General features: G+C 49.0%; 16 protein-coding genes and 1 pseudogene across 24 annotated transcripts; 4 read left to right on the forward strand and 13 right to left on the reverse strand.

Annotated features, from left to right (window-relative positions):
* Positions 1-693: 693 nt before the first annotated feature.
* On the reverse strand, positions 694-25,956 carry KIF24 (kinesin family member 24). The gene is made up of 12 exons (XM_068423646.1): positions 25,343-25,956; positions 21,836-22,025; positions 19,848-19,945; positions 17,529-17,744; positions 15,917-16,004; positions 12,748-12,869; positions 11,089-11,194; positions 8,332-8,403; positions 7,490-7,599; positions 4,262-6,703; positions 3,233-3,326; positions 694-916 (listed from the first exon to the last, which is right to left on the reverse strand). The coding sequence occupies exons 1-12, from the start codon at positions 25,954-25,956 to the stop codon at positions 776-778; spliced, it is 4,293 nt and encodes a 1,430-aa protein (XP_068279747.1). The 3' UTR covers positions 694-775.
* A 6,314-nt stretch (positions 25,957-32,270) lies between these two features.
* Positions 32,271-39,157, forward strand: NUDT2 (nudix hydrolase 2). 2 transcript variants are annotated; one of them, XM_068423248.1, is made up of 4 exons: positions 32,271-32,304; positions 33,010-33,063; positions 33,684-33,841; positions 38,247-39,157. In XM_068423248.1, the coding sequence occupies exons 3-4, from the start codon at positions 33,709-33,711 to the stop codon at positions 38,558-38,560; spliced, it is 447 nt and encodes a 148-aa protein (XP_068279349.1). In that variant the 5' UTR covers positions 32,271-32,304; positions 33,010-33,063; positions 33,684-33,708; the 3' UTR covers positions 38,561-39,157. The 2 variants fall into 2 exon arrangements, with proteins under 2 accessions (XP_068279349.1, XP_068279350.1); XM_068423249.1 differs by lacking the exon at positions 32,271-32,304 and adding an exon at positions 32,517-32,875.
* A 980-nt stretch (positions 39,158-40,137) lies between these two features.
* LOC137676507 (uncharacterized) lies at positions 40,138-57,681 on the reverse strand. 2 transcript variants are annotated; one of them, XM_068423366.1, is made up of 6 exons: positions 57,271-57,681; positions 47,099-47,566; positions 44,338-44,478; positions 43,847-43,915; positions 43,197-43,287; positions 40,138-42,838 (listed from the first exon to the last, which is right to left on the reverse strand). In XM_068423366.1, the coding sequence occupies exons 1-6, from the start codon at positions 57,323-57,325 to the stop codon at positions 42,631-42,633; spliced, it is 1,032 nt and encodes a 343-aa protein (XP_068279467.1). In that variant the 5' UTR covers positions 57,326-57,681; the 3' UTR covers positions 40,138-42,630. The 2 variants fall into 2 exon arrangements, with proteins under 2 accessions (XP_068279467.1, XP_068279466.1); XM_068423365.1 differs by having other exon boundaries at positions 47,099-47,569; positions 57,271-57,680.
* Positions 57,682-68,564: 10,883 nt separating this feature from the next.
* LOC137676405 (myogenesis-regulating glycosidase-like) lies at positions 68,565-71,093 on the forward strand. The gene has a single exon (XM_068423205.1). It carries the CDS (start codon positions 68,769-68,771, stop codon positions 70,863-70,865), a length of 2,097 nt encoding a protein of 698 aa, XP_068279306.1. The 5' UTR covers positions 68,565-68,768; the 3' UTR covers positions 70,866-71,093.
* A 3,456-nt stretch (positions 71,094-74,549) lies between these two features.
* LOC137675893 (myogenesis-regulating glycosidase-like) lies at positions 74,550-88,218 on the reverse strand. 4 transcript variants are annotated; one of them, XM_068422179.1, is made up of 3 exons: positions 84,691-88,007; positions 83,893-83,975; positions 74,550-80,915 (listed from the first exon to the last, which is right to left on the reverse strand). In XM_068422179.1, the coding sequence occupies exons 1-3, from the start codon at positions 84,696-84,698 to the stop codon at positions 78,742-78,744; spliced, it is 2,265 nt and encodes a 754-aa protein (XP_068278280.1). In that variant the 5' UTR covers positions 84,699-88,007; the 3' UTR covers positions 74,550-78,741. The 4 variants fall into 4 exon arrangements, with proteins under 4 accessions (XP_068278280.1, XP_068278281.1, XP_068278284.1 ...); XM_068422180.1 differs by having other exon boundaries at positions 83,893-84,009; positions 84,691-87,703; XM_068422183.1 differs by lacking the exons at positions 83,893-83,975; positions 84,691-88,007 and adding an exon at positions 88,130-88,218.
* Positions 88,219-89,083: 865 nt separating this feature from the next.
* LOC137676942 (sperm microtubule inner protein 6-like) lies at positions 89,084-93,136 on the reverse strand. Its single transcript, XM_068424102.1, has 7 exons — positions 93,002-93,136; positions 91,755-91,899; positions 91,104-91,216; positions 90,913-90,988; positions 90,611-90,800; positions 90,398-90,487; positions 89,084-89,180 (listed from the first exon to the last, which is right to left on the reverse strand). The coding sequence occupies exons 1-7, from the start codon at positions 93,134-93,136 to the stop codon at positions 89,084-89,086; spliced, it is 846 nt and encodes a 281-aa protein (XP_068280203.1).
* A 10,639-nt stretch (positions 93,137-103,775) lies between these two features.
* On the reverse strand, positions 103,776-107,832 carry LOC137676897 (sperm microtubule inner protein 6-like). Its single transcript, XM_068423994.1, is given in 9 exon segments — positions 103,776-103,872; positions 105,088-105,152; positions 105,154-105,178; positions 105,302-105,491; positions 105,606-105,681; positions 105,798-105,910; positions 106,449-106,593; positions 107,699-107,799; positions 107,802-107,832. Coding segments are annotated over 9 exon segments (843 nt in total).
* Positions 107,833-117,968: 10,136 nt separating this feature from the next.
* LOC137676887 (sperm microtubule inner protein 6-like) lies at positions 117,969-122,090 on the reverse strand (annotated as a pseudogene).
* A 10,056-nt stretch (positions 122,091-132,146) lies between these two features.
* Positions 132,147-136,200, reverse strand: LOC137676093 (sperm microtubule inner protein 6-like). Its single transcript, XM_068422630.1, has 7 exons — positions 136,063-136,200; positions 134,815-134,959; positions 134,164-134,276; positions 133,973-134,048; positions 133,674-133,860; positions 133,461-133,550; positions 132,147-132,243 (listed from the first exon to the last, which is right to left on the reverse strand). Exons 1-7 carry the CDS (start codon positions 136,198-136,200, stop codon positions 132,147-132,149), a joined length of 846 nt encoding a protein of 281 aa, XP_068278731.1.
* A 1,770-nt stretch (positions 136,201-137,970) lies between these two features.
* FAM219A (family with sequence similarity 219 member A) lies at positions 137,971-244,635 on the reverse strand. Of its 2 annotated transcripts, none has more exons than XM_068422633.1 (6): positions 244,445-244,635; positions 186,527-186,626; positions 154,310-154,412; positions 150,023-150,103; positions 149,604-149,658; positions 137,971-148,397 (listed from the first exon to the last, which is right to left on the reverse strand). In XM_068422633.1, the coding sequence occupies exons 1-6, from the start codon at positions 244,502-244,504 to the stop codon at positions 148,242-148,244; spliced, it is 555 nt and encodes a 184-aa protein (XP_068278734.1). In that variant the 5' UTR covers positions 244,505-244,635; the 3' UTR covers positions 137,971-148,241. The 2 variants fall into 2 exon arrangements, with proteins under 2 accessions (XP_068278734.1, XP_068278733.1); XM_068422632.1 differs by having other exon boundaries at positions 137,971-148,400.
* Positions 244,636-245,021: 386 nt separating this feature from the next.
* Positions 245,022-392,512, forward strand: DNAI1 (dynein axonemal intermediate chain 1). Its single transcript, XM_068422106.1, has 20 exons — positions 245,022-245,054; positions 255,904-255,972; positions 257,608-257,706; positions 258,624-258,704; positions 260,268-260,394; positions 262,080-262,159; positions 263,009-263,185; positions 265,017-265,076; positions 267,151-267,285; positions 275,916-276,000; positions 276,744-276,861; positions 278,925-278,968; positions 311,343-311,590; positions 332,804-332,893; positions 337,840-337,927; positions 339,771-339,850; positions 346,471-346,619; positions 347,503-347,602; positions 362,520-362,705; positions 392,246-392,512. Exons 1-20 carry the CDS (start codon positions 245,022-245,024, stop codon positions 392,348-392,350), a joined length of 2,154 nt encoding a protein of 717 aa, XP_068278207.1. The 3' UTR covers positions 392,351-392,512.
* A 1,051-nt stretch (positions 392,513-393,563) lies between these two features.
* ENHO (energy homeostasis associated) lies at positions 393,564-395,952 on the reverse strand. Its single transcript, XM_068423461.1, has 2 exons — positions 395,851-395,952; positions 393,564-395,303 (listed from the first exon to the last, which is right to left on the reverse strand). The coding sequence occupies exon 2, from the start codon at positions 394,986-394,988 to the stop codon at positions 394,803-394,805; it is 186 nt and encodes a 61-aa protein (XP_068279562.1). The 5' UTR covers positions 394,989-395,303; positions 395,851-395,952; the 3' UTR covers positions 393,564-394,802.
* A 2,119-nt stretch (positions 395,953-398,071) lies between these two features.
* On the reverse strand, positions 398,072-400,990 carry RPP25L (ribonuclease P/MRP subunit p25 like). 2 transcript variants are annotated; one of them, XM_068423357.1, is made up of 2 exons: positions 400,939-400,990; positions 398,072-399,426 (listed from the first exon to the last, which is right to left on the reverse strand). In XM_068423357.1, the coding sequence occupies exon 2, from the start codon at positions 399,415-399,417 to the stop codon at positions 398,857-398,859; it is 561 nt and encodes a 186-aa protein (XP_068279458.1). In that variant the 5' UTR covers positions 399,418-399,426; positions 400,939-400,990; the 3' UTR covers positions 398,072-398,856. The 2 variants fall into 2 exon arrangements, with proteins under 2 accessions (XP_068279458.1, XP_068279459.1); XM_068423358.1 differs by lacking the exon at positions 400,939-400,990 and adding an exon at positions 400,348-400,903.
* Positions 400,991-401,997: 1,007 nt separating this feature from the next.
* Positions 401,998-406,873, reverse strand: DCTN3 (dynactin subunit 3). Of its 2 annotated transcripts, none has more exons than XM_068423480.1 (7): positions 406,762-406,873; positions 406,504-406,588; positions 405,293-405,379; positions 404,590-404,673; positions 403,875-403,930; positions 403,075-403,134; positions 401,998-402,408 (listed from the first exon to the last, which is right to left on the reverse strand). In XM_068423480.1, exons 1-7 carry the CDS (start codon positions 406,858-406,860, stop codon positions 402,319-402,321), a joined length of 561 nt encoding a protein of 186 aa, XP_068279581.1. In that variant the 5' UTR covers positions 406,861-406,873; the 3' UTR covers positions 401,998-402,318. The 2 variants fall into 2 exon arrangements, with proteins under 2 accessions (XP_068279581.1, XP_068279580.1); XM_068423479.1 differs by having other exon boundaries at positions 403,875-403,933.
* Positions 406,874-411,701: 4,828 nt separating this feature from the next.
* Positions 411,702-432,070, reverse strand: ARID3C (AT-rich interaction domain 3C). The gene is made up of 8 exons (XM_068423728.1): positions 432,032-432,070; positions 430,904-431,272; positions 417,862-417,940; positions 413,967-414,150; positions 413,496-413,740; positions 412,933-413,202; positions 412,666-412,755; positions 411,702-411,844 (listed from the first exon to the last, which is right to left on the reverse strand). The coding sequence occupies exons 1-8, from the start codon at positions 432,068-432,070 to the stop codon at positions 411,702-411,704; spliced, it is 1,419 nt and encodes a 472-aa protein (XP_068279829.1).
* Positions 432,071-437,603: 5,533 nt separating this feature from the next.
* On the reverse strand, positions 437,604-441,167 carry SIGMAR1 (sigma non-opioid intracellular receptor 1). The gene is made up of 4 exons (XM_068423142.1): positions 441,017-441,167; positions 439,982-440,182; positions 439,361-439,453; positions 437,604-439,051 (listed from the first exon to the last, which is right to left on the reverse strand). The coding sequence occupies exons 1-4, from the start codon at positions 441,165-441,167 to the stop codon at positions 438,825-438,827; spliced, it is 672 nt and encodes a 223-aa protein (XP_068279243.1). The 3' UTR covers positions 437,604-438,824.
* Positions 441,168-441,304: 137 nt separating this feature from the next.
* On the forward strand, positions 441,305-444,911 carry GALT (galactose-1-phosphate uridylyltransferase). The gene is made up of 12 exons (XM_068423237.1): positions 441,305-441,417; positions 441,663-441,832; positions 441,907-441,982; positions 442,113-442,161; positions 442,397-442,526; positions 442,806-442,862; positions 443,163-443,285; positions 443,437-443,569; positions 444,032-444,115; positions 444,201-444,355; positions 444,461-444,557; positions 444,742-444,911. Exons 1-11 carry the CDS (start codon positions 441,366-441,368, stop codon positions 444,524-444,526), a joined length of 1,095 nt encoding a protein of 364 aa, XP_068279338.1. The 5' UTR covers positions 441,305-441,365; the 3' UTR covers positions 444,527-444,557; positions 444,742-444,911.
* Positions 444,912-568,234: the final 123,323 nt, after the last annotated feature.

A 568,234-nucleotide genomic window follows, 5' to 3' on the forward strand; every position in this document is an offset into this window, starting at 1 on the left:
TGAGCGCCCTACAGCTGTGCCACAGGGCAGCAATCAGTCATCGTTTGCAGCGGGTAAGCTGTTGGCCTCTCACTGTTGGCAGCAGTATGAAAGAAGTTAGTTATGCTTATTAACACGCTAGATAAACCTTTGGTACAAAGTCCCTCCTAAACCACTTGTTAAGAGGTCCTTAAGGACCTCTTTCAGGAGCTCTGGAGTGTTAGTCCCAAGCAAAGCACAAGTGTGACAATAGCCTGCCTTCTTCTGAAAGCAACAGCACTTCTTGTCCTGCCTTGACTTCCATTTACCTGTGGTCTAGTTAAATTAGTGTCCTCAGCAAACAGCAGCTCCTCTCTCGTTCCTGGCTTGTGTTTGCAAACACTTTTCTGGGTAGGTTTTGAGCATTTCTGTGCAGACCTGTGTCTGGCTGCAAAGTGTTCGCCTCCCCACCGCCCACCGCCATTTTCTTGGCAACACAGAAGTGCCTTTAACACGTGAGAAGCTGCTCTGAATACTGTGGACAGGGCTGCCTGCTGCTTGGTGAGATATTTAAAGGCTGCTGAGTTGTTATTCTTAGGACGTGGCTTACTGGTATTAATGAAATACAAAAGCTTGTGGTGCCAAGTAGTCATCTCTCATTTACTCAGAATTCTCTCCATCCTCATCTAAAATACACACTAATCACAAACATCAAACCAAAAGCCATCCCCTACCCACCCACACTCTGCAGCACCAAGTGTGGCAAAACACTGACTGTTTCCATAGCTGTTCTTCTGCACTTGTAAGCAAAGAAGGTCTAAACTGGTGGAGGTGTTTGCAGGGACCCGTCAGTGCCAGGAGAGGCTAAGCAGAGCTGAAGCTGGCCTCGCATCGTTTGGATACACTTCGACTTCAGTACCAAGATTTCATCCAACTTGGTCACAAAATTCACAAAATTCTGAAAATCCTGGTGAGGAAGGCAAAAGGAAAGTTTAGGGAACAACAGTAGTAGTAGGTTGGAGAAAAACCAGCAGATTTAATGCACTGCAGCAGTACATAGAAGCATGTTTTCCATTCTGCAGCGTAGTAGATTAAATCAGTGTTCCCTTATTAAAGTCCTGATCCTCACAGACAAAGGTCAATGCCTCTAAATTCTGAGGTTCACTTACTCTGGTAGTTTTATCTGTTGCTGAAATTTCAGCTAATACTATGGTTTAAAAATAAATAAAAATATATAATGCAGCTGTTACCACCCTTCTACACCAGTTAGCTTTTCAAAGATTTGGTGTAGGGACTGGTCATCTAATGTGCAGTTTTACAACATACTGGACTCTGTTCCTGACACCTCTCGTGTTGGATCTAGCAATCATGAAAATAAATGGTGAGTTGGGCCACTCATTGATCAGACATAATAGCCCATTCTTGGGAGACAGAAGGGACTATTTCACGTCAGGTCACAGGGCCAGTACAATTCCTGCATGGCTACAGGTCTGCTAGATCTGACATGAGAAATAGCAGTGTATATAGCCTCAGCTGAGGGGAACTCTACCTTGCATAACAACCTGCTACGCAGATGAAAAGTGATATGAAACTGTGATTAAAACTGAAATGGAGGCAGTTATTTTTAAGTAGCACTTGTATTAATAAGGCAGCACTCAGACTTGCTCTGCTCTCCAGCTGAGAGCAGAGTTTGGTGCCTCTGTTCATAGATCAGTGTCTAAGAAGCTGGGAGGTGTCAGCATCCTCAGGGCTGGGGACTTCTACTGCTACCCCATGAAAATCAATCATCATTCACTAGCTGATTTGGCAGGACTCCAGCTATCTCGTGCACTGCATCTTTGTCTTGCAGGGACATCAGGACTGTAATGAGGACCAGCCTAGCTGCCCTGGCGTATTTTTCTCAAGCACTTTAAATGCTGCTTGGTTCAGTATGTGGCCAGTCTTGGCAGGAGTCTCTCCTGCAGCCAAAGTTTCATGGCTGGAGAAGTTGCAACCATCTGAAAGTGGAAGAAGAGAAACTGATATGGGAAGTCCAATCTGAGTTCATTGTCCAAAGAAAGATCACGCTGTGAAGTAACACTATAAGATCTAAGTTATTCACACACTGCTGGGAGGCCTGGCAAGCTGTCATAATTCTGCTAGCCAGAAAATGATTGAGTGGTGAAAGGGGCAAATATTTGGGGATGGGGAGCTGGTGTCCAATGACTAACAGACTTAAGAACAACAATCTCAAAAGATTTAAAAAACATTAAAAAAATAAAAGATTGTTTGTAACACTGCATTCTCTGCCACAAAACTAACAGTTTATGACTCTTGTGCTGCTTTATGGACTTCTGTTTGTTATCTGGTAGCACATCCCATGCAGCTGGAAATCACAGCAAATAAGCCACGTGGTGGCTCCATTCTGAAACCCCTGAGGCAAGAGTCCCTGTAGCTGCCCTTCAGATCTGAATTGTGAGAGGAATTGAAATGGTTTTATAATGTAATGCAGTAATGGAGCTTGGCTTTATTGATGAGATGAGGGAACTGTGAAGGCAGGAGGTTCTCACTGGGAAACAATAGTCTGGGTGAGAGATGAGACTTCTCACACAGCTGTGACATTCATCTGTCTGGATGCAGGAGAAACAGACAACTGGGATTGCCTGGCTAGCAGTGGGGCCATACAGGTGCCAGTCTTTAGGTCTTGCCCATACTACTGTCATCTGAGACAAGGATGAGCTAAGAAACACTTGAGTGACAAAAGTTAAGAGCCTGTGAGGGTGCAAGTCACAGTGGTTAGAGCATTGGAGCATGTGGGGCCAGGGGTTGGCACATCTGCAGCGTGGTAGGCAAGGGACTCCCAGAAGGAAGAGGCAATGTGGCATTACGCCACCAACTGTGACATCCCAGTGTCATGCTTTAGGGGTGCGCGGTTTTCTGTGGTATTGACTTACTTGCTCCAGCCTGTAAGGAGAAAAACGTCCCATGGAAAGACACCCTGTTTGGTACAGTCTGGTACCCATGACACCAGATAAGCGAGAGATGTCTTATCAGAGACAAGCAGTTCAGAGTTGGCCCATCAGTCTCCTTCTCCCCCACGGACCCGGCAGTGTGAAGACTGGCAAAGACACAACAGGGACTGAAAATGAGCGGCCTCTCCTAGGACTCAGGGGGGCATCAGAGAATGAGAGGAAGAACTGACGAGGAATGTCACATCACTAATTCAAGTTAATAACCTCTAGGATTAATCTATGCAGGTCCAACAGACATGGAAACCATCATCTGAAACACTTACCGTTGCTGACATCTGATTTATCAGGCACTCTTCCTTGAAGCACAGGGATGCCATCTCATCCAGCTGCTGCTGATGGGCCTGCATTACAGCCTGTCTGATTAACATAAAATATACCACTGGTTACACAGCCTGCTGCACTACCTGTGGTTACTGTTGGGCTCAGTAAACCTTTAAGAAGGAGAAATACGCCAGAGGAAGACTTGCTGTCCTGTGTCCCTGGCATTCAGGAAGTGCACACCAGTGCCCCTTGAAGTGCAGTGGACTGCACTGGTTTGGGGTTAAAGATGGCCTTGATGACTGAGCATTGCTCGGAGAGGAGTGACCACAGCCTCCCATTAGCACAGGCAGCACAGGGGCACGTACTGCTTTTTACCATAGGGAAATCTAGGAGCAAAAAAATTGTCTAATTAATTGGTGAAGTGGCTTACAACCATGAGGCTGTAAGTCATTTTGGTGAAAAACGGGCAGAGCGGGAAGGCAGTGCCGCTGCTCGTTCCTCTGAGCAAGCTGCTCTGACCAACAACATATTTTTAGTCACGTGAATGCAGCCCAGGCCTTGAGAGCTGACAGTGGCAGCTCATAGACCTTTGAAGTTGTACATCTACATCTTCAGTGACTGCCCAGCCGCTCTAGCTGTTGTTCTTTCCACAGGGATGGAACGGCTATCGCCGGATTCTTGATGGGAGTTTTTGATATATTTTAGGTACTTTACAGCCTATAGGAAGCCAATTAGTTACTGAGAACTGCAGTTTGTATTATAATATTCATTCCTCTAGCATTATCCTAGGAAGTGCTAATAGAATAATTGGCTTCCTGTGAGATTGTAAAATACCACTAAATAACAAGCCATCATATATTTGTAAGATAATGACTATAATTATTTAATAAGATTAATGATAATTTATTTCATAGATTGATTTCCCATCGGTTTTTAAAGTACATGAGTATGATATACACATAAAGGCAAATGTATCACATGACTAGAGTTTCTAAGCTTCATGACAAACTTCAGCGACAAGCAAGACTTACTGTGCCTTTTCTAGGGCTTCCCTCTGCCATTTTCCCGTCTCTGACGCAGCACTTGGAGAGCTGCTGCTGGACGTGCCTTGGGGGCTCTTTGCATTTGCTAATGGCTTAGTATCTTTGGTTGCAAATCCTGAATCCACAGCAAAAGTCTCTTGTGTAAAAATACTCTGCATTAATTTGGTTTTTAGCAACTCTATTTCCTCATTGCTGAACGATGACTTAGCTGGGTCTTCAGAATGACTGCGGTCCTCATTTCTCAGTCCTGACTTGGGCTGCAACAGCAGGCTGCTTTCTTGAGAGGGGGACTGGACTCCGTAATCCGAATGTTCCACACTGAGAAAGCATGATGCACCTGAAAAATAGCTTTTTTCAGGTATATCAGCATTTATTTCCTGAGCCATGGGCTCAACACTGGGTTCTTGATTCGAGTTAGATTTTCCTGAATTACCAGTAATATCTTTAACATCAGCATCACACTGTCTGCCACCTGAGTATTCTTTGCACGTTGAGTTACTAAGAAACAAACCACCCTCCCTCTCTCCCCTGGAGCCCGTGGATTCAGCTGCAGGTGTTTCTGTCAGGTCACATCCAACAAATAAACTGTGAAGGACTCCTTGCTTTGATGAGCCTGAGCCCAGAAGGCAGCAGCATGCCTTCACATCACAGCAGGGGGGTGAAAGCCACTTGTCCCCTGTTTGTGGGGAACGCAGCAGGGCACAGTGTCTTCCACCACGACAGGTTGGCTCCCCCAGTTCCAGCATGCTGTCCGTCAGAGCTCTGCTTCTCGTGCACTGCCAGTCCTCTTCCTCAAACCTGTTCTGGGAGCCACGTACGTTCCTGTCCGACATCTGCTTCACATGGGGGGACTTCTCTTGGTTAGAGGACACTCTCTCTGTATCAGTTGTTTCCTCATAGTCAAGGAGGCACATTGTGAGAGGGGCCATTAGCTCAGAAGTGAATTCTGAGGAACAACTGGAAGATCCACAATGGTTAACTCCATTTTTTCGAGGTTTCCATTTTACATCTCCTGGAAGGGCAGCCTGTCTATCCAAAGTGGATTCTTCCTTCTCTTCATGCTGGAGGTCAATCTCTTTGCACTCTGGAGTTCCTGGTTTCAATACAGGAGAAACATATGAGTTTGAAGCATCCTTTTCTGGAGGTAAAGTGGCTTCACTGGAGTAAACGAGACATCTGTGTTTGGATTTGTACTGTTTGTGATCAGCTAGGAAATCTTTGCCATTCTTCCAGTTATAAGCAGGACCTTCCTGCAGGCAGTACGGTTTTTCTGCAGTATTGCTTGGAGAGGACTCAATAGGTAAGTCATAGCTCCAGTCTGATGGAGTTTTGCCGCAGCCTGCATTTTTAATGGATTCCTCTGTTTTTGGGCTGCCCTTACTACAATCCCAGCTATCATCTACTTCATGTTCTTGCATGGGTATTGCATATTTAAAAAACAAATCCTGTCGCTTTTGGCCTTTTTGCTCTTCCTCGGTTCCTTGTTCTCTTTGATGAAGGAAAAATGAATGTTGACTGCATTTGTTGGTGTTTCTTCTTTTCACGCTCTTTTGGCTGCAGACAGGTGAGAAAGAATCTTCACTGAAATCACTGTCATCCAGATCTTCCAGCTGCATCCCCCCTTTGTTCTGTACTTCTGTGGGAGTGAGGCTCAGATCCTGCTTCACTTGAATCTCCTGGGGCTTGTATTGCATTAAAAACCTCTCAAGAGGTTGATAGTTCAGTTTTTGCTGTAGAAAAGGTGGCTGCTGAAACTGCTGGTGATAAAGACGTAAATGCTCTTCCCTTTCCTTCTGAGATGCACGCAGATTTGTCCAGGTTTCAACACATTGTTTAGCAAAGGTGTTTCCCCATTCCTGTCTGCCGTTGAAAGGCAGATTTTCGTCTCCAAAGGAAAAATCATCTCTAGAAACAAGCTGTTTCTGAACAGGTTGCACTGTCTGGACTTTCAGGCACTGGACAGGTGGTCTGTCGTGCATATACTTGTCTCCCTGGTCACTCTCTTTTGTTTCTGCCATGGCAGCATTTTTGATGATGAAATCCTTCCCCGTGGGGTTCTTTTCAGAGTGGGGTGTCAGATCAACAGTTTTCTTCTTCAGGGGATGTCCTATCCGTAGGACTCCCTTCACTGGGTTAGTGTGGTGGAACCATGGTGAGCTGGGATTTCCTTTGTAGGCATGTCCTTTGTTGATTTGCCTGGGGGTAGAGGTAAAAGGGACACCTGGCTGCTGGAGTGCTGAAGGACATGCCTTTGTTTTTGTAGCACTTGAGGGATGCTGGAGACCTAGCTTCACTTTCTTTGGAGAGCTCTTTTCCCCAGGGGGCAAAGAAGGAGAGTTTTCGACACGTTTTGGAGATATGTTTCCAGTTGTCCGATGCCTTTTTGTGACAGGGGTAGTATATTTAACCCCTTTCTTCATCTCTTTGACCCTGTAAATGAGGCTGGCTTTAGAAGATGTCATGCTTTCAGATAAATAACAGTGTCTTCAGAACAAACTAATGCAACATAAGATATTAATGCATAAACATACTAGGACTAAACACTGAATTCAATGTTATGATTTCTGTTTTAATTGTCAGTGATCCGTGCAGGCATCAAAACCTCTCTGCCAAAATGCCTGAACTTCTGGAAAGGTCTAGAGCAATATTTTGAAGTGCTTCCTCAAACAGTGCATAACAGGTCAAATGAGTGAAGATGGCTTCTGTCAGTGTAAGGGGGTTGCATTTCCACACTTCATAATGCAGCAGGGCACAGTGCCAGCTCAAGACCAGCTCGCACTCTCCACAGCACATCAGAATCCCTCTTACCTTTAAGCATCTCTTGCCCTCTTAACCTCAGTGTTGCACAGCCTGTAACTTACCTCCTCCTGTGTAGGAGGGAGGGTGAGGGACTCACACACATTCTAGGCAGAACTACAATACAAAACTAAACCGAAACTTTTGGTTGCTGAGGTTAGTAATCCTGCAGTTACAGGGAAGCACAGTGATATTTTCATTACTAAAAGCTGTCACCAGAAAGAATTTACAAGACCCAGAGAATTTTAAGACTAAATATAAGAGTTGGAACAGGTAAGGATTTATTTGCATGGTGAAAGGTGCATTTCTTGCCTAAAACAACATTTCCAATGCAACCAAAATAGAATGTAATCATAAGCATCACACATTACTTTTTTCTTTGTGTTTTTCACCTGGGCAAGATTAAGCTTCGTCACCTACCTGTCAGCATATCGTAAAGTGTTCAGGGTATGCTCTGTAGCCACATGGCTAGGTGATACGTTGGCTATCATACATGTCTTGGAATTGCCAATGAAAGAATCCTTTAGCACCTGGGGTTGGAAGAAAAATATAAGATCTTAGCAATTCATGTATTTATTTTTAAACATGTACTTCGTCTTATCTTATACAAAATATGAGGGAAAGTTACTTAATTATCTCAGAACTTATGAAAAGTTAGGCTAAGTTACCTCACATTTCCTAAAATTAGCAATGTGTACAAAGGCAGTTTAACATGAGTCAGGTGATGTGCAGTTACTGTCTCTTTTTTTTCAAATGTAGTCCTCTTGTCCCAATTTGTCTTGCAATTCTTTGTTTACAATTTAAAATGAATATGAGTCATAACTGAAGCTCTGAACAAGCCCTAGCACCAGGTGCCACAAGGGTGCCCATATGTTTTGAGGGATAAAGCATATGTTACAGCTGGAGTGAAGAAATGTTGATGAAATCTCCCATGACTGTTACTGCACAGAAGATGCAAGACTGGTTGCAGAGTGGGTGGAGATGGATGGTAACTGAATGAGTCTGGAAGGTAGTGTTTGGGGTTTTTGTTTGGTTTCAGGAGTTGGTTTATTTGGTTTTTACAATGCCAGTGCCCAGGACTGACTGGGGGAACTGGCAGTGGGCCTTAATTCTGTGATTTTCTTTAAAAATTCATGTTTGAAAAAGTTATGTATTTCTCTTTTCTTCAATAGTTGATAGCAGTTATTGAATCATGCCTTTTTTTTTTTTTAATTTTGTCCTCATCAGGGAAATCTCTACTGTTGCCTTTCTGCTCATTTTACCTGAGTTAATTTGCTTTGCCGGAAAGGAGTATGTGCGTGTTCCTGATCCAACGCCCGAATGCATTCCTTTAGCTACCAAAAGAAAAAAAAACACAACCAAAAAAAAAACAGAGAGAAGAAAACATATCAGTCACACACTGGAGAGAAACTGAATTGGCATCAACCCTCACCTATGAATTTACTATTTCCCTCATGCACCTTTGACTCCTTACTGTGTGATGTCCCTTGCAAGGGGAGTGTGCTGTTGCCACAGCCATGAACGGCCAGCTGCAGCACAGAGCACAGCTAGCCCTGCCTGGCAGCTCTGTGAGCTACACAAAACCCAGGAAGCTGGGTAAGTACACGTGTTTAGCACACACAGCAATCCACACTACTGTGGACTTGCCTCTGCCTGCACCATAGCTAACAAGTTTGAAGCCGGACTGGGTGTACACCAGACTCTGCTACAGCTTGCAGGGCAGGTGTACCCCAGAGTCATATACCTGTAACACCCTAAGAACAGAGCTCTTTGAGCTCCAACTTTTACAAATTTATTTCTTCTAAAAGAAGTTCCTCCCCTTCTGGAAAAAAAACAATACTTTGGACAACAGCAGTGCAAATTTCTTATGCCACTCTGGCAATATTTTCATACCTTAGTCAGATATAGCATGAGCTAACACGTGCATATTCTACCCCATACGGACTATAATACGCAGTCTAGATGTCCCATCTCTGTGTGGGTACACTGGGCTGTGTTGGAAGGCAGCTGATCTCAAGCCATTTCCTCATCACACCAGTGCAACGCTCCAAACCCAACCAAAGGGGAGAGCATGGACCAGCACCAATTAGCTGTGAGGGGAGCTGGGTTCAAACCCAAGTTCAAGCCCATGCTCAGAAGGTAGTATAGATACAGCCTGTCTGTCGAAACAAACATGTCACTGTGACCTTTGACAGGCTAATAAGAACTATACATAGAACAGTGAGAATGAAGCAACAGACTACCCAGGGAGTGCAGATACGGACACAGAATACCCATTAGAACTAAGAGAACATAAGCAGCTAGCTACACCCATGCCTTTCACAGAACGCACCAGATCTTCTTCTTGTTAATAACCATCAACAGAGGTAGCCTGTAGTCTCCAAAAAACACCCCTTGGTTTATTACCAGCCTTGGAAAAAGATGTCATTTTCAAACTCAAAGATGAGCATTTTTTTGCCATGTTTCCACTGGAATAAGCATTATACTCCATAGCAAGCCTGGATGCTCTCTGAAATTGGCAGAAATGGACTGTATAGCCATGAGACAAGTCATTTAGAGCAAATACTGAAGGAAAAATAAGCAGATCACAGTATTGTCATAGTGATACTAGCATGAAGCAGCCTTTCTACATTTAAAGCCTTTATACATTCTACATACACCCACTTAAAATGACATGTATTTCTCACTTTTACTGCATTTTATTAAAAATCATATCTCTAACAAGTAAGAGATCAAACTATTCTGATTTTTTATTCTGCTTCTTATAATTGCAGTATCTGAATATCTTCTACTTTAAATCAACATGAATATTCAAACCAGCAGCAAACTTCAAACTTTATATGTTTTAAGGCCTGAAGAGAGCGTTATGATCATTGAGGGCAGAGCTAGGTTTTATAGGCTGCAGGTCAGGTAGTCTTACCCAAAGATGCCTTTTACAGTTAATTCAGTCACTGCTTGTGGACTGTCTAGATATTTACTCAGCTTCACACAATACTAAAAACACACACACACTCTGATTTTAAAGTTCCTTTTAACAGAGTTTCGTGAGCTTACATTAAGCCTCACTTCTCAGGAATCCTTTCTATTCAGGTTCTGACTCTCCATGCCACTCAGTTATTCACCAGCAAGTACTCAAGAAAGCGTCAAGTACAGAAACATATTCACTTCACATGCTGTCTCCCAGCATGAATGCTAATATTCCACAGCAGAAAAGCCTCGGTGCAAAAGAACATTCTACATTCTCAAAACAGAGCAAGACACTTCCAATTTACAGCACACTAAGAGGTATGGTTGTGCACACTAACTTCTATGCTGTTGACTCATACTCACTGATCGCGTATCACCTTCAGCCTCACTTGAGAAGCCCTCAGTCATCAGTGACCTTTGTTCATTTGAATTAAAGGAGGTGCAAAGTCTTCTGCACAATTTATACTTAGAGGCACTTCTGCTTTATCTTAGACCGCATTTCTCTGCTCATTGTCCCTCTTTAAGTAATTGTGTACATTTATAAAAGACAGTTTGCATTGAGTGCATTTCTTCCTGTTCCTTTCTCCCCACACACAAACTGCTAGTTTCTATGCTCTTGAGTATTTAAGTCCTCTACTCCTGATTTGAAAGAGAAATCTGAGTTCAAGTGGTGAAAATAAGCAGCAGGAACAGATGTCCTTTTATGAAACCAATATGGCAATTCTAAGCCAATATTCTCTGGAATCAAAAAGGACAAAACTTTCTATATAAAATATGGGATGCTTATTATACTATACCTAGCATTCTCCATGCTGTGTTTACCTGGCTGGCTGTGAGAATGGATTAAAAAGACTTTATTTTCATCAAAAAATCTTTTCGCTCCTAAATTGCCTTTCAGGCATGAGACAAATTAAACTGGACACACTTAGTACTTCGGTTATTTTTTCCGCTCCATGGAATACATACATATATTATTCTGTGGTTCATTTTTATCCCAAAACACATGCTAATAATTAAATACAAAACCTTCCCCAGACATGCTAGTAGCTTACTGCTAAAAGACTTTGGTTTATTTCTGCTCCTTCCATTTTTGTTTGTCGATCTGAGTCTCTGGCATCAGCTGCCCTTTCACTGCCAGCCAAGTCAATGAATGATATCCTAGAAAAAACAAAGTTGCATTTATCTTAGGCGTTTTTTTTCTTTCTCCTTTTTCTTTTTTAAACCAGAGGGCTGCAGCACATGACATCAGAATAATGATTAGAAATACCCACTGGAAATATCTGAGGCACCAAAGTAAGCACAGCAGAAGGAACAGGGTCAGAGCATCCTGGCACTAACACAGTCACAATAGAAAGTATAATTACGTGTGATAAGAGTGCTCCACAGTTTAATGGATAAGCTGTTTAAAGTGCAACACATTCATCTCTCCAGATAATCACTGTGTTTGTAGAACACAGTTAAAGAAATCGTAAATTTCTTGATTCTCCTTTCAGGTAAAACAGACAACTGCCCCCGTCAAATGGGAATTCAGGGCAATACAAACAGAAATTTCCAGTGTAGTAAGTAATACTCTGAATTTTCAGTGTTCCTTTTCCCTTCCTTCCACAAAACTCCGTTACTCCCTCTCGTTCCCTAGCTCTGGGTACCAGCTGCTGTACTGACTGTTGTGCTGTATCTTGGTCTTTGCCCTTCTTTTTCTGGAACAACCCTGACTTCTCTTATAGGCATATCTTGGGATCCTTTCCCCACTCCAGCTCCACCTCGCTTTCAGTAACAAAAAAAATGGCACACATGCCACACCTACATAACCACATAGACTTCTATTTCTAAGCCTGCCTGTTCTGCCTTTTCCTCTCTCCACTATTTGTGGCTGTTCCATTTTGCCTTGTATTTAAAATAAGACCCCAGGAAGCACAACAGCATAGCAGTTGCTGAGAGGGTGTGTCAGCATGTTTTTTTGACACTCAGCCATAATATAGATACCTAGACTTCTCCTCTTTCCTCATACCTATTTCTTGGGGCTGTTTAGTCTGGAGAAAGGATGACTGAGAAGAGGCACAATCACAATCTTCAAATACATAAAATTGCTGTTACAAGAGGAACTGCTCTTTTTGTCTGCTGCAGATAGCATCAGAGTCACGCTGAAATTATCAGGGAGGTTTAGGTGAGGTACTAGGATTCCTCTGACCAAAGACAAATATCTCTAATGGAATCATCTCCACCCAGGCTCCCTTTGTAGTCAATTACAGGACAAAGGTGCTTTGAGGGGCAAATCCATCCGACCTAATTTAGGTGACTGGGCAGAATGGCATGAATTGGATTCCAGAAATGACTATTTCTTTCTGCTGACTTCAAAGGTGATGAGCTCACATGTGGATATGCCCGTTGCAAACATCTACCTTTAGTCAGATTAACGCCAGACAGGAAAAGCTTTCTAACACTGAAGATGAAGGGATGGATTGATTGATTGCCAAACTCCTTCACTGCAAATTTTTACAAACAAGTTTGTCAAAGCTGTCACAGATGTGGCTTAAGTGATCTCCCTGGGAACAGAGAAAGGACTGTGAAACTTCTCAAAGTCCCTTTGAACCCTATCTTCTGATTTAACTCACAGCTGCCCCCTAACTCAATACCTCCTCTTTGTTTGCCTCCTGGACGTCCCTGGGCTTGACTTGCTTACCAGCCCTGAGCACTCCTGCTTCTAGTCTTACCTTCCAGATGTCCTGTTTGCTGTGTCTTTAATTTGGATTTGGATAATAGCATGAGATCGAGAGGAATTTGAGTTGACTCCCGTAGCTCCCGTGCTACGTTCTTTTCCCCCCTTCAAAATCACCTGCAAAATAAGAGGGACAAAATCCAAGCAAATTGTAAATAAAAACACGATCTCTCAGAAAGAGATCTTGTCCTCCTAAGATAAGGTAACATTAGGAGGAATGGTTCATTACAGCTTTAAAATTTTGTGCAAGGCAGATGTTAAGTTAGACTGGATCCCTTCCAATGTTTCTTTCAGAACTCTGTATATGGACTTGCTTGAGGTGACACTATGGTGCTTAGAGAGCATACTGCAGGTGAGAAGTTGTTGCATTGCACATTCACTTAGATTTGCAAAATATCCAAACTATAAAATTAAAACCAAAAGTATGGCAGAAATGAAAGAAAGTACGACTGCAGACATAATCTAAGAGACTCATGGGATTGTCTACTAGTCGTGTTCTTTTAAAATTTCACTTTCTCATGTAATAGATGGGTACTGTTATCCAGAAAGTTACACACAAAATAGAGTGCCAAAACCTTTCTCCATTTCCCTAATTAAAAGAAATTATGCCAGAGTAAGGAACCAAGTTAAAAGATTAGTTATCACAGAATCACAGACTGGTTGGGGTTGGAAGGGACCTCTGGAGATCATCTAGTCCAACCCCCTGCCAAAGCAGGGTCACCCGGAGCACGTTGCACAGGGTCGCGTCCAGGTGGGTTTTGAATATCTCCAGAGAAGAAGACTCCACACCCTCCCTGGGCAGCCTGTTCCAGTGCTCTGGCACTCTCAAAGTAAAGAAGTTTTTCCTCATATTGAGATGGAACTTCCCATGTTTCAGTTTGTGCCCATTGCCCCTTGTCCTGTTGCTGGGCACCGAGAAGAGTCTGGCCCCATCCCCTTGACACCCACCCCTAAGGTATTTGGAAGCATTGATACGATCCCCCCTCAGTCTTCTCTTCTCCAGGCTAAACAGCCCCAGCTCCCCCAGCCTCTCCTTGTAAGAGAGATGCTTCCGCCTCTAATCATCTTTGTAGCCCTCCGCTGGACTCTCTCCAGTAGTTCCTTGTCTTTCTTGAACTGGGGGCCCAGAACTGCACAGTTACTCCAGGTGTGGCCTCACTAGGGCAGTGTAGAGGGGGAGGAGAACCTCTCTCGACCTGCTGGCCACACTCTTCCTAATGCACCCCAGGATACCATTGGCTTTCCTGGCCATGAGGGCACATCGTTGGCTCGTGGCGAACTTGTCCACCAGAACTCCCAGGTCCTTCTCTGCAGAGCTTCTTTCCAGCAGGTCAGACACCAGCCTGTACTCGTGCCTGGGGTTATTCCTCCCTAGGTGCAGGACCCTACACTTGCCTTTGTTGAACTTTATTAGGTTCCTCTTTGCCCAGCCCTCTAGACTCTCCAAGTCTCGCTGAATGGCAGCACAGCATTCTGGGGTATCGGCCACCCCTCCCAGTTTTGTGTCATCAGCAAACTTGCTGAGGGTACACTCCGTCCCTTTGTCCAGGTCACTGGTGAGTAAGTTAAACAGGACTGGACCCAGTACTGATCCCGGGGGAACACCACTAGCTACAGGCCTCCAACTAGACTCAGCACCACTCATCACAACGCTTTGAGCTCTGCCATTCAGCCAGTTCTCAATCCACCTCACTGTCCACTCATCTAACCCACATATACTCAATACAACAATAAAGTAAGAAAACAAGGAAGAGAGGCGAGGCAGAAGGACAAAGGCTCCTTTGAGATACAAATCTGGATAATTCTCTTTTGCACAGAAAAGTCACAGAAAGTCTAGCAGCAACTGCAGCAGGGTATTCATAAAACAGTCATAAATTTTGTTTCTGGTTGTAAGAACAAGTTAAAATATTATCTAGCAAAATCGATACGTTCTTAGTTGACAGATGTGCATCATTCATGCCTTTCAGTGGCCAGTTCTCAGCCAGCAACCTAACGAACTGCTGCAGTTCCTGAGCATTACATTAGTGCTAAATGCAGATAATTTCTGAACCAAAGCCAACATCAATGAATAGTGAATAGCTAGGGGTGCATTCAAGACTCTTCCCATATATCTGTTGCAGACTATTCAGAATCTCTGAGTCAAGCCAGTGACATTTCTGTGTTCAAAAGGGCCTGTGGACAATATAAAATTATTTTTTTCCAAGCTAAGTGTGAGAATAAAGTCATTTAATAGCTCTTCTGTGTATGGAATGTGATAATATTGAGGAATGTGTTAATCAACCATATAGCAAATTTACACTCTAATTTGCAAAAGCACCACCAGCATGTCCCAAAGCTTGGAGTTAATGGGAAGACAAAGAACAAAATTAAATGGAATATAAGCGGGCAACACCATGCCAATTTTAATGAGACAATTACACTATCAGGCACTTGTAATTTACAATTCCTTACTGAGAAAGGAATTAAACTATGCAAAGTCAGGCTAAATAGAAAGCAGATTTAACCAGCTTGCTTGCTGCAGGACAATGAAGAAAATTTGCCAGTGCCCTTTTAGGGCTCAGCCAGGCAGGGAAGGAAAACTGAAGCCTTGCTTGTGCTGAATGTCATCTACCGTCTAAAGATACAAATTTCACTTGTCTGTTATCACCCATCATTATCTAAGCAGTGTCTTAATCCTAATTCTGATCAATATCTCAATCTTAAGTATTTCTAACTTCTAAGTCTATTAATTTTCAAATTTATATCTTTTATCGCACATCCGTGTACCTTTAATACAGAAAATTTAAGTTCATAGAAGCCAAAGAAATCACACTGTGAGAAAATACTTATCCAGCTTTCAGGGTCCCTTGCTGGGATACTATTTAATTTCTGGAATAGTGACAGCAGTCTATTTCTTGGCAAAGACCTTTCCATAAGGAGTGGCAGCTGTAAATCAACAGCTTGCATGTCGCTAACAGAAGTCACAGTGACCCAAGAAGCTTACTGAATAAAGGCACTTTTAATAGTGCTCCTCAGTGGTTTGCTGGGGTTGCTGATTTCAGAACCTTAAACAGGAACATGCACATGTACTACACAACAAATAACAATCTCTGCAAATGACATACCTCACAAATCAGCCAATCAGGCTGTAGAAGACAAAAAATAATCACAAACATAGAGGTTACCTCCAACAATAGATCTACAGAGTCCACCTGAACCTCCCGCAGTCCAACTATTTGAACGACATGCTTGCTATCTTCTCTTGCAAAAAGCCTGAAAATGAAACAGTGCATAAAGGAGAATTATGAACTTCCAAATAGCAGCAATAAAAACACATTTCATTGCTATGTGAATAAGCAATCAACGCTACTGACTAGGGAAAGGCAGCACTGTCATTCATTTATTTTCAGAGCTGAAGAGGTATTTCAATCATAATATGTACCACTGACATTTCACTGTTAAAGAGACATGAGCAATGCATTTCTGCTAGTTCAGGAAAATAACAAAGCAGGGAAGTAAATGATCATGTTTACATTTTAGAGTCCCTGTCTCTCTCTAAACTGCATTTCAGGCTTCTCTAGAAAGTTCAGACTGTAAGTTATGCTCTGTTCAAGTTCTCAAGATTTTTGCACAGGACTTTAAAGCAGCTCCCATAGCCATAGAGTCAGATTTCAGAGCACCTCTGCTATGAATCACACAGAAGCTTTACAGTATACAGAACAGATACAGATATGATACATGTGGGAGGAAGTTTAATTTTCTCCTTCAATAACATGTAAGATAGCTGATGGACATGCAGAGAATAAGGACACTCTTTCTTCCTTAGTAAATCGGCTCCTTACATAGCAGGTTACACTACTTGCTCCTTAATGACTGTTTTGGAGAAAGGTAACACACATGCACAGAAATAGGTGCTTGCTTTGTGAACAGATGCTCACTTCCCCAGGCAGAAAGCCTCCCTCTTGATCCCTCCAGTGTGCTCTAAGAATAGTGCTCTCAAGGCTGCTAAAGACCGCCAGCTGACAGGTAACGTTTCTTCAACATCACTCTGAAAAGATCTCACTGTTGAAATCTTAACTGACTGTTATTTCATTTAGATTTCAGACCACGTGTACCGAGTTGTCCTGATTTCCATTCCGGATGGAGCTCCTGTAGGAGTATACATCCATCCAAACGAGTCTGGGGCTGAGATGCTACTACTGAGGGTGATGGCATCATCACCTGCAGAGGCTTGCTCCTGTTGAGTCACTGGGCTGCCGAGTAAAGGCGCTCAGGGATAAGGTGAGCAGACGCTGCAGTGTCAAGCATGACAAGTGGGAGATTAATGGAATCTTCAGAGACTAGAGTGGCAAGAGCCAAAGCCCCACTGGCACAGTAGGAGGGACAACCAGAGGTTATGTTTTGAGCAGGGGAAGACAGGGACTCCTCAATGTTGGCATAAGAACTTCTGTCCACAAGTAGGTTCTTTCTCTACATATGGGTGTTCAGCTATTATATTATTATAGCATAAGCAAAACAGCATGAGCTCATATCTCAACCACAGGTCCTTATTCTTAGTTATTTCCCCCTCCAAAATAGTAAAAACCAGGAGTCCCTATCAGTGCCTCAGTATTTAGTGTTAGATTCTGCCTTCCTCTCTATGTAGCTCCTAGGAACAACCCTAATTAAATACATAACATTTAATATAAAAGGTAATATGTTAAATGTAATTGCATGAAACAGTAACTGATTTATAAAACAGGAACCAACTGATTCATACCCATAGGTTTATAGTAAAACATATTTTTATTTACATACCTCTTCCTTCCGTTTAGCAGGTCATAAAGCTGTCCACAGTAGATCTCATAAAAACTGATCAAAACAAGGAGATCTTTCCTTGATTGTGATGCTTCCAGGTGTCTAAAGATGTCCTCGGCAGCCAAGGCATAGAGTCCTGGGTTCCGGTGAGTACCTATCATAGTGTAAGTCTTGCCAGCACCAGTCTGCCCATATGCAAAGCAGGTTGCATTGCCTCTGTGAAGATAACTTATATTTTTAGTGTCACATCTGATTTATTCATATCTATTAAAACAGATTCGATATCTATCTATAGCGGACTCTTGGCAATGAGGTGTGGTTTGCTATCCTATCTGGGAAACTGCAAAACACTTAACAGTGATTCCCAAGCATGTCCTATGGAGATCTGGCGTCTCACAGGGTGCTGGCTCTCTTCCTTTCTTCCAGATGCTAAAAATGCATTTAAGGGAACTAAGAATTCATTATTCTTCTTCCAGCTGTTTAGACGCTACAGAAGTATCATAGGATTATGAATGGGAATCCTACTGATTATGAATCACAGAGAAAAATGACGGTGGCATGAAATGCAAAACAGCCACAAGTCAGGTTCTGTATTAACACATGTTGTACTTGATGAAAATTAACACCCCAGCACTGTAATTTACTGAGCAAGGTTACTTTGTCTCAGGCTGCAGTCCTGCATGCAGCTAAGTCAATCTATAGGGTTGTTGTTGCGTAGGTGAAGGTCTTGCTCTTCCTTTCCTCGGCTCCCAGCTGTGTGACCTGCCCCACTGACCCACCTCTCCTTGTGCTGGCCCTGATGTTTGACTTCACTGCAACGAAACAGCTGAAAGCTTTCCACTTTTTTTGCAAGCTAATTTTCTGCTGTTGTGGTGAAGTAAAGTACCTCACAGAGGATCACAAAATATGCCCAAACAGGCTTCATGTAACCTATGGAAATGTGTCTAGTGGGGGGTAAGGAAGAGGATCATCCCCTTTCAGTGGCAGAGCTGTTTGGTTCACTCACTCCAGCTAGTGAAATAACAGTCTTGGCTTATTCCAGATTGCTCCAGCTTTGTCATCATATCACCTTAAGTTTATAATGGCAATCCACATAAAATGCCAAGGAGGTCTCAGGATACAGCTCCACTGCCCTTCGAGCCCATCTAAGTTGAGGTCATTGTGTGCCTACTTCTCCTTCCCCGTGCTTGCTCTTATACAAGCACTGAACCCACAAGTGTGATGTGAACAGATTCAGGAACTGGATCAGCCAAAAAAGAAATACTACAGACAAATTATTTATTCTCCGCTACTTTAAAAAAATACTTTTTAGCTGGCTCATTACCTCCTGGAAGCAGAGAAATGGGTAAAAATGTAGGTCTGCAGTAAGCATAGTGAACAATTTCTTGCCAGTTTAGATTGCAGAACTAGCTCACCATGCTGTCAGATTAGACCAATGCCAGTGAAGGGGATATGCAGCAGGAGGGACAGAAAAGTTAGGGAAAAATGAGAAAAAACAGTGGCTTCTCTTTTGGTGGCATTACTGGATTAGCTGTAATGTGGATTGTGCCTTTAGTGATTATTACACAGCAAGCTACAAGCCTCATTCTCCTTTTCCACTTTCCTTTTCTCAAGAGCATGACACACTCTGTCTCTGCTGATGATACTCAGAGATCTTCAGGAACAGAATGCTCCATTTTGTTAATTTTCAGCATGGATACATAATCCTTTCCTTCAAAGATTCAAAAGTGTAATTATATTCAAGCTTGTAACTTTGTGTGAAAATAAGATCACTCATGTAAAGCCACCATAAATTTCCCATTAATTAGGAAGTGTGTAATTATGATTAAACCTCTAAGCAAATATAAATCAATAAAATACAAATAAATCACAAGGTTGTTAATAATTTCTATTGCTCTGTGAAGTGTACAAATACATGCAAAAATATCTCACAGCAGTTTCGTGAAAGAGGTAACATTATTCCTCTACAGATGAGTGTGCTACACCACACAGAAGCCTTTGTTAGAGTGGAGATGAGACTTCAGAAATCCTGGCACACATTTTTTCATCCTAGGGTGGCCATGGTGTCTTTGTTGCAGTTGAGGTCCAATTTTAACTTCCTCTGTGATTTATATTTTTCACCAAATATGAATAAAGTTTTCCCCAATTTATTTTGTCAAAATTGCAATCAAAGACATTCTAAAAGGGGGAAGGTATGTGACAAAGATGAAATGAATGTATTTTTCAAAAGATGAAAAGAGTAAAAGGAAAAATAAAGCAGTATATGAAACTGGAAAACAAAAAGACAAAAAATAACAAATGTAAGCACTGATGCCATACCCGTTAAAAATATGCTGAATGAGAGGATGAGTTGTCTTCATATACACATCCTGATTGGTACATGATTCCCCAAAGACTTCATCAAAATAAAAAACATGCTGAAAAATAAATATGATCTTTACATGAAAATGAATATGTTTCACTTCCCCTTCACCCCCATTCAAAAGCAAATTTAAATAACAGAAGTATTCCCAATGACTTCAGATGGCTTTGGATCAGGTACAAAGTGATCTAGCACATTTAACATGCAGCATGACTTATGCAAGAACACATCATTATGGCTAATCAAGAGACTGAGGTTAGGGGGGAAAAAAAAAAAGGCGGGGGGGTGTGCAGAGATCCTCAATTTCCCATCATTCTGAAGCAGAACATACCACAACCTTCTGAAAAGGGAAAAAAAATGCTAATTAAAGAAAACCTTCATCTATTCATGAAATTAATCAGCCTACAGATGTATAGTAAGGCTATAACAGTAAAAAGAACTCAGAGTCAACTCTTGACTCTTTCAAAATTAGTCCTCAGTTGTGATTGTCTCTGTTCTGCAGACTTGAAACAATTTTGTGCCAGAGACAACAGAAGCTATTCCTAAGCAAAGCTGGATTGTATTATCTCAGAAGGGGGCAAGAAAACCCAAAGCTTCCCACACTTCAGGTCTGACCCAAAGCAGCAGGGTCTCTGGAATCACTGCAGAGTTCATTGTGGGCTCCATCTAGGTTAAGAATAGTGTTTGTAGGGACAGTCACAAACATCACATTTTCAGAAGAGCCTCTGTGGACTGGTGTCTAACACTGCACTCCAATAATTTACTGCAGTGTAAATTAAGGTGGTAGATCTCTAGGACTGAGAATCATTTCAATGATGCACAAACAAGCCACACAGGCGCACAGGCAGATTAAACCAGAGTCTCAGCAGCTACACTCAGCTCAGAGGGCAGATGTGCTCTGTGGTGGGCCTGCAGTTTGGTCCCCCAGCCATGGAGCTGGAAGTATGCCCCACCTCCCATTTGCTCTGTACCCCTTGCTGTCCTTTCTATAGGAACCAGAGATGGAGGCAAGGCGAGTAGCCAGACTTGGAAGTGGAGAAGTTCTCCTGGCTCCTATAAAATAGACACAGCCTTTGCCATGGCAAACTTTTGTTGGGACTATATTGACTGATAGCAGGATTTCATTTGTCTGTACTGACATAACAAAATTAATTAACTGTTATTTCAGCACTGAGATACTAAGGTGATGAGCACCACATAAATGCCAAATATAGGTAGTCAGATGGAGACAGTGGGGTGGAGTTGCTGCATATGTCGCCCCGTAAAAGGTGGTACATGAACCGGGCCCGACAGAGCTGCAAGCTGAATTTTTACTGGATACTCCGACCAGTTGTTCCTAGGGTCCAGACTGTAAAAATAACACCCAGTAGAGTGAGAATGGCTTGCTGCTCTCTAGAAATCAGTTCTGTTCCTGGTGCTGTCTGTCAAAAGTGAGAATTTGAACTATGACAGCACAAGGTATTTGGGATTAAGAAACAAAGACCAAAAGGGAACTTAATTTTCAAAAGCATTTGAGAACAAAGGAAGGGAGGGGATGTGGGTATATGTGATTCATTGAAACAGACCTCCAGTGCTGAAATAGTGAAAAGGGAACTCCTCACTGAAGCACCCTGGAAAGCTACCAGGAGACTCTTCAGCAGGCAATTCTCCTGCAGCAATGGCATGTAGCAGAGGGTTTTATTTTGCCACACGCAAAGAAAGCTGCAAGAGACGTGCTTTTGAAGCTTAAAATTCTGGGCTCAGGTTTTCTGCCGCAGGCTGGCATAAGTCAGAAGCAATTCAAATATAGTTATGCTGAGCTCACAGAAGGGCTCGCTTATTTCAGTGCAAGAAATGTAGACAGTCCTCTTCTGTGTCCCCTCATTGAAACCTCAAGTACAGTTTGCTTTATCCCACCACAGAAGTGTCTGGCCCATAAACACAACATTCAAGTGGAGCATTTTACCTGCAAAATGTATTGGGTGAGATCAACCGCCTCCTTCTTCTCATGAAGAAGTAGGGTTTCTTTATCTTTCACTGTGATGATATTAACCTCCCCACGTTGCTCCTCTCTCAGGCCTAGAGGACGTTTTCGGACACAGACTCTGATTTTTTCACTCTCTGTCCATGGAGTCTCTTTCTCAGAAGTATTGGATCTACAACAATAGTGTAAGTTTACATTTTAAAATCAGGTTACTACAGAATCTAGACTATGCATAAATTTGTTAGTTTTATCAGGTACGTATTTCTGTCTCTAATGGCTTATCAAAAAAAACCCGAAACACGTGTCATTGTTACACAGTTAAGTTTCTGCTGTTTTTTCCTAAATAGGCTGATGCCTTTTGTGCACTTCTGTTAAAAGAATAGTTGTGTTTATACTGCTACATTCCTGAACTTGTTGCTGGACTGGTATATTTTCAGTTGTCCACAAACATGGGATTGAAGCTGGCATAATATGCAAGTTAACTTAATGAAATTTAATCTTGCTAAAATTATTTGCAGTCATCATTAGTCATTTAATTATGTACAGATAAAAGTATGAACAGATCTTGAAAAGGAGAGGGTATAATATTTAGTTGCTTTTCCTCTTATACGGACTCATTCTTCCTATTATAGGCTGTCAAACAGGTTACAAGTAAACGACTCAAACTGGGAAACAAGACAGTATTACCATGTTCCTATTGAGCTCAAAGAAAATTTGAAATATTGATCTCATCATTGTGTCCCCTTTGGTCTTTTATCATAAAAAATTACGCAGTTTCAGACCACAGGCAAAGTTATGCTCTTGTGTTCTGGCAAGTCTGTTTTAGTTCCCTTCCAGACACCTTAGAAACATGAAGTCATTTCGTGTTTCATTGATTAACCTGCTGCGTAAAGCATTTTGTGATGCATCATAGAGAATATGCTTGGATTCAACCAAAATGTATTCATTCTGCCTTTCCCTTTTTCAAGCTGTCTTCAACCAAATAAGTTAGTGATTTTCAGCCTGGATTTGAATTTCAATTTGTGAGAAAAAAAAAAATTTTAATTGAGCATCAACTTGTGCGAAAATAGTGTTTCTGTCATGCTGTCCAAATGCCCTTTCAAAATCTCTTAATTTAGTTTTCAACAGAAAACTAACATGTACTAGTTGTCTAGTAAATTAAAACCAAACCCACAAGTTACTCAATATCTCATTACAACTACAAGCTTTTAGTATTGTTGCTGTTGTACCGCATGATTCCCCAGAAGCATACAACATGCAGATATAAATCTCAAGATGAGGTCTTCAAAGACTACACATGAGTAATCTTTACTTGTAACTGGAGTCCCTTTAATTTTAGCACAGCTTTCCCATGCAGACCAGGATCAGGCCCTGCGTTTAGATGGAAAATTCTTTCCCCTGAAAAGAAAGGCAATGATACTTGAAATAAGATGCTTCATAAGCTAGTGTGAGCTTATGGATATCACTAGGCACCAAATGTTGTCCAACAAATGATCGGAGGCTCTGAAGTTTAATTCTCATGTCAGAGGCTGGATTTGGTGACCTGTAGAAAGAGCCTGTTGTGCTCTAACAGCTTGAAGGAGGAAGGACTCATTGCAAGATTTGGAGAAAGGAAAAACTGAAGACTTGGAGGCTCCATTTATGAGAGAAAAGGCATAAATTCTTTCTAGTACAGAGGCATGTTTAATTGAATATATTTTATATGGGAACAGAATGTATTTTAATTCTACATGCTGAACCTGTAAGTTTAGATTTTCTATTAACATTTCTTAAATAGAGATTGTATTTTATAACAAAATATATTTTTTTATTACTAGAAAAAACAAAGATCATGACACAGATGACTAGAAACGTGGTTAGACAATAGGTCAGAAGAATCATTATGTCCTGCCTGCTACTTTCAAAATCAAGCCATTTGCTGTGGGCAAGTGCAAAATATATTTAAGCATATAAAAGAGCTCTTCATCTTTATGCCATCTGAAGTCATGCCAGTTTTTTCCAATGTTTCTCATAGATGAGACTAGATTAGCCTTCACAGTGGTCAAATCACAAGGTGACATGGGAATGGATGGATTCAGCGACGGAGTAAGGCACTTGCAAAACAGGAATCACAAACCCCAGTGTCAGCAGACTGGCCCAAGCCTGGAATGCACAGCACGTACTCTGTGGTCAAAACAGGAGAAAGAGAAACTTGGGCATGTCAGGAGGAAGGTGCAGACAGCCCACAAGATGAACCATAATGCCAGACACAGAAGAATGTGCTTAGAAAAAAAGGGAAGAACAAGGAAAGAAAGTGAGAACAACGGAGAACATGGCTCTGTTGCAGGATTAAAAATTGTGAGCTCCTCTCACTTAGCCATTAGGTATATTTTATCATTTTTTGCTTGCCAGCACTATGAATCCAGCCCTTTTTGTTGCACCTTGGCTCAACTTCTCTACTAGAGGAGACAGACAATGGACTAAGATGCATATATATGTAGGAGGTTAGTGCACTTCTCTGGAAGGTGGGAAAGATTTTTTTCCAGCAAATGCGAGTTAAAAACCTGTGTCTTGCATTTCACAGGTTAAGTGCTCTAACTACTATGTCACCTTAGTACTTTTGCACTGTGGCAACAGCATCTATCCCTCCAGGCTAGATGCACACTCAATGGGAGTTGTAACTGACACCCCAACTCCATGGATCCTCCCACACACCAAATCTTTCACCACAGCCTTCCCAGGCCAAGCCCTAACCTCATACAGCTACCTCTCTTCACCACATTTTAAACCAAAACTGCCACGACGGCACTGCAATGAGCTACATACTGGTAGTATGTGTGCAGAGGGGTACGTGCTCTGCTGCTGAATCAGGAAAAAAATATTTTGTGCTTTAAAAATGTTGCCAGTGTAGACTTACCAGTGGCTCAAGATAACCATAGCCCCTCTGTTACCAAACACTGGGAAAAGTATGAAAGTTACAGATCATGGTCTTGGGGAGCAGTTGCAAGGCATCCCTCTTACCACCATGTCTATATCCCATCCCAGTTATATTCATTCTGTTTCTTTTTAAAGCTCCAGCTCAGAAATTTCTTTATAAACAAATATAGCAATCACCACATATCCTTTTTACTGGGAAAGACTTGACAAACTTATCAACAGACAATGCCATATTTTGGAATAATAATGTTTTGCAAGATAGTCTCATAGAAAAAAGGGAAAGAACAGCCAAAATACCAATAAAACAAAGCCTTATATCCTGAAAGACAATAAAGGCTATTCTTAGACAACCTTGGTGAGTAGCAGCTGGTGAAATTCAGATGATTCCTTCTAGAAGACTTGGAGAGTCACAAGTGCTTATTAATATCTCTCTTCTCTATAAGATTTTGCATTGCTCTGTAGTGGTAGGATTGCTTATTTGGAGGTGATGAAGACAGAGTCTCCTCCACTACGAAGAAAGACTTAATTATGACTAACTTGAAATATAGCAAAATAAAAGCGACTGATTATTACCTGATACAGGAATGAGGTAGTCCGTAATTATACCCTGAAACATGAGTTATTCTTTGTATGATAGGAGTTTCAGAAACCCCCAGGAGAGGAGCAATATCATCAGAAACTGTTGGACAGCTCAGGTCCTTTTCTGTGCATATTCCAGGACTACTGAGGTCTCTTCTTGTTAATCTGATCAGCTCTGAATCATGTGGTTCAATGTGTCCCAACGTTTCCCCTACACTGTTCTTCTCTTCATTGGCACTGAAATCAGATGAACCATATGATTCAGATTCAGAGTCTTTAACTGTTCCATTGTTTTCTTCAAAGAAGGACTCAAAACGCAGCTGTCTACGGGGACCTGATCTGGTCACCTGAGGCTGAATGAAAAGGCCACTTTGTTGAAAATCTTGCTTGCTTATGTCTGTAATGTCTTCCTCTTGCATAATTTTGATTATTCGAATGAGCTGAAAGAGTCGTTTGCGGTCATTCATGTCATGGACCCCCAGTTTGGCATAATCTTTCATGGAAACTTTGGCAAGCTCATCAATCTTCTGAAGACCAAAGGCAGAAAAATGGGGATAGTATTTTTCAAGTTCTGCCTCACGAAGGCATTCATAAAGGCATGATGTCATCTTCAAGTTAAAGTCTACAAGAAATCAAACAAAATAAATATTAGAATCATATGAAACATCACATCTGACAAAGTCACCACTGAAGAAAGCACACATTTCCTGATGCTACTACCTGCAGTTAGGCTCAAAGCTTGTTTAACTCCAAGTTTATAATACACTAGACTGCCAAACACTACAGAATATAGTAATAACAACAATAAACTAAACATGAAACAAATATTTTATCTATGCAACTATATTTTAGAATTATAGACAATACACAATAACGTGTAAGAAATGCACAATGCAGTGTTACTTACTGCTGCAGAGTTCCTACACGCCTGATGTCTACTTGATGAATGCCACAGCTACTGAAACCCCGTCCTCAAGCTACAGAATGTAAAATGCCTAATTTTAGACACTCAATTTAGTATCAGGGCATGTGGTCTAATGTGGTTCAGCTATCTCTTGTTAACTAACCAAAGGAGAAGAAATTGCATTTGTCCTCACCTCAAGCTGAATAATTAAGACCATTCATCTTACAGATGAACTACAGCAAAGTTGTAATTTTGTTGCATAACTTTCTCTTGCATGTCATGAATCTCGTGAGCATTTCTAAGTGTCCTTGACAGAACAACTAAAGCATTCTGCAAAATCTGAAACACAAAATTTCTCTAAATCTATATATGCTACTGGAATGCCAAACTTGCATTCTTGGGAAACTCAAAAAAGCAACAAGCATCACTGAAAGGTATGCCAAAAAACCCTCAACTCCTTCACTCATGTCTCCCTAGTGATGCATTGTGCAGCTGTCTGTATCCAGATGGATTAATATCTGCAGATATTTTTACTTGTTCCATAAAATGGAAAAATGATAGCACTTTAAGTATCTGCTGCCCACTGCCTTCTTATCTCTTTGCTCAGTCTAGGACCTTAACAAATACAGCTCTTACTCATGTTTGGAGGTTACAATAACACTCAACAAAAACAAGTTATTTAAGAATAAGTTTTTCCCTTTGACAGGATTTTCAAGCATCTCTACAATAACATTATATAAGAAAATAAGGTCACCAAATATCACCCCCAAATTTGATTCCATATCATTAGTTAACACATTATGTTGAAATAATAATAACAACAAAACAATAAAGATTATATTAAAGTGCTGATTGTACAAGATATTACAGAGACCAAAAGGCACAGTAGAGGACATCTAAAATTACTTAGAAGCTAGAGTCTAAGCTGTAGATAGTAGATAGCCATAATAAAGTTATGAGATTCAGCAGTAACAAGCTGCAAGACAAAAACATTGGTATGTAGGTAGACTTATTTAACGTTTATGTAATGTGATTCTGAACCTTGAGGTAAAGTCAGAGCCACTGCTGAGATTGTTAGATGCAGGGAGAGGGAAATCAAAACTGACAGAGAGGACAGCAAACCCAAAGATCAGAGAGGCTAACAATGACACATGGCAAATTGTGAATGCTTGTGAAAATTCTTGCACAACTCCTCTAACAGATAAAATTCCACAGGAACTTCAGACTTCATTTAAAGAAGGGTCATGTTTTTGAAAAAAATGCCTATCTCACAAAACTAGTACAGGTCCTGTGTGCACTGCCATGGGAAACTTCTTTTGTTTGATGAAAGGAGCAGCTAGAACATAAAGTCAAGACACCAATCTCAAAGTACTGAGAATCTGTTAAAGATTAAAACAATCCAGCAAATTTATTTTGTCTGTTCCTACTCTGTATCCTAGATTACACCTACATCTTCATATATGCTTAAGTTGAATACAGAGTGGCCAAAGACCAGTGCAAGAACTAATTCAGTGTTAACCTCTGTTTGAATTATAACGTTGAACACAGGAGAGAGAAGAAAGGATAAAAAAGAAAAAAAAAATGGAGACGCTTCCCAAAACAAGAGCAGCAGACAAGGGGAGAGAACTGAGAATTTTAAGGTCAAGGTTATAATGAAACAAAATATATTTAAATAGCTAGAAATGACTGTACAGACAGGTTTCCATTATCTGGGGTAACAAGGGACTAGGAGTCTCAAAATACAGAAAATCCAAGTAATATAGGTACTGCAGAACATACAAGAAGCTTAGTACTGAGACATGTAAGCAGCTCTGCACGGCTTATTGGCTAGGGCTCTGTGTGCCATGTGAAAGCAAGTAAATGGCTTCTGAATGAGAGCTGGCCCGTGAAGTAATATAACTGCTTCGGCTTCCCTAGATATAATAAATCTTACTAGATCTAAGTGGTTTCAGGAGATAACTCCAATCTCTCTTCATCCATGGAACAGCAATTTCACAACCTAGGAAAACCGAACATTGACTAATAAAGGAGTAACAGTATTTCTGATTACTTTAAAACTCAAGAGTAGACAATTTTCTAAAAGATTTGGTCTGGTTCATACACGAGAGAATTCAGAGGAAATTGCAGTTGTCAGTGAAACATTTCTGGCCTTTTAATCGGCGATGCTGTAGAAGAAAGGAGTGGCTTTCTCCTCATTAAAAGAATACTTTCATTTGTCCAACACTGTAGAGTTCTCTGTGTCTGAAAACACTGTTTCTAAAACATACATAATTCTTCAAAATAAATTGGCTTTGTAAAGAAATAAGAGGAGCATTTGTAGGTTTTCAAGAATCCTAAACTGTTAATGATAATGCCATCTTCTGGCAAAAAAAGAGAAGACTTTTACTTTCTTACAATAAATAACAGCCAGCATTCCCTCAGTTATTGTCAGGATCTAGTTTTGTTTGTTCACCTGAGAGAACGTTGTGTCCTGGGGCAGAAAAATATAACATTCTTCAGTGTGGTAGTTTCATATCAAAGCCCAGGTCTTGTTCCCTGCAAAGCTATGGGTGGCTTCACTGAAAACAGGATGGAGACAAAAGCCTAAGATTTCTTAAAATAGTTAGACATAACATATTTTAGAGAAGTGAGTCAGGTGTAATTATCCATGAACACCCAGTTATAAGGTCAGATAGTCTCAGGCCTAAGAAAACCTTTTCACTCAATCTCTATTACAACATCCCTTGTAATTCTTCACTGTTCAGTGGTTGCCCTTCTCATTTTAGCTGGCAGAAATACTCAGCTTCACTTTGAAATTTTCACCTTCTTCTCAGGCAAGGGGCCTGCTTTGCCATTGACAAAAAGATGCTGAAGATGGTCAGCAAAACAGTGAAATTAACGAAGTCCGGAGCATCTTTACTTACTAATATACAAGCTAGCAGCAAGGGAGAAACAGTTAATGGTGACATACCTTACTGCTGGAAGATGTGAGATGTCTGAACAAGGGACCAGTCAGCCTATCATCTTTATGTGGCAAATCTGAGTTCTCTACAACTTATTTCTTATGCAAAGAAGTTTTACAAAGATCTTAAAAGGCTGCCAGATGCTGCTAATGGATAAGTACTTGTGGTAAACAAGCATTAGAATTTTATATAAAGGGACCAACTCAAAGCACAGAATAAGGTCACAGCTTGTCATCAGAGAACTCCTCTGCTATTGCAGTCATAGAGGTTTTTTAGAGGTCATAAAGTTCAGGGAAAAAAGAAAAGTCAGGTGTAAATAGCAGAAATGAGCGGTTATATTTTACATATTCTGAAGGAAATTAACTTACCACAAAATTGTGCTCTAGGAGCTGATCCTCCATTTTAAAATGCTTTTAGTTGTTAATTAGCTCTTACACAGATCTTTTCATTCTCAATGCACTTTTCAAAGTGGAGAAAAGGCTGGTCTTCAAAGATACTCAGTGAGTGTCAGTCACTGTGCATAAAATAAATCACATAAAAGCCCTACATAGACTATTTTAAGAATAAAGCAGCCTTAGACCACTATATCTTGATCCTTATTAACCACTGATATATTAAAGATCTCAGTGCACCATTCACTTGAATAACACTCACATGGCCTGTTATCCCACTGTAGCTCACTATCTACCTGACAACTTTAGCTGACTTCCACTGATACTCCTGAGTGTCACCACTGAGACATGACACAAGTACCACTATATCCATATTTTAAACTAAGGAAATTAAGTCATGGCAAAGTGAAGAAATGTTATGTGGGACTCCTACAGATGCCAACTAATGCAACTATACATTTAATCCTGCAAATAATCTACAGTAATCATTCTGAATCATAAACTCTGGTCTAATCATTAAATAATTTTATTAGGCACAATTTTCAAGGGCATCTGATAAATGTAGTAATTGTTAATCAGCATACAAAACCTAAACAGCACCTTGTTTTCTTGCCTATCACTTTGTGTTATGTAAATAATTTTGCTTAACAAGCACCTTATAAAAACAAAAGTTAACTTATAAAATTTGTAAACGCATGTAGCAGGTAGGTATATTTCCTCTTCTGACTGCAACTATAGCAGTGTATTGTACTCATCACTTGTAACCATGTTACCCCAAAGAAGTCTTTAGCACAGGCTCTGTCTGTGCCAAAGTATTTGCTGGGTTTTGAAGTATATAAGCAGAAGAGCAGAACAAAGCCGATCTGGCAATCATACGATAGAGAAAAGGGAGACTTACTAACTCACGTCACTGGTCATTCGTCTTTATTTCTTATTCATCTGAACATTAAGCCCTTTTTTAACTGTGACCCAAAGCCAAATCTGACTTAGCCCTCCAGAAGTGAGTGGCTAATTTGCTTCTACAGAGCACCACACAAAATGCTTTACCTTTAATCATTCTGACCCCATTCCTTGGAAACTAGGGTATTCCTGTGAAGAATGGGGTCAGGGTGTGGTTGCACTTTTATAAACACAAGCCTCATAATAATAGATAATCTGTACTGTAACACGAGTTCATAGTTTTAGTTTAATGCTGTAGGTAGGGAACTATGAAAGTGTTTGACATTGCAGCAGATCGCTTTGTAAGATCATAGGATTATACTATGGAACTCTGTGCATGTACACAACGTGGTATTAAACATTCTGTTGCTCCTTGCAACAAGTGTTGTAGCAGCCTGTTTTGAAGCTAGGAGGAACAAATCTGAATACTAGCAATAGATAACCACTTATAGTTTCAGTATAGTAAAAGTAATTGGAGAGGAGGGAATACTTCCAATGTTAAATGACAACTATTTTACAGCTGGACCACGATGCAGGTCTTCTCCCCACAGCAATACTCCTACTTCCTTTGCTACTGACATACCTAAGCCAGAGTTGGTAACTAAAACTACAATTCATTTCATTGCTCTTTGAAACAGACTTAAAACAACAACTAAATGTTGGGGCTTTTTGTTTTCCAATGGAGTATTTTTCAATTGGCAAGAGACTGCTATTTTTTTTTATAATCATCCCTTCATACTATGAATAGTCTGGTGACTTCAGCAGAAGAGACTCCATCCTACAGCTGATCCTCGACAACTGCTTAAAACAACAGCTGCATGGAAACGGGAAGTGTCTAATATTCAACCACACGCTGAGAAAATTATCTACGAGTTATCTTGGGATGCTGATTATTTGAAAATTGTGCCCAGGCGTCTCCTGCCAGTAAGATTTACCAAATGGCTTTCAATATTTATTTTATAATTGTATCAAAACAAACCGCTGAGCATCTGGAATTACACTGCGTGACTGAGAGAGAGCATGGTCACTGACTTTAGGGATTTATAGCTGCCCTCACTGAATTTAGTCACGGGCTGAGGAACTTTATAGCTTCACCCCCTGGAAGAAGGGGTGAAGGGCTGAGGTGGGCGCCTCGCCCCCAGCCAGCTGCCACCTCACCCCTGCGCCCCACCGTGTGTGGCCCCCGCTCTCACCCTTCCCCGCGCTGTTCCTCCCGGTTTTTTCCTCTCTTCCCCGCACACAGCAGAGCCGGGTAGGGACCGATGGAGGGGGCGGCCCAGCAAACCACACCGCAGCCAGCTCGGGCTCCACGCTGGGACGGGGTGAGGGAAGTCGCGGCACTGCCCCACTGCCCGGGGAGGGTGATGGCCCCAGCACAACTCCCCCGCTCCCTCGCCGCAGCCGTCCCCTTCACCTCACGGCAGGCACCCCGTCGCCAGCCCCTGCAGCCACTCACCGGCCGCGGCGCCGCCCGGCCGCTACTAGGCCGCGTCTCCATAGCGACAACTCTTTTCCCGCTTCAAACGCTCGCGCGCAGCCTCACGCCCGCAGCCAGCGAATAGAGCTAGGGAGAGGCGCGGATGGGGCGAGTCCGGGAGGGGAGAAACCAATCCGAGGTCTCGCCTGCCGGAGGGGGCGGAGCCTAAGGCAAGGTGGGAGGGGGAGGGAGGACGGAACGAGTGGGGAGGAGCTACCGCTGGCGCCTGTGCCGCTGTGATTGGTTGAGGCTGCCTTCAGTCGTGCGCCATGCCCCGCCTACTCTCCGGCCTGGAACCGAAGGTGCGGGCGGGGGTCGCTGGGTGGCTGCGGTCGGGGTGATCTGGGCACGGAGCCTCCTTGTCCGGCACCCCCAGTGTCCCGGCGTGCACCGCGCTGTCCCGCTGCCATGGCAACGCGCGGGGGGGCTCCGCCTCCCCCGGGCCGCCGGGCCTGGTGCCGGTCCCGCCGCCTCAGGCTGGTGCCGGGAGGGCCCTGCCCGCTGGGAGCGGCCCGGCAGGCCCTGAGGGCACGGGAAGGGGAGCGGGGCCCCGGGGTGCTTTGTCCTTCCCGGCTCTGGGCGTCCCAGCGCGGCGTTTGCAGGCGCGGACGGGAGGTGGTGCTGGTCTCCCGCCTCGGGCGGCCTCTTGGCTCCCCGTCAGGCGCGGTTGGTGCCGGCGCTGCCCGGGGCTGTGGTCGGTGGGTTATCTTTGGCCTGGCTGGTCAGAAGCTAATGGTGGCGGTTGCAGAGGGGTTAGCCAAGGGAGCTGAACGCCGTCCGGGGCTTGGTTGGCGGTGAAGGGCTCCGTGCTGTGGTTTCCCAGTCCGGAAACTGGAGGTGTCACGATACCTCGCCGGGCATCCCAGGGAAAAAGTGTGTTGTGTAAATTTATTACTTATTGAAACGCGCGGCTCTGCAAAATGCAAAGCTTTGCCTGGAACCGGGAATTGCTGGATTCTTTAGCAAGGATTTCTCATCTCCATTGCTTTCTCTCTTTTTCTGTGTAGGACCAGTTGTCCTGGCTGCGTAGCTTACTGATTACAAGATTTGTCACTTAAGAGGTGTGTTCCTTTCTATTTACATCAAATTAGTGCTTAACACATATGCCAAGAAGCTTTTAGTTTTGTATAACAGCCTCATGTCTAGACCAGGCAGCAGAGAACCTGTCGTTTGGCATTCATTTTCTCAGCTCTGCCACTGGCATCTCGAGGAGTTCTCTGCTTCAGGGAATCTGTCTTGGGCAATTATTTCTGTACGCCACTTCCAGTAATGTTGAGGTATTACCTTTGCACAGAGTCTTTGGATTTTTGAAGTGGAAAGGCTTCACGGTGTTAATCACTGGCTTTCCTTTTGCTTTATCATTTCTTTTTCGCTCTGCGGTGTGGTCTGTAATATATCGGCAGCAAAGAAATGTCGTGCAGGTCATATTTTGTGCTTCTTGATAACTTATTTTTTTAAAGCTTTTATATAGGTTCCTGTTTCCTTTTTTTAAAAAGGAAAGGACTCTTGTTTATTACAATTCGAAGATAATTAATAAGATGCAGCTTAGTTGTGTAGTAACTAGAAATGGATGGATGACTTTTAGCCCATGCTGAGATATGTTTCCTAGCTAAATATGACTGTTCTGTTTGAGCTCCGTGTTGTATGTTGTTCCTGCTTGATCCTCTCTGCTCTTCCGCAGCTCTCCAAGCAGTTAACAGAGGGACATGGCTGTGAGAGCTTGTGGCTTGATCATCTACAGGAGGCTGCAGTCAGCACAGTCTTCTAAGGTCACTGACGGTATCGAATACCTCCTGCTTCAGACATCTTATGGGACCCATCACTGGACCCCACCCAAAGGTGATGTTTGTTCTGATAAGACACTTCAGGGTCATTTGTGTTGGGAGCAAGTGAGATTACAGACTGAAGTCTGGCTGAACACTGCTAAGGTCAGCTTTGGGGGGCAGTTAATCAGTTGACAGTAGCCCCTGATTATGCTGTTTGTGCAGCAGAGTGGGGCTGTATAAACTATTGGTCACGACTGATTGGGGCTAGAGGCGAGTCACCCAGTCCTGCTCCCCAGATGTCTGATGTTTCTGGCAGACATTGAACAGACAACTGAAATTAGGTAGCTAGAGAAACTTTTACCTTCTCAGTCGTCTCACTCTCTGCCAGATACTGCTGTTGCCAACGCACAGTTGTTTGACCCATGTATAAACAGAAGGGTCACAGTTTGCAGTGCAACATTAGAAGGCAAACTGAAATCAGTGATAATTTACTTTAAAATGCCTTTTTTAGAAGATGCAGGAGTTTGTTTTAAGTTCAGGAGATCATTGATGATGAGCATCTACCTGATGCAGCAGAGATGAGGGGGACAGCTAGGAGAAGTAACCTTATCAGCCATCTTCACCTAAGCCATCCTCACTCATCAGTGAGATCCCAAAGGAGAAGACAAGCCTGGTGCCCCAAGACATATAGCAACACCTCGTCTGTAAAGACACATGGCAGAAGCAGTGTTTGGTAGTATATTGTCGCAGCCCTGGTACCACAAAAAGCAGAGCACAGAAATACTTTAGGTTCCTTGTAGATCATCTTATATGCTGTTTTTTACCCTCTAAGGTTTCTTACTGCTAATTTTTACTACTTGTTTTGTAAAATGCAGTGCTCTTAAAGCATAGTGCAGGAGCAGTTTGTAAACAGGAATTTGCAAATTGGAAAAAAAGCTTGTAACAGTATCAACTATGCCCTTCTGTTAAGGGAAAGAACAAAACTTTTCAAACCTCCGCCTTTGTCCACTTCACCAAAAGCCTAAGGGAGCGGAGTTTGCAGCTACTGGAAAGCTAAAAAACACGTGCTGGGACATGATTGGTTGTTGCAGGAGGAGAGATCCATGTGGAAAGGTTCACTGGGAACACAGTAATTCTGGACAAGCGATTGAAATGACTCGTAGGCATTTTAGTAGGGAGTGAAATGACTCATAGGCATGGATGTCACGCACTCAAAATCAGAATCATCGAACAGTTTGGGTTGGAAGGGACCTTTAAAAGTCATCTAGTCCAACTTCCCAGCAATAAGCAGAGCCGTCTTCAGCTAGATCATGTTGCTGAGACCCCCGTCCAGCCTGACCTTGAAGGACAGGGAACTGCTAGAGAGAGTCCAGCGCAGAGCCACGAAGATGATTAAGGGCGTGGAACATCTCCCTTATGAGGAGAGGCTGAGGGAGCTGGGTCTCTTTAGCTTGGAGAAGAGGAGACTGAGGGGTGACCTCATTAATGTTTATAAATATGTAAAGAGCAAGTGTCATGAGGATGGAGCCAGGCTCTTCTCAGTGACATCCCTTGACAGGACAAGGGGCAATGGGTGCAAGCTGGAACACAGGAGGCTCCACATAAATATGAGGAAAAACTTCTTTACGGTGAGGGTGACCGAACACTGGCACAGGCTGCCCAGAGAGGTTGTGGAGTCTCGTTCTCTGGAGACATTCAAAACCCGCCTGGACACGTTCTTGTGTGACATGATCTAGGTAATCCTGCTCCGGCAGGGGGATTGGACTAGATGATCTTTCGAGGTCCCTTCCAATCCCTAACATTCTGTGATTCTCTTTCCAGGGAGGGGGCATCTACCACCTCTCTGGGCAACCTGTTCCGGTTTTTACCATGCTTATTGTAAAAAATGTCTAAATCTCCCCTCTTTTATTTTAAACCATTACCCCTTGTGCTATGGCTACAGGCCCTGTTCAAAAGTCTGTGCCCATCTTTCTTCTAAGCCCCCTTTAAGTATTAAAAGGCCGCAATAAGGTCTCTCTGGAGCCTTCTCCTCTCAAGGCAGAACAACGCCAACTCTCCCAGCCTGTCTTTAGAGGAAGAGCATTCCATCCCTCTGATCATTTTTGTGGCCCTCCTCTGGACCTTCTCCAACAGGTCAATGTCTTTCCTGTGCTGCGGACTCCAGAGCTGGATGCAGTACTGCAGGTGGGGTCTCACCAGAGCAGAGTAGAGTGGCAGAGTCAGCTCCCTCAAGACATTAAGTTTTTGTAGATCAAAAGCCACATAAAAAAGCCACAATCTGATGACAGCCTTTAATAGTAGCTTGGCACAGATTTGGGGGCAATAAATGAAGGGGAGCTATTACATTATATATTCTCTGCAATATGAGGGGTGTTCAAAGGCAGCCTCAGGTTGTGTGATGCAGTAACATAACTTGTGTATGATGTAGACATAGATTTAATGTGGCAGGAGCCAGAATGAGAAGCTGTAATCATCTCTCCAAGAGCACACAAAAGGCTACAGCTGTACATTGATATTTTAAAAGTTCCCTAAGCAGTTGCAACCCTTATGGGATTAAACTGGACTTGCTTGGATCCCCCCATGAGAGCTTCATCAGCCTCATCTCTGCTCTGGGAACTGTGACTTTGCACTAGCTGATGCTGACGGCAAGGGGATGCAGGGTTCATTTTCCTCCTCAGCATATTGGAATTGCTTTAGTGCAGGAGGATCTGGAAGCTGTGGTGTGAGGTTCTGCCAGCAGTCCTTTCTTCTCCCAGTAGGTAGACTGTATCGCACAAATTTGGAAACTTGCTGAGCTTAGACTTGAGGTTATCATCAACAGCAGGGTGAGGCTGCCTTTCGCTCTGCTGGCGAGCAGGAGATCGCACTGGTGTCCTTTGAGTTGAAACTGAATCTCAGCCCCCCAGCTTTACTGCTGCCTCAACTCATTGCACACTGAGTGACTATGGATCATGACTATCATGAAACATAGTGGTTACTTACTGTTCATGGATGTTCTGTGGGTATTTGCAGTGGGTACTGTAAAAGTAATCCAGCTGTGCCAGGCCAAGTGGATTCTGTTTCTCAACTATTAGTAAAAATCCCAGCTATGGAAACACATACTTTGTCAAAAAGAAGGAGACAGCTTGACTTTCAGTGCTGAGGTTCAGGGGGAAAATATTTTTGCTTAAAGCCTCAGTGGGTTTGATCTCAAATATCCAAGACGTCAAATGCAACATCAGATGCTGTTTTCTGCACAGTTGCCGCTTGAAATAGAAGCGTATTTTACATTTGAGATGATGTCACATTGCAGGAGGTGGTTAAGCTTCTGATACTTGGACAAAGAAGTGAGTGAGCCCTGTTGGGAAAGCAAACTAACCTTCCCACGTACCCCAGTTCTAGTACTGAAGTGTGGCTTTGGGTACCTGGGACCTGAGGAAAGATTCGTCTCTGATGAAATTATGGCTATTTGCAGCCAGCTACATAGAAAATAGAGTGACACCAGGGGCAAAATAAAGCTTAACTTTTTTTTTTCCTTGTGAAGCCTCCCAACTCCTGCTATGTTGCTTTTTTTGGGATCTTGCATGGCTTGTTCTATTTATGTTCTGGTCTGGAGCTTTCATGAGAAAACCAAATCTGACATTTCTCAACAAAAGTACAAACAGCTGGGGATGTGTTATATTTATCCGTTGTTTGTAATGGCACCTCTCGTTCTGAGCAACATAAAATAAATGACGTGTCATAGAAGAACTACGCAGCTGGTGAAAGGACTGGCTTTTAGGCTTGCTGCATTTCAGAGGGGAATATGAGAGAGAAATAAAAATACCCCTAACTGCCTAACTGAAACCCACCTTTTAAATGGCGTTTGTTGGCGCGTGGTCCCGTTGTTTCTGGGCTGTTGGCATGAGGAAGAGTTTTGCAGAATTGAACCTTAAGCTTCTGTGGGAGGGAAGGGTTGAGAGAGGCCTAAGACTCTTGCAGGTGAGCAGTCTCCTCTCTAACTGGATAAAGGAAAAATGTTCATGAGGCATTCAGTCCTCAGTATGATCTAAGGTGGAACAACCCTGGAAACATTCCAGGTCAATCTGGATGGGGTTCTGAGCAACCTGATCTAGTTGGATATGTCCCCGCTCATTGCTGGGGGATTGGACCAGATGATCTTTGGAGGTCCCTTCCAACTCCAACTATTATATGATTCTATGATTATGGGTGCAGAGTGCTGCAGAAGAAAAGAGGAGAGGAGGACTGGGAAGAAAAGATGTCTAGTGCTGACAGGCCACTGAGAGTTTCAGAAGATGTGGTATAAACAACGATCCTAAAAGCCACAAGACAATGACAAATCAAGACATGAGAGGTGGAAAAGCAATCTCTGTTCTCCAATTTCCATTTGATTCTGTATCAACTACAGTGTACTCTCATCTCTTTCTCCCAGTGCTTCCTAGTTGTCAACTGAATCTGAGTTTCCTTCTCAGAGACTTTCTTTTTCACCTTCTTGACAGGCCATGTGGATCCAGGAGAGGATGACCTGCAGACAGCCTTCCGGGAAACGCAGGAAGAGGCTGGTCTTCAGGCCAGTCAGCTCACCCTCATAGAGGGGTACAAGAAAGAACTGCACTATCCTGTCCATGGCAAACCTAAGACTGTCATTTACTGGTTGGCAGAAATGAAGGACTGTAACACGGAAATCAAGCTCTCGGAGGAGCACCAAGCTTTCCAGTGGCTGAAGCTGGAGGATGCTTGCAAATTTGCGGAATATGAAGACATGCAGGCTACACTGAAAGAAGTGCATCAGTTTCTCTGCTCCAAAGAATAAATGCTTTTGTGAAAGATAAGGGGAATTTTTGAAGAAGCATGGCCTGCTTTTTATTTTTGGGGGTTTTTTTAACCAGGAGAAGAACTACATGGCTGCAGAAATGTAGGGTTCTTTTTGTGCTTTTGTTTCCCCTAGCTAATGCAAAAAAGCGTGGTCTGATTGAACCATGAGCCAGAGATGTCTCAACTGAAACCCAGAGCTAACAAAGACTTCCTCTGTCCCGGTCTCCTTTTCTTTTTACTTTTCTTTTTCCCTTAAAGTGCTGAACAATCACAGGTGTTTTTGAAAATCAGCCACTTGATATTTCTTGACTTGCTGATGTAGAATTACAGAGTTGAGAAAATGAGCATATGGAGATTTTTAATAACAAAATGTTTACTGCAGAAGTTGCACCTTGAATTTCAAATGGGGAAGCAGTAGTTCCATTCTCAACTCTTCCACTGATACACTCTGATACCTTGTCAGATCATTTCAGGTCTTGTTTGTATCATGAATTTATGTACATCACTAATGTACTGTTATGAAAACATTTTCCATCCAAAGAGTCTTAGTAAACAGTTGATGTACAGTATTTAAATGATAAACTTGGAAGTTCAACTTTTGCCTCTTTTCCTTTTTGCTTTTTAACAGACTCCTTCACCATCCATTATTCAGCAGGTTGGGAAAGGGAAATCCATCTGCCTAATATAGCATTTACTGCACAGAATATCTAAGCTAATGTGCAATCTTGCGCCTGTTTGATAGCATCTGTGTTTCTGTGGCTGCACCCTGTGCCCATGTGTGGGCAGCAGGGCTGTGTGCACTGCCAGTGCTGTGCTGTGGATACTCATGCTGGATGACTGCAGTAGCCTGCGGTGGTACTGATGAGCTTCACCTGCATCAGGTTTCCTGTGCACCTCTCTTTTGTCATTGACATTGGTGGGAGCTGAGGTTGTTAGCACTCTGTATGATTATGCGTGTTCAGTTCATAATAATGGTTCATAACCTCTTGGATGTTTTGGTACATAAATACCAAAAAAGCATGCTGTCATTATTAAAATTTTTAGGTGAGGAATGAGGTTTTATGAATCCCAGGGAGCTCTGAGAGAGAACAAGTGTCCCTTCTTCCCTACGTCTCCTCTAGGCTCTTCTGCTTAGGCACTTGGACCTCACAAAGCAAATAAGTGTATGAGAACGCGGATTCTACTTCCACTTTGTTTGCCTCCTTGCTACAGGAGTGAGAGGAGGGTCATCAGCATCACAGGCCTGCAGAAGACCTATGATACCAGAGATGCGGCATAACTGGGCTGAGAAATATGGGCGGCAGTTTAACATCGTGTTACTCTCCAATTGTGCAGCACTCATCCTTTGGTGCAGCATACGTCAATAATGTTAGTACCACTGTGAAAGTGGTACTAACTGTTGGTTGCTCATCACTTTGTTATCTTCCTGTAGAGTGATTTATAAAAGCCCCCTTACAGTGCATCCTTTTTTGTGTATGTGTGTGTACATATATGGATACACACACAAAAAAGGATGCACTACAAGGGGGCTTTTAATATGTATATATACACACATAAACAATTTCAGTGCTCCTCCACTTTACAGTCAAGTTTTATTTTGATTATAAGCACTGTTTAAAAGCATTGCATTCGGGTGATGGCAGAGAGTGAACAGCACATAGGTTGTACGATTGCGTCGAGTGTTTCTCAGCTAGCTTTAGAAGCAGAGGATGGGAAGGTGTCTCCCACTGTCACCTGGTCCAGCCCCAAGGCAGAATCAGCTACTTTGGCATCTTTCCTGATGGATGTTTTGCTACCATGCTTTTTAAGACCTCTTGTGATGAAGACTCACACCTTCAGCTCCTCTGTGCATACCTTGGCAAATTTGGTCTCTAGCATCTAATGCAGGTAAACCACTGAGAAATAAATAAAAGGTAACAGCCAGTAAAAGAGAGGGGGAGAAAATAGTTAAAAGCCTGTGCTGCTTCACAGTCTTATCTTTTCATTATTGTTTGAGCTACCTTTTAATCAGTATTATGTAAACAATGGTGTTACTGCCTTCATGTTTTATGAGTAAGATTAGCATATTAAGTATGAATTATAGTCATTAATAAGGCACCTGTTCTGCCCATTCAGCAGTAATGAACACAAGCACTTGCTGCTTTGGAAAGCACAACATTAGGCGAACTCCAGGTAAGTATTTGCATTTTAATGGCACTGCATAGATCGTGTTCCTAAAGTGTGTCAAGGTTTTGGAGAGTAACAAGTGCGAAGCACTGTACGGTGATGTGCTCTTTGAAGGAGATTTGAAAGGCGGGCGTCTTAACTGGGGTAGGAAAATGCACAAGGGATGTAACTGTGATAGTTGGTGAGGCACCGCGTGTGCATTTTGAACAATTTATGTACAGAATGTATTCCCACAAATTTTGTGTGTAAAATGATGCTTACACATTTGGAAACTTGACCCAGAAGTCTTTGGATCTGTTTTAAAGTGGAAACATGGAAAGTCAGAATTTAATTCTATGTTGTTTGTGTTCACTTCTCACTGGTGAAGAAAGAGTTCTTCCTCTGCCCATGTCTAGTACTAAAATATTTTCCCAAGGAGCATGTGGGAAACCCTCCAGTAAATAATTATGAAATAGTCTGCCTAGGGAAGACATTTGTTTCCAACCTCTATGATTTTTATGCCCCAAACCAATAAGGTTTGTACTTTCTTTTTTGATACCAGCTAAGTTCTTGGTCATAATAATATCTCGTGGCAGTTGACTTTTTACCAGGCTGTGGATCTATGTTTAAAAATAAAAATAAATTTAAAAGTCAGAGACTTTAAATTCCCTAGAGACCTTACTTCTGCCTTAGGTTAAATAAAATCAAACTTTAGAGAAGTCCAAGCTCCATTGAAATAGCACAACAACTTAATTTAAGTGAAGGGTTGTTTAAGAGACAGGTTAGGATATGGTTTCCCTTGCTCTACTGAACAAATATACTGATGCAGCTCGTACTTGTAATTTCCTGGTATTAGTACTTTCCAAATAATTCCTGATTTATAGCCATGATTATGGTTTACATCGTCACAAGATCAGAGAGAAGGAAAGCATAAATTCACAAATATTAGGAAAGCACTAAGACATTGCAAGTTTCACTGAGAAAAGATAAGGATTGAGTGTGATGGATCCCACGTAATTATGCTCATACAAGAAGTGTAAAGGCTGAAAACAGTGCCTTACTCCTTTCTAGAAAAAAAAACTATATTCCTGCTCTAGATGGGAGCAGTATTTCTGTTCATTGACTTCCATATGACCATAGGAAATCAGAGACTGAAACTGGTATAAAATGGCTGGATAATGTAATATCCCTGACAAGCATCACCAATTTCGATTGTCATTCTACATAAAGGAAGAGGATGTGTGTTATAATAAGGTCTAATACATCCTAAATATGGAAATATTTTGAGAGACACATACTCTCTCAGCAGGACTCTTGCAGTGATGCAGAGAGGACAATGGAGTGCTACCTTTTAAGTTAGAAAAATGACTTGCTGTTACTTAATTGATAACTTAGTGGGGGGAGTGTTTTGGCAGATATCTGGAGGAGACTTTAATTGTTTGAGTCCTGAAGGCAGTGCTTATTAGTTATGTTCTCACATTGACAAAGTAACTTCTGTGTCTGTTGGGAGCTAGTTTTATCTTAAAAAAGATTTAAGGATCATCAGGACTTCTGTTTTTCACCTCACACCTTGTCTCCAAGGATTTACTTTCTCATATGCTCAGTAACTCTAGAATTTCAGGGCAATGGACAGTTGCAGCTGGTGAGAGTCTCGGCTTCATTAGCTAAATCTGGGTTTTAGTAGAGGTAAATCAGCTCTGGAAGAGCTAAGCAGCGTGTGCCTGTACAAACGAAACACTCATCTGCTTTGCTTGCTTCAACCTCGTGCGGCGCAAGGAAGTTGTTCTCAAGCATTAAAAAAACCAAACAGCGCTTACAACTCCCTGTCAAAACAGCAAGGCTAGGGAGGAGATTGGCTATGGTGGCACTCTTCCTAGTGGGAAGAGTGACACAGGATGGAACAACAGCTCCATTATTTCGGAGCTAGTCCATTTGATAATTGGCATTATCAAAAAGAGGAGTGACAGTCCCGTCTTTCCACTCGATGAGGATCTCTCCACGCCTCAAGGAAGGGGAGCGAGATGGTGGAAGGTATAGCTGGGGACCTCTTCGTAAGGGAGACAACTCCCGTAAGTCAGCTCTGCTGCTGTTGGCTGGAGAGCTCTTCAGAGCAGAAAGGATTTTCTTCTTCCTAGGAGAAGAGAGAAGAGGGTATGTAACTGCATCTGCCTGTCTCTTGGTCGCTTCTCCGTGTGAATTGGATCAGCAACTATAGTGCCCAAATTCCCTAAACCTTCAGGCATGGAGTGAGGTGTGTAGGGGAGAAGCAGCCAACATCAGTGGCTGCATTTGGATGGGACAGTGAGTGGGAGGGAGGAACAGGGTGGCAGAGGGGAGCAATCATCAAGGGTGACCATGGGTGCGCAGAGCTGTCTGCTCAGAGCCAGGCACTTCAGGTGTGGGATTGGGAAGGGTGCCAAGATCAAGACGTTCGTTTTGAAATGCTGGACAGGGAAGTGGCAAACAGAATGAACCTTAATCTCACTTACTTGTTGTAATGGACATTGAGTGTCAGTATTATTAATCCCAGTATAAATGCCAAGGGGCTGAGGACCAGCATGGCTGTCTTCCAGTTGGTGCCTGAAAGGATATAATAGAAAACAATCATGAGTTTGCTGTACCTATCCCCATTCTTACTCAATAGCCACGATTGCCACAAAAAAACACCTGTAATGTCCCTGAAGACTAGCAGATAATGGGAAAAGTGCTTTGTCCATAAGATCAACACCTTACAGCTGCTTTACACTGCACAGCATCCCTCTATTGAAAATGGCCACAAAAAGGTTTTCTTTCTTGCTAGGAAGATAATAAATATTCATACTTCTCCACTCTGCAGCATTCTGATAAGAAATAAGAAGAGCTGGGGGAAGGCACCAGTGCTAGTGGGTATCTGTTTCTCCTGGTGAGCTGGGACAAAGCATTTGCATGTTTTTACTCACTTCTGTACTCCAGGCCTGGGGACATTTGTTTAATCTTTAAAGAGAGTTTTTCTGACAGGGAATTTGGTGCCCTTGTTCCCGACTGAGTATCCTCAGCAGGACCCAGAGGAACGTAACTCTGTATTGATGGGAAGGTCAAGGGCACTGATGAACCTTCGTCTACCTGGTCTCTTCCTCCTCTGGCTGATCCCTGGACCTACCTGCAAACCTGGCCCCAGCATTTTTCCCTCGATTTCCATGGTGCTTTTTAGAGTGATTGTGGGACGCATCTGGGAGAAGAAGCAGAGAGACTCAGATTAGCAGCTTCCACTATTGGACTGGAGGGAGCTCCAGCTTCCTCCTGGGGCTGCACCATAACCGCATAGCCCCTTTGTTTGGAGCAGTCAGGGAAGAGGGAACTTTCTTGTTCCTCAGCATTCCCCAGCCACAGATACATTTTGCTCCTGGAACATTTGATGGCTGTGCTTCCACGTTAAGACTATGGCTGTATCACTGAACCGCTTGCCAAGGCAAACATCTCAACATGTCGTGTGAGAGCAGAGCCTTGAACCACTCAGTGGTACACATGGAAGTTCTTCAGAAGTACTCAGGTACTTACCACCACTGAAAATACCTGAGTAATCTCTAAATGCCACCCACACTTTCCTTCCTGCTGTTCTCACATATGCATTCAGAAAAGAATTGTGCTCACCCTCGTTTGCTGGGAGGTATTCCTGTTTGGTCTTCACTGGAGACACTGTGCTGTTAAATTTGTTAGCCAGAGGTGGGTCAGTCAAGCCCACAGAAGATTCTCTGTCCACAGCATTGATCTTTGATGAATCAATGGTTTTAGCTTGGAAGGAAATAAAGCAAAGATGTGTGTGATTATCATTTACTTTTTGCACAGAAGTCTGGATGAGTTCAGTGCCCAGCAAGGGAAGGGAGCCCAGCCCTGCCGTGTTAGTCCTCTACCCTGCAAGGCAAACAGGACGTGGTGCAATAGTGATCACCTCCTCCTCTGTATCAAGGGCCTTCAATTCTCACAGATTTCAAAGATGAAATGAACCTCTGAAGACTGAATCCACAGCCAAAGCAGAACTTGTTTTCTGGTGGTAAATAAGGTCATTGGTCTAAAAAGTATGAGTGCAACACCAGCTGTTAAAGGATGAGGTGTGAGGAAAAGGGAAGCAGAACTGTAGCTAAGCATCACAGGTATTACCAACACAGAGGATGAAGAAAAGGTGGTAAATAGTCCATGCCTTTTGCAAGGCTCAACATCATCCTTTGCCTTGCCAGTCTTACTGCAGGAGTAGGGTATGTGGGGTAGCAACTACTGCTAGAGGGGAGGCTGTGGGAAATCTTGTGGCAGTGATAGTCATTCCTCTCCTGCACTGATGCATGTGGCAAGATCAAGAAATATCTGCAGGGTTCCCTGCTGCTTATCCCAACCTTATCCCTTCCTGTGGCATGAGCATCCACGACTACAGGGGTGTAATTTATTGAGCAAATAACCCACTGAAGTAAAAGCTGTCTGTCGATGGTCAACTGAAAGTTGGATAAGAAAGGCCTAAGCAAATACACAGGGCTCTGATGTTGTTACTGAGTAGTCGGAGGTTCCCTCTAGTAGACGATGAACGATGGGGTTGATAGGAAAATTATCAGTTTGCACACACTAACTGTCACAACCTGATTCAAAGGCTGCTCTGTGTTTACCCTTGCAGCCTTATTTGGAGAGCCTGGCTCTGAGGCGGCCCTGGGCTGCCAGGAACATTGCCTTGGGGAGTGCAAACGCCTTTTTCACATGCCTTTTTCCCATATCTTAAATGTTCCACACATTTCCTATCCTATATTTAACTAGCTTATTATGATATCTAATTTGTATTGGCTGTATTTACCTTCATGTTAAACAAACACTAACACTTGTGACTACTGGTCTGTGATAATTACATGTAAACCTTCTATTTGACTCATTAAAAACCTCTGTAAAAAAGCCATCTTATCGACACATGGCAGCCAAAAAAGCTATTGCATCTCTTTTTATTACAAATTGGATATAGGCTCTTTGTGTCAAAAGGTTATACTCATAATCCATTTGCTTATGCCAACCAGATTCATCACATTTTCTCTTTACTAATTTCTGCAAAGCAGAAAATCTTATTTGGGCCATCAAGCCTTAAGGTAAGGAATAGCTTCATGTAAGGGAAATAATTTCCCCTAAGGAAGGTTGTGAACCTCTTCACCTACAGAGTGGACAAACACAGAAGAGTTATTATGAACACCAGCTCTTTTCTTGTCCCTGGAGTGGAAGAAGGGAGGGGAGGAGAGGATGGGGGGAGGAACTGAGTGTGATTTTCAGGTCTCAGTTCTGCACACAACTTCACAAGGGAAGTCCTGAAACCACCTTCCTTTGCATAAGGGAGGTGAAGGTGTCATAAGTAACTGAAAGAGGGAAACAGACCGGGCCATGAATTGTCAGTGGTCGGCAATGGGCTTCACTGGCCATCTGACAAATGATGACAGTCACATCTTGGTGCAATGACCATGCCTGATGTCTGTTAGCCTGGTGTCCAACACCTAAAACTATGAGAGGACCAGGGTTTCTGCCATTTTTGTGTCCAATCTCAGCAGATAGTAGTGAACACTCATGAAGGCAGAGAATAAATTCTTTTTAGCAGAGGCCAAGGCCGTAAAGCCAGTAATATAAAACTGAATTTTTATGATGTTTTGATGTCATATTTTGGCTTTTCTTAATGCAAAGGGAGGGCAGCGCTTTAACTACCTCCCACCACTTGCTGTGTTCATCAGTCTCTATGGTTACAACAGGCACCAAGAGGAGTGAGGTTCACTTTTGAGGATCATGAGAGCATGGAACGAAGGTTAGGAATGTGGTTTCATCAGTGATAGGAGCACTGCTGGGGTTTGACAGCAGGTAAGTGTAACATGTTGCTTAGAAACTGAAGCAACAATTTCTCATTTCAAATATAGCAGCTCCTCAATAATTCATAAAGTTTGTAAGAGGTTTTCAGCTGCCTCCAGTTTTCTTGTTAGCAAAAAATGACATCCCAAAGTACAAAGTACCAAAAACTCCTCCAAAGTCTTAAGCGCCTGACTTTATGGGACTTCTTTGGTTGTTTGGGACTTGGGAGGCTCAAGCAATTCCAACTATTCTTAGCTCTGGGCACCAATTCAGATGAACTTTCCAAAATACTTGACTTTAGCCTGTCATCAGAAATGCAGCTGAGGTGTAGAGTCCTGATCCTGTAAGGTGTTACGTGCTTTCTGGAAAACACTGAACAGCAACTACTGGAAACCAGCGGTACCAAGTAGTTGGGCTGACTTGGAGCCATTTGGTATCTCTCCAGATGGGGCCAAATTGACCATGAGTTAGAATGATGGATGCAAGCCTGGTGTTAGGTGGCTTGGATGACACCTAAGGTTAGATGTTATCTGATGCTAAATCTACCTCATCTTACTTTCATAGATCCACACACGTGTGTCTACAGCTTGTTGCGTTGGTTTGCTGGGCCTCGGAGCTGCTGTCCAGGCAGCAGCGCAGATGGTTTCATCCGCTAAAGTCTTCCACCTGCTGAATTTGTCCTTTTCCCTTGAGACAAAGACCTTGTGGCCTCCTTCCTTGGTGCTGAGGTGGAGGCCCAAGCTCTGCAGAGTCAAGTGTCCCTTCTTGCTGCAGGACCATGCTTGGCGTTCCCAGTCCCCACAGGGCTCCAGCTTGACCAGAGCATACTCCCGCGTCTTATGGGCCGACAAGCACTGCTGCGTTTGAAGGTTGACAATGGTCCTGGTGGCAGGGTCCCAGCTCCACTGCTGCTGCTGGAAGTGCGCCTTGCAGTTGGTCAGGCTGATGCTGTTGGTCTCGTGGTGAGAGGCGCGAATGCACTTTTCCAGGCGGGTGTTCCTTATGAGGAAGCCTTGTGCCTCTGCTACTGCGGTACAATCAGAGCACGGTTTAGTACTGTGCATGTGTGAGGCAAATGTGTCCAACGAGCACAGACATTGTAAATGTCCTGGGGAAGGGGACATGTAACCCACCAGTCCTTTCCTGGATGGGCATGCCTAGATAAACAGTTCCCTCAGCTTCCTAATTCCCCAAAATAACATTTCTTTAAAATACGGGGTGTGCAAATAGCCAGGAGCAATACTAGAGAAGAGTAACAATGACATAACTAACCCATGTAACTAATGGGGACAAACTCACCATCCTTGAAAAGTTGTACTGTTGTGAAATATCCGCCTATATGTATTTAATTCAATATTTCAACTGCTTTAAATAGGTACACATCCTTCTCTTCCTCCAAAATAGTTGGATTGTTTGGGGTTTTTTTTTGCCTGTATTGGATCAAATCTTTCTTATAAAAAAGCAATTGAAAGCCCTGAATTCCCCAGGTGCTATTCATCTGGGGCCACTTAGGCCACTTTGGGCTACTGTTTCCATTAAGTGGCTTCTGGTGATATTACAGCAACACTGGGATAAAACCATACCCCATCAGAAGTCTGGAAGTACTTGGCTGACACGGCTCATGTAAGTATTGAAATAAATTTGGCTTTAGCATACCTGACATTGGTCTGTGCTCCCCAGGCACGAAGGTACCATTATTAAGAATCCCTTTGGAAGAGAGAGATGTTACAGCAGCCCCACAACAGACACACAATTTGAAGCAATTTCTGTAATTGCTTGTTGCTTTTAACAGCAACGTGTCCCAGCGTCTCTGGATGGATATCACCCTTTAGCTGGACAATTGCCCCTATTTTTGGTACAAAATCACCAGGTGTGGCCTGTGAACATCCTGAGCAAAATGTTAAATGCTAAACCACCTGCCACAGATGCAGGTGTGCCTTCTGCCTTGTCTTTTATGCCTAAGAGAGAGGGATAGAAATAAAAGTTTCAAGTTTCTGCATATTCTGAGAAATCTTTTAATTTTAATTACAATTAACACATGGTAACTCCCAGCTTTTGCGGTGACTTTTTTTTCCTCTTTTCCCCAGGCGTCAATTATAAAAGCCTAATCAGCATACAGTATTGAGCATAAAAGGTAAGAGGAGACTGAAGAGTGATGTTAGACAAGAACACTGATGTTTATCTAAACAACTATTTCTGCAGAGTTTCCCCTCCCAAAGCAAAGAACAATACTTTTCCCTGGCAGCGAGTATTTGGCTCAGTACCTGAAAAAACTAATGACAGTGTAAACAGAAGCCGGTACACAATACCAAGGGTATGAACAATAGCTTAAAAGAGCTCTTATGTTTTCTCGAAGGAAATTCTAGGGGTCTGCTAGATTAATAGTGCCTGGGGGTCATTAAAACAGAAACAGCTCAAGTCTTTCTGCTCAGCCTGAATGCATGGGGAGAGGCAACCAGAAACCACGGTACGACTCCTGCGCCAGCTCTGAAATGAGGATGGAAGTGTCTGCGCTGAGATACTGAGTTTCATGGACCTGTGATAGCCACCGATCCAGGAAATTCCTGCCAAGTCCATGTGCCTACATGGAAATTAAATTTCTGGGGGATCTGTGAACAGCTTGCGAGTCCTGTCCTCTTTACCCCTTACTGAGGGCTGGATGGAGGGAAGATATTTAATGCACCTTGGGCTTGAGTTTCTGCCAGCTTCCAAAGGCAGAAGAAATGTCTCAAACATAAATTCCCATAAGCTTTAGAAAATCCAAAGGGATGAATACAATCCTCTCAACATGTTTTTTCTAGGACCTGGAATCCAGGTTTCTTGCCTCTTTGCTTCATCTTAACTGGGAGAAATCCATTTCCGAAGTAATGACCTGAGAGCCACACAAAAGCATAATGGGAACATGAGAACTGTGCTGGGTCAGATAACATCTCTGCTGAGCCCAGTATCCTGTCTCCAGCACTGGGCTGGAGCCTTTTAGCATTTGCTAATAGGGGAAGAGGGTAAGACAAGTAAAGAGCTCACTCAAGACAGCAAGGACACCAGTGCCTCCTTCCTAAAATTTATCAGCTAGTTAAGAGAGCATCACTGGGTATGGTTAAAATGTTTTTTTCCCCATGTACGCTACGTTGCTTGCACTCTGAAGTTTAAAAAACATTTTATTGCTCAATTGGTATAACGAGCTCCTTCTGCAGCTCCACCTGGTGAACTTCAGTTTTGGTTACTCTGAATAATTTTGTGCCATCATCAAACTTTATTACTTCGTTATTCACCCCTTTTCCCAAGATCACTGTGTCAAACAGCACTGATGTTCGTCGGACCTGCTGATACCTTCACTCTGCTGTGATCACTGTCAACTTACTCCACCTCTTCATTCCAGCCTGTGGGTGATACCTCTGTCTTACTCCATGAGAATGGAGTTTCTTGAGGGCCTTGGTGGAAGTATCTTACCAAAAGCCTTTTGCAAACGCAAGCACAAAGTCTAGTTCACCACATTTATGTGCTCATTGATGCCATCATGGACGTCAGGCATTCCCACCATGAAAGCTGCATTGACTTTTCTTGTATTTATCTGTCTGTTTGCAAATTCTGTTCTTTGTTTCTACTGACTTGCCTGATGCTGAAATCAAACCTAGTGACCTGTGCTTCCCCAGGGTGTGCCAGGATCACTCTTAAGGCGGAGATAATTGCTGTAATGCAGTCCTTTGGTGCTGAGGCTGCTTTAAGTAATAGTTTACATATTTCTTAGAAGTTTAAAAAAAATATCAATTTTACTTTCCTGTAACTCAGTGTGAATGTCATCTGGGCTCGTCATTTGCCACAGATTATTTAGCTTTTTTTTTCCCCTAAAACCTTCTCTGTTGACAATTTCCTTTGATAACACTCTTCAGGCTGCAGAGAGTGGTTGCCGTGTGAGGACCTCCCTGACCACAACTGAAGTGAGCATCAGTGCCAGTAATCCATTCAGCCTTTCAACCCTGCCCTGCCTTGGTTGTCCTTCTTACCTTTACATCAGTTAGATATTGGCCTCCTTACCCGCCCCACCTTCCTACTTCAGATAAGTTTGAAAATTTCTATTAGTAGTTTTTTATGCTCTCTCTAGATTGCTCCTCTAAATCTCTTTCTCATATGTTTTATTATGAATTTTCTTATTAAACATGCCAGGATCTCTGTGTTTTTTTTTCTTTTCCTTGCTTGGCAAGGACTGTCCATTTGAAAGTTTCATTTTTAAAAAAATTTTGAAGAGCATTGCCATTCAACTCAGCCAGCAGATTTGTGTTTTGTTCTCTGTGTACAGTCCCTGGTGGTATACGTTCCCCTCTAAAGAATTGCTGCGTTACCTTCATGCTAGCAGCAAGCATCGCGTGCCCTCATGTTATCTACCAGCTTTTTGCACTTTTGAGCTGCCCCTTTCTACCAGCTTTCTTGGTTTTACGTAGGTCTCAGTTTGCAGAGACTCACCCCACCGAAGGTCCATGGCAGCCCGCCTGCAACAGGAATACATGTGAGATGAGGAACCTCAACAATGCAACTCAAGTGCTTTCCTTTGAGATTTGTATGGCTCCTCAGAAGTGTACAACACCAAGTTGTTAACAGATTTTTATCTTCACACCATATCTCAGGTCTAAACGTATAGCTACCATTTTACAGCTTGGGAACAGAGGTCTAGCTAAACTTTGCTTGATTCAACATTACACAGGAGGGTGGCAGCAAAGCTGGGGCCATAATCCTTCTCCTTTGAACTGTGGTCTGAGTGTCTTCCCTACCAACAGTTCTGCCTCTCATGACATTGAGCTCTCTGTAAGGCTAGCTATCAGCAGCGGGATTTTCCTTGTGATGTTTTGTGTGATCCTTGCCAAGATGTGAGCCTGTGTCCATCATACAGGTTCACCATCCACTAACCATACATTGCATTCCTGAGGTTGAGGGTTGCTATCTAAGTGAGCAACTTACAATTAGATACAGGTATCTGGCAGCAATCATTGCACATGCTCCACACAGTCATAGAGGGTAGACCCACAAATAAAGCTGGAGCATATTTACCTTGGGATACACATCAGGCACCGAGAGTCCTTACCTTGGAGGTGAAATTGTTTTTTTCCCCAACACTGCCAAGTCCCAATCTCCAGCAGCCCTGCAAATAAGGCCATCACCCCTAACATTTTGGGAATGTTAACGTGTAGCAAGCAGAGCATCCAGCACACTCCCTGGGGATGGGACTCAGCATCACTGGAAAATGCCAACCCTACCCACAGAGCCTGAGTAGATGCCTGCTTTGAGCTGCTGATGCTTGAACATTTTGGCCTCTTCATATTTTTAGGAACAAAATAAACAATTTCTAGCACAGGCGCTTGATGCCAGCTTGTTTGTCCTATGATACTGCCACTCTGTCTGATTACAAGAAAGAAAAGCAAGCAAATATAGTCCCCTGCCTCTCTGCAGCATGGCCACCCTTGGGACATGCTGTTCCTCATAGGATTAGGAGCAAAAACCGTGCAACATTCCTAATTAAGGTAATGCCACCAGGAAAGCCTTGGTTACCAGTGATCCCAGTCTGTCTGGGAAAGTTTCTGCCATTTCTAAGCAGTGCATGTGATGGCGTGATCAAAGCCACTTTGCAAATTATTTGGGGAAGGGGTAAGTCAGAGCTGAGTGAGCACAGGTTCCCAAAACACTCCAGGTCACCTGGGAACCTCAGCATTGAGTTTGGCCTCTTTTGCCCTCCCCAGTGAGGTTCCTAACTCCTTGAAAAATCCTTTAATTAGCTCAATTTCTCTTGCCAAGTTGGTGTTTTCTGTAGGGAGAGGATGACCGCTGAGTCACAGTCAGGAATTTACCTTTTCCTGCCTCTACCTGTCCTCAAAGGCAGCCATCCTTGGGGACATCCCATGGCCCAGGAGAGCTCCCAAACATGGCTCTTCTTGGGTACCACCATATGACAGCAGATCATCCTGAGTCACCCAGGCTATGGCAACAGTGGCTTGGAGAAATGTCTCCAAGCTGTCTCTGCTGCTTCCACCCAAAATGAGCACAGCACTAGCGCTACGTGCGCTGTGGCTGGGAAACCTTGGAGCCAGCAGTGCCATAGCCTGAGTTACAATGAGACAAGCCAAAGAGTTTCTTGCTCAGGTTAATCTGCCTCCACTGTTCCTCACTGCAGTAGATCATATCTTCTCTATGGAGCATGCACCAATGGAGACTGACCCACACTGTTCTCATATACATTACATATGTTTGCCTCCTTGCGTAACTCACCCTGAATATCAGCTGTCCCAGGATTTAGGGTCTCCCTATCTTGTTGGATTGCTGCTGCAGTTCAAGGGGCATCAGGTGGGAAGAGGGTTTAGAAGACTCCCATCCTCTCAAGTTGCCCTGCCAGATATTTTGGTCTCTTCTGTAGCTCTAAAAACAGCTGTGACGGACTCCAGTTCCTACCAGAAATGGCCCTAGCCCAGAAGAAGAAAGAATCAACCAGAGAATGTGGGGAAAGCCACCTTTAGTGGCTGAGGTCCTGTGGTGATGGGGACAACACTGCTTCCTACCCTGGTACTGATTATGGGACCCTCTCCCTTCAGCCAAGCATAGCACCTAACCTCCCCTGCCCTCCTGCCCTCGCTGCTGGGCCTCATGCTTGTAATGTAGAACTACCACATCTTCTATCCAGATCCCCTATTGGGATTCAAGTTCAGGACTAAATGTAGAGTGGGACTTTTGCAGCATATTTACAAAACCATGCAGTCTAGAAAGGCATTGGATGAAGGCAGAAGAGACTTTCATGTGATTAGCCATAGCAGCAGGAGCAATTCGCTGCAGTGGCCTGAAGTTACCACATCCTGTCATGATGCTTCTTCTGAAGAGGAGGGGAAGCTGTTTCTGAGCTGCCCTGGGCCTGGAAGGCTGTTTCCACCTCCAGCTGAGTGTCAGGACCAGACAGAAATGAGAAGATGCAGTGGCAGAAGAGGGAAGCTCACAGTTAAGGCAGGAGGGTTCCCTGTGCAGATGGAGCTCAGTGCAAGACGTTGCCCTGTAAGATGACTTGTAGGAACACTACATGGGATCTAGGTGAAGCAAGCAGCTTGAGATGCTATTGTGTACGGACAAACGAGGCCCTGAATAAGTGAGCAGGATCAGACTTGAATGCAGCCCAGCAATAACTCCTCATGAAAAGATCTCCCTCCATCCAAGGGAGCAATCCTCTCTCTGCTGCCCACACAGGAGACCAGCCCTGGGCCATCCGATGAGGAAATTAAAAACAGCTGGAAGACACTTGCTGTCCTAAGAGGGCTGTGGTGACGCAGATGTGTTTGGTCAAAGGCAGGAAAGCCAGGTGTGCACAGGGAAGCAGTGAGATTGGCACTCTGTTTTCTATTTTGCCTGAATTTATACCCAAGATCAGCACGGCAGGAGGTAAGACTAGGTATTTTTTTGCAAAACAAGCTGTTGACTGAAACCAACATTAGCTTTATTTTACCCCAGTCCTCCCTCAGGCTATGACCGTGCTTACTCGGATGTAAGGTTTAGAGACACAAATGTCCATGACAGGTCAGTGGATGGGGCCAATCTGCCTATGGAGAGGATGATGCTAGATGGAGCCTGGTGAGTCCCTGTTGGTGAGCAAACAGGCGTCTGCCCATCGGGCCCAGCAGAACAGGCAGAACTGCAGCTGGGTGAGCCGCTACCTGGCAACTGGGAGCTCTGGGTTTATGGGAGCACAATTTCCATCACTTTGGGCAGCAGATCAGCTCTTATCAAGCTGTGTCATTTTTATAGAGAAGTCAACAAAGCCTACTGGTAACTGCCAGTGATTAGCTGGCAAATGGCTTGTCAGTGCAAGTACCTGATTGCAAATACTTCTTGGTCTGCACTCAGCTTACTTTCCAGTAACAGGTCTCTAACTAACCACGAGTAGTTCCCAGATGTTGCTTCTAGCAACCACATTCGGCTGTATTTTTTCCCAGCTGTTGCTGCTTTCTTAAGACTATCTTGCTTTTGGTTAACCAACAAGGCTTCATAGCTTTCCATGTTACTGCAAGATCCACTTTTGACCAAGTATCTCAGCAAAGGCCTCCAAGGGAGCAGAGCAGTCATAGGAAAAGAAGGGAGGTTTCGGCATGGAAAAACACATGGATAAATGATGGGAAGCAGGGAAAGTCGGTGAAGTCAACACGAAGCTGATGCATGTGGGGAAAACCAGTCACTTGGGGGGATGCAATGGAGGTATATAAAATCCAGAGAGGCCTGGAGAGGATGGCAGGGGCTGACTGGTCGAGGACTGATGGGACACGGGATGCCAAGGGAAGGTTCACAGCATGGAGGAGGTGGCTCAGCACCCAGCAGCTGTGCATCCTTGCTGCCAGGGAGAGCCTGCACAAGCCAAGGGAGGAGCTCTAGTAGCCACTGAAGAGTTAAACACACCAGGGTCAGGAAATCCCCTGAGCAGAAAATAGTTGGAGGCTGGAAAAGTATATGGGGGAGGAGAAGCATCAGATAAGCTTGGCCTTTCTGCCTCTTCAATGCAAGATGCTTAGGGCTGCCTTAGGTGAGTGGGGTGCGAGGGGTCAGGGAGCAGCCAGCACTGTACCTAGGTTTGGGAGGTAGGAGAGTGGCCCCTGGGATATGGGATCAGGCCAGGCTGCCAAGCAGAGCCACCACCAGTCTCACGCTCAGTGCACGACAATCTAGAGTCAGTGTTAAATGGAGTGTTACTGCAGCAGTTTTCTCTCTGCTTGTACGTGCACAGATCCTGCTGGTGCCTGACTTCCCACCACCCATCGTACCTCACTGGGTTACCGTTAGGCTTGACTTCTTAAGAAAAGACTTCAGCTCCCTCCCTACTTGCAGCGACTTTCCAAAGAAGCCACTGCCAGTACCTGCTTAGGCAATTCCAGGATTTCCAGCAGGAAACTGAACCCTCTCAGGTCTGTCGAGAGCAAGCACCTCTGTCCTGCTGGCAGCCTTAAAACTCAGCAGCCCCAGGCAGGACAGGATGGGGAGAGGCTGCTGCAGGGGGAGTTCAGCCCCAGGTAAGAACATGTTTGCTGACTGCTCTTTGAGCTTGTTTTGGGCATTGCCAGGTATTGGGAAGATAAATTCCCTTCCTGTAAAACAGTTGTGTTTTTATTAGTGGTCTGGCTGAAATGCAGTGGCTGATCGTGCAATTGTACCAAAAGCATTTCACTGGAAAGGAAACGAAATGTCCTGTGATCCTCCTAAATTTACTAATAAAACATAGCCATGGGCTCCTGTCATGTGGCAACAGTAAAGAACCACTTTCTTCTAACACTGGACAAGATCTGTATTAAAGCGAGAGAAAGAGCAAGACTCTGAAGGCTGTTCTGCTCTCCTGGCATCCCACCATGGAGTCACCTCCAGGTCCTAACCAGATCTCCTGTAATTTTTTAAAAGATGCACAAACGTGTCCTCGCCCCTCACTAGCAGAGTGACATACCCTCAGCCTGGGTCTTTAAAAAAAGAAAGATTCAATTCACTGGATTTACTTTAATTGGCAATATTTGGGGTGCAAAAAACAGCAGTAGATGGAGCAAAAGTAAAATGTGTAGGAGCACAAACCTCTCCTTTGAGCTGGCTGCAGAGCAAACTGAGGGCTAGCTCCTCAAAGCAACCCAGGGAACATGCATTTAGAGGTTGTGGAACAGGGAATGGAAAGTAGCTGGTCAGAGCTGCCAGTCTGAGGTTTGTCTTTAAGGAATAAACATCCCAGTTTTGCAGCCCAAATAGTTGTAGTCCTCTAGTCTAGGGAGCTTGAAAAGCTCTGAGCAGGTCACCTGCAAGACTGCCCTCCTTGCAGCTTCAGGGGCTGAATGAGCCTTGAGGTGCTTTAGAGATTTATTTCAATGAGTGCCTTTCAACCTGGCACCTCAGGCATAATGGCAAAATAAAAAGAGAATTACTTATTAGCTCAGGGGTTTTGCCCATTATTAAAGAAAGATGCTGCCCACTGCCCATGATGGGACGGGTGATGCTGCGGGTAGCACAGCTCCCGGGTAGGTGTTCCTGGGTAGCGCTGCTCTGGCTCTGCAGGATGATGCTCGGCAGGACTTCTGCTTTCCTCATCCACCCATGCATGTCAAAAACAAGGCTGCTTGGATTCAAAATCCTACTGTGTACAGGCAGGACACAGGATTTGAGGGACCTCAGCAAACAGCTGAATGTTAACATGAGCCACTACCAAGTTTGCTCCGCAGTGATGAGCGGTGCAGACTCTGCAGCTCCCCAGCACGTCCCGCTCCCAGCCGACCACCACAGGAGCAGGACTAATGCAACGAGGTCCTGCTCCCCTTCCCACCACCCTTTCCCATACTGCCAGCACGCTCTGAGCCACTCACCTCTGTTGGGAAGGAGCAGCTGGGGCAAGGAGCAAACACAGTGGTCGGGAGGTCACTTAGTGCCTGCCTTACCCCCAGAGCAGGTTTATTCATGCGCTCCCCTTAGCAGTTTAAAAGCACTTTATAAAAGCAGCCGGCGTGATGCCATGGTGTCCCTGGCCAAGCCATCCCAGCACCTTGCCAGCCTGTCCCTCACTCTCCTGTACCCCTGCGTTTAATCCCATTTTAAATGCTTCCCTGAAATGCACCCACAGGCATTTCTTTTACTGCTGGTGGGTTCAGAGCTTTGCGGCCCAAGCAACACTTCAGCAGGAAAGCTGATTAAAACCAGGGGGCAATTCACTTCCCACTTTCCAGCTACCCCAAAGGAGGAGAAACTTACCCTCAAGCCAAGGAAGGAGGCAAATACAGCCCAGGCTCAGCCTGAAAAGCTCCATGGTCTGCCAGCACAGCACAGGGAAGGCGCCCCTGAAGCCTCTTGCCTGTGAGGACTGCCAGGCAGCTTGCTTTCCCCCCTTCCTCGGTCATTCACAGCAGAAAAACCTGCTGGGAAGAGAAAAACTCTTTTGTCTTAGAGCTGGAGACTTGGCAGCTGGCTTATCAGCAAAGGATCAGCTTGGAGCCGCGGTCCCACTCAGCGGTTATCCCTCAGGAGAAATCATATGACGAGCCAGGATGGGGGGGACGCTGGACCGAGATGCTCGCAGCCACTGAGCTCGGCTCCTTAGCAGCCACGGTTGCTCCCAGCAATGAGAGCCGAATGCTAAGCAGGCTGGCAGGCTGCCTTCGCCGGGGCTGGGAGCGGAGGAGGATGCAGGGCTGGCCTGGCAAGAAAAGGCAAAGTTCATCAGGAGTGCCCGGAGGGGCGTGGGATGCGTCTGCTGAAACTGTGCTTGGCCATGCCGTCACACGGTTGTTTTCTTTTTAGGGAGAATTACACCTGCCAAGATGAGTTTAAGCACCATTATAGGTCACAGCAGAGATAAAACTTCTCAAGCCAGCTATGGAGGTCCTGGAGCTGGAGGGTGATGGGTGGAGGAGCCCAGCTCCCGGCTGGGGATCAGGGTCCTGCTGCGGATCTGCCCTGATGCTCACCCTGAGGGTCGCTCAGGTTGAGTTTGGCTTTTCATGCATCAGTTTGGGCTCTGTACAGGGGGAAAACCACACATCCCTCCCCAAGGGACAGCAGCAAAGGCTGTGGATGAAACAGCAGCAGGGGAAGCCAGAGATACAGTTTTGCTAGCGAGATGCTCCCATTCAGCCATATCCTCTCTGCACTTGTCTGTCCCACCTTCTCGCTGGGGTTGTTCTCACCCAGATATATCATTAACCCTTTTGTATAAGAACACATAAAAGTGGTGGCTTCACTTTCACTTTTGGGGTCCAGCCCTGGATGGCAGCAATGCCACATCTCCCAGCTCTGTGAATGAGGCAGGAGTCACTTGGGGAGCTGGGAGTTGCTTCGTTTAGTGGCCAAGCTGCCAAATTAAAACAGCACAGCATCGGCATGCATGGAAGGCCATGGGCTCGGGTCAGAGCCTTGCAAAGGTGCAGTTCCCTCTGTGCCCAGCCTAGGGCTGACAGCACCCAGCTCTGCCCCTCTCAGAGCAGGGATATGGCTTCAAACCAGACTGTCTTTTTCCCAGGCGGAATCGGATATGGTGAGGGATATCCTATGGCCAAACAAAAGGGAAGGCGGGGGTAAGTACTTGCCCTGGCAAGGTTGCTCCTGCCTGGCCGTAGCACTGCGCTCAAGAAAAATACCACAGAACTGGTTTCTTTGGGATTACTGGTTTCTTTTCCCCATGGGAACGTGTCACATTGCACTAAATACCAGGCATTTTTAATTTAAAAAAGCACAGATATTAAACTCTCCTCTGCATGGCTGGGATTTAAAATGCAAGTGCTCTGCAGCATGTTTGCCAAATGAGCATGTGTCTTCCACAGGAGGAGGAGGAGAGGGAAGAGCTTGGGGTGGTGCTGTCTCCCCATCGGATGGAGAGCATCACAGTGAATATCCTGGTGAAAAGATTGCTGTGGTCTTCTATCACAGATCCTGCTATTGCTCCAACCCTGGGAGCTGGTACCATGTTTCTCCTTTTGGCCTTCCCATCCGTTTCACACAAGGGAAACTGAGGCACGGAGAGGTCGTGATCTGCTCAAAGCCATGAGGTCTGTCTCTGAGCTCCTGAATCCCAGATATCTCCCAAGCCATGGGATCACAGTTCATTCTAACACCCAGAAAGCCTTTCCCTCTACGTGCCAGGAAGCTGTCCTCCTCCCGCCAGGAGAGGGGCTTTCAGGGATCTTTGCTGCAGTTTTAGAGTGGGAAGGACTGTGTGGGGTCAGCCCACACGTCTACCTCCATGTCTGAATCCAGCAGGAGCCCACAGAGGATGCCAAGGGAAAACTAAGAAAATAGTAAGTGTGTCCCCAACTCTTTTCCTGCCGTTTTCATCTCAGGATTTCCCAGTCCCAGTGTGTTTAGCAGCTCTCCTGCCTCTGCGTGATGGGCAGCTCAGATTTTGCTCTGGGCAAGCCCCTGTTACCTCTGTGGGGAGAACAATCATGTCCTCAGTCCCACCACTTTCCTTCTTCCTGCAGATCTTTAACCTTGCCAGGACCTTCCCTCTTATTCTGAGTCTCCTCTGTTCCTGTTGGGGCCTTTTAAACTCTGTGCAAAGCCTTTAGGAAATCTGGGTGTTTTCTTCTACAGGGTGTGACTCCAGCTTTCTGAAGGGTTTCTTCTTGCTTCAAATAATGTCTCCCATCTGCTATGCAGCCACATTCACTTCCTTGCCCTAAGGAAAGGAAGGAAAGGAAGGCAAAATCTCCAACTTTTCTTCTAGAGGGCATGTGCTGGTGCTCCTCTTCCAGTGTGATGTCCTGAAGCATCTTAGCTAAGCTGTCACCTGGGTTTGGTGCCCTCACCTCCAGCTGGCATCAATGGTGACGAGGGATGCCACAGCACAGAACCCAGCTGCTTTCCTTCCTGCCCACCACCCTGCCCTGGGGCATCTGACCAGAGGTCTGTTCCATCTGAAGACCTACTCCATCTGGAGATCTGCTCCATCAAGAGATGCAACTTAACACTGTATCCAAAGGCAAATCCTTTTTTTCTGGCTTTGGCAATCCCTTAATGAGATAGATACAGGATGTTCAGGCTGCCACTGAGCCCTCCACTAGCACCGGATTGAGGGGACCCCAACCCAGAAACTGATGCCATTTTTAATGCCTGGAGAAGTCGGAAAGTGACATGTCAGCACAGACCAAAATGAATCAGTTAAACATCAGCCACTGAGATTTTCAGGGTTTCAGGACACTTTGGCCTCATTTATTATACATGCAAGAAAATATTTGCATATAAAATTGCTGTATAGCCTTACAGCCCATTCTTTGATGATGCATTGGCTGGTTTACGGCATGGCGTAGCCTCATGCATAGGAATGCTTTCTTCAAATCATTTCCACAGCTTTTTGCAGGCTGCCCCCAGGAGAGAGCAAGCTACTTTCCAGCTGTGGTCTCTCCCACACAGAGTGGAATGGTCCCATAATTGCTGGCTCTCAGTCACGTAATTTCCACATCCAGTTAGTCCTTGCTGATCTGAGTCCCGTGGAGCAGCCTTGTTCTTGGCTCCATCATCGCTTTGATGAGTTCATTGCTTTTTCCTCTTCATTTTGCAGCTCACGGTGAACTTAATCAGAGTGAAGTGATAAGCAAGTGAAACTTCATCTCCTGATAGGGACACAGTGTTACCCACCACATCTTCAAACACAATGATCACTCACCAGCCACCCAAATGCAGCCCTGTCTGGTGTGGGACTGGCGCTGCTTTCTGGCACACAGCAGCTGCGAGAGTAAGCAGAGCCAAATATTTCACTAGCTTAAAACCCCAGGGATGTTCAGGAACAGCGTAGCCATCTGTTAGGCTTTCACCCCAGCCTTGGAGCCAGCAAGACTCTTTACTGAGCTTAAAATCTGAACTCAATCCTGTACCCTCAGCGTTATCCCAGGACAGGGATGGCAAAACTCACACAGGGTCCCTGGGTTGAGGAGAGCTGGGACTCTGGGGAGCTCTCTGGTTGTTCAGCATTTTAGGGATGAAATCTTCCTCTCTCCCTAGGAAACCTCCTTTGGGCAGAGGTGCAAATGCTCATTAGCTTTCTTTTCAGCGGTCTGGCCTTTCGCAGGTTTTTCCATCTGGGTGCCTGGATCAAAGTGCTTGTGAAAGAATCAGCTTCAGCCATGCTGGGTAATTTCTGAAAAACACAGGGAAGTCTCTTTTGCTTATGACCAGGCTGAGTTTTGGTGGTGAAACCCCCATTACATCCCTCTGGCTGCTGGCTGGCACCAATCATGATTCATTCCTCCATCCACATCCACTTTGAACATGGACTTTCTTTGCCCTGATTGAAGCTGGATAAGTGCCAAGGCAAGCTGAGGGGTCTGGCCATTGTGAGGTTGTCTCTGCAGTGAAACGTTTGATCACAGAGAAGCACTTGGCATCAAATGTGTAGGAAAATAACCACCATAAAGGTCCTGTATCTCCAAGAAGGGATGCAGAAGGAAAAGAGATTTTTACATACCAAAACTCTCCCGTGGCGAGGAATTGGAGCTGGTTTGGGATAAAGCAGCATCTCCAGAGATGCCTGGGTTAGATGTGTTCCTCACAACCCTGCTCCCATGTGAGCAGTAGGCTGAGACTGGGGGGAGCTCAGAACAGATGCCCTCAACCTGCCCGAGAGCCTCATCTCCCACTGTGGATGCATCAGTGCTGCAAGAAGTCCCGCAGGGGCAGGTATGAGATAAAATGCCCAGGACATCTCACCCTGGCAGGCAGTCGCCTTAACCCATGCAGAGCCTGAAGCATCCCTCAAGGACCTACCTGGAGCATTTGATGCTCATGATAAGTCTCTGGCTCATTCTCACAAGTAGCAACCAAGAGTGGTTCACCTCCTAGGTGAAAGCCTTCAAGCTATTGAACCTCTTTATCTCACTGCTGTTGCAGGCAACTCCCAAAGGCTCCCTCTCCAAGCAGAGCCTCCAACTGAGCCTGGGTCTAAGTGGGAGAAAGCCCAGCTCAGACCCAGGTCCCTTCCTGGCTTATTCCTTCACCTGGCACGAGCCCAGCTCACTGACTTCATTCAGAGCAGCCTGAGATGAGAGCACCCTTTTTTTCCCCTCTTTTCTTACATTTCCACTGGCCTCCAGCCTGCTCACATTATTGCAGCTATGGCAAATGATGACCCTTTTTCCCCCTCACCTGAACTTCGCTTATCGCTGTCTGCTCGGTTTGCTTCTTCATCAGGGGAAGGCACCTCAAAAACTCCCTGGAGCTCCTCACAAGCGCTGATCCTGATGCAACAAGGTCTGAAGGGCTTGGTGCAGCCCGGGGGATGCCCAGTGACTGGTCAACCTGCAGCCCTGGGATAAGCCTGGCAGCACTCCCTGGGTTTCAGCCTGGGCCACTGGCTCAGCAGATGGAGCTCCTTCCCAAGGATGCAGGCAGAGCGACTCGGCATGCAGCAGGATGCTGTGGCTGCTACTTGCAGCTTGGAGCAGCACATGGACACTGTGTGCAGGCTCAGGAGTCAGGGAGAGCCATGAAATGGGGAAAAAGTTGATGTTGCAGGTTTTGTTCTACCAGCTTGGGAAGGAGGAGTTTGTTTCTGTGAGAGGACGGGAGTGGGACTTTCCACTGCCTGCTCCTATAGCAATTAGGACTGAAAGACTTGTGCATAAACTCCACTTTATTCCCAGTAGTGAGGGACTGGGATCCTCTGGATAAGGAAAAACCCCAGGTAATACTTCTGCTCCAGCCCTGAGCTGGATTTGCATGGCTCCAGGAGGCTTATAGCACAGTCAGGCTTGCACAGGGTTACCAGCTTTGCAGCAGCACTTTGTACAGGCACAAGCCAACAGAGTCTGTGTAGCCACCTGCACGCCGAGATGAGCTAACAACCCCTCCAGGCATCGGGAGCTGTGGGGAGCAGTGCAGAGGCCCCCAGATCAGTGTGGCTGCCAGAAATAAGCCTGCTCTGAGCAGTCCAGTGGGTGTGGGTCTTTCCATGCCACTGGTGCATCCCTTCAGGATACAGCTGCAAGCCTCCCGACGGGTTGGGCTCTGCTGATGGTATGGGGTTAATATGAACAAAACTGCTGTTTGAGCCCAAGGACCGAGAGATCCTCAGGGGCCAAGGGTCAAAGCAGCGAGGCCAGCCATCACTGTTGCCCTTGCTGGAGCTATCAGGAATTGCTCAAAGCCCAGGGCTGGGGTGAAGTGTGCACGCAGCGCTGTGGCTAATATCCTCCCTGCTTTGAGTATTGTCCAGCTCCCAGGAGGAGTAGGAAAATGCACCGCTCCATGGGAGGGACTCTGGCCATGTCCAGGGACGTTGGTGCCCCTACATGCACCACATGGACTGCAGAGTGTCCTTGGCACTGCTACCTGACCCTCTGCATCCATCCCCCAGCCACTTCCCGCTTGCATTAAGCCTTGTTGGCTTTGTAGCTAATCTGTGGCAGCTCATGCGATAACCTTGGCTCTCCCTTGCTCCCCCTCCTTGGCTGCAGCCATAGCAGACACCTCTTTTCTCACGTCACCTATACACACAGAAAAGATGGTGAGCAAACCTCCCCCAGGCCCCTTTTAGCAATAAATCCCCCGTATGATGCCTGCATGTGCCAGGCTGCTATGGGAAATGAGAGCTGATAGAACTGCTTTATGCTTTGGGTGTGTTTTCTGTTAAAAAGGTCTCATTTGAAGCAGTTTAAAAGGGCTCAGTAAATGATTAATCGGTTCCTGCAGAGTTTGACAGGGCAATAGTTTGTTTATGACTATGACTTATAGCTACCTATGGCGCTTTCTGCTAGAACATGTCATATACTCCCCCTACGACTGCCTGATAGCAACCCTTAAGTGTTTGATAACCTGTTATAAAAGGAATCTTAATACAGAAAATGATCCTTTTTATGTAAAGACAGGATTGTTTCCAGATGGGTTGTTTGATGAGAGATGCCCTCCCTGCACCAGCAGGCAGGTAAATGCATTGGAAAGGCAAAAGTCTGAGGATTCATGTGTCACATTGCTGGGACCCAGTTGCTGGGGATAGATTTGGTCTGGAGGAGGCTCTGAGGGTAGGTGTACTAAAGGGTTTAGGTGTGTAGCTGCCCTTCGAGCTGGTTGACTTGCGTTTCATCACTGGAAATTCTTGCTTAGCTCCCATTTAAGAGGGTCTAAAGTCCCAGCTCATTTTCTGCATGTCACAGTGCTGGGTATGTCAATGTTTAATCTGTGCGTGCTAAGGACTGCTTAGATCCTCGGGGTGAGGAATCCCAGCTCCTTTCAGAGGAAGGCCTGGGGGACTGATGGGGCTAGACTTCTGCCAGATCAGCATCTGATAAACCAGCCCAAATGTGATACAACTGTGCCTGCATCCCGGGGGCATCTGGCTTTTGGGGCACTCTGGGAGCATTCGGCCCACCCTCGCTTGGAAGTGGTTGCACTTTACCTAGGTTAATTAAGTATTCACTAGAGTTGAGAGGTTTTGCAAGGACTGATTAAATAGTCATGGGGACGGAACACTGTGGTGCCATAACCCCATGGACAGAGCAAGGAAAAGGCTGGATCTAGGCTCTGAGTCACCAATGAGCACTCCCTGGCAGGATTCCTTCGCATCACTCCCTGGGCAGCACTTAGGCTGCCAGCTTGGCCAGTGGATGTTTAATGATTTCACAGAATCACAGAATCACAGAATGGTTTTGGTTGAAAGGGCCCTTAAAGATCATCTAGTTCCAACCCCCTGCTATGGGCAGGGACACCTTTCACTAGACCAGGTTGCTCAAAGCCCCATCCAGCCTGGCCTTGAACACAGCCAGGGATCCACAACTTCTCTGGGCAACCTATTCCTGTGTCTCACCATCCTCATAGTCAAAAATTTCTTCCTAACATCTAATCTAAATCTACCCTCTTTCAGTTTAAAACCATTACCCCTTGTCCTCTCACTACATGCCCTTGTAAAAAGTCCCTCTCCAGCTTTCCTGTAGCCCCTTCAGGTATTGGAAGGCTGTTAGAAGGTCTCCCCAGAGCCTCCTCCAGGCTGAACAGCCCCAACTCTCTCAGCCTGTCTTCATAGGAGAGGTGCTCCAGACCTCTGACCATCTTCGTGGCCTCCTCTGGACTCACTCCAACAGCTCCGTGTCCTTTTTAATTTGGGCCCCAGCTGGACGCATCACTGCAGGTGGGGTCTGATGAGAGCTGAGTAGAGGGGCAGCATCACCTCCCTCGACCTGCTGGCCATGCTTCTTTTGATGCAGCCCAGGACACGGTTGGCTTTCTGGGCTGCAAGCGCATATTGCCAGCTCATGTTGAGCTTCTCGTCAACCATCACCCCCAAGTCCTTCTCCTCAGGGCTGCTCTCAATCCATTCTGTACCCAGCCTGTATTTGTGCTTGGGATTGCCCCAACCCATGTGCAGGACCTTGCACTTGGCCTTGTTGAACTTCATGCGGTTCGCACAGGCCCACCTCTCCAGCCTGTCAGGGTCCCTCTGGATGGCATCCCTTCCCTCCAGCATGTTGACCACACGCACAGCTTGGTGATGTTGGCAAACTTGCTGAGGGCACACTCAATCCCACTGTCCATGTCGCCACCCAATACCAGCCCCTGAGGAGCGCCACCTGTCACTAGTCTCCACTTGGACATCGAACCGTTGACCACAACTCTTTTGAGTGCGACCATCCAGCCAATTCCTTATCCACCAAGTGGTCCATCCATCAAGTCCATGTCTCTGCAATTTAGAGACAAGGATGTCATGCGGGACAGTGTCAAATGCTTTGCACAAGTCCAGGTAGATGACATCATTTGCTCTTCCCTTATCTGCCAATGCTGTAACCCCGATGTAGAAGGCCACCATGTTTGTCAGGCACAATTTGCCCTTAGTGAAGCCATGTTTGCTGTCACCAGTCACCTCCTTATTTTCCGTGTGCCTTAGCATAGTTTCCAGAAGGATCTGCTCCATGATCTTGCCAGGCACAGACATGAGACTGACTGGCCTGTAGTTCCCCAGGTCTTTCTTTTTTCCCTTTTTAAAAATGGGGGTTACGTTTCCCCTTTTCCAGTCAGTGGGAACTTCACCAGACTGCCACAACTTCTCAAAGTTATGAATAGCGGCTTAGCGACTTCATCTGCCAGTTCCCTCAGGACCCTTGGATGCATCTCATCAGGTCCCATGGACTTGTGCACCTTCAGGTTCCTTGGATGATGGTCTTGAACCTGATCTTCTCCTATGGTGGGCGGTTCTTCATTTTCCCACTCCCTGCCTTTGGGTTCTGTGAATTGGGCAGTGTGGCTTCAGCACTTGCCAGTGAGGACTGAGGCAAAAAAGTCATTGAGTGTCTCAGACATCTCCATATCCTGGGTAACCAGGTCTCCCGTTTCCTCCTGGAGAGGGCCTGCATTTTCCCTAGCTTTTCTGAGACATAAGCCTTGAAGGGCAGGAGTCTGCCGCTTCAGAGACTCCTTCACCCTGGCGGGATCTATCCCAGGAATCCCAATTTCATCCTGCTCTGCCTCCAGATGTGCCAGCACCTGCTCTGCCCACCTACCGACCACAACTCCCAGGTGGTTCCTCTCCTCTGTGAGGGGCAGTGCTGGGCTACCAATGCAGCATCCCACCACATCATAGGAGGGAAGAAAATCCAAAAGGCCCCAGGGACAGGACAACTTGGCCCAGGAGCCCTGACTCCCTTGTATACCATCTTTCTGCCACTTATCTCCTGCCCCTAAGGAAACTGAGGGATTTAAAGCAATTGTCTGGGAGAGAAATCACTGCACAGAAAGCTGAGAAACTTCCCACGCATTCTTTATTCTTGTAGGGATTTTAGAGTCCTGATGTCCCTGTGTTTTTTTTTTTTTTAATGTGTTGTTTAATATTAAAAAAAAAAAAAAGCAGAAGTCCTAAAAAAACTATTTCCCTCTCCCTTTCCCTTCCTTGTTCACCCTGGAAAATGGTGGGGCTCATCTTAAAGGAGAGTCCTGTCTCCAGGCTGGCTGGGAGGGCAAAAGGAGGAAGGAAGAAGAGAAGGAAAGCTCCGAGGGCGGCAACTGAGGACTGACCCAGCACATGAAAACATCTTCAAAGCGAAGAGGTTGTTTTTGAAAAACACCAGGGTTTCAGTGGAAACCACCCGCGCTGGAGCTGCAAAGCTATGTCAGGAGCCGGGCCAGCACCGGGGAAGCTGCCAGGTCTGAGCACTTTGGGGCTGGCAGAGTGCCCCAAGCACATGTGTAACCCCACCTGCTTCCCAAAACTGTCCCTGTCCTGGATGACCATCTCTCTGGGGCAGCAGAGACCTTCCTTCTCTCACCCCCTAACCCTGGCCAGGGCTTGCTCGGGAACACTTCTATCCACTCTGGCTTTTTTTCTCGGCAAAGCCTCACTCACCCCAACAACACATTACAAAAACTAACGGAGCAGCTCATTCAGGTGGTTGAGAGGCTGCTGCGATCGATCCCAAATGTGGTGACCCCTGGTATTTTTAATGGCTCCCTGGGCAGCTTATCCACTCTGTATACTTAGATATTGATGTCATGGCGACGCGGGTAAATACGCCCGGCATGTATTGCTGGGCATGGCTTGGATGAGCAAGCTGGCTCTTTCTCCTCCTCTTCATACAGGCTGCTCCTGCAAATTTTCATCCTGTCAGATCGCACAGACCCCAGGATGGGGCCAGGGAAGCTGGGAGCCCAGTGGCACAAAGTGCCTTGCCTGGAGCCACCTGTCTCAGTTTCCCCCGCCTGTTGTTTTTGTTGGCTGTGGCTGCTCTTTCAGATGCTGCGAGCTGCACTGCACTGGCTGGCTCGGTGATACTTGATGCAACTGGGACGTCTGTTGTCTTCTTGTGCATTTCTCAGCAAAACAAGGTTTTAATATAGTCCTGGTCTTGCAGCCGCTTCAGTTTAACACCCCCATCCCCAAACTCTGTGCCTAAATATCTTCTGCCCCCACTGCACTGTAGCATCTTTCCTGGCATAAGCCTGGGAGTTACAGAAACTGAATCAGGATAAAAACTGGAGAAGCAGATGCAGGGAAACATCCTCTTTTTCCCGTGCCCAGGCAAGAGGGGCTGGCTGTCCCAGGGTGACATCTCCAGGATGGGCAGCTGGGCAGGCAGCTGAAGGGTTCTGCCCAGTCACCCTGGAGCAGGGCACTGCTGGCTGCAAAGTGTGTGTGTCCCCTTGTCACGATGTCCCCATGCAGCTCAGGGAAGGAGCAAAGTGCAGGGAGATAAAACATCACTTGCTGGCTGCAGCCCCGAGGGGTAGCAGGGAATGGCAGGCAGAGGCTGGACACTTCAGCACAGCATTTCTCTGCCTGCATTTGATGCAGAGAAGTTGTGGACAGGTGGTAAAATCCATCAGGGCATACGATTAATGTAAAAACAGATCAGCTTGTGATGTCCAGCTTGTATACTCGGGTACCAGCCCCTTTCCCTGGCCCCATTCTCCCCCAGGCTCTGGTCTGACTTTCCTGCCCTCGCCCTTGCTCTGCAGGACACAGTGAGGCTGCAGCCAAGAGAGGGTCATGGGAATCTTGGCACAACCCCACTCCGAAAAACTCAGCCCAGCTGCCAGTGAACAGTCTGCCACCGCACAGACCAAAGCAAGCCAGAGCCGCAGAGCCAGGAGGAGAGGAGCTATGACCGCTAGCAAGATCAACTGTTTTTTCTGTGTTTATAACCCTCTGTTTAATGAAATAACACTGCAGGTGTGAGTGGCCAGGCTTTGGAAAGGAGACTGACCACCTCCATGCAGCATCTTGGATTTCATGTCCGCTGATTGGAAAAGAATTCAGCAGCGAAGTTTCTAACCAAGCAGTCATGGACAGTTTGATTACCCACCGCGTGGGAAAACACCGAGACGCTCAAAAGGGGGATGACAAACAAACGCATTTGCCTGAAAACATCACACCGGTGAAGCAGAAGCCCTCCAAGAAGCTGAGGCCCATGCTCGGGGCCATCTTGCTGGGCCTCATCCTCCTCATCGCCGTCGTGGTGGCCTGGTGCTACTACACAGTCTCCCTGCGGAAGGTGAAGCGGCTCAAGACGGAGCTCATGGACCTGCGGGCAGACGGCTTCGTCATCAGGAACCAGCACGGGGAGGTGGTCTTCCGGCTGGCCTTCCGCTCGGGCAGCCTGGACCTGGAGTCGTGCTCCAAGGAGGGTGAGATTTTGAGCTGCACGCGGTCAGGCAGGGGGCCGCTCAACTTCTTCATCCAGACGGTGAAGCCCAAGGACACGGTGATGTGCTACCGCGTGCGCTGGGAGGAGCTGGCGGCCGGCCCGGCGGTGGAGCACACCATGTTCTGGGAGGACGCCCATTGGTACGGGGGCTCGGAGATGAGTACCCAGCACTGGCCCATCCGCCTGGCCGGCTACCAGGAGCCCATGCCCTACGTGACGAGCGACGTCTACTCCTTCCGCGACAGCTTTGGCGGCATCCTCGAGCGCTACTGGCTCTCCTCCAAGGCGGCAGCCATCAAGATCAACGACTCCGTGCCCTTCCACCTGGGCTTCAATGCCACCGAGCGCACTCTCTTCTTCCAGGCGCGCTACAAGGACTCACCTTACAAGCCCCCGCTGGGCCAACAGCCCTTCCCCGAGCTCAGCTACCGAGTCTGCGTGGGCTCCGACATCACCTCCATCCACAAGTACATGGTGCGCAGGTACTTCAACAAGCCCTCCAAGATCCCTGCCGAGAACGCCTTCCGATACCCCATCTGGTCCACCTGGGCACTCTACAAGAATGATATCAACCAGGATAAAGTTCTGCATTTTGCAAGGAACATTAAGAAGTATGGTTTTAAGTGCTGCCACGTTGAAATTGATGACATGTACACACAAGCCTATGGGGACTTTGACTTTGACCCTGTCAAGTTCCCCAATGTGACAGAGATGTTTGCAGAACTGAGGGAGGATGGGTTTAAGGTCACCCTGTGGATTCATCCCTTCATACACACAGATTCCTCCAATTTTGGTGTGGGGATCGAGCGTCAACTTTTCATCAAGGAGCCGTCTGGGCGGCTGCCGGCCATGGTGGAGTGGTGGAACGGCATCGGGGCCATCCTGGACTTCACCAACCCGGCGGCCCGAGACTGGTTCCAGAGCCACCTGCGCCAGCTCCACCACAAATACGGCATCTCATCCTTCAAGTTTGACGCGGGCGAGACCAGCTACCTGCCCAAGCAGTTCAGCACCTTCCGCCCGCTCTCAGACCCCAGCATCTGGTCACGGCGCTACACGGAGATGGCCATCCCCTTCTACGAGCTGGCCGAGGTGCGGGTGGGCTACCAGTCGCAGAACATCTCCTGCTTCTTCCGCATCATTGACCGCGACTCTGTCTGGGGCTATGAGCTCGGCCTCAAGTCCCTCATCCCCACAGTGCTCACCATCAGCATGCTGGGGTACCCATTTGTACTGCCAGATATGATTGGAGGAAACTTCCTTCCCAACAAGTCGGACGGGGCAGTGGAGATCCCCGACCGGGAGCTGTATGTGCGATGGCTGGAGCTGTCGGCCTTCATGCCCTCCATGCAGTTCTCCATCCCGCCCTGGCTCTATGACAAGGAGGTGGTGGAGATCGCGCAGAAGTTCACAGAGCTTCACGAGTCGCTGGTGGCCCCGCTGCTGCTGGAGCTGGCCGGGGAGGTCACCGACACGGGCGACCCCATCATCCGTCCCATCTGGTGGATCTCACCCCGCGACGAGGCCACTCACAGGATCGACTCCCAGTTCCTCATTGGTGACACCCTCATGGTGGCCCCTGTCCTGGAGATGGGCAAGCAGGAGCGCGACGTCTACCTGCCAGCGGGCAAGTGGCGCAGCTACAAGGGGGAGTTGTTTGAGAAGACCCCGGTGCTGCTCACAGACTATCCTGTTTACCTGGACGAGGTCGCCTATTTCGTCTGGGTTTCCTAACAAGCTCCTCCATCAGCTATGCAATGGTATCAGGGATTAATGAACCAATGACTTTAATGACCTGGGAATTTTAATAGTTTGTAAAGTAGAAATACTTCAGGATAAAATTTGAAAACACTGTGACCTCTGCTTTGTGTGTCAAGCGGTGTAGAATAACTTACTTATTAAAACATATTTGATGGCTATCTTTGTTATTGCAGTGTGACAAATACAACGTACAGAAACACAGTCTCTGCTCGTAATCTTTTTCCAGCTAGAAATGCCACGCACACTTCTGTTTATAAGGCAAATTACATGGACTCCTTTGTTACCCAGTTTCACAGCCGATCCCTTGAGATATTTATAATTTAATTTACTTAGTGAAGGAGGCGGTTGCGGCACAGTACTTTTTTTTTTACAAAAAGCAGTCTGTGATTATCCTGAAGAGGAAGGCACCCAATTTTCAGCCTGCACCTCAGATGAGTGCTGATGCAGGAGCAAGGGGAGTTTACATTTCCCACGGCCTGAGATATCTGAGCAAGGAGAAAGAAGGTATAACACTTGCTGATGCTGTGGCAACCATTTCCCCCTTTTTATTGGAAGAAATTATTGAGAACCATGTCTGTGGTGTGGATTCAGCCAAGCCTGTAAGCATGTGGTGAAACCTCATGGCAGTCAAGATTAAAACTTAGCACCAAGTCATGCATGGGTTAGGACCTAATAGGCTCCATGTGTGTTTTGGGACCACATCTAGAGACAGAGGGTGCAATCTGTCAGGTCCCAGGAGAGGACTCGGCCATCATCCTTCTGAGAAAGCTCAGACAATTAACAAACCAGCTCAAGTGCCCTTTTGCCTCAGTTTCCCCATGGAAAATGTTCTCCCATGCCACAAGCTGTATTGATGGAGATCCCTGTCCATGAGCCAGCATCCTTCTGCCCATGGAGGGGACTTCTCCTGGGTGAAGGCATCTCAGCAGTACCTGCAGGCTTGGGGCAGGCAGGCTGGCTGTGAAATGCTCTCCACTCTTGGTCCACTCTTCACTGGTTTTAAGCAAAGAGAAGTTTAAAGGTGACATGACTGAGCAGTTTGCAAGAGTCCTGGGGTCTCTGGGCTGCAATGCCCCTTCCCAAAGCGAGAGACTGATTCCTTTGCTGACCCCAGCACACTGCTAGTAGGCACCTGGGAGGTAAAGCTGTGCGTGGCCCCAAAGCAGGAGAAAGCTCCTTTCTTTAGGGGTTTGCCCCAGAGCTGGTCCATATAAAAAGCAAACAGGGGCTGGAGAACATCACAGTCACTCCAGATTTGGCTTGGTGCTCAGGCTAAGCAGCCCCGAAGCCGGCCCAGACTCTGTCGCCCATCAGTGGGGCTGTTACGCCAGAAGGACCATGCATGGTCACACTGGCACAAGAGCAGTGCCAAGTGGGATGAGCCAGAACATCTTCTATAAGCCCGTGAAAGCAGCTCGAGCTGCAGTGATGCTATTGCTGGTGTGGTGATGGGGAGGGAAACCCCCCCTTTAAACTAGAGATGTGAAAGGGAAAGCAATGCTCAGTCTGGCAGTGGTGTTCAGGGTTAACAGACCATCTCTGGGTCCTTACCTTGGGATTTTTCCCACTCCAGGATAGTGGTTTCCACCAACGTATTTCCCCAAAGAATGAGAAAATGTTTCTGAACGCTTTATCTCTCAATTGCTGCTTTGAAGCCCTGAGGGGTCCCTGACAAGCTGGCTTGGGGCAACCGGAGAGTCCCAGGGGGCCCCAGCAAAACTGCTCTGGCTGTTCTTGCAGCAAGAAAAAAGCTTTCTGAAAAGCTGATGCCCACAGCGCTGGGGAGAGGTGGGAAAGCCAGGTTCCAGCCCCCTCATACCACACCTCTGCCCCTACAACCAGTGTGCTCTGTATGTACACACACAGCTCTGCCACCCGCCTGCATCCGCTGGTGGGGAAAAAAACAGCATCACAGAGACTTTCCACGAACTCTGGGGATGATACGAGCTGCCTGGTCCCATCTGGCTGCAAAAAGTCTCTCCCCCAAATCCCGACCCCTTTCCAATCCTTCCCCCAGTGCCTTTCCCTGCTGCCCAGCCAAGCAGGGAAATAATAATAAAATAAATAAAAATCCCTGCTTTTCTCTACTTGGCCTCTGAGATTTTGCATCAGCCCAGACCATCTTTATGGCTCTCCCAGCGCGAGGGATCTGCAGGCTGGCAGCTCCCGATGAACTTCGGTTGAGGAGGTTGTTTTTCTCCCGAGGCTGCCAGCCTGGCCGTGTGCCCGAAGGGACTCGGCTGCTGTCAGCCTGACCTTTCACCACGGCCCTCCCCAGCCTTGGGCTCTGCCTGCCTCCCTGTTGTTTTTTTCTTACTTTCAATAAAAGCTGTGATTTCGGGCAGGGATGGACACGCTCCTGGCCAGGATCGCGTGGGTGAGCAGCCCCGCTGCTGTGACCCATAGGCACCTGCCTGAAATCTGGTTTGAAATGAACTGGGCTTTTGCTGTAGGCCCGCTGGGGCTTGTACTTTGCCATTAACACTCCTCCCTGTGCTGTACACAGCTGCGGATGTGTTTTCAAGCACAGTCACTTAGCTGGGACCCAGCACAGAGCAGACCCTGCTTGCTGTCCCCACATCCGCGGCAAGCCTCACGCACCCTCCCTGCGCACAGCACTAGCTTTTGGGAGGATGCAAATAAAACCAAAACCCACACCCACCGATTCCAGGGAGGACTCTTGCGTTGCTGAGGATTTGCTGCAAGGCTGCAGGTGCTACAAGCTGCCAACCTGCCTCCAGGTCTCCAGCCAGCACCAGCTTCACACCCCCAGGTGAGCATCAGCTGAGTATATGGATGTCGCTTGCACCCAAGTGAGAAGGCAAACCGTTGGGAAAATGTCTTTTATTGCAAAAGGAGCAAGCCAAGCTGCGTGTGTTGGCCAGTGGTGGAGATGCCCAGGTGGCACAAGGTGGGCTGTGGTTTGTACAGGAAGATGGAAAGGGCAGGAAAAACATGGTGTGGGGCAAAGGAGGTGGCGTGGGGCAAGGCAGGCTCCTAAATGAGTTTCGCACGCTCCATTTCTGGCACTCCTATAGCCACAAACATCTACTCCATCCCTCTCCCAGCCATCACCACCATCTGGAAAGGGGGACCCCAGTGGCAGTGGGGACAGCCAAGGCCCAGACAGACCTTCTGGAGTGCCTGAGGGAAGCCAAGAGCAGGCTCCTCTTCTTCAGCACCTGCAAACTGTCCCAAAGCACATGCCCTCTGAGAGCAGTGTGGACCAGCAAACCCCACAGAGTCAGTGTCGATGGGCCCTTTTTGGGTGGGTGTCAGCAGAAAGAGGAGCGCGATGGTCTGGTCCCCACCCCCAGGGGCACATGCAGCATTGGGGTTTGCCTGGACACGGTCTTTGCCAGGCCAGCCCTAAGACACAGCTATTCCCTTTGCCATCAGGACCCGAGGGAGGGTGGATGCCTGACCCCATCAATGGGTTATCTCCATACCCCCATCTCCTGACACCACTGCAAATGGAAGAGCAGAGCGGCTCCAGCTCCTCTCTTCAAAGCACACATTGAAGCTGCAGGCTGCAAGCTTTAAATAAACCAACCGTCTCACCTCTGATTTTGGTGAAGCCTGGATGAAAAAAGCCCCAAATCTGCCTGAACCACTGGCCCCACGTACTTGGTACAGATGGACATAGTTAAAACTTCATTTTGTTTTCCGAAGTTTTATATCAATCAAGGCGATTCATGTTACAGTTCTGTTTTCATAACAATTAAGAATTAGAAAAGTGGTTAAAAACAAACCCACCAGCGTTACAGTCCGACATAGGATGGCATGTGCAAACACAAGCATCCAGAAAACCCAACACATGACTGTCCTGGTTTGGCCTAAACCAGGCCGATTTTCCTTTCAGTGATTTTTACTTTCAGCTAAGTCTCCTCTAAGTAACTGCACTTTCTGAAACTAACTGCATGTTTTTGCAGACAGTGTCTGCTTCCAGGACTGATAACGTTCGAAGTTTGTAGTTATCACTGAGGCACCGGTAGGGATGTTGTGCAGAAAGGCTCTTGCTGTACTTATTCTTGAGAGAAACCAAGGTCACTGCTGAATTCCTCATTGCTTACGAGTGAAGAGCCGAAGGGGGGTCGCAGCTGCAGAGGGGAGCGGACAGGGCAGGTGACCCAAAATTGACCAACGAGGGTATTCCATCCCATACATGTCATTCTCGGTATAAAGTGGGGGGATCACGAGGGTCTCGCTCTCTTTCTGCTATGGCCGGTGTCCAGGGAGGACTCCGTCTGTTTTCCTGCTGCCCCCGATCCCAATCCGTGCGTTCCTGAATCCAGCTCTCGACCGTCGCTAGGCCCAGGCTGGGCCTTCCCGGAGCCTGCCCTGCCGTGCCGGTGGTGACGTGGCTGACTTCAGGGGAGCTCAATCTTGGTTTTGTATATATATTTGTATATATTTGATTATTTCTATTATTATTATTATACCTTTTTTTTCATTATTATAGTTTATTAAAACTGTTTTAATTTTCCAACCCAGAAGTCTCTCTCCCTTTTCCCTTTCCCTTTCCCTCTGGGGGGAGGGGGGGGGGATAACAGAGGGCATCTGCCGCAGGTTTAATCGCCAGCCCAGCTTTAAACCGTGACAGATGCAAGCTTCAAAATTCAATCACACGGGCATCCCATTGACTTGCTGCTCAGCCACTATCTGCCGCGGGCTGGGGTGGAAAAGGCTGAACACAACCCTGAAACTTCTTTTAGGGCTTCTCCTTGGCTGAGTCAAACTAAACCCTGTTTTGGCCAGTGGCCCATGGTGTAAATCTGAAAAATCTCCCCGGATAGCAGTTCTCAAGCATGCACAGAGCATGTCTGTGCACAGAGCGCTTCTGGTCTGCGAGGTTCTAGAGGTCCTCAAGTCCTGCAGGGCTACAGCATAGTGTTAGAAATAGTGTTTTTGGTAAGAAGTTGGATGGAAAGGGCACCTAGAAGCCTTTGAGATAGCTTGAAGCAGCACTGCTGAGCCTGCCCCTGACATGGAGGGAAGGCTTGGTGTCATGGACGCACAGAGAGCTAACCATATGGACCTGCTCTTCAGCACCATCCCTTATGTCCTCCCAACAGCTTTACCTTTCTCCTAGTCAGAGCACTGAGTAGCCACGGCCACTTATGCCCTAACTACAGCATTTATAAAAATAAGGGCACTCTATCATCTTACCCATTTATTCATACAATTAAATAAAAAGAAAATTAATACTTTCATGATAAAATCCTTTCTTTTGAGGGGAGGGAAGGAGGATGGTGTGTCTAACAGGGAACTGGCTCCATGACCTTCCTGACAGCGCCTGAAACCACTGCGAGGGGATTGAAGGCACTCATATGTCTGACCCCACCATTTTCATAATAAAGGGATATGAATGAGAACGCTGGGTTTCTCTTCATGTAGTTTCACCTCTTACTAGTGAGGGATGCAGCAAGTGGCACAGTGGACGCAGGGAGAAGACGACATGCAACACCTCCCAGTCACGCTAGGATCCTTCCCATGAAGTCCTGTGTCCAAGATCCCACATCTTCACCGGCAGCTGAGCCATGCAGTAATGTCTCCTCCACCCAGTGACTTCCATGCCAAGGGAGGACAAGTATTTCACAAGCAAAGGTTGAAAGGGAAGAGCTGGAGCCCCTCAAAGCATGGCCTTTATGCACTTCTGGGGCTGGAGAAGCACTCTCCGCACACTGTCCTCTTTGCAGGCTGTGGTCAGACTCATGTCCGGGAGCTCCTCACCTTCACCTCCACTCTCTAGTCCAAGGGCCAAATCCTACCAGTGCCCTGATGGCCAACTCTGGGGTTCCAGGATTAACTCCTTGCCAGAGCGTATCTGTAACTTGTAACACAACTGATATCTGCACCGGTGGCATGGAACAAACCCGAGTCCTTTGTATCTAGAAGCCACAAGAAACAGGCTTTGGGATGTGCTTGTTCTCCCACTAGGCAGGGACCTATAGGGCTCCCCTGCATCTAGTTTTGAGGCTGAAAACAAGGGATGCTCCAAAGACCCCATCAAACTGGACTTCCTCACTTCCTAACTATAGAAGCACTTCTGATTTCGCCCAACACCTACATTTTCTACTCCTGGACCCAATCACAACCCCCAGGTTACTGCTTCTCCTTTTCTGCCTCCTCCAATACCCAGTGCAGAACGGGCTTTGAGAAAGATCTTCACCGGTACCCAACCCCACCCAAAACACAGCTCCATCTCCACGGGTGGCAGACTTGTGCCAGACCCACAATCAGCCCAGACACAATCCCATGAGAAACCCCACAGATGCTGAGCTCTCCTTGGCTGGCCATAGTCCGGGCTGGGTGCCCCAAACCTTCCCAGCCAACACAGTTCAATTCTGCAGAGGCTCATTAAAAATTGAGGGGCTGAAACACACTCCCAGACAGGGCACAGCCGGGAATGTCCTGCCCTGGGGAGGAGGTCTGCCAGACTTCAATCCTGTTTGCTCTGTCTCAGAGCGGAGATTGCCCACGGCTCTCTGTAAATGCTTCTTCCTGTACAAAACCAAATGGGAAAGCTGGGAAAGAGGCATCTCTGCAGCTCCATCCCGGCTGCCAGGGACTTGGGGTGCAGGACCATATCACCCCATGTCCCCTCCAGAAGCCTCCAACAGCAACCCCACCTCCAGCACCACAAACATTGCCTGAGGAAGGCCCCTAATTCTCCTGGGGAGAGAGGAGGGCTGCTTCAGAAAAACCCTCAACAAAATCATCACCTCTAACTGCGACCTGAGACGGAGATGGAGATTAGCTTCATTTCATGCTAGATGAGAACATTTCCGCGGGTGCAGTGAGAACACCCGCTGGCACAGACCCACCCGTGCAAAAGTCGGTGTTTTCCACCCACCAGCAAGCCGGCTAGCGGCCAACGTCACCATCAATCCAAGACACGTGCCGCTTGTGGGAACCGGCTGTTCCTGGGGAAGCGCTGCACGTGCTTTTTGAGAACAGCTTTGCTCCAGGCAGCCCTTCCGCCAGCAACAAACCTGAAAGCTCATCTGTCCCTAAAAACCCAAAGGGATGATATTGGCAGGATAATTATGTAATGAAGCGGGGCCATAAATGCTTTAAAGAGACTAATGGGGCATGCTGGTACGGACGGCGCTGCTCTGGGAAAGGCAGTGTTGACACTCAAGGCAAACCAAACAGGCAAGTGCCTTGCAGCAGGTGTTAAGTGGGCAAGGAGGTGGGATGCAGCTGCGCCAGCAAGCGATACACAGCCCATACAGTTAAAATACCCAGACGTCACCTGAGTGAACTGGCCTGCCTGGTACCCGGGGAAGTGGAAACATGGGGCAAGTGTTAGTCCAGTGCCACACTAGACCAAAGGGGGAAAAAATATATGTGTGAATATATAGATCTCATTAGTTTGTTTTCTGCTCTCAAAAAAGTCCTTTCAAATATATTTGCCATATTATAAAACTTAAGGCAGGCTGTGCTGTAGCAACTCTCCCACACCACAGGCCCCCATGCCCAGTGCTGGGTGCTCCCACCAGACCAGAGACTCTCCCACTGGCACTAACCAACATCCACCTCTTGAAATCCTTGGGAACTGAAAAGGTATTGGGTTTACCACATATCTGCAAACAGACTGACAACTCCTTCCTGACCTATACAGGGAAAATTCTGCCTACCATAACACAACCGGAGTCTCCCACCTGCCACAAATTAAAAAAAAAATCACCTGCCCTCCAAATAAAAAGCAGGTACCCCAAGGACAGTGAAGTCTATTTAATTCCCTTCCTCAACCCCAGTCTCAAACAAGATGTGCAATTAGAATTATTATTTATTACAAAGTCCTAGGTAAGGCATAGTTATCCCAAAGCTGATGGAAGAGCTGTTAGGAAACCCAGACGAAATAGGCGACCTCGTCCAGGTCAACAGGATAGTCCGTGAGCAGCACCGGGGTCTTCTCAAACAACTCCCCCTTGTAGCTGCGCCACTTGCCCGCTGGCAGGTAGACGTCGCGCTCCTGCTTGCCCATCTCCAGGACAGGGGCCACCATGAGGGTGTCACCAATGAGGAACTGGGAGTCGATCCTGTGAGTGGCCTCGTCGCGGGGTGAGATCCACCAGATGGGACGGATGATGGGGTCGCCCGTGTCGGTGACCTCCCCGGCCAGCTCCAGCAGCAGCGGGGCCACCAGCGACTCGTGAAGCTCTGTGAACTTCTGCGCGATCTCCACCACCTCCTTGTCATAGAGCCAGGGCGGGATGGAGAACTGCATGGAGGGCATGAAGGCCGACAGCTCCAGCCATCGCACATACAGCTCCCGGTCGGGGATCTCCACTGCCCCGTCCGTCTTGTTGGGGAAAAAATTCCCCCCAATCATGTCAGCAGATATGAAGGGGTACCCCAGCATGCTGATGGTGAGCACTGTGGGGATGAGGGACTTGAGGCCGAGCTCATAGCCCCAGACAGAGTCGCGGTCAATGATGCGGAAGAAGCAGGAGATGTTCTGCGACTGGTAGCCCACCCGCACCTCGGCCAGCTCGTAGAAGGGGATGGCCATCTCCGTGTAGCGCCGTGACCAGATGCTGGGGTCTGAGAGCGGGCGGAAGGTGCTGAACTGCTTGGGCAGGTAGCTGGTCTCGCCCGCGTCAAACTTGAAGGATGAGATGCCGTATTTGTGGCGGAGCTGGCGCAGGTGGCTCTGGAACCAGTCTCGGGCCGCCGGGTTGGTGAAGTCCAGGATGGCCCCGATGCCGTTCCACCACTCCACCATGGCCGGCAGCCGCCCAGACGGCTCCTTGATGAAAAGTTGACGCTCGATCCCCACACCAAAATTGGAGGAATTGTAGTTTATGAAAGGGTGAGTCCACAGGGTAACCTTAAACCCATCCTCCCTCAGTTCTGCAAACATCTCTGTCACATTGGGGAACTTGACAGGGTCAAAGTCAAAGTCCCCATAGGCTTGTGTGTACATGTCATCAATTTCAATGTGGCTGCAGTTGAAACGGTACTTCTTGATCTTCTCAGCAAATCGCAAGAGTTTATCCTGATCAATATCATTCTTGTAGAGTGCCCAGGTGGACCAGATGGGGTATCGGAAGGCGTTCTCGGCAGGGATCTTGGAGGGCTTGTTGAAGTACCTGCGCACCATGTACTTGTGGATGGAGGTGATGTCGGAGCCCACGCAGACTCGGTAGCTGAGCTCGGGGAAGGGCTGTTGGCCCAGCGGGGGCTTGTAGGGCGAGTCCTTGTAGCGCGCCTGGAAGAAGAGAGTGCGCTCGGTGGCATTGAAGCCCAGGTGGAAGGGCACGGAGTCGTTGATCTTGATGGCTGCCGCCTTGGAGGAGAGCCAGTAGCGCTCGAGGATGCCGCCAAAGCTGTCGCGGAAGGAGTAGACGTCGCTCGTCACGTAGGGCATGGGCTCCTGGTAGCCGGCCAGGCGGATGGGCCAGTGCTGGGTGCTCATCTCCGAGCCCCCGTACCAATGGGCGTCCTCCCAGAACATGGTGTGCTCCACCGCCGGGCCAGCCGCCAGCTCCTCCCAGCGCACGCGGTAGCACATCACCGTGTCCTTGGGCTTCACCGTCTGGATGAAGAAGTTGAGCGGCCCCCTGCCTGACCGCGTGCAGCTCAAAATCTCACCCTCCTTGGAGCACGACTCCAGGTCCAGGCTGCCCGAGCGGAAGGCCAGCCGGAAGACCACCTCCCCGTGCTGGTTCCTGATGACGAAGCCGTCTGCCTGCAGGTCCATGAGCTCCGTCTTGAGCCGCTCCGCCTTCCGCAGGGACACCGTGTAGTAGCACCAGGCCACCACCGCGGCAATGAAGAGGATGAGGCCCAGCAAGATGGCCCCGAGCATGGGCCTCAGCTCCTTGGAGGGCTTCTGCTTCACCGGCGTGAAGTTCTCAGGCAGGAAGGTGTACATGGTGCTCTGTTTTCTCCAGCGCTTTTTGCAGAGGAGTGGGAATGAAGATGTCTTTGCAGCAAGTCTGGGGCTCTCAGCAGAAGACGACGGACTGTTAGGAGAGTTCCCACCTCCATCAAGTCCCAGAGCACCCGTCTCTGAAAAAGAAGAGGATATAAATAGTCTCAGAAGAATCTCTGAATCAAGAGACCACTTGTCGTCCCTTTGCCGGCTCCATTCCAGCAGCTCCCCCCACCGTGGGCTGCGACGTGCCAGGTGCTGTACACCGAGTACCAGACGCCATCTCCAATTACCCCAGGCAGAGAACACATGCGGAGTACAGCCTGGCCCCACACAGAGAACAACCCCAGGGCGATAAGGGCCAAATCGTTGCCATAATTAATTTTTTGGGGGAGAAAGACTTTCAGCGAGGCAGGAGCATAGACTGGGAGGGGGAGAAAGGTTAATTTTGTTGGGAGTGAGCAGTGCAGGACCTCCAAAGGTTTTTTCCTCCATCCAGCACATCCCTGGGCTGTGTTTTGTCTCCATCCTGCTCCCCACTGCATGGCCCCGGGGAAGAGGGCTGTGCCAAGAGCCTAATGTCTTTTCCTTGGCTGTGGGCTGGCCGGGCTCGGCCAAGCACAATGCCGGGGATCCAGAGGGGAAAAGCAAAGTAAGGACACGGGAGAGGGAGAAACAAACCCAGCCACAGGAGGAGCAGAGGAAGGAGCAGAGCTGAAGAGCCGCAGAGCAGCTGGCTGGTCCCTGCCTCGGGGCATGCCGCCTCCTCCCCAAGCCCTGGGGCCGTAAGCCTGCCAGCTCTGGGCAAACTGGAGGGAAAAAAAAAACAAACTATTTTTGGGCACAAACAAAGCTGGTTGCAGTACCCAAAAAGAGTTGTGTTTTGTTTTTCCTCCAGTTTGCAGTGCCCCTCCAAGGGGGGTGGTATTTTTTTTTCAAAAAAAGGAAGAAAAAGATCCAAAATGAAATACCAAACCCTCTCCCTGCCACAGGAGCGACAAGCCAGAGCACATTTTCCTCTGTACCTTGAACAGATCTTTCTCCCCAGAAAAGAGGACAAATAAAGCAGAAAGGGGTCCTGAGCATCACCCAAACTCTGCTGCTCCACTACGGGGATGCCCAGGTGTAAACCCACAGTGGCATCTGTGCACAGGCTCAACAAAACATACAGCATTTTTATATTCATCTCGAAGTGTGTATGGGGCCAGGCCTTGCAGCTGGGGGAACTTTTTCATTGCCGGACGGGTCATTTTAAGCTTCCCCTGGGAGCCAGTAACTTACTAGGCTGCCAGTTGCTTTACATGGGATTACAGTGGCATTAGGAAGCGATTAGCCCAAATGGGTGATAGGTTTAGCTAAACGACTTGTCCCACGGCCAAGTCCCACGGAGCCCTCGCTCGCTGGTGGGGAGCTCCGGCATGGGATGGGGACAGCTCCCACCACCCCGACTCTGTCACCCAGGGCTGGATCCTGCACCCCGAGAACAGGGCCCTCAGCCACCAGCACTGGCTGAGCCTAGCAAAAACGGGGCAATAAAGGCAGAGAGGAGAGCGGTGGGAAGTTGCTGTGCTCGGGATAAACATTCAGCCCCTCTATCATCCCTCCTTGGCTTTAGGGTGAATCAGAAACAGCGCAGGATTGCACTGGGGATGAGGAGGGGGGTGAGGTTTGCAGAAGGGTCTCAGCCAAAACCAGCACAGCTGAGCAAAGCCACAAGTGGCAGGATGCTTCTGGAAATACAGAAGGGTATGCTGAGCCCGAAAGAGCTCCCTCCTTCTCAGCACTGGGAATTTTTGGGATGCCAGAGAGGGAGATGCAAATACCTGTTGCTACCAGAGGCACGCCTGTGTCTCACGTGTGCCTTATCTGGGGACTGCAAAGCTCAAGGGGGGAAAAAGTAAAATGCAGTCTCCACCGAGCAGGACTTGCAAATTATTTGGGAAAATAATTTTTTTAAAGTTTTCACGTTTTCTGAAAAAAAAAAAGGAGGAAATAAATGGTGTTGTCTTTCCAGCTCTCATTTAAGGTTTTAAGACAAAGAAATGGTCGATACTGCCACTGTGGGTACAGCCACCTCCTCCCTCCCTGTAAAACTGACAGCAGCTCCCAGGGCTTCAGGGAGTTTCTGGATTTTCATCTCCCTTTCAGGAGGCCGGTTTATTATTTATGAACTACTTCGAAGCCGCTCTATTTTTAGGCTGTTTCTTTCCTTTCCCCCCATGGGCTGGAGCTCATGACATACACGAACGAGCCGTCACTGCTGCTGCCAGTAGAGAAATGATGTGTTTTTTAAGAAAGGTTCTGCAGCCTTTTGTGGCCCTTGGACACTGACCTGCCTCAGAGGGATGGGCAAGGGTGTCCGAGCTGGTGGATTTAATCCTGCTCCGGTCGCTCTGGCAGCGCCAGGATCAAACCCCTGTGGCTGCCCTGTGCTGATGGACATCACTCGGGTACGACTCCAACAAAGACACCAAGAAGGGTGTTTGCAGGCATTGCCCAGCACACCAATGGGCCAGGGAGGTCTCCAAAAACAGGATCTCACGCTGTGCCCATACAGCCCCTCTATTTTTTTGCCTTGTTAATAAAATGATGCCTGCCACCTCGCACTCATGAGCTGCAGCCTGCAGAGGTGCCTGCTCAAGCAAAGTCTGTTTCAACATTTTTTTTGGAATGCAAACTTGTTATTTTGCTCCAAGATGACATTGCAGTGACCTTTAACTCCTCAAAAAAAAAAAAAAACCAACGTGAAGGGAGGGTGTTAAAGCCAAACAGCATGTTTGCAGCTTGCTGAGCTGACCCAAAACAAAGCTTTTTCTTCCTGTTCTGGGCAAGCAGAGAACTGTCTTGCCTCAACTCGAGATGAAAGCAAAACATCTGAGCAGGACACACTTTATGGAGTAAAAATAAAAATCCATTTTTTGACCGCTTCTATTTTTACCAACACCGCCGCTAACCATGGGCTGTGAGACCCACAGCACCACTAACCCCAGCAACTTTGCAATTAGGACATTCCTTGAAAGAGGGTCAATAACATTTAACTGGTCCCTATTGCCCCAGCGGGGTCAGGTCTGAACGATGCTGGGGACCAAGCTCATGCTGGGGGCACACACCCACCTCCCACGCCGGGACGCCGGGAAACCCTCCCCTCCGGTGCCAGGTGCTGCCGCCTCCTCCCAAACATCTTGGCAGGAGTTGAGCTAAGGAAAAACCGCAGATTTCACCGGGAGGCATCTCCAACCCCATAAAAGAGCAGAAAATTAGGATGGCAAATTAAGAGGGAAACTACTTCTCTGCAAAACAGCTGGGGGGGTGAAAAAAGCCTCCACGTGGCCACTCCATAATACCCTGTAGGGGACCAGCCCTGACAAAGGGACTTTGCAAACCTGAGGTGGAGAACGAGCAAACCCTTACGAGCAAACCCTTCCCAGGGGTTTAATTTCCCTTGTAGGGGTCTGCAGCCGCACTGGAGTCCTCTGTAGGGCTTTCTGGCATCATAAAGGCTGAGATCACCGTTCCATCCCCGTGGCACTGATGGGAGCGGGTGGGACAGGCAGAAGCATGGCAACTGGGCTGCTCCCTGCACACCCCGGCTCCCCACGGAACACAGGCACAGATTCCTCCCCCAGCCCTGCAAGGATCCCCCTGAATACCACACCGGATCACCCCAGGGCTCTGGGTTTATCCCCGCGGCACACAAGCCACCCCGGGGTGAATGTGGGTAGGACAGACCCCTGGCCCCTACGCCAGGGCAGCGACTCTGCCTTAGCAGGACAGGGGCAGCGGGGGGGACACGGTGCCTCCTTCCCGCAGGGACTGACAGCCGCTTGCTGTTGGGGCTGCTGCCTCCGTGGCAACTAGCAGCCCTGGCCAGGAGGCAGCTCATCCCGCCGGGGGCACGGTGCTGGTACTTACCCATCCATCGCCTCCCAGGGATCCCTGTCTGCCGCCTGGCTCCGGCACAGATGGCTTTTTAAGCACGTAAAACACAAGCGCTGCTATGTCTCCACGTCCCTGGCAGTTCCATCCTCTCCATCAGGCGAGGGTGTTTCGGGGCTACGAGCTGGCTGCGCCCCGAGCAGCGTGTGTCTGCGGGGGGCAGGAGGAGGGGACCCAGCGCGTCACCGGCGTGTTTTCTCAGGCACCGTGGCGGATGCGTGAGCAGCAGCCAACCCTCCGGCCGAGGTGCGCGGAGGCAGCGGCGCCCGGCCAAGAGGCGGCTGCCGCAGGCATGGCGGCGGCACGAAGGGCGCAAGCTTCGCCGAGCCTCGGCTCCCGGAGTCGCGGGATTCGTGCTGGCATCTCCCCTCCCTGCCGGCGAACGCTCGTCCCTTCCTACATTCACAGGATCTCCAGAACCAGAAAGCGAAATAAAAACCAACCCAGGATTTTTATTTTGTTTTCATCCCCAAGTCTTGCGCTTTTAAGCAAAGTCATGATTCAGCAGAGTAATGAGGCTGCCTTGAGTGAAAGGGAACAAGCAGCCCCGCTGCTGCCAGCTGGTTCGTAAGCCAGGATTAAACAGCACCGGGCACCCAGAGGATAAACCCCAAATCCAAGGGGGCCACGTGCATACAGAGCTCATCTGCAAAGTGCAGACACACTGCCAGGACCTCGCTCCGTCTGCAAGAGCAGACAGAAGATTTGAAGCCTCAGCATTAACTCTGCCCAGCCTTAAATACTTTCACCTATACTGTAAGAATCGGCACTTTACAGCCCAGTTATGTCCCTTAAAGCTGCCAGTGTCAAGTGATGCTCCAAATCCATTGAGACGCCTCATCCAGTGTCTGACCATGAATACAAAAAAGCCACTGGGAGTCAATTCTGGCAGCAGATGACTTAATATTTAACACCCCTGACAATTCCTCCTTTACAACATCATCTTTCTTTGTTCTTCACCCTGTGCTAATTCGCAAGAAGTTTTAATAAGCTGGGTTTTCACTTTAACCCTGCACACCGCTTGCAGTGCCACTGGCTCAGGACTAAACAATGACCAAGGCTCTCATTTTCTCCTGCCTGGAGGCACATCACGGCACCAGAATTTGTCTGAGCTGTTAAGATTTGTGGAGGCTTTAAAATCAAGTGAGCTTTCCTGGTCCACCCCTATGAAAGTGCATTGCACATGTGGGAACAAAAGCTCCAGTGCTCTCCCTTCGAGGACATCTCTGTATCCACCTCGGAGATGTCCTACAACCCCTGGGGGAGCAGGAGGCAGCCTGTCCCCGAAGCCACAAACCAGGGCCCAGCAGCCAGCTCCTCAGCAGCTGTGGGACCAGCAGGTCTTGGAGATGCATCCACTAAAACCACCCAAATCGTGCCTGGCGACGGCAAAGGCAAAACACCAAATACAAGCAGTTCCACTCGCCAGCATGCTGGGACGATACAAATCTCTGCCCAAAAAAGAAACGAGAGCAGTAACTCCAATAATTTCATTGCTCCCACCGAAGGAGCCAGCACCAGGCAGGGACGTGGCCCAGTGTGGCTGGTCCAGTGGGCAGGTGTATGAAACCCCGGTGTGAGGCATCAGTGTGCTATTAGCTTATTTAATTTGCCACGACTGCCGTATAAGATACACAGCCATAAAGATTTCGGCATCTTTACTACTGTCTTTTGGTCCCCCAGCCCAGTTCCTGATGGTGCAAGATGTGCTTCACCTATCACCCTACCACTCCAACAGCCTCTCTCCCCAGTGCTCCCATGGGCATTAATCTCACTCCTGCTGAGCTCTATCCTCCAAGACAAACCACCGCACAGCATTCAGTTCTGGGCCCCCCAGTTTGAGAAAGACAAGGAACTGCTGGAGAGAGTCCAGTGGAGGGCTACAAAGATGATCAGAGGATGGGTGCATCTCATCTACAAGGAGAGGCTGATGGAGCTGGGTCTGTTCAGCCTGGAGAAGAGAAGACTGAGGGGGGATCGTATCAATGCTTCCAAATACCTTAGGGGTGGGTGTGAAGAGGAGGGGACCAGACTCTTCTCAGTGGTGCCCAGTGACAGCACGAGGGGCAACGGGCACAAACTGAAACATGGGAAGTTCCATCAGAATATGGGGAAAAACTTCTTTACTGTGAGGATGACAGAGCACTGGCACAGGCTGCCCAGGGAGGGTGTGGAGTCCCCTTGTCTGGAGATATTCAAAACCCGCCTGGATGCGTTCCTGTGCAACATGCTCTGGGTGAACCTGCTTTGGCAGGGGGTTGGACTGGATGATCTCCAGAGGTCCCTTCCAACCCCAACCATTCCGTGATTCTGTGACTCGGTGCTCTGTTTTGCCTCTCCAGATCCTGTCTTAAAAGAGCCAATTCAGCACTTTGGGAGCACTCAGCCTTTTGGATGCTGAGGTAGGCTGAAACCTGAGCCCACCCCAACACCCAAGTGCTACAATGCGATATGGGGAAGAAATGGAAACCTAAGCACATCCCTCTGGCACGGCCCCTGCGATTTTCCAGCCATTGAGTCACCATGAAACTCCAGGTGCTGGCAGCTCCAGAGAGTGTTGGATGGCTCATGGAGCTGGGCTGTCGACTCAGGACCCCACATTTCCACCTGTATTCAACAGCAAATGACGCTCAATGCCCTTGGGGCAAATGCAATCATCAACCCCTTGAAGTGCTCCCTGGCAGCTCTTCCATGGGCGGATCTGGCCATGCAGACACAACATACACACCCCCTCCTCCCCCCCGCCCCTCCTCATCCCAGTGGGGGATGTGGGAGCTGTGCCGGCCACTTGGACTCGGTAATCCTAAAGGTCCCTTCCAACCAAAACCATTCTACGATTTATGAGTATACCAGCCCCTGAGGGCTGTTGAAGAGAGCAAAGAGAAAGGAGGATTCGCGCTTTCTCAAACAGCTTCGGCTGCTCGTCGCCACCAGCGGCACTTGCTGATGGAGGGGCTGTCCCAGAAACCACTCCAACCCAACCCGACCCAACCCTGCACGCTGCACAACACGCTGCGCAAACCCCTTTGCCCAAGTTTCCACTGCCGATCACCTGTCCAGCGGCAAAAGTCGCCGCCGCACCTCGCGAGCGGAGCCGGGGATGTGTCTCCGGGCTCTGTTAATCTCATCAGGAAGAAGACCCCCACCCATCCCGAGAAAACACTTGCGCGGCCCCTACGCAGCGGAACGCCCCAAGGCCGGGGTGCGGGTTCGCACGGACACCCCGCTCCCTGCGGCCCCTGCCCCGAGCGGGCAGGCAGCAGCCGGGGGTCTGCGGGACGGGGCACCCCCCTGCCCGCCCCCCGCCTCCGCACCCGCTCACCCCGCCCCCCTCCGTGCTGGGGCACCGACACCCCAAACCTGCCCCGGGGGCTGGTGCACCCTGCCCCGGCGGGCAGCCCCCGCAATAACTCACCGGCGGCGCCGGGCCATGGCTGGGCTCCGCGGGGCACCGGCGACGGGGCGGGGGGCACCGGGGCTGGGCGGCCCCGCCGCGGTTCCGGGGTTGGGTGCTGCCCGCCGCCCCGCCCCGGCCCCGGCCCCGGCCCGGCCCCCCCCGGCCCGCCCCGGCGCGGCGCTCCCCGCTGGGAGATGTAGTTCGGGGCGCTGCGGGGCTTGGAGCCGCCGGGGGTGGCCGGGGGCAGCTGGGGATCGGGGTACCCCTGGGGCTGGGAGGGCGGCACTTGGGGTTTGGCGCTGGTGGGGCTGCGCTGGGGTGCTCTGGGGGATCCAGAGCCGGCAGATAGGCTTTTTTCATGGGGTTTTCCCCGCCCCAAGAGGGGTTTGGGTGCGGCGGTGCTGCCCCGCGGGGACGTGGAGCCCCGGGTGGCTCCGTGCTGGAGCACCCCTCTCGCGGGGACCGCAGCCCCGTGGCTTTATGATCTGCAGCACACGTGGAAGGCCCCGGGCGGTGTTCCCTGCTGACACTGGTCTCCCAGATCGTAGTCAGAGAAGGGCATTTCATGCCTTCATTAATTATGTGCTGCTTCCAAACCCCCCTCCTTATTTAGCCTGTGTCCGTGCTTGGTATCCCAGACGGATGGCAGCTCTTCCCGGATAACTTGGCAAAAGCAAGCACGTCCTAAGCAGCCCAGCACGAAGCTGACAAACGCGGGTATCAACGACTGCTTCTATTTCTGGCTGTGTTACTGTGCTCTGAGAGCTTTTCCTCGTGTGCTTTCTTGGTCTCAAGCTTGCGGGCGGTGACAGGGTAGCAGCCCCTGAGGGCTGTTGAAGTGCCCACCAAGCCAGCAGTTGCTGAGGTTTCTTCCCCCTCCCCAGGGACTCCCCCAACCTGCAGGAAAGAGTCTGAACAGAACAGCTGCTCCAGACAGTTTTAATGAAAGCTCATCTTTGCTCTTCACCGGCTCTACGGGGCAGAGTAAGCCTCAGAGGAAAACTCAGGGTGGATGATGAAGCTGCCTCTCTGGACTCCTCCTGCCTTGCTGAAGTGGCTCGAGTCCCACCTAGGACAGCAGATAAAGTTATCAGCCATGGGAGGACAAAAGTCTGGTGAAGAAGAACAGCAGAAAACACGCTTTTGGTTGCCAGCATTGCTTAGGGGTGAGCAGCAGACACGCAGCTGCCCCCATCCACTTTGGTGTGTGTCTTTGGGTGCTGAGGCCAAAGTGAAGTCCGGGCAGAAGAGCTGAAGCCATCTCAGTGAGCTGCTTCTAGTGGGTCTCCCACCCTGCCAACGCCCACTCTCTTTTGCACTGTAATTTTCCTAAACCCTTTGTTCCCAGCATCATGCCAGTCGAGGAAAAATCTGCCTGTTTCTCAGTGGAGAAGACCTTGAGAAACATATCGCCAAGGCTTGGGCATAGGAACATCTATGGGGAACCCAGCACTCCCTAGTTGTTCTCGTTGTTTGGTTTTAGTTTCTGGGCTCAGGAATTTAAAGCCAATCACACGTTTTCTGCAAAGCCTGATGCCTGATTTTGGCCCGTGGGGGTGTGATGCAGGAGCAGAATAATGACTGAGCTGGTTGAACAGCTCCCCCTCTCCCCTTGCTGCTTCCCCAGGGCTGAAAAAAGTTGCCTCAGCAATGGAGGCATCCTAAAGGTAAACATGTGGGGATTAAAAGGTGCTGCCAGACCTGCAGGGGGTGAAGGACAGGGCTGAGTACCGCATAACCAACAGCGTGACCAGGGAACAGGTTCTTGCATAAGAAGAGCAAACAATGACAATAGAAAATACAGGAGCAGCACAAGAAACACTCATGTGGCCCCAAAATCTGGGAGATGGTAAGCTACATGCAGCCGGACTCAGGGGTGCGAGCAAGATTTCAGGTGCCATATAGTCCCAAGGACCGCTGGATGAGACCAAGCATAGAAACACCTGTCCTGGGAGTAAATTTGGCAACTGCTTCTCCATGGGTAGCAACAACACGCTCCACAGCCCAGCACCGCAACGGTGTCCTGCCCTCCCTGATCATGTCCACTTAGCCCGCGAGATGGAGGTGCAGCTCCTGCATGGCTGCCTGCATGGGCAGTGTGATGGGACCCGCTACCCCACCACGTCTGCAGTCTGCACCATCATCCCAGGAATAACCCTCTGAGCAATTTTGTGTGAAACCCCAGTGAAAACAGAGCTAGTGGCTGGCTGGCGTTAGGAAAAAATAATAGGCTTTTCTCCCATGGCAACCGGCTTGGAGTGCTCCCCCCACGGAACCAGCCTGTACCTAGGGCTCCTGTATGGGGAGGATGGCTGGAGGCGATGTGTAGACGTACAGAAGATCGCTCTGGGGCTGTAACCGCAGCGCGGGGTACTCCTGCAAGAGGCAGAGGAGGTAGGGTGAGCCGTGGCCCCGAGGACAAGGGAGGTCACGTCCATCCCATCCCAATCCAACCCATCCCAACCCAAGTCAACCCATCCCCTCCCCACCCATCCCAGCCTTACAGCCCTCTCTCGTAGTGCATTGAGATGTCTTCTGATCGCAGGGGTCCCATCAGCGTAGTAGCAGTCAATCTCTCGCAGGCAGTAGTGGCGCCCAGAGCAGGGGCTGTAGTAGTCCTGGAAGGGTCCCCTCCCCATCACGGTGTACATGGGCACCCTGTGCAGCGTGTCAATGACCACTTCCCACTCTGCAAGTGGAGAGATGGCAAGGAGGAGCAGGCAGCCCATCACCCGGATGGACGCCAGCATGGCACAGGCACAGCTACAGCCAGAGTACAGGGACAGGGCAAGGGTAGTTACCAGGTTTATTGAGGCAGGTGCGTTTCGGGAGGTACGGCACGGGTGTTCTGTACAGGAAGGTGTCCATCCTTGTCTCCTGCAAGTAGCGATGGCAGCCCTTGCAGGTTTGCCAGCCTTTCTCTGCAGAGCCTGAGGTGCTGGCAGCACCTGAGGCGGCTCCAGTTTGGGAGGTCTGGGGGGCTGGACTCTACCTTGGGCAGGAGGAGGAGGTAAGAGGAGTGCTTATTCCAGTCTGTGCTGTTGCAGGGACATGTTCTCCAGGTGATGTATTTGCCCTCGTTGACAAGAACGGGGTGGTATCTCTCTGCAAGGCAGAAGCGACAAGCAGGGGTGTCCTGTGGTGCTGAGGACAGGGCGGATGGCCGGGAAGTCCCGACTGTTCCCCCTCTCCCTGAAACACCATGCCGTGGGGCCAGGGGACATGTCAGAGGTGCTGCTTCTAGGGTCCTTGTTAAAGATCTGTGACGGAGGTGACAGCCACCGTTTTCAGCTCATTGGCCACTGGTCCCTGCCCACCCAGCCTTGGTCCCTGGGGGCTGTGGGGTGCCAGGAGGGTGTCCCCCCGGCAGCACCTACCACCAGGGGGTGTTTAGGGGCCACTGAGGGAGAGAACCCTGGGGGCCTGCGGACATCCCTGGGACAGGGATGGGGACGGGCAGCTGCGGCAAAGCAACAAGCGCAGATGCTGAGGGAGGGTCCCTTTGTCACTGTGGGGGGGACACAGGATGCAAAAGGGGGGATGAACAGAGCTGCTGCCAGCACCCTCAACCCCCCGACCCCAGGGGGATGTGCTGACCCCCCCCCCGTGTCACATGGGGGGACAGCAGGGACCTTGGCAGTACCTCTGGACCTGGCCAGGTAGTATTTCTCGGGCCAGCAGACAGCGAGGTTGGAGGTGTTCCTGTAGTACGCCGGTATCAGTGCCTTAATCAGCTGGTCTGTTTGACCTTGGCTCGCTGGATTTTGCACCGGGGGCATCGTTAATCCCTGCAGACAGCGGAGTGTGAGGAGAGACATCCAGGCCACACGGCAGCATCTGCCTTTGCGGCCGTCGGGGCAGCACCGTGATCCCCTCTGCAAGCTTCCTGCTCACCCAAACCCAGGGGCGGAGGATGGCTGGGCATCACTGGCTCCTCTCCCCTTGCACCCAGGGTGTGCATAGGCATCTGGGCACTTTGCAGAGTGGCAGATGGGGTGGGTGCACTGAGACCACCAGGTATGGGGCCAGCAGAGGCTGGGAAGGCAGTTACAGGACCAAACCCATGTCCTACAGCTGGCAAAGCGCAAGAGGGCTGGGGTCTCGTGGGGCAGACGGGTGCCCTGGTTGCACAAGCCATTTCTGTCCCTGCACGGTGGTGACATCCCTCTCCATGCCCTCTGCTGGCTCCCTCATTATAATGCACAGGCTAACGAGGCTGCAGGAGATGAGCCAGTTTGCAGCGTGCTTTGCATCGGAGCCTGCACACTTGTTAGCCCGTGTGGGGAAAGCTGCGTGTCCCACAGACACCTCCCGCAGTGAGGCCACGGCTCAGGGATCCCTCCTCCTCCAGGACCAGGGCTGGGAGGGTTTTTTGGTTCTCAGATCTCTCCCCAGCCCTTAGCACAGTCCCCCTGGCACGGAAGGTCCCCCAGTCAGGACTGAGCTGAGCCTGGGGGCTGTGTGCTGGAACAGCTCTCAGAGCCACCCCAATCCGTCCGCTCCATCGCTACCGTGTCACGCAGCAGCCCTGGCCTGAGCCCTGCCACTGCCTCAGTTTCCCCTTCCTCAGCAGATCCTGCCCTTTGCGCACCCTGAAACCTGCTGATGGACAGGGCTGGCATGTGAGAGCTTGTGCTGGTGACTGCCAGCCCTGAGAGCCCGAAGCCACCGTGGGGTGCAGCTCCAAGAAGCTGCACAAGAAGCCAGCGAGCACAAGCTGTGGGGTGTCAAACGCTTTCCTAACCAGGGAGCACATTCCCCCCCCCGCCCCAGTTACACACATGCAACAAGGCACCCCGTGAGTCCCTGTGCCACCCCCCTGCCCGGCACCGAGCATCCACAGGGGGTAGGGGTAGAAACCCTGAGGTTTATTCCTCCCATGGCATTTACCTGTGTCACAAACTTTTCTTTCCAGGGCAGCTCCAGAGCCTTGTATTGCTTGATCATTCTGACAGAGCATGGTGGGCGGTAGGAGTCGGTGTAAGTGCTGACGGGGGTCTTGTATTTTGTGGAGAAGAGGAACATGGTGCAGCAGCCCACCGGGACCGGAGTTGTTGGAGTCCCAGAGGGTCCCGGGGATGCCCCACTGGCTTGAGCAGCACTGCGTGGGGCTGGGGGCTTGCAGCCCACGCAGAGAAGGGGACAGGGCTGGTGCCACTGCCCTGCCAGCCCAGGATGGTGCTTATGTCATCAGTGATGTCACAGTGTGACGGCAGGGGGATTTGGTGGCTCTCTGTCAGTCCCATAGCCACGCTCTGGTTCTAACCTAGGGCACAGCAGTCGCTGCCCACATCCCCCCATGGGCTGCACCCTCCTGGCTTTGTCCTGGCTCTGGGCTTCCTCCCCTCCTGCAGACAATTACCTTAACAATGGCAGGAAACATTTTCCGCTGGTCCTAGTCAAGATTATTTTTTTGGGGAGGTGCATGAGCAGTGACTGTGGCTTTTCCAGCCCCTCACAGAATCACAGAATCACAGAATGTTAGGGATTGGAAGGGACCTCGAAAGATCATCTAGTCCAATCCCCCTGCCGGGGCAGGATTGCCTAGACCATATCACACAGGAACTCGTCCAGGCGGGTTTTGAATGTCTCCAGAGAACGAGACTCCACAACCTCTCTGGGCAGCCTGTTCCAGTGTTCGGTCACCCTCACCGTAAAGAAGTTTTTCCTCATATTTAAGTGGAACCTCCTGTGTTCCAGCTTGCACCCACTGCCCCTTGTCCTGTCAAGGGATGTCACTGAGAAGAGCCTGGCTCCATCCTCTTGACACTTGCCCTTTACATATTTATAAACATTAATGAGGTCACCCCTCAGTCTCCTCTTCTCTAAGCTAAAGAGACCCAGCTCCCTCAGCCTCTCCTCATAAGGGAGATGTTCCACTCCCTTAATCATCTTCGTGGCTCTGCGCTGGACTCTCTCTAGCAGTTCCCTGTCCTTCTTGAACTGAGGGGCCCAGAACTGGACACCTCGCTCCCATATTTCCTTGGAAATACTGCAGCAACCCAGCTGCCTGCACACAGCACCCCACCACTGCAGCCAATGCCCAGGGCACAGCACCAGGCACCGCTGCCACAGCCTGCTGGGGTAGCCGGGGGATTTATCCCCTGTTCTGCCTCCCCTTTTTAACTAAAAAGCTGGATTTAGGTGATCCTGCGTGGCTTGTTTGCTCTTCTGTCCTGAGTCATGGGCTCTGCAGTCAGAGTGAGTGATCCCCATCCATCTCAGTGCAGAGGCAGCTGGGTTATGCCAGGGAGGGATTTGCATGAACTGGATTTGCTTTTCCCCGAGCTGGGAAGTCGAGCAGAAATCCCTGCCCCTGCAGAAACCCTGCTCACACAGGCTTATCTCACAGTGCCAACTCCTGGCTCCGGCCGCTCTGCTGCCACATTTTTGGAGATGACCAGTGAAGACCCATGTCCATCTTGGCAGGGTGGATGCCAACCCATCCCCTTGAAGGGCTGCAGAGCCCTGCTCTGCTTGCTGCAGGGGACGGCGGGGCTGGGCAGCGGGGGGCACCTGAATGCCTCCAGGCAAACGTGATTAATGAGCTGCTAGGGATGAAATGAAGAAACCAAGCTGCCCTTGATTTTCACACCCCGCTGGTCTCTGCTGAGCCAAGCTTAGGCTCTCCATCAGCCCCATCCCCTCCTGGGAGCCAGCGGGAGGCCGGGAGGGAAGGTTGGATGTGAGCGTGCCAGCGATGCTTACCCCCCCTCCCTTCACTCCCAGTGGCCTCAGAGCACCCCACGGCACAGATCTGGGGAGCACCGCTCTGCAGAGAGGAGCCCCAGCCTCTCAGCTGGGGGAGGAGGACTCATCCTGCACCAGGCTGGCTGCCAGAGTGAGCCAGTGCCCCCCTCCCCGCCACGGTTGTCCCCGGCAGTCCCTGGGGTTTCCAGCTGCTGGCGTTGGGTTCTAACATCAGTGCTCTCGTGCCAGTGGCTTCAAGGGGCAGAAACAGCTGCAAGGCTGGAGAAAAGGTGATTTCACCCATCGGTGTAGCACAGATGCAGGACTTCTTCCTGCTTGTGTCGCAGCGCAGATGCCGGGGCTGGGTTCAGCCCGACGTGCCTTCCTGCTGCTTTAGGGAGAAGCATTTCCTAAACGCTGGCTGGGAGGTGGCTGGCCCCAGCGGCACAGCTCCACACCAGCCACTTCGACTGGGCCCAGTCAGGCTGGTATTGGCCATGGCGTGAAGGCTGGCACCCCCCGATTTCAGTACCTGCAGTTGCTGGGGGCTCAGAGGAGGTGGTGCCGTTGGTACCCTCTCACCCCAGTTCGCTCCAATGAGAAAGGCTGGCAGCCTGGTTTTCATATGTATGCTTTTTAATATCATTAATTCTGTTACACTACACACAACCAGTAACAATGATAAATACTGCAATGGAAATGTTAAAAAAAATATTATACATGTTTCATGTTTTTGAAAAAAAAACCCCACGTTTTTAAATAAATTAATGCATAAAACTGATGGTAGAAAAAAGAAAACCCCAAACAAACCACAACACAACTGATCTGTTTAAGGCAATACTCTACGCGGACAGGAACAGAAATACAACAGTGTGCTACATGTTCTGAACGGGAAAAAAAAGAAAAAGAAACCCATACAAGAAGCAGACTGATGCTTTGGGAGTGAAAAAACTCCCAAAACCAGATAATAAAACCAATGGCCAAGTTAAGTGCAGCATTAATACACTCTGTATGTCAAATGATTAGCAGGTTCCTAACATGGACTAAGGTCAAGCTACAACAAATTTGTCTTCCTAATTAAAAGGTTATTCAGGTCAAACCCTACGTTAAACTCTACTTTGCATTTGGCTGTTTCAGCTATGTTTCACTATAGGCAAGGACAGCTGGAAATTAATCTCCTGCTCTGAGATAGCGCAAAGGTCAGGAGGTCTCTCCTCCTGAAAGATATCTCCATTAAATACATCCAAAAAGGATCTCGCTTTCGGTGGCCCCCAAATGCCTCCCGCCACCCCCTCCCCTGGGGTGCCAGGGGAAAGGAGACCTGGGAAGCATTTGATTGGGTCGAGTTTTTTCCAAGCTGAGGACATGAAATGGAAGTATAGATTTGATCTGGACTCGGAGGAGTGCTGTTCCCCTGCCTGCCAGAAACGTCTGTCTGGAGCCTGCTGAAAGCACTTTGCTAGCTTCAAAGCCGGAGAAACCCGGCCTGTACCCGGGCTCTGGATACGGCCATGGTGTTTGCCATTACGGTTGGTGCAAAGTGCCAAGCAATTAACCCCAATTATTAATGCAGCCCAGAACTTGGCCACTGGAAAGTGGACAATAATCAGAATGCCAAAAAAATCCCCTTCTCCCTCAAAAAAGTAAAGAAAAGGGACAGTAGCCACTTCCTGCCAGCTTATCCCAGTGGATCCCCATCAGTTGCCACCTACGTAAGATCAGCAGCGCCAGATCTCACCAGCATCGACCCAGTACATTCCCAGTAAGGTGCATGTCTGCAAGGTGCTGCCAGGGGGCAAAGAAGCTTCTTGGGACACAGCCAGAGCCTCCTGTACTGCCCTGCTAGAGTGCGTGCGGAGGAAGCTATGGTACACGAGGAAAGAAACCCAAGTGGGTTACTAAAAACTAAGACCTGTGATGGCCAACAACTGTTGGGACCGCCTTGGGTTCGGGTGGGAGAGGGAGATGCAGAACTGGGCTGAGAGTCACTTTGGTGCAACTGCCTCTGATGCTCATCACTAGTGCATGGGGTGGGGGGAGGAAAGACGATGGCTGCTTTGAGAAAAGAGGAGTGGAAGGAGGACGTGTGCAATACAACAAGGTTTGCAATTCTCGGACTAACCACCGGACATGGATACCAAAGATTACCTGTGATAACTAGCTATCCTTCTACTGTTGCTGCTCCTTCCCCCGCTTCCTGGTCGGATTCATCTTCAGTTTGGGAAGCCGTGGCTGTTGGCGTGATGGTCAGCGCTGACTCTCCCACAGAATCACAGACTCTTTGGGGTTGGAAGGGACCTCTGGAGATCATCTAGTCCAACCCCCTGCCAAAGCAGGTTCACCCAGAGCACATTGCACAGGGTCGTGTCCACGTGGGTTTTGAATCTCTCCAGACAAGGGGACTCCACAACCTCCTTGGGCAGCCTGTGCCAGTGCTCTGTCACCCTCACAGTAAAGAATTTTTTCCCCATAGTCAGATGGAACTTCCCATGTTTCAGTTTGTGCCCGTTGCCCCTTGTGCTGTCACTGGGCACCACTGAGAAGAGTCTGGCCCCATCCTCTTGACACCCACCCCTAAGGTATTTGGAAGTATTGACAAGATCCCCCCTCAGTCTTCTCTTCTCCAGGCTAAACAGCCCCAGCTCCCTCAGCCTCTCCTTGTAAGAGAGATGCTCCAGTCCTCTGATCACCTTTATAGCCCTCCACTGGACTCTCTCCAGTAGTTCCTTGTCTTTCTTGAACTGGGGGCCCAGAACTGCACAGTTACTCCAGGTGTGGCCTCACTAGGGCAGTGTAGAGGGGAGGAGAACCTCCCTTGACCAGCTCGCCACACTCTTCCTAATGCACCCCAGGATACCATTGGCTTTCCTGGCCATGAGGGCACATTGTTGGCTCATGGTGAACTTGGTGTCCACCAGAACTCCCAGGTCTTTCTCCACAGAGCTGCTTTCCAGCAGGTCAACCCTCAGCCTGTACTCGTGCCTGGGGTTATTCCTCCCTAGGTGCAGGACCCTACACTTGCCTTTGCTGAATTTCATTAGATTCCTCTTCACCCAGCTCTCCAGCCTGCCCAGGTCTCGCTGAATGGCAGCACAGCATTCTGGGGTATCGGCCACCCCTCCCAGTTTTGTGTCATCAGCAAACTTGCTGAGGGTACACTCCGTCCCTTTGTCCAGGTCACTGGTGAGTAAGTTAAACAGGACTGGACCCAGTACTGATCCCGGGGGAACACCACTAGCTACAGGCCTCCAACTAGACTCAGCACCACTCATCACAACGCTCTGAGCTCTGCCATTCAGCCAGTTCTCAATCCACCTCACTGTCCACTCATCTAACCCACGCTCCCTGAGCTTTCCTATGAGGATGTCATGGGAGACAGTGTCAAAAGCCTTGCTGAAGTCAAGGTAGACAACATCCACTGCTCTCCCCTCATCCACCCAGCTGGTCATGTCCTCACAGAAGGCCATCAGATTAGTCAAGCATGATTTCCCCTTGGTGAATCCATGCTGACTACTCCTGATAACCTCCTTTTCCTCCACGTGCTTAGAGGTGGCATCCAGAACGAGCTGTCCCACCCCAGTCTCTGCACAGCACACAGGGTGACTCAGCTATGTGATGTACCATGAGGTCTGGAAGTTGCACGTTAGGCATAACCAGTTCTGCATTCAAGTGTCGCCTGCTTTCAGACCCTTCAGAAAGCTATTTAATGGTGGCTCGTTTCCTTTATTAAACTGAAGGTTCAATAACCTCTGTGGAAAGAGTTAAAATAGTAAAAAACATGCAAAAAGGGGGGGGAATCAGAATTTTCTTCTCTGTAAAGAGTTCATCCTCTGCAAGAGTCTTTCTCCCTGCAGAACTACAGTCCTACCAGGGTGTCTTACAGTGCCCTGCCCCAGCGGAGCAAGAGCGCAGCCGACAGGCATCCCACCCGTGCCTCTGCTGCAGGTCTCCAGCCCACGCCAGAAGCACGTGGGCTGTCAGGCCTGGGACCTGGGACTTGGGTCCCAGACTTCCTGCAGTGCTGAGCCCAGGACGGTGAGGGCGGACAGCTTGGCTTGCTGGATCACACCACGGTTTTACACTAGCCTGGCTAACCCGCAGCCCCACAGCCTTTAGGCAGGTGAAGAGAAACCCCAGCCTGCTCTCGGGCTCACTCACCATCATGGTTGGATCTCCCACTGGTCTGACATTTGCCTTGGGTTTGTCTCAGGACAGAGGCAGCTACAGGCTGAACACAGCTGCTACTGCAGCTTTTCTGTGCAAAGACACTGAGCAAAGAAATCCGTGAGCTTGTCCAAGTTTTCCAGCTCTCTCCATGGGTCTGTACAACATCTCCCAACAAACTCTGCATCTCCCAAATCATGCAGGCTCAAGGAAGGTGGGTAAAAAATGGAGTCACAGCTTTTTAGGGTGAAGAAGAAAGAAGGCAGCCTGGGTGGAGAGCAGTGATACTAGGGCAGAAATGCTGCTCCAGGAGGGTAAATGTCTCGGCAGCTAACGGGGCTTATCTCAGCACGGCCTTTCAGTGGCCCTTTGTTTTCCTGGTGCCTACTGTGCTGATTTTCAGTGACATGTTTGAGACCGTCACACTTTAATGAGGCTTCTTTTGTACCTTCCACTCCCTGACACAATCCCACCACCTGTATCACCATTTGTTACTATGGAAATGGCTGCACAAACCAGGCACAACCAGCAAGGCGGGCTCCTTCCAGAAGCAAATCCATCTTTTGCTGGAGCAGCTTTTTAGAGAAAGAGAAAGGCTCGGAGCCACCATCAGTGGCAAACGGGTCTGGGAAGCAATGGGAAGAGCTGCTCTCCACAGGCACTACGGAAAGCTGTAACCTGTCCTGCTGGTGTCTGTGCTGCTCTGTGACATGGCTTGCTGCACGGTTCATGGGCCATGGTGCTCTGCTCCATGTAATCTACATTAGTCCCCAACCTTTGCATCCCCAGCAAGCTGCTAGAGCGGTGCTCAGCCAGGCAACACTTAGCTGCTGTGATCCCGGGATTGCCACCAGTGTGGAGGGGGACAAAGGAGGGGATATTGCTGTAATTTTTTGGAAGCAATGCAGCAGCTGCACAATACAGGGAGATAAAATATGGATGCCAGCCCCTGTGAGAAACCTGCACTAATCTTCTGTAGGTAATCCCAGGTCAGAACCTTTTCCTCTGTGTTAAATTGCTGGCCCTTCTGCTTCAGGGCTTGTGCGGCTCTGAAACAGAGGTGAGTTTGTCTGATGAGATGTGGTTCAAGGTTTGGAGCAATCCCTCTCACAGGAAAGGCTTGAAAGGAAGTGACAAGGATGCAATGTTCTCCTAGAGGTGAAAAGCACCTTAAAATGAAGACCTTCCCATGCCTTCCCCTTAGTGATACCAGACGGTTCAATTTAGCAATGGTTTAGCAAGAGCAGGCCTCAGAGTTAGCAACAGTTTAGCAAGAGTAGGCCTCAGAGTAGGCTCTAAAGGCCTGCTCTGTGTTACCTTTATATAGAACAAACTTTCCTGTCAATAATTTTCCTTTTAGCTAGAATAATAGAGAATAATAATAGATTCTGAAGTAAACTACATGCTTTGTAGATAGAGTTTGTTTATGGGATTGATAACAAGGTTCTAGTAAACAAAGATTCATGCTGTTTACGCTTAGTCCTAGAAAAACAAAGGTCTCTGCTAATTATATAAGGCCAAAAGACAAAACAAAACTGCAAAGAACAACTTTGTGATGTCTAAATTAACTTGATTCATAAACTCTTGTGTCAGAGGAGAGATAAGTTCAAAACGATATCTTCTTCTTGGGAACACATGTACTTGTAAACAAGAAGGCCTGGACCACGCTTGCGCACAAGCACGATTTAAGGGGGATTGGGACCACCAGCGACCCCCAGAGACCACCCAAGACCCCTTCCCCAATTTAGTACACATGCGTAAAGACATTACGTAATGCATTACATAACATATTATGCATGAGTGGTCTTTTTTGGAATGCGTGGGCTTTTCTTGGAATTGTGTATATAAGGAGCAAGCTTTTGTTCTTAGGTGTGCATGCTAGGAGGAGAGATCCCCCATGCACCCAGCGCTGCAATAAACCAATGTCGGCTTTCTAAACTATCATTTGGTTTGGAGAGTTTTCTTGGTTACTATTTTCCGGTAACATTAGGGTCAACCTAGCCCAGCGTGCCCTGTGGCACTGCCCATAGACTCATAGAATGGTTTCGGTTGGAAGGGACCCTAAAGATCATCTAGTTCCAATCCCCCCATCTATGCAGGTGTTTCTTTTGAACTTGCAGCCTGTGCTTCCCGAGCCAAGCAGCAGCCAGATGACAAAGCCTACTTCATTCTAGGTAAGAGTGGCCATACTCCATGTGAGCTTGGACAGAGAATGGAAAAGTAAAGGAAAAGCCCAGGCAAACCTGCCAGTTTATACCCTCAGATGATTACATGGATGCTAAAGGTAAGATCATGAAACTGCTGTGGGAATATCCCAAATGAACCCTTCGATGCTCTCTTCCCTCCCATCAGCACTCGCTATCCCAGTTCCACCCATATAAGATACACAGCCATAAAGATTTTGGCATCTTTACTGCTGTCTTTTGGTCCCCCAGCCCAGTTCCTGATGGTGCAAGATGTGCTTCACCTATCACCCTACCACTCCAACAGCCTCTCTCCCCAGTGCTCCCATGGGCATTAATCTCACTCCTGCTGAGCTCTATCCTCCAAGACAAACCACCGCACAGCATTCAGTTCTGGGCCCCCCAGTTTGAGAAAGACAAGGAACTGCTGGAGAGAGTCCAGTGGAGGGCTACAAAGATGATCAGAGGATGGGTGCATCTCATCTACAAGGAGAGGCTGATGGAGCTGGGTCTGTTCAGCCTGGAGAAGAGAAGACTGAGGGGGGATCGTATCAATGCTTCCAAATACCTTAGGGGTGGGTGTGAAGAGGAGGGGACCAGACTCTTCTCAGTGGTGCCCAGTGACAGCACGAGGGGCAACGGGCACAAACTGAAACATGGGAAGTTCCATCAGAATATGGGGAAAAACTTCTTTACTGTGAGGATGACAGAGCACTGGCACAGGCTGCCCAGGGAGGGTGTGGAGTCCCCTTGTCTGGAGATATTCAAAACCCGCCTGGATGCGTTCCTGTGCAACATGCTCTGGGTGAACCTGCTTTGGCAGGGGGTTGGACTGGATGATCTCCAGAGGTCCCTTCCAACCCCAACCATTCCGTGATTCTGTGACTCGGTGCTCTGTTTTGCCTCTCCAGATCCTGTCTTAAAAGAGCCAATTCAGCACTTTGGGAGCACTCAGCCTTTTGGATGCTGAGGTAGGCTGAAACCTGAGCCCACCCCAACACCCAAGTGCTACAATGCGATATGGGGAAGAAATGGAAACCTAAGCACATCCCTCTGGCACGGCCCCTGCGATTTTCCAGCCATTGAGTCACCATGAAACTCCAGGTGCTGGCAGCTCCAGAGAGTGTTGGATGGCTCATGGAGCTGGGCTGTCGACTCAGGACCCCACATTTCCACCTGTATTCAACAGCAAATGACGCTCAATGCCCTTGGGGCAAATGCAATCATCAACCCCTTGAAGTGCTCCCTGGCAGCTCTTCCATGGGCGGATCTGGCCATGCAGACACAACATACACACCCCCTCCCCCCCCCCCCGCCCCTCCTCATCCCAGTGGGGGATGTGGGAGCTGTGCCGGCCACTTGGACTCGGTAATCCTAAAGGTCCCTTCCAACCAAAACCATTCTACGATTTATGAGTATACCAGCCCCTGAGGGCTGTTGAAGAGAGCAAAGAGAAAGGAGGATTCGCGCTTTCTCAAACAGCTTCGGCTGCTCGTCGCCACCAGCGGCACTTGCTGATGGAGGGGCTGTCCCAGAAACCACTCCAACCCAACCCGACCCAACCCTGCACGCTGCACAACACGCTGCGCAAACCCCTTTGCCCAAGTTTCCACTGCCGATCACCTGTCCAGCGGCAAAAGTCGCCGCCGCACCTCGCGAGCGGAGCCGGGGATGTGTCTCCGGGCTCTGTTAATCTCATCAGGAAGAAGACCCCCACCCATCCCGAGAAAACACTTGCGCGGCCCCTACGCAGCGGAACGCCCCAAGGCCGGGGTGCGGGTTCGCACGGACACCCCGCTCCCTGCGGCCCCTGCCCCGAGCGGGCAGGCAGCAGCCGGGGGTCTGCGGGACGGGGCACCCCCCTGCCCGCCCCCCGCCTCCGCACCCGCTCACCCCGCCCCCCTCCGTGCTGGGGGCACCGACACCGCTGGGGGGGGCGGCACTTGGGGTTTGGCGCTGGTGGGGCTGCGCTGGGGTGCTCTGGGGGATCCAGAGCCGGCAGATAGGCTTTTTTCATGGGGTTTTCCCCGCCCCAAGAGGGGTTTGGGTGCGGCGGTGCTGCCCCGCGGGGACGTGGAGCCCCGGGTGGCTCCGTGCTGGAGCACCCCTCTCGCGGGGACCGCAGCCCGTGGCTTTATGATCTGCAGCACACGTGGAAGGCCCCGGGCGGTGTTCCCTGCTGACACTGGTCTCCCAGATCGTAGTCAGAGAAGGGCATTTCATGCCTTCATTAATTATGTGCTGCTTCCAAACCCCCCTCCTTATTTAGCCTGTGTCCGTGCTTGGTATCCCAGACGGATGGCAGCTCTTCCCGGATAACTTGGCAAAAGCAAGCACGTCCTAAGCAGCCCAGCACGAAGCTGACAAACGCGGGTATCAATGACTGCTTCTATTTCTGGCTGTGTACTGTGCTCTGAGAGCTTTTCCTCGTGTGCTTTCTTGGTCTCAAGCTTGCGGGCGGTGACAGGGTAGCAGCCCCTGAGGGCTGTTGAAGTGCCCACCAAGCCAGCAGTTGCTGAGGTTTCTTCCCCCTCCCCAGGGACTCCCCCAACCTGCAGGAAAGAGTCTGAACAGAACAGCTGCTCCAGACAGTTTTAATGAAAGCTCATCTTTGCTCTTCACCGGCTCTACGGGGCAGAGTAAGCCTCAGAGGAAAACTCAGGGTGGATGATGAAGCTGCCTCTCTGGACTCCTCCTGCCTTGCTGAAGTGGCTCGAGTCCCACCTAGGACAGCAGATAAAGTTATCAGGCCATGGGAGGACAAAAGTCTGGTGAAGAAGAACAGCAGAAAACACGCTTTTGGTTGCCAGCATTGCTTAGGGGTGAGCAGCAGACACGCAGCTGCCCCCATCCACTTTGGTGTGTGTCTTTGGGTGCTGAGGCCAAAGTGAAGTCCGGGCAGAAGAGCTGAAGCCATCTCAGTGAGCTGCTTCTAGTGGGTCTCCCACCCTGCCAACGCCCACTCTCTTTTGCACTGTAATTTTCCTAAACCCTTTGTTCCCAGCATCATGCCAGTCGAGGAAAAATCTGCCTGTTTCTCAGTGGAGAAGACCTGAGAAACATATCGCCAAGGCTTGGGCATAGGAACATCTATGGGGAACCCAGCACTCCCTAGTTGTTCTCGTTGTTTGGTTTTAGTTTCTGGGCTCAGGAATTTAAAGCCAATCACACGTTTTCTGCAAAGCCTGATGCTGATTTTGGCCCGTGGGGGTGTGATGCAGGAGCAGAATAATGACTGAGCTGGTTGAACAGCTCCCCCTCTCCCCTTGCTGCTTCCCCAGGGCTGAAAAAAGTTGCCTCAGCAATGGAGGCATCCTAAAGGTAAACATGTGGGGATTAAAAGGTGCTGCCAGACCTGCAGGGGGTGAAGGACAGGGCTGAGTACCGCATAACCAACAGCGTGACCAGGGAACAGGTTCTTGCATAAGAAGAGCAAACAATGACAATAGAAAATACAGGAGCAGCACAAGAAACACTCATGTGGCCCCAAAATCTGGGAGATGGTAAGCTACATGCAGCCGGACTCAGGGGTGCGAGCAAGATTTCAGGTGCCATATAGTCCCAAGGACCGCTGGATGAGACCAAGCATAGAAACACCTGTCCTGGGAGTAAATTTGGCAACTGCTTCTCCATGGGTAGCAACAACACGCTCCACAGCCCAGCACCGCAACGGTGTCCTGCCCTCCCTGATCATGTCCACTTAGCCCGCGAGATGGAGGTGCAGCTCCTGCATGGCTGCCTGCATGGGCAGTGTGATGGGACCCGCTACCCCACCACGTCTGCAGTCTGCACCATCATCCCAGGAATAACCCTCTGAGCAATTTTGTGTGAAACCCCAGTGAAAACAGAGCTAGTGGCTGGCTGGCGTTAGGAAAAATAATAGGCTTTTCTCCCATGGCAACCGGCTTGGAGTGCTCCCCCCACGGAACCAGCCTGTACCTAGGGCTCCTGTATGGGGAGGATGGCTGGAGGCGATGTGTAGACGTACAGAAGATCGCTCTGGGGGCTGTAACCGCAGCGCGGGGTACTCCTGCAAGAGGCAGAGGAGGTAGGGTGAGCCGTGGCCCCGAGGACAAGGGAGGTCACGTCCATCCCATCCCAATCCAACCCATCCCAACCCAAGTCAACCCATCCCCTCCCCACCCATCCCAGCCTTACAGCCCTCTCTCGTAGTGCATTGAGATGTCTTCTGATCGCAGGGGTCCCATCAGCGTAGTAGCAGTCAATCTCTCGCAGGCAGTAGTGGCGCCCAGAGCAGGGGCTGTAGTAGTCCTGGAAGGGTCCCCTCCCCATCACGGTGTACATGGGCACCCTGTGCAGCGTGTCAATGACCACTTCCCACTCTGCAAGTGGAGAGAGATGGCAAGGAGGAGCAGGCAGCCCATCACCCGGATGGACGCCAGCATGGCACAGGCACAGCTACAGCCAGAGTACAGGGACAGGGCAAGGGTAGTTACCAGGTTTATTGAGGCAGGTGCGTTTCGGGAGGTACGGCACGGGTGTTCTGTACAGGAAGGTGTCCATCCTTGTCTCCTGCAAGTAGCGATGGCAGCCCTTGCAGGTTTGCCAGCCTTTCTCTGCAGAGCCTGAGGTGCTGGCAGCACCTGAGGCGGCTCCAGTTTTGGGAGGTCTGGGGGGCTGGACTCTACCTTGGGCAGGAGGAGGAGGTAAGAGGAGTGCTTATTCCAGTCTGTGCTGTTGCAGGGACATGTTCTCCAGGTGATGTATTTGTCCTTGTTGACAAGAACGGGGTGGTATCTCTCTGCAAGGCAGAAGCGACAAGCAGGGGTGTCCTGTGGTGCTGAGGACAGGGCGGATGGCCGGGAAGTCCCGACTGTTCCCCCTCTCCCTGAAACACCATGCCGTGGGGCCAGGGGACATGTCAGAGGTGCTGCTTCTAGGGTCCTTGTTAAAGATCTGTGACGGAGGTGACAGCCACCGTTTCCAGCTCATTGGTCACTGGTCCCTGCCCACCCAGCCTTGGTCCCTGGGGGCTGTGGGGTGCCAGGAGGGTGTCCCCCCGGCAGCACCTACCACCAGGGGGTGTTTAGGGGCCACTGAGGGAGAGAACCCTGGGGGCCTGCGGACATCCCTGGGACAGGGATGGGGACGGGCAGCTGCGGCAAAGCAACAAGCGCAGATGCTGAGGGAGGGTCCCTTTGTCACTGTGGGGGGGACACAGGATGCAAAAGGGGGGATGAACAGAGCCGCTGCCAGCACCCTCAACCCCCGACCCCAGGGGGATGTGCTGACCCCCCCCCCGTGTCACATGGGGGGGACAGCAGGGACCTTGGCAGTACCTCTGGACCTGGCCAGGTAGTATTTCTCGGGCCAGCAGAGAGCGAGGTCGGAGGTGTTCCTGTAGTACGCCGGTATCAGTGCCTTAATCAGCTGGTCTGTTTGACCTTGGCTCGCTGGATTTTGCACCGGGGGCATCGTTAATCCCTGCAGACAGCGGAGAGTGAGGAGAGACATCCAGGCCACACGGCAGCATCTGCCTTTGCGGCCGTCGGGGCAGCACCGTGATCCCCTCTGCAAGCTTCCTGCTCACCCAAACCCAGGGGCGGAGGATGGCTGGGCATCACTGGCTCCTCTCCCCTTGCACCCAGGGTGTGCATAGGCATCTGGGCACTTTGCAGAGTGGCAGATGGGGTGGGTGCACTGGGACCACCAGGTATGGGGCCAGCAGAGGCTGGGAAGGCAGTTACAGGACCAAACCCATGTCCTACAGCTGGCAAAGCGCAAGAGGGCTGGGTCTCGTGGGGCAGAACGGGTGCCCTGGTTGCACAAGCCATTTCTGTCCCTGCACGGTGGTGACATCCCTCTCCATGCCCTCTGCTGGCTCCCTCATTATAATGCACAGGCTAACGAGGCTGCAGGAGATGAGCCAGTTTGCAGCGTGCTTTGCATCGGAGCCTGCACACTTGTTAGCCCGTGTGGGGAAAGCTGCGTGTCCCACAGACACCTCCCGCAGTGAGGCCACGGCTCAGGGATCCCTCCTCCTCCAGAACCAGGGCTGGGAGGGTTTTTTTGGTTCTCAGATCTCTCCCCAGCCCTTAGCACAGTCCCCCTGGCACGGAAGGTCCCCCAGTCAGGACTGAGCTGAGCCTGGGGGCTGTGTGCTGGAACAGCTCTCAGAGCCACCCCAATCCGTCCGCTCCATCGCTACCGGTGTCACGCAGCAGCCCTGGCCTGAGCCCTGCCACTGCCTCAGTTTCCCCTTCCTCAGCAGATCCTGCCCTTTGCGCACCCTGAAACCTGCTGATGGACAGGGCTGGCATGTGAGAGCTTGTGCTGGTGACCGCCAGCCCTGAGAGCCCGAAGCCACCGTGGGGTGCAGCTCCAAGAAGCTGCACAAGAAGCCAGCGAGCACAAGCTGTGGGGTGTCCAAAACGCTTTCCTAACCAGGGAGCACATTCCCCCCCCGCCCCAGTTACACACATGCAACAAGGCACCCCGCGAGTCCCTGTGCCACCCCCCTGCCCGGCACTGAGCATCCACAGGGGGTAGGGGTAGAAACCCTGAGGTTTGCTCCTCCCATGGCATTTACCTGTGTCACAAACTTTTCTTTCCAGGGCAGCTCCAGAGTCCTGTAATGCTTGATCGTTTTGACAGAGCATGGTGGGCGGTAGGCGTCGGTGTAAGTGCTGACGGGGTCTTGTATTTTTTGGAGAAGAGGAACATGGTGCAGCAGCCCACCAGGACCGGAGTTGTTGGAGTCCCAGAGGGTCCCGGGGATGCCCCACTGGCTTGAGCAGCACTGCGTGGGGCTGGGGGCTTGCAGCCCACGCAGAGAAGGGGACAGGGCTGGTGCCACTGCCCTGCCAGCCCAGGATGGTGCTTATGTCATCAGTGATGTCACAGTGTGACGGCAGGGGGATTTGGTGGCTCTCTGTCAGTCCCATAGCCACGCTCTGGTTCTAACCTAGGGCACAGCAGTCGCTGCCTGCATCCCCCCATGGGCTGCACCCTCCTGGCTTTGTCCTGGCTCTGGGCTTCCTCCCCTCCTGCAGACAATTACCTTAACAATGGCAGGAAACACTTTCCGCTGGTCCTAGTCAGGATTATTTTTTTGGGAAGGTGCATGAGCAGTGACTGTGGCTTTTCCAGCCCCTCGCTCCCATATTTCCTTGGAAATACTGCAGCAACCCAGCTGCCTGCACACAGCACCCCACCACTGCAGCCAATGCCCAGGGCACAGCATCAGGCACCGCTGCCACAGCCTGCTGGGGTAGCCGGGGGATTTATCCCCTGTTCTGCCTCCCCTTTTTAACTAAAAAAGCTGGATTTAGGTGATCCTGCGTGGCTTGTTTGCTCTTCTGTCCTGAGTCATGGGCTCTGCAGTCAGAGTGAGTGATCCCATCCATCTCAGTGCAGAGGCAGCTGGGTTATGCCAGGGAGGGATTTGCATGAACTGATTTGCTTTTCCCCGAGCTGGGAAGTCGAGCAGAAATCCCTGCCCCTGCAGAAACCCTGCTCACACAGGCTTATCTCACAGTGCCAACTCCTGGCTCCGGCCGCTCTGCTGCCACATTTTTGGAGATGACCAGTGAAGACCCATGTCCATCTTGGCAGGGTGGATGCCAACCCGTCCCCTTGAAGGGCTGCAGAGCCCTGCTCTGCTTGCTGCAGGGGACGGCGGGGCTGGGCAGCCGGGGGCACCTGAATGCCTCCAGGCAAACGTGATTAATGAGCTGCTAGGGATGAAATGAAGAAACCAAGCTGCCCTTGATTTTCACACCCCGCTGGTCTCTGCTGAGCCAAGCTTAGGCTCTCCATCAGCCCCATCCCCTCCTGGGAGCCAGCGGGAGGCCGGGAGGGAAGGTTGGATGTGAGCGTGCCAGCGATGCTTACCCCCCCCTCCCTTCACTTCCCAGTGGCCTCAGAGCACCCCACGGCACAGATCTGGTGGAGCACCGCTCTGCAGAGAGGAGCCCCAGCCTCTCAGCTGGGGGAGGAGGACTCATCCTGCACCAGGCTGGCTGCCAGAGTGAGCCAGTGCCCCCCTCCCCGCCACGGTTTGTCCCCGGCAGTCCTGGGGTTTCCAGCTGCTGGCGTTGGGTTCTAACATCAGTGCTCTCGTGCCAGTGGCTTCAAGGGGCAGAAACAGCTGCAAGGCTGGAGAAAAGGTGATTTCACCCATCGGTTGTAGTACAGATGCAGGACTTCTTCCTGCTTGTGTCGCAGCGCAGATGCAGGGGCTGGGTTCAGCCCGACGTGCCTTCCTGCTGCTTTAGGGAGAAGCATTTCCTAAACGCTGGCTGGGAGGTGGCTGGCCCCAGCGGCACAGCTCCACACCAGCCACTTCAACTGGGCCCAGTCAGGCTGGTATTGGCCATGGCGTGAAGGCTGGCACCCCCCCGATTTCAGTACCTGCAGTTGCTGGGGGCTCAGAGGAGGTGGTGCCGTTGGTACCCTCTCACCCCAGTTCGCTCCAATGAGAAAGGCTGGCAGCCTGGTTTTCATATGTATGCTTTTTAATATCATTAATTCTGTTACACTACACACAACCAGTAACAATGATAAATACTGCAATGGAAATGTTAAAAAAAATATTATACATGTTTTCATGTTTTTGAAAAAAAAACCCCACGTTTTTAAATAAATTAATGCATAAAACTGATGGTAGAAAAAAGAAAACCCCAAACAAACCACAACACAACTGATCTGTTTAAGGCAATACTCTACGCGGACAGGAACAGAAATACAACAGTGTGCTACATGTTCTGAACGGGAAAAAAAGAAAAAGAAACCCATACAAGAAGCAGACTGATGCTTTGGGAGTGAAAAAACTCCCAAAACCAGATAATAAAACCAATGGCCAAGTTAAGTGCAGCATTAATACACTCTGTATGTCAAATGATTAGCAGGTTCCTAACATGGACTAAGGTCAAGCTACAACAAATTTGTCTTCCTAATTAAAAGGTTATTCAGGTCAAACCCTACGTTAAACTCTACTTTGCATTTGGCTGTTTCAGCTATGTTTCACTATAGGCAAGGACAGCTGGAAATTAATCTCCTGCTCTGAGGATAGCGCAAAGGTCAGGAGGTCTCTCCTCCTGAAGGATATCTCCATTAAATACATCCAAAAGGATCTCGCTTTCGGTGGCCCCCAAATGCCTCCCGCCACCCCCCTCCCCTGGGGTGCCAGGGGAAAGGAGACCTGGGAAGCATTTGATTGGGTCGAGTTTTTTCCAAGCTGAGGACATGAAATGGAAGTATAGATTTGATCTGGACTCGGAGGAGTGCTGTTCCCCTGCCTGCCAGAAACGTCTGTCTGGAGCCTGCTGAAAGCACTTTGCTAGCTTCAAAGCCGGAGAAAACCCGGCCTGTACCCGGGCTCTGGATACGGCCATGGTGTTTGCCATTACGGTTGGTGCAAAGTGCCAAGCCATTAACCCCAATTATTAATGCAGCCCAGAACTTGGCCACTGGAAAGTGGACAATAATCAGAATGCCAAAAAAAATCCCCCTTCTCCCTCAAAAAAGTAAAGAAAAGGGACAGTAGCCACTTCCTGCCAGCTTGTCCCAGTGGATCCCCATCAGTTGCCACCTACGTAAGATCAGCAGCGCCAGATCTCACCAGCATCGACCCAGTACATTCCCAGTAAGGTGCATGTCTGCAAGGTGCTGCCAGGGGGCAAAGAAGCTTCTTGGGACACAGCCAGAGCCTCCTGTACTGCCCTGCTAGAGTGCGTGCGGAGGAAGCTATGGTACACGAGGAAAGAAACCCAAGTGGGTTACTAAAAACTAAGGACCTGTGATGGCCAACAACTGTTGGGACCGCCTTGGGTTCGGGTGGGAGAGGGAGATGCAGAACTGGGCTGAGAGTCACTTTGGTGCAACTGCCTCTGATGCTCATCACTAGTGCATGGGGTGGGGGGAGGAAAGACGAGGGCTGCTTTGAGAAAAGAGGAGTGGAAGGAGGACGTGTGCAATACAACAAGGTTTGCAATTCTCGGACTAACCACCGGACATGGGATACCAAAGATTACCTGTGATACTAGCTATCCTTCTACTGTTGCTGCTCCTTCCCCCGCTTCCTGGTCGGATTCATCTTCAGTTTGGGAAGCCGTGGCTGTTGGCGTGATGGTCAGCGCTGACTCTCCCACAGAATCACAGACTCTTTGGGGTTGGAAGGGACCTCTGGAGATCATCTAGTCCAACCCCCTGCCAAAGCAGGTTCACCCAGAGCACATGCACAGGGTCGTGTCCACGTGGGTTTTGAATCTCTCCAGACAAGGGGACTCCACAACCTCCTTGGGCAGCCTGTGCCAGTGCTCTGTCACCCTCACAGTAAAGAATTTTTTCCCCATAGTCAGATGGAACTTCCCATGTTTCAGTTTGTGCCCGTTGCCCCTTGTGCTGTCACTGGGCACCACTGAGAAGAGTCTGGCCCCATCCTCTTGACACCCACCCCTAAGGTATTTGGAAGTATTGACAAGATCCCCCCTCAGTCTTCTCTTCTCCAGGCTAAACAGCCCCAGCTCCCTCAGCCTCTCCTTGTAAGAGAGATGCTCCAGTCCTCTGATCACCTTTATAGCCCTCCACTGGACTCTCTCCAGTAGTTCCTTGTCTTTCTTGAACTGGGGGCCCAGAACTGCACAGTTACTCCAGGTGTGGCCTCACTAGGGCAGTGTAGAGGGGAGGAGAACCTCCCTTGACCAGCTCGCCACACTCTTCCTAATGCACCCCAGGATACCATTGGCTTTCCTGGCCATGAGGGCACATTGTTGGCTCATGGTGAACTTGGTGTCCACCAGAACTCCCAGGTCTTTCTCCACAGAGCTGCTTTCCAGCAGGTCAACCCTCAGCCTGTACTCGTGCCTGGGGTTATTCCTCCCTAGGTGCAGGACCCTACACTTGCCTTTGCTGAATTTCATTAGATTCCTCTTCACCCAGCTCTCCAGCCTGCCCAGGTCTCGCTGAATGGCAGCACAGCATTCTGGGGTATCGGCCACCCCTCCCAGTTTTGTGTCATCAGCAAACTTGCTGAGGGTACACTCCGTCCCTTTGTCCAGGTCACTGGTGAGTAAGTTAAACAGGACTTGGACCCAGTACTGATCCCGGGGGAACACCACTAGCTACAGGCCTCCAACTAGACTCAGCACCACTCATCACAACGCTCTGAGCTCTGCCATTCAGCCAGTTCTCAATCCACCTCACTGTCCACTCATCTAACCCACGCTCCCTGAGCTTTCCTATGAGGATGTCATGGGAGACAGTGTCAAAGCCTTGCTGAAGTCAAGGTAGACAACATCCACTGCTCTCCCCCTCATCCACCCAGCTGGTCATGTCCTCACAGAAGGCCATCAGATTAGTCAAGCATGATTTCCCCTTGGTGAATCCATGCTGACTACTCCTGATAACCTCCTTTTCCTCCACGTGCTTAGAGGTGGCATCCAGAACGAGCTGTCCCACCCCAGTCTCTGCACAGCACACAGGGTGACTCAGCTATGTGATGTACCATGAGGTCTGGAAGTTGCACGTTAGGCATAACCAGTTCTGCATTCAAGTGTCGCCTGCTTTCAGACCCTTCAGAAAGCTATTTAATGGTGGCTCGTTTCCTTTATTAAACTGAAGGTTCAATAACCTCTGTGGAAAGAGTTAAAATAGTAAAAAACATGCAAAAAGGGGGGGGGAATCAGAATTTTCTTCTCTGTAAAGAGTTCATCCTCTGCAAGAGTCTTTCTCCCTGCAGAACTACAGTCCTACCAGGGTGTCTTACAGTGCCCTGCCCAGCGGAGCAAGAGCGCAGCCGACAGGCATCCCACCCGTGCCTCTGCTGCAGGTCTCCAGCCCACGCCAGAAGCACGTGGGCTGTCAGGCCTGGGACCTTGGGACTTGGGTCCCAGACTTCCTGCAGTGCTGAGCCCAGGACGGTGAGGGCGGACAGCTTGGCTTGCTGGATCACACCACGGTTTTACACTAGCCTGGCTAACCCGCAGCCCCACAGCCTTTAGGCAGGTGAAGAGAAACCCCAGCCTGCTCTCGGGCTCACTCACCATCATGGTTGGATCTCCCACTGGTCTGACATTTGCCTTGGGTTTGTCTCAGGACAGAGGCAGCTACAGGCTGAACACAGCTGCTACTGCAGCTTTTCTGTGCAAAGACACTGAGCAAAGAAATCCGTGAGCTTGTCCAAGTTTTCCAGCTCTCTCCATGGGTCTGTACAACATCTCCCAACAAACTCTGCATCTCCCAAATCATGCAGGCTCAAGGAAGGTGGGTAAAAAATGGAGTCACAGCTTTTAGGGTGAAGAAGAAGAAGGCAGCCTGGGTGGAGAGCAGTGATACTAGGGCAGAAATGCTGCTCCAGGAGGGTAAATGTCTCGGCAGCTAACGGGGCTTATCTCAGCACGGCCTTTCAGTGGCCCTTTGTTTTCCTGGTGCCTACTGTGCTGATTTCAGTGACATGTTTGAGACCGTCACACTTTAATGAGGCTTCTTTTGTACCTTCCACTCCCTGACACAATCCCACCACCTGTATCACCATTTGTTACTATGGAAATGGCTGCACAAACCAGGCACAACCAGCAAGGGCGGGCTCCTTCCAGAAGCAAATCCATCTTTTGCTGGAGCAGCTTTTTAGAGAAAGAGAAAGGCTCGGAGCCACCATCAGTGGCAAACGGGTCTGGGAAGCAATGGGAAGAGCTGCTCTCCACAGGCACTACGGAAAGCTGTAACCTGTCCTGCTGGTGTCTGTGCTGCTCTGTGACATGGCTTGCTGCACGGTTCACGGGCCATGGTGCTCTGCTCCATGTAATCTCCATTAGTCCCCAACCTTTGCATCCCAGCAAGCTGCTAGAGCGGTGCTCAGCCAGGCAACACTTAGCTGCTGTGATCCCGGGATTGCCACCAGTGTGGAGGGGGACAAAGGAGGGGATGTTGCTGTAATTTTTTGGAAGCAATGCAGCAGCTGCACAATACAGGGAGATAAAATATGGATGCCAGCCCCTGTGAGAAACCTGCACTAATCTTCTGTAGGTAATCCCAGGTCAGAACCTTTTCCTCTGTGTTAAATTGCTGGCCCTTCTGCTTCAGGGCTTGTGCGGCTCTGAAACAGAGGTGAGTTTGTCTGATGAGATGTGGTTCAAGGTTTGGAGCAATCCCTCTCACAGGAAAGGCTTGAAAGGAAGTGACAAGGATGCAATGTTCTCCTAGAGGTGAAAAGCACCTTAAAATGAAGACCTTCCCATGCCTTCCCTTAGTGATACCAGACGGTTCAATTTAGCAATGGTTTAGCAAGAGCAGGCCTCAGAGTTAGCAACAGTTTAGCAAGAGTAGGCCTCAGAGTAGGCTCTAAAGGCCTGCTCTGTGTTACCTTTATATAGAACAAACTTTCCTGTCAATAATTTTCCTTTTAGCTAGAATAATAGAAGAATAATAATAGATTCTGAAGTAAACTACATGCTTTGTAGATAGAGTTTGTTTATGGGATTGATAACAAGGTTCTAGTAAACAAAGATTCATGCTGTTTACGCTTAGTCCTAGAAAAACAAAGGTCTCTGCTAATTATATAAGGCCAAAAGACAAAACAAAACTGCAAAGAACAACTTTGTGATGTCTAAATTAACTTGATTCATAAACTCTTGTGTCAGAGGAGAGATAAGTTCAAAACGATATCTTCTTCTTGGGAACACATGTACTTGTAAACAAGAAGGCCTGGACCACGCTTGCGCACAAGCACGATTTAAGGGGGATTGGGACCACCAGCGACCCCCAGAGACCACCCAAGACCCCTTCCCCAATTTAGTACACGCGTAAAGACATTACGTAATGCATTACATAACATATTATGCATGAGTGGTCTTTTTTGGAATGCGTGGGCTTTTCTTGGAATTGTGTATATAAGGAGCAAGCTTTTGTTCTTAGGTGTGCATGCTAGGAGAGAGAGATCCCCCATGCACCCAGCGCTGCAATAAACCAATGTCGGCTTTCTAAACTATCATTTGGTTTGGAGAGTTTTCTTGGTTACTATTTTCCGGTAACATTAGGGTCAACCTAGCCCAGCGTGCCCTGTGGCACTGCCCATAGACTCATAGAATGGTTTCGGTTGGAAGGGACCCTAAAGATCATCTAGTTCCAATCCCCCCATCTATGCAGGTGTTTCTTTTGAACTTGCAGCCTGTGCTTCCCGAGCCAAGCAGCACAGATGACAAAGCCTACTTCATTCTAGGTAAGAGTGGCCATACTCCATGTGAGCTTGGACAGAGAATGGAAAAGTAAAGGAAAAGCCCAGGCAAACCTGCCAGTTTATACCCTCAGATGATTACATGGATGCTAAAGGTAAGATCATGAAACTGCTGTGGGAATATCCCAAATGAACCCTTCGATGCTCTCTTCCCTCCCATCAGCACTCGCTATCCCAGTTCCACCCATATAAGATACACAGCCATAAAGATTTTGGCATCTTTACTGCTGTCTTTTGGTCCCCCAGCCCAGTTCCTGATGGTGCAAGATGTGCTTCACCTATCACCCTACCACTCCAACAGCCTCTCTCCCCAGTGCTCCCATGGGCAATTAATCTCACTCCTGCTGAGCTCTATCCTCCAAGACAAACCACCGCACAGCATTCAGTTCTGGGCCCCCCAGTTTGAGAAAGACAAGGAACTGCTGGAGAGAGTCCAGTGGAGGGCTACAAAGATGATCAGAGGATGGGTGCATCTCATCTACAAGGAGAGGCTGATGGAGCTGGGTCTGTTCAGCCTGGAGAAGAGAAGACTGAGGGGGGATCGTATCAATGCTTCCAAATACCTTAGGGGTGGGTGTGAAGAGGAGGGGACCAGACTCTTCTCAGTGGTGCCCAGTGACAGCACGAGGGGCAACGGGCACAAACTGAAACATGGGAAGTTCCATCAGAATATGGGGAAAAACTTCTTTACTGTGAGGATGACAGAGCACTGGCACAGCTGCCCAGGGAGGGTGTGGAGTCCCCTTGTCTGGAGATATTCAAAACCCGCCTGGATGCGTTCCTGTGCAACATGCTCTGGGTGAACCTGCTTTGGCAGGGGGTTGGACTGGATGATCTCCAGAGGTCCCTTCCAACCCCAACCATTCCGTGATTCTGTGACTCGGTGCTCTGTTTTGCCTCTCCAGATCCTGTCTTAAAAGAGCCAATTCAGCACTTTGGGAGCACTCAGCCCTTTTGGATGCTGAGGTAGGCTGAAACCTGAGCCCACCCCAACACCCAAGTGCTACAATGCGATATGGGGAAGAAATGGAAACCTAAGCACATCCCTCTGGCACGGCCCCTGCGATTTTCCAGCCATTGAGTCACCATGAAACTCCAGGTGCTGGCAGCTCCAGAGAGTGTTGGATGGCTCATGGAGCTGGGCTGTCGACTCAGGACCCCACATTTCCACCTGTATTCAACAGCAAATGACGCTCAATGCCCTTGGGGCAAATGCAATCATCAACCCCTTGAAGTGCTCCCTGGCAGCTCTTCCATGGGCGGATCTGGCCATGCAGACACAACATACACACCCCCTCCCCCCCCCCCGCCCCTCCTCATCCCAGTGGGGGGATGTGGGAGCTGTGCCGGCCACTTGGACTCGGTAATCCTAAAGGTCCCTTCCAACCAAAACCATTCTACGATTTATGAGTATACCAGCCCCTGAGGGCTGTTGAAGAGAGCAAAGAGAAAGGAGGATTCGCGCTTTCTCAAACAGCTTCGGCTGCTCGTCGCACCAGCGGCACTTGCTGATGGAGGGGCTGTCCCAGAAACCACTCCAACCCAACCCGACCCAACCCTGCACGCTGCACAACACGCTGCGCAAACCCCTTTGCCCAAGTTTCCACTGCCGATCACCTGTCCAGCGGCAAAAGTCGCCGCCGCACCTCGCGAGCGGAGCCGGGGATGTGTCTCCGGGCTCTGTTAATCTCATCAGGAAGAAGACCCCCACCCATCCCGAGAAAACACTTGCGCGGCCCCTACGCAGCGGAACGCCCCAAGGCCGGGGGGTGCGGGTTCGCACGGACACCCCGCTCCCTGCGGCCCCTGCCCCCGAGCGGGCAGGCAGCAGCCGGGGGTCTGCGGGACGGGGCACCCCCCTGCCCGCCCCCCGCCTCCGCACCCGCTCACCCCGCCCCCCTCCGTGCTGGGGCACCGACACCGCTGGGGGGGGCGGCACTTGGGGTTTGGCGCTGGTGGGGCTGCGCTGGGGTGCTCTGGGGGATCCAGAGCCGGCAGATAGGCTTTTTTCATGGGGTTTTCCCCGCCCAAGAGGGGTTTGGGTGCGGCGGTGCTGCCCCGCGGGGACGTGGAGCCCCGGGTGGCTCCGTGCTGGAGCACCCCTCTCGCGGGGACCGCAGCCCCGTGGCTTTATGATCTGCAGCACACGTGGAAGGCCCCGGGCGGTGTTCCCTGCTGACACTGGTCTCCCAGATCGTAGTCAGAGAAGGGCATTTCATGCCTTCATTAATTATGTGCTGCTTCCAAACCCCCCTCCTTATTTAGCCTGTGTCCGTGCTTGTATCCCAGACGGATGGCAGCTCTTCCCGGATAACTTGGCAAAAGCAAGCACGTCCTAAGCAGCCCAGCACGAAGCTGACAAAACGCGGGTATCAATGACTGCTTCTATTTCTGGCTGTGTTACTGTGCTCTGAGAGCTTTTCCTCGTGTGCTTTCTTGGTCTCAAGCTTGCGGGCGGGTGACAGGGTAGCAGCCCCTGAGGGCTGTTGAAGTGCCCACCAAGCCAGCAGTTGCTGAGGTTTTCTTCCCCCTCCCCAGGGACTCCCCCAACCTGCAGGAAAGAGTCTGAACAGAACAGCTGCTCCAGACAGTTTTAATGAAAGCTCATCTTTGCTCTTCACCGGCTCTACGGGGCAGAGTAAGCCTCAGAGGAAAACTCAGGGTGGATGATGAAGCTGCCTCTCTGGACTCCTCCTGCCTTGCTGAAGTGGCTCGAGTCCCACCTAGGACAGCAGATAAAGTTATCAGCCATGGGAGGACAAAAGTCTGGTGAAGAAGAACAGCAGAAAACACGCTTTTGGTTGCCAGCATTGCTTAGGGGTGAGCAGCAGACACGCAGCTGCCCCCATCCACTTTGGTGTGTGTCTTTGGGTGCTGAGGCCAAAGTGAAGTCCGGGCAGAAGAGCTGAAGCCATCTCAGTGAGCTGCTTCTAGTGGGTCTCCCACCCTGCCAACGCCCACTCTCTTTTGCACTGTAATTTTCCTAAACCCTTTGTTCCCAGCATCATGCCAGTCGAGGAAAAATCTGCCTGTTTCTCAGTGGAGAAGACCTTGAGAAACATATCGCCAAGGCTTGGGCATAGGAACATCTATGGGGAACCCAGCACTCCCTAGTTGTTCTCGTTGTTTGGTTTTAGTTTCTGGGCTCAGGAATTTAAAGCCAATCACACGTTTTCTGCAAAGCCTGATGCCTGATTTTGGCCCGTGGGGGTGTGATGCAGGAGCAGAATAATGACTGAGCTGGTTGAACAGCTCCCCCTCTCCCCTTGCTGCTTCCCCAGGGCTGAAAAAAAGTTGCCTCAGCAATGGAGGCATCCTAAAGGTAAACATGTGGGGATTAAAAGGTGCTGCCAGACCTGCAGGGGGTGAAGGACAGGGCTGAGTACCGCATAACCAACAGCGTGACCAGGGAACAGGTTCTTGCATAAGAAGAGCAAACAATGACAATAGAAAATACAGGAGCAGCACAAGAAACACTCATGTGGCCCCAAAATCTGGGAGATGGTAAGCTACATGCAGCCGGACTCAGGGGTGCGAGCAAGATTTCAGGTGCCATATAGTCCCAAGGACCGCTGGATGAGACCAAGCATAGAAACACCTGTCCTGGGAGTAAATTTGGCAACTGCTTCTCCATGGGTAGCAACAACACGCTCCACAGCCCAGCACCGCAACGGTGTCCTGCCCTCCCTGATCATGTCCACTTAGCCCGCGAGATGGAGGTGCAGCTCCTGCATGGCTGCCTGCATGGGCAGTGTGATGGGACCCGCTACCCCACCACGTCTGCAGTCTGCACCATCATCCCAGGAATAACCCTCTGAGCAATTTTGTGTGAAACCCCAGTGAAAACAGAGCTAGTGGCTGGCTGGCGTTAGGAAAAAATAATAGGCTTTTCTCCCATGGCAACCGGCTTGGAGTGCTCCCCCCACGGAACCAGCCTGTACCTAGGGCTCCTGTATGGGGAGGATGGCTGGAGGCGATGTGTAGACGTACAGAAGATCGCTCTGGGGCTGTAACCGCAGCGCGGGGTACTCCTGCAAGAGGCAGAGGAGGTAGGGTGAGCCGTGGCCCCGAGGACAAGGGAGGTCACGTCCATCCCATCCCAATCCAACCCATCCCAACCCAAGTCAACCCATCCCCTCCCCACCCATCCCAGCCTTACAGCCCTCTCTCGTAGTGCATTGAGATGTCTTCTGATCGCAGGGGTCCCATCAGCGTAGTAGCGTCAATCTCTCGCAGGCAGTAGTGGCGCCCAGAGCAGGGGCCTGTAGTAGTCCTGGAAGGGTCCCCTCCCCATCACGGTGTACATGGCACCCTGTGCAGCGTGTCAATGACCACTTCCCACTCTGCAAGTGGAGAGAGATGTGCAGGAGGAGCAGGCAGCCCATCACCCGGATGGACGCCAGCATGGCACAGGCACAGCTACAGCCAGAGTACAGGGACAGGGCAAGGGTAGTTACCAGGTTTATTGAGGCAGGTGCGTTTCGGGAGGTACGGCACTGGGTGTTCTGTACAGGAAGGTGTCCATCCTTGTCTCCTGCAAGTAGCGATGGCAGCCCTTGCAGGTTTGCCAGCCTTTCTCTGCAGAGCCTGAGGTGCTGGCAGCACCTGAGGCGGCTCCAGTTTGGGAGGTCTGGGGGGCTGGACTCTACCTTGGGCAGGAGGAGGAGGTAAGAGGAGTGCTTATTCCAGTCTGTGCTGTTGCAGGGACATGTTCTCCAGGTGATGTATTTGTCCTTGTTGACAAGAACGGGGTGGTATCTCTCTGCAAGGCAGAAGCGACAAGCAGGGGTGTCCTGTGGTGCTGAGGACAGGGCGGATGGCCGGGAAGTCCCGACTGTTCCCCCTCTCCCTGAAACACCATGCCGTGGGGCCAGGGGACATGTCAGAGGTGCTGCTTCTAGGGTCCTTGTTAAAGATCTGTGACGGAGGTGACAGCCACCGTTTCCAGCTCATTGGTCACTGGTCCCTGCCCACCCAGCCTTGGTCCCTGGGGGCTGTGGGGTGCCAGGAGGGTGTCCCCCCGGCAGCACCTACCACCAGGGGGTGTTTAGGGGCCACTGAGGGAGAGAACCCTGGGGGCCTGCGGACATCCCTGGGACAGGGATGGGGACGGGCAGCTGCGGCAAAGCAACAAGCGCAGATGCTGAGGGAGGGTCCCTTTGTCACTGTGGGGGGGACACAGGATGCAAAAGGGGGGATGAACAGAGCCGCTGCCAGCACCCTCAACCCCCCGACCCCAGGGGGATGTGCTGACCCCCCCCCCGTGTCACATGGGGGGACAGCAGGGACCTTGGCAGTACCTCTGGACCTGGCCAGGTAGTATTTCTCGGGCCAGCAGAGAGCGAGGTCGGAGGTGTTCCTGTAGTACGCCGGTATCAGTGCCTTAATCAGCTGGTCTGTTTGACCTTGGCTCGCTGGATTTTGCACCGGGGGCATCGTTAATCCCTGCAGACAGCGGAGAGTGAGGAGAGACATCCAGGCCACACGGCAGCATCTGCCTTTGCGGCCGTCGGGGCAGCACCGTGATCCCCTCTGCAAGCTTCCTGCTCACCCAAACCCAGGGGCGGAGGATGGCTGGGCATCACTGGCTCCTCTCCCCTTGCACCCAGGGTGTGCATAGGCATCTGGGCACTTTGCAGAGTGGCAGATGGGGTGGGTGCACTGGGACCACCAGGTATGGGGCCAGCAGAGGCTGGGAAGGCAGTTACAGGACCAAACCCATGTCCTACAGCTGGCAAAGCGCAAGAGGGCTGGGGTCTCGTGGGGCAGACGGGTGCCCTGGTTGCACAAGCCATTTCTGTCCCTGCACGGTGGTGACATCCCTCTCCATGCCCTCTGCTGGCTCCCTCATTATAATGCACAGGCTAACGAGGCTGCAGGAGATGAGCCAGTTTGCAGCGTGCTTTGCATCGGAGCCTGCACACTTGTTAGCCCGTGTGGGGAAAGCTGCGTGTCCCACAGACACCTCCCGCAGTGAGGCCACGGCTCAGGGATCCCTCCTCCTCCAGAACCAGGGCTGGGAGGGTTTTTTGGTTCTCAGATCTCTCCCCAGCCCTTAGCACAGTCCCCCTGGCACGGAAGGTCCCCCAGTCAGGACTGAGCTGAGCCTGGGGGCTGTGTGCTGGAACAGCTCTCAGAGCCACCCCAATCCGTCCGCTCCATCGCTACCGTGTCACGCAGCAGCCCTGGCCTGAGCCCTGCCACTGCCTCAGTTTCCCCTTCCTCAGCAGATCCTGCCCTTTGCGCACCCTGAAACCTGCTGATGGACAGGGCTGGCATGTGAGAGCTTGTGCTGGTGACCGCCAGCCCTGAGAGCCCGAAGCCACCGTGGGGTGCAGCTCCAAGAAGCTGCACAAGAAGCCAGCGAGCACAAGCTGTGGGGTGTCAAACGCTTTCCTAACCAGGGAGCACATTCCCCCCCCCGCCCCAGTTACACACATGCAACAAGGCACCCCGCGAGTCCCTGTGCCACCCCCCTGCCCGGCACTGAGCATCCACAGGGGGTAGGGGTAGAAACCCTGAGGTTTGCTCCTCCCATGGCATTTACCTGTGTCACAAACTTTTCTTTCCAGGGCAGCTCCAGAGTCCTGTAATGCTTGATCGTTTTGACAGAGCATGGTGGGCGGTAGGCGTCGGTGTAAGTGCTGACGGGGGTCTTGTATTTTTTGGAGAAGAGGAACATGGTGCAGCAGCCCACCAGGACCGGAGTTGTTGGAGTCCCAGAGGGTCCCGGGGATGCCCCACTGGCTTGAGCAGCACTGCGTGGGGCTGGGGGCTTGCAGCCCACGCAGAGAAGGGGACAGGGCTGGTGCCACTGCCCTGCCAGCCCAGGATGGTGCTTATGTCATCAGTGATGTCACAGTGTGACGGCAGGGGGATTTGGTGGCTCTCTGTCAGTCCCATAGCCACGCTCTGGTTCTAACCTAGGGCACAGCAGTCGCTGCCTGCATCCCCCCATGGGCTGCACCCTCCTGGCTTTGTCCTGGCTCTGGGCTTCCTCCCCTCCTGCAGACAATTACCTTAACAATGGCAGGAAACACTTTCCGCTGGTCCTAGTCAGGATTATTTTTTTGGGAAGGTGCATGAGCAGTGACTGTGGCTTTTCCAGCCCCTCGCTCCCATATTTCCTTGGAAATACTGCAGCAACCCAGCTGCCTGCACACAGCACCCCACCACTGCAGCCAATGCCCAGGGCACAGCATCAGGCACCGCTGCCACAGCCTGCTGGGGTAGCCGGGGGATTTATCCCCTGTTCTGCCTCCCCTTTTTAACTAAAAAGCTGGATTTAGGTGATCCTGCGTGGCTTGTTTGCTCTTCTGTCCTGAGTCATGGGCTCTGCAGTCAGAGTGAGTGATCCCCATCCATCTCAGTGCAGAGGCAGCTGGGTTATGCCAGGGAGGGATTTGCATGAACTGGATTTGCTTTTCCCCGAGCTGGGAAGTCGAGCAGAAATCCTGCCCCTGCAGAAACCCTGCTCACACAGGCTTATCTCACAGTGCCAACTCCTGGCTCCGGCCGCTCTGCTGCCACATTTTTGGAGATGACCAGTGAAGACCCATGTCCATCTTGGCAGGGTGGATGCCAACCCGTCCCCTTGAAGGGCTGCAGAGCCCTGCTCTGCTTGCTGCAGGGGACGGCGGGGCTGGGCAGCCGGGGGCACCTGAATGCCTCCAGGCAAACGTGATTAATGAGCTGCTAGGGATGAAATGAAGAAACCAAGCTGCCCTTGATTTTCACACCCCGCTGGTCTCTGCTGAGCCAAGCTTAGGCTCTCCATCAGCCCCATCCCCTCCTGGGAGCCAGCGGGAGGCCGGGAGGGAAGGTTGGATGTGAGCGTGCCAGCGATGCTTACCCCCCCTCCCTTCACTCCCAGTGGCCTCAGAGCACCCCACGGCACAGATCTGGGGAGCACCGCTCTGCAGAGAGGAGCCCCAGCCTCTCAGCTGGGGGAGGAGGACTCATCCTGCACCAGGCTGGCTGCCAGAGTGAGCCAGTGCCCCCCTCCCCGCCACGGTTGTCCCCGGCAGTCCCTGGGGTTTCCAGCTGCTGGCGTTGGGTTCTAACATCAGTGCTCTCGTGCCAGTGGCTTCAAGGGGCAGAAACAGCTGCAAGGCTGGAGAAAAGGTGATTTCACCCATCGGTGTAGTACAGATGCAGGACTTCTTCCTGCTTGTGTCGCAGCGCAGATGCAGGGGCTGGGTTCAGCCCGACGTGCCTTCCTGCTGCTTTAGGGAGAAGCATTTCCTAAACGCTGGCTGGGAGGTGGCTGGCCCCAGCGGCACAGCTCCACACCAGCCACTTCAACTGGGCCCAGTCAGGCTGGTATTGGCCATGGCGTGAAGGCTGGCACCCCCCGATTTCAGTACCTGCAGTTGCTGGGGGCTCAGAGGAGGTGGTGCCGTTGGTACCCTCTCACCCCAGTTCGCTCCAATGAGAAAGGCTGGCAGCCTGGTTTTCATATGTATGCTTTTTAATATCATTAATTCTGTTACACTACACACAACCAGTAACAATGATAAATACTGCAATGGAAATGTTAAAAAAAATATTATACATGTTTCATGTTTTTGAAAAAAAAACCCCACGTTTTTAAATAAATTAATGCATAAAACTGATGGTAGAAAAAAGAAAACCCCAAACAAACCACAACACAACTGATCTGTTTAAGGCAATACTCTACGCGGACAGGAACAGAAATACAACAGTGTGCTACATGTTCTGAACGGGAAAAAAAGAAAAAGAAACCCATACAAGAAGCAGACTGATGCTTTGGGAGTGAAAAAACTCCCAAAACCAGATAATAAAACCAATGGCCAAGTTAAGTGCAGCATTAATACACTCTGTATGTCAAATGATTAGCAGGTTCCTAACATGGACTAAGGTCAAGCTACAACAAATTTGTCTTCCTAATTAAAAGGTTATTCAGGTCAAACCCTACGTTAAACTCTACTTTGCATTTGGCTGTTTCAGCTATGTTTCACTATAGGCAAGGACAGCTGGAAATTAATCTCCTGCTCTGAGATAGCGCAAAGGTCAGGAGGTCTCTCCTCCTGAAGGATATCTCCATTAAATACATCCAAAAGGATCTCGCTTTCGGTGGCCCCCAAATGCCTCCCGCCACCCCCTCCCCTGGGGTGCCAGGGGAAAGGAGACCTGGGAAGCATTTGATTGGGTCGAGTTTTTTCCAAGCTGAGGACATGAAATGGAAGTATAGATTTGATCTGGACTCGGAGGAGTGCTGTTCCCCTGCCTGCCAGAAACGTCTGTCTGGAGCCTGCTGAAAGCACTTTGCTAGCTTCAAAGCCGGAGAAACCCGGCCTGTACCCGGGCTCTGGATACGGCCATGGTGTTTGCCATTACGGTTGGTGCAAAGTGCCAAGCAATTAACCCCAATTATTAATGCAGCCCAGAACTTGGCCACTGGAAAGTGGACAATAATCAGAATGCCAAAAAAATCCCCTTCTCCCTCAAAAAAGTAAAGAAAAGGGACAGTAGCCACTTCCTGCCAGCTTGTCCCAGTGGATCCCCATCAGTTGCCACCTACGTAAGATCAGCAGCGCCAGATCTCACCAGCATCGACCCAGTACATTCCCAGTAAGGTGCATGTCTGCAAGGTGCTGCCAGGGGGCAAAGAAGCTTCTTGGGACACAGCCAGAGCCTCCTGTACTGCCCTGCTAGAGTGCGTGCGGAGGAAGCTATGGTACACGAGGAAAGAAACCCAAGTGGGTTACTAAAAACTAAGACCTGTGATGGCCAACAACTGTTGGGACCGCCTTGGGTTCGGGTGGGAGAGGGAGATGCAGAACTGGGCTGAGAGTCACTTTGGTGCAACTGCCTCTGATGCTCATCACTAGTGCATGGGGTGGGGGGAGGAAAGACGATGGCTGCTTTGAGAAAAGAGGAGTGGAAGGAGGACGTGTGCAATACAACAAGGTTTGCAATTCTCGGACTAACCACCGGACATGGATACCAAAGATTACCTGTGATAACTAGCTATCCTTCTACTGTTGCTGCTCCTTCCCCCGCTTCCTGGTCGGATTCATCTTCAGTTTGGGAAGCCGTGGCTGTTGGCGTGATGGTCAGCGCTGACTCTCCCACAGAATCACAGACTCTTTGGGGTTGGAAGGGACCTCTGGAGATCATCTAGTCCAACCCCCTGCCAAAGCAGGTTCACCCAGAGCACATTGCACAGGGTCGTGTCCACGTGGGTTTTGAATCTCTCCAGACAAGGGGACTCCACAACCTCCTTGGGCAGCCTGTGCCAGTGCTCTGTCACCCTCACAGTAAAGAATTTTTTCCCCATAGTCAGATGGAACTTCCCATGTTTCAGTTTGTGCCCGTTGCCCCTTGTGCTGTCACTGGGCACCACTGAGAAGAGTCTGGCCCCATCCTCTTGACACCCACCCCTAAGGTATTTGGAAGTATTGACAAGATCCCCCCTCAGTCTTCTCTTCTCCAGGCTAAACAGCCCCAGCTCCCTCAGCCTCTCCTTGTAAGAGAGATGCTCCAGTCCTCTGATCACCTTTATAGCCCTCCACTGGACTCTCTCCAGTAGTTCCTTGTCTTTCTTGAACTGGGGGCCCAGAACTGCACAGTTACTCCAGGTGTGGCCTCACTAGGGCAGTGTAGAGGGGAGGAGAACCTCCCTTGACCAGCTCGCCACACTCTTCCTAATGCACCCCAGGATACCATTGGCTTTCCTGGCCATGAGGGCACATTGTTGGCTCATGGTGAACTTGGTGTCCACCAGAACTCCCAGGTCTTTCTCCACAGAGCTGCTTTCCAGCAGGTCAACCCTCAGCCTGTACTCGTGCCTGGGGTTATTCCTCCCTAGGTGCAGGACCCTACACTTGCCTTTGCTGAATTTCATTAGATTCCTCTTCACCCAGCTCTCCAGCCTGCCCAGGTCTCGCTGAATGGCAGCACAGCATTCTGGGGTATCGGCCACCCCTCCCAGTTTTGTGTCATCAGCAAACTTGCTGAGGGTACACTCCGTCCCTTTGTCCAGGTCACTGGTGAGTAAGTTAAACAGGACTGGACCCAGTACTGATCCCGGGGGAACACCACTAGCTACAGGCCTCCAACTAGACTCAGCACCACTCATCACAACGCTCTGAGCTCTGCCATTCAGCCAGTTCTCAATCCACCTCACTGTCCACTCATCTAACCCACGCTCCCTGAGCTTTCCTATGAGGATGTCATGGGAGACAGTGTCAAAAGCCTTGCTGAAGTCAAGGTAGACAACATCCACTGCTCTCCCCTCATCCACCCAGCTGGTCATGTCCTCACAGAAGGCCATCAGATTAGTCAAGCATGATTTCCCCTTGGTGAATCCATGCTGACTACTCCTGATAACCTCCTTTTCCTCCACGTGCTTAGAGGTGGCATCCAGAACGAGCTGTCCCACCCCAGTCTCTGCACAGCACACAGGGTGACTCAGCTATGTGATGTACCATGAGGTCTGGAAGTTGCACGTTAGGCATAACCAGTTCTGCATTCAAGTGTCGCCTGCTTTCAGACCCTTCAGAAAGCTATTTAATGGTGGCTCGTTTCCTTTATTAAACTGAAGGTTCAATAACCTCTGTGGAAAGAGTTAAAATAGTAAAAAACATGCAAAAAGGGGGGGGAATCAGAATTTTCTTCTCTGTAAAGAGTTCATCCTCTGCAAGAGTCTTTCTCCCTGCAGAACTACAGTCCTACCAGGGTGTCTTACAGTGCCCTGCCCCAGCGGAGCAAGAGCGCAGCCGACAGGCATCCCACCCGTGCCTCTGCTGCAGGTCTCCAGCCCACGCCAGAAGCACGTGGGCTGTCAGGCCTGGGACCTGGGACTTGGGTCCCAGACTTCCTGCAGTGCTGAGCCCAGGACGGTGAGGGCGGACAGCTTGGCTTGCTGGATCACACCACGGTTTTACACTAGCCTGGCTAACCCGCAGCCCCACAGCCTTTAGGCAGGTGAAGAGAAACCCCAGCCTGCTCTCGGGCTCACTCACCATCATGGTTGGATCTCCCACTGGTCTGACATTTGCCTTGGGTTTGTCTCAGGACAGAGGCAGCTACAGGCTGAACACAGCTGCTACTGCAGCTTTTCTGTGCAAAGACACTGAGCAAAGAAATCCGTGAGCTTGTCCAAGTTTTCCAGCTCTCTCCATGGGTCTGTACAACATCTCCCAACAAACTCTGCATCTCCCAAATCATGCAGGCTCAAGGAAGGTGGGTAAAAAATGGAGTCACAGCTTTTTAGGGTGAAGAAGAAAGAAGGCAGCCTGGGTGGAGAGCAGTGATACTAGGGCAGAAATGCTGCTCCAGGAGGGTAAATGTCTCGGCAGCTAACGGGGCTTATCTCAGCACGGCCTTTCAGTGGCCCTTTGTTTTCCTGGTGCCTACTGTGCTGATTTTCAGTGACATGTTTGAGACCGTCACACTTTAATGAGGCTTCTTTTGTACCTTCCACTCCCTGACACAATCCCACCACCTGTATCACCATTTGTTACTATGGAAATGGCTGCACAAACCAGGCACAACCAGCAAGGCGGGCTCCTTCCAGAAGCAAATCCATCTTTTGCTGGAGCAGCTTTTTAGAGAAAGAGAAAGGCTCGGAGCCACCATCAGTGGCAAACGGGTCTGGGAAGCAATGGGAAGAGCTGCTCTCCACAGGCACTACGGAAAGCTGTAACCTGTCCTGCTGGTGTCTGTGCTGCTCTGTGACATGGCTTGCTGCACGGTTCACGGGCCATGGTGCTCTGCTCCATGTAATCTCCATTAGTCCCCAACCTTTGCATCCCCAGCAAGCTGCTAGAGCGGTGCTCAGCCAGGCAACACTTAGCTGCTGTGATCCCGGGATTGCCACCAGTGTGGAGGGGGACAAAGGAGGGGATGTTGCTGTAATTTTTTGGAAGCAATGCAGCAGCTGCACAATACAGGGAGATAAAATATGGATGCCAGCCCCTGTGAGAAACCTGCACTAATCTTCTGTAGGTAATCCCAGGTCAGAACCTTTTCCTCTGTGTTAAATTGCTGGCCCTTCTGCTTCAGGGCTTGTGCGGCTCTGAAACAGAGGTGAGTTTGTCTGATGAGATGTGGTTCAAGGTTTGGAGCAATCCCTCTCACAGGAAAGGCTTGAAAGGAAGTGACAAGGATGCAATGTTCTCCTAGAGGTGAAAAGCACCTTAAAATGAAGACCTTCCCATGCCTTCCCCTTAGTGATACCAGACGGTTCAATTTAGCAATGGTTTAGCAAGAGCAGGCCTCAGAGTTAGCAACAGTTTAGCAAGAGTAGGCCTCAGAGTAGGCTCTAAAGGCCTGCTCTGTGTTACCTTTATATAGAACAAACTTTCCTGTCAATAATTTTCCTTTTAGCTAGAATAATAGAGAATAATAATAGATTCTGAAGTAAACTACATGCTTTGTAGATAGAGTTTGTTTATGGGATTGATAACAAGGTTCTAGTAAACAAAGATTCATGCTGTTTACGCTTAGTCCTAGAAAAACAAAGGTCTCTGCTAATTATATAAGGCCAAAAGACAAAACAAAACTGCAAAGAACAACTTTGTGATGTCTAAATTAACTTGATTCATAAACTCTTGTGTCAGAGGAGAGATAAGTTCAAAACGATATCTTCTTCTTGGGAACACATGTACTTGTAAACAAGAAGGCCTGGACCACGCTTGCGCACAAGCACGATTTAAGGGGGATTGGGACCACCAGCGACCCCCAGAGACCACCCAAGACCCCTTCCCCAATTTAGTACACACGCGTAAAGACATTACGTAATGCATTACATAACATATTATGCATGAGTGGTCTTTTTTGGAATGCGTGGGCTTTTCTTGGAATTGTGTATATAAGGAGCAAGCTTTTGTTCTTAGGTGTGCATGCTAGGAGGAGAGATCCCCCATGCACCCAGCGCTGCAATAAACCAATGTCGGCTTTCTAAACTATCATTTGGTTTGGAGAGTTTTCTTGGTTACTATTTTCCGGTAACATTAGGGTCAACCTAGCCCAGCGTGCCCTGTGGCACTGCCCATAGACTCATAGAATGGTTTCGGTTGGAAGGGACCCTAAAGATCATCTAGTTCCAATCCCCCCATCTATGCAGGTGTTTCTTTTGAACTTGCAGCCTGTGCTTCCCGAGCCAAGCAGCAGCCAGATGACAAAGCCTACTTCATTCTAGGTAAGAGTGGCCATACTCCATGTGAGCTTGGACAGAGAATGGAAAAGTAAAGGAAAAGCCCAGGCAAACCTGCCAGTTTATACCCTCAGATGATTACATGGATGCTAAAGGTAAGATCATGAAACTGCTGTGGGAATATCCCAAATGAACCCTTCGATGCTCTCTTCCCTCCCATCAGCACTCGCTATCCCAGTTCCACCCATATAAGATACACAGCCATAAAGATTTTGGCATCTTTACTGCTGTCTTTTGGTCCCCCAGCCCAGTTCCTGATGGTGCAAGATGTGTTTCACCTATCACCCTACCACTCCAACAGCCTCTCTCCCCAGTGCTCCCATGGGCATTAATCTCACTCCTGCTGAGCTCTATCCTCCAAGACAAACCACCGCACAGCATTCAGTTCTGGGCCCCCCAGTTTGAGAAAGACAAGGAACTGCTGGAGAGAGTCCAGTGGAGGGCTACAAGATGATCAGAGGATGGGTGCATCTCATCTACAAGGAGAGGCTGATGGAGCTGGGTCTGTTCAGCCTGGAGAAGAGAAGACTGAGGGGGGATCGTATCAATGCTTCCAAATACCTTAGGGGTGGGTGTGAAGAGGAGGGGACCAGACTCTTCTCAGTGGTGCCCAGTGACAGCACGAGGGGCAACGGGCACAAACTGAAACATGGGAAGTTCCATCAGAATATGGGGAAAAACTTCTTTACTGTGAGGATGACAGAGCACTGGCACAGGCTGCCCAGGGAGGGTGTGGAGTCCCCTTGTCTGGAGATATTCAAAACCCGCCTGGATGCGTTCCTGTGCAACATGCTCTGGGTGAACCTGCTTTGGCAGGGGGTTGGACTGGATGATCTCCAGAGGTCCCTTCCAACCCCAACCATTCCGTGATTCTGTGACTCGGTGCTCTGTTTTGCCTCTCCAGATCCTGTCTTAAAAGAGCCAATTCAGCACTTTGGGAGCACTCAGCCTTTTGGATGCTGAGGTAGGCTGAAACCTGAGCCCACCCCAACACCCAAGTGCTACAATGCGATATGGGGAAGAAATGGAAACCTAAGCACATCCCTCTGGCACGGCCCCTGCGATTTTCCAGCCATTGAGTCACCATGAAACTCCAGGTGCTGGCAGCTCCAGAGAGTGTTGGATGGCTCATGGAGCTGGGCTGTCGACTCAGGACCCCACATTTCCACCTGTATTCAACAGCAAATGACGCTCAATGCCCTTGGGGCAAATGCAATCATCAACCCCTTGAAGTGCTCCCTGGCAGCTCTTCCATGGGCGGATCTGGCCATGCAGACACAACATACACACCCCCTCCTCCCCCCCGCCCCTCCTCATCCCAGTGGGGGATGTGGGAGCTGTGCCGGCCACTTGGACTCGGTAATCCTAAAGGTCCCTTCCAACCAAAACCATTCTACGATTTATGAGTATACCAGCCCCTGAGGGCTGTTGAAGAGAGCAAAGAGAAAGGAGGATTCGCGCTTTCTCAAACAGCTTCGGCTGCTCGTCGCCACCAGCGGCACTTGCTGATGGAGGGGCTGTCCCAGAAACCACTCCAACCCAACCCGACCCAACCCTGCACGCTGCACAACACGCTGCGCAAACCCCTTTGCCCAAGTTTCCACTGCCGATCACCTGTCCAGCGGCAAAAGTCGCCGCCGCACCTCGCGAGCGGAGCCGGGGATGTGTCTCCGGGCTCTGTTAATCTCATCAGGAAGAAGACCCCCACCCATCCCGAGAAAACACTTGCGCGGCCCCTACGCAGCGGAACGCCCCAAGGCCGGGGTGCGGGTTCGCACGGACACCCCGCTCCCTGCGGCCCCTGCCCCGAGCGGGCAGGCAGCAGCCGGGGGTCTGCGGGACGGGGCACCCCCCTGCCCGCCCCCCGCCTCCGCACCCGCTCACCCCGCCCCCCTCCGTGCTGGGGCACCGACACCGCTGGGGGGGGCGGCACTTGGGGTTTGGCGCTGGTGGGGCTGCGCTGGGGTGCTCTGGGGGATCCAGAGCCGGCAGATAGGCTTTTTTCATGGGGTTTTCCCCGCCCCAAGAGGGGTTTGGGTGCGGCGGTGCTGCCCCGCGGGGACGTGGAGCCCCGGGTGGCTCCGTGCTGGAGCACCCCTCTCGCGGGGACCGCAGCCCCGTGGCTTTATGATCTGCAGCACACGTGGAAGGCCCCGGGCGGTGTTCCCTGCTGACACTGGTCTCCCAGATCGTAGTCAGAGAAGGGCATTTCATGCCTTCATTAATTATGTGCTGCTTCCAAACCCCCCTCCTTATTTAGCCTGTGTCCGTGCTTGGTATCCCAGACGGATGGCAGCTCTTCCCGGATAACTTGGCAAAAGCAAGCACGTCCTAAGCAGCCCAGCACGAAGCTGACAAACGCGGGTATCAATGACTGCTTCTATTTCTGGCTGTGTTACTGTGCTCTGAGAGCTTTTCCTCGTGTGCTTTCTTGGTCTCAAGCTTGCGGGCGGTGACAGGGTAGCAGCCCCTGAGGGCTGTTGAAGTGCCCACCAAGCCAGCAGTTGCTGAGGTTTCTTCCCCCTCCCCAGGGACTCCCCCAACCTGCAGGAAAGAGTCTGAACAGAACAGCTGCTCCAGACAGTTTTAATGAAAGCTCATCTTTGCTCTTCACCGGCTCTACGGGGCAGAGTAAGCCTCAGAGGAAAACTCAGGGTGGATGATGAAGCTGCCTCTCTGGACTCCTCCTGCCTTGCTGAAGTGGCTCGAGTCCCACCTAGGACAGCAGATAAAGTTATCAGCCATGGGAGGACAAAAGTCTGGTGAAGAAGAACAGCAGAAAACACGCTTTTGGTTGCCAGCATTGCTTAGGGGTGAGCAGCAGACACGCAGCTGCCCCCATCCACTTTGGTGTGTGTCTTTGGGTGCTGAGGCCAAAGTGAAGTCCGGGCAGAAGAGCTGAAGCCATCTCAGTGAGCTGCTTCTAGTGGGTCTCCCACCCTGCCAACGCCCACTCTCTTTTGCACTGTAATTTTCCTAAACCCTTTGTTCCCAGCATCATGCCAGTCGAGGAAAAATCTGCCTGTTTCTCAGTGGAGAAGACCTTGAGAAACATATCGCCAAGGCTTGGGCATAGGAACATCTATGGGGAACCCAGCACTCCCTAGTTGTTCTCGTTGTTTGGTTTTAGTTTCTGGGCTCAGGAATTTAAAGCCAATCACACGTTTTCTGCAAAGCCTGATGCCTGATTTTGGCCCGTGGGGGTGTGATGCAGGAGCAGAATAATGACTGAGCTGGTTGAACAGCTCCCCCTCTCCCCTTGCTGCTTCCCCAGGGCTGAAAAAAGTTGCCTCAGCAATGGAGGCATCCTAAAGGTAAACATGTGGGGATTAAAAGGTGCTGCCAGACCTGCAGGGGGTGAAGGACAGGGCTGAGTACCGCATAACCAACAGCGTGACCAGGGAACAGGTTCTTGCATAAGAAGAGCAAACAATGACAATAGAAAATACAGGAGCAGCACAAGAAACACTCATGTGGCCCCAAAATCTGGGAGATGGTAAGCTACATGCAGCCGGACTCAGGGGTGCGAGCAAGATTTCAGGTGCCATATAGTCCCAAGGACCGCTGGATGAGACCAAGCATAGAAACACCTGTCCTGGGAGTAAATTTGGCAACTGCTTCTCCATGGGTAGCAACAACACGCTCCACAGCCCAGCACCGCAACGGTGTCCTGCCCTCCCTGATCATGTCCACTTAGCCCGCGAGATGGAGGTGCAGCTCCTGCATGGCTGCCTGCATGGGCAGTGTGATGGGACCCGCTACCCCACCACGTCTGCAGTCTGCACCATCATCCCAGGAATAACCCTCTGAGCAATTTTGTGTGAAACCCCAGTGAAAACAGAGCTAGTGGCTGGCTGGCGTTAGGAAAAAATAATAGGCTTTTCTCCCATGGCAACCGGCTTGGAGTGCTCCCCCCACGGAACCAGCCTGTACCTAGGGCTCCTGTATGGGGAGGATGGCTGGAGGCGATGTGTAGATGTACAGAAGATCGCTCTGGGGCTGTAACTGCAGCACGGGGTACTCCTGCAAGAGGCAGAGGAGGTAGGGTGAGCCGTGGCCCCGAGGACAAGGGAGGTCACGTCCATCCCATCCCAATCCAACCCATCCCAACCCAAGTCAACCCATCCCCTCCCCACCCATCCCTACCTTACAGCCCTCTCTCCTAGTGCATGGAGATGTCTTCTGATCACAGGGGTCCCATCAGCGTTGTAGTCCATCTCTCGCAGGCAGTAGTGGCGCCCAGAGCAGGGGCCGTAGTAGTCCTGGAAGGGTCCCCTCCCCGTCATGGTGTATACAGGCACCCTGTGCAGCGTGTCAATGACCACCTCCCGCTCTGCAAGTGGAGAGATGGTGAGGAGGAGCAGGCAGTCCATCACCCGGATGGACGCCAGCATGGCACAGGCACAGCTACAGCCAGAGTACAGGGACAGGGCAAGGGTAGTTACCAGGTTTATTGAGGCAGGCGGGTTTCGGGAGGTACGGCATGGGTGTGCTGTGCAGGAAGGTGTCCATCCTTGTCTCCTGCAAGTAGAGATGGCAGCCCTTGCAGGTTTGCCAGCCTTTCTCTGCAGAGCCTGAGGTGCTGGCAGCACCTGAGGCGGCTCCAGTTTGGGAGGTCTGGGGGGCTGGACTCTACCTTGGGCAGGAGGGGGAGGTAAGAGGAGTGCTTATTCCAGTCTGTGCTGTTGCAGGGACCTGTTCTCCAGGTGATGTATTTGTCCTCGTTGGCAAGAACCGGGTGGTATCTCTCTGCAAGGCAGAAGCGACAAGCAGGGGTGTCCTGTGGTGCTGAGGACAGGGCGGATGGCCGGGAAGTCCTGACTGTTCCCCCTCTCCCTGAAACACCATGCCGTGGGGCCAGGGGACATGTCAGAGGTGCTGCTTCTAGGGTCCTTGTTAAAGATCTGTGACGGAGGTGACAGCCACCGTTTCCAGCTCATTGGTCACTGGTCCCTGCCCACCCAGCCTTGGTCCCTGGGGGCTGTGGGGTGCCAGGAGGGTGTCCCCCCGGCAGCACCTACCACCAGGGGGTGTTTAGGGGCCACTGAGGGAGAGAACCCTGGGGGCCTGCGGACATCCCTGGGACAGGGATGGGGACGGGCAGCTGCGGCAAAGCAACAAGCTCAGATGCTGAGGGAGGGTCCCTTTGTCACTGTGGGGGGGACACAGGATGCAAAAGGGGGGATGAACAGAGCCGCTGCCAGCACCCTCAGCCCCCCGACCCCAGGGGGATGTGCTGACCCCCCCCCCGTGTCACATGGGGGGACAGCAGGGACCTTGGCAGTACCTCTGGACCTGGCCAGGTAGTATTTCTCGGGCCAGCAGACAGCGAGGTCGGAGGTGTTCCTGTAGTACGCTGGCATCACTGCCTTAATCAGCTGCTCCGTTTCACCTTGGCTCGCTGGATTTTGCACCGGGGGCATCGTTAATCCCTGCAGACAGCGGAGAGTGAGGAGAGACATCCAGGCCACACAGCAGCATCTGCCTTTGCGGCCGTCGGGGCAGCACCGTGATCCCCTCTGCAAGCTTCCTGCTCACCCAAACCCAGGGGCGGAGGATGGCTGGGCATCACTGGCTCCTCTCCCCTTGCACCCAGGGTGTGCATAGGCATCTGGGCACTTTGCAGAGTGGCAGATGGGGTGGGTGCACTGGGACCACCAGGTATGGGGCCAGCAGAGGCTGGGAAGGCAGTTACAGGACCAAACCCATGTCCTACAGCTGGCAAAGCGCAAGAGGGCTGGGGTCTCGTGGGGCAGACAGGTGCCCTGGTTGCACAAGCCATTTCTGTCCCTGCACGGTGGTGACATCCCTCTCCATGCCCTCTGCTGGCTCCCTCATTATAATGCACAGGCTAACGAGGCTGCAGGAGATGAGCCAGTTTGCAGCGTGCTTTGCATCGGAGCCTGCACACTTGTTAGCCCATGTGGGGAAAGCTGCGTGTCCCACAGACACCTCCCGCAGTGAGGCCACGGCTCAGGGATCCCTCCTCCTCCAGGACCAGGGCTGGGAGGGTTTTTTGGTTCTCAGATCTCTCCCCAGCCCTTAGCACAGTCCCCCTGGCACGGAAGGTCCCCCAGTCAGGACTGAGCTGAGCCTGGGGGCTGTGTGCTGGAACAGCTCTCAGAGCCACCCCAATCCGTCCGCTCCATCGCTACCGTGTCACGCAGCAGCCCTGGCCTGAGCCCTGCCACTGCCTCAGTTTCCCCTTCCTCAGCAGATCCTGCCCTTTGCGCACCCTGAAACCTGCTGATGGACAGGGCTGGCATGTGAGAGCTTGTGCTGGTGACCGCCAGCCCTGAGAGCCCGAAGCCACCGTGGGGTGCAGCTCCAAGAAGCTGCACAAGAAGCCAGCGAGCACAAGCTGTGGGGTGTCAAACGCTTTCCTAACCAGGGAGCACATTCCCCCCCCCGCCCCAGTTACACACATGCAACAAGGCATCCCGCGAGTCCCCGTGCCACCCCCCTGCCCGGCACTGAGCATCCACAGGGAGGTAGGGGTAGAAACCCTGAGGTTTCCTCCTCCCATGGCATTTACCTGTGTCACAGACTTGTTTTCTTTCCAGGGCAGCTCCAGAGCCTTGTCTTGCTTGATCTTTTTGACAGAGCATGGTGGGCGGTAGGAGTCAGTGTAAGTGCTGACGGGGGTCGTGTATTTTGTGGAGAAGAGGAACATGGTGCAGCAGCCCACCAGGACCGGAGTTGTTGGAGTCCCAGAGGGTCCCGGGGATGCCCCACTGGCTGAGCAGCACTGCGTGGGGCTGGGGGCTTGCAGCCCACGCAGAGAAGGGGACAGGGCTGGTGCCACTGCCCTGCCAGCCCAGGATGGTGCTTATGTCATCAGTGATGTCACAGTGTGACGGCAGGGGGATTTGGTGGCTCTCTGTCAGTCCCATAGCCACGCTCTGGTTCTAACCTAGGGCACAGCAGTCGCTGCCCGCATCCCCCCATGGGCTGCACCCTCCTGGCTTTGTCCTGGCTCTGGGCTTCCTCCCCTCCTGCAGACAATTACCTTAACAATGGCAGGAAACATTTTCCGCTGGTCCTAGTCAAGATTATTTTTTTGGGGAGGTGCATGAGCAGTGACTGTGGCTTTTCCAGCCCCTCGCTCCCATATTTCCTTGGAAATACTGCAGCAACCCAGCTGCCTGCACACAGCACCCCACCACTGCAGCCAATGCCCAGGGCACAGCATCAGGCACCGCTGCCACAGCCTGCTGGGGTAGCCGGGGGATTTATCCCCTGCTCTGCCTCCCCTTTTTAACTAAAAAGCTGGATTTAGGTGATCCTGCGTGGCTTGTTTGCTCTTCTGTCCTGAGTCATGGGCTCTGCAGTCAGAGTGAGTGATCCCCATCCATCTCAGTGCAGAGGCAGCTGGGTTATGCCAGGGAGGGATTTGCATGAACTGGATTTGCTTTTCCCCGAGCTGGGAAGTCGAGCAGAAATCCCTGCCCCTGCAGAAACCCTGCTCACACAGGCTTATCTCACAGTGCCAACTCCTGGCTCCGGCCCCTCTGCTGCCACATTTTTGGAGATGACCAGTGAAGACCCATGTCCATCTTGGCAGGGTGGATGCCAACCCGTCCCCTTGAAGGGCTGCAGAGCCCTGCTCTGCTTGCTGCAGGGGACGGCGGGGCTGGGCAGCCGGGGGCACCTGAATGCCTCCAGGCAAACGTGATTAATGAGCTGCTAGGGATGAAATGAAGAAACCAAGCTGCCCTTGATTTTCACACCCCGCTGGTCTCTGCTGAGCCAAGCTTAGGCTCTCCATCAGCCCCATCCCCTCCTGGGAGCCAGCGGGAGGCCGGGAGGGAAGGTTGGATGTGAGCGTGCCAGCGATGCTTACCCCCCCTCCCTTCACTCCCAGTGGCCTCAGAGCACCCCACGGCACAGATCTGGGGAGCACCGCTCTGCAGAGAGGAGCCCCAGCCTCTCAGCTGGGGGAGGAGGACTCATCCTGCACCAGGCTGGCTGCCAGAGTGAGCCAGTGCCCCCCTCCCCGCCACGGTTGTCCCCGGCAGTCCCTGGGGTTTCCAGCTGCTGGCGTTGGGTTCTAACATCAGTGCTCTCGTGCCAGTGGCTTCAAGGGGCAGAAACAGCTGCAAGGCTGGAGAAAAGGTGATTTCACCCATCGGTGTAGCACAGATGCAGGACTTCTTCCTGCTTGTGTCGCAGCGCAGATGCAGGGGCTGGGTTCAGCCCGACGTGCCTTCCTGCTGCTTTAGGGAGAAGCATTTCCTAAACGCTGGCTGGGAGGTGGCTGGCCCCAGCGGCACAGCTCCACACCAGCCACTTCGACTGGGCCCAGTCAGGCTGGTATTGGCCATGGCGTGAAGGCTGGCACCCCCCGATTTCAGTACCTGCAGTTGCTGGGGGCTCAGAGGAGGTGGTGCCGTTGGTACCCTCTCACCCCAGTTCGCTCCAATGAGAAAGGCTGGCAGCCTGGTTTTCATATGTATGCTTTTTAATATCATTAATTCTGTTACACTACACACAACCAGTAACAATGATAAATACTGCAATGGAAATGTTAAAAAAAATATTATACATGTTTCATGTTTTTGAAAAAAAAACCCCACGTTTTTAAATAAATTAATGCATAAAACTGATGGTAGAAAAAAGAAAACCCCAAACAAACCACAACACAACTGATCTGTTTAAGGCAATACTCTACGCGGACAGGAACAGAAATACAACAGTGTGCTACATGTTCTGAACGGGAAAAAAAGAAAAAGAAACCCATACAAGAAGCAGACTGATGCTTTGGGAGTGAAAAAACTCCCAAAACCAGATAATAAAACCAATGGCCAAGTTAAGTGCAGCATTAATACACTCTGTATGTCAAATGATTAGCAGGTTCCTAACATGGACTAAGGTCAAGCTACAACAAATTTGTCTTCCTAATTAAAAGGTTATTCAGGTCAAACCCTACGTTAAACTCTACTTTGCATTTGGCTGTTTCAGCTATGTTTCACTATAGGCAAGGACAGCTGGAAATTAATCTCCTGCTCTGAGATAGCGCAAAGGTCAGGAGGTCTCTCCTCCTGAAGGATATCTCCATTAAATACATCCAAAAAGGATCTCGCTTTCGGTGGCCCCCAAATGCCTCCCGCCACCCCCTCCCCTGGGGTGCCAGGGGAAAGGAGACCTGGGAAGCATTTGATTGGGTCGAGTTTTTTCCAAGCTGAGGACACGAAATGGAAGTGTAGATTTGATCTGGACTCGGAGGAGTGCTGTTCCCCTGCCTGCCAGAAACGTCTGTCTGGAGCCTGCTGAAAGCACTTTGCTAGCTTCAAAGCCGGAGAAACCCGGCCTGTACCCGGGCTCTGGATACGGCCATGGTGTTTGCCATTACGGTTGGTGCAAAGTGCCAAGCAATTAACCCCAATTATTAATGCAGCCCAGAACTTGGCCACTGGAAAGTGGACAATAATCAGAATGCCAAAAAAATCCCCTTCTCCCTCAAAAAAGTAAAGAAAAGGGACAGTAGCCACTTCCTGCCAGCTTGTCCCAGTGGATCCCCATCAGTTGCCACCTACGTAAGATCAGCAGCGCCAGATCTCACCAGCATCGACCCAGTACATTCCCAGTAAGGTGCATGTCTGCAAGGTGCTGCCAGGGGGCAAAGAAGCTTCTTGGGACACAGCCAGAGCCTCCTGTACTGCCCTGCTAGAGTGCGTGCGGAGGAAGCTATGGTACACGAGGAAAGAAACCCAAGTGGGTTACTAAAAACTAAGACCTGTGATGGCCAACAACTGTTGGGACCGCCTTGGGTTCGGGTGGGAGAGGGAGATGCAGAACTGGGCTGAGAGTCACTTTGGTGCAACTGCCTCTGATGCTCATCACTAGTGCATGGGGTGGGGGGAGGAAAGACGATGGCTGCTTTGAGAAAAGAGGAGTGGAAGGAGGACGTGTGCAATACAACAAGGTTTGCAATTCTCGGACTAACCACCGGACATGGATACCAAAGATTACCTGTGATAACTAGCTATCCTTCTACTGTTGCTGCTCCTTCCCCCGCTTCCTGGTCGGATTCATCTTCAGTTTGGGAAGCCGTGGCTGTTGGCGTGATGGTCAGCGCTGACTCTCCCACAGAATCACAGACTCTTTGGGGTTGGAAGGGACCTCTGGAGATCATCTAGTCCAACCCGCTGCCAAAGCAGGTTCACCCAGAGCACATTGCACAGGGTCGTGTCCACGTGGGTTTTGAATCTCTCCAGACAAGGGGACTCCACAACCTCCTTGGGCAGCCTGTGCCAGTGCTCTGTCACCCTCACAGTAAAGAATTTTTTCCCCATAGTCAGATGGAACTTCCCATGTTTCAGTTTGTGCCCGTTGCCCCTTGTGCTGTCACTGGGCACCACTGAGAAGAGTCTGGCCCCATCCTCTTGACACCCACCCCTAAGGTATTTGGAAGTATTGACAAGATCCCCCCTCAGTCTTCTCTTCTCCAGGCTAAACAGCCCCAGCTCCCTCAGCCTCTCCTTGTAAGAGAGATGCTCCAGTCCTCTGATCACCTTTATAGCCCTCCACTGGACTCTCTCCAGTAGTTCCTTGTCTTTCTTGAACTGGGGGCCCAGAACTGCACAGTTACTCCAGGTGTGGCCTCACTAGGGCAGTGTAGAGGGGAGGAGAACCTCCCTTGACCAGCTCGCCACACTCTTCCTAATGCACCCCAGGATACCATTGGCTTTCCTGGCCATGAGGGCACATTGTTGGCTCATGGTGAACTTGGTGTCCACCAGAACTCCCAGGTCTTTCTCCACAGAGCTGCTTTCCAGCAGGTCAACCCTCAGCCTGTACTCGTGCCTGGGGTTATTCCTCCCTAGGTGCAGGACCCTACACTTGCCTTTGCTGAATTTCATTAGATTCCTCTTCACCCAGCTCTCCAGCCTGCCCAGGTCTCGCTGAATGGCAGCACAGCATTCTGGGGTATCGGCCACCCCTCCCAGTTTTGTGTCATCAGCAAACTTGCTGAGGGTACACTCCGTCCCTTTGTCCAGGTCACTGGTGAGTAAGTTAAACAGGACTGGACCCAGTACTGATCCCGGGGGAACACCACTAGCTACAGGCCTCCAACTAGACTCAGCACCACTCATCACAACGCTCTGAGCTCTGCCATTCAGCCAGTTCTCAATCCACCTCACTGTCCACTCATCTAACCCACGCTCCCTGAGCTTTCCTATGAGGATGTCATGGGAGACAGTGTCAAAAGCCTTGCTGAAGTCAAGGTAGACAACATCCACTGCTCTCCCCTCATCCACCCAGCTGGTCATGTCCTCACAGAAGGCCATCAGATTAGTCAAGCATGATTTCCCCTTGGTGAATCCATGCTGACTACTCCTGATAACCTCCTTTTCCTCCACGTGCTTAGAGGTGGCATCCAGAACGAGCTGTCCCACCCCAGTCTCTGCACAGCACACAGGGTGACTCAGCTATGTGATGTACCATGAGGTCTGGAAGTTGCACGTTAGGCATAACCAGTTCTGCATTCAAGTGTCGCCTGCTTTCAGACCCTTCAGAAAGCTATTTAATGGTGGCTCGTTTCCTTTATTAAACTGAAGGTTTAATAACCTCTGTGGAAAGAGTTAAAATAGTAAAAAACATGCAAAAAGGGGGGGGAATCAGAATTTTCTTCTCTGTAAAGAGTTCATCCTCTGCAAGAGTCTTTCTCCCTGCAGAACTACAGTCCTACCAGGGTGTCTTACAGTGCCCTGCCCCAGCGGAGCAAGAGCGCAGCCGACAGGCATCCCACCCGTGCCTCTGCTGCAGGTCTCCAGCCCACGCCAGAAGCACGTGGGCTGTCAGGCCTGGGACCTGGGACTTGGGTCCCAGACTTCCTGCAGTGCTGAGCCCAGGACGGTGAGGGCGGACAGCTTGGCTTGCTGGATCACACCACGGTTTTACACTAGCCTGGCTAACCCGCAGCCCCACAGCCTTTAGGCAGGTGAAGAGAAACCCCAGCCTGCTCTCGGGCTCACTCACCATCATGGTTGGATCTCCCACTGGTCTGACATTTGCCTTGGGTTTGTCTCAGGACAGAGGCAGCTACAGGCTGAACACAGCTGCTACTGCAGCTTTTCTGTGCAAAGACACTGAGCAAAGAAATCCGTGAGCTTGTCCAAGTTTTCCAGCTCTCTCCATGGGTCTGTACAACATCTCCCAACAAACTCTGCATCTCCCAAATCATGCAGGCTCAAGGAAGGTGGGTAAAAAATGGAGTCACAGCTTTTTAGGGTGAAGAAGAAAGAAGGCAGCCTGGGTGGAGAGCAGTGATACTAGGGCAGAAATGCTGCTCCAGGAGGGTAAATGTCTCGGCAGCTAACGGGGCTTATCTCAGCACGGCCTTTCAGTGGCCCTTTGTTTTCCTGGTGCCTACTGTGCTGATTTTCAGTGACATGTTTGAGACCGTCACACTTTAATGAGGCTTCTTTTGTACCTTCCACTCCCTGACACAATCCCACCACCTGTATCACCATTTGTTACTATGGAAATGGCTGCACAAACCAGGCACAACCAGCAAGGCGGGCTCCTTCCAGAAGCAAATCCATCTTTTGCTGGAGCAGCTTTTTAGAGAAAGAGAAAGGCTCGGAGCCACCATCAGTGGCAAACGGGTCTGGGAAGCAATGGGAAGAGCTGCTCTCCACAGGCACTACGGAAAGCTGTAACCTGTCCTGCTGGTGTCTGTGCTGCTCTGTGACATGGCTTGCTGCACGGTTCACGGGCCATGGTGCTCTGCTCCATGTAATCTCCATTAGTCCCCAACCTTTGCATCCCCAGCAAGCTGCTAGAGCGGTGCTCAGCCAGGCAACACTTAGCTGCTGTGATCCCGGGATTGCCACCAGTGTGGAGGGGGACAAAGGAGGGGATGTTGCTGTAATTTTTTGGAAGCAATGCAGCAGCTGCACAATACAGGGAGATAAAATATGGATGCCAGCCCCTGTGAGAAACCTGCACTAATCTTCTGTAGGTAATCCCAGGTCAGAACCTTTTCCTCTGTGTTAAATTGCTGGCCCTTCTGCTTCAGGGCTTGTGCGGCTCTGAAACAGAGGTGAGTTTGTCTGATGAGATGTGGTTCAAGGTTTGGAGCAATCCCTCTCACAGGAAAGGCTTGAAAGGAAGTGACAAGGATGCAATGTTCTCCTAGAGGTGAAAAGCACCTTAAAATGAAGACCTTCCCATGCCTTCCCCTTAGGGTCAACCTAGTCCAGCGTGCCCTGTGGCACTGCCCATAGACTCATAGAATGGTTTCGGTTGGAAGGGACCCTAAAGATCATCTAGTTCCAATCCCCCCATCTATGCAGATGTTTCTTTTGAACATGCAGCCTGTGCTTCCCGAGCCAAGCAGCAGCCAGATGACAAAGCCTACTTCATTCTTGGTAAGAGTGGCCATACTCCATGTGAGCTTGGACAGAGAATGGAAAAGTAAAGGAAAAGCCCAGGCAAACCTGCCAGTTTATACCCTCAGATGATTACATGGATGATAAAGGTAAGATCATGAAACTGCTGTGGGAATATCCCAAATGAACCCTTTGATGCTCTCTTCCCTCCCATCAGCACTCGCTATCCCAGTTGCACTCCTAAGTTCCTTAATTCTACCAGCAGGGGATGGTGCTGTTGGGCCACCAAATTTTCTTACATGTTCCCTGTGGCAGCATGCAGATTGAGAAGTCACTTGTGTGAGAGCCAGCTGCCAAAGAACTAGGAAACACATCCTTGACAAACACCCTCCCCCAAAGCTGTTTGATCTCTCTACTAACCTCCACCCCGCAGCCTTCTGGCATATGTAAGCAACATCAGAAGCTGGTAAACAGAGGGAAAGCAGAGTAGTACTTCGAAAAAATGCACAAAATTTCCATAGCATGCTTTTTGCATCTTTCTTGCAGAGCTATCCTATCAATGGTGCCTGTCACACACTTGACAACACCCATGCAGGGCGGTGGTATCATCTTGGGAAGGCAGGTTTCTCCCCTGTGCTGCAGAAAGGAATGGACATCAAGAGGGGATGTGATATGCCTGACGTTAGAGCAAATGCATACCATGTGCCAACAGCAGCAAGGGACCCCAGGTCTCATTTGTGTGCTCTAACAGTCCTGCAGACTCTCTGCAGTAGTATTTGGCTGCGGTGCCAGCTCGGGGCCATGGTGTTTCTGGTATGTGCACCTGAAAGCAAGCTTTGCTCCCTGCTGGTATCAGCACTGCACTGAGATACAATTAACTCGGACAACTGGGATCTGCCCTAGGCCAAGAAGCACTTGGCAACCTTTCTAGTTACTGCTTGTTTCCCCTTTCCTGTCGTTCCATCTGGTGCCCAGCTGGGTCCTTCCTTTCTTCAAAAGCATCTTCATATTTCTGTTGAGTCACATACAGGGCTCTGTACTTTTCAAGCCTCCTGTGTGCTGTTGTACAGCTTGCAGGCCAGCCCGAGGACAGGCTCTGCACGGAGAGGAAAGGATTCTGCTCAGGATTTGCAGACCAGTGTGTCAGCCAGCACACAGCTGAGCAGAGCAGGTGCCTCCTTTTTGGAAAGGAGCTGGAGAGACAAACCAGCAGCATCTGAGTCCATCCTGTCCATGGGGGAGCGTCCTGAAGTCCCTTTCGAAGCCCATGCAGCAGGCTTTGTCACCTGCTTTTGCAGTCGCAAGGCATCTGCAGGCAAGACAGCCAGAACAGCATAGCAGACCCAATGGCCAAGAGTACGTGTTGAGGGTAGACATCCGATGCAGCAACATCGGATATGATCCAGTGGCTCTTCAAGGGTTGGCTTCAAGATATGTCCAATAAGATATCAAATGAGCCTTCGGGGTGGCCGCCTAGACATCAGGTTCCTTTCAGCCAAAGTTTATTTACAACCACCAGAAAAGCAGACTAAACCATGCTATCTAAAGACCTTCCCCAACACTAGGAAGATGTTGCTCCTCACACAGACATCTGGAAATGGGGAATTTGCAGACTGGAGAGAGCGAGTCGAGTGCTGAGACCCTGAAGTTCAAAGCCAGCTCACATTAAAGGGCAAAATTAACATCTGATAAAAGGAAAGGACTTGCTTAAACTCAGGTAATTTGGTGACTGAAATGACATAAAATCTTAACAAAAAGCCAGTCTGGCTTTAGGAGGCATCAAATGCAAATTCCTTTGTGGAGGCACCAGCATCAATATCCTTAAATCCTATTTGCATGGTAATTTAGACAGACAGCGATGCAGCCTTTCATACTCCATAGTGCTCCTTCCCTCGGTATTTTGTACAACTTTGGACTGAAAATGGGGCCTGAGAAGACCACCTGGTTTGATGCAAAGACTGGAACAAGGCATGATTTGCTTTCTTGCATGCAATCTGCATCTAGGAGAGTGCCCAGCAGCTCTGCAGATTTTAGGGCTTTATAATGCCGTGACAGAGAGTCAAGAGTCCACACTCTTTGCTTTTGCCTTCTTCAGGCCATGGCGGCAGAGACTGGTCTAAGGAGAGCAGTATCAGAACAGCCATGTATCTATACACCTTCCCGGGAAGTCACCACCGCGTGACCTCCAATGAAGGCACAAGGAAAACCTTCTGGCTGAAGCAAATGTCTGAACACCAGACCAGATAGGGAGAGCCAGCTCAGACTGTGGTTAATACATGCTCACAGGCTGTCCACCATATTCCATAACGAGCCAACAAACATGCCCCATGGTCATAACCTGCTTAAGGGGCTGCAGTTCAGCAGGGTTAGCGTTCAATTTTCTATGATAGCCACATGTGCATTGCCTTAATCCATTCAGCCTTCCTGATAATGACAGGTAACTACTTTTCCCCACCCTTTCTACTTTATCCCCCTAGTAAAATACATGAACACAAAGCATAGACAGGAGAAGCCAAAAAATTGCCATTTTATGGTCCTGTACTGCCATGCCAAACCAGCTACTTGTGCAACCAACTCGTTCTGTGCACAGGGAAAAACACTTGGCTTGTGCTTTGGTCTGTATTTGGAGGAAGCACTGGGTCTAACCTTTAAATTCATCTCCCTCCCTCCCTCCCTAAAGGGTTGTTCTAGAAGCAGATGCACCATCACACAATGCAAAGGGCTGAGGGCAGTTGCAGGGTTGAGGAATGCCTCAGGGCACATGGCAGGCAAAAACCAGCAATAGGGGCAATAAAAGGACTTGTCATGGTGCCATGGGGCAGTGGTTATCAGGGAAGATCTGTCCTTCAGAGGGGAGGCGTTAACCCTGGGAGATACAGTGTCAGCAAGCCTCATTCTATCTTAGACTGAACACGATGGCAGCATGATGGAGACCTGTGGGACCTGCAGCTCTCCAAGGCTGACCCATGTAAACAGACGCCTTGTTGCTCTAGCATGCAGACTGAAACGCTCCAAGCTCCTGAGCAAGGGCTGTGGGAAAGGCTGAGCGTGTGCAGCCCAGCTGGAAGGCACAGAGACTGACCCAGGAGGATAAATGCGATGAAGACATTGCATGGTACCAATACTGAACACAAAATCCCTCTTTAGAAGAGTAAAGATTTAAAGAGAATTGGTCACGTCTTACAGGATTTGGTTTGAACATGGTATTTCTGTTAGGTTTTGACTACGCTCCCCATTAAAAAAAGACTCCTTAAGAAATGTTTTTCCCTTCTATCTTTTCTCTCTACACAGCGTTGTTAGAGCTCTTCCCCCACCTCCAGACAACTTGCTAACCTCAACCTGAGCTAGCACTGGAGAGGAAAGCATGCACACGAAGGAAGAAGTGAAGAATTGGAGACCTGATGCTTTGTGCTTCTTTAGAAATATTTTGGAAATATTCCCCCTCAGCATTACCAGGTGCTGAGAAAGGGCGAGGAATTCACTTGAGGAACACTCTTCCTAGAGGAGCTGGCAAGTTAACCAGCGCTTCTGCACGAGGAGGCAGAGATGCTCAATACACAGCACCACTCAGCTCTCTTTCTATGGTCTGGAGACAGGGTGGCAGCGTGCTCTTTTGGGGAGGGGAGGCAAACATAGCTTTAAGAGTTGCCCATACCAGCTAGTGAATAATAAAGCCCAGGAATCTTGTGTGCCTGCTCTTTTGCTCACACTGCATATGGTATCATGCTTTGTACTTCACAGAGTGAAACCCCAGGATGTTAAATAAATCTCATCCTAACCATGAAGAGGACTTCTTAAAGACTTAGCTCACTTCATGCAGATTTCAGATGGGGGACCTGTCTGTCAGAGTGGAGCCCAGGCTCTGCCTTGTGACTTGGGAATTCTGATGGAAAGCTCAGAGTTGCCCTTGCTTTCTCCCTTCTCCAGGCTATAAAGCCAGTGATGATCCAAGGCAGGTGGTCCTTCCTCCTGGCAGGGCAATAAAATACACAGTCATACTGGTGGCAAAAGATTTCAACACTGAGAAAAATGCCAGCCCATCCCTCGCCAGAGCCCTGCATATGCTGAACCCAGCAGTGTAAGACCAGCCAGGGAGAGGATATTTCCTAATTCCAGAAATGACGTTGCATTCAAAACAATTTGCTGGTGAACTGGCAGCGCAGTCCAGCAACCTAATGTAACGCCACATTTCCTGACTATTCCAGCACTGAATAAGCACAATTTCTCCTAAGGTGGCACAGCTCTAACAGATCAAGCCTGGTTCACAAGTGGGCAGAGATGGGATCAACAATAGTTTCCTCTCAAGGGTTTTTTTTTCAGCTGAAGCTGTTCATAATCTTGCTGTTGCTGAAAACTCCCCTAAAGTCTGATACCACCGCACAGATGCCTTCAGTGTTAACAAATCTCTCCCACAGGCACCAAGAGACACAGTGTCAAGAGAATATCAACAGTTGAGCACTGTAAAAATGTGCTTTCTTCAACTAGCTTTTCCAGCACTGACCTTCAGACTGCACAGCTCTAGTCCTGTCTCATGCAGGACTCATTTTTAGTTAGTTGAACAGAGTTTAAGATTTTTGGAAGCAGATGGGTCTCACGGGAATTAAGTATAAGCTGAAGGCAGCACCCATGACTGGACTGAACTCAGGAGTATGGTATTCTTAGGCAAGGACTGAATCCCTGAAGAGCACGGATGGATTGCAGATCTCATCTGATGTGTTTGGTGATAATCCGGAGCTAAGGGTAGATTGCACGGGATATGTGACATGACAGCTCTAGCTAGTACTGACTCACCATGAAATGCCACCTATTTGTTCTCTTCACAAGTACCTGAATTGTGTCGTGCTAGTCCTGGCTAGCCTTGCCATAAGAAAGGGTGCCCTGCTCCATCCCCATTCCTGTGCCCCAGTTACAGCATCATTTTGGTTATGCAAATGAAACAGGTTTAGTGAATGAATTAAGGACTGACCTCCTCTCACTGGTAAAACCCCCTGACACCTCAGACTCACCCCTGATCTCACAGATGGATTGGTTTTGGTGGGCAGGATTACCTGCAGCCCCATCTGACCCTTCCCGTTCTGGAACAGACAGGTTACAAAACATCCCCAGTGCTTACACAAACCAAGGAGGTATCTCTGGACCCCTCTGCATTCACTCTCCAGACCAGTCAGTTCTGCCAGGCACTGCCTGGCACTTTGAGCAACTTCTCTTTTGTTTAACCATAGTTTAAAATAACTTATCAACCAATCATAAAATGAATTTTTTGGTTTCTCCTGGCTCCATGAACACAAAGAGGTGCACGTCCTACCATAGGAGGAAGCAATGGCTGTTAAGTTTTACAGTTATAGTGGAAAGCACTGATCACAGCCTGCTGGCCTCACTACTGGATGTGACAGGCGGTGGAGGAGGTGGCTTGGCAACACATGCAGGTAGGGTTGACCGATTTAGGGGGGATTAGGTCGAGGTCCTCGTCATCTGGGATCTCATCTAACCGGTACCCATCCTTTAGCAGCTGGATGTTCAAGTCTTGGTTGATCTGCTACAGACAAAGAGACAAACAGTCAAACACCTGAGACTTCTTACTTCTGATGGTCAGAAGATAAAGGAGGTCCCTTATTCTGCAATATACTTCTGCATCATTAGCAGCTGCCCCATCAATGAAAGAGGCCCAGTTTTTGACCACAGGTGAGGGCTGCCTTCTGTTCTAGCTTCTTCCACAACAGGAATATCTGGAGTGATATATTGCAGAGTAGCAAGTCGATACACTGTTTTATTCTGGAATAACCTTCCCATGAAGACAAGCCCTCATTTAAAGTAATGTAATAATAATAATAAAACCAATTGGCAGCTGGGCAGTCCCTCCTCTCAGTCTGGGACACACTAGAGCAGCTGAAAGGTGGCAAAGCCTTTTGGCTCTTTGTAATCTCAGATTCAAGTGCTGTCAAACCAGATCGGGGTGCACAACATTTCATCAGGGCCCAGAGATGGCCCAGGTCATTTGATCTGGTCCCTGCTCTTGGCTGTTTCTCTGTGTTTCAGATGTTTTTTCCCAAGGAAGGGATACAAGAGGGAAGAGTTCCCTTCAGCTTGTGTGCAGAACAGCTGCTCAGCACCCTGGATGTAAAATCAGATCCCGCAGAAGCAGTAGCCCGAGGCTGAGCAAGTAATTCAGGGGAGATCTTGGGAATATATTCAGAAACAATGCAGAGGGATTAACCAGCCTGAGCTTCCTGCCTTTTCTCTTTGAAAGGGCAAGAGTTCATATCTGTAAGTCCTCCCTGGAATTTCTGCCTGCTCCAAGTAAACATGCACTGGCTGACCCTGACTGCCCCAAGAACTGGAAACCACAGCACACCCTCAGATCCTTTATTTGTGTCCTTGGCAAGCATACGGTTGCTGAGCTGGCACAACAGACAAGTTGATGCTTTTGCATCACATGGGCCAACACTGCAGGACTAAGCAGAACTGGGAAAAGCTTGAGTGAAGCCAAAGGCAGCAGTGAAAACAGACGATGGGCAGATCTCTGTGCCATGGCAGTGCAGGGATGGAGCCAACTGGATCACCAGGGAAGAATGAAACATGACACAGTTTCTGCCATGGCCCCTTCCAGACTCTCAGAGTCTACAGCACTGGTAAATTTGTTGTGCAGCCATTTCTGGCAGTACAAGGCCACTCTAAGCCATTTCTGGCTGCTCTACTATTAGCATTCATGGCAAGGATGGCAGGAGAGAGTGTAACTCACCTCAGCTGATGAGTATCCCGAGGAGGAATATCTGGACATGTCGAAGTCATCATCACTGCAGGGAAGGACAAGATACAGCAAAGAAGAAAACAGTTAGAGAGACCTGTATTCCCTCATCAGCCCTACTTTCTCGTGCCATGAAGCTGTCCTTGAGGCACAGAGAAGTTACATCAAGGGAGCCTGGAGACCAGCTTTCATCTGTGGCCCTCAGATCTTTCCATCACTGTGCTCTTTACTCACGTCTCTTCCTCCTTGTTTACACACACAGACCAGTGACGGCATATGCCAAAGGGCACAGTGAGGAAGAGTGTGAGCGGTCCGCAAGAGCGGTTTCAGCAGTAGTTAGCTTCAGTGCTGCACTCTGGCATGAAAACTCGCTTGCACTCTAATGTATATCATCTTATTAACAATTTGCATACCTGTCAGTATCCAGGGCTACCAGTGGCTTTTCATCTGGACTCTGGTCTAATGACGAATAGCCCTTATTGGGAACGACGAGCCTGAAATAATTAAATGTTGTCCGTTAACCACTCAGTAAAGCTCAGTACCACGATAGTCTAGGGCAAAGCTATATGATAGTTAGGCTTTCCCCATTTCACTTCCTTGCAAGCCCTCATTTATCGGTGAAGGTGTTTAAATGGGTGCAATTCAGAGGAAGTGAGCTGTGTCTCTGGGTAGCTTAGAGCAGTTTCACAAGGATGAATGCTGGACATGCTTGGGAACACTGGAAGAAAAAAATGTTGGGACATGCTGCGCTTCATTGTAGTGAACTTGTTTGTCTAGGACTGCTTGTCGTATCAGATTGCTAATTTTTGTGTTGCCTTTTTTTTTTCCTAGCAATGAGTACACGACACTAGCAATAAGTAAATAGGAGAAGGAGGCTAGGGGAAGGCAGAGGGTCAGTGCTCCTACTATTCTACTATTGGAAATCAGGGATGTGGTCTTTCTGCCTGAGTTCCTACTCAACCGTCCTCAACACAACACTTCTGAGGTCTCAATCCTAAATTTAGTAATATGAGCAACATGAGCTGGTGGGTGCAGTTTACGAGCCAGTCAGAGTAGCACTTTTTAAATCCCATTATTTTATAATGACTTCCACTTCATCAGAAGTGTTACAAAGGCTGATGATGGCTTTGCACCTTTAATTGCCTGAGAGTTTGTGAAACAGAATACACGCTTACAGAGCTTCTACAATAAAAAAAATGCATTAATACAATGGTATCTAGCTCACAACATAGTTCTTTCATGCACTTACATTAATTCATATTAAGTATATTCAGGTCCATACTTAAAATGAGATCAACCAAACTAAGCAAATGGAATAAGATTCTATATTAAGCATGTGGGAACTGTAAGAGTGATGAAAATCTCCTCGTTCAGTGGGTTATCTCAGGTTTCCTCCCAAATGAAGAACTGGTCCTTAACAACAAACAATGATGCACAATGATGCTTCACTAAGAGTTTGGGAACTATAAATCTAAAGACGATAATCCGTCTCATCCATGCTCCAGCTGCTCTCTAACTACCTGATATGTTTTTCCGCTTCTGCTCAGAAAATTTCAGGAAGCCATTACAATTTTAGCAATACAAAGGCCTGCCAGGCACTGAAGATGGGCAGGCTCAGGGAGAGTAAAGTATATAAAAAGTTATCACAAAGCAGATATATAGGTTCATGAGTAGTTGTAATCTTCTTACTGTGTTCATTGAAGTGCCAGATTAAAGAAATCAATTTTAAAACTGATGCAGAATTTCCAACCTGCTGCAGCAGGGGACTGGAGAAAATGGGATCCACTTGCAAAGTTCAATATCCCCTCTCATAGCACTCGGATGGTCCTTCTGCTCCTAAAGCATGTAGGAGAGAAGTCAAGAAGCAAAGATGTCTGGAACTGAAGCTGTGATCTGGCAGTAGCAGCTTGCGCACACAAATATCAGAAGTACTGACTTCCATTCTCACTCTCCAGTTTTCCGGTCACTGCTCCATATATACTCACTGACAGCTGTTATATATCATGAGTGAACAAAGCACTATCAGGGGATCTAGGAGAAGAACCCTTTGTGGTGCTATTTACTTGATTAAAAAAAAATCACTACATCTTTTTTTGAGAAATGTCTTTTTTCTTAGTAACACAGAACTTCAATTATTCTGCAACGGACAAGAACTGTGACAATGTCTCTGCCCCGAGCTAAGTCCTTCCCTCGCATCCTGATTGTCCTTATTCTCACTTCCCACTGTCCTTGGAACAATGCCGGGTAGCAGTCGTAGCTGCTTTCATCCACAGCTGGCTCATTATGAGCTTTTTGTCTTGGTGGTTTTGCTCACTTAACATGAAATATGTTATGATACAAATCTGAGTTTAGGTTATACTAAGAGTGGACTGCAATATCTGTCTGTGCTCAAGTGGTGCGGATGGTGTTGTGGGCTCTGCCTGTGCTCATAGCATGTGTGCCAGCATCACCCCAACCTTGTTCACATTTTATTTGCTCTTAGGGAAACTAAGCATGTTACTGATCCGGATCCTTTCACCTCTAAGGCTGGCTGTGTCCCTGCCCCAGGAGAAGACCAAATGGTGAAGGCAACATTCTAGAGGCTGGATGTCAGAAATTCATACATATAATCCAGAAGAACAGAAGCCTTGGAGAATGAGGAGGAGGTGGAGCAGAGACTACAAGAGGCAATGTGGTTTGCCTGAATGAAGCAAAACATATTTGATGAGAACAGCAGAACTGTTAAAAAGGGGGAAATGGCTTTAGCTTATTCTTCTCCTGCAGATACCAGAGGAAGCCAACAGTTCAGACTTAAAGAACAACTGTTACCTGGACATTATGCAGTGTATCCCACTGGAGTATACCCCATTACATTGCAACCATTATACTGTGAAAAGCAGCTGCTTGTACAAGCTTGTGGCATTTCTGCCTTCCTGGGGTTGCCCTGTCTGTGGCAAGACAGACCAAACCATTCTGAGGTATTACTAGGGCTGTGCTCGTACTGCAGCTTGGTTCCCAGAAAGCCAATGGAGCTGGGGGATGAAGGGCGTTGGCTGGTGAGACCCTGTGCCAGACACCTCCCAGCCATATGGGAACAATGGAGCTTGGCTACATCTGCTATGGCTGCAAACCTCTGTTTTGCAGATCCCAAGGGACGCTTCTAAAAGCCGTGTGAAAGTAACCAAGAAAGGTTAAGCTGGCAAGTCTACTGCCAACAGGCTATGCTTGGCTGTGGAAGGATCCACATGTCCTCTGAACAGCGCTCAGATGTCCACAAATGGAATAAAACTGAGCTGGCAGTTCGAAAGCTTTTGTCAACAGGTGTCAGTGCTTTGCTCTTCCCCACTCAAATCTTTCTTCTTTCCATCGGCAGCTCAGAAACAACCACCTCTCCAAGCAAAAGTCACTAATTTTACAGGTAGGCACCTGTACTTCTCATATTCTCCCCCTTACCATCTTCCTCCGCTCATTTCAGTGTTTCTAAATTTCTCAAGCAGCAAATCTGCTACCATTCCTCTCAGGAAGCTAGCATGCAGCCCACTGCCAAAAGAAATCAAGTCTTTCCAGCTTGTATTTGGGAGACAAGGAGGAACAGCAGGCATTAAAAACGCAGCTGAGAGGATTTGCTGAATTTCCTGCTGCCACGAAGGGCATGGCTCCTTTAGATGGTCTCAACAACCAAACACAGAGCAGGGAGCAAGGGAGTGTATTCCAGCAACATTGCAGGAGCTTACAAATAAAACCTGACAAAGTCCTGGCATGATTTATGACTACTATTTTGGGTTTTGGAAATTAATGTGAACAAGGAACCTCATCTGTCAGATGTGTTGCATACAGAGAGGCTCTGACCTGCAGCTCCTGTTCTACTTAGTATATGGTAATCTATGCAACTTTCTGATTCATCAGTAAACACCCAGCATTCATGTAGATTCTTCTGTCATTTTAAATGATGTCCTCCACTAAAAACTGCCACCTTTCTAGTAGCATGCAAAGCGTGCAACGCCGTGGGCTCAGGGGGGTTCCTGCCTCCTGAATGCAGGTAAGTAATACACTGGTGTACTGAAGCTTGCATGGAAAAAATAGAAATACTCTAAAAGAAAGTATTCAGCTAGGAACATCTTTGTTTACAGCGGTTTGTAGTACTGTCTGATACTGTCACACAGAGATGTGCCAAAGCAGCTCCAACAAAGTATGACCATGCTGTTCAAAGTTTGGAGGAGGTGTATAGCAAAGCATAGAGAGACGGATTATTTACAAGCTTTCATTAAGTAAGTCAGTATGGGGAAGGGGTCATCATCAAAAAGGAGCAGAGGAACTACTGTGATAAAAGCAGCCAAGGCAGAACTAAGCTCTAAACCAGTTTGTGTTACGTGAAGCAGCACCGTACCTCTCCTGCTGGCAGGATTACATGTTACATGGGGCTACCCAGAACATGCAAGACAGCCATATCAAACCTCTGATTTCAGCCAGGCTGCGCTGCATCTGCATCCTGCAGGCTGCACTGTCACTGGTCCTGGGCTCAGCTGTCCTCGCATCTCCCCAGAGAAATGCAGTGCAACACAGCACAGAGCGTTTGGGCCTGACAGCTCCGGGAAGGGCCATCGCTGTTTTTGCCGTGTGCTTGGCAGTAGGCAAATGGCAATGAACATCGTCCTTGCCCATCCCAAGGCCATTTGGGATTGAAGCTTAGAGCATAGCTGAGTGCTTCTCCAGTCCTTTACCTTGTTCGTGCCATCACGTTGTTCTTCTTGGGTTGCTGATTAACTGGGCTTCCCATGTTGCCGTTCTTCAGGGAGCCCTTCCGAGCCAGCTCCCTCTGCTTCTCTGCAGATGGGATACAAAGGGGAAAAGCAAAATTAGGGCAACAGCTTGGTGGGCCACCATACAACAGCTGTAGAAACCCAGATTTGACAGTGGCAACAGGCAAAATAGCAGAATTAATAGCAAAGGACATAAGCTCTCCATCTCCCAAGGAGGGACACTGCAAAGGCCAGATGAGCTGTGTCTCATTGCTTCCAAGGTCACCAGGGGCTAAAACTAATGTACCTTGACTCACAGCAGCTTGTTGACAACACCACACTAAGATGGTCACAGAGCTTCTGGATGAGACTCAGCTGGGGCAGAGAAAGGGCACAGACCTTGTCTCTATCTGCATCCGTCTGCTGCATGGACCCTAAGACTGTGCTTTGTGCTGGGCAAGGGAATTTATCCTTCTATCTTTTCTCCTCCTACTGAGGCTGCCCCTGAGGGGCCCAATGGGGCTAGAAAAGCATCTCCATCAAAGCAGCACCATCATCTAGTGTTAGTCCAACCTAGCTTGACACAGGCCTAAGTTATTACTGTTTCCCTAGACAGCAACTCACCAGACTAACACACCCTACAGCAGAAAATGTTGCTGCCTTCCCTGCTTCTCCTCCTCACAACCTGTGATGTCCCCCGGGTGTCTTTCTCTTTTATCTCACATTTGATTCTCGGGAGCTTGCTTGCTTTATTTAAAAAAAAAAAAAAAGTGAAACATTTTGCAGCTGTACTTTTAAACAGCATATTGTTTGCTTACATTTTCAGAGTATGTTCTACTGGTTGCTGAAATGTACCTTAAAACACAGACAGTACGTCAAGCTTTCTTTACGTATTCAGTACAAGAGGGGATTTAAATTAGCTTCTCCTTTAGGAGAGATTATTTCTCTTAATAACTTCTCACAGAATCACAGAATCACAGAATCACAGAATGTTAGGGATTGGAAGGGACCTCGAAAGATCATCTAGTCCAATCCCCCTGCCGGAGCAGGATTACCTAGATCATGTCACACAAGAACGTGTCCAGGCGGGTTTTGAATGTCTCCAGAGAACGAGACTCCACAACCTCTCTGGGCAGCCTGTTCCAGTGTTCGGTCACCCTCACCGTAAAGAAGTTTTTCCTCATATTTAAGTGGAACCTCCTGTGTTCCAGCTTGCACCCATTGCCCCTTGTCCTGTCAAGGGATGTCACTGAGAAGAGCCTGGCTCCATCCTCATGACACTTGCCCTTTACATATTTATAAACATTAATGAGGTCACCCCTCAGTCTCCTCTTCTCCAAGCTAAAGAGACCCAGCTCCCTCAGCCTCTCCTCATAAGGGAGATGTTCCACTCCCTTAATCATCTTCGTGGCTCTGCGCTGGACTCTCTCTAGCAGTTCCCTGTCCTTCTTGAACTGAGGGGCCCAGAACTGGACACAATATTCCAGATGTGGCCTCACCAGGGCAGAGTAGAGGGGGAGAAGAACCTCTCTTGACCTGCTAACCACACCCCTTCTAATACACCCCAGGATGCCATTGGCCTTCTTGGCCACAAGGGCACACTGCTGGCTCATGGTCATCCTGCTGTCCACTAGGACCCCCAGGTCTCTTTCTCCTACGCTGCTCTCCAACAGGTCTGTCCCCAACTTGTACTCATACATGGGGTTGTTCTTGCCCAGATGCAGGACTCTACACTTGCCCAGATGCAGGACTCACCACAGGATCAAAACTAGAATTCAGATCCAAAAGCTAAGCCTTCTGCTGGTATGCAATGTCCACGCTGTACTAATACGGCCCTGCCTCCAGCAGGGACAGAAGCCCATGGATGATGGGTTTTCATAGAAACTGACATTCAGTTTTCTGATTCAAACTCCTTCCTTGTCTCTTGTGGGAAATCAGTTGGGTTGAGTTAGCAATTAGCCACAAAAGTTGAGCTGACTGCCCCAATCTCTTCCTGCAACTCAAGGCAAGGCTTGGAGGGAAAAGTCGAGCGTGGGGCGAGTAAGGCAGGAAAGGGCCTGGTTAAAAACATTCTCCAGAGTGTGAGAAAATGTTGAGAACTATTTTTGTGGCATTCCTGAATAACAGAGATTTACCAGACTGCTTTCTGGGGAACCTGAAGAGTGACTTTGTTTTGCTTCTGCTTCCCCTGTGGTGTATGAAATGTGCTGATATATTTATTCTCTTGCAGATTTTACTCCCCTTGGAGAGAAAAGCACCTTTTCCCACTTGTGGGAAAGCGGTGTGCCTACCAGGGCATGCAAGTGCAAGGTGAGCCTACTCTGTCCTTTCCACACAGGTAAGAGCAGGTGGACACATGTCCAAGGCTGCCTTTTTTTGAGGGACAAATAAGCAGCAGAGATGCCTAGAGATCATGATGATGAGTATGGCTGAGGAATCTCCAGAGAAGAGCGCATACTCATATAAACCATTGCCCAGCCCTGCTCCTGCTGACAGCAGAGGTGAATAAATGCTCACTGAACTTGGCACGAAAAGGATCGGATTAATAACTCTCTGGCATGAGGAACAAAGAGACTGATACAGGATTGAAGTCAAAACCTTAAATCAGAGTAACTTCTCAGAACTGGAACTTGCAAATGCATTGGTTGTCTCTGTCTCCAGAATAAAAGGCTGGTATTTTGCAGGCAACGTGAATTTTGTTATTCAGACACTGAGGGGTAAAGCGGGGTTTTATGGAGGCAAATGTTTACAACTCTAAATACAAACCAACTTCCACCTATCTCCACCAGAAGCTCCAGCGCTGACCACAAACACACAGCGCTGAGACAAGCTGCCGATGCTTTAAGAGGCTGTATAACTCACAGAAGGCACCTGCCTCAGAAACAAGGTTTCATTTTCTGTCAAGGCAGTTAAGGCCTGCCTGAGCCTTTTAAATTAACTGGCGCACTCTGCTTTCTATCACTTGCTCGGTACAAGCACTAATGCTCTTCTCCAACTCAGATTACTCATTCGGCTGATGAATCTGGACTTTCACTAAGTGTCTTCTTCCTCCAGTAGGTCTCTCCATAACTATTTCTATGCTATTACTGACTCCTGTTGCAATGTGCGGGTCTGAACTATAAGAGATTTCCTATTTACCCCCTTCTTTCACTTACTTAGTGACTTGGAGCGAACCTTCCCAACACAATGTAAGTGCGATAGGAACATCCGTGCCTGTGCCCCCAGACAAATTTCTTAAGCATCAATCAAGAGTTCATCTCCCTCTTGAACGCTATGAATCCTGATGGCCAAAATGTAATGGCTTCCAGGGGAAATGGGAGGCCTACTCAGCCCTGGTGTGTTAGGACAAGCTCCTGGGCAGTGGTGGAGGTGTGCACGAGTCACGTCAGGCTTTGAGGCAAGGAAACCTAGTATTTGAGCCTTACAACTATCATCAACTACTGCTACTTCCACCATCACCCAAAGGAGATGTTTGTGTGCCAATCTCCTGAACTAATTCTGCGCTATGAATTCCAGCCATGTACACCAACCATCAGGTCCATCAGAATGGGGGAAGGAGGTTTTCACTGCCCATTTTCCGCTCAGTGCTTGCTTCTGGCGTAGCAGGTAGAGTTTGTGAATCCCATTTCTAGATAGTGAGCTCTTTCCCAGGCTTCCAGCTCTTTTGGTTTTGGCCACCAGATGTTTCTTTGAAGGCCAGGGCCTCAAACTTTAAGTACCTAAGCTCCTTCTAGAAATAAGATTGATTTAGGCATTTCTGAAAAATCTTAGTTTCAGGGTCTAACATTTTCACAAAAACCTGCAATTTCACAAATTAAAGCTGTTACAGAAGATAACACTAAAAAGAAGGTGAGAGAAGGAAGCACAACCTAGCCTTGATAAGTAAATGGCATTTTTCTTTAAAGTCTGCCTCATACTGGCTGATGCTACACCCATATGAGCACGAATCCTAAGATCACAACCCTCCACTGACCCAACTGTGCTAACCTTTGTGTGAAACCTGGGAACTATGCACCTGGGCAATTCTCAGGGAATGAAAAACTAAGATGCTCTTTCCTTCTGAGTCATCCTAGACTCTCCGATATGGTAGTCAAGTATTCCTCATTGGACTTAGATGAGACCTGTGTTTCCACACTTCTCCTCCAGCCTCAAGGCCACTGCTTAGCTTGAAACACCTGGGGCATGGTCCCACCAGAGAGGATAGGCATAGCTTGTCCTCGGCACCTGGCAGTTTCTGGCACTGGCTATGAAAAGGCTCTCCATGTCCAGGACTGCCTGTGCTGCCTGCAGCATTCCAGTATGTGCGATGAACTTCCAGGAAGGCAACGCAGCTTGATGGAAAATCGATGCTGATCCTACAAAACTGCATAATTCTGGGCAACTCTTGGGTGCCAGAAGAATGAGGAAGGATTAACAGGAACTCCTGCCAAATACAGAGAAAATGGGACATGCAAGAACAAATGAAAAAACAGAAGACTGTGATTTCTAGCCACTGGTTATTTTGTGCCTGGTGAGTTTGCTGTTGGATGACCAATGAAAAGCTAATACAGCAGAGATACAAGATGAAGGACAGAGACTTGGAGATGGGGAAGCCAGAATAAAACAAGGCTCCTCTCCAGCTACTTCAGAGAAATCACTAACTGCTGGCAGTAAAATGTAGCGTAACAGCAGAGCTCCAACGATGCTCTTTACATGGCATTTGCAAGTATTTGAAATACGTTGTTTAGCTTTCATTTCACTTGGCTGCTCTACTTTTTACCATTGTACCTAGTGAAATGCTCACGCTTGTGGTTTGTCACCCCCTTCCCACTAAGTGGTCATGGGTGACTGAGCACACTGCGAGTACAGGTGTGATGGCTTGAACAGACAATCACTAGCAATACCAGCAGGGCCGGTACGGCTCGGGGAGAGACAGCTTTAACCAAATCCAGGCTCCTACTGGCTTTTGACTAATCTTCCACACAGACACTTCCTTGAAAAAGCACGATAGAGCAGAGGAGGTTGGGAGGGCGTGAAGCAGCCTGCGTGTGCCTTTGACATTAACAAGTATGCTCAATTAGGAGTCTGAAGATCCTGTCTAATCATTAGTAGGGCTGCTGTGTTGGGTTATGTATTGGGTCTGTGTGGCAAGGTTTTGGTAGTGGCAGGGCTACAGGGGTGGCTTCTGTGAGAAGCTGCTAGAAGGTTCCCCTATGTCGGATAAAGCCAATGCTAGCCAGCTCCAAGTCGGACCCACTGCTGGCCAAGGCTGAGCCCATCAGCAACAGTGGTAGCACCTCTGGGATAACAAAGGGGAAAAGGTTGGTGTGCAACAGCAACAGCAGCCAGAGAGGAGTGAGAATATGTGAGAGAAATGACCCTGCAGACACCAAGGTCAGTGAAGGAGGGGGAGGAGGTGCCTCAGGTGCCGGAGCAGAGATTCCCCTGCAGCCCCTGGTGAAGACCACGGTGAGGCAGGCTGTCCCCCTGCAGCCCCTGGAGGTCCACAGTGGAGCAATTATCCACCTGCAGCCCATGGAGGACCCCATGCAGGAGAAGGTGGAAGCCCAAAGGAAGCTGTGACCCCATGGGAAGCCTGCGCTGGAGCAGGTTCCTGTCAGGACCCACGGACCCATGGAGAGAGAAGCCCACAGTGGAGCAGGTTTGCTGGCAGGACTTGTGACCCCGTGGGGGACCCACGCTGGAGCAGTCTGTCCCTGAAGGACTGCAGCCCATGGAAGGGACCCATGGTGGAGCAGTTCCTGAAGAACGGCAGCCCATGGGAAGGACTCCCGTTGGAGAAATTCATGGAGGACTGTCTCCCGTGGGAGGTGCCCTACACTGGAGCTGTGGAAGAGTGTGAGAAGTGCCCCTCATGAGGAGGAAGGAGCCGCAGAGACGTGTGATGAACTGACCGCAACCCCCATTCCCTCCCCCTGCGCTGCTGGAGGAGAGGAGGTAGAGACAATTGGGAGTGAAATTGAGCCTGGGAAGAAGTGAGGGGTGGGGGACAGTGTTTTAAGATTTGGTTTTATTTCTCATTACCCTACTCTGATTTTCATTGGTAATAAATTAAACTAATTTCCCCAAGTCGAGTCTGTTTTGCCTGTGATGGTAAGTGGTGAATGACCTCTCTGTCCTTATCTTGACCCATGAGGTTTTGTTACATTTCCTCTTCCCTGTCCAGCCAAGGAGGGGGAGTGATAGAGCAGCTTTGGTGGGCACCTGCTGTCCAGCCAAGGTTAACCCACCACAGGTAATCTACTTGGCTCCATGCTTGAGTGGAGCAAAGCAGCATTAGCTTCTGTTTCAGTGGACAGCTTGGAGAACACAGGCAGCTGTGCTGTCAGCCTGACCCTCTGAGGAATTTGGCTGTACCAGTTCCACTTAAGCTAATCCTGGACATTGCATCAGAAGAGGAACACGTGGAGCGGCACGTGTGTGTGTATGTGAGGAGGGGTCCAGGATCTTTTTGACACCACTATACTGCTCTGAACAGCAGGCGGGACAGCCTTTCGTCTGGACCTGCCAACCACATCACATCTCACCCTCCTTTCTTGTGCTCCTTGTCACTTCATCTTTAAGACGCTTTGTCCCCTTATGACATTGAGATTGTTTAAAGAAAGAAGATGAATCTGCTCAACGACCAAGCTGCTACCTTTGTGCAAGCCTCACGATAGCCTGTTCTGCTCACTGACCCCATCTGAGCCATTCATCATCTGCTCCAAGTGTTGCTTCAAGGTGAGCTCTACTGGTGACAAGACAGTAGCCACAGAAGCCCATGGAGCTTTCAGTAAGGCAGGAATAATACCTAAATATAAAGGAGCAAAGGAAATGTATGCTGCAGACACAATCAGGACCATAACTGGCCCAGCCTTGCGTCCTGTCTGGCAATGGTCTCGTATTATAGCTGCACGCAAAGGTCCTCAGTAAGATGGTGCCCCAGCATGCTAAGCACCCAGCAAACCATCCCTGCCCTGGCGTGCTTTCGGGCAAATAACTGCATGCTGACAAATTAAGCACAGGGAACCACAGGGAACCTCTGCTAGAGAAAGTCGTGTCTAAGTTGAGAGGGGCTGAATTCTGCCCTTACCACTGGGAACAGCCACAGCCCTAATGAGTGATTTCAGGCACTGCTGTATTTCTTAGTGCAATTTAAAATGGTTACCCATTCAGCTGGCTGGATGTGTTTAGCTGCTTTATGATGAGGGAAAATAGTAACAGAGCATGTGAAGCAGAATGGACTTAACATGAATGTGTCTATGTTAGAAACTAGACTTGAATAAATCCTTACAATTACTCCTCTGGTTTCAGTGTTTAAATGAAATCATAACCAGTTTTAATAACGTTTTCCTGTTTTCTAAAAAGCTAAACAGCTTCTTTAGTACATGTTGCTACGTGGGGGGGCATTGGTTTTGCCTACACTCTGCCCCAAACCAGAAATGGCAGAAGTAGCCATATGGTTCAGTCTCCTGCAGAACTGCTCCTTTTGCGATATCAGCCAAAGCAGACAACCCAGGAATTTGGTGAACATCACCCTGTACTATGCTGAAAAGCTATTTGGAGAGTCAGATCACCGCAAATCCACGGTTCCCATTTGTCACAAGATAGTGAGTGACTCTGGCTATGGTCAAAGTGGTTTAGGATGCCATCGCCTCTCACTGCCACCATGCTTGACTATGTGCATCCCCCTCAACTGAGGCAGCCTGACCAGCACAAATGCCATTCAGTGGCAGATGTGGCTGATTTGTTTCCTTTGCACTGTGGGTTGGTAGCACCCAGATGCTGACTGCTCCTATCTCTTTGCTCAGAGCTGCTGGCTGAGCTTTGCTAACTCAATTGCTTGTGAACCTGCATGACCAGGAGGAGTCGGAGCTTCCTGCTATGGGGACATTGCAGTGTGGGTCCAAGGGATTTTCTGCAGTGGGAAGACAAAGGGAAATTAATCTGTTGTGACAGAGTTGTATTTTTCCATCTTCAAGGTCTATGAAATGAGATTTTGGGATGTATGTGCCTCTCTGTCCCCCATGGTCAGCCGAACCATTTCAGAGGCTGAGAACTGCAGTGATTCCTGGATGAATTCTACCTTCTCAAGCAAGCCGAGAATTTAAATTGCACAGTAAATAAAATTAATCTGTCTGTTCAGATCCTGCTGAATGATCAACAGAGTCGTGAGCAAACAGAGGAAGAAAGAGTGAAGTGCTGACTACAACTTCCACTTCAAGCCCAAGTCCTGATTTCAGCTCACTTGCATTAGCTCAGGGACATTAGCATGCATCTGGTTAACACTGAAATCTTCACTACCTTTCACCTCTGACAGAGAGCATTTGTCAGCGAGGACTGTGTCACTTCTTGGAGACATTTCAGGGTATGTACATCAATAGGGGCTTTACTCCAGGCTGCATAGAAAGGGAGGTATGAGCAAGCTGTGTGCCGGGGTCACGCTGATCCTGGTGAGGGCTGTGCTCCCTGGGGAGATCTGGAGAGTGTAAGTGTGACCACGTGGCTATGCCTCCCTGCATAGCAAAGAAAGGCAAAAGAAAAGCAATTTTTACTCAACAGGGGTAGCAGAAACAAAAACGATCTGCCTGCAGCCAGCTCCCTGCTCTGAATACAGGGAATATGGTTTCAAGCTGGTACGCGCTGGGCATCAGTATTGGTTATTCAGGACAGGCCATCTGAATCAGGATTGTTTCACGCAGCTTCACAAAAGACTGTTCGTATAAGCAAGGGTCAGATAGCTAAGTCATCCAACTACCAACCTGGGCAAGACACAGTATTTTTAGCTGAAGTATGTTATTTTTGCTGATGCAGCCAAACTTGGGGAAATTAGTGAACTACGTCTAATTGTGAGAACTGGCTAGCAAGAGCAGGCATATAAATCTGTCTTCCAAGATCCCTCTTAGACCAGGTTTTAAACATCCAAGTAACTGCATTTCCTTATGTTTTGTTGATCTGGCTGCTGCTCGGTCCCTTTGGCATGGTTGAGAGCTGGCACAAACACCAATGGGCTTTGAGCGGTTTTAAGCTCCCTTCACCTCCCAAGAAGGCCTGATCAGACAAAGAACTGGTAAATGACCTAGGGAAATGTTTACATCCCTTATGCAAGGATGCAGCTCTTAACTTCTCATACAGGAGCTACTGCCACAAGCAGTCAGTGCACTGCATGCACAGCAACGCAGGGCTCATTCTGGGGCAATGCTTACCTGCAGTGCCGCCTGCCCAAGTCACAGAGATGTTTCTGATGGCCTGGCTGACGTTACTTTTTGCATTTCCCTTCAGAAAACACACACCAAACCGAAGTGCCACGCTATTTCTCAGCACAGAGAAGGCAAATGAGTGCTCTGGTCCTGACCAAAGCTATCATCTACTTACACTGCAAGGACCTCCAAAAAGTGGCTTTACGTTCCAGCAGCATGTCCCTATCCCCTAGATACACTATCCCAGCCCCAAAACTCATTTATCAGACCTTCACAGAATCACAGAATCAACCAGGCTGGAAGAGACCTCAGGGATCATCGAGTCCAACTGTTGCCCTGACACCACCCTGTCGACTAGACCATGGCACTAAGTGCCATGTCCAGTCTTTTCTTAAACACATCCAGAGATGGCGACTCTACCGCCTCCCTGGGCAGCCCATTCCAATGTCTAATGACCCTTTCTGAGAAGAAATGTTTCCTAATGTCCAACCTGAACCTCCCCTGGCGAAGCTTGAGGCTATGTCCTCTTGTCCTATCGCTAGTTGCCTGGGAGAAGAGGCCGACTCCCACTTTACTACAACCGCCCTTCAGGTAGTTGTAGACTGCAATAAGGTCACCTCGGAGCCTCCTCTTCTCCAGGTTAAACAACCCCAGCTCCCTCAGCCGTTCCTTGTAGGTCAGACCCTCCAGACCCTTCACCAGCTTGGTTGCCCTCCTCTGGACTCACTCCAACACCTCAACATCTTTCTTGAAGTGTGGGGCCCAGAACTGGACACAGTATTCAAGGTGCGGCCTCACCAGTGCCAAGTACAGAGGGATGATCACTTCCCTAGACCAGCTGGCTACACTATTCCTAATGGAGGCCAGGATGCCATTGGCCTTCTTGGCCACCTGGGCACACTGCTGGCTCATGTTTAGCCGGCTGTTGATCAGCACCCCCAGGTCTCTTTCCGCCAGGCCGCTTTCTAACCACTCTTCCCCCAGCCTGTAGCGCTGCATGGGGTTGTTGTGGCCCAAGTGTAAGAGCCGGCACTTGTTCTTGTTGAACCTCATGCCGTCCGTTGGTCTCGGCCCATCTATCTAACCTGTCCAGATCCCTCTGTAGGGCCTTCCTACCCTCCAGCAGATCGACACTCCCACCCAGCTTGGTGTCATCTGCAAATGTACTGAGGGTGCACTCAATCCCTACCTCTAGATCATCTATAAAGATATTGAACAGCACCGGCCCCAGAAGAGTGTGATAATAGGAAGGAACGACTTCTCTGCTTAAATCCGCTATTGGGCTTTGATGCGTAGGAGAGCAGGGCACCCAATGCAGTTAGCCAGCTAGCAAAGAAAATCTTATGGCTGTAAACTTCAGGGAAAAAAATTACTATTTTGAACACAGAGCATTCTACCTCTTCATGGCACGATATAATCGCGAATCATCTTTGTAAAACAGTAAGCTGTATTTTACAGCTGTGAGAAACTGTTTAACTGCTTTAAGTCAAAGCCACACAGAACATCTGTGTCAGCAGGGAACAGAACCCGGATTCCTGGCTCCCAGTCCTCTGCCTGAGCTGTCTCTGCAGCCACTTTATTTAGACAGGTTGCGACTATGTAGCAGCAGGCAGCAATTAATCTCTCTTCATCCTCTAACACCTTTCTGTACTGATTTCAAAGGCCCCTATTGCTGCAGTTCCCAACTCACAAGAGCATTTTGTTGTGATTCCGCCTGTGCTTTTTCACTTAATTTTTAAGGATTGAGACTTTTATTCCTAATGGCTGCAAGACAGTGCATATAAACATTTCAGTCATCACTGTCAAAGCTGGAATATACGAACAGCATCAGTTTTATTTAAATGGTTTTTTTTTCCATCTTTCACATTTACCTTCAGAAAGGGATTTATCTGGTATTTTTGTGTACTTTTCAAAGAATATCTTTCCTGCCAGACAGAAGAACAAAGTTAGATACCTGGGGAAGTGTTTGCATGCTCACAAGCCCAGCTAAAAAGTTTCAGTTTATAAACTGAACTCTACAAAATATAATCCATAAAACTGAGCTACTCTCTCCCTTGAAATACTTCAAAGGGTCAGAGAGAATTAAGTTATTTTACCTGGAAAGAACTTCTGCAATGCCCCCTCACCATTTCTACTCAATTGAACACAGGTTTAAGTCAAAGCCATTTGCTTGACCCTGCTGTATGGTGTAGCAGACAAAAACAAAAAAAAAAAGAAAGAAGTCTGTTAAGTGCAACTTAATTCTCTTCATTTAAATAGCTCTCTTCATTTAAAGCATCATTTATGCTAAAGGCGTAATCTACCAGATAAACAGAGTTAATATTAGTGCCCACATCACATTTGTTATGGGTCCTGACGTTCTGTGAAGAAGCATTAAGATCACTGATGCATGTATAAGTGTGATGTGTATTTAGGGGAGTAAGAGTACAAACTTGCTTAGCTGAATACTCACAGTCTTCGGTTACACAGGAGATCATCACATAGAGCATATTTTTATAAAAAGCACTTGAATAGAGTCTGACATAAGTAGGATTGAACTGCATACACACTTAATCAGATGTACATGCTTCCATGAGTCTAAAATACACGCTAAATGACTGGTCTATGGCAGAGAGCACGTTTTACAACCTGTATAAACTACAGATTTAACTTATTTTTAATATGCTGTCATTGGGAAAGCTTTCATTGGCTGGCAGATACTACTGCTTGGAATGACTTGTTGAGTTCCCATCTAGTAGCCAAAGGAAATAAGGACAGAAGTGCTAATGCCACAGGCAGCACGTGAGCTTGGAAGGGACTCACAGCTCGCTGACTCCAGCGTCCTGCTTGGACAGGACCCTTGGGCTTTTCTTGTTCCCAGGACTGTTCCACAGCAGACAGTTCCAGCCGTGTTTCTGACTTTGATTTAGCAGCAAAACGTGATATACTTGATCCATTCTGGTTAATCATCTGCTGCATTGGGTTTCTACAGCCCTATACATTCTGTATTTTCTATCTAATAAAATGAAAGCAGATGGACAAAGGCAACCAGGCTGATGAACATGCTGAATGGATGGATACTCCTCACCCCATCATGCTTTGAGAAATCCCTGCTCTGCAGTGTGATACCTACTGTTTTCTTCCCTGGAAAAGGGAAAGAAAGATTGTTACTCACTTAGCACGTCACCCTCCAAATATTCTGCTCCCCAGAAGAGGACTTTCAGGCATTGTTTCACTAGACGAATTGCTGGTTTACTATGAATCTTTATGGGAGAATAGGATATGTACAGCCCAGGGTGCCTCTTCCTGCTATTCAGTTTACCAGTCCCAGTCCTGGGTGCTTGGATCAGCGGCGGCTCAGCCAGAGAGCCGTCCCACGCAGCAAACCTGCTCCCTTAATAGGATTACTGACCTGATCTCTCCCTTAGCGAGACAGCCATTGTCTGGGAATTGGACAAACAGCCTTAGAGCTCAATTAGTTATTTAATAAGTTTATGATTAACCAATCTGCTGATTAAGCTTTCATTAATTAGGTTGGTAGGAATTCTGTTTCAGACAGATACTGGCCCCTAATTCAATACATTTCCTCTTGGAGCAGGGTTGGGGATCTCTGTGTGAGCCCTTCTGTGCGGCATGCCCCAATACTTCTCTCTCCTGCTGCAGAAGTACCTGCAAAAGCTGTCTGGGTGGCACCTGGGGCTGCTGCCACATCACTGGGGCAGCTCAGCACTGCAGCCCCGTTGTTATACTTGGTGCAGCCCAAAGGCTCCCACTCCTCTCTTCTGAAGTCTCGCCAGACGGTGCAGAGAGAGGCAGGCAGGGTTTATCTAGGGCAGCCGCAGAGCTCACAAGTACAGTTTCAAAGGGCCCAGCCTGTCATTTTGATATCTATGCTGCTCTCATCTGGATTCAGGTGGGTGGCCCACCTCAGGGAGGAGCGGGAACTGCTTTCCTCTTGCTCTTTGCGAAGAGTTTAGAGAAAGCTCATGGCTCCCTCTCTGGCTCTGTCCTTTGCCGCATGCTCTGAAGGATGGGGCTCACTGAGTGCTGCAATCTGTTCCTTGTAGGGTGCCTCGGCTGAGGGGGCAGGATGCTGCCACCTTCCTCCTCCAGCTCGGACCCTGCTTTAGTAGAGAAATCAGAACTGGGCTCAGGGATTAGTCCCAAACTATCATAAATGATTAAACCCCTTCCCGTCCTCAAAGGATTCCCTGTCTTCTTTCTCAGGTAGGGTTGCTATCTGTCAGTGTTAGCTAGTAGAGGATGGCGGAGGGGTGGTAGGATGCCGTTGCCAGCTATTTTATGGTCCTTAATGTCCTCCTCCTTCCAGGTGCAGGGCTGAGGGTTTGGCAGAAGCCTTTTCCTTCCACCTCTCAAAAGGACTAATGGCAAAATACAGCCATGCCTCAAATGGCAGAGAGAAACGAGACTGGCCGGAGAAAACTTATGTCCCTGCTGAAACCCCTGAGGAAGGGGCTTGAAAGACAAGAGGAAAGACCAGGTTGCTGGCTGCAGCTGCTTTGAGTGCTGCAGGAGGGGAAGCAGGGCTGGGGGATGAGAGATGTCATCCCAAGTTGCAGAGCCCAGCAGCTGGAAATCAGATGTGTGCACTGCTGAGCTGAAGCCTCTGTCAAAGGAGAGTCAGTTCCCGTGGCAGGGAGAGCTCAGAGGGACTCTGGGAAAGCCTGACTCACGCTGAAGATAGAGAGCAGTAACGTACAGGTAAAAATGATGACAGTTCTTAATATAGAACTCCGACGTCAATGAAACACGGTTTAGTATTTTAATGCTGATGTATTTTACACCTTTGTGACCCTTTGTCAGGACAGCGCGTGGGGCAGCGATGCTCAGAGGCAGTTTGCAAACCCAAGCTGTCAGGCGCCGGCGTGCCCGCTCGGGGCTGCGGTTGTGGCACTGACACCCCAGCGCTGCTCGCTGCCGGACCGCAGGCAGCCCCGAAGGAGAGAGGACGAGTGCCGAAGCACTGCTGGCCTGAGCGAGGTTTAATGCTGCTTTTGGGGGGACTGTAAAAGGGAGTCTAGGCGAAGGGGAGGCAGGTATAACCTAGACTCTGAATTCAGTCAGACCCCGTGTTTCACTCCCACATCACTAATCTCGCAAAGACTCACGTTTCTCTGTCTTGCCACAGCTAAAGGCCTGATGAGATCCCACTGACTGGCAAATGAGCCCACCTCCCCCAAACAGCAGGCAGGGGAGGTTTCCCACCGCCTCCCAGCTGCCTGCTCTCAACACCGTAGCTCCAAATGAGATTGCTGGCAATGCTGCAGCCACCGAGTCCCTGTACCTGACCCACTCTCCTAAATGACCCAGTGAGGCAGAAATTCTGGCAGACCAACGTTTTTACCTCCCTCCTCGATGGCCAGCTGTATGCACTGAAGGGAGGAAAAATCCCAGCTTGGCTTTGTTTATCAAAACACCATTAGCTAAGGATTTTCTACAGCATTTCTAAGACAAAAGGCAGGAGACAAGCAAAAGTAATACAAGAATTACTGTCATTTCTGTGCCTCTCACACACCTCGGTCAGGTTTGTGTTGGGTTACAGCGCACACATGTTCAGCTTCACTTGGCACATACGTATTTGTGAGCTAAAATCGCCAACTGCATACGAACATAAGGCTTATTGATGTATAGTTACCTGTTTGGCTGCCCAACTGGAGCTGGAGGAGAGATGAGAGGAACAGAAGAGTTGTTAAAGAGTAGAAGAAAAGAGGAAAAAAAAAGCCTGGGGGTCTCAGCAAGCAGGGCTTTATTGCAGTAGCACTAAGGGACTAATGAGTGTGTATAGAAGACACGTAGATCCTTGCCTGAGGAAATTAAGACAGAAAACAGACTGTGTATAAGGAGTACAGGCAGTTAAAACTGTAGGTGTTTCAGTGATGTACAGTTCCTCTTGGTTCCAACTCCAGGTTGAATTATCTTTCAATAATTAAGATTTACAACAGGCTTTAACTTGTATACACAAGTGAAGCACAGCGAAAGCAGGTTGAATGTAATGATGAAAAAGAAGAGTGAGGAGGGTCAGCTTTTTTTCCCTGATGGAAACTTTGCCAGAGTCTGTGCTAATTCCAATCCCCTTTAAAGGACTTTATAAGAAATGACATGCCTGCCCTTCAGCCAGGTGGTGCTGCCGGGTGGACAGGCAGAGGTGAAGGGGAGGGAAGAGGGGAGATGCTGGCTGGGTACCGCACATCTGTTGATGGAGTGGGCAGCAGGATGTGCAAGGAACAAAACCCTACGGACTCCAATTTAGAGCAAAAGACGTGAGGAAACGGGGGTGTTCTCTTAAGGCACGGTGGGATTTCAGAGAGCCTTTGCAGAGATACAAGCTTACTTTGTTTTTCTTTTTGCTACACATTTTTGTAAAGAAACTAATTTGCCTGTTCATAATCTGTTTTGAATCAAGAACATAGATTTCCATTGCCACCCGACTGCATGCAGGGCTAGTAGTATCAACTGTTGTCTTTTTTGCCTCATTATTTCTCTCCATACAAGCCTCAGCAACTTTTAAGTCATATCGCATCTCAAATTACCCCAGGGACAGAAAATAAGAGTGACAGGATTATCTGTCCTAGAGACAACTTCAGTGTGGAGCAACATCAGAAACTCTTTGAACGCACGGGCTGCAGGAGATGGGGAGTGGGAATGAGGTACTGGTTCCCCTGAGGAAAGAAGTTCAAGGAAGTGCAGGAAGGATGAAGGAGCCGTGGTGTGTGCACACATACACACGTTCAATAACTCTCTCAAGCCTGGAATCTCTTTCTCACACACAATATGCTGGAAAGAACCTGGCTTTTGCTAGGACCCAAACAGAAATAGCTTTAACACTCAGATTTCCTGACAGTCACTCCATCCCACCGATGCTGGCGCTCAGAAAGGACTGGGAAAAGCTGTGAGCAGAGCAAAAGGGTGGCAGAAAATACTCTCTGCTTTCAACAGGCCTTTGTGGCTGCTAACAGCTGCACTTGCGAGGTGGATGGAAGGGCAACACCAAGCTTTGGGGAATAAAAACCCTTTAACTTCTCTCCAGGGCTGCACCAGTCGAGATGTCGAGGAAGCCCAGGGACTAACAGCCTTGTCCTTTCCAGGGATGGCACTTAAGCCAAAACTGGGGGGCACTGGGATCTGCTGAGCTGTCTTCAACAGAGTCTCTCCTTGGGCAGCACGTGCATTGGGGGAACAAGAGGAAGAATCATCATTTTGCGATCACCAAAACACAACCCAGCAAAGCCATCCAATTGAGAAGACACATCCTGACTTGGAGCCCACAAGGATAAAAAATGAGGACAGAAAGAAAAACAACTCAAGCTGGCATTTTTCTATCCCTTGCATTTGTTCCCCGGGTGCCTTAAGTCACATTGGCTCAGCCCAATGACAGAAACAAGGTTTCCTCCTACAAGGTCTCCAGGGTCCAGTAGAATAAAAGGGAAAGCAAGCTGCACCTCCTCTCCTGACTACACTGTGACAAAGCTGTCAGAGCAGCTCTGATGGTGTCACCTCTGCAGCAGTGTCTGGTGGGAATGGCACAGAGAGTCATCACTCTTCCACATCCCTCTGGAGAGGATGGTATTGGAAACCAGAGGCAGAAAGTCTTTTCTTCTGTAAATTGCATCAATTTGATGCTTAAAACCAGTGAATTGGAATAAATGAGAACCCCAATAACATGCCTCTGCTGTTTCTATGCTGGTGAGGGTGCTTTGCAGCAGCAAATTCCAGTAATACAGAGAGATAAATTTGGGGGCTAAACCTACCACACTTTGCTCACTGGAAAGGCCACGGTGGCTGGGACAGTGACCAAATGGTTTTCTTACTTCACTTGCAGTGTTAAATGCACTCTGCTTACTTCGGTTGACCTTGTGAAAAATCATACTTATGATTCACTGCTGGCTCCATAATCTGATTATCTGCAACAGACCTCATGAAGGCCAACCAATGTCTACCAATGACAGTGCAAGGTGCTGTGGACCTGGCAAGGCATCACCCTGAGAGAGCTTCTGTTTACCAGGTACATCTGACAGTCTCCAAGTGAAGCCAAAAATCTCCAAGTGAAGCAACAAAGCAAGAGTCAGTGACTGGGCAGATGGTGACGATGGGGCACTCTCCCTCTGGAAATCTCTGAGGACCAAGGCCACGACTTGAAGTCACTGGGGTTACTTCAACACTGCTGGACTGGCACAGGGATCCATATGCAGCAAACCCCAGAGGCATTGAAGGACTGCACCGAAGAACAGGTTTTACAGCGGTGTCTGTTTACAAATCATGACATGCCACTACTTACCCTTTCCTTCCACCTAGTATAACCCAGCTTCTTCCACAGAGAACAGCTCAGAGTACGCAACCTTTCAACAGCCCTGTTTGTTAACCACTGCTAAGGGCCCTCTTGAGCACTAACTACACGATGAGTACTCAGGAAGCCCAAGTAAATAATTTGTTGAGGTGAAGGACCGGAAGAAATGTACTCACAAATCTTCATTTTTAGAACCTCAAATATTCTCTGCTTAATTTTTCACAATTCTGTGATTTTGCCTCTGGATTACAGAGCTGGTCTGTGAGGTCTGACAAGTTGCTTTTTTGTTGTATCCCGCCTTTGAGAAGTTTTAGCATTGTTCTGTAACCTTGTTACATGTAACAATCAACTTTTCATAAGCATTTCTCTGTTCCAAACTCCAAGACCATGAAAGAGAATTTATTTTTTCTAGGCTACAGACAACACATCAGTTTGCTCCAGACCAGCATTTATTTTTCCCAAGGCAACCTCCACACTTTTTAACAGTTTTGAACATCTGCCCACTGCCTCCACTCCTGCCCTAAAATCCTCATAAGAAGATCAAAACAGTGTTTTTCAAGTTATTAAAGTAGTAGACTTCATTCTCCAGGATGGATTTTAACTTTCTCTGCTTAAAATCCATTCCCCTGTCCCACAGAAAAAATGCATGTGATGCAAATGGGAAAAAACATGGGATGGGAGGATTCATCTGCTTCTTAAAATTCTGTTCTTCCTTACAATTATTGGTGGCATGCAGCAGGCAGGGATCTGTGTGTGACAGCCAGCTTCTGGGTCATGATCTTTTCCTGCAAAGTCCCCTTAAAAATCCGAATTACAGCAGCAAAAAATCCCTCTGCCAATCTAAGATTTAAGTGCCTTTTTCAATGGCTGGCTGAAACATCACCAGTGCCAAGAAGAGCTCAAACTGGTCTACGAAATGGAGGTGTTGTACAGCCGCCTTAGCAGCTGCTTGATCGTCACCTCTGCTGCACCTCACATGAACACGTGCACAACCACCTTGCATTTGGTTCTGCTTTGTAATATTCCATTGCTACAGTCTATGAATGTCCTTGTTTTGCTAGGAAGTAGTGGGTACAAGAAATCAGCTGCTTGCTGGTACTAAAAGATCACTCAGCATTGAGAACCATGGATAAAATGCAAGTCAGGAAACACATCTGTAAAAGAACAAATTTCCCTAGCTGTGCACTGGAGTCAGTAAGAGATATAAGCAAAGGAGAAAATTAGTTTTAATATGCTCTTAAATTCAAACACTGTACAATCGAGGAGGTTTGGTGAATTAAAGAGAAAGAACAGAGAGCAATAATTAAAATTTAAAAAGAAGAACATTTGTAACGGAGTGAAAAACAAGTAGAAATTGGGTTTCTTGTGTTTATCAGTGGGCATACTAGTGCTCATGGAAGAGGACTGCTTTGTGCCAGTGGATGCAACTTACATAAGTCTATGTCTGCAAATCCCACCATGTTTGTGTTGGGAACACAAGAGATTAACTTGATAGAATTTATATAGGCTTTTTCAGTAGCGAGTAGAAAGTGTATGACATCTAAAAAAACAACTGGAGTCCTAACCAGGAACAGGACCACAGGACACTTCAAGTTGGAAGGGATCTCAGGAGCTTTCTAGCCCAATGTCCTGCTCAAAGCAGGTTCAGCTATGGGCTGCTCAGAGCTTTATTCAGTCAGGTTTTCAAAACCTTCAAGGATGGAGATGGACACGACCTCCATGGGAAAAGTTTCCCGGTGCTTTATTGTCCTCATGGCGAAAAAGATTTTTCTTACGGTGATTAAGATGAGAAAAGAAACAGGTTAGGAATGAAGTGCCCACTAGCTGCTACAGGCAATTTACTGCCAAGTCAGGCATGTTGATATCATTCCTCACTAGCACAGAGGAAGTTTCACACGAAGCTTTTCCATTCTTCTTACAACTCTCCAGATTATCCTGGTCATGTCCCATCTGATGGTCGCTACCAGGTAAATGCAGATGGCTGGCACTGTCTTTTCCTCCTTTACTCCTGCCCTTTTCCCTTTCTCCTTCTGCCCTGCTGTGAAGCAGAGGAGGTTACACCCTGGTTGTAGGTGAGATGAATGTCCTGTAGGCTCCCCCAGAGATGCTTCAATTCACCCAGTCAATGACACCCAAAGCAGCCACAGCCTTCTCTAATTCGGTCATGACACTACTGTCTAGGGAGGTGGAAGCTCCGGGGTACCCATGAATTTTTAATTGCAGATAAAAAGAAGAACATTAGCAAAAAAGGAGCTAAGATCACCTCCTTGTGTTACTGATCATACCCTTTCAATGAAGGAAAGCAAAACCCAAAGGACTGTCCAAAGGACCCAAAGCCAAATTGAAGGACTGATGTGTATCGTAGCTCTTCTGCACATAGGAAGAAGTGAGTTGGCTATGTGAGCTGGGAGTAATTGAAAACACAACATCTGTCTGCACAGATATAACTACGTCAAAGTTTTGCTTCGACATTTTGCTTCACCTTCTGCCCCTCAGATCAGAGGCTGCATAAAGCCACATTTCAGCCCGGCACTTAAAGCATTCAGGCAGAAAAAGGAATTGAACTTCAGTCTTCCACGTTGTGGTTGAAAGTCTGTAGCAAAAAAGGCACAGCTGTTTTGTGATTTGAGCCTCCCAAACTTTTTATAGCCAAAACCACCTTGTACATTAGACATGAATTTGTGAACGGTTTCAGAACAACTAATTCCATATTCTTTCAGTGAACTTACATAAAAAAAAATAATGCCAGGGTTCACTAGGGAGTTTAAGCCCAAGATACTTGTTTTTTCTTTAAAAATTGTAGGCCAAACCTGAAAATCTGAATTTTAAAAGCGCCCTCCATTCTGGACTCAAACTACCCATGCCTGACCGCATCGCTTTAAATATTAAATATGCTAGCCTTGTTCAAGACATATTTTTAGCACAGTGTTATTTAATATGCCAAACATGGTTTCTCAGATGAACTTACACAAAGTACAATTGTCTCACTTGTACTATTCGTCTCTTCTAGCAAGCTTCTAGTCCTACAACCAGTATTTAAAATAAATTACAGTAAATCTTTCTTTTTCAAAAATCTGCTCTTATTTTTGGGCTGGGTAGTGATGGGGACAGAGAGGGGCTGTTTTCTGGCACAGAGCAGCTGGTGTTACTTGGGAGGTCCATTGCAGCGAAGGGGGTGCCAGCAGCCTGCAGCTCTGAAACACCTGGTGTGATTAAACTTTCTTCTCGTAGCCAGCTCACCATTTACTCATGGCAGAAAGCACTTTCAAGCTCATGAGCTTCAGACTACTGAGCTAGACAGAACTGCATCATTCCTCCAAGAGACATCAACATCTGCTGACTTGATTGTACAAATTTCATAGCAGTGAGCAAAAAAGAGGGTATGTATGTTGTTTGGAAAAAGTGGGGATTGTCTTGCATTTAGAGCAGAAGGTAGAAAAAAAATCAAAGTTATAGCAAATATAACATGATGGCTTTGGGTTTACAGTAGAATTGCCTTAACACCTTGTAGAGGATTTATTTTATTGTGCTATAAACAGTGGCACTTTACAAGACAGAGTTGAAACAGTTCCCCATTCACAGAGGCTTAGACTGGATCAATTCAAGCTCCTCTCAAGGTAAGCAGCAAGTGGGGGGAAAAAAAAGCACAGAGTTAAGAAAAGAAAAAGACTTGGGCAGAGTTCACAGGTGAAAGGGACATGAAGAGGAAGGCAGGAGTCAGTGAGAGGCAATGGCTCAGCTGTGCAGTCTTAAAAAGCAAGGATGGATGATCTCACTGATATGGAAAGTGGGAGGAAGCCTGGGAGAGGAGCAGTTTGCAAAGCAGAGTGGACAGAACAGGAGTCTGCTACTCATACTGCACTGAGGCTGGAGGCAGAGGTGAATAGATCGCAACAGTTACACAGGAGAAGCTGGAGATGACTCTTTGAGCAAATACATGAAGACTTGGATCTATCTGCTGGGAATGCACTTGTTACCCCTCCTCTACCCTTGTAACTGGACCTGGAGAAAGGACACAGATGTTGTCTATGGGGCGTGCTTTTTCTGTATGTTAATTTAGAAAGAGGGTTTGAGGAATGCTCAAATGTTTTAAAATCTGATGAACAATTCCCAGTCTTCCTTCTGGAAGAAGCTTCAAAAAGGGGACTACAGCTATTTTGCACAGTATCAGACTGCAATGTCTCATTTCTATGAACGATGCAATAAATGCATACCCTCAGCACAAGCTATTCATCCATGATTCAGGCAGTAATTAAAGCTTTTTGAATGTTAGTTGTGTTTAACAACTGGAGAAATGGGATCAGACTGTCCAATTACTGCTGTGACTTTACAACTTCAATAAAATCTTATCTCAGTAAATATGTGGCATCTATAAAAACAGCTTTATTTTACTTCAGTGAGACCTGCTTTATAAAGGATGACTGCCAAGCAGAACAAGAAAAGAGCTGTGCCAAAAGCTTGAAGTTTGAAAGAAAAGGAGGAGAGGTGCCAGAAGGCTTTGTGCACAGAGCAAAGCAGAAGGGCTGTGACTGGTATGGGCTGTGGTCTTCCCTGGAGAGGCCACCGCCTCGTTACTGCCAGGGGTGAAGTGACTGTCAGCGAACAGGCAAAGCTCCCTCTTAGTCTCAGCCATGACTTGCAAGATCCAGAAGCCTCTTTGCACTAGTCCCACCATCTGGGGCCCCCAGCATAAGAAGGACATGGAGCTGTTGGAGCAAGTCCAGAGGAGGGCCACAAAGATGATCAGACAGCTGGAGCCCCTCTGCTATGGAGACAGGCTGAGAGAGTTGGGGCTGTTCAGCCTGGAGAAGAGAAGGCTCTGGGCAGACCTCATAGCAGCCTTCCAGTACCTGAAGGGGGCCTACAGGATAGTGGAAGAGGGGCTTTTTACAAGGTCATGTAGTGATAGGACGAGGGGGAAGGGTTTTAAACTGAAAGAGGGGATATTTAGATTATATATTAGGAAGAAATTCTTTCCTGTGAGGGTGGTGAGACACTGGCCCAGGTTGCCCGGAGAAGCTGTGAATGCCCCCTCCCTGGCAATGTTTAAGGCCAGGTTGGATGAGGCTTTGAGCAACCTAGTCTAGTGGAAGGTGTCCCTGTCCATGGCAGGGGGGTTGGAACTAGATGATCTTTAACGTCCCTTCCAACCCAAACCATTCTATGATTCTATCTCCACTGCAGCTTAATTCCTGTTCCTAAAACTTCTCCATAAAGCAGTGGTGTTGGCTGGTGTAAGAAGCTGGTGGTAACTCTGATCCCAAGCTGAGATGCTGAGAACAGCTGAAGCTGCAGTAGAGTTGTTTCTACCAGTCTGCTAACCTAGGCAACAGCCTCTTTTGCGTGTGCCCAGCATAGGCCCATACTGCTCCATGACCTGCTTCAATCAGCCCTCCCTCCATGAAGAACCACAGAAGAAAAATCCATGGCTTCTTCCATGCTGCCTCCTGCTTTTGGGAACTGCTCCTCCCCAGACCTCTGAACCAAAACTGATGGACATGATGAAGTCTGACCTTTGCTAACTGGGCAAAAAATGTGCTTAGTTTGTTGCTGCTGCTTCTGTCTTACCTCTTCTCCCCCATTTCATGTGGTACATCTCCCTAACTGCCACATTAAGAGCTTGGCCACGCAGGTGGTGCTTTTGCTGCACTGCTCGCTGGGCCTGGCACACTGGGGCTCTGCTATGCGCAGCTGGGTGTAACGCTGTCTGCTACACTTGGAGCCAAGACTGTCCCCAGGTTCAGGGAAGGGCTCCTTGGGTGTTTCCCTGCTCGTGCTCAGCCAAGGTCTGCATTCAAGACCACCATGCTACCCTCACCTAAGAAGGATCCTGCTATGGACAGGACATGTGATATGTGACAACACGAAGTTTTCAGGGTGCTGTGAGCATCCTCTCTGCATAAGGATAGCAGTTAAAAACAAGAATTGCAGTGAACTTCCTATACCAGCACAAATCCCTCCCCTTTGAGAAGTGTGTGTTATTCTACTTAACAGACCCTGATCTGCTGACGGAGCATTTTAGTCCCAACACCCAATGAGCAGACAGTAACCTCTCCCAGTTAAGAGCTGAGTGTGCAGCACACAGAAGACAAAGGGGGAGCCCACATCACTGAACAGTCAGAACAAATTCAATTAACCATCAGGTACAGTTTAAGGCTCATCATTAACAAATCAAACACATTAAAAAAATGCATCATCCAACACTACCCATGGATGCTGTGGTCTGTTCTGGAGCCAGTTTACATTAATTACACTGGGCTCTACTTGTTTCTCTTGAGGGCTACGCAGAAACTCATATACCTATGGAGACATCAGAAGGAATTACAGAAATAGTAACACCCGGGTAATCCAGAACTGGGGAAATGTTCCCCTGCGGTGGGCCAGAGGACCAGGTGGAACCTACATTTAAAGACATGGGGCTCTGAGAAGCCCGAAAACAGTACTATTGCCCTTTTCTCTGTTGATTTTGTCAAAGATACCAACGCCTGAGGAGGCAGCCTTGTCAACTCAGCTGGTGTTAGTCTTTTTATTGTCAGGAACAAGGTCTAAATCACCTTTGGGGACGTCACGCTCTTTTAAACCAGCTCTCTACATACTTCACAGAAAACAGTGATGAGAGTAATACGTACTGTGTAATGAGACCTCTGAACAGACCACCAGCCTATCACAGCTGTGGTGCTGCCTGCTGGGGTTAGGCTTTGCTAGACCAGGTAGTTTTTTATTCTCATCACTACTTAAATTACTGAAATTTTCCTTCCTCTATCAGAGAATCTCAATAATTTCCTTAATTTGTTTTGCCTCACATCCTTCTGAGCTGCTTCTCATAGAATCATAGAACGGTTTGGGTGGGAAGGGACCTTAAAGATCATCTAGTTCCAGCCCCAGTGCCACCCTTATATTTGAGGTGACAGATTATGGTGGGTCAGGGCAAAGAAGAGAACCTGTAATTTGAAGCTCTGGTCTTCTGCTTCAGGAACAAAACCCCCATTCAGACTCCAGATGCTTTGGCCCATTCTCATTACAAAGTAAAATAATTTGTGTAGATCTTCAGGATTAGCTCTCTTTCCTAGACTATCAGACCTGTAGGTACTATAAAAATTTGGAGCGGGCAAAGGATGGCCAAATAATGCCCAACCAAATGATTCAGCTACCTTACTGCCTCCTCCTCCATGACTTTTTATCTGAAGGTATATTGGCCAAGAGCGGTGTGTGCAACACAAGATGTGAGTGGCTGTGTGTCTATCGGCCTGCGAGGTGCATGGGTACCCAGAAACTTGTCACAGGAGACGTGCATATATGATGGAGGAGGGCTGGCAAAGGCCAGTAAAGCCCCCATGGGGTGGCATAACAAATCAAGCAAATTGCAGTGACAGAAAGACTAGGCTTGTTTGGTGAACATTGGTGCCACATCATGCCCATAATTCATGTGCTCGTGCTTTGCTCCTGGGATTTGCTGACTGGTACCTCCCTTCCCTCCGTCTCACCCACTTACACACTCCCTGCCCAGAGCTCTCTGCTGAACTCCAGTGAACTGCTCTGTTCCAGTTTTTCTTAACAGCTTTACTCCTTACCTGAGCCTGTGTCAGCTACAGAATCTCAAGCACCTCTTCCTTTCTGCCCATCTATTTCTCCTCTAACTAATCTGCAATAATATGCCTGTCACAACTGTTTTTCTGCCCTCATCTTTGCTGCTCTGTCTGCAGACAGCCCTACTGCCCTTAATGTGATGCAGCTGTTCAATCTCTCATCCCCTCCAAAAAGAGCCTGGAGATATCCTACAGGAAGGATGCTACAATAAATCTGTGTATGCAATTTCTCTTATAAATGGAAAGACTAATAACACATGAAATAATGTTTAAATAAATTCCTCCCAAGCCCCAGAAGACCTCCGAGTGGTAGGCTGCACTTCTATCTTCATGAAGAAAATCAATAGCAGTGCTATATTGCCGCTGCGCTCTGGCTTCCATATTACTCATCCCCCCAGTACAAAGTACAGACTGTGTTCAAGGAAATGGGTGCTCCCAGGGGAGGAAAATGGCTTTGTGCACTTAAGGTAATGATGTCACTTGAGGTCACCATGCAAACAGTTATGGATATGGAAATCTGCAGTTTCGTCAATAGAGCTGGAACATGGGGACCTAGATGAAGCATTACAGCTTTTTTATAAAATGTTTCCCTAATTTACCTACAGAGCTTCTTCCCAGAAACAACAGCTGCTGTACCTAATTAGCATTAATCGCCTTGTTACAGAAGAGCAACTGGGAATAGTACAGTACTTGAGGTACTGACAAAAGGATACACTAATGGCATTGATTTGTCCAGTCTACTACAACCTTCCCTCATTATTCTGTTTTCTGTATGAAGTGCTTAGAAGTCACAAGCGGTGCAACAGACTGGGAAGAGACGACAGAGAAAAGGAGCCATGGATGCAGGCAGGTACCAAGCCATTCAGCCTACGTAAGATGCTTGCTGCCTGCTCTGTTTGGGACTGCATCTCCCAGCACCTGTTTTTCATCTTGACCTGTGGCAAGAGCAGCCCTGGAAGGGGATCTCTGAGCAAGTCATCCTTTTGAACAGCACTGGAATAGGATGCTCTGCTGTGCACTTTGTTGGTCTTCCATGGAGATGCTTTAAAACAAGCTCTGAACCCACACCCAACCCTAGGAGAGGGAGGTTAACTAACTACACCCATTGAAAGATCAGTCTTGGGAGCAACACAGGGAGATAAAGGCAGTCCATCCTTTACTGGGATTAGAGAACAACTGTAAAGTTTCAACCAGAAACACACCAATTTTGTTACACTGAACCCCGAGGACTTTGTAGCTCTCAGCTCACTGACTGATATTCCCAGTATTACTCCTCCCTGATCATACAGCAATTCAGCATCTGCCATGAATGCACAGCAGCAGGCAGGAAGGCAGAAGCTAACACCACAGCTGATGTCATCAGCCTCTGTCCCTAAATGGATTAACTCTGTTCACTCCAGTCTTCACCAAGACGGAGCCCAGCCATAAATTAGATCCTCAGTTTTGTCCAAGTCAAGCACACCAGGGAACAACATTCTGTATTTCCTTGCAACGGGGTTTCTGCTACTGTTTTACCCCTACCAGAGTTGCTTGCTATAAGCAAACATCATTCCAGTTACTTGCTTGGGGTTTTTGAGAACCTTGTTTGTTAACAAGCAAGAATTAATAGAACAGCGTAAGTAAAATAACTCAGTGCTTGGAAGTGGATGCACCTATTTGATGTCCCCGTGCAGAATCCCCATTCCCACGTAGAGACTGTGGAAGTCAGAGATATGAACTCCTCTGCTGTCACCAAGTAAAATCTTAGGATTTATAAACATCCTAAGATGCAGAGGCAGGACTGATACAGGAAGAAGCAGACAAGCAGCCTTGGTGGTCTCCTCCGAGATCTCTCTGTGGAGGATGAGCACTACAGTTATTTGTCAGAGAACAGCTTTTTCTGCCGAGACTTCCTTCACCTTTCCCTGAGCCATCTGCTTGGCTCAGGCCCCACTGTGACTGTTCACTTGCTCTCATCTCCTTCTTGTCACACAGAAAGCCAAAAGGCCAGGCTGGGGCGACTCAAGAGGCTTTTATGCTCACCCTAGCGATAGGTCCAGGCTCCTGGTGAGCACAATTTCCTTCCCAGCAGTAGCTGGGCTGTGGGTGAGCTGCTCTAAGAGCAATCTGCACTGTCTCCTACAGAAAAAAAGCAACATCCTACAATGCATCTGGCAGGAGGAAAGTGTTAGTATCCTATTAATCAAATAGCTCTGCTCTGTTAGTGTTACGACACCTTCCTGCCTCTCGAAGCAAGGGAAGTTTCTGGTTAGGCTGGTGGATTATATACTTGAGCTATAGCGGTTTACACCAAAGGTGACTTTGTGACACTTTCTTCTCCTTACGGGGCTGACTTAGTATAAGCCACTGTGGTTTTTGGTATTAAGATAAATAACCAGCCCGAGATCTAAGCTGGGAAGGGAAGAAACAGTAGCTAGGAAATCAGGAAAATTATCGTCTGCTACATTACAATTCAGGTCATTTTTTTTACAAGAAGCTTTGCAAAGAAAATCTAAACCAAAACCATAAACACCTTGAAGCATCCATATAAACTAGGCCTCCTCTTGGTCATGCAGCAGGAGACCTCATACACATGTAGCTTACTCAGTCTTAAGTGGGACCCAGTTTACCTAGCTTAGACACTCTTTTTTCACATACTTTTAGGCACCGAACAATCTTCCAAAACCAGTGCGTTATTCTCTATCTAGTCCAAGGAGAGGAGGCGCTTACATCTAAGGCAACAGGTATTTCAGAGGGATGAAGGCTGCTATGAGCGTCTCTGTCTGTCTGACTCTTCCCCATATGTTCACCTGCAAACAGGGATGTAGGAGATTTACTGCCAAGCTCCCGGTGTGGTGGACGTGCTGATGAAGATGCCACTGCCACAATCCCTCATCACCACTGTAGCCTATTCTGCAGCACTCCAACCGATTGCCACGTTGCCCATTCTGTTTTAACACAAACTGTCAGGTGATTGACTGCTAGGTAAGACAGACAGACTGTCTGGATGGGGATTTCAGTGCAGAGAAGGGAAATTAAAAATGCAAAATAGAAAAACAGATGGCATAAGCTTCATTAAAATAATATCTCATCTCCTGGGGATCCCATGAGGATCTGCTGCTTTCCAGTGGATACGGAGCCCCTGAGATTTACACTTGGGGATTATTCTGTTCCTCCCTCTCTCCTTATCACAACTCTTTTCTGCTTTCAAAAGGCTTGTGGTATGTGCTCCATCTGGATATGCCTCCTAATAAGGATGTGCTGGAGACATCTCCTAAGCACTAATGGACACCCAGCCCCCCACAGTGCTGTCGGGGGCCTCCTTATCAAGTGATTTGCAAGAAAGAAAGAAGCATGGCTGAGCCTTGCAGTTCCTGACAGAAAGACAAAGTGGGAGTGTTAGAAAAGTAAGAAATACATAATTAATATGGATATAATATCAATAAGGTTTTAAGATGATGACCTACACAAACTGGGAGATGTTACTTCCCCTTGGTGTGAGGTTCTCCTCTTTTATGATGTGGACCCAGCAGCAAGCTAAATGTTTTTCTGTTCCACTTATAAACCAGGTGTAACCTTTATGAAGTCACTAGAAATGTAAGCTATCTGTCAAGTTTTTCTTATAACAGACTGACTCCTCGAGCAAACACGTGGCCAAATGTATTGATTCGGAGGGGCAGAAACAACCAAGGAAAAGACCATTCAAGCAGTGGGATAAATCTGTGTTCAGTGCATGCGGCACAGCACACTGTTTCTGTCACAATTCAATCACCTCGAGCTCTGGAAGCAAAAGTTGTATTCATGGTGGGTTGGTACTTAATTGAGCTCACTTGAACCAATCTTCCAGCAAGCACATATAACAGATTTATACATGAATCTTCACAGAGTGAAAAATGACATTTATCAACCGTCCGTCAGAGCATTTGACAATTGAACAATTGATTCTGATTTAAGAGTGAAAAATGCCACTATCCATATGAAAAACCTGCAATAGGATTAAAACCCTAGTTGCTACCAGCCCCAACAAGCGGCTCTGCCAGTTAAGCTATTCAGCATTTACATACTACTTTAACTTTGTCTAGCCTTAAAAAGATTAAAAAAACAATCCAAATCCTGACAAGTTTAATGCAGAAGAGACAAAAAAATCTAGTTGGAGAAACAGGGGCCAGAGCTGGGAGATGCGAGCCATTAAACTGCTTGAAAATTGTAAAGGCTGGGCAGATTTTAAGAATAACAGCAGCAGGAGCTGATGTGGATTAAAGGCATGTTACACCCGCTACAGACAATACCGTTAGTCTCATTTTGCCCCAGGTAACCTAGAGCTCATCTGGGTATGGCTAAGAGTAGAGAGTCGATCCAAATGCCACTAGATATGTGTTCACCTAATTAAAGAGGCACGCTGTTTCTACAGGCAGAGAGTGGGTTGTTTGAACAGACTTCTCTCTGGAGACAAGGCAGGAAGATGCTCGTCAGCCCTGTGAGCCAATTCCTCTTAAGCAAGTAGGTTTCACTCACTGTTACCTTCATAAACATATTGTGGTCAGCACTGAGTACTGACTGGGCAGGAGCACTAGCTGGAAAGGAGGTCCTGGCAATGATATACCTCTGTCTACTGGAAAAACTGTTCAGACTCTTCCAATACCTCCCTTTGCCTCTTTACTGGTGAATAGTAGCATTCAGCAGAGGCTAAAAGAAATAAAATTTTCCCGATGTGAAAAAGAAGTTCTGGCAGAAAGTCAAATCATTCTGTTTTATATTATCCTTGGAAAAAAAGTTGGTAAACTCTGTAGAAGTGTGACTATGGTGTATTTTCATATATTAGTCCATTTTAATAATTGATTACCTTGCAATCAACTGACGTAATAGTAATAGGCTTCCTCTTCCTTAGTCACCTCCAGCTGGCAAATCCCAGTTTACAGCAGATTGAGTTTCTCTTGTCATATTTTTCTCATTTCTGTTATTCCAGTTTTCATATTTTTTCTCTATGGTATTTCTGCTATGGTCTAGTTGACAGGGTGGTGTAGGGGCAGCGGTTGGACTCGATGATCCCTGAGGTCTCTTCCAACCTGGTTGATTCTGTGATTCTGTGATTCTGTGATTCTGAGTCTTTGTTGTACTGGTGTCTCTCAAATATGCTATGGCTAAATTTTCTTTGCCTACTCCTGCTTTCTGTGTCAAAGGCATTAATGAACAAATAAATGAAATGACTGCTGGCAAACTCCATCAGTAATATCCTTTCTTTCTGATACTTTTTCCTTCAACGCTACCTGATGCGTTTTGAGTTCCTGGGTTTCTCAATCTACTGGCTTTGCTTAAGCACTTAGTTTTTAAAACTGAGGTTTGTTACAGATCTACCTCAAATTACCTTTTAATTTAATTCACACGAATTGAACTTGTTATCCCTGAATCCAAATCTATTTCCTATGATCAGGTCTCCTATAATGTCCTCAAGACTTACCAAAGCCAAGTGTAAAATAGCACCATTTCCTGTCACGTTAGCGAATCTCTGGAGGATATTTTTATTGCCTAGAAATGCAAGAATATCTGAGACTTACCAATAGTAGTATCAATTGCTCTCCAACCTGATTCCTGATGTTAAATTATCCAAAACAACTACTGCAGTAGTAGTTATCTCTCTAATAACATCACAGAAGTCTCTTGGCAGTGAAAAAGGATCCTGGTGGCATATGGCATACTGGCAGTGATAATCTTTTACCAAACTGTGAGTTGTGCTGTCATTAACACATACTGCTGCTCCCTGCCTTTTCCTGAAAAGCAGCCACTGCTGCTCTAAAACTCTTGGTTTTAGAGTATTCATGACTGTGATTGCAGGACAGATCTACTGTCCCAATGCACTTGCTCATATCCTGTATCAGTAGCTCAAGGTCCTCCACTTCACTGCAAAATCTTGCTGTATTTGCATATCCAACTTTCTGTCTTCCCCTTCCTAGTCGCTCTTTCAGTGAGATATTGCTTATCCAGCTACTTTCTTCTCCTTTGCTGTCCATGGTTCTACTCTGTGACACTCCTTTCTGCACTGCTATGACCAGATTTGTCTGATTATTCAATTTACAATGTACTCTAGCAGAACCTTGAGACTTCACAAGCACTCCCCAGCCTTCTCCTGGTGTTTCTTTCAGGCTCCCCTTATAAACGAGGCCAAGACTAGTGTTTGCAGTAGTATTGCAGGTCCTTGGGTAAAACCTACCTACCGAGAACATCTCTTCATAATCACACACCAATACCCAAACTTTCTCAAATCTTCTTGAAACCTTTGCTGTCTGCTGACCTTCCCTGTCACTCATTTGGTAGGGGCCAGAGCTATTCCATTGCATGTCTAGGGACCCACTTCTTTCAGAGCGTTCCCCAACATGGCATAGTCACCCTCAACCAGCTCCAGAAGCATCCTGTCAATGTCATTTGTTCTGATGTGAAGGACAACCAGGGGACTGCTTCCTGCTCCTATTGGGAAATTTTCCAGACTTAAGTTCCCATTTTTTATCCATGCTCTGAGCAAAAAGCGCACTGTTCCTTTCACCTATTCTTCATCAGGTTCTTGAGCCTGTGTGGCACAATAGTGGCTTAGGTTTTGGAGGCAGGACAGCCATGCGTGGATTGCTGTCCTCTTGTAAGCACTAGCCTTGTGAGGAAGCAACGTATTGTGCTAATTGGATGATTCCGCTTCCAGAACCTAAAAAATATTGCTCAGAAATAGCATGAGTATTTGTATGTGAACCTTTACAAACCTACAATTCCTCTATCTCACAGTAATGCAGCTCTATCTTTTCCTGGTAGTGGCCCAAGTCTCTGATCCTTTCCCTTTTGTTTGCAGTTATTCTGTCTTCTTTTTACAGTTCCCCTGTGTTATCTTCATTCTTTATCTGGCCAAGCCTCGATCTTAGCTTGATAAAAATCTGTACGTATAAAAAGTTATGCCTTCCTTTCAAAGCATAGCTTCCTTCCTCGACCACAGCCCAAGATAGTGTCCTCACATGTTTGTAGGTCAGTTACCCAAGCAGCAGAATCACAGATAAAACTGCTCTGTGAGCTGTTCAAGCTGAGCTGGCATGTTCAGCCACATGCATGCAGATCTGCACATGATCCCACAAGCCCCTCACCATATTTCAGACCTTGGATTCAGCTTTTTCACTCTCCATCAGCAAAGACTCACCTAATTTCACTTGAAGTGGGGACGGCTTATAGTTCATGGCTACAGTCTCTCCCTCTCTCGTATCACAATCTCTGTCCGAAATAGATGCAGCTGTTGGATCCTGTTAAGGAAAAAAAGGAAACAAAACAGAATGGTTTAGCTAAAAGTTACGCAGTCTCTCCTCTAACTGGCTGTTAGGTGGGTCCATCCCCACCCGCATTCAGAGGGAGCAGAGAACATGACAGTGCTTTGAATGGCTCAAACCCAAGGGGCAAAACACAGAGCTTTGGAAACACATTTAGTATGCTGAAAGTACCTCTGGAAACACCAGATTTCAACATCAGACTTACATGATGGATGATACTGGGAATATAACGTGGAGGCTGGGTCATCAGTTCAAATTCAGCCTGGGCTGGCAAATAGTCGCAAACCATTTTCATGTGATGACTTTTTGGGGTGTTGTACGAAATGCACTAACAGTTTCAGCCAAGTTCCAAGTGGACCAGTCAACCTAATGATGAAAACTAAAAAATTCATGACCACATGTCATGCAAGTTGACATGTGAAAGTTCAGCTCAGAAGAAACAAGGATTGAATGAATAGAAGAATTCAATCTCTCGTTCCTGTTGGGAGAGGGATGAAGAAGTCTGTACTTTCCATGCTGAACCTATTTTGTGGCTAACCAGAAAGATTTCATTTCAGTATCTGTCAGCACAGCACCTTTCACTGTCACTGAAACCCCCCCAAAAACCAAAGCTCCCCAAACATGGAGTCTGCTCTATCACACCTACTTGCAGACAACCTAATCCAGGTAGTGCTGTACTCTATGGTACAGCACATCAAAGGATTCAGAGAGAGACAAACTACCAATTCGGGCAGTTCTACCACTGCTAAAAATATTTAAAGTCCTTTCAGAGCAAACTTCAAATCTACTGAAACTATCTCTACTTAGCACCATAGTGAAAATAAGAACTGGTTTTCAAACATGTTCAATTCTTCCCACCTAAAAGCTAAAAATGAAATTGAACATGCATAAATATATACATATATGTGTATATAAATTTGGATTTATAATAGGTAGAGCTGCATAGGGAAAGCAAACATCCAATATTAGGTCCACTATCTGAATAAACCATCACTTTGTAAGAAACGAAACAAGGCGTCAGAAACTAAATAGTAGGAAATACCATTCCAAACTGGTGAATTTATATTGTCCATCTCTCAGTTTCTGCACTCTGTATTTTGTACACAACTTCTTATAAAAATGCAACCCATCATTTGGCACAGACACCTGTATGTGAGCCAGTCACTGAGTTTCAAAGCAAGATACCATCACTCTTTGCTCTCAGTAAAAAAATCACTTGGTGAGCCACTGTCCCTTCCTCCCCAGTGCACATTAGCTCTTTTTAATACGCTGTGCTTATGAGATAAAATATGATTCTTGAATTAGGCTCTGTCTTCATAGAAACTGGTCAAATAACATATGAAGTGTTATAATGTCTTATCAAAATTCTGCTTCTTTGCACTATCCAGTAGACTTTGACAGTACTTAAAATGGATGGTGCTTACAAGACCTTGCATTCAATGACATTAAAAATATAATGTTGAACCATATGCAATTTCTTCTGCTTTCCTCTAATGTGGTCACTGCTGCACTTTTCCTCTAATGCAGCAGTTTAATGGTTGGTTAACAAGTTTAGAGCAGGTCGCAAAAGAAAAAGCCAGTCTCCAGGAGAGCAGAGTTAGGCATAAATGATGAAACGTATGCATTTTAGGTTAAAAATCCTACTTTAATAACCACATTAAATGACAAAATACAGCAGCTGAATGGCAAAAATATAGCAGTTGAAATTAAATGAACTAAAGCTAAAAGTGAAGTGGTACACAGCAGAAAAACAATCCCAACTTTATAAATGAAAATTATGAGCTGCAACTAGCTACTGTCACTCAAGGAAGAGATCTTGGATGACAGGTTCCATCAGATGACCAGCTAGACAGACCAGGACTCTTCAGCCAGGGACAGACAACAGACAGGGGCTCTGGGAGAAGTCTAAACAATCCTGAGTGGGGTGAGAAGGTTAACAGGGATGAGCTAGCCCTTATCTTCTACAAGTATGAGATATCAAGTGGCGGTTAACGTGAAGCAGCTGGACACAAACTCAGTACTTCTTCTACACAGAGCAGATGATGTACTACTGTGGATGCTAAAAGGGGCTCAGGAAAGGTCGACAAAAATGAATGGACAGAATATCCATCAAATACAACAGCACTGCCTCCAGCTCAGGCTGCCCGCAGGCACAGATCGCTGGACGTGGGGAACCAGGGAGGCACCAACCGCTGGCTCACCTTGTTCTTGTCCTCTTGGGGACATGACACAGGGGCAGGTGAGACCTCTAACCTGACTTGAAATAGCCATCCTTATTTTCTGTGTCAGAGCCTATTCTATGATCTCAACTGAAGACCAGTTCTTGCAGCATCATTGTAACGTGGGATTGGTCTCAAACACAACGAGCTGAAGGGGCTAAACCAGAATCCAGGCTGTAGGAAAGGAATATTCATGGCAATGGCCAGACAATACAAAGGACATGGCTGTTTCCCAGCCATGCTAGAACCACTCTCTAAGAGGGATGTGTACAGTGGTAAGTGGTAGGCCACTACCTGGGTCCAGGCTTCTCAGATGAGAACCTTTTCTCTGACAGTTTGGGCAAAGGCAGGATACAGCTGTTTTTAAGGAGCATGACTCCAAGAGCTCGACACCTCCTAGCATTACCAAACACAAGCAAGTCCTTGGAGCTCCAATCTGCTGACTGCAGGAAAGCATGGGAGCAGACACGTTACGGTAAAGGACATGGTGCGATGGCCACATACTGTCTCCTGTGCTGGTGCAGACCATCACAGAAACATGTGAGCTCACAGCCAGCAGGAAAGGGGCCTGGACACCTGGACTAGCTCAGGTTTAAACTGTTAAAATTATGCTTAAACTCTTTAAAAACCAGCCCCTACTTTTCTTGAAAGTTGATGTGCTGACAGTAGTGTTCCTTGAGGGTAACTTGCCAGTGACATTAGACATATATTTCCATGAACAGCAGGAGGGGAGAAATGTTCTGAAGTGCCTTTGAGGATCCAGACTCTCTTCCTCAACCAGAGGATTCAGCTGGAGCAATCTCAAAGCTGGGCTCCAGACCAAACAAACAGAAAAGGCTTGTTAGACCTCCAGAGAAGACAAAGATGATTTTCAAAGAGCGATTCATTCCATCCCGTCTTAGACACTCATCTTAAAAGGAGATAAATCCGTCCATCCCTAGAGATGTGTCTCCCTCTCCCCACTGACTACAGAGGAGGCCTGGCAACTGGTGGAGACTGCACAGCTGTCTCTGACACTGGAGGTGGGAATGATGAAGGGCACAGCACCAGAGTCCATAATAATGCCAGTCCACATCAGGACTTCATCTTGAAGCTTTGGAACGATGCTTTTCTGCCTCAGCAGCACAGTACCTCTACAGCAGACCCACAGGGAAACACATTATGGTCGCACAACAGACCCACGCCTAGTGCTGAGGGATCACAAAGCACCAGCAGATTCTGGGCGACCACCGCTGTTTGCACAGGCCAGGTCTGCTCCCTCCAGAGAGTTAAATGGATCCAAAAGGAAACCAAGCTGGGTCACAGCATCCCCAGTGCCAGCAGGTATCTATCCCTCGCCCAGCAGCGCCGAGGCACTGTTGTATTTCCCATCGATCACTTCATGTAACGTTCTGCAGCAACAAACAGGACTCCATAGTAACAGCCCCGGCTGCAAGAAAGACAGCGTTCCCACGGCAGCTCGTCTGGAGCTGCCTCTTTGCACAAACACGCTTTGCTCCTGTGCATACTGAACAGGTGCATTTCTCTCTCTCTAGCTCATCCACCCAAACATTTACTTGACTAATTAGCTTTTGCTTGGGAATGCCTACGAGCACACTGAGAATCACCGCAGGCTTTTGCTATTGGAATTCACTTGGCGACTTTGTCCTTTTTTACAAGCCTCCCTAAACTGATGCATTCAGCTCTCACCTCAACGTCAAAATCTCAGCTACGCCGTGTGACTGGTCCCAAGCCACATGATGTGATTTCTCTCTGCTCACTGGGGAGAACACAACACTCCCCATCAAAAGGCAAGTTCTGAGATGTGGCTGCAGGGGGTCTAAATGGCTATGGGAATTTAATACATTTAAGGGATTGTTTGTTCCTGAGGCCTCTTTATGTCTTCACTGCTAAGGAAAAAATACATTCAATCAGGCCACGGCACAAACGTTCGGTTGGGGACAGAGTTTAATCAAAGTTTTCTTCCCACATGCTCACAGCTTAATTGGGCACACACAATCATAGCATTCAAATGGTGGGGCGGTTCCTTACTAGTTTGTTTTTTTCTGGACATTGAAAACTGCCCTCCTGCTAGGTACAGCCTTGTCCTACCGTGTGTACCATGTGCCATTTGTGAACATTAGAAATTAGTTCCAGTGAACCTTCATGGAGCAGGAGCATAAATCCTCCGTATACAGAGGCACAGAGAGAAGCTGAAACCACTTTAAACTGAAATCAGGGGTTTAAGGAAGATGGCATGCTCAACAGGGTTTTTATTCTTTCTCTTTTTGTAAAATCCCTCCTTTCCTTTTTGCAGTACTTAGCAAGAAACACAACATCTGCCATAACGCACCAGGTCAACAGCCTTTTTACTCTTATCGGCTACCTCTCCCAGTAACCCACAGTGACTACGGGGCTGGGGGGGGGGGCAACAGCCCCAAGCAGCCAGCAAACTGTGCAGTTACACCCTGAGCAATGGAGCTGGGTGCTGGGTACAAACACACCCTTGTAAAATGCAGCTTCCTTTGCATTCCTTCCCAGTCAACACTTCTGACGTCTTGCAAGCTCAACAAGCCTCTGCTCTCCACTCTGTACATCCCCTGGGATCCCGGTGCACATGGAAGGGAACGAGCACATGCAGTTTCTGTGGCCTTCAGCTGCCCCTTAAAAACATAGCTGGAAAATGAGATGTCTCTATCTGCCCACCCTTCTCAATCCTAAAAATCAGTCATTTTTACAGCCCTAAGAAAATGTTCTCCACTCTGCTGCCTGTGGGAAATTCTATGATCATTAGAGCAGGTCTGCTTTTTGATAAAGCACAGGAAGAAGATTGCCCTTACCCTGTGATCTCAAGGAAAGACCCAATATACAGGGGTGTTACCCACCACTTCTCTCCACAGTTCAGAGGCTTTGGGCTGATCATCATCAGCTGAAGCAGTATGAGCTGACTTTTCAGGATTATCATCCAGGTACCTTTGTCTCTCTCCTGCACCAACCAATGATATGCTTGCTGCCTTCTGTCCAACTTAAAGACGCTGGAAGTACCAACGTGTGTGTGGCAGCCCACAGTGAGCGCTTGCAGCTCAGCAGACTCCTGCTTTCTGAAGCTGCTCATGTGGATCACATGCTGCAAACAAATGCTAACAAGAAAGGACAATCCAAGTGTTCTGTTTCTTTTCCACATCAAACACTTGAGTCTGGAAGATTTGATACATGTTCTGTGCATGAGAGACTGACTTAGTGAGCAGAAAAACAAGTGACAAAATGCATGCACCCCAAATACAGGGGGCACATTTGGGTCACTGAGAAGTTTCTATCATTCCCATGCTGTCATCCCAGACTCTCAGGTTAGAACATTGCTCCCACTAACAAATATTTACGCCTTCAGTCTCTCTGCCCTTGCAACAGAAAATCCTATGCTGTTTGCAGATTCAATCTGCCTGAAGCTGCACCACACTAGGTTACCCTGTGAAACGCAGCTGTAGGCAGGAGGCTTCTGGGGAGGGAACTCCGATGTGCACAGATGCACATGTAAAAACACGATCTCACAGTGTTTTGGACAACAGACCTCTGCAGCCTCTAGGTACCACTACAATATAGACATGAAATATCTATGGACATAAGCGCTTAAAAAAACCCCGCTGGGAATCAAGATGTGCATAGTCTATCTATGTGAGAAATGGCATAAAAAGAGAGGCTCAAAGGCTATGAGATTTATAGTGAATCAAGACGAATCCACCATATAGATGAACAATGGTCAATAATAGCATGTTCAGCAAGAGAAAGGAAAGCATCACAGGGGGATGTATGGCAGGAATTGAACATGCAAACGTCACAAAAGACTCTCTGATGTTCTCCTCCGCATCCCTCAGGCTTCAACTTAAACATACAGTTTTGGAGCCCATTATTTCAAGGAAGATGTAGTCCCCTCAGAAGTCCTATAGATGAAAGCTAGAAGCTACAACCATCCAGGAACACTGGAAGAAGGGGGTTGTTCAGAGAAGAAAGAGGAAGACTAAGGAGGAATACAATAGCTGTCGTCAGATACAGAAAGGGCTGCCACAGGGAAAAAGGGAGTAATTTTTTTCCATGCTTCTATTCACCAGAATAAGAAATTATTACCTTAAATTGCAGCAGAGTTGCAAAGAGATTTCAGAGAAAACTGTAGAGGTAAGGCTAAGGAGCTGTACATTCGCCTGATGAAGTTGTGGAATTGCTGTTGCATGCCTGGGTTAGAAACCGATTTTTCACACACGAAGTCAATAGAGCTAATCCGGTTTTGGGGCAGCCTTATCTGGATTTGGTGCAAGCTGGTAAGAACTCTGATCTTTTTAGGTTCCTCTCCTCCATCTGTCTTCAGAGGAGAGGAGCCTGCTTCTAAACAAGACTCATCCAGGCAGAACACCAGTTTAGCCCAGGACTGAGAGGTTCTCCAAACTCCCCAACCCACTTTGAAGGACCATGGCTGGCCTTCACCTGAAGAAAATAATCTTTTTTCTAAGTCTCACATGTTGAAGGAACTCCAGAATCACCAGGTGACCAGAGCAGAAGGCTCCCAGGAAGACGTGGTTATCACTTTTCACCTGCATGTGCACAATGCCGGATACAGAGCACTAACTGCTCATCTTCAGCATCACCAACCCATACAAACATGAAAATAAATGGCATTTTGGTGACACAGAGACTGATGCACTGCAATACATTCTGATAGCTACTGACTCAGTTTCAACAAAGCAATAAACAACAACTGTTTATTGACTTTCTACTAGCTCTGCCAATGCACCAGTTACAACATTGCTGTTTTTCTTTTCTGAGCAACTGCTGAACAGATCTTATTTAACAGTAACATGTTAGGCCTGCAATATTCACTACAAGATCCAGATTTCGAACCTGATTAATTTACAATTTATAATTGTAAGACAAACTGGTATTTGAAGCCACTTTTTTTTCAGCAATGGAAAAGCCATCAGTGTTAATATTGCTGCATGATTAAAACCTCAGGTCTTATTAATTACACTGAACCAGAATGTCACTGAAATGACTTTTTACTGCGTACACCTGCAGTCAGGGTAGCTCAACTCACTGGCAGGCAACAAGGCGTTCAGCTCTTAGCTTTGTTTCAAACGAGGGCAGAAGAGAAGTGCCAGTCTGCCTCTGTGTGTGTCGCAGTGCTTGTGCTGAAAGGCTCCCTTGGAGCCCCGGCCACGAAGGGCCTGCCCCGCTGCCACATTCGAGCTGAAGGAAATGCAGCAAAGAGAAAGGCGTAAGCTGTAGAAAGGGAACAAAACATTTCAGAGGCCTGCTTTCCTAATCAAAAATGACATTTGCAGCACAGGGAAGAAAGTCCCTTTTTTTAGATCATGATGTATGACTAATCCTGGGAGACTACAGCAACAGAGGAAGCACCAATTCAGTAAGCAGACGATATACTTTGGGAAAGCAACTGAGAGACAAGGAAGAAAAATGGGAGTAATTACATGATTTCTGTTAGATTTCCCTCTGAGAAACCAGCAGCACAAGCAGCGCCCGGTCCTTTCCTTTCAATTGTGATAGAATATATTTAACAATGAGTTTCCCTCCAGGCTCTTCTCACACACACAAGCCATCACTATTATCACATGCATTTATACGTTTGGTATCTTGTGCTAACTTTACATGACTTAAATTGGATCATTAACATTGCAGATTAGAGAAATGCCACACTGCACTCCCCACTGCCTGCCGCACTTGCCAAGCGGCTGGTGTGCAATAACTATTTAAAACCAGCTATTAACTGCGGTATGTTTTCAGGATGCTTCAATACCAAAACATTACCTTCCTTGTAAAGGATACATATGTGAGTACACTACACCTTCCCTTTTCTACCTCTGATTATACAGCCACAGCTGTGAGGTGCAATATGAGATGTATGAGTATTTAAGGCAATAAAGCATCACAAATTCCTTGGTAGCTGTTCTAAGAGTCAGTTCAGCAACCAGCACCTGGCCAAATCAGGATCTCAAACCCTCCCAAACAACTTTACAACTGCTCTTTAAACCTTAACTCACGAGGGATGATATCCTCAAAATTATTAAAAACTGAGACAAGTGTCAAAGGCAAGGTCATGGTGTGTTTGGAGGACAGAGGCAGGAACAGGAGCCCAGGCTCTTGGCTACATGCTGTAGCCAAATCGCCGTGCTCTGCACAGACCCAGTGCTGCCCATAAGGGACCACAGCAGGATCTTGTAGTGATTGAATTCATGCTCACTGGTTATTGTTTAAAGCTTCTTTCAAAGGTGTGTGCCATCTTAACTCCTTCAAGGCTTCAAAGGAGCATCACCAAGAGGAAAAATCTATATTCAAAGAGAGAATTGAGTTTTCCACCTGAAATGAAGATGACCAGAGACTCTCCTGTGTGTCAGAGAAGTCTGCTTCCTTCCTGTGGACAAACCCAACACCTGGAGAAACTGGCTGAGAAAGTGCAAGACAAGTGGTGCCATCACTGCTGAAATGCCATGGTCATGGGCTTATACCGAATGGTTTACAGATCCTCTCTGCACGCAACTAGGCTGTTCCAGCTGTACATGAAAGACAAGATCAAAATTTGCCTGCAGTAAACACTAAAAACGTTGGCTGGTTCGGGCAGATACTGCAGAGATTATATATTCTGACAAAAATGTGCCAGCACAATACAAATGACAGTAGGAGAATCCTGTTCCAGTGATTTAAGTTCCCTCCAATGTCCTGGAGATCGGATAATCGCTTTCATAGGCCATGGACTGGATCCAGCGTGGCAAATCTGATGTTACTAAGCTTTCAGTGCCTTTGGCTTTAAGAACAATAGTAGGAAAAGCTGGGACGGCTCCACATCCACACCTTTCAACAGACCAAGGGCTCCAATCAGTGGTTCAATGTCACAGCTATTACTAGCATACCACTGGGACCACTCGTTCTCTTCCAGTTAGCACTTACGACCCTTTTTTAAAGAAAGGCAGCTGATTTTCACATGTTCAACTCTTACAGCGTAAGATGAATGAGGGCTTGCCTTTTTTCTCCTGGAACACCCCTGGCACCTTTTATCCAACCCCTCAGATCCTCTTCTGAGATGTTTGACTGCTTCTCCTTCTCCAACAATCATTCTTCATCCTGTCTTTCTCCTGCACCTAGTAAATCCCCCTTCTTCCAGAGGGCAGGGGTGTCTGTCTCTGTAGGCTCTCTGACGGACGTCTCAAGTCAACAACGAGACTCGCACAATGGACAATGCCACCTGCTGAGTGTCAGCTTTATGTCAGATGTTCCTGGAATGAAACTGAGATGTGTGCAGACTGCAGAACTTTTTTCCAGCATCTGGATTCATGCTGAAACCACAGGATGCCCTCTCCATCACACACCTACTTTGTGTTTGCCAGGTCTGTTGCTTTCAACTCAAGTCACGCTGGGTAAGATATTTGCTGTCTATACAAGCTGAGCTTGTACACCTGCACTTTACTCAGACTGCACTCACAGCCAAGGGCATGGGTGGATCTTGTAAGGGCTTTCAGCAGGGAATCATTGCATCTCCATTCAGGTACTCAGCCAAAACTAGCTCAGGAAAGAGTATGTCATCAGTATTGAAATCTCAAGGAGTCAGCACCTTGTTTTCTAGGGAAGCTGAAGATCTGGGAATGCTGCATAGCAAATGCAAACAGTCAGGATGTTGAGGGAAGAGCAAATACCTGCGCATTTGTCCAAGATCAAAGCTACCTCTGGCCCCAGAAAGGAGGGATGCTGAGAAAACTGAGGAAAGGAGACAGGCTGTAAGCGGGATCCAAACAAAGCCCTGAAGAAGCACTGTGAGGGCCCACCACTCTGGGACAGAGGTTTCAATAAAAATAGATGCCCAGTGGTATTCAAAGCTCTTTAACAAATCTAAAAACACAGACTCTTCCAACACAACCCAAAAGATGAGCAGCTGCCCAAGGCTCACACATCAAGAACATCTGTCACACCGCAGACAGGTGAGGAACTCAGCGGTTGACACCAGCTTAGCCTGGAGGGAGCAGATGACTCTGCCACAGCCCGTGCTTTCATATCCACCCAGCACTGCCTCCTGACCCCACAACCCAGGCTGATGGGTTCAGCCAGGATCTTGGTGGGTAACACTAATGGCTTTGAGAGGGCAGCACTGGGCAGGCACAACTGCTCTTGTCCTCACCTTGCCATGCTCAGTGTGGCCACCAGTTCAAAGTTTTGGCATGTTGCCCTAGGCACAGACTGAGAGGTCACTTGCCCATCCTGCAAAGGTGGATCCCAGCATGAAAACTTCACTGGTTCCCAGCACAAAAACTTTACTGTTACGATAGGATGAGGGTAATGGTTTTAAACTGAAGGAGGGTAGATTTAGGTTAGATATTAGGAAGAAATTCTTTCCTGTGAGGGTGGTGAGACACCAGCACAGGTTGCCCAGAGAAGCTGTGGCTGCCCCCTCCCTGGCAGTGTTCAAGGCCAGGCTGGATGGGGCTTTGAGCAACCTGGTCTACTGGAAGGTGTCCCTGTCCATGGCAGGGGGGTTGGAACTAGATGATCTTTAAGGTCCCTTCCAACCCAAACCATTCTGTGATTCTATGATTCTGTGATTCTCTCTAATAGTAGAGAAAGCAAAGCCACCAAGCTGAGTGCTCAGCAGCCCTTTTCTCTTTAGCACAACACTTTCAACTTGTCCCAAGAGATGGAGAGCTCAATCATCAGATTTCCATATTTATAAGGAGAAAGTTCCTGTTTAGCCAAGGTTGTAACAGAAATAAACCCCCCAATAGCAGCAGGAGCAGCAGCAGCACAGCAAATGCATTTGAGGGGCGAGGATGCGAAAGCCGAGGGAGATCTCAAGTTGCTCTCTACCTTGGCACAGCTTTCCAGCCCTGAGCGAGGAATTGCGAGGGCACAAATAATTTCAGCTTCTAAAATAAGAGCTCACTTCGCCCCCGCCCCCAACGTCTGTGTCTCTGTGACTAATTAGCATCTGTGGGGGATAGATTCTCCTCTGATAAAGCGCTGTTTGGCTCCCTCCTCCCCTGACACATTTGTATTAGAAATATCCTCATTATGTGACTAATCAGGGCAGCCCAGACGGAGGCACAGCAGCTGACGTAGAGGGAAATCGCGCTGATTTTTATAAACATGGCTTATAAATTATTCTGTCTCCAAAGGGCAGGGATGCTTCTTCCTCTCCCCAATTCCCCCCCAAAAAAGTGCAAAATTGAGATCCCTGAAGAAAAACCTATTTTTATTCCCAGAAGTAGCAGCTTTTTAACCATCTCCTCTATTTCCTAAGCTCGCTCGCGATTCCCTCGGTTATTGCAGCGTTGCAGTTTATGCATTGCAAAGGTCCTGGAGAGCCTGGCAGCCCCACGCTGGCTGCTGGGGCTGGGCTCAGCTCGGTGCCCGACAGCCCCAGTACTGCCAGGCGCTGCGGATGGGAAGTGACAAGTGTGGTTAGCATTTTACCACGTTGAGCTTAAAAGTCAGAGGCACACAAAATGTCAGGCCATCCCTCGAGAGCGTCTGAAGATATTTAACGCTGTTATCTTCCACGTAGTGTAGCAGACTCAGCAAAGACCAGAGCACACCTTAAATGTTGAGGTAAACTGGGCTTGGAAGGAGCTGATTGAAATAAAGGCAAGGAGACACCACTCAGTGGCACGAGGGGAGCGTTTTTAACGGAGAATTTGTTTCCCCTCCATGTTCCCTGCAATGGAGCTGGTCTCCATCCGGCTCCAGCTTGTCTCCTTGGCCTCCCGTTGACAGCACCAGAAAGAGATATCAGGCCAGACGGCTTCTGCCTCGCTTCCCCTTTGAAGGCAGCCCCTTTATCAGCAGAACTCAAGCCATCTGTCCCCGGCCCCCTTCGAGGAGCTGCAGCAGATTGCAGAGCATGGAAGGAAGCGCCGCACGAGGTGGGAACAGGAGGTCGAGGGAGCTCACTGCAGGCACAAAAAGCCACACCAGATCCCCAGCTGAGCTGGGAAGAGAGATGAAAGGGTGACTGCAGCATTAGAGCTCCCTGGGACAGGCTCAGGCACATGCTCGCCTGCTCTCACTTTATTCAGCTCCTGATCCTTCTGCTGTGGAGACACAGACCAGCCCCAAAGCCCTGCACCGGGGCTCCCAAAGGCCTTGCTGGAAGGCAGACTGCTGAGACCCACGGAGGGTTTTGTCTGCTTTGCTCGCTGAGCGTGACCATCCAAATCTTTGCATTTTGACAGATTTTTTTCATTTGCCAAATATCTACTCTTCCAGGAGAAATTGTGAACTCTGGACATTTCTCTCAGCCTGATTTGAAAAATATATATATTTATATATAATTATATATATAAAAATAGATTTTTTTTTGTTGAGGTGTGGTGCTGGGAACACATTTTGTCATTCTGAGCCCTGCCCTCTAAGCGATACCCCCCTGAGCATCTGCAGTCCAAGGCTGAGGCTGATGAGGGCAGGGGACTGGCAGGGATGAGCAGGGAGGGAAGGCAGGGTCTGCCAGGAGGACTAGAGCTGGCTGGAGAAGGTTATGGGGGAAACACACTGGATGGGTAGCCAGGAGGGGAAATAGCAACAGCTGAAACATCTTCCTAGAAGAACAAGTCCAGGAAGGCAAGGAAGAGACAGAACAGGGACAGTGAAAGGCAGTCAGGGTTAAATGCACTAGAGGACACTGCTGTCAGACATCTGCAATATGAAGCACCTCTGTGCTTTTCCAGGGCTTGCGCCTGTCCCATGAAGGACAACTGCCAACCATTGCTGGTACTTCCCCATCTGGTCCCAGACTACCTTTGAGTGAAGCTCCAGAAGCCCTCTTGCAATAAAGAGAAATCAATAGGATTTAGGAACCTAACTGCCTACACCCAGCTAAGGCTGGTGGCACAGAGCTACGTGCTCAGACAGCCCAGAGCCATGCTCGTGCTGCTGTGCCACGCTGGGGTTTCCTTATAGTCCATTTTCCTCTGTTAAAACTGCAGGGAACTGACATTAGAAAACAAACAGCAGGGGTGATTTGCCAAGCTCTCAGATACAGCTATGGCAGCCTAATTTGAGACCCTGCAACCTATGTGCTATAAAGCAGTCTTTAATGACATACTCATGTAAACCCTTTCCCTTGGTAATTCAGGAGCCAGCATGGACCTATGCTGGAGATGAATCAGGGTTACACAAGGAAGGAACAGAAGCCCAAGTACATGATTTCTCACAGAAGCTGCAAGTCATGTAGGGAACAGGGGAGCAGAGTGCACAGGAGGAAAGATGATCTTGTGGTTATACAATGTGGGGCTGTCCTAGAGAACTGGGACCTTTATGCTCATACATGAAAAGTGCCAAGTCTCTAAAACCAGACTTCCCAAAGGGTCACTAATAAGGTCTTCCTACCCTGCTGGGCTCCTGGATAGCAGCCCTGCAGTGTGATATGCTGAGTGCTTACAAATGCTACCAAAGTGAGTGGGAGCTGTGCTTTGAGTAGGTGAAAAGATATGAATCAGGAGGGGGGAAAAATCACCAGGTGATGGGTACGTTGCACTGAAAACCCCGAATGATCTTCTGGCCTTAATCAGTCTGTCTCGAGCCCTTATCTGTCCAGCCACACGATCATGAGAGAAAGGGAAGGGATTCTGAACAGACTAGGGTCATCTGGTAAGGTTTTCTAATCCATCCCCTCACCTAGCAGGAAGGCTGCAGAGATGAGCAAGGACTTTGTGAAGTGCTCAGACACTATCTGTCACACCGAACGCCAGAGAACAGCCCACAAAATAACTTGGCCATCAGGGGAATTTTGTTTTTATGCCTTTCTTCATCTTGCGTGTGCGTGGCTCTGCCATGTCTTTCTGTGCCTGGTAGACCGATCCTTTCCCTGATGCACTGGTGTCTTGCAGCCCTATTTGCAACGCTGCCAGTTTCCTCAACAGCATCACCTCACTGTCCATACGCCCATTCTCCACCAAGAGCTGGGAAAAGCGGGAGCACTTGGTGAAGTTAAGAGCAAGGGAACTATTATAACAAATCAGGGCTTCAGCCCCAATCTTCACCTTGATCTTAACAAAGGCCTGTGCTCATTCACCCCAAATGAGGTAGGAAATCTCTTTCAGGATGACCTGGCACTTGGGAAAGTTCCCTTCCAAGCCCTTGTAATTAGAGGGCTGCCAGTGGTGCTGAAAAAAGAATGTCTATTCCTTCTCAGACTGTTTATTTTTACTTTGTTGTATATTCCTGCATACTCCTTATCCATTAGCTGGTGTCTTGTGCCAACGGGTCCATAAGCTGTAGGAATGGATTCCCACCCCCGCCTCCCCCCCCTCACCCTACTGACTGAGCTTTGGGATTGGTGTCTTTCAGTCCCACTAAGTTCTTAGTATCTTGTGTTTTGGAGTAGAAGTCTGGGTATCTACTAACCCCTTATCTCTTTTTTTCCTACTTCCTTGATTATTTTCCTCCCCCTAGCGTGCTTCCCACCATTTGCTTCTTCAAGAAGAAACAATCTCAATATCTTCACTGTCTCTTTCTTGTTACAGATCCCTAAACTCTTCCTGATTCCATAATACCTGTTTTAGGATGGGTGATTAGAAACACATGCCATGTCCCAGGCAATGTACTACTGATTGAGAATTGCTTCACAGTTTTTTGTCTGCATTTTAATCTCCCTGAACTTTTGTTTGCCTTTTTGTCTCTGTTGCCACACTGCACAGATGGCTTCATTTGTGTTCCCTGCAGTGATGTTAAGTTCTTTTCCCTGTGTCTCAGCTTTTCTACCCTCCTTTTCATCTTTCAAAGTGTTTTTGCAGGAAAGGTCTGAATCATTATCTCCTATTTTATATTTGGGAAACCTGAGATCCAGAAAAGGGAAGCTGCTCAACACAAGAGCAGAAGAGCAGGGTCCTCTTCCACGGTTCTGTCCCCTGTGATTATAGCATTTTCATAAATGCATTTCTACCGAATACATTTGATAGCATGCACCAGAAAGCAATAAGTACCAATATTACACCTCAAACTACACTGCAGGGGAAAAAAAGTAGTCAGGAGCTACAGTTCCAGGACTATATTACAGTCCTGAAAAGTGGTCCCTTCCTGCAAGCATTTGATATTAAGCAGAAAATTACATAAACAAATCACAAGACTCACAGGCCAGACTGTTCCCCAGACATTTTAAAGGTTGGTCTCAGAATACAGGCTTGTTTCTTCATCCTATCATCTTCATTTTCCAGCAAAACACTTTTCCAGAATTGCCTTGTGAACGGCTTCATGTTCTTTGCTCAGCTAATTTTCCGAGGAACTTACTCCTTTCTCGTTATCATCCAAACCGCTGTAATTCAGAAGAGCTCCCCAATGTTTCAATTATGTCACATATCCCCAATCAATGGAAAGAGCTGGCTCTCTACCTATCTGTCACATGTGACAATTTCTTCTCCCTGTGAGTCTCATTCATATAAAGAGCTCCCAAATAAAAGCGGAAGAGTAACACATGATCTTAAAAAGCAAATAAAAAATGCACAACTTTCCTCCTAAGGTACCTTCTCAGCTGTAGGTTTGGAGGCTAGGTCCACGTTTGTGTCTGTGACTTCTACGGTGCTCAGTGTGTACAGAAAAGTGGAGACTAGAGAAGAGCCAACAAAACATGTAAGAACGGGATCTTCTGCAAGGGTTTCAATTTGGTTTCTAAATTGCCTATAGAATTAATACAAGGGGGAGCATGAAGAAGACTTCTTATTACCACTGAAGCCTTTTAGCTCAATGAGGATGGCTTAGACAATACATTCAGATACAGCAGAGAGGGTTCACATAAAGTTTCCATGAGAGGTCCCTTGAGCCTGGTTCTACCTCTTTGTCTTCACAGCTTTCAATTAACACTGCGGGTGGGCACAGAAACACTTTCAGCTCATTATTCTCTTTTCAAATACTGATGGACGTGAGATATTTAGCTGAAACAGCCCTTTGTAGATCTTCTAAATTCCATTATCATTAAGAAGACAGGCATGGGAAAGAGATACTGTTTTCCTTACCTATTAGTTCCACCTTCCGCATGGTAAAAGCAGCTTTGTGCATTAATTTAAGCTTTGCACCATCTGCGCTGCTGGAAAAAGCTATCTGAAATGTAAATCTTCAGAGCAATGATAGATTGAATCTGCACTCAGGCACTTGACTTACAGAGGCACAGAACAGGAACGTTACTGGCTCAAATATCCAGAAGCCTCCCAATGAAATAAAAAGTGGTAAATAAATTGAAGTCTCTCCGGGTGATCATTCTCATTATCTGGCTATACAAGATAACAAGAGAATCACTGAAGAAAGCTTGTCATTAGCTGGTAATTGAAGGCACTTTCAGAAAGTGCTGCTTAAACTTTGAAAGATAGACTGTCTTTCCAACTGCTACCTAATATGTATGTTAGAGCTGTATTAAAGCAGTCTCATTAGGTCCCTGCCCACAGCACCGCAGCTCAGAGAGAGCTTCTGATGCTTTAGATGAAATCCGCTTTTTAAAAAGCTCATCTACATATGGCCTAACCCTTGGGCATAACTTCAGCATACTTAACTGCATACAGATCTGCCTACGCTGATGTGCATGTTGTACAAACACAAGATACCTAACTGCGTTGTAGTGACCTTCAAAAGAGACAGCGGAGTCCTGGCCCATTACGATGTATAATCACATAATGTACTGACGACACAAATCATAACGATCAGCCTGTGAGCCAAGTGCAGCTATCTCAGGACATCATTTTAGGTTCGCTTGCTCTTTACTGCTCTTTCACACACCTTGTTTTGCTCTTACCATTTCCATCTCCTTATTCCCGGACCTTCCATTTTCACACATAAGTAGCTCACCGCCCACAGCTGGGAGCCCGTTAGTCTTGAAGAGGGTCTCCTGTCGAGATAATAATTTCTGGGCGAGACATCTCACTTCCCATGTAGCCTGTGCTGTAACCTGACAAAACTTGGAGGCTTTCAGCTGGTTACATTTCCGTTTAAACTCTTCTCTGCCTCTAGAATTGAAATCCGTCTTGTAACAGTTTTTATGTCATGGGACCGCATGTTATGGGACCTCATGATCAGTATCATATCTGGAAATTTCAAGAGCTTATGTCAAGCGCCTGCAGAACCTTAGCTTTTAATTGAGGAGTGTGATGTGGGGTGATCCTGAGACAGCACACAGAGGTGGCCTGAGCCCAACGGAACAGGGTCACAGAAGCAGAAATAGAGTCATGGCCAGAAAACACCCAAAACAAGTCAAAGTGGTTCATCTATGCCAGAGAGACCAACAATTTAACTGTAATCTGTGTTTTACGCAGTTTGCACAGCCAGCAGGATAAATATCATATGCAAAGAATGACATTAAGACTGTATTATGTTTAATCACAGGATAGCTGCTGTACATCTAACCTGTTTTTTATGCTTCCACTTCTGCAGTATTTGCAAACAGTTGAAGCAGAGCAATGTAGTCAACACTGAGTATACGCCTGTGCTTACACAGGGAAATGTAATTCACTCAGATTTCCCACCTAAGCCATTTCAGTTACCAAGAAGCTGTGAACTATTTCCTGTTTGCAGGAGAGCTAACAGGCTTTAAGACAACAAAATTAAATTATTCTGCTCTTACACTATGTAAAATCCCCGCAGAATTGCTTTGAGCAGAAATGGATATTAAATTGCACAAACAGTACAGTTTAGGGCCATTTACTCCAACTGCTCCAAGGGCTTTTCAGATACAACTGCTCCCCCAGCTATATTGGGACAGGGTTCAAGGAATTTGTGACTGCTTTTGAAGTTTCCAAAACCGTCTGTATGGCTGAACTCCAGTTTGTGCTTCTAGTTCTCTCTTATATCAAGCAAATTACGGAGGTAGCTGCCTGCTGCCATCATGCCCATGATAATCCTGAGGTGCTGACAGTGATCACACACAAAGAGACAACATGTGGCGTCTTAATTATACAGGAGCCATGCCAAACAGATTTCCCATGCCCAGCACCTTGAACTCAGACACTCCTGCTCATCCTGCATAAACATTTCAGTAATTGTTCTGTATTTCCATTGCACCGGTGGGTATCCAATTGCGTTAACATGCCATGTTTTAAATCCAGAAATGAAAAGTACACCAAGTAGAACAGGAGCTAGTATTGTGGTTCATACAGAGCTAAGACGTACCTCACAAAAGCGTGGCCACGTGGAGAACACAGATGCTGAAGCTGCATTCTCCCCCCACTTCAGTTTAACTCCTCACTGTCTCTACTCCCTGTCGCATTCAGCAACAGCTGAAGAAAATCATTTCCCAAAGGCCTCCAGAACTAGCCTAGGTCTCATACCACCAATACAGTTTACAGGAGGTAATCAGAATCATAGGATCATAGAACTATAGAATCGTTTTGGTTGGAAAGGACCTTTAGGATCATCAAGTCCAACTGTTAACCCAGCACTGCCAAGTCCACCACTAAACCATGTCCCTCAGCACCACATCTACTGTCTTTTAAATACCTCCAGGGATGGTGACTCCACCACTTCCCTGGGCAGCCTGTTCCAATGCTTGATAACCCTTTCGTTGAAGAAATTTTTCCTGATATCCAATCTAAACCTCCCCTGGAGCAACTTGAGGCCATTTCCGCTCGTCCTATCGCTTGTTACCTGGGAGAAGAGACTGACCTCCCCCTTGCTACAACCCCTTTTCAGGTAGTTGTAGACAGTGATAAGGTCTCCCCTCAGCCGCCTTTTCACGGTTATTATCACAGTAATTATCACAGTGAGGATGTTTTCTTACAGGAGAAGAATCCAGCCCAGTAACAATCAGCAAACAAGGTTTTTTACTGAGCCCCTGGAAAGAAGAGCTCCTGCTCCTTCTATCAGTGTGACTCCCTGAGACTTCTACCTGCAGATGACTGATAAAAAGAAGAGCTTGAAAATCACTTTCCAGTCACGTCCACACAGAGAGCACAAACTAATAGAGGCAGGTGAACACAAAACAGCCTACGACAATGACTTGAGTCAAGACCTCAGCTACTCAGATGAGTCTCTTAGGACAAATGCAACGCACTCCCCTTTCAACCACAACCAACTGCCAGGCTGACAAGTCATTCACCCACAAACTGTGACATTTGCTCACAGTATGTTTTTGTATTTCTTCCACCACTTACCACAGCACAGTTCAGCTGGTAGCCTGGGTTGGCACGCTGCTTTTTCCTTGAAAGAGGAGGGGTATGGCTCTTCTGGCAGCTTAGGCTGCCTTATCATTGGATCGTCTCCTCAAAGCTGTGGTGCTCACCAGCCCAGAGAGCCTGAGCAGCTGCTGCAGTCCCTGGAGGGATGGAGTGAGGTTGGGATCACACCACTCGTGCACACGTATGAAGCCCAGGGCTTACTGCTGGGGCCAGGACCGTATCAACTGGCCCTCAAAGGCAGGATCCAGCTCTGTGAAGCCACTGCAGCTAGGCTGTGCTGATTCACGGATTCTGCTGGCACAGCTAAGGGAGGGGGTTGGTGCATCTCATGTCATATCCAAGATGACTGTCACAAAAACACCATGGGTGAAAAAAATAGACTAAGCATGAGACTCCTACATCTGTTTAAGTCTGTGAGGTGAGTAAGCATCCACACTTCTCCGCAATATGACGACTCATCTCTGCTTCACAAACAGGAGATCAAATGTTACCTGAGCAAGCTTGGTATTTTATAGGCAAACTATGCCATGGTCCCAAGATCTTCTCTTCTTTTTAATAAACTTCCCTCAGTTGAGGCAGTGGAGGGAAGAAAGTTTCAAGGTCTAACACAAGTATCTTTGACACAACTGCACTCAGTACCTCCCTTGTAAAACCATTTCCAGCAGAAGAAACTTTACATTTCCATTCAGATCTCTCTAGCTGAATGTGTTGCACCAGCACTGAGATCTAAGACAAAAAGTCAATACTTTTGTTCCCCTGTTTTAAAAGAAAAATTTTCAAGGGGAGAGGGGCAAGAGTTCAATGAAGAATTACTGGAGCGACACTGTACTTACACTGCAATGAAAACAGCAAAGTCTTACTTGAACCCTGTCAAGATATCAGGATTTAAGAATGACAAACAAGCCACACCAGGATGGAAGAGGCTGCTTTCATCCCAGCCAGTCTGAGAGCCATCTGTTAAGAGATTCACTTATGTTGTTGGAGTAACAATTCCACAGCTGTTCTCCATGAATTAAAAAGGAAATACAAATCTAAAAGAATCGTGTGTGTTTCAGAAGATGGTTAAAGATACTCTATTTCTTTTTGCAGCATTTCAAAAAAATACAAGAAGGGAGATGCCACTGGCATACTCCTTTCTCAGGAAAAAACAGTAAAGCACATCACTATAATCCAAAACACACCAGTGGTCTTCTACATCTTATAACCCAAGGAATTTCGTTTAACACATTATATCTTGTAACAGATCATTTGAGAACTGTATTAAGGTACTGATTCGTGTCTGCTAATATACCCCCCAAACAAACTACAGATACACTCAGAATTTAAAACCCTGGATACTACATGTAACCTGCAAACAGAGGTGGAAGTAAGCAAAATGAAGCATAACAATCTCCAACCTCTTCCCTAGCAAAAGAACTGCTTATCTAGAGCTCTTCTTTTCAGTCAAGTAGAAGCTCCTCTCCTGTTTCTGTTTATTTTAATGACTAGAGCAAGCCTCAAGCAAACTGCCACCTATTCAAACCCTGTAGAGTACAAGATGTCAGTTTTAATGTCCTGATCCCAAGCCAACTAATGTAATTACTGAAGACCCTACTCAAACCATCTCCAACGGCTTCTGAAGTGCCCTTGGGTCCCAGTGCAGTGAGCAGATGAAGAAGAGTCTGTATTCAGACTGCTGGCTCCAGATGTCAGTCTCAGGCAGTGTGATGACTTCTTTTCAGGAGCCAGGACATGACAGCTTTAGACAGTGAGTACCCTGAATTGTTCACTGCTCTCTTGAACCAAGATGCACGTGGTCCCAATCCCTACCCACTCCTGTGTAGCTTTAGCTCATTTCTTCCTGTGCCAGCTGTGACATTGTCGCTCTTGTTTCTTCACGAACACTGTGATGAATCAGTGATGGCTGAAGGTGTGCACCACAGCCTTTAATTAGTACAGTCAGCAAAGCATTTTCATAAAGCAGCAAACCTGGACCATCAGGATGCAACTCCGCATGAGGAAAGGGATTAAAATCCAAGCACAACTGCCGAAGACACAAACTCTAAATTACAATTACTATTATTCTTCCCTGTACAGAAATCTACATGTATTTTTTTTTTGACCCTGCAGGTACCAAAACCATGACTTAAACTAATTAAATGTAGCCCTTTCAGGAACGTTGCCTAATAGGTCTTGGTAAGGCAAAGATGAATTACTTTCCATTTAAACGAGACTAACGTGGAAAAGCCTGGGAATGTTAAAAAAATAATAAACATAAAAGAATGTACTAATGACTTCAATTTTTTCAAAAAACTAAACTGTTCTGCTTTTAAGAGACTGTCCTCTCAACTTTATGGACTCACAGAACATTATTGGATGTGTAGGCTGTGCAGCACCATAAACTGTAAAGATCAGGGCTACTGCTCCAGGCTAATAGTGTAATTTTCCACTGGATGGTTTTCATTTACAGTTCACCCTATTGTACCTGGAAGTCTAATTGTAGCCAAGTACATTTTTGGGTTGTTCAAGGTATAATAAAGAACCAAATAGCTTAGAAAGGCAGCTTTAACTTTATAATTAGAAACATTTGCTATTTCAGGTGGCTTCTCCCTAGAATGTTTATAAGTTCCCTACTATACCTTTCAGCGTGTTGTAAAAATAAATTATGACAAGCTGCAGAGTGATTCACAGATAAAATAAGAAAGAGGGAAGCAAGAAATTATGCAGGAAGAGCCTGGATAAACCCGAGACAGCAGAGTATCTGCATGTTCATAAAGTGTTTTCCCGTAGGAGTGAAGATAGACAAGCAGTGTCTGCATTTGATTCCCAGGAGGCCCATTAGACACAAAGTGACAATGGAAATCAGTCCCCGTTTCCCCAAGTGTGAGATGTGAATAGGTTTATCAGCAGATTTCAGAGGCATACACAAATGCTGTGCATCGGTAGCCACCATCCTAGAGTAACCTGGCAGCTACTACCCGCTGGAACAGCTAGAGATGCTCCTCCAACCACTCCACCGCCCCAGTTAATCCTAATGCTCCAGACCCTCCAGCGCTGCAGCAACTCAACCTCTCCTAGGAAAAGTGACTGATAGCAGCCTGTAGTGCTGGGGGCAAGGCAGGCCATCCTGAAGAGATGTGCAGTCCCTCCAAGTTAAACATTAAGGACAGATCTGTAGCTAGTAAGGAACAGCAAGTTCACCATCCTGGGGGATGGCCAACACTGCTTTTCTAAGCAGCTAGTTGGGCGACATCAAGAGCGAGATTAGTACAAGGTGTGCTTCATAAATCATTTTTTTATATGGGCTCCGGTATAGCATAGCAGAATTTAGTCTTCAAGAAAATCTGTGTTTTTTTGTCCAAATAGCTTTGTAATGACTCTCAGTTGTTGTCTTTGCTGGACTGGAACTGGCAGTTCAAATGGGAAAGGTTTTCTAGCATCTCATCAGTTCTCCAACTCCATAATTTGCCTCCTTAAGGAGGACTATGAAAACCATGCTAGGGAATACACAGGAAACAGAAGCTTGAATTTACAAGGCCCAGAGTCAGTTGTTCCAAGATTAGTGGAAGGGTCATAAATAGATGGTTGAATGAACAAACGGGTTTTCTTTAACTTTCTGGAATTTCAGACCTAACCCTTCTCTACTGTTGCCCCTAAACTGGATGTTAGGGAGCAGTGCTGAGCAGCAAGCATTTCAGATTGCTGTTTTCTGGCCCGTATCAATGCAAGTTGTTTTTTCTTTAAAATGTACAAGGCTATGACTGCCATTCCAGAATATTCAAGCAAGCACCACACACCAACTCTTCTAAAGACTCACTCTCCCTTTTCCCCTGCTAGCACGGTTCGGATGTTTCTACAAGCATCCTGAATGACACGGGTGATACAGGTAAACCCTCCTTAAGTCCATGTGTCACAAATATCCTATGAACAGTCACAAAAAGGAGGTCAGGAATCTACTAAAAAAAAGAAAGCAGAGCTTTCAGACAAGATTGGACACCACCTCTTCCGAGAAGTTCTGCGTGGCTGCTGAATCCTCCCGCTGCATCGTTACAAGCCGTACCACCAACCAACGTCCTCCTGCCCACGCCGGGCACCAGCGGCTCCCAGCCCGACGCATGCACACAGCGCTGGATGCCAGAAACACATGGGTCACCCCAGTCAGGCTGCACAGAAGTTCACTGAGCATAAGGACACGGCTTGGGGGGTTTTCCTTCCCTTTCACTGCTATTTTTCAGGCGTTCTGTGTCAGTGGACACATCACTAATTGCTGTTTTTTCTGTTTTGTAGCTTTTATCAGTGCAGAAATTTCCATGCTTGAGATGCAACACAAGACTGCAGACCACACTCTGCTCGCAGTCCACCAAGGAAACTCGATGAAAAACCTTTTATTTTAATGGCATTGATTGAGTTTTACATTAGTGTAACAGCGTGCTTCCGCAGCCCCCACTGCCTTGTTAAGCACTCTCATCACTGTCAAAACAAAATTCCGTGAGAGAAGAGAATGTAACATCTAAGATGAAGTTCTCTTCTTTCAGTATAAAAGAACATGAACATCTCTATACAATCAACATTAAAAGGTATGTTTGCATTTAATATCTTTTGTATTAAACTCCCATTATGCTGCCTAGTCAGGTGATCTGTTGAAATGTGCAGAATATTGAAGGGATGATAGGAGGCAGCTACCTTGGCTGTTATCCCTAAAAGTGAGAAATCCTGAATCCTAAAACTGTATTTACATTTATTATAGAGAATAAAGGAAAATTCTGACTTTGCAACCCAAGGAAACATTAGCTCTAGCCTAAGGAAGCAAGCTAGGAATTAGACGACTTGATAAAGTTCTGTGACTGTTCATGAGGAACGTTTAACAAGAGATTAAAACTAAAATTCTCACAAGTTCCAACATAGACAAGGGGATCAGAGAAGCTGTCAAATATATTACTGCCTGTCCCACTAAACAGGCCGCAGTGGATGGACAGGCTGGAGAAAAATCAAAGATGCGTGGGGCTTTTGCATGGAATGGTGCTGTCAGCTCTCCCTCCCGCGGTGTCCATAGCTGCAGCGGTCCCTGGATGCAGGGCATTCCAGATCACATTCTCCCATCTACAAGGGCTTTCAAAAATGAGACTTCATCTATTATAAAATACTCTTTTGGTATAATATGACTAGCTGTGTGATGAAACAATGTCCCATATGCCTTGCTGTGTTCACACCTGCTTTAGCACAGCTCTGCCCACAGCAGGTACTGGTAGCCTGTGGGGAGCAGCGAGATCCACCTACAGAAGAGAGGTCTCTAGATCTCACCTTAAGCTTAGATACATAATACTCACGCACTTGGAACAGTAACTGCGTGGCCATCCGTTACCTGCAATGCGTATCAGACTAACTAGCATCTCCCCAGTAACATTCTGCAGAGAGAATTTGGTTTATTATATCCAGACAGCACAATTGGCTCTCAGCGTTTAAGCTCACTCAAATGTGACAAGTTCCTCCTGTGTTATTGGCTGGCCATAGTCTTTTCTAAGGATCACCACCTCTCTGCCATACAAATCACCTCTGCAGGCAAAGGATCAGCCACATGTCCCAAGATAGGTGTCACTGCTCTGAAGTCGCTTATTTTATACAGCTGTCAGGTTAAAACCTTTCTGCAAGATCCCCTAAAGCAGAAGCAGGTGCTCTCTGGAGTTACTTTATTCGGTAGTTAGCATTGCCTTGCACATCAGCTAACACGGGGGCAGTTTCATGCCTGCAGTGCTGTTGTTCTCCTTTCCATCCAAGGCTCCGACAATTTTCCCACCTCCAGACTGGTCACGGTGCTGCATCACCACACTAGCAGCTCCTGGCTCATCAACAAAAAGAAACTGAGGGTTTTCTGAGGCCATTATTCAGGTTCTCCCTGAGCTTATCGTTGAGCCCAAGAGATAAAAGAGAAGACTTTAAAAAATGGCTGCAGATAACATGGTTGTGCTAGCAGCCTCCAGCCGATGAGGAGGAAAGGATAACTCAAAGCCATTCGAGAGTTAAAAATCATGTCACTGAGCCTATAGAAAGTGTTTTACAGCCATAATAATACCCTGGCCATAATGATAGGCAACAGACACCTAGTTATCTCATCTGCAGTAGTTTACAGGAGATTACAGAGAAGAAAAAAGAAAGAATAAATTTTATTTCAAGCCTGTGGTATCTTTAATAGGATTCCCAGGCCTAGGGCAGAGAACAAGAAATGCAAGGAACAGAAACAGAAATGCTAGAGATTAACTAATTTTAGAATCAACCACACGCTGTTTGCTTGCAGGTGGTGAGTGACCTTTGCATTATTCTCAGCTAGCAGCAAATTCCAATCTACATTAATAAGCAGAATATCGTTCACTCTTCCAACAGTGCTTGCTTTAAAGGTTTTCTTGCACACACAGTCCTCAGTAATCTTCTATCCACTTCTTCACGTTGTCTGCTCATCTCGATGCATCTGAATCAGCGCAGTGGTTTGCAACAGTGGTAACTGCCATGTGGCTGCTCTATTAAGTGAAACACTCTACCTAGAGAGTTTTATAGGGGAACGGAGAAAGAGGGCTTCTTCACCCTTCATGGCTATGCTGCAACAGGCATTTCCAGATGGCCACTGCTAAAAGTCAGTTACTTTCAACCAGGGATTCATCTCTAATTTTCTGAGATTATTTTAGCAGTGGAGGATTTCATGGATGATTAGATGAAGACAAACGGGGTGCCATTTGTTGCAGACATACAGTTCTCATTAAACTCAGTAATGGCTGTACACAGACATGACTGGATTTCCAGATTTTGGCTGCAACCTGCCGAAATATGAATTCAAGCTTTGGATTGCTTTCAGCCACAACCAACCATCTGAAAAGGAAGTTGCAGCACAGCGACAAATCAGTGTCTTCAAAATGTAATTGGAAAAAGGTTCTAAATTACTTTTATAGAAATATTCTTCTGGTCTTCCTCCATATTGCAGAAAGCGTGTCTGTACAAGGTACTGAAGCGTTCTCCACTGGAGTAGGAAGGCCCTGTCCCAAGTAACTAAAAGTGATGGCAACAATTGTGCCCATGCAGCACCTTCTCCCCGCTTTGCCCCACGCACCCAAGGCACGCTGATGTCTCCAGTACTGGCTGCATTTCTGCAGAGGAAAAGTGGGTGTCACTGTCAGAAGCACTGAATGAGTTCCTACAGTTTCTCCAGACTATCTAACTGAACTTTTATGGGTACTTAACTACAAATAAACAAGTAGAATTTAGCACAGCACCCAGTAATTCCATGGGCTTTCTAGCAGATAGTGGGAACACTGATTGGATGCTGCAAAGCTAGTCCAGGTTACGTGTAGGCATTCCCATTTGGCCATGGACCCAGGCCATGTTTTGGTTCCATGCACAATCTCAGGTCACCCTCACCTCATCTGGGAACATCAAGCATCATCTTTCATGCCTCAGCCATCACTCTTCCAAACAGGCTGGTGGCTGCAAATGCCTCCCTGCTCCTCTCTGGCCAGTTGCACCTCTGCTAGCTGCTGACTCACAGCATGCTTTACTGCAACCGTGAGGGTGCATCCCTTCCCTCCCTCTTCTTCTGGCTGAGAAGAATCACAGGCTGGCTGAGCTTTGCAGGGACCTTCGGAGGTCATCTGGTCCAACCTCCCCTGCTCGAGCAAGGCCACCTAGAGCCAGATGCCCAGAACTAGGAGGAGACAGCTTTTGAGTATCCCCAGGGATGGAGGCTCCACCTCTATGGAAAACCTGTGCCCATGCTCCATCAGAGAAGAGTATGTTTCTGTTGCCTTTCACTACCTGCACTCATCTCCAAGGGAAGAGCAAACCGAGGCAGGCAAGCAAGTTCTTGCTCCGTTGCGCTGAAGTGGAGAGTTGCCTTGCAGAGGTCACCGGTGAAAATTTCTGAAGCAGTGTTAAGCACAGGAATCCTGGCTTACGCTAAGTCTGAGGCATTCAAATCCCGTAAGCATACACTCTTCTTTTCTAGTAACAAGACATTTAACCAGCTAGGGAAAACAGCCAATTAAACATTTCCCTGCAGGTCATAACCATAGCTAGAAATTCTTAATTAACAAGTTAAAACTCATTTATGGAAGGCTTATTATTAACATTTTTAGGACCAGTATATTCAGCTTGCCAATCACAAAATAGCCTGAAACACCACACGGGAGTCACCAGATTAGAAGGCCAGCAGATTTACCTCTTTTACATTTGACTCCTTTTTCCTTTGTATTTGCCTCAGCTCACATATAGCAAGTTTCAAAAGGAAGCATCTAACCTGCTGAAGGTGTATTTATCTCAGGGTTTGTTTTTTTTTTTAATAATTAAAAGAGCTTTTAAAGCTGTAGTTTATCATTGGTTTTGGAAACTATGTTAAGGTGTTTACTGTCCATGACAGTGATTTGAATGTTTTGACTTATTTAAGGGTCAGTGGCTCCAACTGAGCATCAAAATGCAAGGGCAATTAGATAAATAAAAATTGACTTGTCAATTTGCCCATTCCTTTCATAAGATTAACCTTGGTGCCTTAATGTTGTAAGGCACTGATGAAGGACAACAGAGCTTTTCACCTTGGTGCCCTGGTTTAAATCGTAGATTTTATTAGCGGTCGCTTACGTAGGCTGATACAAAAAGAAAGAGCAGCCCAGGACTCAGTCCCTAACAGACAGATGACCACACCTGCCACAAAAGCAACCTTTCCATGTGAAAGCATTAAGCCCTGACCCCTCTACTTCCACACGTGAGGCAATGCAATGCTGTCCTCTGTCTGCAGATGGACAGGACTTCTGTGGCTGCTTGTGCTCTGCCCACCAGCAGCACAGCGAGAACAGACACTCTGAGTACTTCTGATGGGGTGGAGAAAAGGATCGTGGAGCAGTAAAACTTAACAAAACTAGCTCTGTTTTACCCTGCTGATTTTGGAACAGTCTGATTAGCAGCTATCAGTTATTGAAAAGGACAGATCAGGAAAAGGATGGGGGAAAAGATAATGGAAAATCTCTCCCGTTCACAACCCAAACAACACTGCTTCAAAGACACAATGCTCCTCCTTTCCAGCAATGAAACCAACTGGAAGATCCAACTCAGATACCTTATTTTCTGCAAGTACTGACTAAATGGGGCTCCACCATGCTAAAGAGCAGGACCACTTTAGCAGGAATCCTGACATCTTTTAATTCCAGCAGCAGCCATGGCAGACAATGCAATGTCTCTCCCCCCAGTCTTTTGTCCCAGCTCTGAGATACCAGGTGCCTAAGTATGTTTCTTGAGCCCTACATGAGCTCCAAAAATGCTGTGCTACTCCATTTATCCAGCACTCTACCACATGGAAAACCTGTGTCTGAGTTTCCTGAAGCTTGTGCCCTTTTTTGAAGGTCAGACATGTGTGCAATCTTGGAGAATGAGGAAATAGGTTTCTGGGAGAATGAGCCTGCTCTGTTGTCCTCAAGCACTGGGTCCCCTCTCCTCTCCCTTTCCCACCATTCTCAGCCAGCTCAGAGGGATACTGCCCTGCTCCAGCTGAGCACAGCCAGCAAGAAGGACCCCAGGAGGATGAGGGTTTACAGATCACGATAACGTAAAAAAAATATTCCATAGCTTCACCAGAACAGAACAAGATAAGCCTTCCCCGCACTGCAGCGTTACGGACAGCAGCTCTGAAATCTAAGACAGTGGGAGAAAACCCACATCCACCAAGGCCCTTCCTTCCCTGTTTGAACGAAACAAGCAAGTCACAGTTAGCAAAACCACCCCTAGAGCTGCAGGCTGGTGGCAGAAACAGGAGAGGGCTGGGAGAGATGCCCTGGGCTGTGCAGAGAAAACAGCTTGTCTCCACAGGGACAAGCACAGCGCAGTGAGTGGCCGTCCCTGCAGAAGCGGCTGAGCAAATGAAGCTCAGTGTGCCATGGCTCAACCTATCAGCACCCTGTGGTGGAATGACTCTTTTTAGCCCACAGCATCATCACCTCTGCTGTCTACCAGCATCTGACCCACCTCTGATTCGGCCACTGCTTTCACAGCCTCTCTGCAGGCTGGAAACATTTAGGACTTCCTTGTTATCCACAATATGAGAACATGGATTTTGAAATGAATTCACACAAGCAAAAGAAGGAACCCTGCTAATGAAAATGAAGCACGGCAGGACTTGAGTGGCTATACTCTGTTATGTGATGGGCAGCTAATTCATTTAAAGGGTCTGAAATGCTAGCGCAGGTTTCTCCCATATGGTTCTTCTCCCAAATCCATCTTCCATTCAATCTAAGTCTGTGTGGGAGACTGAAAAGCCAATATTATTGTAACTGAGGCTTTCACAGAGCAATTTAATCTGCTTCTTAGGTTTGGGTTTTTTTTTTTTCCCATCTTCTGCCTGAAGGAAACTGCCATCTATCGTTTAAATGAAAAAAAAAAAAAACAACCAATATACAGAGGAACATTGGGCTACTGGGGACAACAGGAGAGATGCATCAGAGAACCACGAACAAAGAAGCCAAAGCAGAGGGTGGAAGGAATAAACTTACAGCCTCAAAACCAAGATGAAAGTTAACAAAACATGATGCTCAGAGGGGCCTTTCTGAATCATCTCATACAGTCCTGACCTCAAGTGCTGTGCTACCATGTGGTCAAAGTCCACACTTCGTTAACATGCTTTGTACCTTACGAGTTGTAACGCTGCTGGTTGTTAGATTACACTGATCCATAGCCAGTTTTTTTTCTCTAAAAATCAACACTTCTGATTTCCTTCTAAAAAAAGTAACAGGCTGGGTTCCTGGTTTCCTGACCAGGAAAACTAATGAATCTTGGTTATACAAAGGTTTGTTTATTTTGCCCTTTAACCATCCTCTCCCCAGCCCGCTGCAATATCCTTCCTAGATCACCACTGTCAGGAAGGAGAAAACATCACTCGGAGCAGGCGAGAGCCAGGAGTGCCTGGCCCAGCTTGCAGGCAGCTGCCACGCAGATCCCAGCCTGCCTGAACTCCGTCCGTCCTTCCCACAGTGGGGCACTTGTTTGGGTCTCTTCTAATCTACTGCTGTTTTTCAGTGAACCTGAAATACGGCATCCTAAATACCTTTGGAAAAGAGCTTTAAAATTGGCTTGTATCAGCCAACAAAAGCATATGTCAGGGAAAATGGACAGACTCACTGTTGCACAAGCCTGCTGTCCTTCTGCAACCAAACTACGTTAAGGAGGCAGGCTCTGCATTTCAAGAATTAATCTCACAACACACCTCCACGTTTCCACATGCTACTGAAAATACACTGTCATTTTCCTGGGTGCCACAGAGGTCCTTCAAAGCAGCACTTAGCACAGCTAAGAAGTTGGGCAAATCAATGGCATTCTGGGCATTTACCTGCATTTTAACCATGATGAAATGCATAATAGCATTCACATCTAGAGATTCGAACAATATTTAAAGACTGAAACACAGCTGGCTTTTGTGCACGTGCCTCAAAACCTGGAAGAAATTAGTGAGAGGTTTCCCCGGGTCACCTTTCTTCTCCCCCCGCAACATGCATACATCAAGAGAGTCTCTGTATAATATCCTTTTCTACTCAAAGCTATAAAAATGAAAATTTTTCATTTCTAATTAGACTCATTAGACACAGATGTGCTTTTTCCAAACCCGCTCAAGCATTTATAAGGGTCAGCCGACATGGTATTCTGGTCCTGCGTAGAAATTAAAGCATGGCTCCACATTTGGAAACCAATTCTAAAAATATCATTGCAGAATTCAAAGTCAGCAAATCTCAATGGTCCAGATCAAACACGTTCCACTTAAGTTCTCTAGGAACATTTTCCTGGTGAGCAGTGTGCAATGTAACCCTGTGGCAGGATCCTTTCCCTCACCTAGAACTGAAGTCTTGAATGCTTTTAAGGACTCACAACCATGTTCTGCCAAACAGAGAACTGGTAGCATCAGAGACTGCATCGGTTAGTGACCTGCTGTGCCAGTTGGACACCCACAAGGCTATGGGCCCGGATGGGATTCACCCCAGAGTAATGAAGGAACTGGCAAATGAACTTGCCAAACCACTCTCGATTATCTACCGGCAGTCCTGGTTAACTGGAGAAGTTCCAGCTGACTGGAAATTAGCAAATGTAACGCCCATCTACAAGAAGGGTCGGAAAGATGATCCAGGGAACTACAGGCCTGTCAGCCTGACCTCGGTGCCAGGCAAGGTGATGGAACAGATCATCCTGAGTGCCATTACACGGCACATGCAGGACAATTGGGGCATCGGGGCCAGCCAACATGGATTCATGAAAGGCAGGTCCTGCTTGACCAACCTGGTCTCCTTCTATAACAAAGTGACCCGCTCAGTAGATGAGGGCAGGGCTGTAGATGTAGTCTATCTAGACTTCAGTAAGGCATTAGACACTGTCTCCCACAGCAACCTCCTAGACAAACTGGCTGCCCGGGGCTTGGATGAGTGGACTCTTAAATGGGTTAAAAACTGGCTGGATGGCCGAGCCCAGAGAGTGGTGGTGAATGGGGCAAAGTCCAACTGGCGGCCGGTCACTAGCGGTGCTCCCCAGAGCTCAGTTCTGGGGCCGGTGCTGTCCAATATCTTTATAGATGATCTAGATGTAGGGATTGAGTGCACCCTCAGTACATTTGCAGATGACACCAAGCTGGGTGGGAGTGTTGATCTACTGGAGGGTAGGAAGGCCCTACAGAGGGATCTGGCCAGGTTAGATAGATGGGCTGAGACCAACGGCATGAGGTTCAACAAGAACAAGTGCCGGCTCTTACACTTCGGCCACAACAACCCCATGCAGCGCTACAGGCCGGGGGAAGAGTGGTCAGAAAGCAGCCTGGCGGAAAGAGACCTGGGGGTGCTGATCGACAGCTGGCTAAACATGAGCCAGCAGTGTGCCCAGGTGGCCAAGAAGGCCAATGGCATCCTGGCCTCTATTAGGAATAGTGTAGCCAGCCGGTCTAGGGAAGCGATCGTCCCTCTCTACACGGCACTGGTGAGGCCGCACCTTGAATACTGTGTCCAATTCTGGGCCCCGCACTTCAAGAAAGATGTTGAGGTGTTGGAGCGAGTCCAGAGGAGGGCGACCAAGCTGGTGAAAGGTCTGGAGGGTCTGACCTATGAGGAACGGCTGAGGGAGCTGAGGTTGTTTAGCCTGGAGAAGAGGAGGCTCAGAGATGACCTTATTGCAGTCTACAACTACCTGAAGGGCGGTTGTAGTGAAGTGGGAGTCGGCCTCTTCTCCCAGGCAACTAGCGATAGGACAAGAGGACATAGCCTCAAGCTTCACCAGGGGAGGTTCAGGTTGGACATTAGGAAGTATTTCTTCACAGAAAGGGTCATTAGCCATTGGAAGGGGCTGCCCAGGGAGGTGGTGGATTCACCATCTCTGGATGTGTTTAAGAAAAGACTGGACAAGGCACTTAGTGCCATGGTCTAGTTGACATGGTGGTGTCAGGGCAACGGTTGGACTCAGTGATCCCAGAGGTCTCTTCCAACATGATTGATTCTGTGATTTGGTTTGCACCACTTCCATCACAAGCGATGCTGCGTGAAACAGCACGATGATCTTATGTGACATCCAGTTCCGGACTGAGCTGCTCTTACAAAAAGAGCATCTTCCTACTAAGGAAGGTGAGAGCTAACCCAGCCAGCAAATGTGGAAGAGTTAACACCACCACCACACGTCAGGACCACTCTTTTGAAGCTTTGGGAAGCCAAAGTCATCCTTTCTAGCTTAGAGTTCCAGCTCTTTATGCCCAATGCTTTTCCTTATTTGCTCTGTACACTACCCACTTCATTGAAGTTTCAGTCTTACAGACAACAAAACCCATCAAGGCCTCACCTCCTCCAGTAAACCACCCTTTGAATCACAGAAGTGTTGGTTGTAAAAATTTGTTGACTCACTAAGGGACAGAGAGAGGTGGCAGGCTTCTTGGAAGAACGTGCCTGCCCTACGCACAACTGTGGCCCCTTCACCCCAGTTCCGCATAATGTACTGTATCGTGTCTATGGCATGCTAACAGAAGGATTTTCAGGCCTCCAACTCCCCAGAAAATCCAGCCTGTCCTCCCAGCACTGCAGTAAACCAGGACTGATGAACTTCATGTATCCATTTTAGGACCAAAGCTATTGAATGAAGACACTGTATAATACAGTGATTGTTAGTCCAGGGGCAGCTGTTTCCAGGAGGAAAGCTTATTCTCCTTTTTGCAGTGATTCCACGAGTAGACATTCTTCTATGGCAACAGAAAACACAACTATATGAGAACAGTTGAATCTTTAGCAATAAGCTTTACAAAACAGCAGGTAGTGCAAATAAACATTTATTAATGAGAACAATAGAAACGGAACGAACTGAACATGTTGAAACAAGGCTCCATGAAGTTTTACAGAATATTAGAGTGGAGATCTGGCTGTGCTGTACTGATCAGAACAGCATGAAGCCACAGGGCTTCACCAGGTTAGAATGACCTGGTACGTAGAACTGGCAAGGGAAAACACATCTTTGCTCTTGCCAGTACTTCCTTTGCAGCACTGGTTGTTTTCATCGCCTTGGACTGCAAGGTAAAGATAGCAGGATGAGTTTAAGTTATTTGTATCCTTATTAACATCAGTGACTTAAAATTAAAATCAGTAAGCACAGAACATAAATTTAAGTCACTGACTAACTTTCCATTTATGCATTAGTTTTTACTCTGACAACTGGTCTCTCCATTTTTCAGACAAGGTTAACTTTCAATTTGCCACTAGATCTAATCTTAGATCATAGTTACTATTCTTGCCACTGGTAACAGTCTGCATACTACACAAGTAATCACCCATTGTTATGCTTATCCAGTCTCTGATGTCTTGATAAATTAATCTGATTTCCCTCCCTGCAAATTCCTACTCTTCTGCTGAAACTACATTTGAATAGAAACTGGAGGCCAAGTGCAGAAATCCAACTTTCAAAAAGCAATGAAAAGTCTTAAAAGCACTGCACATCTAAGACTATAAATGCACATTTTGAAGCAATGTGTTGCAAAATTGATCAAATTTCTGACCACGGGTCCAACAAGATTTCAGAACAAACAGGTCTCTACCTCAGACCTCTTTCACAGCTTGAGGTAAAGTAAGCTTTCTTCCCTTTTTCCAACTCCCAGTTGATTTCTCAACTGTGAAATTCTTATTCAACTAGTTTAGCTTAATAATCTGAAAATCCTTCTCCTGCCCCTGAAGAGACAATTACCAAAGAAGCTTGGGCTTTGCACATCAAACCTAGGCACCAAGTGTTCCAATAGTGACTTTTCCTGTTTGTTAGTCTGACCGTGAAGTGTTGATATCACATGTTCTTCTGAACGTTTTATTTATATAGTAGCAAGGGTTTTTTTACTTAGGTTGATTCTGAAATAAATATTCAAATATTTCAACGAATGAAATAAACTGATTTTATTTGAATCAATGAAATAAAGATTCAAAAAAACTGAATCTTTAAAATAGCTGATTACATATTTAAAATTAAATTCAATTACATTAGCCAGCGGAATGTCTGGCAAGTTCCATATGATTACCTGTTACCACCTGACAAGACATCACTGGGTTGAGATAGCAACAATGAGCAATAGTATCATAATCCAAATTTCTCCAGCAAAGCACTGTTTCTGCATGTCTCTTCACACTCCCCCAAGTATCTCCCTCTATCTCTTTCTTCTTAAAAAGTATGTCTAGGTAACCACTACATTCCCTATTTTTGCAGTAATATTCCCAGAAACTTTCTTTAAACTTGGATATAAAAGTGTTTCTCTGCTTAACTGTCTCTTTCACACAGGACCTCTATAAGTGCTTGCTGGAAAGAAGAAGGGAAGTTGAAGAGTATCAGAGAACAAGCTGACAACTAACCAGACCTCTCTGAAGCCTTGCTATTTGTCCCCAGGGTGAAGAAATGTGTCTTATTCAGATTGGTACAGGACATGCATATATACCTAACCAGACGCTGCTCTCTTCCAGCAGCAGGAAGCAGTACTGCTTATTCACAGAAGTGATAAAAACAATGTGCAGCCTTGAGTATTCGTAGGAAAAACAACCCTCTCCATTTTTGAATTCTGTTCTGCTGATGACCAGGTGTTGAGAAGTGCACTGCAAAATAAGCAGGTATCCCAAAAACAGAATCATTAATGCTTTAAGTGATTAACTGAGTGACTTATCTCCCCATGAATGTATTGGCAAGAATTTCTCCAAGTGCCATTTAAAATAAGGTGGTCAAAAAAGCTGGATGTTGCTCAGATTTAAAAGGTATTTTTTACGCTGCAATTGCTTTTGGTCTCTGACATGTTGATTTGTATACCTGTACTCTGAAGGGGCTGCCCTTGGCTGTGCAACCCACTTTATGGGGACAGGAAAATAAGAGGAGTCTAGCAGAGGGCAGAGGCCTCTTCCTCCATAAATTCTGAAAAGGCAGGTAAATTTATGCTGATTTGTTTAGAAAAGCAGGCTGGTGCTGAGAGAACCACTGCAGCCATCAGCCACAGCTGAACATGCACTCCCAATGCATACACCAAAATGTTATTTAATATTCCCTGGAAAAGCTCCCTCCATCCTTCCAGGTTTTGGTGGCAGGTTTGTGTCTACCAAGGATTCAGAAAATCTGGCCTTGGAAAAGATTTGACTTTTGAGGGCTGTGCCTTCCCATCAGAAGCCTTGTTAGAGGTCACTGGCCTCTGGCATCTCTTCATCAACCCTACTGCTCCCTAATTACAGCTTAATTGCTGCTTTCATGGCAGAAATCCCATCCCACTGAACACCCGACAAGCCTGTGGCTCCCTCTTCTGTGTGTGGAGCTGATGGATGGGTTGTTGCTTTGAAGTTCTCTGGGGGCTCTTTTCCTTTGCTCTGCTACAACTTGTCATAGATGCAATAGCCTGCATCATCTCTCAGGTGGTCCCATGACCTGTGTGCTGGTGCCTGCTGTCACCCCCTTGCCAACAGCTAGACCTTGTTACACAAAAAAACCCTTACACACCTCTGCTGGGAAAATGCAAGCCATCTTTCCTTAGCTGCTTCATCTGCAGTCTCTTGCAGGTGCACACAAAGCTCGGTGGCTCTCACACCAAGGACAGAAACCTGCAACTGCACACAAACACACTTGGCTGTGCCCCAGTATTTAAAGTAGGATCTGACCCCACCGCAATCTGAAGTAACACAGAGGGACATGGAGGGCTGGCAGCAAGGAAGACTGCTTAAGAAAGGCATTTTAGTGGTACCTTTGAAAGCAAACTAGCTGATTTGCAAACTGTGTCATGCAAAATACCGACATCTTAATCAAGAAAAAAGTCCCAGTCAAAACAACTCTCTGTGCAGGAAAGCCTCAAATCTCTGTTGAGCACAACTGTATGGATGTTTGTGAATAAAAGGGCTGTGTCATGGACCTGAGCACCTCAGAGACTGGCCAGGAAATAACATTGCACATTCAATCCTTTGAGGCTACTTGCCCTCGAGAGACAAAACCCTGCATAGCAGCTGGAAGCCAAAACCAAGGCACAACAATACTACAATCAATCGGCACCAACTTTTTACATCATTTTTTTTCCACACAACACACTGATCCAGCAATGGTCTAGCAGAAGTTTCTATTTTAGCTCACACATTTACTATATGTGACGTGACTGTCCTGAAACAAATACTTATTAGAAAAAAAGTCCTGTGTAGTTGCTCCTTTGCACATAGCCCTCCAAAAGCATCTGGAGGAATCTTCACATAGGTCTCTGTTTGCCCACCTATTCGTTTACTTATTTTACAGGCACAGCCAAGGCACACAGGTAATTTAAAACTCTTATCTGAAGGCTTTCACATGGGCATTGTAGAGGTCTTCCATTGTTTCCAGTTGCCTCCAGAGACTAGCACACCGTGGCAGCATAGGATTCACCTACAGAAATAACCAAAACTATTTGAAAAAGGTTTACTGAGTAAAATTCTTTCAGGCAAGAACAGAACAGATAACAGAGGCCAATCCACACATCTTGCCCTATTCTGAAACACTTTTCCAACAGCTGCTGGATGCAAAAAATCCTCCTCCCAAAACACCTTCCAGACAGTTTTTTAGGAGGGAACATGGCAGCATCGCTGACAACCCCGTTACCCTGCAAAAGCTCTAGAGTCTGCCCCCAGTAATCATTGCCTTGTACAAACCAGAAAGATATGCAACTCCATGCAATATTCTGTAGCGCTTAGAGGTTGCTTAGAAATTTAATTACAGTTTAGTTCAGCAAGCAACTGTTAAGAGAAATCAAGCTTTCTTCCCCACTTTTTAAGCAAAGACACTTATGCCCAGCTTTCCACACTGCCACCCCTGCAACACACATCCTTTAGGACTCACAGAGTTAATGCCAAATAAGTGAACATTAAAAAATCTCCCTCCAGACTCTCTCTCCACAAGTAACCTCACTAGAAGCAGCCTGAATATGTTACTAAGTGAAGACATGTAACCAAGAGACAATACAACCTCTGCATGACAGGCACGCACTCCTGCATAGCTTAGAGGCAAATCTCTTCCACCTAGCTAAAAAAAAATTCAGTGCTCTGAGGGACTTGCTACTATCTGAGTTACTGCAGTGCAGCTGAAAGACAACTCCATTTAGCTTTAAACAGGCTACCTGAGGTATATTTTCATCAGAAAAACACAAAGCTCACTGAAGGCTAAGTTCCCTGCCTTTTGGGACAGACCTTGCAGTCCTGCTGGGCTCCATGCTGGGATGCCTGGACAGAGACGCTTAGTTTTAACATTAATTCAGGCATCTCTATACTGTGCTGGAGTTGTTGATGTGGTAACAGCACAGATGCACCCTCAGATGTTCCTGGAAACAGAGAACAGTACCACATACCCCTTCATTTTCCCATGTGTTGTAACAGCCATCACCACCATGAAGCCAAGGACTGCCTACACAACATCCTATCCCATACTGGACACGAGGTTCCTTCCATGAAAGAGAATTAAGAAACCCATTAGAAAAAAGTGATAAATAGCTTACAATGAAAGAGATCGTTACATCCCATGCCAGTTAGCTAAAAGATACAGCCAAATCATTAAGTTGTAAGAGACCAAAATTGTTGTAGAAACATTTTTTATTTCTGGTAAAGGCTCATTTGTATACTTCTTGTCTGTATGAAGTGAAACCATTTCAGAATTGTAGGTCCTGTATCAAGCCGGCTTGTAAAATCCTGTCTGTAGGAACAGGATGAGTGGTGGCTATTCAGGGAGAACAGGGGATGTGGGTGTCACGCTCATTGCAAAAGGATGTTTCTTAGCCTACGATGGCTGCTGACTACCATCTGACTTCAGTGAGAACAACCAGAGGGTGTAAAGACAAAAATCAATGCTGCAAGATCCCATTAGTGATAATTTGTGGAACACCAGTGTCTAGCACCCAAGAGCCATAAGGTTCCCTACACTGTTTCACTGCCAGGATAGGATTAATTTTTATTTGGGTTGTTTTCATTGAAGAATTCCCACTGCTTCCAGGAGATGCATGAGCTGTTGAGCTCCAGAGTAATGTTGATGCAAACAATCTATTCATCTAGTCTTGTTTCACACTCATTTGCCTTGTTGGTTTTTTAGGAAGGTGGCCGGTTCCTCCTGGGGTGACCTGCCAGAATCCCAGAGACATTGCTGAAGTGTAAACTCAAAATTCATTTTTTAACCTTAGATACACAGGCTGAGCATTGTGTGGTTCCAATGAGTTTGCCTTGGACCACTCAGAAAGCAAAGACAGACGTTAACAGAAAACCTGTTCCACAGTGGAAAGACATTTAAAAAATAATCAATTGAGAACAGACATCTAAATCCCTGATCTTGTTAGCTTTGCTTCTGTGTACTCACAGGGCTGTCAGAGCTCTCTTCATCTATGAGAAGAAATCTTGTTTCTACCAGAAAGACCGTGGAAACATGAAATATAAATCTAATATTCAGTAAGTTTACAACGTGTTGGTTGCCTATAGCAACACAAGGGCACTATCGCTAGACTCCACTTAACTGAGACTGCAATTTTAATCAATATTAACTGAGTGCACATCCAATCAGAGGCTTTGTCTTGACACAGAGTTGACATTTAAGTACAACTATCTGCTTCAAGGGCTATTTATCTAACACCCAGACCTGGTTATTTATGAGGATACTTAAAGATAGAGCGATACAGCACCACAAAATTATCATGTTCTTAATCGACACCGCATATAGAAAATTCAAAACTTACAAAGAACAACCATTTATTCTAAGGACAAGACTTTAAATTTGAGGTTTCTACTGCCTGGCACCTCCGAAAAGCAGAAGTCACTACCTAGTTTCTTACCTATAGCTCTTTTGAGAGACAGAAGGGACCACAAAAGCCCAGCATGCCACCAAGAGGGCTACAGCAGGGCTTTCTCAATATCAACAAGATCACAGTTTTCACAATAATGGGACACATCACCCCCAGTGCACCACAAGCCTCTTTCCTGGAAGTTTGGGCAAAATGTCTCTTCCACTGACCAGAAAATTTTACTCATTTTGGCTCATCAGGAGCTTGCTGTGACTCTCACTCACCTTCTACACATTTTGAGACAGAACTAAAACCCTCCACTAAGAGTGGTCCGGGTTTGTCCCTTTTTCAGTAGCTCTTTAGTAGAGACAAGTTCACAGATAGGACAGATTCAAACAATTCGGAGGAGAGAAGAAAGATTTTGCTTTGTTTTTAAAACTCCTCCCTTCAGCAGACCACAGGGGATGGAGCTTGGGGGCAACTTTTACCTCAACCAGGGAAGAACCTTTCCTCAGGGCAAGGCCAGATGGGTGGAAACAATTTGCCAGCTGCAAACAACAATGCAGGCAAAAGGGTTATAGCAGATGACACAAGCATGCATGATAGTTATAGCTGATGGCCACAGATCAGACACACACTGCCCACACCCAAAGTCCTATACATGTGCTTCTGGAGTGGCCCACCTTTTGATTTCTTTGTACAGCTAAGTGTGCAGCTGCTACACCAAAACAGCAAAACAACAGTTTACAGGAAGGCTTTACCTTGCAAGCCCTGAAGGACTCCAGCTTGTCAAAGCAAGTCAAGCAAACTTGTCAGAGGCCCGAAGGCAGTAAAGGAACGGCCACATACGCCTCCCCCCATCCGATGGATAATTAGCCAGATGGCAAGCCTGCAACAAAGCCGCCATGAGACAGTCCATATTCCTGTTCACTGGACCTCATAATGCAGTTTAATTTCTCCAATCTAAATACCAAGTCCTGAAAGCTGCTATTTCTCTTGCCCATCTAGATACCATTAGGTACCCAGAAGGGAGCTGTCTGCATTAAAAATAGGATGTGTCACATTAAGCCATTGGGTGCATTCTACCACAGCTGGGGAAAAGCTTTTTAAGAAAGCATTCTAAATAATACTGGCTTTTCTTCTTGCTACTACCTGGCCTTTGCATTCAAGGAGCACTCAGCACACTAAAGGCTACCCAGCAGTTGAGTTCTAGGGAGGAAAGTCCTGACTCAGCACCACAAATGTTGCTAAATCTGTAGAAACTCTTCTTTGAGCTACGAGAAGGAGATTATGGACTTCAAAGAGCAGCTCCTCTGGAGATCAGAAAGAATCCCTGCTAGTTGCTTCACTGGCAACTTTTAACCCAGCATCCTGGATTTGTTTTCAAAAGCTTTAGCACAAGAGTCACTCAATATGCAGCATGAGGCACAGCCTGACACGGGTGCTGGTCGGTGTCCTGTGATGTCTCCTGGTATGTATGGCCACAGACTCATCTCTGGCTATAACATTCAAGACTGTGACCATACAGCTTGCTGGGGAACAAATGACAGAAACACACAGCAATGCCACTTTAGGTAAAAGGTAGCTAAGTTCACACATCCATGTAAACAGAACTCAAACACATGCTGAAGATGTTACTGAAGACTGGCCGTTGCATTGTAAGTATACAACCTGGTTTTCCTTAAAGTGAAAAGTGTGTGCACTATTACTGCTAGCCAATGTACTATGAAACCCTTTCTGTTTTATCAGAGCAATGTCATGCAATCATTTCTTTTACATACTTGCATTGACACTTACAGTTCTAATATTTCACCCGCTACAGTTACTGCTGGAAGGGAAACGTGTAGCAGCCAACAACAGCTTGGTGCAGTACCAAAGCCAGCACCTGCTACCTGAGACTGAGTAAAAACTGCAGTCATGCTCAGCATTTCAAGTAGAACTAATCACACTAATCACGTCCTTCTTACCAGGAGAAGTTACTGGGCTTCAACAACCCAAAGCAACATGTAAGATTAATTTTCTCTCCACTGGCAGCTGCAAGAATCTTCGTCATTCCTTCATACCAATCGGGTAATAATGCAAATTTCAAGGAAAGATGTTGCTCATTCCATAAAACTACCAACTGATGTTTGGAACAAAACCAAAAGGTAAAGATTTCTCCTTTATTTCTTATTACTCAATTTGACTTCAGGGGCAGAAGGGGAGTATATCAGAGAAAGAAGTCGAAAGAAAAACTTCCATTAGACTGCAAACCACGATAACTAGTGGTAGAATTGTATCAACACCAGAGAGGAGAGACCTCTATAAAAAAAAGCGATAAAAGCAAAAGGATTCTTTGAAATAACATAAAACGATACCAAGGCTAGGACAGCTGGTGAAAGCACCAACACATCATGGGTTGCAACAGCAGAGCAAACCAGCCTCAACAGTTCACAAACACAACCCTCTACAGCTGGTAGGAAGTCCCCTGCAATGGCAAGTATCTAAGAGACTGGCACAGTATGTTACTTTGCATATGCACAGTAACTTTCCCACAGAGTTCACCAAATTTCATTAGACCTCTTGAACATGTTGTAGTTTCCAGCATCCTACTCTACCATATTTTATTTACACGTGGATTCTGCCCACTAATGACATGCAATTATCTCTGAAGCTAGAACTACAACAAGGTAAGACAGTAAGACCAATATTGATACAGATTAATTTTAAAAGCACAGCAGCATTTAGACTATCACAGTAATCTGATAAGAATCACAGCACTCAATTTCAAAGTAAAATCTGATTTTGACCCGTCATTTCTACAGCGCTCCTGGGGAACAGACCTAAGCTGCCATTTCCTTTGCTCCATTTTAGAAAGAGAAGGTGGTATTCAGGGCTGTTACATTGGACCAGCACTCCCCACTCAGATCTCAAAGCTTCAAGCTTGTCCATTTTCAAAAATTGTCCAGTTGCCATTATTGAAGGTAACTATGCATGCTGATATTCATTTGCTCCTTTAGGAAAGTATGGCTTAAATTGCAGATAGAGTAATTATTTCTGCTAGTGTGTTCCTAAAGGAAAAGGTGCATCAGCACAACACTGACGGTGCATTGCTTTTTAATGCCTCTTTTTAAAGGCTGAAAACGGGACTTAGGACTTGGATGACACTTGTACTTGACATATTTACAGATTCAAACATGTTAAGCCCTCTACCTTGCCTCATACTACACTCACCACTTACTGCTGAAACGATCTTCTTCCAGAAGGATTGTACCTGCATCCTCCTTCCAACCCGCTCTCCCCTTAACCTCCTTTCAGTTCCTCATCTTCACCTGGAGCATTCCCCTGCCCCTGTCTCACGGTGCTCCTATCACCCTAATTATGACCCTGAAAAAATCTGCCACTTGTAGGTTTGTAGGTCCCCCTTTGTGGTTTTAAGGGAGATTTCTAACAGCTGTTCTATCTCTGAGGCATCAGTCACCCTGATGGTCTCCCTTGTTCCTCAATTTTTTTAAGCTCTTCACAGAGCACAACTTACTGATGCAAGACAGGACAGAGACCAATCTCAGGAACAAGTAAAATGCTTCCCACCGACTGACTCAGAGGTATGATGTCCTCAAGCATGTACCTCTTTTAAATGGCTTGGTTTTGTTTGGTTTGTTTGGTTTTTTTTTTTAAGGTATATAAGGAGACTGATACAGATCTTCTATATACTTGAGGACATGCAGGCTGTATCAAGAGTCCACTAGCTTTGCGTAATTGAAAACCATACTGCATTTCAGCCAGGTCTGAAGACAGCCCAACACCTGCAGCAGAGTAGAGCAACACCAAAGACATCCACTGACCTGGAGGCACACCATGAGGTAACAGGTCCTTAAGATGTTATTCTCTCTCTCCCCCCATCGTTGGTGCTGAGATCTCAGAGATCAACCCTTCCAACCCAGAAGACACCTTTACTTTCAATTTCGAACTTTTTGCTGTATACTTATCGCTCAGCACACCTCTCTGCCCTAAATAAATTTTTTGCTCTTTCCTGGTACAAACCCAAGTGAGCTTCAGAGCTGCAACCCAAGTCAGGAAACATTAATTAGGCTGAAACATTCACTGGACATGGTTGGTAGTCTTCCAGGTGCTCTGCCAAACTGAAGGAAGGCCAGATTTGCAGAACCACTTACTACACTTCAGCAAGCAGTAAAACAATTTTTAATAAACGCCAGTGGTTTATTAGCCCTTTCTCCATCCTACTGCAGAGGAATTACCAAGACACCTGTAAATACTAGCAGGTAGAAACAGAACCATACATAGCTTTCACCCCATCTTAGCCATGGCTGTTAGGTGCTTCTTGCCCTGTTAAGGGACTGTACGTCCCACCAGCACTCGAAGTGACCACAGTGCAATCCCCTCTTCCAAATGGTAACAGGTGTACAGAGGACTTGTCTGGAGCACGTATTTGCAGGATCTTACTGACAACTAACCAAGTAGCTCTGGTTTAAAGTGCTATATGTGCTCACCACTCAAGCACTGCTTGCACCAGTTGTTCGAGAGTGAAACTCGAGTTCAGACAGCGTTTGCTTACAATAGACTTTGGCTGTGGGCAGGCACTTAAGGTATTAACTGAAGGTCAGGCTGACAAATACAGCAAAACTTACCTGGAAACTCAGGGAAAGACAATAGCTAGCTTTTGAAAAATCTGACCCAGCAACACAAAATGTCAATTGACACTGCTATCGGCAGACTGTTTGAGTGAAGGATGGTATTTCCACATGCATAACACTATTTTGAAGTTTGAGAAGATTCTGGTGGCAGTAACAGATTCATAGTGGCATTCACTATTCAACGCAACACAGGATGTGCAGCACTACAACCTGCCAGGGAAAAAGCCCTGTCTTAGATGGACATATGCCTGCTCTTCAAAAAACTACTATTTAGACACATCATGGCAGTTATTCCAAAAGAACAGACAGAACGAGGACTACTGCAATTACCAAAATGCTCCTTTGGAAGTGATCCCTGTTAAATTTGGTATGATTTACCAGTTACAATGAAGGGTTTTTTTATTATCATTGGCAATCAACAGAATTGAGTCCCATACCCTAGTAATGACCAAGGAAGAGCACTTCTATCGTTGTATAACAAAAAGGATGAACTGACTTCAACCTTGAAAAATTAAAGGACTTGTCATGTTTATCAATTAAGATCACAGCCTGAAGTACAGATTCAGACTATTATTAGCAAGTTCTTCAGCCCCACTAAACCAAAAGAACCAGTCTGCAATATCAGGGAATAAAATCTCAGCAAGGGTCTAATACACTTCAGAAGGTCAAGCTCAGAGTGGTTTTTAATAGGCCTTTCTCAATGATGCCTCTTGGCCCTCTTTATGTCAGCATGAAAACGCTACCAGCATTGCAACCGACTGCTGGTAATTCCCTGTGATGTTAATGAGTTCTGAATTTATGCAACGTCTCCTGGCAGGTTCTCCGCAATATCTACCAACTGTCATACCAATGGAGGATACCTGTGGTAAAAGCATCTAGCTTTCTCCCAGTTATTAATTAATATAGCAAGCCAGACTTCAGCAGCGATTTGAAAATCTTTCAAAAATGCAAAATCAACCAGCCTGGAAAGAAAGAGTCAACAAAAAAGCATCAGGACTTGGTTTTGAGTTCCTACATATCTATTAAAAAAGCTCACAACATGTTCCCATAATTCTGACTAGTCTTCCACAAAAGACAAGTCAGAAACCAAAAATGAAGTGTTTGATCCTCAAACCAATTAAGATTTGCAAGAGCTATCAGGAGCTTGTGCAATCAAGTGAACCTGCAATGCTTGAATAACCTCACAGCCAGATGTAGACTTAGAAGTTGAGAAGTCTGAAGACCTAACACTGAATTTTTCTACTTTTTACAGAATTATCAATGGTCATTCAGCATCAGAGCCACTGTCAAACTGCCACGGCTTACTAAGAAAGAGTAACATTCCTTGCTCATACCACAAGAATCACAGAACCATAAAACAGATGAGGAAATGAAGTAAGCCAGCACCAAACACACACCTCTCATGCCAGTAAAAACACCTCGTGCCTCTCTAGCCAGGTGCTAGGACATTAGCTACCAGCTCCTCAAATCAGCACCACTATATAGGCACACAGTACTAAATTTTGCTTCAAGGGTTAATCATTTGCACAAGCAAGGGAAAACTCGGGCACTATTAGAGTATGTATCACAGGCTACTAGTTTCCCTAGAGTTGAAAAGAGAGCTGGTATCTTGGCAACTCACATACATACCTTCTGCATCTCATAGCCAGACTGAGCAACAACAACCAAGAGCCCTAGCCACTGAAAAGAGGTTAAGCATACACGTAATTCATGCATCTGCATTTGTCAGATCAAGCATGGCCTATGGCCACACACCAAGCAGCAAGCACTGCAAACTTCACACTTCCGAAAGTCAATAGAGAAGCACCTCTAGGTTTAAGGTATGCTACCAGTTAACCTCACGGGACAAACTTTTTTTGCTGGGTCGGTCTCTACCTGAAGAAATTTTCGCCCCAAATTCAAAGATTAATCTTTAAGAATTCAACGTTGCGAATACAGAACCTTAGACTTAATAAAAGCTCATATCTGACATTTCCCACTGCAGCATGAGGAAACTTTTTTCTGCAGAAAGCATGGATTATAAATTCTATGTAGCTACATAATCCAAATCAAGCATTCTCCCATAACCAGATAATCTCTTTATAATAATTCTTACATGCACAGCATGGATCATCTCAGTTATTTTCACAATCACTTTGCCTGAATTTTTGCCAGAGGTACAAGAAATTCTTTTCACAGAGAAGTGCTTTTGTTATATGCTATGTAAAGTACATCCACCGAAGGGTTTGGCTCTGCTGGAACAGATGAAGACAAGGAGCAGTATGACTTTTTACTCCATTGGAGCAGCAGAGAAATCATTAGTGCTTTGCAGAATTCTACCTATATCTTCAGACTTTGCATTAACATCCCGAAGTGGCAATTCCTGCCAGTTAAACCTCACTACAGATGTGTCACAACACGTTCTCAAGAAGAGCTGGGCTTCCTCTAACTCCTTTACCATACTCATTCTCCTTATTCCTAGCACAGTGATCAAAACTGGAATCTCTATCCAACTGGCTCACACACATTTACAGAAATGGAATCACCAGCTAGCAGTTTCTCCTAGGCTTTTCAGCAGCCAACAACCCAATGTGAAGGGCAGCTTTTACGTGCTCCAGTGGGTTAGGTGACCTCCATCGTCAAAGCCTGTGAACATGCTGTTCCTATAACTATTATCAGGACTGTTATACACATTTTCCTTTCTTATGTAAACCGAAATTAAGATTAGGGATCTAGACAGACCCAGAGACCCAAAAGAGGTTGGTGGGGGATGGGAGAAAAGTTAAGTCTTTCCCTGGACTACAACACAATTTTACTGCAAGATTCTTTGAAGTTTAAGAATCCTAAGCTTACGATAAAAGCTTTCCTTGATGCTTCCATATCACCTGAGTCCTGTGAAAGCCCTGTTATACATTCCCATCCCCGTTCTGTTCACATATCACCCCTAGCTTGTCTCAAGGGATATTGTGCTCGTCTTTCTCTTACTCCACATGTATTCCACAGCCAGACGCTACGAGAACCAAGGTTCAGGTACTGTGTGTTCCCGTGTGCTTTCAAAATAAATCCACATTTGCAACCATTAGGGCTCAATGCTACAACTAAAAAGACACTACAGCATTTCAATGACGCTGGCTGTACTTACGCTAAATTTATTTTGCCACTGCAACAAAAAGCTGTCCCACAGAAGCATGGGACTGGGAAGTGTTGCTGCAGAGGGGAGGCTATGCCGACAGAGCTGGTCCCTGTATGGACACATGAGTGCTGCACATTTCTCTGTACACCCGAGACCCCCTACTCCAAACTACACAAGCCAAGCCCAGAAGGGTAAATCTTCACTAACTTTGTTCCATCAGCACGATCGCCACTTTCCATGCCTCAACTGACAAAGCAGTGCCTGCAGAATGTCTATGTGGTGTTCAACTGAAGGGTCTGCTCTGGCTGTCAGAGACAATGTATTTTCCATTTGCATGAAGTGCATGTGGTTGGGAAGAAAATCATGCTTTCATACAAAGGAGCGTATTGTTTTTAGAAGCATCAGTCACAAAGACAGACAAAAGCTTTACAATGCCACCTCTGGCCAGGAACACTCCCATTTGTTTTTTCTGTTCAATTAACAACATGCACCCCATGCAATGCAGACATCTCTCCCTCCCTCTCCCATTTCTCAGAAGGTCAGTCTGCTCAGACAGCTCCTTGGATGTTCAGGTTCTGCAGACTTCAGAAATTTTGAAATTTGTCTTTTACCACACCTCAAGCTACTTGCAACAACTGACCACAAAACACATTTCAGATTAAAAGTTAAGCCCCACAATCAAGTCACTATCAATAAGGATAAGCCCCATGAGTACTAAAGTAGTAAGTACCTTCCTCTACTGCATTAATAGCTGCAGGTGAAAGCCTTTATACTCAGAGATTTCTAACCGTGGCCACAAACATTAGGATTTGACTTATGGAACTGCTCTACTCTTAAGAGAATCCAAACATTTTCTGAATAAATGAGCATCACCACTATGGTTCCTGTGCATTTTGTCTGTTTGACAGTCTCTCAATTTAAAGAACACTTCAAGGATCAGACTGGGTTTACTGGACCCGGTACCTCTCTCAGTGACATATATTTTTTTTTTTTTTTCTTTAAAGATATGGTGACCTTAAAGAACATCTCGCACCACTGCAGGGCAAGACACCAATAATCATTTCAGTCGGGAACGCAGCTAGCAATTCAGCAGAACTGGCAAGCTGAGCAAGAGTGGATTTGAATCCCCTTACCTCCTTATCTCTAACAGATACTAGACCTGCATGCTCCGACATGCTCTAAGAAGTTGCTTTCCTAGAACTAGCTTGGCTCAAAACATGTGAAGTCTCATACGCTTCCCTTGTCCTATCACTAGTCTGCAGTAAGGCTGGTACATCAGCCGAAGAGTCAAACCAATACAGTTCACTGTGTGGGGACATGATTTAAGAAATACTAACAAAAGAGCTTAGGCAAGCATAAAAGAATTCCTTCTGATTTTACAAACACGGGTCTAACCAACAAGTCCTTTTAAACACTACAAGACACTGCCAGTGTGCTCTTCTGCAGGGACTGCAGTACTTCTTCACTTTGAGGGGAAAAATGAAGCCACGGTACCTTAAGTCTGAGAATACCATCACAGAGGTGTACACAGAAACACGAGAAATCTTGTTACCTTAGACAACGGTGTGTAGGAGTGAAATGAAGAACTGATGAAGACACAAAAATAATCACATTTAAGAAAGCTGAAGATAACTGCTCCACCAGGAAAAAAGATCTTGTACTGGCCAACCATACAAGATCTGTTTGAAAGCAAGAAGCAGGAGAGGCTACCACCAAAGCAGGCTATCTCATCCCAGCTCAAAAGCTCTTCCAACGCCTGTGGCCAACTTAGTGATCAGACACCACCACACCCCAAATTCACTGGGGTTAGGAGAGGAAACGGTAATTAGGCCAGCATAAGCATCTCTGACATTGAGACAGGAACCAAGATTTGTTTTCACCTGGGGCCACATACAAACAAAACCTGAAACAAGACATAACCTAAATAAACAGTTTATTTGAATATGGGTGTGCTAAATCACTAACCTACATTCCCACGCAAATCAGTAAAACACACAAGACAGAGAGAAACGATGATCATTAGAATACTGCCGCTGTGCTTGCCTCCTTGGAAAAGAGACTGTCTACAGGATTTATTAGACTGAATGGTGCAGAGCCCAGAAATTCAGCTGCTCATATTAATGGATCTCAGTTCAGGGAGGACACGGAAAAGAAACAGAGAAAAACAAGTGTCAGACAAGCATGAGGCAAGACACTGTACCACACCCAAGGAGGAAGGATTCATGTCTGATGGTCCTGGACAAAAACAGAAGCTTGACAGAAGAGCTCTAAGACAGTCTATTGTGGAAGCAAGGTTTGGGAAGCATGTGCGGAAGGATACTGCAGGCTGTTGATGAGGTCAGTGCTACCTGCTTCAGCACTGCACTCAGAGTCCAAACAACGTGCTCCGGCAGGCACATGGTGCTGGGTTACACGAGTTACTTGGTGGCTAGTTATGTGACAGCCTGACCTATACTACAGCTTTGTTGACATGTTTTCTCCACTAACTCCAGACAGACAACTCATCAACAGCTGTAATAAAGCTGCAGCTATGCAGTAGAACTTACTAAGCTCAGGAAGAATTTAAGTATGTTCTAGCAAAATAACATGTTCACAGGCAGAGGATGCATCTCCACTAGACAGCTTGCCAGTGCAGCTGGAATAGCTTTTTAAGACATAAAGTAATAGTCTCCTTTTTCCCTTCTGTATAGGAAAAAGGTCTTACCCATCTTCAGAGAGCCAATGCTCTTCTCAACAAAATCAGCATGTGCTAACTTCAGCTTTACTACTGAAAATAACGAGCTTTTCTCAGTCCACAACTAAGATGACTCCGCAACTCACCTAGTAAAAGCAGTTGGGATGCAACCAGTACACTCTGCATGTATTTAAGAGAGCATTCTTTCACAAAGACATTTGCCAAAGTGATAAACCTTGCTATCCTGTGAATCGGTGATGGATGTGTCCAAAAGCCAAGCAGATTCCCTAGCAGGTACTCTTCGAAATAAAGAAAATTTCCACTTACAATTTCATTCACTCCAACTCCCTGTCCTCAGAGTGAAACCAGTGAAGCAAATGCTTGCTTTCTATTGCACACTAGAAAATGGACACCAATCCTTTGCACAAGATTACACTTTAACTCAGAAAGAATAATGGTCAGGGAGACCACACAGGGTTGAGCTGGAACTGATGGATTTACTAGTTGCAAGTGGTTGCATCACTACGATGTCAATTTTATAGTGACAAATACAGAATAACCTCAGAGGGACCTTTTATTCAAAACAGCACAAGACTTCACTGAAGGTGCACGGCATGTGTGAGGGGAAAGCACAGACATTTCTACAGACCACCTGTGGAAAGTGACAGATAATTGATCTGCGTAGAAGCCAAAAGACAACTACTCCAGTCGAGGTCTTAAAATGTCTGGAAAAAACAGGGACATCGTCGTGACTGACTGACTCCCAGTCCTGCCATTAGCCAGCTACAGTCTTAATCCCCTGCCCCACAGATCAAACCAGTGATGAGGTTTCCTCCTGTGTTCTCATTGAGTTCTGTCTTCAATTTCACTGCAAGGAAGATGTAACTCCAGAGAAGCCCCATATGCCCTACAGCCCCGCTGTAAGCCGAGGGCTCTCCTGGAATGAAGGCTTGCAGAATTACGAGATATGTGTTGTTCTCCCCTCTCACCCTGGCATTTTGCTCATCTTGTCTGACTGTTCATGGACCTGCCACTACCTACTGGCAGAGAGAGCATACAGCTATATCAGTAGCAGAAATTGGTGTCTGAGTAGATATTAATATCAAGCTACAGATAATGGACCCTTGGGAGTTATGGAAGAATCCCAAGAGGGGACTGTGCAGGTTTAATTTTTCATAGAGTTCAGTGCCCCTTTTTAAACACCATTCTTCACTCAAGAATTGATTTCCAAACATGACTAACAGAACAACTGTACTCAGAGCTCGTACAAAGAAGTGGAGAAGAAGAAACAGCATGCCTGCAGAGACAGTGCCAGGCAGAACATGCTCCCGTGTCCTGACAGGTCATCCTCTAGCTACAGCAGCCGCATCTCTCACCACAGCTGTTCGGCAGCCTGTGCTGGATCACTCCTGGAGTTTCAGCCTGGCCTGGCGTGGTAATAAAAACTCTCCTGTACCTCTACACCAAAGGCCTGATACAGGACAGGGATGGGACAGGACAGGACCCCAATGAACTGAAGTGTTTAGGGAGGTAATCTTTAGACTACTGCTACAGATGACACCGCAGCACATCAAAACAGGCTGTATCACTAAAAGCAACACCACCTGAAACAGTTCTATTTCAGAACCCATAGTACTGCACCATTGCAAATCTCATGTACTGTAAGCATTTACAAAACATATAGCTGTGTAACCCCTGGGCTATGTTACAATGAATATACATAGGGATGACATTTTCATTTTAGAAGCGTTTTCCTTCTAGAAAGATGAGTTTCTTGTATATCTGCTCTAGAGACCTAATGTTACATTAATGTACTATTTCTAAGCCCTACAGGTATAACCTTTCTTTTTGCTTCTTAGTTACTTTTGGTTTTCTATTTTTAGGTTTTTCCCCATTTCAGGGATGCACCAGCCAAAACAAAGAGATCTTAACACACAGCACAACTTTCCTAGGATGAGATAGTCAATATTTTCCAGAAATAAAGAATGCAGATTTTATGAGTATGCTGATCATTCATACTGTCCACTGACTAGAATTATAGTTAATTTTTTAAAAACTAAGTATCCAGTAGATAATCTAATCTTTTCTGTTTTTCTTTTCCAGTGGTCAAAAAAAGCTGTATAGAAATGCATCTTCTGCATCTTCCAAGTTTCTGGAAATTCTATGCTACAGGACCAGCATAGATTTGGTATCTCAGCTAAAAAGCCAACAGCATCACTGTAGGATGTGGCTAAGCAGAATCCTTAGGTTGGCTGTTGTCACCACAACTAGAGCTACCAGCCTGACATCCCACAGCCTGGCAAACATCTGCAAGGAACCAGCCTGGCCACAATGTTTCAGAATGAGATATAAGAACCATCCGCCCAATTTCTCTGGAAAGAGCTCCCATTTCTCACATGTACCAGAAACTGGGAAACTGAAGTACTACATTCCAGCTGCCGCTGTCAGAAAGCGAGCCAAAGTCTCAGGAGTTTGTGTAAAAGCTCCTCTGAAGCTGCTGCATTTTGACAAGTGCTTTTTCTCAGGAACAGTTGTAGTGGTGCCATGTGGGCAAGAGCACTTTTACTCTACTTCCATCTTTGTGCTAAGAACAGAAACTGCCTGCGTCGATGTACGGGAGCAATGTGCAATCCAACACTGTCATCTGTCAGTTTGCCATCACATGCCAGCCAGTGCTTGGTGTATACTAGAGACACAGGCGCAGGAGGGATTAGTGTACCAGCAGAATTCAAGATACAACCCCAGTGCATCGTGCTCAGTGCATTTAATTTTGACAAAAATACTAAGGATTTTGCAAGAGATTAGCTAACAACATAAAACACAGACTTATAAATCACAGGGAGAGCATGTAGTGAGGCTCCAGTGCTGAAGATGGGTCTACATATAATTACAGGCCCCCTCATTCCTGTTTCAAAAAGTATTTTAATTCTTTTTCTCTGCAACATCCTCACTGTGCAAGTGTCCCTTCATCTCCCGCTCCCTTTAATATCTACGTCTGTAGTGAGAACTATATGTCAGGAAACCTTCCTGACAAAAAAAAATAAGAGAAAACAAACCAACACCAACCATTACAACAATGCACCACCAGCAACAGACTGGGAAAAACTGTTTAGTTGGAAGTTTACACATCAAATACCAACCCCACCAGCCAACATAGCTACCTACCAAGTACAAGTGTCCCAGAAATAATGAATTTCAGGCCTCATCACACCACGCATCCCTGAAATGCTGGGAATTGACTTTATCTGAAGCTATCCCACTACCCAACAGCTAACGAAGGGAGCCCTTTTTTTGAGTGCAGAACGATCATGACAAGCCAGGTCATGATAGAAACTAAGTGGAACAGAGTTTTCACAGTTCAGCTTGTATCACATTGGTAGGGAAGACACAATAGTAAGCAGTAGGAGTAAACAATAAATCAGTTTATATTAATTTGAATAGGCGGGCATTTTTGGGATGGAAGCCAAGAGCCACCAATATCCAAGATGGGAAATGGGGATCAGAACAGACCATCCCATTTTCATGGAAAGCTGCAATGTGAATGTAACCAAGTGCCAGTTACCAGCCTTTCTTCCCTCCCACAATGAATATGTACAGAATTGTGCCACAGTATCAGAATACACAGAGTAATGTGTCTCGCAAAGATGTGAAACACTGGGCCTCATCCCATCTTACAACCTGCCAACATTTAACCAGGGTCTGTATGCCATCCTGCCCACCTGCCCACAGCAACTCCCTCTCATTAACTCCAGCGCTGAACCTTTCCTTGGGTCTGCATTAGCACACAGCACTTCTCATAACACATTTGTAGAGGTCAAGCAGAGTCAGGACAGCTTGCTTGACTCTGCAATGCTTATCCAAACATGCTGGAGAGAGGAGGAAATGATTGCCCACCTTCTTAACTTCACATCATTGCATCTGATGTGAAGGGCGGGAGGCCACGTACGACAGCTGACACGTGCAGCCTGCAGACCAAATGCTTCTTGGCTCTGCAACACAACCCCTATCCGACTTGATATTAGCAGAGAGAAACTTGAAGCAACCGGAGATCCTGGCAAGCTTTGTCAGAGCAAGCAGTACTACGCTCAGGTCCAGTCTGTACTAGTTAGGTGCTGCCCTTAGCCTTGCAATGAGACACCAATGCAGACCTTGGTGGGACAAGGCTGTCAAATAGAGAAGGTTCCCCCAGACACATCTGAGCTTTAAAGAGGTTACTTTTGCAAAAAACCATGAATGTGTCAGGTTCTCTGTCCCTGCTCAGTAAATACAACACTGGTTATTGTCAGGATGTATAGCCAATGGACACTAGACATTAGTGTACTACCACCCCTGACATACAGCTGATCAATAGTGCCAGTATCAGCGGCAGGTTTGGAGACTGAGGGCCTCGGAAAGGCTTCAGACTACTTTCTAAGAATGGCTTCCTGTCAGCATTTAACACCCGTACCTCTCTCAATTTTGAACACCAGCAGATCAGCAGGCCTGTCTGTCACATGGTTTCTAGGGAGATCACCGGCCATTATCCTGGAGTTCAGCATAAAGACATCAAATGCTAAGGTGATACTTTATCTACACAGATGAACAAGACATTAAAAAATGTGCATGCTGGTCAACAACACAAGGCTTTTAAGGATTTTGAGCAAAGCCTAGCTTCACAAAGCTCACTTCAGGGCCCTTCTCACACTGCTAGGTACTGGCCAGACTCAGAGGGAACAGTGCTCTCCTAGTACGCCCTCCAGCCTGAACAGAATGAAAAAATGTTTCACATAGTGTATGCACTTCAAATCAAGCAAGAGACCTCTTCTCTACCTGATTTCAGCAAGGGATCATGTTTCATAACATTTTTTTTTTTTTTTTTTACAGCTTCAGTGGCCATCCATGATGATTCTTAGGTCCCACCTGGAAAACAAACTTCCACCTCAGCCCCTTGTATGTGGAAAAGACTGCCAGTCTCATCTCTCCCTGAGACCACGTGGAGCTGACAGCTTTTACACTGGGAAGAAACAAAAAGTCCTGAGATGCTAAGGTTATTCTGTACTTTAAAGTATAGGATGGGAGGGAGAGGGAAGGGACAAATGGTAACTGTAATTGAACAAAGCAGCAGTATTGGGCAGAACCATGTTATCCAAGCTAATTAGTATGACAAACCCTAGCCGGCTTCTGAACTGCAAGGATTCTTGCAAGCATCCAGTCCCTACTTGCAAGGAACAGACCAGAAGCTACAAAGCAGAGGAAGTCACTGGAAATGCCGTACCACACTTGTTCTGTCCTGCTTCTGAGCCCGATGCCTGCCCTTCCAGGCATGTGGAAGAACCTTACACACTCAGTCACAGCAACAGCCCCTCACATACACAACATTTCACTATGAGCTCCATTAGTTAAAGATCAACTGAAACGCTGAAGCACAGGATCAGAGTATTCTTTTAATGAAAGTGTTAAAGCCCTTTGTGAAAATGTCCTAATTCTTCGTTGCTGAAGAAGGGAAGGCAACCTGCTTCATAAACTTACTATCGCTAGTGCACAATATACCATCCTATCCTGAGACAGCAGGGTTGGACTGGACGACCTCTCTGGGTTCTGCTCACTCCATGTCCATGCAAACATGCATGCGTGTGCCTATTCCACTCCTCCACTATTATCATGAGGTTTCTAGAAAACACTCAGGAGTATTTTCTGTCCGCCAACAGCTTTTCCACACTTGCTAATCTCACTACGATGCCCACTGTCCTCAACAACATGAATAAAGACCAGCCTTGTCACATCTGTTGCCTCTGCTTGATAAAAAACACACTCAACAAGTAGGGCATGCAACGAGTCCACATCAGCTTGTATGGACAGTTTTCTTCCCCGCCACAAAGGTTAGAAGCTAAAGAACCAAACAATAACAAAAAAAAACAAGCTAAAAATATTTTCACAATTTGTCAACACTCCCACCATAAGAAAAGCATTTTTCTTGCCACTGAGGGGTAATTTGAGTTTGTAGACATTCACAGAGAGTCTTTCTATTCACAAGACAACTATTTTGTTCTCGATTTTTTACAAACACTAGCTGCAACAAGAAACAGAGGATTGGTACATCAACTCCAAAAAACATACAGCTTGATATACTGGAAATCTCAGTAGTATCTCCAGTGCCAATAGGAACTTGCCCATAACCTATCTTCACCTGTTGTGAGAAGGATCTCTGCAGGTATTTCATTAAAGTCCTTTCCACCTCTCCAAACATTTCATATCCCCGTCTCACACAATCAGATGCTGAGATGGAATTTGCTCACTCCAGATACCAAAGGGAATCAACATCTTGAGTCAGCCCATTACCCAGCTTTCACTTTAATGCCAAGGTGAACTGTATTTCAACAGGTCGCAGGTTACACATAACAACACACCCTCAAGCGGAGAGCAAGGCAGACAGGAGTAAGGGGAGAGGAACACACAAGGGAACCTCTCCCACATGGGAAACACAAAGGGACAAACACTTCAAGCATTCTGCAGCATGCAGCTGAGGCACAACACCACACAAGCAAGGCTATAGCATCAACACTAAGCAGCTACGTGCTCATAAGAAGTTTTGGACCACTTGGTGATGATCTAGCACCTGCCATGGCTGCTAGCAAGCTGGCCTTCCTTCAGAAGTGTCATTTCAGAAGCTACCAAAAGCCCAGGACCACTCCACCTGCCCATTTACACATGCACAAACTCCCACAAGCCTGTATACTTCCTTCTCTGCAAAGATTCCCCAGGGTCCCATGTAGTAGCATAACCATTATGTCAACCTCTTCAGAGCTCATTAATTGAGTGTAATTGTGTCTGTGAGTGAAATAACATCCTGAAATGAAGAACACACACCCTGGCATGGGGAAGAAAAAAAAAATAAATCAACGACCAAACCTCACAGGTCACTTTCTTTATGTCAAAAATTTTATGTGAGCAAAACTAATTTGATAGAGATGTTTCCTTGCAAAACACCTGGACTTTTCACACGATGAGCATCTAACAGCAGCTTCGCGCTGAGAGCAATGTCTGTAAAACCAGCCACGGGGAACGTCCTGCAGCTTCACGCCGCAGCTCGCCCCCGACTCGCGTGTTCCGCACCGACGCCGTGCAGCTACCCCGTCCTTGGGGAGCGCCGCTCCCCGCAGCTCCCAGACCAGACCGCGCTCAAACGCTGCCGAATTCTGCCCCCAGAGCTCACGCATTTTGTGAAAGCCAACTAAAAACCCACCAGTCCTCTGTGCCTCCAGCTTCTCCGGTGCTCTGGCTGCCCGTCCTTCCCCGACGCTCCCGCCCGGTGGCACTCCCGTGCCCGGCGCTGGAGCCCACCGGCCGAGGCGTCGTGAAACACCCGCCCCATGCCCCAGCCACGCCGGGATGCTCCGGGTCGCCGTTACCTTTAGCGAAGCGACGTTTCCATCGAGGCAGGAGCGGAGCCGCTGCCGCCCGCCCGCCCCCGCCCTCCCTGCGGGCGGCTTCTGCCGTCGGTACCGGCCGCGCCCGGGAACATGCCGAGAGAGGAGGGGGAGCAGGACGGAAGGGCCGAACGGGCAGCCGTGACCGCGGGCGCCCCGGGATGACACAGCAGCCGCCGCTGGGCACAGCCCCGGGGCCCGGCGCGGACACCGGCGGCGGCGCCGCTGAAGTCACGGCCGTTACATAACGGTCGCGGCGCTCGAGCCCGACCTCAGAGCCAGCGCCCCCGCATCAGCCCTGACACCCGCGCCCCCCTCCCCCTCCGCCTCCGCCCCCGGACCTCCGGTGAGGAGGAGGCGGCGGCGGCTCCCGGGGACAGCGCAGCCCCGCCCGCCCCTCACCAGCGGCTGCATCTCGGCGCGCACGGCGGGCACCTGGAACCGGTCTATTTCCTCCATCATGGTGGCGGCGGGGCTGGGGCGCGGCAGCAGGGAGGGAAGGAGGGCGGGCGGGCGGGCGGGCGCGGGGAGGCTCCTCAGGCGCCGAAGGATGCCGACGCCGCCGCCCGCCGCAGCTGCTGCCTCATCGCCGCCGCCGCTCGCCGCCGGGGTGACTCAGCCGCGCCGCTTCCGGGTCCGGCCGCCGCCCCGCCCCTCATTTGCATATTCATGAAGGGGGGCGGGGTCTCTGTCAATAATTCCGGAGCCCGGATGCTCGGTTCCCCGCAGCCCCCGCCCCGCCGCCGCTGGGACGTACCATTCCCTCCCTCGGGGGGAGTGTGGGCACTTCTCAGGGAACGGGGGGGGGGGGGGGGGGGAATAGCCAGGGCCGACGGCGTTCTGCGGCCGGATTGGCCGCGCGCCGCTTCCGGCGCGTTGCCACGGTTGCCGCTATCAACTTCCGGCCGGCCGGTGCCCCGGAGGGCGCGGGGCTGTCGTGAGGAGCGGCCGGTGGCGGGGAGCCGCTGCGGCAGCCGCCATGAAAGCCAAGGCGGGCAGCAAGCACCAGCAGGTAAGGGCCTGTCCCGAGTGGGCATCGTAACAGGGAGGCGCCGCGCTCCCGTGTGACAGCGCCGTGGTGACGTCGCCACCGTCGCCGTGACGTCAGCCCCCCCCTGAATGGCGTCATTGCAGTGCCTCGTGCAGCGGGAGGTGGCAGTTCACACGAGGGAGCGTCGCTCTGCAGCCCCACTCTGGCTCTGCTGCCCTCAGCTCCTGCTCCGAGTGGGTGCTGCGGTGTCACTGGTGTGACACCAAGCCCACGATGACATCACGTTCCCAGCGCCACCACACGTTGCGTCACCATGTGTATCCCGGCTCGTTTCCCTCCAGGGTGCCCCGCAGAGCTGTAACCCTGCAGGGCTGGGTGGGACACCGGGGCCCAGCACAGCCCCCCTCGGCCCGGCTTGCTGCGTGGTTACATCAAGTTGCATCGCTGTCCCTGCACTGAGATATGTCATCACCCTGCCAGTGACACCCTGCGTGGTCTGTGGCGTTTCTACGCCACCCTATTCAGGCAGCCAGCACGTCCCAAAGCCGCAGCACCTCACAACGTGTCACCGTACTGTTGCGACTCTGTGAGACTACGAAGTCCTAGGACATCATTGTCATGCCAGTTCATCGCTGTTACAGCATATGACGCTTCCCTTCCAGGGCAGGTTTTAGGACACTTGAGGTGTCCCCAGTCTGCCAGAGAATCTTTCATGGACACTGAGCAGACGTTTGAAATTCCTGTTTTTAGAAATGCCTTCAATTATACCTAGCTGTAACTTTTATCACTTTCCTTTTGTTTTACTATGTGGTCTTCTCTCAGTTCAGATAATGAAGTGAGGTCATCTGCTAACCTTCGTGGCCCTCACCCTTCTCCAGGAGCAGCAGTGTGGGTGGATGTGTACCTGTGAGACCTCACTGTCGGACCTCGGGCTCTGTGTGGGCACGTTTGCGTGCATCCCCTCGCATGATGAAGTGCCCAGTCAGATTCATTCCTGGATCTCGTCTACTACTGGAGTATCAAAGTGTTTTATTTAAAAGCAGAAGCTGACCTGGCTGATAAAACCTTTTTCATAACAGGTTTAGGTCAATACCAACATATTTGATCTTTGGGGTGAACGCAAGAGGGTTAGCACAGGTGGTCCAGAAGTGACCAAGAATAAGCAGTCTGCTTCCTCAGCCCAGAACACATGCCAGAAACCCATAACTGACCAAGGAAAGTGGAAGATAAAAAAGAGGGACCGACGTGAATGGTTCGGAGCTGTGAGGTGGTAGCAGAGATGCCTGCACAATCCCCAGCGGTCTGTGAGGGGGTCCAGGCAGCAGAGGCTCTTTCAATGAGGGAACAGCAACCCTTGCTGATCATTTCATCCCCCTCTAGTTAACCAAGAGTGATTCCTCCAGACTGTGGTTTATCCACAGTAGGGCTGTATAGACTCTACACTGTGCGACTTCTGAAGCCTGGTCTAATAAACCCTACTAAGCATGAGCTGACTCTGCAGAGCCCCATCAGATATCCCTGCTCCTGCAACTGAGGGTTGGAGCCCAAAATCCAGAAGTACTGAAATGGTGCATCATGGGCCTGATGTCCCTGGGAGCCATCGGGGTGTTTCTGCACACATGGCAATAGGGCTTGTGGGCTTTACACTAGGCAAGAGTAAGAGAGAGGATTACTATGACATTCCTAATCCTTCTACTAAGAAGTGCTAGTAATTATCAAGCTACAAAGGGCTTTATAAAGCTTGCAAAGGGCACACATTCAGAACAAAAACCCACATGCAGTCCTAGATAATGAAGATGTTTATGCTAAAATTGCTAAAATTGTAAAACCCATTAATAATAATAATAACTATACAACTAAACCTCAGATGAAATGCTTCTTCTGAATTTCAGTTTCTTTTGTTTATAGAATTTCCACATAAATATTTTCAATCATTTTCCATAGCCATTATCTCAAATATTCTGAAATGGAGAGGCTTTGATTCATATGTTATTTGAAAAAATTGATGTGCTGTAAAGGCATTCATTTTATTTTAAAGCTCTTGAAACATCATAAACGGTTTAAACTCTTAGGATTTTTGGCTTTTCACATAACTTTCATTGCAATAACTTAAAAGACAATAATTTTAACTTGTCTTGTATTGCTTTTCCTATATTTGCCTTGACCTTGTTAAATCTGATTGCTGTTTCATGTCCTTTTAGCTACTAGAATATTCTTGCAGTGGAGGAATTGTGTGGTTGACTAGCTGGCTCTGGAGTCCAGAGGCTTTTGCCTCGTTTTCCCTGACGCAAAATATAGCCCACGTCTCAGTGGCTTTGGGGTTCCGGGGAGTAGATGGCTGTGCCTTTGCACTACTCACTGCCCAATCAGGGCCTCATGATTGGTATTTACTGAGCCCTGCTGGCCACTGTAGAATTAATTGGTGAGTCAACATCTAGATCCCAGTTATTGACCAGAAAATCTCCTTTGAAAATAAGTGAGTAAGCTCCTGCACTGCTCCCTCATACATGTTCCTCCTCTCTGCCAGTGTTTGTAGTGAGGCAGGAAACAAGCCTGCTACTTGCCAGTGAGGCTGTTTTTTCTGCTGAGCATCATTTCCCCAGGCTTTCTGTCCTTGTCCCTTTCATTGCTAGTTCTCCTCTAGCACGATGCTCTTTTCACATGTCCCTGTGCTTTTCATTCCTCCGTTTCCTATATATTGCTTTGTTCTGCTATGCCTCCTAGGTTTTTCATTGCTGACTGCTTTCCCTTTGAAAATTTTCTTCCTGAGATTGTTCTCAAAGCTGAGATAGTTACCTGAACACTATCAGGTCCTTCCCTTTTACCACGTGTCACTTCCAGCCCCTTTTCTTCTTTCATGGCTGTGTGTTCTTCAAGTGCTTTGTGATCAATTCTTCTTTTTTCCCTTTTTTTCCCGTACAGGTGGTGGTTGCCTGCCCTTCTGTGCCTGTCTTGTATCTGCCTTCTCCTCTGACATCAGTTTCTTGCTTTATTTCACTCTTTTTTTCTTTATCCATGTGACTTCAGCCTCTAGTTCAATCTCCAGCCACCTGATGTCTTTTTCTTTTTCTTTGAAAGAAATCTCCTGTATTCCTGGGTGAAAATATGTCAAAGTCTGGTTGGCCATCAGAGATAAAGGCTGTGGCCTTCCAGATGAATTGTTTGACTTGATCAGAGTCTTAATTAGAAGCATCTTAAGGCTCTTGTGTGTTTTTGTACATTAATAAGAAATGTGTTTCAGTGTTCAGTCTTAAAATAATTGGGTATGTCTGCATCTTTGTGTTCCCAACGCAGCTTTGTAAATAATAGTACTTATATACTATCTGTACTTCAATAACATCGTTCCTTTCAGGTGTGAAATGTGTTACGCACAATTGAGCTCCACAGCATTTTGGGAAGATTACAGAAAGGCATAAGCCAACTTCCCTGCATCAGACTGAAGGGAATGGAAGAATTAGATTCTCAGCTGCCCTGAAAATGAGGTTTTGAATATAACAAACAGGACACTCAGAATTCTTTAAAAACAGTGACCTGTATGGCATGTGCACGGACATGCAGAAAGTTGTTGATAGAGCAGGGAACAGCACCCTGTTAGCCTGGTGTCAGTCCCATGCATGGCCCTGGGTGGTGAGAGTAAGTGGCCAACAATTCTGAGATTGTTATGTTAAACACGGTTATCAGGCCTGCCGTTGGAAGTGTTGGTTCCGGATTTCCATGTCTTTGCTTTGTGTCTCAAGGAAAAGCCTTGTGTGAGCAGTGGAGAACACCCTGTGGTGCTGTGTACCTCTGTGGCTGAACCCACCCCAAGGAAAAGCAAGATTTGGTTATGGTTTCTTAACTGACATTCCATTGCATTTACAGTGTGCAAAACCAGACTGATCTTGCCACTTTGGGTCAACCCCACTGTCAGCAAGAGATCACTTATGCAGTGTTAAGAAAGTGTCTGAATTTGGACAGCGAGGCATTTCTTGTTACTCTTGACTTGTGGTCTTGCACCCACTGACACGTGAGCAGCTTCTTTGCTGTTCAGCAAGTTGTCAAAGAGAAACAAAGAGACACCCTCCCCAAACAGTCAACAATGAGACACATCTTACTTTTTTGCCAGCAAAGGCTTTTAACGGTGCTTATTGGCTCTTCAACATGCGTTAAACCATCCACGGAATATAAAATAAACACACAATTTAGTGTATCTCAGAAAACAGATTATAAAATGTATTGGCAAATAGCTCTTAAATTGGCATCCCTAGTGTGTGTAAATGGATGTCTACTGCAGGGCAGGCTAGAAGTCACTTTGCTTCCTGTGGTTTTGTTTCCATTCTGTGCTTCTCTGCTCCTTGTGCTGAGCAATTAGTATGGAATTTGCGAATACTCAAAACAAGAATAAAAAGCTATCAGGAAATTATTAAATGGTTTTACAGAAATGTCAAGCTTAGCTCTTATAATGTCTCTCCCTCTTCACTTCAGAATCCTACAAGCAGCTGTGTTCTTCTCTTTTTGTCAGATTACGTGTTAATCTCTGTGCTGTGCTCCAGAGGAAGCAGGAGTGGTAGTATCTTTGCTCGGGAAGACAAGTAAACTTAGCAGCAGTGTTCTGTGATTGCTCAGTCTTGTAGTCTGGTTGTGTTATGGTGACAGCTAGCATGGGGAGCAGAAAGGCTTCAGGAATGTCTCTTTTATGATCTTAAAAAAATATAGTCTGGGTTTGTCATTGCCCTGATGAGTGTTTCATTAATATGTAATCGATTTTCAGCCCTTGGAATATTTTCTTAATATGAACTGACAGTTCAGCTTTGCAGAGTAATCAACCTGCGTCATCCCTGCCTCTGAGTTTTCTGGTAATTTAGGCTGGATCTGCAAATCCAGATCTACTCAGCCCACCTTATGCTTTAAGCATAGGGAGAAATTTCACATCACTCAAGGAGTTACTTTAGAGTGGTGTGCCTGGCTCCTCACCATGCAGTGAACGGTTGCAAGAGCTAGTCTGGAAGGGGCAGTTTAATCTGACAGTATAGGAGAAGGATGTACCACCCAGCAAAGGCCATAGTGAGGAACCTCATCCTAAATGGCAGGACAGCACGTGTGGTAACATCATTGCATCTCCTACTTGATTAGCCAGGGCAGGTCTTGGATCTGAATGTGAGGGATGGACACATTTTTTCCTGAACGATTTCTGCGGTCACAAATTCAGGATTCAACCCGGTTCTTAAAAGAACACTTGTTCTTGAGAGTAAGTCTCTGCTTCCTAGGACACCAAGATGATTTATTTACCATCAGCATTGCCACTGACACGTCAGAGGTTTTCTGCAGCGGAGGTTGAAATAGTTGAAAAGTAAGGCCGTAGAAAATAGCTATTAAAAAAGAACCAAACTTGATTGTTCCAGGACTTGGAAAAAGCTTCAGAGCTTTTGCTATTCAGTCAAGAGGGCCGGTACTGATAGTCCTGTCTATTTTGTATACATTCAGATAATGAGTCTCAGGTCAGCAATTAGTGGCTGTCACATTACCAACAAAAAGAGAGAGTAATATTCACTGTGGATAGAGTAAGCAAGAAGGACAAGACTTGAATGGGTAGTTGAGTAGGATTCTTTATTTTCCTCATAAAAGAACTTCCACTAGGCATTGTATCTCTTTGATGGTTGCCCTCCCATTACGTGTTTCTGGGATGCAGAAATAAGATAGCTCTTACAAAATGCCAGTCTGGCAGTGCTTTTTTCATTTACAGCAATGTCCTTTGGGAAAGTAGCCAGTAGTTTCTTCTTTTTTTTAGTTTTCCTGTTTTCTGATAAAAAAAATATATATTTAGAGGAATTTTATTTGAAGACAACCCAAATATCCTACCTAAAAATACAGTTAGAAATGCCTGTTGGATAGGTCAGCAACAGGAAAACTTCCTGCTGAAGGGCTTGATTTTGCAGCTATTTGCACCTCTTGATGGCTTGTCTGTGTTAGAGCTGTGGCAAGGGAAGGGAAAATTAAATGGCATTTAAAACAGCACTTTTCAGTTATTTCCTCTCTTCATCTGTATCATCCTGTTGGATTACTGTATCTTTGCTGTAGCCAATAGTCAATTTATCGTGTAGCATAGTCAATGTCTGGCCCAGGGAGGAATTTCTAGGTGCTGCTATCATAAGCACATCCTGGAAGAAAGGTCCAGAAAAGAACAGTCACTTGGGTTTTCTATATCCTTAATTTAAGTATTGTGACTGTTCTGGGCTTCTATTATCTTTTCACTGGGGGGAACTACGGTAATCTGTTCATTTTTTTCATGTAAGATGGTCATCAGAGTAAAACATGTTTAGCATGCATAAATTCTGATTCTGGCATTTTCCAGTGTAGCAGTGGAGCACCTCCCAGGGTGGTCACAGTTATGATGGTGACCTGGATGTGAGAAACCCCTTATAACTCCTTAATGTCTCCTACAGGTTCCTTAGTTCCCTAGCAACAATGTCTCTTTTTTCCTAATATAAGTTCTTTATAATCATTCACACTCCTCTTCTTGTTAATCATTATTATTATTAAAGGCAGGGATAGTAGCACCATTTGTTAGGATGGTTTAGGAAGACTGTTGATTTTTTCTGTAGCAAGACCGTCTTAAGTTTACGTAGAATTTGCTAAAATATAACTGTTTGGATTGAAATGTTCTTCGCTGGGTGTCTGACTTAGGCTATGCATTAAAACAAAAGACTCTAGATGCTGAACAACAGAAACCAAAATAGTAGTAGCAACGTATTGTCTGAATTCTGTCTATGTTTGTAAGCCTGGGAGACCTTAAGTGAGGCAGGGAACTTAAAAAAACAAAGTGTGTGATTATGGAATTAAGCTGTGTATCGTAATGCCTGTGCTCAACAGGATGAATTGAAGGTTGCTCCAGCAACCTTAATTCTCGCCTTTTCTGACTTCTGAGTGCTTCTTTTTGAGATGCTAATAATAGTCTGTTAACTTATATTTTTTTTATGTAGCTAATTATGTAACAGCAAAAATGTGCTTGAATTTTAGAGATGTGTGTGAAGGCCAGTCGTCGTGGGCATCTTGCTAGTGAATATACAATCATTTTGTTGATTCACAGTTATATTTTATTTTTCATGTGTATTGTGGATGCATTTGTGACCTCTTCCCTGTTGTACAAACACTGTGTGATGTGGAACAAAAAAACAGCTGTCAGAGCAAAAGCATTGCATGTTAACTAATAGTTTATGGATAACACATTGATACAGTGAAAAGAAGAATGAGGAAGCAATTGCCATCGTTCTGAGCCATGGTGGCAGGACACCAACTACCTGGGTGCTATTGAGCACTCAACAGCTGATGTTGCAGAGAGGAGTTTTAAGGAAAGGTATGAAGAAGGACAGTGTACTGGCTTTGAAAAGATTTAGAGGGAGCAGCAGCTTGCAAAAGAAATAGCAAAAGGACAAAGCACAGATACACAAATAAAAAGGAATGTCAGGACTGCCTTTCTCAGCAAGTGGTGCAGCAGTAGACTTTATGCTATTATCTGAATTAAGAGGTAAGGTAAAAGATTTTGTATTCTTGACTGACCCATGTTTGCTCCCCACCTTGCTGCTTGTAATAGTTTTAAACAGATCTACTAGTTTTGATGAGCGTTGCCTAGTGCTAATATTGACAAAATACTAGGATCTCATCTCACCTCTTCATGTTTGTGTCACCTTCCAGCTGGATTCCAACAGTTTTAGGTTCTCTAGCATGAACCTTCCATCACCCCAGGCACTTTGCTAGCATAGGCTGCTGTAGCGCATCCCCGCAGGAGTAATGCTTGCATCCCAAAGGCTGCCTTCTGCTTTTTACACTGACATCTGTAGAGTATCAAGTCAAGTAGAGTTGCAGTCTTTACCTTCACTGGCCCGAGTCCAAGATATCCAACAAACAAGATACTCAACTTTTGTTGTTGTTGAAGTACGTCTCTGTGCTGTGAGGGATGGTTTGTCTAGGCAGGAGGCAAGAGTTTTGCTGAAGGACCCTGGAACGAGCTGAGAACCAACACCTTACTAGACCCTACTACCACCTGCCAGACAAGCCTGTGCTCATCCCCTCCAGCTATGGCTGTCCTGTCTTTGTGGAACACATACAGAAGAAAGCCCAGGGCCTATGCTGGTCAGTGTGTGCCGGCTCCCATCTTCCGTCTTCAGGTTTAGCACACTTTTGGACTGGGCTGTGTCCGTACTATGCAGCACTTGGACAAGGATCTGTGTGATAGCCAAGTAGCCCGGAGCCATAATTTTTTGTGTTGGAGGGGGCAGTTAGAGTTTTTTTGGTTCAAAATACCCGACATAATAAGTACAATTTTATAACTGTCTTACCAGTCATGTTCTTGCTCCCTGCTGTGGGGAGCTACTTCACATAGTTCCCAGGGAGCCCCAAAGCAAACTGCCGCAGTCAGGGAGCGGGATCTGGCAGTAGAGTAGGAAATGAGGCGGTACCATACAAAACCAAAAGAAATTAAGCAAATTAGCCACAGGCCCCTGGTTGATTAGAAAAATTGCTCATGCTCTACCCTGCAAACCCTTGATGACGCAGGGAGCAGGGCAGGGTTTGTGCTGCTTCCTTACAGTGAAATCTAACTCTAGCTTTTCTTCAGTGTCACTTTTGGATTTTAATAGAGTTGCAGATATTTATTCACAGGTGGCTCTTCAGATTATGTTAATTGACATGTGTGCAACTGCCAAAACCAGTTACCCTCAGATTGCCTTGTCAATGCCTTTGCTGCTGGATAAATGCTTTTATAGACTCATTTACAAAGGGTAATAGTGAGTAGGCTTTGTTTCACATTTAAAATTAAGAGTTTGATTTTGATTTGGATCTGAATAAAATTATCTGAAAATCTGTTTTAAATTTTGTTGTTAAATCACATATAATTCACATGTAGCATGGTCCTTGTAGAATGGGGTGCTCTGTTGCCCATTGCCAAGCAATTGAAGCGGGGAGACAGGCCAGCTGTGTAATCCAGCAGTCTCAGTAGTGGTTGTGACACTGGGGCTCCTAGGCTCTCTGCTCTGCTTTGCTCTGCTGCCAGCCCTGTGGGATTGTAAAGGAAATGTCATAACTCTTTATTTTCTCCACTTAAGTCATAACAATTTGTATTTCAAAGTGAGGCACATTTTCCAAGCATAGAAATATATCAGTCTGCTCATTTTTCATCTCTTTTAATATGTATCTTCTGGAACAAAAATAATCCCTGACGCCTTGTTAGTAACGGCAGTTTTACATGGCTTAGCTTGTACAAAGGGAAACAACACTGAAAGGTGCAGCCTTATGTCTCTGCTACAGTTTATTCTCCTCTGAAAATATTTCTTTTCTGAATTCTTATTGTCAAGTTTTAACAAGTAATGGGGCTTTAGAAACAAGACCTGGGGATACGGGGTCAAAGTCATTATGGCTGCTTAATTGTTGAAGGAAGCAGGTGGTAGAAGTGAATATTTAATATTCATAATGGAGGGGAATCATGAGAGGAGTCTAGGAATCTCTGTAGAGACTAGTGCTGCTTTAGGTGTTCGTAAGAGATATGGAAAAGGGGATGAACAACAGATAGTGTGATAAAGCTGGGCTTTCCGGTAGAAGAACTAGGAAAACCAAAAAAGCAAGTGAAAAGCAAGCATGAAAAAAACAAGTGGCAGACTTAAAAAGCAAGCAGCAGTTCTTTGCATTACTGTGTAGTTGTACCATGGGAGGTCTTACTGCAGAAGTTGTGCATGCTAAAAATGCGCATAGATTCCAAAATGACTGAATAAATTTGTGGAGAAAAAGATCCACTGATATGAAATAAAAAGGATAGAATTTCTGGTTCAAGTCCCTGTGGGAACCTGAGAAAGCATCCTGAAGAAAGCTCCATAGATACCTGCTTTTGAATACTGTTGGAGAGAGATACTTGGCTAGGTGGACTTTGATCTGAGCTGAAAGGCGCACTCTAATGTTCTTCTAAAGAAAATCAGTATACCCATGGAAGCTTGCTCCCCCACCCCTTTGTTTTTCTTCCCTCTTCTCTAGTATCCCCTTCTACCCTGTCCCAAAGTCACATGCTTTTTCCAAGTAACTCCTCTGCTTTTCCTATCCATCCCATCCAATGTTACTTGGGATCCATCCTGAAACAGTTCTTGCCAAGGTTTCTAATGTTGTCTCCTTTGTTTGATTTATCAGCTCTCTCTTCCTCTGCCTTCTGGGTTCTTGGTCCTGTCTGTCCCTCAGCATCCTCTCAAAAGGATTGTCTTCATTTCCTCTCCCACTTCCTGTAAAGTTTTCATGAAGCTTTGTCACTGGTGCCCTTCTGTTATTCCTTAACCTCTGGGTAATCTCCCTTAGAAATACTCTATAAGGCTCCCTATAAACAACTATTTCAGTGTTTTCCATGGTTTTTCAGCACTTGTGGCTTTGTAGGTGTGGATCTGCTGTCTCCAGGCTTACCATGACATGCAAGCATTTGGGGCAAGAGCAGCCTTTCTGCGTGTTTACGTAAGGCACTAGAACCCCATGTGTGTGACATTCAGGTGTATCACAAATAGGCAGTAACTAGGATAGAGACTACTGGTTCTTCATGCGGATAAACTCCTGTCTTGTATTAGAATCATAGAATCATTTAGTCCAACCGTTAACCTAGCACTGCTAAGTCCAACACTAAACCATGTCCCTAAGCACCATGTCTACAGGTCTTTCAAATACCTCCAGGGATGGTGACTCAACCACCATTATGAATGTGACTGCCTTTCATTCACATGATTTATAGACAAAATACTGGTATACTTGGCTTTTGAAACGTACCATTGCAGCAAACATTAGTAAGCACATTGAACTTTTATTCTGCTTTGATTAAATTAGGAATGAGGAGCTTTGAAGGTTTACATTGGATGTGTTCTCACTTCAGGGCCAAAGTGGACCTTCAGAAGGAAAGGCAGTACCACCAAGGCCTGCTAAAGCTGTATCTAAAAAACGGGTAAGATCCACAATTCCACAAGTCTTAAAAAATGTTTTTTCCTTCTTTATCTATGAGATGCAAACTAGATTCAGTCTGAACAATGGCATGTTTTATGGAATTGGTAACATTCCAATTGATTTAGCAGTAAGGAGTTGCTCTAGTTTTCCACTGAGAAGGGAATTACACTAGCAAGTTAGAATAAAAATGGCAGCTAAAACAAAGGCACAATTTAGGTAAACTGCAAGATGAAAAGATTAAAATAAAATGTTTGGGATGTAAATTCCAAAATATAGGCTGACATAGACTGTGAGAAAACTGCCTGCTTAGTTTAGAAAATTAAAAAAATAGCCCTTATTCACTTAATTATCATAGAAATACAAGCATTGGAGAAAATAGCGTTAACTTCTTTACTCTCAGCCTCATGATAATGTTTATACTGTTGGGCAAATAAATGCTTACAACATCCTTATTTAATCTACCTTCCTTTTATTTCGCTCCATTGGCATGAGTTTACATGCCTTTAAACAGGCATGGTGATAAACAGCTTTACACGTTCTTAGGACAAATCACAATCTTGTTAGATGTTCCTCTTTTGACCCTTTAAAAATGGAAAGTTAGTTACTCTTAAATGAAAAACATAAATAAAAATGTTAAACCCACAACACCTGTTATCTCTTTCACTGGGGAAAGCAGCACTGAACTAACTGGCATCGAGCTATGTATGATAAATGTCCTACAAGCAGGTGTTCATGTGGGGAGCGTTAAATCATAAACAACGGCTTTTCCGTCATAGTCTCTTGTGTATCAAAGCGCCTGACCTTCCTTACAGCTTGCCTCATTTCAGCTCCCTTAGGGAAAAAAAAAGGCTGCAGCCTGTGACTTTCCCTGAGTGCCTGGCATATGCAGAATTCTCTGTTACTTTCAGCCACTGCACATTTTTACACAAGATTGTGCTTTTTACTTTTGTGTCGCTCTGTTAAACACTTCAATCAGCACCTTTGCATTCTGGCAGTTTATCTGTAATGACAATTACTTGGAATTCATCGCCCCAGTGATTCCTTTCCTGTTAATGATATCAGATCATGACATCAACCCAAGCCCAGCCCAAGGAGAGCAGCCCTCTGTGTTGGGAGAATGCAGACCCACTGGCCTTCGCAAGAAAATAGTTAACATTCCTCCAGGAGCCACATCCCTGCAGCTTTGTATCTTGAACTATTTTCCAAGTGTAGCTTATAGAATAGAACTTCAGAAGTAATTGCAGGTCATTGATTTGTGCCCTTGAGTAGCCCTAAAGTATGGCTCATTTGGGTATTAAATGGTCAAAAAAAACAGAATTGCCAACTTTTAAACTGAAATTGAAGTGGAGTTATTTGAGTTTTGTTATTGGAGTTAATGCCAGCTTTGTTACAGGCTAGGAGTTATCTTCACACAGCAAGTCCTCCAACCCACTGAACTCTTGTTGGCAAGTATAGCACTTCAACAGTCTTCAGATTTGGACGTACCATTTGGGGTTATCTCCTCCACTCAAAGCACAGATGGATGGGGAAATGCTGTTTTGTCCTCCTTGCTCCATGTCTGGAGAAACGCTGCTTTGGGAGGGAGCAGAACAATCACAGTCTTGGTGTACTAATGGGCTTGTTGTTCCTGTGCTAGGATGACCATGTCTCCACTGAAGCGGGAGAGGGAGTAGAGGAACGGGTGACAGCAAAGGCTCTTGTCAAACCCCCAGATCAGCTGAAGCTGACTAAAGATGTGAGTAAAACACTGCCTGTAGTTGTCATGAGATGCATACAAAACTCCATAAACCAAAGCCTACCTCTTACCCGTTTGTTTTGGAGGAAATTCTGAGAGAGTAAAACTCCAGTACTTGCTGAAGTACAGTATCTGCAGCATAAACTGAAATGGCTTTCAGCAGGAAAACAGGGAGAATGGGCTTTGAAACACAGTTCTGGCCTTAAGACAGTGTATCTCCATGGAGTTGATCCAAGAGGGGAATGGGGACGAGGCTTCCCTCAGATAAGGAGGATGCCAGAGCCAACCCTGAGCTTTTCAGGTGCCTGCGTTTGATACACAGGACAGGGAGATGTCCTACAGTTTTATGGCCATTTTTTCTCAGCTTGGTTCAGTAGGATTGCAGTCAGTCACCCTTCCAACTGCAGTTGTCTCACTCTTCTCACTGCCGTGTAAAACTTTAGCATTGCTCCCTGTCCTCTAAGTAGCTCTCAAAGGCAAGCTATGCATACTTCCCCCCACTCAGGTAGTGCAAAGAGTTAACACCAGTACTGTTTTTTGTTTGCAATGGTCGATCCTGCAAGTACTGCTACTGAGCTTATTGTTTACTCTATTTTTGGACAGTGTATGCTTCAAGACACAAGTGTCTTTTTTGCCCTATAGAATGCAGCTAGCATTTTTCAAGTGCTACTATAGCTTAGATAAGAATTAACATGACAGCTAAAGAATTCGAGAAAGCCCACTGAAATACAATGGTAGCAAGTGAGAATGACTGTTCTGGATTCCACTCTGAGCCAGCAAGGCATCTGCTGCACGTAAGGTATCTGCAGTGAACTGAACATCGTAGAACTGAGTGTAAACCTGGTGATTTTTGTAAGCTGTACATTGTATTAACAGTGGAGTTTTATTTATCATTCTATTTTGTTTCCATTCCAAAGGAATTAAAAGAGGAGTTTACACGGATCCTGAAAGCTAATAATCCCTATGCTCCCCAGAATATCGTCAGATACAGCTTTAAAGTAAGTGTGGCATGACCTGTGAAACCAGGATGAGATTTTTTGCAATTATCTGGTTTTGTATTTCCCTTTGATTTATAACCAGGTAAATTTCCTTTTAATATGACTTCATCTTGTTACGTATTTACTGCCAATGACTCCTAAAGGGTTTCTGCAGAGGGTAAAAGTCTAAAAGCATTGACATATTTATTCAGAAGTAGGATATAAAAATTACTCAACAAGATCTGGCAGCAAACATAATTAGTGCAGCTAATGTCAGGCAGTAACTTTTTCTATTCTGTGGCAGTTAGAGGGCAAAAGGCAATGCTTTACTCAGTCTGTAAGACAGTTATGCCTCAGTATCCTCACATCAAGATTCAGTTGTTTGAATTATAGGAGAGCTCAGAAATGTGCTTTGTGAAATCACTGACAAGAGCTCTATTCATGATGAGTAGGAGTGAGCAGGGGAGGGTGCATCAAATACTGCCAGGAAACATCCAAGAGTCACACCTTCCCATTTGTGTGTGCAGACCATATGCTGCATTACCCTGGCACAGCCTCCTCCTGCTAGCATGTGCAGCTAACAACACAGGCTGCCGCAGGGGAGAGTGGAATGATGGCTTTGCCTCCTACTCCTCCGTTGGAAGGGTTACACCCCCTGAAAGAAAGGACACAGGGACAGCTCCTCCAGCTCTGGCATTGGATTATCCCCAACCATAGACAGGGAACAGACAACCAGGTGGAATATTCCTGAAATATTCCTGCTCATCTCTGTGCTACTGTAACTAGTTTGACTGACCATTACATGAGATCACCAGAGAAAGGAAATCAGTCTTGTGGAAGCAAATAAGGTCACTTTGTCTTCTATTTGGAGTTGATGTTTTCTGTATTTATGGGATAGAAACAGGTGATGAATGACCCCTGTCTTCAAATCCTCCACAGTGACTGAAGTGGGCTCGCTGCTATGCTGTGGTTGGTACAGAAAGCAGTCATATTTTTAAGAAGAAGCTACTGAGGCATCTGTGGTCTGCAGTGGCTTCTAATTGCTTTTAGGTGCAGCTCAAAATCTTAATACACAGTTTGAGTCTAGGTGCGTGCCTGCCCTGTACAGTGGTCCACAAGCAAGTGCCAATCAAGCTAGCTTAAAACAGCTGAATTAGTGCAGTGCTTCTAAGCTAGGCATAGTGCTAAGAGCCTGTACTGTCTCCAGATCAGAGCTGCCCTTTATGTATGGTGCTGCTCTTGTGTAGGTGCAACTCAACTCAGCACAACAGGACATGAGAGTCTCTTAGGGAGTACTGTATAGTAGAGGTCCACTAGAACTATATTTAAACGGACTTGCTGTGGTAGCAGTGGAGAACTAGAGTTTTCATGTTCTTGCTTCTTTTCATTGTATTTTTAATCTATGGCTCTCCATGTCCTGAGATACAAATACCTGCTGGAAGAAATCCAGTGTAAATATGCCAATAGCAAACATATATTTATCAGTATGGATCTTCTTAGCTTTAGCAATTTAGGCTACACAGTATTTCTGATTTAAAATATTTTTTTCCACACTGATTTTGTTGGTTTTTTTCCCCTTTGTAGAAACGAGCATACAAGCCAATAAACTATGTGGATCAAATGGCCATTCACTTCTCTATGAATGGAAACATGATACTCAAAGATTCAGATGAAGGCAGACGGCAGAGTATCAAATTAAGCACTACAGCAGGTAGGTTTATTATCTGAAACCACAATCATTTTCTGCTAGGCACTGGTACCACTTATTCAACAAGAGGGAATGATCATGCTTCATCACCATAGAACTGAACAGCTCCTATTTTGGCTTGCATCCTTCTCAGGAAACAAAAATGGAAAAAAGAATCAGACATGTTTGCCACAGTGTAGAAAACAGTGCATGCTTTTTGAGCCATGTGAACACTAACTGAACTTTTCAGAGCATCCTGGCGACCAGTGACAGAACTCGAGGGAATGGCAGGAAGATATGCCAGAGGAGGTTTAGGTTGGATATTAGGAAAAGGTTCTTCACCCAGAGGGTGGTGGAGCACTGGAACAGGCTCCCCAGGGAAGCAGTCATGGCGCCAAGCCTGACAGTATTCAAGAAGCATTTGGACAATGCCCTCGGACACATGGTGTGAATTCTGGGCTTGTCCTATGCTGGGACAGGAGCTGGACTCGATGATCCTTGTGGGTCCCTTCCAACTCAGGACATTCTATGATTCTATGATTCTATGATTTAGAGTCTTTTAAACATCTTCCACTACCATTAATTGGACATAACTAAGTGTCTAAATCATAAATCTCATAAATAAGTGTCTAAACTCCTTAGCTTGCTTTGCAAGTTTCATCTATGATTTAAAGTATTAAAGCAGAAATACTTGGAGGCTGGGTAATCATGCAGGAAACTGTCACATACTTGACCAGAACATCTGGTTCTGGAAAATGTGAGATACAAGATATTGAGCTACTTGTACCTTTGATCTGAGCTACTATTGCCATTCTTAGTTTTTCAGTCAAAAAGACACCTTAATCAGAGGCTGAAAAGCTCTGTTGTTAGCAAAAAATTCTAGGATTGAATTTTCAGCAGGGAAAGATGTATTGCCTAGTGATTTTCTCATATTTCTGCTGTTTGTGAAAGGAGAAGTTTTGTCAAAAAGAGTGTCCTTTCCAGGTGGTAACTGTCAGGCACAAAGATAACACTGGACAAGCTCCTGAGAATAGTTGTTATTTGCAGCTTCTGAGGGTCAGTGCCTCTTTTATTTTACACTTAACAAAATGTGCCTGATGATTTGAAGTAGGACAAAGTGCTGAAGGGGACCTTCCATGCCATGAAAGCATGGATTGTTATTGTTGGCAGTGCTTTTCGTAGATACCAAACCAGCTTGTTTCAAGCAGCTTGATGCTAGCATGACTACACACTCAAGGCTGTGACTGGAATGTAGACATCCGTCATTCTCTAACAAGACTAGTATATTCATTTTTATCCATAGTATATTCATTTTTATCCATATAAACAAAACCAAACCATGTTATAACTCCTATGTGCCTTGAAAGCATTCTTCGTGGTTGTACATAATTGCAGCCATTTTTGGAGGGCAGAAATGTCCCGAGCCGAAGGGATACCCAGAAACAAAACTACTCAGATCAGAAGTGGATTTCAGAAGTTTATTTCAGTCCAGCTAGAATTACTGCAGTTTCGTTCTGCTAATAATATTGTCTCCTTTTGTGGCTTTGAGCAAACAATCACCATCCAAACTGGGGATTGGTTACTGTGTTGTGCAATGAGATAGCATTAGAAAAGGATGCATCTGTGTATTAATGCTTCAGAAGATAGAAGAATATAGGATAATGTGTCCTTTTATCCTGGGCTTATTCACTTATTCTTTCTATCAGCAGAAAAGGCTCCTGTTGAGACTTCTGCAGTAACATCTGAAGAGGCAGAGATTAAAGATGAAGACAGCACAGGAGATACTCAGGTAATTCTCTATCATCAGCTGAGAACTGTCCATTTTATTTTTAATGCTAGATTTGAAATTCCTTTATTATAAAATGGGCTTGCTGAGAAGCTTCTGTGATTGATTCTTTTATGCCTGAGATGTCTCTGCTGTAGGTGAGATCCTGCAGGTTCTACTGAACAGCTGGGGTCCTCCTGCCATTTTTTGGTTTGAAGAAGCTGTATAGGGGGATGAGATCTCTTACACCAGATCTAGCTTTATCCAGATATTATGTCAAGACAGAGTGTAATTTGCTGGGATCTGGAACCTTCCTGGACAGCATTTCTGTCCCTGAAAGAGAAATTGGTGAAAAACAAAATGTGGAGGGATGAAAGCAGCAGGCGTAACTACCTGGAATAAGCAGTGGCTTCATTTAAAGGCAGCTGGCTGATCAGGAAAGGAGTATGCTGTGGGAAGTTTGTTCTTATCCGCACAGTGTCAGGCCCTGGAATCAAGTTCAGATTAATTTCAGATAAAGCTCACTGTATATCAAGGACACAAAAGCACAGGGTAGTGGGACTCTAACACAGTCTTCTGGTCCCTGAGTCCGTTTTATCAAAGGCAGTCATGCTATATTATCTCACTCATGTCAGTCTTTGTTTTGAAGTAACTTCAATTCCTGGTTTTCCATATTCCCTTTTAGATACTGTTCCAGAATCTTCTCACTCTGATTGCTGGAAGTCTCCTAATTTCCATCTTAAATATGAATCTTCAATTACATTCTCCTTCAGTAGGCAGCAGAAATCCAACAGTCTAAGAAGAAATGCTTCTGAAGAAGGAAAGAGATGTCTGGTTCTTTCAAGGTGGAGTCACCTCTCTATTTTCTTGCAGGCTGCAGGAGAGGAAGAGGGAGAGGGGTCAGGAACAGCAGAAGTAGCTGAGGCAGTAGAGGCAGTAGAGGCAGTAGAGGCAGAAGAGCCAGCTCCCCCAAGAGTGAAGGAGCAGAAGCTTGCAAACCGATTCAATTTCATTGAAAGTGCTTCAAGGACGGTCAACAGACCTATGCAGGTATGCTGCCATTTCCTTCACTGACCTGGACGATCTTTCCTTTGGGAGGGCATGTGGATCATCTGTTTTTGTGTCATATAGAATTCTATGATTCTATATCCTGTGATCTCTGTAGATACTATTAGGAGAAATAAACAGTAGTTTACTATGGTAAAACATTTGGGATGATGAAAATGGTGACAGAAAAATTCTTGCCTCCTGGACTCTTGGATAGCCTTCAAGAAGTTCCAGTGCTACTGTAAATCCTTAAACCTCAACTTGGATATAACATTTTTCATGTCTGTTTTCTCATCTGAAAAAGTATAGAGCAATGGTTAGGGTAGTAGCTGAGGGTCTGGAATCCATGAGTTCAATTTTCTTTTGCCACAGAGTCCCTTTATGGCCTTGTACTTCAATTCTTACCCATGGAGCAGGGATATAAGTGCCCCTGTATTAAAAGGATAAAGATGTTTACACTTGTGTTAAGCACAGGTACTACAGTAACAGACCCATGTAAGTAGGACAAATGTTTACTGCTGCTACATGGTACATCTCCCTCCCACTTTGTGCATGTACCTTCTGATCAGTACAGACCCAAGACCTTATGTTCCTTCCCTCAGCTTTCTGCTGAGCCTGCAGCCATTCCCAGTGAGTGTCTCTTCACAGGGCTTCCTGACTGAGCAGTACTGGTGATGCTGGCCCCCAGTTGAGTGCTCAAAAAGGAGCTTTCTGAGTCAGAGATAGAAGTTTCAGAGAGAAAATTCTCTTGTTTTCCTTGCTGCCCCGGAATCAAGGTATATCCAGCTTCCCCAGAGAGCCTGCCTGCCTTCTTGGAGCCATTATACCTGAAGTGAGATGCCTTTATATCCGATGGGCTTGGAGAGATCTAAGAGTTACTGTATTGCTGAACCTACTACCTCCTAGAAGGAACACCATCTCTTCCCACTAGTAGAGACGGAGGATCTCAGGAGAGTTTATCCAACAGTGGGGTGCTTACTGCAAAGTCTGAGCTAAGACTCTGCATCTCTCAAAAATCCCGTGGAGACCATGGAATTTGTTATTTCTCTGTCCCCAGAGCTGCATATTCTCTTCCTATTGATTTTAATGGGAGAGGCTTGTGTGCCTCCGTGTGCTTCTGCCTTTGAAAGCAGAATATAGACCTTAAATAACAGTGAAGTACCGCTGTTTGCTGTTCAGGATGTGCAGCTCCCACCTCTAAGACTGCTTCGTTTCAGAGGTCAGTGAAATGCTACAGGCAGCTTCCTAAAAATGTCCTGACACAACAGTTTTTTGAAAGAAAATGCTGTTCCATGAAATTAAAGTTTCACAGAAATATATTAATTTATTTCAGAATGTTAACGTAAGGGTGATAAACGTATTATTTCAGTAACATCAAATGAATTGTTTATAGGTTATCATTCTGTTCAACTCTTTTGTTTTGACTGCTGTACCCAAGTGGGTTTTTGATATATAGGTCAAAACTTTTCAAATTTGGTAGGATATCATAACTGATACCATAATTCATAGCAGAATGTTTCTAATGGTAGAGGTGAAACAAACCATTTCAACTCCTTCAAAATGAAATAGTGAAATTAAATATTTTAAGTATGTTGGAAAAAAATCAGAAGGTCTTGTGAACCTTCTTTTGGTCCACAAAAAAGCCTATTTGCTGTTGCATGATCACCAATAATGTTTGTACAGTGCTCTGGGAGTCATTTGGATGTTGAATTAGTCTTAGATCAATATTATTCTAACTACCAGCTATGGGAAAGCTGTTTCCACGGCTGGACTATGTCATTGCAAAGAGTTTCAATGCAAAGATTACACTTCTTTATGCTTTTTCTTTATTCAGGAAAGCGCATGTCAAACGGACCCTACACCTCGTAAAGATTTCTCAGCCACTCCTACCCAGGTATATCCTTTTTACTTTTAAAGTTTTTTTAGAGTATATTTAGGAAACTGAGAAATAAGAAAGGAAATACAAAATTTCTATGTTTGCATTGCTTGCAGTGGAATGAACTCCCATACTGTGACTTTGATCTCTGGTTTAAATCTGAGAGCAAACTAGTGTGGCCCTATTTTCTGCCTTAATGGGTGAACTTGGTAATGGTTTTATTTCTAAGACCAAGTGTCTCGTGTTAGCTGCTTTTAATTGGTCTATCACTTGCCAGCCACCCTGGCCAGTCTGCTTTAGAGAGTCTTAAATGAGTGGAAATGGGGAAACCACAGTGTGAGAATGGATCTAGGCTCAGCAAGAGGTGGGCTGCAGCTGAGGTCTGCAGGAACAGGGACACAACTGCAACTGCCTCTTGCAGGCGCTGACTCCTCCGGGGACATGGCTGTCTTTGGGATGGGGACTGTCCTGTTGCTGAAGACCTGCCATCCCTGTGTGATGGGTGAGCTGGTTATTTAGGAAGAGTTGTGATCCAGCATTCAATACCTGATTGGCTGCAGGACACCTCCATCAGCTGATCCCATCAGAGGCAGGTTCAATGAGGTCTCAAAATGCAGTAAAACAATAACGAAAGAGCACTTAGGACATGTCTGCATGCTAGCCCCACTTTGAGCACTGTGTTTAGGGAGCGGAGACCTCTGAAGGTTTCGTACAGCTGGGAATTTGCAAGGGTTCATGGAGTTCTGGGGAGTGTTGTTAAGAATTTGATATACGCAACGTTGTGTTTTTTACTTTGTCTAAGTTTAGCTGTATGCAAAAGCAGGTTTCTAAAGCCTGAAACTGAACCCAATGAGAACTACAGCATAAGGAACATGGAAGGCCCACTTTAAGCCTGTTGCAATAGATGTAGCTCTGTTTTATGTAGTGGGAATGTGCCTGTTAATTCATGATGAAGAACTGTTCCACAATTGTTGTACAGTATTTTATCCATCTCTTAAAATTGTAAAAAAAAGTATTTGGCATGACATATTACACATGAAATATGCCATAGCTTTCATTGGAAAGGGAATCCAGCCAGTTCTGCTGATTAATTCTCACAGATATTTACAAAATGTATTTTTGTTTCTCACTGATGAAAATATTGTTTCAAACAAGTGTACCAAACTGGTATTGAACATACTGTTTCTTTGTAGAGGAAAAAAGCTCTTTTTTTTTACCTCAACTCTTTTTCCTTCTTGTTCTTCCTTATGCTCTTAATTTTCTCTTCCAAAGTTTTCTGTTGTAATCCTTCTCCTGCTATTGCATCACATCTTCTTTGTCCTTTCCCTGACGTTTGGAACATCTTCCCACCTCATTTCCGCCTGCAAATTTACAACACAATGCAGTTTTTTTGCTAAAGGTTTCTGCTACCTTTCTTTATTCCAATGTTCTACTCTAAATTTTGTGTTTGACTCATACTCCCTCTCCTAATCTGATGTGTCAGAATTAGATTGCCTTTTGTTTTGTCCTGAAAGTAATGTACCTGCTTCAGATACAGTACTAGCACTTCAATACTGATGAATAATTCTTAAGAAGAAAAATTACTGTTGGTTCTACTCAAGTAAGACATTCCTGCCATGTGGCATAGCAGAAGATGTAAAACTGCTCTCAGTTTCCGTTTAATCATATGGTGCAGAGTTGGAGTCCAAGATTTAAATTGTGTTAAGCAACTACAATTTAATTTTCCAACACCACATGAGAAATGTCATAAAGCAGATGTTTAATGCATGTTTCCTATTAAACACTGGTAAATTAGCCAAACAGAAAATCTTACAAAAATGAGATGGAGTCAAAGCACCAAGAAGAGTGTTGGGGAAAGGAAATTCTTAAGAATGCAATAATGTGTTCTTAAAAAGTAAGACATACCCCATCAAGCTTTAAAAATCCTGTTCTTCAATCCTTCACTTTTTGTGTAACAAGCCAGCTGTCTTTAGCTGATTCCAGTGGCGACGTTACTGTTGTGAGGGCTATCATATTTTTGTGATGCTGTAGATGACTCTTTTCTGGAGTATAATCAGGTCCTGCTAAATCCTGCCTCTTGTCTGTTTCTCAGTGGGAGATCTATGATGCCTATGTGGAGGAGCTTCAGAAAATTGCAATGTCAAAAATGAAAGCAAAACCAAAAGCTCAGATAGCAGAGACAGAAGACAAGAATAAAGGAAGAAAGTTAACCCCTCTGGAGTCACAGGTATGTTTCATAATGCTGGAAGAAGCCTGCTCAGGGTGGTGGTGGATGCATCCATAATGCAAGTTAGGTGAAATTTAGCAACTCATGCTGGCTAGTTGTCTCAGTTGGAAAGTAACAACCTTAAGAAATGCAAAAATTAGTTTTTGCTGGGAACTGTATTTCCAAAACAGGATTTCCATTTCTCTGTACTTTTTATAGGAATACGAAACAGTGTGAAGCCATAATCTTGTCTTCAAACCTGATTTCCAAGTGAGATTTATGGTTTTCTTTTTTTGTGCATTATCATGTTTGTGTCTCATTTTTAATTAGCATGTGAGGGATAAAAGAATGAAATGAGTAGAAACACTGTGTGACTTTTCAAAGAATTCTAAGTGATGCAGAGGTTTTAGGTAAAATCTTCCAATCTGAAAGGCAAAAAAATTAAGGATTCTTTCAAAATGTGACTAAAGCACTGTGGTGAAACACATTTCACTGTTTTTTTATTATTTTAATGATAACTTCAGAGAATTATAGTTTACTTATTTTTTATTTATATACATATAAATAGTATATAATATAATTTATATAAAAGTTTATACTAGTTGATTGAAATTTAAGCCTACATACTTAAAATTGAATAATGATTCTGGGAGGCTTGACCTAATTTGCAGGGGGATCTTTGATGCATCATTTATTCGTTTAGTTGGAAAGAGACAGAAGTGTCTCTAGTGTTTGAAGTGCTATGCCACGGTCAGTAATTACACAGCATGGTGATACCTCAGTCATGGTGATGTGGTGATCATCCCAAGAGGAGGTCAGCCACTTTGAGTCCTATGGTGTAGCAGAGTGAATGGCAAGGGCTGCTGAACTGGAGTAGCCTCCACTAGTCTGGCTTCTCAGAGTAGCAAGTATCATAACTCCTGCCAAGCTTTAGCTTTGAGCTGGTGTTGTGATCTTGCTATGAGGGTGATACTGACTCCTAATCCAGGCTGCTTTGTCAGGAGTAGCCTAGGAGTGCCTTGCAGGGATGCCACAGTCCATTCCCCTGAAGTGATGATATCCCCATCTTAAAAATATCATCTCACTTCAAGCACAGAGAATACGATACAGCAACCCTGAAAGATTTTCTTTGTGTTCCAGAATATTTGCAGGGAGTTCAAGAAGTTTCTGTTAAGGTTTAACAGGATTGCAGGTGGTTCTTTCTCCCCCGCCCCCCCCCATCTAAGTTAAACCATTTAGAAGGCAAACTGAAATAGTTTCTATAATGAGTGGAGCAAAATGCACTGAGAACTATCATACAGACACATGGAAGTCAGTTCTTAGCTTGCCCCTAGAACAGGTGTAGGTATGTAATGGAAGCTGTCTCCTGAAACTGGCTTTAGCACTTTCATACCATATGGCTGATTCAACTGTAGAGGATTTGGCTGGTTTAGCTACCCCAGCAGCACTGTGCCATCAAAAGCCTTATAGTATGAACAGACCAGGAGCATGTTCTGACAGGCTTCTTCCTGTGAATTGTGCTATTGAAATTCACAGTCCTTTCTAACACTAATAAACCTTTCACCTGAGTATGTTTTGGAGAATTAAGCCTGAAGTCAATGATACAAATATGGGCTTAAAGGGTGGACTGCTAGAAGCTGATAATGAAAATGAAATAAAAATTCTACCAGTGAAACCAAATTGTAAAAAAACTGCTGCATGCTCCACTGATAACAGTGAGAAGTTGGCACCATGATCCCTCCCTTTGGTGCTTTGCTTTTCACTCTTAGCAAGCCAGGGAGCTTGCAAAGAAGCCAGAAAGTCAATACATTGAAAAAATGAAAGGAAAAACTTCTTTATGAACCAGTCTCCCAAACTGAGACCTTCTGTGAGACTGGTAGACCTGCCTGAAGTGTATGAAAAACCTGCTGAATTTTCCAGTCATTAACTGGAAAAATGCAACCTTAAGTAATCCAAGGCTAAAATCAGACTTACAACACGCATTACGTCTGGTCCTGTATAGGTCTATGGAAACTAAAGGTTGATGGTGTCAGAATCTGTACTTCTGGTCTCAAGTCAGCAAATGGAGAGTAGGTTTTGTGGAGCCTCCAACTCACAGGTTACATACTTTGGACCATGCATGGCAATTGAAACAGAGCTTTTCCAGCTAAATACTTTCTGAGGACACACTGCCCTTGATCATTGCTGAAGGGGAACTGTGGAACATCAAGCAGGAGATGGGGCTGGTCTGGATCAAGGATGCAGTGGCTAGAAGCAGCAATTGATTTCCACCATTGTTTTCGTCAGGCTAGGTTCTAGGAAGAGCAAGACTGTGATAGGTACTGAGATAGCACTGGATTCAACCCAAAGGGAAGAAGAGGAGAAAATAAGTGGATATTACCAGAGGTAGATCTCTGATGGAAGTTCTTCTGATGGTAAGAGACCATGAAAGAGAAGATCCAAGAACTAGAGCAGCAGCTGGAGATGATGGTAGGGGTCAGATGAGGATTTGAGTACATAATGGATGAAAAGAAATAGAAAACAGTAGTGGTACTGGATAAGAGGTCAAGAGAACAGATGACTGGAAGAGGAAGAACATGATCCATGGAAGAAAGTGGCCAAAGGCAGAGAAAAGAGAAGGGAAGGGAAAGAAAGGGAAGGGAAGGGAAGGGAAGAGGAAGAGAAGGGAAGAGGAAGAGAAGGGAAGGGAAGAGGAAGAGAAGAGGAAGAGAAGAGGAAGAGCAAGAGCATTGACAGGGGAATAGAAGCTCCTCACTAGGTGAAAAGAAGTAGAACGAAGCCATGCACTGCACCGAAGAATGAGGAGAAGAGGCAAGGAAGACATGGTTTGGCAAAGCAGAAGAGAGAAGCAGACAACAGAAAAAGGAATGGAGATAACCAGGGATTCCAGCAGAAGGAAGGATGAGAATGATATAAAGAAGAATATGAGTGAAGAAAAGTTGGAATGACAGAAAGTATTTGACTGGAGACTGTCATGAGTGACTCTTGGAAATCTCTCAATATGTCTGTCACTCAAATGGATCTGGAGAGAAGGGCATGTGCTACATCCAAGAGCAGTGATACAACATTTTAAACTTTTCCTCAGTTTTCAGTGAAGGCAGCAAACAGAACATGGAGAACACAGAATACCAAAGAGGAATGGTATGAAATTTTTTGAGCTGAAATTAGTTAGAAGCAGAGAGAACTAGGCAGAAGTGTTGTATCTGCTTGTCCTGTTCTTGCTGTTCCTGAGCCATCTGCTTCAGGCTCTGATTGCAGAGAGGATCCTGGCCCAGAGATAGTCTTGGTCTGATCCAGTACGACCTTCCTCATGTTGTTGCGTAAGTGTAGAAATGACAGTATCTGAGGTAGAAGCAAAATGCAGAGAGCTTAATGCAATTAAGTTGATGCAGGCTAGCTCGTCTCACCCTGAGATGACAAGGCATGAAATCACAAGTCTGATAGTAAGGATTTTTAATGAATCTATCTAAAGAGAGGTAGAGCTAAGTAATTGGATATATTATATGTAAGAGGGGTAAAAATGGTTCAATTAGTCTGACCTTTAACGCTATATGAGGCAATAGAATTAACATGGAGGGAAAGAATAGTGGATTGGGAGTGAGTATGAAATGGAATAAAATAGCACGTTTACCAAAGGTAGGCTGTGTCCAAATGATCTCATCTCTTTCTTTGATACGAGAGAAGTTGTGGTTTCCCTTAACAAGGAAAGTATAGTAAAGGTAATCTAGCTGAAAGTCTGTAAAGCTGTTGCTGTAGTGCCTTTAGGAATTGATTAGAGAAACCAGAGAAGCTGTTATTAGGACAGATTGGGAGGGACCGGTGGAGAGAAAGACTGTGCATTTTGGACTATTGAAGCAATCTTTGGTAAGGTGAGGGCTTGCAGTTTGAAATGACAAGGAGAAACATGAGTGTGTCGATTGGTGAGTTGTGATGTGGCTATGAGAAGACAAGTGCATTGCTGGAATATATTCTGTGAGGCATAGCAGAGAAATACTATTTCTGCTAGGTAAGGCGGGGTGATACCTTATCTGGAGTAGCACATGGATGTATGATTTTGATCACTCCTTTTCAAATGTGATAGATTACAAACCTGCATAGATATGGAAAAGAATATAAGAAATGGAAAGCTTGAATACAAGAGACTAAAAAAATCTTGGCATGTTTATCTGATAATGCAAAGGCAGAGACGGAATCTGAGGTAGATGACAGAGAGAGAGAAGAATTACTAATGCAAAGGATAGTGTTTACAGAAATACAGATGCATGTGAACCGGTTACAAATATGTTAAAGCTGGAACTTGTTGCACTGGAACAGTCTCTAGTCTCCTCTGAAGCAGAAGTGGTTGAACAGTTTCTTGAAAAGTCCAGACAAAATTTATATTTAACAGAGAAATGTGCATTCCTGAATCATATGAGGTTGTGTCTGACTCGTCTATCTTGCTATAGCATTACCCCTTTCTGAGATATGCCTAGTGAGACAGCCCAGCCCACAGGGCTGTAATTATCATTTGGAAGCTCTTGGATGACCACAGTTCTTTTCGAAATAACAGCTGAAGTTTGAATGCAATTAACCTTCACATTATTGTTCACCTGTGCCTGGTCAGCCCAAGGAGTGGATTAGTTGTTACTGACTCTCGTGTCTTCCATCTGCTGTTTCAGTGGATCAGAATTAAAAGCTAACAGTGAAAATGAACAGATGAGTACAATTCTGGAAATTAATAACTACTTGTCAGGATTCAACCTGGGGGACTTTATTTGGGATTTGCAGTGGGTGTTTGCAGCACTGGGAAAGAGGTGACAACACCCCTGTACCGTGCTTTTTTCTTTGCAAGCCAGGGGTACTTTTAATCACAGTACATGTATTGCCAGAGATATGAGCAGTTACTGCACTGGTTTTAGGGTGAAGGTTGTCTTCTGGATATGCAATTATACACCAGCAGAAGCCTTTTTTCATCCTTCAGTTTACTGGAGTTACACATTGCAACTGCTGAGAGGCAAACATGAAGCAATTAGTATTAATGAATAGTAGAGCAAGACCAAGACATCTATTTTCAAAGTACTAGCCCATTATCCATCTTACATATGATTCCATTAACATTATTGCTGTTCTAAAAATAATTTTTGCACATAAATAACCAAAATCAGTTTGTTAGCTGATGAGCTCTCATTACATTTGGCTAGCTAGCCCAGAGTTGGCCTACAACAAAAAAATGAGTTTCAAACAGATCTTTAAAAAAAGGATATATTAGGCCTATCATTTCCATTGAAGATTTATTTCAGTAACACACAGAATAAATCAAACCTGAAATAGGACAGGATCCAATGAGAAAATAACATACTCTGATCCAGTCTAATGCCAAAAAGGTAGTTATTTATGGCTGCATTGCTAACAGCATAGCTACCTAACAGGAAAGCTGACTTAAAGCTCTTTTGATTCATCTGGAGAGTTTCCTACATTGCAGGCAAAATTCCATTGAATAATACATTGTTCCTGTATTTACAGGGGTTTTTTTTGTTTAAAGCCTGCCTTCTGCTGACAAAAAAAATAATATATATATGAAGCAGGATCTAGCACTAGCATTCGTCTTTGAGAACACATAAAGTAAGCCTTATCTTCTGATCTTCAGTCCAGGATGATGTCTCAGGTTGGAAATTCAGAATGCTTGCAGTGCAAGTTTCCTTGGTTGTGTAAGAGAACAAGAGCCATGGTCCTGGTCATGTCTGCAGGGTACAGCACTGCCATTCTTCCCCAGCTCATTCCAATTGCGGGTGCCTGTAAGATGGAAGAGAGATTTTTGCCTGTGTAATAGGTGAATGGAAGACAGCCTAGCTAACGCACCTGATGAACCAGCAGGACTCCAGGGGATCTGTTCTTTATACTTCGTAACTATGACTTTTACAATGTTGGAGAGAAAAGTGTTCATGGCGCTTCTCTTTTTCTAAATAAAATTGTAACCTTTTCAGCATTTAACCTCTGTCAATTAAGCTTACTCAGAGCAATATGCTGGTAGCAGCCAATTATGTTTTTATAGTCATGATCCCAATATTGCTGGACAAGTGTTAGTGCAGGTGAATTGCCTTTTTTTTTAGGAAGTGTATTAGAGAACGACAGGTCTTATTGTGGCAGAAGCAGTAACAGCAACTTAAAGTCAAAGAGAAAAATCCCAGCAATTGAGAGTATTGATTTCTACTTGAGAAGTTTCAAGCATCCTCTTTCTCTCCCTCTTTAATTTCTCTTAATACTTATGAATTCCTGATGTCTAGGGAATATCATACTGTTTTAAAATTTGAAAACATCTTTTCCTGAGCTTTCTTAAATTCTGAACTTTACAGTAAATTCTCTGTGTTATTCTCAAGAAGTCCTCCCACAGACCCAGGGAAAACCAGAAGAACATGAGAGTGGCCACACTGGTTCAGATCAAGGCTCTAACCACAAGTGAATGTGTAAGGAAGGGTAAGAACACAGCAAGAGTATATCCCAGTCCCAAATATTCTTCCAGCCTTCAACTATTCTCGGCTATTTCCTAAGCTTGATGTGCTTTGGCACACAGATGGAAGTACTTGTTCAGTCTTCCTTGAAACCATGTAAAATTCTTGCGTCTACAACACCCTTTGAGAAGCAGTTGCACAGACGTGTCATCCTTCTGTAAGTCACCTCCTTTTGCTTATTTTGAACTTGACTTCCACTAGCTTCACTTGACACCCCTACTTTTTGTATCAGAAGAGACAGTGAACCATCAGTCCCTGTCAGTCGTCCCTGGGCCATTTAGGATTTCATAGACCTGTCTCATATTGTCCCAAGCTATTCTCCAGACTGGCAAGTCCCAGCCTATTCAGTTTTTCCTGGTACGGAAACCATTCCAGACTTGGACTATCCTTATCTGAACTTGGTTCCAAGTTCTACTTTATCCTTTCTTAGATGGGAGAAGATTGCTGCACACATTACTGAAGGTGTAGGTAAACTATAAATTTATAAAAGTGTTGCAGACTATAGAATTGCTTTTTTTTTCTCCTTTGTCCTGTCATCTTTATGTAGTCCTTTGGGTTTCATGCTCTTTGAAGCAAAGCTCTCAGTCTCCCCTGAGTCTGTGCAGAGCCCAGGAAAGAAGCAGAGGGCTGGGACGCACATAATCTGAACTCATGTTCTTGTTTCTGACTGACTGTGCGGTCTAGTTTTGGCAAGTCTTTTCACTTTTCGTTTTCATGCTCAGACACTCTCTGAGCTGTGTCAAGGATGACAAGTTTCTTTTCAGTGTTGTCACTGTGGAGGAAATCATGCTGTGCTGGCAGCCATAAGTCCCTAGCAGGGGTTTGAGGATGAAAGGCTTTGAAACACTGATGGGGCTTTGGGGCAGCGGTAGTAGATGCGGATTCAGGGTCTTTGAGCAGCATGCTGTCAGAGCACTTTGTATACACCTTGGCATTCTCACATAATTGTGCAGAGCTGTGCTGGCATCATCCTCATGGCCCAGCACAGTCTGGGGACTTTCAAGCTCTGTCCTTCCGGTTTCTGGCACCCAAGCTTCTTGTCCTACTTGCCGGTTAATCCAGCTTGGATTTTGCTAGTGATCATACACACACAGAGGACAGAAAGCACACTCACACAAAAACCAGTTAGGAATAGAGTTTAGTAAGAAGGTGGTTATAAGACTGTGGTGATTGGGCACAAGGCTCTTTCAGACAAGCATACTAGCCCATTATGCTCCCTTTCCTCCATTTGTCTATGCTGTTTCTTCCCCCATCCACCTGGTTTGTTCCCTTTCTCCACCCTTGTCTCCTCCCATATCAACAACCTTCCCTAATTACTTTTTCTCCATTGGTCACATTTTTGCTATGTCCATACCCAAGTTTGCTATTTCTGGCATAGTTTCCTAGGCAATTTTAGCCTTACATGATATTACTGATACGGTTACCTAGGGACTGCTGGCCTTGCAAGATACCACTCCCCAAAATGTTTCAAATACTTGCCTACCTGAAGGTATATCTGCATACCTTCACATACACAGGCTTGCCCACTTTAGTGTTCCCTGGCCAGAAGGATGGGATTTTCCACAGTATCAAAACAATTTCCACAAGAGCTGGACAGCGAACTGCCCTTTGCAGTTATATATTGTATGAGCTTAGGGATCTGTGAATGCATCAAGTTGGAATTACCCCGTGATTGACTGAAGGATTCCTAAATCCTGTGATCTTTACTTAACACGAGACCTTAAAGCTCTCCAGGTAGAGATGAGAGGATGCTCGTGCATGATCAAGCATCTATGATTTCATTACTGAAGCTAATGAGCTATTATCAAGTGAGATGGGGGAGGTATCATGTGTGTGCTTTTAGCTCGTCCCATCATGAGGTATCTTGAATGAGTTGAGGAAAACGAGACTAACTACCTTCACAGATAAGTACCTTGCAGTTGAGCTAAATCAGGAACAAATACTGAAGTTACTGCAGCTCAGATGTGGATGGCATCTTGCTAAACTTATAATAAAGTTATTGGCTTAATTCAAGTGCCCTTATCATTAGGTGCTGGTGTGAGGAACTTCAAAATATCCTGTATTCAAGATCAAAGGACTCAAGTTCTTCGGTCACACAAGGTCTTAAGGACTTGTAAACAGATAGGAAATACATTTTCTCTTCCTTGTTTTTCTTTTGAACAGAGTGATGATTTACCCACCTTCTCAGACACTGCTAAAGTACTGGAGCGGATGGTGGATCAGAGCGGATTTGATGACATTGCACAAGGTACAGCCCTGCTGGGAGATGCTTCTGACTCAAGCCAGAACTGCAGATGAGTGGCCACAGCTGTAGCAAGGCTTGACTAGACTAGACTAGACTAGAGTAGACTAGAGAAACAGAGCTGAAGTGAGCAGGGCTAGAACCTGCTGACTCAACGCAAGGCAGACAGGACAGCAGACCGTGGGCACTCAAAGGGCATGCCCCATCAGCCCTGCTCTGAGCAGACTGGGACCAGCAGGTTTGGTCAGCATTGCCCTGCCTGCGGCACTTCCCTCCCTCAGCAGGTGGATCCCTCCTGGATGCAGGTGCTGGTGACAGCAGCTAGTGCCAAGCAGCTCTCTGCTGGCATACAGGTCCCAGCCACAGCAACATACCCAGTCTCGATGTTATTTTGTAAGGGTTTTGCTATGTCTGCTCAATTCCCTCCTGAAAGTCCTCATCCAGCTCCAAGAGCAGCCTGAGGTCACTCCTCGCCCTGGGCTTCTGCTTTCTTGCTCATCCTTTGTCTGCTTTTAGATCATCAGCTTTTTTTGGGTGAGGACTTGGTGCTTGGTAAAATGCATTTACAGGACTTAGGTGCTGGTTGGGAGTTGAGACTTGAGGACTGAGACAGTTGTTACACTAACAATTTTGTTGTGCAGAGGCTATGAGCATAACAGAGTGTTTTTTAAAAGCTTCCCTGGCACCGCACCGTGCTGATTTATATCTGATTTATTCACCAGGACCTTCTCCGTGATTTTTTGTTTTAGATTTTAAATATTTTGAGGATGCCTCGGATGAATACAGAGACCAGCAAGGAACCCTCCTCCCACTCTGGAAGTTCCAAGCAGACAAAACCAAGAGACTTGCAGTTACTGACATCTCCTGGTAACTCTCTTTATTACAAACTTACTCTTGGCTGTTCACAGGGGAGTGGAGTTGAGTGTTACGGCACTGTATAAGGCAGGGCTGGTTTCTCTGTAAACACTGTTTTGAATAATTACAATCAGCTGCTTCGGCAGCACCTAGACATGACTGGAGCTTCTGGAAGAAAAGCACCTTGTGTAAGGCTGAATGTACCAGGCTTGTGCCATTCAGCAAAAGGTAGAGGCACAGCAGGCTGTGTACAGCACTAGGGCAAAATGAGTGCAGTTAGCAGAGCAAAGAGTAGTTCCTTCTTGGGAAAGCTGGGATAGACGTGTCATATCTTTGGGCAATATGCTGTAGGAATCAGTCCTGGAAAGCCCAGAGGATGAGAAGGGATAGTGACTATATTTTTGCCAAGTATCAACACAAAAGAATTAAAGCAGCAGAAAGGGAAATGCAAACATTGCATGTGCCAGGCATGTATCACCACAGACTATAAGATGCTGAGGCACTGATGCCAGACAAGACCTTTATGCGTGGTACGTATTCAATCGCTTCCGAGACAGCAGTGGTGTTTGTGTACTGGGATCTCACACAGTTCAGTTTAGTTGGCATGTACCCTGCAGTTGACTTCTGCATATTTATTTCTGTTCAGTCCAAAAACCATCACTGTTACATTTAAATCATCTCTCTTTTTCTGAGATATTATTGCCATGAAAAAAATACTCATCACCAACCTGAATGAGTCCTTTTAGTTTTTAACGTGCTTGAATCTCCCCAGAAGTGGCTTGGTTCATGCACTGAACATGAGACATACATAGCTCCTGCCTTGTGCTCCCCTGCAGCTAGGCCTCTTCTCACTTGTTTGTGAGGCAGTGCAAAGACACCTGTGTCTTACCAAAAAGGATCTATGGAGAGACCAAGCAGGACTGCAGTCTTCTGTCCTTTCAAGCCACTGTAATAATTATACTTGAATAGAATATGAAGGATGCAGTTGTGTGAGAATTACAAAACAACAGTAGAACGAGATGTAAAATTGGGAGAAAAGGCATCTTCTGTAGATAGTTTGTGCTTCTGTTATTGTCTCCAGGAAATGATAACAGAAAGATGGCCCTGAAATTGGAAGAATCACCCCAAATTGCCTTATGTAATAAGCTTTTCTAATTTAATTTTTGTTCTTACACTGTTGGCACTAATGGTGCATTTAGTGGATAGAGCACAAGCATTAAGATGCCTAGGTATCCCAAGTGAAAAAGGAGAAATGAAAAGAGAAGTGGTTTTATTTTATCAATTCAGAATAGCAAGTCAGAGAAAACAGTAGATAATTTCCACATACATTGATTTCACAGAATTGAATTTCACTGGTTGTGCTGTGTAAGCTCAGGGACAGCAACAGTACTGACCTTTGTTCCATGTAAACCACTGCCTACAGACAGCAGAAGTTGTAAAGAAGGTAGATGTTTTTCAAATAAAGGCACTTTAGAAAACATAGTACCTGGCTAATTGCTGACAGTCAGTGTGCCTCAGCAAATATACTGTTCACCAACTGGGTCAGAAGGGAATTTCCCTTCTTGGTCTGTGGGAATGATCATGAGTTCTGACCCGATAGCTGTGTCTTGAAGCATCCCTCATTATTTAATAACAGGTAGGGAGAGTAAGTTTATTGGGTATTAATGTGTTGTTGTTTAGAAACTCCTTTGTTTGTGCCCCTGAAAGATGGAAACCAACACATTCCTGCCTTTTTCCTTTCGTCAAAGACCTCATTTTTAAAAGTAAACTTTCCATGATTATGAATTGGATAAGCCAAGAAGTGCTGGAGATTGACAACATGTCTGTCTGTGCCCTTTTTATCCTTTTCATCTGCTGCTGTGGTCTTCTGATGTTCTATTTTCTTATGCATCTTGAGTCTGGAAGAATTGCTCATACACGAACTTTACTAGTGCATATGTTCAAAGGGTCAAGCCCTCAGACTGTGTGCAGTCCTGTGAGAATGGACTCTGATATTAATGTGTGAAGCAGTGTGCATCTCTGTGGAACTACCTGGTTAATAATAAATGCAATCTTATATATATTTCTCATTACAGGAATCCAAAGCACAAGGACCTATTTGCAGCGGGGTATGGCTCTTGTAAGTAACAAATGCAAAAGAATCATTGAGAGATTTAAAATATTAATCAGGTGCACTGAGATCAAGTCATATACTACTCTGGGGCATGAATTGCTGCATCTCATAGCAATGACGCACCTAATTTCAAAGCAGTAAATTGAGATTTAACTCAAGATAGGAATTAGGCCTTTACATTCCATGACATAAACATTCAGAAATGCATAGGCATAGGCAGTCTTAGCCAGGGCTTTTGGCTTATGGCAGTGCTGACTCTCCCTCTCTTTCCTCTCAAAGCACCATTTACTCCTTTTTATCTTACTTGTTGGGCTCTGATTTCTCTGTTCCTGTCCTTCTGAAAGGGTCTTTCTGCTGAAAGACCAGATATGTTATATATTTGCCAGAAGCTAATCATGAGAGACTTCTCTAAACTCTAAACATTGCTTTCTTCTTAGGAGATAGATACCTTCCAGGGGTGTCTCAGAGGATAAGTTCCCCAGTAGGGCACATCAGGCCTGGGTATTGTGAAAGGGCACTTTTGCCACTATATTGTCTGAGATTGGACATGGGATAATTTTGAGTAGCAATGAACATAAGATTCAGGGGTTGGTGTGTTACTCCATATTAATCTCTAGCCAGTATTCATAGAATCATAGAATCTTAGGGGTTGGAAGGGACCTCTGGAGATCACCGAGTCCAACAGGGTAGGTTACACAGGAACGCATCCAGATGGGTCTTGAAAGTCTCCAGAGAAGGAAACTCCACAACCTCTCTGGGGATCCTGTTCCAGTGCTCTGTAACCCTTACAGTAAAGAAGTTCTTCCTCATGTTGAGGTTGAACTTCCTGTGCTCTAGCTTGCATCCATTGCTCCTTGTCCTATCGCAGGGCACAAGTGAGAAGAAAGAGGTTGTCCCTTTCTTTTTGACACCCAGCCCTCATATATTTATACACATTAATCAGATCCCCTCTCAGTCTTCTCTTCTCCAGACTAAAAAGCCCCAGGTCTCTCAACCTTTCCTCATAAGGCAGTTGTTCCAGTCCCTTAATCATCCTCATAGCCCTCTGTTGGACTCTCTCCAGTAGGTCTCTGTCCCTCTTGAACTGGGGAGCCCAGAACTGAACGCAATACTCCAGGTGAGGTATTACTGCTTTGACATTTAGGAAATGGAAAAGAATTCTAACAGTTGATGTTTTCTCACCTTTTTTATTGTTGTTTTGCTGTATGCATTACATCTACTTTTTTTTTTTACAACATAGGAATCCATATCAACAACCTTGCATTTCCTTCTGTTCAGTATCTCTTGTTGCTTACAAACACGCTGACGGCTGTATTCTGAATTCTTGTCTTCACATCTCCCCCTTTACTCCTGTGTAGATGGGATAGCAATGTCACTGTGAATAAACATTCTCTCTTCTGTTGTCTCATTCTCTTCTACTTTCTAACTCTAGTTGCTGAATGAAGTGCTGACTATCATGAATAGCTTCCTCAGCATGGGACAGCATTCTGTTAGTTCTGCCCCCAGGACCAGTGCTTCCCAGGGAAATTCCCAAAGGGAGGAGACCAGTTGTGAGACAAATTTTCCTGTTGTCTTTCTTGCGCAGGTAGTGTTGGCTCCTAAGTGTTATCTTCTCAGCAGACTACTCCATAAATTTCTCAGGTGCCCTGAAAGTGCTTCTGGGACTCACCAGGACTCTACTCTTCTCCACTGTTAATAGCTGCTGTAGAGTCACATTGCTGGCATTCTCACATAGTGAACAGTGATCTTAAAGCCTCAGCTTTACATCAGATGGGTGTTGTTAATTAACAAGGGAATACAGATGAATGACCAAAATCATTTTTCTCAGAGCCTGTGAAGATCACAGCAGTACCCCACTTGCACATCTCCAGGGCTTCTGTTCCTTGCGAAGATGTCCCCCCAAGTCTTACCATTAACTCTGACACAAAGCAGAGACAAGCTTAGAAAAGAACAGTATCGCAAAGGCAGCAGAGCCTTCTCCTTGCTGCAAGAAGAGGACAGAATACAGAACAGTCAGACTACAGTCATTAGATTTGTGAGAAGGACTAGGTGTTTTGACCCAGTCAGTTTCCTCACTGTCTCTAGCAGCATAGTTGTCCTTCTTCTCTGAGTGTTAGTATTTTATTTATTTAAGTAAAAGCGGACTCTTCTGTCGGTCACTACTAATTCTCCGTCTAGCTTGAAATAAAGATCAGTCATGGTGCTACAGGTAACTAGTGGTTGAGAATTGCAGATAGCATGATTAGGCACTGAAGTTTTTACCCTAAATACCCCAATCCTACAAATTCTTTGTGAAGGACAGAGAGTGGGGAAACCAAAGAGATGACCTTACCAGTAGCTACATCTTTGCCCAGCAACCATTTCAGCTAATCTATATGTGCTTTCAAATTACAGGTGGGCATTTTTGCTAGTGTTCTTTGTGCTGAAAAATTTAGAATCTGTTGTGAACAGTCTGAACTAGCAAGGCAAGTTGTTTGGTATTTACTTTAAGGGAACACTTTTTTTTGAATGGACGCTGAAGGCTCTCAGCTGTGGTAAAATGACTAATGAAATTAATTGTTGAGAAATATAGGGGGTGTGGGATAAAAAGCTCAGCACTAGGCTCCAAGGAGATTGCTGTTATTAAGGAAAGTGATCTTGAAGTCATTCAAGTATGTATTTCTTTGCAAACACTTGATAGAGCTCAGCAATAGTCCAGAACGCAAAACAAAAATTGATGGGAACTACTATGAAACAAAAAGAAAACAAAACTTCCACATGTAGTGGAAACAAAATAGAAAACTACATATAAAGCAGCAGTAGGAACAACAATAGAAAACTAAAAAGAGAACAAAACAAGATCCGTGATAAACTGACATCTTGATTACTGCATGCAGTTCTGGCTGTGAACTCTGAAGAAGAATGTGTTAGGCTGTGGAAGGATTGGAAAAGGTCCAGAGAAGGGCAGCAGTGATGAAAAGAAATATATGTATAATGTCTTTTATATCAGAGAGCATAAACAGTCTTGGACTTTTACAACAGACAAAGGAGAGAGGGACTTGGTATGGGTCTGTAGCATCCTGAGTGGCATGGCGAAAGTGAAAAGGGGTCAGATGTTCATTATTGCTCATAACACAAGAATGAGGGAGACCTTGTGAAATTACTGACTAGCAGGACTAAGACAAATTTAAAACAGAATAATATGATACATAATGAAATTGTGGAACTTTTCTTCCTTCCTTTGTGATCTGGAGGACAGAGATACACTTGGATTCAAAGGAGGTTAGATACATCTGTGGAGGGCCAGTTTGCTGGTGGAAGGACAAACCATCCAATTCAGTAAGCTCGTAACTGCGAGTTGCTGGAAGCCCTGGGTATGTACAAGGGGACAGACCTGCATTTGCTGAGATTCATACAGTATTTAAGCAGTTGCTACTCAGTACTCTTGGAGATAAGATACTTGGCTACAGGGACCTTTGGTGTGGTCCCAAGTAGACTTTCTTACGTATTTCTCTGTGCTCTGACCGTGAAACCAGATGGGCTGTCTTCATTTATACTAGTAAGGATTGCATTTTGCTGGAAATATTGTAACATTTCATTTTCCTCTTAAAATGACATTTTTCTCTTGAAGTTCACTCGATGAGTCCTGGAAGTGTTCCTGTTAGTTTGCCAAGAAGCCTAAATTGGCCTGACAATCTCTTTAATTCGGCAGGCAGCAGCTAGTCTAAAGAGCAGATTAGGATCAGCCTTTACAAAAGAAAGCATGGTGAGAAGTGCTCAGGATATTTCTTGCCTTGTACAGCACAGCAAGATCTTGCTGTGCTCAGAGCCCCTGTGCTCAGAGAGTGTAGGAGTTGGGCAGTGCCTTCCCACTGCCCTGCCACCCAGGGGCAGGAGGAGAGATGCAAACTCAAGGATGGTAACTTCCCTGCTCAGCCTGTTCAGACAGTTGTTCTAACTTGTTACACTAAGCAAGACCCTGATGTGTGCTTTCCGGGTTGTGCAGAAGTATTTGTCGTTTGTGTTAGTTCTGCCAGGGTCCACTGTGCCAAGGGCAATACACAGATGCGGAGGAAGGCAGGCCTTAAGTCAGTGGCTTGCCATCTAAGTGGGTAAGAGGTGCAGAAGACTTATTATCCCATTTTATAGCAGACACAGAGGGCATAGCTCATCTCAGCCTGCTGTGGCCAGCTAACAGCTAGGAGCTGAGCCTCTGCCCTAAGCTTTCCCTTTAGTCAGCAGTGAGAGGTCAGCACATGCAGAGGCCATCCATCCTGCTGTAAGCCTGGTGTCCATGAGAGGAGCTAAGTAGCCCTCTGGAAGGGGGGGTCTCTCCCCATGGACTGCAGAGCGAGCGTAGGCAGACCACCTAGCCTAATGCCTGACTCTTAGATGGCTAAAGTGAGGAGAGATGAATCCTGGCCAGAGGAAATAGTCTTGGAGTAACACAAGGGTTGGGGCAGAGCCAGGAGCAGAACCCAGATCTTTGGGTCTGCGGTGGCCACAATTACATCACCAGTCTTTTGGGCAGCATGCATTTGGGAGCACTGCCAAGACACAAGTAACACATTTGTCCTACTGCCCAAAGTATACTTTTTGAAACAAAAGGTCCCTTGTTTACTGTGGGTCCATTTCACTCCAGCGTGGCAATTTCTTTACAAAGAGGAGCCTAGCCTCTCCCTTGCTTTTGTAGTCCATTTCTGGAGTTTTCACCAGTGATTTATTTGGATGGGGTTTCTGATGCTAAAGGCGCTTCTTTGGCATGAGGTGGTCTCTTCTGAACAAGGAAATATTGTCATCGTAATTTGCAATTCAGGATCTAGGCTGCTTAGCTGGAATTAATTTTTATTCCCATCAGGAGGAGCTGTCTTTCTGTTTTTGTTTTTGCATAAATGAAGTTGCTGGATTTCTGGCTAGACTGACAACCTGCAGTGCAGGGTTCAAAGAGGCTGGGATGGGTGTTGGGCTTGTGTTCTGCCCTGCTGATGGGAGCACCATGAACACAAGCTCAGGTCTTACCAATCACCTCAGTTCATGCTCCAGAAGTAAGTGTGCCTCTGACAGCCTTCAGAGATGGCTTTTTATGTGCGGCTTCATCTGTCAGCACATGAGGTGAGTAAGGAAAAACAGTATCTGTATGGCCAGTGTATTTTATTCTACTGTTTCTTTGCACTCAGTGGATGTAACTTGCCAGGTACAAGAATGGGTGAGGAGTATGGACTCACACCCAAAGCACTTGCAATCTGAGGTATCTGGCAAAGGTATCTGCTCAGTTCTTCACAGTGCTGGGTCTGAAATGGAGCCTTATGTAGCCAGAAGTAGACCATGTAATGATGCCTATACTACTCTAGCTTTCTTGTGTAAAATCAGCATGAGCAATGCTAGTACAGGGTCCTTATACTGGTGTGACTGCATCCAAAGTAAGAGTTGTTATGACTCTGTGACTGAACTAAATTGATGTAAAATCTGGGCCAGAACTTTCATGGAAATGAGCTGGTGGTATTTAATAGATGTCCTGAGGCTCCCTGGTTCTGAGGAGTCATGATTGAACACTGAGACCATGGGCCAGCCCTTGTTGCACTCTCCTACAACATTGTGTTGGGTAAACACAGGGAGACTGGGTGTACTTACTGGACGGTCTTGTATTTTCCCATTTCTCAAATGCACTGCTCAATGAACATGGACAGTCTTTTATTTACCGCCCTCCACTGATTGAGGCTGATGGATGGTCATTGCATGGTCATTGCAATAAGGATATTCCTGAATGGGACATGCTCAGGGTGCTTCAGAAGGAATAGGAAGAGGAGAAAATGAGCCAAGTGGATTTAACAGCAAGGTACCACAGCTTCCTGCTCACCTCTGTGCTTCGTAGGCATTGCTTGCTCTACTGGAGATCTCATCCCTCAGCAGTTCTGCTGCTCTTCAAGTCAATTGAATCTATTCATCCTCAATGCTCCATGAGCACTTAGCACCAAAGGATGAAGTACAGCTCCTCAAGGAGCTAGCTCCTCAGTAACACTGAGTAATGTTCTCTCCGGGAAGGGCAGTGAAGACAAGATAGCAAGACGAATGTCAATTAAGATTGGCGTGGTCCAGGAATGTGCTTCTCTTGCCTTGCAGACAGCTTCTTGGTCAGTATCTGATCCTGCACAGGCAACTGAAAGGAGGATTCATTACTATACACGATAATTGGTGATGAATACTTGCAGAATCAGGCATTTAAATTAGATATTAGAATAAAGAAAATGACTGGTAACAAAACTAGCTCAGTTCTAGAGGGGAAAGTCATCCTGCAGGGACTAAGAGAGTATGTTTGGAGGTATGCCATTTTCCTCTCCCTCTTTTTGTACAAGAAGCCTGGCCCCTCTCTGTCTAGAGAGCAAACAGTGGAAAAAATAATTAGTAGAGAATTCCCAATCCACTATTCACTCCAAAGATTAAATGAAAATTAAAATCAGCTCCATATAACTTACCACTTAGGTTTGTACACAGCCTGTTCCAAGCCCCAAAGGCTTCTGCTAGGCCAAATACTCAGTTTTCTAGCAAAATATTTCTCTGCCAAATATGAATTTGAGAGGCACAAGTAAGGAATCATAGAACCATAGAATCATAGAATGGTTTGTGTTGGAAGGAACCTTAAAGGTCATCTAGTTCCAAGCCCCCTGCCATGGGCAGGGACACCTTCCACTAGACCAGGTTGCTCAAAGCCCCATCCAGCCTGGCCTTGAACACTGCCAGGGAGGGGGCATCTGCAGCTTCTCTGAGCAACTGGTTCCAGTGTCTCACCACCCTCACAGGAAAGAATTTCTTCCTAATATCTAATTTAAATCTACCTTCTTTCAGTTTAAAACTGTTACCCTTCGTCCTATCACTAGACTCCCTGATAAAGAGTCCCTCCCTGTCTTTCCTATAGGCCTCCTTCAGGTACTGGAAAGCTGCTATAAGGTGTCCCTGGAGCCTTCTCTCCTCTAGGCTAAACAACCTCAACTCTCTCAGCCTGTCCTCATATGAGAGGCTCCAGCCCTCTGATCATCTTGATGGCCTCCTCTGGACTCACTCCAACAGCTCTGTGTCCTTCTTATGTTGGGGGACACAGAGCTGGATGCAGTACTGCAGGTGGGGTCTCACAAGAGTGGAGTAGAAGGGCAGAATCCCCTCCCTCAACCTGCTGGCCACGCTGCTTTTGATGCAGCCCAGGATACGGTTGGCTTTGTGGCACATTGCTGGCTCATATTCAGTTTTTCATCCACCAATACCCCCACATCCTTCTCCTCAGGGCTGCTCTCAATCCATTCTCTGCCCAGCCTGTATTTGTGCTTGGGATCACCCTGACCCACATGCAGGACCTTGCACTTGGCCTTGTTGAACTTCATGTGGTTCACATTGGCCCACCTCTCAAGCCTCTCAAGGACCCTCTGGATGGCATCCCTTCCATCTAGACTATCAACCACACCACATAGCTTTGTGTCATCCACAGACTTACTGAAGGTGCACTCAATCCCACTGTCCATGTCCCTGACAAAGATGTTAAATTGCCAGACCTCCGAGGGACACCACTTGTCACTGGTCTCCACCTGAGCATCGAGTAGTTGAGTGCAACATGGAGTGCAACCATCCAGCCAATTCCTTATCCACCGAGTAGTCCATCCGTCAAGTCCACCTGTCTCCAATTTAAAGACAAGGATGTCATGGCGGACAGTGTCAAATGCTTTGCACAAGTCCAGGTAGATGACGTCACTTGCTCTTCCCTTATCCACCAGTGCTGTAACCCCGTCATAGAAGGCCACCAAGTTTGTCAGTCACAATTTGCCTTTAGTGAAGCCATGTTGGCTATCACCAACCACCTCCTTGTTTTCCTTGTGCCTTATCGTAGTTTCCAGGAGGATCTGCTCCATGATCTTGCTGGGCACAGACATGAGACTGACTGGCCTGTAGTTCCCCAGATCTTCCTTTTTTCCCTTTTTAAAAAAGGGGGTTATGTTTCCCCTTTTCCAATCAGTGGGAACTTCACCAGACTACGACAACTTTTCAAATATGATGGATAGTGGCTTAGCAACTTCATCTGCCAGTTCCCTCAGGATCCTTGGATGCATCTCATCAGGTCCCATGGGACTTGTGCAACTTCAGGTTCCTTAGATGGTCTTGAACCTGATCTTCTCCTATGGTGGGCAGTTCTTCATTCTTGCAGTCCCTGCCTTTGGGTTCTTTGAATTAGGCAGTGTGACTAGAGCACTTGCCAGTGAAGACTGAGGCAAAAAAGTTGTTGAGTACCTCAGCCTTCTCCATGTCAGTTGTAGCCAGGTCTCCCATTTTGCTCATCATGGAGGTAGTTTCTTTCATCTTCCTTTGTTGTCCTGTGTACCTGAAGAAACTCTTCTCATTATTTGTTACATCCCTAGCCAAGTTCAGGTCCAGCCGTGCTTTGCCTTTTCTCATCCCCTCTCTGAACTCTTGTGCTATATCCCTATAATGTTCCCAGGATGTATATCCTTGCCTCCACTACCTGTACATTTTGGTTTTGTGTTTTGGTTTGGCTAAGAGGTCTTGACTTAGCCAAGCTGGCCTTCTGCCTTCCCTGCCTGACTTCTTGCGTGTCGGGATTGGGAGCTCTTGCACCCTAAGAAAAACATCTTTAAATATCTCCCAGCTCTCATTTGCTCCTTTATCTCTGAGGGCAGTTTCCCAAGGGATCACACACACTAGTGCCCTAAACAGCCAAAAGTTTGCCTTTCTGAGGTTTAGGGTCCTGACTCTACTTTTTACCTGTCATGTACTCCTCAGGACTGAGAATTCTACCAGGGAATGATCACTGCAGCCCAGGCTACTTCCAGTCTTTACCTCTCTGATAAGTTCTTCCACACTAGTGAACAACAGGTCCAGCAGTGCCTCTCGTCTGGTTGGACTCTCCATCACCTGCACTAGGAAGTTTCCTCAACACACTCCAGTAGTTTCCTGAACTGCGGCAGTTCACTGTGCCATTTTTCCAGCAGATGTCTAGGTGGTTGAAGTCCTCTATCAGGATCAGGGCCTGCGAGCCATCTTCTGATAGGAGAGGCCAAGGTACCCCGTATCCAGGTCTTTCCAAGAGAAGGAAGTTTATTAGGTACCCTGTACCCTGATGGTTTCTGAGCGTGGTTCTTACTTCATGATGCTGTGGAGAGACACTGAAACTTTAAAGTCTTGGCAATCTGAGTTAGGTGAGATAGTCTCTGACATAGAGTGTAGGATCCTGAGCATGTAAGCAAGACACTTGTGCCAGGCGTCAGAAGGGACTTATTGTATCACTGCAGAATTGTGCCCTGCCCTGCCAAGTACCTTCTCTTCAGCTATGGACAGTCTTGATTATGACAAACTTGCAGAAAATGCAAATCTGGGAGCTGGGTTAGGTATCAGGAAAACATTCCTTCCTGGTCCCAATAAAAGAGCAATCAAAGCATTGAAGCATGAGCTGTGACCGTAACTGTCCTAAGGCAAGCCTATAGTTGTTCTGAGCATGGGGAGGGTGATCTTCTTGGAGTCAAGAAAGAAAGTAATGGACAATAGGGTTGGATCTCATCCTACCTTCATGTGCTGGATGGAGGATTTTTCTCAAAAGCTGGGTCAAAGCCCACCTTTTAGAATGGTGCTCAGTTTCCTTGTTGAAACTCCACCAGATGGTGAGTCTTCACCTCCCCTGCTATACTGTTCCAACTTTGAATTGTTCTCCCCACTGGTAAATGGTATCTCATTTCAAGGCTGGATTTGTCTAACTTAAATTTTCAGCCGTTAAGACTCATTATTCTCTTGGCAGCAAGCTTAAAAGCCTTTCCAGCAAGTCCCTTCTCCGTACGTGGTGTAAGTGCCCATATGCATTGATGAAGACATCTCATTTTTCTCTTCTTTAGGCTGAGCTCATCAAGCTATACTCAAGATTTTTTTTCCATCTGCTGTGTTGTTTCAGTGAACTTTCTCTAACCTTTCTCCAATGTACCCACAGTCTTCTTGAGTGCAAGTGCCATAACCAGGCATACTCACCTAGTTTCTCTCTGATGCATGCCACCCACTTTTGTGTCATCTTCAGGCTCTCTCATCAAACACTTTATATCATTATGTAGATCAAGCTAAAAATATTAACCAGTGCTGGACTAAGAACTGCCCTAGAAACCATCTCTGTTCATGTATCTTTCTGTTTACAGCTCTACTTTAGGCTCCAGCAGTGAACCAGTTTTTAATCCAGCTAGTATATGCTCTGCTAATTCCATGTCATGTAAGTTTTAAAATCAAATATTATGATGTACTTAACTGATTGCTGAAGGAATACACAGATGTATTCTTGTTAGCAGTTATTTCGCTAGTCATCCTGACAAGAAGGATGGCAGCTTTGACAAGACATTTTCCCTCTCCGTAGGTCTGGGGATCTAAGTAAGAGGGGAGATAATTCAGCAGGACCGGGGTCCTCACACTGAAAGAATCTCAAAGAATACAGATGAGGTCTGCGATCATTAATTCATGGAACTACTTGTTAGATGCTATAATGCTTTATCTGATCTTGAAATGTAGATAAATCCTTCAAGTTTTCTATGAGATCTCAGTCACGGATACATTAGAAAGTCATAGAAAATAGAACTGAAAAGCATTTCAAAAAAGTTATTAGTCCATCTCTGTGCAAGATAGTGTTCTATTTAAAACACGGGTTTGAGAACTAAGCTTAGTCCACTTAATGAAGATTGCGTGCAGTGTAATTCCTGGCACAGCTGAGAGCAAAGTCTTACAGATGATAGGCAATCCTCGTGACAAGGACAGAAGTGTATGTTAAGAAGGAGAACCCTAAAAGCCTGAAAACTCTGATTTAACAGTGTAGGCTGTGGGCTTAAGGAGAGTCAGTGTTAGAAATTGTACCGGGTGTGTGTTTGTGGGCAATTTTCTCCTCCGCAGTGGTAGATTTAAAGGTTGTGATGCAGCATGTGGAATACAGTCTGGACTGGATTTACATAACAAGCTGCTATTAAATTTGGTGTTTTCTGATGAATGACTGAAGAGCTTAAAGTAAAAGCATTAAAGTGGACTGAATACTGCCTAACAAATTCAGATCTCTGAACCACCTCACAGAAAGTCTCTTCCAGGTGGCATTAGAGGTGTGTATATATTTAAATTATGATGTTCCCAGAACAGGCAGAGAAGACTTTGGGGAGCAGAGATCCTTGCTAATCTTTCTCTAAGCTACATGAATTTATTTTTATATTGGGAATAGAGATTGAAGACCTCATCAGAGAGAGAAAAGGCATTTTAGATTGCTTAGATGAAATTCCTTGTCTTGTACAAGGCTGTGTGCACATGTGATTCTTGTGGGGGCTGGCAGCTCCCCAGTCACATAGTGGACTGTGTGCTGGACCAGGGCCAGCAGCGAGCTTCAGCCTTTTGGGACCCCACAGCAAAGCCACTGAAGTTTTATGAGTGCAATACCGCAAAAGACTGATAGAGATTCATGTGGCCCACACACCTCAAAGGGAAATTCATATTGCAGTCTGGATTCAATTTGCTCTTTGGCCTGTATTTGTATTAAGCACTAAAATTAAATATGTCTTCAATGGTAAAAGACCCAGGAAGTTCACTCTGACTTTTTGTAAGAGGTTTGAGAACTGTGTTGTGCCAGCCTGGTGGCCGAGTTTTTCCTTTTAGCTGTGAATGTGTTGTTTATTGATGTTTTGGATATTTGTACTGTAAGTTGAAAAACTGTCACCTTTTGTGAATGCTGGTGGTGCCAGTTATTAACAGTAGTTGATATAATTGTTAGTGATATCAAGCTATCAGTAGTGAATTTATATTGAGGAAAAAAAAAAGAGACAATCACAGAATTAAAAACATAATATTTGCTTTATTGCCAGTGATTTTAGTTGATTATATTTGTTGTATCAGGCAGACTGAAGCCCCACTAAGTAATATGCAAAGTTGCTACTGTAAAGGAAGATTACAATACAGAAAATGAGCATGAACAAAATAAGAGCAGGGAAAAATTAAAAGGGAATATGTAAGTCTTATTTTTGAATTGTTGAAGAACATTTGTATGGACACTGAGTATTCCCACAACTGAAAAGGAAGACCCTGGAGGACATGGGCCTGCTCTGTATTAATTTATGAGTGCTGTTTGTGCTATGTGACTTTTTAATAGCTGTAACAAGTTTTCCATGACTACATTGTATTAATTAAAAGAGGCTGCTGGGGAAAAAAAAAAGGCAGGAAATAAAATGTAGCCATCAGATGCCTCTGAGGCAAGCATATCAAAAGTCATTAATAACTTAATAACTCATTAATGCTAATCTATATTTTCATCCATGAAAAAGAAATAAACAGAAAATTACTGCTGATGATAAAGTGTTTTGATGAGACAAATATCTTGGAGGTGGTAAGAAATGGAATACTCAGATCAAAGAGCAATTTAGATCCCTTTGTAGCTGAGTACAAGGCATCACTCTGCATTACAGTGTCCAAGCGTACGTTCAAAGACATTCAAGCCATGAACCATACAGGGGGAGCCCTATCTTGAGGAGCAAAGATATAAAAAAAAATCTCAGAACAGCTGTGATGAAACCCCAACACTCCACTGCCTCGGAGATCCTTGACTCTATAGAGAGGGGGGTTTGCAAAAGAACTGAGAGGCTAAAAGAGCCTTTTTTATTTAGTGCTGGAATGACCGCCCTAGAAAGGCGTGCTCACTGCTGTTGACATGCCAAGGAGAAGGATGATAAAGTAGGAAGAGTTCAAAAAAGAATGAAAGAATGATCTAAGAACAGGATGACTGAACTGGGAAAAAAAATCAAGGAATTTGGTTTGTTCAGCTTGTCAAAGAAAAGCTTATTAGGTAGTTGGATTGCGGTCTGTTAACTCCTTGTATTGGGAAAGCAGATCATGTAACAAAGAGATCTTTAATCTGCCAGACAAATGATGTAACAAGATCAAAGAAAAGCTGGAGCTACATGAATTCAGGCCAGACAAAGTGTGGCTTTTTAATAGCAGATGGGTAGTTGAGAACAATTAATTTTGGCATGTGGCAAATTCCCAACCTCTGGAAATTTTAAAATGTGGAAATTTAAAAGATATTATATTTGTCTCTAAGTTTTGGTCTGTTGCAGCCATGATTTTTTTAATTTAAAACAAGAGTTAATGTAGAAAAATCTTATGTTCTTCATATCTTACAGTTTTCAGGAGTCCGATTTATTCACTCTTGTATGCTTTTTAGAGGCTGCGCTCTGCACTGTCTCATGGTGGAGGCTTTAAAGTTAATTTGCAAAACATATGTATCTTCCTACATGGTCTGATGGTCTTTGAAAAACCTCCCTAGTGGAATCAGTGCTAGAAGTTCAAGCCATCATACATCGAATTTATTGAGATAACTAATTGTGGTCAATTAAATGTAAATTACAACACTTTAAAATCTGTTTTTCAAATACCAAATATCTCTTACTGCACATATAGGCACTGGGAGTATAACATTGACAGTACCTATTATACTGTCAACTCTGTTAGTAAATATAACCTGATAAGTATAATACATTAAGTGAATCATATGAAAGATTAATTTCAGTTGGTGACTTAATTACTGATTTGTAATTTGAATTCTGTAAGCTTTGCCTTATCTTTTAATTCATTTAATTGTAAATCAACTCATAATGTGATCTTTTGCTGGAGCATGTTGTTAAGCATGAAATAGTAAAGAGCTCTGTTGATGTGTTTTGGGAAAAAGATGTATAAACAGATTTTATAGAGCCTGGGGATCAAAGGAGCTGCTCAGCCATCCTGTTGTGTCTCCGGTGCATTGCAGGCCATTAATTTCCACCCACTTACCTCTCTGTCTAGCCCAGTTAGTTTGATTTAGTGCATTTTTATCCACGGGAGACTAAACATTTGTGTGCCATAGAGTCTTACCTGTTTGATAAAGCTAGTCTGACACCTTCCCTTTCTTAGCTTTGTCCCTGGAAACAGCTACATTTAACTTACCGTGGGAATTCTTTTTTTAGCACTTGCACAACAGAAACCAAGCAGACTTGGGTTAAGTCTCTTTGTTCTCTGTGACAAGGCGAATGGTCTCGTAATGAAAATCTGCTAAAAGACTTTCCACCCATCTGTACTGAGGGACCCCTCGATCCAGCAAGAGAAGGTGATCAACAGATGTTGAGGACAGGCAAAACAGCTCTACACACTCTCTCATAAAAGCATCATTTTAGGCTCCATTTTAAAGATTCATTTTCTGAAATACAGATGTTCTTATGCCCATGTTCTATAAACCGAACACTATTTGTTTGGTTTTGTATTTCCCATTCCCTCCAAATACTAAGGTTACATTATCATCATAGTTTTACTTTTCCATAGCAAAAGTCCTGGAAACAAGTCTACTTCTCACACTGTAGTCTAAATGGCAAAAATATTGTCAAGGCCCTGAGGGCAGTAAAAGGCTCCAAAAGGCCCTGACCACCCTCACCAGCATCACTTCTCAAGAGCTGCTGAGGCCCCTGCACCGCTGGCTGCGTTATCGTGCTTGGGTATTAGCGCCTCATCTCTTAGGGAGCAGCCAGTGATTCCTGCAACCAACCCTGACACAGGGTGGCATAAGAGCTGTTTAAGGCTAGTGCAGGCACATATATTAGTTTAAGGGAGATTTTGGCATGCTATGGATTGCTCTGGTTGCTTGCCAGGAAAAGGCGCTGGATCCAGCGACCTAAGAGGTCTTCCCATTTCCTCTGTTTCTCATACGCAACCGTGGTTGTGAAAATCAGCCACGCAGATAAGGAACGCTCCGTAAGTTTTATTTATCACCTAATGCATAGTTTACTGTGGTTAATCAGCTCAGTACTATTAAAGCTCAAAAGTTTTAAAATCCTTGGTAAGAAGATAGAGCTATTGTCAATCTGTCAGAACTATAGGAATTCAGCCTCTGTAGTGAAGTGTTGCAGTTGAAAAACTCAATGATCATGCAGCTAATTTGTACAGAATTCTGTTATGGCTCTTTTAAAGTTAACTGTTGCAGGCTTAGATAGGATCTGGTGATCTGCATTTTTCACCTGCATTCAGAGTCTTTCAAGCTAAGGAGGCACTTTAATGGTGAATCCCTGTGTGGAGTCTGTAATTTGGAGAGCAGTTCCCTGGGAGTAAAAGAGGGGGATTTTGTGTGTTGAGGGGATTGCTATAGAAAACATTCTTGTTTCTGTCCTGTGATGTGGAAAGTGCTGCAGGAATTCTTAATGAGCATGTTGCTGTGGGGCTGAGATGTAGTGGATATACCAGCTTCAAGTAAATTTTGATGTCATTTGGCTGTAATGCTTAAGTACCTTCAAACATGTTGCTCCAATCAGTTTGTTTGGGTTAGGTTACCTTATATTGTGACAATACGTTTGTGTCTGTGCGCTGAGATGAAATTATCTGTCTCCTCTAACTCAGATGGGGAAAAGATAAATCACTGTATGTGAGGTCTGCAGAGCTCGTGATCAGACCTTCTGTACAGATATTGTTAGCAGTGGTGTGGCTGTTGATACCACGCTGGCCAGATGGGCTAGTTATTAACCCAGCTTCCCCTTTCTTTGCTTTATTTCTGACCCTAGTTACTCCCCATACCAAAATGCTGGGCACTGTAGAAGAATCTGTGCAGAGAATGTAAGTTATACAGCACTGCTGTATGAATCAGCGTGAGCAGTATGCATGTCAGTTAAAGCCTGGAGTCACATCATAGTGCAGAAAACTATCAACATGAACGCATAGCTTAAAGCATGCAAAATTTCCTCTATGTAACTTCTCCCTGTGACTTGATCTACTTGATCTTGCTACACTGCATGCCATAGTCACCCTTAAAGGCAAGGCCATGTATGTAAGTAAATTTTGTTACCAGCCACTGTAGGCAAAATATCTCTTAACTAATAGTTGTTTCTTTTGATAGATGCCCTTAAAGTAAAATAAGCTAGATTACTAAAGCAGTCTGTGGGACAGAATTTATGGAGACAGGGAGTGATGGAGTATATATGTCTTTGTCTATGACAAAAATAACGTATTTTAAATTGTTTTGGATGCAACATAAGGATTTATGATGTCTTCAGCAGAAAGCTATTTGACATATGAAGGTGAGAAAACAGGAAGAACTAGAAGCAGAAAAGGTGATACTAATAAGCATTGGGAATTCATGTTTCAGGGAATAGGGAAAATTTCTTGGTAGTTAGGAAATTTTTCCCTGAGGGTGGTATGGTATTGCGAAGTCTGATCATTCAGAGATCACAAGGCAGGCTCTCAAAATCATGAGAGTATGACAAATGATAAGACCTGACTTCTTTTTATTTGCCTCCTATGCTTTCAGGGTGGAATCTGTTTGGTGTTTTAAAACTTTCCTTTATTGCCCTGAGGGCTAGCAATGTTTTGTTCCAAAACAGAGCAGAAGCGGAACTTGTGTTTAAATGATGAAGCTGAGGTTTGGAAAGAAGAAGAACTGCTATTGCAGCACTCCTGATAAAATTGCAGGAATTGGCAGCCCTGTTGTGGCTCCTGTCTGCAGGATGTCTTGCACAACTCTCTAAGCAGTGTCCACTCATGAAGGCAGAGGCAGTTGTTCCCAAGTAAGTGGACTTCTGTGATCTGAGAAGAATCCCAGTGGGTTCATGGCTGTGCAGGTCTGATGACTTGCAACTTTTACTGTTTCACATGTCTTGTGAGACCAGCTCACAGTTCCATTCTGATCCCTGGATTAAATAGAAAATCATTGGTAAGTCACGGATCTGGTCCAGCTTTGCTAGTTTGATATTCCTTGCTGTTCATTTGCTTCCTTTAAAGCATTTCAGTTTACCTGTAATGATTAGATTGCGGTTGTGCCTGAACGATTTACGATTTTTTAATGTAATTTTCCAAATTTGGATTCCCACTGAGAAGAATTAATTAAATTTTGCAAAGGAAAGTTTGAACTACATTTTCAGATTTGCAAAAGGGTTTTCAAGATCTCCAACCAAACCCCAAGCCCCACTGGGATCTCCCATACTTTAAAAGCATCAGAGCTTAACTGCTTCATGTATGCCTCCTGTACTGCAGGATCTCTGGCAGCCTCTAATCCTTCCAGACTTCACAGCATGCTCTGAAAATTGCAATTTCCTTTTCTTCTTTGAAACAAATTCTTATCATTTCTTGCGTATGGTGTTACAGCTGACAGTATGTAGTCCCAGCCTGAATACTAAGAGTGTAATGCCATTTCTTGAGTTGTGCTATAGTGTATAAACGACTTCAACTGGACTCTCAAAGTAGATGGCACCAAAAGGAAATCTCAATTAATTTACAAATGACAGTCAGTTGGGACTGTGTTTTATTTTGACCACCAGCTGATTCACATTTTAAGAAGCTATTGTTTTCCCAATTTGAATGATATTATTTCTGGAATCATCATTTTTCTCTAAGCCTCACTGGGTGCCATTTGCACTATTAATCATGCATTTTTTCTTTTACTTAACACATATACTTACATAACTGCAGAATTAGTTAAGAGAAAGGAGGGAATGTGACTTCCAGCTGAACTGGAAAGAGAAATTGTTGTCAGTTTGGGCAAACAGCTGCAGAGCAGGAATTCTGAAAACCACATGTAGTGACTGAGATAACTGGGCAATGAAAGCTTACTGCCAGTTAGGATGGTTACCACACCTTACTGGTATTTTCTGTGTTGGGTATGAGAGGGGAATCAGGCTGTCTAAAATACCACTAGGCTGTATTCTGATTTCATGCCTAGGCTTACCAGCATGTCTGACTATGGAATTATATCAAATTTCTGTTCACATAAACAAGATCAGAATCAGCCCACTGTGTTAATTGAGAAGTTATTTGATGATTTCTGCCTTCTGCATTACAACATAAGGTTTTTCCTTGTTTGTTGGAAGAAACTGTAAATTAGAACATTGGTTTGATTTTAATCTTTGTCTATTGCAGTGTTGGTTTCATACCAAAGTCAAAGTATGAAGTTAAAGAATGGTATAAAATCAGACTGGAGTGGCCCTCCAGAAATCATTTCTCTATATTAGGACAGGCTTAATTCTGCCCAGTGGCTTCTGACAAATGTGTGGCACTTTTAAGGCCAGTGTCTTAAAGCTCAAGAGGATGGAGGCTCTTATCTCTTCTGAAGCAGCTTGTCCCAGCACTGTCAGACCCACTTGCTGGAGAAAAAAACCTGCAACAGTGCACCTGACATCCCTTGCCAGGTGGGCAAGCAAGGACACATCCTTTCTGGTGGAGAGTCTCCTTTCTTGTGGCCATGCTGCCTTATGGCACTAAGGACCTTTTAATTCCTTGTACAGGCATGTATGCAGAGGGCCTTGAAGCTCATCACAGACTATGCCCTACTGATGTCCCTCCCTTTGGAGAGAGACTCCAGCAAGGGAACACCTCCCAAAAACAGGGTTCTGTTGCATGAAAACATCCACAGAGAAACATGCATGGGTTAATGAGTAGTCATGTGTTTTGCTCCGCTTTGGGAGATTTTCAAAGGACACTAAGTACCAAGGAAGCCTGCTTATTCCCACCCCGAGCCTCGTCCCCTATCTCGATTGGCAAAGAGAGGGCTGTCGGCGTACACAAAGGCTCCGAGGATGCTCCTGCGCCCTCCCTTTTGTAGAGACAGAGCAGAACAGAACACCCAATGTATCCCCTGGAAACTATGTCAGCTCCTGTCAACCAACTGTTTACAGACTGTATCTGTGGGAATGCTGTCTTTGTACGGGCAGAGTCGCTGGTGAAGGCGTTTGATGTAGTACCATAGTACCACATGTGTCAATGCTGGCTGGCATCACCTCTGTGCTATAAATATCCCTATTGGATAGTGGCACAGCATTAATTCTTGCATGTTTTCACGCCAATTTTGCTTGCTTTTTCTAATCAAATATTTACAAACAATCCTGCAGCGCTCTCTGGCATCATGAGGCGCCTCTCTGAAGGAAACCATTAATTTTCTGCTGTACAGCATCAGATGATTAGATGCTTTGTGGAGGAAGAACTGATATGAAAGCACAGAAATGAAAACAGCAATACTTCTGCCAAGCACTGTAGCCTGTTGCCACATGTTGCTTTCATTCATCATCTGGTTTTATTTGTTTGTCTGAAGCGATGCTTGTGAGTGAATCTTACCAGAGGACTACACAGACTGTGAAGCAGTGCTCAGGAGGACAGGAGCTTGCCTTCCTTGCTGTCTTCTCTCTATACCCCTGCTCCCAACACCAGAGGTCAGCTTTCTACTGTTCATTTGAAGCTCTTTCTACTCTAGCTATGGCATCTAGCTGTTACAAAACATAAAGAAACCTACAAGAACATCCGACCCTCCTCCAGGCCAAACATGGCTTGTAGGAAGGGTTAAGGTAGAAATACTTATGGTTGGATGACCTGTATTGCGTTTCTCCCAGCAGAGCTAATTTCTAGTTGCCCTTGCCTTCCAGCCTGGTGCTGCAGTTATCCGTTTGTTGTTTAGACTGACTTCAGAGCCAGTGGATGTGAGGGCTCCTCCACAGTGACCTGGGATTGCAGAGGGGGCAGGATCTCTGCCTGCCTGTTTTAGTTACTTAAATGGTCTCCATTGCTACGGTGTCTGAGTGCCTTTCTGCCTCGACTGTCTGTGTCTTCCTAGATGAGATCAGGCGATGTTGCTTCCATTCTTACTAATGAAAAAGCCAAGCCAAGGGATCCACAGAAGACAGCATTTATCCAGAGCTGCATTCACCTCAGATCCCATAGGTCAGTCCTAGAAACAGAAGGCTTTATTCCAGCAATTCCCATAGAGGGGCAGTGACTCTAGAGGTATTTTTTTCAGAGAGTTTATTCAACCTGGAGTGCTGTTGCTCCAGACTTGTGCCATCACACCATGATTCTGTTTTGGAGAGCCCCTAACTTGTCCTAACCATCGCCTGCTCCTTCAAAGAGCAAGAAGCTTGCTAAGTCAGCTGTCTGTCTTTGCTGGCTAGTATCCAGTCAGAGAGCTCGGTCACCGGGCAGCTTTGAAGACCTAGTCCTCCTTAGATTTCATTTCAGAACTGCTCTTTATATAGATTGTTACATACATGCAATATCAAAATCAGTACCCTAAGATGACAGTGCCATTTAAAATGATTGGTTTTTCAGCCAGATCAGCAAGCACAGGGTTATTGGGGTTAGAACACAGAGGAGGGAAGAAAAAAATGGCAGAGGGAAAGAGAGATGAGCATTTTTAGCAGCACCCCATGGTTAGATTGTTTTGTGTCAGTCATGAAACTGGACTTGAAAATATTTTCCTGTCTTGATGCACACTCTGAGAAAGAAAACTTACACCTAAATCTGGAAGAGCAGTTGCAGAAGTGCGTCTTAGGTGGTCTGACAGGGGATGCTCTGTGCATTCACATAGTAGAGAGTAAGAGGAGGGAGGAGGTGCTACTTCTGTGTATAATGCTGGTGAGACCTTCACTGGAATGTTGTATCCAGCAATTAACAGTTCAGTGTTCAAAATGGATGTTAAAATTCAAAAAGGTTCAGAGACTAGCCACAGTATGACTTATGTTTGGAAACTCTGCCTTACAGTGAAATACTTAAATGGCTCAACTTAGCTTATTAAGGAGAAGCTTAAGTAGGGATTTGATTACTGTCCATCAGTTACTTAAAGGGAAAGGAAGGACATATCTTACAGAACTCTTTCATTTTACTTTTTCATCTAGGACAGGAACTAGCAACTGGAAGTAGAATTCAGAGATCTCAGAAAGCTGGAAATAAATTGAATTTTTAATGATGAAAGTAATTAACCATAGGCACAAATACAGGATTTATTCATCACAATGATCTCCTTTGGCCTTAGAATTTGTAAATCTGCACCGGGCTCATTCCATCATTAATTCTAGCAACATGTAACTTACTTGGTAAGCTCCTGAAGTGAGATAGTTTGTCATTATTCCTAGGGCAGAATGGTACAAAGAAGTTGTATAAGGCCCCATTAAAGACTTTTTCATCAAAGACTTTTCTCTTCTGTCTTTTGTTCTGGAGATGAATGAGCATCATTTTTCAACAGAGCAGATCAGTAAAAACCTGAAGGAAATCTATCCAATTTAATGTTTTCATTAGAGTTGAAACTTCTGAGACATCAAAACTCTTCTTAGCTTACCTTTGTTTTTTTGCTGCTGCAAAACAAAATGACATATTCTTCGGTATAATTTTTTTCTCTGCTGATACACACTTAGGAAACTCAATCATAGTTTTCAGTTCTCCACTTCATGCTTGGTAATATTTGCTAGGCTGCCAAACTGTCAGAATATACCCAGGAATATCCTGCACAGACTCGTATTATAGGTCGCTTCAGGTTAAGATTCTATCAACCAGAATACATTAAAAATTCTGGCCATTGAAGAACAAACGCAGACCAAATTTTCAGTTTTTAGAAACTTCTAACACGAGAACAGTGTAAAAATCTCTGCATGTTCTGTGGTCGGTTGCTTTTTTTGTTTGGTTTTGGGGTTTTTTAAAGTTATTCTGAGTTCTGCATGTTTTGTTGTCAAGGATATCACTTTGCTGTAATATATATGAGAGAAAATAAAAGTGAGTTTTAGGATATTGTGGGATGAATTCAACTAGAGAAGGCGGGAAAAAATCTTCAGAGATGCTTAAATCTTTGTATCAGTGAGGAATCTAAGTGGTGAATCATGTAACTAGCTTTAAATTGTGTCTTCAGCAACTCCTCTACACTTTCGTATTCCTGGCTATACGATAAGGAAAATACAGCTTCCCTGTGTGAAGAACTTGAGGCTTACTCTGTGTGTAGAACTGGGTAGTCTAGGCACCCTTAATTTTTCAACATTATCACACTAGATTTAGATCATTGCTAAATTTTAACAAGTGACTGCTGTTGGAAAGAGCCTCACCTACCATAAAAGAAAGGCAGCAGGTATTGCTCCAAGAGCTATTGCCAACTCATTCAGCCCTGAGTTATTCTCATCAGATTCCTCCGGGTATAAGAGATCTGACTGGGATTCAATGGCATTCTCCAGCTCCTCCCATCAAATGGTGCCTGATGAAGTGGTTTCCAGCACTGCATAAAAGATCATCATAGAGGGAGAGTTGTATCAGCTTTTTTATTGTTTGGTGAGTTCTTAAAAGAGAAGCCAGCACAGTAGATTCTCAAGATGCTGATAGTGTGGATGCCAGATTGTGAATGGAAAGGATTTTGACATTTGGAGATGTTTGGCTCAGCGTTCTTGGGCATCCTTGGTGCTGTATGACTCTATCTTTGTGTCCAAGCTGTAAGACTGTCCTCAGAAGAACAGGATCACCCCAGCAAAACACTGGGAGGTGTTTTTCACATTGTAACATGGTATTTGCTCTCTGAAGTGTCTGAGTGTTTTGCTGTGTGGAGTTTCCCAGGCATTTTAGCTTTGTCTTGTCCAGGGCCAGATGCAACCCCTTCACGTATGGGGAAGGTGCCCAGGTGCACTCTCTTCCCCACCTTGGCTCACACAGGATAGGAGAGTGATGCTCTGGAGCACCACATACTTTCTAGATGCTATGCAGTCCCAGGCTTCTTCCTCTGCTGCAGAAATGCTGGAGGGAAGCCAGACTGCCAAGCAGCAGACTGGATAGTGGGAACAGGACGTAATGGGGAGCTAAATTCCCCTTTAAGTCCCACAGTGGATCTGTGGTGTTGACCAGACTTGTAGTCTGGTTTAGTTTACATAGTGTTTGGCTTCCCAGAGCTGGTAGTCTATGAAGCTGGCTGTCACTAGAGAAGGGTGGAAGTTTCTTCTTATGTGTATAAATACCTGATGGGAAGGAATAACAAAACCAGAGCCAGACTCTTCTCAGTGGTATCGAATGAAAGGACAAAAGATGATGGACATGAACTGGGATAGATGAAAGTCCCTTTAAACATAAGATAGAACTTTTTTACTGTGAGGGTGGTCCAGCAAAGGAACAGTGTCTCCACAGCATAGAGAAGTTGTGGAAACACCTCCTTGAAGATATTAAAAACCTGACTCAACACAGTCCTGGACATCGTGCTGTAGCTGACCCTGCTTTAAGCAGAGGAGATAGGACTAAATGATCTCCAGAGGTGCCTTCCAACCTCAGCTATTCTGTGATTCTGTGATTCTTTTCTTTTCATCCTTTAGCTATCATATCCAAGTGTGAGCCAAAATGTGGCCCATAGTTTGCATAGATACTTGAAGCTTTATGTGAGCCTTTGGACCAGTTCCATTCCCTCATAACAGCTAGTTGCTGTTTGAAAATTTCACTGAAGGATCTTCTCTCTTTTTGCCATAATTGCGTTATTTTCCCCTGCCTTTGTTATCCAATCAAAGGATTGAAAGCTATTGCTTTGTTGCCATATCCATTGTGAACTGGCTTTATTTGAGACTAACAAATATAAAATTTACTTTTGTTTACATTCAATTTTTTAGAAAACTAACAGTTTTTCTCTGAAAACTACTTTTAATAGCTCTTAAAAACCACTTATACTAACTACCAATCATACACTTCACATATCTGCTTGGGAGGCACAGTATTTCATGTTCTAAAAATAAAAGCAAGCCAAAAAAACCCAAATTACTGTGAGAAGAACTGAATATCTGGTCTATATTCCAACCTTGTACAAAGAGGAATGCTGAAAGATAATGTCCAGATTTAATGATCGGTATCTGATTGCACAGGGGAATGGGAAGAGGACCATTAGGCACCTGGGATGTGGTTAACCACGAATTAATAGGGGCGTAGACAGTATTCTAGAAAAAATATCACTGTTTTTATGCCCTGTTTTTATACAGTTCCTTAAACATTTGATGTTGACCACTGCTGAAAACAGGATAGGGGCAGGTGTCTGAACTGTAATGGCTGCTCTTAATATTCATTGTTTCTTGAAGTACATGCCTGTGCAAAATTGACTGCAGGTTGGCCTGTGTGTATAACTCTGCTTCTACTTTGCTCCTCAGTCAAATCTGGGTCTTCTGCCAAATGTCTTCAGAAAAGTTCTCTGAGCTGCAGTATCATTTCTAATTGCCTCCTCCACGGTCTGGGCTGTACATGTCCATCTCATCAGGCATCTGTCTGTTTTCAAGAGGCCGCAGCACCCTCATAAAACTCTAATGTTCCTGTCCTTCAATTATGGAATACATAAGCATCTCCTGCAGTGTGTGCATCCCTCTCAGAGCTCTTCAGGTCAGGAATACTGAGATACTGGCAGCCTGGCCTGTTTGCAGTAACAGCAGGTTGGTGTGGTTATCCAAAGGCAGCACATTTATAGATGTCCATTTGTTGCGTGAGCCTGGGGATTTCTGAATGGCGTGTGCCTCCTGGAAGCCCCCCACTTGGCCACTTGATGGCACTCTTAAATATTTAGTTGGTTGCAAATGCTATCAAGTATGCCAGCGTTTTAGAGAAGAGAGAGAGGAAATAGAGCCTCGGGTATTAAATAGTGAAACACTATCAAGATTGCAGCTTAATAAGTTGCAAATCTTGATAACTTATCAAGAGGAAGGCAGGAGCAAGAGTTCAGCTGCTTGTGCCGACTGCTGCCAGATGTGTAATGGGAGGATTAGCACTTGTCCAGCTTCCCAGCTCCAGAGTGCTTTGCGGAGGTAAGTGCTTACTCCTGGGTGCTGGAGCTGGGAAGGGTCCTCCGCTCCCTGGTTTCTGAGGTGCTATGGGAGTGAGTTACGTGAGATTGTTAGTCTGTCTACCTGAGGGTCAAACATAGATGCATTCCTGAAAACAACAGGAGTGTTGCTTTTGGCATTATTGATGTATGGAACTTTTATAGCCCCTGTCGGTCACCCTTTTCCTCCTTCATCTGTGATGTGTATCCTCAGAAGTGCTGTGAGAAGCACTGGGAAGAAGGGAAAAAGACCGCATTAGCTGGTTGTGTCACAGCAGGGCCTGGAAGACAAATCTCCCCTTTGCTAGTCTTGTACCTTTATCTTACAAGATAAAGATACGGACTTTCTCTCCCTTTTATTTGAGTAACTTCAGAGTGTAATTTAGCATTCATAACACATGGCCAGTTGCACAATTACTATTGACACTGTAAAACCAAGCCCTTATGAATACCTTATTTGAAAAAGAAAATTTTAAGAAGAATTATGGTGCCTGCTAGCCCTATTGTGCAAAACCCTGTCTGATCAGAATGAGAAAACTCTGGGTTTATCTACAGCATTGCAAACTCAGCCCAGTCACATATTCCTTCTCTTTTTGCAATGCTCAACTGCTCACCTTTATGTGAACCAGGGGAGAGCTGAGCTCCAAGCCAGATCCTCCAGCTATTTCAGGAAGGCACTACATCTTTTCATCCTGTTCTCCCCTGTTCTTGTCTGCTTCTGAGCCCTTGCTCTTGCATGCAATGACAAACCATGCATTGCTCCAGGTGTTTCCTAAATCTCTTGTTTTTGTTGGCCCGGTTGACTGTGGTTTCTCTTGTATTATTTTGCCAGACTGCATTTTAGAGTAAGATGCAAACATACCTGACAGCTTGTTTTCTTAAAGGCTGTTTGTATGTATCCATCCATGTTTCTGAGGTTTGTGTCTCGCCTCTGACATGTGCGGAGCCCACAGCAGTTGCTAGGACTGTGACACGGCCTCAGGATGTGTATAAATCAGACCCTGCCTTGTCATCTGTCATTTTTCTCTTTTTTAAAATGTCCAGAAGACTTAGAAATTCTGTTTTTTCCAGTCTCCTATCCAAACTGCAAGTTCTGTGCTTCCTAAACAGAGCCCCAGCTAATAACATTAACTTGATGAGAAGTGCCAGGAATTAGCCCAGCAGCTGGTGAAAGGTGTCAAGCAGAATGTTAAATTTGACATTCAGACTTCTGAATCAGCATAAAACAAAATGATCTATGCTTTTCCTCCACTGCACTGATGAGCTCGCTCAGAGCTTGGAGATCTTGCAGAGTTAACGCTGCTAACTGGAGGGTACATATTTCCCTGGGGTAGGAAGTGCTTGGGCTCACTTAGCTCAGCCCAGCGCAGGTGGTCTCAACACAGGGGTTCAACTTCCACTGACAAATGTCAGAAAATAAATGCCAGCAGAGATATCATCTGAGACAGTGTCTCGGAGGGGGTGCTGTTGGGATCCATGGTGGCCCTGGAGCTAGGCATTGTTTTCGTTGGTCCCCTGGGTGGAAATATAAACTCGCAGCACATGAAATGTGTGACTGATGAAAAGGCAGGTGGAGTTGTAAATCATGCTGAGAACAGGGCTGTCGTACAGAGCGATTAATCTTGTGGTAAGCTGGAATTATTCAAACCAAATGCATTTTAATGCAGTCAAATATAACATTATACCTCTCTAAACAAGGAGGAGTGCTGTGTTTTGGAAGGCAGCAACTCTATAAAAAAGAAAAAAAAAGGCTTTTGTGGGCAAGCAATGAATTTGACTTCCCAGTGGGATATCTTGGCAAGGAGGGTGAACATCAGTCCTAAGTGGCAGCAAAGATATGATTTAAGTACTAGTGAGACTGCTGTTGGGATATTATGTTTGGTTCTGGAGCCAACATTTTTCAAAGAATGCAGAAAAATTGTAGATAGTTCAGTAAAGAACCCCAAGTTGATTCAAGAGTTGGAGAAGATGCCCTAAAGGTGGAGAGAGGACAATATCCAGTTGAAATTTGGACTGCAAGTGAATTTTGTCTGGCCCTAGGACAAGTCCTAGCCATGTGAAGTCCTCCACATATCTGTGGAAAGTTTCTTAATATTTTACTCTTCTCCACGTCTGTTGAGAAGCGGCTTTTTCTTTGCAGCTGTGAAGACAGTGCATTTGGTGTGTCAAAGCTTGTGTTGGCTGCCAGCTTTTTGCTGAGGAGGCCTCTCTGTGCAGTGCTGGTGAAAATAAATGGGATTTTTGAGTTCAGGCTGTGAAGGTTATCAAAAGTATGCTGAAAGGTGACTAGTGTTCAGTTTTAAAGTATCTTAATAAAGAGGAAGCACTAGATATGAAGGAAGTCCTTCATCCAGTCAAGATAGGCATAGAAGAATTAACAGTGAAAAGCCAGATAAGTCAACTAAGGAATTAGCTGCAGCTTTTTAATCACTAAAAGTGATTAAACATTGAAACAAACTGCAAAATGAAACAGTGGCTTCTCTGTCTTTTGAGGTCTTCAAATGAAGTATGCATATACTAGCCAAAACCAAGTTATTGGGCTCAAAACAGGACATACCAGTAACATTTGTGAGCTGTGAAACAGAGGGGGCCAGGCTTGCTGGGCTTGAGCTACGAAGTAATGAATTCTCAAAACATTTTCTTTTCTGGGAAGGGATTGTTTTGAAAGCTCAGCGTTAGCCTTTTCCCTGCCCACAGAGTGGTTCACAGCCAGATCCATAGTGGTCAGGGCTTGTATCAACACAGCAGTATACTGGAGTACTTCTGGGCATTTTAGGGAATAGCAACAGAATGGGCATCAGTGATCCCAGTTTAAATTTCTCAGGGAGCCTGGGATGGGGCCTCCTTGAGCAGAGCCCTGTGAAGTCCCAGTTCTGCTCCCTGTTCTTCCAGCTTGCTGTAGTGTCTTGGGCAGTCCCCTCCACTGCCTTTTCTCATTCCCTTGGCTGTAAAAAGGAGTGCTGTGGAAACAGGCTTAAAGCACTCTGAAGTGCTATAAAACTTCCAGTTATTATTGCTAGTCCTCAAAAGCCTTTGAAAACACATACAGCACATGCCCAAACTCTCTGAGCTCCTTGGAAAGACTTGTTCTTTCTTGATTTTTCTGCACTGTTGGCAGACAGTGAAGCTCGAAGTGCCAGCCGTTGCCTTTCTTACGGCACACCCATTCTGTGACTGCAGCAAAGTGTGGAGTTGGCAGAGCTATTTAAATAAACCAGGAGAGAGTCTTGCTGAAGCAGCATAAGATCACCCAGCATGTTTCTCAGTAGGTTAGATTAGCCTTTGCTCAGTGCCATGCTGCACAGGTTTTGCTCACTGATAGAAAAAAAAAGGTATTGAGAATTCATTAATTTGTGACTTGCTCAGTCATCTGTCTATGCCACGCAGGCTGTAGCACAGGCAAATTCTTAGGCTGTGCTCAGGGTTTTGTAGACCTGGATAATAATAATAATTAGCTTGAAGAAATTTGCTGTCCTGCAGATAACCTTTTTTTGTCCTCTACGCTTTAAATATCTGAAAGGCAAGTAAACAGCTGAGCCATTTCTCTGGGTACTAAAATTTTTGCCTTTGAAACTGATCTCTTCTTCCCAGAGGAGATCGCCTAACTGAGTGTGAAGCACAGCCAGCGCCTTCCATTGGCTTCTCGGAAATCCAAGCCTAAAGTAGAGAGCCCCAGCCAGCAAGCTCATCAAAGCATGGGCATACCTGGGAAAGGAGAGTACATGTACTTGTGCAGTTGTGATGCTCGGAAACAAGCAGCTGTTCACAACCGTGCTTCTCCATCTTGCTTCTTTTTTTTAGATGGGCTTTTGGAGGAGAAAGAACAGATTTTATGCAGCAGCGGTTCCTTTTAGCATGGTGATTTCTTGGTCCAAGCCATATCAGCAAGACAGCTGGCGGACTTGATTTATAGAAAGCCATGTATCACAGGATCTAAGGTGTAAGGCTGCAGTGTTTTGGGTTTTAAATCCTCCAAAGAGAAGGTAATTTGCCAGTTTATCACACAAGAAATTGTAGCACTGGCTTCTTGCATAGTAAAAATATCTACTTTGACTCATGACCATGGAGGGTCCCCACACTGACATTTACTATGTGAATGAAGGATTTACCCCAAGCATTGTAGTTTCTAACTTGAGGATACTGTTGCGTTGAGCATACTGGTTTAGCCACTAAGCATTTTGGAGGAAATGGAAGAAAACCATGCATGTCTCATGGTTTTTTTGGTGAACCAAAAGGAAAATATGCAAGTAAAAAAAAATTCTGTCCAGCAAACGAAGTATTTTGATCTTATATTGAACATTTGCTGATTATTTTAAATTCAGCTAAGTAAAAATATAAATGAAAAATATGTTAGAACAGACACTTAGTGTCAGAATTAAAGATTTAGATGCTTTTCAGATTTTTGTTTTAAATGAACTGTTTGGTGATACCACAATGATATTCTGAGGTACTTTGCTACCATGAAATTGGTGTTTTTCTGAAAAGGGTTTGGGTTGAATCTGTCCAGACTTAAATGCAAATGCAGATGAATATTTTAGACAGAAGTAATAGTTGGTTTGAAACCTCTTTCTGATTACATGTGATGCTTACAGCCTCAGTTCTCCGGGTTGAGACCAGTAATCATGCTGTCTGCATCTTTCATTAGCAAAACTTCTCTTCCCACATAGACTTGTGACATGTCAGGGTCTGAAATTTAACCTCCACTCAGGTGAACGCTGAAGATCCTCGTGACATGCAACTCTTCCTCATTACAGCAAGAGTCTGTTCACTCTCCTCTTCTTGCTGTGCTGCCTTGTGTCCTCCTGCAAAGCAGAAGAACAACTTCTGCTGGCACTGATTGTCAGGACAACTGTTTGATATCTCTAGTATCTCAGCCCTTGTATCTCAGAAAAAGAGCCAGTTTGCACTTTGTGGGTCTGCATGGGGCAGATACTCTCTGCTCTTCCAGTGCATGCTGGTACATCCATTCAGTGCAGAGCAGCTGCCTGAGATCTGAAGCTGCTGCTTTCACCTCCAGCAATGGTATAGCCATTGTCAGCTCTTGGCTCTGCACCCTCTGCTTTGCTGTGTGCTCTGTGGTCTTCTAACATTGTTTCAGCAAGCTACCTGCATCCTGAGAGACTGGCTACACAGGATTTGAGGCACACTGCAGTGGTCTGCTCATTTTTACTGAAAAAAGTGAACCTTCCTCTTGAAAAGGCCATGCTTCAAAGCTATACCACAGATATGCTGCTGTGCGTACGTGGTGTACCTGCCATTCTGGAACATTGAATATCACTAATAAAATAAGCCCTTTTTTTTTTTTGCATTAATTAAAGTACCTGTTGGTATATGTCACAGTTTAGTACCCTGGGTGAGAATTCACCCTTCATTGAAATGGATTTATATGCCTGCTCTCAGAAGGTTATTGTTTTACTGGGATTTATGTGCCATGCTTCGGTGTTAATTGCGGATTATTCTCATCACTTTGCCTTTCATCAGAAATAGTCTGTACTTTAGCAATCATATTATCCAAACTTACATCCAGTATTCACACATTAAACCACATCTGTGACATTTCGTAACATGAAGGAGACAATGAGTAGGATTAAGATGGCTTTAACAATCAGTAGAGGGCTGGCCATTACAGTCGGTGGAGCCCAGAGAGTAAATCAGCAGACCTAATACACAGATATTCTTTAAGGTGAGTTTTCTATACTCAGTGGATTGAGTGATCTCTACTGATAGTAGCAGGAACTTAGACTATGAGCACACAGACGGACAGCCACACGTACACCTGCATTTGGGTGTCTTAATCTGCAAACTGAATTCCATGTTTCACTCTGCCAGAGCTTCTTCCCAAGACCTTGCTTTTCCCCTGCCTGCCTAACCTCCAGGTGGATTTGCTGAAGCTTCTGAGTTATCTTACCCAATAAAGGCCCACTCCATCATCTCTAATTGAGGAACGTGGCCTTGATACTGCCAGATCAGCAGAGGGAGAAGCACCTCCAAAACCCAATTCAGATCTTTGGTGGCTGAATCACCATCTGAAGGGGTGTCTCCTCTGCTGACTGTTCAGGGAGCATGGGGGACAGCTGTCTGAGGCCCCTCAGCACAATGCCAACAGGCGGAAAATGAATGTACACTGCAGAATTTTTGGAAATATACCTGGCTGGTCAGCACACTCCAGGAGAAGTAAGAATTTAATTCAAAGGCTGTCTAACCGATTTGACTTCATAGTCCATTCTTCTGTGAGTCACTCCTGGTAGGTCATTTCCACAGTCTTCCCCAGTGTTTTTGCTCCTGAGGAGGGATTCATTCTTATCATGACTGGGCCTCAACTTAATACCAGTTCCATGACATTACTTTGCTATGAACAAAGACAGTTCTGTGAATTTAAAGGACAGAGCAAATCTCTGATGGAGAAAGCAAGTCCACTTCCTATTGAGTTAGATTTCTAGGAATAAGCTTCCCCCTCTTCCAAAAAATTATATTAAAAATATTATTTGGGTTCAGATATGTTTACAGTAATGCCAGTATTGGAATCTCACCTTTCTGCAAAATAAGGAAGCCATTTTCCCTGCCTGGCCCCAACGTACAGTGACACCTGTGAAAATAGAGTCTTTCCACAATCTGAGTAGTTTTGTTGATGGGTGAGTTTCTTTACTGGTTCTTTGAATGTTCCCTGTGTGGCCCTGATAAATTTGTGGTAAGCAATGTCTGTACCTGTGTGCTAATTTGAGATCAGCTTGCCGCCAAGGAGAGTTCTCTGAAGTTAGTGTTATCATCACTGGGGTACACATTTACCAAGTCCTTATCCTGCAGGCTGGTCAAAATGTTAGGAAAGGTAGGAAGCACTTTTAAAAGGAGATGGCTGTTCTGGAAATAGGACATATAGTGGGTACTTGAAGCACAGAAAACAGTAATTTTTTTTCCCATATACTCTGTGTCCGAGGACATTTGACAGTAAGAAAAAGTGCTTGGAGAGATGGCTAGGGTACTGTCAGAGAGTGCATTGTATTCATAGGTTAGGAAAGGTCCTTCTTTGCTTCTGGAGAGCTTATCTACATCAACAGCTTTTCTTCTCCTTCAAAAGAATTTGGAAATTGTTTTTTAGATGAGCAAAAAAACTGAGAATTGCAGAGACAGTCAGGACATGATAAAAAAAACACAAAAGAAAGATGGTCCTATTGAGAATAGGGAGAGCTAATTTCAGGCAGTGCAAAGGAAAGGTGAAAGTAAATAGAAAAGAAAATGGAAAGTCTTGGCAAAAAAAGAGCTTCTGTGCCAAGCAAGGAGGAGATGTTGGACATCATAAGCAGAAAATAAAGCTGTAGTGACTTGTGCCTTGTACAGTTATGTGTAATGGCAGTGGATATGACACTTTACAGATACTTCAATGTAATGCTTTTCTTTGAAGAAGCAATAGAGGCTGTAATATCAAATATTGTCAATACAGAAATTGACATGCCTCTATACGTGGTTCAGCCTGCATGTCTGCAATGTTAGTGAAATCCTAGCCCAAAGAAAGAAGTGTCCACAAGATTCTTTTTTCCTCCTCGCTTTTCCTCTAAGGCTTTTCAGGTCTGTCTCCTAGAAAACGCTGACAAAACAGTAGTTTTTCTGCATAGGCACATTGTCCCCATGTCCTGGGGATGACATCAATGGAGGAAAGGATGTTCAGATATAGGCGTGCCAACACGACCATTTGGTCCTGTGACTGATGTCCTTCCCACGTGACTTTGCATTCAGCTTGGTTTTAGGCATAGATGAGTGCTGTCAGATTGTCTGTCTCAATAGTAGAGAATCTTGGAAACTGATTTAACAGCAAAGTCCCTCCTTGTTTAGATGACTTCACGAAGCAGGGCCAGGGCATGCTCCTGGTCTACACCATGAAGAACCCCTCCTTCCCAGAGTATATCTTCAGCAGTGAGAGTGGCATCATGTGCCTGGACTTCCATAATGACTACCCCTACCTCGTGGCAGTGGGCTTCTATGACGGCAACGTGGCCATCTACAACCTGAACAAGGCAACCTCCCAGCGCAGCCACAAGAGTAGTCCTAAGTCAGGAAAGCACACGGAGCCAGTGTGGCAGGTAAAGGTGCTTTTCCTTTCCTCTGACTGGTCTTCTAGTTGGGCTAAGGTTGGGCACAGCAGGAAAAAATGCTGTATGGGGAAAGGTGTTGGGTGTTGGTTTAATACATCCGTTAGTGATTGATTATTAAGTTGTTTTTCAAGTTAATTTTGAAATATGCCAAAAGGCAAAGCGATTGCATGAATCCTTGGTCCCCAACAGAAACTAAACATGTCACCAAAAGCTTGCTATAAACAATTATTTCTCCTTAGTTTTCATTATTGCAAATGACTTCTGTTTGGGGAGGAACTGATCTCCTCTGTATATACCAGCATGCAATGCTACTTACATTCCAAATACAAAATCACAGGGCACCAAGTGATGAGCAGTGTGTATCAGCCATGAAAGAGAGCTCTGTTGGGCACAATAAACTCAGGGGCAGCTGCCTGTGGAATTGGCTGCCACTGAGATTCAAGACACACTACCTTGTAGTTGACCTTGAAGTAGTCTAGTGAATTAAGAATTGTGATGTACAGGTAATGCTGTTAAAGTAATGCCACTCTGACATCTGTCACAGAGTCACCAGATGGGTGATACTGTGAAGGACTGGGGTGAATACATTGCTGCATCCAGCTAACTTTATGGTTGTTATGTCTACAGTGTAATCTGAGTTAAGACTGGAGGACTGGAAGGTATATGTGCTTGTGATCTCAATTGTATCAGTAGAAGTGTGGCAGCACATGTTTCAGCATGGCCTGTATGAGCCTGTTGAGGTTTGGGGGTGTGTATTTGGTTTGCTAGACTGGGCTACAGGTGTTGCTGCCGTTAACTTATCGCTGTCACCTGATTTAGTCTGCCCAGTATAGTCATACCTCTAGGCACACTGTCAATGTTCTTTGTACTTTGGCAAATGCCATGCATGGATTCTCCCCCAGCCATGGCTCCTCGTTATTGTGTCTTCTAATAAAAGTCCAAGAAATCAAGGGATCCTGATGGAACTGTAGATGAATGTGGAACATGCCAGGAACAAGACTGGTGCTTGCTATAAAGAGAGAGGTTCTGCAAATGTAACATTTCAGAGAAGACCTGCATTTTATGTTTGCTGCTTGTCTGTCCAAAGCTTTTCCTCTAGCAAACATTTTTAGCTCCTCTTACAGGTTAACATGGTACCCCAGCCATGGGTTGTTATCATAATACAATGTGTCAGGCACACACACACACATGCAGAGAACTCCAAGCTTCTCCTGTTGCCATTTAGCCTTCCAGTAAAAAATTCTGACAAAATGCTAAGTCCTATGGGCAGCTTTTCATGGCCTTGCTGTTGCATGCTATGGGAGGTCAATAGTTGTTGCTGCACACTATAGGTGCCAGAATCCCAGATTATTTGTGTGCCGGATGATATTGGGAAGGACGGAGAATGCTTAAGGGGTGTTATTAATGGCCTCACCCCTACAGACTAGAAGCAGGTATGTTCAGCAGTAGAAGCAGTCCGTACGGCATTTTTAGAGGTAGGTTTTCGTGTACCACTTGGCAGCAATGTGGCTCAGAGGTGAAAAAAATCATTAGGCACTCTAGGGTGATAGCTCTGAAAAGAAGAGAAACTACCTCACAGGTATGGATAGATCTAGGTATGAGTAGATGCTAGTTCCTGCTTGTTTTATTTCCAAAGGCTGAGTGCTGAGGATCATTATTCTTATTTTTTTTCTGCAGTAAAGTACTAATATTTTTAGTAAACTTTGTGTTTTGACTTGGTATGGAACTAGAGAGCAAGGGTAGTAATAAAATGATTGCACAGCAATCAGGACAAGAACTTGTACCTCTGTTGGAAAAAGCTGAACTGTAGGCATTTGTCAATATCAGCCAAAAGGTTTAGAAAAGGTTTTCTTTCCATTTGACGGGAGGAAAAGCCACATGAAGGACTATCTGTTAGGTTGAGACATTGGACTGTTATTCCTTATTCAGCATTAAATGATTATAGAAAGTGATGGCTTGTTTCTCATATTTAGTTCAAAAATGCTCTATTGTCCCCCACCAACATCCCAACTAGTCTGAAGCCTGGTGTTTGGCTAGATCAACCTGTGCAGTCCTCGCTTCTTTAGAGACTGCAAGCCCATGACTTTGAAGACTGATTAAAAAAGTAACAAAGCTCTCCTGAACAATTAGGAGCCTTTGTTCTCTGCACTGCCTGGCTCCTTCCTTTTGAAACAATGCAGCCCTTTCACAATGGAAGCAAAATGGGTAGTGAGTAAAGCAGGCTGACAGCCCTTGTGCCATTTCATCTTCAGTGACTTAGTAATTTCTCAGTAAGTTTGCATAAAACAAAGCTGATGTAACATAGCCCATTATTAAAAGCAAAATAGAATAATAAGAATTTTCTAATTCTGTTACCTAAGAATGAGTTTGTCTGCCTGATAACCACATATTTTTAAAGAGCAGAGCAATGGCTTCTCATAGAAATCGGCATTTGTCTTCCATGTATTAAGTGCTACTGCATTATAAATAATGGAAAATGCTGGCTTGTTTTAAATTACACATTTCTAATTCCTTACTACCAATTGACTAAGATCCAAAGCCAGAAAGGAATAAACACATACATAGATGTGTGAGTGTATATGCATGCAGTGCAATGTGGCTAATACACCACCAAAACCTTAGGTCTTACAGGAACATAGAGCTAGAAATGATCTCCCAGCTCAGTGAATTCAGAACTCTGCCTTTGGCTGCAAACACCAGCTTAAATAGAGACAACTCCTGGGAAACTGTGTCAAACCTGTCATGTTCTGCTAGGCAAAAGCCTATGTGGAGTTAAACTAAACCCCACTTTAATCAAAATAATTCTCCAAATATTCAGCAAAATCCTTACACTCCCATCATCTCCAGTGCCTAGTACTCTTATAAAGCAAGCCCCTGGACAGGGTATCTGATCCCAGGCTTGGCTCTCGATGTTAATGAGGGCAACTTGACTAGACTTTGGCACCCAGAGTACATGAAAGCAATCTTCTCTGGGGAGAAGGGACACCCTGCTGGGAAGGGGCTCTCAGCATAGAGCCTCTCCCTCTGCCAGCCTTTGAGCTTTGTTCTTACTTTCTCCCGTCTTTTCAAAAAGGGTGATGATTAGGGTTTATTTACAGCTGAGAAGAACGCTTTTTTTCTTACCTTTCATCACTGCGATATACTAAATATTTGAGATTTGAAGTGTTTGGAAGCTGGGGCAGTTCAGAAACAGGGACTGATAACTGAAACTATGTGCTGTGTCAACAGTTGATTCTGCTGTTCCGTCTCCCACTAAAACACATCTTATTCAACAGATTTGTTTCCACTGTGTGCTTCTAGTTCACTTTCACATCAAACCAAAAGCACATTACTTCTTCTTGCTGCTGGGACTAGTACAGAGCCAATATTGCTGCAGAGAGTTGGAAATTTTTCTTTTTACTTGCTCACCATCAGAATTACTGACTAAATTCCCACTACAAAGTGTTGACCCTAAGATCTGCAAATGGAACATTTCTTTTGGCTGTGCTTAGAGCAAATCTCAGCTGTGGCAGTCTTGCCCGTGTGCACAGCATAGTTTGGAATTGCTATGGAGAGATGACTGGTTAGAAAAGCATCTCGGTTCATTGTTAATTTACTGAAGCTGATCTGGCCTCCCTGAGGAGCTGATACCGTGGAGCTTCAGATGGCATCCTGGAAGAATTTTTTTCTGCCTTATATTCATGCATGGGAGGAGCAAGGGCTGGCCACTGCTTTCTAATTCTTCACCAAATGCCATTCAGGTTAAATGTGACGCTCGTGGTTAGGACAAAAAGGACAAGGCAGGACAGTAATAGTCTGAAAACTGCCAAAGGAAACTAGAGGGAGTGTCAGCTTGCAGAATAGCTTCCCAGAGAACTTGTGGGAGTCCCATCTCAAATGTAAACCAGATAAAACACACCTGAGACTTACTCGCTGGAGTTTGCCCTGTAATCGTGTGATCCTTTCTCCATCTCTGCTTTCTGTGTTCTAATCAAAGTCCTTGAATAAGTCTACAATAAATCTTAGCAGTTCATGAAGCTGCCCCAGACTCACTGAGGCCTTGTTTTGCTGATGGAAGTAAAGGAGTTCAGTTAAAGAATCCTTTTAAAGTCACCATGACCTGCTGTTCTCCACCCCACAACGTGCTGCTGGGCACAGCTCCACAAAAAAAAAAGGCCTTTCCAGGAAGCTGATTGTATTCACTGCACTCAGGAGAAGAAAAAGCATTTTATTCATAATCCACTGTCACACCAGCACATTGTTTCATTTCTGATGACGGGCAGTCTCCTAAATCTGTCATCTGCAGTCAGACAAACAGATTTTGTTGCTTGCATTGCCTCTGTTACTGCTTCACATAATATTTCATTCCTTTGGCTTCAGGCAAACAAAGAGTTTGATGCAAAGGAAATAAAAGAAAAGACAGAAGGTAGCTATCAAGGTCAGAATAAAGATCAGCTGTCTCAGAACAGGCTAGATGCCCTTCCTGTTGCCTTTACTGCTGAGGAGCACAAAATAGGTGTTTGCTGCTGGTAGTTCCGTGATAAAACCGCACTCAACTCTGTGAGGATACTGTTAGGAGAAAACTCTAGAGGAGAAAGAAAAATTTGGAGAAGAGAGCAACAGAGACCTGAAACCAAGGAGGCTGGACCCAAGATAGGGATGAGGAGCATCAGAATGAGAGCTGGCAAGTGGGAGAATGTAGCCTGAAGGGATAATAGAGCAGAAACCTGATGGTGAGGATCATTTAGCACAAAACTTCTAGAATAACACAAGCAAACTGCATCTCTCATAGTCAGTGCAATGTCTGCACAGAGGACCCAGCTTTCTTCTACATTTTTCTTAATACCAGCAGAAATACCAGCCTTGCATACCTGCAAACAGGGCAAAAAATCTAATTAACCTCTTAAGTCCCAGGAATAAAGGAGACCACTGAATCCTCACCAGAGAGGTCACTTCAGTCGTTCAGCACATGCACAGAAGTACAGAGGAGTGGGATGAGCATCCACAGTCCACCTAGGATGCATTTGGGGTGACATACCTCAGTCTGTCAGAGGCATCCTCGTTAGAGCAGTCCTTAGCTGCAACCCTGCTCCCTACACTGAACTCTTGAGTCCAATAGCAGGCTGCTGCAGCTGCATCTGCGCCGGTCTGTCGAGGACCTGACACTACACTCCTTGCTGCAGCATCATGAGGCATTTAGTGTCCGACAAACATCTGTCATGTGTTTGCTCCCTCGTCCTCTCCTGGAGGGAGGTGTGGGCAGGAAGGGCTGTGCTTGGGAAGGGTTGCCATAAGCTTGCTGTAGAAAACAGGGTCAAGATCACCCACTTTCTGGTTGTCCTTAGTCACTGGGAGAGCTCAGTGCAGAGTCACAGCCCTGCTGGAGGAAATCCTGCCTCCCACATAGTCAAGTTTCACCGTTTTTGGAAAGGCTCTGCTGAGCCACAGAAGTCCATCAGGAAACTTTGGGCTCATTTAGGCATGGTAGACATGGCAGAAAGTGCAAGACACTGCTGTGGCAGAAATGCTGGATAAAATCTTTTGCAGCACATTTGTACCTTGTTCAAAACCTTTTAGACACTTTTTGAGCCACTTTAAGGTTAGGCAAGGTAGGTGTCCAAATGCTTCTTCCTAAGTGTCTTTGACAATAGTGAGTAAAATCCCTGATCTATGAACTTTGATGTTGTATTTTTTTTGAGATGGCATCAGACTGTACCTTCTGGAGGTTTAGTTTCTGTATCTGGTTATTTTTAAATTGTGCCTTGGTTATGGATTCTTGTGGGTTAGAAATTCTCTTGCAAAGCATCCCTTGCAGATCATGTAATGTTTGTCTGAAAAAAAACTTTTTCTGCTTTGATACTCCTTTTTCCTCTGCTTCATAGATGCTGAACTTACTTTCTGCCATCTGCTGTCACTGCTGCTTGCTAACTAGGTTCTCCTCTAGTGCTGTGTTGTTCTTTTCCCTCCTCTTCCTTTTACTTAAGATCCAAACAATCTTATTATGGGTTTTCATGTTGTTTATTACTTTTCTGGTGTCTGCAAGCAAAGTATAAGTAATTTTCTTTGCCTGTTAGTTGTAGTGGTGCTAGTTAGTGGAGAAAACTTCACTTACAAAATTTAAGAGTCCCTGGAAGGCCTTGAGATGTTGGAAAATGTTAGCCTGACGTTTAAAAGGGCAGAGCAGTTGTAATGCATTTGTTTGGTTGCTTGGAGCTTTGAATCCTGTTTACTGCTTTCTAGCAGTCACAAAAGTTAACTAACTAACTCTTTAACAGGAATCAGGAAACTATGTTAGCTCTTAGTGGAAAAAATGTATTTCTTTGCTGGCCTATGAAATGTAACTGCTGATTGCTGGATCTTCAAAATAGGTGTAGAAAGCGCGTGGACTGGATGGGCCTTAATGGCACTGATGCAGCCTGTGAAAGAACAGAGTGCTTCTCTGAGAGCAGAAATAGAGATAAGAGCAATAAGGAGGGAGCTAAAGGCAAGCTGGGCAGGGATGGTGCAAGCAAGGTCACACAGATATACAGAGAGAAGTGGCCAGCCCCAGCTCCCACCCTTCTCCCACCCCTGGTGCCATGGTGAGCTACCACCGCTTGGTGCGTATCTGGGACCCTCAGCACCTGGCAGGCTCCGGGGCTGGCTCTCCCCGTCCCTGCTGCAAGCCTGCTCGACCCTATGATGATGGGAACCTTCCGTCAGGCACATTACAGATGCTGTCTCTGATCAGACAGCTTGGGGATTTGGATGCGAGCCTGCCTGCTGTGTGTGTCTGCTTTCCCTGCGCATGGAGCGGGGAACTTCATATTTTGTCTGTAAATTGGAAACCTTGCTCGGTGAGCACAGTCAGAATTGAAACCAAGAGCTGTGAATTGCCATTGGTTAAATACCTCTGAGCTTTGCTGGCCTCTGGCACACATTGCTCAGATGTATGCTGTGTCTGACTTGGGAACGCGGCCACTGACAGGACAAACAGGTGAGAGTCTAATGGCTGATTCCTCGCTCCTTGACTGTTAACGTACCAGCCTAATAAATACAGTGGGCAGTGCTGTGAGGGGAATAAGCAAGCAGATTCCCAGTGAAACGCTGTACAAAGCAGAGCAGCCGAATCCCAGCAGGAAGAAAACAAACTAAAAGTAGGGCCAGCCTTATCCAGTGCTATTTATAACTGAGCTCTGCTTCCTCCAGATAAATCTGAGTCTCTGAAGTGTGAGTGATGCACAAGCCCCAGGCTGGGCCTTTGCCCTGCATCAGTGGCGCTCCCATAGCCATGCTCTCTGCTCAGCTCTGTGCTGAGTCCCTCCCAGTATCACCGAATGTGCTCTTTGGTAGGAGAGATTTTGCTACCCTTTTTCTGCACCCCAAATTCATGGGTGATGTGTGAATGCACTGTTGTGGTGGGCCTTATTCTTTGCTCCTGTCTGCTCATCTTGAGCCCTTGAGTTCATTGGTGCTCAAGAGATGGTGCCTAGGGCTGTGAGTTCCAGGAAGATGCCATCAAGGTGGAGGGCACTTGATCTAGCTGTGGGAGAGAAGCGATTTTCAAAAGAGGAGTGTTTTTGGGGCTAAATATCACATGGGAGTTCATTTTACAGTGTGTCCTCATTGCTGGTGAACACATCTAACTCTTTTCCCTTGGCTATCCGGAAGCTTTCAAGGACTTTTTTCAAGGATTCTTTCCTGTGAGGGTGGTGAGACACTGGCACAGGTTGCCCAGAGAAGCTGTGGATGCCCCCTCTCTGGCAGTGTTCAAGGCCAGGCTGGATGGGGCTTGGAGCAACCTGGTCTAGTGGAAGGTGTCCCTGCTTATGGCAGGGTGGTTGGAACTAGATGATCTTTAAGGTCCCTTCCAACCCAAACCATTCTATGATTCTATGACTTTGGAGGAGAAAACCCCAGGAAGGCTTGTAGTAGCTATATGCTGCTACAGTGGGAGAAGGGATTTGTAAATTTTTTAGATGGGAAGTTCCTGCTCTTGCCTGTAGCAGGAGCAACCATCTTCCGCCAGATAAGGCTGGTATTTCCTGGTATCCATGAATAAAGCCATCAGCCAGCCTCATGCCCATGACGCAGGTGACTGACGGCCTGCGGTCGAGGACTGCTCCAGGAGCACCCAGGCATTGCTGTGTTGTGTATTCTGTTCCCAGGTATTTTGAGGTGCTTTTGGCTGTCATAGCAGTAGGCTGAAGAGTTCTTCCTCCTTCATCCTTTCTTGGTGAGATATGGTCCTGCCAAGCTGGCTGCCTTGGATGCTGTCTAACTTCTTTGTAGATGAAGCAGCTGCCTTCATTTCAGTAACTGTCTACTGTTACCAAGCCTGTCAGCCTCTCTGACCCTCCTAGCTAGCATGTTTATTATCAGGAAAGCTGTGTTACACAAAAAGACAGTAGGAAAAGTCAGAAGACATATCAGTAAATCCCTACTTCTTCTTCAGATAGGATGGCAGGGAGTACCTTAGGCCAGAGTTGCTCATTAAGGATGTAAGAGAGATGAAGGAAGCCCAAACTGACTGGAAGGCATTGGGATCTTTGAACATTTTGACATTCATCAGCTGTCTAAGCCATTTCCTTTCTAATGGAAACAGTACAGCCAAGTATTTAAATATTACTGGCTCACCTTTAGGAAGAGTTACTCCTTGCAGACCTCATCTCTTTAATGACTTCTGTCATGGGGGCAAGTTTACTTCCTAAGCACATTGAGCTGATCCATTCTGTCTTGTTGCATGATTTGACAGTAAAACATCAACAAATCTTTCTACAAAGGACAGAATAGCACTGAGAACCCTCCTTTGCTTAGCAGCTCCTTTATCTGCAGATTACCGTCATAGCTGAAACATTTGCATTTAAAAGAAAACCCAGATTTTAAGATAGGAACATTTTTCAATGAATTTATTTTTAAGGTTTTTTATAGATATGCAAATCAAAGTAATTTTTATTTATATCTCTCCATCAGCTTTTACTCATGCTCAAAAGACTTGTCTGCTCTACAAAGCAGTCTCATCTATTGCAGTGAATGAAGCAGTCACAGTGTTGTTGAACGTGACCTGCAGTAAACTCGTGAGATGTGAGACTGAATTTAAAATCAGACTGAAACTTCCTTTCTGGAACTGGGGAACTGTTTGTGAATCACAGAAATGAGAATTGGCAGAGGCCTCGAGAGTGTCCTCTTCTTCCCATCATGCCATCACAGATGTTGTGTATCATTCCTGAAGTGCTTTCTTCAAAATGAGATTGAGCAGTCTAGCTGTCTTCACCAATACTGACAGACTGGAGTTGTTACCTACTGTGTCTTACATGGTACGCACCTCTTGATGTATGTGAAAAGGAGTTCTGCAATTCCCCCACCCCTCCAGCAGTATCACTTTGCTGAGTCCAGCACCAGCATCTGATCCTTTTCTGCATTACTGTCACTTACCCAGAAATTCCCTGATTTCTACATGTTTATATGCTTTCTTCTTCCTGTCTGTGTCCCTTTTCACTTATCTTTACCACATTTCACCTTACTGTTTTCAGACTATGTCTTGTTTGTCAAGATAACTTTGAGTCCTGATCCTAACAGAATCCTCTGTCTCTAAACTGTAATCCACTATGCAACTTACTAATGAAAATATTGAATAGAACCAGACCCAGGACAGTCCCTTGTGGGAACCATCTAGAGATGTTCTCCCAAGTGGTCAGGAAATCACTGATTATAACTCTTGAAAATTCTTTTTCAATCATTCATCCACTTCATAGTAATTCCATCTAGACCTTCTTTTCTTAGCTTGCTTCTGAAAACATCACAAGGAGTATGCCAAAAGCCTTACAAAATTAAAGGTAAATTACATTTACTCCTTCCCTCTAATCCTTTAGACCCATTACCCTGCCAAGGAAGGAAGTAAATTTCGTTTTACAAGATCTTTCCTTGACAAGCCCATATTCACTGTTCCTTATCTTCTTATCCTGTACATATGTATGGATGACTTAATACTTTGTTCCAGCTCTCAAAGTTCAGCGTTAGGCTGGCTGGTCCACGTTACTTTAACCTGTCATTTGAGACAGGTTTTGTTTTGGGTTTCCTGAGCGCATTTTTGCCTGTTTCTATCATCCAGGACCTCTCCTGTCTTCTAGTTTTCATATATAATTGCTAATGATTCAGAGATTGCTTCAACTGTTCCTTTAAGCACCCTAGGTTGAATTTCATCAGGCCTTGCAGGGTTGGATATATCTGTCTTATCTCAGCATTCTAGCCTGTGCTCCTTAAAGTTAATTTTGTTAAATGTCTAGTTAGAATTTATCTTTTTGTATGGTACTGAAAGGTGGAAGACCTTAATACTTCTGCTTTACCTGTGGTTTGTCATGGGACCTGCCTTCCTCTTTGTAAACAATAAATGGGTTCTAAGAGGCAGAGGCTCAGATGAACCTTTCTGGGATATCTGATTTTGGCTCCATGCAGGCACCGGCCTCCTGGCCTGAAAAGTCACTTTCCCCTCAAAAGAGATTCTCCAACTTCTTCCCCATGCAGGCGTCTCAGGCAGTGGCAGAAAGGTGTTAGTGTCCCTCAACTCATGAGGGTTGTTTTTCTCCACGAAGTTTCTAGGTGTGCAAAGACTCCATTCTGACAGTGGCAGCCCAGCTCTCCCCATAAAGGAGGCCTGATTATTCCTCTCCAGGGCAGCTGTTCTCTTTAGTTGTGGCTGGATTCATCCATGTGCTGCGCTTTTACCGGCACCATTTCTAGAGCTCATGGATGTGGAAGGGGACAGGGACTAGGCTTTCACAGCAGGGTTTCTGAGAACAAAATCAAGGACTAATCTCTTCTATGACAATGTTGACCAAAACTCTTATTTTTTTTTGAGATCTTTCATTCTTGCCAGATGTTCCACAGCAGAAATGCTGTCTGCTTTCCACTGTAATAGACAGGAATGGTAAAAAGCCCTGATACAAACGAGCAATCTCTTTTGCTGAGCATGCACCACAAAACAGGAGTCCTTTATGCTGTACCCTGCCATCCTGGCTCCAAGACGGGCATGATGGTCACCCCATGGATCTGGTCCCCCTTATTGAGGGACCGAGTGGGGCTTACCGTGTCTCCTCCCTGCCTGCCTGCCTGGGTCTGCCTTTGGCAGGAAGCCCAGACCCACATGCAGCCAGGGCACAGCCAAATCTTCTGCCACAGTGGTATCATATGGCCAAAGTGCAATTAGAACCCAGAAGCTCCTTCTTCCACAAGTATAGACTTAGCGAGAGAGGCTGACAGGGCTGCTTTGACCAAAATCTTGGAGTAAGCAGTCTGCACTCAGTTATCACAGCTCTTGAAAATCTTCGTTATTGCCTTGAATCAAAGTGAGTCATCTGGATTTAGCTCACTCTGCCTTTATCCCAACTAACCGTGGTGAGGAGTGAAGCTGTCTGTCTTCCTTTATCCCACCTCAACATAGGACAGCTTGTACTGCTGTTCAAGTTAGCAGTGGAGACTCCAGACACTGCCCTGCTCCTCGCCTCTAAAACTTGCTCTGCCTGTCTCTTGCTGCATGAAGACAGACTCTGGAGTTACTTTGCGTGTGAGTGAACTGTGGAGTTACTTTGCCTATGATTTCTAGGTGACCAAGTGAATAATTTTGGGAGTCTCTTGTGACTTCAGGAGAGCAGCCTTGCTTTTTGCATGTACTCCTCCAGGTACCTGGCCTTGGCTTCGACTCTGGTAGTTGGCTGAGGATCCTGAGCGAGGTGGCAAGGCCTACTTATGGTGCCAGGCTGGGGTGCATGAGAAGCAGCAAATGAAGAATAGCTGGCAATGTCCTTGATGAAGGGCATTTGGGGACTTTGTTGTAGAAGCACTGCTTTCTCTCAGCAGCAAGGAGGGACAAACTCTTTGATCCAGCAAAACAGAAAGTCAGCGGACTCAGGATCAGCTGTCTGAGGAGACTTTCACTGCAACAGATCCCTTGGGCAAACAGCAGAGGCAAGTGACACAGGGAGTGGAATAAACAAAAAAATGGGAATTTGTCATTGACAGGAGGAGAATGTGAAAGATTTTTCTCTGCTGGTAATGACTTGATGTTTCTGGATGCTGTTCTGCTGAAAGGCGCTGGCAGGAACCAACAAGAAACATATTTGGAGGTGACAGAGGGAAGAAATGAGAACTGCTTCTTAGCTCAAATCAGAGACTGCTGTAGGGGAGTGTTAAAGAAAATTGTCAGACTCCGGGTCTCTAGGTTTGCTGATTCTTTATTGAAGCAACTCAGAGTTGGACCACCACTGCAGTGAACGGTACCTGACTCAAGTTCACTATCAGTTTATATAGAAACTAATAAGTAGTTACATCACAAACTTCTCATGAACTCCTGTTAAAATTCCACTAACTATTTCAATTCCTTGTTCTTCATTTGTGAAGAGTCCACAAAAGTCCATTCTTCTCCATTGGTCAGCTGATCTTTATCTTCTGGTTCCACTTCGGCTTCGGTCAACACCCCATTCTTGATGTTCTTGCTGTGATCAGCATCCCGTCTTGATCCGGCTTGACCAGGGTCTGGTTTCCACTGCTAACATCTCCTAAATATTAATCTAAAATAGTTAAAGTCTGTTTAGAACCTTATTTCTACTAATTCTTATTTCTAAGTATTCTATATTCTTTTAAGGTCAAAAAGGTTAACCATACATACTTTTTACTAGAATCATCAGATATTAGTACTTCTAGGCCTACTTCTGCTTAGCTACTCATTAAGCTTGACTGATGATTTGTTCAGTCATAGGTCAGGATTATACAAAGGAGCTTTGAGAACAATATTCATGGATTGTGAAAAGCCACTTGTGTTTATTCAGATGATAGACTTATATTAATTATTCTATTCTTAATTCTATTTCATCTCTATTGACTCTTGTTTGCTTAATTCATGAGAAATTCTACAACAATTATGTGAAAATTTCTACAACAGGAGTCCAGAAGAATATTCACACTAGAGCACAGGAGAGATCAGCCTGGCTCCAGAAGTTGTGACCTATGGAGCAACTTATCGTAGATCAGCACTGCAGCATGAGCCCTCAGCATGATGCTGAGACAGACTGAAAAACAGAATAGCAGCAAAATGCAGAAAGTATCTTCTATGCAGACCAAAGGTGCCCACTGTTGGACTAACACTTCCAGGTTTGGATGGGTACTCCTGGTTGGAATTTGGTCTGTCTGTCTCTGCAAGCGTCCACACTGTGCTCATCTATCAGCTGGTGACCTGAGCTATTGTGTGATGGATGCAGCCAAACTGCATCAATGAGGGCTTGTGTCCTCGCTAAATCACAGCACATGTTCAGCTCTTCTACCTTGAGAGAGCCCCAGGGCTCTACTGGTGCTGTGCTTTGGCTCAGGCTTGTGCATAAAGACATTGGGGAAATGTGGTTTTGACAGTGGGTTCGTGTCTGTGCTTTGCTGCGAGGGCAGGCACAGCTGGAGTGAGCTGAGGGCTGATTCCCTCGCTCTGTTTTCGTGCTCATTCAAGGAGCAGATGTTTGCCAGTGGGAAGCCTTGAGTAAAAGTCTTCAGCCAGTGTGAGTGTAAGGAAGAGTGTCCAAATCTCCCTGCTTAGCCCTGTGTGCCCAAGGTATGGGGAAGACAGGGTGGCTGGGAGAGCCCAGAGGGGCTGAGAAGCACTTGTGTTCCCGTGATGCACAGCTGGGCTTCCGCAAGAGACTGTAGCTCTGTTCAGCTACAGAGCCAGCCGGGTGAAGTCCCTGAGCTGCTGGGCTGGGCAGAATGCAAGCTGTCTGAGAGGGGCCTGTACGGCTGCATCTAGAGCTTGGCAGCAAATTACAAAGAAACCCTTGAAGCACAGAAAGAAGGACGTGTCTAAAGCTGAGTGTTAGAGAAAAGCACAAAGGCAAATTAATACAGAGAAAGTGAAGGTGCAAAATGAGTTGTAATTATCCTGGGTCATAAAAGGGAAGGGGAAGATATTTGGGAAGTATATTAGAAGCTAAAGGAATGAAGAATATAGGCTCATTACTAAAGCAAGCTTTCAGCTAATACTGAGTGGTATGGAAAAGGATGAAATATTTGATGCTGTATTGTTTAATCTTACAATAAGTAGCTGAGACTGGCTGCTTAGTATGATTAATGTAACAAGAGGATGAAAGCACAGGTCAGAATAAGGAAAGAGCATTTTAAAGATTATTTAGATGAAACAGGTTCTTGCTCATCAGCAAGATCAGCTTAAACATACCCTAGAGTACTTAAAGAACTAGCCAGAGCAATTTCAGACCATTAACAAGCATTTTAGGGACTTTTTGGGCTACATCCATCCTGTATTTTAAGCAGAGGCTGGTGTTTATGTGCAAGCCCGTTTACAGCATCCGAGCTGATTGAGTACCTTGACTCAGAGGCAGGGTTGGGGTGTGCTCTGGGTCGTGGACGAAGGGAAGCATCACTCTGCTTTTGCCTATGGACCCACACACATTCACATACCTGTGACGTGGGCAGACTGGAATATGACACATATAAAGTCTGCTGTCATCAATCCCAAAACACTTTTCAGTGATGCTGTACAGCCGATGTCTGGCAAAAGAGGTTTCTGCAGGTGCTTCCTCAAAGGGACTGTCCTTGCATGTAGGAGGGACTGTGGTGTGGACAGGGTACCAGAGCCCAGAAATCAGTGTCTGAACGATTCACCCAGGCTAGAGGCATCCTAAGCCAGCCACAGGGACTCGCAAAGTGTGGATGATAGCACAGCAGTGCATCAGGCTGCACTCTGGCCTGTAGGACAAGCATGGCCATGGAAAGGAGAAAAAGTCTCAAAGGGCCAGAAGTAGTGAAAAAAATATCTGGAGGAACGTGGCAGGATTGGACCCAGGGAATTACTGACCAGCCAGACCAATTCCGGTGACTGGAAAAACACTGGAACAAATGACAAAACGGTTTGTAAATGTCTAGATAATAAGATGATTCAAAGTAGACAACATGGATTTGTCCAGAACAAATTGTCAAGCCAGTATAATTTCTTTTCTTGCTTTTGTTTCAGAGAAATGGGCCTCATGAAGAAGGGGGAGGCAGTCAAGGTTATCACCTCCATCCATCTTGACTTGACTAAAGCTTTTGATCCAGGCTCACACAGTGACATCCTTATAACCAAAGTAGAGAAATGTGAATTAGGTACAATCGCCATAAAGAGGCTGCTGAGGTGGTTCAGGCAGTGTGCTCAAAGAGCAGTTATACAGAGCTTCCTGTCAGACTGTGAAGATGCTTCAAGTGAGACCCTCCAGCTGTCAGTCCTCGTCTTCTTTTGATAAATACTTTCACTAACATCTCTGATTACAGAATAGGGAAGCCCCCTTGGGAGGACAAGGCACTTTGCAGGACATTATTATGTTCAAAATGATTTTGATAAATTGGAAGAATGGCCCAAAATCAATGTGATGAAATTCAATAAAGAGAAAAGCAAATACTATGTTTAGAAAGGGGAAATTAAACGCACAGATATGAAACAGGGGATGACTTGTTAGGCAGCAAGGTGCCAGAAGGGGAAGGTGTAGCAGATCACCGCCAATGGTCAGCAATGCAATACTGTTGCACGAAGACATGTGTCATTCTGATTTATTAGCAGGAATATAAGGTAGAGGAGGTTGTAACTCCTGTCTGCTAGTGCCTAGAGCTGGCCCTGTACCATGTGTTTGCAGCTGCAGAGAAGGGCTGAAGGGGAAGAACAGGAATGGTGAAGGCTTGGAGAGCAGGGTCTGGAAGCAACAGTTGAAGCAATTGATTTTATTGGGTTGGGGAAAAAGACAGAAGCAGTGACACAGAAACCTTTTCTTACCCATTTAAAGACTGTTATAAAAAGGGAAATAAACCATTGTTCTGTCCACTGGGGAGATGGTAAGAAGTAATTGGCTTCACTTGAGGTAAAGGAAATTTCCTGTATAAGGCCAATTAAGCACTGACTTATCTACAGGGAGGTTGTTGAGTGCCTGTTGTTGGAGGCTTGTGAGAACAGCCTATGTGAATTGTCACCAATGGTAGGGGTGTGTCTGATCCTGCCTCAGAGCAGAATAGATATCCTTTTCAGGTCCTTTTCAGGTCCTTCCAAACCCTTCATTGCCATGATGGCTTTGCGTAGGACTGTATTGATTGTCAGGTTGGCACTGGAAGAAATTTGTTCCCAGGTCATATTGGCAGGGACTTTCCTCAGCAGCCCAAGGAGCTGTTTGCTTGCTAGAGTCATCTGAGCATCTTGCTTGGCTAGTTCATGTAAGGGTGACCCGGGGATTTGATAATGTCTTTGTCTTTCCTATTCTTTACCTGTGGCAGACTTTATACAGTTTTTAGGCATCGAATGACAAAAATACTCTGATTTCACTTAGGGCAGATATCAGCAGGGCTCTGGTATTCCAATGCTGGCAAAGGGTTCCTTGAAGGATAATTAGTAGAAAGGGAAGGAATTGCTCATCAGTCAATGTGCACTGCATGTGGCACCCCATAGCTGAGCTTTGGCAAGCCGAGGGCCAGCCAGAGGGATTTGTGTTTGCAGTAGCAGGTGCCACCTTACAAGAAATGTAGGCAGATCCTGCCTGTGGCTGCCTGCAAAGCGCTCAAGCCAGCCTCATGGCGGGGATGATTTTGACCAATTGTACTTTGTCAGTGCAAGTGACTAACAGCCTCCGTGCCATGAAAACTGATCAAGCATTATTTCTTTTGTAGGACAGACATCAGAAACATGGGAATTTTCAAATCAGATTGGATAAATGGTCTTATCTCCTGCTGGACAGGAGCCATTACCAGCTGCCATACACAAAGATGATAGTATTCCCTTGCTAAGAATGAATGGATTATTGCCCTGCTAACCTGCCGTACATAGCAGTGAACATGCAGGTTTTAATCTTCATTGTTCTATGAACAAATAGGAGTTTGAATAGTCTCAACTTCTTTATAAATAGACAGGCTTTAAGAAATAAAATTTATGAAGTGGTAGCCTCTTCTAACACTAGTGAGTTTCACTCACTAATTTTGCACTGCAAAAATAGTCAGGTTAAAGATCACACTGAAAAAATAGCAGCAGATCCTTGATTTTATTACAGATCCCATTACAATCAGGCTCAGCAAAGGACTTGCTGCTCTGTGTTTACTTGTCTCCTTTCTGCTGTTTACATACACTTTCCTTGCTCATGTGCTTCTTTAGTCTTACCGTATCATAACTGAACTTTTGCTGTAAATTGTCTCATGCAGCCAAAAACCTGGGTTGATTATCACAAGCTTCAGGAAAGAATTAACTTCTTGTCACTACACACACAATTGCCTGGTTCTCTTGTCAAATGTCCCACCCCGCACAGCACAGATACTGCTAATGACAGGAGGTTGTGCCACATTCACAGGCCTCTGGGAGCAGAGAAAAGGCCAGTTCTGAGCAGATGCCCGATTTGATTGCAGTGTCATGAAGGCTAATTACTCTAGTAAGCGTTCATGGGATTCAGAGATCAGGAGAAAAAAGATCACAAACGCTATTAAGGTATCAGAGGTGTTGAAGGAAAATTGAAATGCCAATTTCTGTTTTCTGAAATTTAGGCTAACGTCACTGAGAGCTGCTGACAGTCATCTGAGGGCAGATCCTGATGCCCTCGAGGGACTGTGTTCAAGCTGTCTACAATATGTACCTAACTCAAGTACTGTTGACTGCTTTGAACGTAGGAGCAAGAGTACACCAAGCAAATCAGCCTACTTGCTTTTTGGGGCTGTTGATTCCACCTGTCTGTGTAACGGATGAAGAGGAGCAGTTGTGACACATAACTGAATAATGATAGTAGAAAACTTGACTAGATCTCCATCAGGGAGAGGGTATTTGGAGTGGGCAAACCCTGGGGAAAAGCTTTTCACTTGGGGAATGCTGAAAGGAATTGACTTGGGAAAAAAAAAACATGAGCTCATGATAGCACTTACGTTGTCAGTCACCTCCAGATGAGGTTCCTGCAACACATTATGTTAGTGTAGACATGAGGACTCAGGAGTTGTGTCTGCACAGGGTGATCGGGGTGGACTCCAGCCACTGAGCCTTCATCCTTGTATTTTCCATGGGTGTCACCTGACTCTAGCTCAGGTTTCAAATGTCTACTGTACTTGGCAAGAGCAGAGGTGGGAACTCAGCTGCAGCTGCCCCTACAGAGCTTGAGCAGAGCTCACTGAGCACCTGGACATACACGCTGATAGGGGGCAAGCTGGGACTCTCCTTTCAGAGAGGGTCTGGACCATCCTAGCATGTGCATTGTGTAAGCAACCTGGATGGTGGCTTTAGACTTCTGGATGGCTCAGACCCACGCTGACTGCAGTACAGGTATGTGTAACCTGAATTTGTCTTCCACGTGCACCTCAGGGCATTGCTGGGTTTAGGCTGCAGGTTTCAAATACTGGAGACCCCCTTTTCTTGTGGTGTAGTCCTATCCCGGTAGAGGGTATCTGAGCCACTTGTGCTAACTGCTCACAGGTTTAAATGGCACCGTGTTTTCGTAGGAGATACTGTCTTGAGAAATAGCTGCCCCTAGCTCAAGCAAAGACAGTTTGCCTTAGAGGTGGGCTGGACAGTGTGACTGTTTTTCCCAAATAACTCTGAAAGTAGACTGAAGAGGACAGACTAGGGAAGTGATCATCCTCCTGTACTCGGCACTGGTGAGGGCGCATCTCGAATGCTGTGTGCAGTTTTGGGCCCCTCACTACAAGAAAGACACGGTGACCATCAGAAACTTCTTTACTTTGAGGGTGACAGAGCATGGGAACAGGCTGCCCAGGGAGGCTGTGGAGTCTCCTTCTCTGGAGATATTCAAAACCCGCCTGGACACAACCCTGTGCAACCTGCTCTAGGGGAACCTGCTTTGGCAGGGTGTTGGACTAGATCTCCAGAGGTCCCTTCCAACTCCAACCAGTTTGTGATTCTGTGATTCTGTGATGGAGGTGCTGGACCGAGTCCAAAGAAAGGCAACAATGCTGGTGAAGGATCTAGAGCACAAGTCTTATGAGGAGCAGCTGAGGGAACTGGGGTTGTTTAGTCTGCAGAAAAAGAGGCTGAGGGGAGACCTTATTGCTCTCTAAAACTTCCTGAAAGGAGATTGTAGCGAGGTGGGGGTCGGTCTCTTCTCCCAGGTAACAAACGATAGGACAAGAGGAAGCAGCCTCAAGTTGCACCAGGAGAGGTTTAGATTGGATATCAGGAAAAATTTCTTCACTGAAAGGGTTGTCAAGCATTGGAACAGGCTGCCCAGGGAAGTGGTGGAGTCACCATCCCTGGAGGGATTTAAAAGACATGTAGATGTGATGCTTAGGGCCATGGTTTAGTGGTAGACTTGGCAGTGCTAGGTCAATGGTTGACCTAGATGATCTTAAAGGTCCTTTCCAACCAAAACAATTCTATAGTTCTATGATTCTAACATGAGTTAGAGGAGAGCTGTGTTGGACACACAAGTAAAAAACATCTTATTGTCAGATAATTTTAGAGTGGCATTTCAAAAAGCTCTGATTTGAAACATGACCATTTTTCTATGCCCAGTATGAGACATGTTGGGCATGTGTTTATAACCAGTTCCCCTGAACTCTGCATTTCTCACTGTGAATTAAAACTCCTCACTGCACCAACCTCATCATCTGAAGCAGCTGCTGGTGACCATCATTGTCAGCAGTAGATCATGATCCCAGGGAGATGTTCCTGGAATAGATATACCCAGCATATTTTGTGCACAATGACCAGCCTTGGAAATCGCTGTTCTCCATATGTGCCATTGAACCTGTCTTTTTATCATTAGCCGTTTTATTCTGGGCCATATTGGATTACGCCACTCCTTTAATGCCAGATAGCAGAAGTTGTTCCCCTTATGATTTCTCCTGTGCATGGATGTTCAAAGTTGTATGCCACTCAAGATTCTTCATTTGCACCTTATGGATGTGAAACTGGCATTTTGATGTATTCTCAGATGGATTCCTTTTACATTTTATTTTTCCTTCCTCAGAATAGTGTGTTCTAGGTAGGAAATCTTTTCACTAGAGGATTAATTACTCTTTGCTGAGTCTTTCGCTGAATTTTCATGCTCCACAGAACTTCACAGTATAAACAATTTTACAAAACAGAATTAACACTGTTTTTCCCAAGGAAGGATCATCAGAATACCCAGTCTTTGTAATTAAAGTAGTGTGAATACTGCTTGCTTTCTGGAATAGGTACCAGATAAATAGCTGGTCATGGATAGAGTATTTGGTAAGCTTCTAGGATAATCATGCCCATTTATCACCTTTATGGGATGATATTTAGGGAAATGTATCTGCTGCACTGCTTGGACAGGAACGGATACACCTTTGAAAACCTCAGCAGAACCTACTGAAGGGCTTGTCCTTATCCTGAACTGACAGATGCCCACAGGAGTGTGTGCTGACAGGCCCAATGACAAGTCATCCTTTTCTCTTCAGTCTGATTGAATTCCCAGATCTGAAAATCGAGCGTTCTTAATGCTTTTGGTCTAGCTGAAATGTCTCTTCTAAACTGTAAGCCATTTATCTGAGTTCTAATCTCTCCTGCTGAGCTGTCACAGTCAAAAGGCAAATCTTCTTACCAGGCAGACAGATGCTCTGAAGGTGTAGGGATGATTTCAGTTTTAATGGAGACATTTTCATCTCCCTGAAACAGAAGTGCCCCAAGGACCCATGTCACACGTTGCTTGCAAGGGCTCATCTGCACCCCATGTAGAGACAGAAAGCTAATTTGAGGTTATCTGGCTGAAGGGTAGCTATATGGCACTTCACCTGGAGTAATTAGGCAAATGGGAAGGGGTTAGGGTGTGCAGGGTCAGTGATGTACTCAGGTGTCTTGGGGACCTTCCTGTGGCACCACTGGTGGTATCTGGAGATGTCTTAAGGATCTCTGGGATGGTGGTGTGCCGTAATGCAGAACGCTGCATATCTCAGACACCTCACAAGGCCCATCCTTGCTGGCAATGCTCCTGTCACTGCTGGGGGAGATGGCTGTGGGTAGGTGCAGAGTCCCCAGCTATGGGGCTTTGCCCCCTCTCTGGAACATCCCTGCAGGAAAGTGAGTGACAGAAGTGGTGCGAGCACTTCTGAAATTGCCTGTGGAGGTAAGGGTGTTCATACATGCTGTGTACCAGCAGGCCTCTGGGGTGGAAACCTGCTGCTCTTTAGGAATGATTTCAGAAGACCCTGCTGATGGCATGGGACTCTGTCCTGCTAATGCTGAGTGCTCTGTGCTGACTGGGACTCTCTTCTTGTTTTAAGGTGAAGTGGCAGAAGGATGACATCGAGAACAATGTGAACTTCTTCTCCATCTCCTCGGATGGGCGAATTGTTTCATGGACTTTAGTTAAGGTAAACAGTAGGTGCCAATATCTTTTCCCAGCCAAATTACAACCAATCGCCTCCAAAGTTCAATGATGCATTAGTTTTATTTTTATGCATAATGAGCCAGGTTTGAAAAGAAGTGGCACCGAAAGATTGCAGGTGCAGTCACAGCTCGGTCTGGGGCTCCGTGTTACACTCTGAAATGAGCAGAACCAGCCTACTCCTTGCTCAGGATCTAACTTTCATTCTACCTGCAGCTTTAGCACCCCGTAGGCCTGAGTATGATAGATCATTTTCCTGCTTTGGAGCTGCAGGAATTAAAGACTGGTCCTTGCTCTAAAACTTTCCTTGTCCTGGGAGTGTCACTCAGAGACAGAGCAGAATAATGTGTTTTCTTCCCCAGCTTCAAGACTCTCGCCCCCAAAACACTCCCCTACAGATTGCAATTCAGAATGGGAGAGGGAAGGTGCAAATTTCTCCCTTTGTGGCCAAAGTAGCACAGAGTAAGCTTGCATTTGCTGTGGGATGGCAACATGCAATCAGACAGACAAAGGGTTGCCCCTGCCATGACGTTTCCAGCTCACACCCAAGACAACCTCTGTTAACTTGTTTGCATGCCCTGCCTTTGATCACTTTTTCTTTTGGAGTATGTACGTTGATAGAAACTTAGCCTTAATGTCCCTAAATGACCCTTAGATTTATGTCTCTGAATCTCAAAATGTGCTACTTCTATTGGCTATTTGATTTTACATTTTGAAAATTTCAAAATCTTTTACTTTAAAACTAATTGAATTGCCCTAAATATGAGTTCGAAACAGATGTTCCATTATTCCCCAGCAGGCAAAGAAATTTCTTTATGTCCTTGAGTGCTCATTTTTTTTAACCTGTTATACCAAACTATTCAAGGCTTCTGTGTTCTGAAAATTTTAGGCCTTGCTGCCATGGGCACAGATTCACATCTAACATTATATGCATATCTTAGTCTCCTGTTCACTTAAGGAGTGGAAGCCTCTTCTAATGAACACAGTAGGCACATGCAGATTGCATTGATTATTAAGTTCTTTTTTATAAACTCCTCCAGCTTCATACATGCAGCTTTAGATACAAAAATCCCTCCTGCAAGTGTGTCCCAAGTCCTTCTCCCAAAAGAGCTCTCAGCTCCCTAGACAGGGACAGGATAACATTGTCCCAGCACTCAGCTCCTGTTTTATCCCCTGTATAGAGATGCCCAAAAGATTTATGTTGAAGTGGGTGCCTACAGCTAAACACATCCAGTTGAGGTGACTTGAAAGGTTACACCTACTAGTTGAGCCCCAGTAACTGAGTGTGCTCAGCCTGCTCCACTTAGGAGGCAAGAAACACTGGGTCTCTTACTTCAAAGAAATCACAGAATCATAGAATCATAGAATGGTTTAGTTTGGAAGGGACCTTAAAGATCATCTAGTTCCAACCCCCCTGCCACAACTGGGACAACCTAAGAGTCTGCAGATGGACTCTGATGGCAGCTCACCTGGTGGAGGGTCTTTTGCAACATTTCTGTGATTCATCTGTGCTTAACTGTGTTCCCACGTCATAAGCTGGTTTTTTTCTGTCCTTTGAGCTTGTAGATATACCTACTTAAGCATCCTTGGTGTGACTTCTAAGACCTGCATCCGCTTAGCATAATGTCATTTCTACTTATTCCTTGCACTTCTGTTATATACTTGGCCACACCCATGTGAAAAGCACTGTTTTAAGATTTTCTAAGGTGAAGTTACCTCTGAAATTGCCAGAGCTGGTATGTACTTAGCAGGCAGGAGTGGAAAACAGTGAAGCTTTATGTGCTGTCTGGTTTCTTTTTTTGGACAGAGATTCAACAGTGAAAGCAAGAAACAGAATGAAAAGGGCATTTAGTAACAATTTGTGGTTTTGTACCCAGCAAGAAGAAATGGACAATCTGCTTGAATTCCAGTTTTACAAAAGAGCTATCCCTGGGTTTTATTTAGAATAAAATTGAAGAGACTCCAGAGGTCTTCTATTCTGCAAATCCATACTGCAAATAGGGAATAAATGAAAGAAAGCGTTAATCTTTTTGACAAGACTATCCAGAAGTAAAGCTTCTTCAAACACTGACAGCTGTTTGACACTTCCAAAGCTGAGAGCAGAAAGTGAATAAATTCGTTCTTACTTCCAGATGGATGTTTGTCAAGCCACACTCAAAATTTGGATAGAAGAGTTGTCGAATGTTAGCTAGGGTCTGCCCTGACCATAGTGGTTGTCTCTGTTAGAAATGGGCACAATCACTTTGGACAAACTTCACGAGACAGCATGTGAGCTGTGTGTGCATAGACTACCGTCTTGTCTTGGTTGTGGGTCATCATGAAGGTGTAAAAAGGCGAGGAACGATGCATGACTTCTGCAGCTGTCTGACTCTACTCTCCCACCTTGGGTGCACATGTTGCCTATCAAAAAGGAGAGCTGTCAGAGCCACATCAAGGAATCAGTTGGGATGCAGCCTGACACTGCTTCTCAGGCTGATCCTCAGCAATCCCAGGTTTGATTAGTAACTATAGTTCACCCTTTCTACATGACCTAGAGCTAAATTACTGAACAGCTCTGGGCCTCCTTCGTCGCTTGAGGCTAGTAACAACCAAAGGGAACCAGGCAGCTGCAAGGCCTAATTCACTAATGCTTACAAAGTGCTTTACAATTGTTAGGCAGAAGCAACATATTATTGTTCAGTATTCCTGGAAGGCCAGACTGTTGACAGTCTGTTTACCCAGAGAAATACATGAATGGCTCTGGCGACAAACAGCCCCAGGAACAGATGTATTTTCCAGACTGCAAAGCTGGGTACAAAATAAAAGCAGCACAACAGGGAAGTCAGCACAAGTAAGATTCTTTGTGAAGGTGAGAGGCCACAGAAGCTGTCCATAGAGGCCTTGGCCAGGTGGAGGTGCTGGGAGGCATCTTCAGAGAAAGGCTGCAGAAAGGTGTGTGCTTAGAGAGAAGGTCTCATGCGGTTTGCCTTTCTACTAGAATAGAGAGTAAGTGTGCTAGCACATCTCCGGGCCTGCCCAGATCATGTGTCTGACCTCTGTTAGACACACTAGGTATATCAGCATGATCAGCTGCGGGCAGCTCCAAAGCTGCTCTTCAGACCAGACTCATATGGCCACCAGCCATGGCTTGGAAACAGCAGACACTGTCTGGAGAGCAGGCAGACATGGGAGCCTGAGCAGAGGCAAATGCCTGCTCAGCATGTCCTTAGTCCTTGCAGCCCGTCAGCACTCGTGTTTGGATGGGCAGCAAGTGGCACATGGAATATGCACTGTTCCTGCATGCTCAGGACACTGCTCTTTCCAATTCTTGCACACATGCACCAGCACATATGGCCTCTTTCTTAGCATCACTCCTGCCTTAACCCACTGAATCCGACTTGATGTAACCCACGTACTGCAAGAAGAGTCACTAACGGAAGGTAGGACTCTGCAGGCTGCAGAAGTCTGTCCTGCTTCTTGCTGCTCTCTCAGAGAACAGTTACTGCCATCAATAGGCCAGGGCACGTGGGTGCATGGCAGTGCAAATTAGTAAGAAGGAAGTACATTATTTTATGGGTTTTGACCTTTCTTGATCCTTCTGTAAATTTGTACCTCCAAAACATGACAAAAATATCTTACAGAACATTGTCCCCCCTGAAATGTGAGGGTTGTGAGATACAGGCACAGGTTGCCCAGAGAAGCTGTGGATGCCCCCTCCCTGGCAGTGCTCAAGGCCAGGTTGGATGGGGCTTGGAGCAACCTGGTCTAGTGGAAGGTGTCCCTGCTTATGGCAGGGTGGTTGGAACTAGATGACCTTTAAGGTCCCTTCCAACCCAAACCCTTCTGTGATTCTATGATCCTATGAACTGCAGTACTGAACAGATGCTCACAAAGTCTTCTCCCACCTTCCCTAACATGCAGTTCCCTGGGATTGACTTTGCCAGGCAGAATCTTTTTCAACCTGTGTCCTGCTGTGGGCTTTGAGAAGCTCCAACTGAAGCTTGATTCACTGAGCTAAGAAGTTATGTTTTGTTCTCACAGTACTCCAGTGGGAAATCTGCAGATTCATGAAAACATCCAGTCCTCGGCCCACACTTCTCACTAATTTTATCTTTAGTTCTTTATTCTTTTTATCAGCCCCAGGGTATTCTTGTATTCACAACCAACTTCATTCTGCAGTGGTATTTTAATTCCCAAAGTTAGTCTAAGAATGGATCTTTGCCCTCTCGTCGCTTCCTCATGCTCACCCACATTGTGTCTATTTTCATCTGTCTTCTGTCTCCTGCCTCAACTGTAAACTCTATGGGGCACATCCTTTTGCCCTGTGTTCGTTCATACAGCACCTAGCACAGCAGTGTTGTGGCCTGCAATGAGAGCTCTTTAGAGCTCTGCTGATAACAGCAACATGGGGCACTTTTCCCCTGGGGGAGCTGCTTGCTAGATGTTGTTGTTATTTGAATATCAGAGCCCATGACGTTGTGAGTATTGGGAACTGAGGGTGCTGTGGGGATAATAGGAAGATGGTAAGAAGCAAAGACTGGCAAGGTGATAAGTTACTATCCATTTGTGTGTGTTGTAGTTAGCTCCATGATAATATGCAATACCCATCTTAAACCACGCAGGGTGATTTCACTTAACACAGTGATTTAAGCTGACAGTATCAACCTCCACTCAAAAACGTTGACCCTGAAAGTCAAAGCTTTCCAGGTCAGATGCGTGTGTCTGGGTGATGCACCAGTGGCTCTCAGTTCCAGTGCACCAAAGCATCAGTTTCCTGGAGGTTTTATGTAAAACAGCATGTTAGCAAGTTGCCAACTGTGAGCATGAAACATCAAGCAACTTTTGGACAGCTTTTTAAAATTCCTCCATAAAACTTGCCATTTCAAAGTGCTGAATGTCTCTGTATTGTTGCTGTAAAGCATGTTATTCATGTGGAATCTCCTCTGCCTGCAGAGTGGGCTGGTTCATACAGACATCATCAAGCTGTCAGTAGAGGGAACAACGACGGAGGGGCCAGAGGGGCTGCAGCTGCAAAATCCTGGTAGGAGCCCAAGTCCTTGCCGTGCTGATTAATTACTGACACAAAGCTTCTAATCAGTCCTTCTGGGGAATTAAATTGGGAGTGGAGTGTTGAGATGGAAAGGAGCTAAAGAAGGGTTACTCCTCCTTGCTTTCATGGTGTAGCAGGCAAAGTCTGTCTGGAGCAATGGCCTCTAATTGAGTCAAGTTTTGCTGGTTACGTCTTGTCTTTACTTGCAGAAAAAGATGAACATTAATTCAAAAAATGTCCATTTTACTGGGATATCCCAATGCGGACAAGGCACAGGCGTTACCTGTATTTGTCAAAACTAAGTCAGTTTTGTTCTTCCAACCAGACATTGACTGACCAAATCAAGGAGAAAGGCGACCTTTGCCCTCTACTGGATGCACAGCTCATCCAGCTGAGTGATGTGAAGTACCTCGTTGAGTTTTGGCTCTCTAAAAGCACAGTATCTATTCTGAGCTACTATGTTAGGTTCCCTCCATACAGGGTGGAGACAGTGCAGTCCTTCTAGTCTGAATCCTCTCATCCTGACCATCCTGTGTTTGAGATAGGATGGGATGAGTCAGCTCTGGAGGTCCTGGACTGCACAGGGAGCATTGAGGATTCCCCAAATCATCCTGCTGCACCTGTGTTTGGCTGTGAAGCTGTGGCCTGGGTTTGGAGAATGCACTTGCTCTGCATTTAAGGGTTGCTGTGTTTCTAGGCTAGTAACCGCTGAGCAAATCGGTTTTGAGAAGGTTTGCATTGCCACATAGGTTGCAAGAGACCAGCTAAAGCAGTACACTGCAGAACTCCCTCGGGTTTTGGGATTATTTGTTAGTGTTATTGGGAAATGGATTTTCAAAGACTCGTCTTGAATATTTAACAATCTATTTAAATGTTAAAAATGCAGACAGTATTACAGGGTTGAAATGACCTTAACAATTCCTTTGAGGACTACATTTTGTTCGTGTTTAAGACATAACTCTTAAGACAGCTGCCTTTGCAGAAAGTTCTCTGTAACTATGTGCTTCTGAGCCTTGTCTGCTTGTTCCTGTTTCTCATCTGGTGACTGCTGTGGGTGTCCCTGCTGGTCAACAGCTCCAAGTTGCTCTGGCACTCAGCAGACATCCCATCTTCTGCTCGAGGACCCTGCTGAAATTTTCTTTCCCCACCACGCAAATTGGCTTTCTTAGATGATGTTGCATCTGCCTCAGGAGCAGAAGCCACAAAATCTCAAGGAGTCACATCATGTTGTCGTTGACACCTGTTTTAAACACGGTTCACAATGTTGCTCGATTCAGTGCTTTTGAAGAGAATGCTTCTGTGCCTGGCAGAAGATTTCCTCCCAAATTACATCCTTAGCCATTGGCTTTACTAAAGTGAGCCTGCTAAATGGCTTCTGAGCTAAGGATGGAAAGGGCACAGGGAGGTATGATGTGGTGTGTTCTCTCTGGGCTCTTTTATGTGTGGAAAACTGTTTATATTTTTGTGAATGCTAAACAAATAGAAAAGATCTGTTCTTCCCTAATAGGAGGCTGGCCTCATCTTCATGACTCTTACATTTGCACCAGGCATTTTAAATTTTTACCAAAGTGAATCCCAGGCCAATCTATTCTTCCAGTTCCCTTCCACTTCTTCCAGTTTCCTTTTCCTGTTCTCTATGTTGGTTTTTCAAATTGCAGGTCTTGGGGACAGACACAGCTTGGAAAGTGTTTGCAGAAGGGGTGGCTCTAATTTCTTCAGAAAAGAAATAAATCACTTCTGAAAATACTGGCAGTGTGTGTGTACCATAGGCAGGGAGCATGGGCTGGCCAGATGAAACAATTCTCTGTCTGACAGACCTTTCTTCTGTTAACAGGCTGTGGGACATCATTTGATTTTCACAAAGAGATAGACTATTTGTTTCTTGTTGGTACTGAAGAGGGAAAGATCTACAAGGTAAGAATGGTCTCTTTGTCCCTTGTTTTACATCCCCTGACCCATGCTTGTCTTTCAGGTTCATCATCTTAACTGTTTGCTCAGGCAGTAACAAAGTGCAACTTCAGAGCCTGGTCCTGCCCTTGGATCCCTGTGGTGAGCCTGAGACCAGCACAGAGCCACAGAGGGTCACAGGCAGCTCTCTGCACAGACCCAATTAAGACCTTATTTTGCAGAAACGTTTTTCATGCAAACTGCATCCCAGAATGCTTTGCAGATTGCAGCTGTGCAAGTGAGACGCTAACTATGATCAGAGCAGAAGTTAAAAGGCATTGATCCTCTGTTCTCATGGCTATGGGGAAATGGCAGGAAAAATCTCTTTTCCTTTTTAGACCTGTTATCCCATGAGCAGTGAGGCTAATGAAGCATTGTTTCCTGTGGATTGGTGTCCCGCAGCCCTTCCCTTCCACAGTTACATCCCAGATCGTTTCCCCAGTCCCCCTTTCTCCTTGCCTTCCTATTGCCAGTTCCTCACTATGTACTGTAATCCTTCTTCCCTCTCATCACCCCTATGCTGTTCCCAGCTCAGTGATCGTGGGATCACTCCATGATATAACCCTTGATTCCTGCAGACAGTACTGGCTACTTCCCCTCCAATGCCCTCCTGCAGCCTGATGCCTTGGTGCCCAGAGCCAGCTGGGAGCTGTCAGCCAGCCATCTCCAGCCATGTGGTGAGGGCAGCAGCAAAGCTTTGCTTGCCTTTCCCGGGATGGGGGCACTGGCCTGATGTTTGCACTCTATGGCCATCCCTTTTTAAAGGATATGTAAGAGCTTAATATTACCAAGTCCCACGTGCAGCCAGCTTTGGCTGAAATTGCCAGTGAGGTCAAAAGTTGTTTGGGAGGAGAGACAAGCAGACAGCAGGACACAGACTTTATGTTTTCTTAAGGAATCAAGCTAAAAATAGGAAGTTTTGAGCTCTGCTGTATTTAGCTTTGAAAATAAAGCCAGTAGTTGCTAACATATAACTTTAGTTTTGCACAGCATTCCTCTGAGCTGGCTTTGGGGCTTTGTTAATATTGTAGCCAAAGCCCTTCAGTGTGGGAGGTGGACCATCAGCAGGAGGCTGATGTGCAGAGCAGATCCATCCAGCCATCCCTAGAGGATGCTGTAAGCTCTTTCCCCATGTCCTGCCTGTAGAAAGGAAACAAAACTGAGAAAAAGAACCCAGAGGAAATCGTATTCTGAAAATGATATCAATCATTTAGGCAAGACAGACTTAACAAATATATATTCCTTCCAGAGGGATGATGCTGATTGAAATATCTCCCTCTGCCAGTCAGTATCTAGGGAGGATTTCTCAGTAGTGCTCACTTGCATTGGACAAGACAGGTGCAGAAGGGAGGTGGGAGAAGTGATGGGGCTGGGCTGATGGGCGATGGGCAGTGAGGTGGGTGCAATGTCTTTGTGTTGATGGTTTCAGGATACAAAGCCTCTGTTCAGTCATGGGCGGATGTTCTGAGTTGGCTGGTCGCCCACGGGAGTTCATACCCTGGATATTGTACTCCATATTGTTTGGGTACTGTTGTGTCTAGTCCTGGTTGAAAGGCAGTAAAGAACCACGTTTTAACTTCCTCTAATCTTAGGTGAGTGATGGATGTCAGTGCGTATGACAGTGGATGTCAGTGTTAGGTGGGGGCCATCAGTTACCCTTCAGGAAAAATGTTCAGTCTGGTGTCCTGGCTGAGTTACATAGCAAAGGAAATCCTTCGTGGAGAAGGACTGAATAGGAACAGGATTTGGCAGCATTTGTATTGACAAAGCTGTAGGTGTTCCTGCCTTGGATGATCTTCAGTGAAACTAGAACTAGGATGGGGTTTTGACATAAGGAATCATCCGAACCATGAAGCCACGCAGATATTTTAACCACTTCTTGTGTGGACAAATGCAGAGAGATACTGTTATACAGGATCTTCTCTTTAGTTGGTGCTAAGCCTGATTTCAGGGTTACTGGTAAGCAACAAATCATTCCTGCACTGGTGAGCCTTAGCAAAAAGTGGGACCACTCTCACATTGTGCAACACTGCCCTATAAAACTCATGTGTTCCCATGGGCCGGAAGAGGCTCCCATCAGATTGTATAGGCTAACACAGGGAAGAGAAATCTTGTGCCTGGCACAAGCAAGCCTCCATCCACACAAACAGCGGGAAGAGTGCTTGCACCGTCAGCATCGCCCGAGAGTTTGCTACGAGCAGTTTCAAAAGTTTTGGGGTCAGCTGCTGCTCCAGACATTTCTCAAGGACTACCACGCACCTTCATCACACCCTTTGTTGAAACACTGCACGTCTGAACCCATTACTGGAGCTACCTGTGGAGTGCCTCCCAGAGCCTTGCTCCGCTCGGATGCTGAGGACAGTGATGGTCCCACAGCCATTCGAGCAGCTCCGGGGCCTGTGGCTGCACTGACCAAGCTGCTCTGGTCTCTGTGCTGCAGTTGCCCTTGCCACTGCATGTTGAGTGAGAGGGACAGACTCCTTACATGCTGTATGAGTCAGGGATCAAACACGGGCTGCTCTCCACATGGGCCGAATTTTAGATTATTTATTAAATAAATTGAAAAGTGAGTTTCAGGGAGGTGCTCTTTCAAAGACCAGGCATGCCCACAAATAGCATGATAATATGTTAATTCTCTAGCTGCAGAACAATTACGGTGAATTTTTGAAAATGGCTTAGTTAATAGTGTTTCTGAAGCCAAGAAATCATTATCTTTATTACACACAGACCTATCTATTGCCCTTTTACATAGAGGACAAACTGTTTCTGCATTAATGTGATTCTGTAATGCAAAACTGCCTCTTTGCATATCTTATTTGCTGTTTAGGAATTGTTAAGCTTTGCTATCAAAAAGTATGGTCTCTGAGATTCATATTGAAACATCATTGTGACTTCAACTATTTGGTGAGAATTACTTCTTAATAAACAGGGCTTCAACAGAAAAATTGTGATGAGATTTGAACATAGTCATGTAAGAGAGGGTTTTTTTCAGTCTTAGGCAGTTTGCTTGAGAGTGCAACAAATGAATATAATAAAACTCGGTGCAAGACTGTATAGAATCACCAAAAGGTTATTCTAATTTTAAACAAAACTAACTTTACTCATACTCGTTCTCTCATACTAAGCATCAGGACATTTGTATCTGTGTGGTCAGCACAGAATTTCTTGAGGTTATACAGATGACAAAGTATGCTGGCTGTTGAGTCCTTATCACATCTCTTGGGTTTTCCTTAAATGATGATGACAAACTGGTTTCTGGACAGGCTCCAACTTCCAGTGACCCTTTAGTAATGGAGTGATTGTTTGCCTCAGAGTCTAGTCTTATTTTGTCTTAGGCAAAGTTGTTTTCCTTGTCTGGATATTTTATGGCTTGAATTCTGTTCCTCATCTTCTCACCACCTTATCTTTGGGGCTTCTATTTGTTCTGTCTGTTTGTCTTGTCACTTGACTGACTGCATTTGCCATCAATTAACACAGGTTATTTCTTTTACTATTTCTTGCTGTCTCTCCTGATGCATTCACATACCTCTCCTTCCTTTCGTAAGCCTTTTTACAAATCTTAGCATTTCTGTTACAGATCTCTACAGGAAGGTTCAGAGCAAAAACCAAGGAGACCCTGTGGTGTTGCTGGTAACAGCTGTCCACAACAACACAGGACACGTTTGTGTCAGTGGTTTCTGAAGAGCAGCTGGGTGTCCTGATCTGCCTGGGAGTGCCAGTGTTGGGCAGTACTCTTTCTGTTGCCAAATACAAACCTCCTTTGAGAAAGATTATTATTTTTTTTATTTTTATATTGCCTAGAGTCCTAATGTTTCTGTTAGTGAACTAAAGAAACCCTCTACATTATAAGGATGCTAATAACCATCCATTCACCATGCATGCGGAGGAGTTTTGTGTCAGGCTAGCATCTAGTGTAAACTGAAGTATGGTTAATGAATATTATTCATAAGTTTTGTGTCCTTGGAGTTCTCCTTTCCTCCCAGTATCCCTCCCCTATGTTTTGTAGCCCTGTCACCAGTCATCTTCATACTGGTTTCCTGTACTGCCATAGACACGTTCTTGCTTTCCTGTCTCACAATAAAAATACCATTTACTGTTCACACACATCTACCACTATTTCAATAGCAGAAAAACACTGTCAGCAAATTGGAGCAGTGCTCTAGAAGATCAGACAGGCTGCACAAATGCTTGCTCCCTGAATCTACTCATCCTCTTCAAAGCTGTCTTGTCAGGAATTAGGCATCACATTTTCCAGTGTGGTTTTTTTCATCCTGACATGTGTCTAATAACTGTAGGGTTTTTAAAGTGAATAGTAGGGGAAGACTTTGCCAGCAGTTCTAGTTAGCTTAGAAACTCTTTTTTTTTGTTAAAGTCATACTTCTTTCTGAGGTTTTTCTCAAGTTTGTGGTGTTTCTTCAAAATGCATGTTGGGAAGAACATGGCCCTGTCTCGCACACCAGAGACGATACCAAAGGTTGCGGTGAACACAGTATGGGGCTGGCAGGCGCTGCCAGAGCATGGTGTATGGCTTTACGCTAAAGCAGACATGCAATGTTCCTTTGTCACAAGGGACACAGATGGGCATCTGCCCTACAGAACCCTTTTTGCTGCTGCTTTATAGGAAAACCACAGATCCCTTTCCTGTTGGAGCCTGGGCCTCTGCTCTGGGCCAGATTTGCAGACTGCAAAGCTATTGCTGTGGGTCAGCACATCCCAGAGCACGAGGGGCCTCCTGTACCACTGCCCAGAGAGCTGCACTGATCAAGGGCTCAGCCCCAACAAGGTTTTAAAAGGAGAGCACTGAGCATTGCAGTTCTGTTGGATGCAGACAAATCTGGTTAGGATCTCACTCTTCAAAGTCCTCAGGTATTAGGGACCTTCAATGCACATACTTGGAAGAACAGACAGATAAAGCAGCTTCTTCCTTGTGTCAATTACTAGTGACACATCCTGTCTGTTCCCAGCAAAGTGACTTTTAAAACAAGCCAAGTAACAATTTTCCTGATGACTGAACATTAAGAATTATGAAGTGAAGTTATGAAACATGCTGTTAAAGGAGATTTCAGTCCCATAATTACACACAGGACAGCAAGTCAGAGACAGAGTATGCACCAAACAGTTAGCAAGCTATGGACACTGTCAGTAAATCTCAGTGGAACATGAGCCACTTTCTTGTTTCCATTTCCTACCACAGCAAGCCTCCCAGGGACGCAGGAGCTGCTGCTGTGTGAATAGTTCAGCACGCTCAACCCAGTACCTGCATCAGTGCACAAGGGCGTCGAAAGAAAACAGGTCTGAGTACCCAGGCAGTGAGTGTCACGTGTAATAAACAGTTAAGCCTTATGATTAGTTAGAGCTTTGGTTTGCAAGAATTAAAGTCATGTAACGCTTCAGCAATCCTGCTGCTCAGGCAGATGATGTGTTGCTGCATTCATTAGGGAGTAATGAAAAGTGCTGAAAAGTCCTTGTAGTGACAGTACTGGGGCAGACTGACAGAAAGTCCTGAAACCAACCCCAACGTGCTCTGTGGGTACAGCTTGTGTGTGAGAACACAACCAAGAGGACACTAGTTGTGAGATGAGGTCCTCGTTGCTAACAAAGTAAGCCTCCAGTCCACTTGGAGATGAGGAGGTTTGGGCAGGAGGACCTCATTTTTCTGTGTACACAGAACTGATAGGATCTGGATCAAGTCCCATATTCTGCTCATGCAGACAAGCAGATTGTAACTTCTTCCCCCCTTCATGAACTCACGCATAAAGTGACTTTTCCAAGGCTCCCAAATGTATTCCAGCTCTTGCATACATCTTACATTTCGCCATTCAGTAGCACCCGCAGCTGTAATGCTGCTGGCCTGACCTTTGCATGCGTGTGCCAGGTTTGCCCAGTTCACAGGCTGCTGTTGACTGGGGTACAGGGTGGCCCACCTGCCCGTCGGGGACATGCCAGAGTGCTGGCCAACCTCTTGTGGTTCTCACACCCCTCCAGTAAGTCACGAGTGGCACAAGAGAAAGAGCTGCAGAGCCATGTGACGGGGCAGGCTTTCAGAGCAGACTGTCACAGGGTGAGGGCAGGGAAGGGGCTTTTCTCATGTTCCCAAAATCCTTAGAGCCGAAGGGTTTGGTAGGTCATTCTTGCGCTGAGAGCACCATTACTGGAGGTTTTAATTGTGACACTTCAAATGCACACCGTGCTGTGTGCTCCTGAGCAACACAAGAGCCGTTTTCCCCTGCCTTTCCCAAGAGCCTTTTACAGAGGCATGGCAGGAGCCTGGGCTGGCAGGAAGGTGATGGAGCTCCTGCAGTGGAAAATGGGGTACGTGGCCTGGCTCTGGCTGTAAATCCAACCAGACAACTTCAATTCCTACCTCTGTGTATTGCAGAGGAGAGCTTGGTGCTGCCTGCAAGTGAGGTGAAACAGCATGTGCTAAATTATTTATTTTCTATAGGACCTCAGGGTACCATCCACCTCTTCCCAGCCAGCCCAGAAGAGCCTGGGAGGCCATACAAGTACTGAGGCATCTTTCTGTAGGAATATGAGCGCCAAAAGAAGGTCTAGCTCTGATTACTGACTAGTTCTTTCCATTGCAGTGTTCAAAATTCTATTCAAGACAATTTCTGGATGTGTTTGAAGCCCATCACATGCCCGTGGACTCAATCAGATGGAATCCCTACCACATGAAAGTCTTCATTTCCTGCAGCTCTGACTGGACAGTCAAGATCTGGGATCACACCATCAAGTAGGTCTTGCTGGGTCCTGGCATGGGCGGGGAGGTCCAGCCTGACATGTCAGCAGCACATACTGACTCTGCTCATACCTCAGTCTCAGTTTCCCTCTTAGGTGTTGATATTGCTAATTGCTCTCTTATCTCTGTTTTTGGGGCTGATGACTCAAATTTGTACTCCCCAGGTATAAGGTGTAAGATTTAGCATCAGCTGCCCCAGGAACTCGCCAGGCAGTGCAGCTCAGCACAGAGCCTGACTGCTTCACTTTAGACCTGGCTTTCTTCAGGCAGGACCTACTGTGGCAGGGTTATTCTCGAGCAATGCTGTAATGTAAGAGGCTGGCTTATGGCCTCAGGGGCCAGACACCTCTTAAGAGCTAGAGAAGCAAAAAAAAAATTGGAACATTTAAAAATACATAATGAAGTTCAGGGTTAGTGGTTGAGGAATGTCTGGTTTCCATCAAGGAAATTGGTTTTGTTGTAAATCAGTCAGAGTCAAACGTTTCCTGTTGCCAATACTGCTCTAATATTCAGTGTTGTTGTCAGAAGTCCGGAGAGGGAAAATCACTTTTTCCCATGTGATTATTAACCAGAGAGACTCCATCTTGCTGTGTGTGTTGGGGGAAAGCTTTCAAAATGCTTTCAGAAAGAAAATACATGCTACCTTTCTTCCCATCGCAGCAGGACAATCCCGACCCATTTGGGTTGATGCTCAGCTTTGCTTTGCCTTTGACTCAGACCCTGGCTGATATCTGACATAGAGAAATACTTCATCTCCCAGTTCTGCAGCTGGCCTCGAACAGCATAAGCTTCAGCATCAAAGTGTTTATAGCTCAATGTTTCACTTCCAGAGCAGCATGTGTTTAATGAGTTCTTCTCTCTGGGTCTTTTTTTACAGGACTCCGATGTTTATTTATAACCTGAATTCTGCTGTAGGGGATGTTGCATGGTCCCCTTACTCCTCCACGGTCTTTGCTGCAGTCACCACTGATGGCAAGGTGAGAGGCTGGGAATAACACTGTTCTGATTTGAGCTGAGAGAAAGGCAAGAGAGATCAGGTTTGAGCATGGGGACGGGTCAGCCCAATCCTGGCCAGGAATGTTGGGGAGTTACAGATCTCCCACCAGAAGGAATCCACCACAGTGATGGGCTGAGTTGGCTGCAGCTTGGCTGAGCTGCTTGCCTTAGGATGGCAAGGTCATTTTGGTAGCTCGAGGCCCTAAAACTATTAATTCCTTTTTGCTCAGTCTGGTTACAGAGAACACAGAAGTCATAAAGCAACAGAGACGAGGAGACCTGGGCAGCAGCATGTCTTACTCCTTCTCCCCCTAAGGTCTACCATACCCCTACAAGCAGCAAGGCCAGAGCTCTCTCAGCTTCAGCAGATACACCAGCAAACAGCTGATGTTAAATCACAAATCAGAGGGCTTTTAGCAGATGCTGAGGATCAGCTGCACATGTCACTGCAGCCTTGACAAACCCATCAGAAGTGCATGTGAGCCCTCTCCTCTAAGCACAGGTGCTTCTTGGGAGTCAAGCCCCCCCAACCTATAGCATAAACAAGCCAAACCTCCCTGCAGTCCTAGTTTGCTCCTCTTACTACAGGGATGGAGGTACTCAGATGACAGAGAGGAAAGCAGGGTTCAGGCAACAGGCTACTTTTTCCTATGCTTGGCATGCATATCCCTCGGCATGAATTGCTCACCCTTCCTTAATGCTGCTTCTGCTGCATTAAGGTAGGTGTTGCAAATGCATGCAAGTCCCTTCTTGCTCTCATGTTGACCACATCAGTGCAGGTGTGCAGCTTGCACATGCCAGGAGAAAAACACTTAACTCACTCTATGTGAAATCAGCCTATTAACCAGTGCATCCCTGGGGATGGAGAGATGATGCTCCAGTTCAGAGCACCCCTAGTATGAGCTGACATCAGGTCATTGGTTCTGAACCTCCAAGGTATAGAGAAGCAATAGAATAAAGCGGTTATATACTTACATTGATATTAAGAAATCCATTATAGTAATATGCCCAGGGTCGGCCAATAGAATTTTCTTTCAATTAAATAAAATCAACATTTTCCCACTGTGTGAGGCTGTCTGCAAGAATAATGATTTGGTAATGAAGTACTTAGACCAGTCCTAATATTGAGATGATAGCAGTTATATTTTTGCCCCTAGCCATCCATCCTGGTAGCTCAGATGGTTAATTTGTGCCTGGCAAGTAGCCAGGGCACATAGCTATCCATCAACACTGGTTTTGTACTATAAGACCACATTGCTCCGTCACCATGGGCTGTATGTTTTGCTGGTATAAATTGGAAAGTCTGTGCAGTTTGGCTGAATTATTCTAGCAAAAAGATGGCCTTTATATATCTCTATCATTGAATTGATGCCTTAGCAACTTTATTGCTGTTTAACCTTTATATTGTAGCAAAAAATTCATTTCACTGATACACTGGCTCAGGCTGTGAATTTGTTTCTCAGAAGCTAAGCAATAGAAATCCCTTCACTGGGGCATCTGGTCTCCCTGGGAAGCTCAGGATGCCACAGCCTACAGAAAGCAGTGTTGATGCTTTTCCCTCACAGGCAGGGTCGGGATTGGGCCCTTTATTCATGCATCTGTCTGTCCCCATTCTCCCATATACCAAATGAAGGGCCTCCACAAATGACATGAGTGCATTCAGTGTTACACATCCTCTGAACTGTCTTCCACAAGTGAAGTTATGTGTGCTCTCAAGCCTGGCAAGGGTCCTGTTGACATTCACAGCTTCGACTGAGCGTTGGGGTGAGCAGTGCAGAGAACTGTGGGCACCCTAGCTGTGTCCTGGAGCTTAACTGTGAGGAAGAGGATGGAGATGTCTGCAGGCAGTGGTATCTCCTGGGCAGCATGAGCAGATGGAGGGTAAACACTGGGCATACTTGGATTTCTTATTCATGTGGTCAAGTTTCTGCAATGACAGCTCATCTCTAGGGAGGCTTCATGCTACTCACTAGGGCCAGGTTCTTTGTCAGAGCTTTACTTGCTGCAGAGAAGCTCCTATGGACTTGGCAAGAGTTTGTGCAATGGGGTCTTTCCATCCCACCCCTGGCTTGTCCTAGCCACTGCTGCAGTGACTCTAGTTGTGTTGTTGCAGAGTCACATTAGTTGCAGCATCCATGGGCCTGGGAGTTTATATGAGCCTATGGATAAAACAGAAGACCGACTGACTTGGCAGCACTGCACCCAGGGTATCTCACCTTGGCTGTCCTACCTTGGGTCTAATTCAATAATCCTAATTAGATCCTAATCCAGTAGGATCTAATTCTGCTTTATGCCTTTAATTCCAAACTCTTCTTGAGAAGAGTGGCCACCAGCCAGGAGCAGCCCAGAATTGGGCTGCCTAGCAGGAAAGGTCCAGGCAAGAGATGCTTTCCCGTTGCAGCAGGCTGGCCAGGACGGGTGCTGATAGAAAACCTGGGCCTCTATGTTAGCCACTAACCATGCTGGTTGCAGCAGGGTGTGTCTGAGACATGGTTTAGTTTCTGTGTTGAACAGAACCTTCTAGATCTGCAGTGGAAGTGGAATAAATAGTTGTTTACAGCCTTTTCATTCCTGGATACATTTGTAGCAGAGCGCACTTCTTGGGAATAACTCAGCACCTCGCAAAAGGCGGTCTCCATTAATGCTGGGAAAACATCTGCATTAACAGGGTACAGAAGACTACAGGACGTGCAGCCAGAAAATAAAACATTAAAGGCCTCCTGATCATAAACAGCCTCTAGCTTTGCATCCGCACATAATTATGCCTGCAAAACTTGAAGGTTGCCCAGAGGTGGTTTTAAAATCAGGCCCTAATTGCAGTCTTCAAGGGATACCTGGCATACTTCGAAAAACACAATTCCTTATTCAAGCTGGTGGTATGTGTCCAAAATGTGTGTATCAGCTCCCTAACTCCTAAGACTGACTTGGAAATTGGGGCATTTTAAAATCTAAAATTCTTTAAATCCCCGTGAATCCAGGAGGTGGAGATTTAAGAAAAGCTGTAAATATCGGGGGCATTATGGTAAAATGTGTGTGCTGGCAGCTGGACATCTGCTTCAGACAGCACTACCTCTTCATAAATAACCTGAGTGTGCACATTCCGATGCTGGTGCAGTGGATACTAACTGCTACTATTGCTCTTTATCATGTTCTGGGTAATTTCCTTAGTCTCCTGCTCTGCCTGATGGCCATTTTATTTCAGAATGAGCATAAATGAGTTGCAATGAAAATCGAAATAAAATAAAATGATCACTGAGACGTGCACATCCATGCCAACACCGCCTGGAAAAAAACTCCCAATTCTGTAACTAGGTGCCTAAATAAGGGGCCTGATTTTAAAAGGACTGGACAGCGAGCTGCTTTTATGGAAGCTAGTCTCTGCTTGATGCGCCCAGAGTGGTTGCTATAGAGCATTCAGCTTTGGTTTCAATCAGTGGACTAAGTCTGCTGCAGTTGTGCTCTGTGATTGCATTTCAGATGACACTTGTGTTCCTTGAAGGCTCCACAGTGGTTCCTAAAGCAGACAGGTGGAGAGATGTTATTTCTAAACATGAGTCCTGCAGCTCAGTTGGCTGGCAGCAGCTCTGTGGTCCCTCCAGGCCATCTTCTACAGGGACTTGGCTGTAGATACTGATGTGATTAGCACTGAAATAATACAACGTTAGAGAACACCTAGTTTAGTTTAGGTTGTAAATGGTAAAAGCCTGAGATGAGGAAAAAGGCTAGCTGGGATGAGACCTGCTTTGGAAATAAAAAAAAATGTGGAGGTGGATTTTGATGCCTGGACTACTACATTTAGGGTGCAGGAAATCTGCAGATATTGGTCACGTTATCGTAAGGACAGAGGGCAGAGAAACAGGGAGAGGTAGAATTCAATCCCTGTGGCATTCAGCAGGATTTGTCTTTGGGAGTTTGCTTTAAGCCCATCTCAAACTTATACTTAGAGCAGAAAAAAAAAACCTGAAACATGTAAAAGCAGAAATCATACCTGAAATTTCCTTCTTTTCCTTATTTAAGGAAAGTAAATGGTGTTGGCAGGTTGTGCTGTACACGGGCAATGCCACAGACCTCCATGTCTGGCTCACTCTGGGCATGTGGATGCTTTCTTGTGCTGAATTAATGCATGAATTATTACCTCTGTTAAAAAAGCCAAAGACACCCACATCGTAAGTGCCCCCGGATGGCTGGATCCCAGGCTGTGGGCCACAGCTGCCCCATGCAGTGGCTGTAATGGCATGGTCAAGCTGGGCTTGTTCAGCCTGGAGAAGGAACCCAGCAGCAGCTTCCCAGTGCCGATAAGGACATCACCAAGAAGTTAGAGCCAGGCTCTTCCCAGCAGTGCATAAAGGGACAATGAGACACAACAGCTGAAATGAGTTGAAATGAGAAGTTTGAACTGGATATAATGAAAAGCTTTCACTGTGAAGGCAGTTAACTAATGGAACAGCTTGCCCAGAGAGGTTGTGCCATCTTTGTCCATGGAAGTTTTCAAGATCAGATTGGGTAGAGCCCTGAGCAACTACATTTGACCTCAGATTGGGCAGGAGGTTGGAGTAGAGAGTTCTGGGGGTCTCTTCCAACCTGAATTACCTTCTAACCCTCTGACTCTATGAAATGTCCTTGTGTGAGAAGGAGGATTCCAGTGGTTTTACAATAGGCTGGGGAGCATACACTAAGTACAAGTCCATTTGCTCTCAGGTTTTTGTGGTCTGTGTCCTTCATGACTAATGCAGCAAGAGCAAGGTGATGTTATAGCCATCTTTAGTAAATATTGATAGCCTCAGGATAAATGCCATCCAAGTGTGCACTATACAGAGAAAGCTGCTCAGGGCTTTTCCCCATTACCGAAGCTGTTGATCTTTCAAGATGTGAAATACTTGAAATGACCCAAACCCTCAGGCAATTAGCTAACGCTTTGTGCTGCTCAGGAAGTGAGTGTGCCCTTTCCTGCTTACATAAACATACTTTACTGAACAACTGTTTTTTATGAGAAGTCTTGAAGACCAGGTTCCTGTTGTATCTCACTTACAGGATAAGATGCCAAAGAAATGCCTGCTCTCTTGATACCCATCCTTTCCCAGCTAGGAAAGAAACACTTGTTTAGCCCTGGCACATGTGTGTGTTCATAGAGCAATTTGCAGAGACTTGCTGCCGGTTTAGCATTGACCAGCAGCAAAAGCCAATATCCATCTTTAAAAGCATAAACGATTTTGGAGATAAGAGGCTTGCTAAACCTTCCAGGTTTGCAAATATTTCACTGCGTATTTTGGACCTAATTCTGCCTCTTCTTGTAGGGCATAAATCACGTGTGCCAGCAGATCTCAGCATCAGTCTATGCTTTTGCCCAGGGGAGTCAGGACTACAGATGTCCTTGCTGCATCTGGGTCTTTCCTCCTACCCTTTTGCAGTAGCCCATGGAGTTCATCCATGCCTTATGGGGCCACCGCTAGCTCTGCAGGGCTGGGGCGAGGCATCTCCTGGCTCTCTGCACCATGGCCAGGGCAGTTGCTAGATTGTGAAAACACTAAATGAGTGCAGGTCCCTTTGCCATCACCCAGAAGGACCTTTGAGTAGGCTGAAGTGGGCATGGGCTTTCTTAAAATGGCTTCAAAATTGCATTCACAGCATAAGTGGTTGTTTTCCAATAAAACTGTTCATTTTCTTCTCCTACAAAACCTAAAAGGCTCTTTCTTATTCCCTGCTGAATCTTTGAGATTGATGTGGACTGCTGGGCAGACTTATGTCTGCTTTAAAACAAGGGCTGGTGGCATGTCAAAGCTCAATGAGGTAGATGGGCAGAGTCCCCAGAATTAATGCTGCCTCCACTTTGTGCCATTCGGGCTGTCCTCCCTTCTCCCCCGCCAGCCACCAGGCTCTCTGTGCACTGGCATTTCTCTCCCCTAGCAGCTGCTTTTAGGGAATAAAGCCAGCCTGGAAGACTTTGATTTGTCCCTGAAGGATCTGAGCCCTCACCTCTATCCTGCCGCAGCTCCCATCCTATCACAGGATGCTCTGGTGGGCTTCAAGCCTCAAGGTGTGCATCAGGCACCTCAGGACACTACTGATCACTCACGTCCCTTAGCTACTGAGTCACAGGTGAGGTGACTTCGTCAGCACAGTAGTTGGTTTCAGTGCAAAGTCAAACTGATGAATTTAAACCTCTTTTTGTCAGTGGCTTTGCAGGGATTGTTTCTTCCACAGATGCTCGCAGGCCAGTTTTACATTACTAGAGCTAATGCTCTTTCAGGTTATGGTCTTTCAGCATTTTAATGAAACACACTTGCTGAGATTAACTAGCTCATTCAACCACACAGGAACCAAGTTTGCCTTTTTCTGCTTGTATGGATGTATGTGAGCGAAAAAATTACTTGGGCAGCATCTCCAAAGGTTTCATTGATTCACCTGTTAGACTTTGCATAAAAACCTCCTGGGGGCACAGAGCCCATCAGGAGTATCTGAGGGTGTTTAGAAAGCTGCTCCTAGGTGCCTTTCTGCTCTTTGCTATTGGCTGTCGCTAAGGATGGCCTTTCACTTAGGCTTGAATTTGCAAGCGGGGACATGGGCATTAGGGCCACTGAGAGCCTCCAGCAGTCTGCTCCATCCTGCTGCACAGAGACAGCAGCTACTGAACCTTGGCGTTTATTGCTTGGCATTTTATAATGACCTGAAATCTGTGCTCATTTGTTTTAAATGCCAGTCTCCAAACCGTGACAGTTCAATGTCTGCCTTATGAACAGCTTCGCTGGCCTGCTGCAGGGCTGCAGGTGGCAGAGAGCAGTGACTGCTTCTTCCGTCAGACTCAATGCTGCCCTTGCTTGTGCAACTGCCTGCCTTTGCCCAAGCCCCAGCCTCCAGTGCTGACTCTTCACAGCAGGACACAGGACCCTGCCAACATGTGAAGAGATGGAGCTTGGTCCTAGTCTATGAGGACATGGTTTCAGCCTGACATCAGGGGCTGGGCTGTGGGTCACAGCAGGGAGAGCGCAGGGGAACTGGCACAGCTGGGATGTGTTTGAGTGGCACAGCCTTGGGAGATTTGCCCTGGGGCACATAAGGGACTGATTGAAACAGCTACTTGTTCTTCATCGGGTATTTGGGATGGGATGGCAGAGTAGGGAAGTGTCAGAGGACTGGGGGAAAGACTCTCTGCCCAGTAGTCAGGAGCATGACAGTGCAGGAGAGATTAGGCAGCCGAAATGTGCTATCCAGAAAGATCCTGGGACAAATAATTGAATGGTGTATTCATGAGAACTGGTAGATGATGAAAAAGCCGGTCTAGTAAAGCTTTAGTAAGGCCATATCACATAAAACTGATCTAATGCTGTTCTTGAGAGTATCAGGCCTGGTACATCAGAGGAAAGAGATGTAATACATGTTTACAGGTTGACTTTGGGAACATTGTTGGCACAAGCCCATAAGCAAACTACCAGACAGGGGAGAAGGCAGATGTGGCACGATGGAAGTCATCCTCACCAGAGTGTGCAGTGCGGCTAGGGATGCTTCAGGAACTTGGGGCTGGCAATGAAACCCAGCAGTAATTGTGGGGGGACTAAGTGGACAGAATTTACAAGTGATTAGGTGCCAGAACTGAAATTGTAAATGAGCTCAACAACCTCAGCAGCAATTTGCGATCAGTGAGATGAAATTCAATAAAGAAACAAATCAAATGTACAATATGAAACGAGCACTAATTGGGGTGGGGAAGCAGCAGGACTGTACGGGAGGCTGGGACCAGGGACGGCCTGCGCTGCCATGCTCTCGATAACACTGTGCTGCTGAGTCGAACCCTGGGAGATGCAGTGAAGAGTCAGCCCGTGAGCACAGCCAGGGCTCAGGCTGGGATTCGTGTGCTGGTCTCTAAGGAAGGGTCATCTCTGCTGTTGCAGAAGGGATTGCACAGAGGTACCGGCTGTTACCATCAGCCGAGCTATTGCACGAGTTCAGCACAGATTAATTTCTCTGTTTGACTCTCACCTTTCAGAAGTGATTTGGAAAGTAACATTACGTTTAGTACATAAGTGAAGAGCAGAAGGAGGCTTTGTGATTCATTCCAAAGCATACTATTAATGTTGAAGAGGAAAAAAACCCAAGAGTCACGGGCAACATGAGAGAATCATATTAGACCAAACTGAAGTGCAACCAGCTCAGGGGTAGGAGGTATCAGCTATTTAGCACCAGATAACAGCATTCAGAAGTGTGCAGGACCGAAACATGAACGAGATTATCCTTATCATTGAGACTCTTGCAGCAGAGCCAGGCTGGCAGAAGTGGTGGCTGACAGGGAAGTTAGCTGGGATAAACAAGCACCTTCTTGTAAAACAAGGTAACAGGGTTTTCAGAAGAGGTCAAATGGTCCTCACAGCCTGTCTCAAGGAATAGCAGCCCTTCTATGTGCTGAGGCTTTGATTTCTTACTGACTCGTGGGAGCTGAGTCAAATCAGCTGAGGCTGATGCTGTTTTCTTACCGTGTCAAATTGAGAACGACCCAGTTCTTACTGAGTGAGGAAAAGCTGAGAGATGCAGCCCTACAGTGAAGCAGCTCCTACAGTTAAGCCCAGCGACATAGACCTTCTCTTCCCCACTGTCACGCACCCTGGAGCAGCAGGCTGGGATGCTGCAGGGCAGAGGGGTGTGCTTGGCCCTCTCCTGTACCCCAGGACATGCAGCTGTCTCCCGGCTGGCAAAGCTCACCTGGCTCAGCCCGAAAAGCAGCTTTCATGGATGCTTGTTCATCATCCTGAGCTCAAAGTTACCTCTGAACATACCTGTAGCAGAAATGGGGTCAGGCCTTTGCCATTAGCATAAAAGTGCCGTGAAATCCCGTGTGTTCGTGGGTCTGTCTGGTGCTGGTATTGGGGCAGCTGAGGACCAGCATTCCTGTGTTGTCCTTGCAGAAGCAGAGAGGCGATGAATGTTTTCTGAGTTGGGTCTCCATTCCTCCTGCCAAGCCTCTGACTGCCCCAGGTGTCAGAGAAACCATGGACTGTCTTATAGCCCTTGTTTGTAACTAGAAAATGTCCTCCTAGAGAAAATTAACTGTATTGGAGGCTGTTCTGGCTGCAGTGAGAGTATAGAAATCATGCAAAGTAAGGCCTCCACTGCATGGCAGCTGGACTTTGATGAAAGCTGGGGCTGCTCTGCCTGCCCAGTGCCTTTAGGATGCTCCAGTAGCTGTCTCAGTTCTGGACAGGGGCTGCGGGTGGCCTGTCCATTTGTTAAATATATTGCCTGAGAGTTTGAAACAAATAATCTGTAGAGTTTGCAAATGGATGAGGTATCATGATTCAGTCAAGAAAATGAGGTAAATCCATCACAAGGACAGTGAAAGCCAAACAGTGAAAGAGATGTCAACTGGTAAAGGGCAGCATGATATTAAATTATCCCTCACCTTTTGCTCTTGCACTGATTTTATTCTTTGTTGCCAAGTTACCAGGTACATCTGCCTTGTTCTTACACACACATATATTTCCCCCCAGCCTTGGTTCTGGTTGCTGTCAGGTTGTTTTTGATCATGCTAACATTTCCCAGACTGCTGCTGGGACATGAAGGCTGGAAGAAAAGGACAGCAAAGGCTGCAGCCGCTGCAGACCCAGCATGTGCTTGAGGCATGCAATAAAGGCAGAGTAGGTCAAAGTGGCTCTCCAGCACCCTTCTTCACGGGTCACAAAAGTCAAGTAGTTTGTTCTGCTGGTAGAGAGGTTGGTTGCTTTCGGGTGATGCTGTTTGGAGGGTCCAGCTCTCCCCCAGATCCCCTGGCATTTCCCTTGCCAGGCTGCTGCACTGCAGGGCAGGGGGGGACAGCAGAGTATAAGGACAGAGGGGTCCAAGTCACCTCGGAGCTGCTGAGCAGATGAGAACCTGGGCTGACTTTTGGGCTGTAAGTGCACTTTGCAGAGCGGGTGGGGAGAAATGAGTTCACAAGTCTGAACGTGTTTTGGTGCTGGGGCTACAGCAATAGCCTTGGACATGCACTATGCTGTGCTTACAGAGCAGCCGGGCAGAGCCTTAGTGGGGAACTGCTGGATTTTGGGAGGTGGAATATATTTGCATGATTCATAGACAGAGGAGCTGTTTGTCTGGATGCAACTGAGCTTGATTTCTTCTCTGGCAGTTTGAGAGTCAGGCATCAAAGCAGCTCATTTAGGTTGAATATTTTCTGCGACTGTAACACAGCAGAGTTAGATCCATTATTGCCTGTACATCAAGCATGGAGGCTCTGTTGTTACCCTGATGGTAATTTTAAAATGTTCTTATTGAATAAAAAGCATCAGAGACTGCAGGATTCACCTGATCCCATCTCAGAGATAACTGGGCATCTGCTTAATTCAGTGCTCCTTTTCAGGAGCTACTGACTTATCAGAGTTACTGTCCTACCACCAAGAAGTTTGCTTTGAACACCTGCCTGACCACCTGATATCTGCCATCAGCCTTTGAGACTGTGAGTCTAGGTTTCTTTTGATGGTTGATGATGCCAGCTTATAAATCCCTATGCTGCAAGGAACTACTTAGCTCAACAGCTTGGACTTCATTTGGAGGGTGGTACATGTCCTCCTGCACTTCCTTGGGATGGGCACGAAGATTTACAGGGACGATAAATAAAATGGCTGTTGGAGTTATTGGTTACTGCCCCATGCTTTATTCTCCCTGGGGATCTGCAGCTAAGCTGGGGCAAGCAAAGGAGAGTTCTTGCACTTTCCTGTTTCAGACATTTTTCAGATTTCTTTTACCTCTCTCTGTGCCTTTCCCTAGGTTTCTTGTTCTTGGAGTCTGCTTTACAACCCTCTAAGGAAGTGGCCACATAGTGTTTGTAAGGACTCTGTAACAAAATAACTGAAATGCCCTTTCCCATTATCTGTCTGCCGTGGTCTGCAAGCAGCAGGGCTGCAGACCCTGCAGGTCCCTGGTTTGCTTCTACAGGATCTGCCGAAGGTATCTGATAAAAGCAAGTTTATTGTTGGGAGGCTCCGGCTCCCTCTCTGGGGACATGCATCACAATGGAAATGCTTTTTGACGGCTGGAAAATCAGAGGTTTGAAACCTCTACTCTGTAGTTTCTAAACTGCTCCTGGATGAGCGTGGGTGGGGGACTGTGGTGGCCCCAGGTCTCAGCACCTGCAGGGAGCGAAATGCCGGGACCAGCCTAGGTAGCATGAGAAGAAGTGGCTTGCAGAGCTGGCAGAAAAGAGAGGGCTGTTCACAAAACTCACTGGTTTGTAAGCTCTAACCACGACACTGCTTCAACACGCTTTTTGTTCTTACACAGTTCTCAGTACCATTCAAGCTCAAGCTGGTGTCCCAGCACAGGGCACTGCGCTGCCGTGTTACTGTATGCTGTCTTCCGATCAAAGTTACACTTTCTACTTTAGGGATCCTGAGCAAGTTACTGTCTTTCCCATGGATTTGTTGGACTGTGAAGTGTCACATTCTGACAAGCATCACTGCCTTGCTGTGTTGCTGGAGATAAAAGTCTGGGTGATGCTATAGTGCTGAGTGAGGCATCCAGGGCCAGATGGCTGGAAGCAAGCCTGCCCTGAGAGCTGTAGGAGCCCAGGACAATGTGGCATGTTGTATGGCAGTGAATATGTCAATATGCTTGTCTGCCACATGTGGAAAGTTACACAAATATCAGCCCTCATCAAAAATGCCAGTTTGCACCAGCTGCCTGACAGTGTCTGGGTGGCAGGTCTCATCTGGATGCTGCTGGATGAGCGCCTGCCCTGAGAAGAAAAGTTCCCTATGGAGGCACCTGCTCTCCAAGGAGAGGATTTGGATGTGGTTCTGGTCATGCTGGCTCCACATGAGTCTGATACTCGAGTCACACGTGGGGTTGCATGGCACTTCTGTGGGTCATGGTTACACTTCTGTGGGTCATAGAGAAGGCTTATCTTCAAGACCTGAGAGGCTGTCTTTGTGCGTAAGCAGTGATCTATAGCCTGGAGGGGTAGGGGCCAGTGAGGCAGTGGGATGGAGAGAAGCTGTGTGCTGCTGGTGAGTCTCTGGGGTGGGAGATCCAGCTGGTTCCTACTCCATAATCCTTAATCCCAGGACCTGAGCCAGCAGGGCAGCTCATGGGACCAGGAACTGTAAGGGAGAGCTGCAGGTTTTCAATCTCCCATTCTTTGGGCAGAAAGCCCTACCCCAAGCCCCAGGCAGATCTGCAGATGATGCTGGTCACATGCAGCTCTGCTGCTTTATAGCACTGTTAAGCTGCCTCAAGTGTTGTGGGAAGCCCTGCGCCCCTTTTAGGTGTTGGTCTGACCTGATTTCCCTCTCTCCTCAGAGTGCCTGTAAACCTCTAAATCAAAGCCTCTGAAGCCCTTCCTGATGCCTGTGGCCCACCCCTCCATCTGGAGTGTCTGACAGCTGATATGAGGCTGATGTTTCCAGCTGAAGAACTGAAATAGTTTGTTCTTTTCCACGGTTCCCTTGGCAAAGGAAAAAAAGCCCATTTGTTTAGAAGCTCATAAAAGAGGAGCTTTATAGTAGGAACATTCATAAACTTGTTTGCTTTTGACCTTCTCCACATTGCTGATGGTTTCGAGTTCTTGTCCCAGGCATTGTGCTTGTCTGGGCTGTCAGTGACATTTTTGAAAAACAGCCTCGCCCAGAGTAATTTGCATTGCTCAGCACTCCAACACTGAGCCTTCAGATGTGCCATCTTTCTCCGCTGCAGTGCTGGGTAGGGTGTGCGGGTGCAGTGCATTGACAGCCTTATAGAAGAGCAGTGCAGATCTGGCTGCTGGAGAGAAACCTGGCCACTAATTGCACGTTGCTTTTTTTTCTAGATTAATTCATGCTACTGAAGCAGTGGTCATTTCCCAGGCTTTTACATTACTAAGCACTGAGCTGGTGCCATTGGGGTTGGGGGGGGCATGTGCAAATCGTGCCCTTAAATTAATAAAAATGTATTCTGTGACGGCAAGCAATTAAATCTTCAGTGAATGTGGGTCAGGGGGGCTGATATGCGTGAGAGAGAGCTTGTTCCTTTTCAGAGACAGTAAGACAGCAGGCGTAAAGTACAAGCCAGGACAGACACCTTTATTTATGCCTAGAGGTAGGAAATTGGGATTACCTTGGCTGGACTGTAGGACCTCAAGTGTCAAGTCTAGATTCAGAATTTAAGGCTGGCATCTGGTATTTTGAGCAGTTAAAAATAGAATCTTTTTTCCACCTATGCTTCTGCTGACTGGGAAAGGACTCACCAAACTGCAGATCCTCATCTGTGGCTGATGCTTTGGATTCCCTTCTTGAATTATACTGTCGTGGATTTACTCAAAATGTGTCTGAGAACCCTGTCCACTTTTCAAGCCCTTCCCCATCTGGAAAAGTCTTATTTTACTTCAGTCTGGAGGGAGTCTTCCTCATCTTGTTTTCTGCATCTGTAAAACCTTTGCATGGTTCTGCCCAGACCAAGGACATCACAAGTGGCTAGATGTTAAGTCCTGTGAAGACACAGCAGCTCATGAGACTGCCTGGGACATGTGCTTGCGCATTGCCCAGCTATTTGCTATACATGGATTCAGATAAAATTCACCAGCTCATTGGTGTGTGATGGGAAAGTACATGTACTGATTTGATACAAAACCTTCCACACTCTTTGGACTAAGCTTTTATAGGGTAGCACTGTCTGATTTCAGATAATTCCTAGATTCAAATTGTGAGCATGGCACAACGTTGAAATAATATGTCTCAACTGTCTCTTAAGTGCTGGTAAACAAGACACAGCTGGCAGGAGATGTTCAAGTAGTTCAGTCCTAATTTCCCTCATATTCCCACTGTACTTGTTAGCATAAAATATTCCTTTCCTTAGTTTTTCTGAAGGCAGAAAACAGAAAAAAAACATAAGGCTGAAAGTCTCCACAGTGAATTCAAGGTGGGAGTCCAGCATGCTGGAGACTGCTCGCTTCAGCACCGGGGAAGAAAGGGACATCATGTTTTATTAGCCTTTGCAGGCTGTATCAATGACAGGAGCTAATAGCAATTATTGGGAGGCAATGTTAACACATTCTCTCAGGTAACTACCACTGTTCCCTCTGGAGCCACGATGAAACGTGCATTATCGTGCAGTTGGTGATGTGGCAGGTCTGTGTCACTGCTGTATCAGTGCCGTAGGTCTGAGGCCCATGCCAGTGGGAATCCCACCTGAGCGGGGCCTCGGGTCTGTCTCCCTCCATCCTCACCTTTCCCATTTGGCCAGTCTTTACCTGGCACTTCTCTCGGTGCTGTGGGAGAAGGACGTGTGTGCAGGCATAGCATCTGAGGCAGCTGGACTGGAGTGGGCTGCCAGCACCAAGCTGTTCTGTGCTGCGCATTTGCCTGTGCTTCTCTGGCTTTACCCCAGGTTTACACCCTTAATCATACTGTCCATGTTCCCATCACTTCCCTGTTAATGACTGGTTTGAGTCTTTAATGTTATTATTAAGCTGGAAATGTTGGAATGCTCTGCAACAAGGGGTAATAAGTATTTCTGACAGCATTCTTCGCTTTGTGCATCAGTCTGTGTTAGACTCTGATCTAACACCTGGTTGTCTCATTACTTGCAGCACTGGGAAGGAAGATTAACACCTGTGGGGTCAGCAATGCTGGCTCTGAGCCTTCTCCAGTCCAGATCAGATGGAGCCTTGCCAAGGGTCTTGGAAAGAGCTTGCACCCACAGCAGGGAACTGGTCCTCACACCATGAGTCCCTGCAGGAGGGGGACAGTCCCTCAAAAGCAGACAGCAGCTTCTGTGCAGTCGTTACTTAAGAGTTCAAAGGCCCTGACTGCAGGTGGTATTTGTGTGCTGAGGCTGCCTTTCCATGGGACCTTTTCTCTCTGATTTCTCCAGCCATCATTCTACTGCTGAGGGATGTTCTTGCCTGATTAATCCCTTTTGTGTCCTTTGCTTTTTTTCCCCCAGGCCCATGTGTTTGATCTGAACATTAATAAGTATGAAGCTCTCTGCACCCAGCTAGTGGTGGGCAAGAAGAAATATAAACCAACCTGTATCCAGTTTAACCCTGTCTACCCTGTTGTCATCATTGGAGATGAAAGAGGCCACGTTACCTCCTTGAAGCTCTCTCCCAATCTGCGCAAGATGCCCAAGGTAAGGAGGAACTGCGTTCTCCTAATGGAGGTACCAAACCACAGCAGATCTCTTCGTGCCTTATCACTGTCCCCTCTCCTTCTGTGCAATGATGTTGGCAAAGCTGCTGTCTCTACCTCAAGCCTTTTGGGTAGGATGTGTGGGATGTTGGATCCCTGCCTCTGTTCCTGCATGAGTAAGAAGGCTCAGTTTGCTACTGGGCAGGAGTGGGGACTGGTGGGAAGGGCGTTTGCTGTCTGGGGGCACTTTCTCATCATGGACCAGACAAGCCCAGAAGCTCTGCAGAGGTTAATTTGTTTCCCAAAGCTCACATCTTTTCTGTTTTATTTGCAAAACTCCTTGAAACCAAGTAAAGGAAGTCCCAGCTCCTTCCTAAGCCCTTCTGCAGAGCCCATGCTGCCTGTCATGTGCTCCTGGATCACCAGAGCCTGTCCTCTGACCACCATGTCATCTCTCCTGTAAATAGGCAAGCACTATCTTTAATTGTGAGGAGACTTGGGATCCTTGTCTAAATTGATAGCAAGGAGATGTGTGTGCCCCTGTGAGTTGGTGAAGCCCCTCTTCCAGCCAGCCATGAGGGCCAGTTGTGAAGGTTGATGACCTCTCCCTCACGGATCGTTTACTAGACTTTCTTCCTGAGCTTCATCCAGCTACGAGCTGAATGGCTGTAAATGCAGTGTCCTTTCTGAGCCCATGTAATTCTCTTATTCAGTTGTCTCTTGTATAGTGGAGCTTTTTCAGTTTCAGGCTTTTTAGAACTGATGCAAGAAAACAATCTCTGAAGAATATAATCTTTTATTTGTATACCCCAAAGGTTTTACATACTTTACTAACCCACTGTATTAGGCTGGGTCTCCGGCCAGGATCTAATCACCCTGGTATCACTCCAGAGTCTTCTGAGCAATTTTTTAAAAGTTCCTTCAGCCGGACACCACTGGAAATGTGAATCTTCCCTGTGCTGAGAGGGCATAGAAAACACAGCAGCATGGCAATCTGTTTAGGGCTGGGGACAGAAGCTGTGGAGAAGAATGTCTCATGTGCTTCACGCTTTTCTATTTCCATCAAAACCGCAGCCTGAGACCATCAGAGCTCTTGGGGCTGTCATCAGCTTGGCTCCAGACAAGTTTCCTAGTTGCTTTATGAGTCCTTCCTGGGTGTGGCCAAGCACCATGTCTGCCGTGGACCCTGGCTGCACAAGGGTTCAGTAGTGGAGATGGGTCACACACACGTATATGTGGCTGCTTTCCTCTGCACCCCAGCCTTGGGGTGAGCAGCACCCTGCCATACTGTGCTGTGGGTCAGAATGAATTCAAATCTCTCCTTCCACTCCTGGTGGCCTGCAACAGCCTTCCGTGCAGGTATGAGTGTCGTCATCTCACTTTGCCAACTTTCTTCAGAGGCAACTTCCGTGTTGGTGACAAAGCAGTTTAAACTGTGAGTTCAGGAGTGGCTCAATAACTTACTGCTGACCTTAAACAATAGGTACCATATCCCAGACAATGTATAAATGTGATGGAAATGAACTCTGCTGCTCTGATGTTATTAAACTATCTGTCTTATGCTTGCTTGGTTAGGTTTGAAGGGATGCTAAACGCTGAACTAAAAGTTTCCTGCACACGTGGAGAAGGAGGAGGGATGTTCTGGCATGGCCGGTGATGTGTGCAGGTCCCCTGGCTGCAGTCAGCTCTTCTCTAAAAGAGATGAGAACTTAGAACGTGACACACAATGTGGTGGCAAAGTGGTGGGTCTGGCCCAGCCAGTTCAGCTGCCTTTCTGTGCCACAAGTGGACAAGTGAGCTGGGTCACTAAGCCCATCTTTCACGGCTGATGTGGCATCTGCTGTGCCAAATGCTGGTGTCCAGGACCCTGTGGTGAGGATGTTTAGCTGCTACAAGAGGGTGTTCTAACAGAGGGAAGTCAAACCCTGGAAGAACAGGCAGTGACATCCACTCTGTCCTCCTGTCCACCTCCTTGCTGTGCCAGCACTAGTATACATGTTCTTAACTAGCAGCAAGCCTCCAGCCGTGTTTGCAAGAGTGTCATCTCATGGTGGGGAGTCAGATGTACTTTCAGAGTATTGATCCTGTCTCCTCTGAAGATCAAGTCCGCATGCTCTTTAAACCTTTACCCTGTGCAGCCAGCTTTCCTCTTTAAATGGCTTCACTTCTCCCTCTTTTCTGGGAGTCCCCAGAACCAAGTTGACAGTCACAGAATATCTGTAGATTTATAACTGGAGAGGGTGCAAAATTGTGCAGAAGAGTCCTGACATCCCAGCTGTCTCCTCACAGATAGAGAAAACTGTCTGTGCCTGGCTTGGTACCCGGGTACCCCAGCCTGGCCTCTCTGGCACTTGATCCATGCAGAGCCTGGTGGGTAAACCTGCCAGATGCCCAGGAGGAGAAGCCGTGGCCAGTGCTTGTGGAGGCTGTGGCCTACACACCAGCCCCCTCAGCTTCCTGGTCTTGTTTGTATTGACTCCTTTGGAGATGGGAAGGTGCCTTTTGCTAAGCTCTGGCAGAATATGGTGTGCTGATGCAAAGGGGCAGCCAGAGGCTCATCCAGATCCCACGGCTCCTCCATTTTACACTGGTGTCACAGGGGTTTGCCTGTGAAGCTTCTCCACTGGCTTCCCACACAGCTGGGACAGCTGCTTTTGACAGGTATGACTAGCAGACTAATCACCCTTTTTCGAGAGTGCTCTTAATAGCCACATGTCATCCCAAACCCTCTTTCTTTCCCTAAAAATAGATGCAGTGCTGTCTGCTCCATGTTCTGCAGATTCCTGGGCTGTCACTGGACTTCCAAGATAGGGCTCACCAAGAGAGACTGCGCTAACTTCATCCCAGTGGGATTTCAGCTGTTCTGTATTTATTCTGGTTTGCCTCTTCGTTAAAGCCGGTGCGATGGATAAGTGGAAATAGGGAGGGTAAACACTCTGGGTTTCTCATCATACTTTTGTTCATTCCACTCTTCATGTCCTTGAGTGAGGAGAGGAGGTTCAAGAGCTCTTTAAATAATTTGCAGAGTTGATCTGCAGCTTAATTAATTCATGTTTGTAAAACACTTTGGGATCTTTAAGAAGTGTTATTTAATGCTCCGAGTTTTGCTGTCAGCAGTGTTAGCGCAGCCTCATTTATGAACACTTGCCAGAACAGATAAGTCAGGGGAGGATCTTCTTGAAAGCACTCAGGTGGCATTTTCATAAGTTACTTTCACCAAGACACACAGTAAAAGCTTCAAAAATGCCTAAAACTTCCTGGGAGTATTGACCTCCTAAATCATTTAGTGGCACATCGGAAGAGGTGCATTCATTGTTGAGAGGAAGCTGGGAACAGGGGCTCAGCCACCTGTCAGGCACTTGTGTTGAGGGCACATCTGTGTGCACAGAGGGTTCAGAGGCCCCTGTGCTCATGCCAAGCACAGCGGGCATCCTTGTGTCTTTGCCCTGGTGATTTGGGTCCTGGAGCCCTCCCTAGCCCCACAGGCTGAATCCTCTGGGGTGGGACAGAGATACCCCCTTGCCCCAAGGCAGTGAGCTGTATTTATTTCCATGAGATGTGATCCTGGTAGAGGTTTTCTGTGCCTGTGGCTGTTGTCCCTAGATTGTGTGAGGCTCCTGAGAGTCCTCTGGGAACGCACTACCCAACTGCTAAGCACCAGCTTCAAGAGTCTGGGGAGTGCAGAGGCTGGGGAGGGGCAAAAAGAATCCAAACCTTGTGGGAAGAGCAACCATGAGGCAGAGAGCAGAGCTTGCCAAAGGTGAGCTTGCGATCAAACTACCACCAGCACAGTCCTGCGTTGGCCATGCTGAGCATCCATCTCCCTGAGCTTGGGCAGAGAGCTTATGCCAACAGATATTGTCCTGTGCAAGGAGACACGGTGAAACTAGTTTGGGTCCTTCTGCTTAGAGCTCAGAGGCAGGGCAGAAATGCTTGCAGCATCTTAAGATGCAGCAGTAGGCTGAAGTGGCTCTCTGCTGTTGTCCAAGCCACTTTTGGACTCCAAGCGCTCCTTAAATACTGCAGTAGTTGTCAGGCAGGAATTGCTTAACTAATAAAGTAATGTTCCTAATTTGTAACGACCTTGGTGGTTGAGTTCACCCGAGGGAAGCATTGCTGTAAGAAGAATCAGTTTTGGGCAGAGCTGTTTAATTAGTAAGCCTTTTGGTTTTCATTCGCGGGTTGGAAGAAATTAAAGCATTTTGTCATCACAGTCAGAAGCATGTAGCTGCTCATGGGCTTTGGTTTGTTTTTTAAAAACTGCTAAAATAGCCTGGAACAACCCCTTGTCAATGCCAAAAGCAAGCAGGACATAGTAAAAAAAAAAAAGTGTGAAGAGTTTTTAGCAATGTTGGGAGACCACAGCAGAGTGGGAGAAGAAAAGAAAGCAGGTCACAGAAAGGTTACAATAGAGCATTTGCTGAGGGTAAGGCAGATTTCTTGGCCAGTACCCAGGCTAACAACAAGGGAGGCAGACAGCTTCTTGGCCTGATGCTTGTCTTGGATATTTATCTTGGATTATTACCTCCATCTCTGTTCCTGCTACTGGTTTCTTCACATGCAAGTCACCTCTTTCTCTGTCCCCTGGGGATGGTGGAGTTACTTCCCAGGCAGTAAATCCTGGCTGACAGGGTGTAGGTGGGCGTGAGTGGGAGGGGGAACACGGCTGCTCACCCATCCCAGGACACGGTGGCAGGGCTGCGTGTGGGTCAGGAGCTGCAGGCACACACCTCTGAGTCCAGCACTGGGTACCTGTGAGCAGCTTGTGGTGTGTGGACAAGCAAGGGGTTATGGGGTGGCACTGAGTGTTCCTAACTATGTGCACATGCTGGGCAGCTGCTCTGCACTCTCTGTGTCTTATCACATCAGCCAGTGTCACCTCTGGACTCCCCATGCCCCTCTGCTTCTTTGTAGCCCTGGTGATTTTGCCCTTGGACAGATCCAGCCCAAGACTTCTCAGCCAAGGGGGAAACTGTTGAGTTTTGCTGCCTGAAGCACTTTGTCTCTTTGACCATAGCTGGTGGCAAGGTCTGGGAGGGATCAGTCAGGATTTGGGGGACTGTGATGAACAGTGGGAGGATGCTGGGTTTCCAGGAGGTGAAGGAGGGAAGGGGATTTGGGGAAGATTGATGGAAGTGTGTGAAGTTTTGCGGAGACAGTAGGAGAGTGGCTGAAATCTCTTCTTCAGTCTGTCCCCTTCCCCAGCACTGCCTCCTTTGCTGTCTCCTGGGGCTTGAGGCTGCTTCCTCGTCATCCTCCACAGCAGCACCCACTGCACACAGTGCTTTCTCAATAAGGGACCCTGCTTTTGTCCCTGTACCCAGCCTCAGTGGGATGTGGCCCTGGTCCAGAGCTGGCACTGAGCTAGGACAGTGTGAACGGACAGTGGGATGCTTGATCCTGAACCTCACTGCTTTGTAGCCTTGTGTTGCTGTCAACTAGGGTGATGGGGAGAAACTTGAAAGAGTTAAGGACCAGGAGACTGCTTCTGCTCTTGTGTTTTCCTGTAGTTGTGGGAGGTGTTTCAGTAGCTCTGAGGGATGAACCGACCAACACGGGAAGATGAATCTGAACTCTCTCTTTCTGTCCCAGGAGGTCAGTCCATCTGCCTGTGGGACTCTATTTACAGAAGGAAGCTATAGATTAGATACACCCTCCGAGGTCATATCAGTCCTGGACTGATGAGTGGTTTAGTACTAAGGGAAATACATTTTGTTCCCAAACTTTCTACTTCAACAGCTCTCATGTGATATCATTCTGTCTGAGAGAAAAGCACTTGCCTCTCCTCTACAAACGTCTCGAGTCTTGCTCTTCTAGTGGTGTAATTCCTAGTGCCTCAGTTTTCATGCAAATGCTCCTCTCTCGTTGAGATTCCCACAGTTGCTTCTCTGCCGTTCCAGCAGTGGCCCATTTCCTTGTGTCTCTTCAGGGCTGACTAATTGTGCAGTGACCCAAAACCACAGAGCACAAGCAGTGCTGGAGGAATTTGGCGTCGAGAGCTGCTGTGCCTTGCCTACATCAGGGCTGCCTCCTCCAGATGCAGCTTGGCCCCCTGATAAGGAGGCACACACAAATAAGCTTGGGTCTCGTAAAAACTGACCTGCAGATTGATGGCTTTGCTTCCTCTGAGATTTGCAAATGCTTTTTGATTTCCTTGCAGTCCCTCCCCTGTTATTTAGGCTAGCTGCAGATAGCTGCTCTCTGTACTGTTAGGGGAAGAGCTGAGCACCGTGAGGTGCATCCAGGGACTCATGAAACCTTATTTCTGCACGTTCACAGCTTTCTGTGTCGCTTCTGTAGGCCATGTGAGGACATATGCACTGGTGTTGACTCCTTGGTATGGGAAGGAAACCCAGCGCTGGAGGCCTTCAAGAAGAGTAGGTTAGGGACATGTCTGTAGGGATGGGTTGCTCTGAGCCTGCCTTGGAGCAGGAAGGGCTGGAGGTGGTTGCTGTGACAGTCCCTGCTGTTGGCGTGTGCTGGCCCTTGCACACACTGAGGCCAGCAAGAGGCCATACCACTCGTGTGCAGCTTGCCAGGGTGTGAGCAGCATTGCTTGTGACCTGCGGCCATTCTGTTGTGCAGATTCGTGATTCGTAACTGTAAATGAACCTCTACCGAAGGGAATACTGACATGCACTATCAAAAGCAGGCTCCCCTGCCCCTTTCCACCTGCTCCTTCCCCACCATACTTTCCTGCCTTGCCATGCTGCTGGGAAACCCATTAGCAGGAAGGCCTTCACAGCCCCCCAGGGGCCCTTCTTTCTCCACTGTCCCACACCAGGATATCTCCCAATCTGGCATAGCCTGATATAAAATGAGGGGACTGTTTAGTCCTGAGAAGCTCCTTCCTGGGAAAGGAGATGGCTCCTTCTTGTGCAGAACTGAAGCCTTTGGATATTTATCTGGAGACCCTGGACATATTCACTGTGCACAGGAGAGTGGCTCTATGGCACAAATCCAGATGTCCAAGAGTGTCACACCACAGGTACAATAGGTTCTGGATCCCAGACAGAGATGTGGCAACCTTAGACACTAGCAGTGATTGAAGAGCTAACCCAAACAAGGCAGCAGTAGATCTAAAGGACTTGAGTCTTCTCTCATTAAATCCATTTTCTGAGAAATAACTCTTGGGTTGCATCAGATTACCTGTAGGGACAAGAGAGCTCTATTTAACAGTGGGATTGCTGAACCCCAAGGTCAAAGAGCTGGAGTTTTTCTTCTTTTCACTGTTTCTGGCCATGTGTCTTCAACCTTATTTTTGTTGCGTAATGTCACTTTCTGTGACCGCTCTGCTTGGCAGCTGGTGGAGAGACAACATCAGCATCTTTACAAGTTATTTTAAGCTGAAGTCAATTCTCAGTGGTCAGGATGAAGTGTGTTTAGTACGTTAAATGGAAGCACTGGCAACCAGAGCAAGAAAAGGTCCCATTTTAAGAAAATTCAATAGTACTTATAAATTATTTCTGAAGTGCAAGTCTCATCCTGTGAGGTGCTTTGTGCTGTCAGGGGGACGCTGACAAAGCCAAGAGGTCTGGCTTTGACTTTCTAGTTTCCTCTTTGAAGATCTGTCTAATAAAAAGGGTTGCCCATGTTTGCAAGTGGTGCAAGACCACTCCGTTTTGCAACATTAGGGGTTTGGAGAAAAATGCTAGGGGGGTTTGGGTTTGTGATCAATAACAGTCAAGTCACTGAGCTAAATGCCCCTCTCTAGACAGAAATCTGGTGCGTGTCCACTGGATTTTACTGCCCGCTGGATATGCAAGAGTAACTGAAATCTGTATTTGGCCAGGCAAAATGTTTTTTAGCGGGTCCTTGTTTTATTCCTTCCCTTGTATTTCTCCATGCCAGCAGTTATGTTGCTACACGAATTGTTTTGTCTGCAGGCTTTGCGTCCTCTTCCTTGTGAACAGATTGTGTCTGTGCTTTGGTGCCCACCATCCTAGAGCTCCCCAGGCCCCAGCAGCCTGGGCTTTGCTCCTCTGCAGCCCCGTGAGCCCATTGCTGCCTGTCCTGGGAAACGCCTAATGCATGAGAAGGAGCCCTGCTTTGTGTCTTCAAAGGACTTGCATTTCGGTTAGATCTGCGATTCCCTGAATATGCCTGTTCAGCTTGCACAGCTCTTTGGGCCAGAGGCTCTGTTTTCTCCAGCGCCCTGGCAGAAAGCCTTGGCAGCAGAGCAGTGGGCACAGCATAATGTTATGGCAAGAGAGGCACTGCCCAGCCTCGCGGGACACTTGGCTCACCTTGCTCCCCATTTATTTCTTTAACTGTCCTCTGCGGATTCATTTCTATGTACACAACTTGAATCATCTCCAGAACAATGGGGCATTCTGAGAAATCACTGGTTCTTTGCCTGAATAACAGCCCCAGTAGAAAGGCAGATGGACCTCTGGGGGAACAAGCTGTTTTCAAAGCATTCCCTCAGCAGAGCCAGCAAGAGAGACTTTTGGAGAGACTCTCATTCTCCCAGCAATGGCTGGGGGTGAGAGCATGTCTGCCAGCCTGCAGCCTCTCCTGCAGAGGCTATTCAGTGCTCAGCCCCCTGCCATAACTGATTACAGCTGCCTGCTGATGGAGGCAACGTGGATGCTTATCCTCCAGGTCATCTGAGCGTGGGCTACTTTTTTTGTCAGAGAGCCCTGAGCAGCTCTCGGGCGTGCAGCTATTCCTGAGCACTGGCTCTGCCGCAGGAGTGTGGAGGAGGAAAGCTTATTAGCTCAGCCCCTGAGCCGCAGGGTGTGTTTGAAGGGCAAGGTGATGGCTCGTCATGAGGATGCGGTGCAAAGCAGTGGTTGGGGCCTGGGAGACCCAGCCCTGATCCTGGACCTGGCCTCTGCATCTGTTTGGATGAGATGCAGCTCCTCTCCATGTTGAAGTGGGACAAGGACACCCATCTCCCTGGGACCCACAGCAGCCAAGTGAGAGGTGTCCGTAAACACGATGGATCTGCTCCCCTACAGCCTCTCTTCTCCATCTGTCACTCTGGCTGAGTACTTTTGGGACTCGTCCGATATAGTCATACCTCAGGAGAGGAGCTGATGTTGGGGTGCACTGATGGACAACTCCATCCCACCAGGGCCCAGCCCCTGCCAGGATCTCCTGCTTCCCTGCATTGTCCATCACAGGAGCAGTTGGAGGTCACAGGCTATCACGCCCAAAATTTCAAGCTGGGGCAGCCAGATCCCTGCAGAACTTCTGAAAAGTAGGAAGTGGAACGAGGTACCGAGAGATGCTCACCCACAACCGTCAGTGATGTGCGTGCTGTTACAGCTCCAGCCCAGCAATCCCATCTTGGCCCTGTGCCACCCCTCAGCTGTCCGTCCTGGCAGACAGAGGGGTGAGAAGGGGAGGATGAGAGTGCAGGTCCCAGTGCGGGGCAGAGGAAAGAGGTGGCAGGAGTATGAGTGAAAGGATGAGGAGCTGGATCATGGTGCGAGCGGGCAGGAGCAGGCGTCTCATGGGTGTCCTGGCCAGCAAAGCATATGAAACCCTGAGATGCGGGTGAGCAGCTCCCTGTTGGCTCAGTACTTCCAGAGGGGTTGGTTTGGCCTCCATTTATGCTGGTGATGCAGTTTAGGTGGAAAAATGTAACTAGTTCTCTCCAACTTATGGCTGTGCAGCGTCCCAGGCACTGAGGACGCACTTAGCAGGGATGACAAATGGGATCACCGGCCTTCGTTTGCAAGGCTCATCCCAGTCGTGTTTTTGCATTGCCTCACTGAACCCAGCAATGCCCCAGAGCTTGGAGAAGGTGGGCTTTTACTCTTCTTAAAGCTCATCAGCTTTACTTTGCTTGCTGTATTACATACCTTGTGTCTGGGCACTCTGGGGCAGCGTCCCTCATTGCAGAGCCCAGTGGTATTTGCTGCGGTGACAAAGGCAGGAAATTTGGCGTGATGTGGAGTAGGAAGAGATGGGGCTACGAGGGTCAGAGGAACAGCTTGGCACATCCCTGTAGCTCCTCCTGAGCTGCTGCCAGAGCCTGACACAGCCTTCCCCAAATACCCAGCCTGGGTTGGAAAGGGCTGAGGCTGCCAGTGGAGACACAGGGGAGAGCTCCCTGCCTGGGAGAGTGTGTCTGTGCCTCTGTAAAACACATCCCAAATACATCGCTGTAAAAAGCCTGCCACTTGCAGACTTTGCCTGCATGTTTCCTGACACTGGGTGCGTTGATCTACAGCCCTCCATGCCCCTGCGTGCCCTGATAGAAACCATCGTGCTGCTCCAGCCCTTGCCAAGGCTCTTCCTGACTCAGGCTCGTGCCACCCACGAGCCTCCTCCAAAAGAAAAGAAAGGGAGACACCTGTGCTGCCAGGCAGGCCAAATAAGTAGCCCTTGCTCAAATTAATTTGATGGGCTCAATGGGGAATTGTTTAAATGAGAGAAGGGAAGGAATCGCCGATGAATACAATGTCTTGCTGCTCACAGTGATGGGGCTGACGCAAAAGGATTATTTTTATCCCGTGGAGAAAAGGAAGAGAAGAGCCCTGCGAAGCAGAGGAGAAGAGGGACTGCCTTACAGTCCCGCCGGCTGTGGGAGATGCAGTGACGGCTGCAATCAAAGCAGCTCCAGGGTTCTCCTGGAGGGAAGCTGTTACGCTCCAATTCACTCACTGCTCCTGTGAGATGGGATGCCAGACGCCAACCGTGTGAGGCTGTCTTAGGGCAAACATCCCCTGCTCTCCCCTACTCCCACGTCCCAACAGGGAGCTGCCTGTGATCCCACTGCTCCCAGTGTGGGGGGCGTCTGAGCTCCTCACCCGCCATGGGGTCCTGATCAGTGCAGAGACTTGTCCTGCCTGGGCAGTGTTGTGTTTCCCACCTCCAGCCTATTGTGCTGAAGTTGCCTTCTCGTTATCCCTCAGACAACATCCCATGAGCTGTGCCATTGCTCTATGGTGTCCTATGGGTGCAGGTCTCCCACTACCCTCCTCAGCACAGAGGGGTCCTTTCATGTGCCTGGCCATGATGCTCCCATTTCACAGCATCACAAGAGTGCCAGGTCCCATCCAGGTGATTATCCCTCTAACCTCAGCCCCGATGGCAGAATGCTCCCTCCCCACCATCCTGTATTTGTGCAGGGAATTGTCCCTGCTCGCTCACAATATCTTGTATTTATCCCTGTTAAACCACATACAGGTTTTCCAGGTCATGTCTCTGGTCCAGCAAAGTAATTTCAAATTCCAGTCCTGCCTTCCTGGACACCTGCAGCCTTCCCATCTGTCCCAGTATCCTAGCACTAACAGAAATGCTGACCAGATCCCCTCCAGACCATGGAGCTGTGAGCATTGCACACAACTCTGTGCTGATAGCTCCGAGTACAGCTATTCAGCTGGGTCTTACCAGCTTCTACCCACTTTATATAGATCTTTTGTCTCACTTGAGGATCAGAATATGAAGGTAGGCAATGGCAAATTCTTCCTGAGGTCAAGATTAATGACTTCTGTGTCTTTCCTGTCCACAAGGCCTATTATCTTGTTGCAAATAGAAGTCAGATTGTTTCAGCATGACTTCTTTGGTACAAATCCACGTTATCTGTGATGCGTCTTCTTGCAGGCACTTATAGGCTGTTGGCTTGTTCCACTCATCTTCTGAAAAGTGAGGTTAAACTGAAAGGTCTGTGATTCTCTTTTTTTTTTTTAGGATAGTTACTGCATTTACCTTTTTCAGCTTTCTGATCCCTGTCATCCTCTGAAATTCCCCAAGACAAATGCTTCAGATTAAGGCCGTTAGGTCGAGCTGATGTGAAAACAGCTGCCTTCCCAAAGGGCTGGGGCTGTTGTGGCCAGGATGGTCTCAAACACCATCAGCAAGCCAAAGCATGTGGGCCCAGATAACACCATTTATTCAGCAAACAAATACGCCTGGGAAGAAAAGAGAAGTGCATGTGCCCTAACCCTTGTATTTTATTCTCCAGATGTATATTAGTTGAGCTAGTAAAAGGTGGTGTGTCTCCCTGCCAGCCTGTGCTGTCTGGGTACGCGCTAACCCATGCCTTGCTCAGCCAGAGCAGACGTCTCCCCGCTTGGTTGCTGGTATCGGCTGAGGTATCCTGAGGACTGGGGATTGCGGGAAAGGGGAAGGGTGCCTTCCCAGGAGCGTAGAGGGAGCATGGATGTGAGCACTGCTCAGTCTCTGCTTTCTTATTTGTTTGCCTGCTCTGACTTTCTGATGATTATATTGACGTGCTGTCAAAAGTCAGGCACCGAAACCAGAATGACCAGAAACTGCTTTTGCAAATGCAGCTGTGAGACTGGAGGATGCTCATCCCTCTCCAGGATTAGGCCTCCTGCTTTGATCTGCACTGAAGGAACCAGCTAAGCCAGGGAAAGGAACTCAAAGGCTCTCATTTCATCTGGCCTGGGCAACCAAAGAACATCCAGTGGGAATGCAGGAAATTAATAATCCAGTGTCTTTCATGTCACTAAAAAAAAAAAAAGCACGCCAGGCTTTGCTGCACGATTAGAGTTTGTAATAAGAGCAGAGCAAAAGGCTGATGGTTGGGTTTCAATTACAACTGCTTCTTCAAGAAGAAAAGCTGTGCTATAAAAACACCGCAGCCCAAACGGCTCCTGGGGGCTGGGAAACTCAGGCTGCAGAAGGAAAAGGGAAGCCCAGCCTGAGACACCTGCAGGTGGAAATCCTGGGGTGGCTGTAGGGGACAAAGGGAGCTGTCATCCCTTCTGCAGTGTCAGGGGAACTCCAAGTTGCTTGCCCCTTGCCTGTGTAGGGAAATTTCATTCCTCTGGGTGTTGGTACCCTGCTCATAGCCAGGGATGTGCTGCCAGGCATGATTTTTCAGAGGCGGGTGCTGTAGGCAAGGTCTTCTGCAATCAGTCAGATCCTCATTTTGAGTCAAGGTTAGTCTGAGCTGTAACTCAGAAAAGCAACGAGAAAATGGGACATCACCATTGCCTACCTGCAAAGGAAGAAAGAGAGAGGGCTTGGCAGAGAAAACTCCAGCCCTCGGTTCCCTTATCTCTGAAATAGTCTTAACAGTTGTGGTCGCAGGCTGAGCAGGGTTTCCCAAAAGCAAAGCAATTGGCATCTTCCCTCCTCTCTATCCCTGCCCCTTACCCAGCCTGGAGTCACTGGCAAGGCTTCGTTGGAGAAGGTACAGCCTGTGTCCCCATGCTTCACCGTGCTTCACAGTGGCAGTTTTTGCTTTCTGCAGGCTGCAGTGAAACCACGGGCTGTACCTTGTCCCTGCTCCTCCCTGCGGGTTAGTAAGACCCGAGCTGGTAAAAGGCTTGGGTGAACTGGGCTGAAAGGTGCTCCAGACGCATTATGTGATGTGGTTGAGGGAATTAGAGGAATCTTAAGCATTGCAATCAAGCTGTTTTCCCTGCTTCAGAAAGAATTGCTTGTCTATCAGCGTGAGACCTCTTAAACACTGCCATGCTCCCTATGCACTTACTACTCTGTGGGCTTTCAGCCTTGCTTGGCAAGTGCTGTTTGACTCAGGCCTGTGATAAACCTGTTGCATGATACTATTTATAGCCTGAAATAATGGTTCAACATGGACTTTCTCTTAAAAATAAACACCCTGTTTAAAAGAAAATGCACTACACGAAACCTGCATGGATTCAGCTAAAGGGAGCTGGGATCAGTAGATCTTTGAAGGCAACTGTAGGCAGGGATCTCTGCCTGACAGAGATTAGTCTGGTAAGGTTCAGCAGGATATTTTTGTGATCCAGCTCCTGTTGATGGTGCCGTCAGAGTCAGATGTGAGTGTTGCTGCCGAGTAGATAGCACCAGCAGCGAGACGGTCTCAGAGACCAACCCAGATGACTTGGTACCACGGTGGTGTTTCAGCAATGCCCATCAGAGCACAGCAAGGTGGCACAGGGTGGATATAAATCCCACGCAAACCACCCTTGCAGCTCTGGAGCTGCATCCTGGAACTGGAGATGCTGAAAGAGGCTTGAAGGTTGTAAAGGAAAGCTTGAACTCCCAGTGTTACACTGAAATACCAAGCCAGACACAGAGTTTGGATGCCTCACTGGGGTAATTCAGAGGAGTAGTGAAACCAGGGCCCAGTGTTTGGGAGTGGCATTAGCAAATCCATCGCCAGCTGCAGTGCACACATCCAGGGCTGACGCTTCAGTGGAGGTGATTGATTGATAAAAAGTGCAAACTAAGTCTGGAAAGAGCAAGAGGGTTGACCTAAGGCTGGGGAAACATAACTTCAAGGTGCTTTTCAGGACCTCACAAATAAATTAAGCCATAACTTGATCTCAGCCTAAAAGCACCTTCATGGGAAGAGATGTGCAATGGTGAAAGGCTCTTTAAATTAGCAGAAAGAGATATAATGGGATTTGGCAGCTGACCAAATTAAAACAAGGACTAGAGCACACATATTTAGCGTGGCACTAGCTTGTCTGCATCCCTTGAACTCCTTCAGGTCAAAACTCCTTGTCTTTTACTGAAAGATGTGCTTTAGCTCCAAGAGGAGTCACTGGTATGATGAGTTTACTGACTGAGGGTGTGTGAATCACAACAGTTATTTCTGGACTTAAAATCTATTAAATCTACTTCTGCTTTTGATCTTCTTGAAATGATTGGGGGTTGACAGGCAGCATTATAGACAGAGATTCACAGCGTTTATAAAGAGGTAATCACAGCTTAAAACAGACCAGGTAGTTGTATATGAAGAGATTTACAGACTGCTGAACTCTTCAGTTCACTTGGTTCTGGCTTATTTATTAGCTCGTGTGTTAAACAATCAAACTGTAAGTGCTTGTAGACAACAAGGTGTTACAATAACAGTGAGCATAGGTCAACATTAAATCAATGTTATCCCTTTTCTGCCACTGAAATAAGCCTAGTGGGAAAAGATATACTTGCCCCACATGCCTGGGATCATATAAGCTCCCCTCTTATGTCAGGTTGGAGCTTTCCCACTTGTCAATAAGCACGGGGAAACAGTCCTCACTTTCTGATCCCCATGGTGCCAGCTCTCGTGGACTTCTAGTCCAGCTTCCTCCGTGGCCCTCTAGCTACCTGCCTCAGGCTCCCTCTCTCCATGGGTTTTCTCCAGTGCTTGCTGGTTGCCATTTTTCACTGGGAGATCTTCTTCCTCTCTTTACCCCTCTAATACCAGCATTCAAACCAGTTTGTAAAGCTTCCTCAACCTTTGGATACCCTGTGAGGAGGGTGCTGGGAAGCTTGTCCCCTGTTACAGTGTGCCAGCGTTCCCCAGGGTCTGGGAATTGCCCCCTTGAGGCCTGGATTGCTCTGCATCAGTCCTGACACTATGAGCAATATATGGTTAAGAGAACATTTGCTTAGAAATGCTGTCTGCAATAAAAGCACAACAACAGAGTAGGATAGAGCTGCAAAAATCATCCTTCAGTTTACACTTGGTGGTGAAGAATATCCTGGGATTGCAGAGTCATGGGCACATTCAGGCTGGAAGGAATGCTGGGAGGTCTCTAGTCCAACCTCCAGCTGAAAGCAGGGTCAGCCCTGAGATCAGACAAGGTTGCTCAAGGCTTAGGCTTATCTTGAAAACCGCCAAGGCTAGAGATCCCCCAGCCCCTCTGGAGCCCTGGCTGACTGTCACTGTGGAGAAAAACTTACTTATGTCACGTTGAATCCTTCCCTGTTTCAGTTTATGGCTGTTGTGCCTCATTCTCTTGCTGCGCACCCCTGTAAAGAGCCTGTCTCTGTCTTGGTAACCTCCTCTTGGGTGCTGGCAGGCTCCTGTTAGGTCACCTAAAACCATCTCTTCTCCAGGCTGAACAAGCCCTGCAGCCTTAGTGTCTCCTCAGTGCAAATCCTCCAGCCCTCAACAATCTTGGTGGTCTCTGCTGGACTCAATCTGGTTTATCAACATCTCAGTTCAGCCCTTAAACTGCCTTCTGCCTCTCTGTAGGTGAAACTGGAACCCTCCTATCAATTAGCTGAAAATGAAGACTTTTTACAGTCTGTTTTTCATCACCAGGGACAGAGAACAGAAGCACTGAGCCAGCACAGCTGTCATCTCCTTATCTTATTTCTTTTTTTCCTAGAAAGCTCCTTTCCTTTTTTTCCAGTGACTGAAGACGTGGCACCACGTAGCACTGGGGACACGAGGTGAGAGGGGTTCACCCTCTTTGCTTCCTCCCACCTCCCAGAGCTTATTTCATTAACATTCACCTAGTGTTTCTTAATTAGCACATTTTGGCTTGGAGCTGCCTGCCTGTGTTGCAGCCTTCTGGAGAAAATCTGCTGAAGCTTTGTCTATGGTATGACAGGAAATACTGAACGCTTAGGCTTCGTACTAGACTGACAGATACTCTTATGCCGTAGCATTACACAGGGGTTGAGTGTGGTTCTCACCCTGAGCCTCTGTAGCCATGCTTGGCTTTACCTGTCGGACTTCTGATGCCAATCCACATGACGAGTGCATGGCTGAGCTAAGCCGGGAGATTGCAAAGGTTACGCCAGAAGTGGGAAGAGTAGCAGGCTGAAAAATCACCCCAAAAGAGCAGTTGTCAGTGGGATAACTGGAATTATACCTCAGAGCAGTCTGCAGATTTATTTTGAGGGGTTGGTTGGTGTGCTCACTAGCATTTCAAATTTCCCATTCATTCCTTGGATGATCTAGCAGAGAGTTGTCTTATAAAGTCTTGAGAGGGCCTGGTGGCATGGACAGTCACAAGGACTTTGAAAGACTTTGCATCAGACCTCCACATGACCTTGAAACATTGGAGAGATGGACTGAAATCAAGATGGTGAATTCAGTGAAGACCTTCACAAAGCACCAAAAACATCTGCCAGGGCGGGTCTCAGCTGTGCTTGACCCTGCTTCAACGCAGAGCCTGGACCAAGTTCTGCAGTCCAAGGACTCAGGATTACATTAATGAGCCCAGCCTGGTCAGTAATCCCATGCCTGCAACATGGTGTGATTTCAGCGGGAAGTGAGGTGAGAGTCTGGCTCGTGTTGTGTTCGCCACAATAGCATCCAAGCCCCAGATGGTCATATAGGAAACATTGCGTTTGTCTATGGTTAAATCAGGGGTTGCTGGAATAAGTCAGCTCTGTTAGAGGTTCTCTGCTGCTCTCACTGGATTTCTGGCTCATTTGCAGATGGTTGCTGGGGAAGTTAAATTACGAACAATAACCATTCACAATGATCCACGCTTCTTAAGGATTTTACAGGCTAGGGAGAGGCTGGGACTATTTCCCCAGTTCCTTCTTCTCAGCTTCAGAGCAATTGCAGCTCTCACTTAGGGATTTTATGCATCTTTATGGCAAATAGGTTGTTAATGAAAGTATAATTAGTGGAATTAAATTTGGATTTAATTTTCTGAGCACAAGTGGCCCCTTTCTGTCTTTCTTTTGCTTCCTGCTTGGTTGCCAGCTGTGAAAATATCTCTTTTCAGGATTGTTCTTGATGTGGAGGCACTCGCGCAGTGCCAGGCATGCAGCAGTGCAATGGGCTCGTTCCCCGCCGGGCTGCGTTTCACCCAGCTCTCAAATGATGCTGAGCACTCCCTCGCAGTGAGGGGGAAGAGCGTGATCAGCAAAGTGCCTGGAGAAACCACCACGTCTCGTCATTTGTGGTGTCTGCATCTCACAGCACTTTATACACAGGATCCATACGGTTAACTGTTTGTGGGGGAGGCAGTGGGATATCAGTGGGTACTGTAACTTTATTTCTACAAAGCACTCGCTTCCACCATTCCTGTAGGTCAGTTTAGGCATCTCCTCAGCACTGGTGAAGAACAATTTTGGTATCATCTTGAGGGCTCTCAAAATATCACTAGGTTCTTGTTTAGCCTTTATTGCTTCCTACCAGACCTGCAGCTTGACAACACATCTGGGTTTCAGGGAGCTCCTCACACCGTGACAGTACCAGGAGGATCTGTGCGTGGGCTCAGATCAGAAGAGAAACAGGAGTGCCTGGGAAGAAGTGACCCCTCCTGAGATGATGATCTGACCACACTGGGGGAATCTGCAGCCAGAACTGGTATCCAGATGTGGCAAGATCTCTGCCATCTCCACCAAGGAGATACCTCCTCCAAAGGCCCTCCGGGACAAACACTAGCTGCTTACCTGGCAGCATTGCCCGAGCCATTTCCCCCTGTCCCAGCTCCAGCAACACAAAGAGCAGGGCAAGGATCAGGCCATGTTTGGTGGTGTGTTGGGGCTTTCAGCCTCAGTAAGGTGACAGGCTTTGTACCACTGTTCTTCTCTTAATGTAGCGGATCTGTCCACTTAGTGTTAGGCATGTGCATCAGCTTCAGTTAATCTCTGCTAACAGGATCCTTCCAGTCCTTAAATCTGGCAATTAATTGGCAGCTGCTGCTGCCAGCTTGGCCACTGTCTTGCTGAAGCTGTCAGCTGCTGGTTAACCTTTTTGCATCTTTGGTACTGGTGGGACTTGCTGAGCGATGGAGAGATTACTTGGGGAACTGCTTACTTTAAGGGCCTTAATGACTTCTACATTGTTTTCTTCTCAGCCTGCCTTTATTTTGCAATACTCTGTTGCAAAGAAGCTCCATTAGTTTCAGCAGCCAGCTGAGCAGATGGGTTTAACTGGTCTATGGCACTGAAGTAATTACATTTTGGTACAACAGAGGCACAGCAGCGAACATGCAAAATTAATTCAGGTGCAGCATCCTGGTCAGTGCCTCAAAGCAAAGAGCAGTTTAGGGAGGCCACCCCTGGCCACGCTGTGACTGTGCTGTTGGCAGCATGGACAATCACTAGCAATATTCCATAGATGATGTTGGATTGGCTTTTCCCGTGGCCAGTTCCTTCTTCAGATGTGTATTAGCATGAGAGAGATTGATTACTGCTCACATCTCTCTTCTGCTTCTGTTATAATTAAAACAGCAATATATGCATGAAGCAATTAGGTTTTGATAATGCCTTTCTAAACAGGATGTCAAGGAGTGTAGTACAAAGACTTGGACTGGAGCCAGATCAGCATCTTGTGACTGGATTGTCATTAAAATGACTGCTTACTGCCTGGACAGCTTACCCAAACGCAGGCTCTAGATCTGCTTCTTAGTCAGGGTGCACCTCATCTTTGTCTGCAGACAGGACCTGGGAGACCCCATGCTCCTGGGTGGCAGAGCCAGAGTGAGACATCGGTAGGGACTTGTGAAATCTGGGTCTGCTGGTGGGACAGGAGAATCCTCAGCCCCATCACCTTCCCCATCACTGCGTGGCACAGAATCAATATTCATGTCTGCCCTGGGTTGCTTCCACCAGAGCAGTTGTTGATCGGGTCAGGGTTTTCTTCAGGGCAGATCTGCTCAAGGCTGGAAGCATCTTCCAGGAGGAAGCGAGGTGGTCCTCAAGTGCCCATGCCTCAGGGGAGAACTCCCTGAGCTGCCTCCCAGCACATCGCTGGCTTTCTCCTGCGTTGTTTTATCCTGTCTGCTTCTGGCTGATACGCAGTCCTTGAGCCCTGCATTTGCAGTTGGTCCAGTTTGAGTCCTCCTCTTCTCTCTACAGCTCTTACTCAGACCCTTATGGACAATCCACTGCCGTTGGGTCACTGTGAACATGAATGGGGAATGTGTAACCCAACACCACTGTGGGCTGCACGGGCTCAGAGAGAAGATGTCTCAACAGGCAGTGACGAGCATCCTTCACCAAGCAGCCTGTGCCAAACATGTCTTCAGGACAGGATTGACACCAGCGAATCTGTTAACCAGGGGCTCCCAGGGCAAAGGAGCACCACAGTGGGCTACAGCTGAGCCTCCTCTGTTTCTGGGGCAAGAAGGGATTTCCCAGCTGCTGTAACAGAGTTGGGGAGGAGCAACATCTCTAGCTGCAGGATTTCCCGTGTTTGTCCTGCGTCCAGCTTCTCACTGACCCCTTTTAAGCCCTGATTTTCATGCTGCAGCGTAACTCAGTCGTAGATGATGCGATTTAGCGTGACGTCCCACATAGTCCAGACTAATAGTGTATCTGTTTTCCAGGCCTGGGAGTGTTTGTGAGGCATTTATCACTCGCTTGGCCGTTTCCTGTGCAGCAGGTGGAGAGAAGCTGTGCAAGTCATTTAATTTGTGGCAAATGGGAAACATGGTCTGAAGTAAACAGGATTCACTTCGGTGAGGACAGAGGAAAAATAGGAGGAGAGGGAAAGGAGATGGGAATAATCGACCAGGGAGGTGAACAGAAACAATCTCACTTGCCAGCAGTGCCTTGCCATAGAAGAGGTGTTGTACCGGGGAGGACGAGCAAGAGAGGGGGGAGCAGGACACGTGAGCTGATCCTGCCATGCCACTTAGCAGCACTAAGGCCTCAGCTCTGATTCAGGGTACCAGCCTTGACAGATGTGAGGAGCAGGAGAGCAGCAAGGACAACATGGTCTGCTGAGAGGCTGGAAGCAAGGGGGTGCAGAGAGCTCTGCACCCCTAAAGAGATCCCAGGCTGGTGGGGTGAGGAGGGCAGTGCTCTGAGGTTATAAGACAGCAGCAAAAAGCTTAGGGAAAGGGTTTCAGTGGTTGTGAGAGGGACGTGCTGGCAGCCATCACCAGGGAATGGGTTGGCAGCACCATCCCAGGGGGTTTTCAAAAGAAATAGCCGTGCAGGTGATGGGAGCAGAGCGTGACAATCCACTGCTCGGGGCACGTGTGCTGGGCACCCCAAGGACTGGGTCAATTGCTGTCCAAGCATCTGTCAGAAGCAATTTAAAAGTAGCTGCTCCCACCATGGACCAGGGCAGGCTAGTGGACTAACCCCTCCTGACCCTGCTCCAGGTGACACTGTGATTTAAATGAAACCTATACACGAGAATGTGTTGTCGAGATGACACAATTGTTCACGAAGTTGAAATATCTAGTGCTATTTCTGGAGCATCCCTGAGTTCAAGTGCAGTCATGGAGAGCAGGAGAGAGGGAGAGAGCACTGTGACCTGGCATTAAACTGCAGAGTGAGCTTTTTCAGTAAGCAGAACAGTATCAGTTGTAATACATCTTTCACACCATTGGCATTTAATGTTATTAAATATGGGGCATCTGTGGGTGAAGACATTAATTTTCACTTCTATTTATAGCAAAACTCAGTTTCCAGTGTACTTGTATTTATCCAGAGTGAAGTATATTCACACACTCTTACGTTGGTAGCAAACAATTATATACTTCCTATGCAAATATTTTTATGAGTTATATTAAAAAAACTGGCATGACAAGAGCTTTAAAGAAAGTGCAGTGTTGAAAGAGAAACAGCAGCTGGACTTTCTTAAGACAGTTTTAAAGGTGATCGCAGGGGATATATATATTTTAACAGTGGTGGCCAGAGAAAGAGGTATTGGAAAAAATTGCAGCTTTTAAACGTATACTGTTTGTAAAACTGCAAATGATCTCTCATGAGATGCTGTGCTCTGTGAAATAACAGCAGTACCGAAGTGTTGCAGGAGCGGCACATTCACATCCGTGTTTGGTTGCTTTTATTAAACTCTAATCCGTAACAGCTTACTGAGCTGTCATGAAAAAACACTAAAGTAAAGCTGAAGTAAGAAAAAAGTAAGAGATGCTGAGTGATAAAGAAATGTTGCTGGGTGGCTGACGGTGCTACCTGCCAGATGGCATCAAGGGCTGCAGCTTAAGACTGCTGGGGTCCCTGTGCACTGCAGGACATCTCCTTGGTTTTGCCCCTTTGGATGGGTCTGATGTACGTTCCCGTGGGTGCTGAGTCTGCCCGAGCCTCTCGCTGCAGGGCTGCCAGCCCAAGTAAAGAGGTCCTGCAAGTGTGACTTCTCATGGTAGGCACAAGAGCTAGGGCAGCCTGGGCATATGTAGGATTGTTTAGGTTGCACTGAGGTTTGGTGTCTGGGTTTCACTGAATCGCAGCAACATTTGAAGTCGAGCTAGAAGCCAAGGTGCCGCCTGTCTAGTGGTTTGTACGGACAATCTCCACTAAAGCCCGCTTCTTGCTTCCTTCTTCTCCACCGCTTGGGTCTGAGAGATCCCACAGCGAAAACATCAGGCACTAATGCCCCCACCAGCCTTTCCAGCTGATGCCATTATAACGCACAGCAGGTGGGCAGGCTTTGGGTAGCAGGGCTTCCCAGTGAGCGGTGCTAAGAGCTAATTAAAGTAATCCATCCCATCCAGAAGAGCTGGATGGCACTGCAGAAAGTCTGAACCCAGCAGGGCTGGATCCACGGTTTGAGGGTGGTGGGGGATGCACTGCCTGTCCCCGAGGGAGGTGAGGGAAAGGGCATCCCATCTCTCTGTCCTTATCCCAGCGGTGGTTTGCACCACCAGGACCCCCTGGGCTGGAGGCAAAAGCTTTTGGGCTTTTTACTCCACTCCAGCCCTTTTACGAAGCCTCTGTGGGTCGGGGGAGGGTAATTATCTTGCACACTGAGCATGCAATTTTTCTCAGTGCTTAGCACTAAACCTGTGAACTGATATGACTGAAAATCTTTTTCATGCACCTTGTGAGCAGTTTATCATCTCACCAGGCTGCTCTATCTGAGGTGGCTGCTGTTGGCTTGTCTCAGTGACCGAGGGTAATGATGCCCAAAGGCAAAGCTGTTCTCCATCACACACACACACAGACACACTGCTCACAGTTAGAGTGCGGCCAAATTGTCCCCAGGGCTGGCAAAAGCCAGTGAGACCTCCTGAAGGAGCAGAAAGCCCATTGCTGATGCTTCCTAATCACAGCATCTGTTCAGGGCAGAGTTAAGGGCATTTGTTCATTTGTCCCATTTCAGACCATAATGTCTCTGGATAACTTCCAAATTTATCCTTCACTTTAAAGATATTTTTTTGGTGATACGTGAACTGAGGATATGACCACGTCCCTGTTTTGAACCTGCAAGTGTCGGATGTTCCCAGGGAACTGGGGTTGTTTAGTTTGCAGAAGAGGAGGCTGAGGGAAGACCTTATCACCCTCTACAACTACCTGACAGGAGGTTGTGGTGAGGTGGGGGTCAGTCTCTTCTCCCTGGTAACCAGCGATAGGACGAGAGGAAACGGCCTCAAGTTACTCCAGGGGAGGTTCAGGCTGGATCTTAGGAAGAGTTTCTTCACTGAAAGAGTCATTAGGCATTGGAAGAGGCTGCCCAGGGAGGTGGTGGAATCACCATCCCTGGAGGTGTTCAAAAGACGTCTAGATGTGGGGCTTCAGGACGTGGTTTAGCAGGCATGGTGGTGTTGGGTCGATGGTTGGACTTGATGATCTTTTAGGTCTTTTCCAGCCTTAACAATTCTATGATTCTATGATTCTATGTGGAAACGGCAGAAGACTGACTGTTTTCAGTGGTTTTGGTGGGTTTCTGCAGCTGGTACTGGGATGAATTCAGGAGGAGTTATCGAGTTGTCGTAATGCCCAGTTTGGAGGAGCTGTGGGGACTGCCACGGGCCCTGTCTGCACTCAGCTTGGCCTTGCTCACTGAAATTTTCATGCATGGCTGCTAAATGTGGTCTTCTTACGGCTATATTTAGGTGCCTAAATTAATGGTGTGTAAGAGACATTGCTCGAGGCTCTGGGGTTAGCAAGAACACGGAAGGTTCAGCGTGGCTGGAAGCCAAATCGCTTTGCTGGCGGCCCAAGCAGAAGAGCCCAGTGCTAAGCCTTTCTTAGCCCTTAAGTGAGCCTTGCCCGTCCTGCATGCCACGGTGCCCACCAGCACCATCCTCGTGCTCCCTTGTGCCCGGGGTGGTGAGGCCAGGCTCTGCTTGGTGGTCGCTGTGGGATGGGCTGTGCAGTTCAGCAGCTTCCCACGCTCAGTCAGGGTGCACAGCTGGATCAGGCCAGCCAGCAAGCGCTTTCAGAGGATGCTGTCGATGCTTCATTAAATCCTTTTAGCACAACTTGCCACAACGTGATTTGGAGGCTCACCGCTCAGTATTTCCTGAGCTCCTTGCTGAGGGTCTGTAGACATCACACTGCGACACTGATCAGCACAAAAGCAAAAGCCAAGCTCCTCCACGGCTTTGCCGGAGGCTGCTGAACCCACGGAGTAGGGTTTGGCTCCTCCTGCGTGCATGTGTTTTGCTTGGCTGGAGAACACTGCAAGGAGGGTGAGCAAGGGTGTGGGGTCCCAGCCAGCCTCTGGCAGAGAAGACACGGAGCTGTGGTGACAGCTGTCCTCCCTTATGGCTATGAATGAGAGTTTGACCTTGCTATGAGCTCTCTGCTGCTGCAGAGCCTGTCCATTCCATCAAACGATGCCTCCCCTCTCCCATGGGTGTTTGTAAGCCAGCCAGCTGCTTGGCGTGCTGCAGGCAGGTACCCACCATTTAGATACAGGTGACCCCTGCCCACATCCATCCCCTGGGTGTCAACCAGTTCCCTCTGGTTTATTCCCAGTGATACTCCCAGCCCCTCCCAGGTCTGATCCAATTTTGTTTGCACCTCCTGCCTGTCAGATATCACTGACCTTTGCTCCCGCACCTTTACTGGCAGATGTGTGCTGCTGAGCCACAGACTGGTCCCAGCACTGTGTCTTTGCTGGTTCCAGTGGCTTCACTGAGAACTTCCAGCAAGCAAAGGCAGGTCACCTGGGGCCACAAGGCCTGTCTGCCCTGCTGTGCCTTGGCATGGTCCGCTGTAGATGCTAGCAGAGATCTCTGAGTCAAATATGTGAGCTGGAGCAAGGAGAGGTGCTTGCCCTGAACAGCACGGGTTTTAGCTGAAGCTGGAGGGATGAGCATCTTTGAGGCCAATGATCCTGTGTGGTTGCTGACGCCTGAATGACCCAACCATCCCCTGGGCTTTTCTGCCAGTTTCATTCCCTGCAAGCAGAACATTTCCTGCGTCATGTATTTCCAAACAGCAGCAAAATAAGCCTAAATCCTTATCTCCAGTCTGTCAGCTAATCCTTCCGTGGGCCAGGAGCAACTCTCTCAAATCAGGCTGTGAATGTGACTCGAGGCTCTCCATGGTTGATAAGCACGTTGCTGTTCTATGTAAATGCGCTTCTTGAGAGCCCAAAAGTGGTCCTGGCACAGACATCATCCCCAGCTCAGCATAACTCCAACTTCACCCGCTGTATAACAGCATTGGGTTGCAATAGGACCATGACGGTGTGGGTTTTGGAAGGCTTCAGGGCTGCAGGTCATATCACACCCTTGTTGTTGCATGTTTGGTTGGTGACCCAGGGAGACGGTGAGAAAAATTTTGCTGTGTTCATGAAGGAGTTTGGGTTTCCTTCGTCTTCCCAACAGAAATGCTCCAAGGAAGGCTCTGCTTTCATTCATTGGATTTGCCGGACCTGTCACCGGCATGTTTTGCTAATGGAGGAGCCCTTACCCTGGAGGTGTCACCTTGACCTATCCCTGAGCAGGGTAGAAGGAACAAGAAAACTTCTCCAGAAGCGACCTACTTCTGAAGCCCTGGCAGGGTGTGTGCCCCTTCCCACTGAGGATTATAAGGGTGAGAGTTTTAGGCAGCCCCGTTGGTGGCTTCTTGGAGCTTCTCACCGCCTTCAAAAATCAGTCTGCAAAAGCTTAAACCCCTTTTGCATGGGAAGCTGGTGTCCTAGGTCACTAGGCTGCTTTGTAAAGTGGCCAGATCCTGTCCCAGCACAGCTGTGCCTAGAAATCCCATCCTACCAGGAATGGCAGGGACTGGGAGTGTCACGACAGCAGCAGGGCAGAGCCAGGCCTATGCCCCTAGGCCAGGACTCAGCAGGGGGAAGGGTCCCCTCTGCCCCTGGGGAAGTTATGAGGACTTTTCTATGTTCGTATCAGCATGCTTGACTTCCTTGCTACTTTAAAACATAAACATGTTTTGCTTTGTTTAATCGAAACCTTACAGCAGATGTTTTATGATTACTCCACCAATGGGGAGAAAACTGAAAAGTACAGCATCACAGCTTTTATGGGAGCGTTTTATTAACTCTGCGGTTTACCGTTCAGTGAGGGAATGAAGGCATCAGCCAAGACACAGGGAATCCAGTTTAAATGACTCCCATATCCTGGATGTAGAGTTCAGTATGTGCTAGTGTGGCGAGGGCTGGGGCTGGGGCTCCCAGGGGGCTGGGGCTCCCAGGGGGCTGGATCTGGGGTCTTCAAATAGCCACTTCTCATCCTCATCTTCATCCTTGTCCTCATCCTCATCCTCATCCTTGTTCTCATCTTCATCCTTATCCTTGCCCTGCCCTCGCCCCTGGGGCTCCACCTCAGTAATCTTCCACCTCCTGCTTCACTTCCAGTGTCAGTACTCACCTTTGGGGCTGAGAGAACCATCATGGCTCCTGCAACAGTTGTGCCTGCCCTGCTGATAGGCCCAGGAGCCCTGTGCCTCAGTTTCCCTGCCTGTAGAGCAGAGGGGAGCCCGGGCATAGAGCAAAGGGAGCGTGAGGGAAATGGGGGACTTGGCTGTGGACACAGCAGCATGGGGACATGTACGGGGTCTCCTCCCCATCTCACCCCCCAGGGCTCGTGCCCCATCAGTGGAGGAGAGTCCGTCCCCATGCAGAGCCTTTTCTGCCCCTGCCATTAGCTTTCCTGATACATCCCTTGTCACCGTTTCAGCCAAAAGCATTTTGCTCTCCTGCTGGGAGCTGTTGACAATAAAATCAATGCAAATGCTGCTGTGAGCGGCTCCGGTACCCACTCGATGATCTCCTCAGGGACAGACCTCCCATATCAGCTCAGCTGTGCATCTGTCAGCTTCGTGGGGGGGATACTCTGCCCCGGCTCCCTCTCAGCACCCGATAAGCCCCATAGGCTGCCCTGCATCACATGCGCTCTGGGAAATGGCAACAGCTCTGGTCCGAGAAGGGCTGCTCCTCCGAGGCCCGGCGCAGGCAAAGCCCCGGGGTTCGTAGGAAGCTGCTGCGTGCATCCAAGCGGGTGCCGCGGCGCCGTGGTGGTGGTGCCAGCCAGCCTGCAGCGGCCCGGCCAGCTCACTCGCACAGCCGCCCTGGGAAAAGCAGATGGGGAAATAAAGGGAAACTTTCCGTTCCAGTGCCCCCGAAAGGACATGATAATTCTCCTTCCCTGTGTCATCCTGTTTGCCTGGTTATGTGGCGTTAAATTAGGGCTCTGGTTCAGTTACGGCTCATTACAAGCTTGCGTGTGGCTTTGTTACAGCTTGCTCAGAAGCACCAAAGGAGCCAAGCCAGTGTGAAAGTCGAGGTTTGAGGGACAGCTCAGCAACTAGGAGCTGAGCCTTGCCTGTGGCTGGTGACTTCAGCAAGGCTCAGACATGGTCCCCACTGGCCTGGCGTTACTACCTGGAGGGCATCAGTCAGGGACCCTCCCTGACCCTACCAGTGGGGAGAATGAAGGGCTTGGGACTGAGGTAGGTCGATGGGAGATGGCTTCAGCATCTCCTTTACCTGGCTGAGCAAAGCAGTCGCCTCTTTAGCCTGTCCCAAGGACCTGTGTATGGTGCTGTGTGTGACGCAGCATGCCAAAGGGAGTGTTTTGAACACCGTCAGACAGCAAAACAGCTTTTCTGCAGAAATAGCTAAGTCCTGAAATACCGCGAGCAGCTGTGTTTATCCCAGCGCTCTCACTCAGAGAGATGCTCAGCTGTGACGTGGCCCTTCAGTACAAACATCGCTCCCAGTGCCCGGACCAGAGCCACGAAGGGCGTTGCTCACTTAGTGGCCTAAATACAAACCAGCACCATCCCAGCATGCAACTCAGTAAATAAAACAGCCATGGCTCGTCCCAGTGCTTGGGTGAGGAGCAAGGCTGTCTTCTCGGGAGCAGAGGGGTTTTCAAATGTCCCTGTTCCCCTTCCCAGGGCTGCCTTCACCCCAGCCGTGCCCTCCGGCAGACAAGGAAACCTCTGCTCTCTCAGGGTTGTGCTGGGCTGGGACGAGGGAGCAGCCCAGGGATCCACTGGGGACTTCTTTCCCAGCTGTCATCACCGTCAGCAAAGACGATGTTTGCTAGAGGAACGTAGTGGGATCCCTGCAGCCCTATGACTTTCTTCTTGTTGTGCCCCGGCGTTTCTCTCCAGCGCTGAAGGAAAGGCACGTGTTTGTAATTGCTGCACCTGAGGCCATTAGAGGAACTGATTCAGCAGGAGGAGAATTGATCTTTTCTAAGCGGGGAAAGAAGAAAGCAAGTGGCCTCTTTGCTCAGATGCTGTGCGCTGCTCCCTTGGCCTCCCAAGAGCATCCCATGCAGAGGCCACGCTTCGGAGGTGCTGGGAGAAGCTGGCACAGCAGTTTTCCTGCGCTGCCATCAAGCCCAGCTGGTGATGTTACCCCTTGCTGTGCCACCGTGTCAGGGACCTGCTGCCATCTCTCCCGAGCCTGCCTGTCAGACTGGGTACCAGCCCTCCTGCTCATCCATGCTTGGCATCTGCTTTCAGGGTGCCCAGAGCCACGCTGGGCACAGAGGAGCTTCCCAGACCCAGAGCTGGGACCCACCCCCCCACCAAATCCAGCGGCAAGGCGAGAGCCGGCAGGCTGGCAAAGGGGAAGGCTGTGAGCCGAAGGCAGCACTGAGCGACGGGATGTGGCGACTGGGTGGATGCCGCTTTGGAGGAACCCCGCGGGGTAGATGCTCAGCTTGCAGGAGGGCTTGGTGGGCTGAATGCAGGTTGGAAAATTCCTCTGCTGCGGCTGTGTGTGCCATGATGTGTATCTGGAAAGCCCAAACCCAGTTATCACTTTCCCAAAGCCCCTGAGTTCAGATGAGAGCAACGCACTGATGCTGCAGCCCACAGTGGGGGGACATGCTCTGCTCGAAGCATTGGGGTGGCACTGGTACTCTTAGCAGGGACGTTGTCTCCCACCAGGCCTGGAAGCTCCTGCTGCTCCCAAGCAAGCGAGGACTGAACCAGACGGGCTTATTTCCCTCATGCTACGTGATTTCTCCGATGATGCTGGCAGTTTGCTCTAGCACCTGGGGAGCGAGCCCCTGGGAGGGTTGGGATGGATGCTGAGGGAGGCTGTGGGAAGGGCTTGTCCTCCCTGCCCACGATGGGGCATGAGCCGGGGTTGGCACAGCAGCATGCAATGAGGCACAGGGGCATGCCATGGAAGGTTTGGGATGCGCCCAGAGGCAAGAAAGCCTCAGTGACAAGCTAACGGCCTGCCTGGGGCTCACTTATGGCACCAGGTTAGGGGCTCTCAGCACTCCCCTGCCCTCCTGGCAAAACACATTTGGGTGCAAAAGGGCCAGTCCCCGCTCCTGTGGCTGCCTCTCCCCAGGAGCACCAGCGTGGAATGGGTATGGTGGGACCGTTTTGGGGAGGTTTAGACATCTGCATCGCTGTGACTGCCCTGGGAGTCGCACATGCCTGGCACCTCCCCGGGGTCTGGGGGGAAAGCTGGGGGGCTTAGAGGGTGGTGTAGTCCCATGGGGCTGAGAAGGGCTTGGAGGAGAGAGGCAAAAGAGGGTTTATGTCACTGTGGATCAACACATCCATGCCCCCTCCCACCCAAACCCTTCCTTACTGCCCTTCCCCAGCCCATGGGGGCTTTTACACATCTCATGGCACCTTGGCCTTGAAATACAGGGACAGGCAGTTGCATCCCTCTATGGATCAGTCCCTGGTGAGGGCTGCGAGCTGGGACACAGCAGCCCAGCATCCCTCCCTGTGCCAGACCCCTCCCCTTCCCCGCGGTCCTCCCTGCTCACAGCTCTGCCCCGCTTGCTGTCTTCGCAGGAGAGGAGAGGCCAGGAGGTTAAGAAGGGCCCCGAGGTGGAAATCGCAAAGCTGGACAAGCTGCTTAACCTGATGAGAGAGCCGGAGAGCAAAGCAGGGAAGTGACGGGTGGGAATGATGGCTCTGACGGGGTCCGGTGGCCAAACAAGCCTGGCTTTGATTGGTGGCTGCTTGGCATGCCAGCCGCGGGCCCCGCGCCACCCACTCTTTGCATAGCGGGAACACTTCGCCTCCGTGCCTGGACAAATAAACGGAGGTCCTGGGAGAGCTGCGGCGTGCAGTCATCTCTGGGGTTAGGCAGGTCCCAGCGTGCTCGGTCTCCCAGAGCCACATAGCCCTCAGCTCTTCCCCACCCTTGGCCAGGCTTGCACCGGGTGAGAGCCCCAAGGAGGGCAGGTGAGGGCTGGACCAGCCCTAGGGAAACCTCAGGGCTGCAGCTCGATGGCAGCCAGTCCCACCTTGAGTGGTGGCCAGAGAGACTGAGCACTGAGCTGCAGCCCCACGGGTATTTGTGGGGTCAGGCACGCGCAGCCCCCTGGGTTTTGGGGTGGCAGCCTAAGACAGAGGGTAGCTGGGGACCTGCCGTGGCCCCCCACAGCTGTGGAACAGGGACGTGCCATCACTGCAAACAGGCTATCAGAGCAGCTGCCGGTCGCCAGCCTGAGGATGCTCACAGCTCCCCTCTCCCCAGGGGTGCTCAGCGTAGGGCTTGGCCACCTCTGCCCAGCCAGCAGCTGGGGGAACAGCTGGGTGCTGGGGTTTGCAGAACCTTCCCACCATGCCGGTGCTTTGCAGCAGAGGGATTAGCAGCTACGTGGCTGCAGTGGCAGCAGGAGCTGCGGTGGCCTTGCCGCATGCTGATGAGCGGGGATGGGCTGTCACCGCTGGAGCCTTGCGCACAGCTGCCAGGACTGGGGACCAGAGGCGCTCATTTCACCAGGCAAGGGTGGTGGCAGGTCTCCATCTGCTCAGCTGGCCTGCGTCCCCTGCAAGCATCCCTGTAAGGCCATGGCTTGGAAACTCTCCAGTGCCTCCAGTACTGGGGCTGGGGGTGCTCCCTGCTGACAGCCCCATGCCCCCAGCCCGGGCAGACGTGGTACGGGCATGTAATACCCAGCCAGGTTTCTCACTCAGCATTTAAAAGCCACAGACGGATGCGGACATGAGCCCCTCCTTGTCACCATCACCCAGCAAACTGCCCACAGTCCTGCAGGGACATGGGTCACCAGCACTGGGGCAGCCACTCCTCAGCCCTGCAGGGCAGGCAGGACATGCCTCCTTCCCCAAATTTTCCAGGCACTGGCAGAGCTCAGAGATGTTGCCTGGGTCCTACTATCAGTTTATTAGTCTAGTAAAAACACAGCTGCAAAGGAATGCGTTAGCTACACCTGACATGGGGAGGAACCGCAGGGTCTGCCAAGCCCGCGCAGGGACCCTGGCTGGCATCCCTCCCCTCTATCCCCTTATTGCAGCAGCTGTGCCAGTGGGAACCTTGGCTATTGCTTGGCACTAGGATGGGCAGGGCAGAGACCTCCGAAACCCACAGGACCTGCAGGCAGGGTTGGGGAAGGCAGCTGCCAGGCTTGGGGACAAGCCAGACCACCAGCATCCCTCCCTGTGGAGCCGCTGCGGTCCTCAGGGAGCGATGGGGCTGGAAGACCCTTCAGTGCTGTTTGGCTGGGCGCCCTCATCTCTCCCCTTTTCTCCCACCTTCCCAGCAAAAAGCCATCCCAGGCTGCTCTCAGCATGGGTGGGGACACCAACGAGTGCACATCTGCTGCCTGTGGGCAGGTCAAACCCCACCGGCTGGGAGCAGGCAGGAGGGCAGGCAGGGACATGGGCCCAGCGAGGAGGGCTGTTTGCCTGGCAGTGTTGGTGCTAATGCTGGAGGGGACTGACAGACTGCGGACAAACGGACAGACCATGCAGACACTCCCCTGGCTCATTAAACTGGCTGCTGGGGCAGATGGGTGCCAAATGCCCTCCAGAGGCTGGGGGCACATGGCACCCCAGGGCCATCCCCAAAGACACCCGGACCAGTAACACCCCGCTCTGCCGGTGGGGCCAGGGCTGCTGGGGTCCCCCTGGGCACATCCCACCATGGAGCAGCCAGCCCACTCGGGGCTAGGTGCCTGTGACAACCCCGCTGCCTCCCCTGTCCGAGCCGCCGGCTGGCCCTGCTCAGGTCTGCGACACAGTGGCCACTGGCCCAGGCCACAAGCACCAGGGAGGAGCCCATGGGCTATCCCCAAACACGGGGTGCACTCGAGGGCCGGGCTCCTGCTGTGCTTGCTGGCCACTGGGACAGGCAGGATTATCCCTGTAACACATCCCCAGCCGCTGTCTCGTTATCCCCATGGTCACTGTGGGCATCCGCAGGGACTTCACACCCCAAAACCACACAGGAGAAGGGCTCTGCCCTGCGTCACGGCCCCTGCGAGCAGCTCGGCATCCCCTCTGCTCTCATCCTGCCCGGTCCAGCACCCCTGTCCCAGCACAGGCACCCAGGCTGGCACAACTCCTTCAGCACAGCCGGGTACCCAAGTCCCCATGCAGCTTAGGGCTGCAGCAGGTACTTTTCTTCGTTCCTTGCCTCATCCGCATCAGAACCCGGGCTCTTCTCGGGGCACGAGGGGGTCCTGCAGGCTTTGCAGAGGATGAGGAAGAGGATGAGGATGAGCAACGCGATGACACAGTTAAAAGAAATGGCCACAACCGCTCCGGTGGAGAGAGCAGCCCCCATCTCCACTGTCCCGCGGGAAGAAGCGGGGCCCGCAGCTTGGCCCCACGCTTGGGATGCCAGTGCAGCAATGGAGCGAGCAGCCTCTGCCTGCTGGCATTGGCAGGGGACGAAGGGGATGGCGGCGGTGCTGGCGGCGGGATGGGGCCAGGGCCGGGCGGGCAGCAGGATGGTGTCGTCCCGTCACACTTTGGCCGCTCACAGCTGCGTCCTGGGCTTCACCGAGCTGCTGGGAAGGATCGGTCGGAGCTTTCCCTCGGCGTCCCCTCTTCCAGCAGGGAGGGAGGGACACAGGGACCCCTCTCCTCCCTCCTGCACCTGCAATGGAGAAAGTCACCGCCACCGCCGGCATGAGGGGACAGGCTGTGGGGGTGCCGGCGGCAGTGACCCCAGAACCCAAGGGGCTCCGCTGGCCTTTGGCAGCTGCAGCAGCTCCCAGGTCAGCTGCTGTTTGTGGGGACCTTTCCAGCACCCCACGCCCCAGCTGTCCCCCCCTGTCCCCTGCGAAGGCCACCAAGTTGCAGGTGTCCCCATCACCTCACCCCGGCCCAAGCCCCCCTCCCCGGGGCATCCCTGGGTGGCGCCGGGGGCCTTTGTCCCAGCTCCTGTCCCCTCTCCACCCGCTTTTCCTGCCGCCTGGACCCCGCTGCGAGGTCCCGCACCCCAAAACGTGGCGAGCGGCTGTGCGGGCAGCAGTGGGGTGGCCGGGGCACCCCCCCCATGTGCTTTTTACCCGGGTCCCCCGTGCCACTGGTTCCCTACCGCGCCGAGGAGCGGGACAGCCGTGGAGCCCCCGGGGCACCGGGCAGCAGCAACAGGTCCCGCCGGATCCGCCCTCCCGTCGCGGGGCCCCGGCGTTACGTACCTACCTCCGCTCCTCCCCGGGAACCGCCGGGACCCCGCCAGCGGGCGGGCGGGCGGCGCTGCGGGGGCCGGAGCCCGGTGCGGAGCGGGGTCCCGGCGCGGAGCGGTGTGCCGGTGCCGGGCCCCGGTGCGCGGTGCGGGGCGGCGGTGCGGAGCGGGGCCGCGGCGCTCGGTGCCGGTGCGGACCCCGGCCGCGGTCCCGCCGCGGGCCGCGCGGTGGGTGCCGCAGCCCCGCGCGCTGCCCGCTCCCTCCCGCCGGCACCGGGCGGGGGGCGGGCCCTAGTGCCGCCCCGCCCCCGCCCATTGGTGGACGCCCCCCCCCCGCCCGTCGTGCGCCATTGGGCGAGCGCGCGGCTCAAGGCCCGCCCCCCTCGGCCGGCGCCCGCGTGAGCGCCGCCGGGCAGCGCGCGCTCTGCCGGCCCGGTCCGGCCCGGGCCTGCCCTGCCCGGGCCGCGCTGTCCCCGCTGCCCGCACCGCCCTGCCCTCTCCGCCCCTGCCTGCCCAGCCTGGTCCTGCCCGGCCCTGCCCAGCCCTGGGGCCGCTGCCTGGCTCTCCCTGCTGCTGCCTGCCCTGCCCCTGCACACACGCACGTTTGCGCGCACACACGCACACACACACACACAGGGGCTTGAGGATGCTGAGGGCGGAGCAGCGGGGCGTGGGCTGGGGGGCTCTCCCCACGGCTGCGGCTGCAGGGTCTCCTGGAGACGCCCAGGGATCAGGTCCCAGCACCTGCAGCTGCTCTGAAAAGCCACGGCTGTGCCACGTGTCCTCCTGGTGGCACTTGTGGGGGATCTGCTGCAGCCCCTTGGGGCATGGGGGGCCTCTCCAGCTGGGCAGCCACGCACGGTGTGTCACACCAGGGGAAAGAGGCGGCTGGATGAAGAATGGATGAAGAGCAGATCCGTAAGAGAGCTGGGGATCTCTCCTGGATGGCCCGACGGGCTGCGTGGGGGCTCACGGGTGCGATGGATGGCTGCTCCTTCTCCAGCCCAGGGAAGGAAAGCTCCGGCGCTGCCGGGTGCCGCAGCACACAGAAGGGAGAGCCGCCGCAGCCAGCCGAGGGTGAATAAAAATCACTGTGCAGCTTCAATGAGAAGGCGCTAAACACACCGCTGCCATGAGGGAGGAATGCACAGGCTGTTTGAGGATACGGCTCTCTGCTAGGAGGGTGTTTTTAACAGTAAACAAACACGAACATATTGCTTTTGGCATTTCAGAAGCCATCTAATCAGACACTCGAGCATCTTTCCTTGGCATTTATCACTGATTTGCTAATTATCAAGAAAAGCAGCCTCTCCTCAGATGTAATGGAGCAGCAGGTGGCAACGGCACCAAGGTAAATCAGCTTAACTCTGCCCTGTCCCCAGGTTTCACCTGCACTGGCACAGCAGAGAGGTCTGGGCCTTTCCCCAAGCACCTCGTTAGCATCAGGGACAGCTCTGGGGCAGAGCATGATGGGACCACCAGGAGAAGGGAAGGGAAGGGGAGGAGCACACGAGGCACAAACCCAGCGTTGCCCCGGCTTGTGCTGCTCGGCCGGTGAGAAGGCTCATGCGGATGCAAGGCAAGCGAAGTCTTGTCTGTGAAGGCATGGGGTCCCACAGGTAACGCACCGGGTCACTCCTGCTCCCCCGACTGAGGTACAATCCCCTGTTTAAATGCTTGTATTGTTTCCCCTTGACTTGACAAAGCAGAGCGTCAGGTCGAGCTGGAGCTCGCCAACACAGGCAGCGACCCAGGAAGAGCAGGCTCAGGACACGGTGTGAGCAGGGGCTGTTCTGGTGAGAGCTCAGTCTGTCACAGGGAACAGCGCTTTCTTCCTGCCCAGCCTCACTTACCAGAGCTGCCCCAGAAGGGAAACTATCGCACAAGAAGAGATGCTCCGTCCTGTGCCTCAGTCAGCAGAGTCTGGGTCGAGCCTTTTTGAGACTGCAATTCTAGTCAGTTTAAAAGAACAGAAAAAAAAATAGCGAAAAGTTTCCCAAATACCCAACCTTGACCTTTCTTGGATATTAAAGGTGAGTGGCAAAGGCAGGAAGAAAGCCTCCTTGCCTTGCACCAGGGTCCGTTTAGTCATGAGAGGAACTAACCAGAGCAGCAGGTCCCGCCTTCCTCAATGAGCTCAAAGAGCAAGAGTTAACAGCCGCAGCCCCACCACCGCTTACAGGGTGACCTCCAGTGGGATGAGGAAGACATGACAAATTTCATGTTACATGAAGAGGAAACTTTATTTTAAACCCATCTCTGTGCATTATGAAGGAGCAGAAAGGGGAAAGAACAGGGTCCTTTGGAGCTCACCGTTACCAGCGCCCCAGGGCACTCATGCAGCTACAAGATTTCAGGCTGGTTATGACACGAGTTGACTCCTGCCACTTTGGCAGAGAGAGGCATTAACTGTCAGCTCCACCGAGGTGACAGGAGGACAGAAAGAGCGCTACGTGCGCACAACTGCAGACGGAGTTGTACCCCTGCAGTTCAAACCACCTGAGGGGCTCAGCAGATGGGACTCCACGACACGGAGGGAGTGGCCCCCAGAAGGCCCGTGCCCTGCTCTCCGCTCACATGAGCTCTGGCGATGCAGGCAGCAGCCGGGGGAATCCACAGTGGGTCCCGTCTCCCCTCCATACCGCAGCAAGAGCCACCTCCACCTGCCACACCAGCGGGTGCCTGGCATCTGCGCCTGCTGCCGAGGCTGAAACCCCGCTCGGTGAGCAGCCCGTCACCGGGCCCAGTGACAAGATGCCAACGGTCCTTCCTCAAGCAGACAACTCCTGTCCTCCCTCAACTGCACGCTGAGGAGCACAGCCTGGCGGCCTTTGACAAAGAACTTGTCAAAACACAGGTTCAGACAGCTACAGTCACATCCATTTTGAAACAGTTAACTTCTCCTGCCCTCCCCTAACAACTCTGCAAACCCCCGTGTTCAGCAGCAGCTTTCCAGCTACAGCAGCTGGCTTGTTTCTGTAAATCCCCCAAAACTACACCCAAACGTGGCGCTGGCGTCTCAGGACTTGGCACAAGACTCTCGAGGCCCTCCTCCAGCGGACCGAGGGTGTTTGCCCGTGCTGCCAGCTCCCCTGCCTCCACCCTGCTTCCTCTTCATTTGGCCCTGGGACTCCGCTTTAAGTGTCTCAATCCAAAAGGCATCAAAAGAGCCTGGAGCCTGGTATCCTGGCTCCTGAGGATCAAGGGCATCTTTGCTGAGCAGGACACATATGGCAGGAATGTTTCTCTTCACTGTCAAGGCATCGAGGCCTGCCTCAGGCACAATGGGTTCCCAGATCTCTTCGATTTGTTTGAAGAGCACTTTGGTGATCTGGTGCAGCTCCTTGAGCCTTCGTTTCATGATTTCCACACATGTAATGGTCTTGCTGACGGCCTTGCCTGAGCCAGTGAAAAGAATCTGCCTCACCGAGTCCAGCTCCATCTTGCCGATGGCATAGCCCATCAGATTTCTGATTTTGCTCCCGTCCTTCACTTTCATTTCAACAATATCAGGGGGCAGGTTGGTGAAAGGAAGAGGACAAGGTTTCTCCACAATTTTGGTCTTCTTATAGTTTTCCATTCTGCAGTGCTGAAAAGGAAAATAGATCCATTAATACAAACTGCCACTGTAACTCCTGCACAAAGGAACTCTCAAAATTAGCTACAACCTTTCCTCTAAAGGGCACTGTGGGCCGTCAGAGTTGGGGATCCTGAAAAGGCACATCCAAGAAATCAGTCAGAATGCCCTGCTCATGCTGAGTCACTTCTATCCCAGCCTTCCTACAGCACAAACACTGCCACAGGGCAGCCTGGGCCCTGAGAGGAAGGTGGTGAAAGGAACAGGATTGGCGTTGTGGGCCTAAGCAGGATAAAGTGAAAAATACAGGCTGTATCTCAGGGAAAAACAGAGAACAAATGGGCAAGCTGAGGTTATCGGTAACAGAAGCTAGGAGGATACTGACCACAGCTGCACCCCGTGAGCCACATCAGAATGTGCACAAGGTGAACCCAGGCACAGCTCACCTACAGCAGCTCAGGTATGTTACAGAAACAGGCTCGTGGGGCTCTGAGCCCCACAACTGGCCAGCCTAGGTGAAAGGCCAGGGACCGAATACCTGATAAAACAGAGCAGGTCACAGGGGAGATGGCAAGCCAGGGGTTGCAGGCAGGGGACGAAGTAGCCAGCAAGAAGCAGGACAACATAAAGGCACATGAAGAAGAAAAAAAAAAGGGTTCTCCAAGGGAAAGTGAAAGCCAGAAAGCTCCAGTCTCATAGCTGTCCTCTCAAGGCAGGGTCCCTCTACTGGCATCCTGACCAAGGCCTGCCTAATCTGTATAGGGCACCCCCTTCCCCACCGCAGAAGCCCAAGGTGCCCAAGCATAGAGCACTCAGGCTTTGCTATCTGTAGGCTCGTGAGCCCTGTTTCACCCAGAGCCAGAACCTTGTACCCCAACCCTATGGAGACAGGGCAGGTCGATGCCCCCTCTGTCTCTCCCACGAGGTCCTCACCTCCAGCCGTCGCTACCACGAGGCCCCGCATGCACCCTGCTCTGCTGGGGAAGAGCAGCGCCAGGCCTTGCGACAGGGGCTGGGGACACGGCTGCTACGGGGAAGGGGGACGCGGGCTGCCAGAGGATGGCGGGGAAGGTCGAGCTTCCCACTGTACGGGTGAGGACGGCCCAGAGGCCTCCGGGGGGCTGCGACCGCGGCGGGTGAGGAGAAGCCACCCCACTGGACGGGGCGGCGGGCGAGGCTGGTGTCACAGGGCTCTGGGAAAGGCCAGGCTGCTGCGACAGGGAACGCGCGGCGGGGGCAGGCCAAGCGCCGGTTACCAGGGGAAGAGGGACGCCAGGTGGCTCCCACAGGGGCCCGAGGGAAGGCCGGGCCCCTGCTGCGGGGCATGAGGCGGGCGGGGGCAGCGACAGGCCCCACTGCGAGGGTCTGCGGGGAGGCCAGGTGCCGCCGCAGTGGCGCGGGAGGAGGCCGGGTGCCACTACAGGGTCCCAGGAGGAGGCCGCGCTGCACTATATATATACGCGTGCCGGCGGGGAGGCCGGGCCTCGCCACAGCGCGGGTGGGGGGTGCGCGAATGGCGCTCACCTGCGGCCGCCTCCGCGCGGCCCCCGGCACAAGATGGCGGCCGGGCCCGGGGGTGGGGCGGGGGGAAGCGGAAGGAGGTGGGCGGGGCGTAACTTCCGGATCCCGCCCCCTTGCGTCACTGCTCCGCGACAGGGCGGCGGGCGTGGCCCCGCGCGGCTAATGACGTCAGGGCGGCGACCTGCGCGGGTCTAACGTCACGCTGGCCGAGGCGCCGGTCGCAGCCCGCCTGCCCGGGGCGGCCGCAGCTCCCGGCGCGTCCCCTGGCCCCGGTGCAGGTGCTGCCCCGCGGGGCCGGGCCCCCCCCGCTCCCGGCTCAGCCGGCGCCGCCCCGTGCGCCCACGCAGGACGCGAGCGAGCGCGGCTGCCCGCGGTGAACGCGGTTCTCGCGGCGCTGCTGGAGCAGCCTCACGGCGCTCCCCGTTGTGCCACCAGGGAGCGGGGCGCTCTCTGCAGGCTGGCAGCCCGGCCGCGGCGTGCCCAGGGGTAGCCGAGCTCCTCTGGGCTTCCCTGCGGGGATCCTGCCCCGTTCCTGCGGGGCTCCCAGGTCACACGCAGCTGGTCCGTGTCTCACCGCGCAGGAGGGTTTGGGACCCTCGCGAAAGCATGACCCCAAACTCGGGAAGAGCTTTGGGGCAGGAGAAACTCCAGGCGATGGCCAGGCACAGCTCACGCACCTCTCCAGAGGAGAAGGGGCCGGCCACAGGCTCTGGCTTGCAGCAGCCACTGGGGCGAGCGGAGGCAGGATGAAGGCAAGAGCCGCTGCCTCCTGCCAGCGCAGGGACAGGACAACAGTCTGGGGGAACAGCCCCCCCGGGCCAGATTCCCCTGGGCGCAGGCAGCTCATGTGAACGGCAACAGCGAGCCAGGAGAGCGTGTGCCACAGCCTGGGGAAGGCTGTGGGACTGGACGGGATTTACCCGCCCTGGGCCCGAGGCTGAAGGCAGGTTCCTGCACGCTGCCACAAGGCCTCCGCAGTTCACTGCCTGGGGAGAGCCATGCGGGGAGGGACAGTCTGTGCAAGGAGGAGTCCTTCCACCTGGGGAGCAAGAGACAACCCAGTGAGCGTTTCCGGACTTTACTACGGTCCACAGTACGAGCAGAAAGGGACTTTAAAATATGTTACAAACCAAAACGTATTTCAGGGAAGTGCAAGATTTGCAAACAGTGGCATATTAAGGAGTAGTGCGACTTCAATTCAGGGCTGACACAGCTCAGCCGTGGAGCCAGGGTGCCCCCCGAGAGCCTGCGATGTCACTCGCAGCACGCTCACACCAAGCGGGACAATGCCGAGACGACAGGGCGCAAGCTGTGCTGCAGCCTCTCCAGAGCGACCCAAGGCCAGCAGGGTCCCCGGGGTTCTCTGCACTCCTGCCTCCGCCGTCACTCCGCCGCAGGTTTCGCTTCCTTGGCCATTTCCAGCTGCGTCAGTATTTCATTCCACTGGACAAACTGCTTGGAGAGAAGCAGGGTCTGGATGTGACTCTTAAGGAAAGAGGTGTAGAAACCTCAGGGAAAAAAGCAAGGTCAGAGCGCCCTGGCAGCCCAACACCACCGCTACAATCCCGATTCCTTGGGAGAGGAAGAGGCCTGGGGCACCAGGGCACCAGAAAGCCTGTATGGACTCAAACCTTCCAGGCACTGAGGCACTGCACAGCACCAAACACCGACGGGAGTCCAGGAGGCGCTGCTGAACGCTACCTAGCACGGCACTTCAAGGGGCTTTCTACAGAAAAGAGCAGAGCTTCCCTACCTGCCGTGCCACGTGGCCAGCATTAGCTGCTGTTTGGCTCAGGCAGGTCGCAGGGACCAGCAGCCACCTGACAAGAGATGCCAATGTTCAGCTGGCCAGCACGCAGGCTGCGCTGCTCCTTCCTGCTGAGCCGCACGGTGAGCGGATCCAGCATGGGGGCTCTGGCTTGCAGGCGGCACCCTGCCCTTCCCATCTCAGAGACGGGCAGTTCCAGCCCTCAGCTCTGCTCCTGAGAGGACTATGACAGTGACACAGGTGTCACCATGTCAGAAAAGGCACTGGCCATTACACCCAGGGCAGGGGATCCGACAATATCTGGTGGGTGGAGGCAGCCCAGGAGACAGGTGGGCAGCTCAGCCGTGTCAGGCCCAAAGCTCAAAGGATACCATCTTGTTGTAGCGTTCGAGGAGTGCCTTGATGCCATCGGTGAGGTCGTGACACTGTTGCTGCAAAGGGGGGAGCCGCAGTGAGTGAGCAAGAAATAAGCTGAAGGACATCTGTCCTCCCAGTCCCTGACAGCATGAGGGGAAACTCATCCAAGGCAGTACTGAGGTTAGCGCTCAGGCCCTGGCTGTGGCCGCTCATGGCAGCTGGAAGGGTTTCCACAGTCAAGAGAAAGGTTACAAACACCCACGTGGATGAAGCACCAAAGCCCCTGGGCTGGCACTACTGCCTGCCTCACCTCAGCATCGAGGCTTTGCTTGCCGCAGAACGGAAACTCACAGCAAAATGTGGAAAGGGGGCATTAGGCACTGCCCAGGCTACTGCCAGCTCCAGGAGTGCTCAAATGGGGAAGAAAGGGGTGAAGTGACAAGGTGACACTGTAAACAAACTTCCAGAGACCAGGACACTGGAAGAGAGCAATGCTTTACCTCGGTGTCCCAGTGAAAGGGGGAATGCCAGCTGGTTAAACCCACCACCACTTATTGTCACTCAAACTTCTGTTTTGAGCAGGGTTACGGTAGGCAAAGTGCTTTCCAGCTCAGACTCAGTTGTCAGAAATCCTGGCTACTTCCCCACAAAGTGCTTAAACTCCTTTAAGATGGCAGTATAAATATCCTGGGATTGAAAAAACCTGCTACAAATGAGCAATTCAAGCAACTGCAAATACAGGGGTGTCAGTACAGCCTCTGACACACGGTTCCTCCTCCCTGCTAGCCAAGACTGTCAAGAATATTCACGCTACCTGCTGCTGTATGTGGATTTGAGACAGTCGCTGTAGTTTGGCTGCATGGTCAGGAACTGCTGAAAGGACAGAAGAGAAATCCATTCTGTTTGTTTTACAGCACGCTGGGTTAGTTCCCAAAATAAAGACCATTCCTTCTCCACGAGCACATCACAGCAGAGCTCCACTCACCGAATGCAAGTGCCACACACGACAAACACACCTTTTATACGATTAAAAAAAAAAACCTAGCCACCCTGTGCATTAAATACCAAGTTTATCGCTAACTGCTGCTGGATGGCATGAGTTAGGGGATGCCTGCAGTGAGGGTTAGTCAAGAACTACACCAGAGTAAACTACTTGGATGAACGTTATGGGAAGCAATTAAAAAGACCTCTCTGCCTCTGCCAGGAGTGGGGATGTTCTGGACGTAAAAGAGCTCATAGGCAGGAATGACCTGCCAGTCTCCACCCTCTCCGCCAAACTGCTGTCTCTAACCTGCTTCCCTTCGTACTCTTATCACCTCCTTGACCTCGCAAGGGACGTCAGAGCAGCTTGAGGGAGGGACAGATGTACCACTAAGTTTGTACCTACTTTACTCACACTGGGTTGTGTGCTTAGCTGTCCTTTCCTCTAGCCTGAGGCTCAAGAAAAAAAAAAAAACAACAGGAAACAGGACAAGCAACAGCTTGGGGGGTGGCATTTGCAGCTCAGACTTGCAGAAGAACATGAGTACCTTGGATACTGGCACTGTCCAAGATGGGCTGGAGGTTCTTCACCTGCTCCAGAAGAGCTGCTCGAGAAGGAATAACCGGCTCCTCTGGTTGGGGAGGGACAAGAAGCAACATCAGTAAATACAAGACACTGCTTTGGCTTTTCACAGATACTGCTGAGGTAACTTTTCCAGCTGATCTAGCTATACAGAAAGGGGCTTGTTTATGATTTGATTTAGACTTTTGTGTTGCTCATCCCTGGATCTTGGTTCACAGCAACTTAAGGCAAGAGGATCTCCATCAAGTTTCATTTGCAGATTGTACCAACACAAGGCTGAACCACATTCTTTGGGGAAAAAGAAGACAAGGCTAGAAGGTGTTTAAAATACATCCAAATGCCTTCCATTCTTCTCACAGCCAAGAGGGTATTGGAAGTGGGGTGAGGAAAACTGTTCTAGCTCCAGTTTTTCTTTTCAACCTTTTATTAATTCAGGGTTAAACTGATCAATACTAAAAAGATGAGAACCGATAAAACTGCAGCATGGACGTGCACAAGGGAGCACTAAGGGTGACAGACACCCTTGTATAAACTGATAGCTCTGAAGAAGGTGCCTTGCCAGATCTTTACAACTAAAGAAAATAAATCCATCCCAATCTAGCTTAGGTAAAAGACAACTTTTGCAGTGCTAAAAGAACTTCCCTGTCTCCTCTCATTTCATGCCATACCTGCCAAGATGAACTGCAGCTTCATGGCGTCTGGAACAGCCATCCTATCAATGTACTGAGGGTCAACATATTTTATTACATCTTCAACTAGAATGAAAAATAGGTTTAGAGACAAAAAGTAGGAGAGACGTTATTGCATTTACAAGTACAATTTCCCCTCATCCTATACATCAGGTTACTTTGTAAACACTGCCCACTTAAGGTATTTTTTTTCAAATTTATGAATTTCTATAGCACTTGAAAATATGTGACTTTGGAGCACTGTGACCAAGGACTGACAAATGGCTCAAGCCAAATAACTGTTTCATTATGGACACCTGCAACACTTGCTTTTTATTTGGATAATTATATTAAAGGTGAATGAAATCTGCTTCCTACTGTTCTTGAAACAACACCAGCCAATAGCCCTCCATCCTGATCCTTAACATCATCTACAAATACACAGTTTACATTTTTATACTGAAGGGCCACCGCAGCCTTGGACCGCAACGACCCTCCCTATGCAGCCTGCTCCTTCTGCAGTACCTTAACTAAACTTGCCCAAGAGGCAGTTTTGCAGGACAAAGCACCACTCTGGTGTCCGCTCCTGATATCCCCCAGTTCAGATGTGGCTCCCCAGATCTGTCCACCAGTGGCTGCGCGTGACCCTCATTGCTCCCACCACACACACAGGGGAGAGCTGCTGTAGTGCGCCCGAGAAGTCCAAGCGTGCAAGAAGTCATTTCAGGAGCTCATGTTCCAACAATCCTCAAGGGCTGCATTTCAGGCGGAGCAAATCACTGCTCTGATACAGGCAGACATGAAGCAAACAGCAGCTTGCAGCAGCCCGTTTCCCACCCCCAATAGCTGAGTGGGAGAATCGCGAGCAGAAAGACCTCACTCAAGTTACTTATTTCATACATTCATAAAATGGTTTGGGTTGGAAGGGACCTTAAAGATCATCTAGTGCCAACCCCCTGCCATGGGCAGGGACACCTTCCACTAGACCAGGTTGCTCAAAGCCCCACCCAACCTGGCCTTGAACACTGCCAGGGAGGGGGCATCCACAAGATTTCTCTGCCAAACATGCAAAACAAAAGCCCAAAATGACAGGGGCTTACACGGGGAGGGGTGAAGGGATTTTTGCTTAGAGGAGCGAAACGCCACACAGGGATTTCGAGCTTCCCCAGCCCCCCCGATTCCTCCCGGTCACCCTCCCCGAGATCGCTCACTTTTCTTAAACAGGATTTTGATTCTCTCCCTCTTGCCGGCGATATTGGTCAGCGCCACCTGCACCTTCACCAGCTCGTCCGCCACCTGCAGGGGTACAGAGGGAAGGGGACGGGCCTGTCAGACCCCGCCGGACCTGGGCCGGGGCCTGGGCCGGGGCGTGGGCCGGGGCGTGGGCCTGCCCCCGGGGAGTGGCCGGGCCGGGCCGGGTCCCCGGGCCAGCAGAGCCGGTCCCCGCTCGCCGCGGAACCCCTCGTCACCTTGCGCGGCCCGCAGACCCCGTCGCCGCCGCCGATCCGCTGCTCCAGCTCCTCCAAGCGCCACTGCAGCCGCTGCACCTCCGCCACCCGCGCCGCCATCTTGCCGCCGGCCGGAAGCAGCCGCGCGCCGCTTCCGCCCCGCCCCTCCCCGTTGCCATGGCGGCGCGTTGCTAGGGGCCGCCGTTGCCATGGAGACGGAGCTGGACGCGGGCGGGAAGGGGTGATGGCGGGCGGGAAGCGCGGAGGCAGCTCCCGGGGAGCGGGGCGGGGGGTGCGAAGCCCCTCTCAGAGGCCAGGAGGGGCGGCTGGCGGCGGTCGATGGCGATTTGCACTGCAGAGGGAGGGGCGCAGGCCTCCCCCGGCCCGGGCGATCGATGGCTGTTTCATTCCGGCATGGTCCTCCAGGAGAGAGATGCGGGGATATATTAAAAGAAATTGATATAGCGATCTCTGGGCCGTGCGGATGCAGGGGCTTTGAAATCCAGGAGGCTGCCGCGGGCTTTCCCCCAGGCCGAAGCCTGCCCCGGTTCACCTTTCTCCTATCGACCGCTGCAGAGGAGGCTCACTAAAAAGCGATGCTCGCTAAAAAGTGATGCTCACTGAAAAGTGATGCTCACTAAAAAGCGATGCTCGCTAAAAGGTGATGCTCACTGAAAAGCAATGCTCACTACAAAGTGATGCTCACTACAAAGTAAGGCACTAACGAATGCAGCAGCCAACCCTAGCCCCACCACAGCCTGCAACTGGCACTCGCAATCACACGGATCTCTCAAAGGGGTGAGATGAATTCATGGTAGCAGCATCCACCGCAGACAGAATTCCAGAGACTTTCCAAACTGCAGAGGGAGGAGTTCAGGAGTCTTTGAAGCACTTTGCAATGTTCCCTGCCCCCCAGGGCTCACCCTGCCGCTGCCCTGTCGTGCCCATGTAACCTCAGCAGTGCCAGAGCTGCCCGAGGCTGGAGGGCAGTCTCTGTGCCTTGTGAGCTGTGAGCATGGTGCTGGGTGTTGCACCGCCATGACCCAGGCACCAGGGAACTCCCAGTCAAGGTCCCAAGACAGGCTCTTAGGGCAAAACCACCTGCTAATAGCCACTACTTTGTTAGCATGTCTGGCAATGCAGGCTGGATGGCTTTGGGGACTATCCCAGTGCCCTTTGCTGAAAGTAAAACCCACTGTGCCCTGAAAAAGCTTTGTCCTTCTAGTTGTGTTCCTACAGGGAGTTGTACAGGGCTGCCAGGCTGCATAAGGGAGCTGTGGGGTGGCCCAGGGCCCCAGCAACACCTATGGTCCCCCGAATCTCCCTGGAGGAGCTGTGCAGAGCACTCAGGCAGGAGGAGCAGGCTGAAGCTCCGTGTGCTCTGCTTTTTTTCCCAGGGATCGATAGCTGGGCTATGGAAGAGGGATCCTCAGAGGGGAAGAGCAGCGCTTTGTTCCACAAAGGCGACAATTAAAAATGGCTTAATTAGTAGAAATGGCCAGGGGCCCCAGAAGGGGCTGGGGGCTGTGCACACTGTGCTGGTCTGTGTTTAGAGGGTATTGGTTCTACTGTGGCTTGTGCCCAGCATGTTGGGCAATGCCCATGAATACACAGATCCCTGTGTTAGAGGGTCACAGATAATCCAGGCCTTCCAAAGTGAGAAATTCAGGCAGTCCTGGGACTCAGGCCCTCAGGGGGGGGCTTTAGGGTTGGAGGACATCCACCATTTAAGGTCCCATCCAGCCCGCAAGCCTTGGAGCAGGGCTCAAGCCACAGCACCTGCTGCCCACAGCCCAGCACACTGCATGGTGCATCTGCCCCTCCCGCTCCTTGGGACAGAGAGGAGTGCTCCAACCCCATCCCCATCCCTGGAGCCTGTGGTGGCACACAAATGCCACAGCCACCTGCCCCCAGCCTGGTGCTGAGGCCAGATCCAGTGCTCCTCCTGCTAGGCTGTATCATCCCCACATGCTCCGTCTCCTCCCTCCCGCTCAATTACAGTCCCTGCGGGACGCGGGAAGTGGGCATCGATCAGGGCTGGTTACTCGGGTGACAGCAGCTGTGTCCCTGAGCCCCCCCAGGGCGCATGGCAACACACATCACCCCCTGAGCTGCCTAACGAGGGGGGACGGGGACTGCGTGTGCCCTCCTGGCTCCCTGGGGCCTCGGCGCTCAATGAGCTGTGGCCAGCGCTGCCTGGCAGTGACAAGGGACGCGAGACCCCAATTAAGGCTGCATCGATCCCACTCCAGCTCTGCTTGGCCGGCTGTGCTGGGCTGTGCCGTGGCTGCAGGAGCTCTGTGCCAGGGCTGAGCTGCCTCGCACCCTGGCACCCTTACCCCAGAGCAAACACCCTGGGACCATCTTGCAGCCTGGGGCACACACACTCACAAACACACACGCACGGAGGGAAACCCCACTGCAGCCTGGTGCACGCACCCACCCATGCACACACACACTCCCACGTTCACAGACCCCCTCACCCTCATACCCACCTACAGGGCCCCTCTGCCCGACCCGGCCCGGGGCAGCGCTAGGGTCATCTGCAGTGGTCCCGTGTCCCCCGCCGTGTCCCCGCCGTGTCCCCTCCTGCCCCTTGCCCGGAGGCCGGGTCCGGGGCGGGCAGCGCCGCTGCAGCACCCTGGACAGCGCCCGCGCCGCCGGCTGGGCCGGGGGTCCGGGCTGGGGGTGTCCCCGGGGGGCTGCTGGGTGTCCCCGGAGGCTCAGGGGTGTTCCGGGGGGCTGGGGGTGTCTCTGGGGGGTGTCCCCAGCGTCTGAGGGGTGTTCCCGGGGGGCTGGGGGGTGTCCCCAGGGGGCTGGGACTGTCCCCAGTGGCTGGAGGTTGTCCCCGAGGGGCTGGGACTGTCCCCCGGGGGGCTGGGGGGTGTTCCCAAGGGCAATCTCTGAAACAGCAGGTTCTGTCCTCTGGGATGCCAGGGACCTGGTTTCATTGGTGCTGGGGTGGGCCTGTCCTCATGGCTGCCGTTGGCGAGGCTGTCTGTCCCCATGGGAGCCCCCTGTGCCTCTTCGTAGTTATCGGTGGCTGCATGCGTGTGCAACTGCGTGTGCACGTGTGAGCATGTGCATTTGCACACGTATGTGTGAGTGTGACTGTCTGTGGGTATGCAAGCCACCAAGTTTGTACGAGGGAGCACAAGTGATCTGAGTGTATGAGTGTGATAACTTAGCACATCTCCATGCGTTCCCATGTGCACCCATACATGTACCCGTGAGCACCCATGTGTGTGCCTGTGCCTCCCACCTCCAGCTGGGTCACCCGTGCCCTCTGTGGCACTGCCCAGGTGCTAGGCTGGCCCAGCACTGCTTGCATCTTGCCTGGTGCAACCTCACAGCCCTATGGCCACGGCCTCAGCAGCCCCACAGCCATGCTCCTTGCCTGGCACAGGCGGCCTAATGGAGTCCCCACCCATGGGTGAGCTGCTACTGGGCAGCTTGTGGGGCCAAGCAGCCCCACAGCCTGGCTGGCATGGTTGGAGTTGGTGCCCAGTCTGATCCAGCCCATGCTTGAGGGCTCTGGTGAGTGTAGGTCACCTGTTCGCAACCCAGAGCCCCCTAAAACTGAGGCAACCTTGCGCTGAAGGCAAAGGTGAGGCAGGCTGTGAAACCTCAGGCACTATAACTGCTACCCCAGGGTGCCACAGGGTGTGGGGGTGTCCTGCACCCCAAAACTGTCCCCAGCCTGGGCGCTGGAGCTCAGCGGGTGGCACCACATCATGCACACCACCCTCAACACTGGTTTGGTTCAGCAGTTCATTTCCTTTAATAGATACACAGAGTCGCGTGCCTGCGGTGGGAGTGCCGGGGGGAGCCCGGTGGCACCGAGCCCCGGCCCCCCGCGCTGAGGTAGAGGTGAGCGTTGCTCCACGCTCGCCTGCTTTGGCACCCAGGGGTGCAAGCGGGTGGAGGAGGCGCCCGCCTGGCCCCAACGAGGTAGTTCGGAGTGCCCTCCGCCTCCCTTGCCCCCGGCTGGGGACTCCAGCATCTGGGTGGTCTTTGGTGGTGGGGGGCACTGCTGGGCCTCCCTGTCCTGCCCCCCCCAACAACCTCCTCCCAGTGCACAAGACCCACCCCAATATTAATCCCCATCTCAATAAACTCCATCCCCACCTAACAACCTGTCACATCTCACCCACACCAGTACCACCAGTTTCCCCAGTATCTGCCCCCCAGGGCGACCCGCCAGTGTTGAGGACCCTGGGGGGCTGAGGTGCCACCACCCTGGCATGAACAGGAGCTGCCCAGGACCCTAGGGGTGTCTCAGGGCAGGGGCAGCAAGCAGGAGGGATGCAAGGGGGGTCTGCAGTGGGTAGGGGGTGCAGTATATAGGGGATGCAGTGTATAAGGGCTACAGTTTATAGGGGATGCAGTGTATAGGGACTGCACACTGAGGGTGTGCATAGGTGATGTGATGTGGGCACCAAGGGTGTGTATAGGGGATGCAGTGTGTGCCCTGGGGGGGTGTATAAGGAATGCAGTGTGCATAGGGATGTGTACAGGTGAGACAGTACGTAAGAGATGCAGCGTGCGCGTCGAGCGTGGCAATGTGGAGGATGCATCAAGGCGTGCACAGGGGCTGCAGCACGCGCACTGAGGTGGATATAGGGGCTGCAGCATGTAGGGGATGCAGCATGCGGGGCCCGGGGGTGCCTGTGACAGCAGGACAGGCAGGAGCTGTACGGGGGGGGTCACCTGGGGGCAGCACCTGGGAAGGAAGGTGCCTGTGTCGGAGGGCACGTGTGGGGAAGGGGTCCCATGCGCCGGGGTAAGGGACGAAAGGGCCCACGTGGGTGCTCACACCCCTGCACGGACACAGCTCAGTATTGCAGCAAGAGGCACCTTCGGGTCCCCCATCCCACCGTGGTGGCCCCACTGGGTCCCACAGCTCAGCCACCCAGGCCCCGGGGACCCCCAGCTGCATTCAGGGTGGGGGGGCATCTCCCCTACGGCGAGGCGCTGGTGGGAGTGTGGCTGTGCGGGGGGGCTGGGAGCAGTGGGTTCGGGGCAGGCACGGGGTTCAGCCGGCTCTGAGTACTCCCTCCACCAGGTGCTGGGGGGGCCGGGGGCCGGCGGGCGAACAGGATGCCTGGGGAGTGAGAGCAAGGGGGTTAGGGCAAGACCAGGGTTGGGGGCTCTGCTTGCCTGTCCCCCAGCACCCAGGCTGGGGAGGGTGGGACCAGCACCCCTGGGGGCTCCAGACCCCCCATCACCTTTGGTGCCACCCCTGGCCCAGCTGCCCCTCATTCGTGTGGGGTAGCCCGTGGGGTGGCCCAGGACCGTTTGGCTGACAGCCCCACGTGCTGATTAGCCCTGACCTTTCCAGCTCGTTAAATATTTAAGTCCTGAAGGAAAAGCCGTCAATTTTAATTGGGGGTGTCTCAGCGAGGCAGGCAGAGAGCTGGGGGACACAGGATGACCTGCTTAGCCAGGTAGGTGCACATTGGCACCCCGAAGAAGCCTCTGCTCCAGCAAAGCACCCCAACACCTTCCCCTGCACCCAACACCATGCTTTGCAAACAGCCAACCCCCTCAACCAGCCACAGACCCCCCGGGCACACCAGCATCGGGGTGACCCCAAATCCAAGCCCTGCCTGCAGGACCCCGTGCTGGGGGATGACCCCAGGTGCCTTTTTGCACTTCTCAGCCTGAGTCCATCCATCTGTCCATCCGTCTGTCCATCCATCCCCCACTGTGGCCCTTCATTGCTAGCCCCTGCTGGGGGCCAATTTCCATCCTCGCTGACCCCCTCCTTCTCCTGCCCCCTCTCCCCAGGCCCTGCCACTTCATTACGATGGATTTTATAGTAAAGACATCAGATTGAAGGAAGGACTTGCTGGCCAGGCAGTGGCTATAAGTTATTGGATTTCCCGGCCGCAATTACACGGGCCAAGCGGCCCTTCTGTTTACCTGTGTAGACAACTCCATTTATTTCTATTGACATGTTGATACTGCTAATGCCGTTGGTGGACAGGTTCAATGCGGTGTCCTGTCTGTCATCTGGGGAAAGGAAATACCAATATGAGCGTTAAGAGAAACAGAAACAAGAACCTGCCCGAGAGAGAGGAGCGGGGCTCTGGCCTCTCCAGGCATCCCTGCTCATCTCCAGCTGCTGCTGCTCCCTCCTGGGGTGCCAGGGGATGGGGTGACCCAAGCTGAGGTGTTGCATCTCACTACCTCGGTTGGAGATCTTGACGTTCATGGGGAACTGGGAGGCCACGGCCAGGAGGTTGTGCTGCAGCGCGTGTTGCACCAGCCGCTGCTGCTCCTCCGCTGTCAGGGCCACCTTCTTCTCCGGGGGCTCCCCCGTCTCCAGCTCCTCCCGCAGCTGCTCCAGAACCACTGCCTGTGAGGCGGCTGCTGCTTGGGCTGCTGCGAGATGGTGGCTGGCCAGTCCCACCGGGATAGCGATGCGTCCTGGCACTGCTGCTGCCAGCACGCCGTCCTCTGCAATGACCAAGAGACCTCAGCACGTCCCCCCATCGCCACCCCACCTCACCATCCCCAGCCGGTGCCGTGGGGCAGGATGGGCCACCACGCCCAGCATCTGGGCTTGGTCCTCCTCCAAAGCCAGGAGAAATAAACCTTCCTCAGACCCAGACGGGGACTAAAAGAACAAAATTGTTCCTATTTTCCCCAAGGAAAAAGGGCAAGAGCAGACAGGGACATCCCTGCTGCTGGAGTAGTGTCCATCCCTGAGGAGAGATGCCCACCACGGGGCAGATGTGGTCCTCGCCCACCTTTCTTAACAGTGTGCACTTGGCTGAGCTGGCCGCAGCTGTGCGTGGAGATGCTAAGAGCTGGCAGAGGCATTTTGGGGGAGCCCAGCAGGGTTGGGGTGCCAGCCGGCGAGTAGTTGAAGAGAGCCGTGCCGAAAGTCTGCCTCCGTCCCTCCCGACGGTTGCTGTCGATGGCGGCTTGGAGCTCCCCAGGAGAGCTGAGCGCCCGCTTCTCACATTCGTAGGGGTACAGGTACTTCATATATCTGCACGGGGAGAGAGCCAGGATGAGACCCAGCACCATGCGCCTCCCAGACTGCCCTGTGCTGAGCGGGGACCGGGGTGGGGATGGCACTGGGGAAGGGGCAGAGCCCTCCACCCCGCTTTGGGGCACCCCATGCTGCACCCTGGTAGGGGCTCTGGGACATCCAAGCCAGTGGGTGCTGCAGGGTGGGTGCCCCAGGGTGGGTGCCCCCCACACCGGGCACTCACTGCGTGCGGAGGGTGAAGGCAGCGCTGGTGATGGAGGTAGGTAGGTTGAGGCCCTTGGTGATCTCCCGCCAGATCTTCTTGTTGATGACTTCGACCAGGCCACCCTTGTCCGTCACCAGTCGGTAGAGCGTGTACAGGTCCAGCACTTGCTTGGCCATGATGGGGATGCGGTTCACGGGCGTCCCTTTCAGATGCACACGGGAGAGAGAAAAGGGTGCGGGGTGAGCCCACAGGGACCCTCAGTCCCTGGGGACACGGCCCCCAGCTTGTCCCCACTGCCACTGCAAGTACCAGCAGCCCTCTGAGGGAAGATGTGTCTCTCTGTGCCCTGGGGAGCACCCATGGGCACGGGGGGTGCAGGCAGGACCCCAGGGTGTGTGGGAGAGCAGCACCGTGCCCATGAGAGGGGCAGACCCCAGCATGCTGGCACAGGGTCCCCATCAATGGAGCTGTCGGTGGGGCTGGATATGCTCTCAGCTGGGTTGTGGGGGCACAGTGGGATGGGCAAAGTGCCTCCTCCAGAGCCCCTTAGAGAGGGTCCCCCCACAACTCTTAGAACTCCCTATAGAGCATCTCCCCCCAAAATCTCTCAGAGCATCCTAGAAGGACTCTGTAACCCCCTTTCAGAGCCCCATAAAGAGAGACCTCATCTAAACTTTATAAAGGGACTCACCCTATAACTCTCTTTGAAGAGGGACTCCACCCATAACACTTCTGGAGGGACTCGCCCTATAACCTCCTTATAGAAAGGTTTTGTCTCTTAAAAATCCCGCTCTGAGCCCCATAGAGAGGCAGTCCCCTAAGAGTCCCCGGAGAGACTCCCCCAGCAGCCCCCCGACTGCTTAAAGGCCTTCAGTGCCCCCCAACCAAGAGACCTGACCCCAAATCCTCTTTGAGTGCCCTCAGTAGAGACCCTGACCCCTGGACCCTCAGCATCACTCCCCCACCGAGGCCGCAGGGCAAGGCGACATGGAGTCACCAGGGCTCAGTAAGCCCAGCATAGTCCCCCACAGCCACCGCATCTGGTTACAACCCCCTCCCCGCTTTCCCAGCACCCTCAAATAGCCCCAGAGCCTTGCTCTGCCCCAAGGCACCTCAGGGTAATGGTCCAGGCAGTGGCTGGGGGCTGCAGCGAGGCAGAGGAGGGACGAGCATCCCATCCCGTCCAGTCCTGTCCTGTCCCATCCCATCCCATATTTATTCCTCCTGTGGGGTGGTATCGGAAAGCCATCCATTTGGCTGGGGGAGGCTGTCACGGCTGCGCTTCGCCTCTCAAACGAAGCCGTCACTCACCGCCGTCCTCCAGCATCCCTAATTTATGGCCCCGATATTGGCTCGGCTTCTTCACATAAGCCTGAAAAATGAGCTCTTTTTATTCCTTTACTGAGTTCATTTAACTTTTTTTTTTGTGTGTGTGTCTGTGTTGTTCGCCCGGTCAGGAAAGGGGGAGAGGAGTTTATTCTCCTGGGAAACAGGCAGAGATATCGACTCGATATCTGCCAGCGGTCCCTCGCCAGCCCTGCCCGGGGGCTGCTGTCAACGACCCCCATCACCTCGGGGGGGCCTGATCCGAGGGCTCCCTATCGCCCCAACAAGTTCGCAGGGTCTCAGCCTCCGATCGATGGCCCACAGACTTCTTTTCTCTTCCCCCCTCCCCACCCGAGGCGGCTAATGAAAGAGGTTCACCATTAATCTCGGGGCGGGCGGCCGGTGCCCGTCCCGCTGACAAAGGGACCTGTCTGCGTCCCCGCAGAGTGATGGCCCCGGCCCCAGCCAGGGCGAGAGGCACAAAAGCCCAGGGAGGTGATGCGGCCATTGTGGCACTGCAATTAGCTCCTTGATTGATTAATGGCCCGGTGTTATCAGCAGAGCCCTTGGCTTAGTGGGGAGATGGGGGTCCTGTGCAGCCCCGGTGAGCAAGTGCAGAAATAGTCCCCCGATGTCCCAGCTTGCCATTTTTGGGGTGCCACGGATGTTGGGGCATGGGGATGAGGTGCCCCACTGCCCGTACCCCACGTCTGATGGGGGTGACAGCATCACCCCACGTGCCACGGGGGCTGGGTGTAGGTTCCCTGATGAGCCCCCCACAGTGGGGCTGTCCCAAACCGTTTTTCAGCCCAGCTCATCTTCCACCCTGCTGACACAACCACCCTGACAGACAGCAGGGGGGACGCAGCCCCTTTCCTTAGTGCTCACGCTGTAGGCATCAATCCCCGCTGCCCCACTGCCACCTCGGGGACACAGCCCCTGCCCACGCATCCCTGGGTGTCCCAGCAGCACCCACGCTGGCTCACGGGTGCTGCTTCCCAGCCAACTCCCCATGACCCCCGGGATGCTGTCCCTGCCCTGCAGCCCCTCGGTCCCCTTTCTCTTTGCTACTTGGCTCCAAAATCCCCCATTCCTCCAACAGGAGCATGTACACCCACACCCGCACACCCGTACCCGCACACTCGCACCCGCTTGCCCTCCCGGGGGGATGCCACCCGCTCGGAAGATGCGTGGGATGCAGGGGACAGGAGCGGGATAACTGGGGACAGCGGGATGAGGAGCGGCATTGGCAGGGATGCATTGGGCTCCCTCCCTCCTCCCGGCACCACCAGGCGCTTGCTTAATTAGCCCCGGCCCCAATGGCGAGGGAGTTAATTAGCTCTGGAGAGAGAGATAATGAAGCCGTGGAACAGCCCATGAATCTTGCGGCTGATGGATGCTGGGGGGGGCCGAGGCAGCGCTGATGCTCCCACCTGCTCCCCACAGCTCCGCACTGGGGCCAGGGGGACCGGGGGGCACCCATGGGACAGTACCCAGCCCCCCAACCCACCCCCAGCCAGGCTCCAGCGTGAGCTCCGCGGCCGCACCAGCCTCGTGCAGTACAGCTCTGAGTGAAACGAGTTTGTGGGGTCTCAGCCTGACCCAAAAGTCGATCACTGCCGCCCCACAGGCGGGCAGGTACCCTCTCCACCCTTCCCACAGGCACGGCCTGGGGGCAACTGCCCTCTTCTGCCCCCCCTTGTCCCACACAGGGCCAGCCCCACTGCTCTTACACCCTCCCCAGCCTTCCCCTGTTAATTAGCTGGGCATTAACCTCTGCCTGGGGTTTACTGGCTATCGAGCGGCATGTTCATTAATCCACACACCAGCAAAAGGCTCTAATTAATACGGCCGGCCACACGCCCGCGCTCGGCAACTTTTAATTGTCGCAGGCCCAGCCAGGGAGGGCAAAGGTTAAAGCACTTATCGAGTCCCTGGGAGCCAGCTCGCCCCGCCACGCCGATAGCAAAGATTTCCGATGGGGCCAGACCAGCTGGCGAGCCCTTAACCCCTGGGTGCCCAGCGCTGCCCAGACCGCTGACCCCACTCCTGCGGCATCGTGGGCACGGCTAGGAGGTGCCGGTGACGGGCATCCTCACTGCTATAACGGGCATCACTAATGGGCTCTGCCAAGGGTGTCCCCACCATGCCCTGCAAATGGGCACTGCTCACGGGCATCATTCACACGGGAGCTGCTCGTGGGCATTGTTTATGTCACTAAAGGTTGTCACCAAAGGGTATGCTAATGGGCATCCCCACCTGGCACTGCTAGTGGGCATCCCTGCTGGGCATCAGTAACGGGCACCGGCAATTGGCATCGCCACCAGCCCCAGCTTGGGGGGCCCACAGGCGCCCCTCTGGCCAGCAGGCACCCCATGGCGGGGGGTCCGCCTGGGGCAACGGGGCAAATCTGCAGGGTGTGAGTTTACGCACGTGTGTGTATAGGGGATGTGGGGGGAGTCCCTGCAGGACCTGCCTGGGGGGCTTGTAGAGACCCACAGCAGCTCGGTGCATGAGTGGGCCACGCCGTGAGCCCTCCTAGGCAACCAGGGCAGGGATGCTAGAGGCACCCACCCCAGCCACCCACCTTTACCTCTCTTCTGCATGAAACCGAAGAGGTCGTCCAGGAACTCCTTGCGTTTTGGGTCCTCGTCCAGTTCATAGAGCTGGGGGAGGGAGAGAAAGGGGTCAGCACCACCGGCACACGCAGGTGCGCGGGGCAGAGGGGGTCAATGCCAGGATGGGGGCCCCTGCCTGTGCCAGGACCCGGCATCACCTGTGGCCCCACTTGCCCCCTCTGCCAGCAACAAGAGGCTCTCCCTGCCCCATGGATGGGACCCCCCGGCACACCCTCTGTGCCGGCAGCGCTGGGTTCTCCCCGTGCCTGGGGGCTGGCTCTGGCTCCCCACACACCACCAGCTGTTTTACAGCCTTGCTGCAGACACACCGCATCAGTGCCTCAGTTTCTCTGCCCTTCTCCTCACTAGGCAGAGGAGACAACAGCGTTTCAGCCCAGGAAGATGATGTCAGTATAGACAGAGCAGCAGCAAACCCCGGGTCCCCAGGCAGGTCCCTGGGACCGGGATGCTCAGCCCTGCTCTGTCTCAGCAGCCGCCCAGCACTGCCCAGTGCCAGTATTCACCGGGTCCCAGCGTGGGGTCAGCATCCTCATCTGCAGGGACACGCATCCGCCTGCGCAGTGGAGATGCCGGTCTCTTCTAGGGGCAGGGCGAGCTGGAAGGGCTGCAGCACCTGGGTGTCGGTGAGGGAGCTGGGAGTGCTGGGGCTGCCCCAGTCGACCGGGGTGACAGGGCTATCAACGACCCGACCAGCACGGTCTGAGCTGTGCCACCGCGAGACGGGGCTGCACAGACGCTCATGTACAGCTGTGCAGATACTTAAGTGCATTGGACGGACACGGCTATGGACACATGGACACAACCCCCCCAGTCTGAGCTGACGGACGGCACTGAGTGAGCGAGCGCAGCCCCTACACCAGCGACATGAAGCACCGGCTCCGTGCGACAGCCAGGGCTCGCCTGATTCCAGCACAGAGCCTGGGTGACCGTGACAAATTGGAGCCCGCCAGATCGATGGCCCAGCAGTAAAAGTCAGAGCACATGAAGGAAAAATTAGCACCAATCGAAGGCGCTATAGACACCAATTCCTCCCAGCAAGCCTGGTAAGAATTTAAAGCCATTGAAAAGAAACAAAAATCAGCAGTCCAGAATGGATTTCCAAAACATATACAATGAAATGCAAGCTAGAAAACAAAGTCAGCCACAAAATAGAGTCGTTTAAAAAACAATTGTGCTGGGAAAGGCCGTTAAAAACGAATAGAAGGGGAGCACCCCCCCCTCCACAGAGCACATCATTCACCAGGCAGATAAAAGAAGATGGGCTATGGGGATGTGTCAGGCTCCGGAACACGGGGATGGGGGGATGCAGGGATGGGGGGATGTGATGGGGACACAGGAATGGAGGGATATGGGGATGCAGAGATGCGGGCACATGGGAAAGTAGGGATGTGGGGATGCAGGGAGTTGGGGGACGTGGAGATGTGGGGATGCAGGAATGGCAGGCCATGGGGACACACAGGGGTGCGGGGATGCAGGGTCGCTCCTACAGACACCCCACGGTTCCCATCACTAGACAGACACATCTAACACAGCCTCTCACCTAACCCATGGCTGCCAGCTGCCTGTCCCTTGTCTAACAGATGGGTGCTAGCTGCCTGTCCCTAACCTGCTCTGTGGATGCTACTGCCCGTCTCCCACCACACCCATGGGTGCTGACTGCCTGGCTCCGATCAGCTCCATGGTGCTCCATCCCTGCCCCTTCCTTGTCCTCTGGGTGCCACTCACCCATCCCCTCCTTGCAGCAGGGTGTTCTCGGGGTGCCCTGACCCCTGTGTGCCAGCACCCTGTCCCTCCCCTCCACCATGGTGCTCCCTCCCCATCGCCTGCCCTTTCCCAGGAGCTCCTCGATTTCGGTAACCCTTCCAGGGAGCTGCTTTGATTTCCTTCCTGGGAAGGCTGTGTGAGCCAGGCTTTGCCTGCACTTCCCTGCCTGTCCCTGCCTACAGCAGGGCTCCGACCCCCACCACTCCACACCAAGCCCGTTCCCACCCCCTGCGATCTCCTGGCTTGTCAAAGCAGGAGCAAACCCCCTCAAAACCGGCAACCGCTGCCCATCCCACAGCAGGACGAAGCCACCACTGGTGTTTCTCCTCCCACCAAGGCAGGCAGGATCCCAGCCGGCGCGTGGTGACACTGCCTCCAGCCCCAGAAACAGGTGTGACCTCCAAGCGCCGGGATCTATTTTTCCACCATTTATTAACCTCTAACCTTTTATCTGTGGGGCACTGGGATGCAAAAACACATTACATCAAACGGGGAGCAAAGGTCAGCTTTTAAGTGGAGACAAGAGCAGAGCTGAGTAACATGGGACCCACTGAGAGGGTCCTCGGGTGTGCCGGGCGTGCACCAGGCATCCCATGAGATTTGGGGATGCTCAGGCTGGAAAGGAGGTGGTTTTGCGGGATTCTTGCTGATGGGGGTGGGCTGGGTCCCAGCCAAGGCTGGCTATGGGATCCAGGCATCACAGCTTCACAGGAGTGGCACAGGGGTGGCATGGGTGGTGGCACAGGTGGTGGCAGGCGTGGTGGTCTGCCACAGCCTCCAGGCAAAGAGGGATCCCATGACAGCCCCAGCCCTGAGGAAGAAGCCAGCTCCATCCTTTACCCAGGGCTCCTGGCCCTGCCACTCTCCCTCCCTCTCCTCCTGAAGGCTGGGCACTGAGGTCCCTTCCCGTCTCGCTTGGGGATGGACCATCTAAGCTGCAGATCACAACCCCCCAGGGCCACACACAATCCCTGTGGGGACACACACAGAGCTCGCGTGGGTGTACACAACCCCACATGGGCTGATGCAACCCCACACGGGCTGACGCAACCCCACACAGGCGTGCACAAGCCCACGCAAGCGTACACCACCCTACCCAGGCATGCACCACCCTGTATGGGCTTGCACAACCCTACATGAGTGTATACAACATTGCGTGGGTACACATGACCCCACATGAGTGTGCACAACCCCTCATGGGCACACACAACCCTGTATGTGCACACACATCCCCCCAGGGGCACACACAAGCTTGCACAGGCACGTACAACCCTGCACAAGCATGCACAACCCTGCATTGGTGTGCACAACCCTGCACGGGCACACAGAACATCATGTGAGCGTGCACAGCCCTGTACACACAGACACAACCCGCACAGGCACAAATCCCTACGCAGGCACATACAACCATGTCTGGATGTGCACAGCCTCCCACGGGCACGCACAACCCCAGGTGAGCACGGACAGCCTTTCATGAGTGCACACAGCTCTGCACGAGCACGCACAACCCCACATGTGCACGCACAACTCTGCATGGGCACGCACCCCAGATGTGCATGCACAACCCCAGGTGTGCATGAACAACCCCAGATGGACATGCACAACCCCATATGTGTATGCACAACCCCATATGTGCACGCACAACCCCTTATGTGCACGCACAGCTCTGCATGGCCATGCACCCCAGATGTGCATGCACAACCCCAGACGGAAGTGCACAACCCTGTATGTGCACGCACAACCCCATATGTGCATGCACAGCTCCAGATGGGCACGCATTACCCCAGATGTGCACACACAGCCCCGTATATGCACTCATAGCTCTGCATGGGCACGCATCCCAGATGTGCCTGCACAACCCCAGATGTGCCTGCACAACCCCAGATGAACATGCACAACCCCGTATATGCATGCACAACCCCATATGTGCGTGCACAACCCCGTATGTGCATGCACAGCTCCAGATGGGCACGCACTACCCCAGACAGGCACTCACAACCCCAGACGGGCACGCACAAGCCCAGCTGGGCACGCACAACCCCATACATGCATGCACAACCCCACAGTGCATGCACAACCCCATACGGACAAGCACACCCCCAGATGCGCACGCACGCCCCCAGAGAGGCACACCCCCTTGGATGGACACCCCCGACCCCGCAGGGGCACACACCACCCCAGAGCACCCCCACACCATGCACCTCTGAGCAGTGGGGCAGGCCTTGCCCAGGGGCAGTTGTGCAATGTGAGCAGCGGCTCCTGCTTGTGGTGACCTATGAGCAAGGACCCTTTTAATCGTGTTTGTATTGATATAATTAGTAACTCATTTAACGCCATCGATGTAACTATATTCCTCTATAAACAGAAGTATTAAACTGTCAAGACTGGGGATCGATACCCCGCCAGTGTGCAGCGCAGCTCTGCCGACCTCAGGGACCCCATCCACGGTGCTTGGTCCCCCCGAAAAGCCAAGGCATCCCCAGCACTGCCCCACCTCACCCCCGCACCGCTGCTCGGGTACTGGTCCACGACCAGAGCAGGGTGTCCATGTCCCCACCCCATCCTGGGTGCAGCTCCAGGGACCCTGCTTCCTCCTGTCATCCCATTGCCATGGCAACGTCTTAATTCCTTAAGGGATAGGGATAACGGGCTTGTCAGGCAGGTTAAAGGTCAGCGGGTCGAACATGGTTTATTAAAGGGATGCGAATAGACCTTGTGCCTCCCCCGCCTCCTCAATGCGATTAAATAACATCGTTAGCATCTCACTCACCCGGGAGATGCCTCTCCCGGAGCTGGGGGGCGGCTTGTAGGGCTGGAGCTGGGGTCACTGGTACCCCAATGCCCAGCTGATCCCCTAGACAGAGGAAGGATGCAGTGAGGTGCCAAGCCACCCCCCAGGCATCTCCAGGCTGCCCTGCACTGGCGAGCCACCCCCATGCATCCCCCATAGTCCTGCTGCCAAGGGAAGCGATCGCAGCAGGACCCCCCGCAGCCCCCGCTCAGCTGCCACATCCTGCTGGCTGCAAGGGGTCACATCGGCAACCAGGATTTAATCCACTTAATACGAGCCATATCGATCCTGGACCCTGCTTGGCTCCCCCCTGCCTCGCATCCCCCCCCCCAACCCTGAGCCGTTTAATATGCACCACATTGATTAGCCGCACTGCTAATTTTTCCACCTGGCCACTGTTCACGCAGGGAGCTCAGGCGATGCTCCGTGAAGCCCCCCAGCTTCCTGGGCTGCAGCTGCACACCACGGGGGGCCGACTGCTCACGGACCGTTTTGGAGTCCTTGCACCCCTCCGGAGCATCACTGTCACCTCTGAGCTGGGGGTCCCTGGCTCCTTACCCAGGGAGGTGGTGCATGGCCAGGCACTCAGACACTGGGGTGTCCCCCCCGTGTCCTGATGGTATGGGGGAAGGGGAAGGCCATCAGTGCCTCAGTTTACCCCTCAGGCTTGCAACCACAGGGACTGGCTATTCCCAGTGGCGCACAGCTCCGTGCACCCCAGGGTGCAGGGACCCCAAGAACGGCCACAGCAAGAGCCCCCCCACCACTCCCCCTATCATGGGGCACACAGAAGGGAGCTGAGAGGTCCACCCCCCCCCCAGTCCCTGGAGCTGGGGGGCAGCTCGCTCCCCGCCAGGCACAAACCACCTGCTGACCTTGTGAGCCACCACTCGCCTCCGCCGCCAGCCGTTAATAAGTTAATGGTTACGGGATGGCTTTGCCCGGACACTGGCTGCATTAGAAGGTGCTGCTGGCTTTTCACAGAGGGCTGCTCCCCCGACCCCACAGCCCCAGTGAGTGCTGGGGTGCTCGCTCACCCCGACATCCCCAGCCTCAGCCATCACCCCACCGCCGTGGCCGCACACCCCCGTCCGGAGCCCTCTCCCCGTGCCACAGCTCCCCCCCCCCGCCCCATAAAGCCTTTCATCATGCTTAATATTTAACGGCGCTTTATAGAGCAGCAGGTTTAATCAGAGCTGATAATGCGGCGGATCCAGCAGGTCATTAAAACCCCCCTCGCCGCCGCTCCCGGGAGAGCTGCCTGCTGCAAACATTAACCTGGCTTCGCGCAAGGTGAGCGACTGTTGGCTGGCGGCGCTGGCCTTGGGAGGGCAGCCCCCCACCCACCGCCCGGCCCCGGGGTGAAGAGGGGGCTCGCAGGGTCCCCAGCCTCCTCCTCAACCCGTTTTGCAGGAGGGGAAACTGAGGCATGGGGTGCCAGCATGGCTCGCCCAAGGGCTGGAGACATGTCCGGAGGAAACGTGCTGTGCGGTGCCACCACGGGCACGGTCTGCAGCCCCGTCCTGCTGTCCAAGTGCCCTACCTCCATCTGTCTGGGGGCTGCGGCACGGGGAGGGGGGGTCCCAGCTCCCACGCTCAGCCCCTTGTTACTCGTTCACGGCTGAATAGGCAGGGAGTCAATGAGGGGATTTGTTCGGGTTAACCTCCCTGACCCCCCAGCGCTTGCCACGCTGTCGCCTCCCCCTCCATCCTCACTTTCCTCTCCATCCCTGCTTCCCCCTCCATCCCTCCCTCCCGGGGTGACTGGAGCCACGGGACCCCCCTCCAGAGCCAGCACCACCCCAGGTGTCCCCCGAGGGACATGCGTGCGCACACCCGCTATCCGTGCATAGGTGTGCATGTGGGGCGTGGGCTGGCACACGCGGGGGTCTGTACACACACCCGCTCGCTGTAGGGCTGGGTGAGTACGGGGGTGCACGCCTGGGGGGAGTCTGCACACACCTGGGATGTGTGTTGGGTGCTCAGTGACCCCCCCGTGCACCTCCAGCCCCATCCCCTTCCTCTTTGAAGGGATGATGGGGGAGGAAGGGCTGGTGGCACCCCCCGTGCCAGAGACCCCAGCCCCTACCTCTGCCACCAGAAGAGCCGCCCGAGCAGAAAGGGCGCCTGGGGCTGGTGCTCGCTCCCACCCCACCACCAGACACGGGGTTTGGACGCTGGATCCAGGACGGAGCAACCCCGAGCTGCAGCCTACAGTGGGGGAACGTGACCCCACCAACGCAGGCATCCCCCGTGGGTGACAGGTCACCACAGACCCCACGTACGGTGCCCGGCACACTTGCCCTGTGCACGCTCACACACCCACACAGCCCCCCACTCACTCCGCACATGCACACACCGTGTGCGTGCTCTCCTTGCACACACTCACCTCCAGACACGCTCTCCTTAGGCAAACACCACCCCATGCACGCTCACACAGCCCCTACACGTGCTCTCCCTCTGCACACACAGCCCCCCGTGCACACTCATGCATCCCCTATACGCTCTCCCTGTGCACACCCACACACCCTGTGCACACCCACACAGCCCCTATACCCACTCTCCTTTCGCACACACACCCTGTGCACACTCACACAGCCCCTATACACTCTCCTTTCTCACGCACACCCTGTGCACACTCACACATCCCCTATACACTCTCCTTTTGCACACACACCCTGTGCACACTCACACAGCCCCTATACACTCTCCCTTTGCTCACAAACACACCTGCAGTGCAGGCTCACACATCACCTCTGCATTCCCCTGGTGCACATGAGTAAAACTTAGTTTGATTTTGTTACCATTTTGTAAAATAAATCCTGTTTTTAGCTTGTTAATCAGTCTGGCTCGGTTTTGTGAGGTTCCGTGACATGCACACACACACACATCCTGCAACCCCTATACACACTTTTCCTGCACACCCACACACACCTTCTGCATGCTCACGCATTCCCTACACACTCTGTCCTTGGTCCACGCTCACACACCTCCTATACACGCTGTCCCCTATGCACATGGACCCCCAAGCACACCTGAGCTCACTCCCACACCCCCACACAGCTGCAAACCCCCATGGGCACCCCAGTGGGACCAGATCCCACCTCCATGGGGCCATAACCCGTCTCCCCACCACAGCCCTGCCCAGCCTGCTGCCTCCACAGGGGATTTACCTCTGTTATTAACCCAATTAGAGGATTAGCAGAGGCAGAAGTTGGCGAGGGGGTGCATCCCCCCCAAACTCCCCACTCACATCCGATTCTGGGGCAGCAGCTGGGGAGGGAGCTGGGGGCAGCCGCAGGGTGGGGATCCTGCTGGCACTCCTCTCCTGCCTGCAGTGCCTTTATTCTCACACCCTTGGTTAGTTTTTACACCTCCTCTTTGGAGGTCCCGACCCCAAGCCCTCAGGAGACCCTGGGTTTGGGAGATGCTGTTGCGGCAGCCACCAAGGCTCTCAGCATCCCTCAGACTGCAGCAGGGCTGGGAAGGGCCCTGGGGGGTAGCAGGGGGGGCAGGGAGCTGACACCCACCAGGACTCAGGTGCTCAGCACCGTGGGCTGGGGCAAGGGGAGCAGGGGAGGCTGTGGAGGGGGTTCAGCTCCCAAACCCTGCCCCAAACACCCATGGGTCCATATGGCTCCGTACATGGAGAGACTGGTCCACCTATGCACAGGAGCGCCCATACATGCTGGGACACTACACGTGTCCCTGTACATACACACAGGTGTGTTCAGACACGTTTGGGCACACCATATGCCTGTGGGCACACACACGGTGCCATACACACCCTTACACACACACGTATGGGTCCATACACACCTGGGCACTCATATAAGTCCATAAACATCAGCACTCACACGGGTTCCTACAGACTTGTTCACTTACATGGATCCATATACACACATAGGGTCTCCCATGGGTCCCTACACACGTGGGCACTCGTATGGGTCCACACACACGCATCAGCACTCACGTGGGTTCAGACACACGTAGGCATACCTCTACACTTATACGGGCATTTATACGGATCCATACACTCACATTAGTCCATATTCACACACACACCCTGAACACCTCCACATGCACTCCCAGCCACACCCCAGCAGCCCCCTACTCCTGCCCTGTACCCCTGCACTCACGCTGGGCTGCCGGAGCTGCCGGAGCGGCTGCTGCCGGGGATTAGCACACTGACCCTTGCTGCCACCGCCACGTCTCTGCTGCAGGTGGTCCTGGCCCCGGGACACAGCTCTGCCCGCAGGTTTGCTGTCGAGAAGCCTCCAGGCAGCCGTGGGCAGGAGCAAACCCCCTGCCTCTGCAGTGTAACCAGAGACCCTCTAATTTAGCCCCTGGAGCCCTGCGGTTGTTGTTCCTGCACCTGGGCTGAAGATGCGCTGGAGGCAGGGGGGGCACTGGGGTAGGGAGACCATCTCCTTCTCCCCAGGGTCCCCCTCCTGAGCCGCCCCCAATCCCTGGCAGGCTGGGACAGCCCTACAAGAGAAAGCAACAGGGATGGAGGCAGGAGGGCACGCACCACAATTTGCCACCCCATTCCGGGGTGACCCCATGGTATGGGGTGGAGGTCCGTGGCACAAGGAGGGCTGCAACCAACTCAGAACACGTTCCTCCAGGCTTTGGGATGTGAGCTCACGCCTTCACGGCCAGTGAGCCCCCCCAAAATGCATGTAAAGGGCAGGTGGGTGCAAGAGGGAACTGCCAGCATCAGGCAGGGCAGGAGCATCACCACAGCGAGGGGAGGATCAGCCACTCCAGGGCTGGCCAAGGATGATGGCAAACAGCTGCTGGCAAAGCCAGCCATCCCCGAATTAACCGCAGAGGCTACCAGACACCCGAGAGTTCCCAAAGGTCTGGCTGGGGCTCACCCTGCCTAGCTGCTCCCAGGCAGGGACAAAGGAGCTCCGTGGGGGTCCTGATCCCCCCAGTCACAACCAGATGGGTCTGAATGCAGTGGTGGGGCCCTGGTAGGGAGGGCATCCTCCTGCCAGAAAAGGCTCTGCTGCCAGAGAGCTGACACAAAACGCAGACGTCTGAGCCCCTCCTGCCTGGAGCCTTCCCATGGTGCCACCTCTGGGAAGAGCCGGGGGATGGAGAAGGAAGCCCTGGGTCCTGGCACTGCTCTTCCATCGCTTGGAGGAAACCAGGGCGCCCGACCACACATGTGTGTGTGGCTCCCCGGCAGGGGGAAAGCTGGATTCATGGGGCTGAGCCGGCACTAGCAGTGCCAGGCTCTTCCCAGCGCCCTCCAAGTCAAACATGTGACACGGTAGCATGGCAACTTGGTGGCATCCTCGTCCCCAGGGAAGGGGGGGCTCATGGGTAGCGCACAGTCAGACCCTGCTCCATGTCCTCCACCCTGGGGCCAGGGCTGCCTCGTAGCGCTGGGTGCAGGAGAAATCCTGGACCTTTGCCCAGGCCCCTACCCAGGTGTCCTTATCAAGTGTACATAGACTGGCGCCGGGGGCTGATGCAAGAGGCAGGGGTGAGGGGGTCTTACAACCCCGTAACATCAGAGCGGCCCTCCCAGATCAGAGCAAAGGTCCCACCAGCCCCCTCAAACTGGCGCCTGGGGAAACATATAAAACCAGGGCAAACACAAGGGATACTTCCCCAAAATGCTGCCCTGGGTGAAGCAGCGTTTGCCTATTAACCCTCAATGGGTTTTTCCACCGCGACCTCATCCTCTGCTCCCATTTTTAGCACCACTGCGCTGTGTGGAAACCCCTCCACGGCTGGTCCTGCACCCACCTCCCAACCCATCCCCATCAGGGCCCTCTGCTTGCTGCGGAGAGCCAGAAAGTGGCTCCTTGCCCACCCTCCACAAACTAGCCTGGATTTGGGGTCCTTGTTTACTTAGCTGACCCCCCCCACCCAGGAGGATGACAGCAAGGACAGACCCTGAGAACTATCCTGGGTGATGCCAGCAATGCCGTGATGGGATGGGGGAGCTTCAAGCAGGAGGTCCTGGTGTGAGACGCAGCCCTGGCCACCACAGGGTTTCTCCCCAGCTCTGGGACCCCCATGTCCACACTGCCAGTGCCCCGGCAGTTTGCAGGCAGGCACACGCTGCCCTCCTTGCCCCACATCATCACAGCCCAGCCCCTGGGAAACCTCCGAAAGCAGGAACACGGACTCCCTCCCCGCTCAGCCCCTGCCGAGAGCGGAGAACCTGTTCCCCAGGCTGGGTGAGGCACAGCCCTGCAGCATGGGGAGGGCCTGGGGGGGAGACACATCCCTCCCAGGCAGGGGCATGTCCCCTCTGGATGATCACAGGGGAGGGACAGGAGTGACAGCTACCCTGCAGAGCCTGGGGCAAGCCAGCACCGCAGCCTGCCCCAAACTGCCACCCCCTACGTGGCAGCACCATGCAAAGGCAGGGGAGGGCTGGTCCTGGTAACTCTTTTCCCCTCTCCCTGTCCCATCCCATATAAGCCACCCAGAAGCAATCGGTCCCCTTGTCCCTGTACACCCAGGGGTATATAAGGGACACCCCACTGTCCCCCAGGGATGGCTGGGACATGACACTAGATGGGAAACCCACATGTGGGTCTCTGAGTGGGGACCCATTGCCTTTCTGATCAGGGTCGGAGAAAAAAGAGAGCAAGTGAGCAAGGAGCAGGCTCTCACCCTGCGAAGTGGTGGCAGGATTTATCCCCCCACACCAACCTGCCCTGCCATCCATCTCCCCGGTGTTCACACCACGCTGCCAGCTTTGCTCCTGCTCTGCACAGGGAGCACAGGCAGCCCCAGACAGGGGCAGGGCGTGAGGCTGAAGGACGTGAAATGCCGGGGATGCTTTCTCTTCATAAAGCCTCCCCAGGCCCAGGAAGGAGGAGCCGCTTCCCACCTCCCTCCAGGCTGACCCCTGGAACCGGACAGTCAGCCTTTTTCTGCGCAGCAGGGTGTAACGTAACACTTCCCGAATGAGCTATTTGGCCTATACAGCGCACCCACCCCAACCCCAACCACCCCAGGTTGCTTTCGAGGCAGCATGGGGTGCTGGCAGCCTCCCCAGGCATGGCTGCAGGGCACATGCTGCCTGCACCCTGCCTGCACCCCTACCTGCCGCCTCGCAGGCAGGCACCCAGGGGTGAGCCCTGGCCCCTCCGTACAACACCACGTTGTGCAATCTCGAAACATGAAAGGCAGCGGCATGGCCCCACGGCATCCCAAAGTCAGGTCCCTGCTGCTGTCCCCGTCCCTTCCTGCCAGAGCCACTGTGGATGAGTCAGTAAGTCCCCCCGTCTCCCTGTCCCCTGAGGAGTGCCATCCTAAAAAGCCACACACCAGCTGCATAGGGACATCTCTGCCTGCTCTGTCCCTTTGCCACATCCTCTCTGTCACCCACCTTGCCACCAGCATCACCCCTCTCTCCCCCGACGACGTAGCCAAGCACATGGGGAGTGCAAGCCCAACCTGGTGCTGTGCAGTCCACGCTTACACTCACTCTCACACTCATGCACGGAGCAGCACCCGCTGTGTGCGAACCAGGGCTTGCACAACCCAGCACAGATGGGATCCACACACGTTAAATACAGAGACGCCTTTCCTCCACCCTAAATACGAGCCCCAGGAGCCCTGTTCTCCTGCCCGATCTCCGTGGCGCAGGGGTCTCCCCTATGCCCACCAGGAGTGAGGTGACAGGGTCAACACGCTGCTCCCTCCAGCCAATGCAGGAAATCAATGAGCCACATCGACCAGCCATAATATGCCCTGGCCCTCGCGGAGACACAGGGGAGCTTGGCTCTGTGGCCCGGCGGCTCCTTGGGGTGACCACGCACCAGGGCCCTTGCCCTTGCCCATCTCCACAAAACCCTGGTGGACAGGGGTCAGCTCATTTTGCCCATCACGGAAAGCACCAGGGATGGGGTCTGCGTGGGTCAGTCATGGAGACTGGGCACCCCGTCATGCTGCAGGGCCTGGGGACAGGCATAGAGCACATGGGGGAGGTGGGGACCATGAGGCAGGGAGATGGGAAGAATATGAGGATGCTTGTTGGGGTGGGACAGGGCTCAGGGGCAGAGGCAATGAGCAGCATTCACCTCCTGTACCCATGTGGGGCAGGATGGGGTCCAGGACAGGGGTGCTGGGTTGCACTGACTGTGCTTGCCTGTGATGAGGTTTGGGGGCAGTGGAGGGGGATTGGGGGTTCCCATTTAGGGTGGCATGGTGATAATGTCTGGGGGCAATGAGGGTACTGGGGATGTCTGCTTGGGGTGGGACTGGGATGGGGCTCGGAGTAGTGGCATTGCTCATTTAGGGTGGGAGGCAGACAGCATTTGGGGGCAGTGGGGGGCATAAGCGGCAACAATTCAGGGAGGGCTGAACCCCGAGTTTGGGGGCCGTGGGGCATACCGGGGATGCCCTCCTGGGGCGGCTGGTGCTGGTGCCGGTGCACCGGGGCTGCGGATGCCTCCTACCTGCTTGAACTGCTCCTCGTAGGTCCACTCGTGGTGCGGGGGGGGCGGCGGGTCGCGGAGCTCCCCTTCTGCTTCCTCCTCCTCCTCCTCCTCCTCCACAGCCGCCGCCTCCTCTTCCTCCTCCTCTTCCTCCTCCTCCTCCTCCCCCGCGGCGGCGGACAGCGGGCGCTGGCCGGGGGCCGGGCGGCGGCGGGGAGCGGCGGGCGGCGGCCCGGGGCCGGGGCCGGTGCCGGGCTCGGCCGGGGTCCGTCGGGGAGCGCCGTCGGGGCCGCGGGCCAGGCGGGCCGCCTGCTGCCGCTGCAGGCTCTCCATCACGGCCGCCAAGCGCAGCCCCCCCGCCACCCCCCGCCCCCGCGGCGGGGCGGCCGGCTGCGGGCACAGGGCACGGCCTCAGAGCCGCCGCCGCCGCCGCCGCAGGAGGAGGAGGAGGAGGGAGGGGAGGAAGCACCCCCCCACCACACCCGCTCTACCCCCCCCCCCCCCCGCCCCGCTCCCGGGGGCCCTGCCCAAAAGTTGGCCGCGGAGCCGCCGCCGCCCCGGGCGCGGCACCCGCTGCCGGAGGGGCTCCCTTCCCCGCCGGGACCACCCGGCATCCTCCCCGCTCCCACCCGGCACCCTGCCCGACGGGGGACCCGGCCCTCCGGGACCTCATCCCCGCTCCTCCGGGGACGCCCTTCCCGCTCCCACTGGGGACCGGTCCCACCCGGGACCCCCGTCGCTGGCCCGCGGGGAGCCCCCCTACTCGGTCCGCTGGGAACCGTGCCCTGCTGACACCCCTCCCCGCCCCGGTCCCACCAGGCACCGCGTCTTACCGAGGACCCCCTCACCGGTCCCACCGGCGACCTCCGCCCCGACGGTCCGACAGCGGACCGTCTCCTGCCGAGCCCGCCGCGTCCCGGCCCCGTCGGGGACGCCGTCCCGGTCCCGCCGGAGATCCCCCCTCGGTCCCACCGGCCGCCCTGTCCTCCCGGGACCCTCCTTGCGCTCCCACCGGGGACCCCGCATCCCGCTCCCTGTCCGATCCTGTCCGACGGGGAGTGCCCCTACCCCGCTCCCACCGTGCACCCCCCGCGCTACCGGGGCCCCCCCCGCTCCGTCCCGTCGCGGTGCGGCCGCGCCGGCCCTCACCAGGGCGGGTTTGGCTGCCAGGCTGGGGTTTTCCACCATGCCGCCGGCTCCGAGCGCCGCCCGGGGCTCGCCCCGCCGTCCCGGGGGGCACGGCCGACTGCTCCGCCCGGTCCCGGCCCGCCGCTCACATGGCGCCGCGCCCGCCGATATTTCTTTTATTCCGCAGCAGATGAGAGTGGGTGGGATTTTTCCCTCTTTTCTTTCTTTCTCTCTTTCTTCCCTTTTTTTTCCTTTTTTTTTTTTTTTTTTTTGCAACAAGTGGCAGGCAGGCAGCAACACCCCTCCCGCTCCCATTTGCTAGCTCACGTCAAGGGAGTCATCCGGGGAGGGCCGGGCTTGCTGCAGCCCCGGGGGATCGCCCCGAGACCGGCCCGCCGAGAGCCGGCCCGGGGCCGTGCTGTGGAGGCGATGGGGGCCGGGCGGGCCGCAGTGTGTGTGTGTGTGGGCAGGGCGTGCGTACCTGGGGGTGCTAGGAGAGGGGAGCACATAGTGGGGTGTGCAGGGGGTCAAAGTGTGCATACGTGTATGTGTGGCGAGAGGGGAGCGTACGGGAGGGGTGTGCAAGGGGTCTGTGCACCCGTGCAAATGGGTGCTGCACCCATTGCACACGTATAGAGAGGGTCCGTGTGTATACAGATACCCGTGTGTGCTGGGAGAAGGTAGCGCGTTGCATGAGCATGTGTGTTTGTGCAGTCGGTCCGTGCTGGCATGTGTGTGCGTGTGCACTGGGTGAGGTGAGCGTGCACCACGTGTGTACATGCTGAGTGTCTGAGTATGCGTGCATCTGTGCACGGCAGGAGAGGTGAGCACGCTGCACGTGTGTGTGTGTGCAGGGGATCCTGCGCACGCCCACCGGCATGCCCCATATACGTGTGTGCGTGTGCGCACGCTGTGTTTGAGGTTCGCGTGCGCCCCGGGGGAGTGGAGGACACGCGTACGTTGCATGGAGCAGCCCTGTGCGTTGTCAGAGGGGCTGAGCGTGTGCACGCACGTGTGTGCACACCGTTGGGGTTAAGTGCTCGTATGTGTGCACAGGCAGCTGGGCGTGTGCGTTTTGTGTGCTCACCTGTAGGTGCGTGCGATCTGCGTTGGGAGAGGTGGGGGCGCTCGCTGTGTGCACAGGCAGGCGTGTGCGTGCGTGTGTTTGGGGGAGGTGGGTGCGTGTACCCTCACTGTCAATCCGTGTGCGGGCACAAAGGGGTGTTTCGGGGGCGAGCTGCAAGCGCTGAGCCCTGACCTCCATCTGCAAGAACTAGGGGGTCACCACAACGCACCCCAAGCTGGGGCCTGAGACCTGCCTGCAGGCTGGAGCCAGCCCCCGAGCGGTGGCTCCCCCTGGTCGAAGGGGTCAGACTGGAACGTGGCCTGGACCCCCAAAGCGGTTCCCAGAGTCCTGGTCCCTGCCTGACATGGGCAGGATGAGGCCACGCATCTCCTCTGTCACTGGAGGGACTCAGTGCTGCTGGCTTGCCCTGTGTCCCTGCTTGCAGCAGGGTAAACTGAGGCACCAGACTACCATGAAGAACACCTCTGGATATCAGACAAGGGCGTAAGCCAGAGTGAGCATACAGCACCCTGACCCACTGCTGAATCCACAGCACCTCACTACCCCGGGTGGGCCAGAGCCCATGGGGAGGCACAGGGCTTCACCCCCCAGCAGCATCCCCACGCTGTCCCTGTGCTCCCCCTCCACCTGCCTGCCTGCCTGCCAGTTTTTTCCTGACCTCTCTTCTCTACTGAGGCAACTTTGGCAGGAGGCAAAGGAGATGCCTGCTCTGCCCTGGGGTTATTTTTGTCCGGGGCAGCAGCAGAGCTTGCACGGTTCCCTGGGGGACAAGCAGCAGCAGCATCCCACAACACCATCCCACGAAACCAGCGCACAAGGGACAGTGTCTTTGGCCCCATCCCACAGCCAGGGCAGCTTGTCACCAAGACCTCATGCTGCTGCCCTGGGTGTCGGTGGCATAGGGTGACAGGAGCTCTGGGTGCCACGAGCTGCTGGCTCTGTCCCCTTTGAGGCCACCTGCATCTGCAGGGGCCAGGGACAGCCGGCACGAGCCACGTCCTGCCTTTTCCTTGGAGCGCCTTGTGGGAACCGCCGCTGGCCTCGGCTGCAGCGGGAGATGGCTTCGCTCTGGGGCTCCGCAGCCCAGGCTGAGCCTCTGCCACCTTCACTGCGCCAGAGACGCACTCTTGGAAAAACGAGCCCCTTCCCCGGGAGAGCAGGGCAGCTCCCGACCCCGCAGGGCCCCCAGGCGCTGTTTATCTTTGCACAGGAGATAAAGCAGCTGTCGGCCATCCCATTTCGGGGCTGGACGGCTGCAGCTCGCCCCGGCCCATCCCATCCCACCGCGGCAGGGCTAGGGACCTCCCAGTGCTTGCCAGCCCCCATCCTCCCAGAGCACCAGTTTGCCGACAGCAAGCAGACGATCCTGCCGAGTTGCCCCTGGTAAGATATTACCCGGTCTCATTGCAGGGGGACCCACAGGGCCAGCCACCCCCCCAGGACTTGTTCCACAGGTCCCCATCACGCAGGGCTCCAGCCTCGCCTCCTGGTACTGCTGCATTGCACCCCAGGGTGCTGGCACCTGGGCTGTGCCTCATCCCCTGCACACCCTGGCGAGGAGGGAGCCGGGGCTGAAGGCTGGGCTGGGTGGGACGAGTCAGATGTGGTGATGGTGATGGGACTTCTCCATGTCCCAGCTGGAACCCAGGCATTTGGGGAGGCTCCCCCTCCCCCAAAGCAGAGGGGTTGGGGTGCTTGGGCCAACATAGCACCCAGGGATGGGGGATGTGGCCAGGCAGGGTAGTGGCAGCACTTCGGTCTGCACGGGGTGCAGCGTGTCCCATCCCCCTGGGCATGGCCACCAAGGGACCTGGCCCAGCTGGATCAGCATGGCTCAGTTTCTCCCTAGAGCCTCCACAGTGACAACAGGGGCTCTGGAGGTCTGCACATGTGTCACAAAGTGTGTCCGTGCTCAGGTTCTCTCCAGGGCAGCAAGCAGGACCATGTGCCCTCCACCCTCCTGCTCACCATCTTTATACCACCGGCGTCTGGTGATGCTCCTAGCTGGAGAGAAAGAGAAATCCCCCAGACAAACAGCTATTGACGGCTGCGGTGGAGGCGGCACAGATAGATACTGGAGGTATAGACGGGCACAGCAGACAGCGGAGCAGATTGAGAGATACTCTGAGCAGAGAGATACCGCAGGAGGAATCGGGAGATAGATCCTGCAGGCTGATCAATACCCACTGCATCTGGAGGGACAGCAAGATAGAGCGAGCTGCAGGGGGAAGGTGTTTGGTGGGCAGCGATGTGAATTTGTCCTGGCGACTGCTCCGGGTAGCTGCCGCTCACAGTCGCTTCAGCTGGGGATGAGACAGAGCCAGACCCACAATGCAGGTGCCCGTGGCTGAGCCTCCTTGCCTGTCTCTGGCCACCCCACAAGGGTTTCGTGTCCTTTGAGGTGCCCTGGGGTCCACCTGGCCTCTGTGTACCAAAGCGTGCATATCTCCTGTGTGTCCTGGTCACATCCTCCAGCCGTGCAGTGATATCCCTGCCACTCGTGGGCATCTCAAAGGATGCTGGGTGCCTGCACGTGGGCAGGTGACGGGGAGAGGGGCCGCTTGAGCACAAGCCCTGGACTTGGCGCAGGGGCTGTGCTGGAGCTGGCTGACTGCAGGTGAGTCCCCACCCTATGCCTCAGTTTCTCCATGTGAACCAAATGATGGCATGCTGCAGGGAGCTGGGTCAGTCCAGCACGGACACGGGCATGGATGAGGAGGAGTGGGGAAGAAGCAGAGGCAGCAAGAGCCTGCGGCACACACTGTGTCTAGGACCCATCTCTCATCTGCTGGTCACTGAGGACACTCACCTGCTCCATAAAAGGTTGCAAACACCCACCCCGAAGGCAAGGGCTGCTTTTTGGGACCCTTCAATGTATGGCACTGTGTCTGCTCAGTGCTGGGATGGGGACAACCCCTCCTGCCACAGCAAAGCAGCCAGGGCTCCCGGGTCCAAGCCCAGCTCCATCCCAGTGGCACTTGCCCGAGCCACCCTGTGCTGCCCGGTTTCTTTGCCAGGCACATCCCAGCATGGCCGGGGACAGTGAGAAAGGTATCCTTGGAGCAGCCCTTCGTCGGGACAGGGCTGCCGGCGCGGCAGCCAGGTTGGGGGGGATCGCCTGCCCACGATGGAGTTATTGACACAGGCGCTACGGAAAACACTGCTGAGATTGTTCACACTAATGTTATTTAGCAGCAATATTTCCGTAATAAAAGAAATCAATGGGCAAGAGAAAAGACCTGTCCAGAGCTTTGATTTTCTCATTTTAATGGCATACTTATTTACTCCCACCAGCATGCCCATTGGATTTTCATTACGTGGCCTTCGCTGTAAGTGGAGCGGTATTGATACGAGCTGCTGAGTTAGCGCCTTCCCGTGCGGGCCAGCGTGGGATCGCTCGTGTTCCTCGACGGGGCCCCTCTAAACCCCAGGACACGGGGCCAGGGTGGCCTCCTGGCCCGCGGGAACACAGCCGTGCACACACACAGCCTGCCCACACGCGTGTGTGCACACATGGTCTGCCCACGGGCACACGGGCGAGTGCACACATACACCTGGTTGTCCTGCCAGTCTGTACACACGTGTGCACTTGGATTGTGCACAGACGTGTGCGTGCACTTACTCGTCTCACCTCCGCAGGCACACACACATGCATGACTCTCCTGCCTACACACATGCATGACTCTCCTGCCTACACACATGCACGTACACAAATGTCCTATCCATACATGCCTGAGCACTCACATGTGTGCAGTTCCTCTGACTGTATGGACAGATGCCCCATTGTTCTACCTATACACACACGTGTGCATGCACATGTGCAACCCCCACCTCTTCTGCCTGCACCTGCCTGCAAACTGTTCTACCTACACGCATGCACACGCCTAACCGTGCCCAGCTGCCCTGCCAAGACACACACACACGAAACCATCCTGCCTGCACCTATACACACACGTGCATACGACCTGTCTGCCAGCATGTGCGCACACACACACGCACACACACATGCACACGCACAGCCTATGTACCCTGTGATTCCCTCTTGTGCCCTTCTGACACCAGAGGGGGTGTGTGTGTGTGTCTGTGTGAACATCTCAGGACCACCAAACCACTGCACCTGGGTCTGTCCAGCCCCAGGGCCATGTGCCCAGCATCACCACTATCCCCCCAAAGGATGGAGCCCCACAGACTCAGGTCCCCCATGGAAGCAGGGCCCTAGCGCCAGCCCAGGCTTTTAGTCCTCAGTGACTGCAATGGAGAGAGAAGTAACAGCACCATCTCCTGCTGGTGTCCAGGAGCTGAGAGAGGCCGGATCCTGCCCAGCACTGCACCCCCAGGCTCCCAGGACCCTGGGCAGGATGATGCTGACTGCCCAGGGCCACCCAGCTGTGCCCAGCTGCCAGCAGGACCCCGACTGAGCCCGGAGCCAGACGGATCCAGCACCGCTCCCCGTGGCAGGGGCTCAGCATGCTCCAGAGACTCTCCAGGGACCCGAGCGGGTGGGATGAACAATTTTATTACTGACATCTCTTTTCAGGTGGCAAATTCAGTAGCCCATGTGTGGAGCTGCCAGTCAGCAGGATGGGGACAGTCCGGGGAGCAGGAGGGGCAACATGCTACAGGCCTGGTGGCCACGGACACAAACAGTTTGGCAGCAGCGTGGAGGTGGAAGCCCTCCACCAAGCAGTGAGCCCCCACGGGTCCGGCCGCAGGGCTGCAGGGTCCGCAGCTGGGCTCGGTTGGGGGACCGCAGTGCTCCCCAGGCGGCTGAGACCCCATGCCAGGAGCCGAGCGGGGTGGCTGTCCCCAGGGGGTCTCACAGCCAGGGAAGCGTTTCAAGGGGCGAGATCCCATCCTGAGCTAGTACAGAGGTTCGGGCACCCGCAGACACTAGGTACGTGCATAGCCCAGAGGCCACACAGAACGGGCTCTTGGTTAAGGCGATAGACGGTGGCTCTCCCCCTTAGGGGGGACTGCAGGGAGGGGGACCACGGGGAAAAGGACCCTCTTCCAGCCCCAGCCATCCCCTGGGGCAGATGACACACAGGGGACCAAGAGGGACCTCCAGCACAGAGGCTGGGCATCTCCTCACTGCCAGGAAGTCCCAGCGCAGATCCTGCCCCATGCCAGGGGACACCGTGTGCTTCCTATGCACATCAGTGGGGACGGAGCCATGGGAGATGCTGCCAGTTGGACACAGCGCCCTGCACTGCCCGCAGCTCCGGCAGCCTGCCAGGGAGACAGGGAACCGCTTGGCCGACCTTTACAGCGGGTGCACTGGCCCAGCTCACCCCGTGCACCCTGCCCCAAGGGCAGCATCCTCCTCCTGATGTCTCAGGGGCTGCAGAAATTTTGCAGAGCCTGGGGACAGCCAGCTCCAGCCCCTCTCCCGCTGCATGCCGAGGGCATACAGGGGTGTTCATACCCCACAGGGCCACTCCAGCCCCGAGGGATGGAAAAGCAGGACACGGCTCTGATCAAAAGGGGAGAGCGGCAGGTAGTAAAGAGAACTGGCAGTCTGTATTGCTGTGACCGCCACGGTCCCTCTGTCCTGGAACTCAGCTGGCCCATGAGGATGGACAGAGCAATTTGCAGGAGGCACAGGGGGTCTCCTGCTGCCTCTGCTAGAGTCTAGGCTTGGGACGGAGGAGGAGGAGGAGAAGGGGGAAGGAAGGCTGGGAGGAGAGGAGCCAGCTGTGCCCGTCTGGGTGCCCCGGCAAGATGGGCTCAGCAGCCCAAGGTGCTGAAGAAGGCATTGGCTTCCAGGAGCAGGCCCTTGGCATAGACACGCAGCGTGTAGAAGAGGGTGATGAAGTCCTGAGTGCTGAAGAAGGTGTCAGCCAGGGCGAAGGCGAGCGTGGAGGGGATGAAGCCCCGGCCGTACTCCACCATCCAGGTGCCCGCACTCCACTGCACTGACGTGGCCTCTCCCGCCTGGTGCACGATGGTGTCCCCTGCCAACACACACAACCAGCACGGCTCCCAGTGGCTGCCCCGCATCATACCCAAAGAGGACACATGTGGGATTGGGATCTGCAGGGCTGAGCACCCCAACCCCTCCCCAGTCTTGCTCACTTTTCTCTTACTGGCACCCACTGAGAGGCTGGGATGTGACCCTGGGGACACATACTGCCCCATCGTGAGCTCTTGGCTTCTGCCAGCTGGAAGGAAGAGGCTCTGCGACAGCAGAGGACCAGTCTGCAGAGTGGCTGTGCCCCTGGAAGTGGATGCAGCCCGCAGGGCGCCATGTCTGCTGCTCTTACCTGGATAGTAGATCTCACTTCTGGTGGTTCCCTCCTTCCACTGCCGGAAGGTCCCCGAGATGACGGTGTCAGAGATATCTGCCCAGTACCGACCTGCAGGAGGACACACAGCACCGGCTCAGTGTGTCCCTGCTGGGGACAGCTCGGGAGCCCAGGTCTGAGCCACGGAGCAGCCCTCCGGGGGGGAAGGATGCCAGCCCCAGGGCCTCGACACAGTGAGGGGTGCAGCCAGGTCTGGTACTCAGGCTGCCTGTGTGACTGGCCATATCCCACCAGCCCAGGCTGCTCGGTGTCCTTAAGCTCCATCATTTCCAGCGTGTTTGGCATTTGCTCCCTGTTGAAGCACCAGGAGACATGATGCCTGCCGCTGCCTGCCAGCTGGATGCAGAGAGTCCTGGCCACACGATGTGGCACGCGCAAGGACCTGCAGGCGCTGCAGGACACCATGGGGGCTGGTCCCCACATAAGCGGTGTTTTCCAGCATCGTACACCCCATAAAAGAAGTGAAGCAGTGGGCTCCCTGCCCTGAGCATACCATGGTCAGCACAGCCAGACCTGAATAAGTGGAGCAGAAAGAGCTGAGAGAAAACCCCCGCCTGCCAGCCCCGTCCCCCTGCTTACCCGAGTGGCCGCCAGTGTCGATGGCTGTTCCGAAGAGCAGCACGTACTCGGTGAGCGAGGCGTGCAGGAGGCACATGGAACCCATCCACCCACCTGCGTTCACGAACACCCACTGCAGGTCCTCGTCCGGCAGGATGTGGCCTGGGTGCTTCTTCCGTAGCTCCACGATGATCTTGGAGAAAGCCAGCTCATGGTCCAGCCCTGCAGCACCCCAGGTTGCCGTGAGTCCCTGACATGGAGCAAGCTCTGCCAGCCCCCACCCCAAATCCCCTCCGCAGCCACAGGGTCCCAGCACATCTTTAGAGGGATCTGCCTAGGGAAGATGTCTCCTCTCTCCAGCCTTCAGCCCCTGTGGCCGCTGACCCGGCCCCACTGCCTCCCGGGTGGTGATGCAGGATGCACAGCACCGAGCGCTCCAGCCCTACAGCCCACCCCAGCCGCCGGGCTATATGGTGGACCCAAGCAAGGTGACAGTGACTCTGCCCTGGTGACACGCAGCCCCTCCGCTGCGACCGCACACCCTGCGCCGTACGGGGCCAGCCCTCCCCTCCAGCCCTAGCTGGGGGGGCGGTTCTGTCCCTGACCCACCTGCGGCTTGGTCCCCCGGACCCGGCCCAGCCCCGGCACCGAGAGAGCCGCCTTATCCCCGGATTCAGCCCCAAAGGGGCCGGGTGATGCTGCTGCCCCAGTCCCCCTCCCTCCCTCCCTCCAGTCCCGTTCCCCCGCCCCACCTCCCCCGTGCTTCCCGTCCCTGTTCCCGGTACCGATCCCTTCCTGATACCGCTCCTGCTGCCCCAGTTTCAGCCCCCGGCCCCTCTCTGACCCCAGTCCCGCTCCCCCCGCCGTCCCGGCCCCCCTGTACCGGAACCTCCTCGATCTACGTCCCCGCTACAGGTCCCTTCCCCATCCCAGGCCGCTGCTCCCCCCGCTCCCCGCCCCCGGTTCCTCCCCCCGCTCCCCGTCCCCATCCCTCCCCGTCCCGCTCCCCCCAGCCCCCCACAGCCGGTGGGCCCCGTTCCCACGCGTGCCGCGTACCCGCGTGGTGCCGGGCGAGCTGGGCGATCTCGGCGGCGCTGAACTCGTACCGTTTGGAGGCCAGCCAGCCCCGCAGCCCCTGCAGCACCAGCGCCAGCGCGCCCAGCGCCAGCCCGGCCCGCAGCGCCCGCCGCCCCCACGCCGCCCCCATGCCGCCGCCGCCGCTCCGCTCCGCCCCGCCGCCAGCGGGACGGGGAACGGCACCGCCCCCGCCGCGGCCACGCCGTGCCCGGCCGCGGGCCGCCCTGCGCCGGCGCGGCGGGGCGGAGCGGAGCGGCGGCTGGAAGGGGCCGGTCCGGCGGGGCGGAGCTGCTGGTGCTGCCGCCGGGGCTTCCGGGAGCGCCGCGGCATGGAGCCACCGCCGGCCGGCGAGGAGGGGGGCGGCCGCTTCCGCGCCAGCGGTACGGCCCGGGCTGTCCCGGGAGAGCCCAGCCGACCCCCGGGCAGCGGGGGCTGCGGGAGCCCTCTGTGCCCGGTGCGGGGGGGGGCAGCGGGGACCCCCCCCCGACTGATGCACAGAGAAGGGGGTGCAGCCGAGGGGGCCGTGAAGCGGAGTGCAGACCCTCTCGCAGGGTGACCCGCGTGGGTGGGGGGTGCCCCGCGTCCCTCCCTCCCTCCCTGACGCCCCGCTCCTCTCTCCCCGCAGAGCACCAGCACGCTCGTTACAACCCGCTGCGGGACGACTGGGTGCTGGTGTCGGCCCACCGGGTGAAGCGCCCCTGGCAGGGGCAGCTGGAGAAGCCACCCCCCGAGGATGTGCCCCGCTGGGACCCCAACAACCCCCTCTGCCCCGGGGCCACCCGGGCCAACGGAGAGGTACCACCGAGGACACGGGTCTGGGCTCCCCCCATGGCCCTGTGCCGCCCTGATCCCATCTCTCCCCCCGGCAGGTGAACCCCCGGTACGAGGGCACCTTCGTCTTCCCAAATGACTTCCCTGCGCTGCAGCCCGATGCTCCCGAGCCTGGTAACTTCTGGGGGGACAGCAGGCTGCGAGGACCCCCAGGGTCAGGTCCTGGGGGGGCTGTGGGCTGGCCTGGAGAAGCATGGGTGCTACCCCAGCACCCTCTCCCTCCCCACTCTCTGTCCTTCCCCAGGTGACAGCGATCACCCCTTGTTTCGAGTGGCAGCAGCCCGGGGTGTGTGGTGAGTACCCCCACGGCTCCGGGGGGTCCGGGCTGCGATGTCAACCAGGACCTGTGGGATGGAGTCAGACCGAGCCCACTCCCCTCCTTGCGCTGCTTGTTCTTCGGACGCCTGCTCTCTTTTGGGGGCATTTTGGGGGGTCTCATCCCTGTCCCCTGTTCCACGGTGACTCGGCAGGGCCGTGGAGGTTGCCGGGGATGCCCCACAGCCTCAGCCACGTGTGTCTCCTCTGCAGCAAGGTGATGTGCTTCCACCCCTGGTCGGACCTGACGCTGCCCCTCATGTCCCTGGCAGAGATCCGGGCCGTCATCAATGCATGGGCAGAGCTGTCGGCCGAGCTGGGTGCCTCCTACCCCTGGGTGCAGGTCTGGGCTGGGGGAGGGGCTGCCCTTCTCTCCCTGCCCCGGGGGTCTTGGGTGGAGGTGGGGGGCTAGGGCTGAGTGCTCTGGCAGCACCTGGGGTTGGGGCCATCCCAGTCGTGTGTGGGTCCCCCGTCCCCACCTTGTGCCCCCCTGAGCCTTTCCAGGCAGGTGTGAGCCCCCGTTCTCCTGCGGGATGCTTTCCTGGTGTGCCAGGGACACCATGGCAGCCTGCAGCGGGGACCCTGGGGCTGGGGCCTGCTGACTGCACCTCTTCCTCCACAGATCTTCGAGAACAAGGGAGCAATGATGGGCTGCTCCAACCCGCATCCGCACTGCCAGGTGAGGCTGTCCCACCCATGACTTGGCTTAACCGCAAGTCCTTGTGGGCGACCCTACAGCAAACCCAGGCAGAAGGTGTGAACGGCAATCCCCCTGCCCTGGTCCCAAAGCTTTCTGCAGAGAGGATACCCCCATGCCCGTCTTGTCACCTCCCCTCCTGGGCACTGTCTCGTGTGGCTGCCACTTGTCGGACTCTCCACCTGGTGGCAGCATGGACCTGCAGATGGGCGGCGTGGCTGGGGCACCCCTGCAGATGCGGGGTACAGGTAACTCAGCCCCGTGCCCCGATGTCCCTCCCAGGTGTGGGCCAGCAGCTTCCTTCCCAATGAGGCACGCCTGGAGGACCGGACCCAGCGGCAGCACCTGAGCCAGCATGGCGTGCCCATGCTGCTGGAGTATGCCGAGCAGGAGGCTTGCCGGAAGGTGAGGACATGGCTGTGGTCCATATCCTCTCCCTGGGAGCTGGATATGTGCCGGAGCTGACCCTCCAGTCCCCAAGAGCAGGGTCCCCGGGAGAGCCCATCCCTGGGGCGTCGAGGCTGCTCCTGTCCCCATCGATCGCTGTGTCCCGCAGGAGCGGTTGGTGGTGGAGAACATGGACTGGCTGGTCGTGGTGCCATACTGGGCCACCTGGCCCTACCAGACCCTGCTGCTGCCCCGCCGTCACGTCTGCCGCCTCCAGGACCTCCACGAGGGCGAGAGGGACAGTGAGTGGCTCTGCACCTCGTTAGCCCCTGTCCCACTTCATTTGGGCTCGGCCTGTGTGTCAGTCTGACTGGTGCTGAAGGGTCCACATCCCCGTGGGGTGCAGGGCTGCCGGGCTTGGTTTTAGGGGGCGCAGGCACCCCTGTTGTGCTGGGGCAGGAGCCGTGCATCCAGGCACAGGCTGTACTGGTGGGGGGACTGTCATCCTTTTTGGGGTGATCAAGCATGTGGTGCCCCATGTTCTTGGGATGCTAGCTGATGGGGAATGGGGGCTCCTGCTGCGTTGCTTGGGCTGTCTGCATGGATTGGGAGGGGGGGAACTGGACAGTGTGTCCCTCCTGCCTGTCACCAATGTCCACCCAGGGAGGGGTGCTAAGGGTGACCCCCCTCCCGGCTCGGCGTGCTGCCTGCCCTTGGAAGGGGCTGGCCTGTTTGGGGTGTGACTCCCCGGCTCTCCCCTGCAGGCCTGGCCTCCATCATGCAGAGGCTGCTCATCAAGTATGACAACCTCTTCGAAGTGTCCTTTCCCTACTCCATGGGCTGGCATGGTGAGTGGCGTGGCCGGGGGACCCCCGCGGCCCTCTCATCCCCGTCCCCTCCCCGGGGCTCATGCAGCGGCTGCACCCCCGGCAGGAGCCCCCACGGGCCCCTACCTGGGGGAGGACTGCGGGCACTGGCAGCTTCATGCCCACTACTACCCGCCGCTGCTCCGCTCTGCCACTGTCCGCAAGTTCATGGTTGGCTACGAGATGCTGGCGCAGGCGCAGCGGGACCTCACCCCGGAGCAGGTGAGCACAGCTTGGGGTGGGAGGGACTGTGGGGAGCCAGGGGGTCCCACGCTGGGGCTGTCCCTGGGACTGGCTGCTGGCTAGTCCTCATGCTGTACCCCCCAGGCAGCTGAGCGCCTGAGGAACCTCCCTGAGGTGCACTACAAGCGGAGGGCTGAGGAGACATCGTGATGGGGAGCAGCGGAGCTGGCCCTTGGCTCTGGTGGGTGAGGCCAAGGAGAGGAGACAGCTGGGGGTGGTGAGAGCTGAGGCCTGTGAACTCGTATCACCTGTGAGCCTTCTGGTCTCCCAGCTTCTCCTGAGCCTTTTCATGGCTTGGCCCTGCCTGAGGACTGGTTTTGCCTGTTCGGGTACCCCAGTCCTCATCCTGTGGCACCCTTGTGCAGGCGTTGTGGTTCCTCCGGTCTCCTTCCCCGTCCCAGTCTGCGTCTTCCTGCGTCCGCGGCATCCTTGTACCGGCACTGAAGGGCTCACCCTCCTCCCAGCCCAGTCTTACTGGTGGGACTGGGAGAGCTGCCTGCCCTGTGGAGGGGCACAGCTTCGCTGGCCAATAAAACCTGGAAGCAAAGTGCCTGTGCCTGTGCCCTGGTGGCTCTCGGCCCTGGGTGGGAGGTTTGGGGTCCCTGGTCGGGACCCTCAGCTGGTGGGGGGGATAACCCTGGCGGCTGCAGGGGATGTGCTGGCAGCCCTACACTGCTTGCTGCTGTCCCTGTCTCTGCGTTGCCTCCTCTTCCTCCCTGGAGGGAGCTCTGAGCCTGTCTCTGAGCGCTGCAGGCTCGGGAGGAGTGGGAAGCAGGGAGGAATTGATGCCGCCCGAGGCTTAGCCAGCTCCTGGGAGAGGGCTGAGCCCTGGCAAACTCGCTGCATGGAGGCTGCTTGCTGGGATGCTTGGCTGTGGAGCTGTTCCTCTTCCTTCTCTCTGCCCGGGGCTGCCGAGCTGCAGCCCTCGTCCTGCCTGCCGTGGGTACTGGGGCTGCCGTGCAGGGCTGCAGGGATGCAGCAAGGGGCTGGTTCATCGCTAGCCCAGGGGCTGCCAGGGGGTCTGGCTCTGCTTTCCCTTTCCCTGTGCCCATCTGTGGCATGGGGCAGCAGCAGCCCTGTCCCTGGGCTGAGCTGAGGGATGGTGCAACCAGCTCTGTGCTGTCCCCCCTGCAGCCCCTTCCCCCAGGGAAGCCCTGGGGCTGTGCAGGGGTAGGTCCTGGGCAGTGATGCCCCACAGCTGATGTGGGGGGCTGCCCAGTGCCATCTGCCATCACGTCTTTGCACAAATAGTTTTTATTTGTCACTGAAGAGCCATTCTAATAACTCCTTAATGAGGCCCCTATCCTCGTCGAGTCCATGAGTGAGCTCCTGGGGGCTAGAAATATCTTGCGAGGAGAGAAATGCTCTCTTCCTAGCTGCAAGACAACAGTTTGTAGGGAGGGCTGTGCCCCCCCTGCCCCATCTGTGCATCGCTCCCCCATCCCTACCCATGGGGCTGGGGCAGGGAGAAGGACCTGAGGCTCAGAGCCAGGCTGGATGCAGAAGGTTTTGGGGTGACCCTCGAGCTTGGAGCCATCATTGTACACAGCATCCCCCTGCATGGCATGAGGGGTGCCCAGATCAGAGTCTGGCTTCTTGCAAGCTGATTTCTCCCCTCCTGGGACACGCAGCGTCCGTCTGGGCTCTGCAGCCATCCCCATGGCAGCCCACATCCCTTCTCATCGCAACAGAGTGCCTTCGCACCAACCTCCGAACTTCCCCGCGCTTCCCCGGGGCCCTGGAAAAGCGGCAATGAATTGGCTTAAATGTGGGAATCCAGATTGGGGTAATTAGCCGCTGAACCGGTTGTAACGAAAATAGTCATCTCCCTGCACGCGCAGTTAGCTCTGATTTAATAGCCCACCGGCTCCCAGCCTGGGCTGCAGCGCCTCGGCCCCGGGGCCGTAAATGAAGCTCGCGGTAAGTCAAGCGGTATTAAACTTTACAGTCGCCGTCTTTAAAAACGAGACTCTCTCCCTCTAGTAAATCAGCGCAAGTGGGACTGTAAATATCGAGGCAGGATCCATATTGCTTAATTAAACAGCGCCTAATGAACAGCCTGTTTGTTGTGTTGTGATTTAGGATGGAGGCTGGGGAGGCGGCGCGTGCCGAGGAGTGCTGGTACCCATGCCGGGATGCCCTCCCTGGCAGGTAGCGGCTGCTGGAGTTTAGCTGCTGCGAGAACAGCTCAGAGACAGCCTAAGAATTAGCTTATAAATTTTTTAAAAATAAAAAATATTTTTTTTCACCCCCCAAAAAATACATCTGAAACGCTCAGGGTGGAAGTCAGCAGCAGGTGGTGGAGGAGCAGGGGTGTAGCTGGGTGTGAGGGCTGGACCCTGGCTAGGCTGAGCCCCCACCCCTTCCTCACGACAGACCCACCTCCTCTTGCCCCAGTATTTTTAGCTTGTGCGAGGGGGTCTGAAAGTCTGGAAGGGAGCAACGAGCCTTTCCTGTGGCACTGGGAGGCGTCCAGCTGGTGTGAACGGAGCTGCTGGGGATGTAAAGGCATTGCGGTTCCTAGGAACCACTGCTGCCACGCTGTAAAGCCCCAGAGCCTTTTGTAAGGCAAACATAAACAGCAAAAGGAGGGTCAAGGAGAGCCTCCACCACTTGCTGAATGAGGAGGGTAGTGTAGTGTCAGGGGATGAGGAAAAGGCAGAGGTGCTCAATGCCTTCTTTGCCTCGGTCTTTAATGTCAAGACCAGTTGACCTCAGGAGACTCGGCCCCCAGAGCCTGAAGTTAGGGACGGGGGGCTGTGTGAACCCCCCGTAATCCAGGAGGAGATGGTTAGTGACCTGCTGTGGCAGTTGGACACCCACAAGGCTATGGGCCCAGATGGGATTCACCCCAGAGTAATGAAGGAACTGGCAAATGAACTTGCCAAACCACTCTCGATTATCTACCAGCAGTCCTGGTTAACTGGAGAAGTTCCAGCTGACTGGAAATTAGCAAACGTAACGCCCATCTACAAGAAGGGCTGGAAGGATGATCCAGGGAACTATAGGCCTGTCAGCCTGACCTCGGTGCCAGGCAAGGTGATGGAACAGATCATCCTGAGTGCCATTACACAGCACATGCAGGACAATCGGGGTATCGGGGCCAGCCAACATGGATTCATGAAAGGCAGGTCCTGCTTGACCAACCTGGTCTCCTTCTATGACAAAGTGACCCGCTCAGTAGATGAGGGCAGGGCTGTGGATGTAGTCTATCTAGACTTCAATAAGGCATTTGACACTGTCTCCCACAGCATCCTCCTAGACAAACTGTCTGCCCGGGGCTTGGATGGGTGGACTCTTCGATGGGTTAAAAACTGGCTGGATGGCCAAGCCCAGAGAGTGGTGGTGAATGGGGCAAAGTCCAACTGGCGGCCGGTCACTAGCGGTGTTCCCCAGGGCTCAGTTCTGGGGCCGGTGCTGTTCAATATCTTTATAGATGATCTAGACGTAGGGATTGAGTGCACCCTCAGCAAATTTGCAGATGACACCAAGCTGGGTGGGAGTGTTGATCTGCTGGAGGGTAGGAAGGCCCTACAGAGGGATCTGGACAGGTTATATAGATGGGCCGAGACCAACGGCATGAGGTTCAACAAGAACAAGTGCCGGGTCTTACACTTGGGCCACAACAACCCCATGCAGCGCTACAGGCTGGGGGAAGAGTGGTTAGAAAGTGGCCTGGCGGAAAGAGACCTGGGGGTGCTGATGGACAGGCGGCTAAACATGAGCCAGCAGTGTGCCCAGGTGGCCAAGAAGGCCAATGGCATCCTGGCCTCTATTAGGAATAGTGTAGCCAGCCGGTCTAGGGAAGTGATCGTCCCTCTGTATTCGGCACTGATGAGGCCGCACCTTGAATAGTCTGTCCAGTTGTGGGCCCCGCACCTCAAGAAAGATGTTGAGGTGTTGGAGCGAGCCCAGAGGAGGGCGACCAAGCTGGTGAAGGGTCTGGAGGGTCTGACCTACGAGGAACGGCTGAGGGAGCTGGGGTTGTTTAACCTGGAGAAGAGGAGGCTCCGAGGTGACCTTATTGCAGTCTACAACTACCTGAAGGGAGGTTGTAGTGGAGTGGGAGTTGGCCTCTTCTCCTGGGCAACTAGCAATAGGACAAGAGGACACAGCCTCAAGCTTCGCCAGGGGAGGTTCAGGTTGGACATTAGGAAGAATTTCTTTTCAGAAAGGGTTATTAGACATTGGAATGGGCTGCCCAGGGAGGTGGTGGAGTCACCATCTCTGGATGTGTTTAAGAAAAGCCTGGACATGGCACTTAGTGCCATGGTCTAGTTGACATGGTGGTGTCAGGGCAACGGTTGGACTCGATGATCCCTGAGGTCTCTTCCAACCTGATTGATTCTGTGATTCTGTATTTTGGTAGTTACAGTCCAGTTGGAATCAAAGAGTGGTCTATGGCAAGGAGATTAAAAAGATTAGCTGGGTGCGGGATGGTGGAGTGGAGGGGCCCCAGCCGTTGCTCCTGGCCTGGGAGCATCAAAGGGAAACTGAGGCCCGTTGGGATTCCCTGTAGGAATGTGCCTCGATGCTGTTTCACTTCTGCAGGAGAGCTGCTGGAGATCATCCCGGGAAAAGTGTCCCTATGATGGCGTCACCCTTGTCCTGAGCCCCTGTCCCCCAGCATCACCCTCCGTAATCCCTGCCCTGAGCTGTTCTGGAAGGATGAGGAAGGCAGGCGACGGGGGGAGCGAGGGGAGCTGAGACAAAGCTCAAGCATGGAACTAATGCATTAAAAATGCATCAAAGCCCCACAGAGGTGTTTGCTCCCTCTATGGCACGTTAACAGGGCTGTGAGGGATAAGGAAAGGGCCTCGGTGCTTCTGCGCCAGGCCAGCATGTCCTGCACCCTGCAAGGAGCAAGGAATAAGCCCGGCCAGGGGATGCAGAGGTGTAGAGACGCTTGAGGGGGGATGGCCAGGAATTTTGTCTCATTTCTATCCTGTTTTCTGGTGCCACTGAAACGAATGGGTCAGTCTTACCAAGGAATGTGGTTTCCCGAAGAGCTGCTGGGGCTCTGGCTCAACTGAGACAAAGGAGTATGCTCACCTGGGTTGTAGCAGTGCCTGTCTCCATCGTCGCCCCTGTCCTGCGTGTTTGTGAGACACAGAGCATCCTCTGCTCTGACACTGACTCCTTCTGCGGCCATGGGTGAGTCCTCGGATGCTGCTTGCTGATGCTGCCCTGGTTCACAGAGACCCTTTGGTGTGAGCACTCAGTGATGGAGGGTAACTGAAGGAGGCACGTTTGGCACCTTTGGTTGTGTGTCCATGTCCTAGGCAGCTGCCAAAGGCTGCAGAGCTGCTGCAGATCCTGAGTCCCCAATCCTGCCCACCCCTCTCCCTCTACTCCCTGCCTTCCAGCACAGGTGAGACAATAAATATTAAATGAAGGAAGTTGATCTGTGACCAGAGTGTTTTAATCAGGAAAAAAAAGGTATTAGCACAGGCCTGCTGGCTCCTGCCAAGCTGCAGTTTTACTGTCCCTCCCGGTACTGGGTTTATGGCTATCATTTCATTCCAGTTTTACTGTTGTTCTTGCCCTTATCGCTGAGTTTCTCCTTGCCTGCTGCTGCCTGTAACTGAATGGGGCTTTTAGGAACATAATAAGGAAGAAATTAGTAAATTTTTAGGGAGGAAGAAGAGAAGGAAGGGAGGAAGAAGAGAAGGAAGGCAGGAAGCAAGGGAGGGAGGCAGGGAGGGAGGGAGGCAGGAAGAAATAGAGGGAGGAAGAGAGGGAGAGAGGAAGGAAGGAGGGAGGGAAACAGGGAGGGAGGAAAGTCTAAATCCCTCCTGTTTCTATCTGAAAGACACCATCAGGTGCTTAACATGAAAACAATTAAAAATTTTAAACAGATGCTAAACACCCTGGTGCCCTGCAGCAGGCGGCTCTGTGCTGCGGGGAGATCTGCTATGCCAAGGGAATGAAAAAACCCAAACCCCTTTTAGATCTTGGCTTAGACGGACACACAGGAGCATGGGAGCAACCTCTGGGGCAGCAAGCTGCACCCAGCTTGTCCTGGGCGACTTGGAGCATCTACCCTGGGCTTGTCAGGGACTTTCAAAAGGGCTGAGACCAGCAGGAAACAATCTTGGCTGTGACTTGCCCGTGCCTAAGGCAGATGGTGTTTTTTCCTCTGCTGATGGTCACCGAGACCTCCCTGCAAGGCATTTTCAGAGTCCTTGGGGACCACGTGTCGTGGGAGGGCTGCCGGTCCCAAGTGGACATGATGGGGTGTCTGGATGCTGCCTGCCAGCAGCTGAGAGCCATGGGCTCTGCATGGGCTTTAGGATAGCAGCCCCAGGGGTGGAATTTAATTTGTTAATCATCAGGTAATTAAATACCATCACTCTGCAGCATCCGTGCAGTCACTTAGCAGTGGATTCCCCCAGCTCCCCCCAGACTTCCTGCACACTCAGGGTTGGGGAGGTACCTTGGCGCCTGGCTCTCAGCAATGGGGATGTGACATTGTGTGTGGTTTTGAACCTCTCTCCCATCCTGGGACCCCATCCTGGGATCAGGGGTCTCTGTTCAGAGCAAGAGGAGCCCCAGGAGGGTCCTAATTCCTGCTGCATTCACCCCAAACACAACTAGCTGGGGAGGGAGGGGAGCAGGCGTGGATGGGAGGGCAGGGGGCTGGTCTGAGCTAGGGGCAGCTGACGCACTCGACCACAAAAGGGGGTTATCCACCAGCGAGGGAGATGCTGGGGGAAGGCAGAAGCCCTCGAAGTGCCCAGGATCGGTGTGAAATCCAGCCAGCTCCTGGCATGGCTGAGACTGGGCACCCCGGCTGTGCCTGGCACCCCCCTGCTGCTGGAGCCAGCTGTGAGAGCTCACAAACATCTGTGCCTGCCCCGTGGCCACCGGGAAGGAGGGATTGCCCTTCGTCCTGATGTTCCAGAGAAGGAAGCTGTAAATTATTGCTAATTATGTTCAGCAAAGCTGAGGAGTCAGTAGCAAAGCCCTGGTAGCGGGGAGACTTTGCAACGCAGGGGTGGATCCAGGGTGGAAAGTCACCCTCTGGGGTTTGCCTGGGCACGAGGTGACTCCTGGAAGAGACAGAGCCCTTGGGAAGGCGGATAGATTCTAATTAGATGCTAATGAGAAAATAATTAGTAGATGTCCAACCTGCCCGGTGCCCTCAGGCTCGCTTACCCAGCTCCAAGCCAAACCACCTGCTTCAGTGCACCCAGGGTGTTTTAATCCCTGCAGGGTATGGCCGGAGCTGGGATGAGCCAGCTGCTGCCCCCCCACGCATGCTGCCACGCTTGATTGCAACAAAATGTGCTCATAAATTGCTCCATAAATACCCCGTAGATAAAAGCTGAAAATGCATTTGCAGCCTGTTTGCTCTTGGTGTTTAATCCCTCGCTTATTTTTCTCGCGATTCTCTATAACTCACGGCAGCTCGTCCGCTCCCTCCCAGTTATGTGCTTGGGCTGGGAGGCAGGACTCTTGGGTTGCCTGTGTTGTCCCTGTGGGCAAGTTGCTGCCCTTCCTGGTGCCTCAGTTTCCCCATGGCTGGAATAAGATCAATAGCACAGAGGCCAGACCCCATCCACCTCGACTGCAGATGTTCCTGGGCTGTATGAGGACCGGTGTGACACCCCCGGTGTGACACCCCTGAGGTGCCTCCGGCTTGGACCTGGCTCCATCCCACCTGGCACGGGTCTTGTGGATATGAGGAAAACCTTTTCCAGCCCTGAAACAATGCTGCCCAGCAAACTGCTGGGTTTGCGCTCCCAAACTGCTGGTGTAATGTTTAATTCACACAATTTAAAAAAACTTATTTTAATCTAATTTAATTTTAAAAATTAAAAACGGAATTCTCACATGGGCAAGAAACAGAGTGAGAGGGAAGCCAGGATGGGCACCCAGGATGGCAGCTTGCTTTTTAACCCTTCCCATCCTGCTTTCATGTTCCTCTGGGGATCAGAGATGCTCAAAAAGCATCTGTCCAGTTCCAGCTGTTTCCACGGCGCTTTGGTAACAGCAGGACCCCACTCCTTTACAGCCCAGCAGGCCCCCTCAGAAGTAGCCGATACGTTGGCACAGGAGAAAAGAAATGACCCCCAGCCTTTGCTGGGGTGTAAAATTTCTTCCCCCGAGGACTAGCCGATGCATCAGGGACTTGGAATGATTATGATAAAACCTGCGGGACACCAAGGGCATCACTATGATTTGTGCTGTCTAAATGTTAATCAGAATAATAATGCCTATTGAGACAGCTGTTTTAAAAGGCTGTGATGTCGGAGTAAAAATTCCAATAAAACTCTATTAGCCCTTCCTCGTTACACTAATGGTGCCTGCTGCTAAAAGCCCCCTGCTATAGACACCCGTATTAATGGGCTTATTACAGGAAATAAAATCCGAGGCTGAACATTACAGTGAAGCCTGATTAATTCAGCAAAGTAATCTTTTTTTTCTTCCCCCTCCTCTCTCCCTTTTTTTTTCTCCCCCCCTTTATTTAATGAATGTGCTCCTTGAAGTGCCAACTTTTGAGCTTCGCTTGGAGTTTAGTGATGATTTTAAACTTATTTTGTTCACAAAGAGATGCATCTTTGCACCAGCTCCTGGTGAAAACGCGGGGAAAGGCTTGTCAGATGCCACCATCAAACCGGGGAAGAGAGGAAAAGTGGCCAGGCCAGGAGTGAAGATGCTGGGGGGAGACAGACAATGGATATCCCATGGATGGTCCTGGCATGGTGGCTCTTGGGCTGGGACAGCCTGTTGCTTGTCCCCACGCAGGTGCATGGTGACATTGGCCAAGGCGAAACTGCTGGGGAGCAAGCAGCTGCCCTTCGCTGCCCCTCCCCGTCTTTTTTTCCTCCTGGTTTCTCCTCTTTTGATGCCACCCCCGTCCCTGCAGGAAGGTCCAGGCCAGGTCCCAGGCCTGTACCCAGGTTTACTGGTGCCACCCCAAACACAGCATGGTGGCACCCCTCAGCACATGCCGCGAGGCAGAAACCCACCGACAGTCACACCGCTATTCATCCAGGCTATAAATAACTCCCATAAAAATCCTTTTCCCAGCCTTTTTTGTGCTCAGCCGAACCCTACCAATGGGAAAGGAGATGGCATCTATTTCATGGGCGGCTGGAAGCCGGCTTTGCATTTTTCTGGCTCACGTAATCCCACAGGTACCCTCGTTCCTTTTCTTTTTTTAACAGCCTTTTGATTCACATTCCTCCCAGCCAAGTTTAATTATGGCTTCGGCTCCCGCTGCCCAGGGATGGGAAGGGGAGAGAGCAGCTCTACCCGCTCGTGGCAGGGGTATGGGGCATGGGGGGAGAGGGAGGGAAGGAGAGAGGGAAGGGAGAAGGAGGGGAGGCAGGAAGGAGCAGGCAGGCAGGCAGGCAGTAGAGAAGGAAAAGAAAAAGGAAGAGGAAAAGGAAGAGGGAGAGGAAGAGGGAAAGGCAGAGGAAAAGCAAAGGAAAAGGAAAAGGAAAGGAAAATGAAAAGGGAAAAGGGAAAGGAAAAGAAAAGGGGGGAAAGGGAAAGGAGGGAAAGGGAAAGGGAAAAGGAAAAGGAAAGAGAAAGGGAAAGGGAAAGGAGGGAAAGGGAAAAGGAAAGGGAAAGGGAAAGGAGGGAAAGGGAAAGGAAAAGGGAAAGGGACAGGAGGAAAAGGAAAAGGAAGGAAAGTGCAGCACAGGTCTGTGCCCATCCTGGGAAGCCCAGAGTAATGTCCAGGTCCCAGCTTGGGTAACGACTGAGTTTTCCAGCCTAACTAATTTTTTTTTGATTAATGACAGCAAGCAGCTGTGAACACCGTGAGCTTTTGGAGTGGTTCGGGGATGCTGAGCAACGGGCTAGCAAAGTCTGGTCTTCCTTGGTCTTGGTTCCTCGTGGATCTGTTGCAGTCATAGCCTTTGAGCTAAGCACCCAGTGCATGGGGCCAATGTGCTATGGGCTGGTAACAGTTTAATTATAATGTAGGGAAGTTGAATTGCACTGGAAATAAAAAGATGGTGGGATTGCACCGACCCTGCCAAGCAATCCTCAGGGGTCTGCAGGCAGGGCTGGAGCTGAGGTTTCCCTCTGGGGACCTGTGGGCTCATTGCCTTGGGAAATGGGGTGTCCTTGGACCCGGGATGGCTGGAGCTCCCCACCCCACCCGTGCCCACTGTGCCTGCTGAGGCAAACACCCCATACACATCAGGGATCTCTTCTCCCCCATACAGTAGTCACAGCCAATGCTCACTTACTTACCTGTCCTCCCTGAAAAAAGATGCCTTCAGCACTGTTAGTCCCTCAGATCTCCCTGGCTAGGTTCTTGCTGTGGTCACACCCTCACCGGCACTGTTTGGCAGCGAAGGTGAGGGTCCCCACAGGAAACGCTGCGATGAGGGAGGACAGTCTGGTGAGCGGGAATAGGGGGAAAAAAATACAGAAGGAAGGAAAAAAAAAGGTGAATAAATCAATTTAGTTACAATAAAGCCTCTTACTGTATTAACAGCTAATCCACAAATACACAAACACACAGAGGGAGTCCTTAGAATAAAGGCATTTAATTAAGCTGTTTGCTCGAAGCTGACTCTGAAGGGTCTGGCCTGACGGATGAAGGGGCACTGCGGGACCCTGGGGAGATGCTCGATGGGGCCACTGGTGACCTTCCCCCTTGGTGGGAGCAGTGCTGTCCCCTCCACGGGGACACGGCCCCCCTGCCGACCACATCTGGATCTCTCTGGGGCTCCCTTTGCCAGATGGGGGGGATATCTCCTGGCCCCCGTGGATGCCAGGGAGCTGACCGGTTGCCCTCCAGCTGGGGTGGGAACTGTTGGCATCGCGGGGCCGTTTGCTCTTTCCTCCTTTCCTTTTCCTTGCAGGGAGGGGGCTGCAGTTGGTGGGGAGGGTTATAACTCTTCTCTCCTTTCATTTGATCTGCCAGTGGGCTCAGCGGGGGGAAGACCCTGTCTCGGCAGGCTGCCCACGAGATAAAAGGCAGAGAGGGCCCAGCCAAGACATTTTTTCCACTGTTCCCCCCACCCCTTCGCCCCTTCCTCCATCCCCCCGGTTTTCTTGGCAAAGGACAAAACGGGAAAATGAGCGTACTCCTTTCAAAGCCCTTCTTCTTTCAATATTGAACCAGGCCTGGATTCCCTTCTGGATGCCTGATTGCTGGCATTCCCGCTCCCCGTGCAGCCTAAACTGTAACAGCTGGGGGCTGGGGACGATGTCGGGGGGCTGTGAGCACGTGTGGGGAGGCAGGAACAGAAACACCAGCCCCCTGCTTCCCACCCCGGCATCCATGCTGCTCTGCACCCTTGGAGACTCTTGTGCCCCCGGGGGACCCTTGACCACATTGCCACCAATGAAGCTCTGCTGCTCTGACGTGTCACGAGTTGTGGGGGGGTCTCTGCTCCCAGCAAGCGCATGGGTTGGAAGATGTTGGGCTGTATCCCCATGTCCCACGAAGCCCGTGCTAGGATGGGGTGTGGGAATCAGTTCCACTGTCCTGGGATGCTTGTCAAGAATCGGGAGTCCTGTCCAGCACTGAGCTGGGATGAAAGCCGCCACGGGGAACCTGGCAGAGTGCAGCCCAGCTCCTGCTTGCTGCGTTGGACTCAGCTGAGTGTTTCACTTCAACGTTTTCCAGAGATTTTCTTTTGATTTCACCCTTTTCTATTTGATTTTTTTGAAGATGATAACGATCTTCCATTTCCAAATGAAAAGTCATTTGGCACCCAGGGTGGGGGGGAAAAGATTTATTTTTAATTTAAAGCTGTTGAAACAGGATAGTTAAACCATTGCGTGTCTTTTTTTTTTTCTTCCCCAGAAGGTTTTTGGAAAGAGAAATTCCTCTGAAGTGACCGTTTCCTAGGAAGTGTTTTGATGAACTGGCATTTTCTGGATGAAAAACCATTTCTGTCCAAAGTGCCTGGCTGTTGCCGGGGGAAAGGGCAGGATCAGAGGGGTCGTGGGAGCTGTGGAGGGGGTGCAGCTTGATTTTGGGATTTCTCCAGTGGTCTGGTGAGGATGCTTGGGGTGGCATGGGAAATTCAGTGTCAGAACCTGGTGGCTAATGACCAAAGTGGTGGGGATGGCTCCAGTGTGGTGGCTCTCTGGGGATGCTGATGGGCTGAGCCCAGTGCTGTGAGGCAGCGAGGAGGGGAGGTGGGATGGGGCAGCCCAGATCTCTGGCACAGCACTCCCCAGTTCCTCCTTATCAGCCCTTTAGCATCTCTCATGCCTTTATTGCACTCCATGTAACTCTCTGAGGAAGAAGGGCAGCCCACCATTGACGCCTTAGTGAAAACCTTCAGCAGCAACCGCTTCTGATTACTGCTTGAGAACCTCTGAGGTGGGAGGATTTGGGTTTGTGAAGGGGCAACAGGGATAGAGGGCTGCTGGGTGCCATCCACTGTGCTCTTCCTGGGAGGGTCTCGCATCGGCACAGTCCCCCAAACCCCAGTCCTGACAATGCACTCTCACTGGGGCTGGAGAGAGACAGCCTGCCTCTGCTCTGGCATGATCCTGCCTTACACCCAGGGTTGAGATAAGCTTTTGAGCTTTAGCAGCCCAAGGGCTGAGCTGAACATCCCCTGGGGCAGCACCCAGCTGCTCTGCAGAGCTGCTGTCCCCAGCCAGGGCGCCCATCCTATCAGTGCAGCCCACGCTGTCCCCACTCGCAGGAGGGTTGCATCTTCTTGCCCGCATCCCGTGTGCATGTGTGATGGATGGGACTTGGGGACGCCTCAGGGTACGCTTTCTTGGAGGTGGCTCCCCTTCTTTAATCCCGTTTGGATGTCCTCATTTGCTGCTTTTCCGCACATCTCAAGTGCCATGTCGATTTGCTATCGCTCTGGTTTATTAATCAGAGTGTCAGGCAGGGGCAGATCAAATGGCTTACAAGGGCCTAAATACATTACAGCAACGCTATTATCTCTCTCCACCAAATTCGTAATCTCCACGAAAAATTAGAGCAAGCTGCTCTGACAAGCCCCATTCTCCATATGCCCCATGAGCAGGACCCTAATTATTTTACCTTCCTTTAACTCTTTATTAATCCCATCCTCCACCAGCTGTCTGTTATTTTGCCTGGGACTGATGCAGTAACAAAAAAGATTGGCTTCACAGATGCTTTTAAAATCCTGGTGCTTGCAGGCTGCTGGTGGGGGACAGCTCTCCTTGCACTGCAATACCTGTCAGAGAGGTAGGCAGCTGCTTTTGGGGGATCCTGCACTCTTTTTGGGGTGACCTTGCCTGTCAGGGTGGCAGGGGGTCCTTCCTGCAGTACCCAGCAGGTGGTGGTGATGTATAACTAATTCCTCCTGGCCTTTTCTTATCGGAGGCTTTTAATGTTTTATTTGGCTGCAGGTTGGTGTTATCCATCGCTCTGGCTTTCGGTGGGGTCTCACACCATCATGAGACCTTTCTTTTCCATGTTTGCTGAGCTGGACGCAGGCAGGGCTGGTATCATTTGGTTCTCGTTTCCCTTTTTGTGGTCGCCAGGTTGTGCCATGCGCAGACTATCATACGGAGGGAAAACAAGCAAAACCTCTTATCGATCCTGCAAGTCTAGTTGACACAGTATTTTCACTCTTTGATTGTATTTAATAGCTTTTGTTTCACATCTTTCAGCACTTTACAATAGGACCAAAAGATATAATATCTATAATAATGCCTGTTTTGAAGGGACAAGCTGAGGTGACAGCGTCTGGAGGGAGAGGACAGGGAGAGATAAGGGAGAGAGAGGCTGTACGTGGGGCATGGGGGACACCAGGGAGGAAGGTGGTGGCAGGGTAGGGGTTGGCTTGCCCTTGCCTGGGGTTTGCCATCCCTGGACAATGGGGACTTGAGCTTCAGCTGAAACGTTGCTCTCCAGGACATCGATACAACCATCCAGGACATTGGTGCTGCTCAGGGGGCTGGGCTTGCTGCATCCCCACCGCTGACCTGGCCCCTGGGTACATGGATGGAGGCAGTGAGGGGGAGAGGAAGAGGCAGGAAAGAGCAGAGAGGAGGATGTGGACAACACCTCCTCTGCTAGCTGCTGATATGGCTTTGAGATCCACCTGGTGCTTGGGAGACTGAAAACCTCAGCTGGGGCAGGGGTGATGCTGTGGGCGTACATGGACAGAGAGGAGCACAGGTGGACTGGGAAGCTGAGGGGCTCTTGTCCACTCTCTAGGGGTGACAAACAGCTGCATAGCAGCAGCCCCATTTCTTTCCAGGGATGCTCAGCCTCCCAGCTGCACCCTGTGGCCATCAGCAGAGACACAGCTGTGGGGCACAGCACTCTGTCCCACTGTCCCTTCAGTGTGGAAATGCCCGCAGATACCAAGGGGATTTTTATTTCTAGGAGCCACCCACTTCCCTAGAGAGGCCAGAGGAGTTCCCAAATGCAGCTTCCTGAATGACTGGCCCCAATCCCATTGCTTTGCATGGGAAGTAACTGATTCCTCTTTGCTTTTTACTCCTTGCCACATTTACATCCAGGTGTTTAACTCTGACCTCGGATCAATTTAAAGTTATCCATTTTTCCATGACAAGGGCCTCTGAGATGATGAAAAATTGGCATGGTGTAATAGCAGAGAAGTGCCTCTGGATCTGCAGCCACTTTCTCCTGTGGTGTGGAAATAAAGCCCTCCGAACACTGTGGAGTATCTGAGCAAACCTAATAGCCTCTCACTCTTATATAGGTTCATATATGCGTATGCACATGTGTGTGGCTTTATACATACGCGTATTAATATTCTTCACCCATTTCATTGCAGCATCTGGCCATAAGAAATGCAGCTCCTAATGCTGGGTGCTAATGGGAGATGTTTTTATTTGTCCTTGTTATAAAATAGGTATCTCCGTATTAACTTTGCAGGGCATTATATTGATGTAGGGCAGTAAACTTTATGGCAGATTTCACAACCCTATTAAGTGTATCGTCTTAGGCTGTAATATCTAGCTGGGAAGACAAGTGAAACTCTTGCAAGCAATACATGCCTGGGATGGTGGTGTGAAGCCAGAGGAGGAGAGGAGAAGTGATGCTGGTACCTCCAGGATCCTGGGGTGTCTTGATCCCCAAGTCCCCGGGAAAGGGGTTTGCTCCCTGTTCTTTGGCTGCTCCCAGAGCCTCCCAGAGCCGTGTTTGCCAGCAGCAATTGCATCCCTCGGGTTTGTGGCTGGCTGCTCCAGAGGCTGTTTGCCTTCCTGTCCGTCTGCCTTCCACGTCCCCAGTAAATCTAACGCGATGCACACTGTGGCCGCTGGTCACAGATAACTGCTTAGCTTAAATCCTGCTTGAATTCCCTTGGCTTATCTGCTAAATGGGATCCCGGTTATAAATAGAGCTCTGTGGACATGGCAGGGGCATATTTGGGCAGGGGCTTGTTTGGTAAGGAGTTTCGCAGAAGTTTGAGCAAATTGCTGGGGAGAAGCTGAGAGATAATAACAAGGAAAATGATATTAAACTGACTTCTTTGCTTCTTCCTCATCCCTTGGCTGTTAGCAACCCATCAGGGGAGTGCAGCTCTCCAGCAGACAAGACGGCACGGGTCTCCGCAGCTCCGATCCAGCGACTGCAGTGGTGAAACGCTGTCTTGGACACAGGAAAAGGAGGAGAAGGTGTCCCTGTGTGTGTCCCCAGGGCTGCCCTCAGCGGTGGGCAGACAGGTACCGGTCTGGCAGGGTGAAGGCGAGCTGCGTGCTTGCCAAGGCACTGATGCTGCCAGGATGCCGGCTCTCCTCCCCCAGCTCCCAGTGGCTGGCTGCCACTGCTGCCGGCTAATTGGGATGCTGATAATTATTAGTGTTTCATGATTTAATTTTCTCCTCATTACACCCTCTGCCTCAGCCTTAGTGGAGCTGAGAGCATCTCTGCAAAGACCTTAGGAGATGGAGGGGGTAATCCACACCCTTGCAGGTCACTGGTGAAACCAGATTGGATGCAAACCATGCCCGGAGAGACTGAATCAAAACCCCATTGCTTTGGAGACATTTGGAGCCACAGCAAGGACCAGGCTGGGAAAAGGATTAGCAATGATGGGTCTGCAATGGGTCAGAAGAGTTAGGGGAAAGGCTCTGGGTTACGAGTTCAGCATCTGCAAAAGTCAACCAGCCAGAGGGGCTGTGTGGGACCATAGGTGTGTGCAGGAGAAAAGCCCTGTTGGTGCTGTGTCTCTCAAGCATTGCACAGACACTCAGAGTGTTAAAGGTAAAAATCAACCAGGCAAATTAATTTACTTGGATATGGGCACGGGATAAACCTTGTGTGGGGAAATCAATCCACTGGACAGGAGAGGGGGTCACTGTCTGGTGGTGATGGGAGTCTCCATCACAAGGGTTCTCACTGTTGTGTCTTCCTTCAGCTGGGCCAGGAGAAACTCAGCAAAATGTTATCTTGCTCCGTTCTTACAATCTGGTTGGCCATGATCCTACCTGAGCCCCCAGCACATGCATAATTCAGTGCCACTGGCACCTCGAGTGCATTAAAAACATCCCTTAAATACCTTCACTACACACAGAGGACCATCCTACACGACTGTTCCTGTTGACAACTTACAAATGTCTTGTCTCTGCGCAGGGTGGTCACTACTGCAGCAGGGATGCTTTGAGACCTGCCACCCAGGGTGGAGATCAGCACACTCAGGTACACAGATAGGACAGAACCATCTGAAACTCCCACCTGGAGGGCTCCCATAACAATTAGTCAGATACTTAATTGTGAAGCTGTCATGGGGGCGTTTGCAGCCAGCATGGGTTGTAGGGACTTTCTCCATCCTTTTGTTTGCAAAGCTTTGCTCTTTCTTTCCCCTGTCTGGTGATCAGACCCCAGCAAGGAAGAGGCAGTTTTTCCTGGAGACTTGGAGCTTTGGGTTGCTGCAGGGAAAGGACATTTGAGCAGATACTGCCGGCTGGAAGTCGCCACTAAGATCCTTCCCTGCTGAGCGCAACGCATGGTCCAGGGCTCGGTTGCCAAATGAGCTTTGGCTTGGGCCAGATTTTCCCCAATGCCAGAGAGGAAGAGTGGGAGAGGGACCTGGTGGCAGGGAGCCTGGACTGGTGTGTTGTAGGAACTCTCTGGCTGGGCTACTATGAGCCCAGGTTGGTGCCAGCACCGCCTGAGGTCACCTTGGCCCGGGGCTTGTCCCGGGGATGTGGCGTGGTGCGAATGGGAAACGCGAGAGGTGGCTTGACAGAGGGCAATTTGGGTAAAACAGCGTCGGGAGCGTCAAAGTAGATTTGTTTCCAATATGGAAAACAACTCCACTGGGAGCATGATGGAGACTTAGGAGTTGTTACTTTTGGACGAGAGAGGCAGTGAATTTGATCTGTGAACAAACGGCAACTGGCAAAGCTGACAGCTCTTGCTCTGATTGCTTTGCTTCCTCTGTGCCGGGCTATGTCTTTTTTTTTTCCCCTCTTTTTTTTTTCCTTTCCCTTTTAATTTATTGAAATGCTCTGGATCCCGATTCACTTTCCTTGCTCTTTATTTCTTATTGCTTTGGCTGAAACACTAAATCCACAGTATGACTGGGATCAGGGCAAGAATAAAAATAACCCATGGAAAAACAAACCGACCCAAGGACGTGAAAACAAGCTGCAGCATTTCTGATGTTTGGTTTTGGTGGCAGAGGGTGGGTGACTCCTGGGAGCGGGAGAGGGACGTGGGTATGGCAGCCTGTGGCATGAAGGGCTGTTACCAATCCCTGGACGATGGGGTGGCCGAAGTGAATTGGTGGGCTACCCTCTGGCTCCTAAGGAGCCTAAGGGGCTCTGCTGAAATTGGCTGCCTGACTTGATGGGCAGGATAAGGGAGAAATCTCCCTGCCAAGGGGTGAGGCCAGCGGTTTTTCCTGCAGCTAAGAAAGTGCCAAGGAGGAAGCCTTGCCTTGTGAAATGTCCTCAGAGAGCTGCAGCGGCATGGAGGTGTGGCTGCCAAGTGACATCCCCGGCTGATGCTGCTTTTCCAAAAACGAGCATCCTTTGTCACAGGAGGAAACTGAGGCCCATGAGGGCAATGACACGGCATCAGCAGGTGGGGAAGGCTTGGAGCAGCACCCCGCATTCCTGGGCACCAGCCGCTTTCCCTCTGTGCAGATAGCTTGTGTAGTCAATGTGTCGCGTTACTCCCCTTTCATCAGCCTGAAATTACCATTTGTGAAAAAGAGAAAAGAAATCCAAATCTTCAAGAAGCCACTCAACAGCCACACAACAAGAAGCTGTTGTCTGAGACTTGTTTTTTTTTTTTTTAGAGTCAAAGAAACAGATGTTTCTTTTTGATATTAAAAGGGCTGCAGGGCTGGATCCTGCTTGGATCCTGAATCCGGAGCGAAGCGGTGGTCCCTCTGGCAGGGACAGGTGCTCCTGTGCACCACGGGCAGAGTCTGGCCCCACAAAATTTCGGGAAAGGGGTTTTCCCCTTTTTGTGACACCTTGCTGTAATGAGATGAGTAAGAGATGCATTTGCAGCCTGCCTGCTGCGGTGCTGCTCTGGGAACGTTTCTCCTTCCTGATTGCTGTCTTGTCTACCTCAAAACGGGGCCTGCCGCTGCCTTGATGACTGGATGGAAAGGCTGCTCTAGTTTTGCTGCAGCCTCCCTATGTGCCTTTGGCTCATCTTCTGATTCAATGGTGCTTTCCTAGCACCTTCCATGGTTGCCCCTCAAGGAGACGCAGGGTGGTCCATGGCAGCTCATCTCATGGATTTCCTGGAGAAAACCATTTCCCAATGGGATCCCGCAGCTCTGCTCAACCATAGCCCTTCTCTCAATGTTGGCAGCTGTATATCAGACTCCTGCAGCACCCTGTGTACAGGGACTGGTTTGGAGGATGCTTTTCAGCAGCAGACAGGCCGCTGCTGCATGTGCCCAGGTGGCCAAGAAGGCCAATGGCATCCTGGCCTCTATTAGGAACAGTGTAGCCAGCCGGTCTAGGGAAGTGATCGTCCCTCTGTACTGGGCACTGGTGAGGCCGCACCTTGAATACTGTGTCCAGTTGTGGGCCCCGCACTTCAAGAAAGATGTTGAAGTGTTGGAGCGAGTCCAGAGGAGGGCGACCAAGCTGGTGAAGGGTCTGGAGGGTCTGACCTATGAGGAACAGTGGAGGGAGCTGGGGTTGTTTAGCCTGGAGAAGACGAGGCTCAGAGGTGACCTTACTGCAGTCTACAACTACCTGAAGGGAGGTTGTGGTGGAGTGGGAGTCGGCCTCTTCTCCCAGGCAACTAGCAATAGGACAAGAGGACATAGCCTCAAGCTTCACCAGGGGAGGTTCAGGTTGGACATTAGGAAGCATTTCTTCTCAGAAAGGGTCATTAGCCATTGGAAGGGGCTGCCCAGGGAGGTGGTGGAGTCACCATCTCTGGATGTGTTTAAGAAAAGCCTGGACATGGCACTTAGTGCCATGGTGTAGTTGACATGGTGGTGTCAGGGCAATGGTTGGACTCGATGATCCCTGAGGTCTCTTCCAACCTGATTGATTCTGTGATTGTGTGATTCTTGCATTTCATCTGCAAAGGAGCTGGTGAGTAGCTATCTGCCCTGCAAATGACCTTGAAGCACGGGGCCGAGAGCTTCTGTTCAGATGAAGCCTCCTGCACACCCCGTGAGGACATGATCTGCTGTCAAGGTCTGATTCTGCCAGCTGTGAAGTCTGGTCTATGTCAAAGTTGGATTTGGCTCCTGGTGAATAAGCTGAGAAAGCTGGAGCTAGAACAATGTGGAAAGCTGGTTCCTTAGAGCTGCAGTTTGTTACTGGTCTCCCAAAACCAGATCATTTCTCTACAGAGCGTAACAGCTACTGGCATCTGCTTACAGGGTATCCAAGCTGAGACTAAAGAAGGAGCTCAGCAAAGCACTGGGCTGAACCTCAGCAGCTGATTAGCAATGGGGCTCAGCAAGGCCAGGAGCTCCGACATCTGGAGATGCCTGGTGGAGGCAACAGCTGCTCATTCCCACCTCCTCAGGACTCCCTGCCCTGCGAAGGGGGTGCGTATACCCCATAAATGACTCATCTTGGACCCGAGACAGTGCCCATCAGCAGCACCCTGCTTCTTTGAGAAGCAGCATCTCAGGGGTGGCTCCTGGTTTTCTACCACCAATTTAACACCTAATCTGGGAAAGAAGAACCCTAATTTGGGAGGGATGCACTGCCCTGGGAAGTAGGTGAGCACTGCACCTGGTCACACTGCAAACAACGCTCTCCACGCCTCCAGCACCACAGATGTCCTGACGAAGCCCGTGCTGCTCTGTGAGGATGCCAGCCACTTTTGGGTAAAGGTTTTGCACTCCCTGATCAATACCTGGAGCCTCCTGCTGCTCCACATCAGGGCTAAGGTACGAGGACCGTAGCTGATTAGGTGTAGAAGAAAGCTCTGGGTTGGATCAGAGGCATCCAAGATGTCAGATCCTCTTTACTCATCAAAATACAAAAGCTCATCTGGCTGTTTGGCTGTGCTGAAATAATAGCTCATTCAGAAGGTGGAATTTAAGCCTAAAAGCTAACATTTGTGGCGTGTATTTATAACAGGCAGGCACAGGGAACCTACCCATACTGCATTTAATTTCTTTCACAAGCTCCTTTGTTCCAGACATTACTGTCCAGGCAAAACTGGCACAAATTTCATCGCAGACATCACCAACCGTGCTGCTGTGAGTTGCCCAGCATCGGGACTGCGAGTGGCTGCATTATCATTCATTTTAATTGAGTGCTTGGGCTAGCCACGCCGGCCAGAAATCTTGCTCCAGTTCATCGCCACGAGCTCATTACCTCCAAAACCCGAAGGCTCGCCTGCCTCACAGTCAGGAGATGAAAAAATGGGGCACTTGCCTGGCACCTGCAGTGGGTCTCCGTTACAGTGCATTGGGTGATGTACGGGACGATGTTGGGTGGGAGGGGGCACCCAGTTTGGCTGGGATGGAGCCAGTGGGTATTTATGGAGGCTACTGGATGCCCATGGGATGAAATACCCCTGTGCAGAGAAGGGGATGGATTCTGGCTTTCCAGGATGTTGTCACTCTGCCTGCCCTAGGGCGAGCAGGAGGACCATGAGACCTGGGGAAGTCAGGCATCCCCTTTCTTTTGAAGGCAGGGAGGTGACTGCTGGAGTCACTGGTCTTGCTCCAATCTCCTTCTGCAGCCCATTGGCCTTCAGGATACAGTTATTCTTGCAAAGGAAGGAGAGGCACTGCTGTAAGGTGGCCCAGGCTCATTTTGAACACATCAGAGCCAAGCTGGACCAGAGACCCAGCTGGGAGAGGAGACAAACTCACTGCCTGGGCTCCTTCAGCAGCCCATGCCTAGCACATGCCCATCAAAGCCTGCTCCCCCTTCCAAATAATATTTCAGGCTGCCATGAACACTGGGCTAGCTGGAGCATGGCAAGTTCACCTGCTGACCTCTCCTTCTTGTACTAAGAGACAGTGAAGAACGTATTTATTTCTTCCATGCCTTCTTCATGCCTTTATGGACTGTTATTCTCCCTGGCCATGCACAATCTCTTTTCCAGGCAGCAGAGTCCCACCTGACTCAGTTCCTCCTGGTGCAGAAACTGTTCCAGACCTTGGGTTGCCTCCATTTGGCCTTTCTGAGCTGGGAGTGCAGAAGCACGCACACTGTCATGGATACAGATTTACACTGCGCAGGGTGATGTTTGATGTTTTGCTGTCATTTCCTGACAACTGCTACCACTTCTGCGCTGCTTCCCGTTACATGGAGCAGCAGCACCCAGCTCAGGAGACCGCCAGTGCCCCCAACAGTTTATTTCCATTGTGTTCATCGACCCCGTATTTCATTGCTGAGCAGTTTTGCCAGATCTTTTGGCAGGTCTTTTAAAAAACAGGTCACCCTAAACATATCATGCTGGCAGAAGATGTCACCTCACTGTCTACCTCCTTCCCTGGCTCATTCATGAACAGACCAAGCTGTGCAGGTCCCCATGCTCCCTCCTTGCATTGCTCTACCTCCCCACTGAGAAACCAGCCATGCATCCCAGCCTCTTTGCCCATTTCTAACCACGGAGAAAACCTCCCTGCTATTCTGCTCTCACCTCAGTTCTTTTAAAGTTCATTTTGTTGCTTGTCTTCAGGTTTGTTTTGAGATGGGCCATAAGAAAGCTTGCAGGATGGGGACCTTTCCAAACGTGCTTACAGTGTGTTTGAATAAAAATGCTCCTCTGCTTTGTCCTGCTGTGGCCTTGTCCTCATCTGATCATGTCATGGAGCTGCAGATTCTGCTGCTTCTGTGGCTGAAGAAAGGACCGTTCATTTTTATGGCCATGGCAAATTAATATTCACACTCTTTTCTGGCTGCCTTATTGTGTATTTACATTTAACCTGCCAGAAGCTGTGCCCTTTTTTAATTCCTCACTTGGACAAGCCTTCAACATGTGAAGACTGTCCGCTTTCCTCCCTTGTCTTATTGTTTAAGTTGGACAGCCTTTCAAATGTCTTTTTCTGCGAGGAGGAACTTGCGTGTGCTGAGCCTCTGAAAGGGCATCTTTAATCAGCTCCCTGCACAGGTTTCACCTCTCCGGCTCTTTGTTGCTTTTAAATTCTTTTTAATGAGCGTCTTCATTGCAATGTCATTCCCTTTTATCAAGTAAACATTGATAGAGTTGACTTTTGCCATCCCTGCACATATGTGATGGTCATGTTACATGTGGGTTTTGGGTACCGTTGGCTCAGAGGACACAGTAAAGTGTTATGGCTCCTTTCGTGGTCTCAGGGACCAACCGCTCTGTACAAAATCCTTTCTGGTGCCAAAAACCTCATCTCAGCATCACATGGGGAAATGCTCTGTAAATGCTAATTTGGTTTCAAAGAGTCATGGTAGGAAGGGAGCCTGGAGGTGTCCTTCAAACTGGAAACTGGCAGCAGAGTTGTCCTCGCCACCTCCCACTCCGCCTCTTCTCCCAGGAGAGGTCTCTTTCTCTCCTTTCTGAGCCTTCAGCTCAGAGGGTTGGGTGGTCCCTCACTGCAGCGGAGCACAGCAGACAGCCCTGCCTGCCTTGCAATGCCCGCTCTGTCAGCAGAGGGATGGTGTAGCCAGCTGGATCCATGACTTCCCTTTCCATGGTCATTTTGGAGAGAAATGGCTCTCCAGCTGGCAAAAATGGCTGGTGAGCTGGGGAGGAAATATCTGTCAGGCTTTCTTTTAATTTTCTTGCTATCAGCCTTCGCTTGTGCAGCAGCAGAGTTGTCCTCCTCATTAGTGACTTTGAAGCTCACAATGCTTGAGCCTCTTTGCCTGCTCTGGCCAGTCCCCCATGACCAGCCATGCTGGTTGTCCCCAACACTGATGTGCTCTTGTACGCTTGCAGCAGACTCAGAGCACAAAGGGTAGATGTTTTCATGGCAAGCTGCATCATGGCTAGCAGGATTTACCAGGCTTCTCTGCAGGCCAGCGTTGGTTTGCCCTACAGGGATGTTTCCTACATGCTGTTGGTCCTTATGGCTCCTTTGGAAACCAGACTGAGCATGGTGAGCAGGGATGGGATGAGAGTCTCTCAAGAACTGGGTCTAGCCCTGCTGCAGCTTCCTTTGAGTCTGCGTGTTGAGGTTTGTGTCTCACTGCTCCCTGGCAGGCAGAGACATTGGGCATCCAGATCACGAAGGAGGAGAAAGGCCAGTGGGAAGAGCTCCAAGACCAGCAGCTCACCGACTGCCTCCATCCCATTGCAGACCCGAGCCAAGGCCGAGCCGGGGAGCCTTTTGCACTGGGATCAGCCAGATGAGCATGGGTCTTACAGTATTAATTAAACATCTGGAGAATCTGGCAGGAAGCCCACTTCATTATCCTTGATGCTCAAAGATGCTTTCAGGAGTCCTTCCCCTCCTGCCTCTCCTCTCAGAGCCTCTTCCTTCCAGCAAGTCACCATTTGCACACCCAGGAGAGACCTTCTCTCTTGGTCCAGATGTGGAAACAGCTCTTTGAAATTCTGCAGGCCTTCAATCATCAGACACACTATGGGCACCACAAGGTGGTGGGGAAGGCAAGGCGGGGCAAAAAAAGCAGGCTGAGGGGCATTGCCCTTCTTGTGGGGCCCTGCTGCATTTCCTGGAGCTGCATTTTGAAGTGTCCCAGAGGCAAGCTGCATGTGTCTTGCTAAATGCAGTGTTTGCACTGCTTTTTCCCTGGTGTGGGGCACAGCATGGTAAAATCATATCATAGAATCACAGAATCATAGAATTGTTTGGGTTGGAAGGGACCTTAAAGATCATCTAGTTCCAACCCCACTGCAACAGGCAGGGACACCTTCCACTAGACCAGGTTGCTCAAAGCCCCATCCAACCTGGCCTTGAACACTGCCAGGGAGGGGGCATCCACAGCTGCTCTGGGCAACCTGTGCTAGTGTCTCACCACCCTCACAGTCAAGAATTTCTTCCTAATATCTAATCTAAATCTCCCCTCTTTCAGTTTAAAACCGTTCCCCCTCATCCTATCACTCCAAGCCCTTGCAAAAAGTCCCTCTCCAGCTTTCCTATAGCCCCTTCAGGTACTGGAAGGCTGCTAGAAGGTCTCCCTGGAGCCTTCGCTTCTCCAGGCTGAACAGCCCCAGCTCTCTCAGCCTGTCTTCATAGGAGAGGTGCTCCAGACCTCTGATCACCTTCATGGCCCTCCTCTGGACTTGCTCCAACAGCTCCGTGTCCTTCTTATGTTGGGGACCCCAGAGCTGGACGCAGTACTGCAGGTGGGGTCTCGTGAGAGCAGAGTAAAGGGGCAGAATCACCTCCCTCGACCTGCTGGCCACGCTGCCTTTGATGCAGCCCAGGATGCAGTTGGCCTTCCGGGCTGCAAGCGCACACTGCGGGCTCATGCTGAGCTTCTCGTCAACCATCACCCCCAAGTCCTTCTCAGGGCTGCTCTCAATCCATTCTCTGTCCAGCCTGTATTTGTGCTTGGGATCGCCCGACCCACATGCAGGACCTTGTACTCGGCCTTGTTGAACTTCATGTGGTTCTCACGGGCCCAGCTCTCAAGCCTGTCAAGGTCCCTCTGGATGACATCCCTTCTGTCTAGACTATCAACCACACCACACAGCTTGGTGTCATCCACAAACTTGCTGACGGCCACTCAATCCCACTGTTCATGTCACCAACAAAGATGTTAAACAGGACCAGTCCCAGAACTGACCCCTGAGGAATGCCACTTGTCACTAGTCTCCACTTGGACATCGAACCATTGACTGCAACTCTTTGAGTGTGACCATCCAGCCAATTCCTTATCCACCGAGTGGTCCATCCATCAAGTCCATATCTCTCCAATTCAGAGACAAGGATGTCATGCGGGACATTGTCAAATGCTTTGTTTGCACAAGTCCAGGTAGATGGTGTCAGTTGCTCTTCCCGTGTCCACCAGTGCTGTAACCCCGTTGTAGAAGGCCACCACGTTTGTCAGGCATGATTTGCCCTTAGTGAAGTCATGTTGGATGTCACCAATAACCTCCTTATTTTCAACATGCAAATATCTCTGGAATTTAACTTCTAGCACCTCCCAGTCTCAGAAAACAGCTGTTCCTGTGCTCTGGGCTGCGTTTCCAGGCCTGTGTCCTCAGGCTGCACCCAAACCCAAAGCAAGCAGCTCTGCATGGGGCAGGGTGTTCAGATGCCTTGTCCTTCCCTGTAACTGCAGCTACGTGCAATGGGCTGGGCAAGGAGGTCCTTGCTGCCTGCACTGACTGCTTGGCAGCTCCTGGTAGCCTGGAGCCCCTTAGCTCTGCCACCGGCGCCCAGAGCTTGGCTTTGCAGCCATGCTCCTCCATCCCCCAAAGGGACACTGGCAATGTCCCCTGACCCTCTGATGAAGCTGAGAGGGCAAAAGGTCCATGGTATGAATGCAGCAAGCTTCTCTCCGAACCACTAGTGCCATTAACATAAATGGGGAAGGCCAGCTCCTCGGTACCACAATTGCAACTCCAAGGATTTGTATAGAAGCACGGAAAGCACTGGAAAAATACATCTGCTACCTGGATCCTTCCTAAAGTTTAAATGATATTGGTAGGGTGTGGGAAACGATTAGTTTGCAATTAGTACATGGGAGGCAGGATGAGATAATTAGCCACCAGTTAACAAAGAGGATGAATGTGACGACCACGTCCGCTGCTTACTGATGTTTGGTTAATTTGCCATCAGCGGCCTTGTTAAGCGGTTATGAATTACACAGGAGGTGTAACGAGCTGGAACTTGCTAACAAGGGCGCAATGACGCGTGGCTTGCACCAGCGACATTTATTGCTCCCAGGGTGACTGCCCCCATCCCACACGGTTATCACATCTCCTAGCTGCTCCCTTTCCCCAGCTGCTGAGATGGCCCTGACAGGGTTATCTGCTGGCCTTGACCCTATGGGGAGGGAAGGCAGGGAGCGTGGCTTGGCGGTGGCCCCTGGACCTTGGCGTCCTCCTGGACAACCACACCCATCTTGGCAAGGCCGCTCTCCTGCCCTCTCCTCTGTTTGACCAGGAGCAGTCACAGTGCGGGGAAGATGCGAGGGGACATGGCCCTCAGCATGGAAGGGATGAAGGTGGTCTAACAGGGTTTTCTTGGGACACGTCAGGTACCAGAGGATGGCCTTTGCAGACCAAGCAGCAGCCTAATGAGGGATAAGCAAGTACTCTGGTGGGTGGTGTTAAGGAGGGGCTGGATAGCACTGAGTTGGGAAGAAAATTGGGCAGAGAGGAAGGAAAACTTTTGTGATGAACCATAGGGAGCCTGCAGGATGGGGCTTTCAGGACAGGGAAGTTATGAGCTCCCGCATGGCCTTGAGGGACTCTTTGACATACCACTTCTATCCTAAGCAGAGTGGTTGGCCAAGAGACGTCAAGAATGCCCTTGAAAACCTGAGATGTTTTGGGGTTCTGCCTGGGCATTACAGCCTTTGTGCCAGGAGATGTGAAGTCTTGTTCTGGGCAGGTGCCCATATTCACAGTTATTTTGCTACCCCCACATCTGGGCACAGCAAGGAACTGAGGAGGGGAGGGAAGTGGGCAATGCTCAGTCAGTGTCTGCCCAGGCTTTGAGACAGGCGGACACAGATGTGCCCGTGGAGGCAGCCATGTTGTTGTGTCAGCACTGTGCTGGACCGAGACAATTGTCCTGCTGGGAGATGGAGATAATTAGCTTGAGCCCAACATGATGCTGACGGTTCTTTTGGAAGATGCTGCCTGAGATATTTCAAGGGCACACAGCTAAGCAACCTGTTAAATGCCTTTACAAATCTAACAAGATAACCAGCCCCCTGAGAAGCTGAACAAACAACTGTATTTCCACTCAGAGGAGGTGAGCAACCTCTGCAAACATCAAGCCATTCACTAGGAGGCTTTGGGGGCAGTGCGGGAAGAACCCCCCGGGGCACAAAATGGGAACAGAAACTCTTGTAAAGCAGCTTGTCTTCAGCGACTTGTCTCTTTTCTCCCTGGCTCGAATGAGAAGCTGCAGAGACAGCATGAAAATGAAATATAACCAGGAGGAATACCCCATTTCAGCTCTCCTGCATCTCTTACTGCTCCCTCTGGTCCCTGCTGCTCGTCTGCAGAAGTCCAAGGCAAAGTGTTATTGAGCTGCTGGATCTGATTAAATTTTTTTCATGTCCCCGAAGGGCTGCAGTGACTGGAGTGCTGCTTTGAAAAAGAGAGGACATCGTTAGCCAGTTGGCAGGACTGGTCCTCCTGAGACCCATGCAATGCCTGGCCTGGGCTGCTGAATAACTGGGTAGCAAGGCCAACTCTCTGCTGCCGTGTGAGAAGTGATGCAGATATTCAGAGCAAGGATGGAGGCTTAGATTAAACCTGCCTTGGTAACACACTCAGATAATAGTCATATCCCTCACAATGTCTCTGCGGAGAGGAGATCTCTGCTGCCCCGTTGCTGTGATTCCCCCTGATGGGATTTGTTGGGCTCCAGGTGCACCCTTGGGATTAAATTGTGTTGGGAAATGGACTTCCTATCTCTGGATTGCACGTCTGGATTGGGACCCCCTCGACTTTGACTTGGCTCTGAGATGCTCACCTGCTGGCAAGCCCTGGGGGGCTACAAATCTCCCTGAGGGGCAGAGAGAAGCAATTCATGTCTTTAAAGAGGGTTCTGAGCCCCTCAAGCCCCATAGCAAATCAATGAATGAGCATGGACTCAGAGACACCTTAATGGACGCTGAATTGTCCTTCCTCTGCAGGCTACAGTGCGGGGATGCAGTGAACAGCCCCTGCCAGCTCGGTCACACAGTGGTGAAATGAGGAAGGCAATACCACAAAGCCTTTAGGGACACCCCTCTCCTGAAAGCCCTGGGCTGTAGATGGCCACCATGCTGGCTGGGGGAGCTTATGAGGGGACACAAAGCTGTGCAGGGGTCCAGGAGGTGAAGATGATGATGCTGTTGCTCTCCACTGACCCTTGTTAGTGGTTGTCGTCTTGCAGAGCTGCTGCGGAGCAGGGTTGACAAGGGGAATCATCCCTACTTTCCAGGGTATGCTCTGCCACCTCTGAAAGCTGCTGAGCTCGGCCCAGTAGGCTCCGTGCAGCGCAGCTTGGGAAGAGAGAGCACATCCCCTTCCCTGGCTGTGCCGCAGGCAGGAAGCACGAGGGCTCCCGAACCTTTGGGCTGGGGGAAGAAGAGCTGTGAGCTTTTGCAGCTGTTTGCAGAATACAAGTCCATCCACGGTTTTCAGGCTCTCTGTCATGTTCAACAAGCCAGCTGAGCCGTGGTCTTCAGCCCCCTCCCTCTTCACGGGGCCCCAGCCATGTCTCTTCAGCTTTCGGGTGGAGGGTGCTGCCCAGTGCTCTGTGCACAGCTGGGATGTCCAAACGGGGTGTGCATCTGCTCCAAAGCCAACGCCGCTCAAGCCTGGCGAGGAGATGGCTCCACTGCTGGCTTTGGTGACAGCAGGCTAAGCTGTGAGTGGAGCTGGCTGGGGAGCACACGCATTTGTTGTCCAACCAGCCCTGCCAAAGGCAGGAGCAGAAACCTGGCTGCGGTACCTGTTTGTACCTTCCCAGTGCAGTTGGTGGGGGAAAGCAAGCCTGGGCCAGCAAGTCAGCGAGGACGATGGACGAATTGAGATGAGGTGACATGGGCAAGGAGGCTGGTGGTGGGGCTGGACTGAGCAGGCAGGAGCTGGACCATGATGAAACCCGCCAAAGGGCAGTGGTGGCTTCTACATCCTCCTCTCCATTCCCTGGGAGCAGAGAGAGACCTCGGCTCCACATTTCTGTGGTTTCTTTGCTCATTATAGGAAAAACGAAGGGTGAAGACAGGTCAATGAATCATTACTGTTTGGTTTGGCTGCACCGCTGTGCTGTGTTTAGGAATGGCTGGTTCTTTTTCTTCTTGTGAGTTGTTCTCTCTTCCCCCGCTCCTTCGGGCTTTGGGGTTGTTTTGTGTTTTTTTTCCCTCGATTATCCTGAATTATTGCAAGATGGTGAAACAGAAGAGCTCTTCCTTTCCTTGGGTTGGCTTCCTTTGCAGCAGATGTCAAATAAAAGAGTCCGGCTTTTGGATAACTCATCCCAAAAGGGGGTTGGTGCATCCTGGATCTTTCACCCGTCCCATGCTGAGACATTGCAGGGAGCCACTGGCGCAGCCTTCAGGCTCATGACAGCACTGTCCAGGGAAAAAAGCAAAGTAAAAAGGAACAGGATTCCTCTATCTGTTTCTTAATTATGTATTTTTTCGGGTTCTTGCTGGAACATCTGTTCTGCATTTGCACAAGACACATTAATATCTCTGGATGTGTTCATTCCTTTGCTGCTGGGACGCTGCGGTTGTATGGTGAGAGGGATGCGCACACCACGCATGTGTACCTGGGCAGCACCTCTCGAGGCATGGGCATAACGGAGGGCATAACAGCAGGGTGACTACTGCCCTCTCAAGCACCACAGGCTTCATGGGCAGTTGGGGATGCTCCCTTGCCATCCCACTGCTATACCCATGCCACATGCTTTTGGCATACACACGCTCAATCCCCAGTTTATATTGTGTGGCAGGTGTACGTGCCTTGGGGCTGTGTTGGCGAAGGCATTTCTCAGACCCATCTCCCTTCTACTGTTACGTGATGAGGCTGGGAGGGGAGGCAGCGCTCCTGCATTTGCAGTGATGAGGGTCCCGGAGAGACAAGGGGCAATTTTCTCATTTGAATCTGTGCTGGGTTATAATTTTTCCTAATTCCTCACCTGTCATGACACAGGAGCTAGGAATGAGAGCTCCCTCTTACATATCGCTGCCTGATTACATGGTGTCAGAAGAGGCTTCCAAAAATTATTCCACGTAGGTGGCACAGTCTGGAAGAGGACTTGGCAGAGAGCCACACACAGGGGCTACCAGCCTTTGCAGTTCTCCCAGAGGAGAGTGATACTGAGGCGGCCAAGAGGTGGAGATCCTTCTCCTTTGGGTAGCCTGACACTCCCAGGAGTCAAAAATCAATTTTAGGTGGAGCTGGATGGGAAAAGGCAAATCTCCCCTGGAAATCTCAGTGTGGCTGTCGTCCTGATGACATTGTCCCTTGGCAAGGCATGTTGCTGCCCCTTCTGTCCTCCCAGGCTGGGTAGGGATGGTTATGGAGCAGAGAGGCGTGCTGAAGGAAGTCAGGCTAGAGAGCTGTTAACCACCTGCAACTCTGCAATAGGATTGTCCTGGGGATTGCAGCAGGCAACTGGAGGGCTAATCAAAGAGCAAACTGCTTGTGATATAATCAAATCAGGGAGAGGCTGCTGTGAGAATTGGAGGTGACATTGCCAAGTGGAGGGGGGTGTTTGCAAAACGAGGCATGTGCTCCCTGAAGGAAGGCAAGCAAGTGGGCAAAGAGTAACAGTGAGTCTGGCTAACAGACCCCAGCTCAAAGGCATGTGTTGTGGGTGGGATTCAAGATTTTTTCGTCCAAACTGTCCTACCCTAGGAAACGTTTTTATGGGCTCTTCAGGAAAAGCAGGTTTGTGTTCCTTAGATGTCTTTAATGGCAGGGTGTCCTGCAGGGGCAGTGAGGTGGCACAGTTCATTGAAAGACCATGCCAATGCCAGTGGTAGGAGGCAACGGCACAGCAGCATAAATTGAGTGAGGGTTGTCATGTACTGCCCTCCTGCCAAACACAATCCTACCGCATTGCATCCTCCATCGCCAGTGCTCTTGTGACTGCATGGCGAGCCAACTCATGGCACTGATCTGGCTGAAAAAACATATTGTGGGGGGTGTGAGGCATGCCAGGATCATTTCAGCCCGATTAGCCCCACGAATGGACTTGCTGTGATATGACTAGTGGTGCCCAAGCAGGGACATGCAAAGGGTGGGGGACAGGACTGTGGCTGGGCCTGGGCCTCTGGCCAGGGAGTAGCTTCAGCGCTTGGGACAAACTTGAGACCTTCTGCATCCCTGAATCACCCTGTGAGCTCCCCCAGGGACTCAGCTCTCTAGCAGCGAACTGTTATCTGCAGCAGCACAAGCAGTACAGAGCCTGAACTACCACACTTTCCACACAAGAGCTTGGCTCAAGCATCTGCACTCTTGTGGGCCTGAATTCCCGCTCTCCATCTTGGGTTTTCCTGACCGAGCTTGAAGCAGAGGCTGGCTGTGGAGACCTTGGTGTGAGCTGCTAGCTTGGGTCTGCAGAGAGCTGAGGCATGCTCAGCAGAGGTCCCTGGTCCACGTGCTGGCCATGTCCAGCCCCAGGCTGTGCCTAGGGCAGCTGCAGGAGAGGATCTGGAATAAGGAGTCCCAGGAGAAGGAGGTGGTCCAGGTAGTGGCGAGTGACAGCCACCAGTGTCCATCCAGTGGTGCCTTCAGCATGGTTTTAAGGAACAGGTGCCCAACCTCAATTCCAAAGGGTGCGTGTCCCTTTTCTTCTTGCCCCTTCGAAGTTTGTGTGCTGCCGTAGCCATTCGTCTTTACTATGGTCTAGGGATGTGGGGCTTGTCCGAATGGCAGCTGCTCTCTGGCTCATCTCCTTGCATGTGCTGTAATAGCTCTGCCTGAAGTGCTGCTGACCATGTCACAGGGGTTATCAGCACTCACCCTGCTTTGACACGGGAAGCGCAGGGCTGTGATTGAGCTGCCTGAAGCTGCCAAGGAGATTTAGCTGGTCTTGAAGCCAACAGAGAGGGGTGTTTAGTGATCCCTGATCCACGCTGTCCACAGAGGCCCCATTCCATGTTTGCAAGGACCAGAGAAAGTCAGGTGATGGATGTAGCATGAGAGTGTGAATAGATAACACAACAGATCAGGAATAAATTAGCAAAGGGCAGTGCCTCACTTGGCTCCCTCTAGTCCAACTCTCCTGCAACGCAAATGTGTTCCCTGTCTGCATCTCTGGATTCACTGTTTAATCTAGTTTCAAATGTTCCAGGATTTCCTTGGGAGAAACTTCTCCACAGTCTCATAAATCTTCTTGTCAGGAAGTTTTTTTCTTGCTACAGACCTGAAAACTTCCGTTTCTTAATTTCATGCTGCTTATCCTCCCTTCTCTGTGCCAAGCTGTCCCCTGGACAGGTGCTGGAGCGCGACAGGAGGGATGCACTCAGCAGTGGCTCTCTCTCATCCCGCTCTCTTAAGCTGTTATTTCTCACTCAGTACTAACTCCCTTCCTCCTGCCTGGTCCTACCTGCTCCAAGGCAATGCAGGGAGAGCCCTGGACTGTGCTGGTGGTGGTGGGAGAAGCATAGGATGGCCCTGGTGGGAAGGCAGAGGGGTTGGAATGGCTCTCCGGAGCCTCTGAGCCCAGGACCAGCTCTCCTTAGTCTGCCTTGCATCTAAACCCTTCCTAAAATCCTCCTCACCTCTGGCAGTCAGGAATAATCCTTTGCTCCCCTCTTTTCTGGTGTCCAGTCTGAATTTTCTTTCTGCAGTTTCAGTCCCTCCCTGCTTTGCTTTGCCCAGCAAGGCCATGGAGAAGAGCTCCTTGCCGTCACCTTTGATGGAGCCTTCCCGGCACAGGAAGCCTGCTAAGTTCCTACCTACACCAGTGCTTGAGGTGACAAGAAACGCTGGGTCTGAAAAGTCCTTTGGGCTCTCCTGGGAAAGGGCTGCAGGCTGCTGCCTTTGCTGCCCACGTACTGCAAACAGATGAGCCCAGAGGAGCACCTTGCAGGTTAATCTCGAGACTCTAAATGTGGCCAGGTTGGGTTGCAGATGTTGATGCCAGAGTGTATTTATTCATTTCACAGTTTTGCTTATTTATCAGATCCTGTGATCATTAAATTGTGCATTACCATTTGGCATGTGGCAGGTTTTAATTCCTATGGCTGGTTTATGCCCTCTGCAGGTATTAGCCTAAATGCATTTCCTGACAAGTGATGGATGCTCCGAAAAGCTGTGGCAACATATTTATTGATCTTAGCTCTTCGTAGCCCCAGCTCACTAATGCAAGCTCTTGCAGCGCCAGGAACTATTGTCTCCTCAGACTGTTTCATTAACTCAGATGTGAGGGTTTGGACTTTCCTTCCACGCAGGATGGAGTAAATCTTGAGCAGTGTCAGCTCTGACAACAGCTCCGGCTCACTAAGTAGGGTACACCTGGCCTGTGCTTGGCAAGGGGACTGCTGAGGAATATTTAGGGGTAGAGAAGCCCTTCAAGGACTTTCCAGAGAATGTAGGGGCAAGGACAGACCTCCCAGGTGTATTTGGAATTGGAGGGTGCCTCTGCAATTGCCTCTCTTGCAGATGTGTCTGACCTGGCTCTGTATTTGGCCCTGCAGCTGCAGAGGTTGGGACCACAGCATCTAGGTGCTGCTGCAGTTTCTCCCTAGCACAGATCAAGTTTGCTACTGAAGTGCCAGCCTGAGGCTCCCTGCAGGGTCTGCAGTGCAGAGCCGCTTTGGTGCAGCAGGGAATGGGATGTGTGTGCTGCTGGCAGGGCTGTGCTTGGAAAGATCTAGTGGGAAAAGTTTTGCTTAGAACTTTTTCTAGGGAAAAGCTTCTGTTAACCCTTGAAGAGATGGAGGAGCATGAAGGTACCCTGAGTTACCCCGTGTTCCATGGAGAAGTACGTGGATTCTGATGGGCTCAGAAAGCTAAGGGCTACCATAGCAAGAAGAGATAAAGAGTAGTTGATGGTGTGGCGAAACTTGTTAGAAAATAGGAAACAAATTCAGCCCAAAGGTGAGTTATGGAGGCTTGAAGGAGTGACAGGTCACCTGGGTGGTGGTAACAGGGCTGCCGTGTGCTCCTTGCCTGCCCACGCACATGGCAAAGTGTGTTGTTGAAACTCTTTCCCTCTCTGCAGCTGCAAAGCACTGCTCCTGCCTGCTCGTCCCAAACCCAGCCTGAATGAGTCTAACTTCTTCAGGTACAAAGACCAGAAGCTTTGAAAATTTCCACATAGTTCTGGGAGAGCATAGAGGAGTCCTGCTCCACCCAGTGTCCCACAGGAACAGGGGCTTCATGAGATGAAATGATCTTGCAAACAGATCATGCCCAGAACTGTGGAGGCTGCACCACCATCCTCAAGAATCTACGAACCTCCTCTTCCATCTGAAATCTGGGAATTGTTTCATCTCTGGAGCAAGGCAGGCAGCTTCTTGGCACCTCCACATTGGAAGATCCTGTGGATAAAGACATGTTGCTTGGGACTGGCTGCTAATGACTGCTGCTAATGCTCTCCCTTTGTTCTGTGCTGTGCTCCAGTGATGGGAGAGGACCTTTGTGTCCCAAAAGCAAAAGTCAACCATGCAAGTGGCTACTATGGTGGACAGACCATCCCATTTGCTTCCCAAGACACATTCTTAGACTCCCTTTCCTGAGTCTGTGTCTCAGGTCCAGCCATCCCCCTGTGCTCCCCTGGGACCACACCACAGCATCCAAAAACCTCAGGCCTGCACTGTCATCTCACCTCCTTTGAGAGCAGCAGGGTGGGATGGCGTTGCCTGGGGGCTTATTGCAGCCCAGTGCCTTGTAGGGTGAAGCGAGGAGTTCATGCTAGGTGACAGCGGCTTTGCAGGACCACAGCTGTGGGGCACTGGGGGATGGAGCAGACGGGATGAAGCTGCCAAGCCCACGGCTGGGAGGGAAGAGGTGAGTGGTCATGAAGAGCTGGTGGGTGGGTGATGTGGGATCCTGTCAGCTCCCCAGTTACGGGAAACTCCAGCTGATTCAAACCTGCTGGCGGGGCTGTTGTTGGCTGCTGGAAAAGCTGCTCTCTGCTTGTGCTGGAGAGAAGCAACAGCCCACATGTTGCAAATATTTCCGGAAACCAGCTCCTTGCCCCTTCTCCTGCGGTTTGCATGGCCTGAACGCCTGTGGTAAGAGTAGACGAGGCTGTCAGGGGAGAGAACTCTGGCCTCAGGGTGACACTGGAGCACTCTTCAGGGCTCTCCAGCCACGGCCCCTGTGGCTGGCACTGGCTGCAGCCCTGCCTGTCCTCACCACATGGGCATGGGTTATTTGGTGTGCCCCGGCACAGGACGCTGGCTCCTCTCCTCTGACCTCTCATTCTCACAGCACCTGTTCTGGGGCTGGAAACTGGAAATGAAACCCTGAGGTCCTAAGGCTGTGCCTTTGCCAAAAGACAAACTGGGCACCAACACCTCGTTCATGCCAACACTCACAGCTGCCTGGCAAGAGCATTTGGGGGCTGAATTGGCCGCCAAGGGGGCAAATCCACCACCCCACCAAACTCTGTGGTGAATCTAGAAGAGTTTCTCCCCAGTCCTGTGCAATCCTCCCCAAACACCAGAGGTGTCAGGGGGTGCCCGTCCAGGTGCCCGCCACTTGGAGAGAGATACCCTCTGGTTTGCCTGCATGAGCATCCCCGTCTCTCCTCAGCCAAAGGTCCCTGTGCCTGCCAGTAGCTGTCCATTAGGTTTTAAAGCTCTCAGTTGTCCCCACCAGTTGATCACAAATGTTAATGAATGTTAATTCAGGGGGCTATGGCAGGGTAGCGAGCTGGAGCCAGGGATCTCTTGGTGAGGGTATCTGGTACAGGTGGGTGCAAGAGACCTTCGGGAAGAGCAGGCTCAACCTTCCTGCCATCTCATGGGCTGGCAAATGCCTGGGCGACAGAGTAGGACAAGGACATTTTCACTTGGGACAGCACAGATGAAAAGACTCTTTCCGCCTTCACCTTCTTCTGCTGGAGACTGGAGAAGAGAAAGAGTTATTTTATAGAAAGAAACTGGGTGTTACATTAATAGAGAGATTACAGCTTAATGTGAGAGGAAGAAAGAAGCTAAATGAGGTACTGATGCAGTGAGGGGGGATCTTTTTTGTTAAGCAGTCTTAATAATGCATAGTGCTGTGCTCGTCTTTTGGTAACTTTATTCCACTATTGTAAATCTGTTTTTACTGATCAGATTTTTATTTCAGCCTTAACTCTTGTTTAGAGCTGGCTTGGTGGTAGAGCCATCTGCCAGCCAAGAGAAACTCTTCCCTCTCTCTCCTCACACCAAACACTGGGAAATGCTATGCTCCCCCAAACATTGCTCCCAGACACCTGGGGAGAAGTGCTGTGTCCAGCACAGAAAACCCACAGCCCATCTGGGGCAGAAGCACCTCCCAGACACCGTGACGGGGAGGAAAAGTCTCTGGCATCTAGCAGGAGAGCCGAAATCATCTGAGAAGTCCTGGTGGGAATGGAGATGCAATCGAACAGGGAAACTCCTGATAACACCGATTCAGCGCATGCAGTTGGAGAAACCATCCCTCTCATACAGGCTCTCCAAACAGTTGCAAAAGCACTCTTATCAGAGAAAAAAACAATCAAACAAAGTATATATGGTTTGTTCTGGAAATCACCAGAACGGGATGGAAGCTGGCAGGTTTCCTCCCGTGTCCTGTTATCGCCCGTGTCCCTTTGCTGCTCCTGCAAGGCTGGAGACAAACTTTGGGAGCTGCTCTATGGCCGGCCGGGCTGTGACGTCCCGAGCTGAGCTTTAATTAACAGAAAGTGGCAGCCGTTCTGCTCAGCACAGCAATCTCAGACTTCAATTGCTGATTGAGGCAAGAGCCATTTCTCACCAGGCAGAGGAAATAAGGCTTGCATCGGAACATAAAAGATTGTTTTAATTAAACCTGGTATTTCTAAGCCTGCTGCTGGTCATAGCCAAATGGAGGTGGCAGCTGGAGTCAGTCAGAAATTTCCCAGAAAAAAAGGCACTTTTTTACTTTGTAGGCTGGAAATGGAGCAGGATAGAGCTGAAATAAGGCTCTTCTTTTGTTCGGAGGTGTATTTGCCTCTTGGCCTTGCGGGCTGGAGGCATCAGGTTGGGTATCACAGAAATTCAGCTGCCTGTGGGGTGTTGCAGAGGAGAAAGACCTCTTCTGCATGTAGCTCTGGGGGCTGTGTTTGCCCCCACGACTGACTGCAGCCTGGGATGGCCCGATGAGACCAAACCCTAGCACCACCCATCACTCTGTCTTTTATCTGTGCACCACAGTCCTTCTCTCTCTTTTCCAGCTCACCCCTGGCTCCGCAGCGGTCTTTGCAGGAAGGTTGGTATCCAGATGAATTTCTGTCTCAGCATCTTGAAGTGCTCTGCATCCAGCTCTGAGATGTTTTTGCCCAGCAGCTGCGTGTTGAGCCCATGTCTCTGGCCACCAGCAGCCAGGCTCATTTTCGGGTATCTTCAGCTAATTTAGTCATGTAGCACTGGAGCAAAACCAATCAGCCAACAAGCCCCAGGCTCACCGAACCTGGTGAGGAGGTTGTGGAACAGACCCCAGCCTCAGCTCTCGGCTGCATTTTCTAAATACGTCATGATTTTTAAATCCGCAGCTGGAGAAGCAGATCCCTCCAGCTATTCCCCATGTGCTCACCCATCCCAGGCACGGCTTATGCTGGTCACTGAGCTCCTTCTTCAGAGCTGCAGCAAGCAGCTCTCTGGGCAGAAGCAGCATTCCAGGCAAAAGCACATTTTTAAGTGCATGTTGGCTCTGGGCTTTCCCTGCTTAACAAGGTAAAACTCAGAGCTCCCAAAAAGCATGGGAACTTTTTGGCCCAGGAATTGAATCATAGAATCATAGAATGTTTTGGGTTGGAAGGGACCTTGAAGATCATCTAGTTCCAACCCCACTGCAACAGGCAGGGACACCTTCCACTAGACCAGGTTGCTCAAAGCCCCATCCAACCTGCCCTTGAACACTGCCAGGGAGGGGGCATCCACAGCTGCTCTGGGCAACCTGTTCCAGTGTCTCACCACCGTCACAGTCAAGAATTTCTTCCTAATATCTAATCTAAACCTACCCTTTTTCATTTTAAAACCTTTCCCTCTCATCCTGTCACTCCATGGCCTTGTAAAATGTCCCTCTCCCGCTTTCCTGTAGGCCCCTTCCGGTACTGGAAGGCTGCTAGAAGGTCTCCCCGGTGCCTTGTCTTCTCCAGGCTGAACAGCCCCAGCTCTCTCAGCCTGTCTTCATAGGAGAGATGCTTAGTCTTAGGCTTGGACTTCACAAAACTGTCAAGCAAGGGACTACCAGAGCCAAACTAACTCGGACAGATGCAGTGTGATAGCATGAACATACCAGATAGGACACATGAGGTGGACCAAATGTGCACACATCTTTTTCTGTAGCCACAGGCCATCTCCCACCAATTCATCTGAGAAGGGTGAACAGTATCTATGGATGGGTTTGCTCAGGTGTTGCTCTGTGTTGAGTGCAGCTCCTGTTTTCTATCTGTTTTGCTGTTGTTTTTGTCTGGCCAAGGAGCTCGTTCTCCTGGAGCCCCATGCCAGCTGTGCCAGCACATGGGCTGGGTGATTTGACCAGGGTGCTGAACTGCATCTGGGAAAGTGGACTTCTGCTGAGCCCTTTGGAGGTGATCAGGGGCTCCAGCACCTCCCAGACCATGACTACGAGCCAGGGGAATGGCTGAACAACAGCGACAAGAGCGTGGGACGTTTAGAAGTACCATCAGGCCATAGCATCCAAAATGGAAACTTCCCAGCTTGTTTTGTGCAACTAGTTGATATTAGATCCTCACTTTCTTGCCTAAAATAAACACAATTGAGCAAAGACATAAAAATATGTCTGCATCCACAGACAGAAATACACTTACACACCACATATCTGGAGTTTCAAATGTTGTGTTTGCCCAGAATGCTGCTTCAGCAAAACCAAAACTATTTGCAGAACAGACTCAGTCACAAAAAAAAACTTTCCCAGCTCAGAAATTTTTGGGGGCAAAACCAACAATGGCTATTGAAATGAAACTATCTGCCAAGGTATTTTCAAAACGGAGAGCTGCAGATGAATCCAAATGAGTCTGTCTCAAAATTGGAATAAATTTAGACAAACAAACAAATTGAGACTAGCATGAAACTACTTGAAATTATCAAACTAATCTACATCAGTTACCTTCTTTCTGACCTGGAAGTACCAGCTTGTAAGAAGATAAAAGATCTTACTTTTTTGTCTCATACCGAGACAGGAAACATTCCTGAAATCTCAAATATTTCCATAGATCAGAATTTTAAAAAAATTATTATTTATTTACAGTGTCTCATGGTGCTTCTGAAATATCTCCTGCCAATGGGTGATCTAAAATAACTTCACCTGATTGAACAGAGGAACCAAGACATTTTTGTGGTGCATCAGTGAGGTCTGTCAGCTGTCTGCATCCCATTGGTGGCTGCAGCCAGCTGATTTAAACTGCATATGCAAATCTTAATTAATCAGCAATTAGGAATGGCAGCTTGTCAGATTGCAAAGCCTGGCACCAAAAGATGTAGACTCTGGCCATGTACTTTCAGAGTGTCAGCCCTGAAGCAGGGTATCAATACAGCCTTTGTGACAGGGATGTGACACTAAGCCATGGGCTTTGGAAACATCCACCTCAATTTCAAGAAGTGGAAAATTGATGGTAACATGTTGGAGAGGGTCTGCCCCAAACTGTCCTGCATGGAGGAAGAAGGGGAATGTGGGGTTGCAGATTGTTATCTCTCCTTGCAGTCCAGATCTGCATTGGTGGCTCTCAAGCCTGGTGTCCTCTGGGGTGGCCTGAGGACACCAAGTGGACATCCCGGCTTGCAGAGACAGAGGTCTGCCTCTCTGGAGGTCTCAATAGCCCAAATAGCTCCCATCTGTGCCACTGCTGGGACTAGCTCAACCGATGCCAACACAGGGATTTGGCTGAAGCCAAACTTCACTTCAGATCATCCTGGATGGAGCCCATGGGTATTCACGTGGATGTGTGCACCAGGACAGGGCATTGGGCAGCCGAGGCAGGGCTGCGGTGGTACAATGCTTCGGTGGGTACGAACAGGGCAGGGCACGTTTCCTACCGCAGCCTCTTCGCCTCGCAGGAGGAAACGCTCCCCTGCACTGCTGCTGGTGCTGCCCACAACCAGCTGTGCTGCAGCTGCGGACAGTTTCACAGCTCCGCCATTCCCAGCATCCCAGTATGTGTAGGAGGTGCTGGGACAGCAGGGCAGCCAGGGAATACCCTGCATACCCCTGTGAAAGCCGCATGTGCTGGAAGCCCCCTCTGAGTATTTCTCTCTGAGCTTTCGTCTCACATCCCGCGTCCTGCCACTGCTGATAGCCAGCCTGGACGGATCAAGTAATTTGTTTCCCAGACAGCCTGAAAATACACATTTCAAACCAATTTATTTTGGGGACCAACACATTTTTCAGCAGAGATGCAGACCTCTGGTGCATTAGAGCCCACTGACCGTTGCATTGGTCCCTTCTGCAGACCCCACGATCAGCCTACATGTTCCCCAAACCTCCGGGACAACATGATGAAAAATACCGACCTACACTTCCCCATGAGATGTTCGAAGTGCTTTGCAGGAGTGAGACCACAGCTTTGAGCCAAATGATGAGAATGGGTGTCCATGTTCACCTGCACTTAAAGCCTTCACCATCAAAATTGGTCTAGGAGTCAGCCAGGGTACATTAGGGACCCCCCCCAGGGATATAATTGTGCTGCAGTGATTGTAATATCCTTAGACAGGAGATAACCCATTTTCACAGATAAAAACAGGAACCCAACATGAAAAATGCAGCCATTATCTGACTAGACACAGTTTCCTCAGCTCTGGGAAGCTCTGAGTGGAGGTAAATGCACACAGGATTGAAATTTCAGTCTGCTCCAACTTCCTCCTGGGGCCAGAACTATGTGGAGAGAAAGAAAAAGATTTACTTCTTTCAGAAGAGGCTTAAAGCCCTTTACATATCACCAGGTGCCTGGTGCGGCATGCTGACGGGGTCTATGCGATTCATCTCATTTCAACTCATTTCATTAGAGCTTTAATCACGTTAATGACAGTCCTAACATTTTGGGATGGCTCTGGATCAGCGGTTGAGCTCTGAGCATTTTACTGCAAAGGAGAGGGTGCCAGAAGTTAGACAGCACTCTCAGGCGTCCTGGTGTCCCCTCTGCTCTGCACCAGCATGTTGGGAACATCTCCTGCAGAGATGGGGAGGTGGCACCCACTGGAAATCGTTGTCTCAGTTCCCTCCTGACACATTTTCTGCTCCGGCTCTGTGCATTGAGTGGGACCTCGTGGAAGGCTCCTTTGGGGGTTCGTGCCTTGAGCAAGACTTGCAAAAAAGATTGTAAAAATAAAGACAGCTTAATCCAGAGCAAGGGGAGGCAGGGGGGAGATGAGAAAGGTCTCCAGCCACATAAAAGTGAGCTGCAAGGAGGACTGGAGTAGGCAGAGTTCACCTCCACTGGGCACAGACAGAAACAATTGCAGGCACTCAGCAGGGAAGGTTTAGGTAGGACATTAGGGGACATTTTCCAATGCTATGGGCAGTGTAGCACAGGAATCAGTTGCCGGGAGGAGTCAGGAGCTCTCAACAGCTGTTTTAAAGAAGCAGTTAGCCCCATGCCTGGCCAGGCACTGCTGGGCTCAGCTCTGGCCAGGAGCATAGGGTAGCTGGCTGCCTGCGATCACTCCCAGCACGATGACCTCCACGAAGCAACACGTGCCCAAAACACACAGTGGAGAGGAGACAGGCCCGTTAGCCCTGCTTTGGCACCCATGGTTCAGAGCAGGAAGCGAGTGGGTGATGTTGTGTCTGCAGTGGCATCCTATAGGCCCTGTTAATCACACTGAAATAATCAAGCCCAGAGAGTCAAATGCATTAAGTGCTAATTACAGGCGTCCCTAACCCTGCAAGCACTCTGTGTCCCCATCTCCATGCTCAGCCCAAAGGCAGGGAGCCTGGCACCATCAAAGGGATGTGACAGCCTTGAGCATCATGTGCCGACCTCCCCACCCCATTGCTGACACCCCTTTTCTTCATCCAAGGGCACTTGCAATCTCCTGGACACGTGTACAATGCACTAATTGAAGGATGTGCTAATATTGCTGAATTAGCCTCCTTCCATGACCTTGGGCAACTTTCTTGATCCTCCTCTTTCAGGGAGGATGTTTCTCTGCCACAGCCTGGCACAGGGCAGGGGGGAGGCTGAAAGCCAGATCTGCAGTGCTTTGATCCAATGTGGCATCACATGTCTATGCAGTGGAAATGCGTGAAAAGCTTGAATCCTGCTGGCATTTCTCTTACGCCTGCCCATCTCTGCTCTGCCTGTCTGCCCCCCAGGACTCACCGCTGCAGCAGATGTGGAGCAATCTTGAAATGGCAGTATGGTTAAAGACTGGGAGCTCAAATGAGATGAGATGAGATGCTGAAAATCAGACCTCTGAGCTGCACCAAACGCCTCCTGAAATGCAAAGAGCCCCCCATAAGGAGGAGCAAATCTTTGTCATTTTTTCGCCATGGTCTCAGGTCCACACCAGCACCAGGTTTCATTTCACACCTCATCTTTCTCTCAGCAGAAGAGGGGATAACCTGGTACACAAAACTAGGGGCACAAAACTAGGAATATGAAATTGCACATCAAAGCGGCAATCGTGCCTGCGTGTCTCATCACTGCGTCCAGACACCCAGCTCCCGGGCAGCCACTGACCTCAGCTCATAAGTTGCCATCACCACATAGACCTCATTTCAACCAGCACGCCTCAAACCACTTATTAATTGCCTGATATTAATCTCTTTATGAATTTCTAATTGCTATGATCTTATTTGCGTTTTTCACTAGGGATGCCTAGACAGCATCATTCTGCCATGCTATTTGCCAGACCTTTTACTGAGTAGTGGCTGCGTATCTCCTTTTCCGAGCAAGTTTTATCCCTTGCATTAACTTGGCTTTACAGACAAGGCTTTGAGCATAGAATAAGCTAACTCATTAGCCTCAAATAATCCAGTGGCCAAAACAGGCTGTGTTTTATGGACTGTTTTCCAGCCCGTACTGTCCTGACAGCAACTGCAATCAAGAGGGTGTGATATTTTCTCAGTGACTGCCCTGGGGGTCTCCCCACACATGCCCCAGCTTTAGCCCTCAGGAAAAGAGCCAGTAAGTTTAGATTTAAAGTTGGCCCCATTTTTCTCTAGGAAAATCTTTCTGATCAAAACCCAAAACATTTTCGCCACAAAAAGAACAACTAGAAGCAAAACACTGCAGTTCAGGCTAGGCAAAAAGGGGCTGCCTACAGCGTGGTGATGGGTTATGTGAAGGAATTTCTGAGGCTCACCTGCTCCTGTTTGTGTGCGTGATGTGGGGTCAGACCCACCACCTGTGATACATGTTATCCCCTCCTGCAGCTCACGTACCCCAGTGTGTCAGGGGACCCCCCGACCAAGGCCATCTTCCAAGACCTTTTTATGTTTCTTACCAACGAAGCCCCACGGACATCTGCAGCATTTCTCCTCTTTTACATTCAGCTCCAACACAAGCTGTTTGTTTGCAGGCTGGCAAGGGCAGGAACTGAGCCCCTGACCAGCCAGCTCCCAGCCTGACCCCCAGCCAGGGCTCCATACCAATCGCTCTGCACAGGCTTTTATGGCTCTTTCAGCTGCACTCAGCTTTGATTGTGCCTGATCAAAATGCACACGGCCAGCTTTGATAATCACTGATGATCAGGAGCTTTTAGGAGGCAAGTGACGGGGCCAGTGCTAGCTTGATGGATTGGGTCATTAGGAGCAGCTGTTTCCCTCCTTGACTTGCTTTTTAAAGGGAAGTTGCCTTTTTTTTTTTTCCTTGCTCCTCTGGGGAGATATGTGAGGGTGTTTTGGAGATCCCTGGCTATTGCACCCTCTTGAAAGCATGAGGGTATTGGTGGGTACAAGGAGGGAGGGTCAGCATAGTCCTGCTGTGTCCTGGCTAACATGCACAACAGTGGTTTTGAATGGTAATTTCGCATAAATCAGTGCACAAACATCTTTCCTGGCTGTGAGCGGAGCATCTTTATCATCACAGCCCCCCGCAGCAAGGACAGAGGTGCAGGAGGCAAGGGAAGGTGCAGAGGGTTTAGAGGCAGTTTCCAAGGCAGTATTGGTGCTCCTGAGCTCTGCCTGCTTAGCTGGGTGGGCTGGAGCACTCTGTAGTGGCCCAGCTGTGAGCATCATCTGGGGATGTGGGAGTATGGGGCTGCCTGTCTCGCGGCAGCCCCCGCCCTGCTTGGTGCAGCCTTGGTGGGGTGCTGTGCCAGATCACCTGCCTTCCTCAAGGAAGAGCTGTAGTTTTCCAGATGAGACTTCAGCCCCTCCAGGATAGAGAAGTGGCTGTAAATTACCACCCAACTATGCAAAAGAGTATAAACACAGTAGTCATAAATATCCCCTTGCCCTGGAAGAACCAAGCTGCTGCTAGCAATTAGTGAGTTCGTTACAAACCCCAGAATGTGTTTCCAGCCCAGTTTATGCTGCCTTTCGCTGGCCTCCTGCAGACCTCTGAGCTGTGGCTTAAGAAGCCCAGGTGCATCTGGAGAGGTGATACAAGCCCTGACATTGCTACTGCTGCAACTGTCCTCAGCCTTGCAGGGTCTCTTCAGCAGAGCCAGCAGCACCCGTGGCTAAAAGCTTTGCCTTGTGCCAGGACCCGCTGCTGTGAGGGGAGCAGGCTGTGTGTCTCCAGCCATCAGTGGCCTCTCCAGAGCATGTTCCCACCCTACAGATAGAGCCAGGGACCTGCCATGCCAGCTGAGCCTGGGAAAGGACAGTACAAACCAGCTTCCAGATCCTGCTGGCCTGCAAAACCCCATGGAAAAAGCCAGGCAAGGAAAAGTGAAGCTATATTTAGAGGAACCCATCAGAGATGCCGTGATAGCTCACTCTGCCTGTAGAAATTTGGCAGCCCTGGGCTAGAAGCAAGCTGAACTGCTTTATACAGGTACAGTAGATATCTCTGCTGTGGTAGGGCTGAATGCATCTTTGGAGTGGTTCATCCTTAGATATCCCATGGGTGTTTGGGAATGGGTGTGCAGACAACGTTAATTGTACGTCCTAAATATCTGCCTCCCTGAGGACAATGTGGTCAGCCCTTCCTGCTCTGCTGAGATGCCGTCAGTTTAGGTATTAATTACAAATGTGAATTGGAAAAAAAAAATCATTTTGTTTAATAAAAAAAAAAAAGAGTGGGGGGAGGGAGAGAAAATTTGCCAGAGCCATACATTAAAAACAAATTATGCTCAGCAGGCAGGTGAGCCAAGGCCCACTAGGCAATTGGGAAGGCAGCGTGCAGGCGGTAATTGAAAAAAGTGAGACGCAAGCGAACCGCTTATGCGCCGGCATAATAACTCCCAACACACGTGTGCAATCACTAAGTTAACAACTGGCAGCGGTGGCCAGAGCAGGGACGGGAGTCCCTGTGCTGTGTCGTGGGGTCCCTGCCACCCCCCAGCCACCGGGCTGGGGTCTGTGTGCCAGGGACCGGGGCAGTCAGCAGTGATTCCTCACTGTGCTCTGCTCCTGGCCCTGACCAACCTCAGATCACCCCCAGGTTTATTGAATGTGTGTGAGTTAGTGCCAGGGCTCCCTTTATAGCTCAAATTATGGGTTATTGCAGAGCGTGAGTGTTAAACAGCTGGTGCAGGAGGGATGCTGTTGTCCCTTTGCAATCGGCTGCTTCTCTTTCCATCTCCCTTCTTGGGAAAAGCCCTGGCATCTCATCCTGAACTGCTCCTCCTGACATCCCTGATGGATCCAGCCTCAGACAATGCCCAGGAGGGACTTTGTCCCCAGAGAAAGCCATCCAGCTGTCCTCAGCCACCTAGGAGTTGTGGGCAGCCTTGGTCAAGGTTTCCCCTAAGGCTGCGTATCCTAGCTAGCATCTGAACTGGATGTGTGCAAGCATGCAGCCCCTTTCCTGGGCTGTCATGGCTGGGAGGCACTCCTCCTCTAGTGTCAGGGATTTCCTTACTATGTGAGCTTATGAAGCGTGACAAGGACATTCCTCAGCATCCTCCTAGACAAACTGGCTGCCAAGGGCTTGGATGGGTGGACTCTTCAATGGGTTAAAAACTGGCTGGACAGCCGAGCCCAGAGAGTGGTGGTGAATGGGGCAAAGTCCAACTGGCGGCCAGTCACCAGCGGTGTTCCCCAGGGCTCAGTTCTGGGACCAGTGCCGTTCAATATCTTTATAGATGATCTAGACGTAGGGATTGAGTGCACCCTCAGTAAATTTGCAGATGACACCAAGCTGGGTGGCAGTGTCGATCTGCTGGAGGGTAGGAAGGCCCTACAGAGGGATCTGGACAGGTTATATAGATGGGCCGAGACCAACGGCATGAGGTTCAACAAGAACAAGTGCCGGCTCTTACACTTGAGCCACAACAACCCCATGCAGCTCTACAGGCTGGGGAAAGAGTGGTTAGAAAGCGGCCTTGCGGAAAGAGACCTGGGGGTGCTGATGGACAGGCGGCTAAACATGAGCCAGCAGTGTGCCCAGGTGGCCAAGAAGGCCAATGGCATCCTGGCCTCTATTAGGAATAGTGTAGCCAGCCGGTCTAGGGAAGTGATCGTCCCTCTGTACTGGGCACTGATGAGGCCGCACCTTGAATACTGTGTCCAGCTGTGGGCCCCGCACTTTATGAAAGAAGTTGAGGTGTTGGAGCGAGTCCAGAGAAGGGCGACCAAGCTGGTGAAGGGTCTGGAGGGTATGACTTATGAGGAATGGCTGAGGGAGCTGGGGTTGTTTAGTCTGGAGAAGAGGAAGTTCAGAGATGACCTTATTGCAGTCTACAACTACCTGAAGGGAGGTTGTAGTGGAGTGGGAGTTGGCCTCTTCTCCCAGGCAACTAGCAATAGGACAAGAGGACACAGCCTCAAGCTTCACTAGGGGAGGTTCAGGTTGGACATTAGGAAGCATTTCTTCTCAGAAAGGATCATTAGCCATTGGAAGGGGCTGCCCAGGGAGGTGGTGGAGTCACCATCTCTGGATGTGTTTAAGAAAAGCCTGGACATGGCACTTAGTGCCATGGTGTAGTTGACATGGTGGTGTCAGGGCAATGGTTGGACTCGATGATCCCAGAGGTGTCTTCCAACCTGATTGATTCTGTGATTCTGTGCTTCTGTGATTCTCATGCCCCAGGGTCCCTCTCTGCAAGGGGAGAGGACCATCTTGCCCACTGCAGGGAGGGCAAGGCGCTTGCTGTGGAGCTGAGCCCATGCTGGCTCCTGTGCCTGGCTATTCCTGAAAGAGGGCTGGAGATGCAGGGCAGCCTTTTGGTCTCCTCTTCTTCACCTCCTCATCTCCAGGCATCCTTGAGAAACAAAGAAGGTGTGGGGATGGAGTGGGGTTTGGGAGTCTTTTCCATCTTACTGCTTCAGTTGGGTCATGTCTACACATTGGCAATTGTCACCCAGGCAAGCCCTGAGCTTCTACCACTGAGTATCTGCAGAGCATCTGCATCACATGAAGTGCAGCAGATCCTCAACTTGATGGCTAGTCTGGCCTGATTCCCTTCCTAGCCCCTTTCTCCAGGACTCTTGCCCACAGAAGAGGTTATGTTTAATCCCAGCTAATACTTGTAATCCCTTCTCTAACCCTGTTCCCATCTTCTCCCTTTGCTCCCTCCCCCATGCTTCCTCTGCAACCATTTCACAGCTGCTTCATGTTTCAGGCTCTGTTGCATTGATGGCTTCACATCCAGTGGGTCAACCAAGATCAGGACTCATTTATAAGAGATGCTCTACATGCAGAGATCATCCCTGCCCTGAGAACCTACAGCTAGCTCGGCAAACCATGGTTTATCCTGGGGTGGGTGGGAACAGAGACCTGTAGAGAGACAGTAGCTTGCCCCATGTCACACAGAGGACCCTGCATGAGGAGCAGTCCCAACCCGAGTGTGACCATGGCCCCGTGTAAGGCATGTGGAGTGCTAAAAACAAGACAAACTAAGCGCAGCTGGCATAAAATCCATGCAGTACATTGAACTGTAATGATTCTGACAATAAAGCAACCCAATAAATATTATGAAATGAAAACAGCCCTCCGGGAGCGTTTGCTATCGATTGCAGAGAGCTGGCATTTGTGCAGCAGATTACGTGCGAGACAGGTTCACTCTGCCTTTTCTTCTTTCCCTTTTAAATGCAGAATGAAAAGAGCTCTCTGGAGTGCATGTTGGAGGGAGACCCCCTCCTCCTTTGTGCTTGGGCGCTGTCAGAAAGGGAGAAAAGGAGGTACATGAGATGGGGAAGGCTGTGCAGCAAGTGGGAGAGCAGTGTGGGGATGCAGCTCCTGTCCTTGCAAGCGGTGACAGCTCTGCTGGTGTCCCTCCATCCCAGCCTGCAGAATTAGGGGTCCCTCTGCACCCCTGAAACATTCATATCCCTGTGGCTGATGCACAACATGGGTCTTCTGTCCCAGCATGGGGCGAGGGGAGCTGGCTGGTGTGTGGGGCTAAGCAATGGGATCTGGATTGGGTTTGTCTGTGCCGGGAAGGACTTGGCATGGTGGGAGGAGGACGTTTGCCGTTTGTAGGTAGATTAGGGTACGGCGACCGGAAAATCTCGGGCTGTAACAGAAGGTAGGCGTGGCGAAAGGAGCAGGATGTGTCATTATCGTGCGAGTTTGTACGGGACAAGACGACTATATAAGGCTGTTGCGCAGTTAAATAAACGCCATTTGTTGCATCCTCACATTGGTGTCAGTGCTCAATGGCCCTGGGGTGCGGATAGCCTCAGGCCAGCCAGCAACCGAACGGAGCTTGCTGCAGACAAGTGGCAACACCGTTGGCACCTTGCAAAGCTACAGCTGTGACCTTTCTGCCTCCTTATCCCTTACTCAAGCATGGGTGACTATAAATGCTCCTTGGCTGGCCTGGCACATGGACCAGCTCTCAGATGGGTCCCATTGGGTTGGTGCTGTGAAGATGGGAGCACTGATGTACTCCAGGTCACTACTTGACACCTCACCCAGTTTCCCTGGTCTTTGCCTGCCACAGCTCTGGTCATGTTGTCCACACTTCACCACCACCACCTGGACTTTCCTTTCCTATTTCTCCTGTCCTTCTTTCCTCTTGTTGCCTTGTGGGATGCTCAGCTGAGCCATCCCTCCTCTCCCTGGGCTGATTATCTGATGCTGTGTGGGCAGAGGGTATGAGCTGGGGACTGTGTAGCTCAGGGGGGTCCCCTCTCCTGCTCCCTGGCCAGTGCCAAACATGCACCTGGGCATCCTGGGCAGCTAAGCCAGGCTCTGGCCTCCCTCACACACAACCCTGTGCTCCAGGGCATGCAGTCCCCTTCGTTTCACTGGCTTCTGCCTTCTGCTTGTTGAATCCTCTCCACCTGGCTAATTAACCCTGATCCCAGTGAGAGCCTTTCTACTGCCACTAATTACAGAAACACCAGCCTGTGAGGTAAGTGTGATGGGCTGGTCACTATCTGTGGTTTCTAACAAGGAAGGGCAAACCCGCAGAACGTGACAGGGGCTAAGGGATTTCCTCATAAATTCGAGATGTGAATCAAGTGGGCAATGTGTTTCTTCTAGTATGAGAAGTAGGATCCATTGGATGAAGCTAGGTGGAGTCAGGTTTAGAAGTAAACAAGTAGTCCTTCCAGCAACAGGCAGTGGATGTTCAGCATCCTTGTCACGGATGCTGAAAGCTTACCTGGACTGCAGGGAAGACTGGACAATTTACAGAAAAGAGATGTTCATAGTTACATGGGAATTAAATCTTGCTCAGGAAGCCCCTGTGCTCAGGCTGCCGCGTCTTCAACAAACACCTGAACACTGGCAAGAGGGACAGTGTCAGCAAACCTCGGAGCTGAGCTGGACGCCTCCAGAGCATGAAGCCTCCACACCGCTCCTCAGCTCATCCCTCTTCCTCTCTGCCTTCAGCTATCACCATTTCAGCAAAATCTTCTCTTCTGCAGACTCGAGGCAGGGCACCAAACACAGAGAGTCATTGCTTCGGCACTGCTGTCATGTTTGCCACGAACAGCTCTGTGTTAAAAGAAATACATCTAAAAGCTGCTGCAACATAGCAAGAGATGTCCTAGAGCATGTGTTATCTCATCAAGCGCACCCAGACTGAGCTCATCTCTTTCACCGGTCTCATTTTTTCCAAGCAGCATCTGATTGCGATTTACAAAGTGACATCTCCAGAGCCCTGGGTCCTTTTTTCTTTTATTTATTCTAGGGGGTTTTTTTGTTTGTTTTTTTTGTTGTTGTTTTTCATTTCAGAGAGCACTCCTGCAAACAGCTTGGACAGGAACAGAAAAGAAAAAAGAAAGAATATTTATCCTTCGTTGAGGAGAGAGGATAAAATAGCTTCATCTATTGCGGGCATTTCATAGACCAATGTTATGACCGACCGCCGGGTGCATGACAAGAATGGGCCCGACTCTGCTCTCAGACACTTACCAGAATAAATTTGAAGTATCTGTGCTACAGTCAATTGTTATTACGCTGGATTTTTATCAGTGCAAGTGATAGCAATTGAAGGTTTTTTTCAAGCCGTTTTAAAAAAACATTCCTGCTGCCTGAAGAGATACACTTCTTTGCTAACTGGAAATAATCATATGCATTTTGATATCAGCAGCTGCTAAATAAGTCCAAGGCTGTGTATTAATGAGGGTGCTGCAAGAACTTTGGAGGACAGGCTCAGAATTCGAAATGACAGGGATGGATCAGAGCGAGTGTCTGGAATCAGCCAGACGAAATTTAGTACAGAGAGCACAGGGTGCCACATTTGGGAGGGATAAATGAATGCATGAATGCATAGACAGGAGAGCCTGGAGAGGCGGCAGGATGGCAGGAGAGGATCAAGGGGTTGAGATGGATCACTAACTTAGCATGAGTCAATAGTGTGATGGTTTAGCAAAAAGGGCAGCTCACCTCCTGGGATGCATTAATGTTGGATGTTGGATGTGAGCCATTGAAAGCTGCAATTCTGCTTTGTCTGAGCCGTGTCCAGGTCTGGGCACTGCAGCTGAGGGCACCTGCAGACGAACCAGGGAAGAACAGCAGTGCGTTTGAACAGAGAGATGCTAAAGTGGGCCAGATATCAGCATTTTCTTCCTGTGAAAACACTGTTTTTTCGCAGGAAGAAAATGAAGGGCATTGGTTTGGAAAGGGCTCAGCCTACTTCTGAAATGGACCTCAGGCTCTTCTGAGTTTGAATCTATGGGACAATGACCCTCACTTCTTGCTGTTTCTGTCCCTCAGACCCTTCTCCCAGGTCATCAGACCCTGTCTAGATGGGATCTCATCCTTTGACATACCTGGTTTCTTTTGGGGATGTCTTATGATGGAGAGCAAACCATCCTCACCTCTTTTTTTTTTCCAGGGTATCTCCATCCCCACTTGTGTTCCTTGGATGCCCAATGAGAAACGGTCTGCTTGACTGACTTCTGGACAGGGACCCTGGCTTCAGCATTCATGCTCTGGGCTTTTCCTCTGCTTTATTCCCTTTAAAAACTAAAAGACTTGTAAAAGGGGCTTCTGGGCCAACAACGTGGATTGTTTTTGTGACTGTAAGTCTGAGCAATGTTTGGGAAAAGGGTAACCCTGGCAGCAGACACCACCTCTCTCCTACTGCCCCTGAGACCTGTGTTCATGATCCCAAGCGCAAATAGTAATAAAAAAGAAACCAACTATTTATATATGGAAGTGGAACTGCTTTGGGGCTGACCCTTTCCCACCGGAGAACGACTGGCTGCTCGGTTGCAGAGAAGCCTGTGAAGTCACTGGGAGGCTGCACAAATGGTTCGTTATCCGCTGCTTGATGAAAGCAAGAGGGAGACTTTTCTTCACTGACTCCTTCCTCTTTGTGATGCGCTGTGCATACCGGCTTCTGGGTGACATTAGCGTTTAGGCGGGTGTGTGTACACTGGAGGAATACAGGAACGCTGAGCGTATCCCAGAGTGGCAATACAGCCTATGGATTAAGCTCTTCTTTCGGCAATATTAGAACAAACCTGCAGGAGGTCTCTTGAAATCAGAGGGGCAGATTATCTTGGTAATAAAAGCAATCAGAATCTGTCCTGCCCAGGATATTTAAATGACGCTGCTGACTGAATGGTTGTCAGGGATGCGCACTCAGGGATGTGACCGGGACTGGTGTGGGCAGGGTTTTTCACGGGGTTTCTGGCAATGCCTGGGGACCTGGCCCTGCAAAAGGAAAGAGGATGGGCAGGATGCTCTGTGCCCCTGCCCACCCCGACCCTGTGGTGCCACTGAATGGAGTGGGCAAAGGAACACAGTGGCAGGGCAGAACGAGACTGAATGCCCACCTTGGGAAAAGAGCAGCCTAGAGTGCGACTCTTCTCCACCAGCAGTGGCTAAAATAGGTCAGATGAACCACCTCCTCAAAGGTCTTCATTTCCCCTTCCCTTAACTGTGCCCATCTCATCACTCCTGCATGGAGGGCACCCATGCATGCTGCTCGGCTCCAGGGTCCCAGCAGACCAGGTACAGCCCCGCTCCCCATCCTGGCCTCGGCAAGTCCTCCCCACCGCTCCTCTTCCTTGCCCATGGCCTCACACTGCTATCTCAGCCCTCCTGGGCATGCCTCTGGCTGGGAGACAAGCCTGCCCTCACCCAGACACCCATGTCACACGTGGCACTCTGCATATGGCATCTCACCACAGTTGTCCAGGGCACAGCCAGGGTGGGGGGCCAGTAAGGTGAAAGGTCTCTCTCAGACAATTCAGGGAGCTGGGAAGGCACCCAAGAAGGTAAGTCCATGCCCTGGGAGCCCTCTCCTAGCACTGCCTGGAATCCAAGGTGCTGTTCAGCTACACGAGTTTGGGACCCACTGAGGAGGCTGGCTGGGTTCCAGCAGTCACAGTTGTATCCCAGTTTGCATCTTCAATGCCTGGCCGTGGTGCTGTTTTGAGGACCAAAGCATTTCTGTGCCCTCCAGCATGATGCCAGCCCTCACTTTACCCTCTGGGTGCTGGATAATCTACCGTGCTCTCCACCGGCAAGGTGACACCCCCTCGGTCCCCAGCTGTGCAGGGTCCCAGGCTGCAGGTGTGTCATTTAACTGCCTCTCCAGCAGCACTTTGGGTTTGGCTAGGTTTTACCAGGATAATTGCCTGGCTGGGGCAGGGAGGCTGACATGGGGGTGCAGAGCCAATAAACCTTGACTGGTCAATAACACCTGACCTGTCCTGCCAGCCCCAGTCGAACAGGCTCCTGGGGCGAAGAGCTCGCTCTCCGGCATGCTATGGGAACTGATACAAATCAGCTCTCACACAAGCCGAAGCGCTCAGATGCCCGCTGCTTAACAGGGCTCGCGAGCAGCGTCTGAAGTGCTAGCGTTCAGATGAGACACGTCCTCTTCAGAGAGCTGCACTTCGCTGTTGGATTTGCCTTTTCATTCCTCCTGGCCTTTTTTCTGTCTGTCTGTCTTTTTTTTTACAGGGGTTTAGAAATTAGGCCAGTGCTGGTGTATGAAGTGTCGTTTATTTTTAAGAAATAGGGGACAGGACACCCTGTTCAGCATTTGAAGAGTGATGCCTCTGGAATGCCCCTTCCTGTCTGCCAGGAAGGGCCGTGGGGGCTAATGCCAACCCCACGTGTTGCTGGAGGGGTGCCCAGGCAAAACTGCTGCGCACACACACCCAGAGGCACACACTGGCACCTGACAAAAGCCTTGCACACCGTCTCCCACACCCAGCTGTGCACGCTAAGCTGTCACCCACGTTCCCTATCACACTGACCGAATGCATTGCCAGCGCATGCCTTTGCACCCACACACACCTCTACAGCCTACAGAGCCTGTTACTTGAACATTTTGCTGTGTTTACTACACACGCACGACCTCCCTAGTGCATTTCTTCAAGCAAACAGAAGAGCGCACACACAGGCACAGTCTTCCGTACACCATTACCTAGGCACAATGATCCTCCCCAACGCTGCCTTGCAGACAGCCACTGCTGTGCACGCACACACTCTTGCCTCCATCACAACTGGTGACATCCTGCACCCCATCTCGCACCCGCACACAACTCCTGATCCACGGACATGCTCATGTGCCCGACCCGCGGGCTGTCGTTTGCTCTCCAGCATCCCTGCCCACCGAGCGGCTGCTGTGAGGAATCACTGCCTCGTCCCTTACTAGCAAGCAAAGTAAAACTAATCAGGAGCAGCCTCTGCCGCACGTCCTGCCTGGGCAAAGAAGGGGGCTGAGCAAGCCCCGAGCGCTGCACGCAGCTAGGTCTCCCGGTGTCTGGGGTGATGCTTTCATGGTTGAAATGAGAATTGCCGCAGACCTGAGTTTCATTTTGTCTCTAGGCTGCTTGCATGAGGGTGCCAGAGGCCTGGCTGGGAGCAAAGTATGAGGCAGAGATAAGCCCCCTGTTCATTTACTAACAGAGAGATGGCAGATCTTGCTGTTCTCCTCTGAAAAACAGCCCTGGTGAATGCAAACAGCCTGGGCTGCCCGGGGAGGGGAAGCCCCAAGGGACAAGCTCTGACCCTGAGAATCCAGCTCTGAGTCTTACTGTGGCTGGCTTGGTATTTTGGGGACAGGATTTCCTCCAACAGACACCCCAAGCGACTTTCTCCAGCCTCTCTGCTCTGACACACCAGATGGAGTTGCAACGGGTCACTGCCACTGGTTGCCAGTGCTCCCCCAGCCTCAGCAGCCCCCCAGGGCTGCTGATGTCTCTGTCTCCTGCACCGGCTTTCCTAGTGCGCCTTGTCCCTGCCTTGCAGCAGCTCTGCCTTGTTCCCTCCCCTCTTGGCTCTGCTGAAACCTTTTGGCACCCCTGTTTCCCTGCAGCTCCCCGTCCCTTGGGCCCCCGGCCACCAGCACTGACACGGGGACGGTGGAGCATTAGACACGTGCTACAAGGAAGGAAGCCTGCAACCAGGGGAAGAATAAATGGGACTTTTGAGTGATCTGATTCTTGCTATTTCCTTTTGTCCTCTGTTTTTCTCCCAGCAAAGGGACCCCTGACCTCAGCTCTGTGTTATTTATCAGCCGCCACCTTTGATTCCCCGTACCAGGGATGCAGCTGGCTCCGCACCCAGGTTTGCTGGCAGACAGCTTTCTGGGGCCGCGTGTGCTTGCGGTTTGATTTCCTTTGCTTTGTGCCTCTGCAGCAAACAAACCAGAGCTGTGCTGTGAGGAGTTCCTCAAAAGAAAGGAGGGGAAGCATCGCCTGGGCAGGACAAGTCACCCAGCTCATGAACTGGCTGCCTCCTGTGCAGCGCTCAGTTGGTGCTACCACACCGTGCCCAGGGCCCTCGAGCAAAGATGGGGACCAGTTGTCTTTCAGACAGATGGATCTAAAGGGAGGGAAATTAGCGTGGGAAAGGATGTAGGACAAGGCACTGAAACTGGAGGTGCTGTCCCAACCTGAGGATGCTCCTCTTGCCCCTGGGGTGGCTGAGCAGGATGTACATGGTGCAGGCTAACCTGCAAAGCCGTGGGCGTGATGTGAGGCAAATATAACACCCTCAGGGGTGGAGAGGTTGTAGGGTCTGCTATGGGTACCATGCACAAGCTCTGGGTTTCAGGGCACGGCGTCAGCAGCCCCCAGCTAGGACTGTGATGGAGAAGCCTGGTAAGCTGAGTCGGGAGGAGGAAGCAACGTGGTGCTGAGCCCTGGCAGGGGCAGGTAATGCCCCCCTACCCCCTCTCTCCTGGTGGGAACTGAGTCCCAGGGCCCTCATGGTGTGCTGCAGCCGCTCAGCCCCCAGCTCTCCTCCAGCTGGGACGGAGTGTTCAATGCCAAGCACAGGCACGTGCTGCAGCCAGCTCCCTGAGCGCATCCTGGCAGGCTGGTGTGCTGTGTGCTGCCCCGCTCGTGTGCACGAGATGCCGTTTTCCACGGTTTCATGCGTCTATAAGACAGATGTTCTCCAGCAGCGACGAGAGATTTACAACAGCTTATCTCCGTTTCTAGACGTGCGAAGCAGCTCTGATGCAGTTTGGGCATCATTTCTCCCATTGGCAAGCAGAGAAAGCAGAGTCAGGATGCCTGTGCTCCCAACTGGGATACAACAGAGCTGCGGAGAGAGAGGATTGGGCCTGGGGAGTTGCAAAAAGATGTCTCCAAAGTCCATCGGTACCATCCCAGGAGGAAAGCTGCTGAGACCTGACATGGGTGCCTTTCAGTCTGAATACATGCAGGTGCAGTTTAGCTGCACGGAAGCCCTGGGACTGACCTGATCCTGCTCCCAGACACCATCTCCTGCCAGGAAGGAGAAAGTTCCCCTGTACAACATCTCATTTGGCTGCAGCCACTTCTGGGGAGAAGCAGAGTGGTTGGTAGGGCAGCTGCAATAGCCCAAGGGGGTTAGGCAGGGGGAGACAGGCAGGGCAGGCAGGGGGAAAAGAGGGGATGGGGGAGGAGAGCAGGCACACAGGAGCGGGGAGAGAATGCCAGAGGAGCGCTGGTAAATGGAAAAGGCAATTAAGACCCAAAGAAAGAAGAAAGCGAGACCTAAAAGGTAACTGACTAGAAAATTAAAATTATTCAGCTACAGAAAATAGATCTAATGGCTTCAACGTGATGCGGTCCCCGGCAGATCAGCACAAACAGCACATGGGGGAGAAGTTTCCTTAAAGGTGCCAGGGACAGAGAGGACCCCCAAGTCCTCTGGGGTCTCCAGAAACCACTTTCCTCCCTGCTTGCAAGAGCGGGCTCCTTCCAGGCTCCTTCCAGGCTCCTTCCAGGCTCCTGCCTATGCCCTGGTTTCCTGCTGCATCCCTCAGGTCCCTGGCTGCCAAAGTGCTCTCCCCAAGGTGAGCCAGGCACATTTGTCCTCGTGCCACAGCCGGTGGCTTCAGCACACCATGGCCAGGCTGTGCAGGGTTCTTTGCCTCCAGGGCAAAATGCCACCCCCGTGTCTTGTGGGGTTGGTTACTCACACTCTGGTGCTATACCTTGCTTCTGTTCTTTCTGAATTACGGCCCGTATTTTTTTGGATGGTTCCTCCATTTTGCTGAGATTGTTTCAAATTCTGAAACCCTGTTCTCCCCAGTGCTTGCAATCCCTTCTGGCTTGCTGATGCCTGTGGATGGAAGGTGTACCCTCTGCTTTCCATCATCTGAGCCATCACCAAAAGCATCAGCTCAGCCGGGACAGCCCACACTCACTCCATTCACCAGACTCATCATGAGATGGGAAAGAGTGCTGAGCACCCCTACAAAAAGGGAGAGGTGATGGGGACCGGGGCTGTGGACACCGGCATGGCAGGGAGCATGAGCAATGGTGCAATCCTGGTGCTGCCAAGGGCTGGGGCCCAGCTTTGCTGGGACCAAGCAAGGCTGTGCAAGTTGCTGGAAGGATAAAAGATTGTGCAGAGGGGAGATGCAAAGGTGCCATCTGTTCTGAAGGAGCTGGTTCAGCCTCTTGCTGATGAGCCCCACTCTGGAGAGGATCCAGGAGGGTCCTGCATGGAGGGCACAGCCCAGCTGCATGGCGAGGGAAGCCTAAACTACATCCAGGGAATTGTAAAGGGACAAGAGACAGTCCCAGAGACTGGGAGAGAGAACGGTCTGGCCATCCCATCCCATCCCTCCTGCCGTCTCTGCTAAAAAGGGGATGTAGGAAGATGGGTTTTGTTCACCAGCAGGCATCACCAGTGCCAACTGCCCCGGTGCCCTTGGCAGCAGCCACTCTAAAGATGGATATGAGGACAGCCTCTCCTCCCGTTAGGGTAAACATCACAGCGTGCTACGTGGTGGCTGGGGGGAGGGGTCACCTTACTCCCCCGCTCCCCAGCATTTCTTGCCTAACGCCTTGTTCTCTCTCTCTTTTCATCCAGTCTCGGCTCCCAACTGCTTGTCTCCTGAAGGCACGCAGAGAAAACGTTGCATATTATAGAATGAGAAATGGTAAACACAGGTTTCTTGCTAATTTTCCAGTTGTTTTTATTCTGTGAGCATCAGCTAAAGCCACGGGGATAGGGTATTTAATTAGAGTCTTGTCTTTCACCTGCCCTTAGGCTCTTCAGGTTCTTTTCAGGGGATCCCATTCCAGTGAGGTTCAGGAATGGCTTCACTGGGGAAGTGATAGGGGCACATCCCTACAGTGTCTTGACCCTGCCTAGCACAGCTTGTGCCTGGGGTTATCATCCAGCAGGCTACGGGATGGCTGATGGAGGACAAGGAAGTCCCAAATCTATCCCAGGACTGTTTCTGGTCAGGACTTAGATCCTGGGACAGTTCCTGCTGGGGTCCATCAGGTCGCTGTATGTTCTCTCTCTGAGACAATATTGCCACATAACTCTATTCCTCTTTAATATCATGTCCCTGAAACACATGACTATCATTTGCACTCAATGCATTGCAGCATCTTCCCCTGGAGGGTTCCCAGGCTCTTTATGCACTCTAATTAATAATGTTTTCCCTTACCATCACAGTAATTTATTTATTCAGCACCAAGGGGCAGGCATGCTGCCTTGCAGACAAAAGTACACCACATCCTTTCAGTGGTGCCGGTGGAAGCTGGAAGTCTTGCTTTGAACCCAAAATCATGGCCCAGAGTTTGAGCAAGGAGACCAGCTGGTGCTGAGGCTGCAGTCAGGGGTCTCATCCTGCAGCTAGGCTGTGCGGGGCTGAGCAGAGTTGCTCTTAAACACTTTTGCAACCTACTGCTCTGCCCTGGCTTGGTATCAGTTTGGGTGAATTGTGCCAAAACCCACCAGAGGTACCTTGGGACTCTTGCCTGGAGCCTGCAGGCTGATGGGACCGGGGCTGTGAGACCCAGCTTCTCTCCCAGGAGTGCAGCCAGTGGTGCTCAGTCACATCCCGCCTTTTGGATGGATGGATGGATCATGGCCTAAAAGTCAATTGAGGTTAATCCCACCACAGGCTTGTGCAAGGCATCGTTTACGAAGCCACCTGAAGCCCTGTAACACCCTTTCCCTTGCCATGCACAGAAGCAGGCAGCCGTGCCTGGGAGGGGTGGTGGACACACATGTACCCCAAGGATGCCCTGTCTCTGATGTGGGGGCAAGTCCTGACAAAAAGCAAACATTTTTGTTACAACACAGTTCCTCCAGCTTGTCCCCCCACATGTGACTCTTCTTTGGGAGAGGAGGGAAGGTCCTGCATGAGTACCCACCAGGATGCAGAGCATGCAGTCACCTGGGGCTTTTAACCCCACCATGCCCCTGGCAGAGATGATACTGCCCAGCTTCAGGATGGACATGGCTGCAGAGCAGCAGCTCAACCCTTCCGGGCTGTCTGGAAACAGAGAGGTGGGAGGAGGGCAGCCGATAAGCCGAGAGGTACAGGAAGCCCAGTAAGATTTATTGTGTTGTGTTTTCAATTTGCACATCGACACAAGACGAACAGATGAGGTTTCAGTACAGCAAGCTCAATTAATCAGGGCTTTGACAGCTGTGAAGCTGGACATTATTAATCCCTTTTGCAGACAGGCCGAAGGGGTAATAATTACACTTTCCCCCCAAATAATAAGGAAGGACATTCCTGCTGCTGTCCCCGCTTTCACTGCCAGAACATTTCCTAATCACAGTCCCTAATATTATACTAATTGCAAAAAAATAGTTCAGCTCACCCATTGCTTGCAAAATGGGAAACAAAACACATAAGTGTAAAACCCTGAGAATATTCCTCTTGGGGATCTAAGGTTCATAGGGACGGGGGCACCCAAAGTCAGGACCCTGGGAGGCGAGAGTTGACATGGTTCCCTGTGCACTCGAAGCCATGACAAGTGTGTGCTGCAGTATGGGACGCCCTGGATCCATTCCCATTGGTGTGTGTAGGTTACAGGGAGGCTGCATGTTTGGGATGCACAGCAGGGAGCTGTGGGATGGATCCAGCCCTCTCTGTGAGCACAGAGGCTTGGCAAGGTGAGCTCTTCACCTAGCCACAGAACCCGTATGACCTGGAGATGCTGGCGGCTGAGCTCTCAGCCTGGTCCTAACGGGATGCTCCAGCCTGTGCCAGGGCAGGAGGGCTCCAACCACCATAGCATGACTTACCCTTCCCAGTCTGCTCCTCTGGGGAAAGGAGATACAGCCAAGGCACCCACAGCCTCCAGGTACGGAGAGGAGGGACTCCTCCAAGCTCAGGGGAAGGGGGATATCCTCACTCCCAGCCTGAACCCAGCTTTCTGCCACCACACTGCAAAAGCCGCCCAGCCCCGACCCTGCCTGTATGGTTGGAGAAGTCAGACCGGCAGAGCAGCCCGTTGCTTTCCTGCACCGCACAGCGCAGACACCACCCTGATCCATCCGCCTCCAGACAATGTCATCTTCCGAGCGGGAGACATTTAAACAGTGAAATGCCAAAGGAGCAGCGTGGTATTTAAAGGCAAAGATGCAATTACTAAAGTTCTCGGGAGAGCAAGCACACAAATGAGGGAGGTTTGGAGAGAGGTTGTTTATCCCGCTCCTAAATCCACGGCGATGCCACGTGTTGGCTAGAAAGGGGATGTGCAAATACGAGGCTGAGTGGAGCGTCTCTGGAGGGGATGGGTTTGTTTGACAGTTTGCCATTAGAGCATCTGAAAAACCTGACATCGCCTGCAGCCATGGGGAAGGTGACAAGCTGCGATTCTCGCAATATTGCGCCTGGCTGAAGCCTCGTTACAGTCAGTGGTGGCAGAGGGAGCATCAAGAGAGCTCGGTTCGCATCCGCACCCAGCAGGTGGGAGATGCAGACCGAGAGGAAAATAGCCAGGTAAAAGGTATTAGTGGTAGGGTAAATTCTGGGCTGGGAGTTGGATACGGTCCTAAATCCTCTGCCTGCTGCTCTCTCCTTTTCTGAACTCTCTTCCCATCATATTTTGCATCCCCACCCTCCCCTTCACCACTGGCAATAGAAGCCAACATCCCAGGGGTGCCAGGGGTGTCTGCTTTGGCATGGAGATGGAGGTGTCTGTATGCTGCTGCTGATGGTCCAGGCTGCTGGGTGATGCAGCAATGGATGGGGCAATCAATGCTGGCATAACGCTGTCAGTACAAGCCACAGTCCACCCGCATCTCCTGACACCACAAGAAATGCCCATTTGCTTTTCTGATAAGGTTGGTGAATTCCCCACAGGGAATGGCCACCACAGATATGGGACTGAAGGTATGGACAGCCCAGCTGTGGCCATGCAATGCCCCAGGGACGGACAGCCCAGCCTATCCCTGCTTACCTCTTCCTGTGTTTCAGTGTTGGATGTGTTAGAAAGCTTTCTCCCAACATCCAGCCCAAACCTTTGTTCTGCATCTGTCAAGTGCCTTTGGTGCTGGGTAATGCTAAATAATGCTAATTTTATTCCAGCTGCCTTGCTTGTGCTTAAAAACACTGTTGCAGAGAAAGAAAAATCAACATCAGCTGGAAGCACCATCCCTGAGAGAGAAATGTCAGATAAGCAGTGGGGAGCAGAACTGAAAAGCTGAGGGGGTTTAGAGGCTGAGAAGGAGACGATAGAAGTGTCTGTGCGAGGCTGGGTGAGGAGAGAGGGTGCCAGGGCTCACACCTTCTACAGCTCCCAGCCCTCAGCATCTCCCAGCGAAGCAGAAAATCTGCTTCTTCCTGGTCCTGGTGAAGTTTCCTGTGGTTGAAGGTTGTGGTTTGGCAGCGCACAAAATCCAGCCGTAGGGCACCTAGCATGGACACTCTCTGTGAACATGTGATCTATAAGCTTTGTCTCTTCCTTCAGAGATGCTGAAGCACTTTCATGGGTTCCCTTTGCACCTCCACCTTCTTGCAAACTGCAGAGCATTGGCCCTGGCAGCTCTTTGGCTTCACAACTAGCTTAAGACACCACCACCTCCACCAAAACAAAAAATCGAAGGATCTGTTGTTGCGTGTCGAGGGACAGATACTTTTGGTGTGTTGCTGCGGTGGTGAGAGCAGCCTTGGAGGGACAACGGTTGCCTGAGCAAACCAGGCTTACTCTGCAGGGGAGTGGAGCAGGGAGCATCCCCAAGCAGCCGAGGGGACACGGTGGCAGCTGCTTCTGCTGCAGGGAGGTGGAAGCAAACAGCCATCCATAGGGTTGTCAGGGGACAAGGTGTGGTGAAAAGAGACCCTGGCATCCACCGTGGTGCAGGTCCTCCTGAGCCTGGGCTCCCCTCCTGGTGGATTTGCCTTCGGCCCCTTATCCCAAGCAGCAAGACAGGGTTATCCCCCCTTTCCCAAACACCTCTGGATGCTGGCAGGGAATTTCCACCTCAGCTCTAGGTCAGCCCAGGGCGTTATTTTATTTGACCCTAATTTTTTTTTAAGAGCTAAACTAAATGGAGGGGAAGGTAAAAGCATTTCCCCTTTGCCCTGCCCTCCCTGCTGGAAGGTTAACATATCGGCCATTTCCTGCCGGAGCAGATGGGATATGCCTGGAGTTTGTCAACTCAAATTCAAATTAACTCTCAATTCAGTGGCTTCGTGTGAGGCCCCGGGGGCAGGTGGGGTGAGTGGCAGCTACAGATGTGGGCAGGCAGGGAGAAAGGCAAGGGGCAGAGTGGAGCTGCCAGCTGGCCCCGGGGAGCTCATCCTGTAAACCTTGGGGTTTACAGGGAAAAAAAGAGCAAAGAAGGGAAAGAAAGCACAAAAGCAGGGAAGAAGGATGAAGGAAAGGGAAGGGAAGGGAAGGGAAGGGAAGGGAAGGGAAGGGAAGGGAAGGGAAGGGAAGGGAAGAGGAAAGGGAAGAGGAAAGGGAAGAGGAAAGGAAAGGAAAGGAAAGGAAAGGAAAGGAAAGGGGAAAAAAGAAATACAAGGGGAGAAGAGAAGGGAACGGAAGGGAAGGGAAGGGAAGGGAAGGAGAAGGGGGAAGGGAAGGGGAAAGGCAAAAGGAAAGGGAAGGGAAGGGGAAGGGGAAAGGGAAACCCGGGCTTCTCAAGCTAGAAGGAACTCTTTTGAGGAGCTAATCTGACCTCCCACGTGCTCTAAACCATCAAAATAGAAATGAGCAAACACAGGCAAAAAAAAGTCCCCTGAATATTTGCTTGTCTAGAAGAATGAATTTGCTTGGTCTGTGCTGTGTCCCTTCCTGTGTTTGCTTTCTGCAAATATCTAGCCCTCGGGTTTTACCTGCGCAGACATTCGGGGAGAGCCAGTCGCAATCTTGTGCACACAAATTAGCGCAGAGATGATTTGGCTGTTTCCGAACACTGGCAAACCACCCCGAGCAGCCGTCCTGCAGCCACAGACTGCCATGGACCAGCCTCACAGCGACAGTTTTTAGAAAAATTGCAGATTTTAACAGCATGTTAAATAATTGTGACTTCCCATCCAGATCTGAGGAGTTTGCAATCCACTTCCAGACATGCCTGAGGCAGGAAAACGGGAGGAGAGGTTTTCTCTGTGTGAAGGTTTGACTTTGCTCCTCCACACACTGATGTGAAAAGTGGCTGGTGTAGGGGTATGTGCTTGCGTACAGGCACGTTTGGAGCGGGACACGTAGAGCTCTGTGTTTTTTCAGGGCTTGTACATGTGGCTAGGACCTGGTGCATGGTTTTATAAGGTCAGCAGGATCCTTTGTAGCCCTCCAGGCTGCTCTAGAGGGAAACCTCTGCCCAGCTGTGGCCAGATGTGGGGGCCAGGTGGTGTCTGCTTCTGCTCAGCCCTTCTGCTCTGCTCCTGAAATGCTCTTGCTAATTCTGTTCGTGCACCCCCCAACTCTCCAAAACTTCTGCCCAGTTGGCCCAGTCAGGTTCCTGTCTCAATCCCAGCCCAGTGGCTTGGTGCAGATGTTGTACTGTTGTGTTGGGCAAAAGAGGATCTGTCGTACAGCCCTGCACAGCTGGCACAGTCCTGCTGGGATATGGGACATGAGACACGCTCCTGGTGACCCTGAACAGCTGTGGGGGCAGAGAGGGGTCTCCTTCCCAGCCGTACTTCTCCCAGTTCCCCATAGATGGGAGCAGAGGTCTTTTCCTCCAGCTTCAGTTTGGTGGGACAGAGCAGACCCTCTCCAAGCAGGGGATTTCTGTCCAGAGGAGGGGACATGACACTTTGCAGTCCCTTTTTCACTCACTGGTTTTGAGGTCTGGGAAGAATCCAAAAATATGTGGTCTGGAGGGTCAGCTATGGTGTGGGGGGGAATGCTGTGGGTGGATGGGGCTGCCTTGGAGCAGCCCCGCACTGTGATGGAGAGAGGATGCTGGGAAGCTTTGTGATCTCTCCCCAGAGCAAAGGGAGACCACAGGGAATGGAGTCCATCACCTCTGGGATTGAGATAACCAGCATGGCATGTCCAGTGTGTCCCCAAGGTGCCTCTGCAGGGTGGGTTGATGTGGGTCCACTTACTGTGGTAGTGCAAAAAGCATGGACCCCCCCTTCTCCCAGTCAATGTCAGCAGTAGTGTTGTGGGGTCAGGATGACCTATATCCACCTCCTGTTCTCCCCATCCCCATCAAAGCCACAGGGTGATTTATTTCTTCCACTCACCACCCCGTCATATTTTCTGCAATTCTTCTATGTAAATTGTGACACTGATTAATAACACTTAGTGCTTTCCAGCTCAGAAGCACACTGCAAGTATTTCCTAATTAATCCTTGCAACACCCTCATCAGGGAAGGTAGTGTGCCACCGTCCTGACTTCCCAGGCTCACGGCCTTCTGGCGGACAGAGGTGGAAGTGTTCGTCTGCACATCGTTAACCCCACGCTGCTGCTGCTTAATGAGTTTCCTTGCAGCAGAAGGGAGCATCACACAGCACGGTTCAGAGCAGATGGAGCTCGCTTGCGTGCCACTCCGAGAGGATGGAGAGCGGTGCAGTTTCCCAACTGGCTGTCTCTTTGTGGGGCTTGTGGTCAGGGGCAGGAGGACGGTGCCTGTGGTGTGCTCTCCCACCGCCAGCGCTGAGGTCCTGCAGCTCATATGTGGCTCCAGCCCAACATGTGCAGCTGCGGCTTTGGGGACTTGAAGAACCGACTCTACCGCCAACCTGGGAGCAGTCTGCAAGCAAGAAATAGAAATCACACAGGCATGAAGAGTCAGCCATGAGAGGGTTAGCAACCATCTCATGGAGGCATGCTCTGAATTGTCACCTCCTGGTAGATACTGCAATGGCCCAAGCCATGGATGCTGCTGTATCTCCTGGAAGATGGAGCCGGGGAAGGGGTTAAAATGGAGAGTTTTCCTGATGCAAGCTAGCAGCAAGAAATGGATCGTTTTTACCCAAAGCAATTTCACTGGTAGATAATTTTCCCACCTCCCCTCTGCTATTATGGCAGGTAATTGCGGCTGAATGACAAGTTCACCACTCCTTTCTCGGTCCTGCTTTTCCTCCGGTTCTATCTTGCAGCCAAGTCATGAAACCAGTTGCTGGAGATGTCAAGTCCCATGGTACATCCCTGGGCCTCCTCTCAGAGCAGCAGCTGAAGGCAGGGAGGACGGCTGTCCGGGACACTGGCCTGGGTGCCAGCATGCCTGAAGGCTTGTCGTATCTCCTGCACCCCAGCCCATAAGCTCTACACCTGCCTCCCACAGCCTCAGCTCTGGGCAAGGGCTGTTTAGCTCCAGTTTTCTGGGAAAAGCAGGGCTGCATGGTGGCTGTTTTCACCAGTGCGGGGTAGCTGGGAGGGATGGGGGACCCAGCTGCCCTCCTGCCACCTCTCCTGCTGTGGTCCCTCGCTCCCCGCACTGAGCCCCTTGCTGTGCACCTTCACCTCGGCAGCCCCAGCTCTGTATTTCCCTCCAACGCTTCCCGCAGAGGTAGAGCGGCCCCCGGCCCCTGCCCCTCAGGCTCATTAAAGAGGCTCGTGCAGTGCCCTCTTGACACTTGTAACGCGGGAGCACATGTCTTCAAAAAGCCAGGCCCTGGCAATATCCCCTGGGCCTGCCGCTGGCTTTCCTTTCCTTGCTCTCACAGCCCTCCGCGGGAGGGCTGTAAATTTGGCAGGAGCTGCATTATTTCCAGATCAACCCTGTCTCACGTTTCCCCTGCCACTAGCTTAAGTGTCACCAGTTCCAGCTGGCCCCATAGCCTCTCTCCGCCCCACCTGCCCCTTTTGCTGCCTGCTACCCACCCTGCCAGTCTTTCTGGGCAGAACCAGGACCCTCAGCTGGCACGTGCACACCTGGCAATGGATGTGCAGGTACCCCTGAGTGCCCACACTGCCCTCTGTGCACACACACACACAACACACAGGTATGTGCACTCCTCTCCTTGCATGCAGTCAGGGTGTCTGGAGGCTCTTCCCAGTGCATCCTAGGATTTTGGATGCTTTCATAGAATCATACAATCATAGAATTATTTTGGTTGGAAAGGACCTTTAACATCATCAAGTCCAACTGTTAACCCAGCACTGCCAAGTCCACCACTAAACCATGTCCCTAAGCACCACATCTACTCTCTGTTAAATACCTCCAGGGATGGTGACTCCACCACTTCCCTGGGCAGCCTGTTCCGATGCTTGAAAACCCTTTTGGTGAAGAAATTTTTCCTGATATCCAATCTAAACCTCCCCTGGCACAACTTGAAGCCATTTCCTCTTGTCCTATTTATTGGACGAGATTATTATTAATATATAATATTATTATTATTTGGGAGAAGAGGCCGACCTCCCTCTCGCTACAACCTTCTGTCAGGCAGTTGTAGAGAGTGATAAGGTCTCCCCTCAGCCTCCTTTTCTCCAGACTAAACAACCCCAGTTCCCTCAGCTGCTCTTCATAAGACTCATGCTCCAGACCCTTCACCACCTTCGTTGCCCTTCTCTGGACTCGCTCCAGCACCTCAATGTCCTTGTTGTAGTCAGGGGCCCAAAACTGCACACAGTATTCGAGGTGTGGCCTCATCAGTGCTGAGTACAGGAGGACCATCACTTCCCTAGTCCTGCTGGCCACACTATTTCTGATACAAGCCAGGATGCTGTTGGCCTTCTTGGCCACCTGGGCACACTGCTGGCTCATATTCAGCTGGCCATTGATCAACACCCCCAGGTCCTTTTCCGCCAGGCGGCTTTCCAGCCACTCTTCCCCAAGCCTGTAGCGTTCCATGGCGTTGTTGTGACCCAAGTGCAGGACCAGACACTTGGCCTTGTTGAACCTCATACCCTTGGCCTCAGCCCATCGATCCAGCCTGTTCAGATCCCTCTACAGAGCCTTCCTACCCTCAGGCAGATCAACACTCCTGCCCAACCTGGTGTCATGACTGAAAGACACTTGGTGTCTTTGGTGGCAGAACTGAAAATCACCTGCCTTTCTGGTCTCTCTTGGGGACAGAAACCTGCTCACAAGCACCATCAGCATAAGACTCGGACCTGTCCTGTGAGCAGGGATATTGGCTTCATGTGGCCATGCATGGGGTTGGGATCCTCTGAGCCCTCCATGCCATGGTGCCTCATCTCTCCCCTGCCACCATGGAGGCTTGCAGGCTGCTACATGTCCAGGGTCTGTATGGGAGAGAGAGATTTAGCAGGGCTTGTTTCTTCCTCTCTCTCCCCCAAAATGTGGCCAGAAAAATCACTGCAGCTCACTGCCTGGGGTGTGACTCAAACCACAGAGTGTCCCCTTCCAGAAGGTCCTGCAGCATCCTTTTCTGTGTTACCCAGGTCAGGTGTCTCAGAGTGCAATGCCCCTGGATCCTTTCCTGAACACCCTGTTCTCCCCATCGCTGCACGGGAATCAGCTTCACGGGGCTGTTCCTGCCTGGGAAGGGGGTGCGAGCAGTGGTGCAAACAAGGTTCTTTTCATCTCACCCCCTTTTTAGAAGCTTTTTGGCAGAAAGCAAAAGAGTTGCTTCCTCCTTGCACCCACTGTGTCCCAGGCGTCTGAGTAACGCTGCCTTTCTCTGGAGGATCTCAGAGGCTCGTTATTCATTAACCCCACCAGAGAGTTTCCTAGCAATTAATTTTTAATGGGTCAAAAAATCCTCCGCCTAACCCTGCTTTCTTCAGAACAAGCCTCCAAAGCCGTTGCTCGATCTCTTGATGTTTCTAATCATTATCTCCTACATTCCTTTAGCTGTTTTAGAAACCAAAGCTGGGGAAGAAATTGGAAAGTGTTATTATTTCATTCGGGTTAAACTGTATCGTTTCAAGTTTCACTCCCCCTGGGTATGATTATCAGCATATCAGATCAGCAAACATCTGCCGAAGCCACCAGCTCACGCCTCCCGGGAAACTGGGGGGGAGAAAAAAAAATGAGACGAAGCCACTGACGTCACCTCCCGCCTTTTGCTCTTTCCCCCGAGTTTTATTTCTAAGGGACATTTGCATAGAAAGAGGATCTTTGTTTCTGAAGGTTCTGCCAGCTCCCGCGGCTGATTCCCCCCATCTGGAAACTTAATCTTTTCCCCGTGGTCGCTGCGGAAATTGGAGCTGCGCGCCGGCGCGGTCCCTGAGTCCCCCAGCCCTCTCCCACCGCCCAAAGGTCCAGCAGCCTCATGGGTGCACCATATCACCCTCAAAATCTGACAGCAAAGGAGCTTGGGGCATCAATTTGGGAAGCCCGCGGTGGAAGCGGGCGCTCGTGCTGCCATCTCTAAGTGCCACCCTACACATCCCGTGCCTCAGTTTCCCTGGGTAGGGCTGTGTGAGTGCGCCTCAGCTTCAGAGAGCATTTGTGCAGATTGATTACCACCCATAAAGCTTTTTTTAACACGTGAAGAGTGACACTGATGCATAAACAACGAGAGTAATTTGTACAGTGCTCAAAGGGAATGAGGTGCTAAATTAGTAATACAGCAAACACGGCCATAACAATACATCAAGTATTGCTGGCGCAGAGAACAAGGCAGCTACAGCACATTGCAACCCACCTCCTGCGCAGCCTGGAAAGCCCCTGGACCTCCAGCCACCTTCTCCCACTGCCTCTGCTGCCTGCCCCCGACAGACCTGCTGACTTTTTTGGCTAAAAGGAGATTTTTACGACTCAGCTGGTTAAAACATGTCTGGGTCATTTCGTGGGTGTTTCCCCCTTTTCCCAAATCATGTATGAATTTATTCTATTTTTTTTTTTTCTCAAGATGAAAAAGAAGGAGATGGGGGACAGATCTTCAAAGAACAGTCTTTGGTAAAAATATCCATTTGTTCCATTAAAAAAATAAGACATTTTTACATTTAGCTCTCCTCCAATGGAAATTTTTAAACAAAACAAAATTTTCCCAGGGAAATAATCTCTTTTTCTCAGTTGTTAAAAAGGCATATTTTATCCCCTCCACTCTTAAAGATAATATTGAGATGAAAAACATCTCGTGGAGCTGCAAGAGCTCTCGACCTCTAAGGTCAGTGTCACGTGGAGGGAGGGAAGCAACAAGAGCATCTTCCCTTGAGGAAGTGAATGCTACTGTAAGGGAGATAACTGCAAGGATAAATCCTAAGGGATGGGCTTTTTTTAAAAAAAAATCTGGAGCCTGCAGTGTCACCTCCTTTATATCAGCATGGGCAGAGGATGCTGAGCTGGGGACTGTGTGTTGGGGTGCATTTCATCAGCCGGGTGAGAGCTTGGAGCAAAACCTGCCCTGCCATACAAGAGGCATGGGCAGAGCAACACCTTGGGCTGCATCATCCAAACCCATCCCACCACCTCCAAAACTCATGCTCTGGAGAGGAGGAAGGATGCTCTGGCTCCTGGCATTTGCAGCATTACCTGGGAAGGAAAAACACCTCTGGTTTTGACCCGTGGGCAAGCCTCCAGGGTGGGAGGCTTGGAAGACCAACGCAACTCCTTTACAGAGTTTTATAATTGATCTCAAGTCACGGGGAAGCAATTAATGTGGAGCCTCATGGTATTGCTTCAAAGCAAGGCTGGATTTTCCACCTCATAACAGCTAAAACCAAGAAAAGGGATCCAGTGGAAATTGCGTTTTGGATGAATGAAGCTCCTCCTGCAGCATTTGCAAGTGCAGCTGGTTTTCAGACAGTTCTTTTTTTCTTCTTTCTGTTGAAAATGCCAAACTGTTGAAAGCAAAACAGCTTGTGAAAATGCGTGGATTGTGAGGAAAATTCATTCTCACAGAAAGAAAAAGGGAGGAAGTGGTCAAAACATCAAAATGCTTGCGCATAATACACTGTAATGTATATAAAATAATTTAATAGTAATGGGTAATTAAAATCAGGACAAAACATTTTGATCTTATCCAACTGTGCTGAGTTGAGTGACTCAAAATGATTAAATTCCAGTTCACAGGGAAAACTCTGCCTTTGTTTTGTTCCGTTTTGGAACGAGGAGTGTTTTGAAACACTGGACTTTCCTGAGGAGCAAACTCTGAGTTTCCTCCCAGCAATAGCTGCTGGGGGAGGCGGGTTGGTCTAGTGGGAGAAGGGGAGCAGGGGTCCCCACTAGAGAGCTGGGCAGGAGATGGTGTGAATTCCTGTAGGAAAACCAGGCGTGGGACTGACCTGCAGCACAGCAGAAGCCCATGCTGGGGGAAGGGTGAGGAGCTGAGGTGGGCTGGACTCTGGGGACGACTTTAGTGGTGTGCACTGAAAATGCAACCTCCTAGGACTTGTGTGAGTAGGCTGGGCCAGTGACATCTTGATAAGCAGTGGTTCCCAGTGGGAAACCATTTGGTTGAAAGCACATGTGCAGTTTGTGGAATGCAAAACATGCCAAGGTCTTCTAGCAGGGCAAAACCACCTCCTTCCTCTGCTCGTCTGAGCATCCCCTCCGCTCCTCAGGTGCTCTGCTTTCCACCATGCACAGCCTGTTGCTACTTGGGCGGAGGTCACATCTCTGGCTCATCACTGACCTCCACACACTCCCTGTTTTTCAGAGGCTGTTTTACAAAAGCAAAGACAATTTCCAGTGCTGGTGACACAAGCAAGGATGGGGAATTAAAAACCACGTTCATCTCCAGCCTCCTTGCCTATGTGCTGCTGGCAAGTCATGAGTAAATCAGAGATAGTGAGCAACTGTCTTTCTCTGAGCACAGCCAAGGGAAGATAGGCCTGCTTTTTATGATTAATTACTCATTAATTCATTTTACATTAAAAGAAGTACTACTTTCTGTTTCCTTGTTGTGGGCTTTTTTTTTCTGTTTGTTGTCTGAGAATGGCAATGAATACGTTTATGCAAATGGGTTTCAAAGTGTCATTGTGAAATGGAAACTTCAGCCTTGAAAATGTGACTTTCATTTTGCTTGTTTTTTGTTTTTTTTTTTGCTTTCCCCTCAACCCTGATTAAACTATTTGCCATCCTTGGCATGAATTCATGAATAGTTTCAGTTGTCTGAAAACTGCATTTTTTCGCCAGTAAACTCTCTGTCTAAAAACCTCACTTCACATGGTCCTGTAAATAAAGTCCCCTGCCCTTGGGCTGGCTGCCTTGAGGGTGTGCTGCAACAGGTAGGTCAAGAAGAGGGATGTGGGCTCGGAAACACCGATGCTCGTGTGCTGCTTCATGGATGGGGCGCAGGGAGCTGCATACATACTTTCAGATCGTGTTGCCTAGGGTCATTTTGTTACCGCATACTGTATGACATGGGGGAGCCTGTTACTTGGGAAAAAAGACTTCTCCCACCCATCTTAAGAACAGTTTTGAGAACCTTGAATCCTAAAAGGACCCTTCAGCCTCTGAAAAGAGGGTAGCCCTCTCTTCATCAGGCAGCAGGAAATGTCTGCAAACTCTCAAAATCACAATCTCATTTGCAGTAGCTGAACAATCATTTAAGGGATGAAAGTTCCCTCTTTCAGGGGAAAGAGGGGGTTTGGCTGGTACTTCCTTTTCCAACACTCTTACGACAAAATGCCTTCTTAAAGCCTTCCTCCATCAGTGTTTTCACTTACAGGGCCAGTTTGGATCACTTTCTCTCTGATGGTAAGAGGATGGGATTTGCATGTCCAAATTCAGAAGTCTCTAGCCCAGCTGCCTGCACCTGAGCTGGAGATTATGGACTTCCTTATTGCTGATGAGACAAAATTGTTTTTTTTTTTTCCAGGGCAAGGTTTCTCTCCTGCTCCATCTCCAAAATGCATCATCCATGCATGGTCCGGGGAGAGTCAGAGCCTCCCCAGGGCTTGCTGTGTAGCATGGCAGGAGTGCCCTGGAGAAAGCAGGGACCTGAAGCGAGCCAGTGGCACCCCCAGGGTGAAGGCAGGGCTGCTCCCAGCTCTTTCCCCTCCCTCCCCTTGCCCCAATCGCACCTTGTGTTTCCCCCTCCGTGGCCAGCAGTGCCCACCCCTGGTGCCCCTTTTTTTGGCTCTCTTGTTACTTTTTATTACTCTTCACATCCACTGAAATTTATTTGGGTCTGAATGTGATAAACTCCACATTTGGGCTTTTTTAAAAGCGAAATATTTGTGGAAAGTAATACTTAGCCAGACTCATATTCCATCCTTAACACAAATCTAATCCAGATACAAGCCAAACAGCAGGACGACAACTGCTCTTAATACTCACCGTGTTCCTAGCATCACAGTGTTCATTGAAGAGAGAAGTTATCAGCTTTTTAATTGCTTCAGGATTCCCCATACCTGCTGCCAGGCCCACCCTGGACTCCCCAGTCTGCTTTCTCTGCTTCAGGGATAACTCTCACCCTTAAAACCTTGATCTTTCCCCCTCACCACTCCAGCCTGGCCTTTCTTAACCCAGGCTGTCGAAGAAGCTGAACAGTCTGTCTTCGTGGGAGTGTGCAAAGCTGATCAGTAATTGAGGTGACCACATTTTCAAAGAGGATTTAGTCTATTAATTTAATTTAGTATATTAATTAATTTTTATTTGGTCTATTAATTTTCAGGCTTCGTTCTGATAATCTCTTTGTTATCCCCCTTGTTCTCTCCAAAGGTTTCCTTTTACATTTGTCTACCAAGCTCCAATGATGCTCCTGGGCCAAGCAGTGCAAATGCAATTTATGATTCCAAATGCTTCTTTGTGGAGCTCATAAACCGGTGCTAATCCACGGAGATGATTAACAAAGCGGCTCTGCTTCAGCAGCGGGGTTAGAAGGGCATTGATGGAGGGGTGGCTCCTGGGTCTTGCCTTCATGTCTGAACCATTCCCGGATCTCCTTATTCCATCCAAACCGTTGAGAGAGGCCAGGATTGGAGCAGATGGATTAACCCAGCATGTCTATAAGATAGGGATGACACAGGGTCTCCTGTCCTCCAGCAGAGAAGAGGGAAGAGGTTACAGAGGTACGGCAATGCCAAGATACTTCACTGGCTTCCCGCCCCCTGCCCCAACAAGCCTTTCTGTCTCCAAGGAACCCCACCATGTGAATAAGTCTTGGTTTTTACTGGAAGGTTATCTGAAAGCTATCTATCTCTAGCTCCTTTCTCTGCTCGCCCCTTGCTGTTTTTTTCCTGAGCTTGAGCTGAGCTCTGCTCCAAAGTCAGGAGCAGTCCCTGTGAAAGTTCGTTGTTCATTCACCTTTTCAGTATTGCACATAGAGCTGGTCCTTCATCTCAGGGGGATATTGCAGGACAGTAAAAGACTCGTGAAGGATGATCAAAGGTGTGGAACAGTCACCTCCTGAGAAATGTGTGAGTAACTTTGCTTGCTTATGGTCCAGGAAAGAGGTGACTGAAGGGTATGCAGCAGAAGTCATGGGAAGGTGGCAGGGTGCCGTGTGAGAAGCAGAGGACACAACAGATTGCTAGCAGGTGTTAAGAGCAAGCCAAAGGAGGTAGTTCCCTGTGCAAGGTGTGATAGACCTGTGAAACAGGTTGCTGCACGATGGTGAGGATCCTAGATGTTTGCATGGGTTTAAGGAGAGACTAGGGAATTCACAGAAGTTCTTCACAGAAGAAAAAGCTCTTCAGGGTCTGTAACTAAATACATAGAAACAACGTGTGGCTCAGGATGGCTGCTAGCTAAGTCGTGTGGGGAGGGTGCTGGGAGGATTTATTACAACATACTTACCTTGATCTTACAGGCTTTTTGGGACACCGGGGAAATGGGTGCTTCGTCCTACCCAGCACGGCCCCTCCGGTCTTTTTAAGCCTGCGTCCCCTGTACTGAAGCAGCTGGCTCAAGACACAGGAGTGTGGACACATTGGAGGGCTGAGGCTGAGCCAACATCCACCAAGCACTCATTCTTTCTGCATGCGCTGCTGGGTATGAAATCTGTGCTCAGGGAGACTGTGTTGGGTTATCTGCTGGTTCTGGACTCCAGCACCATGATCCCTCCCATGCCTGAACCCTGCATGAACAGGATCCAGACCTTTGGTAATACACAGGACCCTGCAGGAACCTCCCTGTGGAGGATCTCCTAAGTGGGGTCTGAAGGGTCCCAGCATGGGCAGAGAGTGCAGCCTGCTGTGGGCTCATGCGCAGGCATGGATTCAGTGCTGCAGAGGGACCTGTTCCCACCAGAGCCTATCTGGTTTGGATCTGCTCTGGTGTGCCTGTCATCAGGCTGCAGACTGGCACTCAGCTGTGTTTGCAAGCTGCATTTTGGCTGGGTGAGAAAGAAGGAAAGGCAATCCCCCCTGCCTGTTTCCTGCATGACTTTCCCAGCCTGACGCTTTGCCAACTTCAGTCTGTTCAATGGACCACAGCCTCCCCTGAGCTCACCACATCCCACACCTTCTCCCTGGAAACTCTTTCCTCTCACTCCTGTGCTTTCCAGACAGCACCTCACAACCCTTCCTGCCTCCCTATCCCACATCTTCCTTCGTTACCAGCCTCTCGAATGATCCAGTTTAGTCACCATCAAACACTTGAACACTGATGTGCTCTGTGATTTACGAAGCACACTGCCTCCGGTCAATTCCTTGCCTGCGGTTTTCAGAAATCTTTTGGGTAGCAAACCAGTTATACATCACAGAGCAGTTGCTTTTTTCTCCTTCTTTTTAGGTTTTGCAGGATTGAGGGATTTCTGAGAGTTCCTTGAAGCATCTGCAAGTGTTTTGAGCTGAGAAGATGAGCTGGACTCAGAGCCCTGAACATGAGGTCTCTGCATATTCATAGAAGTTAAATCCCAGCTCCAGAGGCATTTCTTGGGACTGTAAGCAATGAGCTAACACAGAAGGACAACAGGATTTAATGCCCTGAGCTAGAGAAAAACAGTCTGTCCTCTGTGTTTGCCCAGAAACCCACGAGGGAACACGCAGACACCGTCCTGGCAGTCTCTAGGAAAGAGAGCTGAGCTCTTCCTCAGCTCATTGGGGATTGAGTGCACCCTCAGTAAATTTGCAGATGACACCAAGCTGGGTGGCAGTGTCGATCTGCTGGAGGGTAGGAAGGCCCTACAGAGGGATCTGGACAGGTTATATAGATGGGCCGAGACCAACGGCATGAGGTTCAACAAGAACAAGTGCCGGCTCTTACACTTGGGCCACAACAACCCCATGCAGCTCTACAGGCTGGGGGAAGAGTGGTTAGAAAGCGGCCTTGCGGAAAGAGACCTGGGGGTGCTGATGGACAGGCGGCTAAACATGAGCCAGCAGTGTGCCCAGGTGGCCAAGAAGGCCAATGGCATCCTGGCCTCTATTAGGAACAGTGTAGCCAGCCGGTCTAGGGAAGTGATCGTCCCTCTGTACTGGGCACTGATGAGGCCGCACCTTGAATACTGTGTCCAGTTGTGGGCCCCGCACTTCAAGAAAGATGTTGAAGTGTTGGAGAGAGTCCAGAGGAGGGCGACCAAGCTGGTGAAGGGTCTGGAGGGTATGACCTATGAGGAACGGCTGAGGGAGCTGGGGTTGTTTAGTCTGGAGAAGAGGAGGCTCAGAGGTGACCTTATTGCAGTCTACAACTACCTGAAGGGAGGTTGTAGTGGAGTGGGAGTCGGCCTCTTCTCCCAGGCAACTAGCGATAGGACAAGAGGACATAGCCTCAAGCTTCACTAGGGGAGGTTCAGGTTGGACATTAGGAAGAATTTCTTTTCAGAAAGGGTCATTAGACATTGGAAGGGGCTGCCCAGGGAGGTGGTGGAGTCACCATCTCTGGATGTGTTTAAGAAAAGCCTGGACATGGCACTTAGTGCCATGGTGTAGTTGACATGGTGGTGTCAGGGCAATGGTTGGACTTGATGATCCCAGAGGTGTCTTCCAACCTGATTGATTCTGTGATTCTGTGATTCTGTGATTCATGAGGATTCAGTCGCAGTTATGCAGCCCCTTCTCTCTCCCCTTGTAGCACGTGTGACCTGAAGCAAGCAGACACTTTGTGTTTGCAGGCAGACACCCATCCTGCAACAACTCCTTGGCTGAGACCTGGCACACTCATTTCGCCAGGAGGAGCTCAAGCAGCTCACCTGCTGCCATCCCTGCGGACCATGGCTGGGGTGGAAGTGGTGCTGTACAGCAGCAAAATGGCAACTGAGCAATGGCCTGTCTGCTTTTGGGGGTTTTCGTCTCCCTGTTGCTTTGGCCGTGGCACAGTCAGGACTCTGGCAGTGGGAAGATCCGGCAGCCAGAGAGGCTGCAGCCTGGAAAGGATCTCAGCATCAGGCTTTGGCTACCCTTTTCCCCTAGGACAGGTGGCTTGCTGGCCTATCCTTGAGCTTGGAGGAGGACAGGGACAGCATTTGCCTGGTTTCCCAGAGTCTGGATGGGGAAATTTGAGAGCACACCTCTCCACCATACACGAAGCCTGTGTGTTGGGCTATGGAGTGTGAGGGGTCTGGCTTTTATCCAGACAGGTCCCTGTCTTTTCCTTGCACCACAGCTCTGCCTTCCCTCACACCCTCTCTCTGGAGCTGACTGTGGGGGGAATGCATGTGTAGGGGTGACAGCCAGGCTGGCTGGTGCAAGGAGGCTGTAGGACCAGGCAGACCCTCACCAGTGGCTGAAATTTCAGTGTACACTCCAAGCTATGAGAAGGAGAACTACGCAAGCACCTTATGTTTTAGCCAGCCACGCCTTGCACAGCAGGAAGCATAATGCACCTCTTCGGGGTGGTGAGCTGAAGATTTGGCAGATGGGGTTCCCAGCGAGATGCTGGGAGATGCTGTGTCTCCCATCCTCCCACAGCTGGACTGAAGTGCCTCAGTGGCTAGCTGCATCCCTTCTACAGGGATGCCCTCAGGGGAGCCATCCTCTCTTCTGGCTCCCCTGATGCTCTACCCAAGCGTGTCTGACACACCGTGCAGCCCTGCACTGTACGTATGTGTGGCAGAGACCCTGCAGAGGAGCAAGAGGCTGGAAGGACATGCTCATCATACTCGATTCCACAGACCTGCTCAGCTAGGTGCAAGTCCAGGTGTCACGAAGCATTATATCTGGGTGTCTAAACACTCTTGGTGGCTGGAAAGGTCCAGGAGCTGGATGCTGGAGGCACTGGGGGCTGATGCTGCAGGAGCAAAAGGGAGCGTGTCACACCAAAGAGGGCTGGTGACGATTAGTTCCAACCACAGCAAACTGTAATCACCGAATTGTTCAGGAATAATTATGCCCTGATAACAACATTACACTTTCTATTTCCTTTATTGCTGTTCTTGTTAAATATAATTACCATGCAAATTGCAGAGCGTAAGCAAGCCCAGATGATTAACACGGCCATGGGGGCCTTGGGAGCAGAACTGAGGTGACTGCAAGTACATATCTCTCTGCTTGCTTAGTTGTCTGTCCAGATTTGCACTTGGGAGATGATAGAATCATACAATAATTTAGGTGGGGAAAGACGTTTAATATCATTGAGTACAACTGTAAACCCAGCACTGCCAAGCCCACCACTAAACCATGTTCCTAAGCACCACATCTACATGTCTGTTAAATACCTCCAGGGATGGCGACTCCACCACTTCTCTGGGCAGCCTGTTCCACTGCTTGACAACCCTTTCAGTGAAGAAGTTTTTCCTAATACCCAACCTAAACCTTCCCTGGAGCAACTTGAGGCCATTTCATCTTGTCCTAGCATTTGTTATTTGGGAGAAGAGACCAACCCCCATCTCACTACAACCTCCTTTCAGGTAGTTGTAGACAGCAATAAGGTCTCCCCTCAGCCTCCTTTTTTCAGGGCTAAACAACCTCAGTTCCCTCAGCCGCTCCTCACAAGACTTCTGCTCCAGACCCTTCACCAGCTTCGCTGACCTTCTCTGGACTCTCTCCAGCACCTCAATGTCTTTCTTGTAGTCAGGGACCCAAAACTGCACACAGTATTCGAGGTGCAGCCTCACCAGTGCCGAGTACAGGGAGGCGATTGCTTCCCTGGTCCTGCTGGCCACACTATTTCTGATACAAGCCAGGATGCTGTTGGCCTTCTTGGCCACCTGGGCACACTGCTGGCTCATACTCAGTCAGCCACTGACCAACACCCCCACGTCCTTTTCTGCCAGCCAGCTTTCCAGCCACTCTTCCCCAAGCCTGTAGTGGTGCATGGCATTGTTGTGACCCAAGTGCAGGACCAGGCACTTGGCCTTGTTCAACCTCATACCCTTGGCCTCGGCCCATCGATCCAGCCTATCCACATCCCTCTGCAGAGCCTTCCTACCCTCAAGTGGATCAACACTCACGCCCTACCTGGGGTCCTGTGCCAGCTTACTGAGGGTGCACTCGATCCCCTCGTCCAGATAGTTGAGAAAGATATTAAAGAGAACTGGCCCCAACACTGAGCCCTGGGGAACACCACTTGTGGCCACACGCCAACTGTATTGAACTCCATTCACCACAACTCTTTGGCTCATCCATCCTGCTAGTTTTTTACCCAGCAAAGCGTACGCCCAACCAAGCCACGAGCCACCAGTTTCTCCAGAAGAATGATGTGGGAAATGGTATCCTCAGGTGATCACGGACTGTAAAATGAGCTCAGCTCAGAGAAGTGAGGAAGGACTGAGATACATGGCTCCATGCTAATCAGATATCTGTCAGTGAGTCCAGGGTGGGCTCTGCTGTGAAGACCTCTAAATGCAGTGTGGGACAAACTGGGTTCTGACTTCTTGTAGCCGACCTTCAGGAACTGCCCTGCACATGAGTGCCCCGAAGTAAGGGGTTCCCCAGCCATCCGGTATCCCCGGCCAATTCAGTGTCCATCCCACACTCTTTGTCATGGTGTCTGGGCACCTGTTAAGATTTGCATGCTCCTCCATCTTGTGGTTCATCATCATTGCCCTTCCAACTCTCAGTGTGCAACTACCTGCACAGGTAGGAACTAGAAGTTGCTTCTTTCTTCCTTCCTTCCCCTCTCATCAGCACATAGGTATCTGAAGGATGTGAACAGGAAGGCAGAGGAGGATCTGTTAAGCATAAAGTGGAGGAGTACAACAGAAACTGCTGAACAGAGTTCCCTGGGGAGGGCTGGGAGCGTTATCGCCTGAGTCAGTGAAAAAGCTGCCGAACAAGCCTGCAGCATGGAAGGGCGATCTCACAGATGGCCTGTGGGACAAAGATGGCTCCTTGCTGCGAGGGATGGGAGCTGGGATGCTCAGGACCTGTGCAGGGTTAGCCCTCTGCACATCCTCCTGCCGCCTCCTTGTCTGCCCCTCTTGTCAGGTTAATGGACATGATGTCTCCCCTACACCTTTCATTTCTGATTGACCTCAAGGCCTCTAACCGTTACCAGTAAGTATCAGTACCTCACCTTTGTCTCATGGCTCCAAAACTCCTGATTCTCGCCATCATGTCCCTACCAGATCAGGACCTGGCAGAGGTTTGCTGCCACAGGTGGTCTTGACTCCACTGCAAAGCCGGGCCTGAAAAGCAGAGCCCTTGCCTAGCAGTCTTCCCAGGGCTGTAGCTGGGGCAAAGACGGAGTGGGAGACAATCTGCTTTTCCATTCTTCTCTGGGCCACCTCTTTTCTTGGTGCCTGCCGTTACGGAGCTGAAAATGGCAGGTCAAGAGCACTTACCTGCTGTGCTTCCTGGTGCGGCCATGAGACCAGGCTAATTATAGGGCTCTCAGCTCCTCAGATGAAATTATTTTTTTATATATACATGCATACATACATATGTGCACTGAGTTTATTATTATTACCATGCCAGACAATCCTTCTTCATTAGGGCCTGGAATTTGCTTTCGATGTTTTCAGTCAGATCTTTAACGTTTTTTAAACACAGTGGGTTTGGGAGAGTTTTTGTTATTTTTAATGCAGACCAGATTTTGGCGGGATAAGAGAATGAAATTGCTCTTCATCCAGACCAACTAGCTGCCTCCCTGGCTGCAGGAACCAGGAGGGTCCTCATTGCCGAATTCAGCCTGCAGCCACTTTGAAATCACAGCCAGGCTTCCAAGGAGAGGAAGGGAGGATGAAACCCTCCCCTTTCCACCTGTGCCATGCCTCAAGGGTTGCGTGGGCCATAGTGGCATGCTGAAGGCTCTCTCAAGTTTGGGGTGAGCATCAAGTGGGCGCCTGCCGCTCCCTTGTCTTCTCTGTGCGTCACAGCATGCAAGGACGTCAGGAGCACATCTGGCGCACCCAGGCGCGTGACGGGGAAGGAATCCTCGTGCTCGGCACAGCTGGGGCCATGAGTCTGCTCACAGACGCCTTTGAACACCCAGCCCTGCTATGTGGTACGTCCCCAGCTGCAGTGCCGCGCTGGGACCACTGTCTCTCCAGGACCCCATATGTCAGAGGCAACACATCTCATCTCAGATCCCCCACCCAGATGGGTCTGGTATGGGTCCTGTAGGAGTGAGAAGCCACAGCCCTTCACTGGGAACGTGTGAGATCCAGGCAAAGGAGGGAGGGAGTTGCCTGAGATTCATATGCTGCAGGGATGGGGCCATGCCCAAGAGGTCCTGGCTGTGCAACTGTGGGAAAGACAGGCACAGACTGCTTTTTTGAGCGGTCCCATTGCACCTAAAATGAGTTTTGTAGGAAAAAATATTCTGATCTGGGCAGAAAGTCCTCTGGGTGATGTTCCTTTTAGATGTCCTGGGGGTACTGGAAGGAAGGATGGAAGGAAGGAAGGAAGGAGAGAGAGAGAGAAAGAAAGATAGAAAGAGAAAAAGAGATAGGTAGTCTACAAATTATCTTCAAAGGCTGAAAAACAGACACAACAGCATTTCTTCCAGAAAGTGAAAAAAAAAATCCATTACAAGGTCTCTCTGCTGTAGAAGCATTTGGTGGAAGAGATGGGAGCAAACCACCGTCTTGTAGAGATGCCCAGGTGGAAGGGAGAGTGACTGAAGCTGAAATAAAATATTGGCACTAGAACAAACATGCATAACTGGGCCATGAATAAATATAAGCTGGAGATGAGAAGAAACTACCCAACCAACAAGAGTCCTGGAACTGCCTTCTGCAAAGCAGCGATGGAGAGAGAGAGATTAAAGAAAGCACAGAGAGGGCCCCAAGAACTGAATGGGCACTTTGCCTCATTTTTTGCTAAGACCAGTGCTGCTGCTCATGGGAGCAAAGGCATGAAGTATAATTAGAAATGAAGGTATGGAAATTATCACAGCCAATCTGCAAGAAAAGCCTGATGAGCCCAATGCCCTGAGCTTGGTGGGGCTGGGCAACCTCCATCCCAGGGAACCGGCAGGTCATCTAGCTGGAATTCAAGCCTCTCCCAGGGCATGGTGGGGTGTGATGGTTAAACTGGCTATAACTGAGCTGAGGCTGGAAACCCAAAGCCATTTCCTACCCATGAGTGCGGGAGGCTCTGAGGGACTGCTGCCGCTGAGGGCCAGGCAGCACTTGCTGGTGGGGCTGGTGGTGCAGCCCTGGAAAGCTGGCGGGACTCCCTGCAGGCTTTTTTTTTTTCAGTATAACCAGATCCATGTTAGACCCTGGAGTTTGCAGAATGAGAGATGTCCTCATCAGTCCCCTGCAGCATGGTGGAGGGGGAGCTGCCCCTCCACCTTTGCTTTCCAAACCAGTGCCTCCCTTGGCATCATCAGTCGAGAGAGCTGCCATCCACTTGAGGCTCTCTCCTTCTTCTTGTCCTGATTATTATGATCATTACTGTCTCATTTCGAGCTGTAAATCAGAAATATTGTGCCTCGTATTTTTCCTCCCCGGGGAATGCATAACTAGGGGTGAGATTGGCTCTGAAGTTCAGTGCTGTTCTGTTGAAAAACTGCCTCGACAAATCGAAACTGTCTCACTTTTTAGAAGAAGTTTTGATTGGAATCAATCTTTCTTTTTTTATGAGCATAAAAAGAGAGTAGTTAAAAGTAAGATTTATTCCAAATTCTTCTTATCAGCTCTGAGACATTCAATTTTGTAATCAATTCCCACAGGGGCTCCACCAAGAAGCCCATATTCAGAATCAATCTTGTATTTCATTAGGTTATTTCTGGTGTTAAAAAATAAGATTGATTCTTACTTTATGTTATAGCGCTACAGCAATTTATTTTTTAATGATATGAGGTAAGAATCAATCTCTGGCTTCTTCTTCCCTTTTTCTTTTTTTTTTTTTTTTTAATCCTGCTTTTCCTGAATTGGTTTCATTAGAGCCAAGAGAATTTAGCAAGTTCTGAAGGATTTTCAAATTATTCTTGTGCAAATTTAGACCCCATTGGTGCCAGTCTGCTGCTCATGGGATCCGCAGAGCACCAAGAGTCCTGATGAAAGGCACAACCATCTGCCCTATCCTGGGATTTCTGTAGTGCATTCCAGAAAGCTGCTGCAGGCATCGTTTCCCACTGGCCCAAAGCCATTTGTGCCAGAGTGCAAAGTGCAGATTTTGCACTTGTTTTGCAGCAGTGTGAAGTGTCCAGGTTTCAGACTCCTGGGTCCCTGCAGGGTATCGCTTTAAGTGTGGGTGGAGTTTTTATGGGACCTAAAAATGTCCCCTTTCTTGCTCATCCCCATTTTAGCAGACAGGGCATGCTTACCGCCTGACTGCCTTCTTGCCCGCATGCTGCTCTCCAGCCCCTGGCAAGTGGCATCCTAACCTCCCTGGACACCCACACCACATCCAGCATCCCTAGGAGCAGGTTTCTTACTTTCCTCCCCCAGGGAATCCCCCACTGCTGTCCAGCAGTGGATGAGCCTCAGAGATGCCCATCCAGGCAGCACCCAGCGAGGACAGAGAGAAGTGGCCACTGGCATCCCAGTCTCCACACCAGGAGGCACAGGGATCACTCATCTCCACTTGGTCCCTGCCTGCCTTTTATCATCAGCCTGAGCAGCGATGTTCATCTCAGTCCACTCTCCGATGCTGATGTGATGCTGCTGCTGTCTTCTGTGAGAGGAGCTGGGAGAGGTCTTCTGGCCGGTGCAGACCTCGAGCTCTGCCACCCTCCTCGCACCCTGGGCAGCATCTTCTAGAGGAGTTTCGAGTCCCGTCTGCTCCCAGCATCTCACTCTTTGCCCTGTGACACTGGTTGTTAGCCGTTCCCGTAATCATCCATGACCTAATTAATCCTTAACAATTTATAATGAGTTATGATCTGTCATGAGTGATTCACAAGTTACTCAAGCAAGGATAGGTGTTTTTCACAGGTAGCTGGGAAATTATCTTGCTCACAGCATTGGGGCTTGTATGTCACTGTGCTGGCATTTGCCTGGCTATTCTGAAGATATTTTGGTTTAGGTAGTGGGACTGTTTGGAGGCTCAGCCTTCTGTCTTCCTTCTGTTTCCCTTTATGCTTAGGAACAAAGCACAGGTTTCAAGAAATGAGGGAAATAAACCGCTGGAGTAACTGACCCAGGAGGTAGTCCATGAATTGAAGCTCCCTAAAGCTCAAGAAAATTGATCTCATGGAGTCTTGCTGGCCCTGAAAGACTGAGGCACCGAGGGCAGCCAGTCTTCACCCTCCCAGGGGGCCGAATTTGGCCCTGCGTTGTGCAGATGTGATTCACAGAGAGCAAGGGCTGGGCTCTCTCCCTCACTATGTGGGACATACTCTGGCAAGGTCTCCAAATTTAGCTCAAGGTAGCAGGGTCCTAGCTGCTCTTTAATGTACCACAGGCCAGCTGGGCTTGGAAGAATGACGCTCCCCAGGGCTCAGCCTTGTGCTTGCAACTTGGCCATCCCAGACAGTACAGGGCTTGGAGGAGAAGCTGAACAGTGACAGCCAGAGCAGCAAACTTTTTCCTGCCCCAACACCCCTGGAGTCCTCTGATGTCCCTGCCAGAGCTCTCCTTAACAAGACGTGACCCAAATCTCAGCATCCAGCAGAAGTGAAAAGTTGTCTCAAGGTTTATCTTATACCCAGCAGTAGAACAGCTCCTGCTCCCCAATCCCAGGTCCACATCCCCAGCCAGGCAGGTGGGGTCTCTGGGATTGCTTGTCTTTCTTCTCCCAGGCTCAGGCTTGACCTTGGTGGAAGGCCGAACTCTTTTGCCTTCAAGTAGGTGACTGGGAAGCAGCAGAGTTTACTGAGACCTTTCCCCCTTCCTCTCTCCCAGGGTGACAGGCCCCCAAGTCAGCTCATGCAGTGGGCACACACTTGCAATGTGATGAGCTCCATGGTTTGGCTCCACTAGGAAGGATGGAGGTGTGAGGTTGTAGATCAGAAGGGATCTTTTCCCATGGGGAAAATGCTACCAGGTTTCATCACACACCCTTCGGACTTCTGAAGCAGCATGGCAGGACTAGGAGATGCAGGGAAAACCCGCAGTGGGAGCCTCTTGCAAGTTGCACACCCCAGATGCACAGCTTGAGGGGTCTGTATGAAGCAGAGATCCCTCTAGGCTCACTCACATGTTGTGTCCTTGTGCACACTGTGGGTGCAAATCTCCAATTTCATCTCTCTCCATCTGCCTGCTACTCTGTCTGTCTCCTCATGCGTGTCTCTTGCTTGTGTCTATCTTTGTCACTATGTACATATCTGTCTGTCTGTGGCTCTGTTAGTCTTCAAAGGCCCTGAGTTCATTTGATTTCATTATCATTTCCCATCTCTTGAGCTCTCGCTCTTTGTTTTTTCCCCTTCTCTCATTATAATTTACACGCGGCTTGGGTGCGTGCTGGAAATGAAATGCGAATTTGACAAAGCAGGCACGGCTCTCACTCCCAGCCATGGCCTGAAAGCCCTGAACCCCTTGGAGAAAATCAGGCTCTTCTTTTTTTTTTTTTTTTCAGAAAGGGGGAAAAAATTGATTTTTTTCCATTGCACTGGCACAGAATGAAATTCTTCCAGCAATTACCAGGAGATAATGGCCTGAAATTAAACAGTCCTATCTCACTCTCTAACTATAGGACTTTTTATTCTTTCAAACTATTGAATACCAAGTGAATAATAATCAGGCAGGCACTAGGCATTCACACCCAGGCTACCTGGGACATGAAAGTACATACATATGGCAGAGCTCCTTTTATTGTTTGTTATTAACAGCAAACCGTCAAGATACGCAGAGCTGTTTGCAAAAGGAGAGAGACATTAGCCCTGTGCCCAGCAATGTGTTGCTCAACCAGCTATGGGTATCAGTGTTGACTTGCTTGTAGGGACATCTGATATTGATGGAGAGCCTACCCTGCACCAAGTGGTGGGGGAACAACCTTCCCAGTAGAAGTACCCAGCACCAAGCCCATCTGTCCTCTTGCCCATCTGTGCGGTCTACATTTACCGCAGTGTGTTTGCAGTCATGTCCTCACTTCGCAATGCGATGACTGGAAGATGTGGATGTAGAGAAGGAGTTTGAAGAAGGATGGAGATCAGGTCAGGTCCTGGTGCATTGCATGGGAATTTTCTGGACTTCACAGCCCCAGACGCTCCTGCAGGTGATCACACCCTTTTTTCCTGCTCTCCTGATCTCTCAGGGAGCAGTTGCAGGGCTCTGCCATGGCCATGGAGGTGGCATGTAGTGTCTGAGCAGCCTAGCAGAGCTGGAGCCAGCACATCACTTCCTGCTGAGCCAATCTCACTCAAATTGCCCAGGAGATCTCAGCAAAAATGTAATTGAGGTGCTCTGATTTAGATGCAGCTTGGTGTACAAGGGGAAGGGAAGAAATCCAGGAGGATGGAGCATGGCTGCTAAAACTGGCAACAGGTAAAAAAGAGGGGAGGAGATGACTGAGACTGAGAGTCCTGCTCCCCAGGGTGTTAAATACCCCATGCATGACCTCTACAAAAGGTTTGCAAAGATGAAGCGCGGGGGCGTGGGCAGGCAGCCTCCTGCAGTGACAGGGATATATATCCAAGGGGTGCCTGGGATTTGCAGGAGCTGCCTGCACTTGTCAATCTGCAAAAGGCATTTTGAAACCAGGTACTGAATTACAGAAAAAGCAGAGAGCAGAGACACATCTTGTTGAGGGGGAGCAGTTCCCAGCACGGCTCATCCAAGAGGCTACCTGGAGAAGATGGTAAGGCTGGGGATGGTCTGCACCAAATTGCCTGTGGCAATGACCTGCCACAGTCCTACCACCCACACAAAGGGGTGAGCAAGCTGCGATTGCTACCTCAGAGCATTGCTCACCGTCTGCCCTCATCCAGTAGCTGGGGTGCCTCCTCACCTGTGACTTGTGTTGAGCTGAAGCTCAAAGGGCAGGAATGAGCCATGGAGCTGTGGGAAGACTGTTATGTTCTGGACTCCTGAAATGGCTTTTCCACAGGAAACTTGGGTTCATCCCACATGGATTCTTTCTGCTTCAAAATTATTTCTAAAAAGACTTTTTAAAAATTGTTTAAATGCCCTCCTTCAATACCTGCATGACACAGGACCTTTTCTTTGCTTGGAAATACCTTCACTCTATAACAGCTGTCAATTTATAGTCATGATGGCAAAGCAAAATTAAAAGGGAAATCACATCAAATACTCCTAAATTCACCAAAGAGCATGATACATTTTAGAGTAAGAGGGATTGATGAGTGGCTTTTCAGGTCCTGGGAGTAGCTCTTACCCCTGAGGTGGGACTGGAAGATGTTTCAGCATGTCAATAAGTCCTGCAGAGCTGGTCATGGACCTGTGTAGGCAGGCACGGGCTCTGCTTCTCTAACCTGAGCTGGGAATCCTCAGAAGGGTTAACAAGATAACAGGGAATGGTGGAGCTATGCCTATATTTTATTTATGCTTTCAAAAGGGTTTTGATAAAGTCCCTCATAGGAGGCTATTAAGGGAACTTGGTAACCACAGGTTGAGAGGAAAAGCCAAGGCATGGATTAAAGCGGAGATAAGATGGGCAGGGAAGGGAAGGAGCAAATGGCCAATTCTCAGCAGGCAGAAAGGTTAATAGTGGAGACCCCCGAGGTCACCGGAGGCCTTGAGTGTTTGAATATATTTATTAACACAAGCACGGAAGGGAAGGGAACAGCGTGGCTGTGGAGCTTGCTGGGAGCTACTGCAGCAGGTCCCGGTGAAGGCAGATGGGGGTGAGATGCAGCAAGGGTCCTGCGGTGGGGTGGGATGAGGCAGGCGGTGGGTGATGTTGCACCCAGGGCTGGTGTGGGAGCTGGGGCACCCCAGTGGGTTGTACCTGCTTGTGGGGTGTGAAGGGGGGTCATGAAAGGCACTGCCCTGGCCTCTGCCAGAGGAGCCAGGGCAGAGGGAGCCAGCTCGCATCCAACACAGAGGCAAAATGATAAGGTTCAGGTGATAACAACCCCCAAACAGAGCAAAGAGGTGTCCCTTTATGTCAGTGGGGTTGATTTACACCAGCTGAAGAAGTGTCCCAAAGGCTGTATTTCAAAGACCCAGCGATACTCCCTGAAACAGGCGGCATTTGTCACTTTTCATATCGGAAACAAGGGTGGCATCTCCTTCTCCCCAGCGAGGCAGGACTGCAGACCTCTGGATTCAAGTGACGTGCAAAAGCCAAGTTCATGAATTTAAATATTAATCTAAGTGATGAACAGGGTCTGAAAGAGACATCTGAAAAAAAACTACCTGATGAGCATAAAAAGAAATATTGGCTATTGACTCAGTGAATATTATCCATCCTGTGCAAACAGCCCTGTGGAGCAAACAGTCTGTGGACACCTGATTAAACGGTGTTTATGATAAGTAGCTGAGAATGTCTTTTTAATTACTTTTGTTTGAGGGAATGCAGATTTGTGTAAGAAGTCTTTTAAATTTTGTTTTTCTGGGCACAATCAGCTTGAAAAATTACCTAAGAGAAATGGCTGCCAAGAAGAGTTTGGAAGTTGGGAGAAAGCTTTAGGTCTTTTCCGAGAGAGAAAGAAAAGATTACAAGTTTCAAAGTGTCTCCTCATTTTGAAGAATGACCTGACTGGAGATTAAAAAGAAACCAGAAAGGAAAAGCCCAGACCGGCACAAACCATTTTGAAACTATTAAAACACAACATTTCCAAAATTATTAACATGAGGTATTTCTTAATATTTCCATTAATTCAAACCATTTTTGGTTAATCTTCCGTTCACAATTTTGATTTATTTTTACTTTGAAAAGTAAAATTTAGAAAATTGGTGAAACTTTTGGTGACAAAGCCTTGGAGTGAAAATTGCTTCTATCTCAATCCATGCAGAGATGACCCATGTAAGGAGGAATTAGATCTCAGCAGTAATCTCGGTCATGGGGTTTCCTAATTGTGTGCTCCGTGTTTTGAACATCCACACCCTTTTAATGGATTTTCCTAGGTTGATTATACCATTATTTCACTGTGCGTGTATAAACCCGGTTGTTCAAAGTCAACTGTAAATGAAAATTGCAGTTGTTAAATCGCTGGGGTGGCTAACTTGCTGACTGCAAAACAAAACCGGCACCAACTAATTGGCCTTTAAACAAGGATGGCGGGGAAATGCTGCGACACGTCTCTGGCATCCATCGGGCACCATCCAACAGCACACTGAGCATCGGGGAAGCAAAAGTCACTTGAAAGACCCTCTGGATGCCAAGGTCAGCAAACTGCCTGAGGTGCCGCTCTGTGGCCCAGCGGGACGATCCAGGAGGCTGAGCTGTGTGTACACTTTCTCTCCTCTCCCAGGTCACTTGCTGCCTGCAATGTTAATTATCCATTAAGAAAACAAACAAGCAAACCCATCACCCTGCCCAAGGTGACTCCAGAGGGTACAATGAGGCTGGGACAGCCCTTCTCGCCTTCTCTGTTGGCAGAGGGGAGAAGACATACACCTGACCCATGTCCACACCACTGCTGACAGCAATTACACAATAAAATCAAATAGAGGAGCAAAAATAATCCACGGGATGAACTTTCTAGCTCTGCTGTTAGTTAGCTTAAGATGAGACAGTCTGAGGCTTTTCAGCATTTCTGCGTACTTCTATATACTACTTTCTCTTTGCTTTCGCCCTCTTCTTCTTCATCCTCACCCTCATTAGAGATGGACAGGAAAATAAGATGCTAACAGAACACCCTTCATCTGTATTTGCCACCTTGTGGATGTCACAGCACTTTGCAGAGATCCCTCCATGGTGGCAGAGAGCAGCAGGAGGCAGGCTGTGTCTGCTGGGACCTCCACAGTTTTGCCACCCATGCCCCGCAGCTGCCCCTCACCACTCACTGGACAGACATCATCAAGGACACGCAGCCTGGGCAGATACTGTCACTTTAGACCCCTGCAGCTACCTGGGACTCATGGGCTGCCAGGCCAGACCACCAAATGGGTTGCCCCTAGATGCATCTCCTCCCTTGGAGCATTGTCAAACGGTTGTTTTTCCTTCTGAATCACAATAATGTCAAGGTATTGAAGTCTGCCAGTGAGCGGAGTTACCATCTTCCACCAAGCAAGCATTATGTTAAGTGGAAACCAGTGTGGCAGCTCTATTTAGTTCTATCATCTCTGGAACTTACGATGGCAATCCCCAAGAAACCTGATTAGAGACCAGGAGGTCTTTGTCCTCAGGGTCCAGAGAGCAGTCCCTCCAGCCTCCTTCCAGCAGGAGAGGCAAAGACAAAGGCATGCAGGTGGGATAAAAGCAGGTAACACCAACTGCATCTCTCTTGGCTGATCCTGGAAAGACTGTTTTGTGGACATCATGTAACCAGCGAACTGGAGGGCACCACTGGGGCTTTTTAGGCTGTTCCCTGCCTTGAGGCAGAAGCAGCTCTAGTGAAACCAAGCACGTGCTTCTCTTGCCATCCTTCCAGACCTCAGGCAACAGAGTCTTAACTCTGCACACAGCTTTTTTTTTATTTATGCCTCACCAAGTTCTCCCTTGCTACCATAGGCAAATGTTAGAGAGAAATTTAAAAGGAAGCAAAAAAATCAAGTTTACCAAAGAACTGTCTTTTAAACTTGTCTGCCTTGAGCTCCTGTTTGCTCTAGCACCTCTTCTGTGTTGAACATGTATCTCCGCTCACTGGCAAGGAAACAGCCACCTGTATTAGTGATAATAAAGTTTGGGACATAAGTTGTTCAAGAACAGCACTAGGGACTGGTGGTACTTCAAGGCGTCATGGATGGAGTGTCACAACAGTACCCCATGAATGGGAAATGAGCTCTGTAGTGAGACGCAGGTCCTGTGTCACACTAAGGTGACTCAGCCAAATACACCTCCTTCAGGCATCAGATTTGGTGTCTCATCATCAGGTTCATGAGAGCTGTTGTGAAGGGGTGAGCATATACCAGGTTAAGGGGGAAATGAATTTTGATTCAGCTGCAGGTTTGGAAGGGAATTTGCTCTGGAGGACTCTGACTGGCACTGGTGTGGGTTGAAAACAGTACGAAGTTAAAAAGCAAGCTACGTGCCTCATCTGGTTTTTGTATCACTCGGCAAGGTAACGGTCTCGTTTAAAGTATTTATTAATGATCTTGAAGGAGAGGTAAACAGCTTGTTAATTACATTCTCCTGCCTCAGTTGGGAGCCATTGCGAATGCCAGCGCAGATTGGGTAATAATAGAAAGAGACACAAGAGATGTTAGAAAGACAGGAAGGAAAGAAAATGAAATCCCTCTTGGGCTCAGTTACATTGCAAAATAACCCGGGACTGGGGTTTTTAGCAGGAACAGTGAGCCAGTTTGGGAAAAGACCAGTGGTCAGCAAAGAAGAGAGGGGTTTTAGAGCAGCCAAACATGCTGTTAGGAGGGGTGGCATGGGAGAGAGCTGTGTGTGAGAGTGGAAAATGTTCCTCCCCATCTTCTCACCTGCGTGCTCAGGCTGTCGTGCTCCTCGCTGTGTTATCAGAGCGGCAATGACGAACTGATGCTGTCTCAAGGAAGAGTCTCAAGGAAGAGTTACAAATATGATCAGAAGCCCTGGGGAGGGGGGAATTACTTCATGAGGAAAGATGAAAAGTGCTTACATACGTCAAACTCAGTTAAATGATGTGCAGGGGAGGTGGGAAAACAGCTGACTAATATTTGAAGGGCATAAATCTAGCAGTGACAGTGGGCTATAAATACAATATAGGAGCTCTTGTGGGGTGCAGGTGTCATTCTGAGTATACGTAACATCTGTCATGTCGCAGTCTGGGAAGCAGTAGTGCCTGTATGGCTGCTCCTCAGCACCAGGATTTGAGATACTGAAGGGAAGGGTGGAAGGTGAAATATCCATGTTTATCTCTATGATGTGCCACTCTTAGGCAACAGCACAGCCAGCTGCTGCAAGAACTGTGAGCAGGGGGGGTCCAGCCTGCTCCTTATGAGAGACTGAACTAGCTGCTTGTAAAGTAATGAGGAGGGGAAAAAGTTTCTGAGTCCCTTTTGGCTGCTGGGAGATGTGAAGGGAGCTGGGAAAAAGGGAGGTGCCCTGGGTGGTCTCAGCAGGCTGACATGGGTATGCCTTAATGTGCCTCTGGTGCCCTAAGGAACTGAGATTGTGAAGGTCCACGCATGACTACAAACACAGGCCGAATCAAGAAAACGGCTGCACAGACCTGACTGGTGCCTCTCTCCCTGTCAAATATAGGTTTTTAATGTTGGGGATAAAAAATGTAGTCTGGGGGTGAAGAAAAGCTCTGGCACAGGGACTGGTGTCTGAGGAAGGATCTGTGCAAAACCGCAAATGTGTTTTGTCAGAGACAGTGGCAAGCAATGGGGAAACAAGAACATGCTTGTTGTTAGGGGACAGGGTTGTATGGCATCAATTCCTGTCCACAGCCTCAGCTGGACTTTAGGTCTTTCTGCTTCGACAAAGGTGGCTCAGAAAGCTCCTCAGGGTTGTCAGAGGGAATGTTGCAGATCTATTTATGGATTCACTGGAAAAAATGCTCTTGGCTGTAATCCCTCAGTCAGTACAGGTAAAGGAGGGATCTTGAGTTGGGACTGTAGCAATGTGAAGAGGAACTTCATCTTGGCTCTGGCTGGCAGTGAAGCAATGGTATCAAAAATGAAATGTCTAGAACCAAAATCCTGGCTCTGAGCCCTGGGAGTAGCTCATTGACAGCTTGAGACCATGTAACTTGGCTGGTCTACCGGAGGATCTCCAATGTTGCCTTCCTTACCCTCCTCTAGTCAGAATCTTCCCTCTATGCAGAAATTCTGTAAGCAATGGAAGGAAAGTCACTCGTAGAAGGGTTTTTTGAAGAAAGTTTAGCTAAAGCATCTGCCTTGCAGAGAACATTCCTGTGCTGGTGCCCGAGAAATGGGCTGGCAAATCTGATGGCTTTTTCCCATACTAAAAATTCTAAGTGGCTTTTTTTTTGATGCATGACACGGTAGCCTTCCTTGCACCCTGCAGAGTTCTTATGCCCTCCTCGTACCGGCTTTTGAACAACTCATCTGCCACTTCAGACTGCATCTGACTGCGGGATCCTCTCAAAAAAGCAAGCTCTCTGTGCACTGATAACTGAGAAGTGTCCTTTCAGACTTAAGTTCCTCTTCTGCAGCTCCTACTAAATACAGCACTTAGAGCTTTTATGGTGCTTTTCATTTTCAAAGTGCTTTACAAACATTAATAATACAACACACATGAACTCCACCGCCACAGTAATACCCTAATCCTTTCTTTTATCTCCTCTTTGGGCTCAGAACTTCCAGCCTGACAGAAGCCCACAAGCTCTGGAGTTCTCCAACAAATAAACACCATTAAAAATAATCTCTGGTCTTTCTCCTCTTCCTCTTTTAAAAGCATCTCTCTGCATCTCTTCATGCTAATAATCCATTAACCCTGTCAGCTGCAGGGTTATGAGCTGCATAAGGTAGTTGGCTTGAAAAGTACTGCATTTCTGGGTTAGAGCTCTCTAGACTACCTTTCCGTCAGCTTTATAGAGGGACTCCACACAAGGACCACATCCTTGTGATCCTAAGACTCAGTGCAGGCACTGGATTTTCCACCCTTGGAGCTAAACCCAGGTTTAGCAGGAGGCTGGAGCCTAAAAGCCAGCAACACACTCTTTGCCAACTCTGAGTGGTGCGACTTGTCCTTGTGCATCTCATACAAAACAGTGAGGATGTGCTCCCTAATCCTGCTGCTTGCTCCGTGCGTGCCATACAGAGCAGGTAGCAGCTCAGGGAGCAGGACTGATCCAATACAAAGTGATCCCATCATACATTATGGAAAAATTAAATTGGAGGTGACTTGGCCAAATGTGCCAGGCTGCAAACTGCAGCAGTTTGGTGGCTGTTTCATGAGCACCCTGAAGACCCCAGCAAGCGGGGCGGGAACCTCCAGGAACTGAGGGGGACAGGGCTCAATTATTTCGTTCATCTCAAGGTACATTGTCCCTGAGTCAGAGCCACCAGCCATGCAGTTGTCTGTCGTGGTAGGATTTCACTCTTGTTCCTTCAAGACAGGGTTTTAGCTTGGCTTGTGTTACCTGCAACATCCCTGCCTGTTGCTCTGGGTGCTGTATGGATACACATTGAATGATTCCAGCTTAAACCTGCAAAACAGACAGTAGAAGAAGTGTCAGCCGCAGTTTTCACGTAAGGCATGACAAGGCTAAGGAGTCCAGCCTTGGTGTGTCTCTCCTCTGGTTATGTTGGGTTCGTGGCCCTTGTGACTCTCCCAGCAACAAAGCCAGGTCATTGCTAAACGCTTTAATGAAACTGTGGGTCAAGTAGGAGGTCCGTGGCAGGAACATGGCTTGATGATCAGTGTCCTCACCACAAAGCTGTCCTTTTCTGGGTCATGCCTTGCTTTCAGATGGCTGTGGTTAGCAATCTTTGCAGACACCTCTACAGCGTCCGTCTTTAACGCTTGTCTGCACATTTTTTTCTCTTTGCCCCCGCTCAGATTTTGCCAACCTTAAAAAACAATTTCAATTTCTTCCCTTGATTTTGTATTCAGATTTAGCAACCTGCATCTCAAATTTATGCTTAATAATTCTCCTTATCAAGCCATCAAGTAATTTTCCTCCCTCAAATTACTGCCTCCCCCACTCTCTCTGCAACTCCTCCTCCTCTTTCTCCATCTCTCTCTTGTATCTGGCAATATTTCAGACTCCTTCCGTAATTTGCTTGACTGTGTAATTGATCAGAATAACTCAGTTTTACTACAATTTGCTTGAAATCCCTTTGTTAGCAATTAGAACACTTTGTTTAAAGACAAATAAGATTTAATGCGACTCTCTCTCTTCCTTGGCAGCCTCCCAGTCTGGTCTTTCCATGCCTCCTTGCGGCTGTCTGCTCCCTGCTACCCCACTCAACAGCTGGCAATAAACCCTCTGTCTCTTGCCTCTGGGGTTCTGCCCTCTGCCTCTCACCTTGCTGCCTCTGGCGCAGCCTGGTCCACCTTCCTCACTGATTTGCCCAGATTTATTATATTGGCATGGAGCATATGGTGTGCCTTCCCTCCCTTCACTGCCCCCTCTCTCCCTGAAGATGCTCAGGCTCCCACTGCAGGAGCAAATGGGTCTGAGCCAGTCATCAGGACATTTAAGTGGGTTTGGACCATGTGAGGAATAGCCTCGTGCCCAGAGAGCAAAGAAGCTGCCTGTTATAAGAGAGTACATAGGATTATGGGAGGGATGCAGGAGTGGGTAGATGATGTGCATGCTTCTGGATTTGAAGTCTTGTCCATAGGTACATACAATAGCAGTGCCTTGAATGTGCCTCAGGTATCTTTTCCTGAATGCCTTCAGCATCCTCAGCATACTGGAAACCATCCCCGTGTAATAAATCCCAGAGATTAGCTGCCGTGCCCATTGGGAAATGGCTCTCCAGCTAGCTGGACAACTGCAGCCCTGATGCTGTCAAAGCCCAAGGCCTCTCTGGTGCTCTCCAGGCTCACTCAGCCATCTTCATCAGTGGCTGGCTCTGAAGGTGACAGTCAGTCAGCTGCAAACTGACAGGAGGGCTGTTCCTTCACCCTACCCGGTAACAACTGTTGCTGCAGGACCTGGGCTTTTGTCTGAGACTCTTGCTGTGGTCTTAGCTTCATTTGGCCCTGGTCTTGTTATAGAGTAGATTAGGTGGACACGGAGCTGTGTATGCAAGGGGTACCAGCTAGTGGGTAGCACATGGTGTGTAGGATAGATGGGACAATGACAAGGAGACAGGACCTGGGTCTAGACAAGCAGCTGAATCCCTTCTGATTTGTGCTCAATGCTCTCTCTTTTCTCTAGGATCCCCAGCATCGTCCTCCTGCCCTAAAGCAGAGCCCCGTCTTCCCAATTCACATGCTGCATTCCCATGTCATGGCAGGTCACAGACAATGGCAGGTCCCAGCACAGGGGCTGCATCTGGTACACAGGCTTCCCTCCAGGGAGATCTCCCCCATCGTGTGGGTGCTTTCTCCAGACATGGCTGGCCAGCTGAGAGGCAGTCAGGCTACCCGCTGCATCTCACCTGTGGGGACCCAGCACTGGAAAGAGTCTTCCTTGCTGTACTGCTGGTGTCTGAGATCCTGACCAGGCAGGAGGCATCACCTACGACCTGAGACCTCCTGGGCTGGCAGCACATCCTTAACCTGCAGCAACACCAGTACCTTGAGCCAGGTGGTGGCAAGCCAAGTGATGCCAAGAGCAGAGCAAAACTGCCTCTTCCCTCTGGAAAAGCCTCATCAGAAGCATTGCATTCAGTCTCTGCCTTGCCTTGGGAAACTGCACATGCGTCTGTCTGGGAGGATGCAGCCGTGCAGGCTCCAGAACAGTGGTTATTTCTCCCAGGGGATTTTGGATCTAGCAATGTACTTTCAATAGGCTGATGCTGTGTGTGCTGGCGGGGGGGAGCCAGGGGGAAAGGCTCATCCAGACACTCTCCTTTCTGCCTGAGCGGGCAGCGGTGTCCGTCAAAGCAACGGAGGAAATCCATGCGGTTAGCGGGGTGTGTCATGGAATATCAAAACATGCCACAGGATTTCCGGCCAAATGTCAAGTAGGGTCTCGTGAAAATATCCGACACCAGAATTGCCCTCTGCCAGAGCTCGGTGGGATTGTGCTGCGGCTGGACAGTAAGAGCCTGTTATTTGCAACCGACTCAGCACAGCTCTGTTAGCACTGGGATTTGGGCCGCTGGGCTCCTTCCAAGTACATTTCATAAGCCTGGGTTTAGCTTCTTGCTCAGAGAGCATTTTCTGCAGAGCAGTTTGGATCCTGCGGCCGGCCCCGTGCCCTTTGGCACTTCACATTCTGAACAGAGAAATGCAATGTTTTAAGTATTTCAAAATGCACTCGGAAGGCACTGTCCATACCAAATGTAGGTGACCAGGGACATACAGTCTTCAGCTTTGTGGGAGCTGCAACTAGCTGATTTAAAAACCCTTAGCTGATTTTAAAACCTCAGTCTAAATCAATATCAGCTTTGGAGTAAAATGCTTGAGAAGAGGAAAGTGATATTGAATGATAGTGCACAGAATGGCTTGCTACAAGCTGGCCATCACAGGAGTAGCCCATTTGGGTTGGAAACAACCTCTTTCATACCAGCGTTTGCAAACTGACATTTCTGGTCTGAACTGTCACCTGGGCTCACCCAGGACTTGAGAACAGCAACGAAGGGAAGGAGGGCATAGTGCAGGCATGGTGCCAGCCTGGCAGAATGGGCACGAAAACAAACCCTGGTACCGCGACTACTGCTGCGCTCAGACAGAGGATCTGGAGGTACTCAAGAAGGGGCAGGAGCCAGAGCAGGGACCCGACCACTGGGATGGGTCTGGGGCCGCTGTTGCCGGAGGCAGCTGTGCTTCATGGAAGGCAAATGTTTATTTGGGATTTTTCAACAAATGTTTATTTGTCTGGGTTTAATTCCTAATTCCTACTAGCTGAGCTGGGTTTTGAAAGGAACCTCTTGCTTTTGTTTATCTGTTTTGGGTATTTTGAAAAATAAATGCATTAAAGAGATACAATTAGTGATGCACTGGTGAGAAAAAATGTAGGTTACTCATTTCAGGGAATTTCTCAGAATTACTTATTTTCCCTCATGTTGCTGCTGCTGTCCCTCACCACCACCAGCCACAGGCAATATTTTTTTTTCCCAAAATGGCTTTTCAATAAAAATACTTACTCTCAGGGTATGAAATCTGGGTATTGAAGGATCAGTTTACTCCTTGGGCTGTAAGAGGATTAAATTGAGATAGTCAGAAGACAGTCAGCAGCTTTGTCTGTCAGTTCTCTTCAACGGCAGGAGCCCAGGTGGCTTGCACCAGACCAGGAGGGACACAGTGCCTCTTAGTGCTGCCCTGAGGCTCTTGGGCTGGACATGTCTCAGTGCTGCTGGCTGAGATCCTGGCACAACCAGCTTGCAATGCTTGTCCTCTCAGAGGGCAGCAATGCTGTGTGCAGGGTGGAATTACTTTGTATTTTTGAGCAGCTCTAGTTCTTCATGGTAAAATGCATCCTTGGAAAGCAAGCAAGTTGCAAATCCTGGTGAAGACTAACTGGGGGCAGATCTTGTAAGGTAAATCTTCCTATGTCAGCTCAATTCCTGTGAGCTTTCTGGGGTGGATTTCTCTGGGAGTCCAGGTGCAGAGCTAAGGAGATTCAGCCCCTTCCCATACTGAAGTTGGTTAGTTTGACATTCATATTCCTTTATACTAGTAGAGGTCAAAGCCATGTGGCACCTCCTCCTCCCAATCTGATGAAGCAAGAGTGGCCGTGATAGTCCATTGCTGAGGAAGGCGAATCACAAGCCCAGTTGTCAGTGGGTTAAGCTGACTATGTGCCTATTTCTTGATATGAATTTTGCTGGTCTTCAGTCTCAGTGCAGGATGTCTTGTCTGGTGTGAACGTCAATGTCTCTTAGCTTATATTAGACTTTTACAGTCTGACCCTGGCATCCCTTCAGACTCGTCTTGCAGGGTGGAGACCCGCTTGTCCTCCATTTCCCTCTCTCTGTAGCTCTGCCAGGCTGCAAGGTGATGGGGAGAGGCAAAAAGCTGCTTCAATTTATTGTACACTTCCCTACAGATCCTTGAGACCCTGCAGCATGAATCTTGCCCCACGTGTTACATCTCCTCTGCAGAGCTCCTGGCTGGTCAGGACAGCCCTGATGTAAACTTGGCCAGAGCAGCTACGACAGCAAGAGACAAAGGAGCAGAGCAAGCAGTTTACATTGTAAATCCCAATCCTTGCAAAGCACGCAGATGAGAGTCAAATTCACCCCCCTTTGCAAAATGAGTAGTCATCACTCACGCTCTTCTTCCTTCCCTCTGCTCCTTAGTGGGGTCCAGAGGCCAATTATAAAATGTTCCTGTCCCTGATCCCATTCCGATGGCTCCTGGTGCATCACCACATTCCTTCTGCCCGTGGCCTGAGCTCCTCTGGCTCAGGGGACGGGAATCTGGAAGGCTGATGTGTGCCTGTGTTTATTTTTTACACACTCTTGCTGTTTTATGGTGTTTTTTTGTGGTTGAGGGGTCAGCTAGGAGCAGGAATAATTTGCTTGCCTTGGGAAAAGAAATGTATCCATTAGCTTTCTTGGCTCCAGTTGGAAATTCTCTGCTCCTCCCTCCTCCCTGCCGGAGAGGCAGAGCATCTCCAAACAGCCCCAGGGACAGCAGAGTGCTTGCTGCATCCAAGTTGTGTCTGACAGAATCAGACACCACCTCTGGGTTGTGCTGCCAGAGCAGCTCTTGATGGGTCACCAGCTGCCACGAACCTGAGAAACCCCAGGCTTGGAAATCAGCAGGAAAGATGCTGCTACCCCAACAGGGAAGAGTTCTGTCCCAAAAGTGTTGGGGTCTGTTTTCTAGGGGTTGAGCTGAGAGGAGTTCTTGTGTTTCCTTTGCTTGTCCTCTGGAAATCAAGCTAGCAATGGCCACGTTCCATCAAGGCTTCACTCATTTCCTCTCTCTGCTGTGCCCAGTTTTGCTGGTGACGCCTCACGCTGTGCTGGGCACAGAAAACCAGAACACTACTCGAAGGTCCCATCTGGTTTTTTCTTTTGTTAATGGAAACCTTGCCAGGTGTTGCCTTTCCAGGCAGTCCTTCCACAGTATTTCAGCCTCTCCCTCCCTCTTGCCAGCATGACTGGTACCAGTCCCCATGGTTGTGCATGGAGAAAACACAGGGACCACAGCCCAGAGGAGACACCAGCATCTGCTCCAGTGCCTTCAGCACCCAACAAGGTAACTATGAAGGAGACATTTGTTCCATCAAGGTCCACACAGCTCCTTTGTCACCTTTTACAAGCTGCAGAGCACCCTGTGACCTTGTATTTCAAAAGGCACCTCTCAACCCTACAAGGAGCCAGAGTCCTGCACCAGGACTTGGCTTTGGTACTTCACAGGCCCTGAGGATCAGTGTCTATGTTTGCCTGGCAGCCAGAGGGCAAAACAAAGGAAGAGCCATGGTCCCTCTGCAACCTCAGCATGGGGCAGAGGAGATCCACTTCTGAGGTGAGCCCTGAAGGGAAATTACTCCAGGCCAGCTGCTCCTGGCCAAGGGTGTCTTTCTGATCTGCTGCTTACATGTTGTTTCACCTCTCCAGTCCCCTACCTTAAAGACTACTTGGCTGATCACCAGGCAGAGGAGCTGATATGCTGGAAAACTGCAGGGGATGGAGAGATAAGCTGCATAAAATCAAAGCAGAGGTAAAAGATGAATCCTCCCCATGACATGGCATAGATCTTTCTCAATGGCTTCAGCAACATGCTGACAGCTGCTTTACCATCATCACCCTCCGCCCCCCATCAGAGTGAATTTTATGTCAGTGAATGGTCCCAGACTGACAATCCTGAGAGTGAAATCCTCTGTCTTGTCTTGTAGAGGAGGGGGATGGACAATAGCTTCCCATGATGAGATTCTTCAGCCATGCCCAGGAAGGAGAAAACAGACATGTGAGGGCTGTGGATCAGAGCCTAGGCTGTGTTCAATGGTGGGAAGATGCAAGCTGGGTTTTTTTGGCAAGGCGAATCTGTCTTCTGTGGGAGCAAACCTAACCCTCACTGAGCTCTTCCACATGTCTGAGGGCAGTTTCTAGCGTGCACACAGTCCTGTGTGACAGCTGAAGCATCGGGGTGTCAATGCTATAAAGAAGCAGGGATGGGACTCTCACCATGGGACATCTTCCCAAAAATGAGGTATTTTACTGCTGCCAGATTGATAACACACCCTGCCCAGCAAGGCAGAAGTTTGAATACGTGTCTCTTAGCACTGCAGAGAGGATGTCTGAGCAGCCACATGTGCCTCTGTCAACAGTGACGTTCATGGAGATGATGGATGTGACACTGAACACCTTAAGTGTACTTCTGATTCAAGAAGTTTGGGGGTTTCCATGTATCATAGAGAGGAAATGATCCTTCAGTAATTAATCAAGGTAGTGATTAATGTATTTTTACCTTAGCTGAGATTTAGCAACATTATTTCTCAGTCACAGCTGGAGGGAAGGAAGATAATAAATCCTGAGTGGCAGGGGGAGTGAGCACAGGGAAAAGTTGTTCATTGTCCTTTCCAACACAAGTACTGGGGGCAATGAGTGAAATTAGCAGGTGGCAGATTAAAAATAAGCTCCTAATGCAGTTGTGGGCTTCTTGTTACGTGATGTCGTGGGTGTTAAGGGCTTTAATGGGTTCAAAAAAGCTACTGGAGACATCAATGGAAACCCCATTTATGGCAGAAAGTCCCAAGACACAAGTCACAAGGCAGGGACAAATATCGATTAGATATGCTGGCTCATGCTCCTGCTCCTCTTTTGGTATCTGCTGTCGGCTACTCTTGGATGCTGAGCTAAGGGGACCTTTGGGATGATCAGAAAAAGCTGCTTTCAGGCAGCAGTTGATTGCAAGCTTGGTTAAATTCCAAGTGTCCTGTTGCCTTCTCCCCAACCTGAGCTGTGTGGGCAGCTCACGCAGCTCCATCTCTGATGTTGCCGCCGAGCAGCTTCCAGCTTTCTGCATCCCTTGGGTGTCTCTGTGTGATCATCTGCTGAGGCACAGACTGCAGCAAAGACAATCTTGTTTGTTAAATGAAACGAGTCCAAGAAGATTTGTCATTTGCATCACTGAGACTAAACAATACCCTTTATTTAAGAAAATAATAAAACAAAATGAAATCATTACTAGCACTGTTTCTTCAAACTTGTAGTGATAAACACCCAGGCATAGCTTTGCTAAATAATCTTGCAACCTCCCTTCTGCAGCAGGCGATAAAGCAGGAATAACAAACTACCTGGAATTGGCTAAACACCAGCCACCACTCCGTCAGCACAGATAGGAGTTAATTATTTTCTATCGGCCGGCTAGGTCTGGGAAATAAGGGGCAATGATTTCAAGGCTCTTCTTGTTAAGCAACAGCGACAAAAAAGGGAGGATATTAGGATTATTGTCTGCCTCTTTCATTAAGAGTAACAAGGATGGTTGGAGGAGAGCAATTAAGGAAGAAGGGATTTCATCTCCAGCAACTGAGTTAATGAAATAAGAGCTATGCCTATGAGAGGGATCCTTGAAAATACTGAGGATAATGTAGTTTATCACAGGGTGGATATCTGAATAACAAAGATTTCAGTCTGTTATTGTTGTGCAATGATGGAGGTGCACAGCAGTGAGAGAAACGCATGCTCAGGCCTTGAGCTGAGTGTACCCCGTAGGGAATTATTCCACCATGGGGGCTGCCATCACCACCCTTTCCTTTCATGTTTTTCCCATCACACGCTGCTTTGTCCCTCCAAAGTCAGTGGTCTTTTTAGGAGCCCTGGAAGATTCCTCTTCTGCTTGGGGGTTTTGCCACAAGAGATGGTCGTCAGACTTCACAGGCTTCCCATGTGAAGATGGGGTGGGAAGTACATTGGGATTCAGCTTCGGGCAGCTGTGCCTTGAGACAAACATAGGGCACCTGGTCCCAAGCCCTTCTCTGCCAAAGCTGACACCCCAGCAATGGGGGTGAATGGGTCCATTTTCCTTTGGTGCCCCATGACTCAGTGCTGAGTCAGAATATCTTATTTCACTGTGATGACCAAAGCAGACTAGTATACTCCTGTATAATATTGATGCAGAACTGCAAACAGGGATCCTAAAACTCTTCCTACACAGATGTCTTCCACGCCAGGAATTTCTCTAGAGCAATGTTTCTCTCCCTATTTCAGCCATGGCTCCATTAGCAGTGTGATTTTTACCAGTTAAAGCTATTCCACTAAAAGCTTTGATTTATAGTTTGGGAGTTATTCCTCTTCACACATGGAAATAGTTACACAGGCATAAGGCACCTTTATCCTGAGATAACCAAGTCCATGCGAAGGCAGGTTGTACCACTTTTAACAATACCAGCACTGTTAGAGAGCTAGCTATCACTTGCTAAAGGCAGACAAGCCCCATGTTAGAAACTCCTTTTAAGACTGCTGTTTTTTATAAAAATGGTGCTCCATTCTTCCCTAAGACTAATGAAATACGATACAGGAAATCAACATGGCATCGGATATTTATTAGAAATGTAACCTAAACCTGAGAAACATGTCAATGCAATAAAAATACAGATTTGTAAAGACAACAGAACATGACCAAATGCATCACGAGAAATAAATCAGAGACTACCTTCAGCTTATATTCGGAAGGATGACTGTTCTTGAATCACTTTAATCATAAATTCCTCAAAATAAGACCTCATTTATACCAGGAACAAGCTGCCAAGGGTTATATTGCATTAACCTTCTAGGGATTTCTTCAGATAGGATGGGCTACATTTCTTGGCTGAGCACAAACTGACAGCCTCATTACAGGATGTCTGGACAGCTTGCAGTGAGGGGTTATGCTGTCTGAACCATCCTTTGCCCCTTCTGGCCACACAATCCAAGACATCACAAGTGCAGGAGACCTCAGCTTTTGTCCTAGTGATGGTGGTGCTGCAAAAAGAAATACAGACACATCCAGCTAATTATTTATAACCCAGTTCACAAAGGTCCTTGTGTCAGACGTGGATTTATGGGAAGTCACACATATACATACTTGCAGGCGTGTTACATCTGCCCTGGGACTGTGCCAATCCCACACTACCTATTAAGCAGCCACTGATGGTGTTTATCATCTAAAAGACGGCAAAGCTTCATCATCTCCCACTAATATCACTGCTTTGCAGCTTCATTTGTATGATCTGCACTGTGTGTGTGAGGGTCTTTGAACACTTTTATCGTGGACTGGGACACCCTTGTCCAAGGGGTTTTACATGCATATTATAGACTGGGATAATCCTAAGGGTCTTCTTTGCTCCCATTGGGAAACTGGGATACCCAAATGCAATCTGTGGGCACTGTTTGCTCTTTGTTGATGAGCAGCTGTGTCTGGTGATTGTCTCCTGCCTGTGCTCACAGTTAGCGCGGTCTGCTGCAGGACAGGCGTATGCACGGGATGGTCGTAGGAGCCATTGCAAACCCAGGGACCAGTGTCCCTTGGATTAAGTGAGGGCCATAGGACCAACTTCACCTGCTGGTGTCCAGTTGGACTCATTGGCTTTCCACAGGCATTTATGCTTGGTAGATCAATACCCCATTGAAGAAGTTGGCTGTGGATCTACATATCAGGAGAATGATGGATGTCCCTTGCCAGGCAAGGGGAAACCTGTGTGACTCAAATGAGCTGTCAGCCTCAGGCAAAGAGAACATCCCTGGGGCTTAGCAGCCACCTCAAGATGCTGAAACATCTCTTCAGTGCTCCAGTCTGTCCCCTTTGACCGCCTCACAGCCGTATACAGACATTTGCCAGCCTCCCCACTGATCCAGCATACTCCCCAGAGCAGATAAATGCCATCCCGTGGGTGAAGGACCCCACGTAGCAGCAAGTCTCTGCTCAGCCCTTGCAGCACAGCTGCTGTTCCAGCTCATTTGGTCACTACTGAAGCCAAGGTTGTAGAAGCAAGGATGAGGTGAGCGGGCAGCCCTCCAAGCATTGCAATGTGATCAGGACTGTGCAAATTGTCCCTTGGAGGTACTGGGGTGCTAACAGAGCATTTACCATCAGTCTGGCTCCATGTCTGCTGCCATCCTTGACCAGCCTCTCCAGAGGCCCCATGGGAGTGGAGACACATATGTGCTCCCATGAAGAGCTAGCTCACTTCTGAAACCCTTGCTCACCCATGCTCTGTGATCCCCAGGACGAAGCATGAGGGTAGCTCCTGCTTTGGGAAAGCTGGGTGTTGAGTTTAGAGGGACCCATCCTTTGAAGAGCTCCACTGTGAAAATAACATCCTGGTAGACTCTGGCCATGACAGGAATGACCAGAACTAGTATCTAAACCATATCCTGAGCTGGACACAGTAGAGGAAATGCAGCACCATTCTCTGGGCTCCCACACACAGCTTTCAATGTTCCCAAGAGACTACTGCACCCACACCAGGGCCAAACACTCATTCACCCATGTCTTCAAGAGGGTTTAGGAAATTGGCTCCTATCAGCTCCAGTATCAAAATGTTTCAGGGGGCTTGTCATCCCACTTTATCTTTGGGATCTTCGACATCCCCAGCAATTGTCAGTTTAGCTTCTCATCAGAAACCAGCTGCAATCAATGGCCCTCCTGGGCTGTTTGCTCTTGCAGTGTAAATGCCTTCAGCACAGCAGGCTTTGGTGGTGTTCCTGATACTGTGGTTTCTCTTCTAAGCACATCAGGTTTTCCATCCTGGGTACCAATGTCTGTAAAAAACAACGTGAAGTCTCTTATTCTCCAGCAGGTTAAGGGTCTCCTGAGCACTCTGTCCGCTATATAATCTCTGCTCCACAGTGGCTGCTCCTTATCTGTCTCAGTTACTTGTGTTTGGCATGTGGACTGATCAGTCCAGCTGGGAGTGCTCAGATATGCACCTGTAAGCTTAGCTTGCTGTTATGGCTTTTTGTAAATAATTTTTTTTTAAACTGGTAGGCTTAAAAGCACCCAGCAAGCTCCTCCAGGGTCAGTCCCAAGCAATGTAAGATCTAGCAGTGTCTGTGAATGTGCTCCGACAGAGGAGGAGCGGGCAACAGTTCTGGTCACCCTCATCAGAGCTGCAACCTCTCACCCTCACTGACAAAAAGTGCACAAGTATATTTGGCTTTTGTGTCTTACTCCCTTGTGTTTCTGACTTGTTTTGCACAGATGTACTCAGCTTTGATCAACCTGAACACATTTAAACAGCCTTATCACTTCTTAGCTCTTGTACTGTTTAATAGTAGACATGAGCATCACACTTCTGTTGCTGTTCATAACCACACAGATTCATCTCCTGTTGGCTTCTTCCTTCCCAGGAAGCCCAGCCCACCTTCCTGCAAAGTTGCTCGGAAACTTGGAAGCAGCTACCTTCTCCCATTCAGCTCAATTTTTCTATCCAGAAGATTTATTTAGGCTTGTTCCTTCATGTCGCAAACCAGTTATTTGTATGTCAGAGTGCTATATGGCTGTGTTGAACCATGATGGCTGTTTTGTACCTGTATTGAAAGATTGGCACTGTAGCAGCATTTGTTTGAACTTGCCTGCAGGCAGCCTGTTATGCTGGAAGATGGTAAGGCTGTATTCTGGAGCTGTTGGCTTTGATTTGGCTCTGAATTGCTGGCTTGTCTACAACAGCCTAATGGTCTTCCTGCAAAGGTACCAAAGCAAGCCGAAGGGGCAGGGAACAGAGGCTCTATTTACTAGTGGGGATGTGATCCGTGCAGGGACTGAATATCTGCAGAATAAGAGCTTACAGACAGGCCAGCCTTAGGCAGCGCTGGCCCCAAGCAAGATTTCAGCTCAGACCAGAATAACGATGATTTTGTTACAAAGCAATATCCACTTGCAGAGTGCAGCATTGCTCCTCAGGTTGCATATGCGTAGAAGGAATTTCCCATAGATAGCGCTGGTTGGAGGTGACCTCTCACCACAACCACATCAACACATCCCCAGCGGCAGGAGTTTGCAGCCTATACTTAGCACTCAATTTTAAGGCCTCAACTGGAATCTCAGCCTATACCAGGTCATTCAAGGTCTCTGGTGCCTCTCCGAAAGAAGGATGCACTGTATCACCTGCACTATGAGAAATAAGTTTTGGCACAGAGCTGCTGTAGAAAAGATACTGCACAGTGGGGGACAGTAGGATGTCCCAGGAGTATGGGTGCTGTCAGCTGTGCGGTTGGGCAGATACTGTCCGTGACTTACTGCCACACAAAGAAGCCTTCTAGCCCCGGAGAAGTGAGGTGGGACCTACTGAGACTCATGCCTGAGATCACTCAGTGCATGCGTTCGGGGTAAATGCGTAACGCTGGAGTTGTGCCTGATGACTCCGCTCAGCGACATGCAGCTGCCAGGTCACTGAAGCTGACTGCACACACACAGGTGTGTGCAAATGAAAGGCAAACCATAATAGTTTATGCTTACAAATAACTTAGGGGGAGGTGTCAAGAGGATGGGGCCAGACTCTTCTCCGTGGTGCCCAGCGACAGGACAAGGGGCAATCGGCACAAACTGAAACATGGGAAGTTCCATCTGAAAATGAGGAAAAACTTCTTTACTTTGAGGGTGACAGAGCACTGGAACAGGCTGCCCAGGGGTTTGTGGAGTCCCCTTGTCTGGAGTTGTTCAAAACCCACCTGGATGTGACCCTGTGCAACGTGCTCTGGGTGACCCTGCTTTGGCAGGGGGTTGCACTAGATGATCTCCAGAGGTCCCTTCCAACCCCAACCATTCTGTGATTCTGTAATAGCAGTGTCCTTGGTCACCGTGCTATTGGTAACTTGCTCAGGGAGGACAGCTCTTGCAGCATGTCTGAGCCCTTAGGGGATTAGTGCGTGCTGGCATGTTCACCCAAACACAGACAGAGGGGGGGAACTCTATTCTTGTTTTAGTATCCTCCCTTTTGAGCAAAGCTCCACATCTTTACTCTCCAGGACAGTAACTAATGACATAGCTGATCATTCTCTGGGTCTGCATCTCAGACCTAACTGGCGTCCCAGCGCAGGGGACGTTTTGCGAAGGAGACAAGTCTGCCAAATACTAGCCTTTCAAGAGTAATTATTCTTTACTTATTTTTCATAAAGCTTCCCATATATTGTGACACCATGTTAGAAGGTGGGAATTAATGTTGTACTGTTCATCTTTTCTCCCTTTCAGCAAACACTGATTGTTTTTTGTTGGTTTTCTCTTGTCTTGGCAGGTTTATTTTTCATACATGTTTGCAACTGACTAGTACCTGTGAAAGAAGCCAGACTGACAGCCAGCCCCGGGGAATCACAGTCTCTTGCTCTGCAGAGGACAGCAGCAGAGGCAACACCTTTTTTTCCACACAGTGCGACCCACTGGACCTAGGCACTCCCTCTCAAAACAGAAGTTACAATGCCTGTTGCTTGTGTAGAGCTGCAAAGAGCAAACATAAAAAAAATCCCTGAAAGATACCATGGTCAAAGCATAAAGCAAAATTCTCTGAGAGCATGGGAGCAGGTCAGCTTACACCACCTCTGCATCCCGTCCCCAGCCAGGCTGCATTAGTGACTAATCCTTGAAAAGCCCCAGGTAGGGGCCGATAAGCAAATGTTATTCCCCGAGAGCGCGGCGGGGAAATTGAGCCTCCGTGACTCATTCAGCCCTGGGCCTCACTGCTGAGACTGCAGGTTACGGAGGTTTCTGTGATGGAAATGCTTCAGGAGAGCATCGCGAGCAGGGGTTTCTGAAGTGAGGCACTTAAACCCAGGCTTTGGCCCCCAGGTAAATGGTCTGATTGGAAGCCAAGGGGAGTTGTGGTGGCAAATTGCTATTCAGCTCTGCCTCGTGCAGCCTGGACGTTGCACAGGTAATGAAGCAGGGCTCGCATCAGCAAGGATAAAATCGAAATTTGCGACAATCATTCCATCCACAGTGCACCCCTGGGGCAGCCTGACCCCATCCATCTCATTGTCCCCTCCCAGCACGGCCAGGAGAGGCCGTGGCATTGGTACCCAGCAGGGGTGCGGGGATGCGTGTGCAGCCTCTCTCCTGAAGCAGCTGGATCCACAGGGCTGCTGGAGACAGCGCTGCGTAGCCAAAATAAATGGTGCTCATGTCAATACAAAAAGCCTTCCAGCTGAGCCGGGGAGCCCCAGGAGGGAATCAAGTTGCTCAGCAGTGTTAGAGCTTTGGCGACCTTCATCCCGTTCGCCCTCTCGCATCGGAAGCGCACGCGGGCAGAGTTCAAGCTGTCCTATGCAGCGTTCTCGTGGGAATTCCCTGACTCTTCAGCTCCAACTTTTATCTGAATGACACATTAGGATTTTTTAAAAGCTATTAAAGCTGCAGGAAAGACATTACCATATCAGGCTTCCAATCACAGGCTCTAAATCCACATGGGTATTTTGCTGGGCTTACACAGGATGCCATTGGGACAGACGGGTGATGTCGCTGGGGCTCCCTGTTCCTAGCGCTGCAGAGGTTTGCCTGTGTCGGTAGCGTGCGAGGGTCTCGCAGAGATGACCAGCAAGTGCAGGGCAGGTGGAAAATGCCTTTGTGTACATGGTGACGGTGTCTGCAAATGAGCAATGCGCCCTGCATGGGGGTTGTGCTTCCTGAACCAGGGAAAGTGGAGATGTTTTGTGCATCCATTGGACGCACACTGTTACAGTGCATGTGCGCGTTTGCTTGTACGTGCTCATACGTCTAATGCTATGGTGTATTTATTGTATGTCTGCAATTTATTGAATGTGCTTATACAGGTTGTGAGACAGCATGTGGGTGTGCAGCTACAGTCTGCCTCCAAATACACCAACTGTGACAGTGAATACAACTTGTGCGTGCTCATGGTCAGCGCACAGGCGTTGCCTCTGTGTATACAAGTGTAATGACTGTTTCTTTATGATTGGGGTGACTGTGTGTGTGTTTGTGTGTGTTCCTGGGGTGTACGGGCATCCTGCCCATGTGTGCCTGCTGCCCTGGTAAATTAGTGTTTGCATGTGTAATGTTCTGTTTGTGCTCTCAAGCAAATCGACCTCCCTTCCCTGCACTGCGTGTGTTTCCCTGTGGGTTGTTCATGCCTCCTCCCATCTCCCTCTCATTTCAAACCACCGCTGCTCTGTGCCTGCATGGGGAACACTGAATAAATGGTGCAAACGCCCAGGATTTTTCTGACCTATCAGTCACTGAAAGAGCCCTGCGTGGCTTTTTTTTGTGTTTTTGCCAGCTGCGGCGACAGCAACCGCCTGCTGCGCAGGATGCAGCCTGGAGCGGCTGGGGCTCGGCTGGAGGCTCCAGCACACAGCTGGGGAGCAGCACCCAGCACACCCCTTGGCCTCATCTCCAGACTTGCATTACAAAGATTTCTGCCCCTACTGTGTGCAATGGAGAAAGACGACTCAGGCAGGCAAGTGTCTGTAATGTCCCAGTGTTGGGTTAATTAATCATTCTCCATAAGGAAACACAGACCTGATTCTGTACACACTTCACAGACCTGATTCTGCTCACTCTTGTTGTTAGTGTAAGTCCCACTGCAAATTGACACAGAATCACAGAATCAATCAGATTGGAAGAGACCTCTGGGATCATCGAGTCCAACCATTGCCCTGACACCACCATGTCAACTAGACCATGGCACTAAGTGCCATGTCCAGGCTTTTCTTAAACACATCCAGAGATGGTGACTCTACCACCTCCCTGGGCAGCCCGTTCCAATGTCTAATGACCCTTTCTGAGAAGAAATTCTTCCTAATGTCCAACCTGAACCTCCCCTGGCAAAGCCTGAGACTATGTCCTCTTGTCCTATCTCTAGTTGCCTGGCAGAAGAGGCCGACTTCCACTCCACTACAGCCTCCCTTCAGGTAGTTGTAGACTGCAATAAGGTCACCTCTGAGCCTCCTCTTCTCCAGACTAAACAACCCCAGTTCCCCCAGCCATTCCTCATAGATCATACCCTCCAGACCCTTCACCAGCTTCGTAGCCCTCCTCTTGACTCGCTCCAACACCTCAACATGTGATGTTGCTGGTGCCTTGTGCAAGACTGGAACCAGGTGACTGCAAGTGATCAGGACTCTGAAGCTTCTAGGAGTTATTGCCAATGAGCTAAGCCACGGTGCAATCTCTGCTTACAGGCTGGTCCTCCAGTCAGGTCAGCCCGGGAGCTTCCCAAAGGAAGGAGCCAGTCCTGTGCACAAAAGTAGTTGCTGTGGCAAAACCGTCTGAGGGAAAGGACTGCCAATAATAACACGGCTCCCTGGCCAAAAGCATTTCTTTTAGGAAAGCATGCTTTCTCAGTCCATTGCAAAAGTCATATGCCAAGAGAAAAAAGAGTTAGGAAAGACCAAGAGTTCATTCACTGTCACGAGGCAGGATTGTCTCCATCCTAGACAGGTATGTGTTTAACCTCTTTGTAGATGCCTCAAGAAATGAAGACTTCACCTCTTCCCCACACAACTTGTCCTAGCACTTCATTGTTCCTAGTGTTAGAGGTTTCCTAACATCTAATCTGAACTTCCCTCCTAGACTAGGACTTCTTGTTCCATCTCCAGTGTCCATGGAGAATTCCTTTCTGATTTGAAACAGCTTTTTAAACATTTAAAATCTATGCTCATGTCTTGGACTTCTCTTTTCAAGACTAAAAAGCCCCAGTGTCTTTGATCTTTTCTTACATTGTTTTCACTGCTTTCCTCTGGACAGCTGCCAGAAGGTCCATCTGTCTCCTGAAATACCCCACACACCTTGGATACAATTTTGCCTGTATCTGGAAGTCCAGATTTCTGTACCACTGCATCTGTTTCAAATTCAGCTCACATTCACAGCAGCTGAGATTTGCCGAAATGACTGGTAGAGGTGAGCAGAGAAATGTCCTGTGAGAAATCCCAAGTCTGTGGCACCTGGGTGCTTTTCTCGTCCTGATAAAAGACTAGAGCTCAACAGATGGAAACTATTCATGAGGTGCACTGCTTGTTCCCAAGCACATGAACATGCTCTGAGTGCTGCTGAATTTCATTCCCCATTCACCATTGTGGTCAGGGCAAACTCAGTGCACTTGGCATCCTGTCTGAGACCTCCCCAGCCTCTCCAGGAGACGGAGGGGAACTGCCCTTCTCCATCTCCAGGTACCTGCACGGTGGAGCTACTCTTGGCCTCAGGATGCTCCGGGACCGAATGCCAGGCTGGCGGTCAGTCAGCAAACTCAGGTGAGGGTGAAACCCCATTATCCAGTGGGTATTCTAAAATGTTGACTGCCTGCTGTGGGTAAGGGATCTGAGATGCCACGATGAGAAGATAGAGATGTAATTTTCAAGGGATGCACACTCACGCATTCTCGCAAGACCCGTTTTCATACCACATCCTCGACAGCAGAATCCAGAAGCCACAAAATCCTTGTTAAACACAAAGAAGTGTTGTCTGTGCTGTTTTCTTTTGGAGTATGAAGGATGAGAAAAGCCACTGGTTCACAAACTCCAGCCAGACCAGAAAAGACACCAGTAATGGCACAGCTCTGTACCTTCCTGGTGCATTGCTTACCCACAGGTTGCCCCTTCTCCATGGGAAGAGATCGCTACAGCATCTCTTGGAGCTCTTGCCCACCCACTAGCAGGTGCTTCAATGAGATGTTTCTTTCAATGGCAGAAAACCAACTCCACTGGGTACTGCAAAGCCAGTAATTTTGCCCTTTATTAGTAAGGTGTTGACCTGTTTATTTTCCTTCTTTTCATGTTTTTTTTTGTTCCCCTGATTCATGGATATTTTTTAAAAAATGAGAGAGAGAAAGAAAGTAAATGAATGAAAAACCATTAAATCTAACCGGTAGCTTAAATGTTTATACCATTTCTAACTGCCTGATCCTGCCATTACTTTCCTCTACATCCTGCTGTACCTGCAATTCAAGAAAATTGCCTCCCAAATTGCCATCTTTAGTTTAAGAAGCATGTACAACTTGCCTGTAAGCAGTGAATGGAAATGAAATGGACTAAAAATTTAATCCAGCCAGGATTTCCTTGCGCTTTTCAATAGTCCTTGCTGTCAAACAGTAAGTCCTGCTTATTAAAGGTCATGTATATTAGAGAATGAGGCAGAGAGAACTACAGAAACTGACATCTTTAGTGGTGCAACTAAATAATAAAAAAATTGATCTTTGCTTGCATCTGCACGTTTGCCTCTGTATACAGACAGAGAGACCTATAGAAAGACGTGTTTGTTACAGTGACATGTACATTGCAGAAACCTTTGGCAGAAATCTTCAACATTCAAGCTGCACTGAGACTTGCCCTTAGAATGGGCTAAAATCCCTCCGCTTCACACTTCACTGATCAGATTTCATCTCCTAATTTGACCTAACAGCCTCCAGAGATTAATGAAAATTTCTGTGTAGGTTTTTTCTTTTTGTTTTCCAAGTGAAGTACTCTTCTGTCCCCCCCTTCCCTAAGGAGGTTGTTAAAAATACCCTTTTTGGAAATATGGTCCTAGTTATTCCTCCTTTATTAGGGATTTTCTAGCTAAACCACCACTGTCCTAGTTTCCAGTAAACTCACAACTTCACACACAGACGCACACACTAATGTCTTGGCTGTTGAACTGGTCCTCAGATCATCTGCACTGAGTTCTCCAGTTCCCGAAGGGCAACTTCTTCCCTCTAACTCTCTTTTTCTTTCTCCCCTTCTCTCCTCTCAGCTTTCTTTCAGTAATCACTTATTTTTAGGACCATTAATTTGAACGTTCCAAAACTCAAAGGCATAAAAAAATAAATGTAAAAAAAAGAAAACTCCTTATTGCTTTGGAGAGTGGTGGTGAGCCTAGGGAGAGATTAAGAATGAGGAAGAAACAGAAGGAAGGAGCAAATTTGTGGAAGAATGGTTTTGCAGAGAATCATTAACTTCCAATATATTATCAGTGGCTCAGGGTGTCCCTGGTTCACAAATTGCTGTTGACTGCGAGAGTAGGATCACCTTATTCTTCTAATCTTGTCCAAGTATCTGCTGTTGGTCATCTTTAGGAATGGGACATGGGGTCTTTGGTCTGACCCAGGAGTGACAAGAGCTGGACCCAGGGTGCTGAGCCCTGTAGGGATGCTTGTGTCTGGAGTCATGGCCTCTACCTGCGGGCTCCTAGGTGAGGAGACCACACCAGGGCCATGCTTGATGTCAGCATGACCTTAGGGTCATACCTCCGGACCCACAGTCCCCTGGAGTCTGAATCATGTGCTGGAGCTGACTGCCTCTCTGAGGGCAGCAAGGACAGTGGCTTTCCTAGGAGTAAGCTGGACACGTCACCATTTTGGGGACAGTCTGCAGAGCTGATGGAGAGTTTGACATGCCAGCTTCCACTCTCTGACATCAACAGGAATCACTCTATGGACAAGGGCATGCATTGCTGAATGATCCTGCCCACCGCCTTATCCCACTTCTGCTTGCCACCTCATCGTGTCCCCACTGAAAGGACGGGCACAATAAATATTCATAGTGCACTTATGGGTCTATTAAAAGCTACGTCTTTTTTTTTTCTCCAAGGTAGGTTCATCTATTCTGATTATGCTAAGGGCCTACCAAATCACTCTCTCTAAATATGCCATCGCCCTAGTGATAAATGCAGCTTCTGGAGTGGGTCCTTTCTGGTGTTAATCGAACGCTTTAATGAAGTCAGCGTGCTGTTCGTATGCATTAAAATGCTCGGTCCCAGCCTGAAGAGGTGCAGTAGCTCTCTGGCTCTTGTGCTTCTGCACCAGAGGTAAATAAAGCACTTAAGGACTGTGCTGGGGAGGGATGAATATCTATTGATTGCTGCTCATCCTTTTAGGCACACCCCCCCCCCCCATTTTTTTTTTAAAGCATGAATGGTCTTTAGTGCCTATGCTTGCAGGATTACACGGGGAAGTGGCACGGATGGGCTCTGATGGCAGTTTCTTCTCTCTCATTCCTGTTGTATGTGACAAACTGGTGTACTGACTCCAGCTTCCCAGCTACCCTAACAGACCATTGTCTTCCCAGTAATGCAAGGACACTGGCCACAGCTGGGGAACCAGGAGGGAGCTGGCTGAGCAAGCAAGGGAGGCACAGTGGCCCAGTGAGAAGGTGGCATCATGGACACTCAAGTTCTTGACTCACACATCCACAATGATGGTGGTGGGCTTGTGCCATGAGGTGGGGGCAGTGGGCAGGCAGGACAGATGCTTTCCCTGGGGAATCCTAATGTGAGTGGGATGATGCTTGGCTTCAGAAGGCCTTTAAGATCACTGGTGTGGTCACTGGTGTGGTCAGTAGCTTGCACATGTGAATAAAGAAGCCAGCACAAGGGAGGTGAAGTGAATGATGGGCAAACCATGAAGTGTGCTATCCAGGGAGGCTATAAACCATGGGCAATATAAGGGGTAAATAAAACTCCAACTTGAGACACTTCTTATGTACAGAACTGGGTCTCCAGGCTCCTGTGGGAGTCCAGAGAGCTATTTCTCCTACCTTACTTACTCTCCTGACTTACACACTGATATTTGGTCAGCTGAATTGCTCTCTACTTGGTTGCCTAAATGTAATTGTCTGCTGTGTGTCTGCGTGTGAGCTGGGTGCATACACATCTATTGTGGGATTTAAGCTCCTGCTGCACCCCCAGTTACGTTGAAAGTACTGGCTGTGGCTCATTTTACACACATAGAGCAGTCTAGACCCACGTGGGACCTGCGGGATCACTTCGGGCTTCCTGCTGGCCCAGAGTGGAGGGCATCCTATAGGTCCTGCACTGCATTTGCAAGCCCTGTGTGAATGTCATGGATATCTCTGTGTAGGCATCTGAACTGACCTGTAGTTCCAGAGCTCAAATTGCTGAGGTATGGCTGCATCCAGACACCTGAATTCAGGTGACTGACATCCACCCAAGGTATTTTTCATCCCTGACTGTGAATCTCCATGTGAAGAGCTGGAAGCGCAGTTCAGGCTCTTTGGTACATTCAGGCTTGTGATTATCAACAAAAACTGCATTTTGTGGATTCTGGGTGTGCATCTGCATGGGTGGGATGCAGACAAACAACTCCCTAGGACCAAAACAAGACTCACCAACAAATTTCACATAGGCTACAAAATACTGGCTGCAAGCATCGCTACCAAGTAGAGCTCAAAACAAATACTCAAGGGAAGTAGTGAGACTGTAAGCCCTTCCCAAGCCCTGAGCATCTTGCATTTACTTATTTAACAACCATCTCGGAAAAGGAAGATATAGTCCTTAGATGGGGAGCCGAGCCACATGGTAGATTGTGTCTTGTACCGCATCACAAGTGAATATGGTCCAATCGAACATGGACTACTTAAAGGACACTGACTGCTCTCCTGCTCTTTCTCATATTTGATCTTTTTAATCAAATTTATAATCCATTCTTTGAGCCATTGAGTCTCTCCTCCCACCGGTCCTGCCTTCTCTCTTTCTTCTTTTTTCCTTTCCCCCCTGTTCACCTTCATGGATGGGAACCTCATCCACTGTTGCTGAAACATGCTGTCAGCTGAAAAATTGACACAGCAAAAGGACTGGATAGCTGAGTGGGTCCCCATCGTAAGGGTCCAGGAGTCTTCTCCTGGACAAACAGACTCAGAAGTGTACAGTGTTTAAGGATTTCTCTATCAAGAACCTTTACATTTTATATATTCATTCTCAGTTTATGTCAATGACTTGTGCTTGGTTAGAATACCTTTTATGAGATGGTATCTCATGACCTGAGGACATTAGAAGACGGAAGCTTATACATTTTACTTCAGTAATTTCTCTAATCTTATTTGGAATTAAAAATTGGGATGTATTTCCAATGTTGACTTTGGCTTCAGGTTCTTGACACTGGTCCCTGTCACGCCTTTCTCACTGCCTTAAATAGCTCCTGAAAATCTTTACTAGCAGCCCTATTATCTCTTCTAAGATGTGTATGTGCTGTCACAGCATGCCTCTGGATCTTGTTTTCACTAATCTAAGGAGGCTGAGGGCAAGACTCAGGCCACCTGCTTCAGTGGGTAATAAGGAAAGTAAACAGAATTCGTGTTGTTAAACTGCAGCCAGCAATTCAGAAAACTTGCACTCCAGGTTCATCCGCCCCCTGAGAGAAATTCAGCTTGCCACGTACCAAAGGTGGTGTTCAGTGCTCATCTCCTGTACCTGACCCGAAGCTCCTAAGACAGGGTCATTTGTTCTCTCCTACCCTGGGGTACCTTTTGCATGCAGTGTTCCAGGAGCAGTTTCACGGACCATTCCCAAAATAAACCACCTTTCTACTCCTATTCTTGCTTCTACTTACTATACCTTTTATCTTGTCTGTCTATCCAAATATCACACACCAAATCTGCCATCACAGGAGGGAACTGATGATGAATTTCTTGCCCTTTACAAACTCTCAAATTTTCCCCAATTCTCTGTTCTCTGCTTTCCAGAGACAGCACGTTACGCTGCAAGTACTTCCTGCACACCCTGGCCCAAGATATCCAACTTTGCTTCTTCCTGTAAGACAACACTCTCTGTTAAAACAGGCCCAGCTCCCCACCTCTGAATAGGTGTCCTGTCCTTGTAAGCACTGACCACCTTGCTAATTTTTGTGACAACCAATAGCTTCGTTAACAGCAATTTTGTTCTTCCTCCCCCATTATGGATGACAAGACACAGTCATGCCAGACTTCCCACCAACTCCTACAGACCTTGTCTGCTCAGAAACACCCCCATCTGCCCTTGATGTCTCATAAACAACTACTTTTTAGGAGATCGCTTAGCAGTTCCTAATCCATTTAAGAAGTGCTTCATGGACATTGCATCACACTGATTTTTTAATCAAACTGTCATGAGCTGCAAAGTCAAAGCTTTATAAAAGTCCAAATACATTGTATCTGGATAGTCAGCTTTATCACCCCAAATTTTTATCTCATCTAATAGTCTTTGACAAGTCCTATTTTCTGTTGTTCTGTGTTAACTGGCCCTAATTATGTTCCCACGAGTTAATTCTTGTATTGATTGACTCCTGTATTAGTTTTTCGATTATTGTGATGAGATTATGTCAGACTTGCCACCCTAGATCTGCTTGGGTTAGACCACTTTCTCTTTTCTAACACTAACACATAATGAGAGCTCTCCAACTCCTCTGGAATTTCCCTAGTACTCCAGGAGTTATCCAAGACTGATGTCAAGGGGTCAGAAATTTCCTCAGCCAGTTCTAGGAAGACTCTTGGCTGCAAGTTTGCAGATCCTGTTCGTATAAAATGTGTTTATCCCTAGAAGAAGTTGCTTAACTTCCTCCTTGGTTGCTAGTAGAGTGGAAAGTATTTCAACATCCTTGTGTGATATAAACACATCCCCTTCTTTCTTTCCAAACTCAGAGCAAACATATTTATTGAACAGTTCTGCCATCTCTAAATCATTATTCACATTTTTTCTGTCTCCACATGGTTGGCCCATGACATCACTGGCATTTCTCTTTTTCCTAGTTAGCCGAGAAAACCCCTTCCTGTTCAATAATTTGTATCTTTCCTTGCCATCTTTATCTTCTCCTTTCTATTTTCTGCACTTCCTATCTTAAAATTTATACTGATTTGCATTTCTGCTTCATGTCCTTTTTTTACTTTGCTGTTCTAGGGCTAATTGCTACCTTCATGTCAATGTTGAACTAAAATATGTGTTTGGTCAAAATCGCCCTGTTCTTTTTCTTATGAAATCATAGTTTTAGGCTCTTGTGAACCCCCTTTAAAGCTCTCCTGATACATATACATACATACATACTATACATATGTATACATAGATGCATGTATACACATTTTTCCCCTGCTCTGTTAAGCTCGTACTTTCCCTCAGCTTTGGGAAATTGTTTTCTGAAGTCACAGCACACATCTTTCAGAGGGAAATTGCTTTTATTAGGTGTCATGAACAAGAGTCCAAGGAACAGAACCACTTGGATAGTTGATGCACCCAAGCAGGCACTTTGCTGTACCTCCAAGGGCTTTTACACTTTGTAGAAATGGATGGAGCTGAACATGACTGGTCAAGAGCGGGAAAGTTGTCCACACGGAGTAATCGCACATACAAATCCTCATGTTTTCTTGCTTATCCCACCTTCCTCAAAATGACCTCCAGGCTTACAGTAAGTCTTGAGTCTAAAGTACTCCTATCAGGGTCATAGATATTTTATAGCAGTTCTCAGGACAGTTCTGCTGATACGTAACATTTGCTGTTGACTGAACACATCCATTTCATAAGATTCATTTGGAACTCAGATCTGTGTGACCAGGAACTCCACAAGTTTGAATATCATTGCAAGGAGAGGACACAGCCTGGGTAGCTGGAGGGAAAAGCTCTTTTACATTAGCAACACGTGGAAGACAAGATGGATTTTGTTAGCGTAAATTCTGCTTGAAGGTTGCTTGACTTAATTTGTTGAATGGTTCAAAATGACCCTAGGTGGTGATAATCGTAGCTCCTATGAGATTTGCTATGAATTCAAACTTTGTACAGCTAATATGACTTTACCCCAATTGTGAGTCTGAGGACTATTCAATAATGGCAGTCAGTTTGGTTTGTTTGCAATCTCCATATGTTCTCTAAGGATGCCAGCATATGCTTTATAAGGCTTCAAGCTGAAGAAATATGAGAAACCTTTTGCAAAGTGAGATGAAATTGTAGGTGAAATAACTGGCATAAAGCAGGTTGTGGCTGACTGACGCACTCTTAGAATCGTTACAGGCAAAGTTCAGTACATGGAAGGAATAAAACTGAGTCGGATCAGCAGTAGTCAATGAGTCTGAAATGGATAGTTCAAGTCATGGTTAATTTATTCAAATTGGCTTTCCGTCTTGGTGTGATAGACAGGTATGATGTGCCTATCCTCCTTCGACATTTTAAATACTTCTCACAATAATGCGTCAAATTGAGTTTCACCACTAGTAATAATGCAGAACATTGACCTGTGACATTTGAAAATAAATGACAGGAGCAAAAATTCACTCCTTCCTGAGCAATCATGCTTTTCACACAGGTGGAACATTTTTGTTCCAACAAGCACTTTGTTCCAGACATAGCACCCGACTCGTGTCAATCACTCTGACGATTCAAAGAGCTTCGCTTGTTCAAGACAAACAGAAGGGATCAATTCGTCTCACAACATATAATTAACCTGCCGAACTCTTTGCCTCAGGATGCTGTGGACGATAAGAGTTTACATGAGTTTAAAAGGTGGCTGGACAATTTCATGGAGCAGTATGCTGCCTCTGGTTCTTAAGCACAATGTCCTCACCTGCCTCAGGATGTCTGTGTGGTGGAAGTTGCTGGAGCCTGGCAGAGTACTCAGGGGAAATATCACTATATCCTTGCCATGTTCTTGTGTTTTCCGTGTAGGCATCTGCTGCTGGCCACTGACAGAGGTAGGACAGTGTTATAACGGACCTTTTGTCTGACTGGGTGCACCCATCCTTATATTCTTAATCAAATCCATTGCAAATGCCTGCCCATGATTAAAACGGGTTTGGAAATGGGCTGAAGGATACCTAAAAGTTTGTCATTGCAGCTCTTCATCCAAAAGCGTGTCACAGGAGCTGATGTATAACTCGGTGCAGTACTGCATCAACAACAAAACAAATGTCCTTCTTGGTCTGGGATTTCATAGCTGAGCTTGCACTCTCCTCAGCAGACATGATCTTAATGGTGAACGAACTTCAGGGTAGACTGCATTTGATGCAAGATAGCAGTCATTATTCAAGCTGACATTGACAAAATGACAGAGTGGTAAAATAATGGCACATTCTTTGATATTGCCTTCAAGGTCAGGATACTGACTGTTACAGGATGGCTTATCGATCAGGCTTGCCATTTTTAGAGTCCAGACAACATGTCAGGAGGAAGTTGCAACTGGAGAATAACAAGAATTAAAGGATTTATCATTGGTTTGTGGCCTTCATGGAGCGGGGACATGTATGTTTCTTATGGTCTCTGAACAAATGATCTGAAACTTGTGTACCTCCCAGATGATGATGCCATAGATAGAAGGTACTTTGATAGCCAGCAACTTTCTTGTTGCTGATCTCATAATTTTATTCCTGTGAGCTTCCAAGAATACCACATACATGGATGGATTTCATTTTGGGGCCCACAGTGACACAAAAGAGCAGCTCTGATTTCATAGCTGCATGCATTCTTCAGAAGAATGAAGGTTTATGCAAAGTCTTGGTGCACAAGGAAAGATGCCAAGCCAAATGTATTTTTAGCTGTTCAGGCAGCTGGGCTGCTTGTATCTGTACAAATTCATTGCTTTTCCCCACAAGTATGATCAGAAACATCACTCTTGCAAAAGTTCTCTATAAAATATCTGTAAAAATTGGTGAACCCAAAGGTGCTGTGAAGCGCCCAGACTTTCTTTGGAGCTTGTCCAACAATGGCAGAAATGTTTTAGTTTTATGGTTATTCCCCCTGAGGAGATGACGTATCCAAGGAGTTGCACTTTAGTGAACTTTCCATGTTTTATGTACAATCTGTTTTCTCAAGCACCGGCTAGAGAGGACCAGCACTGTCCATGCAGCCAGTCAGGACCAAGCCTGTTACATCTATGCAGACGTTACTGATGTAAGGCACCAATGGGAACAGGCTGAGCGGCGTAGCTAAATATTCAAAGTAAATGTGTTCTACATAGACAAAAACCTTCCAGTCAACACCTTCATAAATGCACACCAAGCTGCAAGATCTATTCAAGCCCAACTCCATAAACGTCCTGGCACTCTGTGTCCTTTTCAACAGTTCATTAATTAAAGACAGATGACATTTGGTTTTGATCATTATTTATTTTTCACGATTTGATGCAGTCAACAACAAGGCATAAAGAACCGTCCTTTTTTAACAAACACAACGGAGGTACCAGAGGGAGATATATGAGTGAATGAAATTCTTTGTTAGGCTCTTTTTTAACGTATTCCTGCAGAGCTTGAAATCTAGTCTGGAGAAGTAGCAAATTATTTCAACTGAGGTGCTGGCTCCAAAGCTCAGACTGTTTAGATAGCAAAAAGCTGAATGAAAGTACAAAGCAGCTTTCATCCAGGTATTTTTCAGAGGTCTGGGGGAGAGGTTTACTTGGGCTTGCTGGACACAGGTGTGGCCAGTGTGACCAAATTATTTCCAGGACATCAACAGCATGTACAAAAAAATACTGGCCACTTTGGACAAACTGTGTCCATACTGATGGGATTTCTGCGAAGTGCAAGGGTGATGCACTACAAGCAAGAGATGCCAAAAAGCAGGGGAATGCGTCACGTCGATTGAATCAAACTGGGTGTTCACAAGGTGATCTGGGATCAGGACTCGGGGAGCTCAATCTGACACAACCAGCACCAGATCCAGCAAGGTCAGGAGGGGCCCCGGCTCTGCTGGACCAGAAAATCAAGCTTCAGGGTAGCCATGAGGTTCCCAGATGTGACAAAGTCCCTCAAAGAAGCCATGAGGCGCAGCAAGCATAGCTGACTTTCCATGTGTGTGGAAAAGCCGGCTTAGCAGAGCTATTGACTTTCAAGTCTCACTAAGGCTGGGTGTTTTGCACATTTCCTTGGCTGGGCAACCAGTAAGAAAATGGATTTTTCGAGCGTGATATAACAAAGCCCAAGGAAAACCGGCCTGAACAATCCATCTGGTGTCTTTTCTGGTGCCTTCCCATTGTATCAGCCAGCACTGGTACGAATACAAGTTCTATGTAGGGAAAGTAAGAATGACCTGGAAAGGAAACAGCTTTATTTGCCCTTGATTTTGCACACTTTGCAGGTCTGTTTGCAGGGTTCAAGCAGGGATGCGTACAGGTTTGGAGCATTGACTCCAGCTAGCTTAATCCTTTGCTTTATTGTATCAGCTTTGGCAGAAACGGACTATCTGAGGCACTTCAGCCTACTCCCAGTCAAAAACCGTGCACAGCAGATCAAAGAGGGAGAAACACTGTCTTGTTGCTTGCCAAGAAGGCCAGGTGGCAGAAAGCTTCTCACATGTCAGCAGGCACTAGGAGAAGTTCAGGAAATGTTTACAGGCAGCTGACGTCTTTGTGGAGATCTCAAGCTACAGCTTGCAAGAGTTCACTGCACCTTCAAGAACAGCTGCCAAAGAGGCAGGGTGGGATACAGGGTTGAGCGGTGGTGCACATGTATTCCTGGAGTGGGTCAGCGCAGAGATGACAACCAAGGGCTGGTTAGGGGCAGAGGCAGATGGCAAGACAGAAATACCCGTCTGTACCCATAATAATCACCTTTGTCTTTCTTCAAATCACAAACAAGTGTTTAAAGAGAGGAAGCTCGTCCTTTTCTCTGGGTTGCTTTGGTGGTCTGGAATAGACTCCAGCAACTGCATCCAGTCAACCGTCTGTTCCTGTGCTCAGCTTGCAAGTAGATGATGCCCCAAATCTTAGTGGAATTTAAATGGAAAAAGGGCAAAAAGGCTAATCCAGGGAGGGAGCCAGGAAGACATTTAGAAGCGGGAACATGCTAATGCAAAATTACTGTTCCCAACAGCACTTTAAGTCTCCTCCCTAGGACCAAGGATTAAATGGGACAGAGAGCTGCTGTGATTTGGCTTCTGTTCTTCATATGTTGAATTTTATTTTCCTATTTCATTTTTTTTATTGTCTTTTTTTTCTTTTTCATTTGGGAAGTGACCCAAGAAACTGTGTTTCCCACATAGCCATTTCAAAGGAAATTTGATGCTGCAACAAGGGCCCTGGGGGAAACACTTCGGGAAAACAGCACCAGCTCTGTCCTTCCTCTCTTTTTTTTCTTAGGAAGGAAAAAAAAAATAAGAAGGGGAAGGGGAGAGGAACCCTCAGTGTGGGGAGATATGAAGCTGGGGAAGATTGGGTTTCAGAAAAGCAGGCGGCGTGGCTGCTCCATCCTGTTTCTTAAGCCAAGGACTCTCAGACTCTGCTCAGCCACAGAAATATCTCACTCTTCAAAGCTGATACTTTTGTGATCCCTTTTTTTTGTGCCTTTCGCTTCCTGTCCCCACTGGAAGATTCCATAAAACCTCTCCTGATTGAGCTCAGTACACCATAAAGGTTTCTGGACACTTCAAGATGGAGACACGATCCCTTCTAGCCTTCCCTAGGAGATGACCACTTTGGTGGGGAGAAACTCTTACTCCATGGTGAGGCTGGGCAACCCTTGGCAGTCTCCTGGAGCTCCAGAGGCTGGGCTATCCATGCCAGGGGCAGACACTTGGAGGCTAAGCAACCTCATGCACCTCAAAACTCTAACTTCTGCCCCCAGAGCAAAGCTCTAACTGATTTCCAGGGCCGCAGAGTGATTGCCCAACACAGCAGCAATGAGGACCGTGAGGATATTTCAGGCACTGATCTAAACCTTCAGTATCCTGAAGAGATGGATCCCCCTCCCCAAAGAGCCTCAGTTTGCACAATGATCTCTCCTAGCCATGCTGGAGTTGGCTGAGCTTGGAGAAAGGAGGAAAGAGCCTTTCCCCAGCAGGAGCATGTCCAGCTGTTTCCCTTGCCTTGGATAACTAAACAAGGGCTTTGATCAAAGACACTTGGCATGAGCATCCATCCCTGCCTCTGAAATGCAGCTTTGCCTTGCCGATTTGGAGATCCAAAATGCTAGAAGCTGGAAGCAGCCAGCACAGCGCGTGAGGCATGTCCTGCCCCTCACGCTGGCCGGGTGAGCAGAGGGCCAGGCACCAGGCACTTGCACCTCAGTTGCTTGAGCCACAGCAGCTCCTGGGCAGTCTGGGCTCAGACAGCTCTGGGGTCACCAGCTCCAGTGGTGGCAGGTGGGGCAGTGGGTACTGACCTCCAGAGTCTGTAGGCACAGACCCTGTCTGACACCCTGCAAGGGGCTCTGACCCGGTGGGTCAAGCAGAACTGGAGAAATGATGGTATTCCACCAGTCATCTCTCTGCCATTCTGATTTGTGGGATGGGGATGGGAACAGCGGCACTGCTGCCCTGGGTGGTACACAAATGTCCTGAAGCACCCAACAGTTGACGAAATATTCATCTTCAGATTCCTCTCTATTCTTCACACTCACAGTAGAGAACACTGCTGACTGATACTGCGAGCATGGGTGAATTTAGTGCTTCTAGGCAATGAAAGCAGAAGCCCGTCCGTCCCATCCTCATGCCCCTGGCTGTGTTTGCTGTC

Source organism: Nyctibius grandis, chromosome Z (genome assembly GCF_013368605.1).
Source record: "Nyctibius grandis isolate bNycGra1 chromosome Z, bNycGra1.pri, whole genome shotgun sequence".
NCBI lineage: Eukaryota > Metazoa > Chordata > Aves > Nyctibiiformes > Nyctibiidae > Nyctibius > Nyctibius grandis.

What these genes read in the sequence shown, in the direction of transcription:
- KIF24 (XM_068423646.1), bottom strand. Translation starts at nt 25,956, where the DNA reads ATGACATCATGCCTTTATGAATGCCTTCGTGAGGCAGAACTTGAAAAA. An exon ending in TCACCCAATACATTTTGCAG is followed by an intron (nt 19,946 to 21,835) that starts GTAAAATGCTCC and finishes TTTATTTTTCAG; the next exon opens with CATGTTTTTTATTTTGATGA. An exon ending in GAAGCCCTAGAAAAGGCACA is followed by an intron (nt 3,327 to 4,261) that starts GTAAGTCTTGCT and finishes TATGTTAATCAG; the next exon opens with ACAGGCTGTAATGCAGGCCC.
- NUDT2 (XM_068423248.1), top strand. Translation starts at nt 33,709, where the DNA reads ATGGCTGTGAGAGCTTGTGGCTTGATCATCTACAGGAGGCTGCAGTCA. An exon ending in TCACTGGACCCCACCCAAAG is followed by an intron (nt 33,842 to 38,246) that starts GTGATGTTTGTT and finishes CCTTCTTGACAG; the next exon opens with GCCATGTGGATCCAGGAGAG.
- LOC137676507 (XM_068423365.1), bottom strand. Translation starts at nt 57,325, where the DNA reads ATGGAGCTTTTCAGGCTGAGCCTGGGCTGTATTTGCCTCCTTCCTTGG. An exon ending in ATACCTCCCAGCAAACGAGG is followed by an intron (nt 43,916 to 44,337) that starts GTGAGCACAATT and finishes TTCTTCTCCCAG; the next exon opens with ATGCGTCCCACAATCACTCT. An exon ending in CTCAATGTCCATTACAACAA is followed by an intron (nt 42,839 to 43,196) that starts GTAAGTGAGATT and finishes CTCTTCTCCTAG; the next exon opens with GAAGAAGAAAATCCTTTCTG.
- LOC137676405 (XM_068423205.1), top strand. Translation starts at nt 68,769, where the DNA reads ATGGACAGTTTGATTACCCACCGCGTGGGAAAACACCGAGACGCTCAA.
- LOC137675893 (XM_068422179.1), bottom strand. An exon ending in CCGGCGTCCCGGCGTGGGAG is followed by an intron (nt 80,916 to 83,892) that starts GTGGGTGTGTGC and finishes CTTCTTTTTCAG; the next exon opens with AGACGGGTGCTCTGGGACTT.
- LOC137676942 (XM_068424102.1), bottom strand. Translation starts at nt 93,136, where the DNA reads ATGTTCCTCTTCTCCACAAAATACAAGACCCCCGTCAGCACTTACACC. An exon ending in CTACGAGAGAGGGCTGTAAG is followed by an intron (nt 90,488 to 90,610) that starts GCTGGGATGGGT and finishes TGCCTCTTGCAG; the next exon opens with GAGTACCCCGCGCTGCGGTT. An exon ending in TCCCCATACAGGAGCCCTAG is followed by an intron (nt 89,181 to 90,397) that starts GTACAGGCTGGT and finishes CTGCTGTCCTAG; the next exon opens with GTGGGACTCGAGCCACTTCA.
- LOC137676093 (XM_068422630.1), bottom strand. Translation starts at nt 136,200, where the DNA reads ATGTTCCTCTTCTCCACAAAATACACGACCCCCGTCAGCACTTACACT. An exon ending in CTACCTGGCCAGGTCCAGAG is followed by an intron (nt 134,277 to 134,814) that starts GTACTGCCAAGG and finishes TCTGCCTTGCAG; the next exon opens with AGAGATACCACCCGGTTCTT. An exon ending in CGCCTGCCTCAATAAACCTG is followed by an intron (nt 133,861 to 133,972) that starts GTAACTACCCTT and finishes CTCCACTTGCAG; the next exon opens with AGCGGGAGGTGGTCATTGAC.
- FAM219A (XM_068422632.1), bottom strand. Translation starts at nt 244,504, where the DNA reads ATGATGGAGGAAATAGACCGGTTCCAGGTGCCCGCCGTGCGCGCCGAG. An exon ending in GCGCCGAGATGCAGCCGCTG is followed by an intron (nt 186,627 to 244,444) that starts GTGAGGGGCGGG and finishes TTTCCTTAACAG; the next exon opens with GATCCAACAGCTGCATCTAT. An exon ending in CGGGATACTCATCAGCTGAG is followed by an intron (nt 148,401 to 149,603) that starts GTGAGTTACACT and finishes CTTTGTCTGTAG; the next exon opens with CAGATCAACCAAGACTTGAA.
- DNAI1 (XM_068422106.1), top strand. Translation starts at nt 245,022, where the DNA reads ATGAAAGCCAAGGCGGGCAGCAAGCACCAGCAG. An exon ending in AAGAGGGAAAGATCTACAAG is followed by an intron (nt 339,851 to 346,470) that starts GTAAGAATGGTC and finishes TTTCCATTGCAG; the next exon opens with TGTTCAAAATTCTATTCAAG. An exon ending in ATCTGGGATCACACCATCAA is followed by an intron (nt 346,620 to 347,502) that starts GTAGGTCTTGCT and finishes CTTTTTTTACAG; the next exon opens with GACTCCGATGTTTATTTATA.
- ENHO (XM_068423461.1), bottom strand. Translation starts at nt 394,988, where the DNA reads ATGGGGGCTGCTCTCTCCACCGGAGCGGTTGTGGCCATTTCTTTTAAC.
- RPP25L (XM_068423357.1), bottom strand. Translation starts at nt 399,417, where the DNA reads ATGGAAAACTATAAGAAGACCAAAATTGTGGAGAAACCTTGTCCTCTT.
- DCTN3 (XM_068423479.1), bottom strand. Translation starts at nt 406,860, where the DNA reads ATGGCGGCGCGGGTGGCGGAGGTGCAGCGGCTGCAGTGGCGCTTGGAG. An exon ending in GGACAGTGCCAGTATCCAAG is followed by an intron (nt 403,934 to 404,589) that starts GTACTCATGTTC and finishes CTGTCCTTTCAG; the next exon opens with CAGTTCCTGACCATGCAGCC. An exon ending in AAATCCACATACAGCAGCAG is followed by an intron (nt 403,135 to 403,874) that starts GTAGCGTGAATA and finishes CCCCCTTTGCAG; the next exon opens with CAACAGTGTCACGACCTCAC.
- ARID3C (XM_068423728.1), bottom strand. Translation starts at nt 432,070, where the DNA reads ATGGTGGAAAACCCCAGCCTGGCAGCCAAACCCGCCCTG. An exon ending in TGGCAGCCAAACCCGCCCTG is followed by an intron (nt 431,273 to 432,031) that starts GTGAGGGCCGGC and finishes CTGTGCCCGCAG; the next exon opens with CCGGCCGCCCCGCCGCGGGG. An exon ending in CGTCAAGATCTCCAACCGAG is followed by an intron (nt 412,756 to 412,932) that starts GTAGTGAGATGC and finishes TCCTTTCCCCAG; the next exon opens with ATGACAGACAGGACACCGCA.
- SIGMAR1 (XM_068423142.1), bottom strand. Translation starts at nt 441,167, where the DNA reads ATGGGGGCGGCGTGGGGGCGGCGGGCGCTGCGGGCCGGGCTGGCGCTG. An exon ending in GCTCGCCCGGCACCACGCGG is followed by an intron (nt 440,183 to 441,016) that starts GTACGCGGCACG and finishes GGGGTGCTGCAG; the next exon opens with GGCTGGACCATGAGCTGGCT. An exon ending in AAGTGAGATCTACTATCCAG is followed by an intron (nt 439,052 to 439,360) that starts GTAAGAGCAGCA and finishes GTGTGTTGGCAG; the next exon opens with GGGACACCATCGTGCACCAG.
- GALT (XM_068423237.1), top strand. Translation starts at nt 441,366, where the DNA reads ATGGAGCCACCGCCGGCCGGCGAGGAGGGGGGCGGCCGCTTCCGCGCC. An exon ending in ACCCGCATCCGCACTGCCAG is followed by an intron (nt 442,863 to 443,162) that starts GTGAGGCTGTCC and finishes TGTCCCTCCCAG; the next exon opens with GTGTGGGCCAGCAGCTTCCT. An exon ending in CTACTCCATGGGCTGGCATG is followed by an intron (nt 444,116 to 444,200) that starts GTGAGTGGCGTG and finishes CACCCCCGGCAG; the next exon opens with GAGCCCCCACGGGCCCCTAC.